Here is a 576,716-nt window from a genome sequence, read left to right on the forward strand (position 1 = left end):
GTCTGGACATATTCCCAAAAGTGGGATTGCTGAATCATATGGTAGCTCTATTTTAGTTTTTTGAGGAACCTCCATACTGTTCTCCATAGTGGCTGCATCAACTTACATTCCCACCAACAGTGTAGGAAGGTTCCCTTTTCTCCACACCCTCTCCAGAGTTTATTGTTTGTAGATTTTTTGATGATTCCATTCTGACTGGTGTGAGGTGGTACCTCATTGTAGTTTTGATTTACATCTCTCTAATAATTAGTGATGTTGAGCATCTTTTCATGTGCCTACTGGCCATCTATATATCTTCTTTGGAGAAATGTTTATTAAGGTCTTCTGCCCAGTTTTTGATTGGGTTGGTTTTTTGTTGTTGAGTTGCATGAGCTGTTTGTATATTATGCAGATTAAGCCCTTGTTGGTTGTATCCTTTGCAAATATTTTCTCCCATTCTGTAGGTTGTCTTTTCAATTTTTTTTTATGGTTGCCTTTGCTGTGCAAAAGCTTGTTTGATTTGGTCCCATTTGTTTATTTTTGTTTTTATTTCTATTGCCTTGGGAGACTGACCTAAGAAAACATTGATACGATTTATATCAGAGAATATTCAAAACCTCCATTTTTGGTGCATTCCCTAACTCTAGTGATTTTGTTGCCATTTTGTCTTTGTTTGTTTTTATCCTACTATTCTTTGTTTTTGAGCCACAGGAAGCTACCATGAGAATTATAATAACAGTTAAAATCATGCAAAAATGCATATTAGGTGCATAGAATTGGTGCATTTTAGTGGGCCTATAAGCACCTAATGATGTTGTCTCAAGATAGGTTAAAAAAAATGGCATAATTGCACAAACAAATTGATAAATCCACAATCCTACTGTGTGATTATTTTAGATACCTCTCATAAAATAAAATAATAGCTGAAACAAATAAAATACTAGTAAAGATATAGAATATTTGAGTTATATAATTAATAAATTTTATATGAGCTATATATAGGTAGATATCATATCTAGATCTTTCATCTATCATCTGTCTAATCTATCATCTGTCAATCTGTTTATCATCTATCATCTATCTATTCATCATCTGTCAATCTAATCTATCATCTGTTATCTATTGATCATCTATCTACCTATGTATGATCTGTGTGTCATCTATCTATATATCATCTATCTATTGATCATCTATCTATCTAATCGACCTAATCTCTCTCTGCAACGGGACCTAATAGCTCTTATTCTCTGTTTTTTGCTCAGCTCACTCCACTCTGAACACGCTATCATACTATTCTGGTCCCCAGTGATTAAGCTGCTCCCTAAAAGGCTGTGTCTAAAATGGATTCGTGTGAACCCTGTTTTAGACAAACCCATTGATTTCAAACCAAAGGTGGTCCCTGATTCTCACTTTGGCATCGGGGCTAAGGGTGTGAGGGCCCCTGTTTCCTGGCTGAGCAGGGGGCTTGCAAATCTCTCTTGTGAGGGTCAGTGTGATTCAGCCCATTGCTTCCTGTTCCCTCCTTCTGGGTCATCTCATAAACGGAGCTGACTCCGTCAACAAAGACTCATTTTTAAAGAGCATTACTCTAGGGTGGACAAAAGAAACAAAATCTAATGAGAAAAGCCAAGGGAAACGAGATGGACATTACAGACACAGAGATTATGAATGTCTGAATATGTTTACAAGCAAATACGCTCTTGAGAGTTGGAGAACTTGTGTCATAAGTTGGAAGTCAAAGAGAGGTAAACATCTATGTCTGTGATAGGTTCCTGGCTACCTAGGACGATAGGTAAGATGTCCTCTGCTAGGACGATAAACTACTTTACTCCTAGGAAAGGGGTTGTTCACCATTCCACAGGTACCCTGTGAAGGTAAAGGTAGCAATGATTAATCAACAAAGGGACCATGGACAAAATGGCAGAATCCATTCAACGGGGCTTCAAGTATTGGCTTCCAAAGCATGGACTTATATGAAAATGAGGTTATCTGCGTATTTATGTGGTTTTTGAAGTGCCAGTGGTCCAAGAAGATCATTCTATGGTGAGCATCCTGAAATAGGTCTTGACAATTCTTAGAAGAGGAGGTGGATCTTCATGCAGTGGCAACTGTGAAGAGATGGATGGCGTGTGTGTTAAGCGGAAGGTGGGAATATATATGCAGGGTTATCAGAACTGTGTCTGAAGAGGTTTCTTACTGAGTGGTAGATGCTGGCAGCGCAGGGGAGATGGATTCAGCACACAAGGTCTTAATTTTAAGATTATCATAAAGATTTGGTTGTATCTTCACATAAAACTTCAATGTTTCTCCGTTCCCTTAAGTTACACTCACACCCATTCTCAACTTTCCGTTCCATGTTCACTCCTGGCTCCCCCTCCTACTTTCAACGCCCCAAGGCACTCATCCTTCACGGGAGGGGGAGGGGCAGGGCTGCAGCTCATGTCTTGTAGCCCACCCTGGTCCTTTGTGTGTCATGGCAGCTTCCCTTGAGGGGTCTTCCTGGATGCGAAGTGAGTCTCTCTCCCAGATGCTCTTGTGCATGTAGACAGGAGTCAATTACAGTGCTTTTTATAAAGTATGGTGAGTCTTGCTTTCATGCAGAAGACCTTGTGTTCATGGAGAACAGAAAATGCCTGGATTTGACAAATGCACACACAAGTTGGAGGCCTCTCCTTTTCCCCGGGTACTGCCTACGTTTGTATCAGAGAGTCAGAAGCAACGGTAGGAGATGGAAATATCTAGTCCCTTTTGTTACCATCTATTTGTTGTTGGCATAAACTGAGCCGTCTTCATTGCCATCTGGTTCCAAGGATTGGTCCATACTGATCCAACTGAGTTGACCTTCATCCCCAGCTACAATGCTACTTTATGTCTGTCTTTCTTGTAGTGGATTTTGTGCCATCTGTAGGAACATGGGGATCATTTGGCTGTTCTTGAGCCGAGGTCTTCCATGGACACCCTTCTGGAGACTGCTCAGATATATACACAATGGTTTTGACCTCATTGGCTCTACCTGACTTTTTTCTGATGCCACAAATCCACCTGTGGATTCAATCATGCCCATACCCTTGGCTGAGATTGAATTATACAAGGCACAGGTAGATATCCTTGACTTTTTTTTAGGGTCCATAGTATCAGATCTCCCCTCTCTTCTAGGAGGTGGTGGTAATGTATGAGTTAAACTATACACCCTTTCCTTGAAGGAATAGAGATGGAATGTCTAGTTGATTAACTGTGCAAGAACATGGGGAGTAGAATCATATGAGATTCTAAATGATAAAGGTTAATATTTAGTAAATAGAGTCTGACCACATGGGTATCCAAAGAGCTAAGCTCACTCTGCTTCTAGGGTTAGAACTAATACAGCAAACATAATATCAAGACATGTTTAACTAGGAAGAATTTTCTCATGACTCTTTAATCAGAGCTGTGACTTAGCCATTGAGTAACCAAAGGACAAAGAATTGCTTTTCACTCATCCTAAAATGTCTAAACACAAGAGGTAATATATTGCAAGTAGAAATAAGGTTTTAAAAGAGATGCTAGGTTTAAATTTAGGGGTATAATTGAGATAGAATCTGAGTCCTCAGACCAGGAAAGCACCTTTTTTCTTCGGGGTAGTGGGAGTGCATTTTTTAGCATTCAGCTGGACAAATGCCTCATAATTTATTTCAGTAACAACTTTATTGAGTTGCAATTACCATATCATAAGGGATCTGTAAATCCCTTGGAAGCCCATGGCACCTGATATCGGTGTGGGATTCTCTGATCTAATGGTGATCACTTTTTTTTTCTAAACTTAATTAAACTTTTATTATTACAGAAGCAATGTATATGCAGTATGGAACATTTTAAAAAACAGAAAGTAAAAATATAGAAATACATCAAATCCCTACCACGCAGTTATTACCACTAGTGACACTTTAATATTTATCCTTCCAGATCTTTTCATTGCATATAAATATCTTTTTACATAAAGGGAATCACAGTGACCATACTGCTTTATGATCTCCTTTTTCTTTTTCATTCAGTAATATCCACCTTTTCATTTCAGTAAATTCTATTCCCGCATTCTATTATCTGGAACATATTCAAATCCCCCTAAGTGGCCTCCCAAATGATTACAGTTGGTTTTTCAGAATCCAAAACAGGACCCCAAATCCATCTGATCATTGTGTGCATAAAATTGCATTATATGATGTTTCCCCCTTAACTCCCCCCCCCCACACACCTTTTTCTTTGCCATTGTCCCATTGAAACATCTAGATCAGTTTTCCTACAGAAATCCTGCCTCCAGGTGTGTCTGGTAATTTCCTTGTGCTGTGGTTTAGTTCAGCTGCCCACTTTTTTTTTTTAATTTTAATTATTTATTTATTTACTTGGCTGTGTTGGGTCTTCGTTGCTGCACGCAGGCTTTCTCTAGTTGCAGCCAGCGGGGGCTACTCTTCGTTGCGGTGCGCTGGCTTCTCACTGCGGTGGCTTCTCTTGTTTCGGAGCACGGGCTCTAGGTACGTGGGCTCAGTAGTTGTTGCGTGTGGGCTCAGTAGCTGTGGCTCGCGGGCTCTAGAGCACAGGCTCAATAGTTGTGGCGCACGGGCTTAGTTGCTCCATGGCATGTGGGATCTTCCTGGACCAGGGATCGAACCCGTGTCCCCTGCATTTGCAGGTGGATTTTTAACCACTGTGCCGTCAGGGAAGTCCCCGGCTGCCCACTTGTAAATTTCTATTACCTCCTTTAGATAAGGTCACAGTTAATTTTTTTTTTTAAAACAATGTACTGTCTCATTTCAAAGAGAACAGACATTCATGCATTTTGCAGAACGCGTGAAGAAATGGGCCAGGCAGAGACTCACCTTTTGAAAAACACGTCTGAGGATTTTTCTTGATGGCACCATCTGACTATTCAAGGTCTCTACATTGCCCTCTGATTATATGAAGACTTATTAGCTGTAAGTATAATGAAGACCAGTGCCACCTGTCTATTGACCCTTTAATTTTTCCCTTCATTTAATTTCTGAAATTTATTTATCAATCAGTTTGCCTTGATTGGCTTCTGTAATTATAAGGAGCCTTGAAGGGTAAATGGGGTGGTGTCCAAATCACATTAGCTGTCTGCTAAGGGACGTACAAAGTTTTCTTCACAATCCATACCAGCTTGACTAATTCATCATTCCACTCAGGCTTATCTTACACTGAGGTCTGTGTGTGACAGAACAATGAGGAAAACCTGAACAGCAATCTTGGAGGTGATGCTTCAGGTGTGGAAACAGCATGTGTAGTTTTACATTGTTTCACTAGGCAACGAATGGTTTAAGCTGTGTGGATCGGTGATCATATTTGCAGCCATTTTAAGCACAGTTAATCTGTTTTCTTTCCAAACAGTGTGCCGCCTCATAATCAATTTTAATAACAACTTTATAGAGCTGAAATTCACATATCAGAACTTGCACTTTTAAAGTGTCCATGTCGATGGCTCTTGGTATACTCACAGCTGTGTATCCGTCACCACTTCCTCATTTCAGAATGTTTTTATTACCCCTCCAAGAAACCCTATATCCATCTGCAGCCACTTTCCATCCCCTCTTCTCTCAGCTCATGGAGACCATGAATCTACTTTCTCTACGTGTTTGCTTCTCCTGGACATTTACCATAAATTGGATTATACACTAGGTGGTCTTTTCTGTCTGGATTCTTTCACTTAGCGTAATGTTTTCAAAGTTAAGCCCCCATGTAGCATGTATCAGTACTTCATGCATTTTTATGGTTGAATAACGTTCCGTTGTGTGGATATACCTCCTTTTCTTTATCCATCCATCCATTGATGGACATTGGAATAATGCTGCTATGCATGTTCATGTAGAAGTTTGAGTGTGGACTCTCGTTTTTCTTTGGTTGGCATCGAGGAGTGAAATTGTTGGCTCATGTGGTAACTCTAGGTTTAACTGTTGAGGAACTCCCAGACTGTCTTCCAAAGTGGCTGAAGCATCTTACTTTCCACCAGCAATGGGTGAGGGTTCCAGTTTGTCCACATCCTGCCCGGTGCTTGTTATGGGCTATATTTTTAGCCACCTGTCAAAAATGTGAAAATTCTAAATTTAAAAACTGTATTGGCGGATGGACCTAGAAGTTATCATACTGAGTGAAGTTAAGTTGGACAGAGAAAGACAAATATCATATGATATCACTTATATGTGGAATGTAAAAAAAAACAATGATACAAATGAAATTATTTATAAAACCGAAACAGACTCACAGACATAGAAAACAAATTTAGGGTTACCAAAGGGGAAGGGGGGAGCTTGGGATAAACTAGCAGCTTGGGATTCACAAATACACTTTACTATATGTAAATAGATAAACAACAAGGACCTACTATATAGTACAGGGAACTGTACTCAATATCTTGTAATAACCTATAACGGAAAAGAATCTGAAAAAGGAATATATATATTTGTTTCTGCATTTTCTCACTTCTCTGATTAAATTTATTCTTTGCAACTTGGGAAAGGTCTAGGAGGCTAAAGCTTTTCTACAAACAAAAGGCGGGGAACCTGGGGGTTGGAGGGAGTGGTCTTGTCCCTGGGAAGCCCCTGCAGGGTCCTGCTTGGTTTCAGTATGATGGAAGCTTTCAGAAGTTTAGTGTCTGATCATTGCAGAATGAGCAAGAGCTTTCCCCATGGAAACAAATAGCTGTGCCTCTGCTCTGTGGAAGAATTCTCTCCTTGTTCAGCATCGTTACACAGGCTGCTATCTGAAGCCTGCTCTGGGTCAGGCATCTGACTGCCTGCTGGGGGATGAGTAAGAATAAAACACTTTCAGCTCCAAGGGTTATGGTCTGTAAAGAGGTAGACTTGTAATCTGACTGTTTCAGTGAAGGCGAGATGCACCTTCCTACAATACAAACTCGAATGAAATCAGATCCAGAGAGAAACTCCAAACCAAGACTGGGGCCAGGAGGTCCTCCTGGGAGACAGGACAGCTGAGGGTACCTATGAGTTACGTGGGGGGAGGAACATCATAGAAGGAGAGCTGTGTGAAAGGACAGTAAAGCCCCGGGGGCAGAAAGCAGTAGGAAGCACTCAACTGAGTTGGTTTGAACCCAATGGACACGCAGCTTTTATACTTACCCTCCGCTAACCCCTTCTCTGCCCAGAGACAGAGTATATCGTTCATGCCCCTCTTTGATGAACACCCTTTCATTCTGCGCTTCTGAGACCCATGAAAAGCCAGTTTCCAATCCTTGGGGTTGATGCCTGCCACGGGGCTGTTGTTGGTACAGTCACAGTAGAAGGAGGAAAAGGCTGCAGGCAGGTACCTCTCAGTTTCTCGCATGTGACCCTCCTGGATATTAGAAACATCCGTTTACGTCCCATTAATGACTGTATTGGGAGGATAATTTCCCTTTCGTGATGGGCCTGTTGGGCCATATGTTGTTGCAAAGCTCTACAGTGTGGGCATTTTCCAAGTCAGGCTGTATTCTGAACGCTGCATCCCCGCCGTGCACTTCTCCTTCCTCGCCACTTCATCAGTACGTACCAGCTGAAAGTGGCACCTGCTACATTACGGACAGCTAAGTGGCAGAGAGCCCCTTAGGCTCAGCGTGGGAAATGGTACATTTTGAAGCCGTCTTCCTTCCCTGCATCTATGGAGAACTGCCTTCTGGTAGACAGCCTGGGAACTGGGAGCCCTGTTCCTGTCATGGCAAAGTCAATCAATCTCTACCGTGAGGATTTTGTTCCACGGCTCCCAGGTCCTGACATCACGTCCGTCAGTGTTTGCCAAGCTCTCTGTTTGGTTAAAAAAAATCACCGTTCTGGCTGTGAGGGAGGAGAACCAATGGAAGAGGAAATATAGTACCTGCTTTTTAGAAATGTAGTTTTATTAAATTTATTGTCTCCTGTTATAGTCAGTGGCTGGAATAGAAGAGTGAAGACTTGCTGAAAATAGCCTAGAGGAAAGCACGTAACTGCCATGGGTCTCAATTTTCTCATCTGTAAAATGGGGGCTAGACGAGATTGTGTAGGCAAAAGACCTCTTTGCAGTTTTAAAGCGATATGAAATTTTAATGGGCAGTGACTGCCCTATTTAGTTGTCTTCATGCGATCCACTGTCTAGTAGGAGAATAAGTATGTTCTGGCTTCAAAACGCAGACGTGTTTGCTACATAAGGTACCCTAAGAATCCGTGTGTGTGTGTGTGTGTGTGTCTGTGTCTGTGTCTGTTCTCTACTGCTAATCTCTCCAAATGTTCACAAGTTAGCCAAGAGGAGGGCACAAAGAGTTAGGAGAAATGAAGTATAACATGCCTCAAACTTCAGTGTGGAGAAAAATCCAAGTCATAGCATCCTACCTGGGATATTATGGAAGATTAATGGATGAACTAACTACCTTAATTTCCATTCAGCCCACACTAAAATTTGTAGGACTTAATAAATTTCAGTGAGGCTTAGAGTTTTATGAGCATTGTGCATAATACAACGTACCGCAGTTTTAAAAAAACAGAACCCACGAGATTTTATTTCCTTCAGACTTCACGGAATTTATCCCACAGTAAGATTTATAGTGCTTGCCTCTGAAATATTATCTGGCCAGTGACACCTGATGCCATTTATAAAAATGCATGTATAGATTTGTTCTATAAGGGGAGTATATTCTGATTCTTAGAAACTGACTCAAGACCTGCCACCTTCAAATTTCTATTTGGCTTTCCTTTTTCAGGAAAGATTTACTGTCAACATAAGGATCTTTGGAGAATTTCCCAGGCTCCTTCCATATGTGATTATCTTAACAGATGACTCCAAACAACTTCCTTTGACCTCAGCATGTTTTTTTGAAAGAGAGAATGTTGGCCAATCAATTACATTTAAATTTAAAGATTTGAGATTCTTGCCACCTAGAATTGAAACAAATCATTTTCAGCAACATGTACTTTAGCAATTTAGTAGGTTGGAAATATTAGATTTAAATGTTTAAAGTTTAGAGATTTTTAAAATTAATTCTTGTTGGAGTATAGTTGATTTACAATGTTGTGTTAGTTTCTACTGTACAGCAAAGTGAGTCCATTATACATATACATATATCCACTCTTTTTTAGATTCTATTCCCATATAAGTCATTACAGAGTATTGAATAGAGTTCCTCGTGCTATACAGAAGGTTCTTATTAGTTATCTGTTTTATACACAGTAGTGTGTATATGTCAGTCCCAATCTCCCAATTTATCCCTCCCCACCTTTTCCCTCTTGGTAACCATACGTTTGTTTTCTACATCTGTGACTCTGTTTCTGTTTGTAAGTAGGTTCATTTGTACCATTTTTTAGATTCCACGTATAAGTGATATCACAGGATATTTGTTAACTTATTTCATTGAGCATAATGCCCTCTAGGTCCATCCATGTTGCTGCAAATGGCATTATTTCCTCCTTTTTATGGCTGAGTAGTATTCCACTGTATATATAGACCACATCTTCTTTATCCATTCCTCTGTCCTTGGACACTTAGGTTGCGTCCATGTCTTGGATATTGTAAATAGTGCTGCTATGAACGTAGGAGTGCATGCATCCTTTAGAATTATGGTTTTCTCTGGATATATGCCCAGGAGTGGGATTGCTGGATCATATGGTAGCTCTATTTTTAGTTTTTTAAGGAACCTTCATACTGTTCTCCATAGTGGTAGAGTTTTTTAAAGTATAGTTCAATACCATAAAAGTTCCACTTGTAAAAAAACACAGTGCGGTGGCTTTTGGTGTACCCCCAGATTGGTGCAGTCATCACCACTGTCTAATGTCAGAACGTCGTCACCATCCCGTAAAAACCCAGTATTCACGGAGCAGTCCCTCCCCGTTCCTCCAGCTCTGGGCCGCTGCTAATCTGTTTTCTATCTCTGTGGTCTCTCAGCTGCTGTCGTGCCCCGTTGGTGATCAAAACAAAATCAAAGATGAGCATCTTGCTCAGTGCGGTGTCTTGATTATTCAGAGATGTTTTTATTGCAATCAGGTCCACTGGGTCATCGATTTCTGCCCGCCCACTTCCCTCCACTCACCCGACACAAAGGACCCCATTCTCCAATCTTAATGAGGGCTTAAAGTTTCTCCACAGAATTTCTCCTTTTTCCTCTTAGAGTAAGCTCAAGAATTAGGGAGATTTATCATCAGAAATCCTACAAACAATAAGTGCTGAAGAGGGTGTGGAGAAAAGGGAACCCTCCTACACTGTTGGTGGGAATATAAATTGGTGCAGCTACTATGGAGAACAGTATGGAGGTTCCTTAAGAAACTAAAAATAGAACTACCATACGACCCAGCAATCCCACTACTGGGCTTATATCCAGAAAAGATGAAAACTCTAATTTGAAAAGACACATTCACCCCAATGTTCATACCAGCATTATTCACAATAGCCAAGACATGGAAGCAACCTAAGTGTCCATCGACAGATGAGTGGATAAAGAAGATGTGCTACGTATATACAATGGAATATTACTCAGACATAAAAAAGAATGAAATTCTGTGATTTCCAGCAATGTAGATGGTCCTAGAGATTGTCATACTAAGTGAAGTAAGTCAAACAGAGAAAGACAAATATTATGTGATATCACTTATATGTGGAATCTAAAAGATGATATAGATGAACTTATTTACAATACAGAAATAGACTCACAGACATAGAAAACAAACTTATTGTTACCAAAGGGGAAAGGCAGGGTGGGATAAATTAGGAGTTTGGGATTCACAGATACACACTACTATATATGAAATAGATAACCAACAAGGACCTACTGTATAGCACAGGGAACTATATTCAATATCCTGTAAAAAGCCATAGTGGAAAAGAATCTGAAAAAGAATGTGTGTGTCTGTGTGTGTGTGTATGTATACCTATATATATATAAAACTGAATCACTTTGCTGTACACCAGAAAGTAACACAACATTGTAAATCAACTATACTTCAATTAAAAAATAAAAAAAGAGAGAGACTATTTTAAGCAAAGGACCAAGTAGCTGATTAAAGAAGCATCCTGTATAGAGAATTCAATCGATTTTCCGCCTTTACTGTATCAAGTACAAGTAAAGACTTTGCTGCCAATGACCCTGGAGTGGTTCTTGGGAAGCTTCAAGTAAAAAAACCAAAACCCAAAAAACTAAGTACTAATAACAGTAAATTATTCATATTAATGGAGCAATGCATTCTTATTAACTTTAAGAATAAATTTCTTATAAATAAATTTAATAAGTCATTTATTGTTAATTATCAATAAATTAATAAAATATTAACAGGTTAATCATTTGGTATTTATTATCGAGGTTCTAGCCACCCGGCGAAAATAAAAGTGAAATTCCAGGCTGTGTTTATCCCTCTCAGTAGAATAAAAGCATCCCCTTGACTTAACCCAAATGTACCTCTGTACTCACAAAATATCTCCTCTCATATCTTGTCAGATGCAATCCAAAATGACTAAGATACTTGTTTTATCACCAAAATAATTCGTTTATTCATCTGGCAATTTTTCTCCTTTAGGCATTATATTATTTGTCTCATCAAAGCATGAACTACCGAGCTCATGTTCAGAAACAAAGCATGTTGCTGGTTTTTTCCTTCCTAGATGGCTTGGTCCGTTGTACGTCAGTAGAAACATGTATGCATAGTAGAAACTTTCCCAAGGTATCTTCTGGAACAAACCAAATTGACGGAAGCATATGTTGATATTTTGGTTATGTTATGTTATTTTAGACTTCTGATCCACCATTGGAATTAGAATGGTGTGTTTGTAAATAAAATGTATTGCAGATCTTTGAAGACCTGTGTCTTCCGCCAACACCAAAGAGTTACTTCATACTAACACGTGTTCCATTTTGGGGCTCTTTTGATGAGAGTTCCACCCAGGGTGCAGGAAGGCTTTCAAATACTATTGAAACAGCGTTGGAACTCCTGTTCATGGCTTGTACTGTGTCCCAGAGATCTCCAGGGAATCTGTGCATGTTCTGTAAAAATGAGCGGTTGTGTTTATTTGAATATAATACCTTTAAAAAAATTTTTTTTTTACTTATTTATTTATTTTTGGCCGCAATGGGCAGCATGTGAGATCTTAGTTCCCCGACCAGGGATGGACCCTACGCCCCCTGCAGTGGAAGCACAGCGTCTTAACCACTGTACCGACAGGGGAAGTCTTATAATACCTTGTTCTTTATGAATGTTTGCCTCCTGGTGTTTTGTCTCAGTAATAGACTCTTTTAGTAGATTTGCTTATCCTCTAGACATGAAATATGCAAAAGTAAGAGAAAAACAACTGTAAATTTGAAACGTAATGTTAGTGTTCTCCTAGAATTTGAGTAAGATTAACTCTCAAAAAAATCTGTAAACCTCTGTCTAAATTTTCTTTGGAAATTCTAAAATCAGATCTATCCAAACGTGATTGGGAAACTATGTTGTTAATAATAAACTCAATTTTAATGGAAGTACCGGAAGACTTAAAAACACACAAACAGCATGGAAAAGGAATCTCTCTTGCACAAATCACTGGGCTGTAATAGCTCTGAGTTTTAACTTCTGTACATAGAAAGGACTGATTATAAAACTTGTTGAAAATGAGTTGAATAAAATAATCCAGGAATAATATCTGATCCATTTTAGTATGAATAATAGATCACCCAGCAAATAAGTGCACGTCTATTGTAAGCCTTCATTTCCTCACAATATAAAATTTTACTACTTTGCACGCAGTATGTCGTCTTGAGATGAGACAAGGCAGGACAAAGTATGATTAAGTACTGATGATAAACATGTGCTCAGAATTATGCAAATCCTGTCTTGCTTTTTTTTTCCCTCCTTCTCATTTTTATTGAGTTCTTTTACGCAGGCAGCACTAATATTTCTGGAATCTGCAAAAAGGGAAATAAAAATGAATAAAGCCTCATTCAAAGTCACAAGTGAATAAACACGCTCATTAAAGAAGACAGTACTCAGGGACTTCCCTGGTGGTGCAGTGGTTAAGAATCCGCCTGCCAGTGCAGGGGACATGGGTTCGATCCCTGGTCCGGGAAGATCCCACATGCCATGGAGCAACTAAGCCTGTGTGCCACAACTACTGAGCCTGTGCTCTAGAGCCCATGAGCCACAACTGCTGAGCCTGTGCGCCACAACTACTGAAGCCCGTGCGCCTAGAGCCCGTGCTCTGCAACAAGAGAAGTCACTGCGATGAGAAGCCCATGCACCGTGACGAAGCACAGCAATGAAGACCCAACACACCCAAAAATAAATAAATAAAATTAATTAATTAAAAATAAAAAAGAAGACAATACTCAGATTAAAAATAGAGGGAAATCTCCGAAAAGAGAAAAGACACTCGAGAGAGAAGATGTTTTAAGACTTTGTTCCTTTCACTTCCTTAACCTTATGGATGTTCCAATCCAAAAAGCTATGACTTTGGTGAAGTTTGAAGACATTTCACTTACAAGAAATAGAAACTTTTTATTTTGGCTTAAATTTTCCGCCATTTTCATCTTGTATTTTTTCCTGACTTAATGCACAGAGCTTTTTTTTTTCCTTTGAAGAATTTGAGGATGGGGCACTTGCAAATGTAAGCAAATGTCATAACTTCTGGGTTAGGGATTCATATTCTTTCTTTCTTCATTTTTTGGCTGCACTGGGTCTTAGTTGTGGCACGTGGGATCTTCGTTGCGGCATGTGGACTCAGTTGTGGCATGTGGACTCAGTTTTGGCAAGTGGATGCTTAGTTGTGGCATGTGGACTTCTTAGCTGCATCACGTGGACTTCTTATTTGCACCATGCGGACTCTTAGTTGTTGCATGTGTACTCTTCGTCGCGGCATGCGGACTCTTAGTTGCGGCATGCATGTGGGATCTAGTTCTCTGACCAGGGATCGAGCCTGGGCCCCTGCATTGGGAGCGCGGAGTCTTACCCACTGGACCATCAGGGAAGTCCCCATATTCTTTAATAGATTGATTGATAGGTGTTGTCCGTGCCATTTTTTGTCTTTGTCTTTTTCTGTTTGCCTTCTTCTGGTGGTTGCTGCAATCCTTCGTGTCCCTGGGCTTGCAGTTGAATGACTCCAACCTCTGCCTCTCGGTCACACAGCCTTCCTCACGCAATCTCTGTATCCCAATGTTTCCCCTCTTATAAGGACACCAGTTGTTGGATTTGGGGACCACCCTAATGCAGTATGACCTCATTTTCACTTGATTCCATCTGCAAAGACCCTATTTCCAATTAAGGTCAGATGAGATTTCTAACAAAGGTACACAGTCATTTTGCCTTCACAGAAGGAGCATTTTTAGGTCATGAAACCTCTTCTTTTTATACTCAGTTGCTAGCTTAGGGCACACTTTCTAGGAAGCTACATCACCTAAATCCATAGATGCTGGGTTCCCTTACCATAAAGCAATCCTAAACAATGAGATGCATCATGCTACAACATTCTGTAGACAAGCATCGTCTTGCTAGCACTTGGCTTGCTCAGCATGAGGTCTGCCAGTAGGTGATCACAGTGAGATGAGACTCAATCTCCTGTCTTCTTTCTCTCCCTAAAGATCTCTGACACCCTCACAAATGAAGGGAATTTATGGAAGGTCTGCTGCTTTAACCACTGACTTTCCGTTTAAAAGTCTAAGGAAGATTTTCATTTCTATTAAGATACACACTGTATTATATTCTTGCCTCCTTTGTCATAGACTAGGTGACCATAGGTACGTGGGTTTATCTCTGGACTGTCTATCCTGTTCCATTGATCTGTATTTCTGTTTTTGTGCCACTACCATACTGTCTTGCTTACTGTAGCTTTGTAGTATAGTCTGAAGTCAGGGAGCCTGATTCCTCCACCTCCATTTTTCTTTCTCAAGATTGCTTTGACTACTCGGGGTCTTTCGTGTTTCCATACGAATTGTAAAATTTTTTCTTCTAATTCTGTGAAAAATGCCCTTGGTAATTTGTTAGGGATTCCACTGAATCTGTAGATTGCTTTGGGTAGTATAGTCATTTTCACAATATTGATTCTTCCAATCCAAGAACATGGTATATCTCTCCATCTGCTTGTGTCATCTTTGATTTCTTTCTTCAGTACCTTACAGTTTTCTGAGTAAAAGTCTTTTGCCTCCGTAGGTAGGTTTATTCCTAGGTATTTTATTCTTTTTGTTGTGATGGTAAATAGAATTGTTTCCTTAATTTCTCTTTCTGATCTTTCGTTGTTAGTGTATAGGAATGCCAGAGATTTCTGTGTATTAATTGCATCCCGCAACTTTAGCAGATTCATCTGTGAGCTCCGGTAGTTTTCTGGTAGCATCTTTAGGACTTTCTATGCACAGCACCATGTCATCTGCAAACAGTGACAGTCCCACTTCCTCCTTTCCAACCTGGATTCCCTTCACTTCTCCTTCTCCTCTGATTGCCGTGGCCAGGACCTCCAAAACCACGCTGAATAATAAAGGCAAGAGTGGACATCCTTGCTTTGCTCCTGATTCCAGAGGAATTGCTTTCAGCTTTTCACCATTGAGAATGATGTTTGCTGCACTACCCCACCATGCACACTCATTCTCAACTCAATCAGCTTTACGTATTCTAGGTTGTAAAAGTATTCTTTAACAGATGAGCCCCCCAAAATATACTTAGTCTGTCTTAATGTAACCAGAATACTTGAGTTTCATATCTAAGAGGTAATCGTGCTATGTGAATTGTTCAAACAGCTAGAAAAGAGCTAATGATCCTTTCTAAAAGATGAGGGCATTGAGGCAAAATTGACTTCTTTGTATGAGGAAAGGTTTAGCAGCCTATTCTAATAAACAATCAATAATAACACACCACCCCCAGCAATTTTCATTCTTGACTGTAAATGAAACTGACATGTGATTTGTCAGTGAAAAAAAAAAATTAAGGTGAGCTATACACTGTTTTATTTTTCAAGCAGTCATGAAAGTTGTGCTTTTGCATGTGCTTTTTCTATGCTTTCCTTACTTCTGCTACTGAATTGTTTGATGTTTTATGGATTGTTTGATATCTTTAATTGGTAGATGTTCAAAGGGAAAAGTAGAAGGTGCTTCTTCTCAGTGTTTGCATTAACACCTTTGTATCCCTTAAAAGCTGATCTGTGAACATAAGCAAAACATGGAATTGTATGCACCAGTGGATTACTCGAGGCTCTTCAGAGAAACAGAACCAGTAGGATGTGTATATATAGAGAGAATGAGGTTTATTATAATAAACCTCAACAGAGGAAAGGAGAAAGAAGATGTGGTACATATATACAATGCAATATTACTCAGCCATAAAAAAAAAGAATGAAATAATACTATTTGCAGCAACATGGATGGACCTAGAAATTATATTTAGTGAAGTAAGTCAGACAGAGAAAGACAAATATCATATGATATTACTTACATGTGGAATCTAAAAAATGGTACAAGTGAACTTATTTACAAAACAGAAATAGAGTCACAGATGTAGAAAACAAATTTACGGTTACTGGGGGTAAAGGGGGGGGAGGGATAAATTGGGAGATTGGGATTGACATATACACACTACTATATATAAAATGAATAACTAATAAGGACGTACTATATAACACAGGGAACTCTACTTAATACTCTGTAATGACCTATGTGGGAAAAGAATCTAAAAAAGAGTGGATATATGTATATGTATAATACACATATGTACATATGTGAATCATATGTATGATTCACTTTGCTGTACAGCAGAAACTAACACAACATTGTTAATCAACTATACCCCAATAAAAATTGAAAAAGGAAAATAAGGGAAGAGATTTCCCTCCCTTCATTTAAAAAAAAAAGTACTAGTTTATAACCTCTAAATGCTCAAAGTAAAATTTTTATTTCAAATCGTAAAGGACAAATTAATTTATAATGAAAAAATGATTACCTCTCAAACATCTAGACATTTTTCACTGTGTATATTGAAATTAGTTTGACAGCTTAAAATACGAAACAGCTAGAGGTTCTCCTATAATGTAAAACGTGTTGTATGATGCCAGATACACCATAAATCTTCATGCATTTGGGACGGGGGATGGTCTGAGAATGTTAGTTCATAAATGCTGTCTGGTGTTTTTCCTCTTTATTTTTTACACCTACATTTAAAATAAATTTTTAACAGAGTAATGGCAAAAAAAAAAAGAATTAAGAAAACCTGTGATTGTAGGTTTTTTTCTTCCTCCTTTGAAATGTGTATAAATCCTTTTTGAGAACTAGATAGGCCTTTTGCCCGCTTTGTAGCACAGGCGTGTCTTTCTCTAGGACCTGGGAGCCATCTCTTTGAAATATAAATGTCAAGGGGATATACCACCCCACCCTCCTCTTGCTGGTGGGAGGGTGGGAGCCTAACTTCAGTGGTCACTGAGCTCCAAGGTGTAGACCATGAGAATTTGTCTTTCCTCTGGATAAAGCCAGTTAGCTAACATAGATGGTCACCTCAATTACCAGGAAAATTTAGGGTGAACTATGTGACACATGGCGTTACCAAGTCCTCTAACCTGAGAATTAGTTGTTGTTTATCTTGAATATGTGTATGGAATGGGTTGTACCTGCTTGGCTTTATAAAAGGGGGAGATTTCTTTTGTCTTTGCAATCTCTTAGTAGATTGCCTGTGATGTGTATCACATTCTGGTTTAAAGCCCATTCAGTAATAGAACTGTATTCTTTCTCTACTTAAAAAAAAAAAAAAAATCATGTCCTACAGTATTGCCCCATCTGTGTGGTTGGTTGAATCCGTCGTGGATGTGGAACCGTGAATATGGAGGTCCGACGTTTTCGTAAATTCATAGGAACATTGTTGACTGGGTAGTTGCTGGGCGCCCCTAACTCCCCTGTGTTGTTCAAGGGTCCGCTGTATATCTGTTATGAGACTAAAATTAAGTGATGCAGGCAAAAATGCGGCAATTCCTGGTACAAAGAAATCCCGGAAAAAAAACACTGGCCCCCATGACTGCTTCTCCTGCCTGATGCACCATTCTGAGCAGAGGTGAGGTGAAACCAGCTCTCCTGGCTAATGAATAATTCAGTGTTAGAGTGCCCATCCAGCCATTTCAAAAGTGTAGAAGTAAAAGTCTGTCCTTTTAGGGAGTGTGCTGAAAACAGGAAAAGGCAGTGTTTTATCTGGTGATGTATTAATCTCCTACCTGCATAGGGGTAAGACATTTATCAAGTGGGACCCACCATCTATTTTTTCTTTTAGCAGTTTTTTTGGTTTTGTTTTAATTTTTATTGCAGTACAGTTGATTTACAATGTGATGTTAGTTTCACGTGTACAGCAAAGTTAATCAGCCGTACATATACATATATCCGCTCTTTTTTAGATTCTATTCCCATATAGGCACGACAGAGTATTGAGTAGAGTTCCCTGTGCTATACAGTAGGTCCTTATTAGTTATCTATTTTATACATAGTAGTGTGTTTATCTCAATCCCAATCTCCCAATTTATCCGGCCCCCCCCTTACCCCCTGGTAACCATAAGTTTGTTTTCTACATCTGGGACTCTACTTCTGTTTTGTAAGTAAGTTCATTTGTACCCTTATTTTTTTAGGTTCCACATATAAGCGATATCATAGGATACTTGTCTTTCTGTGTCTGACTTACTTCACTTAGTATGACAATCTCCAGGTCCATACATGTTTCTGCAAATGGCATTATTTTGTTCTTTGTTTTTATGGCTGAGTAATATTCCATTGTATATATGTACCACATCTTCTTTATCCATTCATCTGTTGATGGGCGTTTAGGTTGCTTCCACGTCTTGGCTATTGTAAATAGTGCTGCAGTGAACATTGGGGCGCATGTATCTTTTCGAATTATGGTTTTCTCCCCACCATCTATTAAGCACAGTTGATACTTAAGCAAAATGATGGATATTGGTTCCTTAATAGAACTTTACATATGATGGTATGGGATTTACTGTGAATGTATTTACTTCCTCACAAGGGAGGAAAATGGCAAGACGTCCAGGTTATGCCAAAGAGGGGCTCACTCAAATGCCAACATCACTGCTTCCTGATCTCTTTCTTCAGTTCCTTGTTGGAAAGTCAGAGCTGAATTTTAGAGCACCATGTTGTAATAAGGGGTCTCCAAGATCCTTCATCTGAAAGGTGAGGATAAAATATTTGTCCCACAAGTCTCTTTGGGTGACCATGGCTATAAAGTGGTTGGCTGCATGTGAGATAGCTATAGAAACTATGAAGTGCTATGAAATATAAGGGTCCTGCATTTACCCCCAAAGGTCTTCCCCTGCCTCCTAATATGGTTTGGATTCCCTGATCCATGATCCTTGCTTTTTACCCCCCATGCTGGCTTCTTCCTCCGCTTTCTAGCTTAACAATTAGCAAGCCCCAATCCTGCTTGGACTAGCTTTTCCTAACCCCGACCTGAGGGTGCTGGAGAAAAACACTCAACATATCAAATGATCTAACTTTAAATTATGATAGCTACTCTCACAGTAAACAGCAGTCATTCCCCAAAGTTCTCCTCTCTTCTCTTAGTTAATTCATTCTGCCAAGACTGAATTTTCATTTCTCCTTTCTGATCAAATCTCCAGCACCTTCTCACAGTGAGCCTATGAACTTGCCTTTTTTTTTTTTTTTTTCTTTTTTTTTGGCCTTGCTGCTGCATGGCATGCAGGACCTTAGTTCCCCGACCAGGGATTAAACTCGCGCCCCCTGCAGTGAAAGCGTGGGGTCCTAACCACTGGACCACCAGGGAAGTCCCTGAACTTGCTTTTCATTTTCCTGAAAAATGGAAAGGTTTTCAAGTGAACGTGTCCATGTTATCATATCCATATAGATCCAGCTTGAGGAAAGTGTTAATATACTGGCTCAGTCGTAGGTTTTACTCAGTTCTTACTTATCTCTGTAGCCATGACGATGAGGCTCGATCAGACTTGGAGAATAAGAGCAATAGAATGTTCACAGAGTGACCGGGTCATAACGTCCTTCTGTACACCCAAGGCTGTGGGTTAGAGGAACCAGACAGGCAACATGACTTGATGTAAGCATGAAGATGGGCGGTGTGTATCTGGAGCCACGTTTGGGCTCAGCTTCATGGCGGTTCATCCATCAGTATGCACCTGTGTGACTAGCCTCTTTTTAGGACTCTAGACCCTCAGGACCCAAGGCTGGATGCTCTTAGTGGACATCTTGCTACATGTCTCAGTAGTTCAGAGCAGGAGAGAAAAGTATGTCCTGTGTGACCATAGTAGAGAAAAGGAGGGGGGACTTTGCAGACTGTCTGTGATTTGTCTAGTCTCTGTCTGTGGATGTCTTTTCTCCACTCTTCTTCCCAAAACTCACCCCCTCCACTGGGATACTAGGTTGTTTTTCTTTTTTTTTTTAATTTTTATTGGAGTGTAGTTGCTTTACAATGTTGTGTTAGTTTCAGGTGTACAGCAAAGTGAATCAGTTATACATATATCCATTCTTTTTTAGACTCTTTTCCCATATAGGCCATTGCAGAATATTGAGTAGAGTTCCCTGTGCTATACAGTAGGTCCTTATAAGTTATCTATTTTAAATATAATAGTGTGTATGTGTCAATCCCAGTCTTCCAATTTACCCATCCTCCCCTTACAACCAAAGCAATCTCGAGAAAGAAAAACAGAGCTGGAGGAATCAGGCTCCCTGACTTCAGACTATACTACAAAGCTATAGTAATCAAGACAGTATTGTACTGGCACAAAAACAGAATATAGATCAATGGAACAGGATAGAAAGCCCAGAAATAAATACAAGCACCTATGGTCAACTAATCTATGACAAAGGAGGCAAGGACATACAATGGAGAAAAGACAGTTTCCTCAATAAGTGGTGCTGGGAAAATGGGACAGCTACATGTAAAAGAATGAAATTAGAACACTCCCTAACACCATACACAAAAATAAACTCAAATTGGATTAAAGACCTAAATGTAAAGCCGGACACTATAAAACTCTTAGAGGGAATCATAAGCAGAACACTCTCTGGCATAAATCACAGCAAGATCTTTTTCGATCCACCTCCTAGGGCACTAGGTTTTATCTTCTCTCACCTACACAAGAACAATGCTCCATGGATACGCTCTCCTCTGCTTCTCAACTGATGATCTGTTTCCTCAAGAGGATCATTCCATCAACATAGAATGTGCTGCAATATATACCACTTTAAAAAAATTGAGATCCTGGAAAGCTTACTGCCATCCCTCAGTATTGCCAAAGAGCTCTGCTCAACTGTACCCGCCATATCAAGTTCATCTCCTGAACTTCTCTGTGAATCTACTCCAATAAGATTTCCCTTCTTTTTTTTTTCATTTTATCTATTTATTTATTTTTTAAACATCTTTATTGGAGTATAATTGCTTTACAATGGTGTGTTAGTTTCTGCTTTATAACAAAGTGAATCAGTTATACATATAAAAATATGGAACGCTTCACGAATTTGCGTGTCATCCTAGCCCAGGGGCCATGCTAATCTTCTCTGTATTGTTCCAATTTTAGTATATGTGCTGCCGAAGCAAGCACAGATTTCTTCTTTTTTTTTTTAAATGTATTTGTTATTTATTTATTATTTATTCTTGGCAGTGTTGGGTCTTTGTTTCTGTGCAAGGGCTTTCTCTAGTTGCGGCAAGCGGGGACCACTCTTCATCGCGATGCGTGGGCCTCTCACTATCGCGGCCTCTCTTGTTGCGGAGCACAGGCTCCAGACGCGCAGGATCAGTAGTTGTGGCTCACGGGCCCAGTTGCTCTGCGGCATGTGGGATCTTCCCAGACCAGGGCTCGAACCCGTGTCCCCTGCATTGGCAGGCAGATTCTCAACCACTGCGCCACCAGGGAAGCCCCAGACTTCCCTTCTTAAAGGAAGGACCACTCCACCAAGAACACCCTTATCCAGGTTACTACTGTCTCTGCTGACAAATACAATGGTTATTTTTTGCCCTCATTATGCTTGGTTTATCAGCTCTATTTGAAGTAGTTGACCATTTTCTCTACTTGGCCCCCAAGATGTTGCTATTATTTTGGACCTCCTCTGGACTCCTTTTCCAGCACTTCTGGCAATCCTTCTGCTTTCTCCAAACTCTAAAATTTGGAGGGTTCCTGGGCTCATTCATAGGATGAACTCATCTTTTCATATATTCACTTCATATTTAATATCATGCTGTTCTACAGCTTTAAATACCTTTTAATCCCTGGTAACTCCCAAGTTTCTATCCAGCCTCAGTTCATTCCTTGCTTGCCCTAGAACTTTAGAAAAGTCTAAACTTACATATCCTATTGCCAATTTGGCAAACCTTACACTCCCTACAGACATCTCCAGTTTTGCATGTTAAAAAAATGAATTCTTAAGGCCTTCCTTTATCCTCAATTCTGGTCCATCCATGGTATTTCTCATATACACATGAAAATTATCCTGCTGGGCTAACAGTTGCTGAGACCAAAAATCTTAGAGTATTTCTTCTGCTCTTTTAATATATAATGTACATTCAATTGATCAACATATTCTATTTGTTCTCCTTTCAAAATATGTCTGGAATCTTAAACATTTCCTACTACCACACTTTTATCCTTTTATTCCATACCCCAATTATATTTCACATTACCAACTGTAATATTCTCATATCTGATGTCTTTTCTTTCATCCTTGTCACTCTTTAAAATTTTTTTTTTCATTTTACGTTGGAGAAAGGTGATTAACAATGTTGTCTAGTTTCAGGTGTACAGCAAAGTGATTCAGCTATACATATACATGTATCTATTCTTTTTCAGATTCTTTTCCCATGTAGGTTATCACAGAATACTGAGCAGAGTTCCCTGTGCTATACAGTAGGTCCTTGTTGGTTATATGTCTTAAACATGGTAGTGTGTATATGTTGATCCCAAACTCCCAGTCTATCCCTCCACACCGCCCGCTTTCCCCTTTGGTAACCATAAGCTTGTTTTCTAAGTCTGTGAGTCTGTTTTGTAAGTAAGTTCATTTTTATCATTTTTTAAAAGATTCCACATATAAGTGATATCATATGATATTTGTCTTTCTCTTTCTGACTGACTGCATTTAGTATGATCATCTGTAGTTGCGTCCATATTGCTGCAAATGGCATTATTTCATTCTTTTTGATGGCTGAGTAGTATTCCATTGTATATATGTACCACATCTTCTTTATCCATTTCTCTGTTGATGGACATTTAGTCTGTGGATGGAGTGATCATTTTACACCAAGTCAGGGCAAGCCTGTCTTGTTCTCGAAACCCTCCAATGACTCGTGTCCCATTCAGGGTGAAATCAAGTCCTCAGAAGTCCTACAAGAACTTTCTCCACCTCTGAGCTCATTGCTCCCCATGTCTTGCCAGCCGTACTTTCTGGGCTCCCCCCACATTCTCACGTGCTTCGCTGTAGCTCATAGAACATCACTATCAAACGCAAACCTCAGAAATTTTGTCTTTGATGTTTCTGTTCCTTTTCCCTTCCACAAGCATGACTTGCTTCCTCACTTCCTTTGCAGTGTAACATTTTCAGAAACGCCTTCCCTGACCACTCTGCACCAAAGACTTCCCTCTGTAACTCTCTCCTCCCAATACTTTTTTTTTTTTTTGGCTGCACCACGTGGCATGCGGGATCTTAGTTCCCCGGCCAGGGATCCAACCCTTGCCCCCTGCGGTGGAAGCACGGAGTCTTAACCCCTGGACCTCCAGGGAAGTCCCTCCACTCCCAGTATTTTTGTGTTACTAGAAAGAGCATAAAGAAATTCAGATGAAGCAACTACAAGATACATTCTCTAGAACATACTTCCATGTAAATGTATCCTCAGTTTGGGGAATAAGATGCCATTTTCAAAATGCTCTGTGTTTTTGGTGGCTTTGGCAGTTTTAATTTCAGCACATCGTAGTGCATTTGTGTGCGACTTTCCTTAAGCTAAGACCTGAAGTCGCGACCCCTGATAAGAAGCGCTCCATACTCCTAGCTGGCATTTTTACCTTTCTGGGCCAAGCAGTGTTTTCGATTGAAGGCTAGCATTTAACATGAAAATTTAAGCACAGTGTATGAGCTGAGTTGGAATACTGAGTCCCTGAGTCTTAAAGGAATTGGAAAAAATGCTAATAATACGGCCACATCATAAAGTCTTACAAGCCCAAGTGTTAGCATTTACAGTATATTCAAAATGCATTCCCGCAATGTAAAATGATAATTTGCCCTTTGTGACTATGGAAACCCTTTCCCTGTTTATTATTTAGTCCTCTTCACGCCAGACCTTCTGGAAAGTACCCACACTCAGCATCTTCAGAAAAAATGTGGATTTTTTAAATAAAGATTTTGTATTGTAATATGTCTTGGAGATAAAAATCACCAAGATGGCAGTAATGCTATTTTTGTCCCTTTGAGGTTGAGGGTATTACATCTTCTCTGCTCCTCATGGCTGGTCTTTGGTCTCTTACGTTAATGGGAAAAAAATTTTTTTTCTAAGTTTGATGTATTGGAAGAAAAAACAACCACCATGGAATCTAATATAAATTCTTCATATCCTAAGGTTAGTAATTGTTTAGGTGTTTCTGTATTAAGCTTTCTGAAAAGCTGTGCTGTGTGTTATGTGGGTTGTGAGTGATTGGATTTGCCCTGTTAAAATTGTAAAGAATAAAGCAAGATTAGGAAAAAACTAAGTTGACATAAATTAGGATATGTGGTTGGGAACAAGAGAGGAACACACAGAAAGGAAGATGCAAATCAGAAACACATAAAAATGCAGTTGTGAAAACAAATGAATGAATATAACAAAACAGAGATACAGAGAACAAACTAGTGGTTCCCAGTGGGGAGAGGGAAGGGGGAGGGGCAGGATAAAGGGATGGGGGCTTAAGAGGTACAAACTATTAGGTATAAAATAAATAAGCTCCGAGACTATATTATACAGCACAGGGTATATAACCAATATTTTATAACTTTAAATGGAATATTACCTTTAAAAATTGTGAATCACTATATTGTGTACCTGAAACTTACATAATATTGTACATCAGCTATACATCAATAGAAAAAAATAGAAAAAAATAATAAAAATATCCATTACATAAAAAGATCAAGATATTACATACCTCTTAGAATTTGGTAAAAAGAAAAAGTTTATCACATTCTAAGAATGGATATTATCAGCTCCTACACAAAATAAAATTGACAGTCAAACTAATTGCCTGACAAACATGTGCTCACTTTACATTCTTATTGCCTGTAGATAATTGTAGTTTGGGGATTGTCATGTGATAACTATTCCCTTTATCTTATGCAATATCCCTTTGTCAAAGTGCGTTAAACACACATGCTTATGGAATATATTCTACAATATGTTATATAGTATACCATTATATTAGCCCCCCCCCCAAAAAAAAAGATGGAGGAATCAACAAAAAAAGTTACCATGTTTTGCTTCCCATGGATTTGCCATTGTTTTGTTTTTTGAGGTGATTCTGTTTGAGGATTCTCTTTCAACACCTCCACCTATCAAACTAAATCTTAATGTTCTTAAGTGAGATAATAAGTGTGGATAAAGTTCTGTTTCATCTGGGGAGGGCAGAATAAAGTTAGTTTTTATTATATAAGCTGAGTTGGGAGGGGAGTGGTGATCTGATGGCACAGTGTGACTTTCGCAGGGAATTCAATTCTTCAGGTTCCATACTGAGTTTCTGGGTTCAGGAAGCCGGCCTCAGAGGGGTCCTGCAGACCTTCCCATGAGGAGGGTCCTGTCTGGGTTCAAAAATGAAAGAAGTGTGGGCTTGGCCAGCGAGGGCTACGCTGATCGTCTGTTTGGTATAAGCCATCAGTGCTGTAACCGGGACAAGATTTCCAGGAATATCCCCATCCCACGGGAATGTACACAGTACCCAATCTTTTAAAGCAAAAAGATGTAAAAGATCACCTGTTTTTAACCCTGCCACTTCACCAAATGTTTTCCCTTCTCCATCCCATCCTGATCCTGCTAGGAGGGGGCCATCGTCCTGGCCCTTGGTCATCCCAAGAGAGAGATCGTCAAAGGCAAGGAGACTATTCCCATGAATCAGACTGGTCTTCACGAGGGCACCCCCATGCCACCATCTTCCCTCCTTTCCCTCTGTCCATTCGAGGGTCTGTTTCTTGGGTTTATTCTCACTGCCAACATTACTCTATCTTGTTCCCAGTTACTGTGGCTAAACAAATTTTTAACAGTCTGCATAGATTATTGAAATTGTCACAAGGACTGCATTGATGGCTTTAGCCATAAAACCGATCTTGTCACTGACATATTACTACTGTAAAATTTATTTTGTACACGGCCCCAGAAACGTTCAAGGAGAACTAGCAAAATGCAGTGTGAATGTCTTCCTTTCCTATCTTGAAGGTCATTGTCAGTATCACCTCCATTCTCGAAAGGCACTTATCAGACCCTGCAGGATGTGGCTTAAAGCAACTCAGCGTTGCTTCATCAAAACAAACAAACAAAACCCAGGCGGCTTATTCACGTGTATGTTGGAATAAGCTGACCAAACACAGCATTTGTCTATGATACAAACCATTGCCTTCTTCCTTTCTTTGGATTATAGGTTTTTAAATTATTTTAAGAGCAAAACATGCCCACTTGCACCTTGCTACAAAACCAGTTTGCTTTACGCTGTTTGCTAAATAGTCTGAAGCAAGCACAACTTGCTAAGTTAGCTCATTTCCCGAGATTTGAGTGTTCTTGCAGCATTTCCCGTGTTTCTACGCCCATTTATACCTGACAGGTGATATGAATGCCCCGGAATTCCTAAGTGGGTTGTCATGAACAGTGTGATAAAAGTAGCAGTAGCCTAAAATCATTGCTAATTCAAAATCCGTCTCAACTTAAGCCGTAAATTTGGAATTAACAAGTGTCTAGATGCAAGCAGTGAAATAGACGAGCGTTCCTTTAGATGCTCACAGCGTATGATGAATCACTTTCCCTTCACCTTAACGATGTGAAGACAATCAGAAGAAAAGGAAAAGAATTTGAATGGTGTCATCACATTCAAAGACAAACCAGTAGAGTATATATGCAGGGAGTTGTAAAATGATCACGCCTAGAATCCCTTTCAGGGACCGATATCCTTCATATAGTTATAACTTCTGCATATTTGATGGACCTGCATTTATCGAGGTCAATGTATCATAATTTCTTTTTGCAGCATTTATTCCCAGGGCCGTAAGTTTTTGTTTCTCCAGTTTCTTCTGGGATATCTTTCTCTCCTGTGCAAGCTCCCCTTCTGGTTTAGGGACAATTCCTTCTTTTTCAGTAAGGATCATCTCAGCGTGTCAGGGAGAGCTCTCGTATGGGTTGATCCGACCATGAGCTCTGTAAGTCCTGAGCTGCATCTTGGAGGCTTTGTTCACCTGGATGTGCTCGATGACCAGAGAATCTACATCTAATCCCTTAAGTTCAGCATGACTCTCTGCATTTGTGAGCATGTGCAGTTAAGATTCAGCACTCTTTCTGGGCCACCGACCCTGCATCCAGCCCCACTGGACACACCTCCCAACTCCACCATTGTGACGACGGCATGGCACCCATTGCTTCTGTAAAGTGACATCCTTTAGATACTTGGTGACTTTTTGGATATGCCTACCCTTAATGGCCTGGGCAGTTTCCTGTGTGTTTTTAAAGTGAACACGAAGATTTGAACCTCTTGATTTGCATGATCTTGTAGGGTTGTCTGGGTCAAGTGAATAGCAACCCATTTTTAGAGGTCACTTCAGGCTGCTTACCGGAAAAAGAGAGATCATAATTTCGTAAACTCTTCTTGAATTTCTGTGCACGGGAGAGTGGACAACGTGAAAGCCAGGACGAGAGAAGGTGGATACATTGGTGACTATTATGGGCTGCTCGTTTTAAAGGTTCTGAGAAGCAAAGCATTTGGGAGAATGTCACAGATCAGCAACCAGAGTTCAGAAAGAGATGACAGGGGCTTATCAACAGGCTACCCAAGAGGTGCTTGCAAGGGGAAAAGCCAACATCCATTTTCAGAAAGTACTAGCACAGGTTGGGAGACAGAAGAGCAGTGTGTTTGAATCAGGGGGTTCCATAAATACTGCTAAATTTGGCCATCTTAATTAGTATCCCTGTGTAGTCAACAGATCTTGTCCCTCAGATGCCACTGAGTCTTGGAAAACATCGACTCAAGTTCACCATATCTATCCCATTCCTATTTTCATTGACATGGTCTTACTTTGGGGAGTTTTCGTGTGTGCTTGTTTTGGGGGAAGAGGGAGAAATATATGGTGGCACTTCTTAGCGTCCATAATTGCATGTGCCAGTTCCTGGTAATGAATTGCTTTATAGCTATCTCTATATCCATATCTGCATCTAAATCTATACCTATATCTATCCATAGCCGCCATCTGTATCTGTATATCTATGTTAATATATGTTCTATTGGTGGATTTGTTGCTCTGGAGAAGCCTGAAAATACAGTCTTGTGCCTCATAGATTGTCTTTGAAGGTGTTTGGGGGTGGGCTAAAAACGAATGGTTTCCCTGACCAGTTACCAGTTAAAAGGAGGATCAGATATTTAAAGACAGCAAGAGGCAAACAGCTAAGAAAAGGAAATAGTTGAGACAGATATTGTATGTTTTAATAGTTGAGACAGATATTGTATGTTTTAAAAAGGGAAAAAAAAATGGGAAGGAAATCCAAAAAAGAGGGGATATATGTATATGTAGAGCTGATTCACTTTGCTGTACAGTAGAAACTAACACACCATTGTAAAGCAACTCTACTCCAATAAAAATTAATTTAAAGAAACAAAAAAATTAAAAGGGGGAAGAAAAAGGCAACAGCCTCAGGATACGTCGGTCTTTTCGCTTGCAGTCACTCTCTTCTGATATGTTTCAGCTCTTTTTTTGTTTTCATACCTAGGGTGGTGTGAGATTTGAAAGATGAGTTTCTCTTTTTTTGTTTTCCCCAAATGCCAACTTGAAGATGTCTGAGATTTCCTTGTGACCTCATTAGTCTCTCATTCCTTATTGGGGCAAGTCTTGCCTGTTTGCAGACCATCAAACTGGAAACACGCAGATCTGTGTGTGTGTGTGCACGCCTGTGTGTGTGTACTGTCCTGTAGAAAGATTCAGGGTCCTGATGGTACCCTGGCCACATCAATGTCCGGGCAGTGGACACCTGTCATAAACTAGAGTCTTGCCTGTGGCCAGGCCTGAGGCACAAACATCTTTATAAGCAATAAACCCTCCACAGAGAAGTCACCCTTTTTATCCCATGACAAAACATGACATGCCTACGGCTTGGTAAATGCATTTTTCTACAAATGATGTCTGTCATTTTTAGAACGACTTGTAACATTTCTTTTTTCATCAGCCTGCTTGTAGAGTTTAAATCAAGGGCTGGGTGTAATTATCTACGTGTCTGAGGTTAAAAATGGATGGGATTTCATCACTTAAAAAAGATGTCCATCGGCCCAACCTTGGGGTTCTCCTAATAACGTCCTGGTTCCCAGTCTGTCTGTATTTTACTGTGAACTATTACGTGCCTTCCCCTTGCCACCCGTGACCCATACCTCACGCTGGGAGCGGAAGCAGCTTCTCTGCTGGCAAATGCAACCTGTCCAAACTACCACCTGCAGGTACTAATCCCACCACCAGCCGTCTACACGGGTCTGGGCCGTTATTGAATCTTCTGTACCTCAGTGCTCTCACCTGTAAAATGCGCATGTATGCGGTAGATGAGGTTCTGGGGAACAATACATGAAAATTATTTAGCACATGGGACTCCACAGACATTAACTGATACAACCCCTGGCTGAGAAAAACACCAAATATGGAGAAGAGTGAAGACAGGCACACATGATTTTCAAAGCATGGAAACTCTGACTTACTTGGGTAGAGCCACGATGCAGCAATAAATCTTTGATTGATTTCTGAGGCCACCAGAGTTTCTTTCTTGTCTTTTTTTTTTAATTTTAAAACTTCTGTTCCAGTTTTATTAAGATATAATTGACATATACCATTGCATTAGTTTAAGGGGTACAACAGAATGAATTTGATTTATGTATACATTGAGAAATCATCACGATATGCTTAGTTTAACATCCAGTGTTTCAAGATAATGTAAAATGAAGATATTATATTATGAGAAATATGTTATTTACAATATGATTATGATTTCTCTAATACTACATTTATATGCATTGTATTGCGTTATACATGCAAGATATATTATATATATTATATAATATATTTATATAACATATCTGTTGTCTATATTATACATACTATTATATTAAATATTATAAATAATTATATTAAATATAATATATGCATAATATGCACAATATTAAGTTTTTAATATACCTAATTATGTGTAATATCTCTGTATGGTGACAGACCTTAACTAGGCATCGTGGTAATCATTTTGAAATGTATGTAAGTATCCAATCACTGTTTTGTGTATCAGGAACTAACTTAGAGTCATAGGTCAATTACATTTCAAAAACAAACAAACTCATAGAAAAAGAGATCAGATTTGTAGTTACCAGAGGCGGGAGCTGAAGGGACGGGGAATTGGATAATGGTGGTCAAAAGGTACAAACATCCAGTTATAAGATGAATAAGGGGACTTCCCTGGTGGTCCAGTGGGTAAGTCTCCACGCTCCCAATGCAGGGGTCCGGGTTTGATCCCTGGTTGGGGAACTAAGATCTCACATGCTGCAACTAAGAAGTCCGCATGCTGCAACTAAGACCCGGCACGGCCAAAAAAAAAAAAAAAAAAAAGAGATGAATAAGGACTAAGGGTGTAATGTACAACACGGTGAATATAATTAACGCTGCTGCGTGTTATATAGGAAAGTTGTAAAGAGAGTATATCCTAAGAATTCTCACCACAAGAAAAAAAGTTTTCTTATTGCTTTCATTTTGCATCTATACGAGTTGATGGATGTTCACGAAACTTATTGTGGTCGTCATTTCAGGATGTATGACCCTCAAAGTTACAGTTTCTTGTTTGCTTTTACTGTTTTTGTGGTTCCTACAACTGAGAGATTTTGGACGTTTGCCCTTCCAAATAGTTGGTAACAGTCTACTCTGTTATCTGTGCATTTAGAGTGGTCTATAGGTTATATAAACAATTTATGGTGGTTTCTGTGCATTGATGTATAATTAGTCTTATTTATATATCACTGTGCTACATAATAAACACCTAAGTCCAATTTTGTTTCAAATCACTAGCCAAAGGCACCGATGCAATTTAATCCATAATTCTTGAAGGGATTATTTCTCTCTAAGGATATTTCTGTGAGAGAAAGAGAAGCAGGGCTTATATCACTTGGGCATGAAGGAAATAGCTAAAAGGGACATTTCTCCTGTGCCAGAGTCCCCTGACTTAAGACTAAAGATGCCTGGCATCTACCTCCTGCCTGATTCAATCAAAAGATAGTGTACCGTAAGCTACGTTGTTTTTATTCGCATGCTGGTTCTTTGGCGTTCCTTGCAAAGTATGCTTCCCAGTTTGAGAGACTGTGATGTCTTCTTGCAGTAACGGTTTCTTGTCTCCCCTGTCGTGCATAATTGGGCAGAGAGAACTGCTGGTGTCAGGTGAGGGGAAGAATGTCCTAGGAGAAATTGTCCTAGGAACAAGATGCACAGAGAGACAGGTTTCCGGAAAGTTGAAGGCTGCTGGGGATGCAGCAGAGAGCCAGAAACTGAAAAAGCCTCTGATAAGACCTCCTGTGACCCTAGGATACTGGGAACATAAAAGAAATCCAGTTGCAAATTTTTTTTTTTTTAAATAGGTGTTTTCAGACTCTGCGATATTAAAAGATGATCATCCCTTCTCTCTTTGCAAATGTGTCAAGATTGTGTGTCCAACCCACTGAGAATGTGAATTCACTAGATGCAGAGAATTAGGCTTGATTACCATTATCTGTCATTGCCTGGAGGGCACCCCATCTCTGCCTAAGTATAGTCAATAGTCAAGAGACAATAGGACACATCTGTAAAATGCAGAGTGGGCGAGATAATGTTTATTAGCTTTTTATAAAAGCGTTGTGGTCAGAAAATTAAAGTACTGTATCTGTTACTTCTTAAATGTCTAATTCTTCTCTTTTCCTGTGGTCTGTAAGGTTAGGCAAGTCTCCCTTCTTGGTTAAACATTATTTTTGGTTAAAACTTCACTGAATATTATTTGCTCAGATTAAAATAAAAGAATAGTACACAGGTGTGTATGAATACTTATATATATGTTACATATAATATTTAGATATGTATATAAATATGTATATATCCATACCCAGAGCAACGTTAACAGACTGAAGGATGGAAAACTGTGTCCTTACATAGATGTAAGTCAAAACATGGTTAAAATACACCATAGCCAAACTTTGCATTTTAAAAAATAATTTACTATTTGCTTTCCGCATTTTCATTCGTATTCATGTCCTCTCATTAGATGAATGCTTCATAGAGAGGGGGCCAGTTGCAAAAGTTCTGAGAAACACAAAAATGAACACGCTAAAGCCTTACTTTCCATGAGCTAACATTTTTGTGCCTGAGATTTTTAAAATATTTGTTCTTCAACTACCTGACACATTAATACATTTTAAGCTCTAAAGGGTTGAAACTGCAGAATTTATTTTGAAAAATCAGTCAAATATCTGCTTACGGTTTATTCTTAGGAGACAAATAACATGCATTTCCTGGATGCATTTTTTCCAAAGAAGAAAGAAAAGGAAGCTTGTGTTGGGTTTTAAGAGTAGCGTCCCTTTTAGAGATGCATTTCCTAAAAAATATTTTCAACAAATTAAGGAAAACGGGAAGAGTTTTTGTTTCTTTAGTTTTTCTTTAACACATGCTACAATCAGTTTACTTTCTAAAATCACTTGCTTTGTAAATAGTAAAATGTAAATGCATTTGCCGGTTGTGGACTTTAGCATTTACTATTTTATGATGAACTTAACGAGTGAACCAGTTAAATGTTTCTAGAGAGAGATTTTAACTCACATGGGTTCGCAAGGTCCATAGATCATGCAATGCTGTCGCTCTAAATTTTCTTCAAATCTGTAGTTCGCTTATCAAGTCAAGAAAGATTCACACCTCAGGGAACTCACCAGGACAAGACCCGCACAAAGAACGAGACAGGGAAGCAGGATCCCTGTGGTGAACTTCATTTCTGAGTCATTCTAACCAGCTTCTGCTTTCCGTCAGTGACCAACTGATGTTTAAATAAGTGGTGAAGGCATTGCCTTGTGTTCCTAGGCTGGCGACACGATGGCTCGTTGGTTCCAGGATAATCTGTTTCTGTCCTGCGGCTTCAAACCCTTATTTACTATTCACTTATTTACATCCTGTGCAGTTTTCTCTATTCTATTCAGTAATATACTTCATAAGCTGATTTTAAGTTGTCTAAATGTGGACAGTCTTTGGACGCCTTGAAAATAAATGCTGTTCGAAAGAAAAGAGAGAGAGAGAGAGAGAGAGTTGGCCCTTAATTTAACCTTTGAAGGACCCTATGTAAATGTAATTACAGAATTAAGGAATCTGACCCCATCAGGCACAGATTCCGTCCTCTCTCATCAGCTCTCAGGCAAGTTCTAGGTCTGTTCTTGCTGAAAAACTGAGGAGGACAGCACTTTTCTATCACTCGCTGTTCTAGATTTCATCGTTGTTCGTGCTCTTAAATCTTAAAGCAACCTTGTGAGGTGGGCGGGTTGGGTGTCCCATGAGAAAACTGCATCTTTCAAGATCGCTCCATTTGTTCAAGGTCATGCATCTGGTTACAGGTGGAGCCAAATTACAATTCCAGACCCGTCTTTTAAGATACTGCATCTGGGGAGAGGTGGTGGGTGGGGAAAGAAAACCTTGGTCTTGAGGTCTTTAAAAATGGGATGGAGGGAATTCCCTGGCCGTAAAGGCCTGGGTTCAACCCCTGGTTGGGGAACTAAGATCCCACAAGCCACGCGATGCAGCGGAAAAAAAAAAAAAAAAAAAAAGGAGTGGAGATGGGTTCTCTATTGAAAACGTTACAGAGCCTGAGTAACGTAAATCCGACTGGCCTTTTTTCACAAATCCAGCTGAATCCTGTTTCAAAGAGAATTGATAATTTATTGGGCATTCTTCCAACTTTTAAAGATGTAAAATATGTCTTTGATAATGTCTCAATGCTTTTGCAGGGGTTGGGTGTGTCAGGCGGTGGGGTTCAAGCAGGTGAAAGTCAGACGCTTATGGGTATCAGAGGGATGAAGGCATGAGGTTGTGATGCTAAATTCGGTGAAGTCAGTAGGGGCCTCAGGGCACAGAATCCTCTAAGAAGCCACTGCATTTTCCTGCTTCCAAAGCTGCTTCCACGGTTGGCAAAGTTTTTGTGTAAAGAGCCCATTGATAAAGGTTTTAGGCTTGGACGGCGATGCAGGCTGTGTCACAACTGCTCAGCTCTGCTCTTGTGTGAAAACAGCCGTAGGCGATATATCAACCAGTGTGCACGGCCGTGTGCCAATAAAACTTTATTTATATAAGAGAGGCAGTGATGGGCTGGATGTCGGCCTCAGGCTGTGCCCTGTGGACCCCTGATCCAATATGAACAGGTAGGTCGACGAGAATTCAATGAACTATCAAGTTAAGAAGAAAAAAGGGGATTTTATTACAGCCAAACTGAACATTATAAACCAGGAAGCAGATTCTCAGAAAGCTCTGAGAACTGTCCTGCCTGTTAGAAGTTGAAGGCACAGTCATGTACGTTTTTGACACAAAGGATCGTATATGAAAATGACATACTGATGGGCTTCCCTGGTGGCGCAGTGGTTGAGAGTCAGCTTGCTAATTCAGGGGACGCGGGTTCGAGCCCTGGTCTGGGAAGATCCCACATGCCGCGGAGCAACTAGGCCCGTGAGCCACAACTACTGAGCCTGTGAGTCTGGAGCCTGTGCTCTGCAACAAGAGAGGCCGCGATAGTGAGAGGCCTGCGCACCGTGATGAAGAGTGGCCCCCGCTCGCTGCAACTAGAGAAAGCCCTCGCACAGAAACGAAGACCCAACATAGCAATCAATCAATCAATCAATTAATCAATAAAATAAATCTTAAAAAAAAAGAAAATGACATACTGATATTTTACATTAAAGTTCACCTGGGATGCATGGTCCAGGTAGGCACGTACAGAGTGAGCCGTAAGTCACAGTGACCCCTTACAGAGCTGGGAAAGGATTTAATCTTATAAGTAGTTACATTGCTAGGGCCTCCCTGGTGGCACAGAGGTTAAGAATCCGCCTGCCAATGCAGGGGACACGGGTTCGAGCCCTGGTCCGGGAAGATCCCACATGCCGCGTAGCAACCAAGCCTGTGCGCCACAGCTACTGAGCCTGTGCTCTAGAGCCCGCGAACCACAACTACTGAGCCCATGAGCCACGACTACTGAAGCCCCTGTGCCTACAGCCCGTGCTCCACAACAAGAGAAGCCACCACAATGAGAAGCCCGCGCACCACAACAAAGAGTAGCCCCTGCTCGCCGCAACTAAAGAAAGCCCGCGCGCAGCAACAAAGACCCAACGCAGCCAAAAAGAAAGAAAAAAAAAAAAGAAGTTACATTGCTAGTGTCAGAAGAAAGGTGAAAAAATGATCTTTACAATCAAGCAGGCATCCCATCTTTGAGGAGGTCTGGTTAATGTGTAATGCAGATACACATTGCACATTAGCGATGGAGGGAAGAGACCCAAATAGAGAGAATTTTATGTTTACATTCTCTTGTCCTGCCTTCAAATATAAATTTTTATTTCACCAGGTATGTCAAACAGGTGTAAGTGGAAACAAATACATATATGATAGTGTACTGTGAAATGCACAGAATTAACTTTATCTCAGAGGTCCAAGAAAAAAATTATTGAACTAGAATGTTGCGCACATACCCCCTTTCACTGGAGTGTTACCCACATTTCTAGACCCATGTTCTCATGTTCTTCTTCATAAACTCTTTCCATTCTTCCCCACTGAGAGTGTATTTCTGTATTAGGTAGCATAAAGTGACATTTTTTTTATTGAGATATAATTGGCATATGACATTATATTAGCTTCAGGTGTACAACATAATGATACATATATAGTCTGAGATCATCGTCACAATAAGTCTAGTTAACATGCATCACCACACATAGTTATAAACTTTTTTCTGGTGGTGAGAACTTTAAAGACCTACTGTCTTAGCAGCGTTCAAATATACAACACAGTATTGCTAACGACTGTCACCACGCTGTATGTTATATCCCCAGGACTTATTTATTTTATAACTGGAATTTTGTACTCTGTTCTCTGTATCTATGAGTTCATTGTTTTGTCGTAGTTTTTTAGATTCCACATATAAGTGAGATCGTACAGTATATTTGTCTTTCTCTGACTTAGTTCACTTAGCACAATGCCCTCAAGGTCCATTCATGTTGTGAATGACAGGACTTCCTTCTCTTTTGTTAGTACAATAAACTATATATATGTGTAAATCACAACTTATTTACCCATTCATCCGTCAATGGATACTAAGGTTGCTTCTATGTGACATCATGGTTTGTAATTAGAAATATTTATTCAGATGAACATGCATTCACGTACTTCGCATGGTGCTAATAAAAAGTGTAGGTCTTCAGTACATGTCTGTTAAGTATTATCAATATAATTCTATTTATCAGAGAATTCTTAAAAGATGGAAGTGCTCAACTTTGTTGGTCATCCAAGTGAGTGAAAAAATACTGAGTTTTACTGACAGACGTAAAGAAGAGCTTAATAATCAGAGGAAAATTTCATGGTCCTTATTTGCAAGGAATTCCATGGAAAACTGATTTCCTTAAAATATATACCTACCCCACCTCCCATCCATCAGAATGGCCATCATTAGAAAATCTACAAACAATAAATGCTGGAGAGGGTGTGGAGAAAAGGGAACCCTCTTGCACCATTGGTGGGAATGTAAATTGATTCAGTCACTATGGAAAACAGTATGGAGGTTCCTTAAAAAACGAAAAATAGAACTACCATATGACCCAGCAATCCCACTACTGGGCATATACCCTGAGAAAACCATAATTCGAAAAGAGACATGTACCACAATGTTCACTGCAGCACTACTTACAGTAGCCAAGACGTGGAAGCAACCTAAATGTCCATCGACAGAGGAATGGAAAAAGAAGATGTGATACATATATACAATGGAATATTGCTCAGCCATAAAGAGGAGTGAACTTGGGTGATATGTAGAGACGTGGATGGACATAGAGACTGTCATACAGAGTGAAGTAAGTCAGACAGAGAAAAACAAATGTTGTATATTAATGCATATATGTGGAATCTAGAAAAATGGTATAGATGATCTTATTTGCAAAACAGAAATAGAGACAGATGAAGAGAACAAACATATGGACACCAAGCGGGGGAGAGGGGGTTGGTGTGGGATGAACTGGGAGATTGGGATTGACATACATACACTATTGATACTATGTATAAAATAGATAACTTATGAGAACCTACTGTATAGCACAGGGAACTCTACTCACTACTCTTTGGTGACCTAAATGGGAAGGAAATCCAAAAAAGCGGGGATATATGTATACATATAGCTGAATCACTTTGCTATACGGTAGAAACTAACACAACATTGTAAAGCAACTATACTCCAATAAAAATTAATAAAAAAGATATATATACCTACCCCAAATCAATATCTTCATGTTTTAATAATTCCAATGATAAAACCAATGTGATATGTGAGTGTGTGTGTTCAAGGGTGCAGGTTATAGAAAGTTATTTAAAAGGCATCATTTGAAAACATCCATTAAGACAAAGACCCATTAATTTTCTTGAAACTTCAGACTGTGTTTATGTGTGTGTGTTTGTGTGTGTGTGTGTGTGTGTGTACAGCCTCACTTGTCATATCACACTTCAGATGTTATTCTCACTTCACCCACATTTACAAATATGTTTCTTATAGGAAATGAAATTGTCAGAGTTAGAGGATGGTTGGGGGAAGGAACTACATTTGTACAATAGTAACGCTGCTGATGAGGGCCACGTGAGTTTGTCTGCTTTGGATGAAATGTTTTAGAAGATGTGCCTGGTGTCAACAATTTGGAAAATTGTTAACGTTTAAAAAAAAAAAAAAGTTGCCCTATTGAGTTTCTATTTTAAAAGAAGTAGGGACTTCCCTGGTGGCGCAGCGGTTAAGAATCCGCCTGCCAATGCAGGGGACACGGGTTCGAGCCCTGGTTCAGGAAGATCCCACATGCTGTGGAGTGACTAAGCCCGTGAGCCACAACTACTGAAGCCTGCGCGCCTAGAGCCCATGCTCCGCAACAAGAGAAACTGCAATGAGAAGGTCGCGCACCGCAACGAAGAGTAGCCCCCGCTCGCCGCAACTAGAGAAAGCGTGCATGCAGCAACGAAGATGCAACGTGGCCAAAAATAAAATAAAATTAATCAATTAATTAAAAAAAAGAAATAGAATTTTTTGTCATTACTTTTCTCCAAAAATTATGTCTATGTGTGTAATTTTATAATATATTGATAGCATGTTACCTTTCTTTGTAGACCAGACCATCTTACATAAGTACAAATTTTCTTTGGATATTCACAGAAATATTGGAAGTGTGATATACTGCCTTTCTCCTCCTCCAGACAAGAGATCCTTGCAGCACTTTTAGTTGAAACACCTCTGGTATTGCCTATAGAATCATATATCCTGTGTTTCCTAGGGTTTCTCCTCTTTCGTTGTGTTAGATCAATTGAGATGAATCACCAGGACCCCTGCAAAGCCCTTTATGCATCATTCATAAAGGTTGGACAGTAAAGTGTTCTAGTCCTAATGTGGGGCTCTCTAGAGATACACTATAAATCTCCTGTTCAAGAAACCAACCGTTTATCTCAATAAAAATGTAAATCAGTTCTCCCCTTAAGAGGTGTGTGTTTGTGTGTAATGCAATGGAAACTCTATGGTTTTTGCCTTCCCATACTGTGTTTCATTTTTTCTTCATTTTTCTTCTTTTTGTACATGTATATATCTATATCTGTCTACATACATACATCTGGATACATCTAGAGAGACAAGGAGAGATACAGAATATATAGAGGCAGATATACAGAAATAGATACATCTATAGAAATATAGATAGATAGACAGAAAGACAGGTAGATGGATGGATGGGTGGATGGGTGGATGGATGGGTGGATGGATGGATGGATGGGTGGATGGATGGATGGATGGATGGATGGATAGGTAGATAGACAGGCAGGCAGGCAGACAGAAAGGCAAGGTAGATAGATAGATGGGTAGATAGATCAAGAGAGACAGAGATTTGTATATATCAGTAGTTATGGAAACTTAGAGATGGATAACACTTTCCTCTACATATATTTGAACCACTTTGAAAAATTAATCCGTCCTTTCCTATATAGTATTTCATCACCCATTTGCAAATTCAACAGCTAAAAGGGCAGTCGACACTTACAGCTTTGCCAAGGGAGTCTGTCCCTAGACCAAGAAAAGTGGACCTATTTTACCATTAAGTTAAACCATTTAGACACTTAATCAGAAGAAATGAAACGGCAAAAAAAAAAAAAAATCTTTCTTACCAGAATTGTGCTTTCTATTTTGTTTTAATCAGATAGTCATTTGCACAGGTGCCTGCTGTGTTGGTTCATTTTCAGGTCTGTCTTACAGTGAATTTAGTACTAGTGTGAAGCTCTAATTCAGAAACCACAAAGGTCCTCTTGTATTAACATTTATTATGACATGGTGGAAGCAGTTTTGAAATTCATTATTTATGCTGTAGAACAATCCTTTAATGGAATACCTCATGCTATTTTTAAAGACTTGGAAAGGCCTTTTATAAACTGCTTCTAGAAAGGAGGCACTAAAATAATTTCAAAGGGGTGGGCAAGCTAGTTCTCTTGAAGGCTATTTGGGGGGAAGCTGGGGCAGAAAGATATTGAAACATTAGGAGTCTAGGGTGGTCATTTCCTAGAGGGACATACCCTAGGTCATATATATTATGGTCTTCAGAATACGCCAAAAAAGGACCCAGATTTTTGTGTTTGATGTCCATTCTTAGGAACTGAGAAATTTGGGAGAAATACCGGGCATTCCATTATCATATATATAGAGCACATTTTTATAACTTTTTACCTGCAAGACATTTAAATCTATTTGATTACTATGTTGAACCTAATGAAAAAATGATCTTATCATTTTCACTTAGACCATTTCATGTTTTTACACACACACACACACACACACACACACACCCCATTGGTTTTTCTTTTTTCTGTAAACAATGAGTTTGAAGTAGGCACATGTTATTTTCATCCACTAAAAACGACTTTATTAAATGTTTGTTTACAGTATTTTTGGTTCCCAGGTATTCATAGCTCATGGCTGATGAATGTGAAGTGAGCTTACAGACACCTGAAGATGCCCCAATTTTTGTAGAACACATTGCTACTGACCTGAATAATTATTACACATCTGCTCTGTCCAGTGTGGTAGCCAAGAGTCATGTGTGACTCCTTACCATGAAATAAAATGAAATCAAATGCAAAACCCACTTCCTCAGTCACTTTAGCCATGTTTCCCATGTTTAATGGACACACATGACCAATGGCTACGCTTTTAAAAGCCCAGATTATAGAACATTTCTATCACTGCAGAAAGTTTTACTGGCCAGCGTTGTTCAAGGCATGGACTGTTTCGGGCAGAATTCAGCAGCCAAATAGCTTTTAAAAAGTTTAAAAAATCTCTACTAGGTGTCCCAAAGGTCCGGTTTTCTGCACAACAGTGTATGACTTGATGTGTGATCTTTGAGCTAGCTTTCTGAATGTTCTGTGTCCATATGCAACGTAGTTGTAGATTTTTTGTCTGTGGAACAGATTTGCTGGAAATCAAAGCAGGGAACCAGGCAAAATGTCTGTTCTGTCTAAAGACAACAGGTGGATGGCATGCATCTTGCAACACTGTAAAATCTTTTAAAATCAGCTTGTTTTCCAATTCTCTGCCTCTGTTAACCCCACCTGCGTGAGTTTCATGAGCCTTCTGTAACTAATTATCTCAACCTGTGGGTCTTTTTTTTTAAATTGAAGTATAGCTGCTTTACAATGTTGTGCTAATTTCTGCTGTACAGCAAAGTGATTCAGTTATACATATGTGTACATTCTTTTTCATATTCTTTTCCATTATTGTTTATCACAAGATATTGAATATAGTTTGCTGTGCTGTACAGTAAGACCTTGTTGTGTATCCATCCTATACATAATAGTTTGCATCTGCTAATCCCAAACTCCCAATCCATTCCTCCACCACCCCCCTCCCCCTTGGCAACCAGCAGTCTGTTCTCTCTGTCTGTGATTCTGTTTCTGTTTCATAGATAGGTTCATTTGTGTCATATTTTAGATTCCACATATAAGTGATATCATAAGGTATTTGTCTTTCTCTGTCTGACTTACTTCACTTAGTATGATCATCTCTAGTTGCATCCATATTGCTGCAAATGCATTATTTCATTCATTTTCATGGCTGAGTAATATTCCGCTGTATATATGTACCTCATCTTCTTTATCCATTCATCTGTCAGTGGGCATTTAGGTGGTTTCCATGTCTTGGCCATTGTGAATAGTGCTGCTATGAATGTAGGGGTGCATGTATCTTTTTGAATTATGGCTTTTTCCCCGTGTATGCCCAGGAGAGGGATTGATGGATCATATCTCAACCTGTGGGTCTTAAAGACACCCTGAAGTTTATCAGCTCACAGTTTTGGAGGCCAGAAAGCAGCAGGTTGGTTCCTTCTGGAGGTTCTGAGAGAGGATCCATTCCATGCCCTCTCCCCCAGCTGTTCCTGAATTTCTTCCCTTCTTTGCAGCCAAATTTCCCTCTTAGGATAGGGAAACCCGTCCTTTGATTAGGGTCCCCCTCATCCAGCACTACGTCATCTTGATTACATCTGCAAAGACCTATTTCCAGGTAACGTCTTATTCAGAGGCACTTGGGTTTAGGGCTTCACTGTATCCTTTCTGGGGACACAATTCAATCCATAACAATATTCCTCAGCTTTTCTTTCCACTGTCACTCCTGGAAAATACTTTTGATCTTTTGCCCCCTGATTTCACCCCAGGAAATGAGTGCAAAACTCATTGCTTAGAACACAGGAAGGGTTTATTTTCAATTAGAGAGCGAGCATATAATGTGTAACGGTTGTGGAATCTAAAGAATGAGAACAATGCAGAAACGGAAGGCTGGAAGCATTTGATGCCTACGCTCAGGTCCCTGAAGAAATACCCATCTGTGTCCTCCCGAGATGCAAGTGTTACTAGTCTCCCCATTCTGAAAGGTAATCGTGGGCATTCAGTGGCTTTTGCCCCCCAAGCCTATGCCTGATTACAATTTGAGAGAGGCTGGCTTCAGTCAAAACTGTCATAAAATTCAAGTAGCTGTTCTGAAGTACCATTTGATAGCCTTCATGGGGAAGGGATGCTTTAATCCAGAACGTCACACTGAATCGTGAGGCAGAGACACTGAGAATAACTTTTACAACTCGCCGTGGGCTCCGGAGTCTGACTGAGATGCTGAAGAGAAATGACTTTGAGAATTGGCAGTTTGACAGACATCCACAGAACGCTATGGGATACAGCGTTTTTGATCGGAATCCCTGATTTATTTGTGGGGTCCCAAGTGTGGTAAGGACCTGGTTCCTCAGAGGACATCTGAGTTGGATTTGGGGAAGCAAATCCAGACTCGATCATGAAGAGAAGTGAGATCTCTTAAATGTAGGATTCAGGACGTCTGATTTTTAGGATTCTAAAGTTCAAGTTCACACTCAGCTGGGTCTGTTGACTTAATTTCCTTTTTGTGGTCACCCTCTGTTTTAGTTTTCTAGGGCTGCTGTAACAAAGGACTGACCACTGGGTGGCTTACAGCAAAAATGTATCATCTCACGGTTCTGGAGCCGACAGGTCTGGAATCTTTTTATCCAGGATTTCCACAAGGAAATATATTTACTTTTTCTTTAGAATTTGGCTCAGAACAGTAACCTAAAAATGTTTACATTAAAATAAATTGAGATGTGATCATTTAACGATATATAGTAATTATGTTGGAATATATTTGCCTTTCCGTGAATTTAATAAAAACTAAGATTTGGTTTTATTTTTATTTTTTTAATTAATTTTTATTGGAGTATAGTTGATTTACAGTATTCTGTTAGCTTCTGCTGTGCAGCAAAGTGAATCAGTTATACATATATCCACTCTTCTTTAGATTCTTTTCCTATATAGGTCATTACAGAGTACTGAGTAGAGTTCCCTGTGCTATACAGTAGGTCCTTCTTAGTTATCTATTTTATATATAGTAGTGTGTATGTGTCAATCCCAATCTCCCAGTTTATCCCTCCCCCCCTCCCCCCCTGGTAACCATAAGTTTGTTTTCTACATCTGTGACTCTATTTCTGTTTTGTAAATAAGTTCATTTGTACCGTTTTTTGTTTTTTCTTTTAGATTCCACATGTAAGCAATGTCATATGATATTTGTCTTCGTCTGAGTTACTTCACTCAGCATGACAATCTCTAGGTCCATCAAGATTTGGTTTTAGATTCAGTACCATCCTTCTGAATATTTCGTATGAAACTTGATAGGAAAAATTGATGTCACTGGGGCTGAAACTCAGGGTAGAATCCTTCCTTGCCTCTGTCTGGCTTTTGCTGATGTCCGGTAATCCTTGGCACCCCTTGGGTCGTAAATGCATCACCCCCATCTCTGCCCCTGTCTTCACAGGGCTGTGTGTCTCTCTCTTCGTACGGCCCTCCTCTTATTAGGACACCAGCCATATTGGATTATGGACCCATCGTAACTGAACTCATCACATCTGCAAAGACCCCATTTCCAAATAAGGTCATGTTCTGAGATGCTGGGGGTGAAGACGTAAACATATCTTTTTTTTGTGGGGTGGGGGGGACACCATTCAAATGATGACATATAAAACACCCGATAAAATCCAATCAACTTTTGCAGCTTTGGCGAACAGTATCCCTATACTGCCTTCCCCGAATACTCAAGCCCATATTCACAACTCTGTTTTTCAGAAATACCCGTACAGCTTAACATCCAATTAATGTCTAATCGTTTCCTGATTGTTTGTTTTACTCTTTGACAGAGAATGCTAACTTCTTCAAAAGAAGGAAATATATTCTAATGGGAGTTTTCTACTTCCCTAAGTCCTAAACGAACAAATAAACCAACAAGCAAAAAAACCCCATATTTTTTAAAGAAATGTGGGGTGAACAACAGCTAGTATAAGATAGTCTGCTGGATGCTACAGAAGATACAATGCAACATCCTTTGATTTTTTTCACTAATGGTCCCCCTTGTGAGATGACGAGGTCGATTGTCTCGTAACTCATGTACAGTTTTACCTGTTAAACAACCTGCTCTTCTTCTTAAATCCAGTGTGCACGCTCCATGGGACAATTCTCAGATCAGGACGGTGCTGATATTGCGTCTTGCTGCTGTTCTGCTCTGCAAGGTCTCCACGCTCAAACTGGCTTCTTCGGCAATGGTGTTGACGAGACATCTGCTTGCCTCTAGTTCACACTTAAAGAGTCTAGTCATCGTTCCATGGGAAAACAAGATTTCTGGCCGCCCTTGGCGCACCCAGAGGGAACGCTGATCCCTTGCCTCTCTGCTGAGTTTCCCAAGTCAACGGTTTTCCTTATTTCTAGTTTGACAATTATTTATTGTGTGAAATATCTACCACTGGGGTAACCACAGTGAAGAACACAGACACGATGCTATGATCCGACTTATTAAGGAGTTGGCATCTTGCGAGGGAAGGATGGGGGAACACATGGCATATTATAAGTCAGAAGACTCAGGGAATACCCTGGCGGTCCAGTGGTTAGGACTCCAGGCTTTCACTACCAACGGTGCAGGTTTGATCCCTGGTTGGGGAACTAAGATCCCACGAGCCATGCAGCGAGGCCACTCGGTTCAGATCCAGATGCTGGTATTAATCATCGAACCGTCCATACTTCTGTATGTGGATCATAATTCTGATGCCTGCCGAGTGAAATGTTTTAAGAGTTGACAAAGGAACCCATGAATGGTGAGGCCAGTACGAACCAACTGGTCTTCCGTTGACTATAGGGAAGGGTACACACATCTGCAGCAGAGAATAGGGATTCCGGTATCTACCACATGGTCCACCTTTGCTGATTGGGGGGTGGCCACAGGCTTTCTGGTGTCACAACCTGCATTTTCAGAAAAGAATATCTGCTTGGATATGATGTATTAGAAAGAACAGCTCAAGACTGGCCGTTCATCTGGCTATGGTTTTATATGTTGGTTTGGAAATTTCAGCCCAGTTTCCGATGGGAGTTTTCCACTGATCTGGCGTGAGCCAGGGGTGAGAATAGAATTGCCTGGTAGCTCAGTGACCAATGCCTTCTGTTTACTTCTGGATGTTGTCTGGCCTGTGTCAACAAGATAAGGCCTTGTTTCCAAAAGGGCTGTTTATCAGAAGACAAACCGCAGAGGTGACCTTGGTCTCCTCCATCCTCTATTTCAGAGTAAAGACTGCTGGCCTGTGAGTTTGTTATTTAGTTCATGGGTTCTGGTGAACTGAAACGAGATGGGGACAGCAGTGGTGGTTCAACAAGGGACCGATACAGCCAGCCCCTGTGCAGCGAGCCTTTCTCTTTTGCCTCACACTTGCATGCTCCTTCTGGCTTTGTGACTTATGAAATATAATTATCTACCATTCCAGGAACATATCTCTGAGTAAGCTCCATCATATGTGACCTATAGAAAAGCAGTGGGAGTTTCAGTGAGGTAGTATAACCGAGCAGGACCCTATGGGGCCTCCTGGGAACAGACCCCCTGACCAAGTTATCTGCCTGCCTCTTGTTTGTAGGAAACCTTTAGCCTCCTAGGCCTTCCCTGAATTCCAAGGAATAAACTTATTCAGAGAAATGAGAAAATCCAAAAACAAAGGAAAACAGTCAAGCAAGACTAAATAATAATAGTTTAGCCATTAAACAGAGTCAAGGACCTTTAGTTCCTCCTCAAGGGCTGTAGATCATATTCTGAGCCACGTCCTGTGAGCTGTCTCGTAGATACTGAAACCTTCACCGGGTGGAAGACGTGAACTACATGATGACCAGACTGTAGTCATGACATAGGCTGCCACAATTCTGAGAATTGGCATGAAGGAAATGGGAACAAACCGACCTTGGAACTGAAGGTTGTTAACTGTACTTAAAACAATCAAGATGATGGTGGTCAGACCACCGCCTGACCAATTTCAAGATGAAGGTCAGAGCTGACTGTGCTGTTTCTGCCTGGGGCCCCGTCCCCACCTGTGCACCCCTGAACCTCCCCTTTAAAAGCTCGTCCCACTGACCAGCAGGGGGGAGTTGGTTCTTTGGGACATGAGCCCACCTTCTCCCCAGGACTGCCGGCTTCCTCCATAAACTTTTCTTTCCTTTTACCTGACACTTGTCTCTCAACATTGGATTCTTGAGTGACAAGCAACAAACCTCAGTTCAGTAACAGTAGTAAGAAGAGAAGCAGAATTATATTGGAAACTAAAGGCAAGAAAATGTTTTTTTTAATTGAAATGTTAAGATGTTAACAGATATTACACACATGAGTGAGATGCGTCTTTTGACCGTAGAGACAATGGACATGGCCAAGAGTGATCTAGGCATTATGTGCTGATTCATGTATTCAGGTGTCAATTCATTGGTAGAAACGCATCAGAGGGCTGTTTATCAGGCCGTGATTAAGAGAAGAAAACAAATGCCATAGTGAACCAAGGGCCAGTGGTGTGGTGTGGGAGGAATGGTTCTGAACCTAAACATTCCAAACCCAGGCAATGTCTCCATCATCACTACGGTATCTGGCAACTCAGGTCTCTGTGCTTTTGCTTATGGCCGGAAGCATGGTTGTCACTTATCTGTCTGAGAAGGCAGGTCTGCCCGTGCTGTCCTGATTAGGTATGAACCCAAAGTTGAGGAAGGGTGAACAGAACTGAAGACCATGTATGATGCATGGGCTGAGACTGCAAAGCTTACAGTATAAGGTCACTGCGGTAATTTGGTTGTGTATGTGAACCTTCCTGAGCTTGTAGACTTGTCATGGTGGGAGCCAGTGGTCATTTCAGGGGTGAGAGGAGAGCATTTTATGGAGAGTGAGAATGACTTGTAAACTATGAGCGCATTGACCTGCTGAACCTGGACACATGTCAGGGATACTGTAGTCTGATTAACGGGGCTGATGCCTCTGCTTGGAATTTTGGATCTTACTTCGATATTATGCCCCGGGCACTTCAGAAGGTGATAGAGAAGTTACACAAGAATCAGCATCACTGCTTAAGATACCACTTAAGGGCCCTCCCTGGTGGCGCAGTGGTTAAGAATCCACCTGCCAATGCAGGGGACACGGGTTCGAGCCCTGGTCTGGGAAGATCCCACATGCCGCGGAGCAACTAAGCCCACGAGCCACAACTACTGAGCCTGCGCTGTAGAGCCCGCGAGCCACAACTACTGAAGCCCACGCACCTAGAGCCCGTGCTCCGCAATAAGAGAAGCCACCTCAATGAGAAGCCCACACACCGCAATGGAGAGTAGCCCCCGCTCGCCGCAATAGAGAAAGCCCGCACGCAGCAACGAAGACCCAACACAGTCAAATAAATAAATTAAATAAATAAATAAATTTATTTTTAAAAAAAGACCCAATGCAGCCAAAAAATAAAAACAAATAAATTAAAAAAAAATACTTCTTAAGAAACTCTTTTACTTTCTGGTGCATGGCCAGCAACTTAATTAATTAATCTTTGAATGGAAAACATTATAATAAAATGAAGCAATAAACTTGCTGGACACAACTTGGCAAGTTAAAAAACAAAGAGGTTTGAGAAAACCTTTATGGAAAAGAAAATGGGTGAAAGTGTGAGGTGATATAAGAATGTGTATCTGTGCTTTAAATGTAGAAGATAAGAACAGAGTGATGACAAATGGGTAGGTTTGAATAAAACATACCGTCGTGTAGTATATATATAGATATATAGTACAATCTATAATACAACATAACGTAATAACATAATGTAACATAGTATAACATATTAAAATTCAACTGTATTGTTAAATGCCTACTTTTGCTAGGCAGTTATCGAGGTACTGGAGATAAAATAATAAACTGAAAAGAAAAAAAAGTCCCAACACTCAACATTAACTTCTTAGTGAGATAAGACCCAAGAAGCAATAGATAAATGATTTACTTATAGAGTATGCTAGAAGTTGATGGGTGTTGCGTGAAAAAGAAAAGCAGCATGGGATGAAGAGATTTGGAAGCGCTGGGAAGCACAGGGTATTGTAATGTGAGATAGGATTATCTATGATTTTTTGTGTTCCTAGGAAGTACTTGGGATCATTTCCTTGAAATGTGTTTGTCTAGGAGCAGTTCTTGTTGAATTTGGTAGATGCTAGATTCTGTGCTGAGTGCAGTGGTTGCAGAGATGAATGGACATCCGTATGTTTGGCTTTTATGGACTCGGCGTGTACTTTTAGGGACTCACCATGAACTTTTACGAACTCACCATGTACTTGGGCATTTCTATAAGCACGCATCCTGCTCTGTTTTCAGCTAACAGTGATACACAAGAGGGTGATCTGGATAAGACGGTGTAGGAAACTCAAACATTTACTTATTCCCTGTCACCTCACAAGGCACAAAACATATAAAACACATTAACAAGATTTAGCCAGCCTCAAAATTTTTTTAAAAAAGAAAAAGGGTGAAGCATCTCTGTGGTACAGAAATACACATCAGAGAGCGGACCGGGTGTTCTGGGCTTGTCTTGGTTCTCATTTAGAAGACAGATAGAGGGGACCGCTGGTTTGACTTTGTTGTGGTAACAACGTCTAAATGTCCTTCATGACCAATGGGGAAAAAAGTCAGGGTTCTTGGGTAAAACCAGTGGCTGGGGTGAGGAGAGTTCCCCCAACCCTGGGAAAGCTGACTCAGTCAACCAAAAAGAAATGCAAGGAACTTCAAAAACATGATGCTCAATGAGAGAAACCAGGCATAAGAGGGCACATGTTGTTGGATTCCATTTATAGGAAATGTCCAGAATAGGTAAATCCATGGACAGAAAACCTAACATTGTCTTTTCTACAAATCAGGTTAGAGCAATATCACTATTATCATTAGGAGGAGATTTAAAATCAGTATCTTCAGGCAAAAAATCAGTCAGCTATGTTTCATAGCTAATTCTATTTCTTTAGAATTTTAATGACAATATAGTCCTTAAATGTGTATTAATTTTTTGCTGTTGTTGCTTGTGCTTTTGGTGTCATATCCAAAAAATTGTCGCCAGCACCAATGTCAAGGAGATTTTCCCCTGTGTTTCCTTCTAGAATTTTTATGGTTTCAGGTCTTTTGATTAAGTCTGACTGACAGACAGTGGATCAATGGATAAAGAAGATGTGGTCTGTATACAATGGGATGTTACTCAGCCATAAAAAAAGAATGACATTTTGTCATTTGCAGCAGCATGGATGGACCTTGAGGTTCAGAAAATTTCTAATTCCTGTTCACAGAGGGAATGAAGGAAGACAATGTCTTTGGTCAGAGAAACCTCAAAAAAATCTTGCCCCTGATTGACCGCGGAAGAGACATCTTATTTCTGGACCAGTCTTGATGGAAATGGACATCCATGATGTTTGCCCAGAGTAGCTACCTGAAGAAATATATAAAGAGAAAGCCATAACTTTCATATGGTTTTTCTTATGGTTCCATGTCTTATTCCCATTTTCCTCCAACTAGGTTAGCAATTTTCATCTGTCACAATTTATATTTGAACTGCAGTATGCTCTTAGAATCTCTCCTTGAAATCATTCAGTCCTCCCTTATATAATCCAGGCAATACCAGTGTTGTCTTTAGTTATTTATTTTTAATTTTTATTAGAGTATAGTTGATTTACAGTGTTGTGTTAGTTTCAGGTGTACAGCAAAGTGAGTCAGTTATACATATATGCACTCTTTTTTTTTTAAGATTCTTTCCCCATATAGGTCATTACAGAGTATTGAGTAGAGTTCCCTGTGCTCTACAGTAGGTTCTTATTAGTTATCTATTTTATATATAGTAGTGTGTATATCTCAATCCCAATCTCCCAACTTATCCCTCTCCGCCCTTATCCCTGCTAACGATAAGTTTGTTTTCTACATCCGTGACTCTACTTCTGTTTTGTAAATAAGTTCATTTGAGTGTTATCTTTACTTAGATCTCTAATTGTGATGGGACATTTAAAGTTCTGGATGAAGCAGGAATACACCCTTTAAATTCTCCACTGAGTTCACTAGGGGGCGTAAGAGTGAGAAAAATGGATTGAGGTCTGGAGGTGAAGGGAGGTAGTTATGTGGTGGTCAAGAGCTGTGGAAGGGTAGGAGACAGAAGATAGGTTAAGAAGGAGGTACCCAGGGCTTTGGAGGCTGGGAAGTGACTTTATCAAGACACGGCTTCAGAATCAAGCAAGACAATGTTGTGTCTGTTTCTTTCCTCAGTCCCAAGAAAACCCTGGGACCATATTCACCACAGAAGGAAATACAGCATTATTACAATTGCCTCTGATTTATAAACCCCAAATCGTAGCATTCTTATTTCAGAGTAAAGTATTTCCATGTTGAAGCAAGTAAATCATGCAATTTTATGGAAGGAAATTCTATCTGGAAATGTGCTGTTTCTTTCCTTCCTTCCTTCCTTCCTTCCTTCTTTCTTCCCTCCCTCCCTCTCTTCCTTTCCTTCCTTCCTCCGTCCACTTAGTCTCCTTTTTTTTTTTTTTTTTTTTTGGCAGAAGATAAGGTTGAAAGGGAATTCAAGTAAATCTAGAAAGTGCACAGTGAAAAGTGGAAAGGTTGAAAGTCCCTTGGTGCCAAATTCCATTACCAACACAGCTGCTTCAAAGTGAAAGAAATGAGATCTAAACTCAGGGATTCCCGGAAGATACAGTTTACGCGCATTAATATTTCGGGGTATGTCTTTAGTGGTGTGAAATGGAGGCATCAGGACACACATCGCCTGCCGTGTCTTGTTAATACGTGATGCAATGCTTACCCTGCACCTTTGACAGACGCAGCCCCGAATGTGTCTCACTCCCTGCACCTGCGTGGAATTTAAAAATCTTGACGTGGAAAGTGAGGTATTGATAAACTCGTTTCTGTTAAAAAATAATAAGAACTTTTCTCAGCGTATAATGAAAGTTCTCAGTACAGGAAAAAAAAGACCTCATGTACAGCATGGTGACTAATATTAATAATACTGTGTTGTATACGATCCGAAATTTGCTAGGAGAGGAGATTTTAAGTGTTCTCATGCCCCCAAAATGGTAACTATGTGAGGAGATGGATGTATTAGTTACTTTGACTGCGGTAATCATTTCACAATGTATACATATATCAAAACATCATTTTGTAGCCCTTAAATGTGTATCATTTTTGTTTGTCTCAATAAAGCTGGGGGGGGGGAGGAATATGTTAAAGGTGCCACCACCAAAAAAAAAAATAAGAAGAATAAGAATTTACACATACACATAGTACTTTAGAAATATCTTCACATATATATGTATACCTATATAGATACAATTTTATTTTATCATGATAGTTTTCTGAGATGAACAGTGAAATACTGTGAGAATTTGAGATCAGACAATGGAGGCTTTTTTTTTATTGAAGTAGAGTTGATTTACAATGTTGTGTTAGTTTCTGGTGTACAGCAAAGTGATTGAGTTTTATATATATATATATGTGTGTGTGTGTGTATATATATATATATATTCTTTTTCAGATTCTTTTCCACTCTACAATAGGTTATTACAAGATACTGAGTAGAGTTCCCTGTGCTCTACAGTAGGTCCTTGTTGGTTATCTCTTTTATATATAGTCGTGTGTATCTGTTCATCCCAAACTCCTAATTTATCCTTCCCCCCAACCTTTCCCCTTCGGTAACGGTAAGTTTGTTTTCTGTGTCTGTGAGTCTTTTTCTGTTTTGTAAATAAGTTCAAGAAAACGGAGGCATTTAAAATTTATTTGACCCGCCTAAATTTTAGGAAGTACTGAATGGCGATGTAGAGATCCATAACCAGGGTGTATTTTCACCACATCACAGAGGGTATTAGTAACTGATTCGAGTAAAGGAATTCCTTGTGATTTTGTTGTTGGTGTTGGTTTTATTTTGGATTATAGGCAGTGTCTCTTCTCAGGCTGAAGGATTCGCCTTAGAAAAGTTGTCTGTTCTTTGTTTTCTCTCCTCTATCTGTAAAGCTCTAATTAAAAAGAGCTTAGTTAATCAAAGACCTTCTTTCTGCTATTGTGTACAAATCGCAAATTAATTAGGCAGAAGGAGATTTCGAATATCAAGTGAGATCAAAATACAATAGTTTTTCATCCGTGGGGCTGCATTTAGAAGGGCTGGTAGCACCCTCGGCTGTCGGGACCACCATCCCCCCGGGGAATCCTCATCTTACCGCCACGCACCAAAGCAAAACCGAGATGGCGGAGTCATTGTCACCTCCAAGCTGGGAGTCTCCACTTAACTTTGTAGAGTTTGTAGAGAATCATATGAGTGTGCTGTTTAAGAAAATAAGGCACCATCTGGTCCAGAGAGTCTTAAACTTTCATGTGCACGAAAATCACATGGTAATTTTGTTCAAATACGGGTTTCCATCGAGCACGTGTAGGAGCTAGAGATGGTGATTTTTTTTTGATTTTTTTTTTTAGCAAGCTCTTTGAGAGGTTGATGCTGCCCGACCAAAGGCCGCTCTTGGAATAATGAGAATCTTTACTGGACCCCCTTCATTCTCATCCCCAGACCAGATGGTCCACAGAAGCTTTCTTTCAGTCCTTGCTTAACTGTAGCACTTCCCAATCTGACTCTCACATATTGATTATGTGGTGATAATATGTATATTATATATATATATACACACACACGATAATGATATACACACATACATTCATACATGTATCACAATATATTAGGAGGAATATATATGTTTTATATGTATTATACATTCACACATATATGTATATATCATAATTTATGAGAAATGGAAATGTATCTATTATATGCATTCTATATACTATCTACTTATCTATCATCTGTCTATCAACTATCAACTACCTATCATATAGCTATCATGATCTATATTATATTATGTGATCTATCTATCTATCTTCTGTCTATCACCTATCTATTATGATCTCTATCTAATCTATCTGTTATCTATCAGGATCTATCCCTAAGCTATCTACCTATCATCTATCCATCTTCTGTCATCTATCTGTGAATCGTCTGTTCAACAAGGGACAGATTGTAGCTACAATCTGACATTTTTTAACATTACTACATCTTCTCCCTTTCTTTTCTGCTTGGCATGAGGTTCTTCCTTGGAAACAATTTCTCCTTCTCCCATTACATCTCTTCCCATTATATAGAAAAAGAAAAACACGGTTGTTTTTTCTTAACCCCTTTTTTCTCTTATTTAATGGATATTGATACTTCTTTCTTTAGCGATATTCTGGGCAGTTGTTTTCTATCAACTTCAACATAGTCTATGAGAAAGAGATTAGTGTTTCTCAACCATTTCATTTTTCATGTAATAATATGGATCATGGATATATAAGAATCCCATTTTGGAGGAAGGTTTTTTTCCCCAGGCAAGACCAGTCTCTAATATGTATCTCTAGCTTCTTGGCTGAAATGAGAATTGTTACCATTTTTTTTGAACCTTTTTAAACAAATTGAGATATGGTTGCTGTACAATATTATATGTTACAGGTGTACAATACAGCGATTCACAATTTTCAAAGGTTATGCTCCATTTATAGTTATTATAAAACATGGGCTCTATTCCCCCTGTTGTACAGTATATCCTTGTAGCTTATTTTATACATAATAGTTTGTACCAAGAATTGATACCTTTTTTATATATATATCTTGGAACATACTTGGAATCTAGGTGCTGATTCAACCAACGTGAGTCAAGAAAACACAGTTTAACTGTCATTTTATTGGAAATTGTGCTGTTCCTGCTAATATTTTTGCTGTTCTCGTATCTCAGCTTCTTGTTTTGAGAAGTCACAGGGACCTTTTTGTTTTTTTAAGCACTAAATGCTAGAAATCTAGGAACTTCTTTGAAACGAACTTTAAAGGTGCTAATTTTCTCCCACCAAGTGGGCTGTGTTGTGGCCATGTTGACTGAGCCAGTAAATTTGTCCTTAGGAGATGGTCTGCTTTATTATTTTTTTTTCTCTTTCTGATCCATTACCCACTAGAGCAATTCTGTGTGGTTGAACTTTCCGTGACGGTGTGAATATTCTACATCTGGGCTGTCTGATGTGGTACCTTTAACTACCTGTGGCTCGTGAGCATTGGACATGTGGCCAGTGCAACTGGGGAATTAAACTTTTATTTTTTATTATTGTGGTAACATATAGCATCAAATTTACCATTTTTGCCATTTTAGAGCATACAAGTCAGTGGCATTAAGTGCATTCACGTTGTTCTATAACCGTTCCCACCATCCATCACCAGAACTGTTTCATCTTCCCAAATTGAAACTCTGCCCCCTTTAAACCCTAATACCCCATCCCCTTCCCCAGCCCCTGACACCCACCATCCTACTTTCCGTCTCTATGAATCTGACAACTCTAGGTGGCTTATGAAAGTGCAGCTCTACAGTATGTGTCCTTTCATGTCTGCCTTTCTTCACTTTGCAAAGTGTCCTCAAGTTCCATCCAAGTTGTAGCCTGTGTCAGAATGTCCTTCCTTTTTAAGGCTGAGTAATATTCCTTTTTAAGGCTCATATGCTTGGCTATTGTGAAGAATGCTGCTATGAATATAAATGAACAAATATATGTCCAAGTCCCTGCTTTCAATTCCTTTGAGCATATACCCAAAGGTAGAATTACTGTATCATATAGTAATCCTATGTTTAATCTTTGGAGAAACCACCAAACTGTTTTCTGCAGCAGCTGCACCATTTTACAGTCCCACAAGGAGCTGAATGCTCCCTTGTAATTTAACTTTTAACAGCCACCTGTGGCTGACGGCCATGGTGCCGGACAGCGGACATTTAGCTTACTAAACTGAAACCGGAAATGAATGTTCCACCGATTTGATACAGGTGAGAGACGACAGGAGTTTGGAACCTGCAGTGATTACAGTAATAATGATGGCATCCGTTAAAAAATATTTGGACTGATGCTCAGGCATCTGTTTTGCATTTAAAAAGTATACAAGCCTATCTTGAAGTTTTAGGAGTCCAGGTAGAAAGACATTGTAATTTGGATACATTAATGCCAACCGTTATTCTAAACACTGGTCGGGTATCATCTCGAGTTCGGGACAGAGATGGGTATCTTGGCCATACCTGTTTTTGAGAACACCCCAGGTGAAGAGTTTGTGCAGGTGTGTGGGGGAAATTCAAAGGGTACTCATGGCACGGAGGACTCCGTGTTCCACAGCAAGTGGGGGAGGTTAGGAGGGCCCTTTTTGAGAGACGTGAGACCCCAGCTGGAAACGCGCTGTGCTTCTTCCCCCTCCTGCCTTCTACTATGTAAATTCCACGCTGCTTTCCCTCCATTGTTTTTATATTGGAGTCGAGTTGATTTACAATGCTGTGTTAGTCTCAGGGGTACAGCAAAGTGATTCGATTATACATAGACAAGTATCTATTCCTTTTCAGACTCTTTTCCCATATAGGTTACTACCGAATATTAAGTAGAGTTCCCTGTGCTATACAGTAGGTCCTTGTTAATTATCTATTTCAAATATAGTAGTGTGTATATGTTAATCCCAAACTCCCTAACTATCCCTTCCCCCTTACCTTTTCCCCCTGGTAACCATAAGTTCGTTCTCGAAGTCTGTGAGCGTTTCTGTTTTGTAAATAAGTTCATTTGTATTATTTTTTTAAGATTCCACATATAAGCAATATCATATGATATTTGTCTTTCTCTGTCTGACTTACTTCACTTAGTATGATCATCTCCAGGTCCGCCCATGTTGCCCCAAATGGCATTATTTCATTCTTTTTCATGGCTGAGTAGTATTCCATTGTATACATGTACCACATCTTCTTCATGCATTCCTCTGTTGATGGACCTTTAAGTTGCTTCCATGTCTTGGCTATTGCAAATAGTGCTGCTATAAACATTGGGGTGCATGTATCTTTTCAAATTATAGTTTTCTCTGGATACATGCCCAGGAGTGTGATTGCTGGATCATATGGTAGTTCTATTTTTAGTTTTTTAAGGAACCTCCAGACTGTTCTCCATAGTGGCTGCACCAGTTTACATTCTCACCAACAGTGTAGGAGGGTTCCCTTTTCTCCACACCCTCTCCAGCATTTATTGTTTGTAGACTTTTTAATGATGGCCATTCTGACCGGTGTGAGGTGGTCCATCATTGTAGTTTTGATTTGCATTTCTCTTATAGTTAGCGATGTTGAGCATCTTTTCATGTGCTCCTTGGCCATCTGTATGTCTTCTTTGGAGAAATGTCTACTTAGGTCTTCTGCCCATTTTTTGATTGGGTTGTTTGATATTGAGCCACACGAGCTGCTTGTAAATTTTGGAGATTAATCCCTTGTCAGTTGCCTTGTTTGCAAATATTTTCTCCCATTCGGCAGGTTGTCTTTTTGTTTTGGTTCCCCTCTATTTTAATGAACTTGACATACGCAGTTGTCTCTCTCCATATTTGGGGGAAGGAGACACCACGTAGGATTGAAGGGTCTTCCAAAGAAATGTCCCCCTTGGAGCACATCACGTTTGGGTTTGCCAAATCCAAGTACGTATGACCAACATGAGATAAAGTGCACACAATTTAAGGGGCATAGCGTACGCCCGTGTAACCAGCATTCATGTGAAGATATGGGCATTTAAAGTACCTGAGAAGGTTCCCTCATAGCCACCCCTTCCTGGTCAACCAGCAGCTCCCAGCCTGGTCCGAGTAACCTCTGTTCTGACGCTTGTCCTTGGAGATTAGATCAACGTCATCTTGCTGGAGTTAGTATTGCTATGTAACAAATATCCTGCTACCTCAGTGGTTTAAAAGAACCATGTGGTTGTGTCCACAGATTCTGTGAGGCCAAAATCTGGACTGGGTGTGGGGAGGATGGTGTGTCTCTGCTTCAGGATATCTGGAGCTCTTGGTCCTCAACTGGGAAAACTGAAAGCCTGGGGTCAACTTCACAAATGGCATTTGGGGGTGAGATTGCAGGCAGTCTCATCTACTCCCATTTCTGACCCTTGGGGTGTGATAACTTGGGATTAGGAAAATGGATGATGGAGCCCACATAAAGACTCTCCTGGTGGGACAATTGCTTCATTGTAGTGTGGACTCAGGATGGTAGAAGGTTCTACATGGTGGCTCACGGTTTCAGATGAAAATACCAGGAAATCGTAGGGTTGCTGTAACAAAGTCATGCAGAGTGGGTGCCTGACAACCACAGAAATTCATCCTCTCTCAGGATAATGAATGACCACAAACCATGTAGGTTAAAACAACAGAAATTCATCCTGTCTTACTTCTGGGGACCAGATGTCTGAGACAGAGGTGTCCCAGGGCCGCGCTCCCTCCAGAGGCTTCAGGGGAGGGTCCCTCCTGCCTCTTCCAGCTTCTGGGGGCTCCAGGCGTCCCTGGGCTTGTGGCCGCGTCCCTCCCATCTCTGCCTCTGTCTTCCCTGGGCTTCTCCTCTGTGTCTGGGTCTCTCCTCTTCTGTCTCTTAGAAGGACCCTGTCATTGGGTTTAGGTCCGCTCTCATCCAGGAGGACCTCATCTCAGACCCTTCATCACATCTGCAAAGACCCTGTTTCCAAATATCACTTTCACAGATTCTGAGGGTTAAGACATGGACGTATCCTTTTTGAGGGGCACAGTTCTGCTCAAGGTGGGCACTTCTGCACCTTTCCCTTAGCTGAAGCCACTACGCACCTGTCTGGATTCCAGGGGAAAGGACTTAAACTCCACCTTGTGATGAGGTGAAGTAAAATCGCACTGTAGAAGACGGGTCGGTTCCGGAGGTGAAGTACTGGCCTGTTACTACACCCTGTGACCCCCTCAACGTGTGACCTCTGTCCACGTCACGTCCACTGGTCTGCCCTGCTAATGTGTGACATGTCGCTGCCTCTGCTTTTTCCTAAGGTTGACATTTTCTGACTATGTTCAAAGCAGAAACGGTGACTCTGTGTATTCCTTGGTCACTCCTGTACTTGGAGATATAAATATCCTAATGCTCGTTCAGCAGGCTCTGATTTTGAACTGAAGTATTTCATCACAGCTGTTAATAGATGCTTCTGGCTCTTAGTTATAATGTTTCTCCTTTTACACTGGTCGATTTAGCATCTCAAGATGTGAGACATAATCACACACACATTTATCCATCCATCCGTCCCTGTACACACACAGATATGTTTACAGGGACGGGGGGAGAGAGAGAGAATTGACGGTGCTTTCCACGCTAAAAAATTAGTGTTGAGAGGCTTCTTTCTGTATTTCTGAAGTGTTCATTTCAGTGCTGGCGTGGAGAATTTGACATAGCATAATTGACTTGAAGGTCATTGCTGCATTTTAATAATATGTTGAAGAGAAGTCATACAGCTGATCAAATAGCAGTAACACCCATTTAAGAGGGAAAATAATCCTCTCTGAAAACAAATCCATACCGAAAGAGCTCTCTTTTGCGAGTCGTCTGCATTCAAATTGCTTGTGTGTGAGCAGAGATAAACATAGCTGGCCTTTCACGGAAACAGAGGTGCTCCGCAAATCACGACCCATGTCTTTAGAGGACCTAACAAATATTAGAGAGAAGCAGGATGGTCGTCTATCAGAATGCAAACTTCTCCAGGGGGTGCTGACTGCAAAAGCCGTTTATTTTCATATTTGCTTCTATTCTGTTAGAGCGCGTGAATCTGGGAATTTTCTTTTCAATACCACCCCGCTCAAGTTAAGAAGTTGTGCTTTGCTTTTGCTATTGTCCCTTTCAGAATGAAGAGGAAATTAAATCTACGGGGCAAGCAGGGCTGCAGAGGTGTTTCTGGGAGGTCCCCTAAGGTGTACATGGACCCAAGGAGATAAAGAGACACCATCTGAGGCTGTTCAAATTAATCCCTGATGGAGGCAATTCAGGGGTGACCGTAACTTTGTGTGACAGTCTGCTAGGGATGCTATAACAAACTATGACAAACTGGGTGCCATAGACAACAGAAATGTATAGTCTCACAGTGCTGGAGACCAGAAGTCTGAGATCCAGGTGTGGGCAGGGCCGTGCTCTCTCTGGACGCTCCAGGGGAGGGTCCTTCCTGCCTCTCCCAGCTTCTGGGGGCTCCAGGCATCCCTGGGCTTGTGGCCGCCTCCCTCCCGTCTCTGCCTCCATCTTCACGGGGCTTCTCCTCTGTGTCTGTGTCTCTCCTCTTCTGTGTCTTAGAAGGACCCTGTCATTGGATGTAGGGCCCCCCTCCTCCAGGAGGACCTCATCTCAGACCCTCTGAGGGGGATTCCAGCCCATGCCTCTCTCCCAGATTCCGGTGGTTTGCTGTCAGTCCTTGGTCCTCCTTGGCTTATAGAAGCATCACCGCAATCTCCGACTTCATCTTCACGTGCTGTTCTGCCAGTGTGTCTGCGTCCAAATTTTCTATCTTATAAGGACACCAGTCCTATTGCATTAGGGGCCACCCTGCTCTGGTATGACCTTATCTTAACCTAACAACTTAACATCTGCAAAGGCTCTACTTCCAAATAAGGCCACATTCACAGGTCCTGTGGGTTTGGTCTTTGAGGTGTATTTTGGGGGGACTATTAGATCCTTAGCAGCATCAGGGTTCTCACAGCTGGAACGATCGATGCCCGATGACGGTGTCCTTGTGATGGAGTCTGTCTGTGAGTTGGTGGCTGTCCTTTGCTCGTGCTTTGGAGCCAGGATGATGAGCTGGATGGGCCCTTCCAAATCTCCTTGCCTATCAGAGACTGGGAATCAACTGGTCCCTCACTTCCATGGCCAGGATGAGAGAGATGATGTAAAAGGGGCAAGACACAAGCTTCTCTGCTCTTCCTTTTCTCAGAAACGTACCTACTGTCCACCCAGGCTCTGAAATATCCACAAGGGAAAAAAAAAAAGAGCTATCACACTAGGTAGAGCAGCTAAGGGAGGTCGGCAGCTCAATGTTAAACAGAAGTACGTCCAGGATCTCGAGGAATGCACAAAGACCAGGGTGTATTTGAACTTCTGCAGGGTTTATAAATGTATTTTCAAATGCATGGTTTGGAAAAATGTCCATACGGATATATATATATATATATATATTTTTTGGTCATGCCACGCAGCATGCAGGATCTTAGTTCCCCGACCAGGGATCGAACCCACGGCCCCTGCAGTGGAAGTGCGGAGTCTTAACTACTGGACCACCGGGGAAGTTCCCAGCTATGTATTTTTCCTTGAATGAGGAAACCACCAGTTTCTTCATTTTTGGTGCCTCTGCTTCTGAGTTCCTTCCACTGCCTCGACTAAATAGTAGACCAGCTTCCTGTCTGCCCGACTATGGCGATTTTATTCATTTTATTGCATACATCACCTTCCTTTTCACTCATTGCTCAGTAGAGCACACAGCTCCTTGGTGAGGGTGTGTGAGATGGTAAACCCTAACCCTAATTGGATGTATGGAACATTCTGGAAGTTCCCTGCACACTGAAGTCCTGCAAAGTTCAGATTTTGCTTAGGTTTAAGCAAAAAGTGATGGAGCTGGAATAACGGGTGGGCACAGACGCAAGATGCCTGTCTTGTTGCTCAGTTTTGCTTTCCTTGTCTGTTTACCTGGGGCCCTCATCTCCTTGGGCAAATTCTTTCTCTTTCTTCATCAAAGTCAGCAGTTAATTATTCTGTTAACATGAAGACCTGCAGCCTAGACTGCCTGGCTTTTGACAGCTGGAATCACTCCTGAGGGTGTAAGTCTGCTCCATTTCTCCTGTTGAAAATGTACACCCTTGAGTTTCTACCTTTTTTTTTTTTTTTTTTTGCTGCATTGGGTCTTTGTTTCTGTGCGTGGGCTTTCTCTAGTTGTGGCGAGCGGGGGCTACTCTTTGTTGCGGTGCATTGGCTTCTCATTGCAGTGGCTTCTCTTGTTGCGGAGCATGGGCTCTAGGTGCGCGGGTTCAGTAATTGTGGCATGTGGGCTCAGTAGTTGTGGCGCCTGGGCTCAGTGGTTGTGGCTCACGGGCTCTAGAGCGCAGACTCAGTAGTTGTGGTGCACGGGCTTAGCTGCTCCGTGGCATGTGCAATCTTCCTGGACCAGGGATCAAACCCGTGTCCCCTGCATTGGCAGGCGGATTCTTCACCACTGCGCCACCAGGGAAGTCCCTTGAGTTTCTACTTTTATGAGCCTTCTTTTATACTTCTTTGGATTGGCCATTCTTTTCATATTCAAAAAAAAGAGTGCATCTTCAAACAAATACATTTTAGAAATTGTCAGCAAAATTGGCATCCTGGTCAAACACGTTATTTTTTAAAAAGAATAGGGTGTTTCAAGTATATTTGATGGGGTGTGCTGTCATCCAGAGGATTTACTTATTCAAATCTATCCTTGCTGAACTTGGGGTACAGAAGAGAGAAAGCAGTGGCAGGAAAAGAGGAGCGACTCCACCGCCAAAAGCCTTCTGGTGCCGGCACAGGACTGTTAACTGCTTGTTTATGGGAACTTATACGGATGTTAATTCCAAAATTTAAATGAATAACACTGCTGATTGTTTTGTAAAGCTAACTTCCTCTTTCATACAACTTGTCCACATGCCTTTCCCAGAACCCTCATTTCTAAAACTTGTGTGTGTGATGGGTGGAATTGTGTCCCTCCCCCCTCCCCAAGAAAGATATGTTCAAGTCCTAATCCCTGGTACCTGTGAATGTGAACTGTTTGGAAATAAGAGTCTTAAGAGATGGAATCAAGTTAAGATGAAGTCACTAGAGTAGACCTTAATGCAATATGATTGGTGTCCTTATGAGAAGAGAAAAATATGGAAAAAGGTAGGCACGGAAAGAAAACAGCCACAGGAGACAGAGGCAGAGACGGGAGGGATGCGGCCACAAGCCCAGGGATGCCTGGAGCCCCCAGAAGCTGGAAGAGGCGGGAAGGACCCTCCCCTGGAGCCTCCGGAGGGAGCAGGGCCCTGGGACACCTTGACCTCAGGCGTCTGGTCTCCAGGATGGGGGAGGGTGGATGCCCGTGGTTTTAGGCTCTCAGTCTGTGGTTGTTCGAGCCGCCCTGGACTCTACTGTAAAAAATAACACTCTTTTCTCCTGACACTCACCATGCACCCCTACCCCTCCCTCTGGCCTCCTGAAACCCGCCCGGGTCCCCGGCCCCATGCCAGGGAGCAAACTCACCCTTCCCACTGGGTCCCTGTCCCACTGGCGCACAGGTCCGCTCTGGAACCTGCCGGTGGCCAACCCCGGCTTGGGCTGACTTGCCAGGTTCTGATTTTTATTGTAAATCCACCCGTGTAAATAAGAGTCTGCCGGGGCCAAGCCCATCCGTAGCGGGAGCTGATGCTCCCACGAGAAGCCTGTCTTTCCAGGTCCAGGTTGTTGCAGAAGAAATTTTGTAGTTGCTCTCTCTCTGTATATATATCACAACACACTTATGTATTTTTATATAGATATATAAATGCACCACATGTATATATTTATATACATATGTATGTCTAACATACCACACACACAAATATCTATATATATTTATATATAATCCTGGGCTGACACACATAATTTTCTTTTTAAAAACAATGTCCTACAATTTAAAAGTAACTCAGTAATTTAACTTTAGTAAACTTTACGTCTCTAATTAATCTTTTTATTTTGAGATGGTTGTAGAATCGCATGCAATTATAAGAAATAATGTCAAGGGACTTCCCTGGCGGTCCAGTGGTTAAGACTCCACGCTTCCCCTGCAGGGGGCACGGGTTTGATCCGTGGTCGGGGAAGTAAGATCCCACAAGCCGCACGGTGCGGCAGAATGAAACAAACAAGCAAAGAAATAATGCTGAGAGATTCCTGTGTGCCCTTGACCCAGTTTCTAACACCTCAGGCATCTTGTTGGCCTTGATTGTCTTTTTTTGTTCAGTTTGAGATCTTCCTGCTTCTCAGTTTGATGAGTGATTTTTTTTTTTTTTTTTATTGCATGCTGGACATTTTGGACATTGTGATAAGAGAGTCTGGAACTTAGTAAACCCTGCTGTTTTAGGTGGCTTCCTGTGACAGCATTATGACCTGGGAGGTGCGGGGCGATGTCTAGTTACAGCCAGGTGGGTGTAGAAGTCCGGGTCCCCTACTCAGTCCCCACTGACACACAAGGTAGAGATGCTACTTGGTACTGGTCCTTGGAAGTGGAGTTTCCACGTCCCCAGTAAGCCTCCCCAGTGTCTCCCTGGGTGGCAGGGGTAGGAGTACATCCTCGCTGCTTCCCGAATGGCCTCTGCTCACACCGGTGGTGGTGGGGGACCTCATTAATTCTGGCTGGTGGTGAAGTTCCTGATCCCCACTGAACCTCTTTTGACACCACCCCAGTGTGAACGGAACAGAACACCCCATTAACTGCCAGGTGCCCGTGGGACTCCAAGCTCCCCAAGTGATCCCCCAATGGAATCACCGCTGGGGAGCTACAGTTTGGCAAGCACAGACGTCTAGACACCCCAGTTGTCTGGGGCCACGGCTTTTTGTGTAGTGTTTGCTCTTTCCTTTAGCACACACACACAGAGTTTGGCCCAAAGGAAGCCCCATTAAGATGGCTCACAAAGGTACTCTCTGCCTGAGTCATTGGTTATAATCATTCAACTTCTGGATTCCCTGGAGCTAAGCCATTGTTTGCAGAAACTGCCTAGGCAGCCTGGTACAGCAGAATTCTATGATTCCGCACACATGCCCATACAAACCTCAGCGCTTAGTAATGCGGGGTTTATTGTGAATGTCAAGTTCTCAGGTGCCAGTCGAGAGCTGGTCGCATAAGCAGGTCCTTCCGAAGATGGTAACCTCAGGTGTATTACTTTAACGCTTTCCCGAGCAAGCATGTATTCCAGACACTATACTGCAATCTCACCATCTTGCATTCACTCTTCTTGGCCCGCCATGTTGGACAAGGAGTAAAATTTTGAACTGTTGACCATGAGAAAGTCTTGGGTCTCTTTCAGCTGCAATGCTCAGAAACCCCAAATCCATTGTCATCAACAATTTAAAACCTGAATGATCCCACATAACCAGAAGTAGCTCAGGCTGAATGATATCTTTGATGTTGACAGTACCTTCCATGCTTCCCCCCTGCCGTCCTAGGTGTTGGTTTCCACATCTGGCTCTTGCCAAGATGGCGGGCACAGCTGGACATGGTACAAACTTTCTCCGTCACAATCCAGAGGAGCATAAATTAGGGTGTCTGTTCTTAGGGTCGTCTTAGGATTGTGGAAATCTGTCATAGAATCATTCCAGCAGCCTTTCTGTCCTGTCTTTTTGGTTAGAATTTGGGTCTCGTTACTCTCCATTCAGTTCTGAAACCAAACTGTGGGTGTAGCAACCTGATTGGCTTAGAAGGAACTGAATCTACCCTCTCCCCCTTTTCTTCCCCCTTGGGGATGGGGATGGGTTCCAGTTCCATGAAGCACGTGTGCTTTATCCATGTATGAAATTGGGGTTGTGTTTTCAAGGAGAAAGGGAGGAGGATGGTGTGTAGGTTATCAGCAAGGTCTAGGACACCGAGATACTCGGGGACCACATCTCTCTGCACCACCCATGAGGAAAGCCCTGGTGTAGATTCATTGAACATACACTCAACAAAGGTCTTAAATCAGAAACGGATTCAAGGTTATTTGTATTTTCAGACCGTCCCTCCACTGCACTCCATAAGGAATGCCTCACACCTCTTGCATCTAACAAGAGTCTCAATGAACTTCTTGGGAAAACAAGGCCTTTTAAGGCCCTGGAGTTCTGAGCTCGTGTCTTTTACATGCACCCCACTCCTCTTAGGAGAAGTACACTTGAGTAAGGAAGCCACCTCCGTGAGTTCTCAGAACTTTTCTTGGATCGATAGGCTCAAAGTAGCAAGCATTCCATGAACAGCTGTTTCTTATTCTTTTTTTCCTTTTTAAAAAAGTTTCTATTTCTTTATTTCTGGCTGCCCCACGCAGCTTGTGGGATCTTAGCTCCCAGACCAGGGATTGAACCCATGCCCCCTGCGTTGGAAGTGCAGAGCCTTAACCACTGGACCTCCGGGGGGGGGGGGGAATCCCTGTTTCTTATTCTTGAGTCTCACATTACATTGATGTATAAAGGCTCTCAACTTGTATTATTCTACCCTCCAAGTTGTAAAGACTGTCAGGGCCAATGTCTCTTGCTAAGAATGTCATGGAGGCAGATACATCATTTTGGCATGTTTCCTTCGTTCCACGGGCTTTCAGAAAATATAATTTCTCCCTTACTTCCTAAGTGGGAAAACAAGAGAGCCAAGATCATTCATGTCCAAGAGATTCTGGGTACCTAATGAGGGCTAGATAAAGATGCATTTAGGAATGCATACGTCTTTTTTTTCCATCTGAAATATTGACATTTATATACTTGTCAATTTTTAATGAATAACCTTCCTATTTCAAAAGAAATCAACTTCTTGAGGAAACATGTGCAGAGAAAACCAACCTTCTATAAAAAACACAATTTATTTATAATCACATCAACCTAGAATCACCAGGATGAACCTCATGGTATGTACAGTTTCATTGTCTTTCTCTCTCTCCTTTGTCCATTTTCACCCAGGACACAGAAGGAACTCTTGGGAAAGGTAAACGTTTACTTAAAATAACTGAAATGTAATAATTGATCTGTTAGGATAGAATTCTTGTATACTTAAGTATATGTATTATATATTTTATGTATATGTTTAGATATATGTACAAGGTCGGATCTGTTGGGATAGAATTCTCGTACACTTATGTATGTTTCATGTATATGTATATACACACACACACTTAAATATATATATTTTATTATATATGTTTATATTTAAGTGCACAAAAATTCGTTCCCAACAGATCAATTGTTATAGGTAGTTATTTGTATTCATATACCAGAAACGACATTCTTTCAGTCCAGTGGGCCGGGGGTCCTGTAGCATAATGCAGAGGATGGTGAAGTTCCATGTAGATCTTTCTTTCTTTTTTAAATATAAAAAGCCAAGAAATGTAACCATGCATTATTAGCATGATTAGCATTGAGGAGGACATCTGGATTTGAATGGATTATCATATGATACCGCCTGCCTTATCAGCGTGCATTTGCCCGTTCTCCCTCACCCACAGAAGTGAAATTCTGTTCCAGGGACATTGTACTGAGCCACAGACATACAGACAGACACCAAACCCTCAATTTCTCAGCTTCCCTTTCAATGAGGAGAAGCCATGGGGCATATTCTGGCCAATGAAATAAAAACGGACAAGTGGTTCATGCAGCTGTCCACTTTTTTATTTTAGTATTTTTTTTTAGTTGACGTATAGTTGATTTACAATGTTGTGTTAATTTCTGCCGAACAGCAAAGTGATTCAGTTGTACACATATATACATTCTTTTTCTTTTTTTGATATTCTTTTCCATTATGGTGTGTCCACTTTTAAATCATTTAAAAGCATTATTATTTTTTAAATTAATTAATTTATTTATGGCTGTGTTGTGTCTTCGTTTCTGTGCGAGGGCTTTCTCTGGTTGTGGCAAGCGGGGGCCACTCTTCATCGCGGTGCGCGGGCCTCTCATTATCACGGCCTCTCTTGTTGCGGAGCACAGGCTCCAGACACCCAGGCTCAGTAATTGTGGCTCACGGGCCTAGTTGCTCCGCGGCATGTGGGATCTTCCCAGACCAGGGCTCCAACCCGTGTCCCCTGCATTAGCAGGCAGATTCTCAACCACTGTGCCACCAGGGAAGCCCCTAAAAGCATTATTTTAAAGCAAGTATCTGGCTTGTGAAAAAGGGCCACCTCAGTTTGCACACACTCTTTGCCACTGGCCTCTTCCTTCTTCTTGCTGCCTGGAATGTAGATGCTTTGTCTGGAACTACAGCAGCTTCCTTGAGACTATGGAGACAAAATGTATTTACTAAGAATGGTGGAGGGGAAAAAGGGATATGTCGTGGATTATTGAACCACTGCATATTCCTGGACCTGCTCTAAGAAATGACCACAGGGACTTCCCTAGCGGTCCAGTGGTTAAGGCACCACGCTTCCACTGCAGGGGTCGCAGGTTCAATCCCTGGTCGGGGAACTGAGATCCCGCATGGCGTGCAGCAGCAACAAGAACAACAGAGAAGACAGACCACAAACTGGGTGGCTTAGAACAAGGGAAATGCAACCTGGGTGGACGGTGGACATCACGGTAACACTCCTTTGGATCTGCAGACATGAGTAACGTCTAGGAATAGAAACACAGCAAGGTCAGAGTAGCCCAGATCCTTCCCACCTTGGCACCATCATCTGGACTGCTTATACTAGGACAAATCCCTGGGGTGAAGGAGACGTTCTCTTATTTACACCCGTGTGATGTTTAATCTGTTATTGGAGCCAAAGCTAACCCCTACCTACCTCTCTCAGCACCTTTAAAAGTGGTGGGCTTAATAGTAGAATCATGTATGGAGTTCTGGAGTCTCCTAAATTCCACTTTCATGACCAATTTCCTCTTAATGACTTTTGTTTTCCCCAGACGTCCTTCCTGCTGACTTCTCCTAAAAGCATACCTTAGTCCTGTATTGATTTCCAATGCTCTTAAAAAACTGTTATTGAAGTAGAGTTGATTTCTAATGTTGTGTTAGTTTCAGGTGTGCAGCAAAGTGATTCAGCTATACATATACATGTATCTATTCTTTTTCAGATTCTCTTCTCATATAGGTTATCACAGAATATTAAGCAGAGCTCTCTGTGCTCTACAGTAGGTCCTTATTAGTTATGTATTTTGTATATAGTAGCGTGTCTATGTTAATCCCAAACCCCTAATGTATCCCTCCCTCTCCCTTTCCCCTTTGATAACCATAGTTTGTTTTCTATGTCTCTGAGTCTGTTTTTGTTTTGTAAATAAGTTCATTTGTATCTTTTTTAAAAATTAGATTCCACATATGAGTGATATCATATGATACTGGTCTTTCTCTGTCTGACTTACTTCACTTAGTATGATCATCTCTAGGTCCACCCAGGTTGCTGCAAATGGCATTATTTCATCCTTTTTATGGCTGAGTAATATTCCACTGTATACATGTGCCACATCTTCTTTATCCATTCATCTGTTGATGGACACTTAGGGTACTTCCATGTCTTGGCTCTTGGAAATAATGCTGCTGTGAACACTGGGGTGCATGGATCTTTTTGAATCAGAGTTTTCTCGCAATATATGCCCAGTAGTGGGATTGCTGGATCTTATGGCAGCTCTACTTTTAGTTTTTAAGGACCCTCCATACTGTTCTCCATAGTGGCTGTAGCAATTTACATTCCCACCAGTACTTTTTGAGATATTATTTTGTTCCCTTGGGCAAAGAAATTGCAGTTGTTCTCTCCTCTTCTGTGTCAGAGACTGGGAATCTGAAATTACTTATTTGTGTTGGGTCGATAATGTTTGGTGAGGAGCAGGAGGGTAGAAACCGTACCTGGGTTATTATTCGATAGGTGCAGAGTGACATCCTCTGTCTTCTCATCTGAGCCAGGAGCTTTTGAAGACCCCACATGGGCAACCTCTACCCCAAGAAGAGGTCATTCCCTGTTAGAAGGCATCCCACACTCCCTTCTGTGGTTTTCCTAGAGATTTATCTACAATTCTAGTGTGGCTCTTACTTCAGCTTTGCTTACAATATCAGTGGATGCCTGCCTACCTGTCGACTGCACCCATTCAGACCCTCTTAATGACAGAATTCAGGTTTTACTCGTCCTCTATAGATGGGTGTTTATTTGTGAGCTAGATGACTTTCCAGGGGCTCAAATGAACTTTCAAAGATTAAGAGCAAAACTTCACGTTTCTTGCCTTGGTCCTGGAAGAACTGTGGTTTTTATTAGGTTGATAAAGTTGCTTGAGATTTTTTTTTTTTTTTAAATTAAGAGATGGACCTTTCCCCATAGCAGGCATTCTGTAAGTATTTGCTGAATGTAAGTGAATTAAGGAAGAGGAAGTGAGAGTGCCAGTGCAAACATAGATGCTTTATGGGGTCTCTTCCTATACTTTTTCCTACTTCTTCCTCTACAGCTTGTTTGGTGGTGGCTCATCCGTGTAGGCCGTCACCAGCTTCCTGCACGAATGTCCTTGCAGTACTTGACCTTATATTTCTTGCTTCCTTGTACGGTTTCTTTTTTTCGAAAGAGAGATGCCTCCCAGAGACCAGGCATGATGAAGGAGAGGTAGAGTCCAATGAATAAATGGACACATGATTCCCCCATTTGCCCAGAGAGTAGAGAATTCTGGCCCACTTTTCATAAGGCTCGTCAAAAGGTCTTGGGGAATCCAGCACCAGTTGCCCATTGAGTGGTGAACGGGTTTTTTTTTTGGTACTGAATTTTCTTGTTTTTTCAGCTTTATTGAGGTATCATTGACATGCACAAAATTGGTACACATTTAATTTGTATACATCTAGATGAGTTTGGTCATATGTATACAGCCATGAAACCATCACCACAAAGTACTAAACCTGTACATCACTTCAAAAAATCTCCTTGTTTTCTTTTTCTTGTGTGTGTTGAGAACATTTAGCACGAGACTTTTCCTAACATATTTTAAAGTGTACGATGGCATATTGTTAAGTATAGGTACCACGTTATACAGAACTTAACCATCTTGCATAATGAAAACTTTGTAGGATAAGGTGTTACTATCCAAAATGTATAAGAAACTTATACAATTCAATAGCATAAAAACAAATAACCTGATTTAAAAGTGGGCAGATGACCTGAATAGACATTTCTCCAAAGAAGATATACAAATAGCCAATAGGTACATGAAAAGATGATCAAAATCGCTAATCGTCAGGGAAACGCCAATCAAACCCGCAATGAGATATCACCTCACAATTGTCAGAATGGCCATCCTCAAAGAGAACAGATATAACAAATGCTGGCAAGGCTGTGGAGAAAAGGGAACCCTCCTACATTGTTGGTGGGAATGTAAATTGGTGCAACCATTATGGAAAACAGTATGGAGGCTCCTTAAAAAACTAAAAATAGAACTGCCATACGGTCCAGCAATCCCATTTTGGGTTATGTGACCTCAAACATGGAAATTAGGATCTTGTTCTGCATCCCCAGATTCATTGCAAGATTATTCACGATAGGCAAGGCATGGAAACAACCCAAGTATCCATTGATGGATGAATGGATAAATAAATGTGATATATATATACACACACACACACACATATATATATACATACGTGCGTACACACATCATACACACACACAATGGAATACACTGGAATATTATTCTGCCTTAAAAAAAGAAGGAAATCCATAAGGCATCTATTAATCAACCTTCTTTCCTTCCCTCTTTCATTTCTTCCTATCTCATTGTTCACTGGAATCACATTAAACAAAGCATCTCCAGGAATGCCAGAATCCTTGCGATGCCTTGATATATGCCTGGGATCTGCCCCTCATAGTATGGACCACTGCAGCTCACGTGGAGGTTATGCATGGAGAACTCCATTTCTCTCTATAGCACTGTCTCTGCGTTATGGACTCGTGCCTGATTAAAAAAAAAAAGAGTCAGCAAATGCGGATGGAAGGAAATCACAAACTCAAGTGAAGTTGTTTAAAGAGCCTCTGGGGACTAAAAACCCATTTCCCTGAAGCAGTGACCCCAACCTGCCCTCTACAGACCAATCAACTTGATTCTGAGATCTCAGAAGAAAAAACCCCGAAAACGACAGGATTGTACTCAGGTCCTTGAGCCATATTCTATGCGTCCTCCACTATCCACTTTTATTTCCAGAAATATCCGGGGAAAGATTTCCAGTGTAAACCTGATTTTGTTTGACTGGCCAGAAAAGGAAAGAGAGCACAGAGTATCCCTGGATGTTAAGTCTCCACATTCCAGATGATGCACAAAGAGATGCCAGGAACAGTCATGTGACCCTTAATGCTGCAGTTAATATTTGGATGCAATCTGTCTACACACAAGGTCCAGCTTTTATTTTTTTGTTTTTTTAAAAATTTATTTTATTTGTTTATTTTTGGCTGTGTTTGGTCTTCGTTGCTGCATGTGAGCTTTCTCTAGTTGCGGCGAGCGTGGGCTTCTCATTGCGGTGGCTTCTCCTGTTGCCGAGCATGGGCTCTAGGTGCACGGGCTTCAGTAGTTGTGGCACACGGGCTCAGTAGTTGTGGCTTGCGGGCTCTAGAGCGCAGGCTCAGTAGTTGTGGTGCATGGGCTTAGTTGCTCCGCGGCATGTGGGATCTTCCCGGACCAGGGCTTGAACCTGTGTCCCCTGCATTGCCAGGTGGATTCTTAACCACTGCACCACCAGGGAAGTCCCGGTCCAGCTTTTAGATAAGTAACAAGGGTCCTATGTTCTCATCTCCTAAGGAAATGAACAGGGAGGGTTTGCTGTTTAAATATTTGGAGACCTAAGAAACTAAATACAGTATGACTTGTGGAATAAGGTGTTCCCATGCAAATCACAGGCACTTTTTCTAAGAAAAAGGAAAGGGATGTAGCCACAGGATTTCAGCTTTTATTACTGCACATGTGAATGAAGGACCATTTCCACATTTTACTCTAGAAAACTGAAGATTGAATAGAAACATGTTCCTGGAAATCCAAGAGAAACAGAGATTGGTTTTTACATTCTTATTTTTAAAATATCACCTGGGGGAATAGAAACTGGTACAGCCACTACAGAAAACAGTATGGAGGTTTATCATAAAACTAAAAATAGAAGTACCATATAATCCAGCAATCCCACCCCACATTTTTTGTATAAAAAATGCAAATTCTAATTCAAGAAGATACACACACCCCTATGTTCATAGCAGCATTATTTACAATAGCCAAGACATGGAAGCAACCTAAGTGTCCATCGACAGGTGAATGGGTAAAGAAGATGTGGTACATATATACAATGGAATATTACTCAGCCATTAAAAAGAATGACATAATGCCATCTGCAGCAACATGGATAGATCTAGAGATTATCATACTGAGTGAATTAAGTCAGAGAAACACAAACATTATATGATGTCACTTATATGTGGAATCTGAAAAATAATACAAATGAACGTGTATACAAAACCGAAACAGACTCACAGACGTAGAAAACCAACTTCTGGTTACCAAAGGGGAAAGGGAGGGGAGGGATAAATTAGGAGTATGGGATTAACATACACACACTACGATACATAAAACAGATAATCAACAAGGACCTATTGTATAGCACAGGGAACTATATTCAATATCTTGTAATAACCTATAAGGGAAAATAATCTGAAGAAAGTAATATATATGTAACTGAGTCACTTTGCCGTACACTTGAAACTAATACAATAGTATAAATCAACTCTCCTTCAATTAAAAAAACAAACAAACAAACGAAAAAAAATCACCTGGACCAAGATAAACAGAAATTTCTTTTTCTATCCTTATTTTTTAAAATATCAACTGGATTTACATATGTAAATAGAAGTGTGTCTCCATTTCACCCTCCCCCTGGACAGATCATCATTTGTCCTCTTTGAACTGAGATCCAGGAAGAGAAGTAGCAGCTGTACAGTATGAAACGCATTATGAAAATGAGGGTTTGTGGCTCTGGCCAACTTATTCCAGTTGACCTTGACCATCCTTGCCGCTGCATTTAGCCTCACCGGGAAAACCGGTTGGTGAGTGTAGAACCTGTAGCAGAAAATGTGGTAGCTAACTCCCATGTGTAAAACTTCCTTATAAAATGCAGTGTCGTGGAACACCAGGTACGAGCTCTAAATTAGCTATTCTGTCAGATACACCTAAAAAGGACACTCGACTCCCGCGTATTAAAACCCCTGAACAGTAATAAAAACAGGCAGCACTGTGTGCAGTGTCTCATTGGGTGCAAGGGTAGAACACATTAGCTACTTTGAGAGATGCACGTCATGCTAGAAGCATGAATAATGGCAGCATCTATGAAATACATTATGTATGTAAAATGTTATACGCATAAAATGCAAGGAACATGAATAGCTTGATGGTGTTTATAAAACACACGCTAAGAGGTTATTTAAAAAATACACAGCCTGAAATTTGCGTTTTCTTCCTTTATTTTTGCGCGAAATGATACATGTTGACAGGGCTCCCGAATTTAGGATTGAAAGTTTGTGTTAACACAGGGAGTTTGCCTTTTGCAGCAGCAAATCCATCGTTTCTTTCTGGAACTTCCCTATGAAGTAAAGCACAACGTTGCCGCTCAGTCATGGCTGAGTTACCTTGTTTTAAACTTAGATCACCCGAGGCAGTAAACAGGCACTAGCACATGGGGAGGATGCCTTTTGTTAATTGCGATCATTCCTAATTCCTTCTCAAAGTCATGCGTTCAATCTGACCAAAACTGCAGCAACTAATCATTCAGTAACTTCCAGATCAGAGACCAATGTCCCTCAAGTCACAGTGAGAGTCTCTAAGCGTTAGCTACTCAGAAAATATCAACTTCATGTTTGAATGACTATATTCACTGCCTATAGACTTCTATGTTCCTTTTTTTTCTCTTTTTCCTGCCAGCTCTTGCAGGTCACTCCTCAGCTATGAAGGACTTCTCCCTCTGTACATCATTTATTAAAAACTTCATTGTGTCCATTTCCCTTCCACAGCCCCATAAATCTGTGGGACCTCCCCTTATTCTGGGTGTTTCTTGGTATTATCATGGGAGGAATACAAACAAAACCAGAAGTGGGCATCTAGGATGTATATTTTTGGTATGCATCTCCTCTCAATAGGCACAATGTGTGTTGTAGTTTTGTAGCAGCCAACCCTTTAGGTTTCAGTGAGAAGTGAGAATTCATATGCGGGTGTGTTCAGGAAAAAGGTTCATCCCAGTAGAAACAAGTAAGAGCCAAGGGAAACTAATACTGAGAAGTAGAAACAGCCGAAAAAGATGGATTAACTCTCTTCGGGATACTCCTTGGTGACCTGTATTTGTATGCCACCTAGGCTATATTTTACATCAGCTTGTCAAGACAATCCCTTTCAGATGTGGTGACAGTTGACCCAGGTCTTTCTGTACCTCTGTTTGCATCTCTGCACAGAAAGGACCTGTTATCTGGGTCCTTGGTGTGTGTTCAAGGTGTGTGTTCAAGTGTGTTCAAAGTTTTTTCATCTTCTCCAACCCAACAGTGGTTGAATGGATTTCTGGGCATGCTGGGGCCCCATTGTGTGAGGTTAAAAAGGCATCGGTGTGTCCAAGTCAGTACTGGGTTCCTTGGGTCTGTTATCACTGGTGGTGTTGGACATTCCTTTATGCAAAAAGAGTAGTGAGAGCTAAACGTAGGTTCTGTGGGTTTTTTGAGCAGTGACACCAAAGGAGAAGGCTCCTGGCTTGCTGCGGGTTGACATTCGTTGACTCTGTCTGGCATTGAAAAGTGAAGTCTCCTATGTGGTGCTTCTCGTCTTTGTTAGGACTGGAATCAAACCCGCAGGTGATAAGGTTACTGACCGTGGGGCCCGGCTGCTCACTCCTCAAAAGCCAATAAAGAGGCCAGGTTGGTGGAAAGGAAAGTTTGCTTTATTTCAGAGGCCGGCAACCGGCGGGGGTGGGAGTGGGGTATGGACACCTGTCCAAGGGCCGACTCCCCCCGCCCTGACAATCAGGGGGCAAGAGCTTTTACAGACAGTGGGAGGCGGCTCCATGCAGAACCGTCAGCTCTGACGGTCATCTTGAAATTGGTCCTGCGGTGGTCTGACCAGCGTCATCTTTTTTTTTTTTTAACATCTTTATTGGAGTGTAATTGCTTTACAATGGTGTGTTAGTTTCTGCTGTATAACAAAGTGAATCAGCTATACGTATACATATGTCCCCATATCTCTTCCCTCTGGCGTCTCCCTCCCTCCCACCCTCCCTATCCCACCCCTCTAGGTGGTCACAAAGCCCCGAGCTGTGACCAGCGTCATCTTGATCGTTTTAAGTACAGTTAGTCTTCAGTTCCAGGGTCGGTTTGTTCGCATTTTCTTGAGGCCAGTTCTCGGAATTGTGGCAGCTTATGTCGTGGCTACAGTCTGGTCGTCATGTAGTTCACGTCTTCCTCCTGGCGGGTGTTTCAGTATCTATAAGACAGCTCACAGGATGTGGCTCAGAAGATGATCTATAGCCCTTGAGGAGGAACTAAAGGTCCTTGACTTTGCTTAATGACTAAACTGTTATTATTTATTCTTGTGGGACTGTTTTCCTTTGTTTCTGCATTTTCTCACTTCTCTGATTAAACTTATTCTTTGGCTAAAGTTTTTCCACAGAAAAAAGGCAGGCTGAGGACATGGGGGGCAAGGACCCTAGGGTCCTGCCCCGTTTCAGTAATCGCTTTGATTCCCTTTGTTCCGCAGGTCATCAGGCGGTGTTAGCGCTTTCCTTGGGGATCTCGCGCAGAGGGGGAATTGGTGAAGGGCTGAATTCCGATTGTGTGACTTGATCAAGATATCATTTCGAAATCTTTTCCATCCCACCATGATTCTCCCAAATAACAAAAGGGCTGTCCTAAAAGTCCTAGTGTTGTTGATGAAAAACTAATCTGTTGATCTAAGAAAGAAGTGGAAAATTTTATTCGAGCCAAATTTGAGGATTATAACCCAGGAAGAGCATCTCAGAAAGCTCCGAGAACTGTTCCGTCCATTAGAAGTCAAGGCCCAGTTGTATAAGTTTTTTGAGGCACAGGGCTGTACCACAAATGACGTGTTAGTGACAGATCTAAGCGTCATCGTGGCCCCTCACAAGATCGGTAAGGAATGCCGTCTTTTTAGGAGTCGTCTTGTGGATGCTGGGAGAACGCTGCTGTTTATGGTTGAGCAGATATTCCTGCTGATGGGGGACGTCTGGTTCCTGCCTAATGCGGATACACGACACACAGTGCAGGGAGAGAGGAGGCCCACGGGCACAGAAAATTTATGTTTAAATTTTTCTTGTCTTGCCATAAAATATAAATTTTATTTCTCAGTGTCTAACTAGCTTTGTGGCTTTAAGTTCAACACTGAAAGCCTTTAGGACACAACTCTTCAAACTCCAGCAAAGATGGGGTACACTGAAGCTTTTTTTTCCTTTGTTCTAATAAATTTATTTATTTATTTATTTTTGGCTGTGTTGGGTCTTCGTTGCTGCGTGCGGGCTTTCTCTAGTTGCGGCGAGCGGGGGCTACTCTTCGTTGCAGTGCGCGGGCTTCTCATTGCGGTGGCTTCTCTTGTTGCGGGGCACAGGCTCTAGGTGCATGGGCTTCAGTAGTTGTGGCACACAGGCTCAGTAGGTGTGGCACACAGGCTCAGTAGTTGTGGCACACGGGCTCAGTAGTTGTGGCTCGCGGGCTGTAGAGCGCAGGCTCAGTAGTTGTGGCTCACGGGCTTAGTTGTTCCGTGGCTTGTGGGATCTTCCCGGACCAGAGCTCGAACCCGTGTCCCCTGCCTTGGCAGGCGGATTCTTAACCACTGCGCCACCAGGGAAGCCCCACTGAAGCTTTCCCTGCATCCATTTCTGTCTTGGACATGTGAATCCTAGCTCTGTAACCACAAAAGTGATCTGTGCTTTAGTCCTGAAGACACCACTTAGTTGCTGCCTGGGAACTTGAATATCTGAACACGGATTCTAAAATGGAATTGGTATCCACCCCACTACCCTACCTGTCAAAGTGGATATCAACATCAAATTATGTAAATATGAAAGTGCTTTGATGATGGTTAGTGACGGCGCACGTGTCATTGATTATCAGCACCATCGTATGGGCACTCAGTTAGAATTCTTGCATCCCCACCATTTTGAGGCATGATATAAAAGCGCTGCCATGCTATTGAGTGTAAATGAATACAGTAATCTTACTTGCAGAAAGGCCCTGGATGAGGACAGAGCGTTTGCCCTAACTGACATTCCTCAGGCACCGAGGCCGCCTAGAATTGAATTGTCTATTTTCACACTCCTACCACCCGGAGCTTTCTCAGTGCCCCACTTTGTGCCTGTTTCGGAGATTTTCTCTTGATGTGTAAAGGTGTTTCACACTTGCCCCTGTAAAAGCTGCAGCTCCATCCGGCAGGTGTTCTGAGAGAGCCCCGGTAGGGTTTACATTACATAACAAGACACTTCACAGCAGCCCTATTAACTTTCTGAACCTTCCCCGGAACTGCCCTGAGCTGGCTCATTAGCTGGGCTCTTTCTGTGACTTCACCTGGCATGCTGTCTCTTTTTCCTGGGTCAGCAGCTGGTTCCCTGTGGACGTTGGCTCAGCGCCCGGCCCCGCCCACTCTGTTCTTATGATGTATTATCTCTTTGCACTTGCATTGGGCTCATCACACCCACTGCCGTGGCTCCCTGCAGAGGACAGGGCGCCTTTGAAGCGATGTCAGCTCTTTAATCATGGCGAGGCTCTCGGGAGGAGAAATCGAAGCACCAGATGTTAGCAAGGGAGGGACTTGGGAGGGTAAAAGGTGTAAGAATTTTCAAGGAGCCGCAGATGTGGAAAATGCCAATGTATTTAAGATGTTCATTTATATAAATACATGAAAGTTGGGCAAACATTGACATTTTCAGAACGATGGTTCCTTAAAAATTTGTATTCCCTTTGGCTCCTTTGGCTTTGGTTCCGCCGTTGATGAATTTTTGATAACTTTCCGTCAAGGTTTAAGGCTGATCATTGATTATATATGTATATCAATATCTATATCTCAACCTCCATATCATCTATCTATGGATAGATAGATACAATTATTGATTTTAGATATATGTCGATTATAGACACACATATATATTCACATATATAATATTATATGTGTATGTAATTAGATTCGATACCTGTATATGTAATTTATGTGTGTACCTATGTGTGTATATATAGGCACGTACATACATGTAAAAATGTGTATATATGTATATTTTACATATATACATGTAAAAACACATATACGTAAAAATACATATATACATGTAAAATAGGTGTGTATATACATGTATATGTATATCTGTGCCTATACACATATACATATATGTATATACACATATATAAACATATATATGTATATACACATGCACATATATACATATTTTTCAGTGATTAGCGTTTAATTCCTGATGGGAATCCATTATATTACTGTTACAAGTTTAAATCCTTTGCTTATGTTTTGGGGAGCACCAAGCACCTTTCTTCACACCAGTAGTTTTTGGTTTTTTCTTAGTAGAATGTCTGATAAACTGTGGTCGGTCATGCTATCTCTTGCCTTTGATTATGCTTTGTTACTCTCCCTTTACCCAATAAGCTCTTGTTTTCATCTATGTCTGTTACTGCTTTGCCTTTGAAAAATAATTAGTAAGGCATTATCCCTTCCCCAGTGTCGCCTCGGTTTATAAGATGAAACGGAACGTGTGTTTTTACGCCATGTCGTATAAGTTAAATAAACTCAGGAATAGCACCCCTGGATCTCTAGAAGATCACAGGAGGTACACACTCTATTTATTTAATTAAACAAATGAAGAGGAAGAATTAAATTCTGATAGGCCTAGAAAAGAGCCAGGAAGACTGAAGACTTGAGGGCAAGAGCTTTGGTGTCAGGTGTCTTCCCTGGGGACAGAGGGAGGACGGATTCAGCCAGTGAATTCTGATTTTCACTTCTGGAGGCTGGTAAATAAAATCTGCTAGCCTGGGAATGTAAGGAGACTGAAGTGATGTACCAGTTGGGGAGTTGCACACACACAATGTATTCAGTAAGAAATAGGATCTTTATACACTTTTATGAATTCAGGTTTTGAGAGTACAGAGTTCGCAGGTAAACAAAAAAATCGAGATTGAATCTGTCATGCTGCATTAATTCAGATGACGACCCAAGAGAAACCAACAAAACTTAATCGAGTAAAATACTTTCAATATTAGTAGCTGTGATTAGTACATCCCTAAAATGTACTGAGGTGTTACATGTGCATTTTTAATAGTGGGTAACAAACAGCTCCTGGGTTTGAAAGTCATAGGTGCCCAACAGGTCCAAACATCAAACATATTTCAAAGAAATACCACAAGTCATACTTGTTATATGATGAAAATGCCACTTATTTATACTTCCCAGCTCTTTTCCTTTCTATACCAGTTAAGTCTCAAGCATCTTACACATTTTCCCACTTTTGATGTTTAAAAAAGGGGATTTATTTGATGAAAATCACTAAAGCACACACCTTTCAAGTGTGTTTATTTAATGTCAATGTCAACTTCTTATGATCTTTTATATCTCATTTACATATTTGCCTTTTACATGAGATTAAATACATCATATCAGGCAATATTAATCAAGCCTTCATAGGAGCCCATTGGTAAAAATGGAAGATAAAAATTCAGACTGGAAAAAAAAAAAGAATAACAAGAACAACTAACATATTTTTTTAAACTTCAGATTGGGATGTCTCTAAAACGTATGAATTTTGAGATGATGCTTTTTACGTGACGTCATATTTGTACATCTTTTGTGTCTTTACCACTCAGTACCAGGTTTACCACTGACCCGCTAATACAATCTGATGTCTTATTATCCATTCTGTTCTAGTTTTGAACCATGCATTGTGTCTATTTATATAGACTAGGAATTACACACTTCTCCACACTTCTTAATTTACTTGGTCTCATTATCCCTGTAATATATAAATTAAAAATGACAAGATCGATGAACGAGAAGATTCCCATACAGAATGCAAATTATAACTAATTGTTCACTGTGCCTCTCCTTTATCTTCAATGGCATGGAGCTTGATTTTTGAAAATCAGCATATAAACGTTTCAGACTCAGGAGCATTCTTTCCCTGGAGAAAGGATGAAAATAGCCCTAGATCATTGGTGACAGTTATACTGATTACGGTAAAGAGAATGGGGCTGAAAGTCAAGGACCTCCAGTGTCTAAGGTGTTCTGTATATGAAAGGATCATTCACTGAGCATCTACTATGTGCAGTGCCCTGTGCTGAGATGCAGGATCCCTCCATCCAGTTTCAGCTCTGTGCCCAGAGATTCTGCAGAGGTCTTTACCCACCCGTTTGGGTTGCTGGCTTCTGGAAAATAATTCCACAAGTAGGAATTTTAAAATAGTGTTCGTTCTTAGCGGGTCCATCTGTTAGATCACTCTCAAGTGTTTAAATTTCAGTTTCAGTGTTCAAATTTCAAACAGTTGGAATATCCAAATCTAAAACACTGTTTCAATAATCCATCACTTATGAAAATAAGGGTCGGTGCACCTCTGCTCCGTGCTTCTAGGGGGGCCTCAACGGTCTTTTTGGGTTATCAGACGGAAGCCTCCCTGGTTCCAGGACCAGAGACAGCAGGTGGGTGTTTTGATCTCCACGTTCCCACAATTACTGTGTCCTACTTTTAAAAGCAGCTGCTTCCTTTGTGAGATGCCTTATAAAACTGTATTGGAACTAAATATACATTTGACACGACAAAGGAAAGTTTGATATGGCTTCCCTGTCTATACTAAGCAGTAATACCAGAAACAGGTGACCAAGAAAATAATAATAATAGTAATAATAATAGTGACTGTTGTCTCCTCAGTATTTGGGATCACGTTTATCATACAGGAGCTGTGTCCTCTTCATTTTATAGCCTCCAAATGTAGCATGATGCCTGGTAATTCATGCATTTTTAAAACGGTTTTTTACTGGTGTGTAGTTGATTTACAATGTTGTATTAGTTTCCGGTGTACAGCAAAGTGATTCAGTTATGTATTATACATGTATCCACTCTTTTTTAGATTCTTTTTTTTTTTTTTTTACTTTAAATTTTAATATACAGTGATGTGGAGGAAACAGCAACATGGGCATATTCATAATATACTGTGGTGGGAATATAAACTGACAGAATAATTCTTGAAGGAAACAGCATTTTGCAACAAAAACATTTGGAAAATGTACCGGTAAATTAGAAACAGGTCTGCTATCAAATGGTAACAGTAGCTAATATTTCTGTTGTACTTTACTACTCCTGGGGAAAGGAGAATTAAGACGAGTTTAGTTTTTAGTAGATTCCAGTCTATTCTGTCTTCATCAAAATCAGCCAGGTTGTCAGGCAAGGCAGGGGATTAAAATGGACGCAAAATGGCATGTTCCCTCTCTAATGTCCAAATGTACAAACTTTTAAATAATACTTTTCCCATTATATATCTAATGTGTTTTCATTTCAGACAAAGTAGCAATATAGAAAAGCATAAATATGAAAGTTGCTTGCCTTTTCTGATAGTAGAGCAATCCTGAAATCTATCAAATATCAAGTTCCTTCTTACATTTGTGATACTGATTCATACTTATGAATGAAAATGACTCATTTATTGGCAAAAAAATCTTTAACTAAAAAAATAAAAATTGTTTTTATTTAATATATATAACATTATATATTATAACAATATATATATATTTAATATATAAACATATCAGTATATATATTTCTACACACTTGCATGAGAACCTCTGTTAGATAAAGTCAAAACAGTGGAATTGCTGGGTCAAAGGATATTCACACATTAACGTTTGATTTCTCTGATTATATTAACATTCGAATATAGGCGAATTATCTATTTTCCCACCCTCATCAACACTGGGTGTTAACACAGGAACTCAGTATTCCATCCCCCAAATACCTCTTGTTGGCTGGAAACTTTTCCATTTCTCCCCTTCTCATGGTTGCTGTACATGGCTTATAAATTCATTTTGTTTGGTGACAAATAATATGTATACAAAACAGATTTCCTGTCCTCTGCTTAGCCCTCCGTGTAAAAGCTTGATCTTGACTCTGAGTAAGTCACTCTCCCTCAAGAGTCCTAAGCAACCTGTGAGTCCATATATCAATTTGTAATTTTCATGAAAAGAGAAAGGCACACAATCTAAAACTTCATTTAAGGTCAGTAGTAATTGAGAGGAGATTATTCTACTATCTGTTGATCACTTTTATTTCCTTAACAAACAAAAATAAAATTAAATGGAAACTAGGCAAGCTTCAAAGTCTAACTGGCTGTTCAGTACTGTGTTCCACAGCAGGCAGGACAAGGGAGAAAAAGGACATACTAAGGAGCTTCTAGAATCTCACACTCTAAGACGATGCCTGACTTGAAGAACCTAAAAATTATACTTACGAAGAACCTATGAAATTATGCACAAAACCCAAGATTTTTAACAGCTGCTATAGATACTTTTTCAACTGAATTAAGAAAGCTCCTCATTTTGGAGGGCAGGAGACAATGTAGAAGCAACCTGGCATCACTTAAACCAAGAAAGGTTCACGACAAACTGTAGTTGCAGCCCATCTTCTACGGAGCAGGAATGGTGATCATGGTGTTGATGATGATGGTATTCTGGAATCCTGACTTGATACGTGTCGCAGGCAGAGACTCGTGTTGGCGTGACAAAAAGAGCTCCCTATGTTTCAACTGATGTTTCTGTTTTTATCGGTCAAGCCAGCCTCAACTGTCGTTTCAGATTCTTCGTCAATTTGTTTAGCGTGCTTGTCTGCAAGCATTATAAGCGTGTTGGAAATACCTCGTCGTCTGTAAAAGCACACTACTTTTGCTTCCACGCTGCCAGTTGCAGTCTTGTTGAGTTCTTCTATCCTTCTGATGAGGTACGGATAGCTAGAGGAATTCTCAAAGCAGACGTAATCTCCCACCCGGTACCTGCTGGCTGCTTTGTCCACCCGCCTGCCCGCAGAGCCCAAGCTGAGCCCCGGCCGCCGCTGCCTAGATTCTTTTAATTCATGCATTTTTTTTTTTTAAGAAAAGAGAAAGGGATGATTGCATACTGAAGCACAGAATAATAGGTCAACATCGCTGGTGGAACAAAAATTTGAAACAAAAATTAATGCCTGGATTTTTACATCATTGTATAAGGTATTATAAAAACCTTATCAAAATATGAAATGCTTTTAATTACAGATAAACCCCTCTGCTCTCCAAAGATTTCTGGTTTTACATTACTTTGTCTTTTGTTTTTGTTTTGTTTTTTGTATAGATTTCTTTTTGTAAAAATATTTATTATTTATTTGGTTGCGCTGGGTCTCAGTCGTGGCAGGTTGACTCCTTAGTTGCGGCTCGAGGGCTCCTTAGTTGTGGCATGCGAACTCTTAGTTGCGGCATGCATGGGGGATCTATTTCCCTGGTCAGGGACGGAACCCTGGGGCCCCCTGCATTGGGAGCATGGAATCTTAACCACTGCGCCACCAGGGAAGTCCCGCATTACTTTGAATGTAGGTATAGTTGTAGGAACTTCCTTTGCAATCATCTTTTCAGATGAGAAGGGGTATTGGTTTCTCCACATAATTCCAAACATTTGATTACATTCCTCTGCAATTTAAGGAGAATTAAATTGAGGCAGCTTGGACTAAACGGTCTTTATTGGGGCTGGTTACTAAGGAATATTTTCAGCACCCAACTTTTCACTTTATGTGTATCTTCTAGTTCTTGCATTAAAGAAATAAATGCCGGTGTGTCCAGGGCTCACACTCTGTTCATTGGTCTGTGTAGCTGCTGATGAATATTTTTTCCATTTTATCCAACCTTCATAACTGCTACTGACATCCTGATTTCTCATTCTTCCTTCACTGATTGGGGAATAAAGGATTGTGTGACTTGGAAGGGTTCGAAAGTTGACATTTGCATGAGGCTAAACATATGTTGCCATGGCCTTTGTTAGATGAGCTGGAGAATTCCTTGGGAGACAGCTGCAGCACACAATCGAAGGATTCAAGATCTGACATTGATAATGATGCCCTGCTACCAGCCTTAAATAAATCCAGGTCCATCTTGAAACATCACTGGGTATATACTAAGCTGGCCTGCTGAGTAAATACCATATATACTTCGTCCAGACACCATTCCCACTTATTTCCACGTAATGGAAGCCTGTTAGCCATGTGCATCGGTTGCTCCATGAATATATCCCGTTTTTTTGTTAAAAAATGGGCGGCCATGACCTTCCATGTCCAAGGTGAGTCGTCCATGACCCAGCCAGCCGATGGGCAGCCATGGTCTTCTACGCCCAGGAAAAGCAGTGGGACACAGACATGTTGTGTTGAGATCCCATCAGTCCAGGGGAACAAGTGACAAATGACAGAGACGGCCGGTGGGAGACTATGACCTCAGGTAATGACTGAGGCAGCTGCTGGGAGCCGGGATCTTCTCCGTCCAGGGAAACCAGTCAATGACCGAGATTGCCATCCATGATTGCTTTAGTACAGGGGAAACAATTGACCGAGATGGGGTCTGGAGTGATCGCCTTAAGCTAGGGAAACTAGCTGATGACTGAGGTGGGTGACCATGATCACGTAAATCCAGGGAAAGCAATCCGTGCCCGAGATGGAGGGTCCTGATTGCCTCAATCCAGGGAAAAGTGTGGATGGGGACCTATAATGTTGGTTATGCAAAGAAAGTTCATTCCCAGTTAAGAGAAGGGCGCAGAGTCGTTTTAGTTATTAGTATGCGGATGGGTTTATGCCTGCCTACAAATTAATTCCACCTTTAAGAAAACATGTAGCACATGTTGTATGTAAATGTGCTCACTGTTAAGTCTCCATAATTCGTATTTTCTGCATTTGTTCACTGATAATTACTTCAGGTCAAATCTCACACCTGAAGGTTGGTTTTGTCATGGCTCTGACTCTGGCCCTATTTCCCTTGGTATTTAGGAGAATTTGCACCCTGGGCTTCATTGAGGGCCCTGGCACAAGATGTTCCATCCCCAGGGCATCTTCCTGTCTAGAAAACTGCTGAATGACCATAGACGCTTGCTATGTCTTAAGTCAGTGACTTTGTGTTTAGCCGGAGGCAGGTCAAACATTTTCACTTGTAGAGGAGGGTCATTAAAACTCTGTTTTGCAAATTCTGCAATTCACTTTAAATTGACTGGAAATATAGATGGGATATTTAAGGAATTCTCTCCTTGCTTCTCTGAACACATCAGCCAAACCCACATGTCTTCTGATAATTGCAGTGTCCTAGGATCAGTTCTGGGAACAGTCACACAGATTTGCCTCTGGCTCACAACCACAGGGACGTTATTTTTTCATGGAAGATCTAATTTAGAAACGCTAGGCTTTGAGCAGTAATGGAAAAATGTCTGGGTGTCGGGAAGAGCAACAGGAGATCAGCTCGCCATTGGAAGACATACTTCACATTGGGGAAGTCAAAGCAAAGAAAAAAGAGAGGGAGGAGAAAACGGAAAAAGTATGGTTTCTGGAAAACATGTTGAACAAATGTGAAGCATTTCTTGAAGGGGAGTGGTAGAAATTAAACTCCAAGATGTCTAATTATTATTCAGCTTAGATACGAATCACGCGCTAAGGACAGCCCCAAATGAAAATAACAAAAAAGCAATGGCAGCTATACCAATAATAACCTCCACTGGGCTGTGAGCGATCCCGGTAGCGGGTCTCTTGCATAAATAGAAGGAGATGATGCGTGTAACCCCCGTCATTGAAACATGACATTTCTTGGATGTTTCCAAAAGGAAGAGAATTTGGGTAACATAATCTGGGCTGTGATTAGAAATTCCCAAATGATCCATGAAAATGTCTTTGGGGATTATGTGTGATCATGGCTTTACCTGCAGGAACAGTTTTGCTTGCATGTCAGAACATAAATTGTATCTCACTTTATATTGATTTACAAACCCATTTCTGTCCAGCAAAAACATGTCATGGGGTTTTCCTACAAACTAGAGCCACCTTTGAGGAAAGAAGCCCTTTCTTGTTATCAGCAACCCCCAGTTTCCCTCGGGCATCTTGTTTCCCTGCTGAGTAACCCCAGAAGATGTGTCTCCAGCCCACGTTTGCCAGTGAATACATATTTTTTTGGATAAATGAGATGCGTTCCTCAGTGAGACAACAAATTCGGAAGATAAAATATACTTTTCCTATCTCGAAAAAATTCTTCTATTCCGTCATCGGCAAAGTGCCCTGTTTCCCGTATTCTTTTTTGCATAGGATTTCAAGGCATGTTTTGTTCCTAAATAGGTTTTCCTGCAGAGCAATGGTCCTCAAAGTGTAATCTGTATATAGAGCCCTGGGGGGTCGCTGAGACCCATTTGGGGGGAAATGCGAGGTCAGAATTATTTCGTAACATTATTCAGAAGTTGTTATTATTTTTCACTGGGTTGACATTTACAGAGATGCTGCGAAAGATAGTGACTTAGCACAAATCAAGATGGTGTCAGTGGATGCGAGGTGATGGGTGCTGGATGTGTTGATTCACTTGATGGTGGTGATCACTGCACAGTGTATACATGTATCAAATCATGTTGTACACTTTAAATATATACGATTGTATTTGTCAATTATACCTCAGTAGGGCTCAGAGGGAAAGGTAGTGTCACTGCATCGCATGGTAGTTCTGGTTTTAATTTTTTGGGAATATCCATCCTGTTCTCCATAGTGGCTGCACCATTTTACATTCCCACTAAGAGTTCACACAGGTTCCAATGTCTCTACATCCTCACGAACAAGTTTCCTTCCTTCCTTCCTTCCTCCCCTCCTTCCCTCCTTTTTTCCTTCCTTCTTCCCCCCTTCCTCCTCCCTCTCTTTTTTCCTTCTCCCCTCCCTCCCTCCCTCTCTTGCATAAAAGCCATTCTAACATGCGTGCGGTGACATTTTATGCATTTAAAAATTTGTTAAGAGGGTAGATCTCATATTAAATGTTCTCACGATAATAAAAAGAAAAGGAAAGGGAAAATGTAGCGACTAAGTCATCATTATATTATTTGCTGTCATATAATAGCAAGTTTAGGTAACCTGCCCACTGCCACTTAGCCAAGAAGAGATTTATCTACTCCACTCAGCATTCTGAGATGCTGTACTAGTATCCATTCCCAGCAGGAGACACTCTATTTTCCAATTAATTACAGGTGTTTTTAGGTTATGAGGATTACCCACGTAAATGCATATTTCCTCTATACCCCATGTTGTTTCCAACCGGGATAGGAATATTATTCCAGCTTCCATGGAAATTCATTAAAATTCTCTTATTAAAAACAAAAATCAAAAAATACCCCCTTCTCCAATGGCAAACTTAATTAAACAGTTCGAATTTTTGTTTAGTAATTAACATTTCACTCTTCACAAATAATCTTAAGTAGTGTAGATGCATCAGAATCTTGATTCTGATGATTTTTTTGCCCTAAGATGTGAGGAAATTAGTACACCTCTTCATCTTCCTTCCAATTTTTGTTTTTCTAAGGACACTGTTACCTTTTCAAGTTTCCGTAATGTAATTAAGTCTTTGGGGCTTCATGGTTGGTTGAATTCCAAAAAAGTTCTAACTCAATAAAAATGTATTTGAAGAGTATGTAAATATTATTCATTTAAACATTTTAATTGGATTCATAGAGATGGAAATGTATTCCTACCTCATTGAAACTTTGCTGCTAAAGAAACACATTTCCAAGTGTCAAAGTCTGTTGGATTCTCTGTAAATTTTTTTTTTTTTTAGGTCTTAACTCTTCTGATTTCGTGCCATTTCTTTTTTTTTTTTCTTTTTTCTTTTTTTTACTTTTTAAAAATACGGCAGGTGTGTATATGTCAATCCCAATCTCCCAGTGCATGTGTCTTTTTGAATTATGGTTTTCTCAGGGTATATGCCCAGTAGTGGGATTGCTGGGTCATATGGTAATTCTAATTTTAGTGTGTTAAGGAACCTCCATACTGTTCTCCATAGTGGCTGTATCAATTTACATACCCACCAACAGTGCAAGAGGGTTCCCTTTGCTCCACACCCTCTCCAGCATTTGTTGTTTGTAGATTTTCTGATGATGCCCATTCTAACTGGTGTGAGGTGATACCTCATTGTAGTTTTGATTTGCATTTCTCTAATAATTAGTGATGTTGAGTAGCTTTTCATGTGCTTCTTGGCCATCTGTATGTCTTCTTTGGAGAAATGTCTATTTAGGTCTTCTGCCCATATTTTGATTGGGTTGTTTGTTTTTTTAATATTGAGCTGCATGAGCTGTTTATATATTTTGAGGATTAATCCTTTCTCCTTTGACTTGTTCGCAGATATTTTCTCCCATTCTGAGGGTTGTCTTTTCATCTTGTTTACAGTTTCCTTTGCTGTGCAAAAGCTTTTAAGTTTCATTAGGTCCCATTTGTTTATTTTTGTTTTTATTTCCATTACCATAGGAGGTGGGTCAAAAAAGAGCTTGCTGTGATTTATGTCAGAGTGTTCTGCCTATGTTTTCCTCTAAGAGTTTTATAGTGTCTGGCCTTACATTTAGGTATTTAATCCATTTTGAGTTTATTTTTGTGTATGGTGTTAGGGGGTGTTCTAATTATATTCTTTTACGTGTAGCTGGCCAGTTTTCCCAGCACCACTTATTGAAGAGGCTGTCTTTTCTCCATTGTATATTCTTGCCTCCTTTATCAAAGATAAGGTGACCATGTGTGCATGGGTGTATCTCTGGGCTTTCTCTCCTGTTCCATTGATCTATATTTCTGTTTTTGTGCCAGTACCGTACTGTCTTCATTACTGTAGTTTTGTAGTATAGTCTGAAGTCTGGAGCCGTTTCTTTCCCTCAACTTTGCTTTGGCTATTCGGGGTCTTTTATGTCTCCATACAAATTTTAAGACTTTTTGTTCTAGTTCTGTAAAAAATGCCATTGGTTATTTGATAGGGATTGCATTGAATCTGTAGATTGCCTTGGGTAGTATAGTCATTTTCACAATGTTGATTCTTCCAATCCAAGGACATGGTATATCTCTCCATCTGTTAGTATCGTCTTTAATTTCTTTCATCAGTGTCTTATAGTTTTCTGCATACAGGTCTTTTGTCTCCTTAGATAGGTTTATTCCTAGGTATTTTATTCTTTTTGTTGCAATGGTGAATGGGATTGTCTCATTAATTTCTCCTTCTGATCTTTCGTTGTTAGTGTATAGGAATGCAAGAGATTTCTGTGCATTAATTTTGTATCCTACAACTTTACCAAATTCATTGATTAGCTCTAGCAGTTTTCTGGTGGCATCTTTAGGATTCTCTATGTATAGTATCATGTCATCTGCAAACACTGACAGTTTTACTTCTTCTTTTTTAATTTCTATTCCTTTTTCTTCTCTGATTGCTGTGGCTAGGACTTCCAAAACTATGTTGAATAATAATGGCAAGAGTGGACATCTTGTCTTGTTCCTGATTTTAGAGGAAATGCTTTCAGTTTTTCACCATTGAGAATGATGTTTGCTGTGGGTTTGTTGTATATGGCCTTTATTATGCTGAGGTATGTTCCCTCTATGCCCACTTTCTGGAGAGTTTTTATCATAAATGGGTGTTGAATTTTGTCAAATCTTTTCCTGCATCTGTTGACGTCATCATATGGGTTTTATTCTTCAATTTGTTAATATGGTGTATCACACTGATTGATTTGCGTATATTGGAGAATCCTTGCATCCCTGGGATAAATCCCACTTGATCGTGCTGTATGATCCTTTTAATGTGTTATTGGATTCTGTTTGCTAGTATTTTGTTGAGAATTTTTGCATCTATATTCATCAGTGATACTGGTCTGTAATTGTCTTTTTTTGTAGTATCTTTGTCTCGTTTTGGTATCAGGGTGATGGTGGCCTCATAGAGTGAGTTTGGGAGTGATCCTTCCTCTGCAATATTTTGGAAGAGTTTGAGAAGGATGGGTGTTAGCTCTTCTCTAAATGCTTGATAGAAATCACCTGTGAAGCCGTCTGGTCCTGGGCTTTTGTTTGTTGGAAGATTTTTAAAAACAGTTTCAATTTCACTACTTGTGATTGGTCTGTTCATATTTTCTGTTTCTTCCCAGTTCAATCTTGGAAGGTTATACCTTTCGAAAAATTTGTCCATTTCTTGCAGGTTGTCCATTTTATTGGCATAGAGTTGCTTGTAGTAGTCTCTTAGGATGCTTTGTATTTCTGTGGTGTCTGTTGTAACTTCTTCTTTCTCATTTCTCATTTTATTGATTTGAGTCCTCTCTCTCTTTTTCTTGATGAGTCTGGCTAAAGGTTTATCAGTTTTGTTTATCTTCTCAAAGAACAAGCTTTTAGTTTTATTGATCTTTGCTATTGTTTTCTTTGTTTCTATTTAATTTATTTCTGCTCTGATCTTTATGATTTCTTTCCTTCCACTAACTTTGGGTTTTGGTTGTTCTTCTTTCTCTAGTTCCCTTAGGTGTAAGGTTAGATTCTTTGAGATTTTTGTTGTTTCTTGATGTAGGATTGTATTGCTATAAACTTCCCTCTTAGAACTGCTTTTCCTGCATCCCATAGGTTTTGGATCATCGTGTTTTCATTGTCATTTGTCTCTAGGTATTTTTTGATTTCCTTTTAGATTTCTTCAGTGATCTCTTGGTTATTTAGTAACGTATTGTTTAGCCTCCATGTGTTTGTGTTTTTTATGCTTTTTTCCCTATAATTTATTTCTAATCTCATAGTATTGTGGTCGGAAACGATGCTTGATATGATTTCAATTTTCTTTAATTTACCGAGGCTTGATTTGTGACCCAAGATATGATCTATCCTGGAGAATGTTCCATGTACACTTGAGAAGAAAGTGTAAAGTGCTGTTTTCGGATGGAATGTCCTATAAATATCAATTAAATCTATCTGGTCTATTGTGTCATTTAAAGCTTGTGTTTCCTTATTAATTTTCTGTCTGGATGATATGTCCATTGGTGTAAGTGAGGTGTAAAGTCCCCCACTATTATTGTGTTACTGTTGATTTCCTCTTTTATAGCTGTTAGCATTTGCCTTATGTATTGAGGTGCTCCTATGTTGGGTGCATAAATATTTACAATTGTTACATCTTGTTCTTGGATTGACCCCTTGATCATTATGTAGTGTCCTTCCTTGTCTCTTGTAACATTCTTTATTTTAAAGTCTATTTTATCTGACTTGAGTATTGCTACTTCAGCTTTCTTTTGATTTCCAATTGCATGGAATATCTTTTTCCATCCCCTCACTTTCAGTGTGTATGTGAACCTAGGTCTGAAGTGGGTGTCTTGTAGACAGCATATATACGGGTCCTGTTTTTTTATCCATTCAGCCAGTCTTTGTCTTTTGGTTGGAGCATTTAATCCATTCACATTTAAGGTAATTATCGATATGTATGCTCCTGTTACCATTTTCTTAATTGTTTCGGTTTTGTTTTTTTAGGTCTTTTTCTTCTCTTGTGTTTCCCACTTAGAGAAGTTCCATTAGCATTTGTTGTAGAGCTGGTTTGGTGATGCTGAATTCTCTTAGCTTTTGCTTGTCTGTAAAGCTTCTGATTTCCCCATTGAATCTAAATGAGATCCTTGCCGGGTAGAGTAATCTTGGTTGTAGGTTCTTCCCTTTCATCACTTTAAGTATATCGTGCCACTCCCTTCTGGCTTGTAGAGTTTCTGCTGAGAAATCAGCTGTTAACCTTATGGGAGTTCCCTTGTATGTTGTCGTTTTTTCCTTGTTGCTTTTAATAATTTTTCTTTGTCTTTAATTTTTGTCAATTTGATTACTATGTGTCTCGGTGTGTTTCTCTTTGGGTTTATCTTGTATGGGACTCTCTGCACTTCCTGGACTTGGGTGGCTATTTCCTTTCCCATGTTATGGAAGTTTTCGACTCTAATCTCTTCAGATATTTTGTCGGGTCCTTTCTCTCTCTCTTCTCCTTCTGGGACCCCTATAATGCAAATGTTGATGGGTTTAATGTTGTTCCAGAGGTCTCTTAGGCTGTCTTCATTTATTATCATCCTTTTTTTCTTTATTTTGTTCCGTGGCAGTGAATTCCACCCTTCTGTCTTCCAGATCACTTATCCGTTCTTCTGCCTCAGTTATTCTGCTATTGATTCCTTCTAGTGTATTTTTCATTTCAGTTATTGTATTGTTCATCTCTGTTTGTTCTTTAATTCTTCTAGGTCTTTGTTAATCATTTCTTGCATCTTCTCGATCTTTGCCTCCATTCTTTTTCCAAGGTCCTGGATCATCTTCACTATCATTATTGTGAATTCTTTTTCTGGAAGGTTGCCTATCTCCACTTCATTTAGTTGTTTTTCTGGGGTTTTATCTTGTCCCTTCATCTGGTACATGGTTCTCTGACTTTTCATTTTGTCTGTGTTCCTGTGAATGTGGTTTTTGTTCCATAGGCTGCAGGATTGTAGTTCTTCTTGCTTCTGCTGTCTGCCCTCTGGTGGATGAGGCTATCTAAGAGGCTTGTGCAAGTTTCCTGATGGGAGGGACTGGTGGTGGGTAGAGCTGGGTGTTGCTCTGGTGGGCAGAGCTCAGTAAAACTTTAATCCGCTTGTCTGCTGATGGGTGGGGCTGAGTTCCCTCCCTCTTGGTTGTTTGTCCTGAGGTGACCCAACACTGGAGCCTGCCCCACTCTTTGGTGGGGCTAATGGCGGACTCTGGGAGGGCTCATGCCAAGGAGTACTTCCCAGAACCTCCGCTGCCAGTGTCCTTGTCCTCACAGTGAGACACAGCCACCCCCTGCCTCTGCAGGAGACCCTCCAACACTAGCAGGTAGGTCTGGTTCAGTCTCCCCCAGGGTCACTGCTCCTTCCCCCGGGTCCCGATGCGCACACTCCTTTGTGTGTGCCCTCCAAGAGTGGAGTCTCTGTTTCCCCCAGTCCTGTCGAAGTCCTGCACTCAAATCCCACTAGCCTTCAAAGTCTGATTCTCTGGGAATTCCGTCTCCCGTTGCCGGACCCCCAGGTTGGGAAGCCTGACGTGGGGCTCAGAACCTTTACTCCAGTGGGTGGACTTCTGTGGTATAAGTGTTCTCCAGTTTGTGAGTCACTCACCCAGCAGGTATGGGATTTGATTTGATTGAGATTGCGCCCCTCCTACCGTCTCATTGTGGCTTCTCCTTTGTCTTTGGATGTGGGGTGTCTTTTTTGGTGAGTTCCAGTGTCTTCCTGTTGATGACTGTTCAGCAGTTAGCTGTGATTCTGGTGCTGTCGCAAGAGGGATTGAGCGCATGTACTTCTACTCTGACATCTTGAACCAATCTCTTGAGCTTCACCAACTTCTAACTGTCTGATTTTTCTGGGATAGGTCATGGATGTTCCTACTGAGACCCAGATTTCACAGAATTCTGCACGCCAGAAGTCCTAGATCAAGATGTTGGCAGGGTTGGTTTCTTCTGAGGCATCTATTTTGGTTTGCCTGGTGCCATTTCTTGATGACCTGTCCTACTATTTCTTCCATTTCTTCCATTTCTTTTCATGCTAATGGAAGCTTTCCTGAATAATCACTTTTACAATTCAAAAACCATGTATGGGAGGAGGTAAGGTAAAAATTCTGGATTCTTATACTTTAAAAAAATTATTTATTTTGCTTTCATCCTTGAACGTTTGGCTTCTTACAAAATTTCTGGGTTAAAAATATTTTTTTTCCCTCTTCACCTGATTGAAGACTTTGATTCATAGCTTCATAGCTTCTAGCTAGTCTTCTAGGTACCAGTGTTGCTGAGGAGAAGTATGATGTCAAACTGATTTTCATAAATTCTTAGATCTTTTCTTTCTAGAAGTTTTTACAATTTTTAATCCAGGGAGTGGGACTTTTGTTTTCATGTGACTCAACATTTCTTGGAGCATTTATTTTTATATTTCAAACATTTTTATAATTCTGGGGGAAATTATTTTATCTATATATACATAATAAATATGCTTTTATAGACATGTTTATATGTTTATATAAATATATATTAGACTTTTTGTATATGTCCTAGGCTACAAACACATATACACACACATACCTCACCCTCCTACTGTTTATAAGAACATTTTCTTGTTTTCTATCTGGACAGTTCTCTCTCTCTCTCTGAGGAGAGGGGGCAGGGAGAGGGAGTTATGTCTTCTTAATATTATGCCTGTTCCTATAAGTGCATGTGTGAGTCTAATTTTATTTTACAAGTGTCAGACAGTAAGTTGCAAACATAATCTTCATTTATTCCTAAATACTTCTGTATGTATTTTTAAAAATATGGACATTCTCTTATATAACATCAGTACAATGATCAAAACCAGGACATTAACAGTGCTTCAAGACTATTATGTAACCTACAGACCTTATACAAATTTTGCCAACTGCCCCACTAATAATTCCCCTTTGGGAAAAACAAAAACAAAAGATCATGTATTTTCTCCTGCAGGATTACAATCCAGGGTCCCACTTCATTTTTAGTTGTCATGAGTCTTTTATCTCCTTTGATCTGGCATGATTGCTGGGTTTTGTCTCTTGTGATGCTAGTTGATGTATTTATTTTTAGAATGCCCCTTGATTTGGATTTGCCAGATGGTTTTTAGTTTTTTCTTCTCAATGTAAAGAAACATCTTTATATATTGGCGTATTTAGCCCTGAATCTATGATGTGTGTTGTAAATATTTTCTCTACTTTTCTCAATTGCCTTTGACTTAAAGTGTTTTTTTGCCATTGAAAAAAATGTTTTTAATGTAGTCAGCATTTTTAAAAATATGTGTAATGCATCTGGACTTTGAGTCAGAATTGTGAAAAGGAACTCACTCAAGCTATTTTTTAGTACTAGTATTTTTATTTAACATGCAATTTTCCCATTTGGAGTTTATTCTTCCCTTGGATGTGAAGTACATATCTGATGTGATTTGTTTGTTTGTTTGTTTTTTGCAAGTGTCTAGCAGTTACCCCAACACTATTTAGTAAGAAGTAAACCTGTACCCAGTAATTTGAGATGACATCTTTTTTTTTTCACAGACACACACTGTATTTTATTTTTACAAGCGATAAATAAACTGACACCAAGCATTGTAAGTGGATGACCACAACAAAAGCAACGATTGCAATTACCAAGCACGAAACACACTCATACTATGTCATATTATTGACATTCAGTCCAGTAATCCTCCACTGTAACAGCTCCTTTACTTTGCAGTGAAAATTGATTTGTATATTTTTTGCCTCTGAGTCCTTGTGGGATTTTTTTGTTGTTGTTCAAACAGAAAGTCACAAAAATTATACTCATCCTCATCAGTTCACTCAGTCCCATGTAATTAATTTTTTTTCATCTTGATCTTTTGTTAGCACTTTTATGAATTCATCAGTTTTCCATTAGAGTTCTGAAAATGCTTATTCATTCAGTTCAGCAGTACAGTCAGTTACCAGAAACCTGTACTTGTCAGAGTCTTTTCCATGAATTCCTTGAAGATGAAACCCTTTTATAGGAACATATTTGCAAAAGCATCAGAGTACACCCAGAACTGTCTGTAAATGACAAAAGACTTAAAAATGACCACAGTTAAAGATTTGATGAAAGTTCATAATAATGCAATGGACAAGGAAATTTAGTTATTTCTGAGATATACATTTTAAAGTAATAACCAGAATTATGACTTATAACATTATACCAGAACATATAAGATCTTTAGAAATTTCATGTAATGTCTGAAACATTTATATTAACATATTTCCATACAAATAACCCAAAGAAAGTTTAGTATTAGTTTTTTGTTTGTTTCTTTTATACTGCAGGTTCTTATTAGTCATCAGTTTTATATACATCAGTGTATACATGTCAATCCCAGTCGCCCAATTCAGCACACCATCATCCCCACGCCACCGCAGTTTTCCCCCTTTGGTGTCCATACGTTTGTTCTCTACATCTGTGTCTCAACTTCTGCCCTGCAAACCGGTTCATCTGTACCATTTTTCTAGGTTTCACATACATGCGTTAATATACGATATTTGTTTTTCTCTTTCTGACTTACTTCACTCTGTATGATAGTCTCTAGATCCATCCACGTCTCTACAAATGACTCAATTTTGTTCCTTTTTATGGCTGAGTAATATTCCATTGTATATATGTACCACAACTTCTTTATCCATTCGTCTGTCGATGGGCATTTAGGTTGCTTCCATGACCTGGCTATTGTAAATAGTGCTGCAATGAACATTGGGGTGCATGTGTCTTTTTGAATTACGGTTTTCTCTGGGTATATGCCCAGTAGTGGGATTGCTGGATCATATGGTAATTCTATTTTTAGTTTCTTACGGAACCTCCATATTGTTCTCCATAGTGGCTATATCAATTTACATTCCCACCAACAGTGCAAGAGGGTTCCCTTTTCTCCACACCCTCTCCAGCATTTGTTGTTTGTAGATTTTCTGATGATGCCCATTCTAACTGGTGTGAGGTGATACCTCATTGTAGTTTTGATTTGCATTTCTCTAATAATTAGTGATGTTGAGCATCTTTTCATGTGCTTCTTGGCCATCTGTATGTCTTCTTTGGAGAAATGTCTATTTAGGTCTTCTGCCCATATTTTGATTGGGTTGTTTGTTTCTTTAAAATTGAGCTGAATGAGCTGTTTATATATTTTGGAGATTACTCCTTTGTCCATTGATTCATTTGCAAATATTTTCTCCCATTCTGAGGGTTGTCTTTTCGTCTTGTTTATGGTTTCCTTTGCTGTGCAAAAGCTTTTAAGTTTCATTAGGTCCCATTTGTTTATTTTTGTTTTTATTTCCATTACTCTAGGAGGTGGATCAAAAAAGATCTTGCTGTGATTTATGTCAAAGAGTGTTCTTCCTATGTTTTCCTCTAAGAGTTTTATAGTGTCCGGTCTTATATTTTGGTCTCAAATCCATTTTGAGTTTATTTTTGTGTATGGTGTTAGGAAGTGTTCTAATTTCATTCTTTTACATGTAGCTGTCCAGTTTTCCCAGCACCACTTATTGAAGAGAATGTCTTTTCTCCATTGTATATCTTTGCCTCCTTTGTCATAGATTAGTTGACCATAGGTGCGTGGGTTAATCTCTGGGCTTTCTATCTTGTTCCACTGATCTATGTTTCTGTTTTTGTGCCAGTACCATATTGTCTTGATTACTGTAGCTTTGTAGTATAGTCTGAAGTCAGGGAGTCTGATTCCTCCACCTCCGTTTTTTCCCTTCAAGACTGCTTTGGCTATTCGGGGTCTTTTGTGTCTCCATACAAATTTTAAGATGATTTGTTCTAGTTCTGTAAAAAACGCCATTGGTAATTTGATAGGGATTGCATTGAATCTGTAGATTGCTTTGGGTAGTATAGTCATTGTCACAATATTGATTCTTCCAATCCACAAACATGGTATATCTCTCCATCTGTTGGTATCATCTTTAATTTCTTTCATCAGTGTCTTATAGTTTTCTGCATACAGGTCTTTTGTCTCCCTAGGTAGGTTTATTCCTAGGTATTTTATTCTTTTTGTTGCAATGGTAAATGGGAGTGTTTCCATAATTTCTCTTTCAGATTTTTCATCATTAGTGTATAGGAATGCAAGAGATTTCTGTGCATTAATTTTGTGTCCTGCAGCTTTAGCAAATTCATTTATTAGCTCTAGTAGTTTTCTGGTGGCATTTTTAAGATTCTCTATGTATAGTATCAGAGATGACATCTTTTTAATGTACATCCCCATATGGATTTGGGTCTAGTTGTGAAGTTTCTCTTGTACTCTACTTATTTACCTATTATAAACAAAGCCACATCACTTTAATGTATTTATTTGTTTTTTGGCCACACCGTGCAGCTTGCGGGATCTTGTTTGCCCAACCAGGGATCAAACCCATGCCCCCTGCAGTGGAAGCTTGGAGTCCTAACCATTGGACCGTCAGGGAAGTCCCAAAACATACTTACCTTTTTTTTTTTTAACCACTTTTAACAGTAGAGACACTGCATTCTTTTTTAAATGTCTGGTACAGTTATTCCTCTCTCAAAGCTGATTTTTTTTCAGTGTATTTCTAGTTATTTTTACCCATTTTTCCATATACATGTTAATAGCATCTTCCCAAGGTCCATAAATGTAGTTTGTAGATAGCTAGATAGGTAGATAGATAGATAGATAGGTAGACAGATAGATAGATACATATTTTTTTAGGTTGTGCCATGCGACATGTAGGATCTTTGTTCTGCAACCAGCGATTGAACCCGTGCACCCTGCATTGGGAGCACAGAGTCTTAACCACGGGACCGCCAGGGAAGCCTCTGTAGTTTGTATATATTTTTTTAGGTTTGCGTTGCATGTATTTATGACTGTAGGCAGAATCGACATCTGGAGATGGTTCCTGTTCCTCTTGCATCCAATATCTCACTTTTAAAGAACTGGCCCCTTGGCCTTTGGTGAGCATTCTATACAGATGTGTTAGGTGCTGGTTTCTTTCTGTATCCCACAGTGAATCATGGTTAGAAAGCACCAGTAATGTTGCAGAAAGAGTAATTCCTCCATGATTGTAAGAACAGTCATGATTACCAGCTTACACAACCTGAACATCACTGTCTAAAATACTCTTTATACAAATATCATATGATATCACTTATACATGGAATCTAAAATATGATGCAAGTGAAATTATCCACGAAACAGAAACAGACTCACGACATAGAGAACAGACTTGTGGTTGCCAAGGGGGAGGGGGGGAAATGGGGGAGGGAAGGATTGGGAGTTTGTGATTAGCAGATGTAAGCTATTGTATATAGAATGGATAAACAACAAGGTCCTACGGCAGAGCACAGGGAACTCCATTCAGCATCCTGTGATAAACCATCATGGAAAAGAATATGAAGAAGAATGTATATATATGGATAACTGAATCACTTGGCTGTGCACCAGAAACTAACACAACATTGTAAATCAAGTATATTTCAATAACATAAATCTTTAAAAGTAATATTTTAAAAAATAGTCTTTATACTGGTCAACTCAGAGAAATGTAAGAGATGTCAAGTTTATTCTTTTATGCACATATCATATTCCAGACATTTTCCCTCTGCTATTATCCTTTTTTTCTTCTTTTGCCAGAAAAAGTTAATAGTTTTAGAATTCACTCCAGAGATGCCTTTACTGAATCATCCACATTAGCTGGACTAATTAGACCTGTTCCTACTAGAAGCTCCCCAACCCCTTAGCAGAATTACCTTCAAGAGTTATTTGTGATGTGGCATTAGCATTCCACAGCTGTTGTGTAATTCTGCTAAACTCTTGAGACTTTGTAGCTATAATGCCTTTTATCTGACTTCCACTTTCTTTCAATAAAGAAACGGAAGTAGTATTTTCTTTGAGATGTCTAAACCTATCCAAATTGATAACATCTGAATGACACAGTTGTGAGATTAATAAAAACCCAGGGCTGTGTTATCCAAAGGCTGCCAAACATATTTATCTTCAGAGACTGTTATTTTACATAAAAATCCAGCGGTGACTTTCATAACTTTTAAGCATATGGGCTGGGTTCATTAATATGCTAAATTCTTAACATCATTCATAGATACTCTTCTGATCAGAAGGTAAGAGGCATTATTATTAAATAGCACAGAAAGAGCCTTTCTTTTCCAAGGAGTCATTAAGCCAGCAGGTCTTTCTCTAATTTTTCTTTAGCATCCATTCTGTATATTAATGAAAACCATTATTTTAAAATATTTTAACAAGTCACGAAGAGAATGATCGAAGAATTGAGATAATTTAGCCTGAAGAAAGAAAGCCTGAGGACTGATTGAACTTTTAAAAGATCATGCAGATAACAGCCACTTCCAAATTCTTTAAAGATGCTGAGATTGGAAACCAGGTAAGATTTAGGGTGAAAGTTGTACATTTTAGAAATATTTTAGTAGAGTGTGCTGTGTTTCTTTTCTAATGTGTGCTTGCGTGGTGGTCATTGTATCTTCCCATTAGATGGCTCCAATTCCTTCAGCTGTTCAGTATATTGTTCATTCACGCAGTCAGTCAAAACACATTTTAAGCAGTGCCTTTTGTCACACTGCCAGTTTTAGCAAATAACAGTGCTATAAGGATCCCAGTTAAATTTGATTTTCAGATGCACAGTGCATTTTTCTTTTAACAGTAAGTATCAAGTTTTTATTTAATAAAAATACACAGATTCAAGTTATTTGCAATTTGGGTTTCCCACAAACTGTGACATGTTTTGATGTAAATTTTTTTGTTGTTTTTGTACTGTGTGAGAAAAATCATAGAAAAAAGAGCAAAAGTGTATTTCTTCCCCAAATTAGAACATTTAAAAGCTTCTCATGTCAAGTATAGAAGGGTATAATTTTTTTTTTCAGTAAATACAGTGGATAAACATTTTAACTTCACATCATAAAGTATGAAGAAAGAAAACCAGAGGGATGAGGTTGGGATAGAAAAAGAATTGGGGAGGTGGATTAAAGTTTAAGGAGCGTTGCTTATATTGACAGAGCATATTTTTAATATAAGAGCGTCCACACAGACATAGAGAACAGACATGTGGTTGCCAAGGGGGAGGGGCTTGGGGGAGGGAGGGATTGAGAGTTTGGGGTTAGCAGATGCAAACTGTTAATATTATATATAGAATGGATACACAACAAGGTCCTACTGTAGAGCACAGGGAACTGTATCCAATCTCCTGGGATAAACCATCATGGAAAAGAATATTAAAAAAAGAAAGTCTTTATGTATAAAACTGAGTCATTTTGCTGTACAGCAGAGATTGGCACAATATTGTAAATCAACTATACTTCAATAAAAAAATAATAATAATAAAATAAAGAATGTCCATGCAATATGTGGGAATTATTTTTTTCCCTAAAAAAACGTATTATCTAAGATTCAAATTTAACTGGGCATCCTGTATTTTATCTGGCAGCTCTTGATTTATGTCTGCAGAATGCCATATCGCTGAACAGACCCATGAGCCATAATCCTCTGTTCAGTAATGTTCTGGTCTGCAAGAGTGGGTGCAGACACATTCTCATCAATGCAACCATGTTTTCAAGCAAATGATAGGCGAAACCTGAGTATATTGAATAGACCGGCACCCACCACTGGTCTGCCCTATTGGAGAGAGAAGTGTTTATCATGGTGCTGGACTCTCCACCGTTGAAGCTGCCTTCTCTCTCCTCCCAACGTGGAAGAGTCTGAAGCCCCTCCTTACCGACCCTTGGGAACTTGTGTTTCTGTGTCTAGTGGTAGCAGGCATTGCCATTTTGAAAGACACGCATTGGGGATGGTTGGATGGTTGAGCTAACTCAAAATACATTAAGAAAAGTTAACTCTAAATGCAAAACCCCCAGGCGCTATTCTTCTGTAGGATATGATTGTGAAGGTTGCCAGAAATATGGAGATATAAAAGAAAGGATATATATTTCCTGTGTGCATTAAATACCTTCTTGGATAAGGGAGCGTGAGATCTGCAGAGGAAAGAAATTCGATGCAACATTTATGAAGGGCCTACAGCTGAATTATGCGAGAGGCTGTCACAGATAAAATGATGAATAAAAATAGTCGCTGTTCCCTAGAATTCATTATCAGGTAGGGAGAATGACATGAACGTAAACAACTCTATTATAAGGCATATTGAGATAAATGGTGTTCATTTTGCAAGCTTCAAAGACAACAGGTAGAATGCATCTTGCATAACTCCCACTTGCAATTAAAAAAAGAAGAACCCAAATCATCTTCATTAGACATGAATAATCCTCTCAAAATGGGTGATAAGGGAGCACTTCCCAATTCTTTCTATGTATAGAGTCCTTCAGACAGAGTAGGATACTGAAGGAAACAGAAGGAAAGCGTGACTTCTATCCTGGGAAGGAGGAAAAGAAACCATACGGTTCATGAAATAACAGCATTTCAGCTTTCCTTTGAGGCGCCTAGAATGTTGATGACTGAAGATGGGGAAAGATATCCCAAGAAGGTGGAACATCATCGGCAATTATTTGCTGTTCGTTGAGTTTGAAAATTAGGTGCAAATGTGGTTTCTACGCCTTTACCACGTGAAATACAGATTATGTCAGGAGTAAACCGCCACAAAGGAGAGTGAAATTGACCAGTACAAGATGAAGCCAGTGGCTGAGAGACGATGATGATGATTATTAATATTATTATCATATCTTGGGGGCAAAGATCAAGGACCTCAACTCTTATCACAGTAACGGCAGAATGCTCTGCCTCATTTTTAATATATCTGATTTATGGTGCATATTTAATATGAGATCCCAGGGATATGATGACAGGTGCCTACAGTATCTAAACAATATCCTTTTTTGTATTTTATTGGAATGTAGTTGCTTTACAGTGTTGCGTTAGTTTCTGCTGCACAAAGAAGTGAATGAGCTATACGTATACATATATCCCCTCTAATCTTTGAAACTAGGTGTCTCACAGGCTATGTTCACCTGGTTTGGAGAGCTGAACATCTTTATTGTTATCAAGCCTCAGAAACATTCATACCCCTCTTTCATTTGAACATGCCCGCCTGGAAAAAAAAAAAGTGGTTTTTAACTGATTTTTGAAATTATTTGTCATATTTAATGAAAGACGGCTGTTAACCCTTCCACTCGTGTTTAGACATGTAGAATGTGAGCGTTGGAATGTTGCCAACCAAAGGCCATACAGTTATTGGTATATATTGGAATATTAATATATACTTTTTGATTTCAGACACACGCACATACACATTATAGACAGGGACAGATAATGTATATCTATGTGTGTGTATGTCTGTATATATAGATAGAGAAACATGCATGCATACTGTATGTCTTTGAGAAGTAAGCATATATATATATATATACTCATAGATGTATATTTGTGTCTATATATACTTGCTATATATTTGAATAAATGGAAGAATTATATAAAATACATATTTTTTGTGGAAGTAAAAATAATACAGGGAATTTATCTACTTTCCCCGTAAAAAAAAAAAAGGAAATAACTAGCTGCAAAAAGGCATCTCTAGCAGCAAGGAACTCTGCTCAGTATTCTGTAATAACCTAAATGGGAAAAGAATTTGAAAAAGAATAGATACATGTCTACGTATAACTGAATCACTGTGCTGTGCCCCTGAAACTAAAGCAACACTGTTAACTCTACTCCAGTATAAAATTAAAAAAAAAAAAAATTGTTTAAAAAAGCATCTCATACACTTGTAAAGATATGCAAGTAAATGCTTTAATTTTTTAAAAAATATTTTTGCCTAAGACAGTGTTCAACATTAGCCAAATAAAAGAAAGACAAAGCTACATAGCCTGCAAAGATTGGGGAGGATAATTGAGACGAATTCATGTATTTTTAGTGAAACTACACCATGCCCCGTTCCCCTAAATGCTAGTCATAATGCATGTCACATTTTACAAGCTCGAAAACCTCACTTAACGTTTTGGAGACACAATTACTTTTGGAGCAAGAGCGTTAGTGAATACAGAATGTCCTTTTCTTTCTGCTGAGCAGAGTATAAAGTGATCGCACGCTCTCTAGCCCTCCTGCATCGGATGTGGTCCATTAACAAAGGACCCCTTTGCAGTGCATCAAACCCTCCTGATGCTTAAGCCTTCCTGCCAGAAAGATTTGGGCTGAGATAGCCACGCTCTAGTGTGCACCTGACAACTTCACATTTCACATGGGTTTTCATGGAATTTGAGGGAATTAATCCATCCTTAAAAACTCAGCTGAAAGCATTCCATCAGAAAAATTGCTAATATTACCCCCCCTTCCAGTTCACACATCTCACTTTAAAACACTTTTAAATAATATTGGTTGAACATAAGGAAGAAACATAATGTGAAATGTCATGAGATAGCCCTAGAAAGTACCTCCAGACCAAGATGCACATTATTAATGACAGGGTAGTAAACAGAAACTACCATGGATGAAAACAGCAAAAATGTTAGAATCAGTCATCACTGCTAATATTCACCGAATGTGGAATATATGAAAGAGAGACTGACGAACAGCTTAAGGTGACTTTTACGTGGATTTCCTGATTAGTAGTCAAAACAGTATTTATCAAAGTATAATTTTGAAAATAGATTAAATGGAGTGTGTCCCCAAAAATTAGGTAGTGAATTTCTGCTGGGACTGTACTTTATTGCTTTCATGAGTATGTGCCATAAATGGGGAATTCCTACAGACTCAAGGTCTTGAAATCATGCCAGGGAGCATTAAAGAACCATAGAGTTAAAAATCTTCAGGCCAAAGATTTAGTCATACATTCTGAATATTGATTTTCTTGGTCACTTTCAATGGCACTTTTTTTAACTTGATAAATATATGTATTATATGTGTGTATTAAATATATTATAAATACATAGATATGTGCATACACACATACATCCATACTGAGTTATATGAACTCAGTAGTCTTAATTTAATTCAACAGTTATACACACACATGCACACACAGGGTCAGATATATATCAATATATATAAAATATATATCTAATCAGGTGCCCTCTACCTTTCTGCAGAGCTAAATAATTAAATCTTGACTATAGCGTACTCAAATCCGAAACATTCTCATGCATTTTCCAGTATCTTTTCAAGTTCTGTCCTTGGTGTTCTTGCTAAAACTTTGCCGGACAGGTAACCAAAGTATTAGTTATCATAGAAACCCCTGAAGCTGTGTGGGTCTCAGGCCAGGTTCTAGGGTTTTGTGTTTGTTTTTGTTTCTGTTTTTGTTTGTTTTGCTTTGAGGCATTCTCAATCCTCCTCTGAGGCGTGTGTGAGGTAGACCAGATACTTGCCTGAGCTCTAGGCATCAATCCTACTGTGTTGTTCTGAGGCTCTACAGCTGGCAGAGGAATGGTCCCACTGGCCAGTACAATATTTTTATGAAGGGATGACTTGACATTGGGCTCCTCTGTTTGAGAAAAACAGTGAAGCTAGAAAATTGTTCATCATTTAAATCTTTCTACGTAAAGTACGTTCAGTGTATTCCATGGTCAATGAAGAACCTTCACCAAGAGGTTCTTGAAATGGTTGCAAATAATAGGCTATGAAGGTAAGGGAATTTGGGGTGGTTTATTTATTTATTTTTTTAATTTAATTATTTTTGTTGAGGTATAGTTGATTTCTTTTTTTTTTAAATTAATTTATTTATTTTTGGCTGTGTTGGGTCTTCGTTTCTGTGCGAGGGCTTTCTCTTGTTGCGGCAAGCGGGGGCCACTCTTCATCGCGGTGCGCGGGCTTCTCACTATCGCGGCCTCTCTTGTTGCGGAGCACAGGCTCCAGACGCGCAGGCTCAGTAGTTGTGGCTCACGGGCCTAGTTGCTCCGCGGCACGTGGGATCTTCCCAGACCAGGGCTCGAACCCGTGTCCCCTGCATTAGCAGGCAGACTCTCAACCACTGTGCCACCAGGGAAGCCCGGTATAGTTGATTTCCAATGCTGTGTCAATCTCTGCTGTGCAGCAAAGTGACTCAGTTACACGCATATAGACATTCTTTTTTTATATATTCTTTTCCACGATGGTCTATTACAGGATACCAAATATAGTTCCCTGTGCTCTGCAGTAGGACCTTGCTGTTTATCCATCCTATATATAATAGTTTGCATCTGCTAACCCCAAACTCCCAATCCTTCCCTCCCCTCCTCCCCCTTGGCATCCACAATTTTGTTCTCTCTGTCTGTGAGTCTGTTTCTGTTTTGCAGATAAGTTCATTTGTGTCATATTTTAGATTCCACGTATAAGTGGGGTCATATGGTATTTGTCTCTCTTGGGGGCTTTACTTTTATTTGAACTGATACTTGGATGCTGTGTTAATAGTCACTTAAATTATTCATTGCACTACAGTATTTAGAGGAGACAGTGATTGGCAATCCGTATGACAGCTACAAGAAACCATTTTAATAGGCTCAAGGAGTACCGGGGTTGAGCAATGTGGTGATTGTTTCTTACTGTGCCATTGACTCTGCAAGAAAGAAAGAAATTCATTTGGGGTCTACTGACTGAGAAAGAGAGCTGGCTACAGGGATGGAGTAAAATGATGGATCTACTCATTTTCCTTAATATCCTTCTCTCCGTTTCTCCAAGTTCGCATAGGGGGTGGTAAACTAACCTCCTCATTTACTTCCCTGGGGATGTGAATGTGAGGTTGTGACTTAACCAGAGAAGGAACAGAAAAAATCCAGAGATGCTTCCAGTGACTAATGAGATTTTTTTTTTTAAATATTGTAATGGAAAACTGTTTCAGCCCATTCTTTGTGGCCATTCCTTTTTTTTTTTTAAATATTTATTTATTTATTTGTATTTTTAAAATTTTTGGCTGCATCTTAATTGCGGCACACGGGATCTTTGTTGTGGTGCGCGGGCTTTTCTCTAGTTGTGGCGTGTGGGTTTTCTCTCTCTAGTTGTGGCGCTTGGGGTCCAGAGCGTGTGGGCTCTGTAGTTTGTGGCACGCGGGCTTCTCTCTAGTTGACGTGCGTGGGCTCATTTGCCCTGCGGCATGTGGGATCTTAGTTCCCCGACCAGGGATCAAACCCCGCGTCCCCTGCATTGGAAGGTGGATTCTTTACCGCTGGACCACCAGGGAAGTCCTGACTCATGAGATTTTGATCATTCTCAAGTGGCAGGGAGACTATTCTGTTAGATGCCTGTGGGTTTGGTTGTTGCTGTTTGGGGTTCATCTGTGGAAAGAAAGTACGTAAGGAAGTGAGAAGCCCAAGGAAGGTTCCAAGGAAGATTCTGCCAACTGGTTTATTCATCAATGAGCCCAATCCCTTCCTAGATGACTTTCTTCTTCTATAGAGTCAGGACATCCTGACCCCCCTGAGGATAAGTTTCTCCATGTGTCCCTTATGCCAACCAGCAGAAGCACATACATGGGATTTGGAAGGTGGACTTGAGCAAGAAGAGGTGCAAGAGGGTTAAGGGACCTTTAGACCTTGGGTTGAGGTGTTTGTTCCTTCTTGAGACCTGAGGCAACAGTCCTTCCTTGTGTTCAAAAATACCTTAATGAGAGTTACCCTAAGAGATGGTTATGCACTTCCTCTGGCTTAACCCTTTTGATGTAAACTTACTACTTGGTTCCTCTACCTTCTTAGATATTCAGAAAGATACTTATTACCATGGGAGAATCATTTTTTTAAGAACTTAATCATGGGATAAAGCAGAACATGGATCTATCCATTTCCAGCAGCTTCTCCAATACGTTGTATTGGAATGTAACTCTGATGTTATTGGATCTGTAAAGATGTATCAACAGATCTGTTGCAGGAATGGGGATCCCTTCCAGGGCCCGAGAGCAGGCTCTTGTCTAACACTGGGAAATGAATCGTCCGAGGAGACACACGTGCTGACAAAGCAAGAGACTTTATTGGGAAGGGGCGCCCGGGTGGAGAGCAGGAGGGTAAGGGGACCCAGGAGAACTACTCTGCCCCGTGGCTCGCGGTCTCGGGTTTTATGGTGATGGGGTGAGTTTCCGGGTTGTCTCTGGCCAATCGTTCTGACTCAGGGTCCTTCCTGATGGTGCGCGCATCACTCAGCCAAGGTGGATTCCCCGAGAAGGGTTCCGGGAGGTTGGTAGGACCTGTGGACGGGCATCTCCTCTCTCCTTTTGCCCTTTCCCGAATTCTTCCGGTTGGTGGTAGCTTGTCAATTCCGCGTTCCTTACCAGGACCTCCTGTTCTAAGAGAACTCATGCCAGTGGTTGCTATGGTGCCTGGCCAGGGCGGGCGGTTTCGGTCAGTGCTGGAAACAGAGGGACCATGGTGAATAAAACTACAAGGAAAGTGCACAGGGAGAAAACTGCTTGAAGCCGAAGTGTTTCCGCTGAGACTCACTGCTTACTATGAAAGCCTGCATTGAAAAGAAAAGCATCAAAAGTGTGCAAATACACTGCAGTCCAAGGCAGTATTGAAAGATAAAAGGTTAGACTCAAGAGACCCAGCCTGTGTGCAATCGAAAAGATAAACAAAACAAGCTTCCACACAAAAAGCAAAGTGCCCTGAGGCTTTTTGTAAGGAAGAGAGATAAGCCCTTCTTCCCTCCTAATAGATAGCAAATGCCTGGAGTTTATTTATAAGGACAGGAACAGGCAAGTCAAGTAAACAATCCCTTGAACTTATTTACAAAACAGAAAGAGACAGACTTAGAGAACCAACTTATGGTTGTTGGGGGGGGGGCGGTGGGAAGGAGGGGGGAGGGATAGATTGGGAGTTTGGGATTGACATCTACACACTGCTATATTTAAAATGGATAACCAACAAGGACCTACTGTAGAGCACAGGGAACTCTGCTCAATATTCTGTAACAGCCTAAATGGGAAAGCATTTGAAAAAGAATAGATACACGTCTCTGTGTAACCAAATCCCTTTGCTGTACACCTGAAACTAACACAACAGGGTTCATCAGCTATACTCCAATTTAAAATAAAAAGTTAAAAAAAATCCCTTTTATAAAAATGTGCAGAATGGAAATGGGAGGAGCAGAGACAGTGGGAGAAGGAAAAAGAGAGCTACAGCCCCTGATGGACTCACCCCTTCACAGAGGAGATAAGGGAAAAGGCTCAAAGCAAAAAAAAAAAGAAAGAAGAGCCTTTTCTAAAGGAGCTAGTCAACTAGAATGTACTTAGAGAGATGTGAACAGGTTGTAAGTGTCCGGCTCAGTGACTCGTGCTGAAAATCCAAGGCTAATCGCTACAGGAAGAGCCGCCCGCCGGGCATGCTTGGGGGCTTGTGCTGAACAGGAGGATGGCTGGAGGATGTGCCCCCCCGCCCCCCAGGAGAGGACCCAGCGATAAGACGGGATTTCCTCAGTCTATAGCCAGGCACTAAGCTTGCTGCGGTTCCCCGGGGCCCAAGCCCCAGTGTGTGCGGTAGAATCTCAGCGCCGAGGTGAGCCTGCCATCCAGGAAGTTGGTGCCAGTTAGAATACCTACAGCCCAGGCAGTCTGTCTGTGACATAAAATTCGTATTTTATGGCCAGACGAGAAAAATTTAAACATTAAAAAATTTTTTCTGCCCTTTGGTCTCCTCCCTTCTCTACTCCACATTGTATGTCTGCATTAGGCATGGACCAGATCTGCCCCGTCAGCAGGAATATCTGCTCAACCATAGACAGCAGTATTCTCCCAGCATCCACGAGACGACTCCCAAAAAGATAACGCTCCTTCTTGACCTCGTAAGGGGCCATGATGATTGTCAGATGTGGATTGTGAAAGCTGCCAGTAATACGTCATTTAATGTACATCCCTGTTTCTCAAAAACCTTCTGTAACTCTGGACGTCTAATGGGCAGAACAGTTCTCCGAGCTTTCTGAGATTCTCTTCCCGCACTATCATCCTCAAATTTGGCTCAAATATTTCCACTTCTCTCCTAGATTGACTATTGATTAATTTTTGTTGACATGTCCAAACCTAGTCCTGGCACCAACTTCAAGCCCACACTCGTAGTCATTGACGAGCATGCACATTAGACGTGGCTCTTCCCTTCTTGGCTGTTTGCAGGATGTTCCTGGCACTGGTGATTGACACTCAAGGGAGTCAGGGAGAGAATAACCAACGGTGGATGCTGTGAGATAAACCGTTTACATGATAACCCTCAGAGATAACCAGGGATGGCAGGGCAAACATTAGTATCGCCCTTAAACGGAGGCTAGAAGGGGGTCTGTCCGGAGCCCAGGTTTCGAGGACACAGTTCTGACCCTTCTCCAGCCACGTGCCTCCGTGCAAGGAGTCCAAGAGATAAAGAACCTGCACCCACTCTAGACCCCACACTGGGTGTCTAGGACCCTCGAAATCTCTGCCCAAGTAGCTTTGCCTGCATCCACGTGCAGGGTCTTTGTGTCTTGTTCCCTGAGCTATAGCCTCAAGGACAGTGCTACTCCTGTGGGTGGTCACGTGATCCGTCACTGGGTGGAATATGGATGGATGTCTGGTTTTTTTTTTTAATTAATTAATTTTATTTTTGGCTGTGTTGTGTCTTCGTTGCTGCACACAGGCTTTTCTCTAGTTGCGGCGAGTGGGGGCTACTCTTCGTTGTGGCACTCGGGCTCAGTAGTTGTGGCTCATGGGCTCTAGGGTGCACGGGCTTCAGTAGTTGTGGCTCATGGGTTCTAGAACACAGGCTCAGTAGTTTTGGCGCACAGGCTTAGTTGAGACTGTGATGAAAAATCTTCAAACAAACAAAAGCCCAGGACCAGATGGCTTCACAGGCGAATTCTATCAAACATTTAGAGAAGAGCTAACGCCTATCCCTCCCAAACTCTTCCAAAATATAGCAGCGGGAGGAACACTCCCAAACCCATTCTGTGAGGCCACCATCACCCTGATACCAAAACCAGACAAAGATGTCACAAAAAAACTATAGTCCCAAATCACTGATGAACATAGATGCAAAAATCCTCAACAAAATACTAGCAAACAGAATCCAACAGCACATGAAATGGATCATACACCATGATCAAGTGGGGTTTATCCCAGGGATGCAAGGATTCTTCAATATACGCAAATCAATCAATGTGATACACCATATTAACAAATTGAAGGATAAAAACCATATGATCATCTCAATAGATGCAGAAAAAGCTTTCAACAAAATTCAACACCCATTTATGATAAAAAAACTTTGCAGAAAGTAGGCACAGAGGAAACCAACCTCAGCATAATAACGACCATATATGACAAACCCACAGCCAACATTGTTCTCAATGGTGAAAAACTGAAACCATTTCCTCTACAATCAGGAATAAGACAAGGATGCCCACTCTCACTGCTGTTATTCAACATGGTTTTGGAAGTTTTACCCACAGCAATCAGAGAAGAAAAAGAAATAAAAGGAATCCAAATCGGAAAAGAAGAAGTAAAACTGTCACTGTTTGCAGATGACATGATACTATACATAGAGAATCCTAAAGATGCCACCAGAAAACTACTAGAGCTAATCAATGAATTTGGTAAAGTAGCAGGATACCAAATTAATGCACAGAAATCTCTTGCATTCCTATACAGTAATGATGAAAAATCTGAAAGAGAAATTAAGGAAACACTCCCATTTACCACTGCCACAAAAAGAATAAAATACCTAGGAATAAACCTACCTAAGGAGACAAAAGACCTGTATGCAGAAAACTATAAGAGACTGATGAAAGAAATTAAAGGTGATACAAACAGATGGAGAGATATACCATGTTCTTGGATTGGAAGAATCAACATTGTGAAAATGACTGTACTACCCAAGGCAATCTACAGATTCAGTGCAATCCCTATCAAACTACCAATGGCATTTTACACAGAACTAGAACAAAAAACTTCACAATTTGTATGGAAACACAAAAAACCCCGAATAACCAAAGCAATCTTGAGAAAGAAAAACGGAGTTGGACAAATCAGGCTCCCTGACTTCAGACTATACTACAAAGCTAGAGTAATCAAGACAGTATGGTACTGGCACAAAAACAGAAATATAGATCAAAGGAACAGGATAGAAAGCCCAGAGATAAACCCACACACGTATGGTCACCTTATCTTTGATAAAGGAGGCAAGAATAAACAATGGAGAAAAGACAGTCTCTTCAATAAGTGGTGCTGGGAAAACTGGACAGCTACATGTAAAAGAATGAAGTTAGAACACTCCCTAACACCATACACAAAAATAAACTCAAAATGGATTAAAGACCTAAATGTAAGGCCAGACACTGTAAAACTCTTAGAGGAAAACAGAGGAAGAACACTCTTTGACATAAATCACAGCAAGATCCTTTTTGACCCACCTCCTAGAGAAATGGAAGTAAAAACAAAAATAAACAAATGGGGCCCAATGCAACTTAAAAGCTTTGGCACAGCAAAGGAAACCATAAGACGAAAAGACAACCCTCAGAATGGGAGAAAATATTTACAAACGAAGCAACTGGCAGAGGATTAATCTCCAAAATATACAAGCAGGTCATGCAGCTCAATATCAAAAAACAAACAACCCAATCCAAAAATGGTCAGAAGACCTAAATAGACATTTCTCCAGAGAAGATAGACAGATTGCCAACAAGCACATGAAAGGATGCTCAACATCACTAATCATTAGAGAAATGCAAATCAAAACTACAATGAGGTACCACCTCACACCGGTCAGGATGGCCATCATCAAAAAATCTAGAAACAATAAATGCTGGAGAGGGTGTGGAGAAAAGGGAACCCTCCTGCACTGTTGGTGGGAATGTAAATTGATACAGTCACTATGGAGAACAGTATGGAGGTTCCTTAAAAAACTAAAAATAGAACTGCCATATGACCCAGCAATCCTACTACTGGGCATATACCCTGGGAAAACCATAATTCAAAAAGAGTCATGTACCACAATGTTCATTGCAGCATTATTTACAATAGCCAGGTCATGGAAGCAACCTAAGTGTCCATGAACAGATGAATGGATAAAGAAGATGTGGCACATATATACAATGGAATATTACTCAGCCATAAAAAGAAATGAAATTGAGTTATTTGTAGTTATTTGAGGTGGATGGACCTAGAGTCTGTCATACAGAGTGAAGTAAGTCAGAAAGAGAAAAACAAATACCGTATGCTAACACAAATATATGTAATCTTAAAAACAACAACAAAAAAAGGTTCTGAAGAACCTAGGGGCAGGACAGGAATAAAGATGCAGACATAGAGAATGGACTTGAGGACACGGGGAGGGGGAAGGGTAAGCTGGGACGAAGTGAGAGAGTGGCATGGACATATATACACTACCAAATGTAAAATAGGTAGCTAGTGGGAAGCAGCCGCATAGCACAGGGAGATCAGCTCGGTGCTTTGTGACCACGTAGAGGGGTGGGATAGGGAGGGTGGGAGGGAGACGCAAGAGGGAGGAGGTATGGGGATGTATGTATATGTGTAGCTGATTCACTTTGTTATACAGCAGACACTAACACACCATTGTAAAGCAATTATACTCCAATAAAGATGTTAACAGAAAAAAAAAAAAGAAACCAGACTCGCAAGGTTACCTACTCTCTAAACCTATGGATGTGACGTCCTGAGAAGGTCAAAGTAGAGGTAGGATGCTCAGATCAGTGGTTTCGAGGATTGCAGGTGAGGGGCGGGTCTGACTACGAAGGATAAAGGTGGAAATTTCTGGGGGTGGGGTGGGTATGAAAATATTCTGTATGTTGGTTGTGGAGGTGATTCCTTGAGTCTATGCATTTGTCAATTGTCACAGAACCGTGCACTCAAACGGATATATTTTACAGTACGGGCAGTGTATTTGTTAAAAAAATCTGAAAAAAATTTTATATGTAAAGGTTTCCTTTTGATGAATGAAACAGAAGATTAGTGAAGAAGTGACCGGTAAGGGAAATCTAATTTTGAATATGTCACACCTGGAAGTTTCTAGATTTTTGTAGAAGTGTTCCACCAGGATGGCGTGCCCAGAGCTGCTGATGGGAAACCTTAAAGGGCCTCAGCAATGCTTTTTGGTGTGTGTTGGGGGGTGGAGGTGGAGGGAATAGCTCAGAGAAAATTTAGCCTGACTTCACGGAGGTGAATCAGGAGAGCCTTTTAATATTTCCAGGAAAAACGTGGAATCCAAGTCTAAAGTAATGGAAGAGACATTTTCTCTGAGTTTCTGTCAACACACTATTAAATGCTAACGTTTTATATTGTAGAAGCCACAGAATTAAACGGGGTGTCTTATGCAGAAAATTATGGGCGAAATGTTCTATTTGCAAGGAGATAGACTTGAAGTGTTCTTGCTGAGGTGGAAATTTCCGAATTGAAATGTCAGTATACCTGGGTGTTTCTATCAAAAATCTTCCTGGTTTTTAACCTCTGATAAACATGTATAAATTAAAAATGGGATGGAAAGGCAGACTTCTGGTGTAAACTGATAATCGACACAGCAAAAGGGGAAGAGGGCAATTCACGGTTCAGAAGTACTGGGGAATCCGTGTGTATGATTAAGCTATGGATGCATAGGGAGTTATCCCCAAAGCAAGAAAGAATGAAGGCTTATTATTATCATCTTGCCATCAAGTGGTTAAACCTGATAATGGAAAATACTGGATTTTCCTCTTTACCTTTTCCGTCTTGAAGGAAAAGTAGAGAGAGACAGGCATTCAACAAGCTCTCATAATTTGTTCTTTGTCTGCATCTTAGCCATGCATCATGCCAAAAAAAAAGACCTTAACATATTCATAATCACCTGCCAAAAAAAAATTAACTGTCACCAATTATCATGCAACACAATTAAATATTTTCAACACAGGGGAAAAAAATAGAAACCCAAACCTTCTCTGCTTGGGAAATGGATAACACTCTTCTAAATCGTTTTTCAGTTAACAATTAAAACTGTAACTATAATTTCAGTCGATGAGATATAAGCCATAAAGACAAGCGCATATCAAAACCTCTATGATGTGGTAAATGTAGGGTTCCAGGAAATAGCCACAGCTTAAACCATTCATTAGGAATCAAGAAAGAATGAAATCCAAGGGATTATGCCTTGCACTTGGGAAACTAGGAACAAGTAAGACAGACTAAGTCAAATAAAATAGTGGGAGGGATTTGTACAAATAAGAGAAGAAAGTGAACACAAGCCTCTTCATATCTTTGGCCAAAGGATTTAATTTCTCCCCCTAACCGAGACTAATTCCTCAAAAATTGAGACGCTGATAGAACTGTACTTTCATTCTGCCACAGTCACTATATACTCATGAGTGAGAGTGACAATTTTCCTGTTGACATAGATGGAAATCAGGAGCAAGTTGAATCCGGGCCAAAGGCTTCAGGTCTGGAGTAGGTTTTCTGTGTTTGCATCTCAGCTGCTTCTCTAATCATCCATGGGGACACTCTTTGATCTTTTATTTTCCTCATAAAAAATGAGCATTCTAATTGTACCAACACATAAACTTATAATTAATTGAGGCATATCTAGAATACATAGAGTAGCTGATGCATAGCAAGAGGTCGACCAAGGTGAAATTTTATTAAATCGTGATTTTAAATATTCTTTAATGCCGGTACTCTTTTACCATTTGGAAAGACGTCCTCGGGGTATTAGGTGTCCAGAGGAAGATGATTTCCATTCAAGGCTGAAAATCCTCACAGCTGAATGGCACAGGATGAGTCAAATATAGTGGAGGGGAGAAATGGAAAATATACAGCCTGGAGAAGAGAGCTGAGCGTGATTTAAAGGGAAGTAAAGAGGCATTGGTGAATGCGGTCCTATATTTTTACTGCGGGAATGAATAGAAGGAAACAGATTTAACATCTCACCTGCCAAGGGCTATATAACCTCCGATTCAGGTGTCAAGAAGAAGTGCATTTTCCTTCCCCCGGTGTGTCTATCAATGCTGCAATACACACCTCCAGCCTGAAGTTTGCTTTAAGGTATAAATTAAATGACCTCTTTTTGAATTTTGTTTCCAATGGAATCACATGGACATAGTATCTCAGGAAATAAGTTCCATAAATAAGCCATGTAAAGTTTCATACTCAACAAAACTTTGCAGTCAATATTTGACCATTGTGCCCATCTACTTCCAAAAAGGATTTGCAGTCACTTACCAAAAAAAAAGAAAAAAGAAAAAGAAAAGTGGATCAAGATCATTACATGTACATAGCAAAATGAAATAATATCTAATAGTGAAATAACTGTAAGTAATATGTATTTTAGTCATTTTGGCTCATTTCTGTTTTTTACAAAAAAGATGTTGAGGGATACATTGGGAGATTGGGATTGACATATACACACTACTATATATAAAACAGATAACTAATAAGCACCTACTGTATAGCACAGGGAACTCTACTCAATACTCTGTAATGACCTATATGGGAATAGAATCTAAAAAAGAGTGGATATATGTATATGTATGACTGATTCACTTTGCTGTACACCTGAAACTAACACAACATTGTAAGCCAACTATACTCCAATAAAAATGATTACTCCAATTAAAAAAGAGTTGCATTTTGTTGAACATAAATTGTACAAAATCAGCCTATGCTGCAAAATAAATTGTTGATTATGGCAATTGGAAAATCCTCCCCAGGCTTTTCATGGGGTCCTATGAAAGGGCATGATGTCTCAAGACAGGTGACAGAAATGTGAGCCATGGCCCTTGGGAAATAGTCTTGGAAGAGCTGTGCTCATGTTTGCACATCTGGTAAGACCTCTCGGATCTGTTTCACTGCCCTGCTTTCGGGCCTTGAGAGGGTCTCCTGGGATGTGCGTCCTGGAGCAGTGGGCTGGCTGCTCTCCTGTGCAGACCGAGCCCCCCCGTCTTAGGCTCTCTGAACCTCAGATTTCTTCTCCAGCTCCTGAGTCCCAGGGTCCCTGCCCTGGAGCTCCCAGCTGTCTGCAAGTTCCAACACTTACTCAATTTTCTAGGGAACCAGAAGCAGCAACATTTTTTGATTTTCTTATAGAAGCAAAAGCAGCAATAATTTTTTGTTGTTTATAAACTTTAATTTCTAATAAAGTGAAGTATGGAAGGACATGGAAGGGAAATGCACCATACAGAGCAGTATAAGTCCTATACACAAACCTAGTGTCAAATAAAGCAAATTAAGATAGAAGAATCCTGGGCTTCCCTGGTGGCGCAGTGGTTGGGAATCCGCCTGCCCATGCAGGGGGCACGGGTTCGAGCCCTGGTCCGGGAAGATCCCGCGTGCCACGGAGCAACTTAGCCTGTGCACCACAACTACTGAACCTGCGCTCTAGAGCCCGCGAGCCACGACTACTGAGCCCACGTGCACACCTAGTGAGCCCACGCGCCTAGAGCCTGTGCTTCACAACAAGAGAAGCCACAGTGATGAGAAGCCCATGCACCCCAATGAAGAGTACCCCCTGCTCGCCACAACTAGAGAAAGCCCGCGCGCAGCAACGAAGACCCAACACAGCCAAAAATAAATAAATAAATAAATTTATAAAAAAAAAAAAAAGATAGAAGAATCCTTATTTCCACCCTCCTACACTGCTGGTGTAATGTAAGTTGGTGAAGCCACTATGGAGAACAGTATGGAGGCTCCTTAAAAAAACTAAAAATACAGTTACCGTATTACCCAGCAATCCCACTCCTGGGCATATATCTGGAAAAAAGGAAAACTCTAATTCGAGAAGATAGATGCACCCTAATGTTCAAAGCAGCACTTTTTACAGTAGCCAGGACATGGAAACAACCTAAATGTCCATCAACAGATGAATGGATAAAGAAGATGTGATACACACACACACACACACACACACACACATACATATACACAAAATGGAATATTACTGAGCCATAAAAAAGAATGAAATTTTGTCATTTGCAACATCATGGATGGACTTGGAGGGCATTATGCTAAGTGAAATAAGTCAGAGAAAGAGAAGTACCATATGATATCACTTACATGTGTAATCTAAAAGACAGTACAAATGAACTTATTTACAAAACAGAAACAGATACACAGACATAGAAATCAAACTTATGGTTACGAAAGGGGAAAGAGGGGAGGGGATAAATTAGGAGTTTGGGATTAACATACACACACTACTATATATAAAAATAGATAAACAACAAGGTCCTACTGTATAGCACAGGAAACTATATTCAATATCCTGTAATAACCTCTAATGGAAAAGAATCTGAAAAAAATATATACATATATAACTGAATCACTTTGCTGTACACCTGAAACTAACACAATAATGTAAATCAACTATAGTTCAATTTAAAAAAAAAAGAATCCTTGTTTCCTGATTGACCAGAAGATACAGTCGATTTAAATCACCTTTGATACTACAAGTTTGGGTTCTTCAAAAAGCAGCGTTTAAGCTTTGTCTTTTCTTTGTATGTAGATGAACTAGTTAACCAGCATAGGGGAAGTTGAGAGTTTAACCATAAAGTGTTTTTCTTATGGGCGCATTTACTTTTTACTTGTAAAGGAAACAGTGAAAACATCATAAACATAGGAGGAGAAAAAAAAAAAAAAAGACAACTGTTCATAGTTTTTGAACTCTACTGTCTGTTGACTCAGCTAACTGCCAGGCTTTGTGAAGGATAATCTTTATGTCTGAATCACTCTACCATTTGCTTCTTGTCGCACCCTCTTAGATTATACAAGTACCTGTGTTTCTTATTCTAAATTTTTTTCGGTAATCTTCTGGAAAAGAATGGCCTTTCCTAAATCTAGATACAGCATATCGTTTGAGGCTATTTGTTTATTGCAATTAAAAAAATAAATCCAAGAAAAATGTAAAGATGGTAAATTTGGTATAGTAACATAAAACAGATTTTACATCGAATATGTTACAAATCGTTAAATGGAAAAATATTTCAATTAAAATATAACCACACCCACTAGGATGGCTATAATCAGTAAGCTGGAAAGTCACAAATGTTTCCAGGTGTGGAGAAATTGGAACTCTTGGACATCGTTGGTGGAGATGTAAAAGGATTCAGCGTCTGTGAAGAACAGTTTATTCCTCAAAATTTACACGTAACATGTGAACATATAACCCAGCAATTCCACTCCTATATCTATGCCAAAGAAAACTGAATACAGGTGCTCCAACAAAACAGGTGCTCCACTGTATAACGTGCACAAAAGCATTATTCACAACAGCCAAAAGGCAGAAACCACCCAAATATCCATCCATGGATGAATCAATTAACAAAATGTTGTCCATGCATAGAATGGAATATTCCTTAGTCACAAGAAGGAATGAAGCACTGATACAGGCTACAACATGGATGGACCTTGAAATTATTACGCTAAGTGAAAGAAGCCAGACACAAAAGGGAAACATGATATGATTCCATCTATATGAAATGTCCAGAATGGCAAATCAATATAGACAGAAAGTTAATTAGTGGTTGCCAGCGGTTAGGGGGACAGGAGAATGGGGCGTGATGTTAAATGAGTAAGGGGTTTCCTTTTGGGGTGAAGATATTCTAAAACTAGAGAGACGGTGGTTGCACAACATTGTGAATGTACTAAACATGTTTTGGAGTAATTATTTTCTTTTTTAAATTGAGGTATGGTTGTACAATATTATATAATTTTCGGGTGTACAACATAATGATTCACCTTCTTTAAAGATTCTACTCCATTTATAGTTATTACAAAATAGTGGCTCTGTTTCCCTGTGCTGTACAGTATATCCTTGTAGCTTATTTATTTGATACCTACTAGTTTGTACCTCTTACTCCCCTCCCCCTATCTTGCCTCTCCCCCCTTCCGTCTCCCCACTGGGAACCACTAGTTTGTTTTCTGTATCTGTGAGTCTGATTCTTTTTTGTTATATTCACTTGTTTGTTGTACTTTTTAGATTCCATGTAAAAGTGATGTCATATATTTGTCTTTTACTATCTGGCCTACTTCACTTACTATGATAATCACTAGGTCCATCCATGTTGCTGCAAATGGCATGATTTCATTCTTTTTTATGGCTGAGTAGTATTCCAGTGTATATATGTGCCACATCTTCTTTATCCATTCCTTTGTTGATGGACACTTAGGTTGCTTCTGTGTCTTGGCTATTGTAAATAGTGCTGCAATGAACACTGGGGTCCCTATGACTTTTCAAATTAATGTTTTCATTTTCTTTGGATATAAAACATGTTCGACATTTTGTAACATTAAAAAAACATTTTAAAAACATGTAATAAAAAACGCCATTGAGTATTTTAGTCCTCTCTCATTGAGCAGACAGTGTTAAGTTGAAGTTGAGTGAACTGAGGTAATATTGAAATGTCTGCAAATAGCAGAAAAAAAATAACAAAAGGGGAAACACAGCAGAGAACTCTCGTGAACAGTAAAGTCGCTACTTTTAAGTGAATGGAACCACTGCAGTAGAAGTCAGAAAAAATAATATTTGGTGGATAAATTCAGTCTAAGCTCAGAAGGAAGAGTTTGGTCCTGGTCCCAAGAAGATTTCGGCTTTCCGGTCAGCTTTGAATCAGAATCCTGAAACCGTGGATGAATAGCCCATGATGGCAGGATAAATGACAAGCAAATAACCTGTGGACACAGGTGCGTCCAGAGAGACCTGGCACCGCCATTAGAATTCAACTCATGATTCTCACCTTCCTGCTTTCTGAGAGTCAACGGGGAGGGCTCGTATAGAAAACCACTGATTTTGCCACGCCAGCCTGACACCCACTGTGGTGTGTTATGGATGGATGACCGCCACCATGGCTCTGATGTGAATTCCAATAAAATTCGTGATGGAAGATAATTAAACCAATAGCAGCACAGCCCTGCCTGTCAATGCAATGAAGCGCTGACAGATGACACCTGTGCCGTTGCTTGCTTGCTTGCTCCCAAACTTCTTGTATAAATAGCAGATGGAAATGCTTAGTGCATTCACACGGGATATATTTGGCCTCGGTGCAGCTGACTGCGTCTGAAATCTTTACACAGAGGGACGTGGCCCTGAAAATCGGTGACCCAGTCCTAAACCAGAAAAGAAAATGAAGATGCAGGAGCCCTAAAGGTTACAACCACAGTTCAAAGAGATGGATCTCCTCTTAGGAAACGATTGATTTCGGTACCTTGCATTAATGTTCAATTCAACCCAATTCATCAGAACAACAACAAACAAAAACTTGCTAAATGTATTTTCTGACCATTTCAACATTCATTCCCTCTATCACGAATGAAATATCATGGTGGATTAGTTTTACTATTTATATATGAAAGCTGTTACTGAGAATTTAAAGTGCTGTTACCTTGAAATGTATTTAAAGTATCTATTTTGTGCTGCCAGAGATGTTACACTCATTTTTTTTTCACCTGGGAATCAGAGTAATTTGCACTTTCATTCTGCCATCATATTCTCTATTTTCTGAAGTGCAACATACATTAAAAGTTGCTGCTGTTTTGTTTTGTCTGGTCATCATCTCTACAGAGAGATTTCACGATCGATCTACAGTTACCCTCCCAGAGGTCAAGATTACCTGGGAAAAAGGTAAACCCAAGAGGCAGAGAGTAAAATCACCCTGTGATTCTGACTGTGTAAAGAACTTAACAGAAAAAACAAACAAAAAAAACCCATTCTTACAAGTGAAGTTGGTTTTTCTGGTTCAGAGTTTTCCACCCCCCCGAAGGTTTGGTGTGAAGTGCTGTTCATGAATTGAGCAGGATTTGGAAGAAAACTTTGCTATAAATATGCTGTCAGTGGACAGTTTCATGAGTCACAAACTGGATTCGAATATTGAAGTCATTTAAAAAGCCAGTTTTCCTTATAAAGACTGAATTTTCCATATAAGTTGATCTAAGTTAAATTTCACTAAATTAGTAAATAAATATAAAAGTTAAGGTAGACATTTAGAAAACAATGCTTTGTGGGGATGCAGAAGGTATCATAGGGCACTGAATCCCAGACTTTGGTTCCATGGGAATAGCCCAAAGTTTTCGCAGAGAATTTCTCCTAAATTTAGTCAGTGTAATGGGTCTGTAACATATATCCTTGCCATTAGAAAAGCAAAATCTTGCACTCAGATTCTTATAAATAATTTTCCTATGTCTTTGCCCTGCCATGCATGATTCTCTAGGGAAAATACATTGTCAAAATGATTTCAGATGTTCAATGTTCAAATTCTAGAAATCTGCATTGATTTTCTTCCCTATATGTATGTTGCATAATTTGTCATTTACCATGGAAATCTACTTTCTTTTATTATTATGGGTTTATCGTTTAAAACAACTAGATTTTAGATATTAATTGTAAAAATGCTAAGATTAATTAGTTCTTTTTTGCACTTTAAAACCTTTTTAATTTTTTAAATAAATTTATTTATTTTATTTATTTATTTTTGGCTGCACTGGGTCTTTGTTGCTGCGCGTGGGCTTTCTCTAGTTGCGGCAAGTGGGGGCTACTCTTCGTTGCAGTGCGCAGGCTTCTCATTGCGGTGGCTTCTCTTGTTGCGGAGCACGGGCTCTAGGCGCGTGGGCTTCAGTAGTTGTGGCACGTGGGCTCAGTAGTTGTGGCTTGCAGGCTCTAGAGCGCAGGCTCAGTAGTTGTGGCGCACGGGCTTAGTTGCTCCGCGGCATGTGGGCTCTTCCCGGACCAGGGCTCAAACCCATGTCCCCTGCATTGGCAGGCAGATTCTTAACCACTGTGCCACCAGGGAAGCCCTGAAACCTTTTATTTGCTTAATCATAAGGATAAATCCGTTCATTTTCTAAAAAATAACTGTGTCTTTACATCATTTTCCAAGAGCTTCATACGGCCAAGCAGTTTGGATTATTCAGCAATTTCTTGATAATTAATGACTACAAATCGAATCTGGTTAGTGCCCTGTTTGGTAATGTTTTGGTATGCATGTTCTTAATGAACTAATTTCATAGGCAATTGCATTTGGAAGCAGAAATAGAAACAAAATAACCAGCTCAATATTTTAGTAACTAAAATATGTTTCTCGGAGATAATACACAATTATTGTAGAGATTAAAGTATATTAAATAGAGTCTTGAAAGAGATAAGGAATTTATGAATTTTAAAATGTGGTTAATTTTCTGTTTGTACCCAAGCAAAATATGTGTAACTTGCCTTTGTCTATGGGTACTTGAGATCTTCAACTGCTGCTTTATACCGAGATCTGTGTATTGCCCAAAGATTCCTCTTCTAGAAGGAGCGTGTGTGTGTGTGTGTGTGTGTTTGTGTGTGTGTGTGATTTAGATTCCATGGACCATATTTTCTCCCAGGCGTCTTGCATTTTGATTAGCTAAACTTCCCCACCACTTATTTTCATAATAAGATGTGATTGGAAAATGGGAGGAAGGGCTGGATTTATCAGTTTGTATCATTATGTATAGGAAGACCGATGGCTTTATTGTTTTAAAGGAGCAAATGAACATCAAGGGCAAATGGAAATGTTCTTTGGCTTAATCATGCATTGTTTCTCTACATAAATACATCTCTGTCCTTTCATGTAGGGAATAGGATGAGAGGCCATTTCTTTCTTTCGGTTATAAGTAAAATGATATAGAACCGTAACCTCTGCTTTTTCATTACGCCATATGGACTGTCTGACATTCCCTCTGTCCCCTAGAACCTGTGGTCGGCTTTGTTCCCTGGTCAGAGGAATTCTGAAAAATTGGAACCTTACACTGTGTGCATGTCACTGTTGTTGCCCCCTCTAATTTATGCATCCAGTGCATTCACTGTGTTTTTCATCTTTTATTGGAGTTGGATAAGCTTTTAATATCCCATGCCAATATACACTGTCAAGTCACGTAATAACATCAATACAGTATTGACAAAAGGACAGACAGAGCGATCGATAAAAGTGAAACAAAGAAAGGCAATAAGAAATAGATTCTAAAACATTTCAGAATGGAACTCAGGATACTGTTTGCAGTTCAGTAAGGTGACATAAAACTGGATTATTTAATACATGGGGTTTGTACAACAGACTCTACTGCAAGAAGCTGAAATTGGATCTCCATTTCAGGCATACACAGAATTAATTTGCAGGTGACATGAGAGACTTCAATTTAAAACATGAAGGCTATTGAAGAAAAAAGTGTTAGTCAGACACAGGGAAATTGAGAGTTGAAACACTGTTATTATTATTTAAGTAGTTCTAAAAGAGGAGATGGGTGAGCTTAGTATAACAACTGTGTAGCACAAGGTCACATAAGAATCATCAGTAGATTTGCGGGGGAAATAATTTGCTGAGAACTATGGATATCGCAGATGTACACAGAGGTTTTCCTCAGTAAACAAACTGGGATGAGAAACCCTAAAAGATAAGGAGCCCAAGTAGGAAATTCATAGGAATTCAAATCCAAATGGCGAGAAAATCGGTGAAAAGGAAATCAAACAGGAATGTTGGTTGTGGTGTGGTGTGGAAGTGTAACATAGTTTATGAAGTAATGGTTGAATGAATGACGGTCTAGCTCCCTATTGGGATATGATGCCACATCAATCAGAGTAGTAGCATTATGCCAGGTGACACCAAAGGATTCCATCTGTTTTGGGGTAGAATGTAAGGAACAGGCAGGAAAAACACCCCAAACACTGCACTGATCCTGATTTTATAAAGCAATAACAATCCCTGTATATGCATATTGTTATAATGTTATATATGGAGAATGCACATGTATGTAAATATATGTGTGTATATCAGTATGTGTTTGAGTACATATTTGAGTGTCTCTAGGTATATACAGAACAGTCGAAATTGTATTAAGTAATACTTGGATATTGCATTCATTAGCCTTTTAGTTGCTGAGGTTTCTTTCTTTTGCTCCACATGTGTGGACAGTGGTGGCCAGTCCTGAAGTTGGACTCTCCTGGCTCCTAATTAAGGAGAAGGGACAAAGACCAACTTCTGTCAGTCACCAGTGACCACGGGTCATCAATGGCCAAGGACAATGAACAGGGTCTGAGTAGGAGTGAGGTCACCTGACTCCCAAATTATACTTGAGATGATTGAAAGGGAGGAAGTTTGAACTTTCCTTTTTGGGGGCACCAGGAGCTGGGGTTTGATTTACCCTCCAATAGAAAGAGTTAGGAAGGTCAAATCTGCATAATTTCTTAGGATCAAGAGAAAGATGGCAGGATATTGGAGAACATTCCATGCTTCCCTTGCGTCCCCAAGTTGTAACTTTTTTTTTTTTTTTAATGTGGACCATTTTTAAAGTCTTTATTGAATTTTTACAGCATTGCTTCTTCTGTTTTATGTTTTGGTCCCTTGGCCGCGAGGCATGTGGGATCTTGGCTGTCCGATCAGAGATCAAACCCGCACCCCCTGCATTGGAAGGTGAATTTTCAACCACTGGACCGCCAGGGAAGTCCCCCCAGGTTGTAACTTATTAATATTATCTTTGGGGAACAAAAGAGCGTTTCGAGACATTCCTTCACAGATAAACAAAAGATCACCCACGGTGAGGGGCCAGAAACCTGATTGGTAGGTGAGGATTCCAAAGTGTCTCTTGACAAATCTGGTAAGTTTTGTTCAAGCAAAATGCAGGGGGTGTGGCAAACAATGCAAAAGTTCATTTTGAAAATGACATTCCACTAAGAAAACCAGCGTTTTCCAGGAAAAGAGCTTTCTTTAGTGCTCGGGCTTTCATTAAGAGAGAACTGTAAATGTATTTCTTGTTCTTATATTGGAGACTGCTTTATGTGTCTCATCTTGCTTCAGTTTACATGAAGAAGTAATGAAAATGTTTAAATTTTGAACATAGTGAATTAAGAGACATCTCAACTGTATGGCTGCTGACTTTTGGCCTTTAAATGCTGATTCCCAGCAATTCCACATTCATTATTTGACCCTGTTCTAATGCATTAAAAAATTAAATGTAATTGTATAAAAAGTTTATAACATTAAAATACATAGAAAATATCAGATTATTAAGAAATGTTTCGTATTTTCAAAAAGCTGGTTTTCTCCTAAAATGTACAAATTTATTAAAGTAGAAGATATAATACAAATTCTAGTTAACAAATTTTAAAAATGAGCTTTACAACTTGACATTTACATTGTGGCTAAAATAAGGAATGATAATCAAAATTCCAATGTAATGTATAGAACTACATATATATGTATATATGGTATATTAAATATATGCATTATCTATATATACTATACATGTAACATATGTTATATGTTATATACTATATATACTATAATTAACGTGTACCATATATTAAATATATACTATACATAGTATACAATAAAAATAGTATAGTATATATATAGTATACACTATATATAAAAATATAGTTTTACACATTATATATAAGACATACATTTAGGGCTAAATATTTATGATTTTAAAAAATATTCAAGTCATATATATCTAGTTTTATACATACTATGTATAAGCTCTATATGTACATGTGTAAGGTATCTATATATGTAACTACATATATATGTATATACAGTATATCATATGCATTATATATTTATATTATACATACATAACATATAATATACATTTTATATTGTGCCCATATACAATATATACATTAAATATATACTGTATAAGGTATATTAAAATAGTTTAAAAAAATCAAATATATATAGTTTCATATATACTATATATAAGATATAAGTACGTGAGATATATATATATAATTATAGAACTGTATATATAAAATATGACTTTAAAATATTGTTTAATGTTGTCACATGCTTCTCGGGCTGTGTGTGGCTTTGGTAGGTACCGTGCTAATTTGTGAGGATTTCTGGAACCACAGGTTGGGAAATGAAGGGAGTGAGTTCGTGCTGGGCGGTGCTGGGAAATGATACTTTTTATTCAATCATCTTCTGCATTAGGGGTTGGCAACCTTTTTCTGTAAACAGCCTGACAGTAAATATTTTAGGCTTCCCAGGGTAGGAGGTAAAACTTGGATGGATATTCTGTAGGTGCTTATATAACCATTTATAGTGTTGCCATGGACACACGTAAAAGCCATTTCTATTAAGAGCTCAGGGACCCTTGTTCTGCATTCCATCCAAGAGTAAGCGATTGAGAAATTAGTGTGTTGTTTTCCATTCGTCTAAGCACTTCTGCAGCTCAAATCCTCCCACACCTCAGAGCAGTGTCCTTCCTACAGACAGCAAGGCTATAACCCACAGATCGCTGGGGTATTTGATTACCGGAACATACGTCAGTACTTTCGGGGGACACGAAAGGTATTGGTGGGGGGGCACAGATTTCAGGGTTGCAGTTACACGCACTCCGCCAGAGGCGAGCCCTGGACCCCCCAGGACATGCGTGCCCTGGCTTGTGCTTTGCTGGCTTGTGCTTGTGATACAGGAAACCCTAGAAGGCATGGACCCCACGTTAGGGACCTCTGTGTCCAGCTGTGTGGACTGAATTGTGTACAAGGACTTAGAAGCATAAACCAGATTTTAAAATATTCTTGTGTCTCTGTCCATGGCTCTGGGATTGTGTCTAATTTTTTCACTCATGTTTCAAAACATAATATGTAAAATGAGATAGGATTCTCTCCCAGGAGCTCTGAGCAGTAAATGAACTCATAGGAGGGAGCAGATTTTTCTCAGTCCCTGAGGAAAGAAAGGAGACTTCACAGAGGAGATGTGACTTAATGTACATTTTGGACGTTGAGAGTGTCGAGGGGTTTTGGGCAAATGAAGCAGCACAAATGCAGTAATGGATTTGCAGGGAAAGTAGGGCTTTTTTATTCTCAAGTGAGATTCACGGAGGTATCCCTCTGGAGATGGGAGAGAAATGAATCTCAGGGTTGGGGGCAGGGTCTCGTGTGGCATTCCTGGCAGCTAGCAAGTGCTCAGTAAATGCTTCCCAAATCAACCAACCAATCAGTCAATCAATCACCAGTCAGTCCATCAAAGCAAGAATCGATAAGACACTAGAACCTAATCCCACAAGGAAACATAGAATGGCATGAGCAATTCAAGCAGGGAAGGACATACTTATGTGTATTTCAGGAGCGTCATTTTGGTGGCACGAATAGGCATCTGAGAGATTGCGTGGCAGCCGTTGGGGAGAAGTACATAGCTCTGAGTTCTGGCACCACTTGGGAGGCAGGAGGGAGCTGATTGAAAAGGGCTTTAGGAGTGTGTTAACTTCCTACGGCTGCCATAACAAAGTACCACCAACCGGATGTCTTAACACAACAGGAATCTATTATCTCATAGTTCTGGAGGCCAGAAGCCCAGAATCAGGGTGTCTGTCAGCAGGATCACGCTTGCTTTGAAGCCAGGAGGGAAGGATTCTTCCTTCCCTTTCCCCAGGTGTCTCTTGATGGCGGCAGCACCATGCCAGTCTCTGCCTGCATCTTCACACGGCAGTTTCTTCCCTCTGTGTCTGTGTCCTGATCCCCTCTTCTTATAAGGACACCAGTCCTATTGGATCAGGAGCCCACCCTGCTCCAGTAAGACCTCATCTTAATTATATTCGCAGTGACCCTATTTCCAAATAAGGTCATAGTCTGAACTACTGGGGGTTGGAATTTCAACATATATATATATATATATATATACACATATATATATACATATATATATATTTTTTGGTAGGGAGTCAAAGTTCCATGCCTAACACAGTAGAGGTACAGTCCACACATCTTGGTAACTAATGCAGCATGAAAAGTGAGCAGATTTCAGAACATCATGCGTGGTGCCAAAGTCTCCATGTTGGGTCTAGATGACCTTGACCTGACTTGATGTGGAGGAGGACATCACCAGCATCTTTATAGTGCCTGAGAATTATTTAGGAATGACTTGGCACCAGAGGGGTGGACTTAAGAGAACTCAAGAGCCCGTGGAGATCCAGGCCATATCATGGTCGTATCTCTTCCATCAAGTGGTTCCTGCATCATGCAGCTGTAGGAAGACAATGTAACGCTGCTTTGTGTGCTGATGTGGAAACCTCTCCAGGATATACACGTGTGTGACAAAAGCAATGTGCAGGATGCTGTGTCAAGTCTACTAACATACGTGTAAAACAAATACACACGAAATTACAATGTCAACCCTCTTGTCTATTTCCACAATGTCCAGGGATAGAAGTACAAGAGCCTGGGAACTCTGAGTGGAGTTTGGGAGGAGTACTGAGTACCATTTTGAACCTTGGGATTTGAGACCATATTAGGGTATTAATTATTTTTAAATTAACCGTTGGTTTGAATACGGGTATTGACACACACTGTGTCTTTGTTGATACCCCATTGAACCCTCTGAGTCTTTGTGGGTATCATTTCTCAGTATTTTGTAGAAAGAAGCTGAGACAGAATCGTTCAGACACAGGGTTGGCGGAGAGCAGTTTCCTTATCCTGACATAAACGACTTCCATTCATGAGGCTCAGTGTCTAACCCTACAGCACCGTGAGGTCCCTTATGGAAGCACAGGAGACTGTGTTCTCAGAACCAGCATCCAGCCATGCAGGAATGCTGATCAAGGGGAGAGTAAGGTCACAAGAAAGCGTGAACGGTGAAGAAAGTACATGGGGAAATAATACTGCTTGTTCGAGGGACAGCTTTCAAGCTGCAAGTGGTTCTCTTCTGCCTTTGCTTTTGAACGATCCAAGTTGCTCTCTATTTGCAAGAGAGAAAGAGACAATTACCATACCCAGTTGGGAAGCTGGATCTCTAGACGTCCAATTTCACAGCACATTGGTTTTCAGCCTGGACGGTCTGTGTAATACTGGGCTTTAAAGGAGTCATTTAGGGACTTCCTTTGTGGTCCAGTGGTTGAGACTCCACGCTCCCAATGCAGGGGGCACAGGTTCAATCCCTGGTCGGGGAACTAAGATCCCACATGCTGCATGACACGGGGAGGTGCATTACAACAGTTGCTCATGTTGGAGTGGTCGTGTAGGTTGAATTGTCTCCCACACCTAAAAATGACATGCTGACATCCTAACCCCTAGTACTTGCGAATGCAACTTTATTTGGCAATAGGGTCTTTGCAGATGTAATCAGGTTAAGCTGAAGTTGTTAAAGTTGACATTAATTCAATATGATTTATTAAAAAAAGGAAATTTTAGACATAATGACACATTTTGGACAAAAATGTCATTGGAGCTTAGGTAAATTTTAAGAGTAAATTTTTATGTACTCTTTAACTGGTAGAGCTTTTAGAATGTGCCAAAAGCAAGCGAAATCTTTAAAAAAAAAAATGGGGAAAGATGCTGATGAATTGATAATTAAGACTCAGAGTCACATTCCTAAGCAGTTCTCTGTCTCTGTCAGTTTTCATTACAGTTAGGTTTTAATACACATACAAGCCCCCCTTTAATCAGAACGGAGAGAGGAGTGCCCCCTTGATCGGTCACGCGAAGAACGAAGTTGGCATCACCTTCCGGAAAGGTGGCAAAAGGTGTGAAATCTAAGAGACTGTCTACAATGCAGTTATTTTCACATTCCCTGCCACTGCATAATTCAAACCCTCTCCATGCTCAATTGGATATTTTAATCTTTAAAGCGAAGAGGAAAAATATAACCTTTTAAAAGCAAATCTTCAGGTGGGGATGTTGGCGTGTTTGCCTGAAAACGCATTCATTTTTGCTCCAGAAGACAATTTGCAGCAGGAAATCATTTCCATCTCAGCCAGGAGATTGGAAAATAAAACTAGAATTGAAAGTTTTTCACCCGGCGTCCTGGAGGTGGGATGTGGCCATGGTGGGGAATGTGATATATTTTAGCAGCTTTTGTAATCGTGCCCTCATTTGCATGGGATGTGTTTGGGTTTTCTGCCAGGTTGCTCTCTGGCTCAAATCTGAATCAAGGTGGATCTTTGTGCAAATTTAAATTTTGGTTTGTGAATCGAGGGCAAACATTTTCCCTAATGGTTTCCAAATTGCTCAAAAGGCTTCAAATATAAATGGTAATCGCTTGATTTCAATCTGAAAGGAGTTTGTGTTCCCCCGAGAGCATTCGGACTTTAACTGACAGGTTATCTGAATCCAACCATTAGGTCTGTTTGTATGGACAGTAAGAAAGGAACTTCAATTCCGTGGTTCCTTTCTAAAAGGTATCCATTAGCATACGTGTAAATGGCATATACCTACTCGCCTCCGAGTGGGGAAGGATAATTTGCTGTGAAAAAGATTCAGCTAACTTCCTATAGAAATCCCTTCCCTCTGTTTTCTTACAATATCCACCTTACTAATGAATGGCTTGAAGTATGTTGAGAAACGTACACCGTAGTCAAGATTTATGTAAGAATAAAGGAACACTCTGGTATCTAAAGGAGATAGCTTTGGGAGTTTTAACTAGCAGTGTTCTTTGAACTCACGCACATTTACCTAGGGAAAATAAAATTTCCTTCCATTGCTCAGCTTGCAATGAAGGTGCAGTTTAGGGAAGTAGAAAGGACCTTATTCTGAACCTCTAGGCTCTTTGCTCTTGGCAAACTGTGTCACGTCTGTAAGGTTCAGCTTGCTTGGTTGTAAAAAGCAGATAAAGTATAGGTATGTGCTTTAGACACTTTCACAGCTGCAATAATGTTACTGGTTTTGATTGCTCTTCCAAAATCATTGAGGAATTAGACGGTCCGGATTAGTAAATGTGTCTTGTGAGAAACGTTCTGTAAACTCACAGCCCAGGAAGATTGCAGTTCAAGTTCAAGTTCAGCTGTGGCTGGGTGGTAAGGCAGGAGAAACCTCCCTCTTAAGTCCTAATTCCAGGAATACATCATCTTGACGTCAGGCACACAAGAGAAGCAGTCTCTTTTTTTAAATTGAGACACAGTAGACATATAAACTGTGTAAGTTTGAGGTGTACCACCTGTTGGTTTGGTACATTTGTATGTTGCAATATGATTGCCACTGTAGCGTTGGCTAATACCTCTGTCATGTCACAGAATCACTTCTTTTTTGTGTGGAGGACCATTAAGATCTAATTTAAAGTTTATAATACAGTATTGTTGATTATAACCACTATGTTATGCATTCGATTTCCAGAACATTGTTTGCTACTAACTGTTCTTTTGACACTGATGAATTTGCCATGCGTTTTGGTGCTACTAAATGTAGCTCGCAATGTTGGTAGTACACAGGATTATGGATTCTGTAGACTGAACATGGCTTAGGAAAACTGGGATGGCTAGATAGTGATCACAGGTCACCTGATAAGTTTGGAAAGGTTTGTGCCAAAGGCTGGAAGCCAGCTAGCCACGGGCTAATGTGCACCTGCTTCATGTCTTTTCATGGCTTGAAAGCTCATTTCTTTTTAGCACTGAATAATATCCTATTGTCTGGAAGCACCCTAGTTCATTGATCTATCCACCTACTGAAGGACATCTTGGCTGCTTCCAGATCTTGGCAGTGATGCATAAATCTGCTATCAGCATCCCTGTGCAGAACATATACTGTGTTTTTGACATATTATATCCAGCTTAAACATTGTGTTGATGTCATTTCTTATCCTGTCTTGCACTAAATCCCTACAGGGAATTTTTCTCCTCATATTTCTAATTCAAAAGCAAAAAGAAGGAAATTCCCTGGTGGTCCAGTGGTTAAGACTCCACACATCTGTGCAGGGGGCATGGGTGCAACCCCTGGTCAGGAAACTAAGATCCCACATGCTGCATGGTGTGGCAAAAAAAAAAAAAAAAAAAAAGGATAAAAAAAATGGAGGCAATCTAAGACAGGACCAGGAAAAGCTTTGAGGGCAGGCATTTAAAAATGTTTTCATATCCACAGTGCCTAGCACAACGTATGGCGTATTTTTTTAAATATTTATTTATTTATTACTTATTTATTTTGCCTCCACCAGATCTTAGTTGCAGCATGCATGATCTTTAGTTGTGGCATGCAGGCTTCTTAGTTGTGGCATGCAAACTCTTTAGTTGCGGCATGCGGGATCTTTTAGTTGCGACATGCAAACTCTTAGTTGTGGCATGCGAACGCTTAGTTGCAGCATGCACGCGGGATCTAGTCCCCCGACCAGGAATCGAACTCGGGCCCCCTGTGTTGGGAGCAAGGGGTCTTACCCTCTGGACCACCAGGGAAGTCCCTGTATGGTGTATTTAGATGTTTAATATATAGATGTTAAAATATTATATGGCTACATGATATGTGAACCCTAAAATATTAAAAATATCCCACACATTTATAAAGAAGTGGGTAATATCAGAGAGAATCTATCCAACTTTTGCTTTAAATAGAAAGCTTGCTCATTATGAGCTGAAAAATGAAATATTCAGGAACAGGTCATTCAAATACATTAGGATATACCCTTCTGCCATTGACTGCCCATCTTGGGTTTCTAATTCACTGGGTTCTTTGCTCCTGGTCATTACAGATACTATAATTTTTCATTAGCCCTTTCCTAGAGGTTCATGCCTAAATACAGAGTTTAGTTTAACTCACGAGAACCCGACAATGAATGACTCTATGTTTTTGGCTTCACAGCTATTCTTGTGTCTTTAGAAACCACGTAACAACCCTGACTGTTGCCTTAGTGCCAAAGACCCATCTGGGTTTTCAATCGAAGTCATGACAAAATTAACAAGGGCTTCTGATTGTCTAGCACATTTTGCCTAGACCCAACTCATAAAACATTCAACGTGATACAAAAAATCCATCCAGTCGTTTTAAACAGATGGCTTTGAAGATTTCCTATTTTGTATTCAAAACAATATATTTGCTGCAATCATGCCCAGGCACGTTGACCAAAGCGGGAAGAGACCGTATCTGAATTGACAGGCCAGCAAGGTTTCCCATCACCGCCTTGAGATTGCTTTTGGAAATTGGCTCTTAGTCACGTCGATCATCTCTCTAGAGAGAGGCCTGATGGAACAGAGGGACCTCACACTGAACCCTAAAATGGCAGAGACCTGTGAGTCTAGGGCTTTCCCCCATCAACAACATTATGCAAAAGACGCCTGGGGTGGTAGCAGCGCATCCAAAATGAAACGTCTGAATGCCAGTGAAAACTGGCTCTCGCACCTCGACCAACCTCAGCGCATGTAAAAGAGGGAGCCGCTGATCGCTCAGCGCTTCGAAAGCAAAGGGATCCGTCAAGCCAAGCCACTCTTGGAATGGCATTTGGGGAGGAAGCCACAGCTGTGCACGCACACACTTCGTAACGAGTCCCACCCGGCCCATCTGCATCTCTCTTCTTCAGGAACGGCCAGGGTGTGCTGTGGGTAGAGGGTCTGGAAGGCTGAGCTCTGCAAAGTGGAGGAACCCCCAAGCACAACAGCCAACGTGGAACAGCAAACCTTTCTTTCTGTTCATGCAGGTGGCACGCACACACACAACTCAAAAGTCTCTGCCCAGCGAGAGGATAAAAATGGACGCAGAGACAGGTGCATCAGACCACTGCCCCATCTGCCCTGTACATTCCTGCATGTGGAGTTTGTCGGAAATTCCCACTGTCTACCACTTCTCTCCCCTACGAGCTCATACCCATCCTTCAAGACTCGGTACATTTGTAACCTTCCCAGGGAAGTCTTTTGTAATATTCTCTCCCCCAGAAATGGTTCAATGGCTATCCCAGATCGTGATCCCACCACTTGCTGTGTCACTTGCATTGGGGACTTTCTGACTGCATTGCTCTGTGACATAGCTCTCCACGTGATGCTGAGGTTGACACATCCCGGGGTCCCCCGTCAGCTCTGACTTCCTCCGTCTTCCGACGGACTGGAGAAGCATCTCTTTTCTCTTGCGTCAATCATGGATCAATCCGAACTTCAGATCTGTCCTGGAATGGACTCTGTAAGCGGAGAGCTTCCATAGATGCAGGTCATGAGCATTATTATCCTAGAGTCAGGAGCTTTGAGTCTGCCCCTCACAGAACTGGCTGCCTCAGAACCTCTGACATGAGGGCACAATTTTTAAAAATTGTAGTAAAATTCACGTGACATAACATTAACCGTTTGAAGTGCAATTCCGTGGCAGGTGGTCCATTCACACGACGGTGTGTAACCATCGTCACTATGTACTTCCATAGTATTTTCATCAGCTCAAACGGAAACCGTTTACCCATTAGGCAACTACCCATCTGCTCTCTCTCTCGATGGATTTGCCCATTCTGGGCATTTCCTCTAAAGGGAACAGTGCATCCGTTTTAACGTGATAATTCTGCAAAGGGTCTGCCTCCCAGTACAGTCCAGGTGAAAAAGATGCATGACAGCTTCCGACCACCGTCGACAGAATTAGAGAAACAACGTAGTGGGATGATTGGTCCTACATCCTAACTCAGCTCTCCGTTTGTATTTCCATCATTTCTGAAGAGTCTGACGATGATTAGATATCCGAATCCCGGGTTGAAGAAATGACACAACCAAATCCTGCTCTAACTTTTCAATTCTCACCTCAGGAGATGCTTGTGTCTTTTTTTTCTTTTTCTTTTTCTTTCTTTTCTTTCTTTTTCTGTACAACTATCACTGTCACGGATTGATGTCTGCTTCCTTGGGTTTATTTTAAATCATAAGGACCGAGAAAAGACGGACTCTCTACAGAAGGTCACGGATTTGAAGGAAGGTTGGATTGCCTGTTGTCGCACCAGGTGACTCTGTCGTGCTGTCGTCTCTTGGGTTCTGCTTGGACTTGTCAGGTTTGCGCCGAGGGAATGAACCAGTCGGTGGTGTTTCGTATACAAGCACAGAGGACAGAGAAGATTCTTTCACTTGACGACAGCAAGGATGGCATGATTTCGCCGATATAATCCTTTGTTTAGGAAGGGATCCTCATCTGAAATGTTGAAGTTTCGATGCAGAGAAGAACAGTAATGTCGAGAGTCACGAGAGTGTTTCCCTTTTATTTTCATTGAACCAAAAGCACCAAGTGTTTGGAGAGGCAGGAAGAAAAGTAATTTAAACAAATAAAAAAAATCAAATTGAGCTTTTAATAAACACTTATGCAGCCCAAAAAACAAACAAACAAAACCAAACTCAGTTCTTTATTTTCATTACATGAAGTTGTTCTATCCCAAGAAATGGTCCCATTAATACTCAGTGTAACCTTTTTGTGGTTTTCTTGCTTTTAGGCATGCAAGGGAAAGTAAAGCACAGGGAAGAAAGAAAAGGGTTTTAAATTTTAACATAAAACAATTAGCAGGTAGAGTTTGACATTGGCGTGGATGGGACAAGATGCAGGTCATGCTTTGGAGGAAACCACAGTTATGTTTACACCAGGACCAATTATTTCTTAGCGATGTAAAGATGGTTTCAAACAACGGTCCTCCTATGTCTTTCATAAATGGCTTCCATTGCTTTCCTCTATGTCAGTGAGAGGCTAGATGTCTTTCACTTGTTTTAAAACCATGAATAACCTGAGTTTGCATGTGACAGTGGTTTACCAAAAGTCGAGGTGTGAATCTGGGTCTGACGGCTGTGTTTGCCAGGAGAGGCTACCTGTTGTAGGAACGATGTCTGAATCACAGTGGCTTCGTCCAGCAAGAGCTCATGGCTTGCTAACATCACAGTCAAAGATGGGGCTGGAAAAGGCTTTGCCTGATCAAAGCAGGTGGAGGTCACCTGGGCCACTGTGTGTTTCCATACAGTGGAAAAGGCAGAGGGTGGAGAAGGCTGGTGCACACAGCGTGCGGGGGTGTGCATCACTCTTGCCCAGACCCCACGGATGAGAGCTATAGCCTCCTGGAAGCTGGCGTAGGAATCCCAGTGGGGGAGAAGGAGGAGGCATGCAGCCAACCTCTGTCACAAGCATACCGTGCGACTGCTCCACATCACACAACACAGGGATCTGCCGTAGTTTAGGGACATCACCCTAACACAATGAAGTACGAAAGGAGGTGACTTCATCATATTCCTTGTACTACACCTTGCTCTATGTCCAGAACTCATTCTCAGCGACCCCAACTCGAGCCCTGTTCTCCGCATTCTATTAAATATATCTGCTGAATTTCTCTCTCCCCATATGTAGCACGGCACCCATGGAAGCCTAAATATTAGTGTTTCTTTCTTTTTTTAAAAAATAAATTTATTTATTTATTTATTCATGGCTGTGTTGGGTCTTCGTTTCTGCGTGAGGGCTTTCTCTAGTTGCGGCAAGCGGGGGCCACTCTTCATCGCGGTGTGCGGGCCTCTCTTGTTGCGGAGCACAGGCTCCAGACGCGCAGGCTCAGTAGTTGTGGCTCACGGGCCCAGTTGCTCCGCGGCATGTGGGATCCTCCCAGACCAGGGCTCGAACCCATGTCCCCTGCACTGGCAGGCAGACTCCCAACCACTGCACCACCAGGGAAGCCCTAAATATTAGTATTTCTTGAAGACATAAATGCACATCAGTCAACTCTTACAGTTGGATCCTTCTATTATTAAATTCCACCTAGTTAACATGTGTACTTAAGATGATATAAACAGAGAGGTAGAATAGAGATGAAAAGTTTGAATCATTTTCAATAATTGGAGTTTTGCTTTTGAGAGGTTTTACAGTGGAACTAGGACCCACTGTTTTGAGGGAACTCTTGCTATTATATCTGGTCCTTAATACAATGTAAATTTGGACAGATTTATTCTAGTTAAGCCATAAGTGTCAACATGTACATTTGTTTTGATTCAAGAATTTTTCTATCAAACTCTACTAGTAACTCACTTCTTTGCCGTTTACAAAAGTGTGATGGAATTCTGGATATGCTTCCACAAGAGTATAACTTGGTCCTAGAAACTGTATTGTTTTGGGACACACAGTTACTAAAATATAAGCTCAAAATGAAAAATATAAAAGAAACATTTTTGGGGTTTAAAAACATATTAAATTATTAATTATTAAATTAAGTTATTAAATTATTAATTTACTTAATATTAAATTTAAAAAAGAATATGTTAATGTATAATGATATGTTAAATTGTAGATAGAAACTTTTCTAAGTTCTTTTGCTATTGATTAAAAGATTTTTATAAAAAAATAAGAAAACAACAAAGAATTTTTATGGTAGTTGTAAATATTTTTATTCCGATTAGATTTGCCTCCCACTTTACAATTTTATATCTCTTATATTTCTTGTGTCAAATGGCTTTGGTTACAATCTCCATAACAATCTTGTAGTGTGGGAAACATCTTTCAATGTCATGATTTTATAAGAATATAAACAAATGGGGCCTGATGAAACATAAAAGCTTTTGCACAGCAAAGGAAACCATTGACAAGATGAAAAGACAACCTACTGAATTGGAGAAGATATTTGCAAATGATGTGACCGATAAGAGATTAATGTCCAACATATATAAAGAGGTCATACAACTCAACCTCAAAAAACAAACAACCCAATTAAAAAATTGGCAGAAGAACTGAATAGACATTTCTCCAAAGAGGACATGCAGATGGCCAACAGGCACGCGAAAAGATGCTGAACATCACTAATCATCAGGCAAATACAAATCAAAACCACAATGAGGTATCACCTCACACCTGTCAGAATGGCCATCATCAAAAAGAACAAGATAAATACTGGAGAGGGTGTGGAGAAAAGAATCCCCTCGTACACTGTTGGTGGGAATGTAAATTGCTGCAGCCACTATGAATAGCAAGTATGGAGGTTCCTCAGAAAACTAAAAACAGAGTTACCATATGATCCAGCAATCCCACTCCTGGGCATATATCCATACAAAACTCTAGTTCAAAAAGATACATGCACCCCAATGTTCACAGCAGCACTATTCACAACAGCCAAGACATGGAAGGAAGCTAAATGTCCATCCACAGAGGAATGGATAAAGGAGATGTGGTACATATATACACAATGGAATACTACTCAGCCATAAAAAAGAATGAAATAATGCCATTTGTAGCAACTTGGATGGATTTTCAGGGCATTATGCTTAGTGAAATAAGTCAGAGAAAGACAAATACTGTATGATCTCACTTATATGTGGAATCTAAAAAATACAGCAAACTAGTGAATATAACAAAAAAGCAGCAGACTCTCAGATATAGAGAACAAACTAGTGGTTACCAGTGAGGAGAGGGAATGGGGGAGGGGCAAGATAGGGGTAGGGGAAAAAAGGTTTATTGTGGGATTATATGAAATCATGGGTGTGAAACTTTTGAAAATTGCAAAGCACTGTAGAATTTAAAGAATCTTTCATTCAATTAAAATTTAAAAAAAAAAAAAAAATTTATACATGTCTTTTTAGAACTTATGATATTAATAATTTTTCTTCTATGAATTATTAATCTAGAAAATGGAATTTATACATTTCTGTTTCATATATTCTTTATTTCTACTGAGAACCCCACATAATTGGGTGTGTTTTTTTAATGTCTTGCTGTATTATACTTTCTTACTGTTTTACTTAGATTTAGTCCTATTTGGAAAGTGAACTTTTCTACTGCTTTCTTTATAGAACTTTCTCAACTCTGTATGTCTGGAATTGTATAAAAATTAATACAACTTTCTCCATTCTCTGTATCCTAGAATAAGTTAAATAGCATTGAAATTATCAGTCTTTTTAAGGGTCAGTAGAATTCAACCCTACACCCACAGGGTTTTTGGGGGGTGGTGTTGGGGAATTACTCTCTGACAGTTTGATTTCTTCATGACAATAACTTTGCACAGTTTTATTTATTTATTTTTGGCTGTGTTGGGTATTCGTTGCTGCGCGCGGGCTTTCTCTAGTTGCGGTGAGTGGGGACTACTCTTTGTTGCGGTGCACGGGCTTCTCACTGCAGTGGCTTCTCTTGTCATGAAGCACGGGCTCTAGGCATGTGGGCTTCAGTAGCTGTGGCTCACAGGCTCAGTAGTTGTGGCTCGCGGGCTCTAGATTGCAGGCTCAGTAGTTGTGGTGCGCAGGCTTAGTTGCTCCGTGGCATGTGGGATCTTCCCAGACCAGGGCTCGAACCCATGTCCCCTGCATTGGCAGGCGGATTCTTTACCACTGCGCCACCAGCGAAGTCCCTGCACAGTTATTTTTAAAGTACTTTAAAATCAGTTTAGAAATTCGTATTGTCCTGCAGCCACACTTTGTAGAGCAGAGCTCTGGAATGCAGCCTTCCCGTTTGTGTAACTTCCACTGCACTTTTTCCAGCCACCGTGAATTACACGTAAGGAGTTGCTTACTAGGTCTGCAGAAGATGGGTTTTCTTGTTCTGTGTGTCATTCACCTTCCTGTTTTTGTTTTCAGGGGGGAGATGGGTGAGAAATGACTGAGTTTATTCACCATCAATGCCCCCTCATTCATCTTTCCTGAAACTTTACTTTCTTTGCCCCTTAAACATTAATATTTCCTGCTTTTCCAACCACAGTGACCCTTAGACACATACAGGCAACATGAGGGAAGTGTTCCATTATGGTGCTAAACACTTGTCCACTGGCACTTTCCAAATGCTGGCACTTTCCAAATGCCAGCACTTCCCAACGTTTTGGATTTACTGCATTGCTCCGAATTTACTGCAGATTCTTCTCTGCAACTATCTTATCAAAGTACCTGGGATGGGCCTAAGCCAGCAATTCTATGACCCCCCATATCCATACACCTACCCTACACACCTCGAATACGAGAAAGCCTGAAAGCACTCTCCCATCCCCTCATAATATGTCTTCCTAAAATCCCTCCAAATGGCACCAGTGTTTCTCTGTCTCCTTTAACCCCTAGCTCCCCCTTTCACAGAATCACCTGATAATCTGATGCTCATGCAGCTGTGGGAGGGCCTTTACAAAAAAAGAGAAAGCATTTTTCACAAGCTGATTTTGTTTCTTTATAAGATTACAAGGGAGGAAAATCAAAGGGATTCCATGACCACAGTATGTCTGCCTAACAAAGCTTTGAAAATCCTGTGATGTCTCAGTGGAAGGCACAGAAGCTGAGATCAGTGTGATAGGAAAGTTAGAAAGCTTCACTGCTTATGAGAGAAACTCTAAGGAAGTGTGGCTTGACAAATAAATAGTATCCTCCAGAAAGTTTCCAAGTTGATTAGGATGCAGGAGAAGGCTCTGTATTTCAGTTTATCATTCTCAAGAATAAAGTTTCAAGGAAAGTGCAGTTTAAGAGTTTGAATGAGGATATACATATATATATATATATATATATATATATATATAAAACAAAAATTTATTTACTTATACATATAAAATGTGTGTATAGTATATACTAATATGTAATATACATATTACATGCACATAATATATACAATATGTATGCAATATATAGTATGTAACATGTATCACATATGTAATTTATCAGTATAACACAATATATGGTATAATATTATTATAATAATGTTTATATAGTACATATAACATGACATTTTATATGTAATGTATTACATATAAATAATATACTGATTAATATAACAATTATGTTATATATTTGACATATCAGTATGTATGAAAATATGTATACATGTTATAGAATTTATATATATAAACATTTACAATAATATATAATAATTTATATAATATATACATATTATGATAAATTAAGTGGTCTAATGCTTTAAAATCCTTCCCCTGAGAGCATCTAATAGGAAGATGAGTTACAGCATCATGATTTGATGGTAGAGAAAGAGCCAGCACAGCTAGAAAATCATTTATGTCCCCATAATTCTATGATCAGTTCTTTTTGGTTGGACCATAATAAAAGATATGTTCAACTTCTATATTTGAACAATCATTTTTTAAAATGATATGTTTATATTTTCAAAGGAAATTTATTGGAAAGGAATATATATTATTTGTACATGATAGCTACATGTTTTCTATTTCTTTTCCACTCTTCATATGTCACTCACTTCTGGATTTCATGGTATCAACAGTACACTTTTGTCATATTTACCCACGCAGGCAAAATCCTATCATTCCACCCGTGTTTAACAACTATTGGGAATGTTAGTTTTTCAGAATCATAAAAATGTTCAGATAAGCAAATAATATAGATGCCTGTTAGTGGCAGACAAGATATTCTAGGTCAGATTTCTAGCAATCAAACAGTTTGATTCTATCATTTTCTATAAGATAAAGATGGAAATAGTCAACTTGGTGTGACACACTGAATTATGGAAGCAACTCCTTATGTCTCTGAGATGGTCCAGGAGCAAATATTCTTCAGAATATAAAGGTTTACATATATTTGTAATGCTACATCACTCTGTTTTAAGTTTCTGACATGTTTCAGGAAAATTGGCAGGGATCATTTTTACCTTTGAGAATCTAATATAACAGAGGATATCAATTAACTTCCATGATTCATAAAACTGCAGTGCAGTTGTATTTGCGTAATCAGTTATAATATGAAGCCACTGTATAGCATGGTTTCCAGCATTTAAAATGAACTATTAAAAAAAACCCCACACCCAATCAAAAAATGGGCAGAAGACCTAAGCAGACATTTCTCCAAAGAAGACATACAGATGACCAACAGGTACATGAAAAGATGCTCAACATAGCTAATTATTAGAGGAATGCAAATCAAAACTACAAAGAGGTGTCACCTCACACCGGTCAGAATGGCCATCATCAGAAAGTATACAAATAATAAATACTGCAGAGGGTGTGGAGAAAAGGGAATTCCCACTGTTGGTGGGAATGTAAACTGGTACAGCCACTATGGAGAACAGTATGGAGGTTCCTTAAAAACCTAAAAATAGAGCTATCATACGATCCAGCAGTTCCACTCCTGGGCATATATCCAGAAAAGATAAAAACTCTAATTCAAAATGATACATGCACCCCAATGTTCACAGCAGCACTATTCACAATAGCCAAGCCATGGAAGCAACCTAAATGTCCATCGACAGATGAACGGATAAAGAAGATGTGGTACATATATACAATGGAATATTACTCAGCCATAAAAACAAAGAACAAAATAATGCCATTTGCAGCAAACGTGGATGGACCTAGAGATGATCATACTAAGTGAAGTCAGACAGAGAAAGACAAATATTGTATGAGATCACTTCTTCCTCTAGGGACTTGAGCGATGACTTATGAACTTTACATGTGTAGCTAATATGAAAAGTCCTAGACGTTTGATATGTGTCTTCCAAAAATAAATGTACTTTTCTCAGATTTAACAGTGTCAAAATATAGTTTCCCTCTGACATACTTTGGAATTATACCTCTGAAGAATTCCCAGTTATCATGGGATCCCTTTAGAAGATCCAGATTTAAATTTAATAAAATTTTAACAATAAGGAGCTAGTTTGATCTTTACTATGACAGTAGCATTTGTTGAATGGCACCACCATACTCATAGAATATTCCTGACTTTTCTGCCCTCAAATATTATGACTGTCCTTTCAAATCATTATCTTGAACTATCCTTTCAATAACTCTCAGATTATATAATACAGGGGAGGGAGTTCTGTACATAATGTAGCCAATCTGCTCTAGAATTTACACACGAGTTAAAAGGTGGTCCAAGTTAGTACTTAACATAGATGGGACTATTTGAGGTGAAATGTAAGAACAAACCTCTGATGACGAGAAAAGATAGTACATTTGGCGTGTGTTATAATAGTATGGGGCGGTTACTCTTTAATCAGTGACATAAACTATTTGACAGGTTGTAGTAGCATTTATAGCTGTAGAGGTGATGAGGCATGTCCTGAAAGCCAAAAGGAAAAGATGTTCAAAACAAAACAGTGATACAAGCCAACGTTCTAAGTGCAAGATTCCAAGGCAGTGGTGTACACACGTGCTAAGTCAGCCACTTTAATTTCCACAAATTGCTGGAGCAGGAGATTGAAATCATTTAATGGTATTTCTGGCAAGTTGAAAATTCCCACTCCGCTTGTGGAGTTTGATATAGACTGGCAGAGAATGAAGCCTCTGTCATTTATAGAGCTCAGAGACAACTGGTTTTACCAAAGAGGGCCGCGTGAACAGGAGACCTCTAGCAATGCCGGCGCATCTCCAAGTGCAGGATGGAAGGTGGAAACAGCCACTGCTATCATCACAATCCGGGGGAAATCTATCAGCAGTGCAAACCGGAGACGTTCCCAAAGGTCTCGAAGTCAGAGGTGGTAGACGTGAAGAAGAAAGCACACGTCCCCATCAGCAGAAACCTGGAAAGTAATTCCTGCCATTTGGACACTCCAAATCCTTAGGCCAAACAGAATCTCCTAGTGAACGGCATTAAGGCTCATAAGGGAGCTATGCGCTGAATCAATTCTTGCACAAAGAAGAATGTGGAAAGAGCAGAGAAGCCCACCAACATCTTAGGAGTTCAAAGAAAAAAAGTTTCCTCTTCTCTGCCTGCCGTTGATTCAGTATGGCAAAAGGCTTTGCTTTGTTGCATTCTATTTCTTAAGGGGGCAGCAAGATTTGTGGGTTGACCAGAAGGAGAGCATATGGGCAAACATTCCTTGAGGCACAAAGAGTAAAGCAAGAAATAAACCAAGAACAAGGAATAAACCAAGAAAGGACCAGAACAAGGCTTGAGGAATCGTCCTTGTGTAACTGACAAAAACAGTGCACAAAATACCCTGGGTGAAAGAATTTTTAGACAGTGAAAACTTCTGAGAAGAAACCCACCAACATCTTAGGAGCCCAAAGAAAAAAGTTCTGAGATTAAATGCTTCTCCCATCTGTGTCTTGTTTTCCCATACGAGCCGCACTAAAGGGGGGATTTCATAGAATTTACTAGACTGTTTATCAAATGCCTTGTCTTTCCACTGTGGTTTCTGACTTAACATATTTGAAAATGAGTCAGTTGAATGAAGCCAGGTTTTGGTCTTGTAGAGTTTTCTTCAGAGGTTCTACTTGGGAGGGGATTTGAAACAGTTGAGCATATTCTGTTTTATGATTTCCTTCTTCCAAAAATTGTCTGAGTTTCTTGAGCTATAATGTTCTCTTTTTACCACCAAACGCTCCTTATTGATATTGATAATAATCAATGCCTTATCATGTGGAAAACCTTTGTGAGCATAGCATACATTTCCTAGTATGATGACTATGGTCATTTCATAATTCCTAATGCAAACTTAAGTCTTTAGTCAACCTAGAATCTGAATACTAGATTTCTGTGTTTTCTCAGCTACAAAATAAATCTCAGTTCTTTTCCGTGGCTTTTATTTTTGTGAAAATGATAAAAGAATAAAATTTTATTGGTTTAAGCTAAAGTGGACATAATTATCTTCTACATTAGTATTTGCACAATGTCAATAAAACTGCTTCATCCAACACCCAATTTTACATTTTTAAAATCACTGTACAATAGGGATTACCCATTCCAGAAAAATTTGAAAACTTACTTCATGGAAATGAAGACCATATTCTGTGTTCTTTTTAACTTTAAGGTATTCCTGAGTATTAAGATAATGATTAGAACATTCGAGATTTTCACATATTATATGATATTCATTATAAACAAACAACCACATATTCTTTTTGTTGGAGTATAGTTGATTTACAATGTCGTGTTACTTTCCGGTGTACAGCATAGTGATTCAATTATACATATATGTACACATATTCTTTTTTCGTATTCTTTTCCATTATGGTTTATTACAAGATGTTGAATAGAGTTCCCTGTGCTATACAGTAGGACCTAGTTGTTTATCTATTTTATATATAGAAGTGGGTATCTGTTAATCCCAAACTCTTAATTTATCCCTCCCCCCTTCCCCTTTGGTAACCATAAGTTTCTTTTCTATGTCTGTGAGTCTATTTCTGTATTGTAAATAAGTTCATTTGTATCATTTTTTTTAGATTCCACATTTAAGTGATATCATATATGTCTTTGTCTGACTTAAATCACTCAGTATGCCAATCTCTAGGTCCATCCATGTAGCTGCAAATGGCATTATTTCATTCTTTTTATGGCTGAGTAATACTCCACTGTATATACGTACCACATCTTCTTTATCCATTCCTCTGTCGATGGACATTTAGGTTGCTTCCATGTCTTGGCTTGAATTCTGACCTTTCTGCAAGTTTCAGCTGAATAGGTTTAGCCTTATTTTCACTCTATAACTGGAGTCTCACTTTTACTCCATAAAGGACCAACAATGATTATTTTATCCAATTGCCTGCTCCTGCTGTCAAATACATGAAATCAAAAATAAAGTCCAAAGCATCTCATCCCCCCTTACCTCCATCATTTCTGCAAAGCCAAAGCCAACGTGGAGATACACTCTCATTGTTCCCAAATACAGACCGTACCTACCATTGTTCCTTTTGGGTCCTGTTGACTATGTTTCTTCCTGGTACCATGCCTTACAGACACCCTCACCTAGAATAAATGTGTTACCTTGAACCTCATTTAATAAGGCTTGATTATATTCTAGAGATCTAACTGGTCTTCTCTTTTCAAACGTGAATGGATTCATGAAAACGCCTACTATAAATCTCTTCCTCAATTTTTCCCCCCAAGTTCTTATTTTTCGTTGTTTCTACTTCTGATGTATTACATTCAGGTTCTTCTTTGATGTACTAATCACCTGAATATTTCTCTTTTATTTCAGAAAGCTTTATTGAGAAATAATTTATGTCATAGAATGCAGATTTTCACTGTAAAAATCAGTATTACCATGTGTGTACAGTGTAACACACAACCCATCAAGATATGAGGGACCAGAAAGGTCCGTCATTCTCCTCACCAAAAGAAGTCATTGATCAGATTTCTGTAGTTTTGCCTATTCTACATCTTCATAAAACGGGAATCCACAGTATCTACTCCTTTGTCTCATTTGTCTTAATTTTAGAATTTTTCATATTGCTGTTTATCAGTGGTTCTTTATCATTGAGTCTGACTGTGTTTTTTGTTGTTGCTGTTTGTTTTGTTTACTCACCTGTACATAGTTACCTGGCATATTTCTACTTTGCACCTATCATGAATAAATCTGCTATCAATATTCTCGTGTAACACCTTTTGTGAAGACATGCATTTTTATCTTTCTTGGTTACATACATATCCAGGGGAATTGCTGGTTTATAGAAGTTGTATTTATGTAACTTTTTAAGACACAGGCTGACAGTTTTCCGAAGTGTTTGTACCATTTTAAACACATCCTCACCAACATTTGGTGTGGTTATCTCCTTTAAATCTTAGCTATTCTAATGTGCACTAATGACATCTAATTTTGGTTTTATATTGTAGTAGTTCCCTAATCCTAATGACATTGAGGGCATTTTAATATGCTTATCATTCACTTGTTTAGCTCTTTCTGAGAAGAATATTTAATTTTGCAAAAACATAATTTAATCATCTTCCTTATGGTTAGTTCTTACATTTTAAATCATTTTGAGTTGATTTCTATGCATCGTCGGGGGGGGGGGGTTGAAGTTCATTTTTATCCGTATGGATATCGACACATTTCAGCAACACTCGTTGAAAATATTTTCCTTTCCCACTGCATTTCTTCATCACTTTTGTTTACGAAAAGTCTACATATATGCAAGTCAAGTTCTAGACTGTTTTATCCCTTCAATCTGTCTCTTCTTTGGTTACTATCACATTTTCCCTTATTTTTCCTCCCCCCCCCCAATTTTTTAATTGTGGTACAATACACATAACATAGAATGTACCGTATATTCATAATATTGTACAACCATCACCAAGCATCCATCTCCTGAACCCTTTTCCTGCTGTAAAACTGCCCATCTCTTCCTCCAAACCCTGACAACCAATATTTTACTTTCTGAGTCAATGATTTTGACACTTTAAATTCCTCATGAGTGGAATCACAGTTTGATATCAGTAAATGCAGAGAAATTCTTGGTCGAGTGCAAATTCTCCACTTTTTCTCCTTTTATTCCAGGCATTATAATACAGAAATTATATCCTTATATATAATATACCTAATAGTAGTAGATAAATAATATTATGTATTCATGATATAATTAATACTAATATTACTTTAATAGTTATAATTGGTATCAATGATTATGTCTGATGCATATAAATTATTTAATTTCTGTAATATAACGCCTGGAATAGACAAAAGAAAAAAATATGTATTTTTAAGGTACAGGTATCACATCTTTGTCACCCTTATCCTGAATTAATTCGTCTTTTGATACTGTTGTGAATGATATTTTACTTCAGTCCACTGATGAGATCTGTAGTCTGTTTCTCCAGCCCAGGGAAACTCATGAAATCTCTGCTCAGCCGTTTAGCTTTCCTGGGACCGTTCTGTATTAGCATCCTTTGAGGCTCACACTGAATTGATGCAATGAGCAGTCAGGCCAGGATTTTTAAGGGAATTTGTACTGACTTTTGAGCTCAGCCTTCTGTGACCCCCTTCGTTGCAGATGGGCACCCCTGGTTTATAGGGTCATGGGCTGTCTTGAAGGTCAGCCTCTGACCTCCCAAACCTGGAGAACGGGTGATCTTTCCCCCGGCTACTTGTGCTGTCACACAGGCAGTGCCCTCAGGTGACCAGTCGGATGTATGCCCGTCTCATCTATTTTTCTCTCTCTTTACGTGAGGATGTTGACACCTCGCGTTCTTCTGTTTGGTTGCCCACCTTCAGAAATACATATTTTTTAAATTTTGATTCATTGTTATTGGCAGAAAGATGAGTCCAATATAAGCCATTTTCCTACCACCACAAACAGAATTCCTCGCCAGTATACTTAGTTTTAGAAATTTTACACTTAAGGTCATTATACTGAATTTGGAGGAGAGACAAGAACTAGATCTGAAAATGCATAAAATTAATCATCCTCATTGAAAAGTTACCTTTAATTTGGAAAACAGCAAATATTATCTAATTCGACTCTGGCTATAGCCCCCATATTGGGTATCTAAGTTCTCGGCATTTGAAATACTTAATATTTTATAAATTCATTTTGACTTCCTCTTCTTAAGTCTTAATAGTAGGTTAAATAAAAATCTGACACAAATACGCTTTGATGTAAACAGCACAGAGGGAAGTTACAGAATGTTTGAATTTCTCCAGATATTTCCGTTTCCCTTTTCAGTCACTACTCCCACCTACGCAGCAGCAGGCAAACAGACCCTGATCTAATTTTTAAAAATATATTTAAAATTTATTTATTTACTTATTTGGCTGCTCTGGGTCTCAGGATCTTCACTGCTGTGTGCAGGATCTTTAGTTGTGGCATGTGAACTCTTAGTTGCGGCATGCATGTGGGATCTAGTTCCCTGACCAGGGATAGAACCCAGGCCCCCTGCATTGGGAGCGTGCAGTCTTAACTGCTGGACCACCAGGGAAGTCCCCCGATCTAATTTTATCACTCTAGATCAGATTTATGTTTTCCTCGAATTTCATATAAATGGATCACATATCATGTACTCTTTTGTTTCTGGCTTACTTTGTGCAGCATAATGATTTAGAGAGTCTTGATTGAACTTTTGTGGTTCAAGAGTTGTCCTATTATTCTTTAAAGCAAATGACTATTTTTTTTTTTTTTAGAGGAATTTTAGGTTTACAGAAAAGTTCAGCAGAAAGTATATAGTCCCTGTACACACGGTCTTCTCCGGACATTTTATCAGCATCTTGCATTAGTGGTGTGCGTTTGATACAGTTGATGAACCCACATTGATACACTCCTGAAAATACCCAGTTTACGTTAGGATTCACACTTCATATTGTACAGTGTTTGGGGTGTTGAAAAATGCTTAATGTCAGGCATCCAACATTAAAACATCAAACAGAATAGCTTTACTGCCCGTAAAAATCCCCTGTGCCCCCCACCTATTCCTTCCTCCCTAACCGTGTACCTCTGGCAACCAATGATTTTTTTTGTTTTTTTACTCTTTGCTTTTTCCAGAATGTCACAGAGTTGAAATCATATGGTGTAGCCTCTTCAAATGGGCTGCTTTCACTTACTAACATGCATTTAAGTTTCCTCCCTGTCTTTTCATGGCTTGATAGCTTATTTCTCTCTCTCTCTCTCTCTTTTTTAATACGTCTTTATTGGAGTATAATTGCTTTACAATGGTGTATTACTGTCTGCTGTATAACAAAATGAATCAGCTATATATATACATATATCCCCATATCCCCTCCCTCCCTCCCTATCCCACCCCTCTAGGTGGTCACAATGCACCGAGCTGATCTCCCTGTGCTATGCAGCTGCTTCCCACTAGCTATCTATTTTACATTTGGTAGTGTATATATGTCCATGCCACTCTCTCACTTTGTCCCAACTTACCCTTCCCTCTCCCCATGTCCTCAAGTCCATTCTGTCTACGTCTTTATTCTTGCCCTGTCACTAGGTTCATCAGTACCATTTTTTTTTAGATTCCCTATATACGCATTAGCGTACGGTATTTGTTTTTCTCTTTCTGTTTTTCTCTTACTTCACTCTGTGTGACAGACTCTAGGTCCATCCACCTCACTACAAATAACTCAATTTTATTACTTTTTATGGCTGAGTAATAGTCCACTGTATATATATGCCAAGAGGTACAGGAAAAGATGCTCAGCATCACTAATTATTAGAGAAATGCAAATCAAAACTACAATGAGGTATCACCTCACACCGGTCAGAATGGCCATCATCAAACAATCTAGAAACAATAAATGCTGGAGAGGGTGTGGAGAAAAGGGAACCCTCTTGCACTGTCGGTGGGAATGTAAATTGATACAGCCACTATGGAGAACAGTATGGAGGTTCCTTAAAAAACTAAAAATAGAACTACCATGTGACCCAGCAATCCCACTACTGGGCATATACCCTGAGAAAACCATAATTCAAAAAGAGTCATGTACCAAAATGTTCACTGCAGCTCTATTTACAATAGCCAGGTCATGGAAGCAACCTAAATGTCCATCGACAGACGAATGGATAAAGAAGATGTAGCTTATTTCTTTGTATCACTCAATGTTCCATTGGCCGGATGGACCACAGTGTACCTGTCTATCACCTGTTGAAGGGCACCCTGGTTGCCAATTCCATTTTAAGGCAGGTAAAGCTTTTAATCCATCTCCTCCCTGCTGCTCTGTCTACTTTATCACTTCTTCCTTCTTTCCTTGGCTGCCTAGAAACATTTCAAGCCCCTAATTTTTCTTTCCTTGCCTTTCCTAACATATTCATATGTTATAAACATATGAATCTAAGTTGTAGGATAGGATTAAAATAATAAACGATCTTCCCAATAATAGCTAAAAATCACCTTCCCCAACTGCCCATCCTTCTCCAGGTGGTTGAAAGAGGAGAAATCTTCACTGTTAGAAATTAATACAAATATGAGATACTTCTCTCCACCTCAGGTCTAGCTAAAGGTTTTAAAAGGGGTTGTTTTTGGAATAGTACTCAGCCATAAAAAAGAATGAAATCATGCCATTTGCAGCAACATGGAAGGACCTAGAGGTTATCATACTAAGTGAAATAAGTCAGAAAGAGAAAGACAGATGCCATATGATATCACTTATATGTGGAATGTAAAATAATGATATAAATGAACTTACAAAATGGAAATAATCATATAAATGAACTTATTTACAAGACAAAAATATACTCACAGATATAGAAAACAAATTTATGGTTACCAAAGGGGAAAGGTAAATTAGGCATTTGGGATTAGCTGATACACACCACTATATATAAAATAGACAAACAACAAGGACCTACTGTAGAACACACAGAACCTTATTAAATATCTTGTAATAACCTATAATGGAAATAATTTGAAAAAGTGTGTGTTTGTATGTATATATATAACTGAATCACTTTGCTGTATACCAGAAACTAACACAACATTGTAAATCAAATATACTTCAATTTTGTTTAAAAAAGGTTGCTTTTAGTTATCCTAAAAATGAGTGTTTTATTATTGTGAATCCACTGAGATTCTGGTTCTGAGTACTTTCTCAGTTCATATCAAGGGCCTGCTGCTGGAGCATACTGGAATCTCTAAGAGTGAGAATTATCCTTATCTTTTAAAAAGAAGATATGTTTGGTGTTAGTATCATTTAACGTTTTAGGGATCATAATCGAGGCCCTGATTGTTGTGCGTGTGCGTCTTCAGTACACTGGTAAAGAGGGAAAAAAAAAAATGATCAGAAGCCATTGAAGTCATGGTGATTAATTCTGCATTTGTATGGCAATTTTAGAAATGCCTGCTGGGGAAGCAGAGGAAAGCACTTAGCTCCTGTACTGTGGAAGTGGCTTTCTGAATTGCCAGTCTTTGGGGATGGGGAAGTCTGCAGGCTGGCAATGGAAAAGTTTCTGTATTCTCATAAAGTAATGAATGAGCTGTCATCATTAATAGAGCCAGGAAAGGGTTGGCTTATCAAGCAGAATCAGTAAGAAAAGAGCATGATAGCCTGTCCGGGACTAATGAAGCTGACAGATTAAAGATACTCCATCATAGTATTTTACTAGTACACCTGGATTCTCTTTATTAAAAAGGCATTTATCTAATGATCCATTGCAAGCTATTACCAGAAACGGAGAATGGTGTTACTGATGGAAAGAGGATTGAAAGGCATTGAAGAAGGAATATTTCCTCACTGTAATAAACCTTGATCAAGTATTGACCTTTAAAGGAAAACTGTTGGTTTTGCATTTTGCACCGGGCTGTCAAGATTCGTTATGGAGAGAATTATTTAGCCAAATTCCCAGCACTCTGCGTTAATGAAGTCAAGACTTTTCTTTCTTTTATCAAGTAATTTTTATACAAAACAGTAGTTCCACGATCGGGATAATGCTGAAAGAAAATTCCTTGTTATCAAACAAGGCAATAGGATTACTGTGAGAAAATCCATCACCCATTTGATACCTTATTCTAGAATGTGTCAGTGTTTCTGATTAAAATGACCGGTTGCAGTTGTGAAGATTATCTCATTCTTTTCAACCACCACTGGGAGGACGGGGCAGACTCTATCCACCAAACTAATTCATAATATTCCTAGTTGTTGTTGGATGATTAAACCATTCTGGGGAAAATAAGCACCAAATGCCCTTGTGGTAAGTGTACACTTAGAAAAATGTAGAGAGAAGTTAGAAAATAGGACAAAGGGACAGAATTAGACATCTAAAATTAGGTTACAAACTTTAAAATGTGTTTGTCTGAGTATCTGTTGCTTCACTCCTAGATACAGGCTACAACATAATATTCTTCCAAGGTGTTTAAAACCACACAGGCTTGCTACAATGTACATGAACATCTAGCAACTGTTAGGTTTGAGTGAGTGTCTTCACTATATCAGGTCAACATAAGGAGTATCTATTTGCATTATGTATACATTGTCTGGAAATTGTACATATGTTTTAGTTTAGCAGTGATAATTTTTCTAGCGCCTCTCCTGTGATTGTTCATAACACGTATTTAAAGCATTGTGCTCAGTGAAAGAAGCCCGTCATAAAAGACACAACATGTGTGATTCTGTTTATGTGCAATGCCTTGTAAACATATGAAAATCTATAGAGACAGAAAGCAGACTGGTGGTTATACTCTGGGATGGAGGGTGGGGAGGGATTGCTAACGGGTAAAAGATGTGCTTCTAGGGTGATGAAAATGTTCTGGGATAGAAGGTGGGGATGTTTGCACAGCTCTGAATATACTAAAAAACCACTGCACTGTACACTTTAAAGAGTGTCTTTTTAACAAATTTTATTTTATTGAGGTAGAGTTGATTTACAATGTTGTGTTAATTTCTGTACAGCAAATGGATTGTTATACATAAATATATGCATTTTTGGTATCCTTTTCCATTATGGTTTATCACAGGATATTGAATAGAGTTCCTAGTGCTCTACAGTAAGACCTTGTTGTTTATCCATTCTCTTTATAATAGTTTGCATCTGCGAATCCCAAATTCCCACTCTATCCCTCCCCCAACCCCTTCCCCCTTGGAAACCACAAGTCTGTTTTCTTTATCTGTGAGTCTGTTTGTTTTATAGATGAGTGCATTTTTGTCATATTTTAGATTCCACATAGAAGTGATAACACGGCATTTGTCTTTCTGTCTGACTTACTTCGCTTAGTATGATCACCTCTAGGTCCACCCATGTTGCTGCAAATGGCATGATTTCATTCTTTTTCACGGCTGAGTAATATTCCATTGTATGTATGTACCACATCTTCTTTATCCATTTCTCGGTTCTTGGACATTTAGGTTGCTTCCGTGACTTAGCTATTGTGAATAGTAAGAGTGCATTTCAGGATATGTGAATTACATCTCAAAAAAGCTGTTAAAAACATGACAGGATTTGTAGCTAGTACCCACCCTGGGTACAGTGCCTGCATGTTTACATGGCTCCATCTCGTCAGGCGGAAACCAACACTAGGGCCTGGATGGTACCGCAAAGCCAGCAAAACCCAACGTTCTTGATTTTGGCTCCTCAAAGTGTGGTCTTTAAAATAAGCAGCATCAGCATTTTGTGTATCGGGGGGGTGGGGGTCACTGCAAAATCTCAGGTCCTGAATCAGAATCTGCAGTTTAGCAAAATTTCAGAGAGATGGTCTGCCTGTTCACGTGGATGTTGAGGGAAAGCACTGAGAGGTATCCTGTGTCATCCAGGAATTGTTTGGTTGGATTATCTGCTTCTGATCAGAACACGTCTTTTAGGTTAATGTTTGAGCTAAATGAATGTCCTTGATGGAAACAGAACTGCTTTTGTCTTGGGACCCCAGGCCAAGAATTGTTCTGTCAATCGTATGTCGGAGCTGGACTCACGTTGGAGGCAGGGTAGGTGGGTGACAAAATGACCGGATGAGTGACAAAATAAGTCTTAGGAAGCCAACAGTGGTGCCCCTTTGCTATAAAAATGCCATGTGATCCATATAATGGCATATGTAACCACACGGTCACTGTTAGAAATATGCATCTTAAAAGATACAATTTCAAGCAAAATATTAAAAAGAGCTACTCCCAATGAATTCCAGTATATGCCTGAAGACACATTATCCAGTTTAGAGACTGTAAAAGTACAACCATGAACTAAGAGTAAAATAAGCTTAGGACACGTTAATGGTTTCTATGTTCAGTGTGTGTGAATTTGACAAATTTCAGTATTTATGAGTCTCCATCTTCACCCCCCTTCATTCGAAAAGAGTTTTGATCAAAGAAATGGAGTGTGTAAAAATGTTCCATAAATCCGATCTTGAGCTGAAGATAACTCATGTTTGGTTAACAAGACTACTTCATACTGAATTGATGGTTTCTCCGTGGAAAACACTTCAGTGATATTGTGATCAATTTGAAAATGTTCCTGCTTCTCCTCCTAAATCCAAGCTCAGGCACAGTCTTGTTTCTGTGTGTGTGATAATTTGGATTATGAAGTATTGTCTTAAAATTTATTTTTTCTAAGGTTGATTGCCTCATCTTTCATGGTGCTTACGTGCTGTCTGGCACTTGAGTTTCTTAGCTATCTGGTGGTTTGGCTTTGCCAAAGAGAAAAACCAGTTAAATGAAATTGTAAAATCTCAAAGTTGCTTTATTTATTCAATATTTATTAAATCTTAGTGTTGCAAAGATTTGAGAAAGGGTGTCACCACCCCTTCTTAAAGTTGGAACAATTTTCTCAGTGACCTTTGTCATACCATGCGCTCCAATTCCTTCATTCTGACTCTTTCTTCTGCCACTATGTAATGCATTTTACTCTTACTATCTGTTTGCAGTTGCCAACTGGCTTTATGGGAGAGTTCTTGCATGTATTACCTCTATAAACGCTTTAATTTCTCTGTAATTATAATTTATCTTTAATTGAAGTATAGTTGGTGTACAATATTATATAAGTTTCAGGTAAACAGTACAGTGGTTCAATTTTTAAAGGTTATACTCCATTCGTAGTTAGTGTAAAATATTGGCTGTATTCCCCGTGCTGTGCATTATATCTGTGTAAGTTATTTTATACATAGTCATTTGTATCTCTTAGTCCCCTACTCTTTTTTTTTTTAACAGCACCATTTTACCTATTCCTGAATATAATAAGCCCATATTCATGATGCATCAAAATATTGAGAAAGCACAAATGCTCTGAACGATAAATGTGGTTTTATATAATATGAAGTAATATGTGCGATGGTTTCATTCATTCACTCTGTCAGAAATAGTTATTGAGAACACAGCAGGCACTGGAGTTTATGTTCCATGCTGAGAATTGACAGGGAAATATAAAGGACAAAATCTCTTCCGTTTTAAACATGAATCCAGATAGAAACATCGAGGGATCTTCTTGGGAAAATATATAAGATTAACCTATTTGTTTAAAAAAATCTAAATATACAGATATATGCCCCAGAGTGGAATGACTGTGGGTCATATGATAGTTGTATTTTTAGTTTTTTGAGAAACCGCCATACTGTTCTCCATAGTGGTTATAGCAATTTACATTTCCCACCAACAGGGTACAAGGGTTCCCTTTTCTCTACATCCTCGCCAACATGTTGTGTTTTTTCATGCTAGCCTTTCTGACAGGTGTGAGGTGATGTCTCATTGTGGTTCTGATTTGCATTTCCTTGATGATTAGCGATGGTGAGCATCTCTTCACGTGCCTGTTGGCCGTCTGCATTTCCTCTTTGGAAAAATGTATATTCAGTTGTTCTACCCATTTTTTAATTGGGTTGTCGGTTTTTATTTTTTAGTTTTTGATGTATAGTTGTAGCAATATGAGCATTTATATGTGTTGGATATTAATCCCTTATCAGTTCCATCATTTGCAAATATTTTCTCCCATTCTGTAGGTTGTCTTTTCATTTTGTTGATGGTTTCCTTTGCTGTGTAAAAGCTTTTTTTTTTAAATTAATTAATTAATTAATTAATTATTTTTGGCTGTGTTGGGTCTTCGTGTCTGTGCGAGGGCTTTCTCCAGTTGCGGCAAGCGGGGGACACTCTTCATCGTGGTGCGTGGGCCTCTCACTATCGCGGCCTCTCTTGTTGCGGAGCACAGGCTCCAGACGCGCAGGCTCAGTAGTTGTGGCTCACAGGCCCAGTTGCTCCGCGGCATGTGGGATCTTCCCAGACCAGGGCTCGAACCCGTGTCCCCTGCATTGGCAGGCAGACTCTCAACCGCTGCGCCACCAGGGAAGCCCTGTGCAAAAGCTTTTAAAACACCAATTTGAAAAGATACATGTACCTCAGTGTTCCTAGCAGCTTTATTTACAAAAGCAGCATTAATTACAAGACATGGAAGCAACCTAAGTGTCCATCAACAGATGACTGATACAGAAGATGTGCTATATATAAATATACAGTGAAATAATAGTCATAAAGAGAAACAAAATTTTGCCATTTGCAGCAATTTGGATGGACTTGGAGGGTACTATGTAAAATGAAATAAGTCAGACAAAGAAATACTATATGATTATCAGTTTTATGTGTAATCTAAGAAATACAACAAACTAGTGAATATAACAAAGAAGGAAACTCACAGATGTAGAGAACAAACTAGTGGTTCCCAGTGGGGAGGGGTGAAGGAGCAAGATAGGGGTGCAGCAGTGGGAGGTATATACTATTGGGTGTAAGACAGGGTTAGGATGTATTTTACAATACGGGGAAATAAAGGCAATATTTGGTAATAACTGCAAATGGACAGAAACGTTTAAGAAACTATTAAAATTTTAAATGAAAAAACTAAAACATTTAAAAAATTAATATGCAGAAGATACAGAAAATGTGAACATCTTCCAATGCTCCCCCTACACATGTACAACTTTTTTTTTTTTAATTAATTAATTTTGGCTGTGTTGGGTCTTCATTGCTGGGTGCGGGCTTTCTCTAGTTGTGGCGAGCGTGGGCTTCTCATTGCAGTGGCTCCTCTTGTTGCGGAGCATGGGCTCTAGGCGCATGGGCTCAGTAGTTGTGGCTCACGAGCTCTAGAGCGCAGCCTCAGTAGTTGTGGCGCATGGGCTTAGCTGCTCCGTGCCATGTGGGATCTTCCCAGACCAGGGCTTGAACCTGTGTCTCCTGCCTTGGCAGGTGGATTCTTAACCACTGCGCCACCAGGGGGAAGCCCCACATGTACAACTTCTTGCAACAAAACACCATTCTACTCTCTGTCTCTATGAATATGACTGCCCTAGGTTCTCTATAAGTGCAATCATATAGTATTTGTCTTTCTGTTTTTCTGTGATTGCCAGGTTTCACGGAGCATCAAGTCCCCAGGGGTGATCCATGTTGTAGCATGGCGGGATGTCCTGCCTTTTTAAGGCTGAATCGCAGGTATGTACCACATTCCCTCGTGTGGATGGACCACATTTTGTTTATCCATTCATCCAATGATGGATGCATGGGTGTACAAGTGTTTGTTAGAGCCCTGCCTTCAGTTCTTTGGGGGTATTAACCAAGGACTGAAATTTCTGGGACTTGGGAAATTCTGTTTAACTTTTTTAGGGCACTGCAATACTGTTTGAAATTTAAGGTTTTAAGAAAGTTTAAGGCGGGAATGGTATCCACTGGAAAAAAGAAAAAAAGCACAACGTAAAAGTTGAGGATTCTGTTTTACTTGGTGGACATTCTGAGGACTTCAAGCCCAGGACACAGCATCTCAGATAACGCTAAGAAAGTGTTCTGAAGAGGTGAGGGAGGATCCCAGGATATATAGGAGGTTTTGCAACAAAGATCAGGTAGTCAAAATCAAAAACATTACTGTGAATGAGAGAAAACCAGTTATCTTAAGTTAAGCAATTTACTGCTTCTCTATGTATGGGGAGATGCAAAGTCTGGGCTCACTGAAATCGTTCCTTTGATCTGCACCTCAGCTGTCTGGGGCCAGCATCCTGTGTTTTCTGCATCCTGAGTCTCCTCAGGGTGCACTTGTTGGAACTGGCTGCAGTGGTGGGCATTTCCAACCTGAGTTCCCTCAGGGCTGATCGTCACGGTGGCTGTGATATAGTGGCTTGATGGCTAAACATCCTTTGTTTACTGATACTGGAACTAAAAGTGGGGTCCGGCTACTCGCCGCTCCAGAGCCAGTAAAGAAGCAAGGTTGGTGGAAAGGAAAGTTTGCTTTATTTTGGATGCTGGCAACCGGGGGGAACTCTGCCCCCCGCCCGACAATCAGGGGGCAAGAGCTCTTATAGACGGAGGGAGGGGGCTCCGTGCTGAAACAGCACCGTCAGCTCAGACCGTCATCTTGAAATTCGTCCTTGGTGGTCTGACCAGCGTCATCTTGATTGTTTTAGGTACAGTTAGTCTTCAGTTCCAGGGTTGGTTGGTCCCATTTCCTTGAGGCCAATTCTCAGAATTGTGGCAGCCTATGTCATGGCTACAGCCTGGGCATCATGTAGTTCACATCTTCCACCTGGTGGAGGTTTCAGTATCTACAAGACAGCTCACAGGACATGGCTCAGAATATGATCTATAGCCCTTGAAGAGGAACTAAAGGTACTTGACTTTGCTTAATGACTAAACTATTATTATTTAGTCTTGTTGGACTGTTTTCCTTTGTTTCTGTATTTTCTCACTTCTCTGATCAAACTTATGCTTTGGCCAAAGTTTTCCTACAGACAAAAGGCAGGTGGAAGACATGGGGGGCATGGACCACGGGGTCCTGTTCCATTGCAATATGGCAGGCAGTATTGCTGCTCCGATAATAATTAAAAAAATTTTTTTTATTGGAGTATAGTTGATTTACAATGTTGTGTTAGTTTCAGATGTACAGCAAAGTGACTCAGTTATACATATATCCACTCTTTTTAATTTTCCTATATAGGTCATTACAGAGTATTGAGTAGAGCTCCCTGTACTATACAGTAGGTCTTTATTAGTTATCTATTTTATATAAATAGTAGTGTGTATGTGTCAATCCCAATCTCCCAATTTAGCCCTCCCCCTGCCTTTCTCCCCCGGTAACCATAAGTTTGTTTTCTACATCTGTGACTTTCCTTTTGTTTTGTAAATAAGTTCATTTGTACCCTTTTTCCTTACTTTCCACATATAATAAGTGATAGCATATGATATTTGTCTTTCTCTGACTTACTTCACTCAGTATGATCATCTCTAGGTCCATCCATGTTGCTGCAAATGGCATTATTTCATTCTTTTTTATGGCTGAGTAATGTTCCCTTGTGTATCTGTGTACCACATCTTCTTTATCCATGCATCAATGGACATTTAGGTTGTTTACGTGTCTATTGTAAATAGTGCTGCAATGAACACTGGGGGTACATGTATCTTTTTGAATTACGGTTTTCTCTGGGTACATGCCCGGGAGTGGGATTGCTGGGTCATATGGTAGCTCTATTGTTAGTTTTCTTGAGGAACCTTCATACTGTTCTCCATAGTGGCTGCACCAGTTTACATTCAGTTGTGCTTCTTTACAAGAATGAATCTTCCCAAGATTCTGCTGTCACTCATGACTGTTCCCTTGCTATGTGGTCTTACTAGCTGGATGATTTATTTCATAAGAGGAATAACTGCCTGTCTGTGGCACTGCTTCCTCTCACAAGGCTTTATACCCTGTTGTGGCTGTTTAGTGGGCGGTGCGAGACCAAGGTGCCGAACATCTTCTAGAAGCAGGATTCCTGAGATTTGACATCTAATTCTTGATGCATCCTATGTGCAGCCAGACACGAGTCTCCTGACACTCAGCAGATGTCTTACAAATCAAGCCACGGGGTTCTTCTTTGTTTCTTAATTCGTCCTCCTTTGATGTAACATTTAGGAATTCTATTTGAGATCTTGGTCTTGCTGATCACCATACACGGACGCATTTCGAATGAGTGAAGCACGCCCAACAGGGCCATGCATGGAATAATTCTCAATGTCAGCTCTAATTCTGAAATACATTTAATATTCCTACTCTGCTTTTGGTCACTTTGTGTTAAATATTACCAACTATATTGTGGTCACAGCTTTTACTTAAAAACATGGGTATACTGTTGAGGAAGTTTTCTCTTTTCCGTGTTTCCATGGCTGCTGGGGAGTAGCAATCAATCATGGAACCCCATCGTAATTCTATGAAGTTTTAGCCTTTTGCTATAGACTGTGGACCTCTCAAGGCCAAAGATCCCTGAACGCTTATTTCCCTAATTCTGTTTTCAGCAGAAAGCCTTAGAAGTGGAAGGTACTTAATCCACATTGAGTACATGAAGGAAAGAAGGAAGAGACAGAAGGGGGAGAGAGGGAAGGGAAAAGAGAGGAGGTGTTTATTGAGGAGTGTCAGGCAAGTTACAAAGCATTCAGGAAGCTGAAGTGTTTCACTTTTCCTAAGTTATGTAATTAACCTTGTTGGAAACAATCCCGCCATGATTCAGCCTACCGAGCCTCAGGACATCTTCATACTGTGTATCCCCTGAAAAGAGTGGCCAGATCTCACCTGATCAATCTCTTCTTCCCCATGTCCCTAAACGGAGTCAGTGACTTTTACGAAGGGTGGATTTGACTGTCCAGCTGATGGGAGATTTCCAATCAGGAGCAGCTCTAGCCTTTCGGCTTATGGACTCAAGAGTTCATCTCAAAGTCGTGGGCTTGGTGATCTGAGTGACTGATGTGAGCTCAGGTTAACGACTGACCCAGGAGACATAGATGACCCCCCCCTTACTACCCTACCCCTGGCCTCTTCTTGGATTTTTCTGCTTCCATTTCATGGGGAGACTGAAGTATGCCAGGGAACTCTTTGCTACACCTGGTGTGTCCACAGATAAATGATGACCTGTGAGATCCCAAATCCCACCTCTCAGCAAGGACCCCTTCACCTGTCAACCCCTGCTGGGCCCACCAAGTCAGCCAGATAAACCTCTGTACCTTCCTCTCAACTTTTCTATGAAACAAAAACTACTCTTAGACTCTCTTCAGAAGAGAAGTACAACAAAATCAAACGCTTTACCAAAAAAATACAAAGGGTATAATTTTAGACATTGGAATGAATTTATATGCCCAAAGCTTGTCATTGTGACATTTTTTCCCCCTAAAATTACCTTTTATTCATAGTTAAGTGAGTAGTTTATATATTAGCATGTTTATTATAAATAGTCTCTGGTCCCAGCCTGGAAAATTCCATTGATAGAACTGTCCTATGGCAATAATATCATAAAGCAGTTCTGAAATTGTAATAAAATTTTGGAAACTTAAGTTTTGACTAGAATTAATGGTCATGTTAAAATTTACAATGAAATCATTGTTATGATTTAGCATTTAAAAAATCAAAATAAAATCCTGTGTTTCATGGCAGGTTTTTGGTTTCATGATCAAAGCCTGAAACACCAAATTAAAGGTCATTCTACAATATTTGTGACACTGTCTCAAGCCAGAAGTATAAATTGAAGGCTTCTCAACAAGGAGCAGCATCTGATTAAACTAGGAAAAAAAAATGCTGTTAAAAGTTCAAGACAATCTCAAATGAAATTCCTAGAAGATTTTCTAGAAGTCAGTTAAATTTTATTGTCTATATTATCATCTTCATAGGAGTTGGAAAACCTCTAGAGAAGTGAATTAAAGTTGATTCTTTTGCTTGTAATAAAATAAAGAACATCCTATTTTACCTAAGGGGATGTCTTCAAAATGACTTTTAAAGTAAAAATCATAAAAGTAAGAAAAATAAACCCAGGGAGATTGTCTACATCATTTTTTTTCCTTTATCTTTTTTTCCCAAGGAATTAATTATATAACTAATGCTGCTTAATAAACTTGGGATCTGTCACTTGCTAACCTGAGCCCTTTCCTGGAGAGATCAGTGGATTTGTTCTCTGATGAAAATATGCCAATCGCAATCCACAGCGAGCGAGTCATAAGTCTGCTTTGTCATATGGCAAGAACACCATTTGCCAACGTTCTTCCCTGCACACGGTGGTCCAAACCCCATAACCTTTTCCCTGAGTGGAGCTCACGTCACCCACGGTCATTATCCAAACAGCCCAAATCCCAGTGATTTATGGGTTCCGCTGTAGCAGGGCTAAAATGGAAATGTGGGTAATAACTGTCATTTTCAGGTTGAGAGCTGGGACTGTGGGTCTAAACTGATTCTTCGCTGTTTGTTGCCTTGCCAACAGGTAACGCTAACATTTTGTCTCTTCCTGCAGCCACAGAAACAGATGAGCATATTTGTCTCTTGACTGCGTTAGATCTCCCTTGATATCTTTTCCCAGAATATGACTGTTTTTTTGTCTGCAAGTCATGGTGAAAAAAATTCTTTTAACAGTTGGGCTATATGTAGTGGTAACCCTGGATTCACTGATACCCAAACTGTGAGGGAATAAATATTAATTTATTTGGGGGTTTATGTGAAAACTCACAGAATCGCTTATGTGACTATTTCTTGCATAGTGATTTGAGAACTGTGCACTCTTGGCTTCTTGCATTCGAGGTTGGAAAGAGATGCCAATTGACCTTGAACATGCTTGGTGTCTACACCCGTATTTATAGTGAGGTGAGGGGGGGTTCACGAAGGACCCCGACATGGAAAACTTTCTCCCTCTCCGCATCCTGTTTATTAACCGCATGGTGTTGACACTGAGCTCAAATATTCTCATACCTGTGTTTCTTCTTGTTTATTCTCAGTCTCTGACCCAGTATATAAAAACCATGAGTCCAGAGATTTGTGTATCTGCCTGTTCAAGTATGTAACCCCTGGTAAGTAGTGGGTACACAATAAATATGTGTCGGTTGGATAAAAGAAAAACATATATATTGTTATCCATATATACTATATTTTTAAAAACATCTTTATTGGAGTATAATTTTACAATGTTGTGTTAGTTTCTGCTGTATAACAAAGTGAATCAGCTATACGTATACTCATATCCCCATATCCCCTCCCTCTTGCGTCTCCCTCCTACACTCCCTCGTATATATTATATACTAATAAAATGATAGTTTTAGTAGTATATAATATGAATTATATTATGATATAATATATATTATATACTACTAAAACTATCATTTTATTAGTAAATAATATACTAATATTATATATTAGTATATTATATACTAATATACTATTATATAATAGTATACTATTATATAATAGTATACTATTATGTATACTATTTTATATATAATAGTTATATATAAAACTATTGATATATTTTAAATGTAAATAGTAATGTATAATGCATAATAAATTTATTGTTTATAATTTAAGTTAATAACACATTATCATACATATATGACACAAAAAAATAAGACAATGTTAAAAGGGCATGGCGTTCAATGAATCAGAAACACACACAAGAGTAGTTTCAAAACAAATTAAGAATATTCTTAACCTAATAATATATGATAATATCTAGCTATCTATCTAGTTATCTGTCTATATATAGAGAGATTGGATGTTTTCATTCCCCCTGCCACCCAGTGTGATGGTATTAGGAGGTGGGGTCTTTGGAAGGTGATGAGGTCATGGTGATGGAGCCCCCATGAGTGGGATTAGTGTCCTCATAGAAGATGCCACAGAGCTTCCTTGCACCTTCCTCCATGTGAGGACACGGCAAGAAGATGCCGCCTACGGATCCTCACGAGACACTGAATCTGCCGGCTCCTGGATGTTGGACGTCCAGCCTCCAGAACTGTGAGAAAGTAGCATCTGTGTTTTATAACACCTGCATCCACCCCCCTGCCAGTCTGTGGTGTTCTGTTACAGCAGCCTGAATGGACAAAGACATACATAAAGTAGGTGGGGGATTTCCCTGGTCGTGCAGTGGTTAAGAATCTGCCTACCAGTGCAGGGGACACAGGTTCAAGCCCTGGTCCGGGAAGATCCCACATGCCGCGGAGCAACTAAGCCCGTGCACCACAACTACTGAGCCTGCGCTCTAGAGCCTGCGAGCCACAACTACGGAGCCCACGAGCCACAACTACTGAAGCCCGTGTGCCTAGAGCCCACGCTCTGCAACAAGAGAAGCTCCTGCAATGAGAAGCCCATGCCCTGCAACGAAGAGTAGCCCCCCCTCGCCGCAACTACAGAAAGCCTGCACTCAGCAATGAAGACCGAACACAGCCAAAAATAAAGTAAATCCATTAAAAAAATAAAGTAGGTGGTAGTGGCTGGCAATATATTGACAACTTTAATGATTTCACAGAGAAGAGAATAAAGTAGAACTACCTCAAAAAAACCAACTGTGGCCATACAGACAGACATTACAAGGGAATATTAGTAACATCAAAGGATAGATCATAGTAAATGGACATATTAGAAAGCCTTCTTTTCATCTGCTAGACCTTACGTTCAAGAGAGAACATTTTAAACAGCTTGACACAAGGCATTTTTCTATTTCCCTATGAACCAATTCAGCAAACTTTTAGTTTCCATTTTATTCTCATTAGTGGTTTTTATTGACGTATAGCTGATTTACAAGGTTGTGTTAGTTTCTGGTGTACAGCAAAGTGACTCAGTTATACATATATATATTCTTTTTCATATTGTTGTTTATCCATCCTGTGTGGAATAGTTTGCATCTGCTAATCCCAAACTCCCGATCAATGCCCCAGCCTGCCTTGGCAACCACAGGTCTAGTCTGTTTCTGTTTCATAGATAACTTCATTTGTGTTGTATTTTAGATTCCACAAATAGATGATATATTTGTCTTTCTCTGACTGACTTTACTTAGTGTGATAATCGCTAGGTCCATCCATGTTGCTACAGATGGCATTATTTCATTCTGTTTTATGTCTGAGTAATATTCCATTGTATATATGTACCACATATTCTTTGTCCATTCATCTGTGGATGGACACATAGGTTGCTTGCATGTCCTGCTATTGTAAATAGTGCTGCTATGAACATAGGGGTGCATGTATCTTTTGAATTATGGTTTTCTCTGTGTATATGCCCAGGAGTGGGATTGCTGGATCATACGGTAGTTCTTAGTTTTTTCAGGAACCTCCATATTGTTCTCCATAGTGGCTGTATCAATTTACATTCCCACCAACAGTGCAAGAGTGTTCCCTTTTCTCCACACCCTCTCCAGCATTTATTATTTGTAGATTTTTTGATGGCCATTCTAACCAGCTTCAGGTGGTACCTAATTATAGTTTTGATTTTCATTTCTCTAATAAGGATTGATGTTGAGCATTGTTTCATGTGCCTGTTGGCCATCTGTAAGTATTCTTTGGAGAAATGTCTGTTAAGGTCTTCTGCCCATTTTTTGATTGGGTTTGTTTGTTTTTTTGCTATTGAGTTGTATGAGCTGTTTATTTTGGAAATTAAGCCCTTGCCAGTCGCATCATTTTCAAATATGTTTCACGTAGTCCATAGGTTATCTTTTCATTTTGTTTATGGTTTCCTTCACTGTGCAAATGCTTATACATTTGATTAGATCCTATTTGTCTATTTTTGTTTTTATTTCTATTGCCTTGGGAGACTGAAATAAGAAAACATTGGTATGATTTGTGTCAGAGGATGTTTTGCCTGTGTTCTCTTCTGCGAGTTTTATGGTGTCATGTCTTATATTTAAGTTTTTAAGCCATTTTGAGTTTATTTTTGTGTATGCTGTGAGGGAGTGTTCTAACTTCACTGATTTACGTGCAGGTTTCCAACTTCCTGAACACCACTTGCTGATGAGACAGACTGTCCTTTTTCCCATTGTATATTCTTGCCTCCCTTGTTGAAGATTAATTTACCGTAGGTGTGTGGGTTTATCTCTGGGCTCTCTATTCTGTTCCATTGATCCATGTCTGTTACTGTGCCAATACCATGCTGTTTTGATTCCTGTAGCTTTGTAGTCTGAAGTGTGGGAGGGTTCTGCCTCCTGCTTTGTTCTTTTTCTTCAGAATTGCTTTGCCCATTCTGGGTCTTTTATGGTTCCATATAAATTTTAGGATTATTTGTTCTAGTTCTGTGAAAAATGCCATGCATAATTTGTTAGGGATCTCATTAAATCTGTAGATTGCTTTGGATAGTATTAACAACATTAATTCTGCCAATGAAGAGCATAGGATATTTTTCCATTTCTTTAAAACGTCTTCAATTCCCTTTATGATTCTCAGTGTATAAGTCTTTCACCTCCTTGGTCAGGTTTATTCCTAGGTATTTTATTTCATTTTTGGTGCTATTTTAATAGATACAGTTTTTTTTTACATTCCCTCTCTGATGTTTCATTGTTAGTGTAAAGAAATGCAACCAATTTTTGAATGTTAATCTTGGATCCTGCTACTTTGGTGAATTCATTTATTAGATCTTGTAGATATGTGTGGAGTCTCTAGGGTTTTCTGTATATAGTATCATGTTATCTGCATATGGTGACAGTTTTACCTCTTCCCTTCCAAGTTGGATACATTTTATTTCTTTTTATTGCCTCAATGCTGTGGCTAGGACTTCCAATACTATGTTGAACCTAAGTGGTGAGAATGGGCATCCTTGTCTTGTTCCAGATTTTAGTTGGAAGGCTTTCAGCTTTTCACTGTTGAGTATTATATTGGCTATGGGTTTGTCATAAACAGCTTTTATTATGTTGAGTATGTTCCCTCTGTAAACACCTTGCTAAGAGTTTTTATCATGAATGGATGGTGAGTTTTATCAAATGCTTCTTCTGCAACTATTGAGATGATCATATGGTTTTTGTCTTTTATTTGTGTGGTGCATTACATTGATTTGCCTATGTTGAACCATCCTTGTGACCCTGGGGTGAATCCCACTTGATCATGATGTATGATCCTTTCATGTGTTGTTGGATTTGGTTTGCTACTATTTTGTTGAGAATTTTTGCATCTATATTCATCATAGATATTGGCCTGTAATTTTCTTTTTGTTGTAGTGTCTTTGTCTGATTTTGGTATTAGGGTGATGGTGGCTTCACTTTCAGTCTGTGTGTGTCCTTTGACCTACACTGGGTGTCTTGTAGGCAGCATATTGTAGACTCTTGTGTTTTCATTGGAGCATTTAGTCCGTTGACATTTAAGGGAATTATTGACAGATATGTATTTATTGCCATTTTAAACATTTTCCAGTTGATTTTGTATTTCCTCTTTTTCCTATCGTGGCTTGATGGTTTCCTTTTGTATTATGCTTATGTTCTTTTCTATTTGGTTTTTGTGAATCTTGTGTATATTTTTGATTTGTGATTACTTGTTTTATACAGTCATATAGGCTCAAGCACATTCTTTTTTAAAAAATCTACTTTCTCTCCCCACCCCACCCCCCATTTTAGGATTTTGCTGTCCTTGTTTACATCTCCATGTTTATCCTTTTGCTCTTCATTGTGATTACCATCACTGTCATACATCTTTTTAAAATACCTGTATACTAGCTTATTTAAGTGATTTACTTTGCAATTGTGATTTCTCTTTCCTATAGATTCTTGCTGCTTCTTTATTTGGAGAAGACCTTTCAATATTTCTTTTCGGATAGGTTTGGTTTTGCCGTATTCTTTTAGTTTTTGCTTGTCTGAGAAATTCTTTCTCTCTTCTATTCTAAGTGATAATCTTGCTAGGTAGAGTATACTAGGCTGCAGATTTTTCCCTTTCAGGAATTTGAATATATCCTGCCACTCCCTTCCGGCCTGCAACGTTTCTGTAGAGAAATCAGCGGATAGCCGCATGGGGGTTCCCTCGTAATTAACTCTTTGCTGGTCTCTGGCTGCCTTTAAAATCCTCTAACATTTGCCATTTTAATTATAATATGTCTTGTTATAGGTCTGTTTGGGCTCATCTTGTTTAGACCCTCTAATTCTTCCTGTACTTGGATATCTGTTTCCTTCTTTAGGTTTGGGAAGGTTTCAGCCAGAATTTCTTCAAATACCTTTTTGATCCCCTTTTCTCTTTCTTTTCTTTCTGGAATCCCTATTACACATAGATTGGCATGCTTTATATTATACTATAGGTCTCTTATATTGCTTTCATTTTTAAAATTTGTCTTCCTCCTGTACTGATTGGTCGATTTCCATTATTCTATCTTCCAGATCACTTATATTCATTCTTGTGTATTATTAAGTACACTAATCATTGCCTTTAGCTCAGCTTCCGTGTCAGCAAATGAATTTTCTAATTTCCCTTGACTCGTGTTTATATTTTGTAGTTCCTTTTTACAGTAATCTGCATCCCTATTGATAGCCTTTATTTTTTAATTTAATTTTTATTTTATATTATAGTGGATTTACACTGCTGTTGTTTCGAGTGTACAGAAAGGTGATTCAGTTATAGATATACATATATCCATTTTTTTCAGATTCTTTTACATGACAGATTATTGAGTAGAGTTCCAGTAGGTTCTTGTTGATAATCTATTTTATATATAGTAGTGTGTATATGTTAATCCCAAACTCATCCTTCCCCCCACCTTTCCCCTTTGGGAATCATAACTTTGTTTTCAAAGTCTCAGTCTGTTTCTCTTTTGTAGATCAGTTCATTTGTATCATTTTTTTAGATTGTACATATAAGTAATATGATATTTGTCTTTCTCTGACTTCACTTAGTATAATAATCTGTAGGTCCATCCGTGTTGCTGCAAATGGCATTATTTTGTTCTTTTTTTATGGCTGAGTAGTATTCCATTGTATATATGTACCACATCTTCTTTTTCCATTCTTCTGTTGATGGACACTTAAGTTGCTCACATGTCTTGGATAAACAGTGCTGCAGTGAACATCAGGGTGCATGTATAATACTTTTGAACCATATTTTACTCCAGATATAGTCCCAGGAGTGGGATTGCTGGATTATACGGTAGTTTTATTTTTAGTTTTTTAAGGAACCTCCACACTCTTCTCCCCAGTGGCTGCCCCAATTTACATTCCCATCAACAGTGTAGGAGGGTTCCCTTTTTCTGTGCACCCTCTTCAGCATTTGTTATTTGTGGATTTTTTGATGATGGCCATTCTGACTGGTGTGAGGGGATACCTCATTTGTAGTTTTTGGTTTGCATTTCTCTAATAGTGATGTTGAGCATCTTTTCGGCCATCTGTGTGTGTCTCCTTAGGAGAAACGTCTACTTAGATCTTCTGCCCATTTTTGATCGGGTTGTTTGTTTTTTAAATATTGAGCTGCATGTGCAATTTGTATATTTTGGAGAATAATCCCTTTTCAGTTACTTTGTTTGGAAATATTGTCTCCCATTCTGTGGGTTGTCTTTTCATTTTGTTTATCATTTCCTTTGCTGTGCAAAAGCTTTCAAGTTTAACTAGGTCCCATTTATTTTTATTTTTTGTTTCATTACTCTAGGAGGTGGATCCAAAAAGATCTTGCTGTGATTTATGTCAGAGAGTGTTCTGCCTATGTTTTCCTCTAAGAGTTTTATAGTGTCTGGTCTTACATTTAGGTCTTTAATTCATTTTGAGTTTATTTTTGTGTATGGTGTTTGTTAGGGAGTGTTCTAATTTCATTCTTTTACATGTAGCTGTCCAGTTTTCCCAGCACCACTTATCAAAGAGACTGTCTTTTCTCCACTGTATATTCTTGCCTTCTTTGTCATAGATTAATTGACCATAGCTGTGTGGGTTTATTTCTGGGTTTTCCATCCTGTTCCATTGATCTATGTGTCGGTTTTTGTGCCAGTACCATACTGTCTTGACTACTGTAGCTTTGTAGTGTAGCCTGAAGTCCAGGAGCCTGATTCCTCCAGCTGTGTTTTTCTTTCTCAGGATTGCTTTGCTATTCAAGGTCTTTTGTGTTTCCATAGAAATTTAAAATTTTTTTGTTCTAGTTCTGTGAAAAATGCCATTTGTAGTTTAGTAGGGATAGCACTGAGTCTGTAAATTGCCTTGGCTATTATATTCATTTTGACAGTATTGATTCTTCCAATCCCAAACAGGATGTATTTCTCCATCTGTTTGTGTCATGTTCGATTTCTTTCATTAGCATCTTATAGTTTTCAGAGTACAGGTCTTTCATGTCCTTAGGTAGGTTTATTCCTAGGTATTTTATTCTTTTTGATGTGATGGTAGATGGGATTGTTTCCTTAATTTCTTTCTGATCTTTTGTTGTTGGAATGCCAGAGATTTCTCTGTATTAATTTTGTATCCCTTTTTACAGTACTCTGCATTTCTGTTGATAGCCTTTCTTAATTCCTTCAGTATATTCATTACCTCCTTTTTTTGAACTTGGTATCTATTAGACAGAAGAGGTCTATTTTCTTGGTCTTTTCATTGGGAGTGGATCCTGTGCTTCTTCATTTTACTTAATTTCTCTGATTCTGTGAGCTTAGGGGAAACAGTTATCTAGTGTGGTATTATTGGAGGGCTGTCTTTATGTGGGAATATCCCTGTGTGGCCTGCATCAGTCTATTATTTTGGTCCTGGGGCTGTTTTTAGTATGGTTGCCTGCAGCATATTTTCTGCATATTTTCTTACTGTGTGCTGGCCTTTATCCCCTTGATAAGGTGTGTGACAGGTGTTGTGATGACCGGAGCCTGCCCTGGCTATCCAGGGGGCCCTCCTTGTTATTCTGTTAGTGTCACCACTCTGCTAGGATGCAGGGCCTACTTCTGAATTACTGCAGTAGAAGCCCCCAGATCTGTTTCTGAGCTGCAGTGTGAGGTAGGTGGGACTGGAGCATTTCCACTGGGAGAGGAGCCACTGAGTATTCCCCCACCAGAGCCTGTGCTGTGTGGTATTGCCTGTCTGTAACCTGTTGTACAGGTTCACAAAGTACACTGTTGTTGGCACTGCCCTCAGCCCTGCCTCAACCATGAGGATGCCACCAGCCATGGTGCCCCTCAGGCGCGGTGTTCACAAAGCCACCAGCACAGATCCACTGAAGGCAGGTCCCAGGACCACAGTAGTTGCGCACCTGGACCCACTACGTGAGCTATGGAAGCATCCCAGACCCTGGCCCTACCTCTGCATCTGTGAACCCACAAAGTCCACAGCTGCTAAGGCTGAACCTTTCCCAGGCATGGGATCACTTGTCCATGCTCAGACGTCCCACAGGTGCTGAGTTTCCAAAGCTGGTAGTGATAGCATAAATATGTGGATTGCACAGCAGCAGGGAGATGGCTCAGATTTCAGCCCTGCTTCCTAAGTGTCATGGCCCCTGGGGCTCAACTCTCATTTCAGCTCCCTCCCATGGGCTCATGTCCTGTCCCCATTCCTTTTTTTTTTTCTTTTTGCATTTCGTCCTACCTGATTACGTGGAGATCTTTCTTGCAATTTTCGGTATCTGATATCTTCTGCCAGCATTCAGTAGGTATTCTGTGAGAATCGTTCCACATGTAGATGTGTTTCTGATGTACTTGTGGGAGGAGATGAGCACCACATCCTTCTATTCTGCCATCTTGATTCATCTCCTACATTAGACTTTTGTATGTTGGGAGGGACAGACTTTATCTTAGATGGCTCCTAGAATAAAAAAAAAAACTACATTCTCATATGCCAGAATATTTTTTAAAAACAGGAAAACTGCTACCAGTTTGCAAAATACTTAATCCAATCTCCTCATCTATATTTTAATATTTGCAGAGGTCTAGCATACCTAGAAGCTCCACAGCGAATCTTGCTGTAAACAGTAAATTCTGTCTCTTGTCATCACAGCATATACAGAAGCAAACACAGTGCCAGATGGAGAGAAGCCACTTCATTATACAGTTGTGTGTGTGTTAGCTTATGGGATGTGGATGGAAACAATTGGGTGCAAATTTAAGTCACTCGTCTCTTCCAGTTGACTTTTCCTCTTGTGTGTGCTAGAACATGGATGTGATGGTGGCAAAATATCTAGACAAGGGCACCTTTTATGGAGATGGTGGAGAAACAAGAGTTATCCAGGATAATTTTGGATGAATCCAAACTCAGAGTTTCCATTCTCCTCAAATACGCATGAGATAAAAGTTCCATGTTGGTTAATAGATGCATACGTACCTAGTTTAGGTTAACAGATAGGTTATTTATCAGAAATGGAAACTGATTTCAGAAAATGGTGTATCCTTGATACTTTTGTATTCTGATGGTATAAGTTAAGTATAGAGCTCTTACAATAGAGTATAGCTTTTTCATTCTTGACATATCCTTGTTGCCATCATCTTGGGAGATGGGTGCAGGAAAACTCTGCATCTGGGAAAAGAACCATTAACCAAGAATGGGAACACTAGAAAGGTCTCTGTTATCCATGGAAACTTTCGGCAAAAAAAGCAGTTTTTTTAAACAAGTTAAGAGCTTTTCATTTCATGTCATTGTGGAGATTCTCACATATATTGAAATGATCGTTTTGAAAGAATTTTTCCTATAACTATTTAATTAGGGGTTTTTAAAATCAATGTAGAATAGGAAGAGGGGCCTTATGTGTCAATAACCTCCAAGACTCAAAATATCCTGAACACGAAATTATTTTCCTGGCTGCATCTCTCCTAAGGCTCACCACACTTTTTACTACATTTCCCATGAATTTGAGAGACAGTTTCAATTTCTGTTATTGTGCCATCAAGTTACATTACTTGACTCCTTGGGATACTTCTCCCAAGAAGTTGGGTCATTCCATTGAAAACTTTTGCCATCTGTTAGAAATGAGGGAGTTGGTTTACTCTAAGAATCTTACTGTAATGATAACTATAAATTTTGAGATTCTGGGTTTCCAAAATCATACCCACCACTTAAATGCCTAACTGGAAAAATTCATGCCCTTTTGAAGAATGCCTAATTCCCTCTAGTATGATATAACTGTTGAGTTTCTCTTAATAAGCCCTCATAGTGGGTGGTGAGATGAATTTGAAAAGTTAAATTTATGTGTGTATTTTGCTGACTAAATATCTTAAGATAAATAAATAGCAGTCCTCACTGTTTTCTTTCCAACCTACAGAACGAAAACACAGGTAAGAAATGCAGTCTGGAACACCATGTGTTAATTTTTCAGTCTCCGTTAAACTCTCCAAATGTTTCTTTACATCTGAATGCCTCCCTTTCAGAAACACACATTAAGCGATGGCAGTTTTGTTTAACATGAGGAAAAAGGGCACATTTCCTTGGAATCACGTTTGTTTGTGAAAATCAGCAACTACATAACTAAAAGTAAAAGATCAGAACATATATCCCAGTTGTGGGTTAATCCTTCTCCCTTGCCTTTGGGGGAGTTTTTATGAAAGGAAAATATATTCAAGGATTCTGATGATTGGAAGGCCTAGGGAGTACACATTTAGAGGATGTCTGATACATTGAAAGCGTATTTGAATGTAGCTGTTAATTAGTCTGTGAACATTCTAAGTCTCTCCTACATGCAAAAATAAATAGAAATAATGATCATATTTCAGTAACTCGCTTACCATTCCATGAGTTGATCTTGTGGCCAAGGTTATCTGATGTTTCTAAGCAAATAAAAGGCAGAACTTCCCTCCATAGAAAAAGAATAGGATTAATCTCAAGTCACACATGCATTAGAATGTAACATTTTAACTAAATTCAGTAAATCAACTACCTTATCTAATCCATAGAGAAGCTGTTTATGCATTGCTCCTCCAAGGAGAATCAAATAAAAAGTGTTTATGGTTTAGTTTGTTTTCATGCCCAGTGGCAGATGGTATAACAATTTTTGGCAAAGTTGAATACTTTCTACTTTAGAAAACATTTTAGAATGCATACTGAGTCTGTTAATCAAGATAGAACATACATTAAAATTTGTTGTACTTTAGAATAAAAGTATAAATTGCAATAAAATAGACATTTTGCCTGTGAGCTATTTTTTCTTGCATTCCTCGCTGGTCATAGTGAAATGTGATTGGCAGTTATCCCCAAGCTTGGGTGATTAAATAGACATGAAAATTACAAAGAGACACAAGAACAAGCACTGGTCAGAAAACTCAGTGTTCTACATTGTAAATTATTGCTATAAACTTTGATACAAGAGGAGAAAAAAACCCCACAGCTACCTTATAGAAGAAATGAAGGGCTATGAATATATTTGTTACCTATGGAAATAATAGAAATCATCACCACCATCATCATCATCAACTTATTATATTCTCATGAGGGAAAATATATGTATTTATTTAAGGACCATCTTCATTAAAATTTGACCAACGATTTTATAATCCACTGAAAATTGAGAAGGAAACAATGAGTTGGATTATATCTTCCAAAAGCTTCCTCAGTCAAGACTTACAGAAATTAAACAAATAATAAAAATGTAGGGGAAGCACCATAGGAAGCTTTATAGAGAAGAGGTTTTAAAATGTCTGGATTATTCCCCATCAAGATGATATATGACCATAAGCAGAACGAAAAGACAACCCACATAATGGGAGAAAATATTTGCAAACAAAGCAACTGACAAGGGATTAATCTCCAAAATATATAAATAGCTCATGCAGCTCAATATCAAAAAAAACAAACAACCCAATCAAAAAAATGGGCAGAAGATCTAAATAGACATTTCTCCAAAGAAGACATACAGATGGCCAAGAGGCACATGAAAAGATGCTCAATATCACTAATTATCGGAGAAATGCAAATCAAAGCTACCTAATACAATGAGGTATCACCTCACACCAGTCAGAATGGCCATCATCAAAAGGTCTACAGTTAAACGCTGGAGAGGGTGTGGAGAAAAGGGAACCCTCCTACACTGTTGGTGGGACTGTAAACTGGTGCAGCCACTATGGAGAACAGTATGGAGGTTCCTTAAAAAACTAAAAATAGAACTACCATACGACCCAGCAACCCCACTACTGGGCATATACCCTGAGAAAACCATAATTCAAAAAGAGTCATGTACCACAATGTTCATTGCAGCTCTATTTACAATAGCCAGGACATGGAAGCAACCTAAGTGTCCATCGAGAGTTGAATGGATAAAGAAGTTGTGGTACGTATATACAATGGAATATTACTCAGCCATAAAAAGAAACGAAATGTAGTTATTTGTAGTGAGGTGGATGGAGTTAGAGTCTGTCATACAGAATGAAGTAAGTCAGAAAGAGAAAAACAAATACAGTATGCTAACACATATATATGGAATCTAAGGAGAAAAAAAAGGTCATGAAGAACCTAGTGGCAAGACAGGAATAAAGACACAGACCTACTAGAGAATGGACTTGAGGATACGGGGAGGGGGAAGGGTAAGATGTGAAAAAGAGAGAGAGTGGCATGGACATATATACACTACCAAACGTAAAATAGATAGCTAGTGGGAAGCAGCCACATAGCACAGGGAGATCAGCTCTGTGCTTTGTGACCACCTAGAAGTGTGGGATAGGGAGGGCAGGAAGGAGGGAGATGCAAGAGGGAAGAGATATGGGAGCATATGTATATGTATAACTGATTTACTTTGTTATACAGCAGAAACTAACACACCATTGTAAAGCAATTATACCCCAATAAAGATGTTAAAAAATAAAATATGGGCTATATTCTTCGTGTTGTACAATATGTCCTTGTAGCTTACTCTAAACGTAATAGTTTGTACCTCTTACTCCCCTCCCCCATCTCGCCCCTTCCCCCTGGTAACCACTAGTTTGTTCTCTAGATCTGTGAGTCAGCTTCTTTTTGTTATATTCATTAGTTTGTTGTATTTTTTTGATTCCACGTATAAGTGATCTCATACAAGGGAAGTCTTGTTCAAAAGTACATTGTTGAGAATACTTCCCAATCTGAGCTTGGTGTGGATGAAGAGAAATAAATGAATGAATGAACGAATGAATGAGAAAAAAACAGAATCTTCCCCACATACTTCCAACAAAATCCTTTACCTGTGTGTCTTTGCCACCATAATTCATTCCATTTGTTTGCCTGAAAATCCTAAATTGAAGCCATAGCTTAAAATAGTTATAAACTAGATGTACCTCCAAAGGCTTGGTAGAAACACACTGACATTTTGTTTAGAGGGATGCACTTCAAATGGAATCCTCAAAGATTTCCTATAAATACAGTGCCAGGAACACCAACTCATCTAAACACCCCCACAAAAACAAACAAACAAAAAACAAAAAATCATCCAAGGAAAAGAGGCACCAGGAGAGAAGCAGAAACAAAAGAAACAACAACCCACAGAAAGAGGTCTGCAAATGCAAAAGCAGTCGGGCCCCTAAGAGTCCAAATGAAAAAGAAGTACGTGTAAAATATTAGAAGAAATAAAATATGCATGGGAAATATGATGAAGAAACAAGGTTATATCCACAATTTTGCCAGCCAACTTGCAAAATGATTGACTTAAACAGCAAATGAAGAGAAAATTAGTAAGCCAGAGGGTAGACTGGGGCACATTAGAAAGAATGTTGCAAAAAAGACCCCCCCCCCAAAAAAAGAAAGTAGCAAATAGGCATAAAAAGACATAGAACAAAGGGGGTGAGAAATTACTGCCTACATGTAATTAGAGTCTTACAAAGACATGATAGAGAGATTGGGAAGAAGGCAGTATCAAACGCATAATGATTAAGAAATTTCAAGAACAGAAGCAAGACACCGTTGCCTGGATGGAGGCACAACCTATCTGAGTGTGTAAATTTAAAAAATATCCAAGCCAAGGTATGTTGTCGTCAAAGAAGCAAAGAACACAGAACACAAACGTTAAAGGAGCTGTAGAGGGAAGAGCCACATTTCTACCTTTAGTAGAAAAAACTAGACTGTCTTCTGACTTCTCATGGAAACGAGAAGCCACTGGAATTGTACGTACCTTCAAAACTCTGAATGAAAGTAATTGTCAACCTAGGATTGTATGTCCAGGGAAGCTCCTTTTAAGGCAAACAGGAAGTAAAGGTATTTTTAGACAACAAAAAGGAGAGGTCTGCCTATAACACTGCTTTCTTAAGTGAAGTCCAAAAGATGCATTAAATAATTACAACATATTCAATAAAGGATGCATTAAAGAAAGAACAGGGGCTTCCCTGGCGGCGCAGTGGTTGAGAATCTGCCTGCCAGTGCAGGGGACACGGGTTCGAGCCCTGGTCTGGGAAGATCCCACATGCCGCGGAGCAACTGGGCCCGTGAGCCACAACTACTGAGCCTGCGCGTCTGGAGCCTGTGCTCCGCAACAAGAGAGGCCGCGATAGTGAGAGGCCCGCGCACCGCGATGAAGAGTGGCCCCCGCTCGCCGCAACTAGAGAAAGCCCTCACACAGAAACGAAGACCCAACACAGCCAAAAATAAATAAATAAATAAATAAAATTTAAAGAAAGAACATATTCAAAGAGAAATGCAGAAAATGCTGAGGGAGGGGGGAAGAAGCAAATGTGGGGAAAAATCTAAACAAAGTTTAGATTGTAGAAAATGATACACATGAAGGGTTGCAACGGCCTAAAAGTTGGGGATTTGATTCGAGTTGATACACATGTAGATTACTTCAGGACTTCAATATGTGCATTAAAGTATCTAGAGAAATCATTAAAATAATGCACAGAGGGTATATAACTTCTGGAAATGTAATAGGAAAATCTGGAGGGCTAGTTCCAAAGAATCAAAGAGAGGAGGATGGGTATGGAAGGGGGGCCGTGTAAGATGAAAGAAAGTAAAAAGGACAGATACATCAAGATCCTACCAAATGCTGATCAGATCAATTTTCCTATTCAGAGATAAGAACTGGAGGATTGCGTTTTCAAAACATACATCTGTATGCTGTTGCAGAGAACACAGATGTAAGAAGCAACTAGATGGAAAGAGAAACGTCACATACCTGCTACTCAAGAGTAGATGGATGTAACTCTTGATATTGGAGAAAATGAAGTAGAAGTCACAAAGGATTATTCCATTTAAAGAGGGTCCGGAGACATAGAAAACAAACTTATGGTTACGAAAGGGCAAGGGGAAGGGATAAATGAGGTGTTTGGGATTAACAGATACAAACTACTATACATAAAGTAGATAAACAAGGATTTACTGTGTAGCACAGGGAACTATACTCAGTCTCCTGTAATAACCTATAATGGAAAATAATCTGAAAAATATATATATATAACTGAATCACTTTGCTATACTCCAGAAACTAACACAATATTATAAATCAAATTCAATTTAAAAAAAAATACAGGGTAACTACATATTGCTAAGAAGTTCACTGCTCCAGGAAGACACACCAAGTCTAAACTTGTGTATATTTATTAGCAGTGCGTCAATATTTGAAGCACATTTGGCATAACAATGAGAAATCGACCAATCCATAACCATAGTGAGTTAACTTTCTGCTCTTGGCAATTAGTACATTAAGCAGACTACATCAAGAGAAAATACAGAGTATCTGTATAGTACAGCTAACACACAATGAATACATTTCCTAAGGTGCATATGTAGAAGACGACTGCCCCAAAACTGGAGACTCAACATGCATCTTTGAGACCCACGGAACTTTAACAACAAATGAACACATAGCAAATTATAAAGCCAGTCTAATGATATGTGAGGACGAGTTACACAAAAGTTCGAAAAGTAATCACCTCTCTCCTCAGTAACCAGTGGGACCATGACAGCACGATCATTTAAATTGGAAAATATTGGAAGTGAATGAAGGTGGAAATGGTACATCTTGAAACTAATTCAACTACATTCAAACTAAGACATAAGGAAATGGAAAAGAAGCCACACACTTATAGAAGTTGTTTGCAATCATTTTAATTGACAAAACATTAGAATGCAGGATATGTATATCTATGTATGAACCAATTGGGAAAAGTTGAATAGAAACATCGACTAGTAAGTTATGGAAGAGAGTGGAGCGTCTGATGAACATTTGTTTGTTTCATGCTAATTTGACTGAAACAAACTAAACTTTTGAGAGAGGATTTTCCATCATTCTTGCATTTATGAATAGTTCCCTTGCTTCTCAAAGGTTCACGGCAATAAATAGCTTTACTCTGAATGGTACATGTGTTTAAATGGGATACAGTTTTATTTACTGTGTTTTCTGTAACTTCTGTTTTGCATCACATTAATGTAATTCTCTCTGCTTCCTTTTGATCTGCATTGCTCCAGGCCACAACTGGTCTTGGTTTTCCTTTAACCTTCCTGAATCATTTATTTTATCTATGCATTCTTAAGGGCTGAATTTAATCAGTATTTTTAAAGTGAAATCACTATCTTTCTGTCTTTATAGGTGATTGCAACTGATTCATTTACATTACCATGAGTGATACATATAGGAACACTTTCAAAATTTTGGTTTATGCATTAAACATGATTTTACTGACGTTAGAATATGTAGCTTCACAGTAAAACATCATATGTATACACACATATATAACACACATAGATACCTGCAAAAACATACGTATACACGTATATATTTACATATGTACATATACATATTCTGTTTTTGCAGGTATCTGTATATGTATATAAAGACACACATATGCGTACACACACACACACACATATGATTTAACTCTTTCTGAAGTGATATCCATTTACTTTTTAAAAATATTCAGGTCTTCTGTCCACTTTTTAATTGAACTGTTTGTTTTTTATATTGTGTGAGCTGTTTATATACTTTGGATATTAACCCCTTATCGATTGTATCATTTGCACATATTTTCTCCCAATCAGTAGGTTGTCTTTGCGTTTTCCCGATGGTTTCCTTTGCTGTGCAAAAGCTTTTAAGTTTAATTAGGTCCCATTTGTTTATTTCTGCTTTTGTTTTCTGAGCCTTAGGAGGCAGAGCCAAAAAAATATTGCTACATTTTATGTCAGAGTGTCCTGCCTGTGTTTTCCTCCAGGAGTTTTATAGGATGCAGGAACCAAAGAGCCCTTGGAAATGAAGGGATAGTTCCTGAAAGACAATTGCAAACCATTCCCTGTTGATGTCCCCTCAGTGTGTTCCCAACTACAATACAAGTAGGAAACAATCTGAAACTCTTTTACATGAAGGAGGACAACCCTCAATTGGTTCCTGTTGTTTTGCTTTGTTTTCACCAAAGATCCGTGTTTCTGTGGGCGTTCGATACCATTTGTTCCCGAGAGTCGATTAACTATAGGTTCTATGAGGCATATCCACTGTCCCCCACAGCCTTCTTGAGACATGAACCCACATCTAACAGACCTTTGCTTTTTCCACAGCGCTTACTCCAGTGCCATGGGTGATATGGTCCACCACTAAGGGATCAGCCCTGGCTAGATCAGCGAACGGGTACCAGGGAGCAGATAAAGGTATGGTTTGAGCGTCAGGCAAGCACCATCCACTTTTTCACAGCGTTTAGACTTGAATGGATGTGGGAAACTATGGCGTTAGTCAATAAATTGTGGAAAAAGCAAACCTGTGAAAGCTTGTAGAAGAGAAGTGGAAAAATGTTTACTGATCACTGACAATGTGAAAAGCAATGTACTAAACTTGCTATCGAGTTTTGCTTAAAAGTTAGTTTAGCATGAAAGAATAGATTTTTTTTTTTTTTCCTCAGAGTAATGTTTTTGGTGTTTCCAGTCTCCTGGAGTGTGTTTAATGGTGAGCAGGGGGAGGGGAAAATGATGTGGGCAGAGACATTTCCTTGGGAGCTGGTATCTCCCCTGATCCCACAAATTTTTTCTTCCTCCTTCTTCCCTTCATTCAAAATTGACTTTTTCTTTGTCTACCAGAAGCGCAGAACTCCTCTGTGTCTTGGGGCACATAGTGAGGAAAAGTGGAAAAACACAGCTTTCCCTCAAGGAGTCAGGGTTTTGCGGGTAATACTGACCAGCTGGTTTGGGTGTGTGTTAGCGAGGTGTGTCCCTCAAGAAATAGTTACATGATACAGGATCACATTTTCTGAATATTCAATGATATTAAAACTGATTTTTTAATGCTATTAAAAATTGGTGCTTTAAATTACATGTCTAAAAAGTGATCATTATAAATGAGTTGGGTTGTATATATACCTTTCATACAAAAGTCTTTGAATGCCAAATGCCTCTGTTAATAGCAGCTATTAAACTGGTGAACGAATGACTTATACATATTAAATATAATCATTAGATATATACACACAGAAACATGCACACACACCTCGATACCTTACTCCTTATAAGAATTTTCTGGAAGGAGAATTAGCTAGACCTTTATAGCAACGGAAACCTTTGCAGACATTGAAACCATTATTACATAGAATATAACCATACAACCCATTTGGTTCACCTTAGCTGCACTTTCACAAGCCCTTAAAAAGTTGTCTTATGGCAGGCAGAACTACAGAGGAACGTAGGCATGTGCTTAAATTGCTGGAGGATTTCTTCCCCCTCTGCATTTCTTTTTTTCATTCATAAATGACATTTGGTATATCATAGATGTGGCACTCATGCGAGTGGGGAAAGGCTGGTTGACACAATTTGATATCCGTATGAGGAAAATGAAATTTGACTTCCAACCTCATACTCCGTCATTACCTGCATGCTATACATGCACATTAGAAAATTTCTTGCATTTGTACATTTGGATGCATGACATACGAATGTTCATAGAAATACTGTGTGTAAGAGTAAAATTTTTTAAAATCAAAACAACACAAGTCCATAAAGAGTAGAATGAAGTGTGGAATGTTTAGCCAGTGAAATACTATAGTGCCATGACCCCCTCTGCATTTTTAAAGAATAATTTTTATTGGAGTAGATTTTTAATGTTGTGTTAGTTTCTGCTGTACAGCAAAGTGAATCTGTTATTCATATACATATATCCACTGTATTAGATTCCTTCCCCATGTAGGTCATTACAGAGTATTGAGTAGAGTTCCCTGTGCTATACAGTAGGTCTAAACCAGATAGTTGCCTCTTTTCTTTTCTTTCTTTCTTTTTTTTTCATTGTCACTTTTCTTAACTCATTAAAATCACTTCGAAGCCAGTCCCCATTTTCCTTTGTCATAAACGAACCTATTTTGTTCAAGGATGAAAGTGTCGTTTTGTAGAGCAAAAATGGTCGAATGTTGGGGATGTCATACGTATACATGTGTATTGGGGCTAGCTAGTTGCCTTTAAAAAAAAAAGAGGGCATACAGCTTAATTCAAGCCTACATTGATCTAATTCTGAGGAGACTTGGTTATTCTTTTATTAATTTCATAAAAATGTTTTTATGTGTCAGCACTTTTATGAGGAGCTGGAAGCAGAGGAAATATTTTCCTAAAAAGGCTCTAAATACATGTGGGAATACGATGGGAATATTCTGGATAAGGTTGGACCTGAGACAGCATATGCAGTGGCTAATGCCCATCTTTTCCTGTATCTTCAGCAACCCTTTCACACCAGCTGTTCCTCCTGATCTCAGAAGCCCCTGTCCCAGGGAGGCTGTTGCCTTTTCCCCTGCTTGGTCTGTCCATGAACTTGCTTGTGGAGAGGGTACCGCAGCTGGCTGCGAGCCTGACTTTTCTTTCCTTCACCCTGTCAAGCCGTGTCCCTCTTGGGGCCTCTGCCTTCTAGCCAAATCCTAGATCAACTGCACAAAACTCAGCCAGCTGCCCTCTTCTGCATCTGCACAGCACAATGCCTTATCAGAAGGATATTTGTGCCACGGTTCATGAAGCCCTAGACCCCAGTGACCCCACAGTTACAGTCTGCAAGATAGCAGGTGTGTAAGATCAAGTTACTTTGCCTGGGGGGCGACTCCTTCCCCCATCCTCAGCTCAGTTCCTACCCGGCTCGCGAACAATCCAAAATCATCCCCTTAAGACACGACAGATCAAGGGGAAGGATCAGAGAACAAGGCAAGGAGGTAAGTGTGCTTCTGCCTGGAGGTAGGAACAAAGCATGATCCTAATCACGGTGTAGATTTGTGGATGTAAAAGTTTACACAGAGACTTGGCTGTATTTCAGGTGGTATTTCTTCAATACGGTTTAACTTTTCCTGTTCTGAATGGCTTATGTTCCTATTAACTAAAGAATCTGACAGAAAGGAAATAAAAGACTACATGTGCATTATATATACTTACATATTTATAATTAACATATATATCTTGATTTATGATATAATCATAGCCTCAAAAATTTGCAATTGTAATATGGTTATAGAAAGGTGATACACAGCACAAAAACAGAATTATACATCAGTGGTACAGGATAGAAAGCCCAGAGGTAAACCCATGCACCTATTGTCACCTAATCTATGACAAAGGAGACAAGAATATGCAATGGAGAAAAGACAGTCTCTTCAATAAGTGCTGCTGGGAAAACTGGACAGCTACATGTAAAAGAATGAAATCAGAACACACCCTAACTTCATACACAAAAATAAGCTCAAAATGGATTAAAGACCTAAATGTAAGACAGGACACTATAAAACTCAGAGGAAAACATAGGAAGAACACTCTTTGACACAGATCACAGCAAGATCTTTTTTGACCCACCTACTAATGAAAATAAAAACAAAAATAAACAAATGGACCTAATGAAACTTAAAAGCTTTTGCACAGTAAAGGAGACCATAAACAAGATGAAAAGACAACCCTCAGAATGGGAGAAAATATTTGCAAACAAAGCAAGGGACCCAGAATATACAAACAGCTCAGGCAGCTCAATATCAAAACAAACAATCCAATCAGAAATTGGGCAGAAGACCTAAATAGACATTTCTCCAGAGACGAAATACAGATGGCCAAGAGGCACATGAAAAGATGCTCAACATCACTAATTATTAGAGAAATGCAAATCAGAACTACAATGAGGTATCAGCTCACTCTGGTCAGAATGTCCATTATCAAAAAATCTAGAAACAATAAATGCTGGAGAAGGTGTGGGGAGAAAAGAGAATCCTCTTATACTGTTGGTGGGAATGTAAACTGGTGCAGCCACTATGGAGAACAGTATGGAGGTCCCTTAAAAAACTTTAAAAATAGAACTACCATCTGACCCAGCAATCCCACTACTGAGCATATACCCTGAGAAAACCATAATTCAAAAAGACACAAGTACCCCAATGTTCATTGCAGCACTATTTACAATAGCCAGGTCATGGAAGCAACCTAAGTGTCCATCAACAGATGAATGGATAAAGAAGATGTGGTACACATATACAATGGAATCTTACTCAGCCATAAAAAGGAACGAAATTGGGTCATTTGTAGAGATGTGGATGGACCTAGAGACTGTCATATCATACAGAGTGAAGTAAGTCAGAAAGAGAAAAACAAATATCATATATTAATACATATATGTGGAATCTAGAAAAATAGTACAGATGAACCTATTTCCAGGGCAGGAATAGAGACACAGACATAGAGAACAGACGTGTGGACATGGCAGAGGGATGGGGGGCAGGGGAGGGTGGGATGAATTGGGAGAATAAGTTTGACATAAATACACTACCATGTGTAAAATAGATAACTAGTGGGAAGATGCTGTATATAGCACAGGGAGCTCAGCTCGGTGCTCTGTGGTGACCTAGATGGGTGGGATGGGGGCTGGGATGGGGGGGAATGGGAGGGAGGTCCAAGAGGGAGGGGATGTGTGTATACATAGAGCTGAATCACTTCATTGTACAGCAGAAACTAACACAACATTGTAAAGCAATTATACTCCAATAAAAAAAAATGTGATACACATATGTGTATATACATAAATGCATACATATATATACGTATATGCAAACATATTTGTTCTTGTTACATGCAAAGGTATAATTGTGTATAGATACTTATATTATAACTGCAGTTATACTTCTGCATGTAACAAGAACATATATTTAAATTAGCAAACCTAGAGATTATCATACTGAGTGAAGCAAACCAGACAAATATACGATATCACTTACATGTGGAATCTAAAAAAAATTATACAAATGAAATTATACAAAACAGAAATAGACACACAGACATAGAAAACAAACTTATGGTTATCAAAGGGGAAAGGGCAGAGGGATAAATTAGGAGTATGAGATTAATAGAGACTCACTACTATACATAAAATACATAAACTACTGTAGAGCACAGGGAACTATACTCAGTATTCTGTAATAACCTATAATGGAAAAAAGTCTGAAAAAGAATGAAGATATGTGTATATGTGTAACTGAATTGCTTTGCTGTACTCCTGAAACTAATGCAACATTGTAAATCAACTACTTCTATTAAAGAAAAACCTCACTATTGAAAAAATAAATAAGTTAACCTAAATTATGATATAATTTAAATGTGATACAAATACGTATTGATTAAATTCTTTGCAAGTAACAATAATGATGTATTTAAATCAACTTAAATAATTGTGATACAAATACACACATGTATTCATATATACGCAATTATGCCTTTGCATGTAACAAGAACAGAGGTATTTACGTATCTTCCATTATGTGCCAGGCACTGAACAAGGCTCCAGAAACATAACTGTGAAAGCATATTCATTAATTCATATTTGCCTCAATGATGGTAATGTACTTTTGTTTTGTTTTCATGGTAAAGGATTATTTTGAAGTACACTTAAACTATTTTATAGGAGGGTTTGATCTCCCATATTGTGTAAATCTAGTATTTTCATTTTGCATCACAACAATTTAACTAACGTTGTAACTTCACTTCATGTTGGGTGCATGCTTTGTAACCTGGTGGGGAGTCAGGTCTGGTATTCAGTCTTGGCTTCATTTCTAAATTGCTATGAAACTTTAGGAAAGTCATTTTATCCTCTGATTCTGTTCTAGTTTTTCATGTGAAAAATGCAAATAAAAACACAGATATCATGGAGTTGCAGAGGAATTAAAAATAATTGACGTGAGATTTTTACCTAGATAGGAAAGGCCTGAAGTAGCAGGTTAAAATATTTTGACTTTCATTCTGTAGGCAACAGGCAAAAAAGTACAGGATTTGGGGAAGGTAGACAACACAGTTACAATACATCTTACTTAGGGAGTGTTGCGTTCCCTAAGCAGAAATGGGGGAGTGAAAAAGAAAGTGCCAACTCACAGCATCAGAATATCAAAAGACCACATTTAGACAGAGTGAATTGGGGACATCTGTTGACATCCTCTAAACCGAAAAGCAATGATTAAATTTTTCATTTGCAACCTGAAATGGAATTTTCAAACTCATTAGAGAAACTTAAATAACATGAGAAACGATAAAAAAAAAAAATAGATGACTGTTCCACGGAATCTGAATTATGCAGCTACTGTTACTATCTTGAAGATAAAAACTAACCATGAAAATGACAAACCATCCTATTGTGAATTTTATTACGCTCGACAGAGAAGTTCAACTTTATGCAGTTAAGAAATGATAGAATTCATTCTCTCTTTTATTTACTTAACAGATATTTTAGTAAGAGTCTTCAATACGCTGGAGACCATGAGAGACAGCAAGGTTCATGAGCTTTGGTCCCCCAAGAGAATAAAAATTCAGTGGATAAGACAAAACATTCAAGAAAGAACAAGCCAGATATAGAGCATTCATCATACACAACTTCTATATATGTTCATTGGAAGGAAAAAGGACATTTGTTATGGTGAGCGGAAGCAATGCAAAGAGGAAATAATTTTTCTAAATAAAGATAAAAAGAGCAAATGGAGTGGATGAGGAGCTGCTGGTGAGACTTCAGGAAAATAGGATCCATTGCAGCTGACAAAGAGATTAAGACAGGGCAATGACCAATGGGTTTGGCCACAAGGAGATCATTGGGAGAGATTGTAAAAAATGGCTCTGTGGGGACTTCCCTGGCGGTCCAGTGGTTGGGACTTCACCTTCCAATGCAGGGGGTGTGGGTTCGATCCCTGGTCGGGGAGCTGGGATCCCACGTGCCTTGCAGCCAGAAAACCAAAACATAAAACAGAAGCAATATTGTAACAAATGCAATAAAGACTTAAAAAAAAAAAAATGGCCCTGTGGAGTCATGGGGACTGTAGTCTGATTGACAGGAATGGACTCGAGAGAATAAAGGTGCAGAAACAAGGTAATGAACACGCTCACATTATCGAGGAATTTTTCTGAGAAGGGTTGCAAAGAAAGATGGGGTATGTGCTAGAGTTTTGTTTCAAAAGTATTGTAAAATGAGAGAGGTTATAGTTGGTGTAACTTCTGGTGGGAGTAATCAGGGACAGAGCTGAATGTTTGGGGCATGCAGGTGAGGGCTGAACATCTTGCCTGGCCACTTGCCAAGGGTGTGAGCTTCAGCGAGTTAAGTTATTTCTAGAGTCCATCATATCCCTGTTTACAAAGAATAATGAGGTCCATCTTGAAGGGTCATTGAGGAGATCCGAGAAAACAAGAAAATGCACCAAAGACAAAACACAGATGTGCCTTGGAGATGCGGGCAGTGATGAGGAAGAGGAAGAGGAAGAGATGGTTACGGTAAAGAAGGAAGCAGCACCAGAGGGGGATGACGAGGGGGCAAAAGAGATGAGGAGGAGATGAAGAAACACCACAAGGGGCAGGAAGAAGGGACAGAAGGAAGCAGTAGAAGGGCGGGGAAGAAAGAGAACTAGAGGAAGAGGAAGAGGTGATGGAGAAGGAGACGGAGGGCCAGAAGGAGGAGGAGGGTAGAAAAAGGAGAAGGAGGAAGGAGGAGGTCAGAGAAGTGAGGAATCAACAGGAGAGGAGAAAAACCAGAAAGAAGAGTAGAGAGAAGACGACGGCCCCAAGAATGCAATTCCGTTTATTCTTTGGAAATTTCAATTTACACTGAACTGAGGAGGGAAAGGTAAAGACATTAGTTACAGGGCTGTAAGTGCAGCGAACACTAGGATAAAAGGATGTGGTGATTCTAACGTGCAGTGGGTGGCCAAAAAAAAAAAGAAGGGATTTCACATTTCCTTTGAGAATATCACTGAGAACATAGTCAATGCCAGGGAAATGCTAGAATCCAAGGGAAGAGCGGAATGCAGCTCTTGTAAAGAAACATGTGCTCCAGCTAGAGATGCAGTGAGGACAGTGCGGAAGACAGATGGGCCAAAATGTGCGTGAAGGATTCAACCCCAAGTGTACAAACGATGAAGCCTTCAAAAGAAGAGGGGCTCTGACAGGAGGAGTTGGAATTGGGGGCCGGATGATTCGTCTTTGGAGACGTGGTGCTTGGAGTTGAGGTGCTGGCAAGGCAGCTGGTAGGAACCATGCAAGAGACGTGTGGAAATGTGAGTGAATCTGGGGCACACTGCAAATATCCGATTAGGGAATAAGCTGCCCGGAGGTGATAATTAAAGCTGAGGAGGCTGTGTTAGTTCAAAGTGAGAAGAAGATAAACAAATAAATAAGCTTTAACAGAAGAGGCCGGGACTTCCCTGGTGGCACAGTGGTGAAGAATCCGCCTGCCAATGCAGGGGACGTGGGTTTGAGCCCTGGTCCGGGAAGATCCCACATGCCGCGGAGCCACTAAGCCCGTGCGCCGCAACTACTGAGCCTGAGCTCTAGAGCCCGCGAGCCACAACTACTGAGCCCGCGAGCCACAACTACTGAAGCCCGCGCGCCTAGAGCCCGTGCTCCGCAACAAGAGAAGCCACTTCAATGAGAAGCCCGCACGCTGCACCTAGAGAAAGCCCGCGTGCAGCAACGAAGACTCAACACAGCCAATAAATAAATAAATAAATAATTTAAAACAAAACAAAACAAAACAAACGAACAAAAACACCCCAAAAGAAGCCACTTATCACCTGAGCCAGCTGGGGGTCCACTGGGAGAAGGCAGCCTCCGACAGGGATAACCCCACGGACCAGCGCCTAACCCTGACGTGTTTCCTCTTGTCTCGTGGCAACATGTATGCCCTCCCCCTCCTCCTCTTCTGCTGCTGCTGCTTCTTCTGCTTCTCCTCCTTCTTCTGCTTCTGCTTCCGCTTCCGCTTCTCCTACTCATCTCCCCCTCCTTCTCTCCCGGGGAGAAAAACAATCTAAGCTTTTCTCTTGAGCTTGATACATTTGAGATCTTCTGAGATGATCAAATGGGGAGACCACAAAGTCAAACCGATTGTATAAAATGAGAGTCTAGAAAAGAGGCGCTTGGGCATAACAAAGGAGAAATCAACTGATGTAGAGATGGGATTTAAAACATGAGAACAGAAACAATAGCCAAGACATGGAAACAAAGTAAGTGTCCATCACAGATGAATGGATAAAGAAGATGGGGTACAAGTACACAATGGAATATTACTCAGCCATAAAAAAGAACGAAATAATGCCATTTGCAGCTACATGGATGGACCTGGAGATCATCATACTAAGTGAAGTCGCATAGAGAAAGACAAATACCATATGATGTCACTTATATGTGGAATCTAAAATATGACACGCATGAACATATATATGAAACAGAAACAGACTCACAGAGAGAACAGACGTGTGGTTACCAAGGGGGAAACAGGGGAGAGATAAATTAGGAGTTTGGAATGAACATATATAAAATATATAAATTACTATATATAAAATAAACAACAAGGTCCTACTGTATAGCACAGGGAACTATACTCAGTATTTTGTAATAACCTATAATGGAAAAGAACCTGAAAAGAATGTATATGTGTATAATGCCCTCAAAAAAATCTAGCCACGGATAAGAATTGGGGTAGGTGGTTGGAAAAGGATGGGGAGTGGGGTCCAGAGAGGCTTAACTATTGTGCCAATGTGTCTGCAGTACGTCTAGCGTATATATCTCTCGTAATACGTAAAAGACAACTGAAAGAAAAAAAAATTGGGCGACAAGCTTCAGGAATCCCACTCAGTTTTTTCTCTCTGCTACATCAAAGTACAACAAATTTAGAAGCTTTAACTACCAGTCATTTATTATCTCACAGTTGCCATGGGTCAGAAGTCAGGGCCCAGGGCAGAAGATCTAAACAGACATTTCTCCAGAGAAGACATACAGATGGCCAAAAAGCACATTAAAAGATGCTCATCATCACTAATTATCAGATAAATGTGAATCAAAACTACAAGGAGGTATCACCTCACACTGGTCGGAATGGCCATCACCAAAAAGTCTACAAACAATAAATGCTGGAGAGGGTGTGGAGAAAAGGGAACTCTCCTGCACTGTTGGTGGGAATGTAAACTGGTGCAGCCACTATGGAGAAAAGTATGGAAGTTCCTCAGAAAACTAAAAATAGAGCTACCATATGATCCAGCAATCCCACTCCTGGGCATATATCCAGAGAAAACCATAATTAGAAAAAGTACATGCACCCCAATGTTCACTGCAGCACTATTTACAATAGTCAGGACACGGAAGCAACCTCAATGCCCACTGACAGATGAATGGATAAAGAAGATGTGGTACATACTGTACAATGGAATATTACTCAGCCATAAAAAGAACGAAATAATGCCATGTGCAGCAACGTGGATGGACCTAGAGATGATCATACTAAGTGAAGTCAGACAGAGAAAGACAAATATCATATGATATTGCTTATATGCAGAATCTAAAAAAAAAAAAAAGATACAAATGAACTTATTTAGAAAATAGAAACAGACTCACAGGCTTGGGGAACGAACTTATGTTTACCAAAGGGGAACGCGTAGGGAGAGGGGAGGGATGAACACATGCACACTACTATTTATGACAGATAACCCACAAGGACCTGCTGTATAGCACAGGGAACTCTACCCAATATTCTGTGATAACCTATATGAGAAAAGAATCTAAAAAAGGATGAATATATGTATTTGTAGAACTGAATCACTGTGCTGTACACCTGAAAGTAACAGAGCATTGTCAATCAACTCTACTCCAGTAAAGTTAAAATAAAAAAAAATAGAAGTCTGGGCCCCGCGTGGACGGGATGTGTCCTCTGTTGAGAGTCTCACAGGGTCAAAATCAAGGTGTCAGCGGGGCTGGTGTCCCTCACACAGGCTCTGGGGAAGTCTGGCTTCCGAGTTCATTCATTACTGTCTGAATTCACTGCCACACGGCTGTACAGCAGAACTCGCGGCTGTCAGCTCCGTGCTCGCCCTTGCTGCTTGAGGCCGCCCTCATTCCTTCCTTGCTCTCAGGAAACGGCAGGTTGAGCCCTTCTGATGCTGTGAATCGTTCACACTTATTTTTTTTCCTGCCACAGTATCTCTACCCTATAAACCAAGATAGTTCTCGCTTTTAAGACCTCATGGGATTAGACTGGATCTACCTTAATAGTCTAGGACTCTCTCCCTATGTAAGATTCTGAAATTTAATTACATCTGCAGTTTCCCTTTTACCGTGGAATGTAACGTATTCACAGATTCCTGGGCTTACTAATTTTTTTTAATCATTTCCTTATGCCAGTTGAAAAAGAAATGCACGCTCTAGAAGTGGAGAATTATGTTTCGTTCGGCAGACATCCTGAGGCCTTAAGCCCAGGAGACAGTCTCTCAGGTGGCTCTGGGGGAGAGCTCCAAAGAGGTAGGGGAGGGGCCTGGATATATATGAGGTTTTGCCACAAAAACCAGGTAGTAGGAACATCAAAAGATTACTGTGAATTAAAGAAAAAAACAAACATCTCAAGTTAAAGATGTCTGGGAAGATGCAGGAGTCTGGCCTCATTAAAGCCATTCCTTTGATATGCACCTTAGCTACGTAGGGCCAGAATCCTCCTTTTCTCCATCCTGAATCCCCTCAGGGTGCACATACTTATATCCTAAGTTGTTTATTTCTTTAAAAATAAAATATATATATATATTCCAAATTCCTCTCTAGTTTGTCTTCTGTAGAGGTTCAGAAGCTTCAGAGAACACCGGACAGCCATGCCTACCTACAGTTAAATTGCTAAAAGCAACCCAGCCAATTTTTCTAAGGTACAAGGTGACAGACATCTTAACTGCTTTTTCTTGGTCCAAGATGACCCACTTCTGCTGTGGCCACAGTCAGCCTTCTTTCTATAACAGAACTTCACTGCCTCAAATCCCACATTTTCTTAAGGCAGCCGGTTCCCTTGACACGTCTTTTTAAGGGATGATTATTAATCAGAGCCCACGTAATTCTGTCACTGTTTTCAAAGAAGGAATTTAATCTAATAACTTATTAAATTTCTGGTTCTCGCCGCAGCAGGTTTGAAGGATATTCAAGGTAAACCATCTCACATCAGAATTCGGCGGCTGGATACCCTTATCCTTCCTAATGAAAATTTATTTCAGGCTAATAACACGTTCTGCTCTCCGTTATATTGTTAAGGAGCTCTTCACGTGGGCTTTTTTGATACGCTAAGTTTATAACCAATAGTTTATGCTTGCCTGTTTTCCATTTAGAAATGAGTGACAAATAGATGGAGCCCTAAAGAAGAAAATAGGATTTTTAAATCACTCAGTTGTCTTATTAAAAAAAAAAAAAAAAAAAAACTAACTAACCAGGTGATGATTTACACTCGGAGTTAAACCAGATATGCATTAACTCTGCTAAAGATGGAAATCACAATGCCACTCTTTAACTGGCCATGTCTTTGCTGTCTTGCTTTGTCTCTATGAAGTAAACTTAGATTTACAAAATTACCAAGTGTCAGACCACTCGATCCACTGCAGTGCTTGGCAATTAAAATTCCTTTAGGGTCAATGCTGATAATAAGGGATATGACGGGGAGTGTAGGATACTGATGAGGTATGTTGGGCTGAAAGTACCTGCAGGTTCAATATTTTAAAAAATCCAATTTGCAGGCCAAATGAAAAATACTCGTCAACTCGACAATCGATTTGTCACCTGCTTTGGCCCCAAGTCCAACCTCTACCTATATCATAGCCCTTCTGTCTCAATCATAGTTTCCTCGGATGCCAATGGTAGATGCCAATGGTAGATGCCAGCTGGGGGACCAGCATCCCTTTAGTGAGGGGTTGTCCCCTGTTCTTATTAACTGTGACAAAGGTGAAAGATGGCGGTCAACCATGGAATCAGGCAGGAGCGAGGCAGCGTACAAAATGGCACATAGATAACATGTGTCACCCACTGCCTTGCTACCCTCCAGTCTCCCTCGGGACTTCCTGGAGCAATGTTCTGGAATTCCATCCCCCATGCATCCGGGGTTTTCTCTGCATCTTTGCTGAATGTCTTCACTCAGTGGGAATGGTCTCTGGTCCAAAGCATCACCTCTTACCAATGTTCCCAACATCTTTTACATAAAAACACCACCACCAACAGCAGGAACAAATCTCCATTCTTGGAGACAGGACCTTTTTTATACACACTGTCTCGAATTGGAAGTCTGCAGAGATTTCTTTTCTGATTGGTTGTGGATTCCTCATATTATCGACAGATGAATGGTTAAAGAAGACGTGGTACATATACACAACGGAATATTACTCAGCCATAAAAAAGAATGAAATAATGCCATTTACAGCAACATGGATGGACCTAGAGATTGTCATACTAAGTGAAGTAAGTCAGACACAGACAACTATCATATGTTATCACTCATATGTGGAATTTAAAAAATGATACAAATGAACCTACTTACACAACAGAAAGAGACTTACAAACATAGAAAACAAATTTAGGGTTACCAAAGGGGAAAGAGGGGGAGGGATAAATCAGAAGGCTGGGATTAACATACACACGCTACTATATATAAAATAGATAAACAACAAGGAACTACTGTAGAGCATAGGGAAGTATACTCAATATTTTCTAATAACCTATATGAGGAAAGTATCTGAAAAAGAATGAATATATCTATATATAGAGCTCAGTCACTTTACTGTACACCTGAAACTAACACAACATTGTAAATCAACTAGACTCCAATAAAATTAAAAAGAAAAGCTGATTTCCCCATGGGTGGCAGGCACAATGGGACACAGCTACTTTTGGAAATACATGCATTACGGACCATACTGAAGCCAGCAACGCCAGGGTCAGGGGAGGGGTGACCCTAAGCATCTATTGATGTAATTTCTGAAGGCAAGTCTTAGTGCCAACTGATTACAAGTTTATTCATACTTGGTTCCCTTGCTATAACAAGGGGTGTGTTTTCGGTCATTGTTTTTGTTGCAGGTGTGTTTCTGCTAATGTTTTATGTTTTCCTTCTGCCGTCCTGAATCTCTGATGGGCACTTCTTTCTAACCATTCTTGTCTGTGCCATACCGCATTGACATTCCTAATATCCTATGGCTTTGGATATATGTATTTTTTGCCCCCAATGCTAAATAAAGACTAAATGATTTTAAAAGTAGGCGAACACTCATTGTAAAAGAAAAGGCAGTGCATAAATGTGCCGTATTGTTATTTGTGGAAAATGGTTATGCTGACGGATACATTGCAGGTTGTTGACTCCTCGAACAAAATGGCATTGTAACGATATGTCAGTATTTGGCACCATTTTGGGGAGGGGTGGTAAAGACACTTTCCTATGGCTTAGGTAGTAGTTTCGATTATTTGTAAATAATACTTCCCTGTGATACAATACACCAAGGCTTCTGACACATTCTTCAAGCAGAATGTTGAATATGTGGGCACTGACAAATGGAATTCTGTCGCAGTGCTGATCTGCTTTGGGTCAAAATGATTTATTTCCCCGTGGAGACGTTAAAAGGCTGTACCAAGACAGGATCCCGAGGAAACGGAAAGGAGAAGTTTGGCTTTAAGAAGTTTTATAAAATTCATACATGCATACAATAACACAGCGAAAACTGACCTTAAAGTCAACATATGCTCACTCCATCATTTTAGACATAAGAAAAGAATAGGCTACAAGGAATCGCTGGCAGTTATTAATATTTTGGGGTCACAGAGCCTCTGCGCATCTGATTAAAATTATGAGCCTTTGCCTAAACCAATGCATATGTGCATCAAACATTGTACATTCTCTTTGGGTCTCCAGGGACTTGCTATAGAATTTTATCACTGGACTTCCAAGAACCCTGAGGTTGGATGATTTATCTAAGGCCACTCAGGTGGGTCTCATGAGATATCCCTGAAAAAAGAGTCTTCGGTTGGAATAGAAACCACATATTTCAGGAATAGAGAACCACAGGTACTGCCTTCATAACTAATCTTCCCTATAAAATGGATGGAACCTTCAAACTCTGCCCCAAATACTGACACACTTACCTCAAACATGCTCATTTTCAAGTGACAATTTAAAATTTATAATTGGTGTTAAATTGGGATTTTTTAAAGTCCTAACTGCTTTGTTTAGGTGTTCTGCTTTCTTATTTACTTTAGGCAGCTACATTCCTAGTGTGTGTAAGGTACTCATCATTGAGAATAAAAAGATAAATAAACCCTATTTTATCCATGAGAGGGTCACCATCTCCTGAGGACAGCAGGATATAGTATCTAAAATAAAACCCTTGTTCCAAAGACCCTGAGTTACATTCTACTCCTCAGATCTGAATGCCCTTTAATATTCTCAATATTCTTGCTGATATCTTCATGTTCTTCCAAGAGGGTGAAAATAAAAATTTTGTTAATTGATAGCATGTGTGTCATACCAACACACACATATATATATCTTTCTTAGAATGAGACATTACACATTATTTCAAACAAAGGTACCCATAATTGTCCCAATTCAAAAGGTATGCCAGCCAAGAAATCCCCCTCAAATCCTCAGGGTTGATCTTTTTTTTTTTTGGCATCATTTCTGCCCAAGGTCCTAACCTCCATCCTTTTGAAACAAATGCACAATTTGGGGGCAAAAGTCACTGTCTGACTCTGACCTCACCTCCCACACTTGACAGGTTTTAAAGTCTCTTGTGCTTACATATTATTTATATTTTATGTAAATATAACATATTTATAAATATTTATAAGAAAAAAATATTTATATTTTTAAAAATTTAAGGTTAGACCAGCAAAATGAATTACTCCACTTCTGGCAAGAACTTAATGCATATTTACAGTTTGTAAAAAATAAACTCAAAATAGTTTACAGACTTAAATATAAGACACGACACCATAAAACGCCTAGAAGAGAACATAGGCAAAACATTCTGTGACATGCATTGGACCAATGTTTTCTTAGGTCATTCTCCCAAGGCAATAGAAATAAAAGCAAAAATAAACAAATGGGACCTAATGAAACTCACAAGCTTTTGCACAGCAAAGGAAACCATAAACAAAATAAAGACAACCTACGGACTGGGAGGAAATATTTGCAAACATTGCAACCGACCAGGACTTAATTCCCAAATATACAGACAGCTCATACAACTCAATGATGAAAAAACAAACAACTCAATCAAAAAATGGGCAAAAGACCTAAATAGACATTTCTCCAAAGAGGACAAAGAGATGGCCAAGAGGCATATGAAAAGATGCTCATCATCACTAATTAGCAGAGAAATGCAAAAACTACAATGAGGTTATCACCTCACACTGGTCAGAATGGCCATTATCAAAAAGTCTACAAATAAAAAGTGCTGGAGAGGGTGTGGAGAAAAGGGAACCCTCTTGCACTGTTGGTGGGAATGTAAATTGGTGCAGCCACTATGGAGAACAGGATGGAGGTTCCTCAAAAAACTAAAAATAGAGTTACCATATGATCCAGTGATCTGACTCCTGGGCATATATTCAGAGAAAACTCTAATTCAGAAAGATACATGCACCCCTATGTTCACAGCAGCACTATTTACAATAGCCAGGTCATGGAAGCAACCTAAGTGTCCATCGACAGATGAATGGATAAAGAAGATGTGGTACATATATACAACAGCATATCACTCAGCCATAAAAAAGGAAATGATGCCATTTGCAGCAACATGGATGGACCTAGAGATGATCATACTAAGTAAGCCAGAGAAAGACAAATATCATATATTACTTGTATGTGGAATCTTAAAAAAATGACACAAATGAATGTATTTACAATACAGAAATAGACTCACAGACATAGAAAACAAATGTATGGTTACCAAAGGGGAAAGGGGGTGGGGGAGGGATAAGTTAGGAGTTTGGAATTAACAGATACACACTACTATATATAATATAGATAAACAACAAGGTCTTACTGTAGAGCATAGGGAACTATATACAATATCTTGCAATAAACCATAATGGAAAAGAATATGAAAAAGAATATGTGTATGTATGTATAACTGAATCACTGTGCTGTACACCTGAAACTAACATGACATTATAAATCAACTCTACTTCAATAAAAAGAGTATGTGGTGGTTTATAATGAATATCATATAATATGTGAAAAACTCAAATGTTCTAAGCATTATCTTAATACTCAGAAACACCTTAATGTTAAAAAGAACATGGAATATGGTCTTCATTTCCATGAACTCTGTTTTCAAATTTTTCTGGAGTGGGTAATTCCTATTGTACATATATTTTAAAAATGTAAAACTGCGTGTCGGATAAAGCAGTTTCATTGACATTGTGCAAATATCACTGTAGAGAATAATTATGTCCACTCAAGCTTAAAGCATTAAAACTTTATCATTTTCACAAAAATAAAAGCCATGGAAAAGAACTGAGGAGATTTATTTTGTAGCTGAGAAAACACAAAAATCTAGTATTCAGATTACAGGCTGACTAAAGACTTAAATTTGCATTAGGAATTATGAAATGACCACAGTCGTCATAGTAGGAAATATGTGCTATGCTCACAAAGGTTTTCCACGTGATAAGGCATTTATTATTATCAGTATCAATAAGGAGCATTTGGTGGTTAAAAAAAAAAAAGAAAAGAAAAAAGAACATTATGGCTCAAGAAAGTCAGTTAGACAATTTTTGGAAGGAAATTATAAAACAAAATATGCACTATTGTTTCAAATAACAGCCCAATTAAAACCTCTGAAGAAAATTCTACAAGACCAAAACCTGGCTTCATTCACAAATATGTTAAGTCAGAAACCACAGTGGAAAGACAAGGCATTTGATAAGTAGTCTAGTAAATTCTATGAAATCCCCCTTTTAGAGGTGGCTCGTATGGGAAAACAAGACACGGATGGGAGATGAATTTAATCTCAGAGGTTTTCACTTCCAATGTGCAAGAAATAAATGGAAATGATAGTTTCTTTTTTTCTTTTTTCTTTTTTCTAAATTTATTTACTTATGGCTGTGTTGGGTCGTCATTGCAGTGGCAGGCTTCTCATTGCGGTGGCTTCTCTTGTTGCACAGCACGGGCTCTAGGCGCGTGGGCTTCAGTAGTTGTGGCGCACGGGCTTAGTTGCTCTGCAGCATGTGGGATCTTCTGGGACCAGGGCTCGAACCCGTGTCCCCTGCATTGGCAGGTGGATTCTTAACCACTGGGCCACCAGGGAAGCCCTGATACAGTTTCTTTTTAACTGCAAATTCTGTATTTTTAGTTTAATAAGATCATTGCTCATTGGATGGAATTGGTTTTAAGTTACTTTGGCATATCCGAAAATTGTTTGGATTATCTATGAAAATATTCTGGTCACTGTGAAAATTGAGATTCCTCTTAGAAATACTTCACTCAGGTAAACAGATGAGCAAACCAGGAAAAATAGACCCCGCACTTAAGGTTTGCATTTTTTAAATTGAGCTTGGAATCTCAAATGGTGCGAACATGTGGGTTTTGTAGGGACGGGCTCTTCTTAGTGACCTTGAATGAACTCAGCCCACTGATGTGTTAACAACACTCTCCAAGGCGCAGTCAGGCTCTGTCTCAGAATTCTTTCACCCAGGGTACTTTCTGCACCATTTTTGTCAAGTTACACAAGGGTGATTCCTCAAGCCTCGTCTGGTCCTTTCTTGGTTTATCCCACTGACAGCTACTCTTTGTGCCTCAAGGAATGTTTGCCCATATTCTCGCCTTCGGGTCAACCCACAATTCTGGCCGCCCCCTTAAGAAATCGAATGCAACAAAGCCTTCAAAGGTCGCAGGGTATGTCTGCAGAATGCCCACAAAGTGCTACATCCGACTCTTCCTCATCCTCAAAATCAAATGGATTCCTTTTATGTGCTAACACTTAAAAGAATTTTAAAAATGTTATTTTTTAAAACTAAATGCTCAGGAACTTCCCTGGTGGCGCAGTGGTTGAGGGTCCGCCTGCCAATGCAGGGGACACGGGTTCGAGCCCTGGTCCGGGAAGATCCCACATGCCGCGGAGCAACTGGGCCCGTGAGCCACAACTACTGAGCCTGCGCGTCTGGAGCCCGCGAGCCACAACTACTGAGCCCACGTGCCAGAACTACTGAAGCCCGTGCGCCTAGAGCCCATGCTCCGCAACAAGAGAAGCCACTGCAATGAGAAGCCCACACACCTCAACGAAAAGTAGACCTGCTCGCCACAACTAGAGAAAGCCCGTGCGCAGCAGCGAAGACCCAACACAGCCCAAAATAAATAATTTTAAAAAAAGAAAAAAAAAAAAAACAAACCCTAAATGCTCAATCTATTTTGTTTAGGTATGACTATCAGGACGGTATATTCTCTTGTAAATTCAAGGGGCTCAGGATTTAATATTTCCTGGGGAAGGCTAGATAAGTTTTTGGTGCCCTTGTTTGGGAAACTTATTACTAATATTGTTTTGCAGAAACAAATACTTTTATTTTCTCCCAAACAAATGACTCACTGTGGAACCTTGCAGGCACCACACATAAACATTTATAAACTCTGAACCCTGTAAGGCTCGTTGAGTGATGGACCAGCCAAACAGGGCCAGACCATGGGCTTCTTTATAGTGTGTGCATGCCACCCTTACAGCTGTAGGTGTATCTCGGAATTCTCCTGTCTCAGATAATATTTCTCCGTTAAACTGTGCATTACCTTCAAGCTTAAATTCAAACAACTAAGAAAATGTTTTAAAATCTATTTTATAAAACCTGGCCACACTCATTTTCTTTTCAATACTGATGAACATTCTGCTGGAGATTGCTTTTAACAGGCTTAAAATATTATGACAGATTTTGATGACAACCTGGGCTGCCGTTTTTAAAAAAGATTTTGTTTTATTTTACGAATTGGTCCTTCGGTTGTTCAGAAATCCCATGAAGCCATTTGGGTATATGCAGGATTAGAGAATTTTTATGGCTCTCCCGCAAATAATTGCGTGCTGAAAGACACTGACTACATTAAAGATGGTTACTTATCCATAAATTAATGAAGTTTTAAATGAAGTATTCTATTTTAAAAAGCTGCTGTTATCTCCTTCTAATTAATTTTCCACACCATTACAAACAGCTCAAGTTTCTCCTAGCCACAATTATTTGGGAGTTTCTCCCTGTGCATTTCTATAATATCCTAGGTCCTTAAAAAACTCATCAACATACATAAGCAGCTCATGGGTTTAAGATACCCATGATTCCTTGCAGCCTATTTTCATAGAGCATGTGTACTGGTAGCTTTTTTGTTTTTATCTCCACAATGTAAAATTTAAAAATGCTGTTCACTGCTGGCCGAGGACTGAAACAGGAGGAAGGGAAAACTGTTGAACACACATAGATGTTTGGAAGAATTTCTCTCCACGGGCACGATGGCATTTGGCTAGGCACAGATGCTTACAGCTGTCTAGCTAACGGACATCTCTTTCTCCTTTTAAAATTTTTCCAACACAGATACTGTTTGAACAACACAGCGTAAGGTTCATTCATGTTGGTCAAACAACAGACTTTCATCTTCCCTTTGGTTGTGAACTTCTGACCAGAGACATAGAAGAAAGTTGGAAGGCAGCAGCACTTTGGAAGAGTTTGGCTCTTTGCATTGACAAAGGTAATGTCCTTGGTGTGGTCACCCCTCAGAGCTGGGGGGTGGAGCTTCACCCCCAAATTTGGTTTGGTTTTTGAGACTGATGCCTGCACACACACACACACACACACACACAAAGGGTATGAAAAGTTTATGGCTCACATAGTGAGACTTTTTGGGGAGGGCCAAGCAGGACACTTTTTAGCTCATCCGAAAATGTCTAGACAGAACAGAGAAAGAACACTAGGGTGGGGTTTTTATTGGGTTCAGTCTTGGTGCTGGGGTGAACTTCCTGCTGGCACACAAGGAAGGAGCACCAAGCTTTTTTAAAAATTAGTTTTCCCTGATGATGAAGAGAAGGAGACAAGGAAGGCATGAAGCTTCAAAGCTGTCAGGAGTGCCCACTGAATAAAACGGAATCCAACTTTTCATTACAGACCGGGAGGCAGATTTGCAAGGCTGTGCGCATGGGATATTTGACAGCTGTTCTGTGAACAGAACATCATAGACCTAAGACCAGGTGGGATAAAGGAACTAACATAGTGTTATAGGTCAATTATACTTGAAAAACAAATGAACATGTGGTAACCTAAATGGGAGGGAAGTCCAAAAGGGACGGGATATCCGTATGTGTACGGCTGATTCATTTTGTTGTGTATTGGAGGCTAACACAACATTGTAAACAATCATACGCCAATAAAAATTTTTAAAAATGAACACACTCATAGAAAAAGAGATCAAATTTGTGGCTACCAGAGCAGGGAGCTGGGGAGGGGGAATTGCATGAAGGTGGTCAAAAGGTACAAACTTCCAGTTAGAAGATAAATAATTACTAAGCATGTAATGTACAATATGATAAAGGTAATTAACACTATCGTACCTTATAAATCAAAGTTGAGAGTAACATCCTAAGATTTACAGAGGGAAAAAGGTTTTTTTCAGTTTCTTTTATATTGTATCTATATGAGATGATGGATGGTCACTAAACGTATTGTGGCCATCATTTCATGACGGATGTAAATCAGATCGTTATGCTGTGCACCTTATAGTTGCACAGTGCTGTATGTCAATTATATCTCAATAAAACAGAAAAAATTTTTAAATAAATATAATTATATTCTCCTCCCCCCCGCAAAAAAAAATCCCTGAAGATATCTCAGAGCAACTACAGCAAATCAGGAACAATGAACCTCTGAGTGTCTTGTTAAATGAAATTAATAGGTACCCCTGTCATTTGTGTTTGTAGGAAATGGGTCAGCTCTACTTTTGCAGCAACTCATGTTCTAGATTTGTCACCTTGGATTCTTCCATGCCACCTTGATTTCAGCATAAGAGTGGTCACAAGCATTGCAAGGTACACGCAGAATAGGATGGTGTAGACCATCTCTCCCTGCATCTCTGCTGCCTGAAGGACAGTCCTGATTCCTCCCAGGAAAGAAGTGTGATTAAATCAAAAAACAAACAACTCAATCCAGAAATGGGCAGAAGACCTATATAGATATTTCTCCAAAGAAGACATACACAAGGCCAAAAAGCACATGAAACGTTGCTCAGCATCGTTAGTTATCAGAGAAATGCAAATCAATACTACAGTGAGGTACCACCTCACACTGGTCAGAATGGCCATCATCAAAAAATCCACAAACAATAAATGCTAGAGAGGGTGTGGAGAAAAGGGAACCTTCCTACACTCTTGGTCGGAATGTAAATTGGTGCAGCCACTACGGAGAACAGGACGGAGGTTCCTTAAAAAACTAAAAATACAACTACCATGTGACCCAGCAATCCCACTCCTAGGCATATATCCGGAGAGAATCATAATCCGAAAGGATACACGCACCCTCATGTTCACTGCAAAACCATTTACAATAGCCAAGACATGGAAGCAACTTAAATGTCCATCAACAGAGGAATGGATACACAAGGTGTGGTACATATAAACAATGGAATATTACTCAGCCATAAAAAATAATGAAATAATGTCATTTGCAGCAACATGGATGGACCTAGAGATTGTCATACTATCTGAAGCAAGCCAAAGACAAATATCATATGATATCACTTATATGTGGAATTTAAAATATGATACAAATGAACTTATTTACAAAACAGAAACAGACTCACAGACTTAGGGAAGGAACTTATGTTTACCAAAGGGGAAGGGTGGAGGGAGGGATAAATTAGGAGTTTGGGATTAACATACACACACTACTATATGTAAGATACACAATCAACAAGGACCAACTGTATAGCACAGGGAACTCTACTCAATATTGTGTGATAAGCTATATGAGAAAAAAATCTAAAAAAGAACGAATATATGTATATGTACCACTGAAAGACTCTGCTGTACACTTGAGACTTGTAAATCAACTATACTCCAATAAAATTAAAATATTGGGGAAAAAAAGAAAGGTGATTAAAATGTTATACCTGTGAAAACCACCCATCCCACTTTCTTTTTGCTCTGTCACACTTACCACATCCTGGCTGTCAACCTTTAAGCACTATTTTACTCCCTAAAGCTTACTCAGCAACAGAGGTTCCAAAAGGAAGATAAATTCCAAAAGAACATTACAAAGTAAGAAAAAGTATAACAAAGTATCTGGAAATGATGTATCTTTGCCGCTGCTGGTTGTGTACACCAGAATAAGTCACAGTAAATGAATAAACACTACTGGGACACCTCCCCCCGGCCCCCATGAAATATGATCACACAAGTCAGACGTACAGCTTTATCGCAACATTCCAAGTGTGTATCTGTGACTTTAAAAATTAGAAATTAGTAATTACGTAACATTTTCCAAGATATTAAGAGTATGATTTTGCAAGACGCATTACACCTGCCCATCACGAAGGACCTGATAGTTAACGAGTGATGGCCATGAATAATAACAAATAAAAATCACAGTATGTTCGCATCGATAGATGTGCCCCTGATGGTGTAAATGTAGCAGCTAGGCAGGTGTGGTAGAAATGTTCCCAACAAGGAGAAACGTAATCCCTTACGTGTTTGTGGTGCTGTGTTCAACTCTGCACTGTAGCATGTGGGTTGGGGCATGCGTGCCCTCTGAAAACATGCCAGCCCCTGACGGTGATGCCCAGTGCAAGTGTATCCTATATCCTGCCCTCTCTGTGTCCTTTACGTCTAGCACCTGTATGAGTGGAGCGTGAGGCTGTATGGGAAACGGAGCATTTACTGACGGGGTGTGGGGAGACTCCACCGACACACAGCGGGACCGCTTGGTTTTCTAAAGTGGTTTCTCCAACCTTGGCACTTGACAGCGCAGAGGCTGACCTGTCGGCTCCTTTCATCTTTAGCTGACCACGAATACCGAGGGATCTTCAAAGCTCTGGAGAGGGCACGGGGAACGGTAAACACTACAGAAAAGCAAGTCACAGCTTAACGTGAGACGTTTTCGGTAGAGAGTGGGAGGAGGAAGGGGAGGCAGGGGATGGTGGTGTTGGCTTGTGTTCTCAGAAGCACAAAGTGGTGCGTTGCATCTCCCTGTGGAGAACTCTGGAGGCTGTGAGACCCCGACGCAGTGTCCTGGAAGAACTGAACTCTGACTCGAGAACACAGTACAGTTTTTTGGAGGTGATACATATGTTTAGTGGTTGGATTATAACGATGGAATCAGGGGTATGCATTAAATGTATTCAACTTTTTGTGTCTCAGCTTAAACTAAAATAGATATCACTACAGATAGATGAAAAGATACAGAATGATGGATGAATGGATCGATAAATAGATGATACAAAGGTAGATGATAGACAAGTAGATAGATGCATAGATGATAAATAGAAAGATAGCTAGGTAGATAGATGATAGATCGACAGATAGATATAGATGATAGATAGAATGATGGAATGATGGATGAATGGATAAGATAGACATGTATATACATAGATGATAGGTAGATGATAAGTGGGTGGGTGGATGGATGGATGAATGGATGGAAAAATAGATAGATAAAGTGTCCCAGGAGAACGGAACTCTGGAAGTTGAAATTACTGAGTGCATAATCCACATTTCCATTTTTCTTTTGACTGTGAAAAGAAGAAAAAAAAATCTGTGTAATTTTGGGAGTTTTCCCTCTGGCTCCTTAATGTGATTCAGATATGATTTTTGCCTTAAACGTTTTTCTCAATAAAATAAATCCATGTGGCTGAAAGGTCATATCATGTTAAGAGGAGACATAATATTTCTTGGGTGCCCTGTGATGATTCAAGGTGAATTTCTCTGTCATGAGCTTCCTGAAGGTTTCCTCTGTCTGCGGGCATCTCACACAAAGCGCCGGAGGGCATCTGCTCTCATTGAAAAACAAAGGTGGAAAGATGTACAGATGCCACCTCATCTGCATCTCACTACGGGCTGCTTTCTTGACTTACAAAGGCTGCTCTTGTTTCCTCCTGGATATTTACACTGAACACCCGTGATCTGGAGCTTTAAGATATGGAGAAAACTGCCCACCAATTTCTACTGGACCATTTTCTCCATTTCTTCCATGTCTTGATTACACAGCCCTTGTATTAGTACTGGCCCCGTTTGGGCCAACAGGAAATGAGCATAGAGAAAAATACACGAGTAAGTGAATGAATTAGCCCACCTAGACTAGAATATTTTGGGTCTTTCTATCTATCTATCATCTATCTATTCCTCTATCTTATTTTAAGCTTTATTGGTTTATAATTGATAAAAAAAATTGCACACACTTAATGCAGACATCTTGATGAGCTTGGAGCAATACATACACTTCTGATACCACCACTATAATCAGAACATTAAACACATCTATCACCTCTAAATATTTTACTGTGTTCTTTTTTTTTTGGGTAAGAACACTTAACACGAGATCTATCCTCCTACTGCAATTTAAAGTGCAGGAAACTGTACATCTTGATTTGCGCATGTATCTGTGATACTGGGCTTGTTCATTCAACTTTCTGTGCCTCAGTTCTCACCTCTCATTATGCCGCGAGCTGTTAGATCACATGATATCTTAGTCCCTTCAGGGAGCTATAACAGAGTACCCCAGACTGGGTGGCTTACAGGGAACGAACATTTAGTTCTCAGTTTTGGGGGGTGGAATTCCAAATCAGGGTGCCAGTATGGTCCTCTGAGTTTCAGACATTTTGCTGTGCCTTCACAGCAAGGAAGCTCCCTGGGGTCTCTTTTATAAGTACTCTAATCCCATTCACGGGGGCTCCACCCTCATAAACTCATCACCTACCAAAGGCACCATCTCCTAACACCATCACATGGGCGTTCAGATTTCAACATATGAATCCTGGGAGTGGGGGGTGGAGACACACAAACATTCAGATCACAGCAAGTGATAACCCCCACGCATGGTGCATTTATTATTATACAACAATAAATCTAAGAACCAAGAGAACAGAGAGTAGTGCTGGACTTCAGGGCTTACTCTCATAATGGAAACCAAAGTCATGGTCAAGATAATTCGGAAAGCATGGAACAAGAGCAAGTCAAGAAAGTATATCCTTATACCGTGGTCACCAGTGGTGACCCATCTATCTTTCACCATGTCCATGAAGAGAAATAGATGCCTTCTCCTTGAGAATCTACTCTTCCAAGTTCAACATTTCATTCAGGAAACTTATATGGAGCCAACATTCAGTGTGGAGTCCTGTATCATGGGCATAACATATGAAACCTGGCATCTAATACCCGTTCTGGCAAACATCTGGTGCACGGTAAGTGTTTGATGAATGAAGGGAATGAGATGGGCAGGGTAATTCAGCTCAGCTAGAGGGTGGGCAGGCAGGGGGCAGATTTACGGAGGGTCTTTCAGGTCATGCTAATGAGCCTGCACCTTATCCTAAACAATGCTGGTGAAGGAAAGGATTTTTTTTTTTAATAAATTTATTTACTTTATTTATTTAGTTTTGGCTGTGTTAGGTCCTCGTTGCTGCGTGTGGGCTTTCTCTAGCTGCAGTGAGTGGGGGCTACTCTTCACTGCAGTGCGTGGGCTTCTCATTGCGGTGGCTTCTCTTGTTGCGGAGCATGGGCTCTAGGCGCGAGGGCTTCAGTAGTTCTGGCACGAGGGCTCAGTAGTTGTGGCTCAGAATAATCACTTCCTAGGGCCCCCGTCCCTGCCATATTCCATAATGGCAATGAAACCCAACAGGCTTTTTAAGAGCCCACACCTGCCTCAGAAAGAGACCGACTATGATCCAGTCATCCGAATTCATCTTGTTCAGCAGATGCAGTGCCCCGTCCCCATACCCAGCAGGCAGGTCTCTGCAGGAGCCCAGCTTGGTCACCTTCCCTCAACATGAAAGAGACACGAGGGCTTAGAATAGTGTTCACCCATTAGCAGGCAGGACCAGCTTCTTGGCCCCACACGTTGTTTCCTCTATTTATAAATGTTGCGTTTGAGGGCTCTTATGCAAAGATAAAGCCTGTTTACTCTGTCCACAAAGCTCTGCACAGGCAGACACCAGGCTGCTCATCTGCAGAAGCGGCCACCAGCAAGTAAGATCCAGGAGTTGGTGGGAATGTAAACTGGTGCAGCCACTATGGAGAACAGTACGGAGGTTCCTTACAAAACTAGAAATAGAGCTATCATGGGATCCAGCAATCCCACTCCTGGGCATATAGCCAGAGAAAACCGTAATTCGAAAAGATACATGCACCCCATGTTCATAGCAGCACTAGTTACAATACTCAGGACATGGAAACAACCTAACTGTCCATCGACAGAGGAATGGATAAAGATGTGGTACATATATACAATGGAATACTACTCAGCCATACAGAGAATGAAATAATGCCATTTGCAGCAACATGGATGCAACTAGAGATTATACTAAGTGAAGTAAGTCAGACAGAGAAAGACAAATATATGATATCGCTTATATGTGGAATCAAAAATATGATACAAATGAACTTATCTATGAAACAGAAATAGACTCACAGATGTAGAAAACAAACTTATGGTTTTCAGGGGGAAAAAGGGGGGATGGGATGAACTGGGAGATTGGGATCAACCTATACACACTACTATGTATAAAATAGATAACTAAGAAAGACCTACTGTATATATAGCACAGGGAACTCTATACTCTGTAATGACCTATATGGGAAAAGAATCTAAAAAAAAGTGGATATATGTATATGAATAACTGAATCACTTTGCTGTACAGCAGAAACACAGCATCATAAATCAACTATACTCCAATAAAAATTAAAAAGAAAAAAGACTCGGGAGCAGAGAGGAATGTCAGAGCCAAGCTGGAGCCTCTCACCCTTTCTGCTTCTCTCTTTGAAATGTTCCCCAGTAGAGTGGCTCTAAATTATTTGTAATTTTGATAAGACATTCTTCTTCCTCAACCTTCTCTCTGACATACCTCATGTATTAAATATCAAAACAGCAGGCCCTGGAGATCATGATTTTGGAGGATACCATTTGGAAAAAAACATACATTTTGTAATATCAAGAGGTTTTTTGTTTTTTTAAATAAAAGCTTTTAAATCACACATACGCCCTCTTTAATAATGCTTTGAGATGCTTCCCAAAGGTTAATGTTTTCCTTTGTAAAACCAAAGCAGACTTTTGTAAAAGACTTCTGCATCTTTCCTCTTTATCCTGGTGGGCTCATTTGCAAATTAATTCATACAGTAGCGGGTTATACATAAGTCAGGCTGTGCTGAGTTGGCTAAATGGAAAGTAGAGCTCACTTCCGGAAGTCTGATCTTAACTCTGGTTACTTAGTTCTGAATACTTCTCAGTATGAGGAGGAGAAAGTTTCCATTGGGGGGATAAATAAGAAGACAAGCTGTTCTCTGAATTCTGAAAATTTCTCTTTCCAGGATGGGTGAATAATCATTTTGGAAGGGTGATGACTTTGATGTCACAGGAGATTGGTCAGCCAAAATCCCACCCTCACAGCCCACTGTGATTCTGAATACACGCCTTTCCTGACCAGGAAAAGATATATTATCAAAGTGAAGAGCTACATTTTATATCAGTACATTTTCACTGCGACTTTACAGTCTGCTAGATTGTTGCATTATCTCATCTTATCGTTTTTATAACTTTATTAACATTTTATTTCTTTTTTGTATGTTGACAAATTAAGGCCTAGAGACACTCGGTAAATTGCCCAAGGACGCACAAAACTATAGCATGCGAGGATCTCAATTTATGTCACGTGGGCTAACACAAAGCCATTGACATTCTGGACCAGACCATTCCTCGGGGTGGGGCTGTGCTGTGCAGTATAGGAAGTTTTGCAGCATCTCTGGTCTCCACCTACTAGATGCCAGAAGCACCCGACCTTTCCCCCAAAGACGTGACAACTGGGATGTCTCCAGACATTGCCAAGCGTCTAATGGGGGCTAAAATATTCCACGATGACAGTCGCTGCACTGGATTATTCAAGTAGACTAAAACAGTAATTCTCAAGGTGTCCTCCCAAGACCAGAAACATCATCACACTCTGAGAATTCTTGGAGTTTTGAATTCTCAGGTCCCACCTCAGACCTACATAATCAGAATCTCGGGTATGGGGGCAGCAGTCTATGTTTCAACTTCCCTCCAGGTGGCTCTGACGATCCCTCAAGTGTGAGAGCCACTGGATTAGAACCATCCTTCACAGCTCTCCACACTCGTGCTTTAAAGGGAGAGAAGGTTGACAGAGAGAAGGAAAATCCACTCAGTCCTCACAGAATATCAGGGCTGCCTGTTACCCTTTAGTAACACGTATCAATATTAGATGGAAACTGGCTGAAGTGAGGTCTCCAACTTATAACTTCATCTATAAAGTATAGAATCACGAGACTTTCAAGATTCTAAGCATCCTGACTTGCATTTGAGTTGTCTTTGACTGTTGGATATGCCGATTTGAGAAAATGAGGAATATTTCTCATCTGGTCCTTCAGGGAGGGATGGCAGACCCTGGTGTGTCCCCCTAAGATGGACGACTGTCCGACTGAGTAATATAAAAAATAATTTCCAAACCCCTCCACCATAAACCGGGCTGGCCATGGTGTGAGGGTGTATGAGATTCTTGCTGCTGCTACAAACCGCCACAACCTTGGTGGCTTAAAAGAACACACATTTATCCTTTTACAGTTCTGGAGGGCAGAAGTCCAAAATGAGTCTTAAAGGGGTAACTTCAAGGTGTCTAGCAGTGATGGTTCCTTCTGGAGATTCTAAGGGGAGGACCTGTTGCTTGCCCTTTCTAGCTTCTAGAAGCCACATTTATAGTGGTTACTTCCTCCATCTTCAAAACACATCACTCCCACCTCTGCTTCCACCACATCTCCTTCCCACTGCCTTGACATTCTTCTGACCCTCTTACAAGAAGCCTTGTGGTAACAGTGGTCCGTTGAGACAACCCAGGATCGTCTAGTCATCTCAAGACCCTTAACTTAATCACGTCTTCCAAGCTGCTTTGCCACATAGGCTGACGTGCTCACGGGTATCAGAGATTAGGGTATGGATGTCTTCGAGGGACAGTTACAGAGGAGCAGATGTGAGCGTAAGTCCACTGTCCAGACACTGGTAGCTTCCTATGGAGGCCACCATCAATCCAAGCAACATGGTGATGCCTACCGTTCGCAAGTCACACTGCCTCTCCCAGCAAATTCTGATGTACAGTCCTTTGGAGGAAACGCATCATGCTCTCTTTACACCCACCCCTGAGTCATAAACAAAAGAGGGACAGGGGCTAGGAAGGATTTGCATGCCCATAAAGGCACTGAGTCACACCTCCCAAGGATTCGGCTCTGATTGTGATCAAAGGCAAAGCTGTGGGACCCTCCATCCCAATCAAGGCTCCATTATATACCATCCTAAACGAACTGCCATAATCTCTCTGGACGTTCTTTCTCTGATAAGGAAAATGGGCATAAGGAGAGTCTGTTCACTATGTCATCGTCATGATTTCATGAACCAATGAATGGAAAATCCTTAGCACGGTGTCGACAATACTGTGGGCACTCAATGATTGATGCTAACATTTTTAAGGGATTTAAATGCCACCAACTCCAGCCATTGTGCCTTTTCTCTTTATTACTTGCTATTTACTGTTAGTAAATAACTTTCAAGTGACTTGTAGATGGTAAGTCTCCAGAAGAGAAAGAGAAGCAAGTTTTGGTCACTGACCTCAACGGCTAAAATTCTAATCTAAAAAATTGGAGTAGATTTAATTAGCAAATATTCATCATCTAGTCGTGTCCAATGGACTTATAATTGAATTAAGAGTAAAGGAAATCATGTCAACTGTCCTATTCTAGGTACTGCCTGTCAACAGTCCTACCTATTGCACGTCAACTGTAATAGTCTACGTATTGCATGGCCCCAAAAGTTGAGTCCCTGGAGAGCTGACTTTTTTTAGAATTACTTTTGCAATAGGGAGATTCTGGGCTCATATTGTGCACATATATGCAACCAGCTTCCCTTTAATCCTACAGGCCACATGCACCGCAGGGGCTATTATTTTATTCATCCTGGGTACACAGCCAGTGATTTTTTTCAATACTGCTCATGTTTGTCCATCAATAAAATGATGCATGTTCATATGGGAAATCTGGAAAATGACCTCTATGAGGAGGCAAGTGCTACATTCTTCCATCTTCACTCACTAGAGCCACACTGTGCGTTCATCGACCGCGTCGACTCCGTTCATCTTTTACATAGCTGATCTCATTTTCTGCACCAAAGAGGAGACACATGCCCTCCAGGAAGGAAGCCACGAAGAGGGAATTAATGCTATTAAAATTTTTGACGAATGATTGTCTTCTCAGTTAAGTTTATCCAGTGATGGAAGGCAGAATAATGTTATTATAAGCGCACCTTGGAGATACTGCGGGTTCGGTTCCAGACCACACGATAAAGAGAGTATCGTTGATACATCAAGTCCCGCAAACTTTCTGGTTTCCCAGTGCGTATCAAAGCTATGTTTCCACTGGACTGTGGTCTATTTAGTGTGCAACAGCATTGTCTTCAAAAACAACGTACATATCTTCATTCATACTTTATTCTAAAAAATGCTCACCACCCTCTGGGCCTTTAGCCAGTTGTAGTAGTAGCGTCAGAGCTCACTGATCACAGATACCATAACAAAAATAATCATAATGCAAAAGTCTGAAATATCGTGAGAATGACCAAAGTGTGACCCAGAGTCACCAAGTGAACAACTGCTGTTGGAAAAATGGAGCAGATAGACTTGCTCAGTGCAGGGTTGCCACAAAGGTTCCATTTGTGAAAAGCACAATATCTGAAGCACAGTGGAAAGAAGCGTGCTTGTATTCCATGTAAAAGATGACTCCACTTCCTAAGGGATAGTAAGGCATTTCTCGTGTTAAAAAATATATATATATAAAGCCCTCACAAGTGCCTAGACCTGTTCTAGGTGCCAGGGGCAGGCATGCACAGTGCATTGGTTAGATGTAAAGGATAACGACTTGTGATGCATCTGGTATCTTTCTTGGCTTCTGGTAGGTAATCAGGAATTGCTGATGAGTTTTGATTCTAATGAAAGTGCCTTTTGAGACCCCTTACTATTAATGCTGCAGCAGAAACTACAATAAATTGGTGACGGGATCACATTTATATTTTACTCTTATTAGTCTTATTTTTCTATTTTTCTTTACATTCAACGAGAGGGAACGGCTCTTGTGCCCTCCATATACCACCGATTCTATATTTCAAAAGCTGGGTTGAATCTGTTAACTTTATTTTTTATCTGTTTTTGTCATTATTGCCTTGCTTATCTCCAGTGTAAGCCAGGTGACCTTCTGAGGAAAAAAAAGATCTTTATCCCCTTATATGTGTTGCTGATAGAACGCTTTGGTCCAGACTACACAAAGACTTCATTTGCTTTTCAACTTATGGGACACTAATTCTCCCCTAAGGCCGTATTAGTATATTCCTACAATGACACATACGGTGGTCAAAAGGAATTAACAGGAGCTAAATACATATTATAAGTGAAATGTGTAGTAATTTAAATTTTAGCACAACAAAATATTATATAGCGATCGAAAGAAATCAGTCAGGACAAAGCCTCATAATATATATGAAACGTTGCAATATCTGAGATGAAACAGTGAGTTCTAACCTGTTACAGAGTACAATACACTTTTATTTAAAACTTAAGATATCGTCTTAAAGAATACATACATACAACCCATATGAGGCAATAAAATAAAAGGTACAGACTGAAGGTAAAGGGAGGGAGGGAGGGAGGGGAAAAAAGAGGGAGCAATTCGCGGGCCAATAATGAGAGTATGGGCTTCCCTGGTGGCGCAGTGGTTGAGAGTCTGCCTGCCAATGCAGGGGACACGGGTTCGAGCCCTGGTCTGGGAAGATCCCACATGCCGCGGAGCAACTGGGCCCGTGAGCCACAACTACTGAGCCTGCACGTCTGGAGCCTGTGCTCCGCAACAAGAGAGGCCGCGATAGTGAGAGGCCCGCGCATTGCGATGAAGAGTGGCCCCCGCTCGCCGCAACTGGAGAAAGCCCTCGCACAGAAACGAAGACCCAACACAGCAATCAATCAATCAATCAATCAATAATAGAGTATGTCATAAATCGAGTTATTTTTAACTTGTGTCCATGCAATGAATTCAAATTGAAAGGGAGGTTCTACAAGGATGAAAACCATCAAAGTGATGGAAATTCTGATGTGAAGAAGGTCCTCATATTGTGTAATTCTCTAGTAGACTGAATTTTGAAAAGTGTGGCACTATAATTTCTGACAGTTTATGGATTGGAAGTGTTAAAGAAAAAAAAATTGTCTAAATAAAGAGCAATTATGGGTAAAGTTTTAACCTCCAGCTTGTGCGTGCGTGCGTGCGTGTGTGTGTGTGTGTGTGTGTAGATTCATCTCTTAGGTCCTTTTTTCGTCCTTCTGTGTATTATCACACTGACATCATATATATACACACTTGTAGAATCAAAGGATGGTATACTTACTATTTTAGTCTGACTTGCAAAATTAGTTAAAATTCTCCAAATTCAACTCATTGCAACTATGCATATGTTTCATACTTTTTAACTTTCTCACCTTACACTTTGCTTATGCATATAGAAATGATTTCATCTGTGTCATAACTTATCTGTGTATAAGCTTTCCAATTAAACACAGAACTGCTTTAAATTTTTGCCATTAGGTGCCTCTATTGCATATTTTGACTGAACGTAATTTAAACAGAAAGCGGGTGTTTAATTTTAATTTGTATGATAACTTCAATTTGAAAAGATGCGCGCACCCCAATGTTCATAGCGGCATTATTTACAATTGCCAAGATATGGAAGCAAACCCTAACAATATATTTTTTATGTTAATGCCATCATGGAATTCTTGAGGAAACATTAAAATGGATTTCTATTTGGATGTGTGTTGTCAACGGTGGCAATCACAATTAATGCCGGTATAAATATTTTAACCCGCCCCTCGCGAGGCTGCAGGTTCTATTTTAAGAAGTCTGATGAACAGGCTGGTCATTGCATCGGACACGGGCTTTCAATCAACTCTGCAAGCCGTGCGTCATTGATTCGCAGAGACCGTGATCATTAATCATCGACTTTTCTGTAAGATAAAATTCCGACAGCCCCAGGAGACACCTAAGTACACAGCCAACTCTTCCCGGGAAGGGTTCGTTACTCAGAGAGCAAAAACCTGTCATTGTATCTCGCCGACTGTTACAAGGGGTCTCTGTCAAAGGCTCCCCCCACGGTAACTTTTCTCTCCCCCTTGGAGGAGAGTCAGATTAACTACTGCTGGGCCCCATCCCAAGCACGTGGGAGAATCTGTCAGTGGCATCCTAGCCACACGTTTTCTTTAAGCCAGACTCCATTTGCCCAGAATCATTTTTAGCATTTACCTTTATTACAAACTCTTCAGCACAAATTAAAGATGTGAGTTAAGGCTACTCTTAACATGGCAACGATGGTAGAGAAAAATACAGAAAAATATAGAAACGATAACCGCCCAGATTCTATACTGTCAAGGCCCAGGGTGTTCTGGGGATGGAATAGTTTGATCAGCGAAATCCAGAAGATGAATGAAAAGCAGGATAAGGAAGGATATTGAAATTAACAGTACTTCCCAGTAAAAAAAAAAAAAAAAATACTGTCAATTGAGGCAGAGGGAAAGCAGGATGCAAATTTCACCAGGAAACAAACACTCCTGAAGAAATCCATAAGATGGAGGAGGGTATGTGCAAATGGGTCCCAAGAACGGGCTATGGATTGAATCAGTTCCTATTTGGTGACAATTCATCTGCAGGTTTACGTATCTTGCATCTCCTTAATGGGAGGGCTTTTGATTTTGTGGGGGGACTTCCCTCTGCCTGCAACTTTGATGCCGTCTGTGTCTATCAGGGTCATTGAAGGCTGAGGCTCCCTGTTAAAGTATTTACTGTTTGTCAGGGTTTGTGGTGAGCACTTTGTGTTTGCCGACCACTGGGAAAATAAGTTTGACGTTAGTTAGGGCATCTTGAAAGTTTGGCTCCTACATAAAGCAAGGAGGTGGGGATAGTATATACTGCCCTCACTCTACAGATGACAGAGACGGTGTGTTAACTCCTTACAATGTGGTAGAGGAAGGGAAGGGGGGAGGGAGGGAAGGAGGAAAAGGGAGGGAAGGAGGGAAGGAAGGAGGGAGGGAAAGAGGGAAGGAAGGAAGGAGGGAGGGAGGGAAGGAGGGAGGGAAGGAGGGAGGGAAAGAGGGAGGAAAGAGAAGGAAGGAAGGAGAGAGGGAAGGAAGGAAGGAGGGAGGGAAGGAAGGAAGGAGGGAGGGAGGGAAAGAGGGAAAGAGAGAGGGAAGGAAGGAGAGAAAGAGGGCCAGTTTTATGAGTAACCAAAGGAATCACGGTGGTTGTGAACTTGATCCAAGCTGGAAGTCTTGCTTTCTTATCTACCATCTTCATGGTGCCCCAAAGAAGGGAAGAAATATACCCTACAGACATACAGGACATGGGATGTTAACAAGGGATTCTGCAAAAAAAAAGCCTGAGTTCTTTCCTGGGGGGAGAACATCAAATTGTCTGAGCTCAAGGTACCAAAAAGGTAGCAAAAGAGAGCGGTTGGTGAACCTTAAAACCTGTGACTGTTACGATGGTTTAGGGAGAAGCCAGGAGAAAACCGCTGTAATATTCTGAAAGGACATGAGGTACCATCTAAGAATCAGTTGATTTTCTCAGACAGCCGTGTGTGGAAATGTAGGAAATGCCCTGGCTGCTTCTAACAGGCGAATTAGTTGGCTGTGAGCAAACTTTGGGAGCAGTCACGGAAAAACTAGAATAAAACAAAGACAAGTGGAGACTTTAGCTTCGACCCTGTGTGACCCCCAAGCTAGGTGTCCTTGCAGACATCAGCTGCTCTGCACTGCCTTGAAAACTTCTCGAGTTTCTAAGGCTCCTGAGCTGCAGTCGAAGTACTTTTTTCTTAGTCCACTTAGAATGATTAGAAAAAGGATTTTGAGGAGGTCCACATTATTTGAGAATAATAAACCCCCCCAAAATCCCACAAAGTGAAATTTGGTGGAGTTAAAACAAGAGCTGAAATTTCAGAGTTAAAGAGTAATAAAGAAAGGGCCTCGCTGGGACCTTAACTTGAAAAATAAAACTGAATTTCTACAATGTTTCTTGAGCTGTTGACACGGCCAGGTCCACATTTGTCAGGGATTCGATTTGGTCCTAAATATTCATATTTGGGGGCTTTCTGAAATGCCACATCTGTGATAAGACCTGCAATTTCCTTTTGCAAGGATCTGCACCGAATTTACACTTAAGTGTCAAATGTCTGGGAGATAAGCCATCAGTTAGGTGCTGACAGACACGAGGGTATGGAGCTGAGAGGGACGTCTGACTAAGAATTTGTGAATATTTTGTATTAGAGTAATTCCGCCTGTTCTATCCATCCCAACAGCAGAGACCTCGGTCATGGGAAACCCCACCCCACACCCACACCTGGTTAAAGAAATAATAACAATAAAGAAGGCAGTGAGAGAAACAGAAAGGGGGTTAAAAAATAAAAGTGAATATCTCCAGCCCCTTGTTTAACTGGCAACCCACAGTTTACCTGAACCATTGATAATTTTACTTGTTCAGCTGGGTTTATCACCATAAACCTACAAAATATGCTTATACAGGCATGACCTGGAGATACTGCTGCTTTGGTTCCAGACCACCCTAATAAAGCAACCATTGTCCCACATATATTTTTTTTGGTTTCCTGGTGCAGAGCAAAGTGATATTTACACTAGACTGTCATCTGTTAAGTGTGCAATAGCATTATCTAAAAAACAACAATTACCTTAATTAAAACGTACTTTATCACTAACCAATGCTAGTCACCGTCTTAACCTTCAGTGAGTCGTGAGTCGTAATCTTTTTGCTGGTTTGAAATATTTCGAGAATGACCAAAATGTGACACAGAGACACCAAGTGAGCAAGCGCTGTTGGGAAAATGGCCCCAGTGGACTTGCTGGATGCAGGGTTGCCGCAAACATTCAATGTTTTAAAAATGCGATACCTGTGAAGCACAATGCAATGAGGTCTGCCTGTACGTACAGACCTCAGAAAGGAATTTCTTGCGTTTATACCGATTCCCAACGACCCTGGTCCCCACCCGTGCAGACCCAGAGCACCAGGAATGGTTTAGATGACATGATTCACGAAATAACGATGGGATTTTTTCCGGAAATATTTTCTCCTCTGTGTTCTTATGATCCTCATCACAGAAGCGCATTGCACGGAGCAAACAAACATTTACAACAGAGGTGTGAATTGAGTGTGTGTTCTCTCTCATTCTTGCAGCACAGATTTCCTCCAAAGATCCCATGTATGACAGAAACAGAGGACAATTATCTGGGAAATATTTTCATTCTATCACTGAAAAAAAATGTAAACTGGGAGGGTGGATGGCTTTTTAGAGCAGCTTGATTTGTGGAACTGCAGAGGATTGTGTTTTAGAGCAAAATGTAACATGTAAAAGCCATTGTGGAATACATGCACGAGTAAGACATGCAGAGACTCGAGCTGCTTGGTGACCCTTGGCTGCTGCGTCTTTGGGGAGAAGCCCAGTAGATGGGGGTGCGGGATATAATCACTGTCTTTACGTAGATCATCAAATATGCCTTGAAAGCAAAGGAAACCGGCTACAGTTTTTGTTTACTTTTTATTTTTGGCTTATATTTGCGGAAGAGTTTTACGCATGGTCCACCAGATCATTAAAGGATCTTGGCTTAAAGATCTCTCTGTTTTCCCTAAATCAACACAGCCTAAGGGTGAAAATCTAGTCTTTCCTTAAATCCTGCTGATAAGGGTTGAACTGCACCACTTCAATATATAAATATTTATTTTTATAAATAAATATTTATATACTGAAGTCCTACCTCCCGGTACCTGTGGATGTGACCTTTGGAGTTAGGGACTTTACAGAGGTCACTGAGTTTAAATGAACAACCTATTTTCATGAGGGTGTTCCTACTCCAAGGTGTCCTTATAAAAAGGGGAGATCAGGACACAGGGAGGAGAGGGCCGTCTACGCACCAATGAGACAGGCCTCAGGAGGAACCAGCTCTGCTGACACCTTAACTTCGAATTTCCAGCCTCCAGGACTGGGCGAAATAAGGCTCTATTGTTTAAGACCCCCAGTCTGCGGTCCTTCATAATGGCAGCCCTAGGAAACTAATACACCTGCTGATTCCCTCTACAGGGTGATGCCCCATGTAACAGCAGATCATGTCTGTAGGGGAAAGATGACACACACTCCCACGCACATAAAACCTCATACACAAGAACCCACCACACACACAGTTTTGGACCGTGGTGTTTTGCTCCTTAATTAGCCTCACCCCACTTTAGGGAAAGACTGCCTTTTTGCCAGCAAAGCAAAAGAGAAATATGCTGCCCCCTGACCTTCTTTTTTTTAAAAAAATGAACTACATTTCTGGGGTTAAATTTTATAATCCCAAAAGACAGAGACACTTTGTTTAAGAAGGCAGTATCAATAAAAAACCGTAAATAGGAAAAAATCCCCGTATCCGTTTCAGCCCGTGCTTCCAAATCCTTTGACAAAACTGCGGCATCCTTTTAGGACCCAAGAACATGGACGTAATTCACAAACCAGTGCAGTAAACCCCTCTTTCTAATTCTCTAGACACAACGGCTCTTAACGCGGTGAGTGAATACAAATTAGCACATGGAAGAGATACCACGAAGACCGTTAAATTAAATTTAGCAGAACCTTCCTGCAGGGGATACTTCTGCCCCCCAAAATTATCCGGAAACTTCAAGAATGAGGTGAAATAGGACTGCATTGCTGCCTTCCCGATGCAGGTGAAAACAATTAGAAGCCTAACTGACAATGTGATCTCAGTTTCTATGGCAGCTATCTATTCAAGGCTTTGAACTAAAATGTGTATTAAAGGAAACTCTTTGGCGTTTCTGATTTTATTCATGAAGCACCCCCCCCTTTTTTTTAGGAAAGCATAAATTAAATGCTATCACATTGATAACAATAATGGTGGTTTAATGTTAAAAACATGCCCACAGGTGCCCTCTGGCTGGTATCCTTACCTGCACTGACAAACGTCACAAGCCACTAATAACAAACCAACTAGGTAAAAATAGGATTATTCATTGAGAAGTGGACATCAAAGAAGGAGACATAAAAATGCAGAATGAAGAGGAAGGTTCTGAAAGGCCATGCACATTTCCGGAATGAGAAAGAAAACAGGAGCATGCGGTGCATTTATAAACTCTTTAAGTCTAAAAGGAATTCTTCTCTGCTTAGATAAATATTCTGTCCACACACTTGATAGGGATTATTTTACATAATTGAAGTCACCTTCTGCGTGTTTATTTTGTTCTCATTTTCACTTCAATTATCTAGAATTTATTTCCTTGGTTAGGAAAATTTTTTTAAATGCAGATGTTACAGATCAAGCTGTTTATTGCTATTCAGTACTGGGATTTTGGTTTTATTGTTACATATATATTGCTATACATGCACATAGAGATATTATGCACATATAGATCGTATATATTTAGGTGTTTATACGATTATATATGTATATAATTTACATATATTGCACTATACATGCAATAAATACACGCATATAGAGGTATACATGTTTGTATTTATACACAGACTCATACCGACATGCAGTCAGTGAAAAATATGCAATTCTACATAGTTTTAGCCACAGTAGAAATGATTAGATGCACTTTTGTTCATACCCAAAATGCCAGATGCCTTTATTAGTAATAGACTAGGACCTAAGGATTATTTATATTTGTATAATTTTTCGCATTGAGTGAAGGTTGATTCTGGGAAAATACTGTGGGGTTTTAACCAATAAAGAAACTGTGAATATGACGATATACATGTTGCATGAGGTCATGTGCAGACACACAGATTTGACCCTGGATGAAATTTGCAGTGAATCAAAATATGGGGCAAGATGCTGGGAATCTGATATAAGGTGGGAATAACCCCCAAAGAGGTGATCATTGAGTTCATTTGTTCACTGAGACAGTCTGGAGAAGAAATGAGATATATACTTGTTGGAACAGTAGCAGAAAGGAAGTTGAATAACAAGCCAATGAAAAAGCCATCTGAAATGATGGGTCAGAAAGAGGACAATACAACAGCCTGATGTGGAGGAAGGGGAGTGACATTCTACTGTAAAAAGGCATGGGGGGGGTGGAGAAAAAAAGAAAACGTTGAGTTTGGCAATCTTACTTGATATTTGGAAACTCAAGGACATGAAAAGTTCTGTTATTATTGTTTGAAATAGTATTTCTCTCGTTATTAGGGAAGGTAATCACCCTTTTTAAAAATTCTTTATTCCAATTTTTCTATTTGTACCTTGGCTACGCTATTTCCTTTTAATGCCCTTACATTATTTCCTTTTTTCCTGCCAACTTTGGGTTTAACTTGTTCTTTTTAACAATTTCTTAAAATGGAAGCTGGGGTCACGGATTTAAGACCTTCATTCTTTTCCAGTATAGTCATTTAAAGCCATAGATTTCTGCTAAATACGGCTTTTGTGTTATCCTACACATAACAAATTGTACTTCTTTCATTTTGCTCAAGGTACTTTCCGATTTCCCTTTTTATTTTGATCCACTGATGACATAGAAGTGTGTTTTTTAGTTTCCAGTATTTGTGGATTTTCTGGACAGGTTTCAATTATTGATTATAATTTAATGCCGCTGTGGTCAGAAAACATACATTGTGTTGAATGGATTCTTAAAAACGTGACTGAGACTTATTTTTAGGCCCAGAATATGATCTAACTTGGTAAACATTCTTTGTCCATTTGATCATTTATACAGGGATACCCTGTTTTATTGTGCTTTGCTGCATTTTACAGATTATATTTTTCACAAATTGAAAGTTTCTAGCAACCTTGCATTGTCAGAGGATGGTTAGCATTTGTTAACAATAAAGTGTTTTTTAATTTAGGTATGTATGTTGTATTTTTAGACATAATGCTATTGCACACTTAATAGATGACAGTATAGTATCTATATCTGAGAGACCAAAAAATTTGTGCGACTTGCTTTATTGCAGTAGTCTGGAATTGGATCTGAAATATCTTTAAGATATGCCTGTATGCATCTTAGAAGTAAGCTCAGTAGTACTTCCAGGATAAAGATTCAATACCCAACAAGGTAAATTTTACAATGTCTGCCATACAAACAAAAATTGCCAAGCATGGGAAGCAGTTGGAAAGTATAACTCACATAGCAAAGAATAAAATAAAGCAATCAACATGGACACACAAATGACCCAGAGGGTACAATATACAGAGAGTAACTTTAAAGAGTTACTATAACTGTATTTTATAGGTCCACAAAGTTAGAAATATGTAAGGCATAAAAAGATCAAAGGCAAACATCTAGATATGAGAGCTACAGTGGGTGAAATGACAAATCCATTAAGTGCAATAACAGTAAATTAGACTTTGGAGGACAAATGAGTCATGAACGTGCAGACATGACAATAAAAACTCTACAAATTAAAACACAGAAAAGAGACTTTAAAAAATGCATAGAACTTCTGTGAGAAAATGTTAAACACCTTAATATCCATGTAATTGAATTTCCTGACAAAGGGAATCACAAAAAATATTTGAAGAAATAATGAGAAATCACTTTCCATATTTGATGTAAAATTTATAATACCAAGCTCCAAGAAACTCAGACAATGAGAGCACAAAAATTATGAATTAAACTATGATTTATCAAAATCGTAAGATGATGCTAAAGCAGTATTTGGGTAAACTACATAGCACTCCATAAAAAAATTGCTGTAAAGTAGTGATTAAGAGAAAATCTGACAGCATCCAGAAATAAAAGTTAGCTTACATACCATGAAGGAAAGAGAAAGATGAATGCAGATTTCTTCTGAAAAACTATTCAAGCAAGAAGGCAATGGCATAACATCTTTAAGGAACTGAGGGGGAAGAAAGTCAGTCAAGATTAGAAAACATACATGCAACCCCTATGTTCATAGCAGCACTATTTACAATAGCCAAGACATGGAAGCAAGCTAAATATCCATCGACAGAGGAATGGATAAAGAAGATGTGCTGCATATATACAACAGAATATGACTCAGCCTTAAAAAAGAACGAAATAATGTCATTTGCAGTAACATGGATGGACCTAGAGATTATCATACTAAGTGAAGTCAGAGAAAGACAAATATCATGCAGTATCACCTATATGTAGAATCTAAAAAAAAATGATAACAAATGAACTTATTTCCAAAACAGAAATAGACTCACACACTTTGAAAACAATCTTATGGTTACCAAAGCGGAAATGGGGGGAGGGATAAATTAGGAGTTAGGGTTACATATACACACTACTATATATAAAATAGGTAAACAACAAGGACCTACTGCATGGCACAGGAAACTATATTCAGTATCTTGTAATAAACTACAATGGAAAAAAAATGTATTTATATGAATATATATATATGAATGAATCATTGTGCTGTACACCTGAAACTAACACAACATTGGAAATCAACTATACTTCAATTTAAAAAGAAAAATAAAGTAAAAAATAAAAGCTCAAAAAAAAAATCATACAACCAGCAAAAATATATTTGAAAATTAAAGATGATGTAGACATTTTCAGACATACAAAAGCAGAAAGAATTCATTAACAGAGACTACACTACAAGAAATGTTATGGGCACCCTTCAAGAGAAAGGTGTGGTTTTGGAATGTATTTATACAATGGAATAAGGGAAATTGGAAATTGTAACTCATTGAAAATGTATAAAGATTTTTATTATTATTTAAATCTCTTTAAAGATAATTGATTACTTAAACAAATATGATAACAATGTGGAAATTATAATTACATGGGTAAATATTTTTCTTATTATTTAAATCTCTCTAAACTAATTGATTCTTTAAGCAAATATGACCTGCTGAGGGGTATTATAACATATGTAAATGTAAAATGAAGGGCAACATTAGCCCAAAGTTCAGAAGGAAACACAAGTACAGTCTGGAAATATTCTTAAGCTCTGTGTGAAATACACTGTCACTTGAATGTAGATTGTGATAAGTGAATAATACATACTATGAATCCTAAAGCAACCAGCAAAATAACAAAACGAAGAGTTATAGCTAACGAATTTACACAGGAAATAAAATGGAATCATAAACAAAATTCAGTTAATACAAAACAAGTGAGAAACAGGAAAAAGAGAACAAAAAACAAATGAGACCAAAATACAGAACACGAATAGCAGATATTTCAAACCTTGCCATATCAACAATAACATTAAATGCAAATGGTCTTAAAACCCCACTTAAGAACAGAGCTTGCCAAGTTGGACAAAAGGCAAGACCCAAACTATATGATATGCTGACAACTATTAATGTTTCTTTAAAACTCCCTTTAAATATAACCATGTAAGGAGGTTAAAAGGAACTTGATAGAGAAAAGTTATACCATGCTACCTCAATCAAATGCAGTTTGGTGTGGCTGTATTCCCATCACAGAAAGGAGTTACTACTTTTTTTTTTTTAATTTATTTATTTTTATTTTTAGCTGCATTGGGTCTTTGTTGCTGTGCGCGGGCTTTTTCTACTTGCGGCGAGCGGGGGTTACTCTTGGTTGCGGTGCACGGGCTCTAGGTGTGTGGGCTCAGTAGTTGTGGCACCTGGGCTCAGTAGTTGTGGCTTGTGGCCTCAGTAGTTTTAGCACAGAAGCTCAGTAGTTGCAGCACGCGGGCTCTAGGGCACGCGGGCTCAGTAGCTGTGGCACGCGGGCTCAGCTGCTCTGAGGCATGTGAGTTCTTCCCGGACCAGCGCTTGAACCCGTATCCCCTGCACTGGCAGGCGGATTCTTAACCGCTGCGCTACCAGGGAAGTCCCAAGAGTTACTTCTTGACAATAAAAATGTCAATTTACTACGACAAAGATGTCTATTTACCAAGACGCTTATACACCTAATAACAGGTTCCTCAAAAAGGCAATAGACCAAAACTGGTAGATATGCATGGACAGCCAGAGAAACTCACAATTTAAGTTTAATTAATTTAATCAAGTTAAGATCTAAGTACTCCTTCTTAATAACTGATAGAAAAAGGAGACAGAATTAGTAAGGATATGAGAGATTTGTTCAACACGTCCAACAACGTGTCCTAATCGCTATAGAACTGTCCACCCAAGAACAGCCAAATAACATTGTAAATCAGCTATACTACAATAAAAAATTCAATATTCTAAAAAAAAAAAAACCCACACACACAAAAAAGAATTTACAAGCTGTTGCTCTGCAATTTTACCCACTGCATTTAATCCTAAAATGTTAACTTAAAAATATATTACAATTCAAAAGAAAAAAACCAGAATAGCCAAGAAGGCATTATTTTCAAGAGAACACATTTAGTATGTATGTGAGACCATATTCTGAACCACAATACTTTTTCTTAATAAATTTAAAATGACTCTGGTCATATCTAGAACATTTTTTTAATTTTTATTTTTTAGTTCACATTTTAAAAAACAGAAGTATAGCTGACTTATCATTTTATTTTTAATAAGAGATTTCTGGAACATATTGGAAGGGTAAAGGGAAATATTAGTTACCTTTTAGATTAGTATAAAGGGTGCTTGACTCTCTTTGTTTTCTATACTTAATTTTATACTTATAATACTTATCATCTGAAAAAATTAAAGTTATATATTAAATAATTCTGGAATATTATTTCCTTTTATGTAGTAAGTATAAATTAGTACCTCAGGACAACAATCTAGTGAAACGCACGGGTGTTCACAACTGTCAGATTTTTGCACACTAGTATTCCATTTCTTAAGAAATCCAAGGACTCTCTATTTTTCTTCTTCAAATACAACATTCTGAGGAGTTTCATGTGAAATTTCAAGCATGGCAAAAAGCTATCAGAGGGTTGATAACTAAGACTTCAAAAGAGCCTGAAAAGAAGCTTTGCTCCAGTATTAAAAGAACCGGGTTTGACCTTGGGGTGCAGAGAATTGTATATTCAGAGAGCAGAGAAATTCCGTACAAATTCTGACATGAAGAACACAGTGAGCGAGACAATGAAGCAAAGTATAGAGCAGCTGCTTAAAGGATGAATATATATATATATCACGAGTAACTCCTCCTAGATGTGGACCTTCTTGAGACTTTATAAAGAGCCCTTAATGAGGAACGCGCAAAACTGACTCTCAAGGAGGTTACTGGTCTATGGTTCCTGCATTAGTCTCATCCTGTGGGGTTCAGTAGCCAATATGACCTGCACATTTTAGAGCCTGAACTTCTTGGGAATGTGAGAAGGAAAGATATGAGTAGGAATTAATTGTAGCATCTGGGCTTAGAGAAGAGGAGAAGGAATACATCTTCACTGCTGATGACTGGGTTAAAGATGTAAATAGAATGGAGGATGAAACTACTACACCATTTGCAGCAACATGGATGGATCTAGAGATGATCATTCCAAGTGAAGAAAGTCAGAGAAAGACAAATACCATATGATACCACTTACATGTGGAATCTAAAATATGAACTTATTTATAAAACAGAAACTGATGCACAGGCATAGAGAACAGACTTGTGGTTGCCAAGGGGTGGGGAAAGGGATAGAGTGGGAGTTTGGGGTTAGCAGATGCAAACTATAACATATAGGATGGATAAACAACAAGGACGTACTGTATAGCTCAGGGAACTATATATAGTATCCTATGATAAACCATAACGGAAAAGCACATATATGTATAATATATATGTGCATATATGTATATATATGTATAACTGAATCACTTTGCTGTTCAGAAACACAACACTGTAAATCAACTGTACGTCAATAAATTTTTTTTAAAAAGATGTAAATAAAATTAAAATCAGAACACATGAATTTTTTTTTTCTGTCAGCCTAGATAACTTTAACTAGATCAGTCCCAAGGTATGCTACACAGCAAAACCACCACTTTTCTACCTGAGACCAATTTAATGTGTCCCTAAAATGTAATCTTATTTTCTTTCCATGCTGTAAATTGCTTTTGTCAGCTCAATATGGACGAGAGTGTAGGAGTGAGCATTCTGTTAACATGTGTGGACTCAGGTGGACCAATTGGGGGTATTAAACAAGCGTACACAAGCCTGAGGAAGAACTCTTGTCCCTAAAATGATTCAGTTTTAGATATGTTTTTCTTTTCAGAACAGGTGTTGTGCATGAAAGTTAGACAAGGTGATAAAAATTTCAAAAAGTGTTTATCTATTTGCAAAGATCTCCCAACCGCTGGGTATTTGAAAGGACTTACCGGGCTCTATGGAGCTTAGTAGATAGAGGTTTGGTTTAAAGGCAAAGAAAAAAGAAGGGAGGGAGAGGGGGAGAGAGAGGACAGAGATGGAAAGAAGAGAGATACACGGAGAGGGTAAGAGACAGAGACTAAGAGACACAGAGATGGAGCAGGCAAACCCCAGGGTCCAAAAGACATCCCGGGCACCAGCTCCCTGGGGTTTTATTCTTCCATGTCCTGTGCTCCGTCTCAGAACTGGACCTCCCACGCCTGTAGGGGAACCTTCATCCTTTCTTGGTAAGAGTCACAGCAGAACTTCCCGGCAGGCTTTGAATCCCCTTTTGCAACCAAGCCACACCATGTAACCAGTAAGGCCAGCTACACACCATCGGCAAAGAAACTGACTCTTGGCATCACCACGGGAATTTCAGACTTTAATCACACATCACAAAATCCCATTGCCCTTGTGCAAAAATCAGAGAAAGAGAGACAGCTTTTCCAGTCTGCCTGTGAATCAACTCTGTCCTTCATCACTGCTACATTTGTCTGGGGAGCGATGCATTCAGGAATGAATTGAGGGAAGAAAATGTATTTATGGGCTGATCCTTGTCTCCAGAGGGTCACATTTGACACTTGGGTGTAATGCACAAAGCACCTCGAGGTTTATAAAACAAACATCACAAATTCCTAGTATAATATACACTCCTGGTAACTACAGTCACCAGTCTGTGTATCAGGTGCTCACACCGTATTCATCTTATAACTGAAAGTCAATTATACCTCAATAAAGCTGGAAAACTAAAACAAACACCACAGTTAGGACTTGAAACTCATGGACGTGAGCTCTATCATCTACCAATCAGGAGTGAATAGAGTTACCTGCTAGCTAAAAGCCACTAAATCAGGGGCTACTTAGGGAATTATCATAACCCAAAACCAAATAACCACCACCACAAATTAAAAGCAAACAAAACCCAAATACAAGGAGATTAACTCCTGTGACTGTCATGAGATCTACCCCAGTTAAACACCAGGTACCTCCCACAATGAGAACTGTGATCTTTGGGGCAGTGGTATTACATGCTTTATGAAGGCACATGCACACTTTTGGTTTATTCTTTTTTAATTTTCTTTTTCTTTTTTAACTTTTTATTTTATATTGGAGTATAGTTGAGTAACAATGTTGTGTTAGTTTCAGCTGTACAGCAAAGTGATTCAGTTGTACACAGACATGTATCTATTCTTTTTCAAGTTCTTTTCCCATTTAGGTTGTTACATAATATTGAGCAGAGTTCCCTGTGCTGTACAGTAGGTCCCTATTAGTTATCTATTTTACATATAGTGGTGTGTACATGTCAATCCCAAACTCCCAATCTATCCCTTCCTCCACCCTTCCCCCCCAACCATAGAGACTTCATTCTCTGAGTCTGTTTCTCTTTTGTGAATAAGTTCTTTTGTATCATTTCTTTATAGATTCCACATATAAGCAGTATCATACGATATCTCTCTTTCTCTGTCTGACTTATTTCACTCAGTATGACAGTCTCTAGGTCCACGCTTGTCCTAACCACTGGGGTCTGCCGGTCAGGGGTTGAAGTGGTTGCATAAGGAGATTTTCTCCAAGTGGTATTGCACTGTGGTCTTAACCATGAGAAATACTGGTTTAAACAAACTCAATTTGTTCCCATTTCCCCTCTACCCGGGGCTTCAGGGTATTAACTGACCAACCTCCAAGAAGGTGAGTTAAAAGAAAATAGCTTCTCAAGCATATTTAACCTCAAAACTTGCCCAACCACCTTCATGGAAAATCTCATTTTGGGAAATATGGACCTAAGACAAGAGTTCCTGAGCTCAGGGGACTGATCAGATACGTCTAAGGAGCTTTTAGAAACATATCCAGTCCTGTTTTTCAGTCTAGACCTCCTCCTGAACCAGGGTCTCCAAGGTACCCCACGTATTCCCAAACTATTTCTTCTGGTGTTTCGGGGAGAGAGTAGACACGCAGGCATTTCTGTCTCCCCAAGAATATGCACTTTCTCCAACATCTTTAAGGTAACTGCTGCAAATACTGATGAAAATCGTAGGACTTTAGATCATGTATGTCAAAGGAAAGGAAACAGCAAGTCAACATAACTTTGTCGTCAGGCTATGGCTCAACAATCCCTTTTAATTTTTTCTTTTTATAATTGCACATTGACGCGGCTTCCATTAAGCTTTGCCAGGGCTCCCATTACTTTCCCTGTCAAGGTGTCAGGCATCTGTTGCAACTGATTTAGGTGATAGCGGCCAGATGACCTGCAGAAGTCAGGCAATTAATCAGATAACAGGAAACATGCTACTAAAATAGGCAAGTAATTGAAACATCCCTGAGAAGCTGTAATCAATCTACTCGTTCCTTAGAAAATATGTGGATATTGAATAAGTATGTCACATCCCTCCCCCACCCTACCCCCGGCAAGTTTAAAATATTTGCGTGATGCTTGGCTGCATATTTTAGTGTTATCAGCCTTTTAGTCCCACCCCTCAAAAATCCTTCCTCTTCCTCTCTCCAAAGGGAAGGTGGGAAACAGGAAAGAAGTATCAAAATAGGAAGAGCCGTCTTTTCTTTTTAAAGCAAACTAAGCTAGCGTCTGTTTTTGAGGATCTGTAGTTTCCAATGCAATTTTCCCTGAAGGACAGACAGAAATCCGAGTTTGCACTTAAAATAAAGCAAAAGAAGACCTAAAAGACATTTCTCCAATGAAGACATACAGGTGGCCAACAGGCACATGAAAAGACGCTCAACATCATTAATTATTAGAGAAATGCAAATCAAAACCACAATGAGGTATCGCCATGTACCAGTCAGAATGGCCATCATCAAAAAGTGTACAAACAATAAATGCTGGAGAGGGTGTGGAGAAAAGAAAACCCTCTTGCACTGTTGGTGGGAATGTAAGTTGGTGCAGCCACTATGGAGAACAGTATGGAGGTTCCTTCAAAACTAAAAATAGAACTACCATAGGATCCAGCAATCCCACTCCTGGGCATACATTCAGACAAAACTATAATTCTAAAAGATACATGCACCCCAATGCTCACCGCAGCACTATTTACTATAGTCAAGACATGGAAGCCACCTAAATGTCCATCAACAGATGGATGGATAAAGAAGACGTGGTCTATATATACAATGGAACATTACTCAGCCATAAAAAAGAACAAAATAATGCCATTTGCAGCAACATGGATGGACCTAGAGATGATCATACTAAGTGAAGAAAGTCAGACAGAGAAAGGCAAATACCTACGATATCACTTATATATGAAATCTAAGAAAAGGATACAAATGAACTTACAAAACAGAAACAGACTCACAGACAAAGAAAACAAACTTACGGTTACCAAAGGGGAAAGGTGGGGGGAGGGGTAAGTTAGGAGTTTGGATTAACAGAGACACGCTACTATATTTAAGACAGATAATCAACGAGGACCTACTGTATAGCACAGGGAACTCTGGTCAATATTCTATAATAACCTAAATGGGAAAAGAATTTGAAAAAGAATAGATACATGTATACCTGAATCACCTTGCTGTACACCTGAAACTAACACAACATTGTAAATCAACTATACTCAAATATAAAATAAGAAACTGAAAAAACATTATTTATATGCAGGAAAAATGAAAATGAATAAATTACTTCTCCAGTAAAAGTGGCAACAGAGACCTTACATCTGGAGAGTTCAACTCTGAAATCATCGGGCCAATTTCAGAAGTGGACAGTGCAGGATAGAGTCCAACAAGAAGCAAGACAAATTTGGAATTTAAAAAAAAACTGATTCCCATATACAACCTTGTCTCTGAGTAATTTCTATACTTCAGCTTGTTCCATTGCTGCTCAAATAGTAATGACCTCCTACAGGAAAATATCACAGTAATTTACACATATGTTCGTACTATAGACTCGCAAGTAATTATCTGGAATGGATTTTACAGTCACTAATCTTTGGCTTCTTTCTTAATTACAAAAATATTAAAATAAATTTACTCGTAATTTTTTTTTCTGAGGCCATCGGATTACGTGCTTCTACACTGTTCGGATTCCATTAGGCTTCCGTAAAGGAGGTGACTTTCTCTGGCTTTAGGTTTTTAAAAGAAAAAGCATGTTTAAAAGTCAGAGAAAGGGCAAAAAAGAAAAGGTTAAAACAATATAAGTTCCTCATAACTTTGCCCACTGATTACACACATGGCCCCTGGAAAATGAAAAGGGCACATCATCAAGGGCAGAGTTTGTTTTCTCAAGCCTGGAAAGTAATCACTTTAATTTTCAGGGCGACAGACTGTCTATTCGTGACAAACTAAATTCTGACCATACAATCAATGCTTGTGGATCAGTGTGGGCATTTTCCCCCCAAATCACTGCCATGGAACGGGCAGTGGGGAGCATTTGGGCATCTTCTTGTTTTCTTCTGTTGAGTTTTGTTTTGTTTTCCCTTTTAGAGATGCTTCTCACTGTCATTTCAACATAGATCACAAAGCCTCTGAATACATATTCTGATGGCAGGGATTAAATGCCATTATATTCTAGAACAGAAGATGGTGTATGAAAATACATACTATGTGGTACATGAAGGAAAAGAATCATCCCAGAGGCTGCAGAGAGGAGGGACCAGTTAGGTCCCTGGGGAAGAGGGCTTTCTGGGAGAGCTGCTAAGGGGTCTTTGGCAGGTGGACACACCAGGAAGATAAATTGCACACAAGGTGCACGAAGCCGCAGAAGAGAATCACATATTCAGAGAGCAGTGGGTGTTTGAACAAGACGTGGTCTCCGTAAGTGGCTGGCTGCCTTTCCCAAGATCAAGCCCTGAAGAATGCAAAGGACAAGAAGGAAAAGAGAGAGACAGCAAGCCCACGTTTGCCTGGGGCCGTCACAACTGGTGTGTTGATGGGGTGTGTGGAGAAGTTGATGGCGGGGTTAGCCTGGGGTAGCCCTGAAAGTCTGCGGAGGCTAAACTAAGAGGAGGAGAGACTGCCTTTTGCTTTTGTTTCTCTGCCACCCTGGCCTCCTCCTTCACCTGTCTTCTTGAGGCTCCTAGTCTCCTGAGTCAAACAAAGGCAGCGTGAATGAAAAACGTGTCGCCTGCCATATCAGTAAACAAAGGATGTCGCAGCCATCAAGCCCTCAGTCACTGCAGCCGCCCCCAGCGGTGCCCCCTGAGGGGATTCAGGATGGAGAAAAACAGGACCCTGGCCCTAGAGAGTTAAGATGCCTATCAGAGGAATGATTTCAATGAGCCCAGACTCCTGCATCTTCCCATGCATAGAAAGTGCTAAATCCATTAACTTGAGATGTGTGGTTTTCTTTAGTTAACAGTCATCTTTTGACATTCGGGTCTTTGTTGCCAAACCCTCTATACATCCAGGCTCCCCACAGGCCTCTTAGGAGCAATCCCCCAGAGCTACCTGAGAGGCTGCCTCCCGGACTCAGGTCCTCAGTTTTGTCCTCCAAATAAAACATAATTCTCAACTTTTAGGTTGTGCAGTTTTTTCAGTCGACCAGCAGCATGGCGAAGTTTGAGTTTGTGAGAAGCTGAGAAAGACAGGTGGTGGGCGGATGCCCTCTGCATTGAATGTGTCTCATGACTGCACATTTGGGGATGAGAAGAGGAAGGGGAGGGCATTGGTGTTGGCCCCCATCCTGCATTTGCCAAACGTGACCCCCTATACGCCTTGACGCCCTCCTGTTTGCCCTGAGAGGTCGAAGAAGTCTGCAGTTTTGAAAAGGTACTGTTTATTTTTTTTCCTCTTTTCATCCAGTTTTTTGAGACATAATTGACGCCCAGCACTGTATCAGTCTAAGGTGTACAGCATAAAGATCTGACCTACATACCTCATGAAACGAAGATCACACACGTTTAGTGAACATCCATCACATGGTATAGACACAAAAGTAAAGAAATAGAAAAAAAGTTCTTTCCTTGTGATGAGAACGCTTAGGATTTACTCTCAACAACTTTCACATAAAATGAACAGCAGTGCTAATTATATTCATCACGTTGTACATTACATCCCTAGTACTTATTTATCTTGTAACTGGAAGTTTCTGCCTTTAGACTACACCTTTATCCAGTTCCCCTCCCCCCAAGCCCTGTCCCTGGTAATCATAAATCTCAACTCTTTTTCTGTGAGTTTGTCTTTCAAGTATCACTGACCCACAACGCCATTAGTTCCTGTTTAAAATACCCACATACTACTATTCAATTCCTACATGGACTTGACCACCAAAGCAATAAGCATAACAGGTGGTACTAAATGATTCTGAAGGGTCTAAAAAAGTGTGTAGGTGTCACAGAGACCATTTTAAAGCTGTATTTTTTCCTAAGCACTTACAGACTATTACAATAATTGATTATGTATTAAGTCATAAAAAAATCTCAACCAAGATCAAAGATAAAGTATCCTAGAGACCATACTTTCGGTCCCTTACTTCATATTATGTGAACATTGATTGACATTAATTTATAAATTAATAAGAAGGTAGATAATGAATTCTTGCATATCTAATAAAATATAGAAACATGCATAGGTAAATAATCATGAGTTACAGAAGACATCATCACCAGAATTCTAAAGATTAGCACTAAAGAATAATGGAAATACTACCTATCAAAATACTATGTTTATATAAAATTGGGTCATGGAGGGAATTACATTCTTAAAATTTTTAATTAAAAAATAAACTATCTCAAAAGTGATGATGGGGCTTCCCTGGTGGTGCAGTGGTTAAGAATCCGCCTCCCAATGCAGTGGACACGGGTTCGAGCCCCGGTCTGGGAAGATCCCACATGCCGCGGAGCAACTGGGCCCGTGAGCCACAACTACTGAGCCTGCGCGTCTGGAGTCTGTGCTCCGCAACAAGAGAGGCCGTAACAGTGAGAGGCCTGCGCACCGCGATGAAGAGTGGCCCCCACTCTCCGCAACTAGAGAAAGCCCTCGCACAGAAACGAAGACCCAACACAGCCAAATATAAATAAATAAATTAATTAAAATGTCCCTGTTAAAAAAAAAAAAAATGAGGCTATGGGGAGCGGGAAGGGTAAGATGTGACAAAGAGAGAGAGTGGCATGGACATATATACACTACCAAACGCAAAATAGATAGCTAGTGGGAAGCAGCCGCATAGCACAGGGAGATCAGCTCGGTGCTTTGTGACCACCTAGAGGGGTGGGATAGGGAGGGTGGGAGGGAGGGAGACGCAAGAGGTAAGAGATATGGGAACATATGTGTATGTATAACTGATTCACTTTGTTATAAAGCAGAAACTAACACACCACTGTAAAGCAATTATACTCCAATAAAGATGTTAAAAAAAAAAAAAGAGAATAACAAACAGCAGAAACCCCAAGAATTTAAAGGAAAGCAATACCATAAATAAGAGAAGAAATAAACAATACAGAGTAGGAAAATACAACTGAGAAATTCCACACAACCAGGAGTTGTTCTTTGGGGGAAAAAAACCCCAAAACTGGAAAAAGATGCACACCTCTGACAACACTAAGAGATGAGGAGACGAAATACAAAATAACAACATTATAAATGGAGACAGAGTCATAACTACAGATAAAGCAGAGATTATAAAAAGAATACCATCACGCCTTCAAAGACTTTGCCATATGAGACAAATGTCAAGGCAAAGTTTAAGAATCATTTTAGGGCTGGTTTACTAAGAAGTAAAAAGATGGAAAATCCTGTGTGTTAAAGACCCTGCAGTAGAAGCTAAAAGTCTTCCCACAGAGTTTAAAACTTCAGGCCCAGAAGACTCCCGTGGGCTGTTCAAGAATAGATCATACTACTAGTTTTATGGGAAAAAAAACACCGAAAAACCAATCAACAGTGGAAATGGAATGGCCCCCAACTCACTCTTTAAGGCTGAGTGAGCTCGACACTCAACCTTAACAAAGAGACTGTGAGAAACAAAACAAATCAAAATTCCGTTGCACTTACAGATTTAGTTTCAAATATCTAAAGAAACGATTCACAAGTCTTCTTCCACCATGGATAAAATAAGAGTGTACCACGACCTCCTTGGGCATGTCCCTATGTATCAAAGGTTTTTTCTATTAGAAAGCCTAGAAATGCAATTTCTCACAGTGTTGGATTTTGAGAGGAAGAGTAGCATTATCGGAATGGAAGGAGAAAAGGCAGGGGTTATACTGGATTCTCCTGTCATCAGGAATCCACTGGAAATTACTGGAGAGATGATAACAATATACAAAAATGATACAGCGAACACCACCTTAGATGGGGAAGCGCCATCTCTGCATCAGACATGAGAAGGGGACACGTGCCTGGAGGTGATATTTGACCCTCCTGAGTTGGGCAAATACAAATGAATCTGCTCAGATGAAGCGAAGGTTCGGATGTGAAACCCCAGCGTCCCTCATGCATCCTGGGCGGGAAGAAGGAAGTGGGTCAACCCACTTAGAAAAGCGTGACCTCCCGAAGCTGATCACAGACAGAGCCTACAGCAAACCGACGGTCACCCTCTTGGGTGCACCTACAGCCCTGTGAAAGCACCAACAAGACTGCAGATGGCATGCAACCCTTTCTCTGTAAAAGGCAATGAAAATTAAAAACATATATCCATTTAAGGACGCGTATCCATGTAACAGACTTCGTTTAAATAAAGAAAGAAAACCCTAGATGGAGGCTTCCCAGTGACACTTAACTCGGGTTGGGGAGAGGGGTCACTGAATACATTCATTTTTTGGTCCCCGTCCTGGCTTTTGTCTGGTGTGGTGAGGCCACTGATGGTTACTGCATGGATTACAATACCTAATTCAACAACGAAGTAGATAAAACTACACAGAATTCACCATGCAAGAGCCAAGGGGGGGGGGGTGCCTGACCCAGCTCTGATGATGGACCAAATTCTGCACCCCAGGGTGCAGATATAAACCCAATATAACAGCTTGCCAGGGGGAATTTGTGGAGAAGGTCATTCCAGGAGGAAAAGCATCACAGAGGAAGTGGTCGGGTACCCAGAGCAGGATATATGCAGGGGTCTGTAGGCGTGCGTGTGTGTGTGTGCGTGTGCGTGTGTGTGTTCAGGAGCTTAATGCTGTCACCTGCAAATACTTAGAAATGTTAGATAACCAGCAAAAAATGAGGGATTCCGCTCCTGAAAACGATTCTCTGGGAACCACAGTGAATCTTTTTTTTTTTTTTTTTTTTAAATAGTGCAAATTCTTGCACTATGTAGCATTTTGTTCCTCGTGTTAGAGCAGAAATGATGAATGATTGGACTTCAGGAATTGAGAAATTTCCCTTGTCCACAAAAGAAATGGAAGTGAGAGTTGCCTGCCAGACCTTAGCCCTACCCTGTGCCCGTAGCATGGACGTGACACGCATTTACGTGGGGTGAATAGTAAACTCTCTCACTCTCTTGTATTTTATTATTTTTCTTCCTCTGTATATCCGTGGGAAAACCAGTTTCAAAAAATAAGAAAAAGTTGCCTAGTCAATACTGTATGTATTTACATGGCTATAAAAAACCACCCCAAACTAGATCTTTGGAAATTAAAAAAAAAAAAAAGGTTATTTCTTCCAAAGGCTTTTCCAGCATATCATTCTGAAACCACACTTTGTTAACACAATATTTAACTTAGGTGTTGGTGAATATTTTCTGAAGTTGGTATGCATCTCAGGCTTGTAAATCGAAAACTAGCAAAGAATACGAACTCTATGGTTTCTGCATGTTTGTTTGTACATGAAAGTTCATTAAAAACAAGGATGATTTAATTTAATTAACAATCTATCTAGAAATTAGAAACCAATACAGACCAATACAGACTTTGGAAAGTCAGTGGGACTGTCTCCACAAAGTTTTTTGCAAACGAAATAAAACCAGTGCTATCTTTCAACAAACTCCTGAGTATGTAACACAAATCTTTTAAAATGTAGCAGTTTGAAGAAAAGGAAAATGTGAAGGAGGTGTATGTCAAATCAAAGAAGGTAACAGAGAATAATTTTTTAAAATCCACATAAATATCTTTGTTATCAAGTCTTAAACTCTGTCAAGGAACATACTTCATGCCTCAGCTGGGAGTGAAAGATATACAAGTGGTCTATTCAGAGGGGTTACAAGAGAAACAACTGTTTTAAGTAGAAAACTGCAGCTAGAAGCCCTCTGCGTTATCACGACTATATCACAGACTCCTAAGATGCAAGAGCAACGCCAGGCAGGCTCATTTTAAGTGCATCTCCTTCTGCTACTTCCACCAGCAGCCTGGGGCGCACACACTAGCTACTTAAAGATAGGAAATGTAGCGCTTGCTTCTGACAACATTTTTTCAAAATAGAGTAACCACCACCCATTTGGGGAGCTAGTTAAAAATACTGATATGGGGGACTTCCCTGGTGGCGCAGTGGTTAAGAATCCACCTGCCAATGCAGGGGACACGGGTTCGAGCCCTGGTCCGGGAAGATCCCACGTGCCGCGGAGCAACTAAGCCCATGCGCCACAACTACTGAGCCCGCGTGCCACAACTCCTGAAGCCCGCGAGCCTACAGCCCGTGCTCCGCAACAAGAGAAGCCACCGCAATGAGAAGCCCGTGCACCACAATGAAGAGTAGCCCCTGCTTGGCAACTAGAGAAAGCCCGCGCGCAGCAACAAAGACCCAACGCAGCCAAAATATATATATATATATATATAAATAAATACTGATACTTGCATTCTATTCCAAGAGAATACATCGTTCTGTGGTGGGGGGGGGTAGGGAGGGCTGTTCCAGAAATATATAACTTCCTACAAGCACTCCCAGGTGAACCGGATTCTGATGAGACAGGCACAGTTCACGCTGAGTGCCTCAGATCCACGCAAAGACTCACACACCTGGGATAGTCCACAATTGGCTCTCGATATTCAAGGAGATTGGCTCAGCCCCCAGCCGGGTGGGAAGGCGGATGGAGGTCTTGAGGAGAATGATGGGGAGTGTTGGCCCAATGAAAGCGGATGGTAAAAAAAAAAAAAAAAAAAAATTTTAAAAAGGGACTTCCCTGGTGGTCCAGTGGTGTGGCCACAAATAAATAAATAAATAAAAATTTAAATTAAAAACATTTTTTAAAAATTAAAAATTTTTATTTTGAAAACAATTTTTAACAAAGGAAAGAAAGGGGACTGTAATTGGGAGAAGTTCTGGATCCGTATAAAAAGCTTACCCGATTTCCCGCCATGAATAGGACTAATACTGAAGTCTCGATGGACAGGATCTCTTCCATTATTCATCAGGTCACGAGTCCCACTCAGGAAATGGATTTCAGCAAGTGGGTGGCATGCCAAGAGTACACACCGTGGTTTGAAAGATGTGCATTGTCCAAGATTGAGATGCTTTCTCAGAAATGAGAAGGTCCTCTCTCACGGGCACAAGTCCCCATCCGGGGAGGGTTCCACAGAGGTGCCAGTTCTGGAAAGCTTGATCAAGTTCCATTGGGTGACTACCATTATTCAAATAGATGCACGTATTTGTACTGAGGCTTTGGAGGCAGGTAATGGCCAGGTAGTACGCATTTCCTTTCCATGAGGGGGCATTTTGCTCTGTCTGAGGTTATTGCTTTGTCATTAGCAAATGCATGAGCCCATTTTAATGCCCGTTTTGTGTGCCGTTCTGTTTGTCAGATGCAGAGAGACTAGTGAATGATGTTTTAGGGCAGATGAATGAACCTGATACAGAATTCTCTCGGTTTTGAGGTGCCAAGTTTTATTGTTTTTAAATTCAATTGTTGTATGAAAAAGGAACTGTACCTATGCCTCTATGAGATAATATAGCTCTAAGGACACACACGCAATCCACCATCATTTAGGGAAACAAAAATTGGGGAAGAATATGAAAAACAGCATCTAACTGAGAAAAATGAATAGGAGATTGTGAGGCAACTTTAATTAGAAGATGTAAAGATGTCCCCTGATCTGCCTCACACACCCAACTCCAGACAGGACAGCAATTATATAACAGACCCAATAAATTCAGTGTCACAGAGACACCCCTCTTCCTCCCAGACTACTTGATATTTTGGTTTTGAATCTTCAGAATCTAACACATCCTCATTACTGGACGAATGAATGAGTTTATTTAGGTTGTTATCACTTTCCTAATATTTTTGCGTGTACAGTATCTCACATATAACTGTGGTTTTGTTTTAAATCTCAAATGAGCTTTAAAAGGTAGGCATGGGATTTTCCTTAAACGGGAAAAAAATGAAGGTCCAATGAGGTTGAACTTGCCTAACGATGAGTTGGATGTTACGGGAGACGTACACTGAGTTGCGAGGGCTGGTGATACATGGGGGTAACACCTCTGAAGGGTGAGAGGCTGGGGGAGAATTGGGCAGGAAGATTCTGCAGAATATGACACAGATCTGATACCTATGAAGGCAAAGGGCCAAAGGGAGAAGCAAGACAGCACAGAGGACGCTCCCGACAGACGTGCTGATCTAACCGGGGCACAGCCGGCCCAGGGCAGGTCCTGAAGCAAGACTGCCCCCTTGGAGGGGTCTCCCGCGGGGAAGACTCGCTGAGAACCCCGTTTTGCTCAGTCCTGAACAGGGGGGGCAAGATCCGGAAGGCCCTAAAGCTGGAAGCGCTCCACCAGAGGCACACCTCGCAACTGCGTGGCGAGTCCCTGAACGCAGCTCTGAGCCACTCTCTGCGGGGCCATCACGCTCACGGCACGAAGCCAGAACGGGGCACAGCAGAAGCAGAATCCAGCCCCCGAAACCCCCAAACCGAGGCTCCTTCCAGGCTGTTGCAAAGACAGACGACACTGATGAGATCTGCCTCCCAAGACGAAATTGGGAAACGCTGTTTTGCAACGTCTTACGTGTCTACTCAGGGCTCTTTGTCCTTATGAGTGTCAGAGGCCAAAGGACCCAGAAGCAGAAGTTGCTTCGAGGAAGGAGCCGATGACGGATCGGAACCTGTAAGAACAGATCTGCCGGCTCCGGGAGCCGTGTGTCCTCAACGTCCCCGCTGCGAAGGGTCACCAGGCGCCCACGCTGAGAACTCCGCTTCCCACCACCCTGAGGAATCCCCGCCAGGCAAGGGTGACAGCTACAGAGCTGCAAGACTCTGGCCTCTGCTGGTTCTGCTTCTAGAATGTTTCTGTTTCTAGCCGTTCTAGAACAGCTTCCCTCTCCTCCCCCACGGTGATTTCCTTGACCTGCTGAATCCCTAACTCCTTGCAGCTCACAGAACACAATTTTCATATTCTATGTACAAGAGCCTCCTGTGTCCACACCTCAACCTCCTCTAACTGCGCTCTCTCCTCTTTATTCTTCCAAGAAAAGGTGAATAAATAACATTTCTTTGTTGTCATTGTTCAGCGCTATCTTACAATACCTGGGATATTCACCCAGGAGAACCTTTTGTTTCAAATAGTAGCTAGAAATTTGTAGTTTACTTTAATGCAGTGCCAATGTGCTTATGTCCAGAATTATGAGAACATAATTTGCTACGGCAGGAAAAAAACGCTCTACTTTCAAGACACAAGATTGCATTTTCCCCCGATGTCTCAATTAATGCTCAATATTATCAGTAGCCTTCTGTTTTCACAGTTAAATGATAATTTAGGGTGAAATAATTCATATCAAGTAAAGGTCCTGAGAATGGTAGAGACTATTGAATGCAATCCACTATCCTTCCAAACGTTAATCATTCCCATCAACGATTTCTAGATAATGTATTTGAGGTGCTGGACTGTTTGGGACATTTTTAGAGGGTAGGGAAAGGGTTTAGATGTCTTCTGCTTTAAAATTGTCAAGATAAGCAACATGAAATTCTGCAAAATGCAGACTTTTCATGTAAAATCCCAGAGCCCTTTAAAGGCAGCTCCTGATAGAAGATTTGTGGATAGTAAGGAAGGGGGATTGGTTACACAACATTAAAAAAAAAAAACCCACAAAAACTGTTAAATGTCTAAAATTGAAAATAACATGTCTGTAGGGATATCTTATTATACACTCATTTCTATTTGTGATCAAACAGCCATTAGGATTGGAGCAAAATAAATGAGTCATTCTGAGCAGAAAACGAGGTTTGATTTATAACATGAACACCAGGTCTTGGTACAGCCTGCAACTCTTAACGTTCCTTTAAATTGAAATTGATCCTCCTTTCTCCAAGAGTGTAATTTGAAACACCTTGCAAACGATTATCCTGAAATGAAATTACTGAAAATGTCCATCGGACAAGGTGCATTTTTAAATACGTACCTGGTGCATTTGTTAATGAAGACCACAACAATTTTGGAAAGTGTTTATAGAATTACTAATATATATTCCACAGAAACCTATTGAATTGAGGGTAAAAACAAGCGCTATGGTGTGTCTTTCAATTTGTTCTTTTCCCCCAAGTTATCAAGGAGGATTACAGCGTTGCAGATAATGTTGGCAGATACAGCAAGATGTGATTAGATACAAAGAAGTTGTCCTGAAAATTTATTAGAGGCTGAAAAAAGATTTACTCCATCCTCTTCTTCTCAAAGCATTAAGTGTTTCTAGCCATTACCTAATATTTCTGGGTCTTGGGTTTTAATCCATTTCAGAATAAACGGTTGATTCTCTCTCCACTGAACAGTCACTATCTGTAGCAACTCTACTGTCATTTTTTTTTAATTTATTTTATTCAAGTAGAGTTGATTTGCAATGTTGTGTTCATTTCTGCTGTACAGCAAAGTGACTCAGGTATACATATACATGTATTCTTTTTCATATGCTTTTCCAAGATGGTTTATCACAGGATATTGAATATAGTTCCCTGTGCTCTACAGTAGGACCCTGTTGTTTATCTGTTACATATATATATAAAAAAATTTTTTTAATGTCATCTTAATTTGAGTGTGAAAACAGAAGCTACCATTTCAGGCCTACTCCCTACTTTGCGTCATGAAGAGAGAAAGCATTGGTCTTACGTGGGAAAACAGGTGGAAACCATCAAGGTGGGACACAACTTCAGAAGACTTCCCTTCTGCTTGGTTCTACTCCATCGAGGTTTCCTCACCCCAAATCCAGCAGAACTTCATTTCAAGAAATTAGTGAGGAATACAACTCTATTGTCTACTCTGGAAATCATTTCAAAAATATTCCTTACACAGAAAACCGTCCTTACTTTTCTTTAGTTCTCAACACCCTGATTCCGTTGAAAACTTCCCTCTGTCTGAAGCAGTGTGTATATATATGTCTGTTTTCTACTTCGTCCTCCCCAAGTAAAAAGAAAATTTTCATTGGGAGAACAAATTCATTACAGAAATTCGAGGCAGTCAGTTCTAAGCGTGTAAGTCTCAAATCACCCATGGAAGACAAGAAAAAACGTATCTGAAGAGATTGCTGGGACAAAGCTTGTTCCATTCTTGATGACATTAATATTTCCAGCAAAATGTGCTTTTGATTTAAAATGGTCTTTTGATCATACAATTTAAGTCTGTGGGCTTAGTCTGTTGTATCCGGGATACACCATTGAGAGACTAGATTTTCTGGGTAATTTTGCCGTCTGTCAAGACGCCTCAGAACTGAGCTGCTCCATTCACTTACGAAGTACTTCTTTGAAAAAGAGGTCTCGGGCTTCCCTGGTGGCGCAGTGGTTGAGAATCTGCCTGCCAACGCAGGGGACACGGGTTCGGGCCCTGGTCTGGGAATATCCCACATGCCACGGAGCAACTGGGCCCATGAGCCACAACTACTGAGCCTGCACGTCTGGAGCCTGTGCTCCGCAACGGGAGAGGCCACGATAGTGAGAGGCCCACGCACCGCGATGAGGAGTGGCCCCCGCTTGCCACAACTAGAGAAAGCCCTTGCACAGAAACGAAGACCCAACACAGCCATAAATAAATAAATAAAAATTAAAAAAAAAAAAAAGGTCTCTAAAAAAATTTTTTTAAATAAAATAAAAAGAGGTCCCTGACTTTGAATAACACTTTAATATTCATGCAGAATCTAAGGAGGCAACCTCTCAGATTTCCTCACTACAGAACGGAGAAGTAGCCATAAAAGGCACATGTCCTCCTAAAGGTCTCCAGCTCAAACCTTCTGAAGACACATCCACGGCTGTGGGTACCACCTCTTGGGTCTCCATCAAGCGTGAATCCATAGAGACCCCCAAGTGATTTTGTTACAAAGGAGAATATGAATTAAAAGACGTTAATATTTGTAAAAGAGAGTATTTATAGAACAACCTATAAGAAGGCGAAGAAACAAGAACAAGAGTGGTAACGAGAAACATATACAACAAAACAGGAGGAGGAGAAATACATCCTACGTGAGTGGAATGATATAAACAAGGACACTCTGCTTCAGTCTTGGAGAAAACATTTGGAAAAAAAGATTTCACTGTAGTCCTTGTAGACAGAAACTCTTGGTTTAAAACTGTGAAGATATCTGCCTGGAATAGACTGTTTTCCCCCTCATAAAATCTGCCAATGTTTTGTGTTTACGCTGGTGACCTGTGCTCTCGTTTCAGTAAAGATGTACGCCTTCACACCAAATCAACAGCAGTTGTTGTGGTCCAATAAATAAATGCACACGGATGAGTCAGGCAGAAAAGTCCAAATGCCCCATCAATTTGGATGCGCTGAGAAGTGCATAAAGCTCTTAAGATGTAACCTTCACGGGGTACCTAGAGATTTCGGGGGAGAAAAGGAACTGCCATTTGGTAGTGTTTCAGTTAGGGGGAGAAAAGGAACTGCCATTTGGTAGTGTTTCAGTTAACAGGGGTGGAAAGATTTCTTTAAGCTATTTTGTTGCAGCGGTCACCATTATTGAGCCATCCATGTAAAACAATCCCAAAGGATTTTCCACCTAGAGGATATGACTAAGATTAGAGGCAAACCTGATAACTATATTTAAATGCTGTTGATTCTGTCCAAGCAGGAATGCATTTGTTCTTAATTTCAGGAGGAAGATCAGGAATGAAGAACTGTTCCACCCAGATGTCCTAATGGGAAACTCAGCATGTGGTACATTTTATATCTACTTGCAGTAAACATGTAGAAATTATTTAAAACAAATATATACATGCATGTGTGTATATGGTAATACCTGCAGTCAGTATGGGGATTTCTCAGGAGACCAGACACAAGGGTAAACACTAACACCAGACAGGAAGCAACTGAAGGCAGACATCAGAAGAGGCACCCAGTCCAGGGACTTCTGAAGGTGGAGGGTAAAGGACCAGCCATTGGGAATAGAGCACAAGGCAATTCTTTTTTTTTTTTTTTTGGCTGCGTTGGGTCTTCGTTGCTGCACGCGGGCTTTCTCTAGTTGCAGCGAGCGGGGGCTCCTCTTCGTTGCGGTGCACGGGCTTCTCATTGCAGTGGCTTCTCTTGTTGCAAAGCACGGGTTCTAGGCACGTGGGCTTCAGTAGTTGTGGCACGCAGGCTCAGTAGTTGTGGCTCACGGGCCCAGTTGCTCCGCGGCATGTGGGATCTTCCCAGACCAGGGCTCGAACCCGTGTCCCCTGCGTTGGCAGGCGGATTCTTCACCACTGCACCACCCGGGAAGTCCCAGAGCACAAAGCAATTCTAAAGGAGAAAATAAGATGCTGGGTGTGGGTGGCTCGGACTATTAGGAGGAGAATCTGGGGCCGTAGATCCCCAATCAAAGTCATTCCCATGGATGAGTGAGATGGGTCAGCAATGTTGGAAGTGGTTGTCTCCAGGTGAGAACAGCAAGCATGGAAAATTGACTTGAAGACTTCGCATCTACTAAGAGAAATGAAGAATCTGGAGGGTAACATCCATCCCCACTGACGTGGAAAACAGTATTTAACCTATCAAGAGCTAAATGCACACTCCTAGCCAGGCAGACTAAACAAAGGCTTTATCAGACGAATGGATACTCAAGCATCAACTAATCTGATTAAGTAGGCATTCAAGAGGTGGAAATCAAACTGATGAATGTGGATGTAAGGATCAATAAGCGTTTGAGAATAAAACGCATAAAAGAAACAATCCATTTGATAAAGCCAAGAACCCCATCCAAGTGAAGAGTTAATCAAGGGAACAAAATTATATTAAGTTTGTTTACAGAGGCAAAGTGATAAACAAGAATAGGTGATCGTGAAACAAGAACAGTTACCAAAAAAAAAAAAAAAATTACAGATTAGATTTAATGCAGTGGTAAAACTAAAGAACAAAGAAAAACCTCAGTGAACAGGGATCGGCGAGGCTTACTAAACATAAAATGCAAGGTTGTTAAGAGTTGAAATGCCCCTAAGAGAGGTGTGATTCAGAGCCTATGCCGTGAACCAGCACAAGATGGCAGAACATATCAAAGGATTGCCACATGAAACAGAAATGGAATGCCCAAAGGAGAGAGGAGAAGACAACTGGTGTGTAGCAAGCAGCCCTTGTTTTAGCCTCAAGCAATCACACATTAGCTGCTGTAGAAACACCTCTCCAATTTAGGTCTCCAGAAATTCCAAAAATTAAGATGCACCAAGTAAGAGTTTTCAACCAAAAATCATTTGTCACAATAAGTCAAGAAAAACTAAACAGCCACACTATGGATACTAGAATAACTCCATTAAGAATATCAACTATGTATGCAATACAGAGACAGAAGATGTAGAATCACAAAATTTCTATTATTAGAACGGCCGTTCAATACTCTAAAATGCAGTGGTCTTGTAAACGCACAGAGACAGAGACAAAATGAGATAGAATGGAAATAGAATTCTTCCTCCAAGATGTGAGAGAAAGACAGGTGGATGTGTGTGTGTGCATGCAAGAGAGTACATGCACATATACCCACGCTGATCTGTCGGCTAACACAATTTCCTCTTTGCAACATTCCATTTCCATTCTGTGCCCTCGCAAAATAAAATAGAACGTGTAAAGGATGTGGAAGGTACTCTAAGGAAGCTCATCCCTTGCTTTAACAAAGAAATTAATCTTCTAATCCAGGGGTCGTTAAAACGTTTCTGTGATCAATAGATAACAGGTATTTTGACTTCACAGACCACACGGTCTCTGTTGCAAATACTGAACCCTGCTACTGTAGCGAGAAAGCACCCATGGACCAAATGTAAATGAATGGCGTGACCGTGTGTCAATAAAACTTTATTTACAAAGACATCGGGTGGAGCAGAGTTGGTCTGTGGGCTGTATTCGCTGGGCCACGCTTCCCTTGCCACACAGCTTCGGCAGCCTTGGGAGATGATAAGGACCACAGTCCCACCAAGACATGTGGAAGCAGAAGCTGTATTGTAACAACAAGAGGTCCCAATGAACATCTTAAATGCATTGCTAACCATTCTGTTACGCTCTGTCATCTTATAAGATGCAGGAGCAGTAAGGTTAGGTATTCTTTGTGGTCCCAGTGTATGATGAACAAGTGCACGCGCACATGCATCACGCACAGACATGCATTCACACACACCAATGTTTGAAGAGCACTGCTCCCAACACACGTTATTAACAATGTCAATTATTAATGAATGGTCCTAGATAATTCCTTGTTAGAGGAAATATCTGCATTGTTGAGACTACCTGAAGAATTGTTATGAAAGACTCAAAGTGGGGAAAAAACAAAAATAAACTCCATAAGGAAAGAATATTAGAAGTTTTTCAAAAGGAAGATTCTCTTTTTTATCTCCCATGTGTTTTCAGTGAGTTCTGACGGAAAGGCAAGCTCTTCCTTTCAGGCCTTTCCTGAATCTAGTGTCTTTCCAGGTACAGGAACCCGGTGCCATTGGGTGTTCTGTCTGCTCAGGGTCCCATAGCCCTTTGATCAGGAGGAATGTGGGTGATTTGAGAAGAGAAGTGGCAGCAGGCACACACAAGAAGCCCTAAAAGTAGGCCAGCAGGTAGAAGTGGGTCTCAGAGGATTCAGGGGGAACCTCAGCAGCTCAGTGGGGAAAAGAGCCTGTCTGCGTGTCCCACAACTGCAGGAGCAACAGAGAACACAGACAACCTTGTTCAGGGAAGCCTGCACCTGTGGCGCCAACAGCATCTCACTATAGAGCCTTAGCACATCCAGTGTTCATCCATGGATGGTAAATGGCACAGATATAGATATAGATGAAGATGACAGAGACAGGGATATATGGATGCAAGTACAGATGTAGACGATGACATAGATGAACAGGTAGATGTAGATGATATAGATGCGGATATAGGGATGCAGATGCTGATGAGATAGAGAGAGAGAGAGAGGGAGAGAGATAGATAGAGGTGACGGGTGGATGGATAGACAGATGATAGATACATAGATAGATGATAGATATAGATAGATAATATAGATAGGTGACAGATGAAAAGATAGATGGTAGGGACGATAGATGATAGATACATAGATAGATGATAGATACACAGATATAAACAGATACATAGATGAATAGATAGATGCAGATTTAGATGATGATATAGATGTAGAAGTAAATGTAGCTAATATAGATATAGATACAGATAAAATACATAAATACAGATGTAGATGATATAGATAGATCTATATAGATACAGATAACTGCAAGTAGATGCAGATGCTATAGATAGACATAAGACAGATACAGATACACGGATGTAGATGCAGGTGTAGATGATCATACATAAGTAGATGCAAATGACACAGATAAGTTATACGGATGCAGATGTAGGTGTAGATGTGGATGGTATATATAGATACAGATCCCTGGATGTAGATGATGATACAGATGTAGATGAGGTACATATAGACACAGATGTAGACACACATCAATATGGACACTTAGACTTGTATACATACTTCCATATATCCAAGTCTCTCTATTTCTATCTCTACATCTCCATCTCAGACTGGAGCCACCTTCAAAGAATGTCACTCTTGCAGAGCTTCACACACTTTGACCTTCTTCAGATGCCACAGAATGTTCCACCCACATGATCAACCACAACACACCGAATCTCCAGCTCTGAAGCTCTGCATGACACAGATAAGGATCACTTGTAGGACTCCCAGGAAAAGAAGGAAAACCTCATCACTTATGGTCAGTTTTCATCACTCCTGTTCATATAATTTGCGGACCAGAAGTTAACTTTCCCTTCCCCAGACTTTGAGCTTCAGACATAAGAGGAAGAAATATAGTAAATAAAAAATTAACTGCTGTCACAGACATAATTACTGAGTAAACTATATTCCATGGACCTATTTAGACAAATGTATCCTTTTCCTTATATTTCAAAGATTTTCGTCCTATTCATTTGAATTTTTTTTCTCTACTTATGCTTGGGAATAAATTTTATTTGGATGGCTACCTCTTATAAATGAATACAAAAGGAATCTTTAAGAAACACTGAAAATAAAGGCTTGACCCTTCCGTTACGAAACGTAGCCTTGTAAATTTCAACAGGAGTAGTTCCAAGCACTCACTGTGGCTCCAACAAATGCCTTATGTACACACACACACACACACCACACACACACAGACAACATCACAATAATATACATTCCACATACCTTAGGCAACTACGGTACCACTGCCATGCAATTAGCAATGGCTTCATCCAACTGATGAGTGAAATTTCCAATATAGGAAGAAAAAAGCCCCACCTGTCTCTTGTTGACTAATTCTAACAAAACTAATGAACCTACCACAGTCAACACAGAAAATAACAAAATGAAAACAAAGTTGATGTTGTTTCTGCACCAATCTTCGCTTACCATTATACACCAAAAATACTTAAAAAGTGATACTTAATATAAAAAAAAAAACTGCCCGTCTCTGCTAATAACCTCAATCCTGTTGTGTTCAAATCAAGAATACAGTGAAGAAGGGAAAAGGAAGAAGATACGGAATCGAATAGACTGTAATTCCCATTAAACTGGTGACTTGGACATGAAATCTATTCAAGTTTCCTCAGTTCTCCCAAACCCCACCTCTGTACACACACCAGGAGCCCTAAAAAATTCCTCTCATTTCTGTTTCTCGAAAGACAGGTCAATTTTTGTTCATTTCCTTACATACCCTTGGTTCTCCAGACTTCTATCTGAGCAGCTACTGAAAATGCCTTCAATGTTTTCAACCATTAGTCTTTTGAAAAATCCTTTGGAAAACTGACAGCACCTACCTTATGGGAGTTTACAGCTATATCACTGTATCCCTGAATTCCTCAAGTGACCAAGATAAACAGTCTCTTTGCCAGCTGTCAACCCATAATGGAGGGTGGACAAATGAGATACATCTGGGTTGATTTAGGCTTTGGTGATGGGGGGTTGTTGGTTACGGTAGAGCATCCCCCTTGCCTACCTGACAAATACATCACTTTCCCCAAGGATGTGCAGTAATACCTTGCAACGTCTCCAAGAAATGCCTCAAACACATACTTAGGTGAAGAGTCGTAACCAGTCTTATGTTTTGAGGATGCTTCTGCTTCTTTTGGGTTCCATCAAGCATTTCTACTCTGCCCAGCATTCACTCTTGGAGAACCTGCCAGCTGAACCCTGAATTAAGCTACTGACAATAAATTAAATAGTGATATTATAGGACTTCCCTGGTGGCTCAGTGGTTAAGAATCCACCTGCCAATGCAGGGGACACGGGTTCGAGCCCTGGTCTGGGAAGATCCCACATGCCGCGGAGCAACTAAGCCCGTGCGCCGCAACTACTGAGCCCACGTGCCACAACTACTGAGCCTGTGCACCCAGAGCCTGTGCTCTGCAACGAGAAGCCACCGCAAAGAGAAGCCCACACACCGCAACAAAAGTAGCCCCTGGTCGCCGCAACTAGAGAAAAGCCCGCACGCAGCAACGAAGACTCAATGCAGCCATAAATTTATTTTAAAAAATAGTGATGTTATGAATTAATGAATAGCAACATTAATTTAAAAAATCTGCCCATTGAATTATTTGCCTATTAACATGACATAATCCCTTCCTACTAAATACCAATAGTTAAATTTCAGGTTAAAATGAAAGATCGGTGCTTGAAAGATTTTGAGGAATGCCCTCAAGGTCTGTTAGAATGTACAAAAAGCCTTTGCCTTAATTAAGAGAATCAGTTCAAGTTTTGATCAATATTTGATTAAATCTGCCTGCCTGTTTAAACCCTATTTGTGGGAAGAAGTAGATCAATGTGGAATAATTAAACAGTGTTTACTTTTATTGAAATGTATCTAATATATCCCTATACAAATCATATCTCAGGTTTATGTCCTACCTGTACAGTTTAATTCAGAACCCCTAGACAGAATTTGGGTGGTGATAAAAATTTAGAGAAAATGGATTTTATCCCTGATTTTCTGTTGAAATGCAGTTTCACACCAGCAAGCTTCAGAAGCAATCAGTAAAACCTTTGCATTACAAAATAAAAATAAAAACAAAAACAACCCCACACACCTAGACAGTTATGGTAAGACCAGCGGACCTTGACTGTGGAGTAAAATTTTAGTCTAAGATAGCATCCATTTTTAATAGCATTTTTTTTTCATACTCTAGATGGAAACACAATGCATTTTTGAAGAGGAGATGCTGCAAATAAATATCAACCACAGCCTCTGACAGAATAAAATGTTTGCTAGCAGTAGGCAGATATAGGCGTGAAACGGACACCTTGAATGCACTTTGCCACATCTGTGGGTTATGTCACGCGTGCAATTTTACATCTCAGCTTATCGTGTTGGGGAAGGCACAGTGGTTTGATTCAACGGGGTCCTGACTATCGCTTGCTAAGTGATGGTAGGCATGTACCTCAGGTTCCTCAAGCATCTTTCTTCATGTATAAAAGAGAAATAAGGTACATTGGATAAATATGTGCATTGCAGAGCTCAGCGGCAGGGCTCGTATCTGGTCAAGAATCACGAGGTGAAGGAGGTACGTCCTCTCTGGAAAACAGGTCGTCATGAATATTCCAAGCGTGTATGTCAGGAGCCTCAATCCTTCCTTGAAGTCTATTATATGAAGAGATGTTTCAGAGAACACGCAAGCAACTAACTGGACAAGCCAAGGAGGTGACTTAGTGTATTTGTTCTGGGAAGTTTTAAATAGATAAAGGTCGGAGTCGAGACTGCCCAGGCTCTTGCCTGAAAACTGCCTGAATCTCTTTGGTATGAAGATAAAGCAGAATCCTTTTATGTATCATGACATTCAACTGAACAGTGATAGATAGACAGGTAAGATAGCAGATAGACAGACATAGATATGTAGATACAGAGAGATAGATGACAGATAGCTAGCTAGCTAGATAATACTGATACAGAGATAGATGACAGACAGATAAATGATAGATGATAGACAGATAGATAAACGATATATGATTAGATAGGTAGAGAGAGAGAGAGAATACACAAAGTTAACCATGAAAGTTTAGTGTAAAAAGTAATGTATTTTCCAGCGCTATTGAGGTACAATTTACATACAGTAACACCCATCTTTTTGAAGTGTGAGAGTTTTGTCGATTGTATTATTTCGTGTAATCACTGCCACAATCAAGATATAAAACCCTGTGAACATCCTTACAAGTTTCTCCATCCCCTTTGCAGCCCGACTTTCTTACTCCCAGCCCCAGGCAAGCATGGATTCATTCACTGTGCCCCTGGCTTTGTCTTTTCTAGAATTTCATATAAATGGCTCTTGGTGTCTGGATTCCTTCACTTAGAGTTTTTTGAAATTCATCTATGTTGTTGCATGTATTAATGCTTTGTTCCTTTTGACAGATGAATACTATTCACTGTACAAATGGGTAAACAGAAGTTGATCCATTCAGTATTTGATGAATATATGGTGTTTCCAGTTTTTCTTTTCTATTTTAAAGAAAGATATTATGAATTCATGTTCAAGTCTTTGTGTGGACACGTTTTCATGTCTCTGATAGATACCTGTGAGTGGAATTACAGGATCATGTGATTAGTATACGTTTCAATTTGATACAGTCCAGCTGTTTTCCAAATGGGCAAAATACATCATGAATGATTGATTTCTTGAACTTTGAAGGTTTAACACTTGATTACAATTGTTAGCAAACAGTAATAAGTTAAGATTATGGCTTTGTGGGTCTAAGCCTTTTAATTTTTTAAAATTAGAATATAGATACCTGATGTGTTCTATGTTATTTATAATAAGTGCACATGGTCAAATACTTAATCTAAGAATAACTGTACACCAATGTTTAATTTCTCCCAGCACTGTAGAATTCCTTGGAATATTCAACTCATATTTCACAGGCTACTATTGCAAACACACATCTTCAATTAATGGCATATCTAACTGACCACCTTATCATCTGTAAAAATTCAAAGTATATTGAATATATGTTTTCAAGACAGAGGTTTCTCAAAATTATCTTAAGATCACAGCATGTGTGTCAAAAGCCCACAAACTCAGTAATAATCGCCTTTGGAGTTCCTTTCTGTTTCATCCCGTTGCGATGTATAATAAATAATTTTGCAGAATGGATGACTAGTTTTCCATGCACTGATTTCTTTTTCTCCATTTTTTCTACATGATGCTCTGATTCTTTTCACTCATCACGATAGTGAATAACACTCTCACTGACTGTTGTAAATCAGTGAGTAGGTACATAATTTGTTCGTAAGGTTATTTTTTTTTTAAGGTGTCAGCTTGCTCTATAAGATAATTTAAAATGAAGAATAAAACTTTTTTTTATTTAGAGTTATGTTTTTGCAGAAGGCAGAGTTCACTCTTCTTCAAAATGATTCACTGATTAGAAACTTTCCGTGTGTTCTAGCCTCACATCTTCATGGAATGCTAATCTATTGTCAGAGTGTTGAATGATACATGGTTGTCTAATTAGATACACTGAAAAAATGTTAAGTCCAAGTTTACACCACCATACATTTTTGTTGATTCTACTGAAGACTGCCCATGCTGTTACCTGCTTTCAGAGGTGGCCAAAAATATCCAAGTGAATAATTACATTCTCAAGTACAACAATTATGGCATACTTGCATGTTGATCTTTGCCCTCGGATAGAATGCAATGTGAGGTTTTACAACACTACCAAAAGGAACCATAATGGCGCTTCCCCTTTTGTAAGGCAAATTATATTCTGTTTATCATGCTTATTGAACAAATGAAATCTGAGTCTTCTATAGTTAAGGAGAGATTATTTTGTGCATTCTACGGAAGCATATTTTTCTTGGAAAAGCGAGGTCAATATAAACAATTAAAAGAATTAGTGGTTGTTCTGTTTGAATATGTGATTTCAACTATAGTTCACAGAATTCTCAATTTAAGGAGTTCTCAGTAGTTAAGAGTTGAAGAATATTCATGAAACACCAGGTTTCAAGGACAGAACTTATTTCTTCATTAAAATAGGGCAGGAGAGAAATAAAGCTTTAGAAAATAATTATCCCAAAAAATACCTTTAAATGCATAATTCCTTTTTGTAATCTTCTGGGCATTTGAATATGTGTGAACTTTCCATTTTAAATTAGTTTTTGTTATTCATCCCATCAGTGGATGTTTAGTTAAGTAATATATTCACTTGATCCATTTCCTTAGCCAAGAATTGGCTTTTAAGTCAGAAGTCAGTATATCATCAGAAGATTATATAGCGCTAAAGAAAATAAACTTGTTAAATGAATTTGCTGACATGTATATTGGAGATTCTAAAACTGGGCTTATATATTTCATTATTTTTTTATCTTTAATCCATTGTTCAAGACTTAGGAAAGAATCCCCAGATGTACTTTCCAAACCTTGTTTTCCTCTACCACAATTGAGATGTTAACTTATTTAGGGTGGTGAAATCAACTATGGCAATGGCAAATATTGCAAACACAGTTGATGTTTTAAGAATAATATTGATTTATGGATGCCAAGACGCCATATGGCTACTACAAAATAATTCAGAGAAAAACAATGATCCTTTGTTTTAGAAAGGATTTATAACATTCAATCTGATTGTACCTTAACTTCTGAGAATTTACTTAAAATTAGTGAAATAAATATAAAAGGACCCAGAACATTACTAGATTAGTACATTTTTCGAACACATAGAAAAGCACTGTATTGGCTGGAATAAACAGCAGCTGCACGTGGATATATACCCCGAATTCTAACTGGCTTTATACAATAAAGATATATTTTTCCTATCATGGTCATGCCCACCACACGGACAGAACTCAGGCATCTGGTTCCCTCTGTACTCTACGTAAGTTATATATATAAAGAGATACATATATTTATACACACATATATATGTATATACCTTATATATCCATTATGGATATCTATGTAGCTATACATATATATATATATGTAGGATGTCTACATAGGTAGGCTATCTGTCTAAGTTTGAAAGCTTTCATTTCCATGAGCCTTGTAAAATGTCAAGAAAAAAAAAAAAGAGTTCAAATTTATTTTCTTGATGGTAATTCCAGTGTTCAAACACACAGCCCATAAATGACCAATGCCTGATACCTGTTATTCATAAATATATAAATTCTATTTTTGTGATATTTCCAGAACTACGGATGCCAATAAATGTCAGTGCCATCCTGTTCCTACTATAACAACGTCCCTTCTGCCATCCAGGCTCCATCCAGAGGAGAAAGGACCAGTTTCCTACAAACGCCTGCTGTACGTCTATGGATGCTTTGGTGCAGCTTAGAAAGACATGTATTTATTTTTCTTCTCATCCCTCATTCTATCCAGCCACGAGGAGGGGAATGTGTCCTCTTTGTTCCTGTGAGATGCTACCTGACTATTCTTCATTTCTCCACCTGAAAACACCCCATTTTGAACGTTAAGCACAACAACCTGAATTGTTCACCATCATCCTTGTAGAATCATCTACCTGCAGACCAGGTCTCAGAATCACCCTTAATAAATCATCTACCTGCAGACCAGGCTCACCATCATCCTTGCACAATCATCTACCAACACCCAGGTCTCTGTCTCAAATTCCTGGACTATGTGAACTTCTGGCTTCCTGTCATCACATCCAACATGGCCTTTGCCTTTATTTTTGCTGATACCCACGAGGTTTTCCCCTTAGCCTCGAGGACCTTGCTTTCATTGACCCTCTGCCATGGTCATACCCTGGATTGCCATTAGAAAAGTTGTATCACCTCCATGCCTTCCATTCCTGGCATCCCAATGTCTGGCCATCACCTTGTATCATTCGGCTTTTCACCAGTATTGCAAGTCCAACAAAACTTCAACACACTGGGATATAAAAGTCCACTCAGCTGACCTTTGTGTTCACAGCCCCCCATCCCTTACATTTGTAAGGACTCTGCCTAAAAATCAAACAAAATCTGCATCATTCAGTTCACGAATCACTTTTCTATTGACTCACCAACTCTGGGCGATATTTGTGATTAAATGTGGTATTTATTAAACACTGTCTGAGTTTTATGTAGTGTAATAGAAGATCAGGTCACATCATCTGACTGACTGGCTGATTGATGAAGGTTATATTTCTCTGTAACAACCCTATTAATAAAGCAAAATAAACTCTGATAGCCTTTAAAATTCCCTCAACCGCTGCAGCTAATTTTCTCACTTTGTTATTATTTCCTTAAGAATGCATGAGATTTATATTTATATATCCTTTCTTATTGCCATTTTATGGCAACTAGCAGGTGATTAATATTTGTTACAATGAATGAGTGTTTTTATTTTAATTAGTAATATGTTTATTCTAAATCTACTTTATGGTAGTAACATTTCTTATCCTGTATTCCTACATCTCTTGTCCTATATTCCAATTCTTATTGGTACAAAACAAAAATTGTTTCTCCCTAAAATTGCTAATTCTTGCTAGTCAAACCTCCTTGATGGATTCACAAGCCCATTAATTTTAAAATACACTCTCTTTTGTACTTTTGATACATCCTTGATCTTTTCAAATTGCTGAAGGTTTCTTCATTGATTTTTCCCCTGAATGGAATGTAGCGTCTTATTTTAAGTTAAAGAGAAGTAGAATCTTGATGGGCAAATCCCACTGGAAAATACTATGGCTTGTCTCCTCACGTCCATGTTAAAAGAAATCTACAAGCCCGTAATCTCAGTCAGTTTAATTTGACAGTGCACCTGTAAGAATCATTACACATCTTCACGAACATTTTTGATGCCCATTAGCTGGATTACATATATTTCCCATATACCATAGTTGAAATAAATATGATTATTAATATCTAAAGACTCTTAGTGAACATTAGCTTTGCTATATTTTCCCCTTCTATTGATGTAAGGTTGAATTTGCCTATCTATGGGAATAGTTTCCTGAAATACTATCTTTCAATACCACTCCAGTCCTGAGTCCTATGTACTAGGATGTGAACGCGAGTTGGGTCCTGAGGGGGGCTAAATGATGCCAGACATGGGGACTAAGGTCTGAAAATGAAATGAAAAAGCTGAAAGCTGAACTTCAGCCATCTGGTATCCTCAGGGGTGAAGGTGACATATATATTATGATAGATGATATACAATTTTATATGTGTTAATTGTTGTGAACAGGGGTATCCATGGCTAGCTTGTGTTTTTTATGGGGACAGTCTTGTCTCCTGGACGGTTGTATCCCGTCTGGGTCACTTCGAGTTTTGAAATGTCCACATCCATTTCCAAAGCTCCCACCAATGCCACAAATTAATGGCCACACGTGAATAAGTCAATGTCTGTTTAAAGTCACTGGAAGACTTCCACTGTGAAGAATGCTGACTCCTGGAAATGTGAACTTGATCGTCCTGGCTTTAATTAGTGGTTCGGTGAATGGTTTTGCCAGTGAGCTCAGGGATTCCAACATTCCCAAGGATTCCCACAACATCTCAAAGACGTGGTCATTCTTTTCCAAACTTCCCCTTCCTTCACAGCCCTAATTTCATCCTTACATGTATTGTCTATTTATTTATTTATTCAGATTTGTCATAAATCAGCACTTTGAATAGAAGAGACATGTTGCTAAATAAAAATCTGCAATGTGGGAATTAGTCCAAAGCAAGGCACATTCATCACAAGGATATCCGTATCTTTTTTTTTTTAATTTATTTTTAAAGTTTATTTATTTTTGGCTGCGTTGGGTCTTCATTTCTGTGCACAGGCTTTCTCCAGCTGTGGCGAGCGGGGGCTACTCTTTGTTGCGGTGCGTGGGCTTCTCATTGCAGCGGCTTCTCTTATTGCGGAGCACGGGCTCTAGGTGAGCGGGCTTCAGTAGTTGTGGCTCACGGGCTCAGTAGTTGTGGCTTACGGGCTCTAGAGTGCAGGCTCAGTAGTTGTGGCGCATGGGCTCAGTAGTTGCGGTATGCGGGCCCTAAAGTGTGCAGGCTTCAGTAGTTGCTGTGCATCGGCTCAGTAGTTGTGGCGCGCAGGCTCTAGAGCACAGGCTCAGTAGTTGTGGCGCACGGGCTCAACTGCTCCACGGCATGTGGGATCTTCCCGGACCAGGGCTCGAACCTGTGTCCCCTGCATTGGCAGGCGGATTCTTAACCACTGCGCCACCAGGGAAGTCCCCCTACATGTTATTTTAAGAGCACTCACATGGAATATCTAAGAGCAGATTCATGTTCAATTCTTTTACATATTTTAAGGAAGTTTTTATTTCAAAATTTTCTTCTTTGCTCCATGTTAAGACTCGCCAGTTCTTACTAAAATTTCCCCAACACGATACTTCCAGGTACCTTTGAATTCTGGCATCTTCCTCTGGAAATAACTGTGATTGTCTATGTTTGCATGTGGTCCAAGCTCTAAACAAAACCCTGTATGTTTATCAAGACCTGTGACATATATGACCCTCCAATGAAACTGAAAACAATGCAGTCTTTTGGGGGAGGTTTTTGAATTTTTTAAATGAAAATAATTTTTTTTATTGAACTATAGTTGATTTATAATGTTGTGTTAGTTTCAGGTGTACAGCAAAGTCATTCTGTTATACATATATATATATATTTTTCATATCCTTTTCCATTATAGGTTATTATAAGATATTGAATATAGTGTCCTGTACTATACAGTAGGTCCTTGTTGTTCATCTATTTTACATATAGTAGTTTGTATCTGTTAATCCCAAACTCCTAATTTATTCCCCCCACCTCCCCCTTTGGTAACCATAAGTTTGTTTTCTATGTCTGTGAGTCTTTCTGTTTGTACATAAGTTCATTTGTATTATTTTTAGATTACACATGTAAGTGATATCATATGATATTTGTCTTTGTCTGACTGACTTCACTCGGTATGATCATATCTCCAGGTCCATCCATGTTGCTGCAAATGGCTTTATTTGATTCTTTTTTATGGCTGAGTAATATTCCATTGTGTGCATATACCACTTTTTAAGACAATCGTCTGTTGACGGGCACTTAGGTTGCTTCCTTGTCTTGGCTATTATAAATAGTGCTGCTATGAACACTGGGGTACATGTATCTTTTCAAATTAGATCTTTATCTTTTCTGGAATTATGCCCAGGAGTGGGATTGCTGGGTCATATGGTAGCTCTATTTTTAGTTTTTTGAGGAACCTCCATAGTGTTCTCCATAGAGGCAATGCAGTCTTTTTGGATTTGCTTTTCCAGTCACAGATAATAGCCACAGGGAGCTAAGATCCAAATCACAGGTCTAGTATTCTCAACTTGAATATCTATCAAGATGAGAGGATTTTGAAGAGGAAAGAAAACATCTATGCACCTACCATGTGGAGGTCAGGACTTTCACTACTTGGAGGCATTGCTTTCTATTCCTTCCTCCCTTCTATGTATGGAAAGAAATCATTTAACTATTTGGGATCATATATATGCTCTTTTATTTGTGTTCTGCTCACTTAACACTGTTTCTTATGATTTGTTCAAATGATTGTGTCACGAGTATGTGTGAAGAGCTTTAAAAATACCTGCAGCAAGCACGTGACGACACTGAAGAAATTACATTTGCATCAGGAAAAAGACTTGGATGGCAGCAGAAATTTCTACTAAAACTGGAAGAGGAAGGGGGGCTTAGCCAGGTCCATGAAAAACATAAGCATCACATCTGGTAATGGCCGTGGAAGGGGGGAGATCTTCTCTATTAGAAGATGCTGCTATGTAACCTGCTTTCTAGGTATCTCTACGGCAGGGATCTGATCTACAAAAGTCTACTGTTTTGTGTTTTCTCTTGGAAATTTCTAGATGAGCGTAGTTGGAATTCTTTAGCTGTGCCATTTACTGGGGATTTCTGACAACAAGCAACACGATTTTTTTTCTGCAGGATTCAGTAGGTGCATTAGACCCGCCTTCTTTCTGGTTCTCTAAAAACCTACCCAGGAGCAAAGGTTCCTAGGAAAGAGAGTTGTTAGGAAGGGTTCCCAGGAAAAACAAGTGAAAAAGTAAGGAGATTGCTGGGCTCATATGGTAATGCTGTGTTTATCTTACAGAGGAGCCATCGAACTGCTTTCCACAACAGCTGTACTATTTTCCACTCCCATTGGCAGTGTCCGAGGGTTTCCATTTCTCCACAGTCTTGCCAGCACTTGTTCTGTTCTTTTTTCTTTTTCTTTTTTTTTTTGTTTAAATTGAGGTATAGTTAATTTACCATGTTGTATTAGTTTCAAGTGTACAGCAGAGTGATTCAGTTATACATATATTCTTTTCATATTCTCTTCCATTATAGGTTATTGCAATACGGTTGTATATATTGAATACTGTTCTCTGTGCTCTACAGTAGGTCCTTGCGGTTTATCTATTTTATAGATAGTAGTGTGTATCTGTTCATCGAAACCTCCTAATTTACCTCTCCCCCTCTTTTCTTTTCTCTTCTCCTCTCCTTTCCTTCTTTTCTTCTCTCTCTCACTCTTTCTTTCTTTCTTTCTTCTTTGAGGCTACGGGTGTGAAGTGGTATGGATAGACCTTAAAATCACTAAGGCAAGACAAAGAAGCCATAAAAAGGTCACATATTGTTTGCTGCCATTCATATGAAGTGTCCAGAATAAGTAAATCCATAGAGATGGAAAGTAGACTGGTGATTACAAGGAGGTGAGGGAGGGGAATGGGAAGTGACTGCTGCCGGTACAGGATCTCCTTTGGGGTTGAAAATATCTGGAAGCAGATAGAGGTAGTAGCTGCAGAGCATAGCAAATAATACTAAATGGCACTGAATCGTCTATTTTAAAACGGGTACAATGGTAAAATTTATGTTATATGTATTTTATCACAATGAGAGAGACACTAAAAAAATAAAATAAAATATATCAGCTCTTCCAGTCTACCTCACATGTAGCCAGAACAGACTTCCATGGTGTATTAAAGCTTCCTGAGGCTACTTTTTAAAAAGTTACAATGTTGTTGACCTAATACAATAGGAATATATCTTCTTACAGTTCTGGAATCAAGATGTGGGCAGGGCTGAGCGCCCTGCAGAGGCTCCAGGGGAGGGTCCTTCCCGCCTCTTCCAGCTTCTGGGGTCTCCAGGCATCCCTGGGCTTGTGGCCACATCCCCCCAGTCTCTGCCTCTGTCTTCCCGGGGCTTCTCCTCTGGGTCTGTGTCTCTCCTCTTCTGTCTCTCAGAAGGACCCTGTCATTGGATGTATGGCCACCCTCTTCCAGGAGGACCTCATCTCAGACTCTTCAATTCATCACATCTGCAAAGACCCTGTTTCCAAATAAGGTCCTGTTCTGAGGTCAAGGTGTCCCAGGGCTGCGCTCCCTCCAGAGGCTCCAGGGGAGGGTCCTTCCCGCCTCTTCCAGCTTCTGGGGGCTCCAGGCGTCCCTGGGCTTGTGGCCACATCCCTCCCATCTTCAAATCTGCAGAACCTTCAAATGTCTCTCTGTCCTGTCATCATTTCTCCTTTTCCCCTGTGTGTGTGCAAATCTCTTTTTGCCTCCGTCTCATAAGGACCCCTGCAATGACATTGGGGCCCCCTGGATATTAGAGAATCACTTTCCCATCTCAAGAACCTTGGTCACATTGGCAGAGTCCTTTCTGCAGAATAAGGGACTCTGAAGAAATTCTGGGGATTAGGACCTGCTATCTTTGGGAGGGCCTTTTTAAAGTCTATGACACCCATGCTGAGTTGTCTCTTTCTGTACCAAGTATGAAACCCAAATTTTTCAAATGCATGTGTGTCACTGGTGGTTTTCAGCTACATGATATGACCAATATGGGGTTAATATTCAAAATACATAAACATCTCATACAACTCAACATCAAAAACAGAAAACACACACAAAAAAACAAACAACCAAACGACCTGATTAAAAAACGGGCAGAGGACCTGAACAGACATTTTTCCAAAGAAGACATACAGATGGCCAACAGACACAGGAAAAGACGCTCAGCATCTGCAAATCATCACTGGGAATGCAAATCAAAAGCACGATGAGATATCACCTCACACCTGTCAGAATGGGCCACCATCCAAAAGAACACAGATCACAAATTTCGGTGAGGATGTGGAGAAAAGGGAACCTTCCTACACAGTTGGTGGGAATGTAAATTGATGCAGCCACTGTGGAAAACAGTATGCAGGTTCCTTAAAAAACTAAAAATAGATTTACCATACGACCCAGCAATCCCACTACTGGACATATATACAGAAAAGATGAAACTTCTAATTAGAAAAGATACATGCACCCCAATGTTTATAGCAGCACTATATACAATAGCCAAGATGTGGAAACAACACAAGTATCCATGGACAGAGGAATGGATAAAGAAGATGTGGTACATATGTACAATGGAGTATTACTCAGCCATCAAAAAGAATGAATTCATGCCATTTGCAGCAACATGGATGGGCCTAGAGATTATCATACTAAAACAGACAGAGAAAGACAAATATCATATGATATCACTTATATGGGGAATCTAAAAAAATACAACAAACTAGCGAATATAACAAAAAAGCAGCAGACTCACAGACACAGAGAACAAACTAGTGGCTTCTTGTAAGTTGGGGGTGGCGGGAGGGGCAGGATAGGGGGAGGGGATTAAGAGGTATAAACTAACATGTAGAAAATAAGCCACAGGATATATTGTACAGAACAGGGAATAGAGACAGTATTTTATAATAACTATAAATGGAGTATAACTTTTAAAAATTGTGAATCACTATATTGTACACCTGCAACTTATATAATGTTGTACATCAACTCTACTTCAGTTAAAAATAGACCAAAACCAGACAATGACCACCTAGCCAGTAAAACTCTTCCAAAGCCAGTTCATCAGCAAGAAGAAACCTTTTGTTTTGCAGTCTCCCTGCACCTTTCAAGACTGTAAAAGAAGCTGGTTCATAAGCTCAGATGTGAAATTAGATTCCTGACTTGTCTGCTCACAATACCCCCATGTAGCTTACGGTTTGTAGTTCCTGGGTTTTCTGTGAACAGGAGACTGGATCGCACTGCCTTTATAATGACGTGCGTTGAGACTCATTATCTTGTGCCAGAGACTAACAAAACTAATGTCAGTGATTTCAATCGACCCCAATGTAGTTGACTGGGCTGAGTTTCATCATTTAATTGTGAATAGCGGGAAGTGCAGAATTTTAGCTTTATATTTTTCCAAAGTCCCTTCGAGGGAGAATCATACACTTCAGGTTGTTCCAGAAAAAAAGAAACGATGCCCGGAAGGGATACTTTGTCATACCTCTGCCTGTGAGAGAAATTCCATTGGAATTATTTTCCCTCACCCGTTGAAAAGAGCTATAACTTTTACTGCAAACCCTTTAAGAAGAAGCATGATCTTTATATCCAAGGTTAAGTAGGACAAGAAGAGTTTTAAAAAAAATTTTGAATTCCTCTCGCTAAGGATTGATCAAATTGCATTTCTCCTCCATCAGGATAGCTCTGAAATCAGTTGGGGTTAAGTCAATGAATAATTGTTATACATCTGGGTAAGAAAGCAAAGGGGGTTTCCACAAATTCATTCCATTTTAGTTCTCAGATACTTTCCTCTTCCTTTATTCTCTCCTCCCTCCAGGTATTTATCAAACATGTACTGAACACCTATTAAGTGAAAGGCCATGGAGCAATCAAGATATCAGAGCCATGCTAAGGAGCTTAGAGCAAAGAGGCAGACTTCTAAAAAAAAAAAAGTACCAAGAAAGGAGACATTCTAATAATAACTGAATGACAGGTGTGCCAATGTCCATCGCAGTCAATATTGGGAACAACAGACGTCTGAAAATGACCCAAGCCCAGTCAATTTGAAATGAGGATGGTGAGTTTTGGGGGACCTTGGGGAAAACTGACAAACGTTGAGTTGTTGTTATTACTTGTACAACTTGGACCCGACTTGAAGGCGAATGATAAAGAGCATTGCTTTCTTCTGCCAGGCTCGCAGATATCTTCCTCCGGTATCTGGTGATTAAGTAGAGGCATTTAAGATACATTATGCTGTTGAAATTGAAGGTGAGCTCTTCACTTTGGAAACCTGCTTTGCCATGATTTACACAGCGAGAGCACAGTTTACAAAAATACGGTGAGACATTTGCAAACGCCTGAGCACAGTAAAATGCTGACTCACTCAGTAGCGCATTTGAAGCAGGAAAGACCCCTTTTGGGGACCTCTAAGAAAATTCCAGGATTTTACAGAGGAGTGTTTCCCTATGGCGGGGATGGGGGAGATTGCTAACCTTATCACGGGTATTATAAGGTCTTGCAGAGAGGCACAAATCAAATTTCAACTTTTCATAGTTAAGTTTTAATTGAACAATGCTTTCCTGTCTGTCCAGTACCCACTGATGGGACAGGATGTCGGATGGATACCCGTCTTTCCTGTAACGGATGTATGGGTTTAATCTACATAATACGCTTTGTAAGGGACTAAACCCACTTCTTGTTCATATTTGACAAACCCTGTTTGCTGGATGCATAAGGTGCTTGATAAGTATTTACTTGAGACTGTGTAAATCCCAACCTCCGGTATGCTTGATGTAGTGATTTCACGTGTCAGTAGTACTTTATAGCACGTTACAGACTTAAAGACACTTTCACCATTTATTATTTCATTTAATCTGCCCTTAAACTCCTTTGCACTGGTGTGGCTTTATGTTGGAAAGATCTGGGTATCGGGCAGGATGAGACAATTGTCCGTGATCTTGCAGCTCACAAGAAATAGGATCAGGTTAAAAACGCTCTCATTTAACATCCTCTGTTTTATACCCACGCAAGACAGTCTGAGCATTGACTTTTATAAATTCCTGCACTGGTACATAGCTGTTGGACATTTCATTTAATTTTTTTCTCCTTCCTTTGTTATCTTCTCTGTACATTTTAAGAACTGGGTCAGGTAATTTTATGCTCATTTTAGAATTCACAGCTCAAACGAACATAAAATTACCTGACCCGGTGAACTCTGTGCTATTCTATCAGAAGTGTTTTTAATTAGCAAGAAAGTTCTGGTAGCTTTTGATGTTCAATGAACTACTGGTATTTTTTTTTTTTAATGAAGTTAAGTTGGTCCAATGAGCATGATTTACTTAGCAAATTCTCTGCAATAAATCATTAATATTTAACTCTACATGTCATAACGTATGATTATTGCCAATGAAGCAGGAGCTTTGAACTACACCTACTAAGGTCCAAGGCACAGCCCAACTTGCCTTTCTGCTCTGATTTAATCTGCCATAATTATTCTGCAGCAGACAGAGATTAGCAGAATTTTAAGTCACGAAATCCCTTAGAGGACACACAGCCCATAGCCCCTTAAACAAAGGGGGAATTGACCCAGCTAAGGGTGGTTTGCCCCACAGCAAGCAGCTGTCATTCACAGAAGCAAAACTAGGAATGTTGTTGCCTAGATCCTAATGCAATGAGGTTTCCGAAGCTGCTTTCAATAGCAACAGTGCTATGGCAACTATGTAATCCACAGTTCCAAATGGACATCCTTCTTAGCTGAGCCATGCAGAGCCCAGATGTACCCCATGAGCTTAGCCGCCCATTGGAATCACCGGAAAACTTTTAAAACTACGGAATGCTAAGTACCACCCTCAGCGACTTATTGAATTGCTCTGAAATGCACCCTTGGCAATGGAATATTTGAAAAGTGCCAGGGCATTCTCACACACAGAAATGTCCAAGAATGTGTCTGCATCCCCACCCAGGAAGGTCAGATTCATTGTCACCCAGGATGTCTTTTGCAGGGACTATGTTTACTGCATGCATGGCGCACGAGACTTCATCTGAGAGCAGCGCTGCGTGTTCATAGGCGCTGCGACAGAAATAGCTTTGCTGACGCTCAAGGAACCTCTGCAAAATATCCCCGGGACAGCTCGATGGCGCGTGCAGTTCCAGAGGGCGGCCAGCAGGTGGCAGTGTTGATTTGAGCGCTGAAAACTGACCTAAGTTGGTTGCAAGCAGGCACTTAGGTTCTTCCTTAAAATCTGGCCTCTCCCTGGGACCCCCGCCTCCCAACCGACACCCCTTAAAGGCTGTGCTCTGTTTTAACTACACCCAGATGCCTGGAGAGGCTCCATTAGGGCATCATAAGCGTTCTACCTGCGGTGCTGAAACTACATGCTGTTATTAACTGTTTCTCTCCAAACCACGTGAATGTGTCTATCATAGGTACTTTGTTCTCTGTGTCGTGTGCCCCACACAGATGTTTGACGGTGGACCTGGATAACAGAAACGGTGCATGCTGCAGGAGGAGCCTGAACGAGAGAGAGCAGACAAAGGGCTGGTGGAGAAATGCTCCCCCGGGGGCAACACACAGCAGGGTAGAAAACAGAACACAACGAAAACAAAACCCACTTCAGGCTGGAAGCTGAACCCAGACCAAAAGAGGTGCATTCAGCCGAATTAAAATCAAAAGAGCCTTCAGTGAGGTGAACAGAAGTTTTAGTTCCTATACAGTAAAACACGGAACACCACACCAAGAAAGGATGGGGGAATAGAAGCAGAGTTTCACCCAGCAGAGGTCAATTCATAAGGTGAATAAAATCAGGTCAGACGCAGGTAAAAAACACTATCACCAAGAATATTTATGGGGCATCAGTTTAGTTTTCAGGTATAGTGATTACAGACAGCACCGTACATCATGTTAGCTATATTTTTCTCTCGTACACGATATTATAGGCATTAGACCATTCACTCATTCATTCATTTACTCATTCAAGGTATACTGAGTCCCGACTACACGCTACATAGAGACAAAAGTAGATAACCTTCCGTTTCTTCTAAGAGTGCTTCTTCTACCTTCAATGCTGGATCTATGACAAATTACATCTAAGGTGGCTTCTACCTGCTTCCCCATGTGGATAAAAATTACTGATACCTGGGCAGTACTCAAGATTGTCAAGGTCTTAAAGGGTAAGCAAAGGTTGAGAAATGGCCATAGACGAGAAGAAACGGTGGAGACGTGACATTAAATGCCATGTGACACCCTATATGGGATTCTTGAACGGTGAGGCGGGAGGGGAGGACATTAATTTAAAAACCCGGTGGAAACTGATAAACATCTGGTGTTTAACTGTGATGTACCAACGTCATTTCTTAGTGTTGACAAATACGCCCTAGCAGTGGAGGACATTAACATTCAGCACAGAGAGAACTGGATGAGGCGATACTGGGGAACTCTAGGTATATGACAATCTTTCTGTAAATCAAAAATCATTAACAGATACACACTACTGTATGTAAAATAGATAACCAACAAGGACCTAATGTATAGCGCTGGGAACTCTACCCAACATTTTGTAATAACCTATAAGGGAAAAGAATCTGAAAAAAATTATATAACTGAATCACTATGCTGTATACCTGAAACTAACCCATGATAAATTAACTATACTTCAATTAAAAAAAAATATTTGGAGATTAAAGAGTCTATTTTGAAAACTCCACAGTAAGAAAGCGAACAACCCAATATACCCAATAAACAATCTGATAAGAATGGGCATGTGATTTGAACAGATACCTCACCAAAGGTGATACATGATCATCACCTTTGGTCATTAGGGAAATGCAAATTAAAACCATAAACATAGGGAGATGCTACTATACACACATGGAAATTCTGAAATATAATCAATATACAAAAAAAGAACCTTATGTTCAAAAACCTGTAATGAGTATTGATCATGGCTTTCTTTATAATCATGGAAAAAAGTAAACAACCCAGATGTTCTCCAGCAAATGATGGGTAAGCAAACTATAGGAAATGTATAAAGGGAACAGAACCCAGCAATAAAATAGGAATCAAGTACTGACACCTGTAACAACCAGGGCGAAATTAAAATGGGTTCATCTAAGTGACAGAAGCTAGTCTCAACAGGGTGCACTCTTTCATCCACTTATAGAACATTCTGGAAAAGACACTATAGGGGCAGCGAACATACCAGCAGGTCCCAGGGGCTGAGGGATGGGTTAGGGGTGGCCCATGAAGGAGAAATTGGTGAGGAACTGCCTTTTTTTTTTTTTTTTCAGCTGCACCACACGGCATGCAGGATCTCAGTTCCCCAACCAGGGATCGAACCCGTGACCCCTGCATTGGGAGCACGGAGTCTTAACCAGAGGACTGCCACGGAAGTCCCAGGAAGTGCTTTATGTACTGATTATGTTGTCAGTTTGACGGCTATGTTTTTAGCGAAACTTGTAGAATGGTCCAATAAAAAGAGTAAGTTTCACATTACATACATTAGACCAACCAGGATTTAAAAATCATCATCATAAGAAATAATGAGAATCTGCACCAATTATGGAACATATACGCCAGGCTTTGGACAAACCCATTAGAAACTTAATTCTCATGATTCCTTTGAAGGTTAGAAACCATGCTTATTTCCAGCACATCCAAGAGAAAAGTAAATCTTGGCATGAGAAGACCGTGCGTCCTCAAGTCACACACCGAAAGAGGGTTCTAAGAGTTCTAACCCAGGTCACACTACCCACAAAGACCAAGGCTTTAGGACTCTCTCTCCACAATTCCCACTCTCCACCACGATGATAAAGCTTTGCTGGAAGGACAGAAAGGTCAGGAGGTGGGAAGGGCGGGAGATATGGGGGAAACAAAGCAAAGCAGCACTGATTTTCCAAATTCCTTTAAGTAGACACATACTAGCTCTGTTTCTAAATTGACTCATTTCTGACAGCTACTCCCACCCCAGATAATACACATAAAAACCACATTTTTTAAAAGAAGGACAACTTATCCCTTTGACAATCCATGGGAATGTCAGACATCAGTGCACTTAGTTAAAAAAAAAAATATTCGCAGACTTGCTGAGAAAGAAAATAGTTTTAAATCGATGTTCTCTGCCATTCAGGAAACTGACCCCAAAAGTAATAATTCGAGGAGATACCATCAATCTTAAAATGTTACCTGATTCTAACGTTGAACTTCTCCAAATTTCTTGGACTCTACCTAATTTCTGTACTTCTCCAGAGATACTAATTTTTAGGCACCTGTTTTAATGTGCTGATGGTGCATCGAAAAGAATAGTTTGTTTTAAATGTGTTCCATGGTTCTTTAATTTGAGCCTCAGAATTCTTTTGCCTTCGTCTGTCTTTCTACCTCCTATTAAGACTATAGAAAAGCAACGGCTGAGGTTGAATGAAGGATTTGAAATTCCAATGAAAGACCCGCAAGTCCTGTCCCCTTTAGGTCCTGGCCATGGTAGCTGGTAACTTGAGGTGAACAGAGTGAAGATGTGTACTTTGTAAACTGCCATGATTGAGATGAATGAATATCATCCCCTACAGGGACCAGGTAGCTCCCAGGCTTTATGTAGAGTCTTACTTACTTAAATCAACTCTCCCTGCTTTTTCGCTTGTGCCAAACACTAGCTAGTCTTCCAGTATCAAAATGAAAACTCCTCATACACTGAAATAGGTTTAGAATATGCTTATATTTTTTTCAACGGTGGAAATAAAATTACAAGAGGGAAATCTTCACCGACAGTCTCATTCCAGAGCTCTTTTCCCCCTGGTTTTTCATTTACATCACATTCTAATTTTAAACGTACTTTAAGTGTGTGGTTCAACGAAATTCAGAAGCAAATGCAAGGCTCTCAGTAATAAGCATTATGGGATTTGGTTTCCCATAAAGAAGCTAGTACTTATGTAAAGGTGGCTTAAGGAGAGTTGAATGCTTTTTTTAAATGTCACTGAAAAAGAAGCTGTTAAGGCCCCACTAGAATTCAATTCAGGATTAAATAATAGCTGAAACACATTCATACATCCGTATTATTCTGGAAGTCGGTTCACTCAAATATGAAATGAAAAGTCTCTAATTTTCAGATATACTGTCCCAAATTATCTGTCCATCTGTGCAATTAGTAAATATGATTCATCATGTTATCCACTTCATATTTTTGCACTTCACTGAATATTAGTCATACTTCAATAAAAAACAAAAAAATGAAGATGAGATCCTAAAAATATATAATTTCTTCCTAATGAAACTGTTTTTAATACCACTTGGCCTTCTAGTGTATTAACGTCATTTAAAAATGGTCATACAGATTATTGATTTCACTTAGTCCCTTATGTTCTTTTGAATTATACTTATGTTCAGTCTATGACATTACATCCTCCAACATTTATTAGGCTTTTATACCTAATCCTCTTTCATATAATGAACTGGTTTTTTTTTTTTTTTTTAAATCATTTCCCTCTGTTTTCTTAGCCTCTCAACACCACAATAAGCTCCACTCTCTTTAGCTCTCCTTTGACAGAAAATTGCCAGCGTAATGAGTTAGAAACTCAGCTTTGCAAATGGGACCAAATCAAACTTAAAAGCTTTTGCACAGCAAAGGAAACCATAAACAAAACGAAAAGACAACCTATGGACTGGGAAAAAATATTTGCAAATGATGTGACCAACAAGGGCTTAATTTCCAAAATATACAAACAGCTCATACAACTCAATAACAACAACAACAAACAACCCAATGAAAAAAAGAGCTGAAGACCTAAATATAGGCATTTCTCCAATGAAGACATACAGATGGCCAACAGGCACATGAAAAGATGCTCAACATCGCTAATTATTAGAAAAGTACAAATCAAAACTACAATGGGGTATTCACCTCACACTGGTCAGAATGGCAATTGTTAAAAAGTCTACAAAAACAATAAATGCTGGAGAGGGTGTGGAGAAAAGGGAACCCTCTTGCACTGTTGGTGGGAATGTAAGTTGGTGCAGCCACTATGGAGAACAGTATGGAGGTTCCTTAAAAAACTAAAAATAAGAGTTACATACGATCCAGCAATCCCACTCCTGGGCATATATCTGGACGAAACTCCAATTCGAAAAGATACATGCACCCCAGTGTTCACAGCAGCACTATTTACAATAGCCAAAATATGGACCAGCCTAAATGCCCATCAACAGACGAATGCGTAAAGATGTGGTACATATAAAATGCAATATTACCCAGACATAAAAAAGAATGAAATAATGCCATTTGCAGCAACATGGATACAACTAGAGATTATCATACTCAGTGAAGTAAATCAGAAAGAGAAAGACATACGATATCACTTATATGTGGAATCTAAAATATGACACAAATGAACTTATATACGAAACAGAAACAGACACACAGACATAGAGAACAAAATTGTGGTTGCCAAGGGGGTGGCGGAGGGATGGATTGGGAAGTTGGGATTAGCAGATGCAAACTATTAATATATAGGATGGATCAACAACAAGGTCCTACTGTACAGCACAGGGAACCATATTCAATATCCAGTGATAAACCATAATGGAAAAGAATATGAAAAAGTATATATATGTATAACTGAATCACTTTGCTGGACACCTGAAACTAACACAACACTGTAAATCAACTATATTTCGATAAAAAAAAAAAAAAGAAACTTAATTTTGCCTACCCAGAGCCAACTTTATGGGTGTGTTACGGATTCTCAAAGCAGAGAGAGAAGCGTTTTGCTCAGGGCAGGGGAAGACCCAGGGAAGAATGCCAACACACAGGTGATGACATAATAAAGGAAATGACATCATAAACCTAGTCTCACATCTACACCACACCCACCTCACCATAAGGGTTTATGGGCACTCAGTGTCACCATGAGTTCTCGTGGTTTCCAAGGAAGGAAGATGGCAGAGGACACATCCGACTCCATTCAGCTGACCCTTTCCTCAACAGTCAGGAAATTTACTGATTTACTCTAGTATTTTTTCTTTTTTTTTTTTTAAAGGGAAAACTTTGCTTTATTTTATTATTATTATTTTTTAAGTGAAGTTTAGTCAATTTGCCAATCATGTTAGTTTCAGGTGTACGGCAAAGTGATTCAGTCACACACACACACACATACATATTTGTATTTTCAGATTCTTTTCCCTTGTACGTTATTACAGGATACTGAATATAGTTCCCTGTGCTGTACAGTAAGTCCTTGTTAATTATCTATTTTATATGTAGTAGTTTGTATCTGCTAATCCCAAACTCCTAATTTATCCCTCCACCCCCTTCCCCTTTGGTAACCATAAGTTTGTTTTCTATGTCTGTGAGTCTGTTTCTGTTTTGTAAATAACTTCATTTGTATCATTTTTTTAGATTCCACATAAAAGTGATATCATATGATATTTGTCTTTCTCTGACTTACTTCACTTAGTGTGATAATCGCTAGGTCCATCCATGTTGCTACAGATGGCATTATTTCATTCTTTTCTATGGCTGAGTAATATTCCATTGTATATATGGACCACATCTTCTTTATCCATTCATCTGTTGATGACCATTTAGGTTGCTTCCATGACCTGGCTATTGTAAATAGTGCTGCACTAAAGCACTAGATTGGGGTTCACATATCTTTTCAAATTATGGTTTTCTTCAGATATATGCCCATACTCTAGTACACTCTGGAACCCTGGGTTTCCAGAAATAACAAATGCATCAAGAGTTAAAAGTACGTTTCTATCTCTCTTTATATAGCAAAACCCAGGAAGTTTTCCCAACTTCCCCAGGCCAACTTGGGAGAGAGAGAGGATTTGGCTCCCATTGTGCTTTTCCTCCAAAATACTTCTGTGGTGCCGGCTGTGACCTTGTTTGGAATATTTATTGCAAGTACACCTTATTATTTGAATTCCTGAGGCTTCAAAACATCACATACTTGTGGATGTCAATTATAATCCATTGTGATAGGTTCTTATGCTTATAGAAGATGAATTTTTCATATTTAAAAATATTTAAAATGCCAGGAAAGAAGAAGGATCACGGAATTCCAGCAGCCACAATCCAGCAGGGGTAGATTTAAACATTCAATTTTCCATTCGAATGTTTATTTTTTAAAAAAATGTAACATCATCTTCACAGCAAGCCTGTCTCCTGCTCTCTGGCTAGAAAACCCTTTTCACGAATCTGTTGTCTTTGATCGTTCAAGTGAATACAGGATTACTACTCATACACACACACCCATGAATACTATACAGTATTTTTTTTCTTTTTACATTCAAATACATTTATTATTCTGCATTGACTCATTTTCTCACAACAATGACTCGTACATACTGAGTTTGTTCATTTTAATTGCTGAGAATAATCCCTTTATCCCATTTTTTTACCACTTATATATGTATTGTTAATTTTGTCATTTTATGTTTGTATATTAACATGATGTTCTTATTTCCCTTTCATGCTTCCTTTATTCCTCTCCTTTTATTGCCCCCTTTTGGATTGATGAAATTTTGATTAGCATGTTTCCCCTCTATCAGTTTGTAATTTGACTTTTGTTTTCTATTCTTTAGTGGTTAATCCTGAAATTTTAATATGTGTGTACAAAATATATATGATTAATCGATAGTTTAACATCTTTCTGAAAGATTCAAGAGTCTTAAAATAACATAAATGTTATCTTCACCTTCCAACTTCCATGCCATTATTTTCTAGGGTTTTAAATCCAATGTTTTTGCATATCCCACAAAATTAAACAATTATTTTGACTATGGTCGTTATCAGATTTTGGCTCAGAATGGCTTTGTATACTACTACTTATGTTGCTTCTTGGTCTAACTGTCATGTTCTTGAAGTCTACAGGCATACTTCTGTATAGTGTATTGTAAAGTATTATGACACTTTTCCTGTGCTTGGCAGATAATTATAGGTTTTTTTTTTTCCACAAATTGAAATTTTGTGACAACCCTGCATTGTCAGATGGTATTTAGCATTTTTTAGCAATGAAACATTCTTAAGTACATTTTTTTTTTTTAGATATAATGCTATTGCATACTTAACAGACTACACTATAGTGTAAACGTAACTTTTATATGCACTAGGAAATTTTTAAATGTGTGTGACTCGCTTTTCTGTTGTATTTGCTTTATTGTTGTGGTCGGGAACTGAACCCACAATATCTGGGCATGCCTATATTCTCTGGAAGTTTTATTTACCAGAGTCGCAAGTAGGTTATGCTTGAGTGTGTGCACGCCTGAAAGTATATTATTGGCTCCTCGATCTGGAATGACACTTTAATTTGCTATAGAATTACTTCTTGGTGTTTCTTTCCATGCAACTCATTTACGATAACTACGGTGCCCTGTAATCTAGCACTGACTGAAATGATGTATATTTTTATTCCTTTATATGTAATATGTTTTTTCACAAAAGCATTTCAGCTCTCCTCGCCAACACACACACACCATTTAGTCTGTGTTATTGTATTTTTACTTCCATGCTGGCATTTGGAATTTCTCTTTGTTTTTGAGGCCAGTAATGGTTTAGAATGTTCTAAATCCAGTATCTCTATGTGTTTGCAGCTCTATAGGGGATCTCCTGCATCCTTTCATAAAGGATGTTCAGCTTTTACCGAACAGAGGCAATGATTTGCATTTTTAGTTTTGAGCTTATGAACATTAATCCATGGATGGCTACAAACTTAGAGAATTTGAATTATGGTCAGTCCGCCAAAATAAGAGAGTTTCAAACTTCCGCTCCAATTAAAAGGATCTGTCTCTCGCTACGCTTGTGTGTGCAAACACACATTTACAGAGTTGCCCCCAAAGCGAGGAATATAATTTCTTATAGATGGAAAATAAAAATGCACTCTCATATCTTCATGTTCATTCTATTTCCAGGTGGGAACCAGGTGGTAAATACCTCTGTAAGACTCATCTTTTCATTGGACACAGCAGATACAAATTCTCATTTCTCAGTAATTGTTCTATGGTAGCCGCTCAATTAATATTTCATGTCAAGTGTTAAAACCAAGATGATGTGATTCTTTCATTAAAAGTGGAATGGGTTTCTGGGTTTCTGGCATTCTGGCCCTGGTAGTAACTGCATCGTTTCTGGCAATTTCCAAATCCCTCCACATGAAGAGACAGAAGCAGCAGATAGCAACCCCTGAAACTAGACAAGATGGCCCCCCAGAACTGCTGCCAGCATATAAAACGGGTGCTAGTGGGATTCTTCCATGACGTGTTTTAAAACTGTGGTATTTGTTGGTGGATTCCAAACCAAGTCCCACTATTATGATGCGTCCTGAATGAGTTCTTTTCACATCTGTTTATTTGATTCTTTGCATACCAGAGCCAGCTCTGCAAACACCCAGATTTTAGTATCTGAGCTAACTTACAGATACGTAAGTTAATGTAAATATTTAACCTGTCTGTGATCCCAAATCAGTCATTCTATCTATATATCTATCTACATATCATGTCTACCTTTCTACCTATCATATCATTCTATCATATCTATCTAGTTATTAGATAGATATAGATTACATATTGATATATATTCTATATGTAAAATATATCTATATAGGCTATAGATACAGGATACATAGATACAGGATGCATATATAATATATATGATATAGCTATATAGAATACATAGTCTATATTCAGATTCTATTGCACAATAGAACATGTGTAAGACAACTCCCATTTGGCTAATTTTTAACTTAAAAATTGTTAAATACTCAGGTAGACCACGTTTTTATTGAAAGAACTCTCATGAAGCCATTCCACAGTAGACTGATCTAACATCCTACATGGAAAACTGCTAGGCAGTGCTAGGGAGTTAATATGGAATGAGCGGACTTTATTTTTGCCAGGCGTTCCTTCTTTAGAGTAACTTCTCTTGCTAAAACAAAAATACTCCGTGGCATGATGAAATGCTCACTTCCTGGGAGACACATGGACGGCTGAGTACTTAGGTACCCCTCACACAAGATCTACTAGAAACCTCTCACCACCCTCCACTTGCTCTGCAATTATCATGTCTTCTTCCTGAATCCGATTAACTGATGGGACAGAACGATTTCTGAACCTGACCAAGAATGATAAAAAAACAATGATAAAAAAAATCAATAAAAACACAACTCATTGCCTCTGTTCAGTAAAAGCTGTCTCACATCCTTTCTGAAGGATGCAGGAAATCGCCTATATAGAGCTGCACACACACAGAGATACTGGATTTAGAACATTCTAAACCGTTAGTGGCCTCAAAAACAGGAGCCATGCCAGCATGGAAGTAAAACCAGAATCACACGGACTAATTGTGTGTGGCGGGGTGGGTGGCGGGAGCTCCCTTTACTGAAGTGATGGTCCCAATTTAGTATTTTGTTCTTGTCGGAGAATCCAATGAGAAGCCGTGTACTACTATTCACTCAAGTTAAGGAAAGCAATAAAGTTTCAATTGGCTTTTCCATTACTGAGGAAATGTGAGACCGTAACTTGATGCTGTAAATGACCCAGGACTGCGGACAGACATTGGAAAGTGGATAACAGAAGTTATAGGGGAGCTGCTAGGATGCGACAGAAAAGATGCCAGAGGCAGGTGCACGAGTCCTGAAGGGGGGATAGTCCTGGAGTCGGTGGTGTGTTCACCACTATTCACTGAACATTCTGCATTCTAATGCACGTTCTAACTGGTTGCATGGTGGCCACAGAGGTATGCCCATGTTCTAATACCCAGAACCACTGAATGTGACCTTACTTGGAGAAAGGGTGACCCCTAAATCCCCTTCTATCCTGTTTCCTTTAAGGGCTCTTGTCACTGGATTTGGAGCCCACAGCGTTAACCCAAGATGACCTTTTTTCCCCCCAAGTGTCTTTATAAGAGACAGAAGAAGAGGAGAGAGACAGACACAGAGGAGAAGCCCCGTGAAGATGAAGGCAGAGACGGGAGGGATGCGGCCACAAGCCCAGGGACGCCTGGAGCCCCCAGAAGCTGGAAGAGGCGGGAAGGACCCTCCCCTGGAGCCTCTGGAGGGAGCGCGGCCCTGGGACACCTTGACCTCAGATGTCTGGTCTCCAGGACTTAAACAGGATGCATTTCTGTTCTTTTCATTATATGTCAAGGACAGGAAACTTATACATACATATACATTAAAATTATGTTCTTTTCAATACATATTACATAGAAGTGTTAACCCATCAACAGATGAATGGATAAAGAAGGTGTGGTAAATATATACAATGGAAAACTACTCAGCCAAAAAACGAAGGAAGTTTTCCCATTTACAGTAGCATGGATGGAGTTGGAGGGCATTACAGTAAGTGAAATAAGTCAGAGAGAGAAAGAGAAACAGTGTACCGTATCACTTATATGTAGAATCTAAAAAATGCAACAAGCTAGTGAGTATATCAGAAAAGAGGCAGGCTCACAGATACAGAGAATAAACTAGTGGTTCCCAGCGGGGAGCGGCAAGGGGTCAGGGCAAGATAGGCGGAGGGGATTAAGAGGCACAAACAATTAGGTATAAAATAAGCTACAAGGATAAATTGTACAGCACGGGGGGGATAGAGCCAATGTTTTCTACTAACTATAAATGGAGGATAGCCTTTAAAAATTGTGAATCACTATACTGTATACCTGTAACATAAAATATTGTACAGCAACTATACTGCAATTAAAAAATTAAAAGTAAAAAAATAAAGGTTGCATTTTTCAGAACGAAGGTTTTCATAGCTGCCAACAGACGAATGAAGGATTTGGGCAGCTCGCTTCTTAGCAACGACACCAGGAACTGAACGGACCTGCATGAATTCATGCAGAACGTAAAAGACAACGAAGCCCGCAGGAAATAACACAGCAAAACGCCGAAACCACAGCTCTGGCACCGGGACAATCACCCCAAACCGCTTCTCATTTTCAGCACTGATAGGTAGATACTTGCAGCAGCACACTTTGTGGTTTTCCACGTATGCTACAGAGTTACACGATCTCTTGTAACCGGTCAGAGTTACCCAGTGGGTTACTGTAGTGTCCCCACCGCCCCACAAAAAATTGCACAGTCACAAACCACTTCTAGGACTACTAACCCCTTTCCTTAATAGTTCTAGCTGTGGATTGTTAACAGAGATTTTTTTGGGTGGAGGGTTAAAGAATAAAAAATTCTGCAAATGTCGCTGTGAACCCTTCCCACACCGAACCTGGAAACCGGCCCCTTGATTAGGAATCTTTGCTTCTTAGCACGGCTCTACCACGAGTGATACTTAGTGTAATGGTCCAAATCTTATAACCCAGCTTTCCCCACATTCTCTGTGCTCCTGCAGCCCAAGGTCTTTTCCACGAGAAGTAATGCTATGGGCTAAGGGAACGCAAATCAGACGGAACTCTCAGCAACCACTGCATATTTTCCTTGCCGTGTTCCATCTGGATTTTGCAAAATGCACTTTTCAGAAAGTCTACCTCTCACTTGTATCCTCCCCTGGGTCTCACTAATTCGATCGAAGAGATAAAATCTGCTTATTATTTAAGTAAAAAGCGTGGATTCTGCCACGGCACAGAATTACAATCGTGTTGTCATCTGGCATATCCCTCATCGGCAGTTCTGCATCTTGGACACTGTGGCATATTTTCTTGGCACCTGCAAGGACCCTGGCCACTCAACCAGCCTTTTCGGAAAGTGAAGTTCGGAGACTAGGCGCCTGGCTGGCCTCATTCTATTTTCTTTAGCCTGTGATGTCCCTCAAGCTTTTCAATATAATACAACCATTTGCATTTTTAACTCCAAAAAAACTTTAAAAAATAAGGGAAGGGCACAGTGCAACCGCTGGAAGTGAAGAACCACAGGAGATGCAGAAGACGTGGAAAGAAATCAGGCAACTGGTGGTAATTCTTCACACGTTACTAATTTTCTGAATCTCAGTGTTCCTTGATGTGCTTTTAAAATGCACACAAACTGATTATACTGTGGGGAACCAAACACCAACGTATATATTAGAACCCAACTTTATGCCAGGTCAGCCATTCGACTAATGCAGGGGCAAAACCCACGTGACCAACGAGAGACTCAAGTCCAGGGGTGTTCTGGAAAAAGATGTCCAAAGGCATCTGTTAGGATGTTGCCCTTCACCCACCCTTTCTTGGGACTTCAAAGTGGGGGAAAAACAATGAAATAAATGCTACGTTCAAGTTTCAATGTACTGCCCATAAAAACCTCCCCTTCAGCTTTCTCCCATGTTAATAATTATTGATATTTAGTGAGTATCCACTGTGTGTCCAGTTCTAATCGAAAATACATGGAAAACAGGGATGAACAAAATGTTAATAGACATTTTTAAAGTTTCTGCCATTATATTAACTATCCATTTTGATGATGAAGGCAGAAAATGAATGAAACACGTAAGTACCATGTTTGACAGGTTAAAAAGTTAGAAGGGAAAAATGATATATAAAGGAAGGGGTGTAAGAAAAGCGATGTGCCAGCTGACAGAGAGAGAGAGAGAGAGAGAGAGAGAGAGAGAGAGAGAGAGAAAGAGAAAGCGACGCAGTTTTAGGTGAGACAGGCACAGAAGTGTTGTTTAGATAAAGACCTGAAGGAATCAAGAGGCCATTCTGCTGCGACCAAGACTGTGAGTGAACTTGGAGATACTAGACAGATGCAGGTGAGCAGTTAGAACACAGGTGCGCATTTTTAGCCTTTGGAAAGTCCTAGAAGCAGAAGCTTCCGTGATAAAGGAAGCCAGGAAAGGAAAGGTCAAGCTATAGCTAAGATCACTGTGATTTAAGGCAACCAAATATGAAACCTGGCCTCTGACAACCCTCTGGGTTAGAATTCCTGACTCTCAAGTCCCAAGATCGACTGTAGGCTTCCTTCCAACTGGGATATAAGCTGGATGATGGCAGAAAGCTCCTACCTGGCTTTCTAGCTCTGTTTTCACCTCTCATGAATCTGAGCCCTGCACAGATGTTCAAACGATCTGGAGTAAACTCAACTCGAAAAGATACATGCACCCCAATGTTCACAGCAGTGCTGTTTACAATAGTCAAGACATGGAAGCAACCTAAGTGCCCATCAACAGAAGAATGGATAAAGAAGATGTGGTGCATATATACAATGGAATATTACTCAGACATAAAAAATTAAATAATGCTATCTGCAGCAACATGGATAGACCCAGAGATAATTATACTCAGTGAAGTAAGTCAGACAGAGAAAGACAAATATCACTTATATGTGGAATCTAAAAAAAACAAAAAATGGTACAAATGAACTTATTTACAAAACAGCTATAGAATCACAGACATAGAAAACAAACTTATGGTTATCAGGGGGGAAAGGCACAGGGAAGTGATAAATTGGGAGATTGGGATTGACATATACACACTACTATATATAAAATAGATAACTAATAAGGGCCTACTGTAGAGCACAGGGAACTCTACTCAATACTCTGTAATGACCTATATGGGAAAAGAATCTAACAAAGTGGGTATATGTATAACAGATTCACTTTGCTGTACACCTGAAACTAACAACATATACTCCAATAAAAATTTAAAAATTAAAAATAAATAATACAAATGAACAGATCTATGAAACAGAAGTAGACTCACAGACACAGAAAACAAACTTATGGTTACCAAAGGGGAAGGAGTTGGGAGCAATAAATTAGGAGTTTGGGATTAACAGATACACACTACTACATATAAAATAGATAAACCACAAGGATTTACTTATAGCACAGAGAACTATATTCAATATCCTGTAATAAACCATAATGGAAAAGGAGGACATATATATATATATATATATATATATATAACTCATATATATATAAATATATATATAACTAACACAACATTGTAAATCAACTATACTTCAATAAAAAATATGAAAAAAAAATGATTCACCATCTTGGTGACCTCACCCTGTTGTTCAGTGGTTCTCAAAGTGTGGTCCTTGCACCTAAAATGATTCTTTAACATTTTCTAAGCAGTACAATCATGTTTAGCCTCTAGAAAAGTCATTTGCATGATTCCCGTTCCTACAAAATAGAACATGAGCCCCATACATCCTGGCCACTAGCTTCTGCTTCTGCCATGTTGTCTATTTCTAGATCCTTCCTTATTTGGTGTTCCCAAATAATCCAACTGTTTACACTGCCCCAAGCACACACGGTCCTGCAGTCTAGATGTTCCCACCCTTTCTTAAAATGTACCTGGTGGGAAGCTAATTTTTCTTTCAATCCTAGGTCACACGCCACCTCTTCCAGGCAGCCTTCTGTGAGCTCTCAGGTAGACTGAATCACTCTCTCCTTAATCCTGTCTCTGTAGTCAAGTCTCCTCTGGGACTGTAAGGTGACTGGGTTGTTTTATGTGTGTTTCTCTCCGAATGAAGGGAATTCTATTTCTCAATTGAGTTTTGTATAGGAAGGGAGGAAAGAAGGAAGGGAGGGAGGGAGGGAGGGAGGGGGAAAAAAGGGCACAAAAGGGATATTTTCTTTCAATGAAGTATAAAATAGATTGCATAATGAAAATTAAAATAAAATGGTTATGTCATCACCCAAGCTAGCAGAAATGATCCAACACATAGGTAGAGTCTAATACTAATAGATTTATGAGGGCATTCAGCGTCACTTATTTTATTTTTAAATATTTATTTACTTATTTGGTTGTGCTGGGTCTTAGTTGCAGCAGGCAGGCTCCTTAGTTGCGGCAGGCATGCGGAACCTAGTTCCCTGCCCAGGGGTCGAACCCGTGTCCCCTGCATTGGGAGTGCGAGGTCCTCACCACTGCACCACAAGGGAAGTCCCAGGCTCACTTGTTTAAAGTTGAAGTAAGTGATCATGGTCATGTAATATTGAGGACGGCTGTGGACACTTATTTCCCAGCATCTTCCTCATGATAGGTCCCAAAGTGACGACAGTTACTTCTAAATTTTTTTTGTGCTAATTCCTCAGCTTCTCACAAATCTCCGACACCATCCTTTCTTACAACCCAGGTTCTAAGACTTCTGACCTCTTCCCACCTCCTAAGATTTGTAACTCTCCACTCAGCCTTGCAAGTGGCATCCCGTGATTTCCAAAACCCTTTGGTATGAAACTTTACTCCTCAATTTGCTTACATTGGTAAGACAAGCTAATGAATTTCTGGTGAAATGAATACTTCTATTAGAAGGAATTTTTATTAGAAGGTTTTAATAACAAGATCTACAAATCACTGTTATGATGGGTCATTTGCTGGGGTGCAGAAATAGCTCCATAATAAAGAAATGGATCTTATAATGATATCTATTCAAATGATGCTGAGTGTAATATTTTATTTCTACATAATATCTCTCATTGGAATGAATTTTACTTGCTTTATGAATATAAAATGAGGAAGTCTGACTGCCAAAGTGCACGAACTTTTAAAGTCCGATGAACAAGTTCAATCCTGACTCTCTTCAGAGGATGATAAACTGTTCAAGACCAATACTCTGAGCTTTAAATACTCCATCTCTGTGAAAGGTGAGAAAGCTAGTTATCTCAGAGGAATTAAGTGAGCATAAAGTCCCCCAGGTTCATCCGTGTTGTCTTTTTTTTTTTTTAATTGAGGTATAGTTGCTTTACAATGTTGTGTTACTTTCTGCTGTACAGTGATATATGCCCCTTTTCTTGGATTTCCTTCCCATTTAGGTCACCACAGAGCACTGAGTAGAGTTCCCTGTCCTATACAGTAGGTTCTCATTAGTTATCTATTATATTCATAGTAGTGTATATATGTCAATCTTGTGTTGCAGGATTTCCTTCTTTTATAGGTTGGAAAATATTCCATTGTATGTATAGACCACACTTCTTTTATCCGTTCATCTGCTGATGACATTCATGTTCTTAGGACACCTTGCTATTCTATCATTTCTAATGTGTTGCATTTATTTTTTTCCTAGTATCATGGGTTGTGGGTGAGTCCACTTAGAAAATCTTTCTTGGGTCTAAAGAATCCATTTTGATATGTATCTCACACACTTTCATTTGCGGTACTTTTGATGTCCTCTCTTTCCACTTTAAATTATTGAGTAATAACCAGTATAGGTTTAGAATCCGAATAGAAGGTGGTCAGGTAGATTGGGTTTCTTGTTTGTTATTTTATTACGTTAGGTTTAGTAAACCTGATGTACGTGGTGTGAGTATATTGCAGGCACAGGGGCTAGAACCTGGTCAGCTGGCGTAATACATGTTTATTTACAATAAAAAATGATCCTTACATCATGTTTATTTATTATGCTTGTCAATTTCTCTACACCCTTAGTCTCTCACCTTTTGGTATTTCAGTATTATTGTGGGTTTTTAATTTCTCCTTGTAATTATTTGACCTTTAAAACTTTAATTCTTTTAGTTATTCCCAAGGTTTTCATAAATCAGCATAAAATATTCCTCTTCATCGGCTATCAATTCTTTTCGTGTTGGATTCCATTTATCTTATTTTAATGCTAAACCAATTTTCTTTTTGATAGCGTCATCTAGGAGATATATATTGATAGCTATATCTTTATATCTTGTATCTATCGATCAACTGATAGATATACATGTCTATCTATATCTATACATGCAGTCATACCTCAGAGTTACTGCAGGTCCAGACCTATGCAATAAAGCAGATACTGCAATAAGCAAGTAACACAATTTTTTTGGTTTCCAAGTGCATATAAAAGTGATGTTTGCACTATACTGTCATCTACTAAATGTGCCATAGCACTATGTCTAAAAACAACCTACAGACATTAATTAAAAACAAAACTTTATGCTAAAAATGCTCACAATCCTCTGGGCCTTCAGCGAGTCATAGTAGGAACATCAAAGATCACTGATCACCATAACAAATAGAATCAGGATGAAAAAGTTTGCAAAGCTGTGAGAATTATCAAATGTGACACAGAGACACAAAGTGAGCAAACGATGTTGGAAAAATGGTGCTGACAGACTTGCTCAAAGTGGGGTTGACACAAACCTTCAATTTGTAAAAAAACACAGTATCTGTGAAGCGTAATTGTACCTCTATATAAATTTCCTGTATAATTTTGCTTAAGGCGTGGCTCTTCCAAGTGGCACACATTTGAATACAATTTGTTACTCTAAATATGGATATACTAAACATAAGAAAAATATTGATGACAGAAGACTACATTACAATTTAAAACATGTGTTCACCAAAAGACAATGTTAAGTAAAAAGCCAAGTTATTTATCAGTGCAAGTAGATATTGAAAGCACACAAGACTGCCAAAATTTCTTCCCGAAGTATGTAAAGAAAGTAAAAAATTTTCATTAAGTACCTTTTTGATGTAGGTCCCCACTCTAAAAACTCACAATTATACGTTCAGGTTAGATTTTTCTGTTTACACAAAAGGTACAAAATCTATGTAATATTCCTAAAGTTAATGTTTATGAGAATATTTAGCTGTAATTGAGTAAGTAGTCACTTTTTTAGCAAAATATTTTTATATAAATTTTAATTTTTATAAGAACAGATAACTTATCTGTTACTGAGTCAACAGTCACTACTTGCTCTGACTACCTGGTTTACAGACTCCTAAGACATCCATAGCAGGGAAGGATTTTATCATATTCATCCTGACCATTTGCCTAAATTAAATGCCTTTCAATTAAATTCTTTCATTATTTCAATAACATTTAAAGAACAACATCTATATTCGACATTTTTCTACATATTAGGGATACAGCAGAGGAGAAAAGACATTGACAAGGACCCCTGTATTTATGGAGATTACTTTTGAGTTAGTAAACACAGATAGTATAATAAATGAATTCTCATATTGTAAAAGGAGATGAGAGTTGTAGAAAAATCTAGACAGACCATGGTATGAATAATTAGAAATGTAAAGATGGGGAGGCGGCAGATTTTAAATAGGATGATCAGGACACAACTCTCTGAAAACGTGATATATGATTGGAGACTTAACAGGTGAGAAAGCTGAGGAAGATTCTATCTAGAGAGGTGATGTTCCAGGGAAAAGAACTAGTTGGGGTAAAGCCCGGAGGTGTAAACCTCACAGGCATGAGAGTCATAGCTGGGAGGTCCGTGTGGTTCAAATCCAGTGGGTACTAACGTAGGTTCACAGACAAGAGGGACCAGATGACATCAGCCCAGTGGTCATTCAGAGGACTGTGGCTGTGACTCCACATAAAAAGTGAGCCATGGCAACGTTCTGACAAAGGAGGGACACAGACGGCTTCTGTTTTCCCAAGAGTAACCCTAGCCACCTTGTTGAGGAGAAAAATAGGAAAGAGTGAAGAGAGAGAGGCCAGTTAGGTTGTTCAACAACAATGTAGCACGTTGGAACTGATGAATGGTCCCACCAAAGAAAAGCAAGAGAGGGTCTGTCCTGGCTATGCCTTGGGGGTGTGGATAACAGGATGCAGGGGGCAAAAGAGAAAGAGAGATGACCCCCAAGGATGTTTTGGCTTAGCCACTGCAATAATGAAATAAGAAAGCACAGAGGATTTTTGTATCTATGTTCATCAGTAATATTGACCTGTAATTTTCTTTCTTTATGGTATTTTTGTCTGGTTTTGGTATCAGGGTGATGGTGGCCTTATCGAATGAGTATGGGAGTTTTCCTTCCAAGACATGGAAGCTACCTAAATGTCCAACAACAGAGGAATGGATAAAGAAGATGTGGTACATATATACAATGGAATATTACTCAGCCATAAAAAAGAATGAATTAATGCCATTTGCAGCAACATGCATGGACCTGGAGGTGATCATACTAAGTGAAGTAAGTCAGACAGAGAAAGACAAATATCATATGATATCACTTATATGTGGAATCTAAAATATGATACAAATGAACTTATTTACAAAACAGAAACAGACTCACAGACATAGAAAACAAACTTGTGGTTACCAAAGGGGAAAGGGGGGAGGGATAAATTAGGAGTTTGGGATTAACATATACATGCTAATATATACAAGATAGATAACCAAAAAGGACCTACTGTAGAGCACAGGGAACTCTACTCAATATTCTGTAACAACCTAAATGGGAAAAGAATCTGAAAAAGAATAGATACATGTATATGTATGACTGAATCACTTTGCTGTACACCTGAAACTAACACAACACTGTTAATCAACTGTACTCCAATATAAAAAAAAAAGGAAGGAAGGAAGGAAGGAGGGAGGGAGGAAGGAAGGAAGGGAGGGAGGAAAGAAGGGAGGGAGGAAAGAAGGGAGGGAGGGAGGGAGGGAGGAAGGAAGGAAGGAAGGAAGGAAGGGAGGAAAGAGAAAGAGAGGGGGAGAGAGAGAGAGAGGGAGGGAGGGACGAAGGAAGGAAGGAAGAAAAAAGAGAGAGAGAGAAAGAGAGAGAGAAAGAAAAGAAACAGAGCAGGTGCGAAGGTGAGATAAATTCTGACTTTTTGACGTGTTGAATGTAGGATGTCCACCCACCAAGCAAACGGAGATACGGAGGAAACAGTTGGACTGACAGCTTGGATTTGAGAAGAGACTTCTAAACGGAGGACAAATGAGTATGTCCACACTACTGAAAGACGTGATACTTGGTGACATCCTGTCAGGGAAGAAAAATAGAAAAAGAAGGGGAGAAAAACCAACAAGAGAACACAATACAGAGAACGTAACCTCCTGGACGTTGCCTGTAACTTGTTTTGTTGGTGGATAATTTAAGCATGTAGAAGGATGTGTTGACACAGGCTGGCAGCCCATAAATCCTCGTTGAATCCAGGTGAAAAAGACAAATTCTGCGCTGGTAATTAATACGGGCATAACGATGTAGACAGTTTTCCTCTGTGAGATTTAGTCACATGGAACAAGAAATCATTCCACGTGCTAGGTTGGTACTTGTGAAATCAGAGTCAGCAAGCATGAGTGAAGGTCAGAAGGCATCTGTACGTCTAGCGGATGGATCTAAATTTCATCTTATTCTCATGCCTCTGACAAATGCAAAAATGAGCTCCTGTATCTTGTAGGTAAAAGGAAGGAGGGGCTTTTGCTTTCACACGTGCTAGGATGCATCATGAGACTGGACCATTCTTGAAGGTCAGGGACCTTGTAGTTGAGCCCAAGGGAAGACGTCATGGCAACCAAGGCCCGCTTGCAGCTCTCTCTGCTTGATAAAGAATGTTTCCGAGAAACTCTGTCTGCAGATGTAAAGAGTCTGAGACAGAAGTAAGAGCAATGAGATCGTTTCCCACCGGGTATCCGGTAAATGTTCTATTCACGTAACCCCTGATGAATCCCAGTCTCGTGTTCCAGGCTTTGTGGACACTCGAAACAAGACGGGAGACCATACATGATCCCAATGCCTGCACATGGGTAAATACGCCTAATATTTGGGAATTCAAGCACCCAAAGGTCGAGAGTACGAAATGTCCCAGCAAGATAGAAAGTGTTGGGATTAAAATCTAGGCCTCCTCATCGCTTTAGCAGGCAGCTTATCACAACTTTACGTTCATAGGTAAAGTTTGTTGCAGAGGAAATGAATGGATGGTAACATGTATATTACAGGAGGACCCAACGAGAAAAAGTTACCCTGTTGCGCTCCAGGAAGGAAGAAGCAAGGAAGGAAGGGAACACCCCCTCCCCACACGCAGAATTTCTGAATGATTACTGAAGTATGCAAAATATTCGTATGAGAGAAAATATAGATGGGTTCCAAATTTGTTGTAAATTTAAACATTAGCAACGTTTCGCAACAAAGCCATTTTAGGGTCTCCGTAAAATTACGCAATAGCAAAAGTCGGCATACAATTGATTCAAGAAAAGCATAACATTGCATAAACCATTGGCCTCTGAGTAAATTAAACCTGTGACCAAAGGATGGCCCTGACCAAAAGAATCAAGCCAGATGTGATTGGACCAAGACTCCGAAAATCTTGATGAATACCTCTGATGAAATAAAATTCTTCTAGAACAAAGGAAAGCAAAAATTTTACTCAGAAAGTATAGCCAGCTTTAGCCTGGTTACCAGGCTCTGATATATCACACAAATAAAATCTGTGTGATAATATTATTTGTCAATAATGGTGTGAAAATATAGAAAAAAAAGGATCTCCATGTGGCATAAATTGTACATGAGCAGTTATTAGTCATGTGATCAAAAAGGTACTATCCCAGGACTATTAGACTTTAATACAAAGGAATAGAGTATTCAACTATATTACATACATATGCCAACATCTGAATGCACCTGAGGTGTGTGCAGGAATTAAATACAATTAAAATGCCATTTGCAATGATCCTTGCCTATTAATTATGCCTTTTTTTTTTTTTTTTTTTTTAAGATTCTCTCCTGTACGTCATTACTTTTGTAAAATTCTCTCAAACATAATATTTGGAGCATTACAGTACTTTCAAAGCAAATGAAGTTTGATATATAAAGGCAAATTAATTGAGTTGCTTTTGTTATAGGCATGGTTTGATGGATACGTAACAAAAAATAGAGAATCCAGGCATATATACCTAAAGTATAAAACAAGTTAGTATGTGATAAAGGATTCCCTAAAATTTGAAAGTTTTTAATGGCAAATAAATAATCTCTTGGGAAGAAAAAGTGATTCCTACTAAATCACTCTCTATATCTATCCAGCAATCAATCAATGGGTAGATAGATTCTGTGGATCAAATATTTCAAAGGAAAAAGGAAAATTAATACAGTACCAGAAAAAAAAGTTGGAAACTTTCTCATTGAGTAATCTGAGTGATAAATGTTTTCATAGCACCAAACTAAATGATTTTTAAAAGACTGATACAAGGACTTCCCCGGTGGTCCAGTGGTTAAGACTTCACCTTCAAATGCAGGGGCCACGGGTTCAATCCCTGGTCAGGGAGCTAAGATCCCACATGCCTTGGGGTCAAAAAACCAAAACATAAAACAGAAGCAATATTGTAACAAATCCAATAAAGACTTTAAAAATGGTCCACATCAAAAAAATCTTAAAAAAAAAAAGATTGATATATTTGGCTACATTTTATGCATTGCATGGGAAAAGACCATAAACAAAATCAAAAGGTACAAGGAAAAGTCATTAAAGACTGAGTTTTTAAATATATAAAGTGCATTTTAATATATACATGTACAAATGAACAAGCCCAATAGAAAAAATTGGATCATATAAAAAATAGATCACTGACAAAAATGCTATTTAATTTATGAAAATATATTAGTCTTATCCACATTAAGAGAAATGTCAGTTAAAATGAAAACATCCACTCATTCGACTGGTGAAGATGACAAAGTTGGACAACACTCATCAAATTAATGAGTAGATGCTGAAACCATCTCATATATAATTGGTGAGAATGGAAATCCCTGCATCAATGCTAAGTGATGTTGTAACACCGATCACAATTAAAATTCACATGCATTTCACTCCAGTAATTCCGTATGTCCCAAATTTTGAAGTAGAAACAAAATTTCCTCCCACTTCAAGTTTATCCAGGCAAGGCGATTAGCACTCAACTCAGATCTTCTCGGAAAGGAAAACCATTTTAATTGGTGCCTAATAAACATTAAAAGCCCTCCAACGTGGAAACACCTGAAGTCAAGCCATACTTGTTCATCAGCACCTGGTGTGAAGGTTGACTCTGCATCATTTCCCTTTTTCTCGTCCCCAGTTTCCAAAGATTTTCTTGTTTTTGGCATGTCTGACTGTCCCCTCCAATCAACAAGGACATACCATGTGGAAACCGAGAGGAAAATCAGGTTTCACCTTTGTAGATACAGTAGAAATATTTACGTAGTCTTTACGATTTTTATGTATGGGAACTGGTCCTCAGTGGCCCAACGACTCTACCTTTTTTGAACACTCTAAACCATTACTTAAACCTGGACATGGGTAAGATCTTGCACTCACAGAGAATGCAAACAGGCAGAGATTATATTTCTATTTTATTCTCATTTTCCATCTCCAGCTAGGAAAGTTCAAAGTGCTATTAAGACCTAGAAACAGAAACAGAAATAGGATGCTATCCTGTGGGTAGGGGACCACTGTCATCACAAAATTAGAGGTCAACTAGGGGTGCTAGAAAGAAGAACGTCAGAATCAGGTTGAAATGACGACTCCACCAATTTTTAGTCATATAATCCTGAGTGCGTTCACCTCTCTGAGACCTACTTCCCTGGTCTTTGAAGTGAGAAGAATTTAGCTCTGAGAAGTCATATTTATAAGGATTAAGCAAGAAATTGTTTGCAAAGCATCTGTACTCATGTCTGACAGATGACAGAGTCAACCAGCAATTTTCTTCTTTTCCCTAAAACACAGTTGCTAAAATAAGACGGGTAGAGAATTCCATGGGATGAAGCAAGATGGTGTTGATAATTCTGTAGGTGCTGGGGGCCATGTTAACTGAGCTTATCTGAATCCCAAGTTTCCTAGGAAGAGGGTTATTGATAATGGATGGAGTGGGCACAGGGGCAGAGGAACGGGGCAAGGTGATTTGGCAAATCAGGAGGAGCTGGGGTAGTTGTAGAACTGGTGATTAGCGGGGAGACTCACCAAGCAGACCGTGACTCTATTTTAAAGAACTTTACGAGTCAAAGGTAAGCAGTGATATGTCGTGGGTGCTGATTAAAGAAAACTTGAAGTGTAAGGTGTTTAGTTTTTGGTTTGTTTTGTTAAGAAAGATACACTCTTGGAGATGTGTTGAATAATCAGGTAAAAGTTGGAGAAAACATAGGGAATGATAGCAGCTTACCCATTTGTTACAGGTTGAATTGTGTCCTCAAAAATAGACAGATTGAAGTTCTAACCTTCTAGTCTCTGTGAATATGACCTTATTTAGAAATCGGGTCTTTGAAGACGCCATTAAGATATAAGTTAGGGTGAAGTCCTATAGGAGTAGGGAGATCTCTAATCCAGCATGACTGGTGTCCTTGTAAGAAGAGAAGAAGAAACAGGGACAGACACACCCAGCGGAGGAGGCCAGGTGATGACGGAAGCAGAGGGTGAAGATGGGAGCCTCAAGCCGAGGACTGACAGCAGCCCCCAGAAGCTGGAAGAGGTACGGAATGATACTCCCCTGGAACCTCCAGAGGGATCGCAGCCCTGCCCACACCTTGAATTCCAACATCTGTCCTCCAGACCTGTGAGAGGATACATTTCTGTTGCCTTATGGCACTTTGGCGCCGCAGCTCTAGGATTGTAATGACATTTAAAGCTAAAAAATAGAATGGAGAAAGTAAGCACAGTCATCGTAAGAACAGAGAACAAGGCATAGACTCAGTGAATAATCAGAAGTTAGAATGTGAATCTGAGAGGACAGAAAAGGAAAAGGCTGAGCCAGGAAGTCTCTCCTCCCAGGACTGGTTGAATAACGGTGTCTTGAATCAGTTTAATGAAGTCTGGGGAAAACAATGGGCACCCCGCAGATCATACGTTTCAACTCTCGGCAGGGGAACAGGAAGACAAATCCCGCGGGAAATCAAGAAAACAGAAAGGAGACATCCAAGAACTGTGAGATGAAATAAACTAAAAAAAAAAAAACGGAGCAAAGGAGAACGCTACCTAAGAAACCAAGAGAGAAGGGATGCCCATGGGTATGGGGTGATCAAAGGTCCCCAATGCATGGGGCAACTGTGTTGGGAGACCTACATCTGATCTCCAGACCATGCAAGTCACATCCTGAGTCTCCATTCTGAGCAGCAGCAGAATCAGGAAAGGAGTTGACATTTCCTAACTCCCAGTCCAAGTGTTCAGGTCAGCTCAGACCTAAACGGATGGCCAGTGCAGAATTCTGCAAGGTTGTAAAATTTCTATCAGACAGGAGCTTTAGGAGACACGGTTTCTCCCTTAGTCAGCTGCATCTGTTGACGGGGACTGGCTCTCATGATAAAAACTCTAGACCCTCCTCGTTCACGTCAACTTCCCCTGGAAACTACTTTCTGAGGACGTTTTCATTTACATCGACCCATTATTTAATAGACAGAAAGAAGAGGGATGGCCCCTTATAACCGACTACTTACTAGGCATTGGGTAAAGTGTCCTATGAAAACAGCACTGCACGGTATGACTGTTTCTCCTGTTTTTCCACACGGGGAAGCAGTGATATGATTTTTCAAGATAAGGCAGATAGCAGTTGGCTCACGTGGTCTTTGAAACCAAGCCCATGTCCCAGGAAACCACGAGCCCTCTCGACTTTTCATTCTGATGTATTCCTACGTGACATCTAGCGCCTTCCTGAATTGTCTAAATTACCGTCAAGGTAACGTTGTCAAAGGAGTATATCCGTGCATCCTTTGACATCATTATAAGACATTTTGTCCTCCTTTTGGATATTTTTAAGAAGGAGAAGAACATGCTGCCTCTTCCGGGTCCACGTATCATCTTAGCATACTGAATCTACCTCCTGCTTTCTTGACAACTGTCCAACTCTCAATGTCTGCTTTTGGCTCAGTGTTTCAGGTGATTCTATCAAAAATCCTTTGAGTTCGAAGAGTCTTGTGCTGCTCTGCAAAGGAGCATGGCCCCTTGTCTCCTTGTGAATGCCGAAGATAATATAACCCAGAGCCTATACATAATGCATGAGCTCTGACTTCACGCTGGGGTTATTTCTGGCATTGAGTGTCTGCCTACAAATAGTATATAGTATATGTATAGTATCGATATATAAAAAAGCAAGCACTTTTTTTTTGATGATGATGATTGAATGACCAAAATAGTGAACTGGCATTCAGCCTTGCCGATTCCAGACTGAAATGTTACATGCATACATCTAATACTTTTAAAAACATAGGCTTGAGATGATTCAGTGGTTTGGCAGATAGATCCCTGGTTCTCTCCTGTATGTGGGTTCTCTTTATTTAAGTAAGATGAGTGGATTTTTTTTTTTTTTTTTTTTTTTTGGAAATAGTCTGGCTGTGTGGCGGGTTTCTGAATGATGAGAAGGAATTCCCTAAAAGAGCATCACGGCATTCTGCAAATCAATTACTGTAGGATAATCACCACTATCCCAGAAACAGCCACCGCTAATGAGCTATCCTTCACGAGAGCTCGGTTCATCCCAGAGGAAGAGGTATTTTTCCCCATTGAAGTTTGAGTGTTTAGCAGTCAAACAGGCAAGAACATCTCTGGATTGCATACAAAGTCTGTGGATAGATATTCTGATGGCTTTTGTGCCCAAACACACGTTCGAAATCACAAGGAGAAGAAAAGGTTTGGGCATGGGCAAGATGAACCCTGCACAGAGCTGAATATCTCGCAGAGTTACATAAAGCAGCCTTCACCCAATGTTGGAATATCCCCTCCCTATTTCAGAGAAGGTGTCTGCCAACACTTTGCATCAAACTCTAATCATGAGGCGCTTCCTACATTGCCGAGTCATCCTATGCAACGTGAGAGCTTTCATTTTGAGGTCTTCTATTGCTTTGACTTTTGATGAAATACGCCTTGTCTTTTCCCAGCCCCTGGTGCCTCTGGACACCCCTTGGCTTGTGGCTGCATCCCTCGCATCTCTGCCTCTGTCTTCACCTGGCTTCTCCTCTGTGTCTGTGTGTCTTTTCATATAAGAACACCAGTCATTGGATGCAGGGCTCATGATAAATCGAGAATTATTTCATCTCAAGAGCTTTAATTAATTCACAGTGTAAGACCCTAATACAAATAAGGTCCCATTCTGATGTTCTGGGTGGATGTGGACTCAAAGGGACATTATTTAACCCAGCAAAGCCGCCAAGAGTCAATGCTGAAGCAGGCAAAACTGACAGTCCAGAGGCAAAGAGAGAGTGACTGCAGGATTGGGCCACAAAAGATGCCTGCAGCACGTATACGACTGACCGGAAGACCAGCAGGAGAAACCCTCAAAAAAGATGGAAGTGCCTGTCACGCGGTCAGAGGAAACCAGGAGAGGGTTGTTTCAGCAGCCGACAAAGGGGATGGATTGAAACAGATGAGGAGGGACCCCCAGAGGAGGGAAGGGGGACGGTTAGTGTTTAATGGGGAAAGAGTTTCGTTTCTGTGAGATGAAAAGGGTTCTGAAGACGGATGGTGGTGATGGGCGCACAACATGAATGTATTCGATGCCACTGAGCTGTACACCTCAAGATGGTTAAGATGGTAAATGTGATGCATATTTCCCCCCAACAAAAAAATACAATAAAGTAAGGAGAAAGTTTTCCAAGCTTCCAAATGCCCTGGGTCTTCACTTTCTCCCGCCACTCAAGTTTCGTCAGCTCCAGGACGTGTGGTTACGCACCTGCCTCAAAGTGGAGTTATTTCTTCCATCTAACCTAAACCAAGAAGACTGTAACCTTACGTTTCGGCTGTTGTGTATCTTTCGAAGAGCACCGAGTTGTGGTAGCTTTTAAGTAGCCTATCAACATGATTTAAACTAGTAGGGCAGAGAATGAACCCATAGTTTAGAGAGAGAAAGAGTAGGAGGAAAGAAAATAAAATTGTCAAAGCCATTTTGAAATTAAACTTCTTTCTCCAACCTTTGGTAAGGGAAAAATAAAGAATGGAAAGCAGTGAAACACATGTGAACATAGCAAGAGGAATTTCAGGTTATGAGCACTTCTCCTCCGCCATTTAAGTTAAGACAGGATTTTATTCTTAATCATTTATCTAAAACCTACAGTCGTTCTTACAATAATGTGCCAGAAACCATTTGGAGGATGTCTGCTTTAACCTTCTTTTCAGGATAAAAGTTTAGAAAAGCAAGCATGGTGCTGAACTCAGAGTTAAAGTGGCGATTCTATGGAAAGCACTATCAAAATGAAAATGAAGAATTATTGAACACTTTCCACATTTAATTATTACCATATGCTTGCTTTTGATTTCCCATTGATATTCAATAAATCATGACCAGATATTGAGACAGATCATCTGTATCATATCCTTATTGATCTCCTGGGGACCTTGCTTATCTACTCAGCTTAATGCAGCTCATTCAGTGAGACTTGATTTATAATCAGGGTGTACATTTCTAATGAGAGAGTGCAGACTATTTTTTCCACAACCTGAAAGGCACACCACATTAGAGACATATGAAGAAAGCATGGTAATGGTTAATCTAATGTGGATATAAATTAGCTACAATAATCATTTTTTATTAAATATATTCAAGTTGAAAGGACCAACGTCAATTTAGGTATAGCTGGCATGATTTCTAATGAAAGAGATTACTATATTTATTAAACCACCTTAGTTTCATGGTAACTGCATGATGACACAGGAAGTTACTTGATATCAGACACAGAGAGAAAAGATGTATGCTACAATGAAAAGATAAAATAGAAACTTGTTACTTTTTTTTTTTTTTTAACATGTGGAGATTTGGAAATGAACAACCAAGAAGAAGTGAGCACATAACGTGCATGCACTTAGGATGGGACCAGGTTCTCTCTGAGTCCACCATGGGTGTTGTTAATTGCGGTACCCAATTAATTACATTTAATTATGTCTATAATTGTGGGCATTCAAAGGCGTCACTTGTGGATCTATAAGAGTTATGATTATAATTACTGATCTGCCCTTTTTTCATAAAACCAATTATGCATTACCTCATCAAAATACTCAGTCAAAAAAAATCTAGAGAGATGCTGATATGATTACATTCACACATAAATATATGTAGAAATTGTTGTGTGTATATGTGATGGACCTTCACAGAATTTCGTGAATGAGAAAGGACAACACACACCTTAGCATATGTATCACGTACTACATGCTCCTTTCAGGACTGTACCTGTATTTCTGGGAATTGATTGGCTATGTATTGGCTATTGATGAGGCTAATGGTTTAGTTCATTAATTCAAGAAATCTGGCCTAAAATGTATGAAAATAAAAATTATGTCATATTCACCTCTGACTGACATATTTCCTTAAGATTTAGACACCAGGCACTTTGAAAACTAAAAATTGAATATTCCCAGAAAATATAAAATGATCTGTAAAAAAAAAAAATCCATTTTAATTGAATATGAATTATAATGAATGAATATGAATATATGATGAATATGTAACATAATGAATAAATATCATAGTATTTAGTAATGTACAGTATATATTACATATTTCTCTATATAGCAACATATATGAACCATTATAGTCATGATTATAATAATCTAATCATAAAATGAAAAGCACAATGCCATTCGTGATAATACAAAATATACCATACATAGGAATACATTGATCAGGAAAATATATGAATTTAGATGGAAAAGGAAAACGCAGAACTATTCATTTATAGAAAGAGACTTGAAAAGGCTAGCTCAGTGAGTAGCATGACCTAGTTCTACTGTTATAATAAATGCGTTTAGGTTGGAGACTGGCGTTTTGGTCACAATAGTCATTCCCGATACCTTTGCCACACCCACTGCTCATTTCGAGCCTACAAAAGCTCAGAACTAGTGTTCCACGTAGAATTACCATACGACTGAGCAATGCCACGCCAAGAAAAATGGAAGTATCCACTCAAATGCTTAAGTGCACATGTTCATAGCACCTTTATTCCTACCTGCCCAAAAGTGGAAACAACCCAAAGGTCCATCCACAGAAGAATGCAAAGAGATTAGGTGGTCTCTCTGTACACTGCAATCTTATTCAGCTACAAACAAGAATGAAGTACTGATACACTTGGATGAACCTTGAAAACATACGGGAAATGAAGGAAGAAAGTCACAAAGACCACACCTTGTATGGTTCTGCTTACAAGAAATGTCTAGAAGAAGTAACCCACGGGGATAGAAAGTAGGTTTGTGCTTGCCAGGGGCTCTGGGGTGACTGCTAACAGACAAAGTAGTGATTTTTATGGCATATGACTCAACTCTCAATTTTAAAAACTATATAATAAGAGAACAGATAGGGGTGAATTAAGTGGAAGTGACTTTGCAAGCTCAGGAAAGGGAGTAAAATTACTCATTCATATTGGATTCAAAAAGGAAAGAAAGCATATTTTAATCTCAATAATATCCAATTAAGGAATGGTACAAAGCCTCTGTAACAAGCTAATAGATGGCTAGAAAATATGAATATGAATTTTACGAAAGGAAAATTATTGACAGAAGGTTATGGTACAGAAGAAAAAGGAACAGAGTATAGGCACCAACAAAACGCCACAATTTACAATACAGTATGGTTAGTTTAAATACATCAGTGATTAGACTGGATATTTATGATCTAAATATTCTGATTTCTATTAAAAGAAAATATTTCTAGACTAGATTAAAACAAAATCCAATTACATGCTGCCTACTGTGTCAATATCTGATGTATATACTAGTAACAACAGTGTAAATAGAAAAACAGCAAGTATGGCATGCAAACATTAACCAAAGTAGTCATTATTCTCATGTCACACAAGTTAGGCTTGAGGACAGAATTGTGGGGTAAATGAGATTCTATAAAGAAAAGTGAGCAATCCAGTAAAGATAATAACTATCTTATTTCACATACATGTCAATGACAAAAGTTCCAAAAAAATACAAATTGTCAAAAAACAAAAAAAATTAAAGATAGACATATCCAAAATGAGAGTGGGTGATTTCAACACAATGATCACAGAAACTGATAGAAATTTATGGGGGGGGGGAAGGATAAAGAGAGTTTCAACAGTTATCTTAACAAAATCAGTCCAACTGATTGAACCAAAAATGCAGAGTATGCATTCTTTTAAAGTATATTTGGGGACTTCCCTGGTGGCGCAGTGGTTAAGAATCCGCCTGCCAATGCAGGGGACACGGGTTCGAGCCCTGGTCCGGGAAAATCCCACATGCCGCAGAGCAACCAAGCCCGTGTGCCACAACTACTGGGCCTGCGCTCTAGAGCCCGCGAGCCACAACTACTGAGCCCGCGTGCCACAACTACTGAGCCTGCGCGCCTAGAGCCCGTGCTCCATGACAGGAGAAGCCACCGCAAGGAGAAGCCCACGCACTGCAACAAAGAGTAGCCCCCGCTCGCTGCAACTAGAGAAAACCTGCGCACAGCAACAAAGACCCAACGCAACCAAAAATAAATAAATTAATTTAAAAAAATAAAGTATAGCTGGAACAATCATGTGATGTGACAAATATACTAGAACATAATTCACATTGATACACTGACAGTTTTATAGTGTATGTTCCATAGTCTCAGTAAAATAAGGTTAAACATCAACAAGAAAATTACAATAAATTTCCAATGTTTTGAAAATGAAGCAACGCATTTCCAAATAACGCAGATAAAAGAAGAAATCACAATGTAAATTAGAAAAATATTGAACTATATCATAAAAAACACACAATGTATGAAAGCAAATGTTATGGACCTCCAACTGAATTTCTTCAAAATATATTGACACTAGTACATATGTCAGAAAAGGAGAGACTGAAAAACAATTTGAGTTACCTTTCTCACCCATGTGACAAAACAATCAAAAACACCCCAAAACAAAACAGCAAGTATAAGCCAAAGATTGCATATATAATTCCAAGGAGGCACTAATAAAATAAAAATAAAACAGTAAATAGAGGGAATCTGCTTTTTTTTTTTTTTTTGCAAAGAATCACGTAATTTATAAACCTCTCATGAGACCACACCAAAATAAAAGATGACACCACTACTAAAATAAAAAATACCAAAGGCAACCTCTATATACATACCAATAGTATGAAAGATATATTAAAAGAATACCATGTGCAAATTTATGCTAATTTAATTGAAATTTTAGATGACATGGACCAATGCCTTTTACAAATTAAAAAAATTGACAGTTGAAGAATAGAAACTCAATAACCTCCATTAACTTTTCAATTATTCACTATTTTGAAAACCTCCACAAAAGAACATCCCAACCCAATGAATACAATGGTGAATTATTCTAGTATTTTATGAAGAACTGACTGGCTCAAGATTAACAAATTTGCAGATAATACAAAAAAAAGAAAAAACTTTTCCACTTATTTTATGAGGACTATATGATCCTAACACCAAATCTGAAAATTGCATTAAATAAAATTTCCCTCATGCAGAGAGGCAAATATTATAGATAAAATATTAGCAAACTAAATCCAGGGGCATATACAAGGAGCAATGCATCTTGTTTAAGAAGGATTTGTTTGAGGAATGCATAGCTGATTTAACACTTTAAAATCCTCAGTATAATTCTCCACATAATAGAAGACAAAAATATATAATCTTCTTAAGAGATGGTGATAAAGCTCAATAATATCATCATTGATTTCTAATAAAACTCTTAACTGTGAATATAAGAAACCTTTTTCATCAAACAAAGGATATTTCCAATATCTATACAGCTCAAATTATTCTCAATTCCTTATTATAGTTTTTCCATAAATATCTGAAATGGAACAAGGATATCTGCTAGCATAATTTTATTATTTCTATTTATCACTGTACTGGAGTTTTGGGGTTTTTTTTAATTTATTTTATTTTTGGCTGCGTTGGGTCTTCGTTGCTGCACGGGCTTTCTCTAGTTGCAGTGAGTGGGGGCTGCTCTTCGTTGCGGTGCGCGGGCTTCTCATTGCGGCGGCTTCTCTTGTTGCACAGCACGGGGTCTAGGCAAGTGGGCCAGTAGTTGTGTCACGCGGGCTCAGTAGTTGTGGCGCACGGGCTTAGTTGCTCCGCGGCATGTGGGATCTTCCCGGACCAGGGCTCGAGCCCATGTTCCCTGCATTGGCAGGCAGATTCTTAACCACTGCACCACCCGGTAAGTCCTGTACTGGAGGTTTTTTTTTTAAGTTGAAGGTTGTAAAGCAAATTTTGACTGCATATATATATGCATAACTCAGAATGAATTATATATATACATTATTTTAAATGAAATATATTATTCATAGAAGCCATGATCAGCTACAGAGAAAATTTGACAGAATCTATAGATATACCATTAGAAATAATAAGCTAATCTAGCAAGGTGTCTGGACACAAAGCAATATAAAAACATCAATTTCTGTATGACAGTAAACCAAATTTAATGATGAAACAATTTGTCAAAACATCAAAATATGAAATATTTGAAAATAAATGAGATATACTAGCCATTTACATTCTAAACTGCAAAACACCATTGTGAGAAAAGAATCTAAATTAATGGAGAAATTTATCCTGTTCATGAATTGGGATATCTCTCCCCAAATTTATAAAGGAGTTAGCCTAAACTATTAAAAAAAAATCCCAAGTTTATTAAATACATACTGGTAAACTGACTGCAAAACTCATATGGAAATATAAAGGAAGACGCATACCTCAGATATCTTGCAACTTCAGGACAGTACTAAGAGATACACACTACCAGCTATCTCTAAGTTACTACAATTAAATGGTGTTTTATTGCCACAAATATAAACTAATTGATGAAATAGAACAGATCCAATCTATGACACCAGATCTATGACTACTTTCACAGCAAACTGCAAAAAGGAATACGGTCTTTAAAATAAATGGTGCTAGTTCAGCAGGACACCCTGTGGGGGGAATATGCATCTTTACTACTATTTAACAGCTTTTATATAAATTCATTTTAGTTGTATTGTATATCCAAATGCACAATATAAAATAATGATGGTTTTAGGAGAAAACAGAAAATATCTTCATGACACTGGACAAAATTCCTTAAATAGGGCATAATAATGATAACCATGGTGGGAGGCTCTGATAAATTGTACTAAAACAAAATTAAGCTCTTCCATTTATCAAAGACACCGTTACAAGAGTGAAAGTGCAACCCACTAAGTGGGAAAATATAAGTTTAACAGATATGTCCAACAAAGGATTTTTCTTTCTTTCTATCTATCTGTCATTCTGTTATCTACCTATCCATCTATCATCTATTTATCTATTTATCTACCTATATAACATCACTCAGCTTTCATCTATCTATCCATCTATCCCTGCTATTAAAACTCCAGGAAAAGATAAATATTCCAACGTAAATGTGGAAACTCAAATGCCAACAAAAACGGATGAACAGGTTCTCCACATGACTTGTCATCAAGGTAACGGAATTTAAAACAAAACGATACTACTGTATTTTTACTGAAAGACTAGGGATAAAATGGCAGGAAGTACCAAATGTCAGTGAGGTTGCAGATAAACTGAAAGTTTCTTACACAACTAGAGAAGAGTAATATGCTGCAGCCACGTTGTAAAATCTTTTCTTACACATTGTGATCTAGCAATCCCACCCTTTAGTACCTCACCTCTAGAAACACATCCATTTACCAGGACGCATCCCTAAGAACGTGCTTATTAGCAGGATGCGTTCAAAACACCCACGTCCCGGAAAAAAGTCAGACACTGAGGAAAACAGATAATCCCATCAATATTAGAGTGAAAAAAATAGTAGTAAATTCATAGAGTGGAATTCTGTATTTTATATCCAACGGTGTAAAACAACATGGATGAATCTTACAAACATACTGAAAGAATTCACTTACCAAAAATGCATAGCTGGTAAGTTTCCAATTTTATACAATATAAAAACTGGGAAAACAACACTTTTGTGTGAAAACTCCAGTTAGTGTCTACCTGAGGAGGTCAGGACTGATGCAGTCTAGAAGAATCCTACACGCCGATGTCTTTGTAGGATTGTGTCCACCCACTTGAAAGAAAATGGGGTGGGGCGGGGGCGGGGGGAAGAAGCGCAGTGCTGTTTAACAGGAGTTAAACTGACTTTTAACTCCGTGCCTGGCATACGAAAAGCAAACGTGCTGATAAAAGCCATTACTGGTGAGAGGGAAGGGAACAATTTCAAAGCCAAAAAACGACTAGGGAGGGGAGGGGGCTATCTTTGTGAGCGTCCGTGTCGGGGGAGGGCCACATAAGGATATTACTCTGTTTATCATCTCTGAAATACATCTTTTAGGTAGTCGGAACGCCTGATGTCTTCCCAATGCCAATGGGACATCATCTCATTGTTCATGAGGATTTCACGACGCTACCAGGTTTGGTGGGCGCACGCATACTTGTATTCTAACATCCCCTCCTGCCCAGGAGAACACAGCGTGTGGATGGCCAGAGTGGTTAGATGGGCAGTGATGCTGTGACCCAGGGGAGAGAGAAGTGTCCTCTGTCTGTCTGTCTGTAGCAAACTCATCTCCCTGCTGGACCCCCAGCTCCCCGTCTGCCTCTGTGTGGGACGTGACCCAGCCCACAATAAGCGGGAGGTTCGTGTACCCTCACCTCCATTGGGCTGTAATAGCGGCTCACTCCAAGTGCTCCCCAGCGGTGCCTGTGGAGAAGGTTATTTTGGAAGCTGCGTTAAACTGGTTGAGGCCACCAGGTGACCGTTTAGGGATGCCATTGCCGTCATTTGCCATAAAATTCCTTAATGGCCTGAAAAAGTTAATGCATCTCTCACATTGCCTCCATTCTAAGAAGAGAATCATAGACTGAAAGAACTGGGTTCAGGGCATGCCTGCCCTGCTTCTCCCACACAAGCCATAGAAATATCATGGTCACCAGCTCCTTAGGAAGTGCCGATGTGCAGTGCCCAAAGCTAACGCAACGGGCTCAGATGGAGCTCTGGGACCAGTAAGCGGGAACTGGAAAACCAAGCCTGGAAAGAAACTCGGCAACACAGAAAATGAAAACAGAGGTCTGGCTTGTTTCCTCAACCCCCTAAATGGAAATTAGGCTTCCATTCCATCACTACTCTGAAGACAAAACGAAATAGTGTATTTAAACAAGTGCTGACAGACAACTATATTCAATGGCTTATGATAAACCATAATGGAAAAGAATATTGAAAAAAGAATGCATATATATGTATAACTGAATCACTTTGCTGTACAGCAGAAGCTAACACAACATTGTAAATCAACTATACTTCAATGAAATAAACATTGATTTTAAAAAGTGCTTAGAAAAGTGTATAGCACATAGTAGGAGTTTCATGAATATCCACAACTCTTATGAATTCAGTAAGTAGTTTTGAGTACTTATTAACGGCCACAATCCCTGCTGTCCATTTTGGAAGATATAGCTGACGGAGCATCTATCATAGTGCTTCTGAATCAAACATTATTTTTTATACAATTTTATTTATTTCTACAATTTTATTTCTTTATATTTTTATTTTTAACTAAAGTATAGTTGATTTACAATGTTGTGCTAGTTTCAGGTGTACAAAAAAGTCATTCAGTTATACATACATATATATATTTTTTCAGATTCTCTTCCCTTATAGGTTATTCAAAAATATTGAGTATACTTCCCTGTGCTATACAGTAGGTAGGTCCTTGTTGTTTATCTATTTTATATACAGTAGTGTGTATATGTTAATACCAAACTCCTAATTTATCCCTCCTCCCCTTTCCACTTTGGTAGCCGTAGTTTGTTCTCTATGTATGTGAGTCTGTACCTGTTTTGTAAATAAGTTCATTTGTATCATTTTTTTTTTTTTAGATTTCACATATAAGTGATATCCTATGATATTTGTCTTTCTCTCACTTCACAGAGTACGATAATCTCTAGGTCCATCCACATTGCTGCAAATGGCATTATTTCATTCATTTTTTATGGCTGAGTAGTACTCCATTATAGATACGAACCACATCTTCTTTATCCATTCATGTCGATGTACACTTAGGGATCTGACCACTTCTTGTGGTCACAGCTCAGGGGTAGGGTGGTACTGCCATGTGGTGAGAAGAAGCAGGGATGCTGCAATAAACACCCTGCAGTGCAGGGGACGTACCCTGCAAACAAATGACTCTTCTGTCCACAATATCAATAGGGCCACTGTGGGGAACCCTAATCTTGCAGACGCTATTACACTCAGCGGTTTTGGAAGCTGCTGAAACAGAGGGAACACAGAGAGGAAAAGGAAAGAGTTATCACGTAGTTGAAAAACGTCCTTCTTGGGGCTTACCTGGTGGTGCAGTGGTTGCAAATCCACCTGCCAATGCAGGGGACACGGGTTTGAGCCCCGGTCCAGGAAGATCCCCCATGCCGCGGAGCAGCTAAGCCTGAGCGCCACAGCTACTGAGCCCGCGAGCCTAGAGCCCGTGCTCCACAACAAGACAAGCCACCACGATGAGAAGCCTGTGCACGGCAATGAAGAGTAGCCCCTGCTCGCGGCAACTAAAGAAAGCCTGGGCTCAGCAACGAACACCCAACGCAGCCAAAAATAAATTAATTAATTAATTAATTTAAAAAGAAAAATGTCCTTCTCAAACTGATGCTCCTGAAATGATATTTTGATAAGAAATGCTAAGACCAAGTTGATCTTGGGAAGACGCTTCAGTTTTTTGAAATCTCAAGAGTTTGTTCAAAGGATATGCCAAGTAAGTCAGAATTCCAACGCTTCCGTGGTGGTCAAGCTCACGCTTGTTGGAAGGCTCAAGAGGAGAAAAGCCCACTTATGGGCTTTAGTGCCAAGCGTTTGGTTAAATCATTGGGTGACTGTTTTAGCAACAGTGCATTTTACCGAAATAGCTGCTCATCGAGGTCACTGATGAGCAAGGTCATCCTATGTCAAGATATGAATTTAAGATTCTATAATAATCTGGCAGATGGTGAAAGTCAGCTTCTTAACGTTACGGGTTGAAGTGTGTCTTCCATAAAGATATGTTGAGCTCCTAACCCCCCAGCTCTGTGAATGTGACCTTATTTGGAAATAAGGTCTTTGCAGAGGTGATCATGTCAAGATGAGCCCTTTTGGGTAGACTTTAAAAAGTAGTATGTGTGGTGTCTTTATAAAAAGGGGAAACTGGACACAGATCTTCAGACAGAGACAATATTATGTGATTGGAGTAATGCAGCTGTAAGCCAAGGGATGCCAAGGGTTTCCTACAGTCTCCAGGAGACAGAAGAGGCGAGAAAAGATTCTACCGAAAGTCTCAGAGGCTTAGGGTGAGGGTTAGCTCTGACCGCATTTTGATTTCAGACTTCTGGTTTCCAGAACTGTGAGGGAATTTTGTTTCACGCAACCCAATTTGTCATATTTTGCCACAGCAGCCCCAAGGAAACTAATGCACTTGAGAAAAATACATTTCTTCTTTAAAAAGCCAGTGCTATTTCAGAATTTTAATTTTATCAACACATATATGTACCCAACTGACTTCACTAAGCAAATTCAAATTTATATAGAAATTGTGGCAAATACTTAGTTTTTAAATTCTACTTTACACTTCACTTCCAGCCAGAGCAATCTTTTATTTAATAAAGCAAATGCTCTGGTTTTAAAATAAGATAGGTGTATTGTGAAATGGTAATAACTTAAATCTATAACTTCAAGTGGAAGGATAAATACAGAGGCCAAACACGAAGAGATGCATTAACGGGTCACGTAGTTGCACATATCTGCAAGTAAACAGAATCATGATAGAATGGCGAATTTAGGATTACAAAAAGGTTGGCATCAATGCTCCAACCCAAAACACGAAATTAAAAGTAAATAATATCAGGGAATCTAATGCAGAATAGAAACGCAGACACTTCTCAAACTTGGAGATTTATTTCTATGCAAGTGCAAATAAGGATAATTCTTGAGCAATAAATGTTTGCATTCTGGCCTGTTGAGCAAGATTTAAAGAAGTGAGCATGACAGCACAAAATGATAGAGACTTTGATTTCCGGAATCCTCCTGGAAGGTGTAAGCCCAGGTACACTGCTTGAAAGACTAAACTCAGTTTTGGAAGCAAAAGTGTCAGCCAAGCTGAAAAAATTATGTTTATAAAAGAATACCACTAAAAACTACACTGCGCCATGCTCAGAGGTATGAGCTATTCACTGTTCAAAGTGTGTTACATCGACTTATTTGTCTTACAATTACTTTACAGCAGAAGCTTAAATGATATGATTTATTTGTATTTATTTATTTTCTCTATGTTTATAATGATGATGTGTGTGTGGAAAAAAATGCAACAAATCAATATTAATATAACTGGGAAGGCGGATGCCACACTAGACAATATTTTAAGGAATGTTTGCTTTGAATTTCTGATACACATGTAATAAAAACTGAAGTGGTGTACACTCCATTGTAACTTTGCTTCCTCTATATATATCTTATGCTTTGAACCTTATCTAAGTGTGATGTTTTTAATATTAGATGAAATAATGTTTATAAAGTGGCCTAAGTAATGGGTCCAGATTAAATAGTGACCAAACAAGTGTATTTCCATCTACAAGCTTCCATATTCTGGTGGCTCTAGTATCTGATTTTCTCCTACTCAATAATTAAAAGACCTCTGACCAGAGTAGGAAGTATTAGAGGTCAGCAGAACAATGATAAATAATAATAAAGTCTCCACCTTATTAAAAGTTAGACAAGTTACATCTCCATTCACAGAATTTGTTGAAACTACCTCTGATTATTCATAAATTAATTTCAGCAAACATATGATAAACTGCTTGTGACAGTTAACTGTATGTCTTCACAAAGTACTCAGATATTTGGCCAAACACTAGTTTAGAAGTTACTGTGAATGTATTCTTTTAAAGATGAGATTGAGATTTAAATCAGAAGACCTTGAGTGAAACAGATTGCCCTCAATAATGTGGGTGGGCCGCCTCTAATCAGATAAAGGTTGTAAGAGAAAAAAGACTGAGGTCCCCTGCAGAAAAGGGAAGTCTGCCTCCAGACAGACCTCAGACTTGAGCTGAAACATTAACTGTTGGGTCTCTGGCCTGCTGGTCTATCCAGATTTCAGATGTGTCAATGTCCACAATCAGGTTAGCAAACTCCTTAAAATAAAATAAATCTGTGTTTATATATATGTATAAATGTAGACAGAGAGGCAGATAGATAGATAGATATTCTATTTCTCTGGAGAATTCTGACCAATATGGTTGTTAAAAGTCAAATTGTTGGTACGTGGCTTGCTATATTTACGAGATTCTAGCAAAAATTCCTATACGGACAATGCTATTCTCCAAAACTGACACTGAAATCAACAGACACATCCACTGGGCCAAACCTATTTCCCTGAGGAAAATGGGCTACAGTGAAGTCACAGATGATTTGGCACTGTTTCATGACATTTTATTCTCCACATACAGCTCTGACGACAGTTGTTTAGAACCATAACTAAGCAAATAATGCTCTTTAAATAACCCAAGTGCTGCTTGGAAGTGATGGGAATGTCAAGTTACTGTTTTAATTTTTCCCATATGGTGAGGCTGGCCTAAGGCATTGTATAATGTGCAGTCAACAAACTCTTTTATCAATCAGAGGTTATTCAAATCCCAAAGTCTCTAGAAACTTTGCAAAAAAGGGGAAAAGTGGGAGACAGGTGAGGGGGGTTGAAGGGAATCCAAACTAAGCATGTAAACTCTTGAGATGTCCTCAATATTCTGAGTTGGAGGGCTTCCCTGGTGGTGCAGCGGTCAAGGGTCTGCCTGCCAATGCAGGGGACGTGGGTTCGAGCCCTGGTCCAGGAAGATCCCACATGCCACGGAGCAACTACGCCCGTGCAGCACAACTACTGAGTCTGAGCTCTAGAGCCCGTGCGCCACAACTACTGAGCCCGTGAGCAACAACTACTGAGCCTGCGTGCCTAGAGCCCATACTCTGCAACAAGAGAAGCCACCGCAATGAGAAGCCCGCGAAGCACAACCAAGAGTAGCCCCCGCTCGTCATAACTAGAGAAAGCCCGCGTGCCACAACGAAGACCCAACACAGCCAAAAAATGAAATAAATAAATTTTGAAAAGTATTCTGAGTTGGAAAATGTAAATCTTGAATTCAAAGATGCCACACGTTGAGGAAGCTTACTGAACAGTTTACATGAAAACTGGTGCCAAAGAATCATGAGTAATATTGGGAAAATTTATTTTGAAGCATCCCATTCAAAAGCCCAATACTACATAAAGATAATTAGTTGTTAATTGGTCTACACTGGCATTCCGATGCTAACAATGAAAATGATTTTCCTGAAAATGAAACTTACCGAGATTTTAGTGCACACAAAGTTCAATCTCTTTTAAAAGTACAATGTGGGAGCTTTCAGTAAATTGATTCAGAACCACAATGTAGATAAAGAACATTGCCTTTACCCCCAAACATTGCTTTGTGGGCTTTTGCAGACAACCCTCCCCAAGCCCTAGCCTCTGACAACTACTGATCTGTTTTCTTCACTGTGGTTTTTTGTACAATGTAGTACAAATGGAATCACTGACTAATAGACTTGATCATAATGTAAAATATCACGTTGCCTTTGTGTCTAGCTTATTTCACTCAGCACAATGCTTTCGGGATTCATCCACTCTGTGTGCGCGTCATTAGTTTGCTTTGTGTTATCACGGAGTATTCCATCTTGTGGCTAGACCACGATCCATATTCTCTCCTCTCCAGTTGATGGGGAATGCGTTTTTTTCCCTCTTTGGGGGCTATTTTGCATGAACTCTGCTATGAAAAGTCACCTACATGTCTTTGTGTGAATGTACGTTCACTGATGTGGAGTAAATGTGAAAGACTGAAATTGCAAGATTGTAAGACAAGTGTATTTCACTTTATAAGAAATAGTTTTCCAGTGTGTTCCTACCATAATACACTCATGGTATGAGAGCTCTAGTTGCTCCAAATTTTTGAGGATCTTTGTCTTTTTAACTTTAAACATGAGCTGTGAGGTGGGGTTGATAGCACCCCCATGGTCCTTTAAATTAGCTAGTGATGCTGAGAATATTTGTATGCACGTAACGATTACTCATACCTTATTTGTATGTGTGTGTTTAATTGGGTTCTGCTACGATGAAGCACTCAGATAAATTAAATGAGTCACACAGGATATCCATCTACCTACCTCTCTCTCTCTCTCTACCTGCCTTTAATAAAGTTATAACCTAGAACAGGAGAAAACAATTCTAAGCAAACATAGAAAAGTAACAAATACAGAAAACTTTCAGGCTCAGTCTATACTCCACCCAGGTCAGCTGTATATAATAAGTCATCTTCCTCTGTTTGACGGTTTTTGTTGTTGTTGTTGTTTTTTAATTTTATCTTTGGACCTTAACAGTTTAATGCTTCCTTTTCCTCAATCCTAGTAGGGATTCATTACATTTCTTGAACTATTAATACACGTCTTTCACAAAATGACGAACTCTACTGCCATTTCTGCTCCATCCTATGAATCTTTCAAAAGAATTTGATATTTTCGTATGGATTCCTGAGGCCCTGTTTATTCATTTTCAATCTTTGTTTTCTTTCTGTTGTTGAGATGGAGTATTTCTATAAATCTGACCTCAGGTTTACAAAACCTCTTTCTTCTGCCATCTCCAAATTGCAATGTTTTCTATAATCCAATTTTAGGAGTGACACTCATCACCTCTGCCTTACTGTATTGATCACACACAAACCAAGTCCAATAAATGTACAGAGGGCACTGCACTGGGACATGGAAAAAAAAAACAAGGGGGGGGGGCCAGGAGGCACGGGTCATTGGCCCCTAACCTGGCGGCTTGCTATTACACACATACAGTTTCACTTTTTACATGTGTTAAGAGTTCAAGGGCTACACTGAGTAAAGTAGGGTCCTTTACCTCCAATTATGCCAATTGGAACAGCAGTCACATGACAGTAATTGCACACCAAAGATCAGGTGGTTTATTTCAAACTCTACAGAAGAGATTAGGATACTTTGTAACCTCAGTTCCTGAAATGATGAGGACACGGATGATGATTTTTACTATGATCAAGTAGCATTTTCATGAAAAGAGTTAAATATGTCAACTGAAGAACTTAAAAATAAGGCCAACTGTATAAAGTGCTGATATGGCAAAATGGGTCCTAAAATGTCTTTTTATTGTGCTTTGCCAGAATTTGGAATGAATTCAGAAAGTAATACTTTTAGATGTTGGTTGGAATTTGTGTGTAGCAATAGAGACTTACAGCAGAAATGGCCAAGAATCTGTCTCTTATTATGAGTTCATATATTATTCATTTTATTATAGCAGTAAAGAAATAACTGCAAACAAAAAGTAGTGGTAATTTTGACAATATACTGGGATTTTAAAAACTGTGAGTGGTGCTAAGTAGTTCCATTTTATTTTGCGCTCACAAATACATCTCAGAATGGTGGTTAAAATTATACAAGTGTACCTAAACTCACAAATATAAATTTTTATGCTATTTCTACTTCTGTGTTCAGTGTTTGGATGGAAAAAGACTTCACTGTACTTATTTGCCTGCTTATTCCTCTTAATATTCTGTCTTCTTTTATTTATTTACTTATTTATTTTTTGCCACACCTCTTGGCTTGTGGGATCTAGTTCCCTGACCAGGGATTGAACTCAGGCCCCCGGCATTGGAAGCTTGGAGTCTTAACCACTGGACCACCAGGAACTCCCATTATCCTGTGCTCTTTTATATTTCCCTATGGTTTCATACGTAACACCCTTAGATTACTTTGTTTCTGTTTCTGCCAAGTGGTTGAGAGATTGTACCTATCATTACAAGAGTCTGTCTTTACCCTGTGAAATTTAAACAAAATACAATGAATCTAAGCAAATAATTTGATAAAAACATGGCATAATGTGTGTAGCAGGATGTTTCAAAAACTATTAATCATCCCTTTAAATATAGTTCCAAGACCCATTTCTATATTTATATGTAATTCAACACATTTTAATTAACTTATTCATTAAAAGTTAGTAAAATTTTCTCCTTACAGTTGTCTAAGAATTCAGGCAAAATATATTTTAAAAAACCTTCAATTATTCTCACCTTCAACAAAGAGTATTTAAGTGAACTGAATAAATTCCTCCATAGTTATTTAAATGTGCCTGCCTTAAAAACTACACTGAATGTATCTAAAAGTTCTTTTCATATTAAGTCTGTGAGTATGGTAACATGTATTCATTTATTTCTTTTATTTCTCATCAAAAATTAACAATGTTCATTTATCTTTTTTAACCTGTCCCTGCTTTCTAATATGACTTCAACTGTGCCTAGAACTTTTATACAAGTAGGCAAGTGAGAACCACTTCACTTTCAACTAACACATTCAAAGCTCTCATTTTTGTAGGACAGGTATGGAAACATTCTGTAATGGTACCCTTTACCTCCTCTTAAAAATGGTAATGTTTCCAGTATCAAGCATACTGGCATAGATATACTGTATCAACCTAAACATGGACCGCCGGGATTTTAATTTTTGCTAGACATTTAAAATTGGTGAATGGGAGGCGGAGCCAAGATGGCGGTGTGGGAAGATGCAGTTAGAGTCTCCCCAAAACTAGGGTGCCTGCCGGCTGCTGGAGGGGGGGACTCTGACCCCCAAGGAGATAGGAGGAACTCCCAAGTGAACCGGCAGCTTGAGGGATCTTGGTTCATGAGCCCAGTGTTGGGCCAAAGCTCCTGTGGTGTGAGCTCCGAGTCCAAACCACTGGACTAACAGAGAACCTCAGACCCCAAGGACCGTTCATCAGAGTGAGGTCTCCTGGAGGTCCTCATCTCGGCACCGAGACCCAGCTGTACCCAAAAGCCAACAAACTCCAGTGTTGGAAGCCTCAGGCCAAACGACCAGGAAGACAAGAACACAATCTCACTCATAAAAATAAGATGGCAAAAAAATACGTCACAGGTGAAGGAGCAAGGTAAAAACTTACAAAACTAAATAAATGAAGAGGAAATAGTCAGTCTACCTGAAAAAGAATTCAGAATAATGAGAGTAAAGATGATCCAGAATCTCAGAAATAGAATGCAGGCACGGATTGAGAAATTACAAGAACTGTTTAACAAAGATCTAGAAGAACTAAAGAACAAGCAAACAGAAATGAACAACACAATAACTGAAATGAAAAATACACTAGAAAGAATCAATAACAGAATATCTGAGGCAGAAGAACGAATAAGTGAGCTGGAAGGCAAAATGGTGGAAATAACTGCTGAGGAGCAGAATAAAGAAAAAAGAATGAAAAGAACTGAGGACAGTCTCAGAGACCTCTGGGACAACACTAAACACACCAAGATTCAAATTATAGGGGTCCCAGAGGAAGAAGAGAAAAAGAAATGGTCTGAGAAAATATTTGAAGAGATTATAGTGGAAAAATTCCCTAACATGGGAAAGGAAATAGCCACCCAAGTCCAGGAAGCACAGAGAGTTCCATACAGGATAAACCCTAGGAAAAACATACCAAGACACATATTAGTCAAACTATCAAAAATTAAATTCAAAGTAAAAATATTAAAAGCACAAAGGAAAAATAAAAAATAACAGGCAAATGAATCCCCATAAGGTTATCAGCTGATTTTTCAGTGCAAACTCTGCAGGCCAGAAGGGAGTGGCAGGATATACTTAAAGTGATGAAAGAGAAAAACCTACATCGAAGATTACTCTACCCAGCGAGGATGTCATTCAGATTCGATGGAGAAGTCAAAAGCTTTCCAGAAAAGCAAAAGCTAAGAGAATTCAGCACCACCAAGCCAGCTTTACAACAAATGCTAAAGGAACTTCTCTAGGCAGGAAACACAAGAGAAGGAAAAGACCTACAATAACAAACCCAAAACAATTAAGAAAACGGTAATAGGAACGTACATATTGATAATAACTTTGAATATAAATGGATTAAATGCCCCAACCAAAAGACACACATTGGCTGAATGGACACAAACACAAGACCCATATAAATGCTGTCTACAGGAGACCCACTTCAGACCTAGCAACACGTACAGACTGAAAGTGAACGGATGGAAAAAGATATTCCATGCAAATGGAAATCAAAAGAAAGCTGCAGTAGGTATACTTGTATCAGATAAAATACACTTTAAAATAAAGACTGATACAAGAGATAAGCAGGGACACTACATAATGATCAAGGGATCAATCCAAGAAGAAGATATAACAATTATAAATATATATGCCCCCAACATAGGAGCACCTCAATACATAAGGCAACTGCTAACGGCTATAAAAGAGGAAATCGACAGTAACACAATAATAGTGGGGGACTTTAACACCTCACTTACAGCAATGGACAGATCATCCAAACAGAAATAAGGAAACACAAGCTTTAAATGACACAATAGATCAGATGGATCTAATTGTTATTTATAGAACACTGCACTCAAAAGTGGCAGAATACACTTTCTTCTCAAGTGCACATGGAACATTCTCCAGGATAGATCACATCTTGGGTCACAGATCAAGCCTTGGAAAATTTAAGAAAACTGAAATCGTATCAAGCATCTTTTCTGACCACAACACTATGAGACTGGAAATCAATTACAGGAAAAAAACTGTAAAAGACACAAATATATTGAGGCTAAACAGTGTGCTACTAAATAACTAAGAGATCACTGAAGAAATTTAAGAAGAGATTAAAAAAAACATAGAAACAAATGACAATGAAAACACAACGACCCAAAACCTATGGGACACAGCAAAAGCAGTTCTAAGAGGGAAGTTTATAGCAATTCAATCTCACCTCAAGAAACAAGAACAGTCTCAAACAATCTCACCCTACACTTAAAACAACTAGAGAAAGAAGAACAAAGAGAACCCAAAGTCAGTAGAAGGAAAGAAATCATAAAGATCAGAGGAGAAATAAATGAAATAGAAATGAAGAAAACAATAGCAAAGATGAATAAAACTAAAAGCTGTTTCTTTGAGAAGATAAACGAAAGTTATAAACCCTTAGCCAGACTCACCAAGAAAAAAAGGGAGAGGACACAAATCAATAAAATTAGAAATCAAAAAGGAGAAATCACAACTGACACTGCATAAATACAAAGGATTATAAGAGGCTACTACAAACAACTGTATGCCAATAAAAAGGACAACCATGAAGGAATTTACAAATTCTTCAAAAGGTACAATTTTCCAAGACTGAACCAGGAAGAATTAGAAAATATAAACAGACCTATCACAAGTAATGAAATTGAAACAGTAATGAAAAATCTTCCAACAAACAAAAATCCAGGACCAGATGGCTTCACAGGTGAATTCTATCAAACATTTAGAGAAGAGCTAACACCCATCCTTCTCAAACTCTTCCAAAAAACTGCAGAGGAAGGAACACTCCCAAACTCATTCTACAAAGCCACCATCACCCAGATACCAAAACCAGAAAAAGATATCACAAAAAAAGAAAATTATAAACTGATATCACTGATGAACATAGATGCAAAAATCCTGAACAAAATACTAGCAAACAGAACCCAACAACACATTAAAAGGATCATACACCGTGATCAAGTGGGATTTATCTCAGGGATGCAAGGATTCTTCAAATATATGGAAATCAATGCGATACACTACATTAACAAATTAAGGAATAAAAACCATATGATCTCAATAGATGTAGAAAAAGCTTTTGGCAAAATTCAACACCCATTTATGATAAAAGCCCTGCAGAAAGTGGGCAAAGAGGGAACCTACTTCAACATAATAAAGGCCATATATGACAAACCCACAGCCAACACTGTTCTCAATGGTGAAAAACTGAAACCATTTCCAGTAAGATCAGGAACAAGACAAGGTTGCCCACTCTCACCACTATTATTCAACATAGTTTTGGAAGTTATAGCCACAGCAATCAGAGAAGATAAAGAAATAAATGGAACCCAAATTGGAAAACAAGAAGTAAACCTGTCACTGTTTGCTGATGACATGATACTATACATAGAAAATCCTAAAGATGCCACCAGAAAACTACAAGTACTAATTAGTGAATTTGTTAAGGTTGCAGGATACAAAATTAAAGCACAGAAATCTCTGGCATTCCTATCCACCAACAACGAAAAATCAGAAAGAGAAATTAAGGAAACACTCCCATTTACCACTGCAACAAAAAGAATAAAATACCAAGGAATAAACCTGCCTAAGGAGGCGAAAAGACTTGTACTCAGAAAACTATCAAACACTGATGAAAGAAATCAAAGATGACATAAACAGATGGAGAGGTATACCATGTTCTTGGATTGGAAGAATCAACATTGTGAAAATGACTATACTACCCAAAGCAATCTACAGATTCAGTGCAATCCCTATCAAACTACCAATGGCATTTTTCACAGAACTAGAAAAAATTTCACAATTTGTATGGAACACAAAAGACCCCCCCCAAATAGCCAAAGCAATCTTGAGAAAGAAAAACAGAGCTGGAGGAACCAGGCTCCCTAACTTCAGACTATACTACAAAGCTACAGTAAGCAAGACAGTATGATACTGGCACAAAAACAGAAATACAGATCAATGGATCAAGATAGAAAGCCCAGAGGTAAACCCACGCACCTATGGTCAACTAATCTATGACAAAGGAGGCAAAGATATACAATGGAGAAAAGACAGCCTCTTCAATAAGTGGTGCTGGGAAAACTGGACAGCTACATGTAAAAGAATGAAGTTAGAACACTCCCTTACACCATACACAAAAATAAACTCAAAATGGATTAAAGACCTAAATGTAAGACCAGACACTATAAAACTCTTAGAGGAAAACATAGGAAAAACATTCTTTCAAATAAACGACAGCAAGATCTTTTTTGACCCACCTCCTAGAGTAACGGAAATAAAAACAAAAATAAACAAATGGGACTAAATTAAACTTAAAAGCTTTTGCACAGCAAAGGAAACCATAAACAAGACAAAAATACAACCCTCAGAATGGAAGAAAATATTTGCAAATGAAACAACAAAGAATTAATCTCCAAAATATAAAAACAGCTCATAGAGCTCAATATCAAAAAAAACCAAACAATTCAGTTAAAAAATGGGCAGAAGATCTAAATAGACATTTCACCAAGGAAGACATACAGATGGCCAAGAGGCACATGAAAAGATGCTCAACATCACTAATTATTAGAGAAATTCAAATCAGAACTACAATGAGGTATCACCTCACGCTGGTCAGAATGGCCATCATCAAAAAAAGCTAGAAATAATAAATGATGGAAAGGGTGAGGTGAAAAGGGAACACTCCTGCACTGTTGGTAGGAATGTAAATTGATACAACCAGTATGGAAAACAGTATGGAGGTTTCTTAAAAAGCTAAAAATAGTACTACCACATGACCCAGCAATCCCACTGCTAGGTACATACCCTGAGAGAACCATAATTCAAAAAGAGTCATGTACCACAGTGTTCATTGCAGCACTATTTACAATAGCCAGGACATGGAAGCAACCTAAGTGTCCACTGACAGATGAATGGATAAAGAAGATGTGGCACATATATACAACGGAATATTACTCAGCCATAAAAGGAAATGAAATTGTTATTTATAGTGAGGTGGATGGACCTAGAGTCTGTCATACAGAGTGAAGTAATCAGAAAGAGAAAAACAAATACTGTATGCTAACACATATATATAGAATCTAAAAGAAAAAAAGGTTCTGAAGAACCTCAGGGCAGGACAGGAATTAAGATGCAGACATAGAGAATGGACTTGAGGACACAGGGAGGGGGAAGGGTAAGCTGGGATGAAGTGAGAGAGTGGCATGGACATATATACACTACCAAATGTAAAATAGATAGCTCGTGGGAAGCAGCCGCATAGCACAGGGAGATCAGCTCGGTGCTTTGTGACCACCTAGAGGGGGGGATAGGGAGGGTGGGAGGGAGACGCAAGAGGGAGGAGATATGGGGATATATGTATACGTATAGCTGATTCACTTTGTTATACAGCAGAAACTAACACACCATTGTAAAGCAATTATACTCCAGTAAAGATCTATTAAAAAAAATTGGTGAGCAGAATTTTTTCACAGAAGCATATGAAGTTAGAAGTAATCTTGTCATAGGAGGAATTTAATTACAAAGTGGAACATTATAATTCTGTTTTATTGAGTGCTTAGCTTATATACACATTCTTTCAGGCTATGCTAGGAAAACGTAGAGAAAAGTACACACTACCTTCCTTTCCCATAAGCATTTGCTATCCACTAGGGCATGGGTTGGGAAACTTTTTCTTTAAGGCACCAGGAAAAACAAAGAAGGAACACCCTTTCTGTTTTAGGAAGCTTTACATGCAAATCGCCCCAGGGCATTTCAGGTTATCCCCCGAGAACGGAGTCACAGGACCTCAGCTCACAGCAAGAAAGATGGGATGTAAGGTTTCCATTCTGAGATGACATGTGCCCCGCAAAGAATTCTGTTCCTATGGAAACACACAGACAAAACCCTGACTCAGAAATCATGAGTTGGAGGTTTTATACACTGTTCTCACTTCCAAATTTACATTTGTTTGATAATACATTTCTTCTAATGGAGGACCAACTTTCTCATAAATCTTACCACTTCATCTGCACAGGGGAGACTGCATTCGATAGCTGGGATTTGAGGATGGATGCTGATTTAATATTCTTCCTGGGGTTTTTTTGGGCGGGGGCAGGGCTCAGAATCCCTTTTCTCTTCGATGGAAGGCGTGTATAAAAGAGCCTTTTACTCCCACAGCCAACGTGTGTTGGAGTTATCTCATTCTGCTTCTTGGCTAGCCTTATCTTTTCTTTGCAAACTTAAACAAGCAAAATGCAATATATTCTCCTTTTGCAATCTTCCTGTTCACTGCTATCTACCTTAAGCGATCATTTAAGCTTTCTTTCTTTGAATGATAGTTGAGCTTTCGGGGGAAAAAAAAGAGCCTATCTTACTTCTTTGTTGTGGTCTAACTGGGGCACACAGACATCTCTTAGCACCCATGACCCTTCAGACCAGCTCACCAACACTTATTTTACAGTGAACAATCTGTTAAAGAAATGGGTAAGATCTGAAGGACTCTTTTATCCATAAAAATTAATGTATTGATGCCACACGCTTCAACCAAGTTTTACATAATGACCATAGAGCACATTACATGAGTTCACTTAAGGTCAATCTTATTTTTTTTAAGTCCGAAACAAATGAGAAGATAGATGACATAGCTCAGCTTTAATTCCCAAAAGGCCCTGATGTCTATTATCACTATGACATTATTATTATTATTTACCAAATTCACTGATTTGATGTGCGTTGTTCAGTAATCAAAATGAAACTGAAGCCTAGAATTGGAATTTGATTGCAGTGCGTTCATTCCGAGTTTTAAAACCATGCTTCAATGCTTAATTTCTTTATCCCACTTACACATTTGAAAAGAATTGAAAAAACCGTGACCCCTAATGATTTTAGGTTTCTATTTCTCATCGTGTTGATCAAATCCCAGAGGAAGCAATTTCCCTGAAGCTGCCAATCATCTTTACACCTTGTGAAGTAATCTAATTCTTTTTTAAAAATATTATTGGCTAATCAGGCTTAATTTTTAAGAGCCATTTAGTTCAATGTAAAGAGAACGCTTGTATATACACGGCACACAAGCTAACACTTTTCCCCCCCTCACCTCTTCTTCCTTCTCAAGTTTAGGGAGAAATGGTTCAGTCAAGATTCCTGACTATAGTAAAAAAATCCATTATAGCTTAAGACAAACGGGGAGATGGAAACTCTAAGGTCAAAGTTGCCATAAAGATAGGAGACACTTTTTTCCCAGTTAGAAAATGGAGTTGGTTTGGGGGAATAAATATATAAATTTGGGGCTGGGTTTGATAGAGATGCAGCTTTCCACTCGATTTTGTTCTTCATCCTCTCAGCCGGCAATCCCCCGTGGCGGCCTCACAGCTAGAATCCAGGAAGCTTTCGGGATACCACCCTTCCCACACAGAAGCAAGTGGGATTTCCCTCCAAGGAGGGTCTTCAAAGTAAGACTGTTCATAGACACCCCCTCCCTGATCTGTGCTGTCTTCTTCTGAAATTTTTTTAAACCATCTTCATTAATCAATGACTGATGTACAATAAAATCCCTACTAAAACTTCACAGTGAGAAACCACAGAACTTGAGAGATTCTGAGAAATATACGTAAACGTGTGAAAGTCATCACAACCAAGACGGGGGCCCCTTCAATCCCCTCCACATTCCCAGGTGTCCCACTGCAGTGAACCTCCCACCCCATCCTTCCCCGAGATGGCTCCTGGGTTTCTCCAAGTCACTCATTTTTCTTGAGAGATTCATCGAAATGGAGTCTCCCTTTTCTGCCTGGCTTCTTCCACTGAGGTGAATGTTTCTGAGAGTTATTCCTATTGTGAATCTTTGTAGTTTGTTATTTTTTTCTTTTATTGGAGAGAAGTGACCCATCTCGCGGAAACAGGACCATCCACTGACCGGTGGACAGACACTTGGGTTGTTTCCCGTTTTTGTTTGCTATGAGTTAAAAAGGCATAGACAATGCTGTGCTGGCCATGAGTAAAAGGGTCTTTAATTCTCTTGGATAAATACCTGGAGAGGCATTGCAGGATGATTTTATGTCAAGCGTATATTTAATTTTATTTAAAAAAAGTGAAATCGCTGTCCAAAGTGGCTTTCTAATATTACATTTCCACCCACATGGAGAATTCTTCCAGGCGATCCACATCATTACCAACACTTGGTATCATCTGCCTTTTTAATTTTAGCCCCCCTAATCTACGTGCAGCAGTAAATTGTAGTTTTAATTTGCTTTCCTAATGACTAGTGATATTGATTATACTTCAGGCGTTTCTTGGTTACTTGCATTTTTCTTCTTTTTTTTTTTTTTTTTTGACAAGAAAGTAGGATTTCTTGGTGGGCATGAGTAAGGAGGGCACAGTGCCAAGGCTCTCGTGAGTGCAGGGCCTGCCATTTGGCCAGAGGGACACAACTGGGGATGTATTTGACCTCACAGCTATCTGGGATGGGCCGCTATCCTGCCACCATGTTTTCAAATTCATCCGCATTAAACTTAGTAAATCCCCATTTCTTGGAGATGTGGATCTTCTGGCGGCCAGGGAACTTGAACTTGGCCTCAATCACACGTTCCTTGTTCTGTAGCTTGGTGCCGATGGACATTCTGACTTGGCCCACGTGGACCCTGGCCACTGGGCCCTGGGGCTTTCCAAGGGCACCGCACATACCTGTCTGGAGCCTCAAGTGGGGACAGCTGGCCAGTCATGAATGTGCACGGGAAAGGGCTGAATCCAAGGTCCCTTAGGGCAACCCAAACAGGCAACAGGCTGCATACACTACCAAGCAGACTGCTGTTTGGAGCCACTGGACATCAGGCCCCCGTGGGGAAAAGAGCACAGTCGGCTTAATTGGGTTATTTGCAAATTTATTGGAGAAAATGTCTGTTTAAACTGTTCGGCCATTTAAATCATTTTGTGCTGATGTCCTTCTTGCTCATTTTTGAGTGTTCTTTCTATAGTCCGCCGAAAAAAATTTAAAAAAAGAAACCCTTTATTTTGTAAATTCTTTCTCCCAATTTGTGGATTAATATCACACTCTGAAGTCTTTAAACATGGAAATTTTAAATATTAATGAAACACAACTTACAGTTTTCCTTTAAGGTCTACGTATTTTGTGTCCTACCTACAAGATCTTCTTCTAACGGAAGGTCACCAATTGTCTTATAATTTCTTACAGAAAAATTATATGTTTAGCTTTTATATTTCAGTTTTGTCGACTGCTTTTTCTATTTCAGTTATTCTTAGCAAATTGTTCTTATTCTTATCACTTGGAATCTCATTTTTATTCTATTAATATGTTGACTTATCCTGATGGGTTACTGAGTTGGAAACCAACCATATATTCCTATGTTTAAACCCAACTTGGCCAAGATGTATGATCATTTTTATACATCAGTAGATTCTACTATTCTGTTATTTTGTTAAGGATTTTTACACCTAGATTTACTAGGGATTTACTAGATTTATTCATCTGTAGTTTCCTTTTATTGTAATGTCTTTTTTATGTTCTGATTCTACTAGCCTCCTAAAATGACTTAGAAAGCATTTTCTCATATTCTATTTTCTAGACGATTTTGCCTGTATTCAGTATTTTTATTCCATAAATCTTCTTTTTAGGATTTGCCTAGTAAGCCATTTTTGTTTAAAGTTTTCTTTGGAAACTATTTTACTGCAAATTATATTTGTTAAATATACACAGGACTATATAAGTTATTTTTTTTTCTTGTGTGAGTTTTAGTAATTTGCATCTTTTATATAATTTGTTCACTGATTAAGTTGCCAGATGTATCGGTATTAACTTGTTCATAATAGTCACTAATTATTACATCAATATTTATGAAGCCCTTAGCAGTGCCCCTATTTTATCTATTTGTGTCTTACCTCTTTTCTTCCTCCTGACTGTATGGCTAGAAATTAATCAATTTTACTGAACTTTCCAAAGGACCAGCTTTGGATTTAATTGGTTTCATCCATTGTTTAACAGTTTTGTCTCTCATTGATTTTTGTTCTGCGCTTTATTACTTCTTTCCTTCCACTTATTTTAGATTTAATTTGCTCTCATTTTTCTGGCTTTTAAAGCAGAAGCTTAGATATTTTCTCTGAGACTTTTTTTTAACTAATGCAAGCATCCCAAGACCAATTTTTCTGTTTCTTTTCCTGCATATCCCACACCGTAATGTGTTTTGTTTTCATTTTCATTTAGTTTGAAATACATCTTGCATTACAAATCCCACCCAAATGCACTCATTTTTATGAGAAAAATAAAGAAAGTGAAACTTCCTCGTAAAATAATGGAAGAAAAAAAAAATCTACAAAGGGGGGAAAAAATGCAACACGCTGGTTATTTTCTACAAACCATTAGCTCCAAATCTTGTGGAAGAAAATGGGGATTGATGAGAAGTCTGCAGTCTCCAAACCGGCAGACAGGTGTGAGTGATGCGTTTAAACAGAGCAGACATGAGCCAGCCTCCACCAAGTGTTTAGAAACCCCTTCCAATGTCCTATTTTATCTGGTATCTTAATTGCTGATAGTCAGAGAACAGTGAGATAAATTATACGTTGGCGTTTCAAGGTTTAAACTAGGTTTGAGCTTTGCTACACAAAAGAAATATTTCTCCACTGGGGTCTTTTCTGCTTCATTGACTCCCTGCAGGTGAGTGCAGATTAATTTGCTCCAAGAAAGATGGTGGTAATTAAACCGTCCTGCTGCTTCACTGTGCTATGCAAACAAATGCAGACAACAGAAACACACAGAACATGGACAGTCTGGGGCTCCTTCAACTGTCCTGTTCCCTAATTTAGGATCTCCTGCATGGAAGATGGATCTGCGAGTCTGAAGGGGAGGGCTTTCTGCAGGGGCTTAGAGACAATGCTCTCCATCTTCATTTATCCCTGAGGAGTTGCTTTTCTAAAAAAAAATTGGAACCTGGGATTTTCATTGATACACAGGCTGTGACTTTCAACTATAGTTCAGTGAACATTTTTTCTAGATCTTTGTACTGAGTTAATGTTTTTTAATAGGGCAACAAAAAAGATACCTTAAGTTAAACTTGTAGACATTTAAATAAATATGTTAACCCACAAAGAGTTCAATCTTGCCATACTTTCAGCATTACAGAAAGGACACATCACATGCAGACGTCTGAAGACTTGTAATACTTGTTAGAAAGACAATAAAGTGATAATTGCCATGAATAGCATGTGTGTGGCATAGACTTCAGTTTCAACTTGGTTTAAAATTCCTGGGTCATTTTTAATGTGCTGTCCCTCATATATTTAAGGGAATTTTTAACTTGGCCTGGCTATAACAGCAATTTGTGATTGGAATAGATTGATAATGCCAAATAAACCTCCACATCAAAATACACTTTGCTCATGTTTTCACATACCCTCTCTCTATCTATTGTGTGCAGGATAAAATGATTGTTTTAAAGGAGCAGTCATTTGATAATGAGAAAGAATGTCATTCAAAGTGCGAGGTCATGTGAGCTTGCGGAAATCATATTTATGTCTGTTGAAATAAAAAATATAATGTGCAAAACTCGGTAGAAAATGACCTAGCAATTCCAGGCCTAGGTATACAGACCCCAGAAAATTGCAAACAAGTATGTAAGCAAATACATCTATGTGGATGATCAGAGAATTAGTATTCATAATAGTGAAAGGTGGAAGCAGTGCAAATGTACATCAGCAGATGAATAGATAAACAAAATGTGGTCCATCCATTCAATGGAATGTTCAAACACAAAAAGGGATGAAGATCTGATACTCACTACAATACGGGTAAACTTAATTTATAAGCTTTTGCATAGCAAAGGAAACCATAAACAAAATGAAAAAAAAAAAAAACCGTCAGAAAGGGAGAAAACATTCGCAAATGAAGCAACCAACAAGGGATTAATCTCCAAAATACACAAACAGCTCATAAAACTCAATAACGAACAACCAACCAACCCAATCAAAAAATGGGCAGAAGATCTAAATGCACATTTCTCCAAAGAAGACATACAGATGGCCAAAAGGCACAGGAAAAGATGCTCAACATCACTAATTATTAGAGAAATGCAAATCAAAACTACAATGAGGTACCACCTCACACCATTCAGAATGGCCATCATCAAAAAGTCTACAAATAATAAATGCTGGAGAGGGTGTGGAGAAAAGGGAACCCTCCTGCACTGTTGGTGGGAATGTAAATTGGTGCAGCCACTATGGAGAACAGTACGGAGGTTCCTTAAAAAACTAAAAATAGAGTTACCATATGACCCAGCCATCCCAGTCCTGGGCATATACCCAGAGAAAACCGAAATTCGAAAAGACACACGCACCCCAGTGTTCATAGCAGCACTATTTACAATAGCAAGGACATGGGAGCAACCTAAATGCCCATCGACAGATGAATGGATAAAGAAGATGTGGTACATATACATGATGAAATATTGCTTAGCGATAAAAAAGAACGAAATAATGCCATTTGCAGCAAAATGGATGGACCCAGAGATGGTCATACTGAGTGAAGTCAGTCAGAGAATGACAAATATCATATATCGCTTATATGTGGAATCTTAAAAAATGGTAAAAATATAGTCACAGAAGTAGAAAACAAACGTATGGTTACCGGGGGGAAAGCAGGGGAAGCATAAATTGGGAGATTGGGATTGACATATTTACACTACTATATATAAAATAGATAACTAATAAGGACCTACTGTATAGCACAGGGAACTCTACTCAGTACTCTGTAATGACCTATATGTGAAAAGAATCTAAAAAGACTGGATATATGTATAACTGATTCACTTTGCTGTACAGCAAAAAGTAACACAATATTATAAGTCAACTATACTCCAGTAAAATTTTCTTAAAAAAAGATGTGGGAAGTATACATAGCAGAATATTATTCACCATAAAAAGAAGGAAACCTTGCCTTTGGAGACAACATGGATGGACCTTGAGGGCATTATGCTAAGTGAGACAAGCCAGACACAGAAGGACAAATATAAATACTGTATGATCTCACTTATGCGTTGAATCTAAAAAAGCTGAACTCGTAGAATCAGAGAGTAGAATGGTGGTTCCCAGAGACTGGGTAGGTAGGGAGTAGGTGGAAATGCTGTTTAGTGATACAAACTTACAAACAGAAGAAGCATAAATTCTGGAGAGCTAATGCACAGCAGAGAGATTACAGTCAACAATAGTGTATTATATACTTCAAAATTCCTAAGAGACTAGACCTTAAACCTTCTGACTATTAAAAAAAATAATAATAATTATGTAATAGGACAGAGGCATTAGCTAAAGCCATGGTGGTGATCGTAAAGCAATATACAAATGTGTCAAATTAACCCACTGGACACCTTAAATGTACACAATGTTATATATGTAAATTATATCTCAATAAAAATCAATCAAAAGGTAAAAAATTGTATACTTTAAACTCGTTAAAATTTGCAATTATAGGTTATGTTTTTTTGCCACAATAAAAACTTGGAAAGATACAAAAAAATACACATCACAGAGAATAGAGTGCTGAGGCATGAGAAATGTAATTTATGTGAATTCATGCAATAAATCATCAACAAACCTGAATTTGAACATATTTTGTCCTGACATTGATACATGTGATATTTTACTACACAGACAGGCAAATAATGACATAAGCATATCTTTCTTAAACTATCTTTTAACAGGTACTGGCATAGAGAGCAATAAATATCCCTCTGGGAGAAAAAAAGTACAATTAGAAAAAAGTTAGCATGAAAAATATTCCTCTTGGAGAACAAGAAAATTAGCATGGTAGATTGGAAAGGTCATACAGTTTTAAAGCAGGAAATCTGAATTCTAATGGTATCTTTGGTAATTCATTTGTCTCTCCTGACCCTCATTGCCTTTATTTATCAAAGAGGGATTATTTAATGCCTAAGACAGAAGGATCCACACATATTGCCCATTTATTTAGTGTTGGATACTTTCATAATATATATAGTAAAGATTTTTTTTCTAAAGCTGTGGGAACCTGCTTTAACTTCGTGACCATAATTGGATTAAATATATGTGAAAACTGTTATGAAATTTAAAACTGCAATCAAATATTACTTCTATCATTTAATTTGGGAGAAGGTAAGAAATGATGGGCTTTTCTTAATCTTAAATGAATGTGGATACAACATTTTTCTATGCTAACAGTTTTAACCCTTTTAGTCACGTTTCAGTAAAAAGTTATACTTTCAAGTTTGTTTTTCTCAAGGCATTGAATCCCCTCACCCTGGAGATGTACAGGCATAGGCTGATGAATAATTTGGTGGAACGCTGGAAAAATGGTTGAACTAGGAGGAAGATGCTTAGATTAGACTAACTGTTCTTCCAAACCCAGAAGTAATCTGATTTTCTAAGTATCCACGTTCTTATTGAAATAGATTTCAAATATGGTTCAACAGTTCGCGGACATTGTCTTTCCAAAGTATATAAGTAAATCTCTTGAGAGCCAAAAAGAAAATAATAATAATGTGAATAAAATTGGGAGAAAGATTGAGAGATTTGTACACAGAGGGATATTAATCCTTTTATTAAAAACTTTCAAGTTAAGGAAGACATTCCTCGTGGTTCCCAATATTATAGTCAATTTTATTTTTAAAAGAGACTACGCTTGCTTTTTCTTAACTGGGTTTTGTTTTTTTGTTTTGTTATTTATTTTTGGCTGCGTTGGGTCTTTGTTGCTGCACACGGGCTTTCTCTACTTGCGGCGAGCGGGTTTCTCGTTGCGGTGGCTTCTCTTGTTGCGGAGCACGGGTTCTAGGCACGCGGGCTTCAGTAGTTGTGGCACGCAGGCTCAGTAGTTGTGGCTCGCAGGCTCAGCAGTTGTGGCTCGCAGGCTTAGCAGTTCCGCGGCACGTGGGATCTTCCAGGACCAGGGATCGAACCCATGTCCCCTCCGTTGGCAGGCAGATTCTTAACCACTGTGCCACCAGGGAAGTCCTGTTTGGTTTTCTTTTCCCCCAATTTTTTACAAGTTATTTTTTATGAGTTATTTTCGATATACTAGTGTCTTGGTTTTCATTTGCTTCCCATCACCTGTGCTCCCTGGAAAGCACGTGGTGTTCAAATCCTGACAATTCTCCATCAGCAACTGACACTTGGTCTTAAGCCTGTGTCACCTCTATTTCATCACCACACTCAAAGGACAGTGCCTAGTCGAATCTTTTTGAACTCATCCAAAAACATGTACTTGTAAAGAATGGAAAAAAAGTCCCAGCAACGCAGCTCGAAGCAGCTGATGTGGAAAATATATTTATTAAAGAAAACAACTGGAAAATCCCTGAAGCTGTATCGCTCTTACTACCCCGTCTAACACAGCCCGGTCTTTCACATCGTTTGGGGAAGGGACAGACCCCCCACTGCCTAAAAATATTTTGCCACTCTAGCCTGTTAAAAATAGTTCAATAAAGAGGGTCCAGTAAATTTTAAAACTTTGCATTTAACGGCCTCTAGGAAGATCCTGGGTATTTGGAACTCTATCCAAGCAGATGTGATTTTACTTTTCAATGCTAAGCTGAAGTATCGGGACACTGCATTAATTTTCTTGGACGTGCATTCTCATGTATTGAAAGCTACCCACCTTGATGGCCTACCGGACCTGGCATTCCACCTAGACAGCACTGACATCCTGGGGATTACAGTGAAGTCAAGGCAACGCCGGGATGCTCTTAAAACAAGGCAGTTAGGTTTCTGTTCGCATCTCCTTGGGTTCAACTGTCCTATAGCCATTACATGCTAAGAGGTCAAAGTCTACACATCGTCATTGACTAAGTGAACCAGAATGGGGAAGATCTCATGGATTTTTGACTCCAAGCCTGCAAAGTGAGGAACTGAGGAACGTTCTAGATAAAATATAACTCTGCTCCAAGAAAGGTAGACCCTGGAATGTGGAGAGCTTATCTCTATATTCTAACTTGTGCTAAGACCATAACCATGTCCTGATAACCAGATCCACATCTGAGCACAGAATTGAGATCTTTTTCATTTCCAGTTGCGTGATAACACATGTAGACATGTAATCATGAAGCCAGCTGCAGTTCCATCCAATTTAAAGGACTGAGTGTTATAAATAATGGTGTGATGTTCTCCTCTGAATAGGATTTTTATCAAAAATATGTTGTAGATTCTCAGACATTTCAGGATCAAACTTTGTACAAAAGGCTATTGACTTAATGCAAATAAAAGTCCTTGTGAAATGAAATCCAATGGAATTATGCGTAAATCATGAATAAGTTCATCAGAGAGAAATTCTCAAGTGTTTTTCTGTTATATGTTTTAATGAGAATTCCTCTTTTATCTCGCGGCTTATTCTCATAAACAGGAAAAATAATCTTACACTTAAAGCTATGCAGTAAGTAGTACACTTTGAAATATTCTTAAATTCCACTTTAATTAAAAGGGGACTCCTGAGATTGAGTTTTTATTTACTGTGAAACCACTGGAACACTTTCTCTTGATGACCCTCTCAATATACATGTCTCTTCATTCAGCACATTTGCACTGATTTTCAAATTTTATTTTTAACATGTTCATTTTATGGAGGCTCTAAGCATTTTGTACTGTGAAAGCATACTTAACGGTTCTTAAGGCTGCTCCCAATGCCATGTAAAAATGGGAAAAAACATAGACACTGACAGTTCCCTAGGAGATCATAAAGCCTAGATTTAATATTAGAAGATGAAATTCCCTTTTAATAGTTGCCCTAATCTATATTTCTAATTTATGAGAAATAATTTCTCCCAGTTAATTGGCACCATGATCTCTAAATAAACTATAAAACAAATTTGCTAGGCTCAGATGGCTGAAGAAAGACCACACATACAAACTATTATGTATAAGATAAATAAGATACAAAGATACAATGTAGAACACAGGGAATATAGCCAATAATTTACAATAACTTTAAATGGATTATAATCTATAAAATATGCTATACACCCGAAACTGTTATAATATAATATATAGAGTTATAATAATCAACTCTAATTTTTAAAAAGCCCATAAAATCACAACTGACTTTTCCAGTTTGAGATGCTATCAGATATCCAAAGAGACACGACAATGTTTAACCTTTTGGAAAGCAATGTGGATTTTCAGGAAGCTCTGAATTGAAGACAGAAGTCTGGGAGTGGCTTTTAGAAAAGGGAGTTGAATGCATGGCATTAGAAAAGAATATTGGGGGGGGCAGGCAAGAGAAGACAAACGTCATGATTCAGAAGGAGCTGGAGCTACCCCAAAGCTTGAGAAGGAGAAAGAAGGGAGCACGGAAGCAAGAGGGTTCAATTACAAAGAAATCGGGTAAATACACAATGAAAATAGGCTTGCACATGTGTTCATTACAGTCTCTTAAGAGGACGAAGTCCAGGAGAAAAGGGAAACAACAGAAAAAGTGAGGACAGACGTCGCTCCCAGATATCAGAAGCCTCACAAAGAATTATTCCTAACAAGGAGGTGTGCAAAATACAGGACTGAAACGAGGAAGAATGGCAGATGGTGGAGAAGGAGGTGAGGGCAGAGTGAATGTCACCTGAAATTTCTGTAGATTTGGGAAGTTTGGTGTTGTCATTGTTTGCCGTTGCTATGACTGTTGATCTTGTGAGGAAAATGGAAGATACTACGTGGAGATATTGATAAACGGAGAAGGACAGAAGCAAACCAAGGAGCATAGACTAAAAGAGAAAGAACTCAGGGAATAGAAAGTCACACCAAGGAGAGAGCCCTCCTGCACTGTTGGTGGGAACGTACGTCAGTGCAGCCACTATGGAGAACAGTATGGAGGTTCCTCAGAAAACTAAAAATAGAGCTACCATATGACCCAGCAATCCCACTCCTGGGCGTATACCCAGACAAAACTATCATTCAAAAAGATACATGCACCCCAATGTTCACTGCAGCACTATTCACAATAGCCAAGGCATGGAAACAACCTAGGTGTCCATCAGTAGATGAATGGATACAGAAGATGTGGTACATATATACAATGGAGTATTACTCAGCCATGAAAAAGAATGAGATAATGTCATTTGCAGCAACATGGATGGACCTAGAGATGATCATAGTGAGTGAAGTAAGTCAGAGAAATACAAATACCGTATGATATCATTTATATGTGGAATCTAAAAATGATATAAATGAACTTATTTACAAAACAGCAGCAGACTTATAGGCAAAGAGAACAGACTCGTGGTTGTAAAGGGGAAGGGGGTGGGGGAGGGAAGGATTATGAGTTTGGGGTTAGCAGATGCAAACTAGTATATATAGGATGGATCAACAAGGTCCTACTGTCTACCAGAGGGAACTATATTCAATACCCTGTGATAAACCATAATGGAAAAGAATATGAAAAAGAATGTACAAATATGTATAACTGAATCACTTTGCTGTACAGCAGAAATTAACACAACATTGTAAATCAACTATAGTTGAATAAAATAAATTAAAAAACATCACATGAAGGAAAAAGCAAAGCTCATTTGATCCAATGGCTTTTATCAAATCATTTGTAGTAGAGTGTATTTTTTCTTTTTACCCTGAGGTCAAATGAAAAATTTTAAATGTAGTGAAAGCCACATGGCGTTCTCACTCTAAGTGTCTGCCAAATGAGCCCTTTTGTCGAGCAGAGAGGTTCAACCTAAGTACTTGATTCTGATACGATTAACTGAGGAGGCCTTCATTAATTTATGAGTCTTTAATACTTCAGTCTTTAAGTCAATGCAGAAATACAAATTACATCCTAGGAAATTATCTGGCAATTACATTGAATCGTATAACATATTATGACCAGAGAGTTTGCAGTAGGAGACAGCTATATGCATATGGACCCAATCTCTCTTGTTAATCCAGGAATCTCCTGCAGTTTATTTTTCACTGGGGCAAGGAAAACAACAGTTGTGGCTGGATTGAAAGAATCTGTCAGTTTAATGTATACGAGACATTGTAACTGAAGGCAAAATTTTAGGGAGAATATTTAAGCTTAAACTCTAATATTACAGTTTAGTAACAAAGCTTCTTTTATGAAGAAATAATTCAACCAGTAGTGTCTTATTTTGTAAACTACGTAAGGTTGATCCATTATTTTAAGTTATGCATTAAAATAGATTTTGTTGATAAAATCCAGATTTAAAGTAAATGAAATGATAAAATGTAAATGAAAATAAAACCATAGATGATTTCATTGACATCTTTATATATCAATGGTTATTTTTTTTTAATTTATTTATTTTTATTTAGTTTGGGCCACATTGGGTCTTCGTTGCTGCACGTGGGCTTTCTCTAGTTGCGGCGAGCGGGCTTCTCATTGCAGTGGCTTCTCTTGTTGTGGAGCACGGGCTCTAGGTAGGCGGGCTTCAGCAGTTGCAGCACGTGGGCTCAGTAGTTGTGGCGCACGGGCTTAGTTGCTGTACAGCATGCGGGATCTTCCCCGACCAGGGCTCAAACCCGTGTCCCCTGCATTGGCAGGCGGATTCTTAAACACTGCGCCACCAGGGAAGTCCCACAAGTGGTTATTCTACATACTCATGCTTGTATAAGGTCAGTATGACCTGCACAAGTAACTTCTATCCTTTTATATTGGAAGCGTTCATCACCACCTGGATTATTCCTGGTTTAGTTTATACATGAAAACAAAAATAAGAGGATAATTATAAGAGAACCCTGTAAATTAACCTCGAATAGTTCTCTTTTTATTTAAGATACGTTTTCTCATTTCTTTGTGTCACTCTAGAAATCCTTGATTCAAACTTCTCTTCATCAAAGTTATGGCAATGCTTCCTTAAATTGTTTGGGTGACGTGGAGTTGGCAGAGACTCAAGGCTTCTTCAGTCTTTGGAATCTCAGGGAGAAGGTGGACCAGTATTTTGTTCCCTGATGCTTTTAAGCTTAGAATCATGGGTTTTGAGGATTGTTTAACCTACGCTTAAAATCTTAGTGTAGTGATTACCGGCTTTGGGACTTCCTCAACGTTTCCAGGTTACAACAAGTTCAGACAATGTTAGAGAACGTTAAATGCAGTATATTTGTAAGGCAGCTGACAGAGAAGCCTCAATCTGCATTAAGTATGCACCTTCCTTGTTCACACAGAGCCCTGGATAGAGATTAACTTGCTGTACTTGGTCTGGGGTGTTTTCAGCATTAGAGCAAAAGCATTCTCCCTAAAACCAATCTCATCTCCCCCATAGTCAAGTCTTCACAGGTATCAAAATCAAACTTATGCTTACCAAAGGGGAAACGTGGGGGAAGTGATAAATTGGGAGACTGGGACTGACACATACACAGTACTGTATATAAAATAGATAACCAACAAGGACCTACTGTAGAGCACAGGGAACTCTACTCAGTACTCTGACAACCTAGATGGGAAAAGAATCTAAAAAAGAGTGGATACATGTGTATGTATAACTGATTCGCTTTGCTGTACACCTGAAACTAACACAACATTGCAAATCAAAAATACTGCAATAAAAATTTTTTAAACAAAGACAGAATCTTCAGAAAAATGATACTGTAATACATAAGAACAAATCTGACTCCATTTTGGATCTGTTTTTAACTTTAACCTTTGTTTTCTATTGCAGGGGTTCCCAACCCCCAGGTCGCCGACGGTTACTGGTCCGCAGCCCGTTGGGAACCAGCCTCTTAGGGGCAGGGCCACACAGCAGGAGGCGAGTGGCGGGCAAGCGAGCGAAGCTTCAAGCTTCATCTGCCACTCGCCATCGCTCGCATGACTGCTTGAACCGTCACCCCAACTCCGGTCTGTGGAAAAACTGTCTTCCATGAAACCAGTCCCTGGTGCCAAAAAAGGTTGGGGACCGCTGGTCTATTGCTTTAGCTTCAAGTTAAAAATGTTGCCTAGAGCCTGAAATATACAGGAGAGCCCATTCTCAAGGCTCTGACCTTTAAGGGTATAACACTTTTCAACTCCTATAGAGAGAAAAAGTTGCAGAACAGAGAATAACATTTGTCTTGTTGGAGGTTTACAGGACCATCAAGACCTGACCTACCTGGACAGATGCAAGAACAAAGGATTCCAACACAAAGACGTCTGCAAGACCCAACCACACCCCTGCCCCTTTTTAGTATAAAAGCAGCCTGAATTCTGACTTGGGCAAGATGGGTCTCTGGGACATTAGCCTGCCATCTTCTCAGTCTGCTGGCTTTCCAAATAAAGTTGCTATTCCTTGCCCCAGGACCTCATCTCCCCATTTATTGGCCAGTCCTGTGGCAAGCAGTACAAGCTTAGACTTGATAACAATGCCTCCTTCCTTTCATGGTTAGGAATGTTCAGTCCTCTAGTTGTCTAATTTGTACATTTGACATAGAGATTTTTCTGGTAAAAGATGATAATTCTATACTCTGAGTCTATATAGTATATGTAATTCTGATTCCTCAGAGTAAGTGGTCAACATGCGCTTTCTAGGTGGGGTGGCCTGCCTCTCCGAGGTCAGTGAATTTGAGGTCAGACCTCTGCTCTACAGAGTAAAAATAAACTTTCCACATCTCAGTTTCCTGCAGGTTACCTTCCTTACTCCCTCTGAACATAGTTTATCACAAACATACGCTGTCAGAGGTGGTCGGATGTCCAAAGATAGAAAACCTTCAGGAAGAAACATATTCGGATCCCTTATTACTGTTCCAAGCTCTGTGTATTTTTCATGCCTGATGCATTTTGAATGTCATGGAATGGAGGCGTGGAAGATGGTAGACAAATGTGTCTCATACTTGAAAGATACAGACATCACGTTTGGTGGTTCCCAGTGGAAAACTGGCCCTAATTTTAGGAAGCTGATTATGCTGGTTTGCAAACATCTTTATACCTATTTCTATTATTATTCTTTGTGTTGGCACTAATCCATCTGCCCAGACTTGCCCAGTAAACTTTGTACCCAGAGAGCAGCTGGGAATTCATCTTACACTTAATGAAGCGGGATTTTTTATATTTGCTATGCTTTGAATTCTAGAGAACCAAATCTGTAGATTTCTGCTAACATAGACACAGATGGCTTTGAGGTGGTTCTTACCATGTTTGTTGGATTTAAAAGTAGTAGCATTTTACTGAGAAATAGAAATAATTACCATGAAGCACTATGTACGTTTATCCAACAAAAAAGCCATCTCCTTTATAAGGCTATTGGAAAACGAGAAACACACAGGCATGCATGAAACGCCCTCCTTTTGCATTACTGCTGCATATACATCAAAATGCCGGGTCAATATACAGCATTGGGTATTTCCCATCTCCCGTGACCACCTTTCCCTACCTCAGCAGACTAGTACTTCCATAGGGGCATGGTTTGGTGTTCTAAAAAATAATTGCGAAAAAAGTTTTGAAACCAGCATGATTATATACTGTGACATTTTTAGATACAGCATAAAATTTTATAAAATATTTATGTAAAATGTTTATGAACTGTCTATATTTAGAAAAAAAATTTTATAGGATGAGCTTCAATATCAAATTCATTAAAAGTCCACAGCAAAGCAAGTACTGAATGAAGAAAAACACAACATAATTGTAAATGGAGGAGCCGATATTATATCATGAAAGCAAGAAACCTGATGCTCCCAGTAGAAGATAGAGAGAGTAATTACTTGATTAAACTCTTACAGAGAAAATAGGAGGAATGTCTTCAAATGTTCAGAACGAATAAATTGCCTATGGTCACAAATTTAAATCAGTTAGTGTCCATAGCGCATTTATTTTTAGGATGTGATGAATACTACATTGTATTTTGATGTAGAATACGATTTATTTTAAATGCTCAATAAATTGAAATTATCAAACCATTTATGTAAAATATATACATCATTGATCAACAACTATTCATACAGATTTCATATCTGCAATGTATTGGATTTGACATGTATGAAAATTGAAATAGGCAAGTATGATGATTCAAACTGTCCCACATTTGTGATCAGAAACATTTACTCAAAATGCAGATCAAAAGTAGCCATTTTCAAGTTTGTGCATGTTGGGAATAAAATGTTTCTCTCAAAGGAAGGTCACATGATAAGAAATAAAAGAAAACCAGTAGATAGAAATCCATACGTATTTTACTTAGTGACAAATTCAGCATAAATACCTCTATATTCTTCATACTGAAAAATGTGTTATTTCCTAGTTTCTGGTAAAAAGTAAAGCCATAATAATTTGGTTTAAAATAATTTTCCAACACAGTTTTCTATTTCTTCCTCACTGCACTTAAAAACTTAACAGTTGAGAGCTCTGGAGTGGGCGTGGAGAAAAGGGAACCCTCCTACACTGTTGGTGGGAATGTAAACTGATACAGCCACTATGGAGAACAGTATGGAAGTTCCTCAGAAAACTAAAAATAGTACTACCATTTGACCCAGCAATCCCACTCCTGGGCATATATCCAGACAAAACCATAATTCAAAAAGATACACACACCCCAATGTTCACAGCAGCACTATTTACAATAGCCAGGACATGGAAGCAACCTAAATGTCCATCAGTAGATGAATGGATAAAGAAGATGTGGTACATATATACAGTGGAATATTACTCAGTCATAAAAGAGTGAAATAATGCCTTTTGCAGCAACGTGGATAGACCTAGAGATCATCATATTAAGTGAAGTCAGACAGAAATATGAATACCATATATCACTTATATATAGACTCTAAAATATGACACAGATGAACTTACCTACAAAACAGAAACAGAGTCACAGACAGAGAACTGACTTGTGGTTGCCAAGGGGGAGGGGGTGGGGGAAGGATGGATTGGGAGTTTGGGGTTAGCAGATGCAAACTAGTATATATAGAAGGGATAAACAACAAGGTCCTACTGTATAGCACAGGGAACTATATTCAATATCCTGTGATAAACCATAATGGAAAAAGAATGTGGGTGTGTGTGTACACACACACACACACACAGACACAGTACATATGTGTGTATGTATAATGGAATCACTCCGCTGCACAGCATAAATTGACACAACACTGTAAATCAGCTATACTTCAATTAAATAATTTTTTAAAAAATCTTAAATTCCACCCCATCAAAATAGAACAAAGCTGTTCAAAGCTACCTTTTGGGGGGAAAAGAAAACTCTTACTAACCAAAAAAAAAAAAAAAAAACCCAAACAAACAAAAACAATAGTTATGGTGGGAATAAAATATCACTTAATTGACTTTACTTTCTGTGGAGATAAAAACAAAAACTTCTTTGTTATGTTGGAGGAGCTCAAGACCCCAAGCTGATAAGGAGCAAGTTCACTATTTTGCGCACTTGTTCCAGAATTTTTAATATTTTGACATCATTTTATTCCATATATAAAAACTACAAATGGAAGACATTAATTAGCCCCAAGTCTTCAGAGCTAGGAATCAAAAGGGTTCTCTGATTTCAGTTTGGTTATCTTTCAAGTATTTCATTGTTACTCCGTAATGAAGCATGAACTTCTTGAACTTCTAATTTAAAAGCAAAAATAAATTAAAGGGCTATCCTTGCACACATACATAAGCAAGCATGAGAAAACATGAATGCTGTTTTATGTGCTTCCAGCAAGCCTTCAGGGGGACAGCTTCAGCTTTAAAAAATGATCATAAGAAAAATTTTAGGAAAGTAATAAAGTTACATATCTTCCCATCCAAAAATATACTAGAAGTAAAAATGCCTTCAAAATTGCATTGTTGAATATCAGAGCAAAATGACTAGACTTTCCATGAAGAAGGACATGGTAACATAAATCACTCAGGATGTAGTATTCAGCCAAAAAGTTACAACGCTGTAATATGAAAATCTCAAAAGGCGAAAGCTCTAACAGAAAAGCTTGTCTCTCATTTTCCAGGTCATGCAGGGACCCAGGCTACTAGTAACTTTGTTATTTTCAACTACAGAGTTATGATTGGGGTCCAGCAGCCCCTCCCAGCTGGCCGCCTAATACAGGCGTACACCTTGGAGACACAGTAAAGCCAAACTTACAACAAAGAGAGTTACAGGAATGTTTTGCTTTCCTAGCCCATGTTAACAGTTATGTATACACTAGACTGTCGTCTGTCAAGTGTGCAATAACATTAAGCCTAAAGACAATGCATATACCTTAACTAAAAAATACTTTCTTAATGAAAAATTCAAACCATCCTCAGAGCCTTCACAGCGAGTCGTGACCTGAGCCATAACCTTTCTGCAAGATAATATCACAGATCACTGATCACAGATCACCATCACAGATACACAAATAATGAAAAGGTCTGAGATGTGAGAATTACCAACCTATGACCCAAAGTGAGACCCAAAGTGAGCAAATGCCTTTGGAAAAATGGTGCCAGTACACTTGCTCAATTAGAGTTGCCCCAAACCTTGAATTTGAGGGAAAAAAAGAAAAAAAGAAGAAAAAAAAAGCAGTATCTGCGAAGCACAATAAAGAGAAGGACAAGGAAGTTAGGTGTGCTAGGGAAGAAGAAATGGTTTTGGTAGGACGTGGGCCGTTCTTTGCCACAGAAGGGACAACCTGGATAGAAGTACTGAATGCAGAAACGTTCTTTGGGGTACCTTCCATTTTCTTTTTGGTATTCAAGTGTAATAAGATTATCATAGCACTTCGGCAAATTATGTTTTTTTTTAAAAACTAGAATCACACTATAAAAGACCTGTAAGGACGTACTGGTTTGTCCCTGGTTTGTGCTGTTTGCATATCTGCCTAGCACAACCTACCTCACCATTGGAACAGTGGCTTTGGAAGCTCTTTTTACATTTACAAATACCTACATGGAACATCATGGTAATATTTTCCCTTTAAAATAGTATTCAGATTAGAAGGAGTCTGATTTTTATTTTTTTTTGCCAAGCTGCGTGGCTTGTGGGACCTTAATTCCCCGACCAGGGATTGAACCTGGGCCCTCGGCAATGTGAGCACAGAGGCCTAACTGCTAGACCGCCAGGGAATTCCAAGAATGAATCTGATATTAACCCATTCTGTAGGATTTGATTACACAAAAGTTTGGCTTCATTTTACAAATAATTTACAAAATAATTACAAAATGATTTCCAATACTGAGATTTTACTATTGTGGATTATTTTGTTTGACTGTACAGAGTCCAATTAAACCACTGCACTGGGTTTCCTTTGTCATACCAATAATAGTACTAAAAGCTCTTTACCAAGTTGCTTAATAGTGCAGTCTCTTTCTGTTCAAGTATATTTAAATGTCATTACTCTGACGTATTACTGCCAAGTACTACGAAGTCTTATAAACCAACCACAATACGTTTCATAAAAATAAATAATTCAAGTCATTTCTGGTTTCTGTTTTTTCAAAGCGTTCTTTCAAAACAATATATGATCTTTAAAGGGTAAGTAAAAGTAAATTGAGGTCCCCTGAAGATTGGGACATGCTTTCTTTTTAAGTGGGATTATGTTTCCCTCTTGGTGGTTTATAACAAAATTTACTTCTTTGAAGCCCCATCTATTTATGTCAAAACGACTGTTCTTGCACAAGACAGACTGTGAACATCTGAATAAAAGCCAAGAGTTCAAATCAGTCTCCTTTAAAGGTATGATGGGCTTTCTTTCCCCGGTTGTACAGGAACATCTCACAATGACACAATCTTTGAGGATTCTTCTCTTTTATAATTAAATTGCCCTGAAGAAAGTTCCTAGTCCTCCTCTTCATCTTTTCCTAATTTCTTAGCAATTCTAGCACAAGCACACATCTGATAATAAAGAATACTTCAAACAGCACAGCAAACATTAAAACTGCTTGAAGAATTAAAAGTTCAACACTCATAGTATTAACTATGTTTTCACATACCACGCTTTCTCCGTGACAGCATTTTTGTCTTGGGCGGCACCATCTAAATGCTTTAAAGGAGATCAACCCTTTCCCAGGGCTATTCCCAGGTGAGCTTGCTCCTGTGACCCGGATTCTTAGTTTCTCATAAAACCTTTCAAAGATGCTTTATCCAGGACTTCCCTGGTGGCACAGTGGTTAAGAATCTGCCTGCCAATGCAGGGGACACAGGTTCAAGTCCTGGTCCGGGAAGATCCCACATGCCACGGAGCAACTAAGCCCGTGCACCACAACTACTGAGCCTGCGCTCTAGAGCCCGCGAGCCACAACTACTGAGCCCACGTGCCACAACTACTGAAGCCCGCGCGCGCCTAGAGCCGGCGCTCCGCAACAAGAGAAGCCACCGCAGTGAGAAGCCCGCACACCGCAACAAAGACCCAACGCAGCCAAAAATAAATAAATGTAATTAATTTAAAAAAAAAAAGATGCTCTATCCACAATGAGTGTTTATGGAGACAGATAGATGGGTAGAGAGATCCACTCAGTCCTAGGAGGGAATCACCAGACATCATTTCATGACTTTCTCTCCTGGACTTTTCTCTGTGTATCTGTCTGAGTGGGGACCTTCCCCCCAATGGAATGATTACCCTGGTCCAAACACAGAGGCCAACACATCTTGTTTTTTGCTCCTACCCTCTTAGTTGAAGTAGGCTTATTTTGAAGTCGGGCTATTTTTATGAGGATACAGAGGCAAACACGGATGAAGGAAGTTGCCCAGGATCACAGGGTTGGTACATAGCCTGAGGGAGACTTGAACACTGCAGTGAGAAGTTTGAGTCTGTCCCCACCGTACTATACGACCATCGTGTGAATATATAACACTCTGCTATGTTATCACAGTAACTTTTATACGTCTTTCCAGTCCTGAGAGACCTCCCTTAGTCTCCCCTAAAAGGATTCACAATGTCCCAAAGGATATAAGTAGATCATAATTTAATTAGTTAATTATCCTTACTTAGCAGACTTTTAATTATGCTTTTGGAAAACACATCTCCAAATCTTTATTCTACCATTTCACTCTGTTCATAATGCCCTTTTTTCCCCATGATAAAGGTTTAATTTTTATGTATTCCAACCTGATATTCAAATGGATTTTGCTAGTTGATACTCTGCAAAATCGAATTTGTTTTTAAAAAACTTAAAATTTATTGTGATTTTTTTAATATATTAAATAGATGACAGAGAGATGGACAAAGATAATGATAGACACAGACAGATGATAAACAGATGATAGATAATAGATATAAAGATACATAATAGACATAGATAGATGAAAGATAATATCGATAATGGATAGAAATAGATGATCGATAACTAGATACAGACATTTATGTAATCTAGTATTTACTTTTATAGATAGATGATACATGATGGGTAGATACACAGATACAGATAGATAATAGACAGATGATAAGTAGATACAGATAGATGATGGATAACAGATGTCAATAGATAACAGATAGATGATGGATAACAGACAGATGATAAGTAGATACAGATAGATGATGGATAACAGATGTCAATAGATAACAGATGTCAATAGATAACAGATAGATAGAAAGATAATGGATATAGATGTTTAAGTCATCTAGTATTTACTTTTGTGTACGCAGTGGAGTTAAGATCCAAGCACCTATTTCCTCAGAATATACCGGTCTGTTCCTTCGAACCCTCTAATTTCACAATTATTTGAAACCCTACATTTATTCCACCTCCAGCTGCCCTGCAGCCTCTTGTTAAGACTCTCTCTCATACTTCTTAAGCCCCCCTTTTCTTTCACACACACAGATCACTCATTATCCCCACTGGTGCAATAGCAGATGCAGGTGGATGGACAGACGCTTGGCAGGATGTGTTTCTCCACGTCCTCTCCTCCAAAAGGGGCGGAGACACTAAATCCAAGTATGCTCTCTAGCTCAGGGGTCAAAGAGGAAAACAGGCGTGTGGCCAGAGCAAGAGAGAGAAAGCATGCCCTTCCCAGGGCACAGAAGCTCTGGACCACGCAGAGGCTGAAAGCAGCCTTTCTGGGAGAAGAACAACTAGTAAGAAAGAACATCCATTGCATAAGGAAGAGCTGGTACATATATACAATGGAATACTACTCAGCCCTAAAAAAGGATGAAATAATGCCATTTGCAGCTACATGGATGGACCTAGAGATGATCATACTAAGTGAAGTAAGTCAGACAGAGAAGCACAAACACCATATGATATCACTTATAAGTGGAATCTAAACTATGACACAAATGAACTTATTTATAAAACAGAAACAGACTCACAGACATAGAGAACAGACCGGTGGTGGGACAGAGGGAGTGGGGGAGGGAAGGGCTGGGAGGTTGGGGTTAGCAGAGGGAAACTATAATACCTAGAATGGATAAACAACAAGGTCCTACTGTAGAGCACAGGGAACTATATTCAATATCCTGTGATAAACCATCATGGAAAAGAATATTAAACAATATTGTATATGTATGTATAACTAAATCCCTTTGCTGTACAGCAGAAGTTAACACAGCATTGTAAATCAACTCTACCTCAATTAAGAAAATAAAAAAATAAAAAAATACAAAGAACATCCATCAAGGCTAGCCTATGACTGTGCAATCTCCATCTCTAGACTCTCCAGCCCTAGAAACTGTGTACCCATCGGTTTTCAAGAATTTAAAAAGCAGCGATCTTCCAATAATTAGACGGTCCCACTCTTGCTTCGGAGCTTCCAAAGAAGCAGAGGGGAGACCAGAACTCTTGGCAGAGTCCAGGATTTATCACTTTTAGAATAAAGATCTACTGGCTGACAACACACAATCTTGAAGAACAGACAACCCAACCTGTGGACTCTCCCGGCCATGGCCCCATCCAGCCTCCTGCAATTTATCACCCTCCTGGACAGAGGCGAACCCAACCCATGAGCACTAGAGGAAAGAAACATGGAAACAAGAGAGAGGATTTTCATGTCTAGTTTATACGAGAATGTAGGTATTTTTTCAGTCTTCTTTTAAATTCATTTATCTTTCATAATCAATCTCACTTTCTATCCCTTCAATTTTCTTCAATCTCACTGGTGCTACATATTTGTACATATTTACATAATTGGGACATAAAATGCTTTGTACCAGATTTTTTCACTTAAAAAATTATATCATGCTTCAATTAAAAAACAGAAAGAAAAAGAAAAAAAAAATCACATCATGCAACATTCTTTTGATTTATTTATAATTGGGCATTTAGATTATCTTTAGCAGCTCAAAAATTCAAAATGCTGTGAACCCTCTCCTGTAATAACTTGCCTCTTGGACACATTTCTAAGGATAAAGTCCTAGGACCGGAGTTAGAGTCTATGGAAACAACCATTTTGAGTCCCTTGTTATTTATTGTGAATTTCTCTCAAAAACAGGGTGGCAAATACGGTAACTGACATTATTATTTAACTTAAAATGTATTTTAAGACTAGCGAGCATGTGACGGTATAAGAAAGCTGATGAAGTTATTCAAAATGTAAAGTTTGACCTGAACTCCTTAGTTTGAGGGTAATTAACAAAAATCTGGGGACCTAGCCCACCTTCTCACCTTAGGTGTGAATGTCTTTGCAAAAGTTGTTCAAATTCTGTCTGCAACTTAATTTCTTGATAAATGATCAAATTTCTTTGTTGTTTGTTTTATATATTTTGGGTTATATAAAAATTATATGTTTTACTTACAGTGAGGACACAATACAATTTACAATTTTTCTTCCTGTAGCAGTGATCTATCTGTCTCCTGTGAAATATCCTCTGCCTCACACTCATTTTGTTACACATTTTTTATCTCCTCTCAATCCAATTCAATCCCAGAGACAAATCCCTTCATCAGTTAAAAAGCTGGCTACATATGATTCTACTCATTTCCTTTATGTACGTACACAGATCTACAGACAACACGTTCATTTTTGTTTTAATATACACAGAATTTTGACAGTCGATTTTATGTGTGACCTTGGCTAGGCTATGGTGCCCAGGCATTTGGTCAAACAGTCGTCCAGATGTTGCTCTAAAGGTATTTTGTAGACGTAGCTCACATCTATATTCAGCTGACTTTAAGGAAGATGACCCTTGATCATGTGCAAGGGCACCATCCGACCTCTGAAGGCCTTAAGAGCAAAAAAAACTGAGAAAGCCTGGAGAAAGAGGAATTCTGCCTCTAGCCGGTAACACAGAAATTCTGCCCGAGTTTCCAGCCTGCTGGTCGCCCTTCAAGTTTCACATTTGCCTGTCCAGACGATCAAGCGAGCAATTCCTTAAAATAAATCTCTTGGTTGGTTCTGGAAAACCTTAATCCAGAAATGATTCCATGCTTATTATTCATGCTATTTTTGCACCTAATATATGTTGTGCCATGATTACACATCACCACAGAATGATTTATGCCTTTCCTTTTAAGGGACACATACAATTTCTCTGCGTTAGGTATACCAGATGCCTACTTATTCATTTATCTCAATGGATATTTTGACTGTGCTTCAAATTCCCTTTATGACACAAGACACCGAAGGGACTTATTCACGAGCCACGTGCTCTTCTCAACAATTTTATAGGGACTTCCCTGGCGGTCCAGTGGTTGGGACTTCGCCTTCCAATGCAGGGGATGCGGGTTCGATCCCTAGTCGGGGAGCTAAGATTTCACATGCCTCGGGGCCAAAAAACCAAAACAGAAGCAATATTGTAACAAATTCAATAAAGACTTAAAAAAATGGACCACATCAAAAAACAAACAAAAAAAACCTTGAACAATTTTATAGGCAGCAGTAACGAAAAGGAAGCTCTTGGAGAAAGACCAGCATAACCTACCTTCACTTCAAAATACAATTTAAAAAAATACAACACACACACACAGACACTTGTAACCACAACATCTATGAAAAGCTCCAGATGTTGACACTGTCTCAATTTCTGTATCAACAGGCATGTCCAACTGGACGTGTTCCAAAACAGAACTTTTGGTTCTCACCCTACAAAACTGCCTGCCTCCCGTTCCCCCATTTTTACCATTTCTGCAAATGATCCCACTGTGTTGTCTAAGCCACAGTGAAAGGGTCACGATGGAGTCCTCTTTTCCCGGACCCTGTGCATCTCATCCATCAAGCCAGTACCTTCGACCCTACTTCCAAAATGAAACGCACACCCCGCCCCCGCCCTATGTTGCACCTCCGTCCCGTGACCAGCCTTCCTGCTGTTCTCTCTGCTTCCACTGGCGTGTAACTCACCCCCTCGGCAGCAGCCAAGGAGACACTCCTGAAGCATACATCTGACGGAGCCACTCCCTTATTCCAACTGGGTCCATCACTGTTCATGGAACTCAGAATCGAACCCAAGCATTTGCCAAAGACAACGAAACCTCATTTGCTTGGGTCCCTCTATTTGTACAGCTTTTTCACTTGCTCATAATACTGCAGCCATGTGGCTCAGCCTTCAGACGCAGCCAGCCCTGTGTTTGCTGCCGGGTATAGGCCTTGACTGTTCCTGAAGCTTCGTGGGCCGTTATCCCAATCTGCCCATCATCAGCTTCTCCGTTTCCCCATCTGCACGTAAACAGAACCTTGCCTGACCGTGTGATTCTACAGGCGCGATGTGAAGCAGACACTGACACCTGTCCTAAGGCAAACTGAACCCGTGAAAAGCTTGAGACGATTTCTCTTTTCAGATAACGCCACGCAAAGATTTTTTTAAGAGCAGCCTGGAACATGAGTTTATGAGGACAATTTCCTGCTCGTCCTGATTTACGTAGGCAAGTGCCAAGCAGAAACCGTCAAGTGCTGATAAGATGCTTATAGGCCCACGCTTATCAGAAGAGACAAACACCATTGGCTGTTTATACAAAGAAAAAAGGGGAAAATGGACTACTTTCAACCTCTTTGGTGATAATTGGTCTCTTCCGCTTCCAAATCTTGAGTTAGGGAATGAAAATTGCATGCCATGTCTCCCTCTGAGAGGTTGAGGCTGTACATCTTTGCATATTATGGTAAGATTTACGTGGACTCCAAATTTCATGCCCGTGGTTGAATCTATGAAATCTATGACCTTGTCTCTGGAAACCATCACCTTTTGAAATAAGAGAGCGATGATATATAAAACTTTCCTCTTTCAAGGAATGTTTAATCTCTGGATTCAGGCAATTTAATGTATAAAGATTGAGCACCTAATGGTAAGGCAGGTTAGGCTCTAGCCCTGGGTATATTCATATCTAAATAAGATGAAGTTCTTAACACCAGGACACTTGTGATCTACTGAAGAGGTGAGGGGTTGTACCATTAACTGTCTACAGCAGAGGTTGTACCAGGGGCAGTTTTGCTCCCCCAGGCCAGGAGCATTTGGCAATGTCTGTCACAACTGAGGGTGCTACTGGTTTCGGGGGAAGAGACCAGGGGCGCTGCGAAACATCTGGAGTGTACCCATTCCCCACCACAGCAAAGAATCATCCAGCCTCGCTTTCCCGGTAAGGAGCCTGAGTGAGACAACCTGTAAAAACTGGTTCACTATTCACTTCACCCGGAAAACCCTACAAAATCATGCGAAGCAAGAGGTTCAAATCTCTGTGTTCACTTTAAGAACACACGTGAAACTGCCCAGGCCAATAAGGGTAGGAATATCCGAAAGCCACCGAGTATCTAAAGGATGTCACTTTACAGAAGCAATGGGAGCCATTTCATCGTTACAATGATGGAGTTGGGAGGTGTGTCTGGTGGGGCTGGATGCAGGGTCGGTGGCGCAAAAAGAGTGCTGAGTCTTTACTGCACATGCTCACAAATACAGAGTGTAATGCTGAACTTAAGGTCTTAGATGTAGATTCTCTGGTCAATGAACACATCCAGGTGAACAAATCCCCCGCGATATGGCTCAGGACTTACAGAGCTCATGGTCAGATCAACCCATGCGTGAGCTCTCCCTGACACACTGAGATGACCCTTACTGAAAAAGAAGAGATTGTCTCTAAACCAGAAGAGGAAAGGGAAGAAAAAGATATCCCAGAAGAAACTGAAGAAACAAAAACTTATGGCCCTGGGAATAAATGCTGCAAAATAAATAAATAAATACAAATAAAAGAAAAAGCAGGAAAAAAAAAAAGATTATCCAGCCTCAAATGCCAATAGTGTTGTAGCTCAGAAACCCTGCTTTACACCTGAAGGAAAATAATACATGTGCAAAATAGACATATAAACACCTTAGGGCTATGAGCATCTACAGAGAGGAACAAAGATTTTGGGAAATTCCGGAAGACAGGGACGGTGGATGCATAGACAGGAAATCCAATTGTAGTTGTATCTTACCTTCGTGTCCTTGAAAGAGTAGTTTGCATTTTATGAAAAGACCAGTATTGAATGCAAAGAAAACTGGAGTCAGATACCTGATGCCATTCACGGATGGGCTTACCTTGGTGGGAGCAACTGGCCAAAGGTACACGTTGAGGCATCATGGCGGATGGACACCAACCTACTCCCGGTGTTGACAGGTGGGCAGAGCTTTGCGGCCAATGGGAAGCTACGGAAGTAAGGAGAACATTGCGTGAGCATCTTGCAACCAACACCCACCAGCAAGCAACCAACAAAGCTCGGTCGTATTCCAGCTTTTCCCTAGGCAAAAAATTCTACTTTTAAGGACAGGTGTCGAGTTAGGACATTGTTAATATGACAACCATCTAATAGTGCTTTAAACTGAATTAAACCTGAACTAGGGGTAGTGAAATCTTTCAAGCTTTGTGCCTTGTCAAAGCTGGAGTGCAGTCCAGTGGTTAAACCTCGAATAACCAGGTCTTTATGTTTCACTTTTCCCTAACATGGGTCGAATATCCCTTTTGAACAAACATGGTTGAGTCTATGTAGATTTCCTTCCTTCAACTGGTGTATAAATTTAGAATTGCTGATATATATGACTCAAAAGCCAAGGCTCTTCAAAGTAAGCAGGTACATTTGAGAGACAAATGTCATGTGATATCACTTATATGTGGAAACTTTAAAAATGATACAAATAAACTTATTTACAAAACAAATAGATTCACAGACGGAGAAAATAAACTTATGGTTACCACAAGGGGAAGGCAGGGGAGGGATAAATTAGGAGCTTGGGATGAACACACCCACACACTACTATATATAAGATAGATCACCAACAAGGACCCACTGTGTAGCACAGGGAACTATACTCAATATCTTGTAATAACCTATAATGGAAAAGAATCTTCAGTGTGTGTGTGTATATATATCTACCTATCTATATAGATACATCTACATCTATATATGTACATATATAGATATCTGAATCACTTTGCTGTATATCTGAAAGTAACACAACATTGTAAATCAACTATATTTCAATAAAAATTTTTTTAACAAAGAAATTAACCAAAGCAAAAAGATCATAAAGTTACCCAAGATCATAAGAAAAGGAAATCATACGACAAAGATCAAGGGATATTCCTCATTCCCAGGCTTGGGCCCTTGCATCAGAAGGGTCTGGAATGGATGGGAGCAGACATGGCTATCACCATCTATGAAATCATCATTCTTTGCCCCAAATCCGATTGCAACAACGCTTTCCTTTCAAAAGCAATGCTATATAGAAAACGAATGCTTTAAGGCTTTGTCATGGGCATAGCCTATACTCAGCAGACAGTAGATTCTCAGTGGCTTAGAACAGGTGGGGTCCGAACAAATTAAACAAAAGCCAATCTGTCCCCTCGTCAAATCTTAGGTTGTGTGTACAACACACTGTGCTTAGCTTCTTCTGTACATTTATATATAAAACATAGAATCTATTTTGTTTAATTAGCTACTATGCGTAAGTGATCCTGTGCCTAATGTTTTGAAGACTGCGGTGAAGAGCTTCATAAAACTGTAAGTTAATCATTGTCTCCTAGACGTGCCTGCTTTTAAGACTTGTTCCCTAGCCTCCGACGAGTGTAGAAGTGACTGTATGAGAAAGTAGAGCTTCTCACTTAGTGATTAAAAGTAGGAGCTGCTTCTCCTTGCTACTTTCAGCTCTAAATCCCCAATGCTAAGTGGTGAGACATACACTATATATGTCTTTATGTCTTTATATTAGACATATGTCTAATGTCTTTCTGTTGCTGTATTTGCAAAAAAGAATTCTAGATTTTCATAATTTCATAGGATGCTGCTTGATGATTACAACTCAATGTACATAATGAAATCATATTGCTGTGTGTCTTACACACCCAAGAGTAGGGGTGGAGAAGCAGTCATGCCTGCTTTAAATAGGTGCTTGTCACGTGGCCTCCCACTTGGAGAATCAGATTCTCTTGGGATTCACAAGCACAGTAGATCTGCTTTTTATTACGCCTGAGAAATCTTTCCATTAGACATGAGGAATCTTCCTACTTACCTGCGACTTCTACATTATGAGTAAACAAACATACTGTGTATGCTCAAACCCACTGTACTGAATATAAACCATGGACTCGTTTATTAAAAAGAAATTGTAATGTGTGGGTATCTCACCCGTTCCACAGGCCCCTGAGCATACAACTGAAAGGCTCACACAATGGAAGACAGCTGCAGACAGATCAAGGGATGAGGTCAATCTATTTCTTTCCCAATTACTGAAGAATTATTGAAATACATCAGCCCCTGTGACTGACGGGGATATTACTGCTCTGTTTGGGATGCTTTGCTTCTGTTTTCCTACTGACTATCTTTGGTACTGGCTTATCCTTCCTATAGGGTCTACGTACCTGTGGCTTTGATGAAACCAACCCCATGGGATAACAGTAGTGAGCTTTATTCTGTCGCTCAGAAAAACAATTTTAGTCTTTGCTGTAGAGAGGGAAATCCAGGGGGAAGGCTAATGCAAACTCATTACTACATCAAGAGGAAAAAGACATTTCAGATCTTCTAAGTATGGCCCAACAGCACCATTTCTTGACTCAAAAGAACTGCCTTTACTGTATCATTGTTGATTTGTTATATATTTCTGATTTATTTTGAAATCTAAAAGCAATCTTAAAACTGCAGATTGTAAGCCCTTTGATGCTTAGTCATCATCCTTGTTTGAAGCAAACAAGTGAGCAATGTTGATAGAGAACAAGAACTATGGGGGTAGCTTTCTGGACGAGAGGTATTTGTGTAGGAATAGCTTTAAAAAATTCTACCTAGGGTTTGATGAATATGAGGTATTTGTTGGAGAACAGCTGGATCCACGTCTGAAAGCACAGACACATACTGGTGCTATAGATTATGTTATACAAGACACTCAAAGTTTACAGTTCCTTTTCTTGAGACGGCAGTCATTATCCTTTAGCATAGAAGCTAAGGAAGAGTTTTATTCCAGGTGAGACCCTTATAAGATGTTCATATTCCATACAATATTAAAAGATGGCATCATATCCTTCTTGCCAAGTCTTTATTTAAATCCTAATCCTTTAAGTGCTAAATATTTTTTATAGAATTGAAGAATAATTGTCAATGTAGGTGTGTGAATTTTTCTCCTGGTGCTTTATACAGCAGTGTTTTAATTTTTCAACTCCAAGAGCCAGGACTCCATAGATGGGCAAGCCCGTTTTCTCTGGAGATGGGTGTTTAAACTCTTTTATCCCAAGGGATATCGCACCCGGTGAGGAATCTGTAAGAAAGTATTTCCATGTTGTACAGAATCATGGTCTCTAATACAGTTCGTGTGTGTGTGTGTGTGTGTGTGTGTGTGTGTGTGTGTGTGTGTGTGTGTGTGTGTGTTCGTATACCCTTGGAGAAAGGGTATTTAATGGTGCTGTTCGGGATTTGTTCTTGAAACCACTGCTGACCTATTACCCTTAGATTAACTGTCATTTAATTACATCCTAGACTTATTGGTACAAAGAACAAAGGCTCTGTAAGACCCCACAGAGGACCCATTTCTCACGACAATAGTTGAACAAGCGTCCAATGTTGGTGTAGAAAAGGAACTGGATATTTAAGGAGGGTTGACACAGTGTAAAAAGAAGGCATTTGAAAATATTTAAGAAGAACTTGAGACAAGTGAGACAATCCATAAAGACAGGAATTATGCTGCAGCCCACGAATTTCATAGGAAACGTGGGTGTCTAAAACAAAAGAGACACAATGAGACCAAACTATGAGATATCTCAATTGTCCACGAGTCTGTGCAGTGGAGAAATCAAGACGGTTCTGTATGTATGTGAAGAAATGATCATCGGCCAATGCGATCATCCATCAGCATTCTGGATGGATTGTGTGTAGGGGGGTGGGCGGACACTAAAGTATTTGGTGCCATAGAATTTAGGAGCCCATGGGTGCAGGCAGACTGGCCAAGGGTCATTCTCAATTCCTTTACAAAGAACTCACGTGTGAAACAAAGGAGCTTCTGGATCCCTTGGGGTTGGTGTTAAGGGAGCCAGGGCTTCTTAAGAGGAAACCACCTTTGAGACATAAAAACTTTAGAAGAGAAGATATTCCTCATTTCTGGACCATCCCAGCCCCGGGTGCCCTTGTGTTGATAGAAACACCGCCAGGGGAGGGAGGACTGAGATTAAATGCTGACCACCTTCACCTGGGGACAATGCCGTGTCTGTTATTCAAATCCAATAAGATGCTGCTCCTATTATTCCTGATTTATATGTTTTCCTATCTTTTGGGATTGTCTTGCTGTTTGTTTCTGTTCTATATACATCTATCTAATATCTATCCTCACTCTAGATATATACCATCTATCCTATCTATTATCCAACTGTCAGCCATTTTTCTATCATCTCTCATTTTTATTCTCTTTTACTGAATTACCAAGAATGTGTCTTCCTTTCTTCCATCCATCCATCCTACCTTCCATCCATCCTTCCACTTTCTTGCAGTCTTCTCCCCTACACTCACCCCATCTTCCGTAAGATAAGAATGTTTATCAATACCTACAATTGGCCACATTTCTCAGATTCAATGATCAGGGCATATTCTCCATTGAGAGAGAAAGAAATAAAACGAGCAAAGATGACAAAAGAATAAGAGAAGGAAGACAAAGAAATGAGAGGGAGGTGGGAAAGAGAAAGGAGGGGGAAAATGCAGTCCATGAACCACAGAGGGACAAGGCTTCATTTCTTGCTATTTTCTTTGTTATTTCTTTTATCTTAACTATCAGTCCCTATGATGATCTTTAACTTATGTTACGCTCCAGGACTATAAAAGGTGATTGCTGGTATTTTTCCCTGAGCCTTGTGAAATAGGAAATACAAAAGATGGTTTACCTGCAGGTCCTATGACACCCATTTTCCATGCAAATTGGAGATGTTTGTAAACTAGAAAATGTGTGTCAGGATGAGGAAGCAAATTAACCCAGGTGTAGTCTGTGCTCCCACATCCATAACCCCAACGTCCATGACTACCTTCTTCTTCTCCAAATTCCTCGCATCCTATTTGCCACAGTGTCTTAAACCAATACACAGGGACTTCCCTGGAGGTCCAGTGGTAAAGAATCCACTTTCCAATGTAGGGGACGGGGGTTCGATCCCTAGTCGGGGAGCTAAGATCCCTCATGCTGCGGGGCAACTAAGCCCACACGCCGTAACTACTGAGCTCGCACGCCTCAATGAGAGCCAGAGTGCTGCAAACTACAGAGCCCACACGCCACAACTAGTAAAGAGAAATCCCGCACACCACAACTAGAGAGAAGCCAGCGCACCGCAATGAAAGATCCCGCACGTGGCAACTAAGACCTGACGCAGCCAAAGATAAATCAATCAATAATAAATCTTAAACAAAAAATACACATTCACTGGCCTATAATTCCGTAGGTCAGAAGTCCAGTGCAGGGTGTTTGGGTTCTCTACCCACAACCTCACACTCCAGGTGTCGGCTGAGCTGGGCTCCTATCTGGAGGCATTGGGATAAATCCCCCTCCGGTTCATTTGGGGTTTTTCAGAATTCAGTTGCGTGTGGTTGTAGAACTGATTTCTTTCCCGGGCTGTTTGTCAGCCCAGGGAGGCTCTCAGCTACTAGAAGCCAATCACATCCCTTAGTGCAGCCCCTTCAAAGCTACAAGTGGCACACTGGGTCCATCTCATGCTACGAATTTCCTTGCATGACTCTGTGCCACCAGCCAGAGAAAACCCTCTGCTTTTAGCAAGCACACGTGGTTAGATCATGCCCACCTGGAAATCTCCCCATTTCCTCAAATGTGCAAGTAAATATTTAATACATCTGAAATGTGTTTTAGCATATAATATACATAGGGCTGTGGACAGGTTTATTTCTTTGTGAACGGTCTGCCACTATTTTTTGCAAAGGGCTAGATGGTATATATTTTGGGCTTTGCAGTCCATATACTCTGCCATTGAGCTAAGAAAACCACAGACAAGACACAAATGGGCGTGTTCCAATAAACTACTGAGCCTGAGCTCTAGAGCCCGTGAGCCACAACTACTGAGCCCATGTGCTGCAACTACTGAAACCTGCGTGCCTAGAGCCCGTGCTCTGCAACAAGAGAAGCCACTGCAATGAGAAGCCCATGCACCGCGACGAAGAGTAGCCCTGGCTCACTGAAATTACAGAAAGCCCTCACACAGCAACAAAGACCCAACGCCGCCAAAAATAGATAATTAAAAAAAAAAGATGATGAGAATGTAAGTGATAATCATAATAGTGTCCTCATAAGCTGACCACATATTGTGTAAAGTGCTGCAGTAAATATGCTCATTTTTATTAGACTTGAAGAAAGCACTGGTACATAATCTATCTTCCAGAGCAACTGCTTAAAATAGAATGAAAAAGTAAACAATTGTAAAAACAACAAAAAAGGCTGAAATGCATAATAATAAAAATACCCAATTTACCCACAAAATGTAAATAAATACATCCTAAAAAAAACACTAGTAGTCTAAATAGTACAATTAAAAATAACTCTCATAGTGAATGGAAATAAAATTCAAATATATGTTGCTTCCATGAGACAAAATCTGAGAAGAAAAATAGGTAAAGATTAACATTATAATTAAGGAAAGATGTGTATCAAGCAAGCACTAACCAAAATAATGTGTGTAGCAATACTTGTTTCAGACCAAAAAAAGGGCAGAATTATTAAAGATATAAAAGAGTATTTCACTATTTAACCAGAAGATATAAAATTATATAAATCTGTTGGTGACTAGTAAGAAAGTTTCGAAGTATTTAGACAGACACCTCACATACCATAAAGGAGAAATCCACACATTCCCAAAGATAGACTATTTTAACATATTTATCACAGTGCCTGACAGAACAAGTCAGATAATAAGGAAGGATGAACATCATTTCGAAGCACATGGCACCTAATTGACAAATAGAAGGCGATTCACCCAGAACTATCTATAGCAAATTCTATTCAAATCCACAAGGGACAGTTGACCATATGCTAGGTCATAAAACAAGTGTTAACACATTTCCTAAAATGGGGTACGTGTACTCTCATCGCCATGGAATTAGCAGAAATTAAAGAGCAAAAAGACACTTATTCCCAAATGTTTGTAAATTAAAGAAAACACAACTAACCCACCCATGGGGCAAAAAAGATAGATACGGGCAATTAAAAAATACTTTGCATATAATGATATTAAAATGTGACTTGTCAAAGCTTGTGAGATGTACCCACATTTAGACTTAGAGGGAAATATGCAGCCTGAAATATATATCCATTGAATTAATGCTAAAAATTGATGCCACAAGTCTCTATGTGAGCAAGTTAGAAAAAGAATGCAACCAGTGGAACTCGCATATTAGGGAAACGTAAATCAAAGAAAGGGCAGATATTAATAAAATGAAAACTGGAATTGCCTCTGAAATTTTGGAGCAGAAATTAAAGAGCAAAAAGGCTCTAGAAAATTCCCAAATGTTGGTAAATTGAAGAAAACACAATTAACTAATCCATAGGGCAAAAAAGATATGTATTATTAAAATACTTTGAATTTAGTGATAATTAAAGTAACTTGTCAAAGTCTGTGAGAAGCAACCAAATTTAGACTTAGAGGGAAATGTATATTTGTTTACTTAATGCTAGAAATTGATGCTATAAAGTAGCTATTTGAGCAAGTTAAAAAAAGAATGCAACGAATTGGACTCCAATGTTAGAAGAATGTAAATCAAGGTAAGGGCAGATATTAATAAAATGAAAACTGGAGTTGCTTTTGAAATTTTGGAGCAAGACCTTTTAAGAGTCTGTTCTTCCATAACAGCATTGACGACACACCTGCCTAAGCTGTCAAAATTAAAATATTAAGAACTCTGGGAATGAACCAAAAGTTTGCAACCATCAGTGGAGGGTTTATTCAAGGAAAATGATGGACTTTCAGAAGAGCAGGAAGCCTGTGGTGTTTTAACTTGATCCATTCCCTTTTCTCTAAGGCAGTTTCTTGGTCCATGGAGTTCAACAGATTTGCAAGGACCATAGTTCCTCAAGAAACCCCACGCAAAGAGAATCTACTCTGTTTGACCCATCTGGAAGCTCCCTGAAAAAGTTCCATTCTCAGGATTTTTTAAAACTTGATGCTTGACCCGAGAAAAAAGCTCTTTCCCCACATTAGTTACCAGGATACATGTGGTTCTCATGTGCACATGGAACTCATCCTTAGTTAAACCTGTATTAGGTTCTACAAGACCCAAGCAATTTAAAGGGATTGAAATCTTGCAAAGTCTTTCTGTGACCACAAGGGAAGTAAACCAGTAATCCCGAATGGAACAGAATTGGGGAAATTTACAAACGTAGAAATGAAACATTCGACATTCATTAATGATGGAAGGGTCAAAGAAGTCAGAAAGGAAATGAAAAAAGAATTTGGGATCAATGAAACTAAGCACACAACGTACCAAAAACGTGCAGGATGCAGCAAGACTAGAGCTTAGAGGGCCGTTTATTGCTACAAAAGTCTGTATTGAAAAATAAGTCTCAAAAACGCAAATGTACCCATTCACCATGAGCATCTAAATTAAGAGCAAATTAAACCCAATGCAAGCACAAGGAAGGAAATTATAAGTATTAATGTGTGAATAGGTGAAATAGAGAATAGAAAAATCAGTACAGAAAAACAATGAAATCAAAGATTGGTTCGTTGGAAAGATAAAAAAATTAACAAATCTTTAGTTAAGTTGACCAACCGCCACCCCCAGAAAGTTGACTCGAATAATCGAAATCAGGACTGCAAGAGGGACATTATAACTGGCCTTACAGAAATAAATATGACTAAGGATTATGAGGCATAATTGTATGCCGACATATTAGAGAACCTAGATAGAATGGAAAGCCCTAGAAAGCCAGAAATTACTGAGACTGACTCAACACAGCAGAAAACCTAAACAGACCTTTAAGAGGTTGAGTTAGTCACTACACACACACACACACACACACACAAACACACACACAAAGAAAGGTCCAGCCCAGATGACTTCTCTGGTGAAGTCTACCACATATTTTAGAATAACTTCACGAAGCCTTCCAAAAATGAGAAAAGAAACTCTTCCCGATTTACTCCATGAGGACAGCGTTGCCCTGATACCAGAACCAGAAGATACAAGAAAACTACAGCCAAGATCCCTGATGAACATATACGCAAAAATCCTCAATAAAACCTTATACAGCAAAAAACACGTGGCAGCATATAAAAAGGATTATACACCGTGACCAAATGACGCACGTTTTACCGCGGTCAAATTTAGAGATAAAGAGGCCATTTTAGCATTTTCCAAAAGGGAAGAGCATTCGCTTGATACCGAGGGAATCTCCTTAGAATAGGACTTTTTATCTCCATCACCACAGGCTTGAGTGCTATGGGATCCTCTGCAAACGGTCAAGGGAAGATTTCTCCACCCCAGAGCCCAGTGTCAGGCTTCGCAGGATGCAGTGTCCTCAAGACACTCATTTTCCTCACGTGAGAATTATTAACTTGAGTTCAGCAATGCAGAACACCCGATGGCCAGATGTGCACTGTACAGGCTCTGAGGTCTTAGCACAGAATGAGGTAAGGAAATATGATGAAATACATAGATTCACAATCTACATTTTATATGGCTTTTAATTATAATCATCCCCACACGTAAGAGACAGGCAAATATCAACAACAGGCAGGCGTTTTTTCAACTACTGACAAAGATTCAAAAGTTTTATAAGGGGCTGGTAAAATGCTTGGGAAAATTTAAAAGAATAATAAACTCTTCATACATTTTGGATACGTGTAAAATGATTCAACCCCTTTTGGGGACGTTCCTTCAATATTTGCAAAGATAAACATGCCATATCTGTCCCTGTGATTCCAACTGTCAGAATGCCCCTAATAAAACAGGCTGAAATGTGCCCCAAATGCTCACGTAAAGATAAACAATGCAGTATTATTTGAAGTACCAATAGGCCTGTGATAAGTTAAATTTCTGCACGATCAGTTTAAATAAATTGTACCACATAAACGTTGTACAGTAGTATGCAGACCTTTAAAAAGATGAGGGTGATTTATATTTACTAATACACGCAGGTCTGGTTCAGTATCAGACCACAATAAAGTGAATATTGCAATAAAGCTGGTTTTCCAGTGCATATAAAATCTTCTGGTTTTCCAGTGCATATAAAAGTGATGTTTACAGTCTACTATAGCCTGTTAAGTGTGCAATAGCACCGTGTCTTAAAAAACAATGTACAGACTTTAATTGAAAAACCACTTTGTTAAAAAATGCTGACCATCCTAAGCCTTCAGCGAGCTGTAGTAGGAACATAAAAGGCTCCCAGATCACAGAGACCATCACAAGTATAATAGTAATGAAAAAGCATGAAATATGCAAGATTTACCAAACTGTGACACAGAGACACCAAGGGAGCAAAGGTTGTTGGGAAAATGGTGACAGACCTCCTTGATGCAGGGTTGCCACAAACCTTTAAATTTGTAAAAAAAAAAAACAAAAAACAAAAAACAAACAACACAGATTCTGCAAAGCACAGTAAAATGAGGTCTGCCTGTACAGTGGTCCCTCAGTAACTGAGGGGATTGGTTCCATGACCCCTGAGGAAACCAAACTCTGAGGATGCTCAAGTCCCTTATCTAAATGGTGTGATATTTGTGTATAACTTAGGCATATCCTCCACTATACTTTAAAACCTCTCTAGATTACTTATAATACCCAATATAATGTAAATGTTATACTATGTAGATAGTTTTAAAGACAATGTGAATGATAGAGTTGCCAGTATCTGGGCAAATTCAAGTTTCACTTTTTGGAACTTTCTGGAATTTTTTTCAAATATTTTCAATCCATGGTCAAGGGCTCATGTAATTTAAACATAATGGTACACCATACTGCTTTATATGAATACTTTGATCCTCTGTAGTACACACCTGCTTACTTCTACCGTTTACGTATTTTTAAATGTTTACAATAATTTAACACCCTCATTCACAATTTATTCTTGGAAAAATAAAATGCCAGCTTCGAAATAACTAACTCATTAACCGTATTGTTTATTATCACCTGCAATGCCTAAAGCAGACTTTCTGGATTTCCTGCTTTTGGAGTTTCCCTCTGTCCCTCTCTTGTCTCTGCATCTCTCTGTTTCTCTCTGTCTCTCTCTCACCAACCAGCTTCTGATTTTCTCTTTTGTTTCCTCTGCTCTGGCACTACTTTCCTTTTGCTCTTCCTATACAAACTGTTTTCCATTCATTTTTTTCTTCATTCCTTTTATTTTTGTTCTGCCCTAAATGGTAAAGACAGAGCATATAACTGTGTTTACTCCAACTCTTGTCTTTCCTGATTTAACAACTCAGCATGACTCAGCAGTCTAGAAATTAAAATAGGGGCGAATCTTTAAAAACACAATCGACATTGGTTTATATAGGTTCATGGCACCAACATGTAATACAAAGAAACAGATTTCCTCACAGTGGAAACATTTTGAGATTGCAGCTTTGTATCATCTAAAAGTGGCATAAACATTGTAGGAAACAGTGCCTGACTGAGTTTCTACTTAATGTTCTTAGAAGAAACTGCTAGATACAGTTCTCTAAAATGTCCTCATTAGTGGATGATGTGCAAAAAAACCCTTCAAACCAAAAATAGAAATACTTACAACGCTATTGCTGACTAACCATCTTAAGCAATTATGCAGGATGATAAAATTTAATTTAGGCCACTAATAACTCTAGGTGGAATATTTAACTGGGAGACAAACTAAATCCTAGATTATTGTTGCTGCCTACAGTATGTGAGATCAAAAACGGTCCTTTTGTTAAAGTTTAAATGCAGTATGGCTTCTGTTTTTTTAGGAGCAGAAAAATAAAGAAGCATAGGTTTTTACATGTAGAGAACAAAACACTCACACATTGGCAAATGTTCCTTCTCTAAATTAAATTGTATTCCTAGAAAGTAAAGACTTATTCTAGTATTTACTTACAAATGCATGATGATAAGCATTTTTTAATGAAATATAATACAGAAAAATAAATTATATTGCTATGTTGAATTTGTAGCTTTCTTACCTTTCTTATAAAAATATGTTTTCCAAGTGATCACGTGACATTATACTTCAGTGCATTTTTGGCACAGTTTCCGTGTCAAATTAGTGAAGGCTTTCAGAAGGATATGTGTGTGGAACCAAAAGATATCTATGTATTTGTTACATTTATCTGTTAGAAGTAGCATTGTTTCTCCAACACAGTGGAAGAGTTTATCAGTTTGCTCTCTTCTTAAATCTGGACTTAATGGGCAATAGATGTCAGGCCATCAGACTATAATACTCTTAAAGGTAAGGCATTCCCTCCCTAATCCACCTGTCTCTCATAAGACACCTGTCCAATGGTTGCTTAGACCTACAGGGTTAGGCGTAGCTTGGACATGGCATCTTGAAAGGTGCTTTAGTCCCACTGGACTTGCATGCTTTAGGGAGAAATTTGGGGACCCCTGGCATCCAGGGTATCCCAGAAACAGGCGAGCTCGCAAAGACAGTTTCTTCTCAGCTCTGAATTCATGTGCTAATGGCCCCTGATACCTAAGAAGCCAAGAGGAAGATGGACATGTGGGTGGATTCTTCCTTGTGCTAAGCCTGGAAAAGCGTGAAGACACTTGGGAACAGAAAATGTTGTCCAGGCACACCTGGAGAATATCGATGCCTTTAAAATCCATTACCACATCCAAAAATGATACCCTTTCTGGAGAAAACCCATAATCTGAAAGGATACATGCACCCCAATGTTCACTGCAGCACTATTTACAATAGCCAAGACATGGAAGCAACCTAAACGTCCATCGACAGATGAATGGATAAAGATGTGGTAAGTGTATACAATGGAATATTCCTCACTCATAAAAAAGAATGACATAATGCCATTTGCAGCAACATGGATGGACCTAGAGATGATCATACTAAGTCAGACAGAGAAAAATACCGTATGATATCATTTATATGTGGAATCTAAAAAAAAAAAAAAAAAGATACAAATGAACTTATTTACAAAACAGAAACAGACTTGCAGATATCAAAAACCAACTTATGGCTACCAAAGGTGAAGGGGGGGGATAAATTAGGAGTCAGGATTGACAATATACACACTACTATGTATAAAATGGATAACCAACAAGGACCCACTGTATAGCACAGGGAACTCTGCTCAATATTCTGTGATAACTGATATGAGAAATGAATCTTAAAAAGAATGAATATATGTATAACTGAATCACTTTGCTGTACACCTGGAACTAACATTGTAAATCAAATATACTCACAAAGTAAAATAAAAAATTAAACTAAAAACTAAAACAAACCCAAAAATGATACCCTTTGCCTACGCAGCGTTACTGTGATGAAAGGTAAGGCCTTTCTGTGTTTGAAAATCTATCAGTATAATCTTTTAATTCAACCAGTGGAAGAAGAAAGCCACGTGATTGTATCAAGAGACATGGAAAATGCATTGGAAAATACTTAGGTAGCTCAATCCAAAAAGGTAACAGGAAGAAGTTAAAAAAAAGAAAAACTCACATAAGAAAAGCACCTTCTAAAATCAATACCAGAATCAGACTAAAAAAGCAGACAGGCCTGCCTTCTGTTTCCATTATACCCAAAGTTTTTTTTTTTTTTTTTTTTTTAAGATTCTTGAAAATGCAATGAGACGAGTAAATGAAAATGTGTTATAACTATTGGAAAAGAACAAACAAAATGGGAACTCTTTAGTTCATAACATGAATGTGTACCTGAGAGGATGCATTAAAAACCTAATAGGGCAATTTGGTAAAACCGAAGAATATGAAGTAAATTTTAAAAATCTTAGTTTTCCTATACTAGCAGTAAAAACCTAGAAAGAAATATGGACAGATTTTATGCAAAATCCAATAACGATATAAAAATAACGATATAAAATATTTGCAGTGCATTTAACTAAAAAAGGCTTTGGGAAGAAACAGATCAAATCTCATTAAAGGAAACAAAACAAGATTTGAGCAAATGAAAGAACATGTTTTCTCTTCAAATGCTTAAATTTCATCTCATGTAAACACCAGTACTACCCAAATTAATATAGGAATCAACTGCAATTCACATCGGATTCCTAACAAGGTGTTTCCTGTTTTTCACTGGGCAGAGTGATCTTAGAGCTTGTAAGGAAGATGCCTTTACAAGTACAGTTAGGAAATAAATATTAAGCATCATCAATAATCCAGGCTACGTTCTCCTATATATCAGGACACCCTGTAAAGACACTCTAATCAAATGAATATGTTATACTTACTGGAATACACAAGAGAAAGTGACCCAGGCTGCCACACTGGAGAAACCCACCTCTTTTTTTCACACTGTAGGTGAGGGAGCTCTCTCCCATCGTAATTCGGGATTACGGCTCCCTGACACCCCCAATGTGCATTCACTTGGAAGCAAGTTCTCTACCAGTATTTTTTGTCCCTCGGATAGACCCTGACTCTGATTCTTTACCTCTAATCCTCCTACAACCAATATTAGATAAAAGCTAGTTTTAATGAAATAAATTATGCCTACTAGTTAGTAGGTAAAACACTATCAAACATGTGGAATTTGAGCTTTGTCGCCATGTGTTTAGCACTCGCTTCTGTGGTTTGGGTAGGGAGTGAGTGCTGGGGCTTGGGGGTGGAGGGCAGAGCAGAGAGATACAGGAGAGAGAGGAGGCAGAAAGAGAGACAGAGACACAGCAGAGAGGGGGGAAGAAGGGAAGCAAGCAGAGTGAGATAATGCTAAGGCAACATGACTGATTTTCCTCAAATTTATTGTCCCCGCAATTACGATTCCACGGTGTAACAGCAAAATGAACAGGGCGCCTCATTACCATCCAACTCTTAACTACTTCCCTCACTAGGTAAGGGGAAACGCAGAGGATACTAGAGAGGGAAGAAGGACCACGGACAGGAAATCCAGACGCCAGCATGCAAGTCACCGTGAATGAGCTGGGAGCGCTGAAAATAGCTGGGTGGGTGCCCGTGTGCACTTTGATGTTCAACCCCTTTGAACCTGAGGCAAACGCAGCAGCTGGAGAGGATGTGAAATAGAGGAAATGCCTTCCCCGATACCTCGGTGAGCCCCGGCTGCTGTCTGGGGAAGGCTCTCTTCCTGGGTTACAGGTGGGTGGCTTCCAGCTCTGTCCTCACACTAAGGGGGAGGACAGAGAGGGATGGAGAGAGAGAATGAGAGAGATTCCTTATGTTTCTTATTATAAGGACATGAACCCTATAGGATCAGGCCTCCAGCCCCATGACCTCATTTCTTCCAAGATGAACACCCTGGGAGTTACAGCTTCAACCTAGGAATCTGGGTGGGGCACACACATTCACTCCATGACACCAGGTCATGTCCAAGATGAGATGACTGATTTTCCTTACATAGAGACACAATTTCGCTTTTTCCACTGTTGTTATGCATACAGGAGTACCCACCAGTGAGCGCACAGTTGTTCAAGATCAACAAGGAACAGCCAAGGGACGGCCCTGGTGGCGCAGTGGTTAAGAATCCACCTGCCAATGCAGGGGACATGGGTTCGAGCCCTCGTCCGGGAAGATCCCACATGCCACAGAGCAACTAAGCCCGTGCGCCACAACTACTGAGCCTGCGCTCTAGAGCCCGCAAGCCACAACTACTGAAGCCCGTGTGCCTAGAGCCCGTGCTCTGCAACAAGAGAAGCCGCCACAGTGGGAAGCCCGCGCACTGCAACGAAGAGTAGCCCCCGCTCGCTGCAACTAGAGAAAAGCCCGTGCATAGCAACGAAGACCCAATGCAGCCAAAAATAAATAAATAAATTTATAAAACAAGCAAACAAACAAGGAACAGCGAGATGGAGAAGGACCCTGGAGATTGTAAACACCTCGGGAGAGGCACGTTTGCTTCCTTCCAACGAGAAGGAGAAAGCACACAGGTGGCCAGTGAACTTACGGGGAGGTGTTTGCAGTTGTCATAGGATGGATTCAATGTGCATATGCTACAAACATGCACACAAATCTTCAAATACGGGAGGATGGCTGAATGAGTGGGAAGAAAGCATATTCATGGCCCATCCCTCCAAAGCGTGTGACTGAAATGAAGTTGGTTTCATGGGCACACGTGAGTGAGGACAGCCTCTACTTATGAAAGTGACTTTAGCAAGCCTCTAGGTGTCAGGAATAATTACATACAGTCTAGAATTCACCGTGGACCCACACTGCCCATGCATTTTAAATGATTTTTAAAAATTAATTTATTATTTATTTTTGGTTGCATTGGGTCTTCCTTGCTGCGCACGGGCTTTCTCTAGTTGAGGCGAGCGGGGGCTACCCTTTGTTGTAAGTGTGCAGGCCTCTCATTGCAGTGGCTTCTCTTGTTGCAGAGCATGGGCTCTAGGCACGTGGGCTCAGTAGTTGTGGCACACTGGCTCAGTAGTTGTGGCGCACAGGCTCAGGAGTTGTGGCGCACGGGCCTACTTGCTCCGCGGCATGTGGGATCTTCCCAGACCGGGGCTCGAACCCGTGTCCCCTGTATTGGCAGGCGGATTCTTAACCACTGCGCCACCAGGGAAGCCCTGCCCATGCATTTTAAGTATCTCTATACTGACTTATTTTTATATGCATCTTAGTTTGTTCCAAAGCTGTAAATTAAGGGCTCTGATGAGAAACACTGAGTAAAATACAGCAGAGGAATCCATCCTCCCAACGGTCTTGTGACCTAATCAGTGTTCTAAGAAGAAGCCTATGTCACTGGACACAGATTCATCTGTATGTGATTCCAAATTGTGCTGAGTAGCTAGATTCACCACCAATCCTCTTATTTTTTTTTAATATAATTTTAAAAATTTTTTTAATTTATTTTTTGACTGTGCCGCGCAGCTTGTGGTATCTTAGTTCCCTGACCAGGGACTGAACCCCGGGGCCCACAGCAGTGAAAGCACGGAGTCCTAAGCAGTGGACCGCCAGGGAATTCCCTGTCCTATATTTTAATTCTCTTTTGCATGTAATTCTTCCAACTTTTAGCCAACTCTGCTCCTGGGCTTTTCCTTCCAAACAAGGCCTTTTAATAGGAAACACAGTAACAGAATCCAAGTAATAACACACTTTATGGCAAGTTTCAAATGGTTTAACCACCATTGGGAATTACATAAAAAACCTGTGACTGAGAGAAAATCATCCTCCTTCACAGTCTGTTCAGAATCAGCAGCCTCCTGTTTCAAATGAAAACTATGCAAATACTTCCAGGGGGTTATTGCTTCACCAGCGACGGGTCGTTACGTGAACCCCAGGATGTACCCGTTTCAGTGCCAAGTGCACGGGGTCAAAGAAGCATGATAGTTCCTACGTATCTTTAAAAGACTTACAGAAAGGCAAGGGGAAGTATAAGATTCGATAACGTTGCACACAGCATTTGTAAACACACAACTTGGGGAAAATAAGGAAAAAATCTTTACTAGAGGTTTGCTTACAGAAGTTACAGGGTAGAATCCTACATAGGATCCCACACATGGTCTCTGAAACAGGATGGGCTGCTTTTTATTCTGCTACTGTGGGTTTTGTGTGCACGAGTCTGTATGTCTGTGTGAAGTGTGTGCATGTGTGTGTGATGTGTGTGTGAATGCATGTATGTTTGCACACGTGCATGCATGTGGCATGTAGAGACCAGTTCCATTTGCTCTTGAGAGGAAAAAATGATGCTCTTTCTGGAGAGAAGAATTTCTACCCTCTGTTTCCTGGAGAGAGTACAGTCATTCTGAAATTGCCCCAGTATTAGCACAGCCAAGGCTCTGCAGCTGCAGGTTTACAAGCCTCATCAAGCTGCTTCTCCCTCCATGTGGACAAACTATGGCTCAAAGAATCAATGGACTAAAGCAAAATGATCATTTTGCTGTTATTGCTGTATTTTAACTTCCTCCCCACATCTCTTCTGGACTTAAACTCTTTCAGTCAGGTGGCAAAAATTCACTGAACGTTTGTCTGTACAAAAGTGATATCCTTAATGCTGCTATATTGAAAACCATAATTTGAAAAGATACATGCACCCCAATGTTCACTGCAGCACTATTTACAATAGCCAGGACATGGAAGCAACCTAAGTGTCCATCACAGAAGAATGGATAAAGAAGATGTGGTACATATATACAATGGAATCTTACTCAGCCATAAAAAAGAAATGAAATCATGCCATTTGCAGCAACATGATGGACCTTGAGCAGTGGTCCCCAACCTTTTTGGCACCAGGTACTGTTTTCGTGGAGGACAATTTTTCCACGGTGGGGTGGGAGGCAGATGGTTCGGGCGGTAATGCGCGCGACGGGAAGCAGCAAATGAAGCTTCACTCGCTCACCCAGCGCTCACCTCCTGCTGTGCGGCCCAGCTCCCAACAGGCCGCGGACGGGTCCTGATCCGCAGCCAGGGGATCGGGGACCCGACTTAGACACTGTTGTACTAGGTAAAGTAAATCAGACAGAAACACAAATACCGTGTGATATCGCTTATATGTGGAATGTAAAAAAAAAAAAAAAAAAAAAAAAAGATTCAAATGAACTTATATACAAAACAGAAATAGATCCACAGACATAAAAAACAAACTTATAGTTACCAAAGGGGACAGGGGGATAAATTAGGAGTTTGGCATTAACATATACACACTACTATATACAAAATAAGATAAACAAGAACCTCTACTGTAGAGCACAGGGAACTATACTCAATATTCTGTAATAAACTATAAGGGGAAAGAATCTGAAAAAGAATATACACACACACACACATATATATATAAATAAAAGAAACTACATACATAGAAAAGAAATGCATCCTCACTTGGAATAATCTAGTCTAATGCAGTCTGCATACATTTCAGAAGGTTCAATAATGGTGAGGTGACCCCCATTAAGGTTCCTTCATTATGCATCATGAGGTCAGATGCAGGCAGTATGTGGATATGCAGAGCAGTCAACTCTAAAATTCTTATCGTGAATTGGTTCTTCCTTCCTAAAAGGAAGACATGAATATTTCCATCAGCTGACTGCGCTTTGTTTAGGAGGTGATCTTACGTAATACTTCATGACACTGAGAAAGTCCCTGGCCACCAGCTACCTTAGAGTTACGAGTTAGCCGGGGTTCTTCACCACTGCTCTCAGCAGTAGACTGGCTGATTAAGCAGAAAGACACTTACTGAGATCGACTGCACAGACCTCGACATTGTTTAGAAGGGCCAGTGAACCAGGTTACGGGGAAATCTTCCGGGAATAGTCTCCAACAGAAAGCTCATGAATTGGTCTGGTGTAGGACGTTGCCAGCTGATACCTGGTGGCAGGGGTTATTGCCAACTACACTGTCACCCCATGATGTCACGCCTTAAGTCAGGGTTGTGACCTGCCACCATGGGAAGGTGGAAACCCCTCCCACAATCGACACCTAGAAAAACACCACTGAGTGAAGGAGCCTGGGTCACCGACTTGGGTCCTAGCTGCAAGGGAAGTAGGAAACTTGAATTTTATGTGTCTACCTTGGGTAGAAGAGACTCAAAAAGGAAGAAAAATACATGAACAATAGGAGCCAGTGCAAAAACAAGTCAAGGAACCAAAAGTATGAATCCTCCTCCAAGGAAATTTGTGGACACTGGGCAATGTGATAATTGATGAATGCCTTTCCTCCTGCTACAGGAATCTAGTTGAGTTCCGGCTGGCTCGGAGAGGAACGGGTCAGTCTATTCAGGGCTGAAAGAACAATCTCCGTTGTTGGTTTGACGATGGTTAAGTAACATACAAGGACCTACCTGTCCAACCAGCTTAACTAAAAAGCTATCCCCTCATTACCAGGTGTTGTATTTTAGAGTTCCTTGTAACGTAAGCAATGGATAACTGCCCAGTGTGTGAAAGAAAACAGTTGATGAAAAATGTAATTAGTGGGACTGAAAATACAAGACTCATTAAGCACTTCTACGCTGAGCTCTTTGCAGCTGAATGAACATTTCAAGATGAAAAAAGAATCCACTTCTTCGTAAAAGAAAGCAAAACCTTTCATGTTGAGCTGTGATGAAGTGGCCCGTTCAAGAGAAAAAGAAAAGAAAAGAATTGCAGATTAAGAGAAAAGGCGACAAATCCAGTTTCTCTAGAGACAGTAGCCTGGGAAGGAAGGCAGCCATTGCCATTCGGGGATAAAAGCTTTTCTTACTTCCTCACACTTCTATTCTGTGACAACATCAGACTGTTTATGTCCCAGACCTAAGTGTTCACCAGCGAAATTTCTTTGAACACACCAAGACGAGCAATAAATCCCTATCTATTTAATGAATCTTCATCAAGACTTTTTTCTGCCCTAAATTCTAACTGCCGGAGGGCAGAAACCGAATCCCAGCACACGTTTCTCGCACAGGATTTATCTGTGGTGTGTGGTTAACTAGAACCGCAGCCGATCAGTTACGGAAATGTAACTAATTCGGGGTTTCTGATTGAACCTGCAGAGTTAGAGGGGGGAAAAAAACCCCAACAAAAACAAGCTTATCCCACAGTTTTATTGATTGCAAGTAGCCTTATTCCCTGATACGCCCTCCTTTGAGGTACAGCTTTCAACATACAATGACAGCAATCCTGGGCTTCCCTGGTGGCGCAGTGGTTGAGAATCCGCCTGCCAATGCAGTGGACACGGGTTCGAGCCCTGGTCCGCGAAGATCCCACATGAAGCGGAGCAGCTAAGCCCGCGACCCACAGCTACCGAGCCCACATGCCACAACTACTGAAGCCCGCGCGCCTAGAGCCCGTGCTCCGCAACAAGAGAAGCCACCGCAATGAGAAGCCCGCGCACCGCAACCAAGAGTAGCCCCCGCTCGCCGCAACTAGAGAAAGCCCGCGTGCAGCAACAAAGACCCAACGCAGCCAAAAATAAATAAATAAATTAAAAACAAAACAAAACAAAACAAAAAACAAGACAGCAATCCTGTCTTTCCCAGGTTCCCACTCTCTGCACGTCTCCGCCTGGTCAGCACAGAGCTTTTGGACTCCCGCATGTAAAACATGCCAGCATTCTGAGAACACACCCATGCCTCACTCTCCCCAACCCTGACAGCTTTCTGGGGTGCAGTCCACTCCTAAATCTCTCTGGTACCTCTTCATCGTGGAGATGACCATCACCGGGGTCCTGGTCATCGTCTCTGGCCTAAGGCAGGCTCTCTTCCTTCTAATAGCCCCTGACTGAGGCTGACCATGCTAAGAGATGAAGCCCATCGCTGGCCTTTCTGCCCTTTAAAGGCAGAGGTCTTCAACCATTTTAAAGCAGGGGAGGGGGGGTGTTCTTTCTTCAGAGACCAGTAATCCAAACAGATAGAATTAGACTCTGAGCGAGGTCTGCTGGGGGGCTCTGATTTCTCCTCACTCTTAATCCTAATTCTCATCATGCAGGCATTTGCCCATTGCCCACCATAATACTTTATAGGACACTGTGTGAAAAGTTTTGTCCTAGATCAACGCTGTCAATTAGAAATAGAACAGGAGACCCTTACAGTCATTACATTTTCCAGCGGCCACGTTAAAAACAAGTGAAAAGGAACAGGTGAAACAAATTTTAAAGTATGTTATTTAGCTGAACATACAGTATTCAAAATACCATTTTAACATGTAGTTCACATAGAAGTGTTAATGAAATAGTTTGCTTTCTTTTTCATAGTATTTAAAAATAGGACTCTCTTAAATAATACCAGAAAAGAACTACTGTAAAAGAATAGTTCTCCTTCACTGGCAAAAAACACTTATCATTACAGAGTTTTAATTTAACTTTACGTTATAAAACGAATTCTCAAGCACCTTTGATTCCTAGGTGATCAATAACATATTTGGGGGAGATTGAAAACCCAGGGGAAGGAAGTAACATTTTTTAGCACACTGATGGGTCATTCATCAAAACTAGAATTTACACATTTTTCATTTAACAATTAAGTTGTGAAGTAGTTTTCCCACAAGAATCTGAAAAAATAGGGTATACAAGATATTTAAAATCTTAACTTCTGAATAACAAAGGAAGGTTTGTTGTGGAGCTTTTTATAAATGCAGATAAATATAAATAATGAAATTCAAAGAATCAATACATCACTGAAAAGTAACTGCTATTAAGTCATATGTGTATCTTTCTAGACTTCTACAGATATACAAGAATTTTTTAATGGAATACTACTCAGCCATAAAAAAGAACAATATAATGCCATTTGCAGCAACATGGACGCAACTACAGATGATCATACTAAGTGAAGTAAGTCAGAGAAAGACAAATACCGTATGATATCACCTATAGGTGGGAATCTAAAAAAATGATACAAATGAACTTATTTACAAAACAAAAACAGACTCACTGACATAAAGAACAGACTGGTGGTTGCCAAGGGGGAGGGGGGAGGAGGAGGGATGGAGTGGGAGTTTGGGATTAACAGATGCAAACTGGTATATATAGGATGAGTAAATCACAAGGTCCTACTGTAGAGCCCAGGGAACTATACTCAATATCCTGGGATAAACCATCATAGAAAAGAAAATAAACCAAGAATGTATGTATATGTATAACTGAATCACTTTGCTGTGCAGCAGAAACTAACACAACATTGTCAATCAACTATCCTTCACTAAAAAATCTTGATTGACTTTTTAAAATATTTTTTAAAAACAAATATAGCTTCACGATCTAAACAAATGTTTAGACACTGAAAATAAACATATATGCAAATGCATGATGCATGTTTAGAGAAAATGATTATATTTTAATGTACATTAAGAGGAAAACAGGCTCATAAGCTAGGCATTTACTCTAGTTGTGGATGCCTTCTATTCCCTGACTACTACTTTTTCAATATACGGGGGGATGTATAAACATACTTGTTAGTGAGTCATCTTTTGAGGATCTGGCTCTACTAAATTCCATAAACAGAACCGCAATAGTTTAACTGTAGATTGGCACTCACACCGTCAGACAGACCAATAAATTAGATAGTGCTTAAAATAATCCCTAAAAGAGAACAACGAAGTGAACACCTAGAATGGAGATTCCCTGCCATGTCAGATCCTTAAATGATATGGTTGACCATTGCATGTAGGAGAACAGAAAAGAGATTCCAAAATGACCAACTGTAAGCATGTTTTAGGACACTTGTCCGGAAGATCTGGTCTAGGCTTGGGAAGGTGCATGGGGTCAAACAGACCATCCTATGGAGGTATTTCTATTCTGTTCACCCATCAAGTGGCAGTGAATCCTTGAAAATAAGGCTCTGTTTATGGAAACGATGCACAGCATCTCTGTCTTTTTCTAACATCATCTACATCTCTCACACTGCGGGATGCACGGAGTTCAAACGTTTTACACTCAGTCTTGCAAAGTTTTGCCCTGGTTGGATGGTGTAAGCAACATATATTTCCAGCCAGTCTTCCTCTCCCAAAAGCACTGGTATAATCCATAACGTAGCCTGATTGCATGCTTTTTCAAGCTTCAATCATTTCACGCTTCCCTGCTTTTGTCTGAGAGGTTGCATCAGAGCCTGTGAAAATTCTGAGTTTCAGGGGCTTGTAGTGGATCAAACAATAGCTCTCCACCCCCCAATGATATGTACACCCTAATTCCCAGAACCTGTGAATTGGTTAGGTGACACGGCAAAAGAGAATTAAGCTTGTAGATGGAATTAAGATTGCCAACCAATTTAGAGATTGGGAGATAACCCTGGATTATCTGGGTGGGCTCCCTGTAACCATCAAGGTCCTTAAAAGTGGAAGCAGGAGGCAAAACGGTCACAGTGATGACCAGTGATTATTATTTTTGAAGACAGAAGTAGGGGCCATGGCCCAAGAAAGCTGGGTGTTCTCTAGACACTGGAAAAGGCAAGGACAGATTTCTACAAAAACCAGAAGAAACACAGCCCTGTCAATGCCTTGAGTTAGTCCAGTGAGAAGTACATCAAATTTTGATCTTGAGAGCTGTACGCTTGGTTTTTTGTGTTTTGGTTTTTTTTGGCCTACACGCTTGGCTTGTGGGATCTTAGTTCCCTGACCAGGGATTCGAAGTGAAAGCATGGAGTCCTAACCACTGGACTGCTGGAGAATTCTCTATTCTTGTTTTTTTTTTCCTTTTCTTAAAGGCACTACACCTTTGTGGTAATTTGTTACAGCAGCAATAGGTAACCAACACACACCAAAACTTTCTCTGACTACTGCAGAAGCAATTCCTCTCTCCTCCACGATTGCAACAAGTCTTACCACATTTGACAGGTGTGTTTTAACTGCCCTTCCTGTGTCTTCTTTAAAAACAAAATAGACCTCAAGATTTATCACTGTTGGGACTCCTCAATGCTAATACACATGGCGACTCAAGGTAAATTTTCTCATTAGCTATGTGGTAAATGAAACAATAAGGTATATTGACAACATTTTTTGAATTGGTAGCCTACTTGATATTCAGGAGAGAAAAACCAAAAACATCTTTTATGACACAGAGCAATGCTATTTAAGACAAAATGTAGCATTTAGCCTCAACTTGTATCATTTAGAATAGAAAGAGAGATAAAGAATTTCTCAGACAAGCAAAAACTAAAAGAACACAGCAATACTAAACCTATCCTAAAAGAAATATTGAAAGGTCTACCTTAAATAGAAAAGAAGCACAGAACGGGAGAAAATATTTGCCAATGATGCAACTGACAAGGGATTCATCTCCAAAATTTAAAAACAGCTCATGCAGCTAAATATCAAAAAAGAAAAAAAAAAAAAAAAAAAAACACAAACAACTCAAAAAAATGGGAAAAGACCTAAATAGACATTTCTCCAAAGACGACATACAGAAGGGGCACATGAAAAGATGCTCAAGATAACTAATTATCAGCAAAATGCAAATCAACATGAGATACCACCTCACACCAGACAGAATGGCTATCATCATCATAGGGAGATTGGGCTTGACATATATACACTAATATGTATAAAATGGATAACTAATAAGAACTTGCTGTATAAAAAAATAAAATTAAATTAAAAAAGGAGTTCACCTCGAAACTTTTTATTAAAAAAAAAAAGTCTACAAATAACCAATCCTGGAGAGGGTGTGGAGAAAAGGGAACCCTCTTACACTGTTGGTGGGAATGTAAATTGATACAGCCACTATGGAGAACAGTATAGAGTTTCCTTAAAAAACTAAAAATTGAACTACCATATGACCCAGCAATCCCAATACTGGGCATATACCATGAGAAAACCATAATTCAAAAAGACACATGCACCCCAATGTTCATTGCAGCATTATTTACAATAGCCAGGACATGGAAGCAAGCTAAATCTCCATCTACAGGAGAATGGATAAAGAAGATGTGGTACATATATAAAATGGAATATTACTCAGCCATGAAAAGAATAAAATACCATTTGCAGCAACATGGATGAACTTGGAGATTGTCTGACGTACTTCACTTAGTATGGTAAAGACAAATATCGTATGGTATTGCTTATATGTGGAATCTTAAAAAAATGATACAAACTTATCTACAAAACATAAAAAGAGTTACAGATGTAGAAAACAAACATGGTTACCGGGGGTAAGAGACGGGAGGGGTAAATTGGGAGATTGGGACTGACATATACACACTACTATATATAAAACAGATAACTGATAAGGACCAAGTATATAGCACAGGAAATTCTACTCTGTACTCTGTAATGACCTATATGGGAAAAGAATCTGAAAAAGTTATACATATATGTATAACTGATTCACTTTGCTGTACAGCAGAAACATTGTAAGTCAACTATAAGTCAATATAAAATAAAAACTTTTTTAATTTAAAAAAGAAATAAAAATTTAAAAATAGAAAAGCAGCAGGAATCTATAGGAAAGGGAAGATCACAATTGGAAAGTAAATCACATAAATAAGCCAGTATTCAGATTTTTAAAAAAAATCAAAAAAATTTGTGAGAGCAATGAAAACTAGGATGAACAGCAAAAGGAAAAACATGAAGATGTAAAAGATGTCAAAATTATAAAACGTGGTGGAGGAGAGTAAGAAAACAGATTTTTTTTTTTTAGAATGGTTTGACCCTATATGACAGTCTAAAGCAAGTACGTAGATACAGGAAGGGGTTAACGTACTTGAAAAACAGGGAAACCACAAATCAAAAACATACAGATTCACAAAAACCAAAAAGAAGAGAACACAAACATAGTACAAAAGCACTGAGCCCCAACTTTTGGCGACACAGTTTCTATTTTGCCCTTGTGTTCACCGGTTCAGTGCTAAAAAACAAAAAATAAATCAACCTAAGTCCAATACAACAAAGTATTTAATGCATTTAAAATTCTGACATGAAATGTTCCCGCAATACTTATTCAGACAATCAATGCCTGGCTTAGTAAGTGCAGAAATGGTCAATCAAGCAATTTATTTGCTAATTAATCAATTTTAGCAAATTAAAAGTCTCTTTGCACTTCAAGTCTGAGCGTGCTGTGGATGTCATTAACATTTTAACAATTTTTGTGGGTGTAATATTAAGTGTAGTAAAAAAACAAACAAAAAAACTCTAATACATAATTACACCGCAAGCAATCTCTTGGAAGTTTTATCAAATATGCCGCATTGAACCCTGAGTGTCACACTCTTAATGGCGGAGTGTCTATTATAGATCAGAGGACCACCTAGAAGTCTCTCTTTAGAGAGAAAGGTAACTCTTAGCATAAAGGAATCCAGTTTTCAGATGGTAACAATCACCCAGTATAGTTCTGAGAACCGTCAGATGTTGGCGGAGAGAAAATGACCTCCCCTTTCTAACTCTTGATGTCAGGCTTCTCATCTTGTAACTCGTTTCTGACTTTACCTCTTTTATGACCGTGTGGTTTGAAAGGACAGAAGACAAAAGCTTCCTGCAAACCGTGAGTTGACATTTGAAGCTAATGGTATCAAGCTGAAAGCCACCAAATTTTGAGTTGCAGGGTGTTGTCTGTTACGATTCTAATGTGGCTTTGAAACTGTAGGTATTATTTTATGTTGTTTCATTCACATTAAAATACGATCCTGTGGAATGCAGAGAATGACATCACAGGAGAAATTCTGCTAAGTGTGATACGGAAAAAATTAACATTCTTTGCACACTGCATGCACATGCTGCTTGGAGAAGGATGTGTGTATACACATTTTCCAAGAGCTATTTTGGAAACACCGCCCAAGTAGGCTGCGAGCTCTTATTGATAAGAGAAGAATCGCTTTTCAAAAAAGGATCTGGGTGTCTCTGCAGTGGACAGATCTGGGTGACTTTACCTGAGGCCAGACCTCAATCTAGGATAAGGAATTCCGAGATGAACAAGTGCAGCGTTCCCCTAACTGAAGGCGATCTGATGCCCTCGGCATCACTCTGAAGAGTTGTCTGGGGTTATTAACCTTCAATCAAATTGTGACTTCAGATCTAATCACTAACTCAACAGGAAACAGAATAAAGAGGCATCTCCCAACTCCAGGAGATACAATCAGATATCATCTATATCCAGGATGCAAGCAGGTTGTTCTACTAAAGCCCTGGTCTGACCTCAAAAAAGGTACTTGACATCAGATACCAGTGCAACGTGAGAGACTGGCCCAGATTAAGAGACACTTAACAGACATAACTGGTCTGTGAAAAGTAACAAATATGACTGGATGCCACTGAGGAAATCTGTACATAAATAATGGGATTTTATGACATCAGAAAAATGAGATTTTCAGGAGGTGTGATAAAAAAATAATTGCCAGGCAGGAAAATGGTCTTTTATTTTTTGGAGATACGTTACTAAAGTATTTTGGGGATGAAATGCTATGATGTCTGTATTTATTCGAATTGGATAAGATAATGTTTCTATAATATACTACATCTACATGTTTATAAATTAATATTCTGTTTCTAGCGTGGGAATGAGTCTCCCTCGAGTGGGCATTTCTTATTGCCTAAAGACGTTCTTTTGCAGGGCAGGGGACCCATCCTATAGACTTCCAGTGGGCGGGGGCCAGCAAGGACGCTGCACGCTCTACAATGTGCAAGACGGCCCCACGTAACAGATTGATTCATCAGCCCCAAATGTTCAGTCCTTTTATCTATCTTAATCATCAATCAATCTATATACATACACGTGTATGTGTATGTCTACATAGCAACTATGGTGGAATGTCAACTTTCTCTTAAAACTAAATGATGCTTATTCAATGTATTATTCTTTCGAGGTTTATCTACTTTTCAACATTTAATAAAACAAATAAGGTAATACCTGGTTCCAGAAAAAGAAACACTTTTAAAACAACCTAAATATCCATCAACAGATGAATAGTTAAAGATGTGGTGCATATATACAATGGAATACTACTCAGCCATAAAAAGGAGTGAAGTAATACCATTTGCAGTTACATGGATGGACCTAGAGATGATCATACTAAGTAAGTCAGACAGAGAAGCACAAATATCATATGATGTCACTTATATGTGGAATCTAAAATATGATACAAATGAACTTATCTATGAAACAGAAACAGACTCACAGAGAACAGACTTGTGGTTGCCAAGGGGGAGGGGGGGAGGGGAGAGAAGAATTGAGAGTTTGGGATTAGCAAATGCAAACCAGTATATATACGATGGATAAACAACAAGGTCCTACTGTAGAGCACAGGGAACTACATTCAATATCCTGTGATAAACCATCATGGAAAAGAATATGAAAAAAGAACATATATATGTATAACCGAGTCACTTTGCTGTACAGCAGAAATTAACACAACATTGTAAATCAACTATACTTGAATAAAATTTTAAAAAGAAACACTTATAAAAATGTATACCATGATGAAAAAAGTGTAAATGTAGATGGCAGCAGAAATCAGTGTTAGTTATCTCAGGAAAATCAGATTATTTTGGATAGCTGCCATGTTAATCACACAGTAAGCAACCCAGAAGCCCTGGATCTAAATGAACCACCGTTTAATAACGAAGAAATAAAATAACTGCCACCTTTGTTTTTACAAGTCAGAACACAGAAAGAAGGTCCTATGAGAACTTAGATAATTTCAATCAGATTGTACCAGAAATACGACGATATGAAAGCTATCAGGCTTCACCGTGAAGAGAACTTCAGTAACATTTTGCAGGATAAGAAGTGAACAATATTGATTGGGCTTGGGAAAAACAATCCCTGCTTTTTGTTTTTGTTGTTTTTTGACACCTGGGCCCAATGGAAGATACCTCAATAGTTGTGGGGAGAGAAGAATATGGAAGACTCTAAAAAATATTTTTCTTGCAAAAAAAAAAAATCTAAATGTATTCAAAACCTTAACTCAAAGCACAGATGAAAAGGCTGTTTCTACTACTAGAGAAAGAGGAAATTGTAATTTGGAACCATTTTGTATGTTACATTGGTAAGGAGAAAACTAGATGCCCTTAAAAGGTGAGCCCTAAAAGAATTGAGAAGCCTCTAAATTTCTCAAGAGTAAAAAGGGAGACACTCCCAACACACATCACTCTAAACTAGTGATTAAACTTCCATTTTTTCTGGTTTTTTCGAGAAGTCTAGGTGAACTAGGATTGGGTGACAACGTTTCCTGGCTTATTAAGCTAACATGTACATTCACGTACTTATGCTGTTTGGGTCTATAAATAGAACTGGGTAAGTTTTTATTGAAATAAGCGTACATGAGTGAAGGTCACAGATTTGAATATACAGTCCAATGAATATTCTCGAATATGTGCGAATAGGTATACATCTTCCATACCAAGAGAAGTATACTCTCACCGCTCAAAAAAAGTCACTTTCTACTCAGTGTCTTTATTCCCAGAATAAATACTACAGCTATTCAACACCCTGGGTTAGTTTTGCCCTGTGTTGAAATGTGTTATGAACAGAATTATGTAGTAGACATTGTTTTTTTTCTCTTACCACTTCACTTCACATAATGTTTTGGGATTCACCCACTTTGTTGTATCTATAAGCCATTTTTTTTTCCCACTGAACAGCATTCCGTTATGTGAAAAATATTACAGTTTGGTTGTTCATTTTCCTGTCGAAGGACATTTGGGTGCTTTTAGTTTGGTGCCATTAAGAAAAAAGTTTACTGACTTCATAAAGAATCAACGTCTTAGAACTTTATTTTGGGACTTCCCTGGTGGTCCAGTGGGTAAGACTCCGTGCACTCTTAATGCAGGGGCCTGGGTTCCATCTCTGGTCAGGGAACTAGATCCTGCATGCATGCCGCAACTAAGGAGCCCACATGCCACAACTAAGACCCAGCGCAGCCAAAATAAATAATATTTTTTTTTAAAGTTTCTTATTTTGAAATAGACACACACATAATCTATAAAACTGATAGAGTCACTTGTCTTACCCAGCTTATCCAAAGATAACATCTCATAACTATAGTAAAGTATCAATATCAGGACTTGAAATTGATGCAATACTCTGTTAACCAAGCTACAGATCTTATTCAGATTTCACCCCTTTTTACATTGTAATGCAGTTTGTGTATGTAGGAGAATCAACTTAAGATTTTGTTCATAAATGACTCAGCTTTCTATTTCAATGATTTAATATTTATTTTATCATTTTTTCTCATTTTCCACTAAACTTGCTCTGTTTTGCTAAGTAGGTGAAAACTTAGATGATTTCACATATTTTTATATTTCCATGTAAGAATTTAAAGACATAAGTTTTCCTACATGCTCTGCTTTGCTTGCAAGCAACAGATTTTGAGACATGTTGATTTCAATTTCTTTCAGTTCAAAATATTATTTTAAATTTCCCTACGGACATTTCTCTTTTGATCAATGTTAATTCAGAAGCGTGTTGTTTAATTCCTAAATATTTGGAGATTTTCTACATATGCGATGTTCACCACTGTGATCTGTAATTAGGATCAAATACAAGAAAATATTTGATTCAAACAAACAAACAAAAAACCCCAGCAGAAACAAAAAATGCTATTTAAAACTTGAGATTAGGAGAGACATACGCAAAACATACATTCTAATTTCTGAAAAATGCCTGGCAACGTTTCTGGTGATAGTCTTATTGAGACCATAAAAAAAAATTTTTTTTTTTTTTATAGCAACAGCCATCTTTTATTTTTGGCTGCGTTGGGTCTTCATTGCTGCGCATGGGCTTTCTCTAGCTGTGGCGAGCGGGGGCTACTCTTCATTGCAGTGTGCAGGCTTCTCATTGCGGTGGCTTCTCTTGTTGCAGAGCACGGGCTCTAGGTGCGCGGGCTTCAGTAGTTGTGGCACGTGGGCTCAGTAGTTGTGGCTCGCGGGCTCTAGAGCGCAGGTTCAGTAGTTGTGGCGCACTGGCTTAGTTGCTCCGCATCATGTGGGATCTTCCTGGGCCAGGGCTCGAACCCGTGTCCCCTGCATTGGCAGGTGGACTCTCAACCACTGCACCACCAGGGAAGCCCTATGAAAAATTGTGAGCTTGATAATAGTGTAAGCAAATTGTCTTGCAGCTGGTTAGGGGATGGACTTCAGGATGTGATGAGGAGTGTTTTTTTATAGCTTGTTATCAAGCTGCTGGAAGTTTATTAGGGCTGCACAGAAAAGGCCTTTCCCCTGGTCTTCCCCCCTTTCACATGATTGTCCACCGCTCACTCTCCAAAGCGTTAGCTTGCTTGGAGCAACATTTCACACTGTCGAGAAAGCTAAAATGACCAGCCAAATTACGATGAAAATCAACTGAGAAAGGGTAAGCCCTTGCATTTCGTTTCTCAAAGGCAGGATGGCGAACTGCTAGTTTCACTGTTCATTAAATCTAGTTAATGGATGCAGGATGTGAAGAGAAAGCAGTTTACCAGCTCCCGGTGTGATTAAAGCATACCCGGGGCGTTGCATATCTTTCCAATCACACATTTTAAGATACACCTGGAGAAACCGTAGCCAATCCAGATGAAAGCCACTGAGGGGGTTAAATGGACTCGCCGTTGTGTTTACGGGGAGATTGACAAAGGCTCCCTCTAAGGACTGGCTGTATGGTCGTGAAAAGTGTTCTTGAGGAGAGAGGAGGTTTGGGGAGGCCGTCTGCCTCCTGCAGACAGTTTCAAAGGGAGGCTATTCGCCAACTGGGAGAGGACGTGCAAACAAAGACCTTAAGATGGAATGAGCAGGTGAGAAGGGTGTCCATTCTTGTAACCATCTTGGGACCGATGGATCTCGTGTTCAGTGGACAAGGCATGGAGAAGACACATGAGACCAAGGAACCCAAGATCCAGGCTTGAGATGAGGTTGCTATTCCTGATATTACAGTCACCACCAGCTACAGCTACACAACGGTGGACAAGGCCCCCGGGGTTCCGGCATCGGCCTCACGTATCAACACTCCCAGTGGCCAGGGGTGGAAATGCAACTGTTTAGATATGGGAGGGGATACTTCCTTCTTTGTCCCTGCGTCTACGTACTATGTCTGCTTTACTTGTTTTTTCCTTTTTCTCATGACTGGAGATCAGAGACTTCTATATCATCAATTCACCTCCGTATACTAGGAAAGATAGACCTGTACCATCTGCAGTTCTTCTAGCCAACTTACAAGCTATCAGGTTACCATGGCAACCGCAGGTCCCCAGAGGATGAACACTGATGGGGGGCTGTTTTGAACCCGAGTCCATCTTTCAAGTCCAGGCTGTGCGCTCTTGCAGAAGGTGTGTATTTGGGCTCGTTTGTTGAGATCACATGTATCTGCTGAAGCTTGTCCTAATGCACGTATGCTACACATCTTCAGCTAGAAACTCCTTCAAAAGATTATCACATAAACAGGGAACTAGAGCGAACCAAGGAGAAGAGGCCGCATGGCATCCCTCCTGTGAGGGCAAACACCAGGATGTGCATGTCGGGGGGCCAGGTCGTGGGGTGTTACTTTCCTTCCAGGAAACTGTTTGGGGCAAAGAGTGTCAATTTTTACCTTGTTTTCTTGCCACAGAGTGGGTTGCTCTATAAACTGGGTCTTTGCATAAAATGACGAAGGTGATAAGCCCACAATGATAAATGCGGGTGGTGTGAATAAATAAAATGCATGCATAGGGAAAGAAGGGTGGGGCAATCCCCATGTCTTTTCATTAATAGTAGATGTAAATCCACCGTCTTTGTATCTTCTGTCCTTCTCTTCTTTCCCTTCTTGTTCAAAGCAAAAACTCTACCATGAGGAAAGCCGTGTAGCAATGCTTCCTCACAATTTTTAGAGCATGGGACTCGGCAGCATTTCATTAAGTGTCTCCCCTCTTTAACACTCTGTGGCTTTCTAGGATGTGCCCTTGTGCTATTTCAACTGCGTCAACTGTAAGCTGGGTGAAGAAGGATTCCAAGTGCCTAGAGCTGGTGGGAGCATTTTATAAAATTACTTCCACAAATCCCTCCACAGAGGACCTCACACGTGGTCAGTGATCAAACAGGCAGCCTTTTTAAAAATGATTGTTCACCCCTAGTCTTGCTAGAAAAACCCACTCTCTTGCAGAAAAAGCATGTCTTTGGGAAATACTGATGGAGAGTGTGACTCGGCAATGACAGCTCGGAGATTTGCGTCCTCAGGACAGCACAAATGAAGGCAGCTCAAGACAAAACTCAATTAAAGCAATCAGATCACCCCTAGTTCCTTCTGCTACTTTTTTTTTCCCCCTCTCTCTTCCCCTACGAATTCCAAGAGGGAATTAACGGAATTCAATCATGGATCAAGAAGATGTGGTATGTGTGTGTGTGTGTGTGTGTGTGTGTGTGTGTGTGTGTGTGTGTATATACACACACACACACACACACACACACACAATGGAATACTACTCACCCATAAAAAAGAATGAAATAATGACATTTGCAGCAGCATGGATGCAACTAGAGATTATCATACTGAGTAAGTCAGAGAAAAACAAATACCATATATCACTTGTATGTGGAATCTAAAATATGATAAAAATGACCGTATCTACAAAACAAACAGATTCACAGGTGTAAAGACCAGACTTGTGGTTGCCAACATGCGGTGGAGAGGCGAGTGGTGGATTGGGAGTTTGAGATTAGCAGATGCAAACTATTATATACAGAACGGGTGAACAACAAGGTCCTACTGTATAGCACAGGGAACTATATTCAATCTCCCACGACAAACCATACTGGAAAAGAATGAAAAAGAATATATGTATATAACTGAATCACTGCTATACAGCAGAAACTAACATCGTAAATCAACTATACTTCAATAAAATAAATAAAAGGGGGATTCAATCACAGACATGGCTCAGAAGGCAGCTATTGTCACTCAAGCGCTAACAGATTTTTCTCTAAAATAAGAGGTCCACAGATGACAGCCCATAAGGCAAATCTAGCCCGCCGCTTGTTTTTCGTACGGACTACTGCCTCATATTCCTTTTACATTTTTAAATGGTTAGGAACAAATAACTCAAAAGAAGAATATTTCATGACATGAAAACTTATATGAAATTCAAATTGTGTCCATACAATTATTGGAACACAGCCATACCCATTCACTGACATTATCTGTGGGTCGTTTTGTGCTACCAGGTACAGTTGAGTAGCTGTGACAAGGCACACAAAACCTAAAACATTTAATACTGTCCTGTTCCATAAAGTTGTCCAGAGCGTGTGTGCTAATCCTTGCTCTAAACAAACGTTTTCAGGGGATACCATATCACGTGAGATTACCTCACTCAGCAGGGCGATAGGTGAATTCAATGGGCTTCCACTCCATTTTTAATAACTTATGGTATGAGAATAATATAAATACAAAGGGAAACCAACTGAGATTAATAATATTGTTGTATAAACATTCAAGACGCTTTGAGCAAATGCCTCAGAACTTTATTTATGCACAGGGAAGTTTTTTTTTTTTTTCTTCCCCCATCCAAAAGTTCTTGAGAAGACTGAAGGGATCCAGGAAGCCTGGGCACAATCATTTTCAGTTAGGTACAGACGGTGTTCAGGAAAAAAAAAAGGTGCATCTCCAAATTCCACAAGAAGGCATTTTATGACAGAGAATTCCCTTCCCAAAAAACTGCCTGAATCTGTCTTCTAAAAATAAACAGGACTGTTCCTTTTTTCCCCCCTAGAAGATAACTGTCCATTCTGTGCTGTGATTCAGCATCAAGCCGCCAGTAAGGAAACAATGGCGCTACCTTGGGTTTGCGAGCGTCAACCGTGAAGGGAAGTGCAGTAAATGACCAGGGGTCCCCTGTCATTGCTGAGCAGACAGCTAATGATTTGACCACAGACTTCAGAAGGACCTGCCTATAAAGCAAAACAAAGGGATGCTATTTTCTAAGAAGCTATCATTAAGTCACCGCTTACAACTGATCTGTTTTTTCACCCGGATGACATTTCTGCCATCTGTTCTCTGAAGCAAGAGATGCTTTGCACTGAAGCCACCTTGGGTTTTTATTTTTCTTTAAACTATAGGTTATAGGTCAAGCTGGTTACTAATCATGGCATGATGTGTGAAAACGAAGTAGTAAGGAGAATGTTAATGGGATATGAATTTCTATATTCCATGGAGCCTGAACTTGACATTCTAAATTTTTCTTGAGGGAAGCAAAGAGGGAAAAAGAGTTAAGAAAAAAAAAAAAAAAAGATAGGAAGAACTAAACTACACGGACTGATGTAAATTTCTTATCAGGTACTTCCCTGTTCTACAAATAAGTAACACAGCTTTCCTCAACAGTTAACAATTTTGCGGATTAGGTTCAGCAAAGTCAGCTAAAGGGATCAACACTGGAACTTTATGACCAAGGTAAAGAAATTACCAAATACAAAAAGAAAAAAAAAAAAAAAACAGAATTGTGCTAACGTATGGACCCCAGAGATGTTTTCTCAACACAGGAAAGGGTATAGTGATGGTTACGTCTCCAGGGAGGGGTAAACCAGCAAGATCCTAGTTGGAAACAGATCTACTCCAAAGTGATGCAGAAGAGAGTTTAGTGAGAGGACTGTTTACAAAGGTGTGCTGAAGACTGCACTTGGCCATCTGCACTGTGGATTTGCGCGAGCAGAGTTACTAAGCTTTAACCAGCTCTGGATGGGAAGGGCAAGAGGAAGAAAATGCTCGTCAGAACCTGTAGACCTTGGGAGGCTGCAGGTAGGCAGAACCATGGAAAAGCCCACAAGTGGTCACATCGGAGGGCACAAGCCCTACACCACATTAAAGCAGAACAACGATCTTCGGTAAGTAAATTAGTACCGTTCTATTACACGTGTAGACAGACAAGGTCAACAGAAGACAAACTCTAGAAATACACCCAACCACATACGAAAATTTAGTCCATAAAATGAAGAGATCAATCAACAGGGACTGCTTTATATACATATATATTTGGAAAACTAGAGGAGATTCCCTACCTCACTCCATGAATAAAAATAGACTCCAAATGGATTAGCAATCTACATGGAAAAAAAGGAAAATGTAAAATTTTCCACATAAAGATGAGTGATTTGTCTAAAACCTAGATATATAGCAATGCTTTGAAACTGACTCAATGTTCAAACTCAATTAGATAGACGATAGGTAGGTAGGTAGATAGATAATAGACTATAGATAGGTAAATAGATGCCAGATGGTAGATGGATAAACAGATACCACAGGAGTTAGTTTATGTAATAAGTCAAAAAAGCAAACATAAACATTAGATATGCTTGAATAAATCAAACATTACATTTAAGAAGAATTAAAGGAAAAAGAATCCCGTTTTAACTTCCAATATCATGAATAAAGAAAATTCTATCATCTAAGCAATCGGAAATATAGAAAGAAAAAAAGAATAACACTGTAGTGCACTTAAAATTTTAAGAGGGTAGATTTCATGTTAAGTATTCTTACTACAACAAAATAAATATTAAAAACATGATAATTACAAAGTAAGTTGAAAGGAAAAAAACAAATTGGCTGTCACATATTTTCTGTTAAAGTGAAACTTGTGACTTAAAATTTTAAATTATTCAAATTATTTAGATTATTATTCAGCAGAAACATACTTCAAACAGATATAAAGTGAGATTGAATACTGAGTGATGAACAAATGTTGAATACAAAAAAAGAACATAATAAAAGTAATTTTAATATCATATGTGGAATTTTAGGTTAAGCATAGTAATCAGAATCAAGAGAACTTTTAATGATTGAAGATGGAATTTCTGATGCTATGTGATAAATTTGTCACTTATCAACATGACGGTTGAAGATACAAATGAGAAATAATCTGAAAATGATAAAAATAAAATTTTAAACATTACAATGAACCTCATTCAGGTTGGGCAGATTTACTACAAACTTAGGAATAAAGAGAAAGTGAGTAACAATCACCAGCTTGCTTTCGGGTCCACATTCCTATCTATGGGGAGGGGTCTTTCAGCCCTCAATAAGAGAGCTGCTCTTTAATATATCAGTGGAATTTCCATAAAAATCAGTACTTCGATCTTTCCCAGGGCAAAGTCTACCTCCATAAGCCAACAAAAATTAAACAGCATACAAAGAAAAATTAAATTAGAAAGATTAGTCATTAAGAAACATACTTCCAAATACAGCTGTCAAAGAAGCAACCAAAACTAAAAGCTCAGTATCTACCAAAGAGATGGTTTGAAGTAACAGTGGCTGTCAGTACAGTCTCTGATATTTCCTGCAAAAATACAGAACCAGGACAGATTTAATGACACGACAACACCAGCCTTGACAAAACTCTGACTGAGCATGCCTACTCCTCAAAATAACTAAGTATTAAATGGGGGGGGGGGAAATCGTCCAAGTTGCAAAGATTCACGTCTCAGGGGCCGCACTGCTGTATGGCAAGATGTGCAGCCCAGGAGGATGGGATTTGGGGGGGGGGGAACCTGTCATGTTGCATGGTCAACATGGAGAATACTTGATTTTATTTTATTATAGTTGATTTGCAATGTGTTAATTTCTGCTGTACAAAGTGCTTCAGTTATACGTATATATACATTCTTTTTCATTTTGTATTCTTTTCTATTATGGTTTATCACAGGGTACTGAATAGAGTTCCCTGGGCTCTACTGTAGGACCTTGTTGTTTTCCATCCTGTATATAATAGTTTGCATCAGCTAATCCCAAACTTCCAATCCATCCCTCCCCCACCCCCCTCCCCCTTGGCAACCACAAGTCTGTTTTCTATGTCTTTAAGTCTGTTTCTGTTTTGTAGATAAGTTCATTTGTGTCATATTTTAGATTCCACATATAAGTGATAGCCTATGATATTTGTCTTTCTGAGAATACTTTTTAACTTAGTATTTAAAACACTAACTATAATTAAAATAGAGGTAGTATGTAGTATAGTCAAAAGACTGCATTAGTATAAAAAAAAATGGAACTCAAGCTCTTTCACTGTGTATTGGGCACACAGCTTATTTTTCTGGCACTCAGATTTCTAACTTCTTAAATTAGTAGCTGAGCTTAGTTGTTTGGATGTAGTTCCATGGGGACTTCAAGGGGATCATTCAATATATACGTGATTGCCTGATTTTTTCTGGAGAGAGGACCACAGCTTTCTTTAGCATATCAATATCATATGAGGCTCAAAAAAGACAGAAGTGCTGGAATGTTGACCCACTTAGCACTTCTCAGTGCTAACATTATCTGACTTCAGCAGAAAATATGGGGTTCTTGTAGAATCTGAAAATCTTCTAGAATCAAAGACACTGAGATTGGGATTATTCTCTATGTACAGTATTTCAGTTTGGACATAGCTAATTCAATGCATTAAATTATTTTCATTCCTAAAGTTTTCTAGCTTAACTTTTTCTTTCTTAGTCTTATACTGGAAAGACATTACATCATTCTATAAAAAGGGAAGCCTGCCTTCGGAGTATTGCCTTCAACTGAGATAAATTCTCTTCTCTGGTTCCTCCGTGATTTGCTCTTATGTCTTCATTCCTGATCAAAATGGCATGTGCTGGTCTTAAGCTTACACATTTCAATCCCTGATAAACCTAGACCTTGGCTTTGAACAACCTAAAAAGAAGGACAATATTTCTGTGTGTTCATTGTCTATCCTTTCCTGTAATACTGAAGTTCTCATAGTATGGTTGCCGCTTTACTGTATCTTAATGTTTTCACGCCAAAGGCAAAAGAGACCTCAACTATGATGGCCATGGGAAAGCTATCCAGCTGCATAATGAAATAGTACCTCTACGTCATAACCAACAAATGGGATTCCCAAAAGCTATTTGGCCAGCAGAATATAACCCAATGACCGTGCTACATGCTTTGAGTTTGGGGAATGCTTTTTGCATCCTTGCACCATGCCTGCTCTGTTCTGAAGGCAGTTAAAATTAAACCCACAGTTGTAGGTAATAAGGGCCTAGAGACATTGTGTGTTCTACAACACTCTCTGAAAGGCAGCAATATTATCCATTCTGGGTCCAAAACGTTCAATGATAGGAACACCTTAGAGTGCTTCAGACACTCAAGTAAATGAAGATGTGCTGAGGAGTCAAGGGTGATGTCACCTTAAGTGAACCATTTGATTTCTTCCTGTACTTAATAATGTGTTTATTACTAAATCTGACGTTCAAGGTGAAATTGGACAGCTGAATACGTCATTCACTTTGACTGCGGACACACTGCTTTACTATACGGATATTCAAAACATTAGGACGTTTTGCCAATGATGTAAGAATTGGGGGCTTATTACTTATAATCAACTGCAAAGATGTTGTTCTTAAGATGTTAAAACAACATGAAATCTGTGTTGGGAGTCGTGACATACATAATATTACAGCATGAACTACTATGATACAATGTATCATAAAGACGTGTATTACTACCATACAATGTACAGCTAAACAGATTCAAGTCATCTTCCTTATCTATATTTTCATCTATCGGGAATACTAGTGTAATCAATGGCAAAAATTGTTTCATTTTCTTCCCTATACTGATAAATAAATCTAACACTTAAAACTACTCATCCCACTTTTCTTACAAGTACCCATCCGTTATCATGCTACTAATCGTATTCCAATTTTTAGATGAAGAAACTGAATCTCACTACTTTAAATCTTCATCTAGCTACTAAATGATATCTCAACCCCAGGAGTGTCACCAAGAATTCTGTGTTTTGATCAGTAACACCGAATTATATAGTACATATTTAATTACATATTTAATGATGCATTCTTCAAATTCATTGCACAAATATCATTTGGACCCATACCAATTTACATAAGGGAGGCAAAGACGTAACACATATAAGACAGAATGGAAATGTAATTATAAACAGAGTATCCAGAGAGGTCAAATTGCAAAGGGAAGCAATGTTTGGGGTGACAAAAGTGACAAATATAAACAAGGGGCAGGTGACAGTTCTTAGTCAATCTTCAAGGATAAGGTCTACCTAAAGGGATGTAAGCAGTGAAATCCATTGTTGATAAGACAAAAAAATGAGTAAGGAAATAAAAGAGAGTTTGATGAGACTTGGGCTGTCCAATATGGTAGCAATTAGCAATATATGGATAAACTTAGGTTAATTAAAATGCAAAACAGTTCACCGTCCAGTACCTGAGTTAAAGTTGCCACATTTCAACTGCTCTGTACCCACACTTGGCTAGTGGCTACTACACTGAACAGGACAAGTATAGAACATTTCCATCACAGCAAAAAGTTCTACTGGACAGTGCCAGTGGTCTCAGAAAAAAACAGAGCTGAGTAGGATAAAAACGTTTCTATCAGCACTCACCTTTTAGATTAACGGCTTAACACAAAGACCAAGAAAGGTGTGAACTGATCATCTTAAAGCTAAAACTCATCAAATGCAAAAATTGACTTTAATGTGAATGAATTGCTTTAAAATTACATCTTAAAACATACAGATGGCTAGCAGAAAAGATGCTCAACATCACTAATCATTAGAGAAATGCAACTCAAAACTACAATGAGGTATCACCTCACACCGTTCAGAATGGCCATCATCAAAAAGTCTACAAATAATAAATGCTGGAGAGGGTGTGGAGAAAAGGGAACCCTCCTACACTGTTGGTGGGAATGTAAATTGGTGCAGCCACTATAGAGAACAGTACGGAGGTTCCTTAAAAAACTAAAAATAGAGTTACCATATGACCCAGCAATCCCACTCCTGGACATATGTCCAGAGAAAACCCCAATTCAAAAAGATACATGCACCCCCATGTTCATAGCAGCACTATTCACAATAGCCAGGACATGGAAACAACCTAGGGGTCCATCGACAGATGAATGAATAAAGAAGATGTGGTACATATATACAATGGAATACTACTCAGCCATAAAAGAATGATACAATGCCATTTGCAGCAACATGGATGGACCTAGAGATTATCATACTAAGTCAGTCAGACACAGAAAGACAAATACCATGATATCACTTATATGTGGAATCTAAAATGACACAAATGAACTTACAAAACAGAAACAGACTCACAGACATAGAAAACAAACTTATGGTTACCAAAGGGGAAAAGGGGGAGGGATAAATTAGGAGTTTGGGATTAACAGGTACACACTACTATGTATAAAATAAACAAGGTCCTACCGTATAGTAGAGGGAACTATATTCATAATCTTGTAGTACCTAAAATGTAAAAGAATCTGAAAAAGTATATATACTTAAGTATAACTAAATCACCCTGCTGTATACCTGAAACTAATACAACATTGTAAGTCCACTATACTGCAATAAAAACAAGAAAACAAATTTTAAATTATGTCAAATTGAGGAACACACTTCTTTATTCAGATATCAAACAAATATTCCTAAATTATTCAAGGATATTAATTTAGAATAGGAAAAATGCTTTGCAAAAACAGATTAAATGGCATTAAATTTTGAATTAGTGGTTCCTAGTTGAGGCGTTCCCTCTCTAAATATTTTAAAGGGATCCAACCTGTGTGCCAACCCAGAGCCAGCTGAATCCACCCACTTTCTTTCCCACATCATTTTCCTCTTTCATAACCTGTCATCTCTGGAGCTGGAAGGCCCAGGCCTTTGTCCTACCCTTCTCCTTCCAAATGACCCTTGAGTTTTGTAAGTCCACACGCTTCTGAGATTAAAAACCAACCATTCTTTCCCAAATCATACCAAAAATACTGTGCCTTAAAAAAAAAAAAAAAAAACCTTTCATCTAATAAAATTTTCTTCTCACAGTTATCATTGGGGATAAGTAATTTTTTTAAATGTTGATGGTGTACACTAAAAATAAAATTAAAGCAAAAACATCATTCCCTTCTTATCGCTGAAATGATTTTCTAGGCCCAAGAGGGAGCAGCTCCTGTACAGGGTGCCAGGGCAGCGAACTTGGATCACTTTCACGTCTCTGTAAACATGTCCAGACACGAAGGATATGGGGCCGGCCAGGCCCTGCCCACCGTGGGTGACTCTACGGCCCCAGCCAATCCAAGACCTTCCATGTGTCTCTCTCCGGTTCTTTATTCTTTTCTTTTAATCAAAGATTCCTGCCTGCCAGTCTATCAAAGGAGTCTGTCCACTTTACAAAGTATTAGATAAAGTTTGTTTTTATCTCCTAAACTGTCTTCTTTAATCAGTTTCTTAACAGTTTTGGGGGATGAGGAATGGGATCCGTACGTGATGGTTAAACCTCCTAGGACGTTTGGCTTGGGCAGCCGCACAGGACAGGGGTCCACTGAGACCTCGGGGTCCTCTGCGCCTCTGTCCTTCCTGAAGCCGTGGGCAAGTCCCTCTTGGACTGGAGACCTACTGCCTACATGCATCTCCCCAAGCCAAACAAATTTTATTTAAGTACGTTGTATATGTATATGCATATATATGTACACACATATATATACATATACTTTATATATACACGTATATACATATATATATATATATTTTTTTATAAATTAGTTTATTTTTGGCTGTGTTGGGTCTTGGTTTCTGCGCAAGGGCTTTCTCTAGTTGCAGCGAGCAGGGGCCACTCTTCATCGCGGTGCGCGGGCCTCTCACTATCGCGGCCTCTCTTGTTGTGGAGCACAGGCTCCAGACGCGCAGGCTCAGTAGTTGTGGCTCACGGGCCCAGTTGCTCCGCGGCATGTGGGATCTTCCCAGACCAGGGCTCGAACCCATGTCCCCTGCATTGGCAGGCAGATTCTCAACCACTGCGCCACCAGGGAAGCCCCATTTTTTATATATCTATATATATACACACATATATATATATATATATGAGGTCCCAAAAATGTTCTGAGGTTTATTAAAATTCCCACAAAGGTTCCTGGGTCGTTATATTGGGTGTTCAGGATGAACGGCAGCCCTTAGGACATTCCCAAAGTCTCGGGATAAGTCCACAGCACAAACCACTGGGGGACTGGAGAAATTCATGGAGAAGTCCAGACTCTTCTGGCCATCAGAACCAAAGTCTAAGCAGGCACAAGTGAGACTATTAAAAGCTACCAAAGATAAAGAAGTCTTCCAGTGAAAAAGCAGTAACAGATCTACTGTTAACGGGAATCTTGAGAGTCAACACTGCAGAAGTGCCTCGTGGGCATGGGTCCAGCCCCTGAAGGCTGCTGGAGTACTCACCACCTAAATCTAAGACTCTGGTGTCAGGATAAGGTGATCATGAAACGGGTTAGATTGACACTGGGTCACCCGCCAACCTCACGAGAATGTCCATGCAGTGAGGTGCACTGAAAAATAGCATGCAATCCCCCATCCAGTGGCATGTCCTTCTTAGATATTAACTTGTCTCTTGAGACCTATAGTTTAGCAAAAGAAAGGGGATCCTCAAGCTTCAAAGAATTGAACAGCCACCTTCTGGCACACCTGCTTATTTTATGGTTAAGAACACAAAGCCAAAGCTGTAGATATCTACAAAAATGGCAACACTTTCACTCAGACAAGTGAATTATGACGGTCATTATGGGGAACATTTAGGGTCATTCATTTAGAAGGTGCACTTGACAATAAGGAATCCCAGATAAACAAACAGAATGGGATACCTCTTTTGATTGGCATGTAGAAGCTGCCCCAAATCTTCAAGATTCCAAAATAGCTTCCTTGAAAGATTGATTGCAAGAGGCTAATGACAAATTAAAGACACAAGTGGGACCTAAGACAAAAGACTGTACAAGCAATTCCTACTACTCTCTCTTCCTTGACCTTGAGAATCAGTCTACCAATCCTCTATGTGAATTGCCTTTCTACTCTGAAGAGGCCACAGGACCATAAACAAAAGTCTGCCAAGTTGGCGTTCTTGTAAGTGCAACAGCTCCAAGGCCAGAAAACCTAACACACGTGGGCCTCCCCCTTTGCACTCTCATAGTGTCCATCCTCAAAACACAGGCCCAGAATTCAGGGTCTCATTTGTAGTCAACCAGGACACCAGAAAAAAGATTGTCCTCGAAGGTTTTCTCAAATCCTTCCACACCAAACCGAATGGCGCTATATCTACCCTCAAAGGAGGGTCCCCCTATCAGCCCCTCGCAGAGTTGATGGGACTCTTTAAGGGATTCTCCTGTGACTGCTACCAGGTACTCCCTTAAACAGGCAAGGGGAAAACTCAAATTAAAATTAATGGAAAGGGCTTCCCTGGTGGCGCAGTGGTTGAGAGTCTGCCTGCCAATGCGGAGGACACGGATTCGAGCCCTGGTCTGGGAAGATCCCACATGCCGCGGAGCAGCTGGGCCCGTGAGCCACAACTACTGAGCCTGCACGTCTGGAGCCTGTGCTCCGCAACAAGAGAGGCCGCGATAGTGAGAGGCCCGCGCACCGCGATGAAGAGTGGCCCCCACTCGCCGCCACTAGAGGAAGCCCTCGCACAGAAACGAAGACCCAATGCAGCCATAAATAAATAAAATGAAATTTAAAAATTAATGGAAAATCTGGCCAAATCCTGGTAGGTACCAGGGCTATGCTCTCTAAACCCCACATTCTAGGCAGCCTGCAGATGGGATCCAGGGAAAACTGGCAGAAGCCAGGGAAGGAGAGAATTACCACCAGAGTCAGCTCTTCCGGGATCTCAGTGGCTGGTGGGGAAAGGGAGAAAATCTCATGTTGTCCCTTCCTCTCCAAATGCACACTCTTGTGAATACGCTTTTGGGGGACCCACTGGCTGTCCATCCTTCCTTTCCCAGGGATAACTACTGCCTTCTTGTCTCGTTTTGCGTCCTGAGAACGTGGCTGGGCTTTCTGCCTGCCCAGGGTCACACAGGTTGTTCGTTCTTGCATATGGGGGTGCCCAGATATGGCCAGAAATGTAGGTTGCACCCCATTTGTGGCCAGTGTCCTACAGACAGTGGCCAGCTCTCAGGGGGACTGTCCAAGTCTTCCTTTCTTCTGATTACCTTTGGAAGTGGCTCTGGATCTTTGGACATAGTATACCTGCACCCTCTTTGGGCAATGCCTCTTGCATCCACGGGGGTCATTCAATACCGCCAGGAATATTTGCTGGGTCTTCTCAACCCACACGAGGTTGGCTACGTGGCACCAGCCAATCAGATATTTTCTATTTGTCTCTTCCGTGTTCTTTATTCTTTATCCTATAAGAGCTTCTTGCCTTCTGTCCAATTTTGCAGTTCTGGGAATGGAGACTGTCCACTTCATAAAGTGCTAAATAAGGTTTGTTTGTATCTGTACTGTTTTCTTTAACCAATTTTTAAACATTATTTTCTCTGCTCTGATCAACTTCAAACTGTTCTAATTTTTTGAAATGTATGTTCAACAATAGTGTTCCTTTAAAAGAATTCCTTATAAAAAAGTGCAGGGATAGACTGGGAGTTTGGGATTGACATATACACACTACTATATTTAAAACAGATAACCAACAAGAACCTACTGTATAGCACAGGGGATTATACTCAATATTTCTGTAATAACCGAAATGGGAAAAGAATATGAAAAGTAGATACAATTATCTGTATAACTGAATCACTTTGCCGTACCCCTGAAACGAACACATTGTAAATCAACTATACTCCAATATAAAATAAAAATAAAATTAAAAAGCACAGGGACACTGAGTTTGTAGACAAAAAATGAAAATGAATAAAATAAAATGATAAAATTTTTAATGAATACAGTAAATTGTGCTAATGGTAACTGCAGACTATTTGAAGATTTACAAGTAAGAATCTTCACCGTGGATTATCACTTCCTTGTGAGGAACATTCTAGAAATAAATAACTTCTACAAGACAGAGCCATGGAGTTGATGAAACATGTCACTTTTCACTGACATTACTGTGACGTCCACCAGATCTTTAGTAAAATATTTAGTGATTCTCCACATACCTTTCTCTGTGAGCGCACACACATGGCCAGTGGATGTAATGTATTGATTCTACTTGACAGAAATTTAACATATTCTTTAGAGAAAATGAAATTCCCAATCCACTTCAAGGGAGACATTGTGTATCCTGCAACAGCTTTTACAAATGAAATCTAAATGCATCTTTCCTTCAGAGGAGTAAGATTGAATTGAAATTTTGAAATCAACAGTAAACCAGCTATGTGTATTTTGGGGTTGGAAACAATTCCCCCAAATAGATGATGCTTCACCCTGGGCCGTTAAACTCTAGAACCACCACTAGCAATGACATGTAGTGCCAGAATCCATCACAGTCTGAAATGGAACAAATCTCTACGGGAAAGCAATTGTAGTCTTGAAAGTGCAAATCTGATGGACTCTCTCTGCATTTTGGCTCTGTAATACCTGGAACAAATGTGGGGACTCTTCTTGCTGTAGAGGGTGTGTGTGAGGGTGTGTGTGAGGGTGTGTGTGAGGGTGTGTGTGAGGGTGTGTGTGAGGGTGTCTGTGAGGGTGTGTGTGTGTGTGTCATGTTCCTCAAACTTTGTGTTATAAACCCCAGAGCTGCTTTAACTTAGTTGAAGTAGTAGAGGCTTCTGAGATTTATTAAACACACGTATAATGACTAGAACTGGATTAACGGCAGTGATAAATTCCCCGTCCCTGGTTCAAGACAGTTTTCACTCATTTAACTAAATAATAGGGATAAGAACACAAAGTTATCATGCGTTGTCGGTTCCAGTTTGAGGAGGAAAATGGATTATGTCCTTTAGAAGAGGATAACAAGTTATAGGTTTAGCACCTGAAACTCTTCACCTTTAACAAATATGCATGTGCTACTGAATTGCCAAGAATGGATCTTGCTACTGAAGTGACAGCCATTGGAACTTGACTCCAAATAAATCTGTACTTTTAGACAACGTGATTTCACAAGCTAATCCAATCTACTGCAACAATAAGAAAGATGCAATCCTCTCTCTACTGTATATGGAAAGGAATGCCACTGCCTTCACGCATTGGTACGCAAATACCACCTAAAAACTTTCAGTAGCAGAAGAAACTCGAATCAAGTCCATGCCTGTTTGCATTCCCGTCGACACAGCTGTACGTGAGCAGTGGGAAAGGCTGAGCTTGCAACCGAGCCATTTTCAGCCCCAAAACCATTACTGGCCAACCTCTCCAAGTCCAATTTTCCAAAGAAGTTCAGAAACAGCCATTTTCCCCTTTGTATTCACTTTATTTTCACTGGCACTCTACTACCTATGAAGCACTCTGACAGACAGTAGGTGGGCAATACAACCCTTCCTTTCAAAGAGCTTAAAATGAACCACTTGGAAAAGCAAATTCGACAGACTGGAATATCACATGGTCATGATCTGCACTAGTACCTAAGATCTATACCCAAACGCTGCGAAAGGCAATGCAGGTTTTAAGGAAGGTGTCGTACCGAAGGATGCAAAAGGAAAATCATACTTCAAACGGCAAGGTGAGGCTTCCAAAAAACATCACCTGAGTCATACTTCCAGGTAACATTGCTTCTGACAGCTGCGTTTTTCTTCTCTTTCACTTTCTTTCTCTGCCTGGTTCCTCTCGCGTCTTGCATACTCTCTCCCGGGTTCTTTCCTAACAGCAATCGGCTACATTCTCTGCGATTCTCGTCCTCGTTCCTTACAGAGTCCGCTCGGCATATCTACCCATCAATCACAAAACGGGGTGCTGGGCAATCAAGTTCTTTCCTCCACAGACAAAACCCAGAGCACTCACGTTCCACGAGGCATGGGACCAACACAATCCCCCCCGAGACAACGCGAACATTGCCCTCCTTCATGCTGAAACGCAGCAGCAGCTTTGGGGTGTTCTTAGTAACCGACTAGCGACGCCATAAATACTACTTCACGATTTAGACTCTCCTGTGTATTGGGCTTCTACGGGACCACCGTGCAAGTTCCTTTAAAATGCACATCTGTTCCCTTTCCCTTTTTATTTGATGAACCAAAGCCCACGCACTCTTCATATGTCCTTCATGTTTACCTCATGTCTCCTTGGGATCCCCTCCACAGATACCACAACACATTTAGTTGTCTTCTCTCCTGAGGTTCCTCTTAGCTGTAACAGGTTCTCAGACCTTCCTTGTTTTTGAGAACCTTGAGATTTCAGGAGGACCTGAAATTTTGTAGAATGTCTGTCTCTACTGGGATGTGTTTGTTTTCCTCATGCCTAGACTGGGGTTATAGTTTTTTGGGAAGGAAGACCTCAAAGGCATCACACCACATCAAGGGCACACACTTATCAACATGTGTTATCACTGCTGATGTTGTTGACCCAGACCACCTGGCTGAGGTGGTATTTGCCAGGTTTCCCGACAAGTAAGTTACTTTCCCCCTCACTTTTCATATTGTGCTCTTTGGAAGGAAGTCACTCCCCACAGCCTGTCCATAAAGAGTGAGGAGTTCTGTACCACATCCTCGAGAGTGGAGTCCTTACACAAATTGTATAGAATTCTTCTGCACTGTTCCCTTCTGTGTTTAAGCTTCAGGAAGCATATATTTACCTGTCCTCAACTTGGATAACACCTACTTCCAAATGTTATTCAGAAAAAAATACTTAGTAGGTGCCTGCATTGCTTATCCATTCACATTGTCTGATCTCTGTGGAACAGATAAGACAGTTGAAACCAGAGTCCTGATTTCAGTTCTTTAACTCTGAGATATTCGCCACACATGTGTCTCCTGCTCGATTTCAGTCATATGGTCCATTTTCCTTTGGTGTACAACACTTAAATAAGAGGAGAATTTCCACACCAGACTGTGTCTGCAGAGTCTACCATAACACACACTAGTGATACTTCTTCTATTACTTTTTAGTTTCCTCTTTTAGGCTTGATCTACTTGATTTTAACAATAATTATACTTGGCTATAAAATTCTGTTAGCATCATTTACACCTTGTTTTTGCATTCAGAGGAGAGTTATACATATCCATGTAAATCATCCATCACGGGCACACTACACGCCATCATTAATATTTTCAGAGTATTACATACGTGATTTACACACATACAATGTACAGAGAGTTATGATAACCCACACTTCTCACAACGGTCTCTTGGATGAATTCTAGTGATGGAGCTACAGAGCGCCAGAGATTTCTGATCACCTCCTGATGGACATGCAAAACAGATCTATGAAAAAGCAACCTATTTCTCTTCTCTGATACTGGAAGCACACTTTCTCTTTCAGAATGCCAGCTCTTTTGTGTAAAGAAATAAATTGCAATTTGGGTGATGTGAAGAAAAGACTCAAGGGCCAAGGCTGGGATATGAGGATGAGTTTGAGAGAGGGGAAGAGTGATGACATTGAAAAAGTAACTTTCTTGGGAGAGGTGTTTACATGTAATATTTAAGTAATATTTGGCTTTCGTCTATGGACAGGAGGGTTGAGGGTCTTGGTAGCCATGGAAGAGAGGTATAGAAAGACAGGTTACGGAGGAAAAGGGCACAGAAACAGGACAACACCTGGAGGAGATGCATCTCTGGTGGCCTTCCAGACTCAGATCTGTTGTTTGGATCTTGATGGGCATAAATACCCATGGTATCTCACAGGACATGCTCTGTGTTGGGTTTTCCCTATTTATATTCTTAAGGCTTTTGTTCTTAAACTCTGAATACTCTTTTGTGCTTATGTTTTGGTAAATTAAGGGTAGTTTTGGTGTCTACTTCTGCAGCCAAAAAATCTCATAGGAACTAGACCATAGCCAAGCACTGGTAAATAGACCAAATGGGATCGAGTACTTAGCTCAAGGAGAGCTCTCCAGTCAAGGAATGACCACAGAGATTTGGAACACGCAATACACTCTAGAAATTCTAGAAGATGCTACAAGGGCACCGAACATCCTGAAACCATGCAAGACTGGGGGGAGGGGTGTGATAAGTAAGTACACTTGGGATCCAGAGTTATTAGTCTGATCACCCCACCACTGTCCCAAGCTATCTACTGTTTCACAAAGTCGCAATTATCCTTCCACCCTTCTGACGGTATCGCTTTCTGTGGGCACCATGTTTAGAATCACCAGATCACACCAAAAAATCATAATATAAGTCAATAAACGGGATATCCCTGGTGGTCCAGTGGTTAAGACTCTGTGCTTCCACTGCAGGAGGCACAGGTTTGATCCCTGGTCGGGGAACTAAGATCCGGCATGCAGCATGGTGCAGCAAAAAAAAAAAATTAAAACTTAGAAATTGTACACAATGGGGGTCTAATCTATAGTCAGAAATGTTATCCGTCAACAATCAGAGAATCCTACTAAGAACCCAGTAAGTCTAGAGTGTGTGACAACCTTACACCTATTTTTAGCTGATCATAATGTACGTATTTTTTATCGAATAAATAACATTGCTATACAGAAGAAGAAAAGTGCTTTTCTAATCGACAAATGAGGAATCTGCTTTATCCTATAAAATGCTGCTTTAAAGAAAAATGCTATTAGACATTTTTGAAATAGTTTAATGGCGGTAATTTGTATATAAATGTGATTTTCCTATTATTGAAAAACCAGCATAATCTATTAAGCAGTTCATTAACCTAAATGCCAAGTAGTTTAGCAAATATTTAGTATGTACACTGTATCTGCCAAGCATCGGGTTAACACTGAAGAAAAACAAAAACAAAAAACCCCAGCAATATTTTATCCTGTTTTATTGTAAGACTGCCTCAAATGTCATCTGAATTTTTGTCATCTATGAGAATTAATGCTCAAATTTTGCCTAACCGTCCTCATTAAGCCAATCTTCAAGTGTAGTTTAAAACACCATTTGGACGGAGCTGAAACTCATGGGAAGTTTAATTGCCTTTTTCTAAAGAATAAATTGCTCTTGGGAAGAGTATCTGTCTCACTTAGGTGGGAAGGAAGACAGAGCAGACTGTAATCACGGAAAACATATACCTGTCCTAACAGCATGCCAGGTTAGAAGACAGAGCAGAATCACTTCTGTGGGCCGATGGACCCACGGGCGTCGGCAGGACACCTTGCTATAGTCCTACGCCCACTAGCTGTCCTGGAATTTCACTATTACAGGAACAAAGGTCTTTGACACATGGGCTTCCTTTCTGCCTTAGGTATGTGTGAATGTCTGTGTGAGTTGGAAACAGAGACAGAGAGAGAGAAGGGAGAGGTTAAAATTTTAGCCACCTTTTGTCATGAGGAAAGGACTTCTGGACATCAACATTAAAAAATTAACTTTAGGGCTTCCCTGGTGGCGCAGTGGTTGAGAATCTGCCTGCCAATGCAGGTGACACGGGTTCGAGTCCTGGTCGGGGAAGATCCCACATGCCGCGGAGCAACTAGGCCCGTGAGCCACAACTACTGAGCCTGCGCGTCTGGAGCCTGTGCTCCGCAACAAGAGAGGCCGCGACAGTGAGAGGCCCGCGCACCGCGATGAAGAGTGGCTCCTGCTCGCCACAACTAGAGAAAGCCCTCGCACAGAAACGAAGACCCAACGCAGCCAAAAATAAATAAATAAATAAATAAAATTAAAAAAAAAAAAATTAAAGACCAGTGGTGTGTTCCTTAAGGTTCTGCCCATTAGGCAAAAAGAAAAAAGCACAGTACAATTTTTTTTTTTTTTGCCTAACTTTCATTAGTCAATAATTATACTTCCAGAAATTAATACAGGGAAACATAAAATATACAAGAGTAAAACTGATGAGTTTTCAAATGAAGGTAAAACATGACATATGAAGATGAGTTAAGAAAAACACTGCCCCCAAAAAACCTTCTAAAATATTCTAAAGAAAGGAATATATATATTTAGAAGATGACTGAAATGGTGGGAAGGATAATTCGAAAATTTCACATAAATGCAAAATAGGTCAAGAAACAAGAAAATGATATGTAGTAAATAAAAGCAATGAAAAGTTAGCCAACTAAAGATAAGGCATGTAAACTCAGTCAATTAAAAGAAAAATAAATAAGCATGAAAATGTACCTCCCACACTGATGGTGGGAGTGTAAATTGGGTGCAGCCACTATGGAAAACAGTATGGAGGTTCCTTAAATTGAAAATACAACTACCATATGATCCAGCAATCCCACTCCTGGGCATGTATCCAGAGAAAACTCTAATTCAAAAAGAATACACCGTACCTTGGAAATATGCTACACAGAAGATCAACTATTTCCCCCTCATGTCTGCATACTGCCCTCCTCTGCACTCTAAAATGAGATTTCCTAAACTTCCTGGACTAAGGAACAGAGTGTGTGTGTGTGTGTGTGTGTGTGTGTGTGTGTGTTGTTATTTAAGGGGAAAGTAGAGGCACCTTATGAAAATAATATACTTGCAGTGAGAATAAGGTGATGCATGAACAGAAGTATTCAGATGGTCCTATGTTTACCACATCCCTTGTGCTCACGAAATTACCCAAGCTTGAGATATTTTGTACAAGATACAGCATCACTGGGTGTGCTTGGGACACCATTTAAAAATATGCTCAAACTGTTCATCATTGAGTCTCAATCAGCTTGTTCTTTATCTGCTTCCATTGGAAGGCTCACTTGTTATTTCTAAACAATATTTCAAGATGTGTTCTCTACATATAGGATCATTAAAATTGGTTTCCTCCAGGTTTTATAGTCTCACCACCTCCTTGGTGTTCCCTCTCATGGCCACCAGACTTCCTACACCTTTTCTGCATTCATGAAAGTCTAACCTTTCCTGGAAATAAGTGATTAGTGTAAAGAGGCAGGATACTTTTACAAAAGTCAGTCACTTTCCTACATGCCAGCTACAAACAAGTGAAATTGGAATTAAAAAGGCAATGCCGTTTACATTACCACCAAACTATGAAATACTTAAGGGTGGAATCTAACAAAATACGTGCTACAAGACGTACATGAGGAAAACTACAAAATTAGAGACAAATGAAACCAAAGAGCTAAATGGACAGGTATACCACATACATGGATAGGATATCTTGATATTGCCAAGATGTCAGCTCTTTCCAACGTAATGCAATCCCAGTCAAAAATCCCAGCAAGTTATTTTATGGATATCAATAAACTGATTCTAAAGTTTATACAACCGAGAAATAAAATTTATATACCTCCCCCCAGACTCTCTTCCAAATATTTCCAAATCCAGTAGTCAGTTATGACTTTATTCTTTCCTTCCTTCCTTCCCCTCTCCTCTCTCCCCCCTTTTATGTCTAAGCAAACCACATCTTGTATCTTTTTCTGGGCACGAAAACCTCTTTCCCTAAATATATCCATGAATTTCTCTGATACTTAACTGCAAACTCTGCCTCTGAGAAGTCACATCCTTAGAGACCTCCTGTCCCTCCTGTAATCACATTTAAGCATCTATAAATCTCTACACCAGGGGTTGGCAAACCATTTCAATAAAGGGTCAGAGAGTAGATCTTTTAAGCTTTACAGGTAAGGCTGTCTCTGCCACACATACTGTTTAAAAAAGTTTTTAGTACTTTGAAGTATAACTTACATACCATAAAATTCCCCCGTTGTCAGGTAAAGTTCAGTGACTTTTAGTACATCTATACAACTGTGCAATCTTCACTACAAACCCATTTTAGAACATTTACATCCCTTCAAAAAGTCTTCTCATGGCCATTTGCAGTCAATGCCACCTCCAACTCAGGCAACTACTTATCTAATTTCTAGGGAATAAAAAAAGCCTTTGCTAAAATTTCAAATGCATGGAATCATACGGTATGTAGGCTTCTTAGCATATTGATTTTGAGGTTCATTCAGCTGGAACATGTACCCATGGTTTGCTCCTTTTTCTGTGGAACAGGATTCCATTAGATGGATATGTCACAGTGTATATATCTATTCATCCAGTGATGGACATGTAGATTGTTTCCAGGTTTTAGCTGTCATGAATGATACTTTGAACACGGGTTCAACACTTGTCTTGTTGGAGGTTTACAGCAACATTGCGACCAGACCTAAGTGGACAGTTGCAAGAACAAAGGATTCCGGGACCAAAGTTTGTAACAAGCAGCCACATCCCCTCCCCTTTTAGTATAAAAGAAGCCTGAATTCTAACTCGAATAAGCTGGTTCTTTGGGACACTACTCCACCATCTTCTCGGTCTGCTGGTTTTCTGAAAAAAGTCTCTCTTCTTTGTCCCAACACCTCATCTCACAGTAACACCCTCAGTATTTCAGTTAAACAGAGAATGAAAATCTCCCTTAGATCTCCAACTGAAGCCACTTGCTTCAGCTTTTCACCAGAGTTGTGCATTGCAAGGCTGCATCTTGCAATTACTAAGCATTGTCACCCTTTGATTTCCACTACATTTTTAGCGCTTATGTATACACACTTCCCTAGGGGGATAGGAGAAGGGAATGTCACCTCCACTGGGGGGTGGAGGGAAGACCTCGCTCTAACTCTGCTCCTTAGCCCCACAATCTTATCCATGCACTTAGCAACTGGACTATGGTAGAAACGCAATAAATATTTGGTGAAAGAACGAATGGAAGCCAAATTTAGATGAAAGCTCCCGCACATAATGACATCTGTCCTCATGGGATACAGTTTTACCCAGCTGCTGCTCTGCATGGCTTCAGTTAAGGAGGCTGCAGGCTAGAAACTTTTGTAACAACTTCGTAGGAAGACCAAAGAGTTACCAAGACAACAGACGATGTGAATTATTTGTAATATATCCTGGACCCCCAAGTATGTGTGCAGCCCACGTGAAAATGAGGGTAAAATTATCACTGTCTATATCTATAGCTGGAGAGGGTAGAGTTGTCTGTCTCAAGTGTGATACAATAGATAAATATGAGTTTTTTCTCCTGCAGGACACAAAGTTCCTAATACATACCCACTGTCACAATGTACTTTAGGGAGAAATATATATATACTTCTATGTATATACACGTATTGACAAATATGACTGAGATGAAAAGCATGCAAGGGGTATTAACACATCACAAGCACAGCTGTTTCACCCTTGTGAACAGACATCATATGTTCTTCCATGGTGATGTGCAAACACCTTAGTTGTTTTTCCTGCCCCTGCACTTTCCAAAGTATCTTCAGTTGATTATGGGATAATTCTAGTGTAAATGATATACATGTATAATATGTATTATATACAATACATATTAGATATAAATGATATACAGGTATATTGTATGATTATATAATACATGTTAGATAAAATACATATCTGACATAATACAATATGTCATTATATATTATATCTAATACACATTATGTACATATATAACCCCTTGCAAACCAGCATCATAAACACAAGAACAGTATTAGTGATAATGGTTACAGAAAGTTCTTTTTCAATTCTGTAATACATAAAATGTTGATATTAGAAATTCCCTACCTACTTTATGACCCTTCTCAACCTCATTAAGGCTTACCCCTGCCCAAAGGACAACCAAAAACAGGCATGTTTTGGGTATTCTTCTCCATTCCTATGTTAGGTTCCTACCATAAACTTTTACAACCACAAATGATCTACAGTTTCTACACTTTACAAAAATTATACAGTACGCTGTCGTAGAGGCAACTTTTTGATTAATGCATCTTACATCTGTCAGTGTTCATGTATAAGAAATATAGTGCAGTATTTAACTGTTAATTGTATTCCCCTGCATTACATATTCTACTCTTGAACATTTTGTTTGCTTTTACTCTTTGTTAGATGAGTACAGTTGTTAGGAATGAATGCCATTTTATTTTTTCATCTGTTTGCTGCAAATGTAAGACTGTCTTAAGGTAATATACCTAGAGCTATAACTGCAGAGTACTATGGTATAAAGTACCCATTTTCAATTTTAGCAGAGATGTGCATGTTTTAAGTCACACTTCCATTAGCAGGTTATAGTATGTCTTCCCATTGATGTTAAGAATTTCTCATAATACTATCCAAGGGTTGCCGTTTCCTTCTTCTCAGTACATCTTTGTCATTGTTAACCTTGATGACCAGATTAAGTTGCTGTGTGTGGGGTTTCACCTTGGTAAAGTTACTCTTTGCAATTAATATGGATCTGTGGCAGACACTTGGAGACCACCTTGAACTTCTGCCCAATAATTCTACCAGCCATTGGCGGATAATGGCTACAACTATTTCCGTGGTACTTGCCTAATAGCGATTGTACACTTTCCTCATCCTTCCCATAGGAATTAATCGAAATTCTTCTGTAAGGTAGAGCTATCCCTTATTTATTAAATTAGTGACTTACAGCTGTGCGAACTCAACTGATTTTTACATGACTATGGGGTATCAGCCAGTACTCTTGTTATTTTGTTGCCCAACTCTTTCCAACTTTCAGGATTGGGAGCTCCTTGAGTTTGACTTCTGCATACTTCCAAACTACAAAACATCCGACAGACCCAGATCGACAGATATTCCACAGAATACTTGACCATTACTCTTCCTAAGCATCCAGGTCACAAAAGAACAGGAAAGAGGTACGACCTGCTCCAGTTAGGAGAAGACTAAGGAAAGACGAATAACTATATAATGTGAGATTCTAGACTGAATCCCAGAATGGAAAAAAAACACTGATTTTAAAATAGTAGAATCTGAATTATGCCTACAGTTTAGTTAACATCATTGGACCCAAATTAATTCCTTAGATTTTACCAATGCACCAAAATTAGGTAAATGTTAAAATTCAAGGAAGCTGGGTGAAGGCAAATTCTCATTACTCCACATCCCCGTCAAAAATCAAAACAATCAAAAATAAAACAATTTAAAAAGCCTCCTTAAAAAAAAAAAAAATTGACATCTGCTAGGTGCAATTTCTGAGATTCGTTTATCTCTGCCATGATCCATGTTTTCTGTCTGTGCACCAATACAGGACTGATAGTTTAAATTAAATCATGGCTCTTACTATAGAGCTCTGGGAACTAAAATCTACTTAAACATTTTATCTGCTGCACAAATATGCTAACACTGCCTAAGTATTTTTCTCGCCAGCTTAAACAGCAAACATTTTACTAACAGTGACGTAACCAAAAACCAAAACAAAAAAACCCCAAAACACAACTACAAAATATTTTAAATTCGGGGAAAAAAAAAAAAATCAAGAAACTAAGTTCTCAATGCATCAATGAAACCCTCATGATTTTACTGTGCAAAGTGTATCTAAACAGGCAATGTGAACCCTGTGTTTTCACTAAGGATAATGAAGCTCTTTAAATTCAGATTTATAGTGTCATGTGTTAAATGCCTCCTTGCTTTCATTTCATCTTATAGCAAATCACCATTCTTCACGGCAAAAATTGTTGTGATTTGTCTCAATTCCTGCAGAGATGACAGGAACGTATTCAGTCTCTAGGTACTTCACAAACACGAAGGGCCACTTCCTGCTTCTCATGTTGTATGACTTCATTAGTGTGGCCACAAGACAAGAAAAGGAAAAAGATGAAGAAATTGCACTGGACACACTTGACCTTGGGAAGCTCAGGATTCTCTCCATTTCGTGCTTTTACCCATTATTGCAAACACCTGTATGTTTAATGTCTGCTTTCCATGTTTTCACTCAAAAATAAATGAAAAAGCAGCATTTTTCCCCTTTCACGTAGACGCATTATCACGCCTTGCTTTTGTATTTCCTGTGCTTTTAGTATATCACTCCTCTACATTACTGTTATTTTTATTTCTCAGGAGAAAAACAATTAGTTGATTACACACTCAGCTTTTTTTCTGCACCTGGGACGCAGGCAAGGATTAAGCATATTTATGTAACCCGTAATGTGATCAATGTCAAAAACCCTAGAAGGTCTGTCCGCTAGAATTTCTGCCCCTGACAAATACTAGAGAGGAAACAATCTGGCGTGTTAAGAACTTTATTCTGACCAGGATAAAAAGAACATGAGAGGGTGAATACCAGTTAGAATTTAATGGACACTCACAAAAATTATCAACCCTAATAAAATTGAACATCATTAATAGAATTTATCAAGCCTCCAAAATTTTACAGATATGTTTGAAAGGAATGTTAAAGTCCTAATACATCCCCTAATATGGGATGCATTAGGACTTAATGAATTTAAGGCTCTAAAATATTGAGGATACTAGCTCTCATAAATAGATGAGAATCTGAAAGGTGGTGAATACCTCTTTCTTCTACTTGCTTATCTATCTAGATTCTGACTTTCCTATTTTCTACTCCTATTTATTAGAGGAGGCTGTGGGTATTCTAAAGTTGCTTTCATCACCCGGGAATTAGCCCAGATGTGGAATATTTTAAGGCCAAGGGAGAAAGGGGGGGTGGTGGTGGGATGAATTGGGAGATTGGGATTGACATATATACACTATTGATACTATGTATAAAATAGATAACTAATGAGAACCTACTGTATAGCTCAGAGAACTCTACTCAGTGCTCTGTGGTGACCTAAATGGGAAGGAAATCCAAAAAAGAAGGGATATATGTATACGTATAGCTGTTTCACTTTGCTGTACAGTAGAAACTAAAACACTGTAAAGCAACTATACTCCAAAATTTTTTTTAAAAATCAGGAAAAAATGTTACTCAAGTGTTAAAATAAAAAGGCCATATAAAATTAAATCTGTGGCATTTCATGGAGGCAATTAAGGCTTGAAAAGCTGGAAAGGCTCGTCAATCATGTACTGACCATCCCTCATAGTTCCATGTTTCTCTAATACTCAAGGCACATGGAAATCGGGAGAGAAGAGAGAATTGTAGACCCCAGAAATAATTGAGTTCCGCGGCCTCAGAGTCACACTGTATGTAATTGACGCTCAGAGTTTATTCAATACGCAAACATCTTTTTTCCCTACTTGTTCATGTGACAAGCACGGCTCCTTGGAGACACAGCCTGCTCTGAAATATCTGCCTTCTGCTTCTCAGACCTACTGGAAAGGATGTTGCCTCAGTTTCGTTCCTTTCATGGGGAGCTCCTTCCCTCTGAAGCAGATGTAATTACTCCCTGCTCCTCTGTTAATCAATGCTGACTTTCATTCCACGGCAGAGTTAGGACCTTATTTGTTCCCTACGGGGTCTAAATATAGCAGGAGACTGACCATTTTAAGAGCAGGAATCTTGAGTTATTTTTCTTCATTCTGTACAATTCAAGGAACTGTCCCAATAGAATTCCATAGGTGTTCAGATTACCGTTATTAGTAATGATTTTCACCTACTGCGTCAAATTAGGGACACTTTAATTGTAATAACCACCTGGTTAGTCATTAATCAATGACAGAAGTGCACTTTTTCCGATGTAGCCAAATTCCTGGGCATTTCCAATTCTACCCTCTTTGTCAGATGGTTTAGTCGAAACCCTCTTTCTTTTTGTCCTTGTAGATAAGGTTATGCCAGTAGCAGTATTATTCACTGTTAATACCCTGGCCACAAAAATTTACTGTGGAATTAAAGGGAACATAATTTCTATGTAGGATAACATTGTGATGTGCAATTTAGAAGAAAAAGCTCTCTTCTGCTACACGCAAGGCATATTTTCATCAAATGGCTTTCTTCTTTCAACAAAGTTTTATTTTTCTTTGAGCAAGGTTTCGTAAGACAAGGTCCTACATTTTAAAGAAAAATTGATGTTCGATTGTGAAAAATCTCAACCTCTATGGAAGCTATATTTTTTAAACAGACGCTTTTTTTTTTTCTTTGCCGTGCCACATAGCATGCGGGATCTTAGTTCCCCGACCAGGGATGGAACCCGCGCCCCCTGCAGTAGAAGCGCAGTCTTAACCACTGGACCACCGGGGAAGTCCGTAACAAATACGTCTAAGATGCTTTCTTTACCCTGGGACACATGACTAACACAGACCACATTCAGTTTCCCCACAAAATTCCAGAGAAGAAATCTTCACCTTCTTATAAAATCTTAACACTTTTTGCTGGAGGAAGAGGCAAGAATTCAACTAGGATCAAATATAACAAGAGGGATATTTATAAGAAAGACGTGATGCATCATCTAGTGACGGCAACCATAGATTCCTGGAACTGAACCACCATCCCCGTATCTCATTTCTCCCTTTTCTAATTGATAGGCAGTTTCATTACACCTGAAAACACTGTGCTTTGACGGTGAGGAGCGATGCGTTGTAAATTAAAGGGGCTGATGGAAAGCTCAACCAGCAAATGAGCATGCAACCTGCAGATAGCTCAAAATCGCCGCTTTTTCTTTTATAAAGTTGTGTGCAAACAAAATTTAATTTCCCTGGATCAATGCGGGATGGATTGTGCATTTTCAGGGGCACAGGAATGATGACAGCTACTGCTGTCTTTTGAGCCACAGCTCCAGCCATCCATTTCTCCATCACTACCTTTCTCAGAAGCCAGATTTCAGAGAAAAAAACAAACCTAATGTCCCCTGAATTCAAAATGAGACTCTGAAAAGCATCCTTCAGAATTCGGGTTGGCGGGGGGAATAACGTGAATCATCTAAACTGTCAGTCACCAGACAAGGTTCCATCTGTAAATGTGTTGGGTCAGAGTATTATTAACAGAAATCAAATGCAAAACACTCCAGCAGGAGAGAGAGATGAAAATCCACCATCTCCTTTCAAAACTGGATTTCTTTCATCAGTGGAAGGCATTTATTCCCAACTGTCAGTTTCTCTATCCTGTTTTGCTATCTTTAACATGAACATTTCAGACCTTCCGAAGGACCCTTCAAAGGATGTCTGCCTGCTCCGAACCCTCCAGATTACTAAAGCTGCTTTGAAACCTTCTTTTTAGACATTTGCTTGAATGTTTTTCTTCTTTTTGGTGATTCAGGTTCCCCAGCAGCACCCTCAAAACAAACTCTCACCTTCTTACTCAACTGGTAATTTTTCTTCCCACCGCTCCCTCCCTGGGGTGTGTACAAGCAAAGACATTAATGGGGGAAAAAGGCAAACTATGGCAAAGAAGCAGCCATCGTTTCCAGGGGTCCCACCAACTACGGCATCTAAAGTTATCAGAAGTCCAGAGGCCGTTCAGATAAAGGGGTGTTGGGAGTATCTGGGGACGGTGATACAGACAGCGGCCAGGACTCCCCACACATGCAGTGAGAGAGGTTCTGAGCACAGCTTTTAAAATCTGTTCTGGGGGGGCTTCCCTGGTGGTGCAGTGGTTAAGAATCCACCTGCCAATGCAGGGGACGCAGGTTCGAGCCCTGGTCCGGGAAGAGCCCACATGCCACAGAGCAACAAAGCCCATGCACCGCAACTACTGAGCCTGCGCTCTAGAGCCCACGAGCCACAACTACCGAGCCCTCATGCCACAACTACTGAAGCCCATGAGCCTAGAGCCCGTGCTCCGCAACAAGAGGCCACTGCAATGAGAAGCCTGTGCAGTGCAATGAAGAGTAGCCCCCACTCACTCCAACTAGAGAAAGCCTGCACGCAGCAATGAAGACCCAATGCAACCAAAAATAAAATAAATAAATGTATTAGGGAAAAAAAATCTTTTCTGGGGACTCCCCTGGTGGCGCAGTGGTTAAGAATCCACCTTCCAATGCAGGGGAAACGGGTTCGATCTCTGGTCGCGGAAGTTAAGATCCCACATACCACAGGGCAATGAAGCCCACGCACAACTACTGAGCTCACGCACCACACTAGAGAAAAAACCCACGTGCCACAACTAGAGAAGCCCGCGCGCTGCAACGAAAGATCCTGCATGCCTCAAAGAAATCCTGTGTGTCACACATAATACCTGACGCAGCCAAAAACTAAAGAAAAAAAAGTAAGATTTGTTCTGGATGTTAACTCAGGAAAATCACCACTGTCCTACGTGGAGCAACATCTCGATAGCACCAAAACTTCTAGAACAAGATACGGAAGAAACTAAACTACTTCTTGTTTGCCCAGCTGTCCTTCTCAACCTGCTGTCCAATCAAACTTCCAGCTCTGGTGAGTGACAACCTCGGGAGACAGCCTCTTGCAAGTACTGAGGTTTCCCGGCTTGTCGGGTGGGATCTAAGTGGAGGACCTGGCTGGTGGATTGACATCCAGTGAGAAGGGCCAACGGGTCTACGTGAAGCTCATCTGCAATCCTTGCATTCACCTGGTGGATTGATTAGAGTAGGGCTTGCCCTTCAAGTGTCTTCCCATGTTATAGGAGAGTAGGCACTAACGGGAACCTGAAAGTTGGGAGGAGAAACCAAAGGGTGTCTTTCTCGCTCTTGGCTGCCCAAGCGTGGGCGTTGGTTCTGGCAGGTCGACTTCCCAGGACAAGCCCATCGTGGACACTGAGATGCACCAGCAGGGCCAGCAACACCATCTCCTCGGAGTCCTGCCTGAGCCCCGACTTCACAGACCGTCCCGGTCCTAGTGATGGCAGCCTCTTCCTGTGGATGTCATCCCACCTCACTGATCCCGTCTGGTGCTTTCAGCTATGCAGCATCTCTCTAATCAGTCCTCTTCGGAAACCCAGAGTGAGGTTTTTGTTATCCTCACTGGACCTGGACCTTTACTGATACATCTAAAGTTAAGGTGCCAGTAGGAGTGGACCAAGTGCCTCTACAAGTATTATACACGGGACTTCCCTGGTGGCACAGTGGTTAAGAATCCGCCTGACAATGCAGGGGACACGGGTTCGACCCCTGGTCTGGGAAGATCCCACATGCCACAGAGCAACTAAGCCCGTGAGCCACAACTACTGAGCCTGCGCTCTAGAGCCCAAGAGCCACAACTAATGAGCCCATGTGCCCCAACTACTGAAGCTGCATGCCTACAGCCTATGCTCAACAAGAGAAGCCACTACAAGAGAAGCCACCGCAATGAGAAGCCCACGCACCGCAACAAAGAGTAGCCTCCACTCTAAGCAACTAGAGAAACCACGTGCGCAGCAACGAAAACCCAACGCAGCCAAAAATAAATTTATTAAAAAAAAGATTATACATGTATGTCAGGGTATTTTATACACACACATATAAATAGCATAAATTGCATATATAAAAATTTATCTACATATATGTAAATTGCAACTCAATTTCTCTTTTTAAATATTATTCATAGACATTTTTTCCAAAGAAGATATGCAGATGGCCAACATGTACATGAAAAGATGCTCAACATCACTAACCAGGGAAATACAAATCAGAACCACAATGAGATATCATCTCACACCTGTGAGAATGACAATCCTCAAAAAGACCCCAAATAACAAATGCTGGCAAGTATGTGGAGAAAAGGGAACCCTTGTACACTATGGAGAACAGTATGGAGGTTCCTCAAAAAAACTAAAAATACAACTACCAATATGATCCAGTAATTCCACTCCTGGGCATATATCCAGAGAAAACCATAATCTGAAAAGATATATGCACCCCAATGTTCACTGCAGCACTATTTACAATAGCCAAGACATGCAAGCAACCTAAATGTCCATCGACAGATGATGGATTAAAAAGATGTGGTACATATATACAGTGAAATATTACTCAGCCATAAAAAAGAATGAAATAATGCCATTTGCAACAACATAGATGGACCTAGAGATGATCATACTAAGTGAAGTAAGTCAGAAAGACAAACAGCATATGATATCGCTTATATGTAAAATCTAAAGTATGTTACAAAACAGAGACTCACAGACTTAGAAAATAAATTTATGGCTACCAAAGGGGAAAGGAACAGGGGAAGGGATAAATTGGAAGTTTGGAATCAACATATACACACTACTATATATAAAATAGATAACCAATAAGGACCTACTGTATAGCACAGGGAACTCTACTCAATTTTCTGTAATAACCTAGCTGGGAAAAGAATCTGAAAAAGGATAGATATAACTGCAGCACTTTGCTGTACACCTGAAACTAACATTGTAAATCAACTATACTTCATTTTTTTTTTAAATAGCTACATGTACCCCAATGATCACAGCAGCACTATTTACAATAGCCAAGATATGGAAACAAACTAAATGTCCTTCAACAGATGAATGGCTAAAGAAGATGTGGTACATATATACAATGAACTACTACTCTGCCATAAAAAAGAATAAAATATTGACATTTGAAAAAACATGGATAGACTTGGAGTGCTATGCTTAGTGAAACAAGTCAGAAAGAGAAAGACAATACTGTATGATATCACTTCAATGTGGAATCTAAAAACATACAACAAACTAGTGAATATAACAAAAAAGCAGACTCACAAATAGAGAACTAGTGGTCACCAGTGGGGTGAGGGAAGGGGGGAGGGGCAAGATAGGGGGAGGGGGTAAGAAGTACAAACTATTAGATATAAAATAAGTTACAAGGATACAATGTACAGCACAAGGTATATAGCCAATATTTTATATTAACTATAAATAATGGAGTATAACCTTTAAAAATTGTGAATCACTATGTTGTACACGTGAAACAAATTATAAATCACCTCTACCTCTATTTTAAAAAAGTAAAATAAATTAAAATAAGGGTCAGATTACAAAGCTGAGAATCATATTATGAATATTTTTGAAGTTGGATAGACTTGCATCCAAATGAGTATGAAAATAATTTCATTTAGATAGGTCAGATTAAATAAAATATTTGAAAAAAATTTTAACAAGCACAATGCAATAGATACCTAAGAATCAACAGTAGTAAATCTGTCTAGAGTAATATGAAAAGCAAATAAATTTGAGCTGAATCAAAATAAAGACTATTCATGCTTACCCCAGTTTTGGGGATAACAAAACTTAAAAAAACAAAGTTGAAGGTCTTTACATAATTTTAAGATTTAGAGTAGTCAGTACAGTAAGGTGTTTGCATAGAGCGCTCAGAGATGGACCCACCCACAAATGGTTCATTTATTTTTCACAGAGGCATTGAGCCACGTTCACGGAGAAACATCTTTTATGAAATATATATATAAATATATGAATATATTTTATAAATATATAAAAGCACTTGATGTGTTATATATTTGTATCTTCACCAAGAAGTACTCACCAACAGCAATCAATGAATTGTTACCACCCAACTGAATTACTTGCGTGCACTTGAAAATTACATATTTTCTGTTTAAACAATGTTGAATATAATGCATATATGAAAAAGGACAGAATTTTCTACCTTAAGCACAGTTCAGCTACACAATCTGCTAAATTGCCACCTTTGCTCAGGTAGAGAACGTAACTCTTGAATACTGCATTTGAGTGATACTTTTTGGCAAGCAATATAGGATTTTTGGCTGCATGAACAAACGCATCAATACCTCGTTACACGTTCCCTTGTTTGTTTCATATAGTGAACCAAAGACATTCCAAAGGGTAAAAATACATAAACAAGTGATATGACCTAAGAGTGCATGTTGGATATTTCCTAAGAACTGACTGTATTATCTTACAGGAGCTGGTCCTCAACCATGAAGATGCAGACACCTGCACGGTGACTGCAGGCATCATAGAGACAGGAAATTCAACATGACCAAGATGGATAAACAAGACTAGAATGCTAGCATATTAACCACATAGGCCTCTCACTGCAACTAGAATATTAAAGGAAACCTAAAAGCATTACATTCTCCATCAGTTAAGTGGGCAAACTCACAAAGCAAAGAAAATGATCATTTGATTTTTTTTCCCATGAACGTAAAGTTAGGTGAACCATACTCTTACAGGACCAGATTTCGAACACCTAATCTAGTCTCAACAAAAACAATGGTTCAGTAAAGGAAACTCACGTATGAAATGGTTACTGTTGGCTCATTAGGTTTTCTCTCCCTGTTTTTAGCTGACCAGGACAGGGGTTCCTTCTGATGGACACAGAGTATCTTTACAGCTACAGATTGAAATGCGATCAGCCACTACTTCTTAGAGACTTCCTATTTTCATATTCTTTGATTTTCAAGTCTCATTTCTAGCGGACTTTTGTTGTTGTTCATCTCAGTTTCCTCAGTGCTTGTGGGAAAATCTCTCTCCTGAACCCATGGATCAGTCCCACACTGTGTAATGACCTCTTGCCCAGCCCGGTCATTTTCCCAGGCAACTGTTTTTGTTCAGTTCCTGTTCTAAATTGAGTCTGTTAAACCGCTGACACATTTCAGTCCTATGCGAAATGATTCTCATATTCTGTAGTTACAGAGTTGTTCAGCCCTTTATGATACCTTCCGGATATACGATAAAATGAAAGTGGAGGTCGTTATCATTATGCAGAACATGGTCCTTTCCAGAATGGCTCGGGGCATTCTGAATTTGTAACCAATCCCAATGACCTTCTCGCCAACCACAAACTGAACTGCCCATCCTAGAATCCAAGTTGATCTACCATTAGGAGCAAAGTCCTATGGTATTTCACTTGATGGACAGAATGGAAACCTCACCGGCGTCACCGCATATACAGGATTACATGAATTTAATGAGGTGCAAAAATTCAATGAGACCACGTTGGGGAAAGGTTCAACTTTGTTGACAACAGGACAAAATAACAGGGGTAACATTTCATTTATACTTTAACGACTTCTGAGTAATGCTCATGCAAGGGGAGTAAACGTCCGTTTGTGAAAGGGACACAAGGAAATAAGTGAGTCTTTTGTGATACTTTTGTGATACACTCAAGGTTGCTGTAAGCTGAGTGGACCATTAGAACAAATGAAATACCTTTTTGTACACGCAAGTATCCTTTTGGGGGAAAGGGGATAGAAAAATCTTGGAGAACGCTGTCTCTGATCAACACCTGTTAGAGAAAAGAACCAGGGCGACCCTCCCAGGAGTCTCTGCTTGGGGCCCAGGTACAAGACCGGGGCCCTCGCAGTTGGGGGAGAGCTCTGTTGAGATTTTTTGGGGGGGTTGATGCAGAGGATTTGTAAACGGGTCTTGGTATCTAGGCATGCTGAATTGGTGTTGGTGCATCTTGAAATAACCACCAAACCCAGGACCTTCTAGTCAATGCAGAATCGTGTTCAGTATGCTTCCTGTGGCACGGAAATAACTGCTCAGAGTGTGGATCAAAATCCACCTTCCTCTCCATTTGTCATTTGAAACAAGAGGGACCCACCTTTTCCATTTTTTTTTTTTTTTAATAGACTTGTTTTGGAGCAGTTTTAGATTCACAGCAAAATTGAGACGAAGGTAGAGAGACTTCCCATATCTCACACACACACACACACACACAGCCTCCCCCATTATCAACATCCCCCCCAGATGGTATAACTGCTACAAGTGATGAACCTACATTGACTGAAACATTATCACCACCCAGAGTCCATCGTTTACATCGGGGTTTGCTCTTGCTGTTGTGAATTTTACGGGTTTAGACAAATAATAACATGTATTCACCACTGTAGTATCATGCAGACCTTCTCTTCAGAAGCCATTGAGAATTGTTATAGAGAAGATTTAAGAGGAAAACATAAAACATCCTGCTAACAGGTCTTAAAGTGAACTACCATTTGTGTGAGAGAGACAGAATGAAAATGAGAGTTCTGTTTTTTCAAAGATGGTGAAACAAGGCATGCATATTAAACTGGTCATTACAAAAAACCCACCATTTTGTAGTTGCTCCATCAATTTTTTGAAAATTTAAAATAATTTACCCAATTAAATTTACCCAAATTAGTATCTCTCTAATTTCATGATTTCTGTTCATAATGGTACCACCCCATGCTGGTCAAACCTTTCAGAATTATGTAATAGTCTATCTTTTCTATTTCTGCATTTTTCTAACATCAGTTTAGTCAATTGCTTGCTATACAGTATCTCTTACCCAAATGTAACCCATACTTTCTATCATCTGTTGTTTATATTCTTCTAATCTAGCCTAGTTTTTGTAGTCAGTTTGTGCTTAGATTCTTGTCTTATAATCACTGCTGCTCTTTGAGATTAAAATAAAGGATTAAATTGCTGTTGCAGGCATCTGCCCAAAATACCAAGAGAATTTCATCAATTTAGGAATTTTTGCACCCAGAGCTGTAAGGTTCAAAACTTCATCTAATCTGTGACCCTTGCATAGCTCAGCTCCAAAATGCTAACTCTAAGCAATTCTTCCTCTCCAGTATCTTTTAAGTATCCAACCAAAGGGCAAAATTATTAGGAAAGATAAAAATACCAGAGATGTTCTGAAAGCTATGAATTAATCACCATATCCATGCACTATAAGAACCTAGATGGCTGAATAAGTATGAAAACAGATCAAGGGGAATACAAAAATCATTAAGAAGAGTGTAGAAGCTTCCCTGGTGGCGCAGTGGTTAAGAATCCGCCTGCCAATGCAGGGGACACGGAGTTTGAGCCCTGGTCCAGGAAGATCCCACATGCCGCAGAGCAACTAAGCCCGTGCGCCACAACTGCTGAGCCCGCGTGCCTAGAGCCTGTGCTCCGCAACAAAAGAAGCCACAGCAATGAGAAGCCCAGGCACCACAACCAAGACCCAACTCAGCCAAAAATAAATAAATAAACTTTATTTAAAAAAAAAAAAGAGCGTGTAGGACACACCAAGCTATCCACAATAAAATGTACCAAGCTGGCATAAAGGTCAGCTCAGATAGTCCTAAATGGAAAATTTTCATATGGTTTTTTGGTAAAAAGGCCCAAATCGGGTTCTCTGTCTTTCATTTTTTTGTATGTTTCCTTCCAGAGTAAACATGACTCTTTATATATGGTACCTTCAGAGATCATGATCTAGCTCAATGTTCTGCTTGCTTTGAAGTCGATCAATTTCCAATCCATTGAAATGACTTTACAATTTATTTCAGCTTGTGTTGATTGCATAGCCTGCCTCAAATGGGACAATTTGTAACTTTATAGTGGGCAACTCCTACAATTTCAAAACGTAGATAACGAATATTTCCAAAAGACTACTGGGATTGGGTTATTCCTCAGTGCAAAAGCTGCCATTACGGAAGATTTAGTCTTAAAGAATCTATCACCCAACCGAACGGCTTTCAACAAGCCTGGAGTCTTAGCACAGTAATTCAGAGTTTCCTAAATCTTTAAAGAACTTGCTTCTCAATCTGTGAATGATCTACGTATGTATACATTCTTCCCCTTGTTAAGTTTACTTACAATTTACTTGCAATCTTTCATACAATAGAAAGAATAAGATGATGGTTCAAAATTTCATTTTATATGTACATATACATCAACATTAACATAAATGTTAACATACTTAACATTTTAGGTTTATATATAACAATGTTTATATATCAATTTTATATACATATGTTACATATGGATATATTTATAGATATACAAACATGTATATATATAAATGTTTACACAGTATATAAATTATATAGATGTATTTAGATATACAAGCATAGGATATTAATAGGTTAAGTAGGTTAACATATATATGTATTTAAATACAAAACCAATCACAGATTGTCATTAAGATAAAACGAAAAACAGGTCTTTCATTTTTCATTCCACATCTTAGTGCATCTGAACATTTTCTTTTCCATAATGAGTACTGAGTCTCAGATAAATTGTTTAAAGGCTCAGCGAATGAGTCAGCTCGGAGGCGCCCCTCCTGCATTAGCATTTATTCATTTTCCATTTCAATCTAGCCCTTGTTTAGCTTTTATTAACTCTGAAACGGCTGCAGCAAATGAAATGTAATTTTGCCACAGCTATCAAACAAGCTGCTCCTTTCAGCACTGAGAACCAGCTGCTGATCCGACTAGCTGATTAATGCAATTCGGATCGCAGCCCTCTCATGAGCATGAAAAACAAGATTTTATTTTAAATCCAATTCCCCACCGTCTTAGAAGCAAACTTTGGAGAAACCAACTCGGTTGTAAAAACCAACAAAAATAACACTTGAATGGTCTAAGCTACCGGGGCAAAAAAGGGATAGGAAAAAAAGGAAAGAGCACACAGCAACCTCAAGGAGATAGGAAAAGGAATGCTAATTATTTAAAGAAAAAAAATTGACAAAGCGTACTTGCTTCAAATATGTGAAGGTACCTGCTAAAAAACCCTTCGTTTTTTATTGAGATGCAACGATTTCCTCCCTTACATGAAAGTTTTCTCATTTATGGTTGGGGGTAAAGATTGAAAGTCACTTGAAGGGCACAAACTAGAAAAAAAACCTCACCGTTGACTTTTGACTATGCAGATGCCTTGTACTGTAAACCTCAGGGCGAGGTAGGTATGGGGGAAAAGGAGATTAGGAAAGAAGGCGAAGAGCACACAGCAGCCTCAAGGAGGTAGGAACAGGGGGCTGGTCACCCACGCCAGTGTGTGCGCAGAGGTGGGGCGTGGGGTCCTCAGCACCACCCAGTTCGACCCAGTTCTCACACTTTCTGCCTGAGGAAGCATCAGACCCCACAGGCTGAGGGCGCAGTCCCCCCAGACTCCCCGCTCCACCACAACTCAGACGCCCATCCCAAGTTCAAGTTGTTACCTGTGCTTCTGAGAAGCCGGGTAAAGGTGGCTGATGCCAACGACCCTCCCACCCCAGCCCCAGAGCAGCTCACAGACTCACAGGACCATTTTACTTACTGGAAACGCCAACTGATGACAAAAGGACCTAACTCACCGCTTTCTGAGAAAAGATGCGTAGGCAAGGCTACGGCAAGGGCCGCGAGCTTCTGTGCCCTCTCCCAGCGGCCAAGACTTCACCAACCCAGAAGCCCTCCAAGCCCTGACCTCTCGGGCTTTATGGAGGCTTCCTTACTCAGGTGGGATTGATTAAATCATCGGCCATTGGGGATTGATTCAACCTGCAGCCTCTCCCCTCCCCGGACGTCCAGGGGTGGAGTTAAAGTTCCAACCCTCTCCTCCCCTGGCTGGTTCCCCTGGAAACCGGCCCCCATCCACAGGTGAAGTAGGGGCAAGAAAAAAAAGCCACCTCATTAACATCACAAAACACACCTGAAAAGCTCCAGCACAGGAAATTCTAAGGGTGTTGGGTAGGAAGGAGCTCTGCACCAGCAACAGGGATGAAGACCAAATACGTAGTTCTTACTATAAACCACAGTATCTCGGATATTTACTCTGGACCGCCCCCTTCCACACCCCAGAAGGCCAAACTCAGGCGAATGCTATTTATTTAAAGAAGAAACAACTGACAAAACGAGCTTGCTTCAAATATCTGAAGGTCCCTGTTAAAAAACCCTTCGTTTTTTATTGAGATGCAACGATTTCCTCCCTTACATGAAAGTTCTCTCATTTATGGTTGGGGGTAAAGATTGAAAGTCACTTGAAGGGCACACACTAGAAAAAAATCTCACCGTTGACTTTTGACTATGCAGTTGCCTTGTACTGTAAACCTCAGGGCAATGTAGGTATGGGGGAAAAGGAGATTAGGAAAGAAGGCGAAGAGCACACAGCAGCCTCAAGGAGGTAGGAACAGGGGGCTGGTCACCCACGCCAGTGCGTGTGCAGAGGTGGGGCGTGGGGTCCTCAGCACCACCCAGTTCGACCCAGTTCTGACACCTTCTGCCTGAGGAAGCATCAGACCCCACAGGCTGAGGGCGCAGTCCCCCCAGACTCCCCCCTCCGCCCCCACAACTCAGACGCCCATCCCAAGTTCAAGTTGTTACCTGTGCTTCTGAGAAGCCGGGTAAAGGTGGCTGATGCCAACGACCCTCCCACCCCAGCCCCAGAGCAGCTCACAGACTCACAGGACCATTTTACTTACTGGAACGCCAACTGATGACAAAAGGACCTAACTCACCGCTTTCTGAGAAAAGATGCGTAGGCAAGGCTACGGGAAGGACCGCGAGCTTCTGTGCCCTCTCCCAGCGGCCAAGACTTCACCAACCCAGAAGCCCTCCAAGCCCTGACCTCTCGGGCTTTATGGAGGCTTCCTTACTCAGGTGGGATTGATTAAATCATCGGCCATTGGGGATTGATTCAACCTGCAGCCTCTCCCCTCCCCGGACGTCCAGGGGTGGAGTTAAAGTTCCAACCCTCTCCTCCCCTGGCTGGTTCCCCTGGAAACCGGCCCCCATCCACAGGTGAAGTAGGGGCAAGAAAAAAAAAGCCACCTCATTAACATCACAAAACACACCTGAAAAGCTCCAGCACAGGAAATTCTAAGGGTGTTGGGTAGGAAGGAGCTCTGCACCAGCAACAGGGATGAAGACCAAATACGTAGTTCTTACTATAAACCACAGTATCTCGGATATTTACTCTGGACCGCCCCCTTCCACACCCCAGAAGGCCAAACTCAGGCGAATGCTATTTATTTAAAGAAAAATAAATTGATAAAGCGTGCTTGCTTCAAATATCTGAAGATACCTGTTAAAAAACCCTTCGTTTTTTATCGAGATGCAACGATTTCCTCCCTTACTTGAAAGTTTTCTCATTTATGGTTGGGGGTAAAGATTGAAAGTCACTTGAAGGGCACAAACTAGAAAAAAAACCTCACCGTTGACTTTTGACTACGCAGTTGCCTTGTACTGTAAACCTCAGGGCGAGGTACGTAGGGGGGAAAAGGAGATTAGGAAAGAAGGCGAAGAGCACACAGCAGCCTCAAGGAGGTAGGAACAGGGGGCTGGTCACCCACGCCAGTGCGTGTGCAGAGGTGGGGCGTGGGGTCCTCAGCACCACCCAGTTCGACCCAGTTCTGACACCTTCTGCCTGAGGAAGCATCAGACCCCACAGGCTGAGGGCGCAGTCCCCCCAGACTCCCCCCTCCGCCAGCACAACTCAGACGCCCATCCCAAGTTCAAGTTGTTACCTGTGCTTCTGAGAAGCCGGGTAAAGGTGGCTGATACCAACGACCCTCCCACCCCACGCCCAGAGCAGCTCACAGACTCACAGGACCATTTTACTTACTGGAACGCCAACTGATGACAAAAGGACCTAACTCACCGCTTTCTGAGAAAAGATGCGTAGGCAAGGCTACGGCAAGGGCCGCGAGCTTCTGTGCCCTCTCCCAGCGGCCAAGACTTCACCAACCCAGAAGCCCTCCAAGCCCTGACCTCTCGGGCTTTATGGAAGCTTCCTTACTCAGGTGGGATTGATTAAATCATCGGCCATTGGGGATTGATTCAACCTGCAGCCTCTCCCCTCCCCGGACGTCCAGGGGTGGAGTTAAAGTTCCAACCCTCTCCTCCCCTGGCTGGTTCCCCTGGAAACTGGCCCCCATCCACAGGTGAAGTAGGGGCAAGAAAAAAAAGCCACCTCATTAACATCACAAAACACACCTGAAAAGCTCAGGAAATTCTAAGGGTGTTGGGTAGGAAGGAGCTCTGCACCAGCAACAGGGATGAAGACCAAATACGTAGTTCTTACTATAAACCACAGTATCTCGGATATTTACTCTGGACCGCCCCCTTCCACACCCCAGAAGGCCAAACTCAGGCGAATGCTATTTATTTAAAGAAAAAACAACTGACAAAACGAGCTTGCTTCAAATATCTGAAGGTCCCTGTTAAAAAACCCTTCGTTTTTTATTGAGATGCAACGATTTCCTCCCTTACTTGAAAGTTTTCTCATTTATGGTTGGGGGTAAAGATTGAAAGTCACTTGAAGGGCACAAAGTAGAAAAAAAACCTCACCGTTGACTTTTGACTACGCAGTTGCCTTGTACTGTAAACCTCAGGGCGAGGTACGTAGGGGGGAAAAAGGAGATTAGGAAAGAAGGCGAAGAGCACACAGCAGCCTCAAGGAGGTAGGAACAGGGGGCTGGTCACCCACGCCAGTGCGTGTGCAGAGGTGGGGCGTGGGGTCCTCAGCACCACCCAGTTCGACCCAGTTCTGACACTTTCTGCCTGAGGAAGCATCAGACCCCACAGGCTGAGGGCGCAGTCCCCCCAGACTCCCCCCTCCACCACCACAACTCAGACGCCCATCCCAAGTTCAAGTTGTTACCTGTGCTTCTGAGAAGCCGGGTAAAGGTGGCTGATGCCAACGACCCTCCCACCCCAGCCCCAGAGCAGCTCACAGACTCACAGGACCATTTTACTTACTGGAACGCCAACTGATGACAAAAGGACCTAACTCACCGCTTTCTGAGAAAAGATGCGTAGGCAAGGCTACGGGAAGGACCGCGAGCTTCTGTGCCCTCTCCCAGCGGCCAAGACTTCACCAACCCAGAAGCCCTCCAAGCCCTGATCTCTCGGGCTTTATGGAGGCTTCCTTACTCAGGTGGGATTGATTAAATCATCGGCCATTGGGGATTGATTCAACCTGCAGCCTCTCCCCTCCCCGGACGTCCAGGGGTGGAGTTAAAGTTCCAACCCTCTCCTCCCCTGGCTGGTTCCCCTGGAAACCGGCCCCCATCCACAGGTGAAGTAGGGGCAAGAAAAAAAAGCCACCTCATTAACATCACAAAACACACCTGAAAAGCTCAGGAAATTCTAAGGGTGTTGGGTAGGAAGGAGCTCTGCACCAGCAACAGGGATGAAGACCAAATACGTAGTTCTTACTATAAACCACAGTATCTCGGATATTTACTCTGGACCGCCCCCTTCCACACCCCATAAGGCCAAATTCAGGCGAATGCTATTTATTTAAAGAAAAAAAAATTGACACAACGAGCTTGCTTCAAATATTTGAAGATACCTGTTAAAAAAATCCCGTCATTGTTTATTGAGACACAATGATTTCCTCCTTTACGTGAACGTTTTCTCGTTTATGATTGGGGTAAAGATTGAAAGTCACCTGAAGGGCACAAACTAGAAAGAAATCTCACCACTGATTTCTTCTATGAAGTTGCCTTGTATTGTAAACCTCAGGGTGATACAGAAACACGTTTTTATATATTAATAAGACAATATCTTATGAGTAAGAATTTTGTGCATTTAGTGTGAGGAAATAAAATTATTTTTAAGGCAGAACCAAAATAATTTTTTTTGCCTCTTTCCTTTTTTTTGAAGTATAGTTGATTTACAATGTTGTGTTCATTTCTGCTGTACGGCAAAGTGACACAGTTACACACATCTATATTCTTTTTCATATTCTTTTCCATTATGGTTTATCACAGGATACTGAATGTACTTCCCTGTGCTCTACAGTAGGACCTTGTCGTTTATCCATCCTATATATACCAGTTTGCATCTGCTAATCCCAAACTCCCACTCCATCCCTCTGCCACCCCCTCTTGCCAACCACAAGTCTGTTCTCTATGCCTGTGAGTCTGTTCCTGCTTCATAGATAGGTTCATTCAGGAAAAAATTTTAAACATAAAATTCCTTCTCTGTCCCTTGGGCCACTACCCATCCCTTTAGTGTATTGTGCATATGCGTTGTTCTTTAGCAAGATTCCCTTAGAGGAAATAGTAATGCCTGCTCACCAAAAACAAACCAAACAAAACAAAACAAAACAAAAATAGCATTTCCTCTTGGCACCAGCAAAGTAGCTCCTTAGGGGATAACACTCCTTTCTCAGTCCTGGAAGGGGTCACAATAACCCGCTACTCACCTTGTTGGACTCTGAAAACTGTCATGTTACTTTGGTGTATGACCCTTGGTCTCAGAAACTTGTATAGCTGTGCTTGACGTCTAACAGGTGCAACAGCCCTCAGAGTTTTCTCAAAGATGGTCTCCTGAGCTAAAATCCTCAGGTTGGCTTAAATAAGATTTTCCATTTCTTTCTTAGATTAACTGTTGATTAATTTTTTCATCCACATGTGAATGACAATTTGAGTCAAATTTTGTCACAATAAGTGAGTCCTCAGCTTCCCTATATACAGTCTCTACGATCAATGTGTGAATATCATTTAACATGTTTGTATGGGGTCCCGAATCTCTTCTTACTGATTTTATTATAGTTTTCCATCACACATTGTATATAAAAACTGTTGCCTGCCATATCAGTAAACAAAGGATGTTGCAGCCATCAAGCCTCAGCCACTGCAGACGCCCCCAACTGTGTCCCCTGAGGGGATTCAACAGAAAAAAGCAAGACACTGCCCTTAGACTGCTAAGGTGCATATCAAAGGAATGCTTTCATTGAGTCCAGACTCTTGCATCTTCCCATACACAGAAAGGTGCTAAATTCATTAACTTGAGATGTCTGGGTCTTGTGTGTGTGTGTGTGTGTGTGTGTGTGTGTGTGTGTGATTAGTTGTAATCTTTCCATGTTCGACTACATGTTTTTGGTTTTTTGGTTTTCGTTTTGTTTTGTTTTTTAGCAAGAACTCTTATATATCCAGGCTCCTCCCTTACCTCTTTGGAACAGACCCTCAGAGCTCTCTGAGATGCTGGCTGCCTTTCCGAGTTCCATAGTCCTCTGTTAAGGTCCCTGAATCAAATGTAATTCTCAGCTTCTAGGTCATGCATTTTCTTCAGTCGACAGTATAATATATATATATATATACACATATATATATATATATATATGTGTGTATATATATATATATATACATACACACATACATATATACATACAGGCAGACCTAAGTTTATCGTGCTTTGCTTTACTGCACTTCATAGATATTCCATATTTTTTGTTTTTTGGTTTTTTTTCGTTGCGTTGGGTCTTCCTTGCTGTGCGCAGGCTTTCTGTAGTTGCAGCGAGCGGGGGCTTCTCTTGTTGCGGAGCACGGGCTCTAGGCGCGTGGGCTTCAATAGTTGTGGCTCACGGGCCTAGTTGCTCCGCGGCATGTGGGATCTTCCCTGACCAGGGCTCGAACCCGTGTCCCCTGCACTGGCAGGAGAATTCTTAACCACTGCGCCACCAGGGAAGTCCCGGGATGTTTCTTAATTAAGTAAATATTTTAAATTTTAAATACTAAAGCCTGAAACTTCTTATTGACTCTGTAAAAGTTGAATTGTTGACTGTCATTAAATTTTTATGGTTATTTTTCAGAAAATATAGCATATGGCACTTTATACCAGGTGGTAGATTTTTTTCCTATTTATGTTTTTTTTCTGTAATGTTTGTAACAAAATATTATGTGCTCTGTGGTTTGCTTTTTACTCTCAAAAGAGCTATACTATATATTTTTCTTTTTCTCTCTCTTCATTCCCCTGATCAGGGAAGGTTAGTCTCCGTTCAGTCTGGCATTTAATTTTCGTCCTTAAACTTCATTACCCCAGAGCTGATTAGGTAAGTTCATACAGAAGTTTAAAGTGTGAGCTTGTAAATAAGTTTAGAGTCCATGAAAGTAAGCTGATGTCAAAGTGTTCTAGTTCCCACACTGGAATATCACAGTGGAAAATATTTTGCATTTCTGTAATGTGTTTATTTTCCCTAATTTAATCTTTATCTTATTTTTTGTATTACAGAAGCAATATATGTTCCATGCAGAAAAATAAAATATTTATTTTTCTTCTCATACGTTTTATGTGCACAATCTATGTGAATTACAAATACTATAATGTATAGTGAACATATACACCAACTTTTACACACTTTGTACTCCTACAGTATATATTTCTGTCAGTAAATATTCACACTGTTTTTCATTAGTATAATCTGACATGAACATTCCACAACTGATTAAATTGACACTTCATTTTAAGATATCTTATGTCGTTCCCTGTTTTGACTATTATACTTACACTGAAATGATATACTTGCTACCCAAAGTGGGGGACACCCTGAGTGCTTTCCTTGAAAGAGTTCTTGAAAAGTATACTAAAAGAACAAGTCAAAAAGGAAAACATGGACACATTTAATTATACTCAAATTAAGAACATTCTTAAACAAAACATATCATGAAAGAAAGGAAAATACAGCCATACACTGGGAGATGATATTTTAAAATAGAATTTTTAAATGATGGAATAAATATTTGACTTCTATAATACAAAAATATGATAAAGATTAAATTAGGGAGAGTAAACACATTATAGAAATAAAAAATGTTTTCCAGCATGTTATTACAGCAGGGATACTAGGACACTTTGACATCAACTTACTTTAATGGACTCTAAACTCATTTAAAATCTCGACTGCTACATGTACAAAGGTTTAGAAAATTACAATATTTAAGAAAGGCGTGATAGTATGTATAGTATTATTTTTAATTTTTCTCATGCTGACTTTTATAACTTTAAGTAGTATACTTAAAATATTAATGGTTGATTCAATTATTTTGTACCTCACCCGTTTACCCTTCAAAATGTAAACAATAAACACTAAGGACATTCGGGTTTGTTCACCTCTGGTGGGAATAACTACATAATTTTAGAGTTTTTTTAAGAGTCTCTCATTTCATTGTATTCTATAAATACACGGCTGTCTCTTTTACATTGTATATATATGAATTCTAAAAATAAACATCCAGAGTACCCGCCCACTCTAAACCCACTGTGTTTAGAGAGATGAAACTTCAACCTTGATGGGGCAATGGTTAGATTCCTGAGGTACAAAATATAATTTTGATGAAGGTACATGCTTGAGTGAAAGTCTATCATAAACAGAGGTGGGCAGTAAATGTTCTTAAATCACTACATCTGTATTGATTTTAAACTGTCCTTCATGGACAGTATATAAGATTCTAAGCTAAAGATATGTCTTCTGAAATTGTGAAGGGATCACGTGTCTGTCTTCTCCTTTCAATATCTCAGTAATTCTCCTTATACAGAATGCTTTTCCCACTCTTGTCTGTAGATATTTAGATGTTCCTCAACTTTTGAAGTTTTCAATATCTTTAGTATTTAATAAAGGTCTTCCTCCCCACCTCCCTCTTCTTTCTCCATCTCTGTCTCGCTATTTTCTTCCTCCCTCCCCTTCTCCCTCTAAAAATTCAATCTTAATATTTAACATTTTTTTTTTCTGGACATAGAACGTTTTTCTCCTCCTCATCTTTCATTAATATTTTCTGCACTTGTTTTCTCTATTAAGACAGATATTTGACTTCCTGAATCTGCCTTCTTTCTCTTATCATCTTCCCAACTTTTTATTTATTTTTTTTAAAAAACTATTTATTTATTTATTTATTGGCTGTGTTGGGTCTTCATTGCTGCACGCGGACTTTCTCTAGTTGCAGAGAGCGGGGTTTACTCTTCGTTGCAGTGCGCGGGCTCTAGGTGCACGGGCTTCAGTAGTTGTGGCACGCGAGCTCAGTAGTTGTGGCTCGCGGGCTCTAGACTGCAGGCTCAGTAGTTGTGGCGCACAGGCTTAGTTGCTCTGTGGCATGTGGGATCTTCCTGGACCAGGGCTCGAACCCGTGTCCCCTGCATTGGCAGGCGGACTCCTAACCACTGCACCACCACGGAAGTCCTCCCCACCTTTTTAAAATCACTTTTCTCAGGGAACCCTCCTGCACTGTTGGTGGGAATGTTAATTGGTGCAGCCATTACGGGATACATTATGCAAGCTCCTCAAACAACTAAAAATAGAGTTACTATGTGATCCAGCAATCCCATTCCTGGGCATATATCCAGACAAAACTATAATTCACATAGTCATATATCTGGAAAAGACAAAAACTCTAATTTGAAAAGATACATGCACCCCTATGTTCATAGTAGCACTACTTACAATTGCCAAGACATGGAAGCAACCTAAATGTCCATCAACAGATGAATGGATAAAGAAGATGTGGTACATATACACAATGTAATATTACTCAGCCATAAAAAGGAATGAAATAATGTCATTTGCAGCAACATGGATGGACCTAGAGATGATCATACTAAGTGAAGTAAGGCAGACAAAGACAAAGATCTTATGTTATTGCTTATATGTGGAATCTAAAAAAGAAAAAAAAAATACAAATGAACTTATTTACAAAACAGAAATAGATTCATAGACATAGGAAACTGACTTGTGGTTGCCAAGGTGGAAATGTATTGGCAGTTTGGTATTAACAGATACAAACTATTATATATAGAATGGAAAAACAACAAAATCCTACTGTACAGCACAGGGAACTCTATTCAATATCATGGGATAAAGCATAATGGAAAAGAATATGAAAAAGAATGTATATATATGTAAAACTGAATCACTTCGCTGTACAGCAGAAATAAACACAACACTGTAAATCAACTATACTTCAATAAAAGTTAAAAATGAATAAATAAATAATAAAATAAATAAATAATAAAATAAAATCACTTTTTTTGATCTACATATCCACAAATGTACTTTATTTTATAAAGAGGTCCAGGGACTTCCCTGGTGGTGCAGTGGTTAAGAATCCGCCTGCCAATGCAGAGGACACGGGTTCAAGCCCTGGTCCGGGAAGATCCCACATGCTGCAGAGCAACTAAGTCCATGCGCCACAACTACTGAGCCGCGTGCCACAACTACTGAGCTCACGTGCCACAACTACTGAAGCCTGTGTGCCTAGAGCCTGTGCTCCGCAACAAGAGAAGCCACCGCAATGAGAAGCCCACACACCGCAACGAAGACTAGTGCCCGCTCACCACAACTAAAGAAAGCCTGCGCACAGCAACAAACACCCAACGCAGCCAAAAATAAAAATAAATAAATTTAAAAAGAGGTCCAGTTTATTCTACTGTTAAATTCCTATTTATATTAAATAAATAATTTTTAATCATATTTTCAAATTTCTATAATTATTTCTCATTTTTGAGAAACACATTTTTTTTTTTTGGCCTCCGCACAGCTTGCAGAATCTTAGTTACCCAACCAGGGACTGAACCCAGGCCCTTGGCAGTGAAAGCGTGGAGTCCTAACCACTGGGCCGCCAGGGAATTCCTTGTTTATTGCTTTTTGATTCTTTGGATTTTATAGAAAGGTGTTGTTGATTTAAGATTGAATCATTGCTTGAAATTCTCTTAACATAAAATAAATTTTAAATTTCTTGCTTATTAGTGGAAATACCTCTGTTATCTTTTTAAACAGTTATTCTTTTTTTCTTCCATTTTAGCCTCCTCTGTCCTGTTCTTTCTTTGTAAACGACTGGCGATCCCTGGCTTTTCCCTTTCATTTGTGCGTTAAATATGAAATGAGTGTGATAACTTTCAAGGAAAGGGGTGATGAGAAAATATGGCAAGTATCACATGACTTCCAGGGGTAAACGTGGGCAAAAACATACGCGGTATGTGAAGAAATAATGCAAACAACAGAAACATTTTCAAGATACAATTACTTAAAGTCTGTAATCACTGTTTTTTTTTTTGCAAGATTCTTGAGACATATGCACTAGTCCTCAAAGGCTCAGCTAGACTGTATGTGTTCAGTGGCAACATGGTCCTAAGACAATTCACAAAGAGAAAACTATAAATCGACAGGTCATCAGAGTTTGATAGGGAATTAAATGCACTTAGGGATGGACCCATCCATTTAGTACAGGATGATGACCACCCTTGCGGTTGGTCCCAGCAGCTCACCTTTCCCCATGTACATTTGCTCCCACTGATACCCCCGCCTGGAATATCCCTCTTGTACTGCAGGAAGACCCCCTCCTGGACGTGTTTCGCCTGCCTGGTGAAGCCCTGCCCAACTCTGAACTCTCAGCTCAGACATCACTAAGAAGTGAATCCTTTTCCACTTCCTTTGAGCTCCACCCCACAGTATCCTATTCTCGGGATAGAAATGCCGGCTCTGGGGTCAAGGTGCAGTCACAGAGAGTTTTCCCTAGATTCTGAGTCCCATGATGTATCCATCCCTTTATCTTCAGAGGTAGTGCCCCTTGAGAATAACAATTGTTATACCTTGAATATAACAATTGCTTCTTAAATACTTTTTTTTTTAAACATCTTTATTGGAGTATAATATACTGAATCACTGCTGTACACCTGGAACTAACACAACATTGAAAATCAACTATACTTCAATTTAAAAAATTAATTAATTTAAAAAATTATAATATGTAACCAGAACTTTATTCTGCTAACTGCCAAACGTGGCATATTTAGAAATATTGCAGGGAGGGTTATGTCTGCCGATTCCCAGATACTACGTTTCTATTTCCATGCCTGGATGTTAGCATACCCATTTGCCCATCATATGTGCTCAAAACACAGCTTGAAATGAATAAATCCAATAATCACTGAAGTCAGTAAAACATTTGAAAAGATACGTTTTCATTCATTTCTGGGCATGAGAAAACCAAAAACGAAGTAACCAGTGCAACATGAATTCACTTGGAAAACATCAAAACTGATTAAACTCTTAGACTGCTCTCTTGCACAATTTTCCATTTTCTGGAGGTTGGAAATTGATTCACAACTTTCTTAGAAGGTTATAGATGGCTCAGGTGGTCTGTTTGATATCATCACTTTACTGTGGACGCAGAATCACTAATGTTGTTAATTGCCTTATACGCAACAGATGTTTACCAATGAATGTGCACGTTTTTGTTAAGTATTCTTATCGTTTTATTCAGACCTCATCAGCTTCCCATTTCACTCACAATCTTCTTGAACGCTTCTTAAGTTTTTGCAACGGCTGTGTATTTCAACTGAATACACGGGAAACTTGACAATGTATGTTATAAATTGCCATCGTCCATAAATGTGTTCACTGTCAACAACCTTCCAGAAATGCTCTTTGCCTTGAATAAAGAAATGCTTTTATACATTTGTTTTAGCGTTCAGATCCTTCTCTCTCCTTTCTGATTTTCTTATTTTGTTCCTCTTTTTTGGTGCTCACACACTGTTTACGGAATCCAACATTTACATTACTGGCCACATCTATAGCAGTCTTCTGCGATGTGGATAATTATGGCCACAATGTAATATACTATATGATACAAGCGGATCACATGATAGTTCTCTCATTGGTTAAGGATATTCTTTTGCCAGGCACATAGCCTTCCCAGAGAGAGACCCATACAGAAAGGAAAAGTGGTATCAGGACCCGAAACAGAATTCAGGTGGTAAATCCCCATCATCTATTGGTCTCTACTTGTGTTTGAGGATTAAGGACCAATGAATACAAAAGAGAGTTATTCCTGTCTATAACAACGTTTCAGCGTTTTAAATTCAATGTATATTTTTGTGTATTCCTTTCACTATGTAATCTCCCTGAACAAACCACTGTAGGAAAACAGTAAGGGCTATAAAATAAGGAGCAGATTATCACAGCCATCCATGCTTTATAAGATTTTAAGGCAAATGTATCACTGTGACAGTCTATGTTTAAATCCCTTGAGTTTCAGAGCTCTGAATACATATGAACAATAGACAATGTATAGTACAGAATTTAATTATCAATTTTCATGTCCCTGGAAACTCTTTAGAACGCTGCACTTTTGTTCAGATTCTCTCTAACCGTATAAATGCATAATATAACTATTTCCACTGCCTAAAATATTCTTATTAATAGAGAAACAAATCGGATTTGGGGGTCCTGCAGATAGATTTTTTTATTCTTCTTATAATTTTTAATAAAAAAAGTATTATACACCCAAGACATGGCCCCCAAGTTGGCTGCTCCAAAAAAATAGATTTCAATAAGTGAAAAAACACCCCTTTCACTTTATTTGAAGTCATCCTTTATTTTTACACATTTTCCTACACAAATACTAGTTTAAACCATATTGTTTTGCAAATCCTTGCTCATTTCCCCATATGAAGTGAGGTTTCAATATACAATGGGTATCCCATGGAGAAGCGGCCCAGATAAAAGAAATAAAGTGATAAAGTTAATAGGATTCCAAAAATGACTCTCCCCAAAAATCAGAGACAAGGAAATTCAATTGGTTAATTCAGTTAAGATCACATGTAAACCCCAGGGCCATGGATGTCCAGTTCTCAGCAATTAATCAAATCCAGCTTTATCTGGTGAAATAAGATGTCTAAGCAGAATTATTTATTGAATATATATTAAAAGACTACAAGTAAACAGTATAGAATCATCATCACTTTAAACCCTTCATTAAACTCTTTAGTTCATCACTAAGAGAAGGTTATTCTATAATCACCTTTTTATAAAATATATTGGTCTTTGAGATCAAAGAGTAGGCAGTGGTACCCACTAAAATTTCATTGGTTTAAACACACTTGGAATTATTTTGAAGATATGGCGGTATTTTATTATATGATTATTATTTTAAATATATTCTAACATTGATACCGTATTTTCCTATTTGAATTATATTTCAACTTTAAAATTGTTCAATACATATTACATCCATGCACTGTAATAATACTCTTACATGTGAAATTAGAGAATATACTGTTTCCAACATTTTGGATCCAAGATATAAGAAGGTGAGAAATAACACCATAATAAATATCTATGGGAAAAAATTAGGTCATCTAAAGTGTTTCATACATATCATTCATTTAAAGGTGTATTTGATTTCCACTTACTCAATTCAATAAAAGAGAGTGTGAAATATCATGAATATTAATTATTTTCTAGCTCTGTTTAGGACTCCATGTAAAACAGCATTGAAATGTGTTTCATCTGAACTTATAAGGCTCTAGACAATTACACTAAGAAAAATGAGAGATAAACCATTAGACAAGTCCAAATAGGACGGTAAATTATACTGACAAAATAACCTAGAACAGATCCCAATCGGTCCACTTCTAGTTTCACTTTATTTTTATTTGATTTCTCGTAACAATTTTTGTCAAACTCCAGTTATACTGTAAATAAATACACATTTTCTGGTGAGCTCAGAAAATGGATTTCTAATTGGATTCCTCAAGGACCATCAACTACTCTATATGCCATATATATATATATATATATCTCCAAGAATATAATATATATATATTCTCCCAAGTTCATTGTTTTCTTCAACTCAACGATGCTCAGTGGTGTCTATCCTTGATAGTTTACATATTCCCTGATACTACATGTTAATGGTAACTTGAGAAATCCCTTTACTATATGAATCCCCAAGACTAATCTTAGGAGGTAGGGAAGGTTTTTCTAACTCCATTCGACTATGGCAAGAAGCAAATGTGTATCTTTTTGGAAAGGGCATATTCTTTGTAGGCTTCGAATGGTCAACATTTCTGGAATCTATGCCCTAACGATTTCTGATAGGCATTACTTATATATGTGGATATATCTATGTACCAGAAAAGACTTCCCATGCACAGAATAATCAGAGTTAAAATGTCCCACTTCTTTTTAAAAATAGACCTATAGGAACGTTATGTGAAAGTTTGTCAATGCAAAGTGAGTTTCTCGTTTCCAGAGAAATTTCAGAAAGAGACTCCATGAAGGCTTTATGTATCACAGGAAGAATGAGTGAGACAGGTAGTTTGCAAAGAAGCAAATCCATGTTTACATTCCAGGAAAACGAAACAAAAAAAACCTTAAGAAAGGAGCAATGGGCAGGTTTCAATGTCTAAAAGACTAAGAAGCTTGCAAAGCAGCTTCACCTGCAGTGCAGTGGCAGTTACCACCTGTGGTGATTTTTGCCCCCAAGGGGACATTGGTGATGTTGCAGATGACCTCAGCTGTCATCTGGTGGGTGGACACTGGGATACCGCTTAGCCCCCTGCAATGCACAGGGCAGCTCTCCACAAAAATAGAATTATCCAGCCCCAAATGTCAATAGTGTTGAGGTGTACAGGATCCTCAACTGGTCATGGAGAGACATGTACCGAAGACAAGTAGCAGAAAATCCGTGGTTGCCATACTGTAAAGGAAATTTGAAATTGTAAATCACAGCCGCCATCACCTTGATCAATCACGTGGCTGGCTTATAGGTCACCGGCTTGGACTTTGCCACCAGACTAGTATCATGGCAGCACTCTTCCCTAAATATGTATGAACTGTGGCAAATTAGTCATGCTGGGTTTCAGGGCAACATTCTGTAAAATGAGAAAGCTATTACTACTAATAGTGTACTAGGGTGTAATGGTGATTTAAGTTATAGTAAATACTAACAGACAAAGTGAAGTGAGGCAAAAATACTTTCCTCATAGTTCAGTGTCTTTCATAGAAAATGCATCCAATAATTTTGTGCCAAGATTTTTTAAAAGTTAGTTATACACACACATACATACATGCATAACATAAGCAAATACAACTTGTTTAAATGTTGATATAGAGAGATAGAGAGATAAATAGATACATAGATACATAGATAGATAGCTGATAGATAATAGATATATAGATAATAGATGGGTAAATAGATGGATAGACGGATGGATAGATGCATAGATGATACATAATAGACAGAATGATAGGTTGATTGACAGACAGATGAACGGATGATAGATGATAGATTGATAGAAAGATAGATAGAAGGATGGATGGATTAATAGATATGGACAGATGAAAGATTTATAGATTTGATAGATGGTACATGGATATAATAGATTAATGATAGGTGGATGGATAGATAGACAAATAGATGGATAGATAAGAAGAGATGATAGATATAGATACAATTTTGGCTCAGAATGCCCTACTCCGTAACTTTTATATATCAATATTCAATTATTGAAGAAAAGAAAGTAATTTAATATTTCTTCCTCCAGACTCTTATTTTTATATACTATTTTCTTTACATTTCAGTTGTTTTTATTTATATATTCATCTATTTAAATTGAAGAGGAGTTGATTTACAATACGATATTAGTTTCAGGTGTACAACATAGTGATTCACTAGTTTTATAGATTATACTCCATTTAAACTTTTATAAAATATTGGCTATATTCCCTGTGCTGTTATTTTTATACACTTTGACAGACTATTGATGGAAGCTTCCTGTAAGTTCCCAACAATTAAAGTCAATTGCTCTCTGCAACCTAAAATGTGTTCTAGTGAATTCTGAGTGTCTCAGTCTCCGAGAAGTCATTTCTGAATGTCACTTCATGTGACACAAGGGAAAATAAGTACATTTTAAAAATCATGTGTCAGAGAGGGAGAGAAACAATTAAGAAGGAATCTTGGTGATGTGCTTTTGGGCACTCTGACCTGATTTCTAATTGTAAACTTAGAAATCTTACAGCGCTTCTCCCCGGAGGTTTTTAAGAAAGTTGCAGAGCTGTGTGATTTTATCTGATTCTGGCTTCCCCCCGTCAAGTACTTCCAGCATCCACTGCTTTACGCGGTTTGTTTGAAAAACAACCCCCTTGATAATATGCAGAGAGAGACTGAATGAGATGCTTGTATTCTGAATGTTTTCGAGGAAAACATATTAGTACATTCATCTTTTCGTAATGGGTGGAGATGTGGGTGTATATAATCCTCAAAGAAATTTTACTTGTGAAAGGCAGGTTTGTCTTGAATAAACGCCCTCCACTCTGAAATTTCTCAAGAGTGCAGGAAAGAGCAACCGTGAATAACCTGTGAGCTGTCACGGCAACCCACCCGATCAGAATCTGCCTTTAACAAGATCCCCATGGGGTCTCTAGACATGACCATTCAGAAGCACGGCTCTGAAAACATTCTGCACCCATTTCCTGTGTTAGATTTCGGCTTCGTGGTCAGAACAAATACTCAGGTGTACTAGTGGTTAAAATACTGATGCATACCTGGGTTGGATGACGACTAGCCTCACTCCGGGCGCCGTCCCTAGATTTCCAGCTGTCTCTCACTGCTGTGGGCTGAATATCACAATCCTCCCCTCAGAGATGAACTGTCTATGCAGTAATTAAAAGAACTAATCAGGTGCCCAAGTCGGGCTCTCCAGAAACTGCCAAAATACTAGGTCGAGATTATCTAGATAAGGTCCACAAACATTCAAAACAGGGAGAGAAAAAGTGCCGAGGTTGAGAATTTGCTCAGGCTAAGGAAACTGCATCCCTGGACTGGGTAAAGACAGTAGGCACATTTGGAACTTAGATGCACTGTATTATGGCTCATAGATTTTGGAACGTTGTGTTTCCATTTTTATTTGTCTCGAGGTATTTTCTGATTTCCTCTGATTTCTTCACTAACACATTTTTTTTAGTAGCGTATTGTTTAGTTTCCACGTGTTTGTCCTTTTCCCATTTTTCCTTCTGTAATTGATTATAAGCCATAAATGCAAAATCTGGAAACTAGAGCAGCAACAGGATAAGTGAACGGCAGACAGTGAACCATTCACAGCCCTGGAATGACGGGGAAGGTGTGCTGGACATGCAAGGCTTCCTTCTTCCACCAATAAGGGGACCATGGCTGTGATCTCCCTTGGAGACCTTCTAAAGGAGACCCTCCGTCTTGGTCACCTCCCCACGTGCCAGCAAACCTGGGGACCTGTGAGGACGTCTCCCTGGCTATTGGGATTTCAACTCCTCGTACGCAGGTGATGCATATGGTTATATGAAGAAATGAATCCTCCTATTAACGCGACTCCAGTGATGTCTACCTGAGCTATTCATTTTGCTTGTTCACCTGTGTTTGTTTTTTGGTTTATCCAAAGCCAATAAACCAAAGATGAGAGTGGATAAAAGTCTGTCCAGGTTGTGCAAGATGGTATGTTATACATTTGAGGAGACAGTGTGCAGGGGAATTTTATTTCCTCTGTCTCACGTGGTAAAAATGAAATTCCAGGTCTAAAGGATACAGATACACAGAGATATATATAAATATACATAAAATTATGTTATATATATGCTTATTTTTATACATAATATATGTAATATATAGTACATTATAACTATTATTAATATATATTATATATTTTATAAGGTACAATGTTATATAATATTTAGTAATATATGTTATACATAATAAATTTAATATAATTATAGATATGATAATCTGGACAGATTTTTTAATCCAGACATTATATATATAAATCTAGGCAGATTTTTATATATAATATGTACTACATATATTATATATAATAATAAATAACATAATATATAATGTTATATATAATAAATATATAATAATATAATATATACGTAATTATAGTACTATATAATAGTATTGTTTAATTATATATATAAAATATATAATAGTACTATATAATTATAATTCTATCAAGCATTTTTTTTCCAACCACTACAGTATGAAACTAGAAATCAATTACAGAAGGAAAAATGGGAAAAGGACAAACACATGGAAACTAAACAACACGCTACTAAAAAAAATGTGTTAGTGAAGAAAGCAGAGGAAATCAGAAAATACCTCGAGACAAATAAAAATGGAAACACAACTTTCCAAAATCTACGAGATGCAGCAAGAGCACTTCTAAGAGGGAAGTTTATATGACACAGGTCTTCCTCAAGAAACAAGAAAATACTCAAATACCTAACCTAACACCTAAAGAATTAGAAAAAGAACAACAAACAAAGTCCAAAGTCAGCAGAAGGAAGGAAATGATAAAGATTAGAAAGGAAATAGAGACAAAAAAAAAAAAAAATTGAAAAGATCAATGAAACCAAGACCTGGGTTTTTTGAAAAGATAAACAAAACTGATCAACTTTTAGCCAGGCTCACTAAGAAGAAAAGAGAGGGGACCCAAATAAACAAACTAAGAAATAAAAGCAGAGAAATAACAATCAATACCACAGAGATGCAACAATTCATAAGAAAATACTGTGAACAGTTATATGCCAACAAATTGGACAACTTAGAAGAAATGAAGAAATTTCTAGAAAAATACAATGCAATCTTCCAAGACCACATCAGGAAAAAATAGACAATCTGAACAGGCTGATCACCAGTAGTGAAATCGAATTTGTCAAAAACAAAAATAAAATAAAACAAAACAAAACACGAAGAAAAAACTCCCAGCAAACAAAAGTCCACGAGTGGGTGCCTTCACAGGGGAATTCTGCCAAACATGCAAAGAAGAGCCAATACCCATCCTTCTCAAACTCTTCCAAAGAAATGGAAGAGGACGGAACACTCCCAAATTCATTCTACAAGGCCAACATTACCCTGATACCAAAACCAGACAGAGACACTACAGAAGAAAGAAAATTACAGGTCAATATTTTTGATGAATATAGATGCAAAAAAATCCTCAACAAAATATTAGCAAACCAAATCCAGTGATATATAAAAAGGATCATAAAATTACAAACTTCCACACTCCCATCTCTTCCCAACTTTTTCCCTACTCTGCTCTCTAGCACTTGAATGTACATAACGTATATTTTATTTATTTGAAGTATGGCCATGGCTTCCACAGGGACTCCTACTGTGGCAGAAATATAATCTGTTTTGTTCACTGGTCACCAGGGGCTGGCCCGTAGATGGAGCTCAGTAAAATACACATAAAATGTATCATTACTTACATTTCTTTAGTATATTGACAATGCTACGAAACTACTACCTGTGTCTAGTTCAAGAATATTTTCATCCCCTCCAAAGAAGATGTTGTACCCTTTAATAGTAGCTATCCACTCCGTCCTCCCTCCAGCCCCTGGCAACCACAAATCTGCCTTCTGGTGGATTTTCTGACTGTGGACATTTTAATAATTATTCATAAATTAGTTCAAATGAATTTTCGATAGACATGAAGCAAACTTATAAATTATTAAACTTATTATAAAGATAACATGATTATATGCTTCTAAATTTAATTTTTATTTCCATTTATCTTTAAATCTTTTTAAAGTCTTCTAAAATTGTTGCATGCATTTTATTTTTACTTAACCTGATACCTTCATTAGAGGTACATCTATTATTTGGATAATTGTAGGTAAACAATTATTTGGTACTTTAAACTTCAAAATACGTTTTGATTTTATATATATATATATATATATATATATATATTTCCTGTATAGATATATATGCCATATATATATATCCACTTTATATATGTATATGCCTTTTCTGTGTATATTATATATAATATATAGTTATTTATATATTATATTAATGTTATATTTAATATAATATTGAATTATATTAATAGTATTTATCATATAAAATAATTATAACATTTAATGATAGTGTAATACTTAATATTTAATAAATATAATGTTTAATATTTGATAAACACAATATTTAATATTTAATATAATAATATATAATGTAAGTCCTAAAAATAGATCTCCATTCTTTTTTTTTTAAATTAATTTATTTATTTTTGGATGTGTTGGGTCTTCGTTTCTGTGCAAGGGCTTTCTCCAGTTGCAGCGAGCGGGGGCCACTCTTCATCGCGGTGCGCGGGCCTCTCACTGTCGCGGCCTCTCTTGTTGCGGAGCACAGGCTCCAGATGCGCAGGCTCTGTAGTTGTGGCTCACGGGCCTAGCCGATCCGCGGCATGTGGGTCTTCCCGGACCAGGGCACAAACCCGTGTCCCCTGCAATGGCAGGTGGATTCCTAACCACTGCGCCACCAGGGAAGCCCCCAGATCTGCATTCTTGATGATGGTGAGGAACATTTATTTTTATCAATAGTAAGCTTGCTCAAATACATCAAATATGATATCTTAGGGGAGGTGATAAGAAGAGGTGAAGCTCACATCAAACACAAGTCCCAACAAAGCCATGCTAGCTTACGGTTTAGCCAGGAAGACGGCTGAAGAGACCTGCATTGCCAAATCAGAACCCTTTGATGGTGTGCTTTGCCGGGGTCTGGATTCAGTCCCTACCCCAGGCGATGACTCGCTGAGAACAAGACTTGCACACATTTGGAGAGATGGCTTCATGAGATGGAGATCGATCCTGCAGACATGTTTGAGGACAACTTTGGGAAGCTAAAGGGCAGCTTGGGTGGCTGGTGGGGATAGCGGTAATTCTCCCGTCAGGGGGCGTGAGTGTAGGAGTGGGCGGGACAGAATGAGTCGGCCTTGGTTCTGCTTCTGGAAGACGTTCCTGCCAACACCAGCGAGGCAAGCTCACCTGCCTTGCCCTACCCTCACGACCTCATCTAAGCCTAATCCCCCTCCAAATACTATCCCACTAGGGGTTGGAGCTTCAACACATGAAATTTGGGGAGAGCCATACCCATTTAGTCCATAACAGGGCTGTATTACAAGCCATCTCAAAATAGAGTGGCTTTTCAAAGAAGTTACTTACTCCCACTCATTTTCTGTGCATCTGCTGCCCTAGACTTCGGCTTGATTCCAAGATGCAGGTCGTTTCCAAGATGGCTCCATGCACCGCCAATGCTGTGTGAAACAGTGTCGTACCCATGGCACATTCTTTCCTAACAACGGCAGAATGGAAAGAGAGAGAGTCCCATGGCACAAACACATTTCAAGGAAATGTCCTGCTGTCCCATTTACTAACATTCCACTGGCCGAAGCAAGTTGCATGGCCAAATTCAGTATCAGAAAATGTGTCTCAACATCAGAAAAAAAGTAAATATTTGCTGGATAACATTTCTAAACTCTCATAATTCCTTAGAATCCAGCAAAAGTGAAGCTCTTAGATGTATCTGGGTTTTTCTTTCACAGAAGAAGGAGATGTTATATTATATATTAAATAGTATGCTATGTATTAAATGGTAAGTTATTTTATATGACAAATACTGTTCATATACATTGAACATTATATTAAATATAATATTAATACACTTTGTAAATAACTATATTATATATAATATACACACAAAAGGCACATATATAAAGTATATATGTATATGTAAAAGGCATATATATCTGTACAGAAAAAATATATACAAACATGCACACACATATATATGTATATATATACATACATATACTTATGTATAATACACACTTTATATGCATGTTGCAAAATAAATATCGCAATATGTATTTCATAAATTCTTTCTTAAAATATGACTTTAGATAAGTCTTTATCATCAAAAGCATTTTTTAAACACCATTTCTGGTGATTAAAAAATAAGCACATGGGGGCTTCCCTGGTGGCGCAGTGGTTGAGAATCTGCCTGCCAATGCAGGGCACACGGGTTCGAGCCCTGGTCTGGGAAGATCCCACATGCCGCGGAACAACTGGGCCCGTGGGCCACAACTACTGAGCCTGCGCGTCTGGAGCCTGTGCTCCGCAACAAGAGAGGCCACGATAGTGAGAGGCCCGTGCACCGCGATGAAGAGTGGCCCCCGCTTGCCACAACTAGAGAAAGCCCTCGCACAGAAACGAAGACCCAATACAGCCAAAAATAAAAATTAATTAATTCATTCATTTTTAAAAAAAACCAAAACTTAAAAAAAAAAAAGCACATGGGGTTTCCCTGGTGGTGCGGTAGTTAAGAATCCACTTGCCAATGCAGGGGACACAGATTCGAGCCTTGGTCCGGGAAGATCCCACATGCCGCGGAGCAATTAAGCCCATGCACCACAACTACTGAGCCTGTGCTCTAGAGCCTGTGAGCCACAACTACTGAACCCACATGCCACAACTACTGAAGCCCGCGTGCCTAGAGCCCGTGCTCCGCAACAAGAGAAGCCACCGCAATAAGCCTGCGCACCACAACAAAGAGTAGCCCCCACTCGCCGCAACTAGAGAAAGCCTGCACGCAGCAACGAAGATCCAACGCAGCCAAAAATAAAGTTATTAAAAAAAAAAAAAGAGCACACGCCTGTAGAAGCAGCTTCTTCAGCAATTAAGGCTAACTTTGACACTTGTGATTCTGGCGCATTTTGTAGGATTTCCTCTTATGTACCTCATGTAAAGACAGCACAGGGGGAAAAGGAAAGCCTTGTGAAGCCAAGATTTGCATGCACTGTGAATTTTTCAATATTATGTAGACAAATGATGAGGGGAAACGGTGTCTAGACTCAGATTGCTCCATTGCATACTTTGCCAGACTGGAAATTTGAAATCAGGAACAGAGAAGTCAGCTTTAAAAGGAGTCCTGTGCAAACAAATTGAGCTAAATCACAAATGGAATAGGGATAACTGCCTTTTTTTGAGAAACAAGGGTTAACGACGGTTAATACCTTTTAAGAGTGAATCCTCCAGAACATTTCCTAAATAAAATGTTGGTTTCAAATGACATCAAGGAGCATTAAATCATAGCCCTGTTTTAAAAGCTAAGCCTGTGGTTGTTTTAGAGTATCAGCGTGTTTATTCCTATAAAACAGGCAACGACAAAAGCAAAACCCTTTCTAAAGGTTATAAAATCGTTTCATTTGGAAGTGCAGTAGGAGATGCAGGGCGTTCAGATACCTCCTTAAATAGAAACAGCGCTTAACAGGCTTGCCTTTGGCTCTCTGCGGGGAATACCCAGAAGACATTAACCCAGCTAGCAATCCAAAACTGTATTCCTATTTGCCTTACACAAATATTGCCAAAAAGCCAGTATACGCAATCATGCAAATTACTGACACTGGATGGAAGGAGTTCTTGAATGTTTGAACTTTTCCACCAGTTCAGTAACTCTCTCCAAAAGCCCATGGAAAAAAATGTAATATGTTTTTTTAATTCTGCACGCAGGATGTGAGTCTTAAATATGTTCGGTTATCATAACCATTTAAAAATCCCTAACAACAGAGGTTGTTTGCAGGGCGTACATGTGAATTGAGAGACAGGGAGATGAAATGGTCACAGTACCATTCAGAATATCATACTCAGTGGGGTCCTTTCTGAATTGCAAAGGACATGCATCTGTGGACGCTTAAGACTCCTCAGAAATCATTATACATTACATCCCTTAACGATCAATGTTTGAATGAAAAAGTCCCTGTGGTTCAAAAATGTTCAGGATTCAAATAGGGTAGAGAAAAAATTGTAACAGTAAAATGTTAGAAATTTAGCAAAATGTTTAGAAGTTTTGCCAACTCATCACTATGAGAAAATGAATATTTGATAAGTCTATTTTGCAGGACTGTTAAACATGGGTGCGTTTCATTATTCAGTTGTAAGAAAAGCACATAGGAAATATTCTGTTACTAGATAACTATTATCTATAGCATAGGTTAGTTGTAGTGGTATCAGTTTTCAGCTATTACGAAGGTAAAAAAATCAGACATCCCAACAAGGCATATTAGAAGTCGATTGATTACAACTGAAGGATTTCTGAGAACACCAAATGTCTGAAAGAGCTAATGGAAGCATTTCTGTAATCGCAAAGCAACACTGAAATAGATGTGCTTTATAGGTTACCAAACTGGACTAGTCTTAAAAAAATAATTGGAGGAAACCAATGTAATGATGATCACCTTAATCTGTATCTCTGAACTCGGCCTCCAAAAAAATGTAGAGTCTAAAAACAATAGCCCAAATAAAAACCCCAAATAAAATTCACCAAAACCCACGCCTGCCACTTAACCAAGTGAGAGAAGGGTATAAACTTCAAACAATCTGTAAGAAGAAAAATGCAACAAACAAACCAACCCAGAAAACAATATCCCAAAGATCTATTTCTTAAGCTCCCATAATATCTCCAAAAATATGTTTTGCGGAGAACTAGGGGTTCTAGACACAATGCAAGGAAACGAGGATAGAAGTAACAAGCAAAGATTGACCTAATGTCCTCCTAAAAATAAGAAATCCACACCAACTGTGAAAACATTCATAAAGGGTCTAAAATATCCGACTTCTGGTTACAGGGATGGAGGTGGAAGATTTACACGGTTTAAGATGGCAGTCTTGAAAAAGCATCAATTCTTGGGAAGAAGTCAGCTGAAAAAAGGAGTGAAGTGCTATCTTCTGACCACAGGGGTAAAGGGAAATGGAAGAAAGAAAGGGACTTTTAGAACCTTGCAAAAAAAAAAAATACAGAAGAACACACAATCCTACCCTCAATTATTTCTCCCCCCCCAATTAAAAAACAATTTGAAGGAACTCAGCTTCCCTAGACTCACAGAGAAGGGTCCAATTGAACTAGCAATCTTAGAAACCAATCTGTATCATTCAGGAAATTCCCAGCAAAAAGCAGCCTTTTCTATACGTCTGTTAGCTAGTCAAAATCACCTCCCCCCAAAAATACTGGGATCAGAATAAAAATTCTACGTAACACTCCAAATTACCTTCAATAGCCACAATTCTGCTACCAAACAGGATGGACTTCCTAGGACTGGGTTTACTCTCCTGTACCCAAGCAGGACCCTTTGGGACCTTCCTGGGAAAGACCCCCCCTCCCCATGCCCTCCACCTGCCTCTTGTCTGTAGAAAACTGTAGCCATCTCCGCCTTCCCCAAGTTTCAAAGAATGCATTTAATAGAAGAAGTGAGAAAACGCAGAGAGAAAGGAAAACAAGCAAGACAAAATAGTAGTAGTTTAACCATTAAACAAAGCCAAGGACCGTTAGTTCCTCCTCAAGGGCAGATAATATTCTGAACCACATCCTCTGAGCTGTTTTGCAGAGACTGAAACCCCACCAGGTGAAAGAAGTTAACTAACTACATGCTGACCACGAGCACGTAGACCCCAGACCAGCTGGAACCAGAAGGTTGATGATGTTGAGAGGAGAGATGTGAATGATAAGAAAAAAGAGACAAATAATCAGACTCAGAAAGGAAACACGTAATATCTGAAATGAAAGATGAAAAAAAAAAAAAAAACTGGATGGGATTAACAGCCAATTAAACGCTGCAGAAGGAAAGACTTGTGAATTTGTAATACACATTAGTGAAAATTTTTAAAAATAAAAAATAGTATCAGTGGGTTATGGAACAATTTCCAGTGCCTAAATTTACCCATGTTTGGAGTCTGAAAAGAAGGGGACAGTGAAAAGGAGAAAGAAAACATCTACATTTGAAGAAATAAAGTCTATTTTTAAAAACTTGGCTAAAAATGATAAACTAGAGATACAAGAAACTCAACGATTCTGAAGCAGAAGAAACATGAAAAGCACACCAAGGAACATTGTAATCCATTCACTCAAGACCTGTGATAAAAATAAAATCTTAGTAGGAGCCACAGAAATGTATAATACACAAGGAACAAAGATAGGAATAACGATAGTTTTCTATCATTGGAAAGCTAGAACTCACTGGAGTAACAGCTTTTGAAGTGCTGAGGGAAACAAGTGTTTTGGCTACTAATAATGTAGGCTTTTGTTAGCACGTAGGTATGGATTTGCTTCTACATGTGTGCGTGCACACACACACACACACACACACACACACACACACGTGCACTGCAACGTATCAGCGGAAGAAAGTCTTTACCTTTGTTTTGTATCTGTGAGAGTATCCTGAGAAACCCATATATCCCACACTGGGAAACTGGTTTGTTATGATGTTTTTTGTTTTTTGTTTCTTTTTTAATGAGCAGATCTGAGCCCAGATCTTTTCACATCTTGTTATTTCTTTTTTCTTTTTTTAAATTAAAAAAAAATTTTTTTTAATAAAATTTTTAAATTTATTTATTTATTTTTGGCTGTGTTGGGTCTTCATTTCTGTGCGAGAGCTTTCTCCAGTTGCGGCGAGCGGGGGCCACTCTTCATCGCAGTGCACGGGCCTCTCACTATCGCAGCCTCTCTTGTTGAGGAGCACAGGCTCCAGACGCGCAGGCTCAGTAGTTGTGGCTCACGGGCCCAGTTGCTCCACGGCATGTGGGATCTTCCCAGACCAGGGCTCGAACCCGTGTGCCCTGCGTTGGCAGGCAGATTCTCAACCACTGTGCCACCAGGGAAGCCCATGATGTTTTATACACAGAGAAATTTAAGTAACATTTTGGTGGGTATAAAGGAACATTTCAGTGGATATGTAGGGTATACAGTTGTGCACAAGGTATGCCACGCAGTATTAGCGGAACGGGATGTGTTAGCAGTTGCTCCAAAACAAATTCCCCCAAATTTAGTGACTTCATCCAACAACCACGGCCGTTTGCATGTGTTCTGCTTATCCTGGCCACGCTGAGCGGATCTCGGTCAGATTCCCTCCTGCGTGTGAGGCTGGCCGGTAGGCTGTCCGGCGGCTGGCGGGTCCAGCGTGGCCTCAGCCGGGAGAGCTGAGCTCTGACCCAGGACGCGAGGCCGGGCGGCAGTGGCATCCAGGGGACGTGCGAAAGCACAGAAGGGCCTGTCCAAGTCAGCGTTAACGTCACGTGTCTGCAGATATCCCACTGCCCGATGCCAATCACGGACTCAGCTCCCCTTCAAAAGATGGAGAAACACTTTGAGGAGAAGAAATGGAAAACCGTCAGCAACTCACTCTCAGGGCTATTTATGCAATCGCGCTACCCTATCAGTCAGGGAGGAGACACAGAGAGCCTGGAATGAAGTCCTTCCTGTAAGATGTTAGCAGTAGTTGTCTCTGGTGGTCTGCTTCTCAGCGAATTTCTCTCCTTTCTTCTCAGCTGAATTTCTCTCCTTTCTTCTCAGCTGAATTTGGATAACATATGTCCTTTAGCAATTAGGAATATGTTCTGAGCGCACTGCCGGGGAATCCACGGATGTTTTTCCTTCTGAGTTAGGGGTGCCCTACATAATACCCTACACCAACCATACACTCAAAGGCTTGAGGGTTGAATCTGGATCAAACGGTCCAGATACTTTAGAAAAGGGACGCAGATAAATTTAGAAGAAATCAAATCAGGATGTCAGACACTTAAAAAAAAAAGGAAGTAGATACATTTAGAGGAGATCAAAGCAGTGTGTCCTTGCCCATGTTAAAGGCTGTTTGAAGACCCAGTCTGTGCTGTTGAGCAGAAAATAGGAATCTGTTTCTCAAGGGGAATTTTCAGGATATTTCCAATGAGATGGGGCCTCTAATGACTACTGTTTAGGGTAGAAGCCACAATTAGCTTCACGGCAGGAAGTACAGTGGCTGCCAAAGACATTCGACCACTTCTAGATGCCAGGAAACAGAAGTAGCAAAGGAATTAGATTAATACAATGTCATCCATGGCAAAAATCTAATTTTCAAATAAATCTCTAAATGTATGGCGTTCTCTTGTATTAAAAACATAGCACCTGGGACATCCCTGTTGGCACAGTGGTTAAGAATCCGCCTGCCAATGCAGGGGACACAGGTTCGAGCCCTGGTCCAGGAAGATCCCACATGCCGCGGAGCAACTAAGTCCGTGCGCCACAACTTCTGAGCCTGCGCTCTAGAGCCTGCAAGCCACAACTACTGAGCCCGCAAGCCACAACTACTGAAGCCCGTGCTCTGCAACAAGAGAAGCCACTGCTATGAGAAGGCTGCGCACTGCAACGAAGAGTAGCCCCCGCTCGCTGCAACTAGAGAAAGCCCGCGTGCAACGAAGACCCAATGCAGCCAAAAATAAATAATAAATTAATTAATTAAAAAAAAAACAAAAAACATAGCACCTGCTTTGAGAATAGCTAACTTTGTATTGATTTCAAGTTGCATTATTTTAATCTATGTTCGATAAGAAAAATTTATTATTATAATGTTGCAATTCACTGATGAAACAGTGTACAGTATTTAATTACACGGTGCAAGTTCTGTCCTTAAAAATTTGGGATTTTTCTGGAAAAATTATATGGATTATATGAAACCTATAATATGGATAATAATGTGCCCTTTAAAAGCATGAGCTTTGTAACTATATTTAAAATTATATAGGATTTTCTTTATGAGTTTTGGAGAAGCAGAGAACAGTGACTCCCAGTGTACAGAAATATGCATTTATTTAGGGATTGTGGGGTGGAAGATACCCCAGCAAATAAGGGGAAGTGTGACTTTGTTAAAATCTCACATTTTGCTTTCCTTTTAAAAAGATGCACATGCACTTTTGAGTACTTTCAGAGAGGTGCATACACCTTACATTTTATGTTCTATTTTCGTCTATACAGGATCTTAGAGAATTCCATGAATAGAATTGGTGAATTGATATCAGTTTAAAATCTATCTTTATTTCCAGTGTGCTGGCCTTGAGAAACAGTTGACATGAAATTTCCATTCTCATCCATTTCCTGCATACCACTCAACACCCACATGTCTTTAGGAAAAACTTGACATGCCATAAAAAAAAAAAAGAGGGGCTATCATTTATGGCAGTGGGATACAACTTATGTCATATCCAAAGTTAACAGAATTTAGAGGCAAATTCTTAACTTGTAATAACAAAATGTAGGGAGATTTGGAAATGGTGAACCAGGACCATTTTAATAAGGTGCTGAAAACATGCTATTCTGCAAACCGTTCATACCCCAGACGTTACTAGGAGTTGGGGAGAAGGGGGGAGACCAAGGGCATTTCAAAGAGTGAATATTAGGGTCATGAACTTCTTAGCTGTCTTCCGGGTTTTGGTAAGCAAGGTAACTTCTGTAGGCCAGGGGTCAGCTACCTCTCTTCCGTAGAGGTAAACATTTTCAGCTTTTCAGGCCACTTTCAGCTCTTCTGTCATGCCTGTCAGCTCCGCCAGTGTAGCATGGAAGCAGCCTTAGAGAATCTGTGAACAGATGTCTGTGTTTTGATAAAACTTTATTTACAAATATAAGTGGTGGACCAAATGGAGCCGTAGGATGCCAACTTCTGCTACTCTAAGCCTCATTATTAAACATGTAAATCTTTCCTCAAAGGAATTCAGTTAAGGATAGACCATGAATGCTTTTCAATTAAAATGCACTCAGAAAAGTTATTCATCATGAATCCAGCTCAGAGGATGGCAAGAATCCCAAAGAAGCCTCGGTTCTTCCGATTTGGAACAACCAGTAAACTGAACGTGTCTTCAGAAGACGAGGGCTGGAATACAGGCCCCTTTTTCTGACTTTTTCCCCCTAAAGGCAGAAGACTAGCTGTCTCCCTGGAGCTATGGGAAGCTATGAAAACTACAAAACTTCATTTGGAACAAATACTTATTCTCCGTGCCGACATCCAGTCCTGAAGAGAGGCTGCTCAGAATAACGTGTTGGTCAAGCCCAGAAGAGGGAGACGCCCAATCAGAGAGTTTGGGGAATATTTTTAAACGGGGCGGTCAATAGAAAATATCAATAGCATTTGGAGGTCTGAATTCTGGAGCTTTAAGTTGGGCCTTTGGATGTGGGTGTCTGAATGTGGGCAAAGGTTGTGTACAATAGTTTGGGGCTGGTTCGCATTGGAGGGCTTTGGAATGAGTCTTTTTTAAATTTTTTTTTTTAATATTCTTTCATTTTGATTTTTAATTTTTTTTTGGAATGAGTTCTCGATGAGTAAAGAGTTGATGTGATAAGCAAGACAGTTCACCCCTTCTGAACAGTCAATTAAACTTAAAAGAAGCCTGTTTACCCAGAAGAGTCATCTGATTTTTGAGTAAACAGATTATTCCAAGGTGCCTGAATGTAACTGTGAAGTTATTTACTGGTCTACAACCTTCCATGCGCAAGCATTGCCTGGAAGAATCAAGGTCAGGCTGATGATGTAGTCTGGGTACTGAATCTCTGGGGAGGTGGCATCCCAATTTCAACCACAGGCTGTAATAATGGCCACAACTATCTAGATCAGGGGCCAGACAACTACGGCCCACCTGTTGCCAACTGCTTTTATAAATAAAGTTTTATTGAGACACAGCCATACCCATTCGTTTGTGCATTTTCTGTGGTTGGTTTCATGCTACAAAAGCAGAGGTGAGTGGTTGAGACAGATACCATATGGCTCACAAAACTGGTAATGTTGACTCTCTGCCCCATTATGGAAAAAGTTTGGAAATCCTAAAATGAGCCAATATTTCCCACAGATACGTGGGTGGGTCCACCATCAGCTACAACATTTTTCATTAAAAAAAAAAAAATATCCGCTAGCTATCTTAATATGTGTTGACTATTACTTATTTTCTTATACTGTTTCTACAAACACAGGACTGCGGTTTCTCCCCCCACCAAACAGCCTCAGATTCTATAGGCAGCAAATAAGATCCCCTTCCCTCACAAGTCACCTTCTGTGCTGACTATTAAACAAACTAGGTCCCTTTTAGGTGAAATCAGACTGTATATTTGTACTTAAAAATGATTCGTGCTTCTCGTCCTACCACAGAAAGAAATATTACTCAAAACTGGAACATCTGCATATAATAGGACATGTCATGGTTGAGGTTTATTTTAAATTAAAACAAGGAATAAAAGTAACTTGCATGTGCATATATATTCATGGTTCTAAAATTTCCTTTAAATATATATGTATATTTATAGTATGCCCATTTTTACACATGTGCCTATGTATTATATATAATATATATCTGAGTATATTCCTTTTCTGATGAAAATAAGCAGAACAGATTATATCGTCTTCATTTACTAGTTAAAGAAATTACAATTTCTGGGCTTGTTTTGGTAACAGTCAAATTTTGAAAATGGCTGGAACACAGCATTTTTTTTTCTTTTCCATGATGGTTTATCACAGGATACTGAATACAGTTCCCTGTGCTCTACAGTGGGACTTTGTTGTTGATCCATTCTATACATAATAATTTGCATCTGCTAATCCCAAACTCGTAATCCATCCCTCCCTCCCCACCCCCCCTCCCCTGTGGCAACCACAAATCTGTTCTCTCTGTCTGGGAACACAGCATTTTTAAAGAAAAGTAACTTGAAAATAAAGGCACATGATGTAAGATAGAACCAAAGTGAGAATGAACACGAGGGCAAAATAATTTCAAAATGTGAGTTAATTCATGGTCACACTTTGACATTTCTTAGCCAACTGTTGGTTTATACATTTTCTTGAACACTGTCTATTTTTTAGCTGGAAATTACGTACATTTCAAACAAGATGGTTAGTCATTCTAAGAATTTATAAAGAAATCCTTTCCTCCTACAGACGTTCTTTCCCCTTTAACAGAAACATCTTCCTCTCATTCCTCTCCAAAATATACTCAAGGAACTGGTATTATAATTCTGAAAATGTTAGACATCAAGGGGAGAAGTGCCGAGAACCTTTCAGAAATACTTTCGTTATCACGTGCTCCAAATCAAGTAAATGAACTACAGCATGAATATAAAAACTATCTTTCTGATCTAAATTCAGAGTAGAGTGGATTTTATGCATGCTTTCCATGAGTTTCCATCCAATTTAAAGTTGAAGAAAGTGAAAAAAATTATCCTGCGGATCAAGAGGGAGAACCCCTGCGTCTTTTAAGTGCTATGATTTCTGAGCACCATCTCCATGAATATCAAATGAAAGGCAATGTGAAGAGTGTTATGCAAACTTTTTTTTTTAAGCTTGCTACGTGCTTGTGTATTGTGAGTGGGAGCTGTTCTGAGAAACACACACGATCACCACGTACCACTGAGGCCCTTTCAAGTGCCACGTAAAGATACACATTATTCACTTGTGTGGCACCCTAGTTATTCTTTCCTAATGCGTCACAGGAAAAAAATATACATGTAGTGTTGTGTTTGGGCAAAACATTCTTTTGTGCCAAGTACATTTTTGGTGGCGGGGAGGGTGCGGGTCAGAGACCAAGTCACTTGTTTATGGATTAAAATATACATTTTACGAAATTAAGACATTTTAAAAGAACACGCAAAATCAATCTCAGAAAACGGGACCTGATTTTTAAATAACGCATTGTAAAAGAACACTACATGATTCTATATAACAATACTCATTTCCGAAGGTTAAATTATTTTGTTTTATATATTACTCATTCACGGTTAGTTATGAATAAAATATCCAGCGCATGGGTTAGAGGGACAAATAGAGATGGAAAGTGATGAAAAAGCTAGTTATCTGCTTAAAATGACACTGGAGTTGAATTAAATATTTTGGAGGATTTTTACTTTAATCTCTCTATTTGTCCTTCACACCACCTGCTTCCTTTCCCTTCTCTGTTTTTTCTCACTCCCCGCTCCTTCTCTTTCTAATTTCCTTTCTTTTTGGCCGCACCGTGCAGCATGTGGGATCTTAGTTCCCCAACTGGGGATTGAACCTGTGCCCCCTGCCCTGGAAACGCCGAGTCCTTAACAACTGGATTGCCAGGGAAGTCCCTAATTTCCTTCTTTTCTTAAAATAAGAGTAGGAGGTCTAGTTAATCAAATGTGTCTGTTCAAGACTCCTGAGTGCACATGAAAGTTCAAGGAGTCCGCTTATCCCATCCTTCTTGCTGCCTCTAGAAGGTCATTTCCAAAACTTTTATGAAACTGCCTATTATAATACTTGGTACTTTTTTCCTCACCATCTTCTAGCTTGTGAGTTCTCTGAGTGCAAAGAATGGGCTCCTTATCCTCAATACCACCTACATGGTGTGGAAAACAAGAGGTGCTCAGCCATGCTTGATAAGTCAACAAAGGAACTGAGACATGAACGAATAAATTCTGTTTTAGCAGAGCATGCAGACAGTGGTCATGGATCATGTAAAGATGTGGTGTCCTTTGCATTTGGGATGGGGTGTAAGTTAATTTCTCTGGGCTGCAGATTCTGGGTTGCCGGTGCTTATTACGAGTGGTCTTTGGGGTCAACACCTGTGGGAAGGAATCGAAAGATATAGGGAAACATATAAAAGAGACGGATGTGGATGGATGAATGGATACATCGGGGGATGGATAGGTCACAGACACATGGATATGTGGACATACATATCTGTACTATTTTGTATCACATGAATTATAAATTTGCTGACATAGGCAATATCTAACCATTTTTTAAGTTACAAATATGGTCATTTCATATAAGTAATATATAGACATGTATCTATATATACTATATATACACATATATAATACATAATATAATTATACACATATATGCATGTATATACACATTAATATTTTTACATTTTATTTATATGTAGACAGAGATATGCAGAGAGGCAGAAGTCATGTCCAGAATGAAGGGAAACACTCAAATACATAAAGAAAAATTATGTTTTAGCAACAAAAAGGTAACGCATTAAACCACATATTAAATATCTAGAGCTCTGCCTATAAACTGATTTTCTGTATCAGAATACATTATTACTTCTTTTCTATCTTATATGTAATTTACAGTGTTTCATAAAATAGAGGGTGGACAGTTACATTTGAATTTCCAATAAACACCAAACTCCCTCTTCATATACGTGCATTCCAACTAGTGCATGAGACATAGGTATACAAAAATATATTTGGTGATAACTGGAGATTCAGACTTAACAGGACGTGATGTAGTTTTATTTGCATAATCCAGCATCTTCTGCAGAAGAGAGGCGGGGTCCTGCAGAAGTTTAGAAAGTAGGTCCACGTCAAAAAACTAAGACATCTTCCAATGGCTCTACGAGTGGAGAGGCACTTATGATGATATCCAAAGAAATTTAGGATGGAGCAGTAAGTTTCCGAAGTTTTCATACCCTGGACGTGGGTCACCTTATCTGTTTGTGTGATGGCAGGGGTTCTAAGAAACATGTTTAAGAAATGCTAGATGATGCCCCTATTTTTGTCTGCCAGCTGGGTTCACTTCTGTTCTGAGCGCAGGCGACAATAGGCTGCATGCAAGAAACACTGTGATAGCAAACATGCGTCTTCTTTCAAATATTCAGAAATGGAACACAGGCAAACTGCAGGGTCCACCTTAACCTTCCTTTCTCTTCCCACGCGCTCATTTATCTGCAGCAAGGTGGATGATGCGAATGGAACGTAGCCTCTGATATTAATTATGATGGGATTTTCTCATATGCTCAGTAAATAGGGCAATGATTATTCCAGGTGTAAGCATGATTAATTATAGCAGCAGAGAAAAACGCTTCAGTTTATCACAAGGTTCTGGGAAAACCTACTGCCGTGTGACACCAATACTCCAGAGGCAAAAGGAAACACAGAGAAGAGAAATTGGAGGTGCTGAAGGAAAAAGAATGTTACTTACAGAAACACTGCATGAAAGGCTGGCCTCTTGGGGAGAGTTTTCCTAACTGGTTTGTATGTTGTCTCCATACTTTTATAAATAATACAAAAAGTATGAACCTCTTCTACAGTGCGTTTAGCTTTGTTACAATTGTGGGAAACGCATGAAGCACAATAAAAACCCGAAGGGAACTCTTTGTATATATTTATGTCATTATCTGATGTTAGCTTACCTTGAATATTTTCAAATAAATAAATGTCTATTTCTCTATCTACCTCTATCCACCCACCCATCTACCCATCTGTCTGTCTATCATCTGTACACTCACATTAAACACTACTCCCAAAACACCCTCTTGTAGAACAAAACACTACATTTAACAAATGTTTGACTTTAAATAGAATGTGTTCATTTTCTAGAGACAGAAAGCAAAATAAAAGTTTTATTTTTGTGTACAACTTTTACTATTTTGACATAATTTACTAGTATTAGAAATCAAATGTCAATACATTTGAACCTCTAATAAGCATTCATTTGTTTTTATTTCTTTCTAACTAGAATTACATTCGAATGTGTAAAATGAGTATTTAAGGTATAAATTGAATGAGTGTTTTGACCACACAATACTGATTTCATTGTAGACTCCAATTTTGAAATTATATTGTGATGTGACAAAGAAACTTTCAATAATTTTAAAATAATTTTAATCATATGAAACATTATTTTTATATCCCAACATAGGAAATTGTTGGATTATACATATCCATTGTGTTTGAAATCTGTGTGTGTAAAGAGAGTTTTTAGCATTATTCCATCTATATGTACACTTAATAAAAACCAAGTGGGCTTCCCTGGTGGTGCAGTGGTTAAGAATCCGCCTGCCAATGCAGGGGACACGGGTTCGAGCCCTGGTCCAGGAAGATCCCACATGCCACGGAGCAACTAAGCCCATGCGCCACAACTACTGAGCCTGTGCTCTAAAGCCCGCGAGCCACAACTACTGAGCCCACCTGCCAGAACTACTGAAGGCCGCGCACCTAGAGCCCGTACTCCGCAAAAGAGAAGCCACCGCAATGAGAAGCCCACGCACCGCAACGATGAGTAGCCCCCGCTCACTGCAACTAGAGAAAGCCCGCGCGCAGCAACAAAGACCCAATGCAGCCAAAAAAAAAAAAAAAAGTTGGGGAAAATGATTAAGAGAAAGAAGGCAGATTCAGGAAGTCAAATATCTGTCTTAATAGAGAAAACAAGTGCAGAAAATATTAATGAAAGATGAGGAGGAGAAAAACTTTCTATGTCCAGAAAAAAAAAAGTTAAATTTTAAGATTGAATTTTTAGAGGGAGAAGGGGAGGGAGGAAAAAAATAGCAAGACAGAGGTGGAGAAAGAAGAGGGAGGTGGGGAGGAAGACCTTTATTAAATACTAAAGATATTGAAGACTTTAAAAGTTGAGGAACGTCTAAATATCTACAGACAAGAGTGGGAAAAGCATTCTGTATAAGGAGAGTTACTGAGGTATTGAAAGCAGAAGACAGACACGTGATCCCTTCACAATTTCAGAAGACATATCTTTAGCTTAGAATTTTATATACTGTCCATGAAAGATAGTTTAAAACCAATACAGATGCAGTGACTTAAGAGCATTTACTGCCCACCTCTGTTTATGACAGACTTTCACTCAAACATGTACCTTCATCAAAATTATATTTTGTACCTCAGGAATCTAACCATTGCCCCATCAAGGTTGAAGTTTCATCTCTCTAAACACAATGTGTGTACACTGGACTTTATTTTTAGAAGTCCCAGAAATGGAACTTCTCAAACACCTCTCCTTCCGAGAGAAAATGGGTCGGGGTCTCCATCTGTAATGTTTGCAAACTTCAAACGGAACAGGAATTGATAGGAGATGAGGAGAGAGAAAGTTTAGGTGCTTTTCTGTTTCAATCATGAGGACTTCAGTGTTGTTACCTAACAAATGATTACAGGCTGTGCTGCTGTTGGAAAAATAGATTTGGTTATTTCTCGTGACTAAGAAATCGAAAAATGGAATAATTTTCTACTGCTTCTGAACAAGGTATAAAAGTTCTCAGTTTTCCATCTTAGTTTCCGTAGTGGTTTCTCTTCTTATTTTTCCAAATTGTACTCACTTTCTTCTACAAATGATAGAGTTGATGCTAGTTAGGTTGCTTAAATCCATCGTGGATAAACAGCCAACAAGCCACACAAATAATAGTTTTTACTCTGAAATATATCTCTGTAATTATTTCTGTAGGTACCTTTACTTATGAATGAAAAGAAACAGTAATTACTTGATCTATGGAGATTTCCTTGTGTATAACACCTTGTAAATGTGGATTCCCAGGGAGAGGAGAGAAGGCAAGAAGACTGGCTGATAAGCATGTATGTACCATCTTAAATCTCCAAATTAGGATGAAATATGGCAATTCTTGTCTTGTCTTGAGGGATACATTGTTTGGCTAAGGTAGTTAAGCTAGCCTTTCAGTGCATCTATTGTCAAGGAAGAAATGACAGATAACTCGTTTGAATCATCCAAGTATCTGAATAAATACTGAGAAACAAATTCTCTTTTCCTGAGTGTCCGACTTCTGCAGAGATCATTATTACGGTTTTATATACTATAGCGGAAGCTAATTTCTGAACAAAATGGTTCAAGCGTGGGTCATCTGTTAACAAAAAGCATTGATCAGTTATGCCTTTAATAAGATTCCTTTACATGCTAACTCTTTTATTCTTTTTTAAAATTTTTATTTATTTTATTTATTTTTGGTTGCATTGGGTCTTCGTTGCTGCGCGCGGGCTTTCTCTAGTTGTGGCGAGCAGGGGCTACTCTTCGTTGCAGTGTGTGGACTTCTCATTGCGGTGGCTTCTCTTGTTGCAGAGCACGGGCTCTAGGTGCGCAGGCTCAGTAGTTGTGGCTCGAGGGCTCTAGAGCGCAGGCTCAGTAGTTGTGGTGCACGGGCTTAGTTGCTCCGCGGCGTGTGGGATCTTCCCGGACCAGGGCTCGAACCTGTGTCCCCTGCATTGGCAGGTGGATTCTTAACCACTGCGCCACCAGGGAAGCCCTCTTTTATAATGTAAGTAATTTTGTATATTTCTGATTAGTTGTCATAGTATGTTTTCAGTAACTGACATTACATTGTACCTTGAAATTCAAACCTATGTATGACACGTGAGGAATCTGCTTCACAGATGGAAAGGATAATAATGACAAAATAACATATCAGTAGAACACATGCTACTTGCCTTATGTGAAAAATAAAAATTTCCAGGACTTCCCTGGCGGTCCAGTGGTTAAAACTTCGCCTTCCAATGCAGGGGTGCGGGTTCGATCACTGGTCGGGGAGCTAAGAGCCCACGTGCCTCTCGGCCAAAAAAGTAAAACATAAAACAGAAGCAATATTGTAACAAATTCAATAAAGACTTTAAAAAATGGTCCACATCCAAAAAAAAAAAAAGATAAAAATTGCCTCTCAAATTGTGCAGAGGACGTAAAAATGTGAACCTGATTATTGTTCTCTCTGCAGAAAATCCAGCAATGCCTTCTGATTTCTGTGATGATGAAGTTCCTTTTGGCCCTACACGAGTTGGTTCTTCTTTTATGTCATCTTCTTCCGTTCTCTCTGCATCTCCCAGCCAAGCCACACTCATTGTATTTGTGTTTCTAGAACCAGCCTTGTTCAGCGACTCCGCGGAGCCCTTGCACAGGTTCCGTGCTCTTTCCAACGCTTCTCTCACCTTCAAAAGGTTGCTTCTCTTCCTGACTCAAGCCTCAACATAAATTACTTCCCAAAGCCTTCGCTTGTCTATCCTATTTAAATTAGACCTCACGCACCCCTCTCTCAGCACTCCCTCTCTGTGCTTGGCAAAATTTATGACTTTGTCAAGTTACATGTTTAAGCTTTTCTTTATTCTCTTGTGCATTTTATGGTTAAAATCCACAAGAATGCCACCCATAAGGGCACAAACCTCGCTTATCTTTTTTTTTTAAATATATTTTATTGAAGTATAGTTGATTTACAATGTTGTGTTAATTTCTGGTACACAGCAAAGTGATTCAGTTAAATATATGTTTATGTATATATATTCTTTTCCATATTCTTTTCCATGATGATTTATCACAGGATATTGAATGTAGTTCCCTGTGCTCTACAGTAGGGCCTTGTTATTTATCTATTTTATATATAGTAGTTTGTATCTGTTAATCCCAAATTCCTAATTTGTCCCTCCCCTCCTCCCCCTTGGCAACCACAAGTCTGTTCTCTGTCTGTGAGTCTGTTTCTCTTTTGCAAATAAGTTCACTTGTGTCATATTTCAGATTCCACATGTAAGTGATATCACATGATATTTGGCTTTCTCTTTCTGACTTACTTCACTTAGTATGATCATCTCTAGGTCCATTCATGTTGCTGCAAATGGCATTATTTCATCATTCTTTTTCATGGCTGAGTAGTATTCCATTGTATATATGTGCCACATCTTCTTTATCCCTTTATCTGCCGAAGGACATTTAGGTTGCTTCCATGTCCTGGCTATTGTAAATAGCGCTCCTGTGAACATTAGCGTACCTGTATCTTTTCGAATTATGGTTTTCTTCCGATATATGCCCAGGAGTGGGATAAGCCTTGCCTATCTTGACCCTGTTGCAAATGCAGCTCCAGAAAAGATGTTGAATGATGGATGTTGCACACACACACACATATATGTTTTTTACATAATTGTACATATACACATTATATATGGATATATGCACACACATAAATATGACTTGTCTATATATATATACACACACACAGTCATACATACAAACATTGCTATTTTTTCAAGTGTTCGTAATCTATTACTATACTTGTTTTATTTGGTGCTCAAATTTTCCCAGAATGGGAGCTCCTTTATTACAGCTTCTATGTCCTTCTGAGAAGTTCTTCTACTATTTTTGAGCACTTTCTTACTTTTTGGCCGTTGGAGATATTCCAGGTTCATCTTAACATCTCCCAGCCATGCAATCAGCCGTATCTGTAAGACCCGGTTCCTTGAGTGAGGACTGATAGTATTAGAAAGTAACGTCTGGGCACAAGGTTGGCTCATTGTGCTGGGGGTCTTGCTCCTTGGCTCTTTGAGTGAATGGACATAGGCAGTGTATGTATGTATGCATTCATCGCCACATGCCCGCGGTTACACACACCCACGCAAGCACATACGCACATTTACTTGCATACGCGTACTCCAGAAATCGTTATTTTACAATGATATCTTCAATTTCAAGCCATTCCCATATGGACCTTATGTTCCTACCCTTGGATTTCTCCTTCCACTATGAGAACCCTAGCTCCCAACACTTAACTTTTCCCCCTGCATTATCTTGATAATGAACAGTGGACCATCCATCACCACTCTATGTGAGCGTGTATACCCACACCTATTACAGTTTTGATAAGAGGCCATTTGTATAATTGACATGTACATTTCCCTCGGAATTTTCTGCTGAAAAAAATGGGTGTGGATAATGGGCATATACCCTGAGAAAACCATAACTCAAAAAGAGTCAGGTACCACAATGTTCACTGCAGCACTGCTTACAATAGCCAGGAGATGGAAGCAGCCTAAGTGTCCACTGACAGATGAATGGATAAAGAAGATGTGGCACATATATACAGTGGAATATTACTCAGCCATAAAAAGGAATGAAATTGAGTCATTTGTAGTGAGGTGGATGGACCTAGAGCCTGTCATACAGAGTGAAGTAAGTCAGAAAGAGAAAAACAAATACCGTACGCTAACGTATATATATGGAATCTAAAAAAACGGTACTGATGAACCTAGGGGCAGGGCAAGAATAAAGATGCAGATGTAGAGAATGGACTTGAGGACACAGTGGGCGAAGGCAAGGCTGGGACAAAGTGAGAGAGTAGCATTGACGTATATATACTACCAAATGTAAAATAGATAGCTAGTGGGAAGCAGCCGCATAGCACAGGGAGATCAGCTTGGTGTTTTGTGACCACCTAGAGGGGTGGGATAGGGAGGGTGGGAGGGAGACGCAAGAGGGAGGGGATACGGGTACATATGTATACGTACAGCTGATTCACTTTGTTATACAGCAGAAACTAACACACCATTGTAAAGCAATTATACTCCAATAAAGGTGTGAAAAAAATAAAATAACATAAAATGGGTGTGGATTTTTCTACTATTTTATGTAAACAGGGACGGATGTCACTTATCCCTAGGATAAGATGGATTTCAGAGAAAATCAGCAGTGAGAGCATATTGAACGACTATTAAGAACAAGGTGTACAAATGCTTTTTGAAAACACTCTGGTCAGCTGCCTGTACGATGCCAGAACGCACAGCCCATTCACCTACTCAGTATGTGGTAGGACTAACCACATAGGCACGTGCATTATAGAAAGCAGAAGACGTGTTCTACAGTGTCTAATAACCTTTGCCAAATGATAATAAATGGTTCCCCTTTTAAGTTATATCATATTTCATTAAAATACAGCATAGCACGTTAACTCCAATGTATTTCTTTTTCTCACTGAAAGTTTTATTCCTGTTTTCTTAGGAATACATTTGTAACTTTTAACCACCCTTCTTCCCCCTGAAGTCATGCAGAATATAAAACTGAGACACAGTGTGAAACAAGAGCGATTGAAAGGGTTCTCCAAGCCCTTTGCCACCCTTGAGAATAGTAAAAAGGCAGACAGGGCGTGATTTGTAGCATAGACTTATTTCCCAGGAGGCTCGCCACCGAGCTCGACAATCTGATCACAAGACGGATAGACAGGCCAGGCTGAGGACCCGGCCTTGTGTTTGTCAAGCACATAAAATAAGGTGTCACCACTCTCCATATTTCCTACCGACGTTCTTTATGTTCTGTTCCCATACCATGTTCCCCGAGGAACAATTCCTTCTGAGGAAACAGCTGGTCATGGAAGAGGTGAAGTTGTTAAAACGAATGTTGTAATCACTCCCACTGTGCCAATCTGCAATCTATCTCAATTCAGAGTACCCTATGTTGGCTGGAAATACCTGGTTTGTTTTCCACCCATAAAAGAAACGGGAAGGATCCAACGTCCTACATATGGTCTATGGTGCCTTCATTAAAACGGGCTCCATCAACACTCGTGCCTTGAATCACTTCTCTGTGTTGATGAATCACCTGGAGTATTATTTTTTACACAAATTTTTTTTTAAATTTATTTATTTATTTTTGGCTGCGTTGGGTCTTCGTTTCTGTGCGAGGGCTTTCTCTAGTTGCGGCGAGCGGGGGCCACTCTTCATCGCGGTGCGCGGGCCTCTCACTATCGCGGCCTCTCTTGCTGCGGAGCACAGGCTCCAGACGCGCAGGCTCAGTAGTTGTGGCTCACGGGCCCAGTTGCTCCGCGGCATGTGGGATCTTCCCAGACCAGGGCTCGAACCCGTGTCCCCTGCATCGGCAGGCAGATTCTCAACCACTGCGCCACCAGGGAAGCCCCTGGAGTATTATTTTACATCCCAGAACACCGCATCAGGCACAAGAGATGCCTTTCTCTGAGAGACGGTCGGGGGAGTGAGAGATGAAGAAGCAGAAGACCCCATCATCAGCCACAGCAAGGTCTCAGGAAGAACAGGGTTTTGTTTTTGTTTTTTTGTTTTTTTAACAATTTATATTTTTATTTTATTCTACTTTAAATCTCACTCAACTTCTAAGATTTTTCCATCTGCCGTGGTCACCAAGATTCTTTGAAATCGTTCTTTTAAAACATTATTTTAAAAAATATTTATTGAAGTATAGTTGATTTACAATGTGTTGGAGAGGAAAACAAGGATGTTACAAAAATGAAATGAACATTGACAACAACAGAGCAGAAAAACTTAAAGGAGTTAGACCTGGAGGTTAGACTTCTGTATTCTAAGCTACATGAAATAAAGGACTCAAATTCAAAATATATTAGATGAAAAAATGATAGCAGCGTCAGGACAGAAAACAAGCTGAGTTTATGCATAACTCAATCATGTGATAAGGGATTAGGGATGCAAGACTTTTTATCAGTGATAGAGTGACCTACAAGGTAACAATGCTTCAAAGACCCTGGGGCAAGTCACAGAGGTGGAAACATTTTGTATCCTGAGCTATCATCATTCAACAGTAAATGTCAGAGAAAGATATTTCCAAACATAGGAGACCGTGGAAAACATAAAGGAGCCCTTCTTAAAAGAAAAAGGGAATCCAAATCCAGCCAGTCAAGTGGATGAATGTTAAATCCCAATTCAACATATTGTGAATGGTATAAAGCACTGAGGCAGGTGTTTGTCATACATAATTTGTTATACAAGTGCAAAGTAGGGCAGTCATTCCATTAATCCAGAGTAGAAGTGGATGGAGAGAGTGTCAGGTAGAAGTGGAAATACATCTCGTTATCCCTCTTCACAGAGGAAGTAAGTGGACATTGCAAAGATGACGTATGGTGATAGAGATTTATGGACATTATTCAAGGGTTTGTCCGAGTCATTAGAAAAACTAGAAATAATAAGATAGTGAAAATGAGGAAGAAATGAATAAGGCAGGACAATAATTATTTTTGTAACATCCAGATCTATGTCAATAGGAATCAATGCCAGGTTTATGTGGATAAAACAAGAAGTGATTTTGAATACATTTAAAGGTAATAGTAATCAACTATTTTTTTGGGCCGCACGGCGCAGCTTGCGGGATCTTAGTTCTCCCACCCCGGCCCTCGGCAGTGAAAGTGGAGTCCTAACCACTGGACCACCAGGGAATTCCCAGTATTAATCAACTTTAAAGTTTAACCATAGATGATGTAAATTCCATGTTAGGGAAGTAAAATAAACCACACACACACACACACACACACACACACACACACACACTAAAGGGAGAAGATCCTCTACTTGTCATATAAACACAAAATCAAAGATTAAAAGTGAAAACCAGTCTTCTTTTGCTGGGTGACTGTCCATTTTGCATAACGAGGTTCCTCCCCTCTGCAAGTTTCCGTTAAGATTAACTGCACTTTTAAAAGTTGAATTTCAGTACAAATAAGAGTGGAGGTAAAGGTTTCCCGGCAGATAAAGGATTTCAGTGCTACTTGGAAGAAAGAAACAGTGCTGACTGATATAGGAGAGAGGAAAAAGGCACAAGTTACGCTTGAAGTGCCCTTCTTGGGAGGTCCGGTGTAAACAGCAAAAGTGGAACCCCAGAACATGGTAAAGACACAGAATGATCATTTTTAAAAGACAATCATTATAAAGGTTTGTGTTCATAGTCTTCTCTGTAGAGTGAATTTTGTGACTTCTCAAAAATTCATATGCTGAAGCTCTAGCCCTCAGTGGGATGGTATTTGGAGATGGGGCCTTGGCGGGGGAGCATGGGGTGGGGTGGTGATTAAGGTTAGGTGCGGTCATGAGGGTGGGATTAGTGTCCTTATAAGAAGAGGCCCCAGGGAGCAAGCGTTCTCTGTCCATCACGTGAGGACACAGTGAGAAGGTGGCCGTCTGTCAACCAGAAGACAGTCCTCACCAGAACCCAGCCCTGCCAGCACCCTGATGTGGGACGTCCAGCCGCCGGAACTGTGAGAAATAAATGTTTGTTGTTTAAGGCACCCAGCCTATTGTATTTTTTTATGGCAGCCCAAGCCGACTAAGACAATCTCCATTCAAAACAACTGACCTATTGTCAAAGAGGAAGTCAGTATTTTTCGGTTTGTTTTTTTTAAATTTATTTTATTGAAGTATAGTTGATTTACAATGTTGTGTTAATTTCTGCTGTACAGCAAAGCGATTCCGTTTTACACATATGTACATTCTTTTTCATATTCTTTTCCATTACGGTTTATCATAGGACATTCAATATAGTTCCCTGTGCTCTACAGTGGGACCTTGTTGTTTATCCATTCTATATGTAATAGTTTGCATCTACTAACCCCAAACTCCCACTCCATCCCTCCCCCACCTGCCTCCCCCTTGGCAACCACAAGTCTGTTCTCTGTGTCTGTGAGTCTGTTTCTGTTTCTTAGATAAGTCAGTATTTTAAAGACAGAGTCAGCTCTATTACCTGTAACAGGATTTGTAAATAGCTGGAAAATACTAAGTATTTTCTACAGAAGACTGGTGTTTTTGTCTTAGGAAAAGCGGTCAGAGAAGGAAAAAACCCCACTATTTTAGAAATGCACATCTATGTGTATTCTCAAATGCAGCAGAAGGTATGAAGAGGGACAGCATCTAAACTTTGTTGCTGCCAAAGATGTAGAAACACTGTTGACTGTAGGGACAAAAAACTCAGTTGTGGTAACATAATTGATTTTGCTGTTTAAACAGAAATAATGATACAGATGTACAAATATTCTCACTGATTTTACTTTTGGAATCACCCAAATCACTGAAAACAGGATAATTGATGCAGATCTAATGTAAGGTCTGTGGCTTGAGAATATAAAAGTATGAATACCGTTGATGGAAATTAAAATGCAGAAATGATAACAAAAAAACAGGAAAGGTGTTAGAAAAGAGACTACAGAGGACAGGAGAAAGGAACTAAATTTTATAATATGTAAGTTAATTGATGCATGCTATATAAGAAATGTGAAACCTAGATGAAATCATTTTCAGGTAAAACAAAAATCACGCAAATAATAACAGATGATATATAAAGTATTATCATCTAATTATCGAGGATGGTGTCAATGAGATTCTTAAAAAGTCCCAAGTGTAAATGTTTTGTCCTGTAAACTTTATATAATGTATCAGACTCTTCCAGTGCTACGCCAGCTGCTTCAGACTGTGTATCAAGAAAGAAAGCGTTTCATAAATAGAGTCACAGATGTAGAAAACAAACTTATGGTTACCTGGGGGTAAGGCAGGGGGGAGGGATAAATTGGGAGATTGAGATTGACATATACACACTACTATATATTAAATAGATAACTAATAAGGACCTACTGTATAGCACAGGGAACTCTACTCAATACTCTGTAATGGCCTATATGGGAAAAGAATCTAAAAAAGAGTGGCTATAGGTATATGTATAACTGATTCACTGTGCTGTACAGCAAAAACTAACACTACATTGTAAATCAACTATATGCCCATAAAATTTTTTTTAAAATAAAATAATAATAATAAAAGAAAGAAAACTTTTAAAGCTTTATTTTATGGTTTTGGCATCATTGAATACCAACACCTATAGATTAAAATCATTTGTGATTAATGAGGCAAGATTTCTACAATAGCAAATAGATCCCAGGAGGAATGCACATAATATATTGCATGACCTAATGGGGCTAATTCCAATAATTCCAAGATGCTTTCACATTAGAAGCTGGTGTGTGTGTGTGTGTGTGTGTGTGCATTAGTGAGTAGGAGTATAAATTGTAATTTTTTTCCCTAAGAAGGAAAATTACACGGCAGTGGAATAAAATGGGTTTTGAATATATAGGCAAAATGGTGACGTGGGTGGTAGAGCAAGTTGCTTAAGAGATGAGTGAATGCAGTCAGGACCTAGCGGAAGAGGAGAAATTTAGAGTTTCCAGAGGCTGGTGGTATGGTGAGGCCAGGAGTGGGAGTGATCGTGGATGGGGGATTCGGGATCGGGTAGCTTCAGGTAGGTCTCACGGGCCTGGGCTGCTGATGCTTCTGGAGAAGATGGGGGTCACTGAGCAGAGTCGAGGAGGCTGGACCACCTGTCCACAGGCTGCCGCTTCTACTGCCAGCCTTCGGGCTACATCTCACGTCTCCCTGGGGAGGTACCCGCAGAAAGGCTGTGCTTTCTCAATAAACATGCTCCGTGAATCACAGCAGCTGTGTTTCCTTACATCTCAGGCTATCAGGACCCTCACTGATTTTAGTCTGGGTATTCTGAGAGAGCGTAAAGCTGCTCATTATTTGTCTCCTTTTCTTTTTTTTTCTCTTTCCCCATGAATCAACTATTTGTCTCTGCTATCACTTGTCTCGCACAGGCAGCAGCGAGAAACAAAAGAGAGAAAAACCTGTAACGTTTTCTCCGTGGAGCAGACTAAAACCCTGAAATGCATTTCACGAAAATACAACAGTGAATAAACTCATCAATATAAATAACTTGGAATAATGTTTTCAAAAAAGAACTTAAGTCCCATTGAGGGCTTTTGGTAGATGAAAGTGTACAAGGCAGAGATCCAGGGGGACGACAGCGTTGTCCACAGATCACGCTGGACTGAAGGAGATAGAAGAGGAAATTGATTTTCTCAAATCAAAACAAAATAATGTTACACCCTGCCGTTTTCAGAAAGTTATTGCTATGGAGATCCTGGGCTTTTCACACTGCATAACTGCAAGCAGTGGGAGAGAAAATAGAATACATGGGGGGAAAAGACTATCTATAAGGATCTTTCTTTAAAAATCAAATATTAGGCATGTATCTTTCAAAAAATCAGCATTAAATTCCCATATCATATGATGTACTCATGAAAAACATGCAATTTCGCGTTTTTTAGTTTATTCACAGAATTGCGCAACTACCACCATCCATTTTAGAACATTTTCATTTTCCATAAAGAAATCTTGTACCCATTAACTCACACCTCATTCCTCTTCGCCTCCCAGCCCCTGGAAACCCTGCATCTATCTTCTCTCTACAGGTTTGCCTATTCTGCAGATTTTTTATGAATGCACTCACACACCACGTGGTCTTTTGTGACCGGCTTCTTTCACTTGGCATGTTTTCAAGATTCCTCCAGACTGTAGCCTGTGTCACTATTTTACTCCTTTTTATGATCATACAATATGTTATCATTATACGGACAGACCAGATTTTGTTTATTCATCCATCCATGGACATTTGGATGGTTTCCATTTTTGTAGCTATTGAAAAAGGCACGGCTCTGAATGTCCACGGACAAGTTCTAACACGGAGATACGTTCTCATATATAACTTGGAGTGGCATTGCGACATTAAACATGCATCATCAAAGATCGGCATTCAACTTTATTTCAAAGAAAATGCAAGACTGTACCTTATGGGTTTGTGCACGAGGCTCTCTACAACAGAACCTAGTTTACATCAGGTCCACACAGGACACGATGCCCTACGTCACGTGACTTTATCACCCCCCCCCGACATGCTACTTATTCAGGACCCCTGGACTCTTGTCTTTCCATTTCTAGATATGACTTGTGTTTCTAAACCTCCATTCTTTCTTGGTGTGTTTCTATGGACTGAACGCCTGTTGTGAAAAGCCTAGGCAGGACTTTACCTCAGCTCCTGGCCAAAGCGATTTCTTTATTCTCAACACTCTCTTCTCTCACTTTTAATTTTCTTTTAACTACTCACGGAAATCTCAGAATGCACAAGGGAGAAAAAAATCAGACTCCTAGAGACGAGGGCCTCAAATTGCCCCCCTTTCAAGGATCTAAAGTTTCCTTATTCCCTTCCTTTATCACATCAGAAATTACCATTTTTTCTTTCAATTAACTTTAGAACTCACAGACTGAAAAGCATGCGAGCCTTTAAATTCTCTTTGTCCACCCCCTCTTGCAGTTAATGAAAATCTTACAATGGGAATAATTTAAAAGGGAATTAACTTTTATAGTCTTCCATTACTCACTGGAATTTATAGTTGGTGGTGGGAGAAAAACAAGATTGGAATGTAGCCATGGCAGGTGAAAGATCTGATCTATTTAAATCGTCCTAGGATTTATCTCCTTTCTTTTGGAGCCTGTATCCTACCATGACCTCCAAAATCCTTGCCTGTGAGTACGATGCCAGTCAGGGTATGGGGTCTGTGGGTGGTTTGGTGGGATATCTAGGCAGTTCTTATCCCTTAAGACTATCTTATGACAGAGAGTGAGAAATAAATGTCTAGTGTTTAAGGCATCCAGTCTGTGGTTACTTTGTTATGGCAGCCCTAGCAAACAGCCTAAAGAATCCGGTAGCATTAATAAACACAAATTGATTATGGGACGTAACCACAGGTTATTTCCAAGACCAGACGTCTACGTGGTACATTTCAGCATCTGCCAATGATACAGTGCTCAGGATGTTGGATGGCTAATACCAAGATGGGGAACTACAATGCCATTGATATTTAGGTAAAGATCATGGCTTCTGGGAAAGAACTAGGCAGCTAATACAGAAGGACCCCATTGGATTGGTCAAGCACCAATACAAACTGTGTGTTTATGCCTGCCATGAGGCTCATATTGGCACCTGGCAGTCCTAATAAATTAAGACTTTGGCTCTGAGAAGAGTGAGCTTAAAGGAACCTTTACATTTCCATTGCACTAGAATTGACACTACCCACACTGCCTAATTACCCGTGCTCACACTAGTGTCTGAAGATGTGTGCCTCTTACAAACCCACCCCATCACCAAATACTCATTTAGTGTATACATTCTGATGGCATCTGTGCCACCAATACCGCCACAGGAATTCGTTGTCCTCACAAAACGTACAGAAAGGGAAAGAGAATGTTTATCAGCAGCACACACAAAGTGTAATACAACTTTGATGAACGCCAGTAGGCATGATTTCTCCTACCATTTCGTCCTGGCTAAACTGTACAGGAAATGCAGTGTTTGTTTTTGCAGGTCGAGTGACCTCGTAACGCTGAGGGCCCATTTCAACAAGCCAGAGAGAAAATTAAACTCCATCCGGTCCACACTTTCCATGGATATGCCACGTGTCTGGAGGTTGTTTCTTTGTGGTTCATTGTCTCATCCATACGGTTCTTCGGTTCTTACCAGATAATGTACATTCATGTTGAGTACAGAGGGAACATTTGCCAAGGGAGAATCATTTAGCTCTCTCAGCTTGAGGAATGGCAACCCAGGTACCTGCCTCCCTCATACAACCTGCAGACCATGCCTCTGATTTCTCCGCCAGGCTCTGCAAAACCCTTGTACACGTGAATAACCTGCCTCCCTCTCAGGGGAAGGGTCCCTCAGAATTATCACACTCACCATGACACACACCGTAATTTCCCAGAGTCAAATGCTTATTGTAGAAACAAACAAATTAGAAAGAATTAATTTGTTGATAATTGTTTTTCTTCCTGGTCTGCTACAAAAACTTCCTGAGCCTGGAAAACTTTAGTACCTAAAACCTCTTTAAACGAGAGAATGAAAACCTAAATATTTAATGTCTTACTGCCCCTACAGAAAGAAGTGGATTATTAGAGAAGGATAAAGGGCTGAGGGGTGTGCAGGGAGAGTTGAAATGGAAAGTCCACTGAGGTGAGGGATCACTTGAGATCTGAAGAATGATGGATGGATGTTACTCAAAGCAGATGTTACTCAAAGGCAGATGTTACTCAAAGGCGGTGGAGAAAGGATTTCTAGCAGGGGGTAAGCAGTACACTTTCAAAGAGAAATTTTAAAATGTACAGGTGAAATTCAATAGAGTGGATGTAATTGGGAGGGTGGACAGAGAAGAAAGACAAGGGGTTATGGAAATAGAAGGCAAGAAGCAATAGAACAAAATAAAACAGGAGAGGTGGGGCTTCCATTGGTTAAAGATGGTGATAGCAAGCCATGAACTTGAGAAGTATAATTAGTTCAACTAAAGGCTAAAAGTTTCTAAGCAAAAGAATATTTTATTTGTAGTATTCGTATTTTATCTATCTATCTTTCCATCCACTCAACCAGCCCCCCATCCATCCATCATATCTATTCTATTATCTATCTATCTATCTACCTAATCTATCTATTCTATCTACCTTTCTTTCTTTCTTCCTACCTACCTGTCAATCATCTGTCTACATCTATCTATGTTTCTATAACTTATCTATCTATCTAGATCATTAGCTCAATGAATGAATGCACGGATAGATGGATGGGTGGATGGATAGATGGAAAGACAGATAGATCATAGAGATAATCATACAAATTTAACATTAATTATGTGCACAAAATAAGGGAGTTGACAAGCAAAGGAGGTGCCATGCAATTTCAACCCTAAGCCATTGATCAAATTGTCAACTGTACCCAACCCACCCTTCTTCAACAAGCGGGGAGTGATGGAGCTTTCCAAATGGGAAAATAACAATCTACACCCCTGGTGGTCATGGTGATGGTGAAGGATTATCAACTCACACTTAACACCCATTTCAACGCACTTCGATGTGTCCCTTTGTGTTGCTGAACCCAGAAATAAAACGTACGTTCTCTATTTCCCTTGCAGATAAAGATTATATATGCAATTCAGATCCTTTCTTTTCTTCCTTTGTTAACTTTTTCGATGACTTGGCATGCATTCATAAAAACGGCTTAAAAATAAATGAACAGCTTTCCGAAGGAGGCGAAACACAGCACTTTCTCCATTTGCCCTGGAGGTAACCTCTATCCTGAATTTCGTGACAATCACTTTCTTGTTCTTTTCTAAACTTTTATGCCTAAGAGTGCAAATTTTGGATTTCCTATAAATGGGCATGTGGCATATGTATTGTTTTGTTTCTGGCTTATTTCACCCAGTATTACAGAGATCCATTCAGAGATTCCAAGTGTAATAGGGGAGAACAAATCTGACTCCATATTAGAGCTGTTTCTTTTACTTTAACCTTTGTATTCTATTGCTTTTGTTAACAAGTTAAGAATGTTGCCTATAGCCTGAAATATACAGGATAACCTATTCTCAAGGTTTAAAGGTATAACGCTTTCCCATTCATATAGAGATAAAAAGTTGCACAACAGAGAATACCATGTGTCTTGTTGGAGGTTGGTAGGACCATCGTGACCTGACCTATGTGGGCAGCTGCAAGAACAAAGGATTCCAGCACCAACAATTATGCAGCAACCAACCACACCCCCGCCCCTGTTAGTATAAAAGAAGCCTGCATTCTGACTTGGGGAAGGGGTCTTTGGGACACGAGTCCACCATCTTCTCCGTCTGCTGCCTTTCCGAACAAAGTCGCTATTCCTTGACCCAACAACTGGTCTCTCGATTTTTTGGCCTGTCGTGCAGTGAGCAGTACAAGCTTGGACTTGGTAACACCAGTACCTTATAGCTCACTCCCTCCTCCGCTGTCTGATATTTTATTTTATGAACACACCACGATGGGTAGATCCACGCTACTGTTGGCAGACGGGGTGGGTCAATTCTACTTAAAGCTCTTTTAAACAATGCAGCTGTGAACATTGTTCCTTATAGTATCTGGTTCACAGAGAATACAATTATGGATAGGATTTCTGGGACTTGATGTGATTTAGGCTCGGCTGGTTGAACGCAGTATTCAGAAGGCAGATGTTACACTGCTTCTGCAGTTTCTCACTGGAAGACTCAAACACAGACTGTTTGTTTTAGGTTTTCTGCGCCTCAGCATTCCAGAGTATGGTTCTTAGCTCTGAGGGCTGTGGGCAGTGAGGTCAAATATTTGTTTTGGTTGGTTCAGATCTAGCTGGACAGAGAAGCCAGGACATAAGATTTGCAGTCATGGGCTGAGGGACTCAAAGGCTTGGATGAGGAGATTTCATTGCACTCAGATGACCCTAAATTCCCTACTCCCAAACCCAATGGAATTGCAGTTGATTCTCCACACTGCCTGTTCTTTCCATGTGATGAGCTGATCCTTCTTACTGGTAAACACTGCAGGACCACACTGAAGGCAGTTGCTTTGCCAGACAAATCCCACTGTCATCACACTGTACCCCTGAAAGACCGACGGCCCCGAGACACATGACTAAACTCAGGTCACAGCTTGCTCCAGGAGGACACGGACATACACCCATCCAGGAAGAAACAACACACAGGCCAAAGAAATAGGATGAACTTGTAACTATACAAACCATGGTCTTCAGTTTCAGGAATAACAAACCACACATCTCAATACTCTGAATATGTAAATCCACTGCAGACAGAACCGATAGTGCTGACAAGGTAAACAACGAAGTGCTCTTTGTAAAGACGATATGGAAGTTGTCAAGTCCTTCCCTATTTAAGAGGGTGTGGAGAAAAGGGAGCCCTCCTACACTGTTGGTGGGAATGGAAACTGATGCAGCCACTACGGAGAACAGGATGGAGGGTCCCCAAAAAACTAACAATAGAGTTACTATGTGACCCAGCAATCCCACTCCTCGACATATATTGGGAAAAAAACAAAAACACTGATTTGAAAAGACACATGTACCCCAATGTTCACAGCAGCACTATTTACAATAGCTAAGACATGGAAGCAACCTAAGTGTCCATCAACAGATGAATGGATAACAAAGATGAGGTACATATATACAATGGAATCTTACTCAGCCATGAAAAGAATGAAGTAATGCCATTTGCAGCAACGTGGATGGACCTAGAGATGATCATACTAAGTGAACAAAGTCAGACAGAAAAAGACAAATATCGTATGATATCACTTATATGTGGAACTAAAATGTGACACAAATGAACTTAATTACAAAACAGAAATAGACTCACAGGCATGAAAAACTAACTTACAGTTACCAAAGGGGAAAGTGGGGAGAGGGATCAAGTAGGATTAGGGGATTAACAGACACATACTGCTATATATAAAAGAGATAAACAACAAGGACACACTGTATAGCACAGGGAATTATAACCATTATCTTGTAATAACTTATAATGGAGTACAATCTGCAAAAAAAAAAAAAAATGGAATCACTATGCTTTACTCCTGAAACTAACACAGTATTTAAAAATCAGTTATACTTCAGTAAAGCAAAAACAAACCAACCAACAAAAAACCCTTCCCCTATTTAACCCAAGTTAGATCTCATCTACGATGTAGGATGCTTGGGGCATGTTTAAAATGCTTTTTAATTTTAATTAATTTAAAGGCAAAATTAGAAACATATACACACATATACATGCATTCAGACTTATGCAATTCCACAAATATATAACACAAGGAAATTCATATGAAAAATGTCAAGCGAAATAGTGGCATGAGTGTTCTGTTCCAATATCACTGTAATGTGGCCCCAATGATGGGTTTTAAACGTTTGGAGGCAGTGGGCAATCTCAAACCAAGATGTTGTTCGTCTAGCCTGAAGGAGAATTTTGGCTGTAAAGTGCTGAGCTCCGGAACACAAAGATAATGATTTCTAGACACACAAGCCATGCAGCCATCTCTTATAAAAATGGTCACAATGAGGCGGGGGGACCGACGGGGGGTGAGTCTGCAAGTTCTGTTGTGATGCATCCCTGTCTGGAGCTAGGATGCGGGTGAGAAAACCACTGCGACCCTGGCCTTCGTGACGAGGCACATAGATGTTTGGGGAAAGTGAGCACTTTAGAATTTGTCACACCAATGTGTCAAATGATGCCTGCACCCCAAGGCAATGGGGGTTCAGCAGGTGTAATTACAAACTCTGCGATATCGCACTTTAGGTAAAAGCCATCTGCCAGCCCTTCCAGCGTGGGCCATGCTGTGGCTTAGAACTCAAATGGATGGCAATTAAAACGGAATCACATGCGGTATGAAGAAAGAGAGTTTTGCTGACCGCACATCTTTCCCCAGCGATTTAGGGTTCACCCCCCTGCCTTTTTTTACACCTGACTATGAGTTGGAGATACGATAAGACCTATTTAAAAACTTAGCGCTGAGAAATATTTGACAGGCTGCAATGTTTTTTTGTTTTTGTTTTTAAATTGTTGTAATTTTGCTGATGAGTGGATTTCCAGAACTTATTCATCTTGCAAAACTGAAGTGTTCCCCAATCCCCTCCCCTCACCTCCAGGCAACCGCCATTCTACTCTCTGCTTCTTTGAGACTGGTTATTTTAGATTCCACATATAAGTGATGTAACACAGTATTTGTCTTTCTGTGTCTGGCTTATATCACTTAGCCTAATATCCTTTATGTCCAACCATGTTGTTGAAAATTGCGAAATTTCCTTTGTTAAAGGCTGAATAAAATCCCAGTGTGTGTGTGTATTATATCTCATCTTCTTCTTTACCCAACTGTCTGTTGATGGGCACTTGGGTTCTTTCTATATCTTGGCTACTGAATAATGGTGCAATGAACATAGGTGTGCAGATACGTCTCTGAGATATTGATTTCAGTTCCTTGGAATCAATACCCAGTAGTGGGATTGTTCTCTACGTCTGTGAGTCTATTTCTGTTTTGTAAATAAGTTCATTTGTGTCATTTTTTTTAGATTCCACATATAAGTGATATCATATGATGTTTGTCTTTCTCTGTCTGACGTATTCACTTAGTATGATCATCTCTAGGTCCATCCATGTTACTGCAAATGGCATTATTTCATCCTTTTTTATGGCTAAGTAATATTCCATTGTGTACATGTACCACATCTTTACCCATTCATCTGCTGATGGGCACTTAGGTTGCTTCCATGTCTTGGCCATTGTAAATAGTGCTGCTATTGAACATAGGGGTGCATGTATCTTTTTGAATTAGAGTTTTCTCCAGATATATGCCCAGAAGTGGGATGGCAGGATCATATGGTAGCTCTATTTTTAGTTTTTTAAGGAATCTTCATAATGTTTTCCATACTGGCTACACCGATTTCCATTCCCACCAACAGTGTAGGAGGGTTCCCTTTTCTCCACATCCTCTCCAGCATTTGTTACTTCTTGTGTTTTTAATAATAGCCATCCTAATCAGTGTGAGGTCATATCTCATTGAGATTTTGATTTGCATTTCCTTGAGGATTAGTGATGTTGAGCATCTTTCCATGTACCAGTTTGCTATCTAGATGTCTTCTTTGGAGAAACGTCCTTTACGCATTTTAAAATCAGTTTTTTTTTTCAGGTTTGTTTTTGCTATTGATTTATATGAGTTTGCTATAGATTTAAGATATTAACCCCTTATGAGATATATGGCTTTTGAATATTTTCTCCAATTCCATAGGTTGCCTTTTCATTCTGTTGACTGCTTCCTTTCCCTGCTGAAGCTTTTTAGTTTATCATAATCCCACTTGTTTATTTTTGCTTCTGTTACATCGCAGAGTTCCTCTGAGGTATCCGATCATGTCTTAGACTTCTCTGGTGACACAGTCCAGTTTGGCCAGTTCCAAATGCAACCCCCGTGAGGGTCCAGCAGTTTCTCAGGGCACATGAGAAAGTCCTCAGGAGGATACCATTTGCCCTATCACTAAATTTCTTATTTTTTTTTAAATTGTGGAATCACATAGTAGCGTCAACTTACAATGTATTGCTTTTCACGTGAAAACAAGCCACTAGTGACCAACCAGCAGGGTTTGCAAGTAGATGCGCGAGCTTGTTTTCTAAAAGTTGCAATGGCATGTGAGGATGTGCTTGAAGGTTGACCTCTCTGTGACCAACTCCATGCTTTGGATGGCATTAGGCATGGCAGCCTGTTTTCTTGATGCAGAAAGATGGGGCAACAAAGTAGCATTTAATGAGAAACTGCTATATTCCAGACACTTTGTCTTCTGAATGTACTTTTAGTCTTTCCAACAATCCCATCAAATATGTTTGTGATATCCCCGCTACACAAATGTGCAGGAAAAGAGCTAAAATAGCTGAACACTTCATGTGGATGCAGCTCGTGTTCACATGAAAAAACTCTACACTCCATACTTTGAAATCAAAAGTGAATTCTATGCAGGCATCAAATCCTAAACCTGGCCTTTGGTCAAGATTAAGGAAAAAATCTAATTATAAATTCAAGCACACCCACATTGAAAGGGGTCTTCTTGATTCTCCACCTTGATTTCCATTTAAAAACATATAGGTTAGGACTTCCCTGGTGGTGCAGTAGTTAAGAATCCACCTGCCAATGCAGCGGACACGGGTTCGAGCCCTGGTCCGGGAAGATCCCACGGGCCGTGGAGCAACTAAGCGCGTGTGTCACAACTACTGAGCCCGTGCACCACAACTACTGAAGCCTGAGTGCCTAAAGCCTGTGCTCTGCAACGAGAAGCCACTGCAATGAGAAGCCCGCGCACCGCAACGAAGAGTAGCCCCCGCTCGCTGCAACTAGAGAAAGCCCACACACAGCAACGAAGACCCAACCAGAAATAAATTAAATAAACAAACAAATAAATAAATAAAATATATAGGTTACACATAAACCACGTCAAACAATGCATTCCTATGATAACTGTTCATTTGTACTCTAGAAATATCTTTACATGCAGTTCATTCCTTAATTTATATTCTACCCCACCATGATGAATTAATCCAAAGGATGTATCTAAGAGCATAGATATTCCAAGTTAGAAGACTGATTTTTTTTTTTTTACATGCAATATTGTTCAGATACTTGTTGGTTATGAGTGTCTCGAGAACTGATTTTCAAATAACATTTCTTCATAATCAAAATCTGAAATATAATCACAGGGATCAATTATTCCCAACTCACTAGAAACAGTGCCCCCCACAAGCTCCCTTCTTCTATAACTTAACGCTGCTACAGGTGCATGTTTGCCCCTTCCTTGGTTTCTGGATAATTGTTTATAAATTTATAATTTTGATATTTTATATAAATTATAAATTTTTCTGATTTTGGATAACTTATAATTTTACATAACTTTATACTTTATATATTTTATAATTTTAAAATTCAGCTTTTATTATATTGCATTACTTTTGTTTTTCATGCATGGAAATGCTAACAGTGGCCTGGAATCATAAACCCTGTTTACATTAATGTCCCTGATAGTTTTGTAAAATGACAGGATTTTATAATGGTGGCATGTAGGTTTCTAATAATCTGGCTTAATTTTTAAGAAAGGCAGTAAACCATCTCTTTTCTGATGTCGCTTTCATTGTTTTTTTTAGGAGACAGGCATAACAGAATCTGGAAATACCCTATAATCCTGATAAAAATTTTATAACACAAATCACAAGTTCCCAGCTACTGAAAGGGGGACTTTACTCGTCCCAGAATCCTCAGAATATATTTGAGCATTCATTATCTAGTTTAAGCACATGGAATTGTCATTTGTGACCTATAGGAATGACAATTTTATGATTTAACCCATTATAGTCTTAGTAAATATGAATAATCCAATTGATAAAAGAAAATGTATTTCTAATCTTAGTTTTATTAAACCAAACCATAGCTCCTAATTGCAACAAACATCTGTTTCAAAATATTTTTCCAGAATGAGCTTTACAGAAGCTCCTGGCTTATCCAATCCAACAGCTAACACATTAGGAGTATACCCACAGTGCATTTCTTTTCCCTCCCCTTTCTGAAGGACACAGCATGAAGAGCAGTGCTTTAAATGCTGCCTTTGTAAGCATTTGTATAAGCACCTTGGCAAGCATTTTATTCCACCTATAAGTATAACATTCAGTTGCTAACTTGCAAGTGAAATATTTAAACCCTGAGCAGGTATAGCAAACACAGCTACATTTGCTCTTTGTAACTTGCTATTATGAATAAAAATAACATTTTAGTTTTTTGGGAACTAATAGTCTTGAGCCATCCTGTGAAATGGCAAACCAATTATCTCGACAAAACGTGGAGTATTTAATTTACGTCATGCTCTCTGATTATTGAAGTTTACCCATGGATTTAAATGGTTATGCAAAGTACACTTGTGTACGTTTGTTTCACCAGTAGGGAAACGAGGTATCTTTACTAGGGATCCTGAAAAATATTTTAATACCTTAAGTTTGGGATGTTTAATCAGACTCTGTCACTAAGAGACTCAACAACAAGCATGATGGAAACATATTTTGACCCAAAGGCAATTTAATTATATGCTACATGGAAAGAGATGATGTCTGCATCCACAGAAACCAAAAATTGCCTTGTTACTACGTTGTCTTGCAATGTTGGACAGATAGGTAGAAACTGGACATTCATGGTTCACCTTTCAACTTGGGTCTCTCGTCATTCTAGTCGGGTGAGTCTAAACCACAAGCAGCAGTAAAGCAGGGTAAGATTTATGGCTCTGGGAATGGAATTTGGGGATGGTAATAATCGCATTTCAGAATGCTAAGATGTGGTTCCCTACGACGTCCTTTCCAAGGCAAAATACTTGATTCTTTGACAGGATTGGGCAGGTTTCTCTTCAGAGAAGCCTTCAAAAGAGGAAGAAAAATAGGTTTGTCCTTTCGGTTTCAAGAGATAAATGAAGCAGTGGCCCACAAGTCAGATGAACAAGCTTGAGAGTTTTGTTTCCATCAAATAACTTCGGAGTTTTGCTCTTGTTTTATTAAATTACGTCCCCAAAGATAGACAGCCTTGTCCATATTTAATCAGGACATTTGTTTGCTTTATCCCTACTCTTCGGGGGCATGTAGCGTAATTGTCCTGGACGAACCCTGGGGATTTTAGTTCTTCGATCTGAGCCTCAAAGTACTGAGAGAGGGTCATTTCTTATAGGGCCCTTGGAATGAAATGTTGCTATACTTTTCTTCTTCCTTAGGAGCAAACCATGTGCCTAATATAAAACCAGAACCTTCTACGTGTGTTCACATTGGGTACTTGTCATTTTTGCTACAGAAGCTGGATGTTGGGTTGGGTTATTTTTTTATGTTTTGGCTCATTTACCAAATGAAATTCTTTTTTTTTTTTTTTCTGACACTGGCTTCTGATTTCAGTTCTACTTAGATGATACCCAATAGTGTAAGATCATGTTAATCTGTAAAAATGATTTATTTACAGCCATGTGTCAAAAAGGGCATAAAGGATATTACTGCTCTGATACACTCTTTTCTAGAAATTGTAGTTTCTCATTTGGATTGAAGTCCTGGACTTCTAATATTTATATACATATATATATATATATAAAATATAAAATATACGAACCCTAAAAATGTATATATTAAATATATATACTAAGTCATATATATGATATATGTACATACTAGAATATATATATAAGAACATAAATATATATAGTAGAATATATATATACTAGAACATATATATGGTATATATAGAAATTGTAGATTCTTATTTGAAGTCCTGGACTTCTAATATATATATAAAATATATATATATAATACATACAAATACTACAAATATATATACTAGACTATATATATGAACATATATCAATATGTATGCATATATATTTATTATATATAAAAGTATATACACAAATATTAACATATGTTCACATATGTGTACATATTTATATATACTTGTATGTGTGTGTATATAATTATATGCATAAATTATATAGAAACAAAATAATACTTGTATGTATATGTGTGTGTGTGTGTGTGTATCTGTCCATAAATAGAACCATGTGTAGCGATGACAAGGCGATCCTTTTAGATACCATTGGGGCACAAGTAATAACTATTAATCTTTGGGAAAATGAATCTTTAAAGAGCCATAATCTAGACTGAGCTCATCTGCTACCACGAGTGTGGTTAAAGACTGTGCTTTTTATCTCCAAATCTCTGATAACCATAAACTAAAACATTTCTTCACCGGGGACACATAGATGCAAAGCAATTTAGATTAATGCACGATCCCCAGGGGCAGTTTCAAAATCAATGTGCACTTAAAGGTACACGTCACAACTTCTTTATTTGTTGTAATGTTATAAACCAGTAGGGAGAGTGTAAAATCAGAGAGCAAGAGAAAAGGATTTCCAGATGGGCAACATAATGCCATCTCCATGCAGTTTTACTACGTCTGCCAGGAGAGCAGGCTTTATCAAACTACAATGACTTTATCAAAAATATTTTCCTTCACTTGCCTACTTCTAATACGTGGAATCCTATTATGTTTATAGAAGCTCAACAGAGGTAGTCCAAAAATTCATCCTTAAAACCAACATTGTATGCATTTCTTACACCTTACTCCAGGTTTTACAGAGTTCTGTTTATTCAATGGAATATTTCGGTGATGGCACAGCTTCTTTTTCACTCTGATGGTTAAACAGGTCATGAGATATTTTCCCTAAATGCATGTCTCATATATCCACTGACTCTAGGTATCTAGCCTAAGCAATCTTGGCCAGACAGGTCTATCCTTACTACATCATTCTATGCTAAAGAAACATTCCACTAACAGATGGCATTAACGCATTTAGCACAAAGTCTATCTGTAGCCTGCTTACAAGGAAAGACTTTTTTCAACTCTTTGCTAGTCACCTGCTTAAGACATTCATCATCTTGTCCTTCCCCTCAAGCCCACTGATATGATTAAGTCTTTGAAGTAGGAATTTGTTAGACAAATATATTCCAGATTTGACCACAAAAGCATGATCCATAAAAGAAAAAGAAATGCCACTGAGAAAATAAAAAATAATAAGCCATGGTTTGAAAGAAGGTATTTGCGAAACATGTATCTGAAAAAGGCCTCCGATCTTTAATGCATAAGAACCCTCAACCTTCAATAAAAAGACAACAAATCACCCAATTAATAGTACTAACTGGATAAAAGATTTCAACATATCACCAAAGAAGATATATGTACAGGAGGCAAGTAAGCACATGAAAAGATGCTCAAAATCATTAGTAACTGAGGAATGCAAAATACAATCAGTTGGGTTACCACTACACACAGAATGTTTCAAAAGAACAACAACAAAAACTACAGAAACAGCAACCTGACATTGCCAAGAACTGGTGTGGATGCAGAAAAACTGTAACTCTCATTCATGGCTGATGGGGTACAAAATGGTCCAGACATTTTGGAATCTAGCTTGTCAGTTTCTGACAAAGTTTAGCCTGTCCTTATTCAAATCATCAACCCCACTCCTGGGTGTTCACCCTAAAGAAATAAAAACTTATGGGAGAAAGTGTGAGTACAAAGGGGCACAGAGAAAAATTTTGAGGTGACAAAACTGTTCCATATCATGATTGTGGGAACGATTACCATAAAAGAGTTAAATGAATAGTAAAAAGAATGACTATAACTGCATAGAAAATAGGTAGACCTATAAAAAATATATAATACATACATTGATAAACATAACTTAAATAACAAGGACAACAAAAAATACATACTTCTACTTATGAACTAATTCTAATTTATCCCCAAATGCCTTTTTGCTGAAATGTAATTATTTAAGTAGTGATGTTCCTTACTTCCAAATAATCCCTTATGATTATGTTTCAGCAAAACATTTTTTGTAATAAATGAGGCTCTCTTTAAAACCTAGATTAAGATTATATTTATAACAACAAATATAAATGTGCTTTTTATTTTAACCAAAGAAACTCCCAAAAAACTGGCTTAATGAAGAGTTTCTAAGAACCTGGAAGGAACTAGGGTGAAATATAGGGCTGGGTGAAATTTTTCTAAGGATAAGTCTTTATTAAGTTTTGAACTTTCACACCATGTGAACATTTCACTGTATATGTAAATAAAATTAAATCAAAGAGTTAAAAAAAATTACTACTACCAACAATTAAATAAGGGATTTAACTTTCTATCAAATAACTAAAACAATGACAACAAACTATGTTGATAACAACACAAATTTCAACTTAAAAAGATGAAGAGATATTATTAGGAGCTAAGCCTTTCAGTGTAAGAAAAAAGAGGTTCAAATAAAAAATAAGAGAAAACTCTAATTCTAAAGGATACATGCACCCCAATGTTCATCAAAGCACTATTTACAATAGCAAAGATATGGAAACAACCTAAATATCCATCGATAGATGAATGGAAAAAGAAGATGTGGTACAGGGGCTTCCCTGGTGGCGCAGTGTTTAAGAATCCGCCTGCTGATGCAGGGGACACGGGTTTGCGCCCTGGTCCGGGAAGATCCCACATGCCACAGAGCAGCTAAGCCCGTGTGCCACAACTACTGAGCCTGCGCTCTAGAGCCCATGAGCCACAACTAGTGAGCCCATGTGCCACAACTACTGAAGCCAGCAACGCCTACAGCCCATGCTCTGCAACAAAAGAAGCCACCGCAATGAGAAGCCCACACACCACAATGAAGAGTAGCCCCTGCTCACTGCAACTAGAGAAAGCCCACATGCAGCAACGAAAACCCAATGCAGCCAAAAATAAATAAATAAAATAAATTTATTTTTTTAAAAAGTGGTATATACATACAATGGAATTACTACTCAGCCATAAAAAGAATGAAATAATGCCATTTGGAACAATGTGGGTGGACCTAAAGATTATCATGTTAAGTGAAGTAAGTCAGAGAGAGAAAGACAAATATATGATATCACTTGTATGTAGAATCTAAAATATGGTACAAATGAACTTATTTGCAAAACAAAAACATACCCACAGACTTAGAAAACAAATTTATGGTTACCAAAGGGGAGTGCGGGAGAGGGGTAAATTAGGAGTTTGGGATTAACATAAACAGACTACTATACATAAAATAGATAAGCAACAAGGATTTACTGTAGAGCACAGGGAAACATATTTAATACCTTGTAATACCCTATAATGAAAAATAATCTAAAAAAAATAGATATAACTGAATCTCTTTGATGTACACTTGAAACTAACACAATATTGTAAATGAACTCTACTTCAATTAAAAAAAACCATACAAAGTAATAAAATCTGTTAAGAAAAGTACTGTAATGCTAAATTTCAAGTAAAAATGTTAATACAAACTCATCATTTCTAAAAAAGTCTAGACCTTAACTCAGTTCAATAGAAAGACTTAGAAGTAATGACACCACAGAAGAAATCAAACAATTAACACTGAAATCTTGCTTTCTGGTTACTGGTGTTATTAAAAGGAATTTAGGGCTCCTAGGGAAGATAGCTGATTTATGGTGTGGAGAAAGGACAGGTGAGCCCAATATTCTGTTTCGTGCCTGGAGGCAAACAAGAAAGGGCTGAGTGAGTAATTCAGAACATGTGGGAAGCACCAGGATAATAAATCCAGTTTTCTCCCTTCTCTTTGATTCAAGTGTCAACTGCTACAGTCATAGTTCCACAGGCAGATATTAATAAGGTTATGGTGAATCTGTTACCAAACTCAGACCTGGCTGCTTACAGCTCAAAAATCAATACCCGAGAGGCAAGTGTTGGCAGAAAGGAAAACCCACACTTTAATGTTGCTTTTAATCAGAAAGGCAGCAATCTGGAGAGAAGGCGGACACAGTGTTCCCAAAATCCAGCTCCAAAGATTCTACTCGGCCATGAAATTTTTTAAAGGGAAAAAGGGAAGTAATTTCAGTTAATCACTGAGATGGGGGGGGTCAGAGCTGTCACCATCCCGCAATGTGTGCAGGCTTGCTGACTTGTGATTTTTCTTTAGATGCTACATTGTTCACACAGTCCGTTCACGAGATTACTGAAGGGAAAGCTAGGGAAGAGATCTGGTCGTCTGTTAATTACTTATTTTTCATTTCTACTTCTTTGATCTACGGAAAGAACCAAGAGTTTAGGCAAGGTATTGTGTGATTAAAAGATGTGAGAGGTGTGCTAGGGCCAGAGATGAGGAGAGCACGCAGGTGCCTGATTTAAAAGTTAGGGGAGGACTTCCCTGCTGGCACAGTGGTTAAGAATCCGCCTGCCAATGCAGGGGACACGGGTTTGAGCCCTGGTCCGGGAAGATCCCACATGCCACGGAGCAACTAAGCCCGTGCACCACAACTACTGAGCCTGCGCTCTAGAGCCCGCAAGCCACAACTACTGAGTCCACGAGCCACAACTACTGAGTCTGCATGCCACAACTACTGAAGCCCACGTGCCTAGAGCCCGTGCTCCGCAACAAGAGAAGCCATCACAATGAGAAGCCCGCGAACCGCAACTAGAGAAAGCCTGCGTGCAGCAACGAAGACCCAGCACAGCCATAAATAAATAAATAAATAAGTTTTTAAAAAGTGAATTAGGGGACTTCCTGGCGGTCTGGGTCCAGTGGTTAAGACTCTGAGCTTCCAGCGCTGCCACTGCAGGGGGTGCAGTTTGATGGCTGGTTGGGGAACTAAGATCCCACATGCCATGTGGTAGTTACAATGTAGCTTTGCTAAAGTAACAAGAAAAGGGGCCTCCAGCAGAGAACTTTATCCCCTGCAAAGAGCTGTTTCCTGACAAAAGCTGCTGACAAAACATGTTATTTTCAGATCTGTGTATACATAGTAAGTACAGGGCGGGCATCTCCACATGTGTAACTGTAACTGGTAACCAACTCCACGCTCTTAGATACCCTGTATCAGTGCTATTATACCATAGAGACACGTCTAGTGTAAATTATTACAATTAACATTATACTGAAGGAGGGAAGTATAAAACAAGAAAGACACACTTGTCTAGGTGGTTTGAATCTTGGGTGGATTTAAATGATTTTTGTATATAATAAGCAGTCTCTCCTTTGCCTTGCTGAATGGATTCTCAAACCAAGTAACCAATTTTCAAGGTTCAGTCTGCATAGAGCAAACAAAAGCAATTAAAGCAAAAATAAATGTGATGAAAAGAAACAATTACTCAGTCTGTGGGTTTCACGGAGAGCACACAGTCAAGTGTGAGAGAGGCGATAGTCAGACTATGGTTTCTTTTGTTTTAGTCAGTTCATTTGCATTTTGACAGTGAATTTACTGGTTGAAAAGTAGCGCAGAAACGAAACAATTAGCTCTCACCCAAAACTGTAGTAATGTTTTTAAAGTATAGTACAAAAAGTTACACTGTTCTGGTGGGCAACTCTATTTCTTTTTGTATTCATGATAATTGTATAATTTAGATATAACTATAAGTGGTCATTTATTTTCTAATACTTTCTTCTTCAAATTAAATGCATTCACTTATGTAAGTCAAGCTCAGTGATGTGTGAACACTTTGAAAAACATGATAAAGAAAATGAAATTGTACCTTGACCCCAAATTCAAATATCCTTTCCTGATTACTACATGAAATAAAAGAATGTAGCAATATGATATTATCTGTGTTCTATAACATTCTTAATTCTTTGGTAGATAATTTTACAAAAATATCTCCATTTTCCAATCGTTTCTTTTCCATGTGGGAAACTGAGGACTCTAATTTTATTTTTTTAAAACCATGTATCATATAATTTTCTAAACTGTATCTTTATCTCCAGCCAAAAACTTTGTCTCTGGTTAAGAATGAGAGAGCATCTCACCCATTTCAGCTGCTGTGTGGAGCCTTTTGAGGCTAGTAAATCTGTCATCTCTAAATGCCATTTTACAATTTTGGGAAATAACATTACAAATTATCTTCAAAAATAGGAAAGGACACCCAGATATGTTTAAGGAATTCTTACTTTCTTTTCTCCAAAAATCACACTGTAAAACTCTTATATAATTTAGCTAATATTTAATCTTTTTCTTTTGGGAATCTATCAAAATTATAAATGTAATGGCATTATTTGCTTTTACACAAGGTAATCTATGTTTCTTTTTTGTTATTTTCTAGTACAAAGTACGGAATATGAAATTCAAAAACATAAAATACGGAGAAAGGACAAAAAAGGGAATCACATATATTTTGTCTTATTTCTTTTAGCATTTATTTGTATTTGTGTATTTTTTTAAACTGATGGCAAGATATGCAAGTGTGCACATTTGCATAGTTTCTTTCGTTCAAAATAATATTGGGATTTTGTTTCTCATGTCATATTTGTCTTTGAAGGATTATTTTGTACCTGCAGAGATTCCATAATGAGAGTAAATTTAATGGTCCACCTCATACCTGAAAACCATGATATTTAGCTTTCCGTATTTAAACTTCCCTTATGAGGGACTTCCCGGGTGGTGCAGTGGTTAAGAATCTGTCTGACAATGCAGCAGACACGGGTTCGAGCCCTGGTCCACGAAGATCCCACATGCCACGGAGAAACTAAGCCCTTACACCACAACTACTGAGCCTGCGCTCTAGAGCCCGCAAGCCACAACTACTGAGCCCACGAGCCACAACTACTGAGCCCACGTGCCACAACTACTGAAGCCCGCACGCCTAGAGCCTGTGCTCTGCAACAAGAGAAGCCACCACAATGAGAAGCCCGTGCACCACAACTGAGAGTAGCCCCCGCTCGTCGCAACTAGAGAAAGCCCACACGCAGCAACGAAGACCCAACGCAGCCAAAAATAAATAAATAAATAAATAAATAAATAAATATATATATAAACTTTCCTTATGAGACTCTTTGCAGTCACAACTTTATCATTTTGGTATTTTACTGCAATACAGTCCATTAAATGGAATTATTGTGACAAAGTATAAAGTTTTAGGATCATTCGTTCATAATGCCAATGCTTTTTTTTTCAGAAAAATAATCACAGTAATGATATTGCCAACATCATCGCATACAAATGTCTTGTTGGCCTGCCGTTTAATCATGTATTGTCTTTTTAAATAAAAACAATAATTTTATCATAAAAGCTTGGGTCTCATCACTGAAAGGACACATCTTCCTCGTGTGAGGAATAAACAACATGTTTTTTCATTAACGGCCCTGTGGAGAACTGCTCCGAGCTGTTCCTTGGTGAGGTTCTCTGTTTCTATTTTAGCTTATGTTGTTCAGCATGCTATGTTGAGAACATCAGCCGTTTTACAGCTGATTCAAATGCATGTGGCATCCTACATGCCCGTAGTGTGTATTTTTCCCCTGAGGATTTTCACTGACCTTACGTGCCCTGCCGCTGCTTCCCCATTCTGTCTGCTGGACACCAGCTCAGCTCTGTCCAGTCCAAAGGCCATCTGTACAGCAGAGAGAAAAAAAGCTAACTGGTCTCCATCCCTCACAGAGCCCTTGCCCGGGTCTGCCTGAGGACCACGCGAGGTCTTTTTAATTCTTGCCATGATGCCCATTTTTGAGTCAAGGATTCCTGCCCCATGATGAAAAAGTGCTGAAGATTTGGTTTCTCCATCACACAGGCAGCAAAGATGTGCCGGGTGGCAGGGATAAATCCAGCCAGGTCATCCATCAGTTCCCCTCTCTGCTGAGTCACCCGATAAATAGAATGTAGCCTACGTGATCAGTTACTTCAAACCTTTGGGGGTCAACTCCTGATTTGAACTATTTTCCCGCCATCTTAAAATTACGTGCTTCCCTTACAATAACCAGGGCAAGCTTTATTTTCTATTTTTAAGATTTAGGTTTGGAAATTCAGGTTTTGTTTCAAAACCTGGGTTTTGCTGACATACCAGCATCTTTAGTCTCTGTTCATACTTCAAGGATCATCATGTATGCTTAAAATAGATCTGTGTAGAAAGACTGTGTATACTCTCTCCTCAGGAAATATGGAACATAAATTTTTAGATGCCTGGAATAATCAACCACAGAGGCTGTGTTACCAACTTGGTATTGGACAAAAAATTGAAAACTGAAAATCTTACTCGGAGATTTACTTTTAGCTTTGCTTTAGACTCTGGTTAGGACTCTTGTGTTCTCACTGCCAGGGCCTGGGTTCGATCCCTGGTCAGGGAACAAAGATCCTGCAAGCTGAGCAGCGCGGCCCAAAAAAGAAAAGTACTTTTAGCTTTGCTTCAATGTATACAGTATTTCACATTTTATTTATTTTTCGTTTTTAAGTGGTGCTGTCCTTGAAGGAAAAGAAAGGAAAGGGAAAGAACGGAAAGACCAGGAAACAGAACAAAAAATACTTCTTGGTGAAAATGGAGCAGGTCCCCAAATCACAAACACATCTTTGCAGGGTGAGGCACCTGGGAGCCATTCTCAGCTCTCACGGCTCACAGATTTTATGAAGGAAAAGCAACTTTCTTCAATGGGTCCTTAACAAAAAAACAAGACCTCTTCACACCCGGGGCTCAGTGAGAGTGGACGCTGCTCGAAGCATCTCCCAGTATGATCTCCCGCGAAGACAGTGAGGCGGGTTAGGTTTCTCTCCCTTTTACTTTTACAGGACCAGGCGCTGAGGAGGGATGGCCCGGCCCATGGGCACAGCCTTAGGAAGCCGAGAACCTGAACTGCGGTAGCTGGATCAACTCGTTCAAGGTCATGTGGCAAAAACATACACACAGACACGCACAAACGTGTTCTCAGATCCAGAGAGTCACGGGTGGGTCTTGAAGCTCTATTTATGTGCAGGAGTTATTTTAGGAAAAAATATTCCTGTTTCATTTTAAACATAGTTATTGGATTTTCAGTGGGAAATCGAAGCGTATCGAAATGCACGTGTGTATATAAATATATAAACGTATGATGTGTATATAAAAAAGCATAGGCATATGTGTATAGATATTTATATATGCATACATATTTATATAAACATAAATGTGTATATATAAAACATAGGCACATGTGTACAGATATTTACATGTAAATATGTGTAAGTATATAAATATCTAGACAGGGACGTCCCTGTAAGTCCAGTGGTTAGGACTCCGTGCTCTCACTTCCGAGGGCCCAGATTCGATCCCTGGTCAGGGAACTAAGATCCCACGAGCTGCATGGTACAGCCCAAAAAAGAAAAAAAATACATCTATACACATATGCCTCTTTTATATGTACACATTACTTATATTTTGATGCTTCTATTTTCCATGGAAAATACAATAATTATGTTTAAAATAATACAGAACACAACACTGTAAAGCAACTGTACTCCAATAAAAAATTTTAAAAAGAACTGTGAGATAAAATAAATTCCTGCTGTTACAAACCCCCCCAAAAAATATAGAAATATTTTCCCTAAAGTAGCCTATATGTATATATAGCCACACATAATAGGTACATATATAAATAAGCATATGCAACAGTGTATATACTTATATATGTACATATGCATATATATTTATAGAAGTCTATATACACGAGCATCTGTTTACATATGCACATTTTGATATGCGTGTATATATGTACAGAGTTTTCTGATACTTCAGCTCGATAGCTGCCGGAATCCTCCACGAACAATTTAATTAGCAGATGCACACACTGGCCCCGGCTTCCCAACAAGCCCTCTGGGTGGGTGACGGGTGGATAGACAGCCCTCTCTGGATGAAGGATGTGATCACCATCCTCAGCCGTTTGCAGCAAAGCACAAGCCCAAAGGCAGAGAGAGCCACGCTGCATTTCAGGGAGTTGTGAAACAGGGGCCAGGAGAAGGCGTGCACAGCTGCATCCAAGGGACCCAGGGATGCTTTCCAGGGGCAGTGACATGGAAGCAGAGGCGAAAGGACAGAGAGAACATGGCTGGGGCCACTGCCAGGGGTGACACAGAGCACGGCAGCACGACAGCTCTGTGGCCAAGAGGGAGACCACCAGACACTACGTTTTTCGCGTCTCTGAAACTTCCTTGGGGACCTTTCCCAGGGACTTTACTTATGTCTTCATCACATACATGTTCTCCTTTTCTTTCCTGACATCCTTATCAGCTGTGTCATCGTTTTAACGTCCTTGTCTATTAATTCCGTGTCTCCGGCATTTCTTGGTTGGTTCGCTTGTGAAGTGCTCCGCCCCAGGAGTCCCACCTGCTGACCCCTCCCTAGACACCCCCTCTGTCTCCACGTGTCACGAGGAGACCGGGCAGGCTTCGGGACTGCCCCCCGGGCAGTTCACCGGGGCCCTTGTAGGGACCATCTCCTCTGTCCCCCGTCTCCCAGGGACCCAATATCTGAGAACAGCTGTCCCTTATCTTCCATCTGTTTGTTCTACTTTTATGGCAAGAGACACTTTCCCTTGTAGTTGCCACCAGACGAGAAGTCTGCAAATAAAGTTCTCCAGAGGTGAGAAAGGATCTCCTTAAACTCTGGCCGAGTCGTGATTTGTGCGTGACCGGGTAAAATTAACCACCAGAGAGCAGAAGGATGGAAGAGTCCAGAAGTTCACACGTGGCTGGAAAGAGTTTGCATTCCTATCCACCCAGGAAATCAATACTGTATAATAAACACACACAGCTGTATACCAGGACGACTTATAAGAGCTGATAAATGAATTCTCACGGCCAGTGGCATAAGTTAATGCACTGCTTTCATCACTAAGAAAAACCCAGCTATGAAAAGAAAAAGTGTAGTGCTTTTACATCTCTGGGGAGGGGGGGCAGGGTTCCTTATCTTACGAGAACAGAAGGGTCATTTTGCAGAGTGGCTCCGTCTGGGGACCACAATTTGAGTGCCACTGCTAAACGTCATCCAGAGATACACGCATAAGGAAGACTTGTGTAAGGAAATGGGTGGTAATGCTGCCTTTAGGATAGTGACGAGCCAGGAATGGTGAGTATTTCTCTGCTAGAGCTGCCATGACAAAGGACCATGCAGTGGGAAGCTTAAACCACAGACATGTATCTCTCCCCGTCCTGGAATGTGAGATCCAGGTGTGGGCAGGGCTGGTCCCTCCTGAGGCCTCTCTCCTTGCTGTGTAGACGGCCCTCTCCTCCCTGTGTCCTCACGGGGTCGTCCCTCTGGGTGTGTCTGTGTCCTGATCTCCTCTTCTTATAAGGACACCAGTCCTGTGGGATCAGGACCCACCCTAGAGACCTCATTTTATCCTCATCCCCTCCTTAAAGACCCCATCTCCAAATATAGACACACTGGGAGTTAGGGCTTCCACATATGAATTTTGGAGGAACATAATTTAGTCCATAACAGAGAAAAATAGATGGATGGGGATATTTAGATTTTTTCAAAAAGCACATTTCTCTGCAAAGCCCCAGTCATTATGATGCACACAGAATGTCAAGTAACCAAAATATCCCATCCAAAGAACACTGTGTAATAGGTACAGATTATAAATCCATCAACGCTCCCAGCAGCTGATGGTATGAACGATGGACCCATCTGCTTGCTGAAATAAAGTTGCAAGTTATTCTGACGGAACTAAGCAAAAACGCTGCTTCATAGTTTCTGAAACATCTACTTCTATCTTGCCGTAATTCACTGAGTAAAAAAAGTATTTATGGGTACATGTTTGAGAAGCAGACTATCAAAGCTGTATCCGCTGTATTTGCTGATACACGATTAAATGTATCAACCGATACACAATCATGCACAGCACTTCGAGTTGGATTCTGACGTGTCTCTTGCTGTTACGTCTTCCAGCCTTCCTGTTACACAAGATCACCAAGGCAAAAGTTCACGGTAAGGATCATTTCGAATGGTCACTGGGTGCTTTCCTGGTCAGCTTTTCTGCTGCATTGTCAATGGGTCTGGAGCTGGCTCTGTGCTGTTTGCAGAGCTGGTTTTGTCTCTCTGGTCCCTGGGCATGTCCACAGATGACGCTGTAACCTGGAGATGCCCTTCTCTCTGCACTCCTCACGCCTCTTTAACACATCGGTTGGTCTTTGTATTTTTCAAGCATGCGTCCCTCGATGAAAGCTTACGATCAGCCCTTTGACGTAACCTAGGGTGTATGAGGTGAGGCTGTTAGAGGGTCGGACAGCGGGTCCTGCGTGCTGACTACAGCAGGTACACTGGGATGCTTTCCATGAGTTCAAGAGAAGAGCACTTAGTGGCCTCACATGGAAGAAAACTGCAGGCTCCTCTCTGGGTAAGTTCAGAGAGATGTCTGCAGGTGATAAAGCCACTGCATTTCTCCAGTTGGAGAGGGAGCAGGTAGATGGTGCCTAAGCAGCTACTCTAAGGGCTCTTGACCAGGACACAAGCTAAGCAATAAGGATGCTGCAGAAGGAGCCCCCTCAGCCCTCCCTTCATCTCAGAACGCACCCAGCGATGGGCAGACAGCTGGGTTCCTGGCACGCCTTACAATTCTACCAAGACCCCAGGCAACATAGGACTCATTCACAGGATGCCTCCTACGTATTTATTCCAACGTTTTCCAGTTTAAAGAGGTAGTATTTTTTAATGCATAAATCAAAAAGGTGGCCCTGAAACTTTGTCAAGGTGATGTGTATATTTGAGTGCATTTAGTAACAAAATAAGACATTCAACCTTCATGCTGTTGCTGCTGCTGGAGGTGTGGATTTCTGGAGCTGTGAGATGCTCCCTGTGATTGACTCCGTGTAATATAGCCTATCGCACTGAGGGCAAAAAGACGATAGATACATGGGTAAATAGATGGGTAGACAGACACACGGATAGGTAGGTAGATGAATGAGTGGAGAGGTGGATGGATGGATGGAGAGAAAGATGATAGATAATTGACAGATGACAGACAGATATGATACGCACATAGAGATAGATATGATAAGTAGATAGATGGATAGATAGGTAGATAGATATGATAGGTAGATAGATGATTGATAGCTAGATAGATAGATAGAATAGGTAGATAGATAGATAATAGATAGATGATAGATATGATAGGTAGATAGATGATAGATAGGTAGACAGATGATAGAAACATGGATAGGTAGATAGATGAATAAGTGCATAGGTGGACGGATGGATGGAGAGAAAGGTGATCGATAACACACAGATGATAGACAGATATGATATGCACATAGATAGATAGAGATAGATATGATAAGTAGATAGATAGGTAGATAGATATGATAGATAGATGATTGATACCTAGCTAGATAGACAGATAGAATAGGTAGATAGATAGATGATAGATAGATAGATAGATGATAGATAGATATGATAGGTAGATAGATATGATAGGTAGATAGATGATAGGTAGATAGATGATAGATAGAAACATGGATAGGTAGATAGATGAATGAGTGCATAGGTGGATGGAGAGAGAGAAAGGTGATTGATAATAGATGATAGACAGATATGATATGCACATAGATAAAGATAGATATGATAAGTACATAGAAAGGTAGATAGACAGATGATAGATACATAGATATGATAGGTAGATAGATGATTGATAGCTAGATAGATAGACAGAATAGGTAGATAGATAGATGATAGATAGATAGATATGATAGGTAGATAGATACGATAGGTAGATAGATGATAGATACGATAGGTAGATGGATGACTGACAGCTACCTAGCTAGCTAGACAGATGGAATACGTAGATAGATAGATGATAGCTAGATAGATAGATGCTACATAGCTAGGTGATAGACACATACATACATGCATACATACACACACATACATACATATTTGGCTGCATAAGAAACCACTGATTTTGATCTTATTTCCCAAAGCAAAGTTAGAAATAAGCATTTTATGGAACTATTAGAGGCACATATTAGTTGCTCCCTCTGGGAGGACGATGGGTGACCCTACAGAGTGGCAATGGGAACATCTCAATGCACGGAGTGCCTGCAAACGAAAGATCTCTTTACTGGATGATCGGGACCCTTTTCTATGAGTCAGAACCTGCATTAATTATCTGACACGTTTGTGTGTCAGCGCTCTGTGGCTTTCATCCCATCCTCTCTAAAATGGGGGGCTGGCGTTCAGCGTGTCCTGAAGTCCATTCCTGCCTTGAAATGTGTATACCCTGGCCCCTTTGTGCATTTACGTGTGGGCTCATCTACCGGGGGACAGAGGCATGAAAAGTTCAAGCTTGGTCTTCAGTGCTTCTGGACATACACATTCTCAAATGTAAGGGAGTTGGCCCAGTGTTACAACGCAAACAGTAATCTCCTCCTTATCTTCAAGGAGATGTGAAGTGTAACTCTTATAAACACAATATCCTAGTTGTAGTAACAGTAACAATGGACATCCATCTTCATGAGTAAGGGTTTGGGTTACTTAAATCCGTGATTTTCAAAAGGGAATTGTGAAGCCCAAACTCTGTATCCTAGAATGTTCCCCTTTTTGAGACAGCGTGATGCAATTTCTTCTATGTTGGTGATATTACTTTGTCTTTGCCTGTATGCTTATTTGCACTAACCATTGCCATAAAGTGATAAACTACAATGTATACAAAAATACATCTCAGACTATGAAGATATAATGGATTTTTATGAGAACAACGTTAAGTGTTTATAATTCCATCAGTGAAAACGAGAAGGCACACGGTTGAATTCTCACTGACAAGTCTTACAAGATTTTATAACAGCATGACATCTTGTGATGGTCAGTTTTATGTCAATGTGGTTAGACTACGGTGCCCAATTGTTTGGTCAACCACCCATCGACATGTTCCTGTGAAGACACTTTTTTAAATGGGGTTGGTAGACTTGAGTAGAGCAGATTATCCTTCATAATGTGGATGGGTTTCATGCCCTCAGTTGAAGGCCTGAAGAGCAAAGACTGAGGTTTTCCAAAGAAAAAGCAACTCTACCTCAGCTAGACTGCTATCCTGCAGGCTTACCTGCAGTCTTGCTCACAGGTTTTGTAGTTGAGCGCTCCCACAATCCCAGAAACCGATTCCTTAAAGTAAATATATACTTCCTATTGGCTCTGCTGCTCTGGAGACTCTTGAATAATACAAATATCTTGACTAATACACATTTATACGATACAAGTACTCATGAATAACCATGAATGACAGTAGACTGAATCTTGGCTAACATGACCTGGTATCTCAGATAACATGGTCTTCTTTATTTGCAAATTTATTTCCTAATCCATTTCTGATTCTCTGAAACTCAACAACCAGGAGTTTTATGCTTACAACGTGCATATTGTATGACATGCGTCTCTAAAAAACATGCATATCGCCACTGGCCAACTCCTCCACTATCTTAACCTGCAACACGTAAAAAACACAACACATTTGGTAAGATTTCTACTGGGAAAGGATGAGCCTCGGGGTGCCAAAGCAAGATATTTGGAGAAGTATTGTTTTCAGGGAAGCCTCTTTGGCTGATTAAAAAAGTGACCACAAACAAGGCCACAGACGTGTTAGTCAGAATTCTCCATAAAAGCAGGACCAGTAGGACATGTGGATATAAATATAGATGATATAACAGATGTAGGTGTCGATGTAGGTGTAGGTGTAGGAATAGGTATGACATAAAATATAGATTTATTACAAGAAATTGGCTCAGGTGATCATGGAGACTGCAAATCCTCACGGATAACAGAGGCTGCAGTGGGCAAACTGGAGACCCAGGAGGGCTAACGGTATAAGTTCCAGTCTGAAGGCTCAAGAGCCAAGAAGAGTGGATGTTTCAGTTGGATGGTGAAAGCAGGAAAAGGCTGATGTCCCGGCTCAACCAGTCAGGCAAGAGGAGTTCCCTATTACTCAACATTTTCGGTCATTCAGGTCTTCAACTGATTGATTAGATGAGGCCCACCCACACTGGGGGAGGGCACTCTGCTTCACTCATTCTACCAATCCAAATGCTACTCTCATTCAGACACTCCCTTACAGACACACCCAGACTCCTCTTTGGTCAAATATCCAGGCACTCTGTCACCCAGTCAAGTTGACACATAAAATTAAACAGCACCATGGGCCCTAGAAATGTTTGTGTTCATGAGACTTTTTCTCCATGAAGAAAACAAAACAATGCCAAGGGGGAGGAGATTGGGGAAGGGATGCAGTGGGAGTCTGGGGTTAGCAGATGCAAACTATTATACAGAGAATGGATAAACAACAAGGTCCTACTGTATAGCAAAGGGAGCTATATTCAATATCCTATGCAAAACCATAAAGGAAAAGAATATTAAAAGAAAAAGAAATGAAGAAGCCCACTCAAGGATTATTTTTTTAAAGTCTTTAGCAGAATGTTTCTCTCTTTGATGTGGTTATTTGGTATCTGATTACATCCCAGATACTGTGAAGCTGCATGTTAATTTGTAGATTTCTGTCCTATAGAAAACAAACCTTAAAGTTTATAGGTTTTGTATCTAAACTAGTAATTTTTTTCTAACCTTCTTTTTTTTTGCTGCACGACACGGCTTCGGCAGTGAAAGTGCAGAGTCCTAACCACTGGACTGCCAAGGAATTCCCTCTAACCTTTTTTAAAATGCTTTTCCTGATGGACCATACAAACACGTGTCCCTTAAATGCTCTTGGAACTGGCTTTGCCATTTAAAATATTCTTCCATTATTTTAGGAATCCAGGAAACATATTCACATGTGTTCTTTATTTGCATGCATCAGGGTTTTAGCATTGTAAAAATTAGATTTTGCCACAGGAAATGCCAAGAAGTGAAAAAATAATTCAAAGTTTCCAAGACCCAAAGATATCAAGGGGAGGGCACGAAAATGGACTTGACGCACAAGTGATCAGATACTGACTTTTCAGGGAAGAATGTGGAGGGGCCATTAGAGATTTAATAACATGGAAGGGTCAGAATGTAATGCTTCAGGAAAGGTAGCTGTGGTGCAAGGCATGGGGCTGAGTTAAATACTGGAAGATGAAGCAGGGAACAGGTAGAAAGCGAGTGTGGTGACCTGGGTGTAATTAGGCGAGTGAGGAGGGGAGACATGGAGGGACTCCATGAAGGAAGATGTTAAGACAAATTGAGAGCTTTTTGATATGGTTGGTGTATTCGTCTCGCAGGGCTGCGGTAATAAAGTACCCCAAACTGGGCAGCTTACAACAACTGAAATGTATTCTGTCACAGTTCTGGAGACCAGAAGTCTGAAGTCAAGGTGAGGGCAGGGCTGATTCCTCTGTGTGTGTCTGTGTCCAATGTCCCCTTCTTGTAAGGACACCAGCCATTGGATTAGGGCTCCTGTCAGGCAGGATGACCTCCTCTTAACACGGGTACCTCTGCAATGATCCTGTTTCCTAACAAAGCCACACTCATAGGTTGTGTGTGGAAATGAATTTGGGGGGATGCTCTCCAATCAGGTTCAGTTGGCAAATTGTCAGTAAACAAGAGGAGACGAGGCGTTTGATGCCCTGACCTTTGCAAACTACTCATTCTGTGCGTTTGTCTGTATCCTGGTTCTTGCCTAAGCTGTTTCCCCTCATACTCTCCTGTGATGTTGAAACGGTGCAGGACCCTGTGGTCCTTCCCACCATGTCCCCAGCCTGCCTTTTTTCTGTGGAGAAAGTTTAGCCGAAGAATAAGTTTAATCTGAGAAGTGAGAAAATGCAGAAGCGAAGGAAAACACTCAAAGGAGACCAAATAATAACAGTTTAGTCATTAAGCAAAGTCAAGGACCTTTAGTTCCTCCTCAAGGGCTATAGATCATCTTCTGAGCCACATCCTGTGAGCTGACTTATAGATACTGAAACCCCGCCAAGAAGTGAACTACATGACAACCATAATCGGCCTCAAAGAAATGGGAACAAACCAACCTTGGAACTGAAGACGAACTGTACTTAAAACAATCAAGATGACGCGGATCAGACCACCGCAGGACCAATTTCAAGATGACCGTCAGAGCTGACAGCGCTGTTTCTGCCTGGAACCCACTCTGTCCGTCTATAAAAGCTCTTGCCCCCTGACTGTCAGTGGACGGGGGGAGTTGGCCTTTGGACAGGAGTTCCCCCAACCCGGTTGCCAGCATCCAAACTAAAGCAAACTTTCCTGTCCGCCAACCTGGCCTCTTTATTTTTATTTTATTTTTTTAAATAAATTTATTTTATTATTTATTTTTATTTTTGGCTGCGTTGGGTCTTCGTTGCTGTGCACGGGCTTTCTCTGGTTACGGCGAGCAGGGGCTACTCTTCGTTGCGGTGCGCTGGCTTCTCGTTGCGGTGGCTTCTCTTGTTGGGAGCACGGGCTCTAGGCGCGTGGGCTTCAGTAGTTATGGCTCGCGGGCTCAGCAGTTGTGGCTCGTGGGCTCTAGAGCACAGGCTCAGTAGTTGTGGCGCACGGGCTTAGTTACTCCGCAGCATGTGGTATCTTCCTGGGCCAGGGCTCGAACCCGTGTCCCCTGCATTGGCAGGCGGATTCTTAACCACTGCGTCACCAGGGAAGCCCCTGGCCTCTTTATTGGCTTTTGAGCAGCGAGCAGCCGGACCCCACTTTCAGTTACATTGTAAGGGTTCACGAGAAGAGTGAGTGACCAAAGGCAGGGTTCTGACGGTGGGTGTACTCATGGTGATGGATTTGCATCTGTCACACCCCGCTTGCAGCTGTGAGCGTCTTTCCTGCCAGCTCCTCTGTGCTGGGGTTATTAAAGACTTACAGTAAATTCTTGCCCACAGTTCCCTCCTCTCTTGGTGTGAAGTTTTCAACATTCTCAGGAAATGCCAGCTCAGTTCAGTGGGGACTCTACAGATGTCCCTGCCCTGCAAGGCAGACTTTTAAAATGAGATGCCTCTAAAGAGTCTTCAATTCCAGAAATTTGGAAGAGCTGGGCCTCCCCACTCGAGCTTACCAACTGGCAAAGGTTGATCCTTGCAGCCTACAGTGGACAGGGAGAGACCATCGGCTGTTTAAAGCTGCAAGATACAGGTCTGTCAGACAAAACACACACAGTGAGAAGTCGAGAATGCCTCAAAATAGGAATCCAGTCTGTCTACTTGTTACCGCAGTTTACAGTACAGAAAAAAAATAGATGTAAATATTGAAAGTTAGCTAGGTAACATTTTGCTCAATCATCAGATTAAAAGAAAACAGTAGATAGTTAGGTTACAGTATACAGAGTGTATTTGGACCTTGCGATCATCAGTGGATATTTCTTTGTGGAATTAATAAGTAAAATTAATTCTTAAAAAAACTGGAATATAAGGCAATATTGCTTGTGGATTATTTCACGTCCTAGAATTTTTAGTTGCTTAACAAACAGGAGTATTGCAGGCAAGACTGAAAAGAAAAATCTCTACCTCACAGTAATAATGGTAATACAGTAATAGCCTGAATTAAATAACTTTTCTTTTAAAGATAAATGCTGTTTATAACATTATTTAAATTATCAGACACATCCTCAGTCATTTGAAATGATTTGTGGCAAAAGGGTTGGGTCTTTTCATTTTCCAAGTCCTCAATTCTCTTGAAAGTAAGCAAACAAACCTCCAAGCATGTGTATAAGAAAAATGGAAGATTAAAGAACAGAGCACACAAAATACTATTTTTTGGACTTCCCTGGAGGTCCGGTGGTTAACAGCCCGCGCTTCCACTGCAGGGGGCGCGGGTTCCATCCCTGGTCGGGGAACTAAGATCCTGCATGCCGCACGGCTCGGCCAGAAAATTAAAAAAATAAAATAAAATAAAATATTAAAAAAACACAAACTACTCTTTGTTTCGTCATGAGAGAGAACTATAAAATGATGCCTGTGTGTGGACTGCATTGTAAATGCCGTTTTGTGGACCGAAAGAGATCGTTTTCCCACTCAAACCCAAAGCATTATTAAGTTAATCTCCTTTAATATCTTACGTCATTTTTCTTAAAGGTTTGGACTCTTTCAACCTTCCGATACGTTAAAATCGCTGCTCGCCGGCTGTACTGGGGGGTTCTTCTAATCCAGCTGTTGCCTGAGCCCAGAGACTCAGTCTTCATCTCAGACCCCAGTTCTGGAAGCGGGACCACTTCCCCTTCCCTGCCCACGGGTTCTGGCCTTGCTGTCTGGGTTCGTGTGTCACCCCTTTAAGACTTTGGTTGTGCGTTCGTCTTGAACCCTACCATCTCTGGTGGGCCCAGCTGGGCTGCACGATACCTGTGAATGGGATGGGACCCTGTGGAGGACAGGGTGTCTGCAGTGGGCGGACCATGGCCTGGAATAACGTGGCAGCGTGTAAATGATGCTACCTGAGCTCGCCATGCGGTCACAGGCTGGGCCCTTGGGGGCTGCCACATCCCCACTGCCACCTCCTTGCCCATGAACCAGCTGTCACATCTCTCTCAGCTTCCCCGGCCTCCTGGTTCCTCACTGCCGGGGAGATGCACAGACCATGGGACTGAGGTGCACAGAGCAACTAGGAAGGTCTCAGGCCGGTGTGCCCAAGCTCTTGGATCCAACGTGGACCTACTTGTGTGTCTTCTTTCGTGGTTATCACGCTGGAGTCAAAGCCATCTTAAACCCAGGCTGAGGGGTTCTCTTCACCAAGGTGGAATCCAGTTGCTATTGGTTTGCTAGAATGTCTCACAAAGTACCACAAGCCGAGGGGGTCAGACGCCCGGAATCTATCCTCTCCCGGTCCTGGGGGCTGGAAGGGAGACCAAGGTGGCCACAGGGCTGGTTCATCCCGTCCTAGGAATTCTCCCCTCCTTCAGTCTCTTCCGTATAAAACAGCTGACCAACGTACGTTTGTCCGCAGAGTTCTGTTTTCCAGAGTTAAACTTCAAGGACTGAAATGGAGTTTCAATGTTTAGCTCTCCACGCGTATATTCTTAACAGTGGCGTATTTTTTTTTTTTTGGTAGAAGGTGCTTGAATATATATTTTTAATTTTATTCCATTAAGTGTAAAGTTTCAAGACTTCTACAAAATAATCCCTCTGTGTGGAGGGAAGCATTTTGTTTCCAGTTGCATGTACTTGAGTTACATCTTTCAGATATAACTTATATTATATATATTATTTATATATAAATATGTATAAATTTTACATATAATTATATCTGTATATATATATGACAATCTGATACAAACTAGTATATATAGAATGGATAAACAACAAGGTCCTACTTTATAGCACAGGGAACTATATTCAATATCTTGTAATAAACCATAATGGAAATGCACATATAAAATTAGATACATTATACATATTATATATAATTTTAATATAAAATTTAAATATGTCATATAAATAAATATATAAATATAAAATGTACACATCTTTATATATGTAGAAAATAATCAAAAAATGGAAAGGTTTATGGAGTGAATTCTTATCTACCAACCACCCAACTTTAATAATTTTCAACTCATGGCTAAACTAAATTCATCATCGTACTCCTCATTTCTTCTTTCTCCCTTCAGATTATTTTAAAGCAAATACCAGGTGTGATAAAAAAAAATAACATCCATTACTCATATGTAGGTATTGTGGAATTGTATCTAATATATAGGAGCCATTTAAAAAATAAATCCACAACTTCTCTGGCGCACGTAAAATGTTGCCCATCATACTTAAGACCACAAACACCTAATCAGCGTTTAATTCCCTACATTGTCTCATACATTTTTATTATTGTCACGATTATTAATAGTTTGTTATTTTGAAACAGGATCCAGCTCTGCTCCACACGTGGTACTAGGCTGGCAGCTCCCTTTTCTCTCATAATTACATTCTCCCACTCCATCTCTCTCTTTCCCTCTTACAATGTGTTTGTTGAGGAAAGAGGGTCTTTTTCCCTCATATAATTTCCCACAGTCTGACTGTGTATTTATGACGCCCTTAGAATTTCCCATGGTCTTTTGTTTTCTCGCGAACCAGTCGTTGGTTTAGAGGTTTGATCCGATGAGCGTTTGATCGTTTCAGCAAGATGATCTCCATCAGGAGGTGCAAATTGTGTGCATTTTTTTTCTTCTTTGATAGGAAGCATCCTTGGTAGTCATCATTTAGAGGTTAGAAAATAGGGAGTTTCGGGACTTCCCTGGCGGCACAGTGGTTAAGACTCCACGTTCCCAACGCAGGGGGCCCAGGTTCGATCCCTGGCCAGGGAACTAGATCCCACACGCATGTCGCAACTAAGAGTTCTCATGCCACAACTAAGGAGCCTGCGGGCCGCAACTAAGGAACCTGCCTGTCACAACTAAGACCCGGTGCAACCAAACAGATAAATAAATATTTAAAAAAAAAAAAGAAAATAGGGAATTTCTATTTGCCTCATTCCCTTGCATTGATTAGCTGGCTATTTCTGTAAAGAGACGATTCATTGCATCAACTATTGGGCTAAACTGCGGTAAATTCTATTTAAGAAAGGGGAAACGGTATATTATTTCACTTTGTCTACCAGGTTGCAAATTGCATTTCCCCATTTGTTTGTTTAAATGAAATCGCAGAGACTTCTTTAACTTTGAATATCCAATGCTCACATTTTTTCATGGGATGCCCATGTGGGAATATCTATTACTCTAAACTAGACAGGATACTTTTTACATATCTGCAAAGCTCCCTCGACAGTGGAGTATAATTAACTGAAAAATGACATTTATCTGCATTGCATCGGGCATTGCCAAATGAAGCAGACAGGCTCTTTCCCCTCATTTTCTGTACCACATCTTTTCAAATTTCTTCCCCTTACTCAGGGTGGAGAGAGGTGGGTGGAGGGGTGGTACAGACCCTCTTTGTCCCCCTTGAATAGTTTAGGAATCTCATGGACCACTTTACATCTCAACATTACAGTACGTCTGGCAAAGGCTTAGCTGGACATGGACTTCCCCCACTCTCCACGTATTCAGGTCACAAGTGGAACAGCCATAGCCCTTGTAGAACAAGAGGATAAAATCTCAGCTGTCACCGTAGCCAGTTTTTCTATTTTCATTACACTCCCTCAATGCCTGTCACCACAGGCTTCAATCAGGGATATCTTCACCTACTTTGATCAGGGAATAATCTCTACTCTTCTTTTCCAAAGCCCCCTTCCTACCCTGGAGATTTTCTCTATTTATACCCAACCCTCATCTGCCCTTGGAGCTGTTATAAGTTATCTCTCTATTTTGGAAACTGGGCTAAGGAATTTGGACTTAATCCGGAGGGTCCGGGGATACCATTAGAGAGTTTTAGTCAGAAAGCCAGTTGAATGGATAAAGAAGATGTGGTACATATATACAATGGAATACTACTCAGCCATAAAAAAGAATGAAATAATGCCATCTGCAGCTACATGGATGGACCAGGAGATGATCATACTAAGTGAAGTAAGTCAGACAGAGAAAGACAAATATTATATGATATCACATATGTGGAATCTTAAAAAATGATACAAATGAACTTATTCATAAAACAGAAGTAGACTCACAGACATAGAAGACAAACCTATGGTTACCAAAGGGGAAAAGGGATGGAGGGATAAATTAAGAGCTTGGAATTAACATATACATACTACTAAATATAAAAGAGATAAGCAACAAGGATTTACTGTATAGCACAGGGACCTATACTCAATATCTTGTAGTAACCTATAATGGAAAAGAATCTTGAGTATATATGTATATGTGTGTGTGTGTGTGTGTGTGTGTGTGTGTGTGTGTGTATATATATATCTGAATCACTTTGCTGTACATCTGAAACTAGCACAACATCGTAAATCAAGTATACTCCAGTGTAAAATAATAATTTTTAAAAATTAAAAAAATAAAGAAAAAGAGTTTTAATCAGCAAATGGTATGTAGAGACTTGACTTTGGGCACGTTTATTCTGCCTGCAGGATGGAGAAATATTTGAAGAGGAGCAGAGAGGCAGAGATATCAGTTAGAAGCTTATTAAAGAAAAGTCAAAGAACAAAAAGGTCATGAAAATGATGAGGGAAAATCATATGGATAGACTGGGAAGTGATTACAGGGATATCACTAACAGGCGCTGGGGAGAGATTAGGGGCCTGGGGAGCCAAATTCTCTGGTTACAGCCAACTGTTGGCTTGAGGGTAGGTTGGTGACTTGGTATTCACTAGGGAACCCTGGCAGGATTGGACTTGGAGATGATGAAACAAGCTTTATTTTTTTTTTTACATCTTTATTGGAGTAGAATTGCTTTACAAGGGTGTGTTAGTTTCTGCTGTATAACACAGTGCATCAGCTATACATATACATATATCCCCGTATACCCTCCCTCTTGCGTCTCCCTCCCACCCTCCCTATCCCACCCCTCTAGGTGGTCACAAAGCACCGAGCTGATCTCCCTGTGCTATGCGGCTGCTTCCCACTAGCTAACTATTTTACATTTGGTAGTGTGTATATGTCCATGACACTCTCTCACTTTGTCCCAGCTTACCCTTCCCCCTCCCCGTGTCCTCAAGTCCATTCTCTACGTCTGCGTCTTTGTTCCTGTTCTGTCCCTAGGTTCTTCAGAACCATTTATTTTTTATTTTATAACATCTTTATTGGAGTATAATTGCTTTACAATGGTGTGTTAGTTTCTGCTGTATAACAAAGTGAATCAGCTATACATATACATATATCCCCATATCTCCTCCCTCTTGCATCTCCCTCCCACCCTCCCTATCCCACCCCTCTAGGTGGTCACAAAGCGCCGAGCTGATCTCCCTGTGCTATGCGGCTGCTTCCCACTAGCTATCTATTTTACATTTGGTAGTGTATATATGTCCATGCCACTCTCTCACCCTGTCACATCTCACCCCTCCCCCTCCCCATATCCTCAGGTCCATTCTCTAGTAGGTCTGTGTCTTTATTCCCGTCTTGCCACTAGGGTCTTCATGGCCTTTTTTTTTTCTTCCTTAGATTCCATATATATGTGTTAGCATACTGTATTTGTTTTTCTCTTTCTGACTTACTTCACTCTGTATGACAGTCTCTAGGTCCATCCACCTCACTACAAATAACTCAATTTCGTTTCTTTTTATGGCTGAGTAATATCCCATTGTATATATGTGTCACATCTTCTTTATCCATTCACCTGTCGATGGCCACTTAGGTTGCTTCAATGCCCTGGCTATTGTAAATACTTCAGCTCATATTTTTAAAGTTGGCATTATACTTCATATGCATTTTGGTTTTCATTATTCTTTTTTTAAAATATATTTATTTTATTTTATTTATTTTTAGCTGCTTTTATTATGGAAAACATAGTATGTGGATACTGGAAAAAGAGAACTTGGTTAGTTAGTGCATGGAATATGAAAAAGTGAACAAAAACCATGTTTAATTCCACCACAGTTAATATTTTAGCCCATTTCCTCCCCATCTTTTTTCAGCTCATTTTGTTTTAACATCTTTATTGAAGTATAATTGCTTTACAGTGGTGTGTTACTTTCTGCTTTATAACAAAGTGAATCAGCTATATGCATACATATATCCCCATATCGCCTCCCTCTTGCATCTCCCTCCCACCCTCCCTATCCCACCCCTCTAGGTGGTCACAAAGCACCGAGCTGATCTCCCTGTGCTATGCGGCTGCTTCCCACTAGCTAACTATTTTACATTTGGTAGTGTGTATATGTCCATGACACTCTCTCACTTTGTCCCAGCTTACCCTTCCCCCTCCCCGTGTCCTCAAGTCCATTCTCTACGTCTGCGTCTTTGTTCCTGTTCTGTCCCTAGGTTCTTCAGAACCATTTATTTTTTATTTTATAACATCTTTATTGGAGTATAATTGCTTTACAATGGTGTGTTAGTTTCTGCTGTATAACAAAGTGAATCAGCTATACATATACATATATCCCCATATCTCCTCCCTCTTGCATCTCCCTCCCACCCTCCCTATCCCACCCCTCTAGGTGGTCACAAAGCGCCGAGCTGATCTCCCTGTGCTATGCGGCTGCTTCCCACTAGCTATCTAGTTTACGTTTGGTGGTGTATATACGTCATCGTGAAGCCAGCTTTAGACAGAGGGTGTTTCAGGTGACACAGCTAAGTGATGGTTCAGGTGGGTTGCTGAATTTGTCATCATGGGCTCAGGGGAGAGAGTTCTTGGGGATGTCACCTCAGGAATCATCACCAACGCGGAGATGGTAAATGGCATCATGGTAGCAGATGAAGCTCTCATCACAGAAGAGACCAAAAAGATCATACCCACCCCTGACTTCCAGACAGAAATATGAATGTGAACCCCTCACGCCAGCATGCTCTCCCATATCACGTAAGCAGCACCTACACTATCTCCATTTAAATGTGTGTGTGTGTGTCAGCGTGTGTGTGTGTGCACCCTACGTGGGCACTCTATTTTATCACAGGGAAGAAGATGTAGCTTTGTACAAAGAATAGAACCTTTAGAGCCTAACACAGTTGAATGCAAATCACCAATGAACACCCAAGACCACACACGTTCCCAAGCAAGTGCTAAGAGTTGTAACTTATAGTCTCCTTTGCCTGAAAGGTTGAGTGAGTTCGGGGGAGAGAGGGAGAGGGTGGAGGTGGGGAGTTGTGTGTTCATATCCCAGCTGTGCAATGGCTTGGGTGACCTTGGACAGTTCAGTCCTTTATGGAACAGATTTACATTCTCCATCTGTAAAATGGAAAGAATTAGGTCTTTCCAGCAGGGCTGATGAGGAATAAATAACCTACATGAGCAGAAAGGAGAGGACAAATGCTATCACATACGTCAACTGAGCCCAGAGGCTCTGCTCCTCCAGGACAGGAGAGCTTCTTGTAAGGAAGAAGGAGAGTCTTTGTGGATATTTTTAGGGGGTACCTTGCCTTGGTCGGGAAAGCAGCAGAAAAGGGGTTTAGCTGAAGTGCAGAATGTAACTTCATGCTCACAGACGTTGAATAGTCAATGCCTCACAACAGGGGTATTAACATTGACTATTCAGCAGCCTTGCGTCTACTATATTTATGGAAAGGAAAGACACGTGAACTGTTGAAAAAGGCACAATTTGAGCAAGACATGAGATAAAGACTAGACACTAAGAATCCCATGCAGTCAGTAAATCAGAGCCAGACGCAAAAAAGAAAACTGTCACACACATGACCACAGAATCCCTGAGATGTCACAAGGAATAGTTATTTGAGATCAATTGAATTCACTTATTTAAAATCTCAGAGAGCAAAGGCATCGCGGGCTGCATGAAATGGGGGTCTCTGGTAGCTGAGGCATCTAGTGGAGACCCTCAGGAAACAACATTGCTGGGTGGGATGAATTGGGAGATTGCGATTGACATATATACACTATTAATACCATGTATAAAACAGATAACTAATATATATATATATATATGTGTATATATATATATATATATAACTAATATATATATATATATATCCCTGTATATCACAGGGAATGCCATTCAATGCTCTGTGGTGACGTAAATGGGAAGGAAATCCAAAAAAGAGGGGACATATGTATATGTACAGCCGACTCACTTTGCTGTATAGCAGAAACTAACACAACGGTGTAAAGCAACTATACTCCAATAAAAATTAATTATAAAAAAATAACATTGCTATTGTAATGGTAGTAAAAGTAGTCCCTGATGTTTTCATAAGTACTATTATTGATAATTATAGAGAGATACTATTCATCTATAATCTGTACAGTAAACAGGAAACCCTTTCGTCATTGCAAGTGTGCTATATTGACAACATATACGTCTTGTACCATCCTTTGCTGACTTTTCCAGCACTTTCAGCTGAATTCTCATGCAATATCCATGCATAGTTAGGATACTTGCACGTGTGTTGAATTGCCTCTGGCCTAAAATGCCCAACCAGAAACATACGCTAATGCACAAAGTAGCTGGCACCATGGAAGCGTCCTTCTTTTCCATTTTTTAGTGTTGGTGTCTCCTGTCATTTAACCGTTTTGTTTTGAGATGCTAGTATGATAGAATTCAGCACGTATGGCAGTACGATGTGATGGAATTGAGGTTCCCTTTAAACACCAGAGGGTCTGAGTTTGATGTCAGGGCCACCCATCCTGTCTTGTGTAACCTTTGAGAAGTGCCAAAATGTCTTAGAGCTTTGATTTCTTCGGATGTAGAGTGGAAAGAAAAACTTGGCCAATGCCACAAATTCATGGTGAACGTTAAAGTGGTACCACATGCAAAGCACTATATTTCTATCAGGAAGATGGGAACCCAAGACACCATTTTTCTCACAGAGGCCAGACAGTCCAACGCCCTAAGAGGTAGATTTTACTTAGAGTGTGATTTACAGGAACACTTTCCAAATCTTTCTTCTTCCTACTGAGTGTGGTGAAGTGAGGAATGGGTGACTACTTTTTGCTGATTTGGCAAAGTCCTCAATCTTTCCCACTTATTCATATTATTTTTAAATAAGAAAGAGGGGTTTCAAATACTCACATGTATTTGAGAAAGCCCCAACCCAGAATATTAACTCAAAAAATCTCTAAGAGTGCACCTGAGACTTCAGTATTTTGTGAAATCCCCTCAGGTAATTCTCATATGCGGGCAGAGGTTCACGAAGAAGAGGTTTGGATAGATGAAAATGACAACTTCATCAAACTATAGTTCTCCAAAATCAACCTGACTTATAGAAGAAGTGTTTGAATCCTTACCATGTAAGTACAAATCCAAGTGTCTGACTCAAAGCAAACCCTAGAGGGATGATGAAGAAGGAAAGAAGGAGACAGAGGAAGGAAGGAAGGAAGGAAGGAAGGAAAGAAGGAAGGAAGAAAGGGAAAGAGAGAGAGGAAGGAAGGAAAGAGAGAGAGAAGAAAATATGTGCCACATTAGAAAGTAAAATTCGTTTGTCATGTGTTGTGTGCAATTGTAAAGTTTGTAACTTTAGATTTATTTAACTGTCAAGAGACACACAAGGTAAGAAATACGGCATATGTTCAGCCCTATAAGGGGAAAATTCGTGACATTTTGGAGGTTTGGGACATTAAAGAGATTTTTGTGAGGGAAGGTTTCTGGAGCAGAGTCCAGATGGCTCTGTGGTTGGTGGCGTTTATTAATGTGACAGAGATATTTTTATAACATCGTGACATCCCATAGTTGTCAATGTTCATTAAGAGGAAAAAGTGCCCTGAGGTTCCTTTAACACTATTAATGATTAAGTTTTTAGCAGCCATAATTAAATTCCATCATAAATCTTATTGTTAATCTAAAGAAACAGAAGATTTCTGGCAAAAAAAAAATCAGCTAGAAATAATTTAAGATGACAAAGTGAATTTCCATGTAATATTAAAGGGCTTTAGATGCGTGCATATAAAAGTCAAATTTCCATTAAATTAGCAGGTGTTGAGCACCTACTATTGGTGCAAAAAATAACCCTTCATATTTGGTCATTTAAAGTCGACCAAAGTCTGCTGAAATTAATGTTATTATTTTGAGTTCACAAAGAAAACTGAGAATTAAAGATATTAGCTTTTTGATCGAGGTTATGCTATTAGGTACACCCCCAAATGCATCACGTATGATTAAAATTGTGAAAATTGCCCCAAAATGTCCTATCTTATCACCCATGAAATCTATATGACATATGTCTTGGGGACTACACCCTGTATAACAGAAATCTGCTCACAGATGTTTAAGCACCTTGAAGAAAAAAATATTAAGTATTTGCAAAGGCTTGGTCAGTGAAAATATTCCTGTTAACTCACTCATTCACAGCAGACACGTGAACACTGCTGCCTGAGGTTATGTGAGCATCTCACGGTGGCCGAGGGGAGGGAGGGTGACGTCTGGATCCGGCGTAAAGCTCCTGCACTCACCATCACCACTGAGCTGAGCGGGACGCACAAAAGGACAGTAGTAAGTACGGTGCTGATTGGTGCTTTGAGATCAAACCCGAGTATTTGGGGACGTTTGGATATCGATAGTCTTAAACACTGTGTTCACTTTTTTAAAAATATATATCTATTTATTTTTGGCTGCGTTGGGTCTTTGTTACGGTGCACGGGCTTCTTAATGTGGTGTCTTCTCTTGTTGCGGAGCATGGGTTCTAGGTGCGCAGGCTTCAGTAGTTGTGGCACGTGGGCTCAGTAGTTGTGGTGCGTGGGCTTAGCTGCTCCACGGCATGTGGGATCTTCCCGGACCAGGGCTCGAACCCGTGTCCCCTGCATTGGCAGGCGGGTTCTTAACCATTGCGCCACCAGGAAAGCCACACTTTTTAAAATACAATTAACTCGGAATTTATTCAGTGTACCTGGTTGCAAGACCCGTCACAAAAGCCCACTTGTGTTTGGCCAACATGGACATGAGCATGGGTGTCACTTGATGCCGGTATTCTCGGGGGGGAAGATAGCAGTGTAGCCCATCCCTGGAGAAGGCAGGGGCACGGTCCCAGCAGAGGTGGTCCGGGATAAATTTAAACGGCACCTCATTTCACTGCCACGGCATCCGGTGCAATAACATGTGTGCTAAAGGAACTGGAATATTTTAATTTCAACACTGCTACCACATTCAACAAGACCACCCAGTCTTAAACAAGCTTAACCACAGATGGAGAAAAGATGCAGAAGACAGAATCCAGGAGTTTTGTTGCTTTTTAAATCAACATTGCAATTAACTGCAAATCAGAATTCTCTTTTTAAAAGGAGAAACTCCAAAATTGTTTTTTAATCAATATTGCAATTAATTGCAAATCGGAATTTTTTTTTTTTTTTTTTAATTTTTGGCCAAGCCGTGAGGCATGCGGGATCTTAGGTCCCCAACCAGGGATCGAACCCGCGTCCCCTGCAGTGGAAACGCAGAGTCTTAACCACTGGACCTCCAGGGAAGTCCCCCGAGAATTTTCTTCTTAAAAGGTGAAACTGCAAAATATATTTGATTGTATTCAATCCCAATTAACTTATCTCTCACCTGCCTTGCTTGCCGATCTTGAAAACCTCGCCAGCATTTACGGAGCTGTGAAGTCCAAGTATTTACAAAGCAAAGTGATTCCGATGCCACAGAAATAGGTGGTTAACTTCCTTAAAGCGTTCAAGGTTTCGCCCAAGAAAAGGCACCATAACTATGTAGCAAGATTTATTGATTCCTCGGAACTAGAGGCTGCAGAGGAATCCGAAACTTACGCAAAGATAAATACTTGGGTTGGGTAACCGAGCGAATCCACTTGGCTCTGGGGGGAGGCCCTGCCCTCTCCTGCTGTCTGGCCTCAATGCAGTTACCCTCCGGTGTTCGCTCGCTCACCGCCAGTGTGTGTATGGACCAAACTGAAAGATGGATGACGTATTAAGGAAGCAGAGGCAGCTGAACCACTGGCGGCATCGTGGAGTCCGGGGACTACCCAGGGCTTTGAGTGAGAAGCGCACAGCTTGGCCGTGTCTCTACCCATCGCTCACGACCCACGTCGGGATGCAGAGATGCTGGCAGGGCAGACGATGCCCTCGGCAGACACCTCTGGAGAGAGGGGAGGAATTATTTACAGCGCAGGGCTCCTTTGTCAGGCGCGGACCGAGCAGGTTTGTGAGGGAAACACTGAAATTAGGAAGACAGGCTCTTCCATCTGAACAAGCCCTAAAAATAACTCCAGGTGGGAGACAAAAGAGAGCAACCTCTGAGACCTATTTTCCGTTTCAGCAGAGCCCTGGCTGGGGAATGGAGGGCTGGTTTTGCAACAAAAGACATCCTACTAAATTACACGAGGGCTGCTGTGTGGCCGCCTGCAGGTGTGCACCTGGCGGGGCTGCCGGTCGCTACTAGACCTGCAGGTCGTTAGGAAAAGTCCACCCGTATCTGAGGACAAGGGGCACAGATGTCTCACCTCCTGGTGGTCGGTGAGGTTCTGTCTTCCTTGGGTCTTTTGAATAAGAGCTATAAAGACTTCTTTGCAAAAGCCTTTTTTACTTTTTTTAAAAAGAAATCAGTGGCGTGCATGAAAAGTGAAAAAGGCAGATCAAGATGTTTAAATATAAATGCCTACTGGGGATGTTCAAAGGCAAGCTTCTGAGAGGCAGGGGCTGCTGTTCTCTTCAAGGGGCAGGTGTGCATTGGAGGGAGCCCTTCACCTTTGCTTTATCAAAGCCTGCCTGGCAGGGAGGGAGGGATCGCACCCCTTCACTCCAGGCTGCCCTTCCCCCGTGATAAATCGGACCACCCAACCCTGTTCTCCTTCTTGATGCGTATAAAGGGAGTGATGCACACATGTTCATTGCCACGATTTCTCCTTATGATTTAAAGATATTACAGGACTTCCCTGGTGGCGCAGTCGTTGAGAATCCGCCTGCCAATGCAGGGGACACAGGTTCGAGCCCTGGTCCGGGAAGATCCCACATGCCGCGGAGCAACTAAGCCCGTGTGCCACAACTGCTGAGCCTGTGCTCTAGAGCCCGCAAGCCACAACTACTGAGCCCGCACACCACAGCTACTGAAGCCCGCGCGCCTAGAGCCCGTGCTCCGCAGCAAGAGAAGCCACCGCAATGAGAAGCCCACGCACCGCAACCAAGAGTAGCCCCCGCTCGCCGCAACTAGAGAAAGCCCGCGCGCAGCAACGAAGACCCAACGCAGCCAAAAATTAATTAATTAATTTTTAAAAATTAAGATATTACAAAGCAAGAGGTATCTTTGGACCAGGTTTGAATAGTGCGATCTTTATCACTTGATCCACCTCACGCCACTTCATATTTAACAGCACCTTAAGCCAAAATGGTTGAATTGAAGGCAGAACATAGAACCCGAGGAAGAGATTTTTTTGTGACCTTAAAAACAGAAAATGATTGGCCTTTGGCTTTGGCAGGACATTGCTTATTCATGAGGAAGGACAGTACTCCCAGCTTTAGATGACAAACAAGAGGAGGACGAGCTGCTTTGGAAAATTTTCATCTTCAGTTCAGTCTTAGGTCCTCACGATCTGAGGACTTCCTAAACGTTAAATTCCAGATGAACCCAGGGGTGTGAACCCATTTTCAGTTTCAGGAGATAAACAGTTGATGGGTGCATCCCTTTCAAGCCCTCGGGATCAGTTAAGAAAAAAGTGCATGGAGAACAGGATAAATGGGCAAAAGGGAAGGTTGATTAGGATGGAGTAGACACACTCTACCCCAACGATGGTTCCTGTTACAACTAAGCCTTGGACAGAATATGGAAAGCAATGGCATGAGGACTTTAAAGGTACGTAATAAGGAAGGGACAAGAGACGGAGAAGGAAACGAAACCTCAAAGAAAGGCCAGGCAACAACGGGCTCAGGGTGCTTCTCCTGCTGTCTCTCCCGGCTCGTGGCCAGCCGGACCCCCAGGGCTGTGCAGCCCACGTGGACAGAAAAAGCACCAAGGAAACCCCCTTATTGCGTCAGAGTCCCAGAGAGAGGGACCCTGCGGGGCACAGGTCAGGGCTCTGTGCTGGCCCCCCTCCAGCGAGCTCTAGGGACAAAGCTTTGTCACAAACAGTGGTGACAGTGGCGGCAGTCGCATTCCCAGGCTGGCTTCCCATGCCCATCTGTCCGGGGAACACCTAGCCATGGAAATGAAGCAACACCCTGTAGGAGGTAACACCCTGGCTTTCCAGCCAGAGCGCCAGGAAAAGGGTCCCCGTGAGCGGAAGATTGTTGGCACAATCAAGGAGAGGAAGAGCTTAGACTAGGGGCTTCTTTGACACTGTGTGTGATGCCCTCGGCTGGCCCGGAGCCCTGCTTATGTGGAGGCACTGACATCAATACAGCAGAAGCTACAGTAATTGTAGCAGATAAAGCCTACCACCCAGAAACCAGACTGGCCCTTTAGAGGTACCCATGTGGGGCAGACTAAAAAATAACACAGCGCAGTCTTGGAAAACTAAAGTTGAAACCACAGCCCCTAAAGGCAAGTTAGAATTTGAGATTCGAAAGTAACAAAAGCACATACAATGGAATATTACTCAGCCAGGAAAAAGAACAAAATAAGGCCATTTGCAGCAACATGGATGGACCTAGAGATTGTCATACTGAGTGAAGTAAGTCAGACACAGAAAGACAAATATCATATGATGTCGCTTATATGTGGAATCTAAAAAAAAGCATACAGATGAACTTATTTACAAAACAGAAATAGAGTCACAGATGTAGAAAACAAACTTATGGTTACCAGGGGTAAGGGGGGGGAGGGATAAATTGGGAGACTAGGATTGACATATACACACTACTATATATAAAATAGATAACTAATAATGACCTACTGTATAGCACAGGGAACTCTACTCAATACTTTGTAATGACCTATATGGGAAAAGGATCTAAAAAATAGTGGATATACGTATATGTATAACCGATTCACTTAGCTGTACAGTAGAAACTAACACAACATTGTAAACCAACTATACTCCAATAAAAATTTTTTAAAAATAAATAAAGGGTATAGTATTTAAGTTATACTAGATGAATAAGTTCTAGGGACCCACTGTAAAACATGTTCACAGTTACCAATACTGTACTGTACACTTAAAAATTTGCGAAGAGGTTAAGATCTCCTGTGAACTGTTCTTAGCACACACAAAAAAGTCTTAAAAAACCCAGAAAACGTTAGAAAATCTTCTTTAAAGTTCTGAAGGAAAATAACTGTCAAACTGGAGCCTCCATCTAGCAAAAAAACGCCCTTTAGGAATGAAGCTGAAATAGACATTTCAATTCAAGAAAAGCTACAATACATTGTCTCCAAGATCTGCTTTTTAAAAGAAATGCTAAAAGAAATTCTTCAGAGGGAAGAGAAATAATAACAGAGGGAAATGTGGAATTGTCAGAAATGAAGAAAGAAAAAGAGAAAGAGTAAACACTTGGGTTCATGTAATAGATCATTTTCCTCCTCTTAAGTTCCTGGCAGTAAAGAAGCCTGTTGAAAGTAAAAATCACAACGTTGTCTGAACATTTTTTAAAATACTCGTCCCTCAACCTCCACAGGATGTTGGTTCCAGGACCCCCTCAGATACCAAAATCTGTGGATGTTCAAGTCCCTTATATAAAATGGCATAGTATTTGCATATAACCAACACACATCCTCCCACGTACATTTTAAATAAATCATCTCTCGATGACTTATAACACTTGATACAATGTAAATGCTATGTAAATAGTTGTAAACACAATGTAAACGATATATAAATCATTGCTGGACTGCAGCAAATTCAAGTTTTTTTGGAAATTTTGCAAAAGAGTTTTTTTCTGAACATTTTTGATCCACGTTTGTTTAAATTCACGGTTGTGGAACCCGCTGATACGGAGGGCTGACTATAAACCTTATTTTTCAGACCGGTTTTACGTTCACAGCAAGATTGAGGGGAAGGTACAGAAATTCCCCCATACACCCACTTCCCCTACACTTGGAGAGCCTCCCCCATTATCCACATCCCCCCACCAGATGGTGCATTTGTTATAATCAATGACCTTACATGGACACGTCATCACCCAGAGTCTGTAGTTTACATTAGGGTTCACCCTTGGCGTTGTATATTCTATAGGCTTTGACAAGGTATATCTCTCCATCTATTTGTATCATCTTTAATTTCTTTTATCAGGGTCTTATAGTTTCCTGCATACAGGTCTCTTGTCTCCTTAGGTAGGCTTATTCCTAGGTATTTTATTCTTTTTGTTGCAATGGTAAATGGGAGTGTTTTCTTAATTTCACTTTCAGATTTTTTCATCATTAGTGCATACGAATGCAAGAGATTTCTATGCATTAATTTTGTATCCTGCTACTTTACCAAATTCATTGATTAGCTCTAGTCGTTTTCTGGTAGCATCTTTAGGATTCTCTATGTGTAGTATCACGTCATCTGCAAACAGTGACAGCTTTACTTCTTTTCCAATTTGCATTCCTTTTATTTCTTTTTCTTCTCTGATTGCTGTGGCTAACACTTCCCAAACATGTTGAATAATAGTGGTGAGAGTGGGCAACCTTGTCTTGTTCCTGACCTTAGTGGAAATGGTTTCAGACAAAGGTACAATGACAGGTACACATCATTATAGTATCGGACAGCATATTTTCTGGGCCCTCAAAATCTTCCGGGCTCTGGCGATTCATCCCTCCCTCCCCTCTACCTCCTGGCCGTCAATGACCTTTTGCTGTCTCCATAGTTTTGCCTTTTCCACGATGTCACAGAGTTGGAATCATACAGTAACCAGTCTTTTCAGATGGGCTTCTTTCACTAAGTCCTACGCATTTAAGGTTCCTCTGTGTCTTCTTCTGGCTTGATAGCTCATTTCTTTATAGCCAAATAATATTCCGTTGTCTGGATGGACCACAGTTAATTTATCCATCATCTACTGAAGGACATTTTGGCTGCTTCCAAGTTCTGACAGTTAGGAATAAAGCTGCTATAAACATCTGTGTGCACTTTTGTTTTTATTCTAATATGTACTTCCTTGCATTTTAGTAAAAATATTTGAATTATGAAATTCTACTGAAGCAGACTGTACCAGTATTTCTGATTACTGAAAACCATTGCTCCCATTCTTTCTTACTTTTCATTAAAACTTTTTTTTACTGTTTTGCACAAATGAAAATTTGAATAAATTTCACATTAGACTGATTACAACTGGAATTCAGTAGATTCAAGTTCTCTTTGTCTCTATTAATGAAAAGAATTCATTTGTATTTTGTTTGCAGAATTCCTTTGCAGTGACTGCAAATCCTTACTCTTGCTTGGAAGTCTATCTTTCTGTAACAACATTCGCCAAGCCAGGGGTGTGTGTGTGTGTGTGTGTGTGTGTGTGTGTGTGTGTGTGTGTTTCTGCTTATGCTGAGTGTTAATGGCAGTAGGATGTTAATATGTGACTGTAATTAATCTCTATCATCTAGATCAATGCTGCCTTTTTAACTTTCTATGATGAAATGTTCTATAAAACAGAAATGTTTTATATCTGCTCTATCCAATACAGTGGTCACCAGGCACAAGTGAGTACTTGACGTTTGGCTGTTTGAAGTGAAGAATTGAAGATTCCATTTAATTTAACTTAAATTGATTTATATTTAAAGTTAAGTAGCCATATACAGATAACAGCTATCATATTAGACAACATAGCCCTACAGAATATTCCTGTTGACTCACTGCCACATTTCCTATACTAATTGTTACTAGTTGTTTGCATGCCAATCACAAAGTTAAATATCACATAGGATTTTCTTTCCTTTTTTTTTTTTTTTCAGTAGTCGTGGCTCGCGGACTCAGTAGTCGTGGCTCACGGGCTCTATATGCAGGCTCAGTAGCTGTGGCACACAGGCTTAGTTGCTCCACGGCATGTGGGATCTTCCCCGACCAGGGCTGAAACCCATGTCCCCTTCATTGGCAGGTGGATCCTTCACTGCGCCACCAGAGAACTACCACATAGGATTTTCTAGCATAAAACTTTAGATAAATTTGTTTAAAATAGAAATATTTTCTGGAAAACATTCTAGATATTACACATGGCATCAGATACAAAGATTTTCTCTCTGCCAATGGCCACAGGGGTGCCATAATTATGAACTATATATCTAGTGGCTTTGTACAAAATCATGTAATTAACATTTTATATACCTTACACATCAATGACAATTTTTTGTTACAGTATAGATGATTTACAATGTTGTGATTATTTCTGCTGTGCAGCAAAGTGATTCAGTTCTACATATATATACATTCTTTTTCATATTCTTGTCCATTATGGTTTATCACAGGATACTGAATATACTTCCCTGTGCTATACAGTAGGACCTTGTTGTTTATCCATTCTATATATAAAAGCTTACATCTGCTAAACCCAATCTCCCACTCCATCCCTCCCCCAACCCCTCTCCTTGGCAACCACAACTTTTCTCTATGTCTGTGTGAAACTGTTTCTGTTTCATAGATAAGTTCATTCATGTCATAGTTCAGATTCCACCTATAAGTGATATATGCTATTTGTCTTTCTCTGTCTGACTTACTTCACTTAGTATGATCATCTCTAGTTCCATCCATGAAGAACTTAAATTTGAATGAAAATAATATTTTAAAAAACTTTGAATTCAAAATTATTTTTCTTTTTGGTGTCTGTCTTGAAATAAACTTGTCACTGATATGGTTTCCCTGTAATGTTAATATTATTATAATAGTACTCTATTAATATTAGTATATCATAATTTATATCTTATACCTATTATAATTTATACAATATACTATGTTGATTTTATATGATTATAAGATTAATATCATGTTCAAAACCCAGAAAAATATATTTAATAGTGTATAACATCTCCAGGAATCAGGAGCAGAAGGTGAAGAGAGGATATGAAATGTCCTTTTCTTCGAGCCGGCAATAAGTAGGGTTTCATATACAGCCTAGAAGTGATGTTCTTTTCTTCCTCTTCAAGGCCATGAAACGTATCAGTAGCATGAACAACAACAGCAGCATTTTATCATCAGCAGCAGCAGCACCCGAGATCCAAGTGCATCCATGAGGCGATACCAACTGAAGAAGTTCACAGGTCCCTCCATCAAATAATTTTACTGCATCCCGCTGATTAGTTTGCGTTTGGGTTTGTTTACACCCTTCCTGTTTAGGGAATTGGCTTCTGTGCATTAACGGCTGGCATTCACACACAGGTATAGACTCTAGATCCTACTAAGTACTTGGGATCCTGATTCCGACGGGATAAACTGGGTAATTTTATGCACGGGGCGGTTTCTGCAAAGTTCTGTGCCCCAGCAATGCCTTTGCCTCAGAGCACCGACCTCTGCTCAGTGGCTAGTCATCATGACTGGCCTTGTCATCAGGCTGCAACATTTAATAAGGACTAAATGAAATTTGCGGTATTAAAAAAAGGAAACGGCAGCTTCCAAAGGTAGCTGAAGATTCGGTGGCTTCCAGAGCTCAGATATCCTGGCCTATATCTCCTGCTGTTTCCTACAGAACTCCCACTGCATCTGGACGGTTCTCAGATTGAGATTAAAACTGAGCAGGACCCTTTGGGATCCTCTTGGGTAGAGGAGTACCCCCCCATCCCATGTCCCCTGTCTCTTGAAGTGAAAGGCTTTGCTTCAGGCCTCTCCAGAGTCTCAAAAGGCTGGCTTGAGAGTTAATAATTAGGAAAATGTGAACATGATTGTAAGAATAGCTTTTGGGCTGGGAAACTGGTAACCATGTGTACAACAGATCAGCCACATAGCAGAGCCACAGAATCTTTAGTTCCTCCCTGAAGGACATAGATAACAACGTCTGATGCACATTTATAAGTTGTTTTTACGGAAACCAGGCTCTCACCAGAAGGAAACTGCTGACCACCAGCACATAGACCCCAGACCACTTGGGAGCAGAAGATTGATGATTGAGATTCCTGAAACATCATTCTGTTATCTCAGTACTGACCAATCAGAAGAATGTCTGTGAGCTCATCACACACTCTGTGACCCTCACCCCTAATGTTGCCTTTAAAAACCCTTCCCTGAAAGAGCTTGGGGAGTTCAGGTCTTTTGTGCTTGGTGCCCTGCAATAAACGCTGTACTTTCCTTCACCACAACCCGGTGCCAGTAGACTGGCTTTGCTGTGTGTCAGGTGAGCGAACCCAAGTTCGGTTCAGTAACAAGACATTGCAAAGCACCGTAATGAGTTGAACTGTATCCCTCAAAAATTCATATGTTGAAGTCCTAAACCCAAATACCTCAGAATGTGACCTTATTTGGAAATTGGGTAGTTTCAGATGTACTTAATTACGATGAGGCCATTAGGGTGGGCTCTAATCGCATATGCCTGGTGTGTTTATATAAATGGGACATCAGGGCACAGACATGCACACAGGGAGAAGAAGGCCATATGAAGAGGAAGGTAGAGACCGGGATGATGCATCTACAAGCCAGGGAACATCAAAGATTTCCTGAAACCACCAGAAACTAGGATAGAGATATGGATGCGAGTCTCCCTCGTAGGGAGATCTGGGTCTCCCGCCTCCCTCTGAAGGACTCAACCCTGCTGACCCCTTGATCTTGGACTCCTGGCCTCCATCATTACGAAACAATACATTTCTCTTGTTTCAATAAGCCACCCAATTTCTGGCACCTTGTTACGGTACCCCTCAGAAATGGATACAGCCTCCCCCAAGTGGGAAAGCTCTGACACATGGTGAAACCCACTAGCATCCCAGTCTGAGAAGATGAAGTCCAGAAAAAAGAAGGGGAATTAGGATCCTTCTAAATTCACATGTCCTGCCCTGGATCATCTTCTTCATAAGATGAGGGATGGTGCGGATTTCCATTCCCCGTATGGAAATCTTGGGGATTAGACCTTCTCCCGTTAGAAGAACCACGTTAGAATCCAGTTCTCTGCACGCACTAGTTTTATCAGTTTAGGGGTCAGCTACTCTTATGCACCTCGGCCGCTGAGCTCTTGGGAGAGAACACCTGAGAAAGATGGTCCTGGTATCCAAAAGAAGAAGCAACATTTTCTAGGCTTAGCATGATTCAAACCCATGTTTGTAGAGACCTATTCAATCCTCTAAGGAACAATCTGCAAAGCTTCAGCTCTTCCCCAGACTAATTTTATAATTTACACTCAACTTATCTCTACTGCCACAAACTCTTAAAGTTCTGCATTTTGATAATGGTTTTTGCTCATGTCTTGCCAACGTTCACTGTTCCACTCAACAGTTACCTTAAAATAAACGTGTAGCCATCCTCCTAGATCAGCTATAAATGTTGAGGGGCTATGAAATGATATTTATGCCAGATTCCACGCAACCACTTCTGTCTCTCAAAGATCTTTGCATAGATCTCACTCAGGATAGTCTATTATAGAATCCATTTTTGAATCAAGAGCTTTGTATGAATACTGCAGCCAAGAGTTTGCACCTGCACTTCTCTGACGGTCTTGTATAGGCTTGCTACAGAAAATGTGGTCCATGTACCAGCAGTATCAGCACCATATGGGAGCTTATTAGAGCCTTGCAGGACATGTGGTCCTGTCCAAAACATCCAAAAGACATTAGTTCCACTCCAAAAGATCCACGATATTTGCAGGACCATTTCGTCCTGTCCAAAACATCCATAAAACATTTGGACCACGCCCAAAGGTCCTTGATATTTGCTCCTGTCCAAAACCATTTGGCATGAACCAAATATGCTGATGGACATTTTGGACAAGACCAAATTTCAAGGACCTTTTGGTGTGGACCAAATGTTTGTGGGCCAAGCATCTTATGCACCAAATATCGTAGGGACCAAACATCTTACGGACATTTTGGACAGGACCAAATGTCTGCTAACCTGTGAGAGATGCAAAGAACTGAGCCCTTCATCAGAGCTACTGAGTCAGACTTCGTGTTTAGGAAGTGGTAGATTAATAATAAGAAGAAAAGTTGGTTATGCTTAGTGTAAAATGTTAATGGTCTTAGAAGCTCTGCAAATTCACATATCAGGGATGTGTCATTGTATGTCTGGACATCATGAAATTCAATGAGACCAAGTTAACAGAGCCAGGAAACAACTAGGATTCATAAAAGGGTGCAGTGGTAAGATTCTAGGCAATTCTCCATGTCCTATCATTTATTCTTTCAAGTTAAAATTCAGGCATAGACAATTCCACTAGAACAATCTATTTCTCCTTACATATAAATCAGGCATGATTATTCTTAAATAGGAACAGTCAGAATGTGCGGATAATCATTTAAATTGAGACTGAATAATGGTTCTTGATTAACAATACATTGAACGAAATGGGGGGGGGAGGGGAAATCAGAGTGCTTCTCTGTTCATTTTGTGTCTCGAATACTTGAAATTCAGTTAAATGGCGCATTTGCTCAAATGAGCCCCGTAAATACCCCATTTGATTCAGGATCCTTTTTACTGAAGAAATCTTTCACATCGAACAAATCGGTATGAGGGTATCAGCTGAGGTCGAGAGAGAAAGAAGATGGAATATTGAATTTTTAATTTATCACACCATCCTCCTAGTATTTTCTAATATTTTATGGCCGAGCCATTTTCAAGGGCTTATTAGGATCTGAACTTACCTACCCATCTTTTGTTTAAATTGATCGTCAATGTAATCCCATAAATACTTAGAAACAGCAAATGGTGTGCTAAGGTGTTAATGCCTTGTGTTTGTTCCTTTTGAAAGAACATCAGTGCACGTGGTGTAATCAAAGCGCTAATTGTTCAAGTATTCGTAGGATCTGGAGATGTTTCCTTCATATAAATCTTAAATACATTAGAATTCTATTTGGGGATGAATCTAATTTGGGGGGATTTTAAAGTATATTTATTCGAATACTTAATATTTACTTGCAATGTCACCCACGATACTGAAGGTTGTTTATTCTGTATCTGTCCCTCCAGCACACCCTATGGGATGTCTCCCCGCACCTCGTCAAGAGACGCACAGATGTCACCCACGGTCTTTGCTGGTGAAGGGCGTTGTTTCTATGGAGGAAAAGACAACTATGAAGAAAAGGTAAGAAAATGTTCTCCGACCCCATGTCAAATGCAGGTAAACGATGCTGACATTGGTTCTCCCAGGGAGAGCATGTCATCTGATGGGGGATAGAGCGGGGACAGATTCGCCTGGCTGGAGAAGAAAGGAAGAGTGATTTGGGGGCTGAATAAAGGAAACTGGATTCTGCAGTGGAGCAAAATCAGCTATGGAGGTCCTTGAAGGCCAGGTTGATGACTGTATAGGCATGGAAAGAAGTGGTGAGAGAGCTTATTTTCATTCAGTAAGGATAACTTGAAATAAGTATTGATTGTACATATGAATTAATTTATTGTGCTCCTACTAGGTGCTGTAAAGAATATTATTTTTAAGGGGAAAAAAAAGAGAGAAAAAAAGAAGAGCCATCAACATGAACTTATCTACAAAACAGAAATAGAGTCACAGGCACAGAGAACAGACTTGTGGTTACGAGGGGATAAGGGTGGGGAGGGATAAACTGGGAGATTGGGATTTACATATACACACTACTATATATAAAATAGATAACCAACAAGGACCTACTCTATAGCCCAGGGAACTCTACTCAGTACCCTGTAATGACCTATATGGGAAAAAAATCTAAAAAAGAGTGGATATCCATATACGTATAACTGATTCACTTTGCTGTAAACCTGAAACTAACACAACATTGTAAATCAACTATACTCCAATAAAAAATTTTTTAAAACAGTTAAAAAAAAGGAAGCACCGTCATTCCCTGGGAGCATATATACTTACTGCTACAAGAATATATTAAAATTCACTGTTCCAATTTTCCCTTGAGTTTCATGCTTAGAATACTTAGGAAGATAACAAAAACTCTGTAAAAAAGTCTGGACAGTCTTGCATTACATACAGATTAAATGTTCCTATTAGCTTTACAAGCCTGTGAAAATTTATACATGCCTGTGTGTGTGTGTCACCCGTTGTGTCCATGGATTTTACCCTGGGCTTTCCTTTTTATTTTACTTTTTTACACTTTTTTTTGGCTGCACCGCGAAGCTTGTGGGATCTCAGTGCCCTGACTAGGGATTGAACCCGGGCCCCCCGCAGTGAAAGCGCCGAGTCCTAATCACTGGACCGCCAGGGAAGTCCCTTCCTTTTTAAAGATAGTTCCTTTAACTCCCGTTCCAAGGAACACATTTTGAGAAATATATACCGATCTTTCAGCGGAATGCTCATTACAATATTTCAAAATATTGAAATGTTGTGAAGGTAATATCTCAACATGTCCATATTTCAACATTGTATACATTTCAGTGGTTTTTGAAGGTTATGGTAACTCAAATAAACACAGGCATCTGTGATGTATCCGTAAAATGTGATGTCTGATCTTAATTCTTCACTTGCTTTCAGCACATCTTTATTAAGTGTCTTTTTTCCAGTTGACTTTGAATACGAAAGCAGAGGTGTTTCTGAACCTTGCCAAGGGCAGGATGAAATGGGGCTATTTTGGCAAATTCAGACACAATGCTAGCGCCATTACCATAGTGTGTGGTCTAAGAATTTAATTTCTTTTTCTAGCTGTGCCGGGCAGAACAGATGTAGCTCCAGGTTGAAGGCCCTCAGTGTAAGGTTCTGCCTGGGGTTGAGACTTGCCTGTCTGTCATAAATTCTCTCTTGCTCTTCTTGGAAGATCACTGCAACTCGAGCCAGTGACCGTGCCTGAAACACTATAATCGTCACAGAAGTGGGTAAAGCACAGCAAACAGGGTGGTTAAACTACAGACTCGCTCACAGTTGCGGAGGCTCGGAGTCTGAGATCAAGGGGTTGGCAGGTGCCTGCTGGAAGTTCAGAGCGAGATTGAGTATCACTCCCATCTCTGCCTCTGTTGCCCACAGGGCCTTCTTCTCTGTTTCCCACCGTCTTTGCCGTGTGTTCAGTTCTGCCTCTTCCTGTGAGGGTCCTGGTCATTGGGGTGGATTGGAGACCACCCCCTTCTTCACTGGATTCTGTCCACAAAGACTCTATTTCCAAGTAAGGTCACATGGAGGGTCCATGTTGACACGGACAGTTGGTGGGGGGATGCTATTCCATGTGGTATACCATCGTCCTTCCTTCCGTTGACTTTATTTTTAAAAAAATTGTTTTTTGATTGGAGTATAGTTGGTTTACAATGTTGTGTTAGTTTCAGGTGTACAGCAAAGTGAATCAGTTATACACATACATATATCTACTCTTTTCTTAGATTCTTTTCCCATATAGGCCATTATAGAGTATTGAGTAGAGTTCCCTCTGCTACACAGTACATCCTTATTAGTTATCTATTTTATATATAGTAGTGTGTATATGTCAATCCCAATCTCCCAATTCATCCCTCCCCCCACGCTTTATCCCCTCATAACCATAAGTTTGTTTTCTACATCTGTAACTCATCTTATCTGTTACATAGATAAGTTCACTTGTACCCTTTTTTTAGATTCCACATGTAAGTGACATCACATGATATTTGTCTTTCTCCATCTGACCTACTTCACTTAGTATGATCATCTCTAGGTCCATCCATGTAGCTGCCAATGGCATTTCATTCTTTTTTATGGCTGAGTAATGTTCCATTGTATGTACCACATCTTCTTTATCCATTCATCTGTCAACGGACATTTTGGTTGCTTCCACGTCCTGGCTATTGTAAATATTGCTGCAGTCAGTTGACTTTAGAAGGACACATCATGACAGAGCCTTACAACAGGTTCTCCTTGGAAACAGAAGCTGGGATTCAGGTTCATCAGGGAGCATTCACAAGACAGACACTTAAAAAATGGGCAAGGGGCATTTGCGGCAACTTGGATGGACCTTAAGGGTATTTCACTAAGGGAAATATAAGTCAGATGGAGAAAGACAAATACCATAAGATTTCACTCATATGTGGAACGTAATAAAGAAACAAATGAAACAAACACAAACACACAGAGACAGATAACAGAGTAGTGGTTACTAAAGGGGAAGCAGGGTCGGGGGAGAGTGAAACAGGGAAAGGGGGTCAACCCTACGGTGATGGATGAAAACTAAACTTTTGGTGGTGACCACACTGTAGTGTATACAGATGTTGAAATATGATATGGTACACATGGAAATTATATAATCTTATAAACCAACATTACTTGAATTAAAAAAAAAACACACAATGAAAAAGAATACGACAAAGAATATATATGTATAACTGAGTCACTTTGCTGTACAACAGAAATTAAACACAACATTGTATGTCAATTATACTTCAATAAAATTTTTTCACAAAGGAAAAAAAAGGGCAAGGGGCAGGTTTGGGTAGAGAGAGCCATGGAAATGTCATCATTTAGCAGCAGAGGATTTAGCTGGTGCCTAAAGCAACTGGGAAGAAAGCTCAGCACTTCAGCGTATTCCATACTGAGGCCAGGGGTCTCACCTTTTAACACCCGCCCCCCCGCCCAAGTCCTCATTAGCTGAAACCTGTAAGTGAAACAGTAAAGACAAACCATGGTTCTCTGAGGTTGGAAGCACCTGTGTTCCAATTGCTGGCAAAACCCAAACATTAAGAATGATGTTTCCAAACCAGACGTATGGATACCAAGGGAGAAACATGGGGGGAAGTGACAAATTGGGAGACTGGGACTGACATACACACACTACTATATATAAACTAGATAATCAACAAGGACCTACTGTAGAGCACAGGGAACTCTACTCAATATTCTGTAATAACCTATATGGGAAAAGTATCTTTAAAAACAGTGGATATATGTATATGTATAACTGATTCACTTTGCTGCTCACCTGAAACTAACACAACATTGTAAATCAACTATACTCCAATAAAAATTTTTAAAAAAGAATATATATATGTGTGTGTATAACTGAATCACTTTGCTGTACACCTGAAACTAACACAACATTGTGAGTCAACTATAAGCCAATAAAAATTTAAAAAACAAAAAGAAGAAAAAATTTTAAAGATGAACTTATTTGCAAAGCAAAAATAGAGTCACAGATGTAGAGAACAAACTTACGGTTACCAAGGGGGAAGGGGGGCGTGGGATGAATTGGGAGATTGGGATTGACATATACACACTATTATGTATAAAACAGATAACTAATGAGAACCTACTGTATAGCACAGGGAACTCTACTCAGTGCTCTGCGGTGACCTAAATGGGAAGGAAATCGAAAAAAGAGGGGATATGTGTGTCCGTATGACTGATTCATTTGCTGTACAGCAGAAACTAACACAATATTGTAAAGCAACTATAGTCCAATAAAAATTAATTAAAAAAAAAGTTAGACAAGGAAAAAAATCCATAATTCTAACTTTTCTAATTATATCTGTTATTTTTCTTTTTGCTATTATGACTTTTGTAAATCACTTTAAATCCTTTCTGGAAAGACCTTTGGTTTAATTGAATGAAAGTGTTTACAACATGACTAAAACTGATGAGTGCTGGGACAAAACCAAAAAACGAAACAAAACAAAACAAAAAACCCAGAAAACAAAGTCAATGACATTAGAACTGGGACAAGAGTGGAGGCCAGAGAAGGGCCTTCCTCTTAGATGACGCGAAGTGTGCTGGATGTGTCTAGAATGCCGTTACAGATAACATATTGGCAAATAAAGTAAATGTTTTCTTAGTTAACAACAACAACAACAAAAGAATGATGTTTGCCAATAAAATGAGAGCTTTCAAATAAACCCACGTCGTACAAGTCTGCAAAATATCATGATCACTGGGACCCACCAGGAGGAAATGAAGATGGAGCCAGAAATAGACTATGGAATGTTACACCACTTAGGGAGCGTGTTGATTTTTTTTTTTTCCACAAAAATAGCTTAAAATAGCACATAGAGCTGGAGAGCATTTGAAAAGCCAAGAGATAGGAGTAGTACTGACTGGAAAGTACCGTCCTGTTTAGAACTCCGCGGTCCTAAAGGAGGGAGACATTGTTTTCCTAATCACCCTGAAATACCGTTCTTTGCTACCTGAATATACAGAAAGTCTCCATGCAGGAGAAGGGTCCTCTTTACATAATTTTTCAGAGGCTAATCTTCCTGAATCTGCATTTTGTAGCCAAGCAGAGAAATGTCATTTGTCTTCTGCACGTAAACCCTTCATTTTGTCACTTCTCCCCAGAAGTTTTCTTCTCTATTTTAACATTCCGATATGACTTCCGTTCTCTTTAAAATATCCTAATTCTTCCTTTTTGAAAATTAATTAATTAATTAATTAAATTCTTGACTGCGTTGGGGCTTCGTTGCGGTGCGCGGGCTTCTCATTGCGGTGGCTTCTCTTGTTGCGGAGCACGGGCTCTAGGTGCACGGGCTTCAGTAGTTGTGGCACGTGGGCTCAGTAGTTGTGGCTCACGGGCTCTAGAGTGCAGGCTCAGTAGTTGTGGCGCACGGGCTTAGTTGCTCCACGGCATGTGGGATCTTCCTGGACCAGGGCTCGAACCCATGTCCTCTGCATTGGCAGGCGGATTCTTAACCACTGCGCCACCAGGGAAGCCCAAAAATATCCTAATTCTTTCACTCATTCCTGTGGAGAGAATCAGCCATCTCCTACTTCTGAGGAAAGGACAAGCTTTGTAAATGTCTCAATTACAATGTAGTGCTCAGAAGAAAATTGGAAACAAAGATAAACATTTTACCTTAAAAAAAGCAAATTTTTTAAAAGGCAAAATTTGTGTTGTGTACTTTTACCACCAAGAAACATCTATTTAAAATTATATATATATATGTATACAGATGTGTGTATATATGTATGTGTGTGTGTGTCTGTACATGTACATACAACTTAATAGAGATAAAAACATCAATTACGATATAAGTTATAAGGGAATGAAAATTTCATTTAAATATTGAAGTAGAACTGCTTTTCAATAAAGCGCCAGGGACTATACTAAATTCACTTGATACTATGTATAAAATAGATAACTAATGAGAATCTGCTGTACAGCACAGGGAACTCTACTCAGTGCTCTGTGGTGACCTAAATGGGAAGGAAATCCAAAAAAGAGGTGACATATGTATACGTAGAGCTGATTCACTTTGCTGTACAGTAGAAACTAATACAACACAGTAAAGCAACTCTACTCCAATAAAAATTAATTAAAAAAAAAAAAATAAAGCACCAGGGATGAAATATCACGGAGTGAAAAGCACATGGCATCACCTAAGCTTCAGAGGAAGGAACAGAATCCCCTTCCAGGTGTCCCCAGCAGCTTGTAACTGAATGTAGGGAACCCGAAGCCTAGTGGTTGGAGGCACTGCAGGGCACCACTAAAACTTCTGGGCTCAGGGTACCTGGACAGGACCACCGGTGGTGACGTTTCTACAGCCAGCAAGCTGGGACTGGCCCTGGCACTCTCGTTCTGGAGGACAGGACTGTCCTGAACTTGCATGCCTGCAGAAGCAGACGGGATGCCTGCGGAGGCCTCCACCAGGCTTCTCGCTCCACGTTCAAGTAACTGGGAGCACCTACTTTTCACCCAGAACCACAGCTAGAAAGAATGCAGGCAGATGGAACATTGAGCTTTCCTGGTTCTGCGGCACAGAAGGACAGCCTGCATGGAGGGAGGGGCAGATTGTCCATGCAGCATAAGCGTGGACACAAAAGGTCCTCACCTGTCCTTACACGGGGTGCCCCATCATCCTCTAGGCTCTGCACCCAGCCGTGCTTGGGTTCCCCTGCTCTCTCCTTAACCCCACTTTAATGGATGGTAATGAGGTGACAGTTGGCTACAACCTATTTAACATAAATAGATAGGGCAACACATACATGCACACACACACACACACATGCACAAACACACACACACACACTCTTCCACACATAAACCACTAGGCGAGAAAGAACATACGGGTACCAAGTCTACTTCTCACGGTTGCCATGATTTCCCTCCACCATTCATGCCCCCACCCCCGTGCCCTCAGCCTATTCTGAGTCTCCAACTGCTGGGGTGACCGTATGTGGCATTCCTGAGGGATCAGAACCCCTGCTGCCTCCGACCGGGTTAGGCTGTTCTAATGGTCCACCTGCTTTTCTACTAGGTGTGGCAGCATTAGAACTTACTGCAGGAGACAGCATGGGTTCCCAATGGCCACAGCAGCCTTGTATCAACTGGGGTAAATGGGGTTGATAATTCCCACCTTTATCAGTTCTCCAGAGAAACAGAGCCAGTAAGATATATCTATGAACTGAACATATCTATCTATCTATCTACCTATCTACCTTTCTATCTTTCTATCTATCTATCCATCTATGTGTATCCATATATCTGTCATCTATTATTTATCCATATCGATCTATCCATCTGTAACTACATAGATCTCTATTTATAGCTCTAACCATTTATCATCTATTTATAATCTATATCAATTGATCTATCTATATGTATCAATCTACCTATCATCTATCTATCTCTCAAATTTCAAGGGATTGGCTTAAGCAATCTGTAGAGGATGGCAAGTCTGAAATCTGTAGGACAAGACTCCAGGCTGGAGTAGTAGAGGCTATAGTCCTGAGGCAGAATTTCTTCTTTCTAAAAGAAACATCAGTTTTTACTTTTAAGCCTTTTCAACTGATTGGATGAATCCTGCTCAACATTAGAATAAGTGGATTGACTTAGTTAATTGATTGCAGATGTTAAGCACCTGTGCAAGATAACGGTACAGTAATATCCAGATTAGTCATTGACGGTATAACTGGGTACCATAGCCTGGCCAGCAGGACAGTTAAGGCTGGTACTCACACCACCACCTGCAGTAACCTTCCCTTCCTACTCTGTTTGCACATGGACACGGGAAACCTAACATCACCAGGACTTACAGTTCAATATGATCTTTTCAGTGCCCAGGGTGGAAAGATTTCTTATTTTTGCTTCTGCATTCTTCTTTATGCTTTCAACTATGGCTTCTCTTTATTCTATTTTACAAAACCAACATTATTGATACATTTTTTTCAAATGGAATTTATCTTGTTAAAGCAAGGTACAGTTACATGATTATTTACTCTGTTCATACAAGAATTACTTAGTAAAGGGAAATTGCTAATAAAAAGCTATTTTGCCAACTTTCACTATGTAAATTCTAAATAAATAACATATGCAAAGGCTTTGCTCAAAAAGAAAAAAAAAATAACTTTAGCAGATTGTCCAGTAAGTAATTAACGTTGATTGCAGAATCGCAAATACCAATACTTCTAAAAATATATTCATTTTATTGTTTCATTGCTTAGTGAGAAGAAATGATGATATTCTACAAAATACTTGAAAGTAAAGAAATTCCACAACACTAAAATATATATTGTGTATTTTTTATTTGTTCCAGAAGACAGTCAGTAATTTTCAGTTTGGTTCATTTTGGAGTACAAGTCAACATTTCTTTCAATCAAACCAATTCATTTTTTTCATAAGACTACCTCGTGAAATTGTAAGAAAAAGATCCCTTTTACTAGATTTGAAGGAATCTGTTGCACTCAAAAAATAATTTATACTGTGCTGAGGAAGAACAGTGGGACAAAAATGATGTCCATTCAATTTTTGTAGTATTACAAGTCCAAATAAATGGAAAAAAAAAAAGGCTCCAGTTGTATTTCATGAAATATGTGCAAATACATATATCTAAACTGGAATACCATTCCAGTGCTGGAAGGAGTAAATCAAAACATCATCCAACAGAAACTGGCAAAGCAAAAAATGAATTATGAGAAAGTGCAAAGTTTATATCAAATTATGAAGTAGAGAATGAGCAATCAACGACTATTACCTCATCATAAGCCACACAAACTAAAGAAGATATTGGTCACATTATTCCAATAGTTTCAACCTCAGTAAGTAAAAGAAATTGCTTCTGTTCAACAGGCTATTCATCTAGATATTATTGTGATCCAGCTCATCAAAAAAGATATAAAGTATGTCTTTAACAATCAGATTAAAAAAGTAGGCAACAGGTCATCACAATTCCAAAAATATTTTAATTTAATTTTTTAAAGAATGTAATAAAAATGTAAACCTATTGCTTGGAATTGTAAAAAAAAAAAAGGATTTGGTTCACTGATTTCCAGCCTGTCCTATTTTCAGGTAGTAATATATATTTCTATGGATACTATATTGGTTTCAATTTTACCTAAATCATATTTTAGGATCAATATCTCCTATCTATAAATGTTTGCTAAATGATATCTGTAATTTGCGTTGTTCTCAATGTAAGGTTAGCATTTTCCCCATTTGTTAAGCATACGTTATACATGATACAGCAACAGAACACATGAATGCAAGTGCTCAATGATGTTTAAAGGGGATAAAGGGAAATGTAGAACAAATACTGAAAAGGCTCATTTTTTCTCTCCTCCCAGGTTCCTCCACCCCCATGAGTCAAGGTTGTCCTTGAACTTGTTCTAACCGCCCCCCCTGCAGCCAGATCAACAACAATAATAACTTTAAATTGGACGAAAAGTTAAACTTAATTATTTAGCAAGCCTCCCACCAGCCATTTCATTTTTGAAGATAACACCTGAACAGTGTCTAATGCAGTCATGGGCAATAATATAAGCCATGTGATATTTTACAATGTCATGACTTAATAAATGATGAAATTGGCTATAATTTTTATGATGTATGGACACTAATAAAATGCTAAATGTGAAATTCCAAATACGTAATTTTGTAAGAGTGACTAAGTCACTTGGGCAATGAATGATTTGAACACCACGTGACCCATGAGGAAGATGAAGTCGTGCTGGGTTTTGGGGGTTCAATTACTCCCTCAGCTACCAAGTTAGGACACTGTCTAAGTGGCATGTAGGGAAGCAAGAACTCAAAGGGGTTCTTGCATCTCTGAGTTAGGTACCTCAGAGTCTGGGTGTAAGTAATCAAAACTAACGGACCCATTTGTGGGATAAGTCATCCCAAGAACGCTGACAACAAAGGCATGATATTGAAGGAAAGGCCAGGTGAATTTGTCCTGCTTCTATCCATACTCATCTCTTGTTTGTGACTAGAATACTTGATACATAACCTGCCTGTATAGTATACAACACTATAGGACCTTGACTAAATAATTCTTATATGAAGAAATACAACTGTTTTCTTTACGAGAATTGGAGCAACAGGAATTCTCATTCGTTGCTGGTGGGAATGCAAAATGGTGCCGTCACTCTGCAAGGCACTTTGGCTGCTTTTTACAAAACTAAGCATACTCTAAGATCCAGCAGCCAAATTCCTTGGTATTTACCCAAAATTATGTTCACACAAAAACCTGTACATGAGTGTTTATAGCAGCTCTATTCCTAATTGCCAAAACTGAGATGCCCTTCAGTAGGTGAATGGATAAATAAACTGTGGTCCATCCAGACAATGGAACGTTATTCAGCACTAAAAAGAAATGGACTCTCAACCCATGAAAAGGCAGGGAGGAACCTTAAAAGGATATCACCAAGCAAAGGAAACCAATGGGAAAAGGCTACATACTGTATTGTTCCAACTCCATGACGTTCTGGAAAAGGCAAAACTATGGAGACAGTAAAAAGATCAATGGTTGCCAGGGTTGGAGATGAGGAAGCCATGAATAGGGGGGGCACAGAGGATTTTTAGGGCAGTGGAGCTACTCTCTATGATGCTATAATAGTGGATCACAGTCTTTACACATCTGTCCAAACCCATAAAATGTGCAACACCAAGAGCAAGCCCTATTATAAACTACGGACTCTGGGTGGTGATGACGACGTGTCAGTGTACGTTCGTCAATTATGACAAATGTACCACCTGGTGGGGACACTGATAGCAGGGGAGGCTGTGCCTGAGCTGGGGCAGGGGGTAAGTGGGAAATTTCTGGACTTTCTGCTCCATTTTGCTGTGAACCTAAAACTGCTCTAAAACAATAAGGTCTTTAAAAATAGTCATAAATCCACCATACACAAAAATAAACTCAAAATGGATTAAAGACCTAAGTGTAAGGCCAGACACTATCAAACTCTTAGAGGAAAACATAGGCAGAACACTCTATGACATACATCACAGCAAGATCCTTTTTGACCCACCTCCTAGAGAAAGGGAAATAAAAACACAAATAAACAAATGGGACCTAACGAAACTTAAAAGCTTTTGCACATCAAAGGAAACCATAAACAAGACCAAAAGACAACCCTCAGAATGGGAGAAAATATTTGCAAATGAAACAACTGACAAAGGATTAATCTCCAAGATTTACAAGCAGCTCATGCAGCTCAATAACAAAAAAACAAACAACCCAATCCAAAAATGGGCAGAAGCCCTAAATAGACATTTCTCCAAAGAAGATATACAGATTGCCAACAGACACATGAAAGAATGCTCAACATCATTAATCATTAGAGAAATGCAAATCAAAACTACAATGAGATATCATCTCACACTGGTCAGAATGGCCATCATCAAAAAATCTAGAAACAATAAATGCTGGAGAGGGTGTGGAGAAAAGGGAACACTCTTGCACTGTTGGTGGGAATGTAGATTGATACAGTCACTATGTAGAACAGTATGGCGGTTCCTTAAAAAACTAAAAATAGAACTACCATACGACCCAGCAATCCCACTACTGGGCATATACCCTGAGAAAACCATAATTCAAAAAGAGTCATGTACCAAAATGTTCATTGCAGCTCTATTTACAATAGCCAGGACATGGAAGCAACCTAAGTGTCCATCATCGGATGAATGGATAAAGAAGATGTGGCACATATATACAATGGAATATTACTCAGCCATAAAAAGAAACGAAATGGAGGTATTTGTAGTGAGGTGGATGGAGTTAGAGTCTGTCATACAGAGTGAAGTAAGTCAGAAAGAGAAAAACAAATACAGTATGCTAACACATATATATGGAATCTAAGGGAAAATAAAGGTCATGAAGAACCTAGTGGCAAGACGGGAATAAAGACACAGACCTACTAGACAATGGACTTGAGGATATGGGGAGGGGGAGGGGTAAGATGTGACAGGGTGAGAGAGTGGCATGGACATATACACACTACCAAATGTAAAATAGATAGCTAGTGGGAAGCAGCCGCATAGCACAGGGAGACCAGCTCGGTGCTTTGTGACCACCTAGAGGGGTGGGATAGGGAGGGTGGGAGGGAGGGAGACGCAAGAGGGAAGAGATATGGGAACATATGTATATGTATAACTGATCCACTTTGTTATAAAGCAGAAACTAACACACCATTGTAAAGCAATTATACTTCAATAAAGATGTTTAAAAAAAAATAGTCATAAATCATTTCTTGGAAGACGAGAATTATGAACTCATTGCCGTGGTAGGATTTCTGGGTGTTTCCTGAGTCTAATGGGAGAGATGCTCTCTGGCCTTGTCTTTTAGTAACTCATCCTTTGTGTGTCGTGCTGATAAGAGCTGTGTTAGGACAAGTGGCAGGCAGAGAGGTAAATACAGCTGAGACATTGTAGAGGCTAAGTAATAATTCATTCTTACATAAAGCAACACATGTTTTCTTAACATATAAAGAAAAGTGTGGAAGAGCATAAAAATGCATGTTCACTGTAATCACAATGTTAAAATTTGTATTTTCTTATACACATAGATAGGTGGAGAGATAGAGACAGACAGATGGGTAGATAGATAACAGATTGATAGACGATGACAGATAGAAGAATAGATGGATGTGTAGGTGGGTAGGCAGATTGATGAATAGATACATGGATGATAGATAGATAGGTAGATAGATAGGTGATAGAATTGATGGATAAATAAATAAAGATGGATGGATAAATAGATAGATGATAGATAGATGATAGAGATAGACAGGATACATTAGACAGATTACAGAATAGATGGATAGATAGATGAGAGAAAGAAAGAAGGAAGGATAGATGATAGATATGGATAGATGAAAGATTGATAGATTTGGTAGATGTTAAATAGATGATAGAAAGAATGGATAGATGACTGAGAGATAAATAGATGATAGATAAATATAGAGAGAGAGATAGATTATAGAGGAATAGATAGATTTATGTATAGGCTGCATACACGTGTACATCTGTTTAAAGTAATAGTGTATAAATTATATTTTACCTGGTTTTTGCAGTACCATGTCATAAATCCTGTCTAAACTTCAATGTGTATGTAGTTGGTCCTTCTAGGACGTGGGCCTCTCATATCCTTGAATTTTTCTCCTGCACGGATATATCCCTTTCCCCACCCCAGGCTCTTGTTCCTGGTTCAACACTGCACCATCATTCCAAGTGACTGCAACGCTCACTCCCTCTGATTTCAGGTAACTCCTTCTGCAACCGCCACCTCCTGTGTTTCAGGTTCACCTCCTCTGCAACCCTGATCTGAAGAACCTTTGTGTTCCAGGCCATTAACAACTTCGTGGGTCTCTCTGCCCTGCCCCCCGCTGGATTTCCTATCCTCCTTACACAGCATCCACTCCAAGGTGACTCACGGATTTACAGCCTCAACTTAGCTCCCCTTCCCTTTGTCCAACTGAACCAAGAAAACTAAGGAAAAAGGAATTGGGACAAAACAGAACAAAACACAGCCCTGGGTAAATCTACCTTTCTGTTGACTTGGCTGCTGAACGCATACAGCTGAACAGGACTGGAGACCACACCATCTTCATGAGTGGCCTCATCAGAAGCACGTAACCTGAGTCTGTCCTGACGTCTACTGTTTTCCTGCTGGTGACTATCTGTGACCTCCCTGTGTTCCTCCCCAAATGCAGCCCGTACATTTGTGATTCTGGGACCTCTTCTGTCCTTGTTAACTGTTCAAGGACATCCCTCCCAAGAGTCCTTCTTAACTGTTCAAGGACATCCCTCCAAAGAGTCTGTCCCTTTCTCTCTCTCTCTTTGGCTTACTTCTCTTTCTCTCTTTCTTTTCTGTCTCTCATGATCCCTTGCCTTCTTTCATTTTTTCCTCAAATATATTTGTGAGCGTCCCCACCCTGCCAAATCCTTTCTGCCCCACGACTCTGAAGGGAAATGCCTCTCCTGTTCCAAGTTGCCGCAGGATTAATGGTGAAGGAATGGAGAAGCGACCGTCTTCCTAAAATATCACAGGACACTAATTTTCTTTCATTTGTCACACTTCATTTGATACATAAACAGTGGTGAAACTTTATATTTTAAGAGCTGTGGCTAAATAACATATTATAAATTAGAGGGTGTTAAAATCACAGGGGAGGTCTGGAGTCAATGGAACCAACGGAAAACAGTAATTCTCAACCGGTGAAGGACTGCCCCCCGACCAGGGGACATTTGGCCATGTCTTCAAGCAGTTTTGCTTGTCACAACTGGGGCCGGGGATGCTCCTGGCACCTGGTGGGTGGAGACCCCACAGGGCACAGGACGCCTCCCTCCACCACCACAGATAATTACCCAGGTCGATATATCAGTAGTGCTGAGGCTGAGAAACCTTTGTCCCAGTAATGGGGTAGAACTAATTTTAGCCTGAATCACTTGACATGGACATTTCTCCTTGGCTTTATTATATGCTTCCAGTACCCATCAGTTATTGGTTTTTAAGCACACTTGTACTCTCGAATTGGACCTTCACACTCTAGGGGTCTCTCCATGGACAAGCACACTGGAAATGTGTCACAGGAGAGCACTGGGGTGTGGAAGGGGACATGTGCAGATTGTCTAAATACGGCAGCTGGATGAACTTTCAACTTCTCATCGCTCTGTGCCTTGTAGCTTTTCCCTTTTTGTGGGACTATACGGAAGGGAGCGGTTTGGATACGACGTCTAGGAGATGGGCTTCTCTCTTCAGTTCATCTACATAAAGTGTGTAGAATGCGTTCAACTTTGCTCTGGTCCCCAGGGGAAACTGACTGGAATTTTCCTCAGTTCTCCTGCATTGGAAATGATCGATTTTGTTGGAGACCGTAAGACCACAAAACAATCAAAATTACATCTAGGGCTGATGGTTTAGGGCTTCCTCTAAGTGCCCACAGGTTTCTCATCATTCTCTGCTTCAGCTCACTCATGTGAGAGGCTGTCTGGGGTTGGGGGGTGGTGAAGTTTTACTTGGAAATCAACAGTTTTTTGTTTGTTTGTTTTTATTTTTTTTTAATTGGAGTAGAGTTGATCTATAATGTTGTGTTAGTTTCAGGTGTACAGCAAAGTGAATCAGTTATACATACACATATATCCACTCTTTTTTAGATTCTTTTCCCATATAGGTCATTACAGAGTACTGAGTAGAGTTCCCTGTGCTGCACAGTAGGTCCTTATTAGTTATCTATTTTATATATACTAGTGTATATGTGTTCATCTGTAACTCTATTTCTATTTTGTAGATAAGCTGGAAATCAACAGTTTTAATTGTTTATTCATATTCCTCTCCGCAATTAAGTGGAAATGGATTCCATGCAACGTGTCCACAGGTAAGAGATGGGGGATTTTAGCCAGTTTCTATATGTCAAAAAAAGGATATCTGTTATATTTTATTTAATTATATTAATTATAATTTAATACACACTTAAATTATATTAAGTGTTATTTGTGCATCTCTTTGTAATATATGTTACATGTGAAGCCATACCAACAACTTAAAGCTGATTCTTGCTCTCTCACTATATATTATTGTAATTAGAGCCAGAATATTTTCCACATTATCATACTTCCCGATTTGAGTTCAATTAAAATGTCCTAGTAAGAAAAAACTAATTTTCTTAGAAATAATCTCCAATCAATTATTATTAAATGACAGGTTGTGCCTGCTTTATTTAATGAGAGAAACAGAATTTAAACAAATGAGCTCTGGGTACACTTGCTTCTTTCAAAAATCGAGTCTGCTAATCACATTTATTATGTAACTGAAGGTATTGAAGAGAGTATGCAATTATCAAATTTAACTTGAGAAACTCACCACTCTGATACTAACACTTAGAAGATGAATTTTAAGAAAAAAATAACTTAGTCTTATGCTATATACTTTTGAATGCCTCTTCCCATTTCCGTGTGAGATATGATTTTTTTTTAAGTTTCTTATTTTTAACCTCATAATTGATGGTGATTAACAGAGCGCTGTGTTTCTTATCAAGCTAAAATATATTTAAGGATTATCGGTTTTACGTAAAAATCTTTCCAAATGCATGAACTAACTTCAGTCTATTACCCCTCCTCTCTCTCTCTCTCTTTCTGTCTCTCTCACTCTGCTATACCTAATTCTAAAAGCAAGACTGAGAACCTGGATTTTATTTAAAATTTTAATACGCATTTAACACAGCATTTTTTTTTTTTTGCTGTTCCCATCAGATTTAATGTAGCACTCATAATTCCACTGCAAAATTAGAGACCAGGAATTCTAATAATCCAAAATATGCATTTTCTACAATTTACAGTCATCTTCTCAAATTCTACATAGAGGGTTCTTTCTTCAGTCCCTATTTTATGTCCTCAGAACAGCCATTGCAGGCCAAATCTGCACACAATTTACTATCGAATTAAAGTATGGTTTGGGGGCTTCCCTGGTGGCGCAGTGGTTAAGAATCCCCCTGCCAGTGCAGGGGACATGGGTTCGAGCCCTGGTCCGGGAAGATCCCACATGCTGCGGAGCCACTAAGCCCGTGCGCCACAACTACTGAGTCTGCGCTCTAGAGCCCGCGAGCCACAACTACTGAAGCCCACGCGCCTAGAGCCCGTGCTCCGCAACGAGAGAAGCCATCGCAATGAGAAGCCTGTGCGCCGTAACCAAGAGTAGCCCCCGCTCGCCACAACTAGAGAAAGCCCGTGCGCAGCAAAGAAGACCAAACGCAGACAAAAATAAATAAATAAAATAAATTTTAATAAATAAATAAATAAATAAAGTATGGTTTGTTCTTCAAGGCAATTAGTGAGACTTTGCACAACAGAATCAGAAGTGCAGTAAACAAGAGCATAGGTATCGTTATCAGAAGTTATATGCTTCTTCCCTATTTTAGATGTTATGACACAAATAATCAGGTTCAATCCCCCTTATGGCAGGCAGAATAATGGCTCTCCGAAGATACCCACATTTATGGGACCTGTGACTATGTCACCTTACATGGAAAAGGGGACTTTCCAGAGGTAGTTAAGGGTGTAACTCTTGAGGCACAGAGAATATGCTGAGTACCCCAGGTGGATTCCACTGAGTCCTTAACAGCAGACACTATTTTCCAGCTGTAGTCAGAGGGAGCTATAACTACGGAAGAAGCATCAGAGAGATGTAACATAGCTGGCTTTGAAGATGCAGGAAGGGGCCATGAGCCAAGGAAAGTGGGCACCTCTAGAAGCTGGAAGAGGCAGGGAAATGGATTCTCCTACAGAGTTCCCTGAAGGAATCAGCCCTGCAGCCCTTTTAATGTTAGATGGCCATGCTGGTTTTCTACAGAACTGTGAGGGGAAAAATTAAACATTTGTGTTGTTTTAAGCCATCAAGTTTGGGGAAATTTGTTACTGTTGATGGAACAGTCTTCTGACGTGATCTCGGTCCATTGTTCCATTCTTGAAATAATTCAATCATTCTAGACTACCCTATGTCCCACCAAGCCCCAGGGATGCCATCTCCTCCCTGGTATCCCACATGCCCCACCAAGCTTCAGGGAGGCCGTCTTCTTCCTGGTACCCAACATGTCCCACCAAGCCCTCCCTAGTGATGCCGTCTTCTCCCTGGTGCCCAACATGTCCCACCAAGCCCTCGGGATGCTGTCTTTTCCCAGGCACCCAACATGTCCCACCAGGCCCTAGGGGTGCCATCTTCTCCCTGGTACCTCACATGTCCCACCAAGCTTTAGGGATGCCATCTCCTCCCTGGTACCCAACATGTCCCACCAAGCCCTAGTGATGCTGTCTTCTCCCTCGTGCCCAACATGTCCCACCACGCCTTAGGGATGCTGTCTTCTTACTGGTACCCAACATGTCCCACCAAGCCCTAGGGATGCTCTCTTCTCCCTGGTACCCACATACCTGGGCCCCTCTGGGCAGAGATCATGCTGACTTGCTCTGAAGGACCCCTTCAGTGATTCTTTACCCCCACTGATTCTTGTGCCCACCTATGCCGCCTTCACACATTATTTTCTTGTACTCAACTCAGATGTGGCTTCTCCTAATTATTTAAGTGTTTCTCGACCTTTCTCATCACACATGAAACCAGCTGTTTGTGATATTGTGCTATAAAAAATATACGTATTGGGTCTATGTCGCTGGTTCCTGGCACTGAACTCCTAAAGCCTTTGTAATTTCCTGAGCGATAGGGGAGACAGGAGTAATTAAGCATCTTTTATGATTCATATGAAGTTCCTTTCAATCTCACCTGAGTTTATGCTAATGGGGTGACCCGTCATGGGCCCCTAGATAGCTTCAGGATGGGGGAGGGTCACCAGAGTAGCCGACTATGTGACTACAGGATTGGAACACTCAGCCCCACTCCCTGACGTCTGGGAAGAGAAGAGGGCCTGGAGACTGAGTTAATCACCGATGGCCAATAACTTAATGAATCACACCTACGGAATGGAAGCCCCATCTATGCCCTACAGGAAGGGGTTCATAGAGCTTGCACGATTGTGAACACATCCACACGGGATGCCCCAAACTCCACAGGGAGAGAAGCTCTTGCGCTCGGGACGTGCCCAGACCCCGCCCATCTCAGGGTTCATTTGCATGCTTCCGAATATCATTTGTAATAAACCGGTAGTAAGTGGTTCCCTGAGTTCTCTCTGATCAGTTGTAGCGAGTTATTGAACATGAGGAAGGGGTCATGGGAGACCCCGATTTGTAGCCAAATTGGACAGAAGTGTGGGTAATCTGGGGACCCACTGCCTGTGATTAGTGCCTGTCATGGCGGCAGGCTTGTGGGACTGAGCCCTTCACCAGTGAGGTCTGCACCAGCTCCAGGGAGAGAGTGTCAGAACTGACTTAACTTGTAAGACAGTTGGTATCTACAGAGAACCGGGGACTTGCTTGGTGTAGAAAACCCACCTGCTGTCCCATTGTCTGTGGCATCTATAAATGATGCATGCATCCTACACACCAAGAGGCTTTACTCACAGATTTTGTTTACACATTTCTCTCCATCATGATTCCTCACATTAAATATAAAGGCTAATCAATAAAGCAAATAATTTCTTGTGAAAGGCACTGTGAAAGAGGAAATATATCAGCAAATCCTTTGTTAAGCAATGTCTCTGGGCCTGATGGGCAATGCCAGAAGGGAGAAATGCAAATGGTAAGCATAATAAACACAGTCTCTTGCCCTCATGAAGCTCATGGCCCAAGAGTGTGGAAAACTCTGGTCAAAAAATAAATAGGTGTAAAATTACAATGATGATAAATGATCTGAAGGAACAGTAAGTTGTTTCAAGTGAGAATAATGGGGTAGAAGGATCAATCCTGCATAGATGGTCAGTAGAGGTTCTACTGAATAAATATCATCTGCAGACGCTCATGAGAGGTTCATGCTTCATCTGGGGTCTGAAGGATGAAAGAGTTAGTTTGGTGAAGAGACATGAAGGAAACCTCTCGGGTTAGGCTGACATCCTCCATGCCCCTTAGCGGTGACACCAGGTGCTTTCCAAGAACTAAAGAATGGCCAGTGAAGACCCAAGAGAAAAGAAACTCCGGCAAAAGTAGTGGTGCTAGGATCCTGCATTATGGAAAATACCATCTGATGGGCAGGAACAGGATGGAACTTCAGAATAGATGGGGAAGAGGAGGGTCAAGAGACCAGAGCCACATCCGGAGACAGTTGTGTCTCTGAAGACAAGAGAAGAGGGTGTTTCTAGTCACTGGGACTGGACAACCGTGAGGAATGTTGACCAAGAGGCCAAGAAGGATTGGAAATTTTCTGCTGGATTTCCTAACGCAGAGGTCAAGGAGACTTGTGCAAAATCTACTGAAGTAGAATGAATGAACAGGAGAAAGTGGAATAAAGCACATGAAGGAAATAGGTGTTTAAGAGCAGGCTGTGTACCCTTATTTACACAATGCCAGAAAGACAGTAAGCATGCAAAATTATTCATTAGCTGAACATATAAGCTGCGAGCTGGTTTCTCTTCTTAATGGCTGGTACTTAAGGTATCAGAGGGCAGGGTCCACACCTCCACGTAAGTCTCTCCTTCTCCATGAGAACAATAGGAACAGCCACACACAGGATGCTCCAGCCTTCCTAAGAGTCAGCCAGAGATGGTCTCTCCACCTGGAATTCACTTATCTCTAGCTTTTCCTCCAGATTCTAATGCTCATGCCTTATGACATACGCATAAGAGAGAGAGAAATCCATCCTCTCAAGCAAAGCAAAAATGCCTGGACACTTTTAGATGCGCCCTAAGAATTTCAGGTGAGGTTTCAAGATGGCGGGGAAGATATACTTTCTCTTGGCGACTCTATGATGCTTTAAGCCTTGTCCTAACTTTGACCATGACCAAGAAAAGTTAAAAACATGCCAGAAAGAATCTCACACTTCAAAGCGATGGCTCTGAGAGCCTATTTTTTTAATACATGGCATATGAACTCACCATCTAACAGGTACACCCCAGAGTAACGATTTGCGATGGTGAAGAAACTGACCATTAGAAAAATGATTAAATACAAGGTTCGTCCAAATGACACATATGTCCACATGCATCTCAAATCAACTCCTAATTGCAAAGAACATGTGGGCTTTCTGTTTTTTCCCCCCCAAACCCTCCCTTCATTCAGTAATCTAAGACTAGCAAGTCATATCTTAATCCAACTATTTTTTTTAATCACATGAGCTATGTAAAACATATAGAAGCAGAGAGATAATAGGAAAATATTTAAAAATGGAAAAGTATGACTTTAATGGAAATAATCCTTAGAGTGGGCCGAGATTAAATGATTCTGAAGCTAATTCACATTTTTGTCTGAAAATTAAAACATTAAAGCTCTATACAGTTAAATACTGTCAGAAGGAAACTGTTTTTCTAAGGCCAATTATATTCCTCGAGCAATAGAAATGGTTGAATCTTTCAAGATTATGGCAGAAACTACATGATAAAGATGAGATTAAAGAAGAAAGTCAAATCCCCATAACTGTACCATTCCAAAGAGATGAGCTTCTGAAATAATAAGAAATTAATACCAACACAAAGTGTATTCTAGGTTACATTTCATAAATACATAAATGTATGTGGTATATTAATTTAAAATATACAGCCTTCATTTCTGGGCCCATTAAGCATATCTTTTGGCACATATATGTTTATACATGTGTATGTATATGTACATACAAATGGAAATATCTATATTCAAATACAGGTATATGTGTGAGACAGAGAATTAAACACAGGATAATATCATCTACACTACTTCTTGAAACTCTTTTACTGAAGTAAAATCTATGCAGTAAAACAGAGAAGCAAAAACTGTGCAGCACCCAAAATACCACAAAGTGAATACCCCCTGTACCACCAATCAAGAAATCGGGTATTTCAGGCATGCTACAAGTAGTGTCCACTCTCAACAATCGTTGCCCCTACCTCAGCAAAATGTCTACATTCTACCGTCAAATACCTGTTTTGCTCTATTTGATATTTATATACATAACTCAGAAAGACACATTGCTTTGTATCTGTCATATTAACGCTCATTAGCATGCTTATGGGATGCGACCAGATTGTGCCCTGTGGATGGGGTCCACTGACTGCCATGCTCATGTATAGGAAAATATATATCTGTACTTTAAAACCCAAAAGTCAGTGTTATTTTTTAATTATTTAAGTATTCATAAATATATATATTCATGTATATATGTGTGTATAAATATACATAAATACATGTGTATAGATATATTCATGGACTTATACATATGTGTGCATATATATATACACATACATATATATATATGCAGTGTGTGTGTATATATACACACACACTCTTTACCCATCGGGATGGTTGATTTTACATGTCAACTAGTCTGGGTTGACCGGGTGCCCAGATATTTGGTAAAACGTGATTCTGGGTGTGCCCACGAGGGCATTTCTGGATAACATGAGCACTTCAATCAGTGGGCTGTATCCAGCAGATGACTCTCCCCATTGTGGGTGGGCCTCATCTAAACAGTTGAAAGTCTGATGAGAATAAAAGGTCAAGTAAGAAATAGTGTTCTCTCTCTGACTGTCTTACAGCTGGCACACCTATCTTCTCTGGGCTTTGGACTCGGAATGGTACTGGAAATTATTCCACTGGTTCTCAGCCTTTGGACTCTGCCCAGAGCTAATCCATCAGCTTTCCTGGGTCTCCAGCTGGCTGACTAGAGACCTCAGGACCTCTCAGCTCCCCTAACACACGGATCCATTCCTTACAGTAAGCAAATATATGGAGTTTTATCTACAACTAAATCTGTATCTAAATCTATGCATCTAACACCTCCTATTGGTCCTCTTTCTCTAGATGTCTTTGACCAATGCAATTGGGTTGTGCATCTTTGAAACAGTGTGAAGGGGCTAGTCTATATCCTCTAGCAATATAGATACAAAGATATAGATATAAATGATACAGATACAGATATATCTTATTGGTCCTGGCTCTCTGGGGAACCCAGACTAATACACTGAGTGTTTATTCCTATCATAATACACATGATGGGTGGCATTTTGTTCATATTTATGAATATTAAGACAAACGATGCAGTGCTTTCAAAACTGAATACAATCACCCACAGGTTATGTGCCTGACAAGTAACTAAAATCCCATAAAACCCCCAAGCATAATCTAGATTATTTATTCTATTTTATTCCTACCAATTTGAAATGTAAAATTATCCATTTTATAATATAATTTAAAAAATACACTATGCCAGTGGTAGCGTCGTAAGATGATTTTCAAATTTCCAAAAATCAGCTTGTGTTTTAAAATGTTAGCTTTCTTAGTTCGCTAAGGGTTTGTTTACAGAACATGTACAAACTGTGGGTAGAATAGTGTGACGTTAAATTCACATGAGGGTCTACTAGTTGTACTGTATCTATTACAAATTAATATAGAACAATTGAGAAGCACAGAATCATAACTATAAAGGAGTTTGATTTACTCACAGATTTTCTGTTGCTTAAAGAAAAGTATAATTTTCTTGAAAAGCTGATACATATTTCTTCCCCAACCTCTCCTACCCTCAACCCAGGTAAACAAAGAGAAGTCCAGCATGTTGCAAAAACATTTCACGTATCAACAGAATTGTCCACTAAATGTGTTAACCATTTTCTTTTCCAGCTCCGTGAAAGTAATGACTTTTCTACAGCGTTTTTCTTCGAACATCAAGTGTTTTTTTTCCCCCGTTTTATTGAAGATGAAATGGGAATTCTTGAATACTATTGTGAACAGCACTCTTGCAATATGTACCAAAAGCCTGCTCAATTACTCATATGTTTAACCAAGTAAACCCCAATTTCTCAGTCCACCATAATGAGCTAGTGTGAATTTTGGGGGAAAAAAATATTAAAAGGCAGACTTATTCCTAATGCTTTCAGTGGATGGAGCTGGTGATAGAAAAAAAAAAAAAAAAGGTAAAACTTTAAAAGCTTCATGGTAAGGAGTTTTGTATGTAAATGTTGCCATGACTACTTTCTGGAACAGCATTGAGCCATTCAACTGATGCATAATTCCAGAGAAAATTGTTTTGTTTTTAATATAAAGTAGTTAACATCGGGATAGGTACTGATATGGATACAATGTATACAGGTATATAAAACAACCTGACTCATATATAAATAGCTCTGTTAAAAAGATACCAGCTGAATTCACAAATGTGTTAGTAATCGTTTTTTTGGTTGATGCCAAATGGGCGATTCTGAGAACGTATCTTAATTTTCCCCACTTCTCACAAAACCCACTGTCTGGTTTAAGCCTCTGTTCACATTCATCCTAACTTGTGTCTCTCCTGCTGGTTTCCTCATTTCTAGTTTCATCTTCCTTACTAATACATATAACATTGTTTTACTTTCAGGTGTACATACAGTATAACGCTTCGATATTTGTGTACATTGCAAAATCATTTGTATATATTGCTAAAGGATCACCACATAAGTCTAGATAACTAGATATCCTTTGCCACACACAGTTACCAATTTTTTTTCTTGTGATGAGAACTTTTAAGGTCTCCTCTCTTAGAAATTTTCAAATATGCAATACAGTATTCAAAATAAGTTTACTAATAAATGCTTAGCAATGGAGTAGAACATGTAACTTGTTAAATTATACTTTCTTTGGGAGGGCTAAATTGGGAGACTGGGATTGACACATACACACTACTATATATAAAATAGATAACTAATAAGAACCTTCTGTATAGCACAGGGAACTCTACTCAATACTCTGCAATGACCTATATGGGAATGAATCTATAAAAGGGTGGATATATGTATAACTGATTCACTTTGCTGTAAACCTGAAACTAACACAGTGTTGTAAATCAACTATACTGCAATAAAATTTTTTTTTTTTAAATTACACTTCCCCCCGCCCCGAAATTAATTAGAACAGATATATCACAAAGAAATACGGCATTCTCGATGTGGTATAATACCATGGGTGGGGAAAGAAAAGGTTTCTTTGTATCTGTTAAGCTTCAGTGCTTAGATCAAGGCTCAGCATTTTTTTCTCTCTAAAGGTCCAGATAGTAAATTGTTTTGGATTTGTGGGCTCTATGGTGTCTCTTGAAACTGCAGTATTCAACACCACTGTTGTATCACAAAGCAGGGATAGACAATAGTAAATGAATGGGCATGACTATTCCCTATAATTTCATTTACAAAAACAGGTAGCAAGATGGATTTGGCCCACGGGATGCATGCTTAGAATATTTCCCTTACCTTCGGGTTTTGAGGATGACTTTAATATCTGAGAAAACGTAAAATGTCTAGCTATGAACACTGTCTTCAAAATAAAGTACAATAAGGACAAGATATTAACTTCCACAAATTCAACAGATGTAATATGAAATATTTAAGATTCCCTTAGATAGTCAGTACGTGACAGCATTAAATCTACTGCATTTTCATCTTTGTCATTTTAATCCCAATTAGCTCTACACTAAGGCTCTCAGAATACTTTTAAAACGTTCGACCATGGTTTCCTGTCTTTAGATTTTAAATCTGACATGCCTCCATCTCAGCCTCCTGGCAGAAAAGACAAACACATCTGCCTTTTCATGACGCCATGGAAACATTCTCTAGAACAGAGTGCCAGCATCCCAAATAAGCTGTAACACAGGATGGAGTGGAGGACAGAGCTAGTCCCTGAAAGCAGATGCGCTGTGGAGTGGGCACTTCGCGACGTCGTCACTGAATATGTAACACCCTAGTTTACCATGTTCGGTGAGCATCAGATACACGGGAAGAGCTTTTTAAAGATGGACATTGCAATTCAGTACGTCTGTAGGGGGCTCTGGGATTTATGTGGTTGAACTACTCTAGCCAAAAAAAAAGAAAGAAACCCCTTACTCTGCCTTATTTCAAAGCTCTTATTATGACCATATATTTCATAGCCCTTATCATGACCAGATACTGTACATCTACTTGCTAAGAGATATTTCTTTCTCTTTCAAATTTCTAGTGCAACTTTCCCCACCTCTCTATGACCTTGGTGCTTCTCCTCCAATCTTCTCTTTCCTTCATCTCCTTACCTGCTATTCACTGGAGGAAGAAGTTACTTTGCCCTCACAAGATCCCATCAGAGAAATGAGAAGTGAAAACTCCTGAGCTGACGGAACTTCTTTCTGAGACACTCGGTTGGGGAGAATCTACAAAAGTTTTCCAGCTTTCAGAGGCTGCCCTAAAAGAGTACAATTTCTTGTTTATTTGAATGTTTTAAGATTGGATATCGGCTGCCAATCAGAAGTTAGCCTATCCAAAATTATGCAATAGCTCCACCTCTGTGACCAAAGAAGCAGTAATTCAGTCACGTGGACGTTTTGGTTTTTTAGGACGAACCCCTTTGTGTTTATAAATCCACATGCTTCCCTTGGGTCAGTTCTATTACTGAGTGCTTTGCCGTTATTTGTTTCCTACTTGGAATCGTAGTTTGTGTTTATATGTCAGCGAATGTAAAGCAGGCAAGCATCACTCAGATACGCTGTTAATGCACGGTGTCTGGGGGTCACTGTCTAAGTGATTGGGGTCCTTATGGGATGGGGCAGAGTATTTAAGAATGTTCGTGGTCAGGCAACTAAGCAAACATAGGCTGTTCATTTTCGGGTTTTGTTGGTTAACAAAGGTCAAGGTTGTGCTCATTCATCACACAATGCTCTGTCTCTGTGAAATTCATTTCCAAAATAACTGATTCTTGGGGGATTATTTCTGTTATTGAATTTCCTGCTGATTCAATGCATAAAGCGACAGAGAACCCGGTATTCTATCCAACACAAGCACTTGGTGTGTGTTGACATGTGCTGTAGATGTTCACAGTTGTGGTTAATAATGTCTTGTGTTCACATATTGTGCGACCATTCATATGGGATGACCTAGCAGGGAACTTCACATCCATTCAGATATATATATATATACACATACACATATTTTGTGAAATATATATATTTATTGAAGTATAGTTGATTTACAATGTGGTATTTGTTTCAGGTGTAGAGAAAGGTTACTCAGATATATATATATTCTTTTTCAGATTCTTTTTCATTATAGGTTATTTCAAGGAATTGAATATAGTTCCTTGTGCTATACAGTTGGTCCTTGTCGTTTACCTATTTTATATATAGTAGTGTGTATCTATTAACCCCCAACTCCTAATTTACTCCAGATATTTCTTTATGGAAGGCTGCATTACGCTCACAATCCAATTTGGTTTTAGGACACGGCTTATGGTTTGCCATCAATGGTTTCTCAAACTGGGGCGTCAAAAGATGGGCATGAGCTTTTAGTAGAAAAAGATTCCCCCAAAGCTATTCAGGGGCCAGAAGCTCAGCAACATTATTGCCTATGAGGTCAACTATGCCATACTCATAAGTTAACACATTTGATATTTATGAAAATATACCTGCCTTTTGATATTGAGCCGCATGAGCTGCTTGTAAATTTTGGAGATAGTCCTTTGTCAGTTGCTCCATTTGCAAATATTTTCTCCCATTCTGAGGGTTGTCTTTTCGTCTTGTTTATGGTTTTCTTTGCTGTGCAAAACCTTTTAAGTTTCATTAGGTCCCATTCGTTTATTTTTGTTTTTATTTCCATTTCTTTAGGAGCTGGGTCAAAAAGGAAAAACCCAATCCAAAAATGGGCAGAAGACCTAAATAGACATTTCTCCAAAGAAGATATACAGTAGCCAACAAACACATGAAAGAATGCTCAACATCATTAATCATTAGAGAAATGCAAATCAAAACTATAATGCGATATTATCTCACACCAGTCATAATGGCCATCATGAAAAAATCTACAAACAATAAGTGCTGGAGAGGGTGTGGAGAAAAGGGAACCCTCTTGCACTGTTGGTGGGAATGTAAATTGATACAGCCACTATGGAGAACAGTATGGAGGTTCCTTAAAAAACTAAAAATAGAACTACCATACGACCCAGCAATCCCACTACTAGGCATTTATCCTGAGAAAACCATAATTTAAAAAGAGTCATGTACCAAAATGTTCATTGCAGCTCTATTTACAATAGCCAGGACATGGAAGCAACCTAAATGTCCATCATCAGATGAATGGATAAAGAAGATGTGGCACATATATACAATGGAATATTACTCAGCCATAAAAAGGGACAAAATTGAGTTATTTGTAGTGAGGTGGATGGACCTAGAGTCTGTCATACAGAGTGAAGTAAGTCAGAAAGAGAAAAACAAATACCATATGCTAACACATATATATGGAATCTAAAAAAAAAAAAAAAAGGTCATGAAGAACCTAGGAGCAAGACGGGAATAAAGACGCAAAGTTACTAGAGAATGGACTTGAGGACACGGGGAGGGGGGAAGGGTAAGCTGGGACGAAGTGAGAGAGTGGCATGGACATATATACACTACCAAACGTAAAATAGATAGCTAGTGGGAAGCAGCTGCATAGCACAGGGAGATCAGCTTGGTGCTTTGTGACCACCTAGAGGGGTGGGATAGGGAGGGTGGGAGGGAGGGAGACGCAAGAGGGAAGAGATATGGGGATATATGTGTATGTATAACTGATTCACCTTGTTATAAAGCAGAAACTAACACACCATTGTAAAGCAATTATACTTCAATAAAAGTGTTAAAAAAAAAAAGAAAACCCTGTTTTTCTAAAGAGTATTATACAGCATCTTCTAGAGATAAATTACATTTTAAAAATTACATATTCAATGTAGATAATTTTAAAAACAAAAATGAATGTAAAAAGAAGAAAATAATAAAATTGCCCAGAAAAGTCTAAAAAAAAAAAAAAAAAAAAAAAAAATATATATATATATATATATATATATATATATATATATATATATCCCTGCCTTTAAAACATGTGATAGACCCTATTTTTCTTAGTTTATAGTCATTCCGAAACTACCATGCCTGCTCCTCAAAAATATAGCCCCACTTAAAGTTTGTTTACAGGTAGACAAATGATGCCTGATAACGATTTATTATAATTATATGCTTATAATCATATAATACTTATATGCACAATATATAATATTGCATATTATATGCTATTTATCTATCATAATGCAATGGTTTTATAAATAGAGTATGTGTGTTTGCTTTATACAGATAATTGTTGAAACTTGGTGTTCAAGGTTGAACCCTGGTATTGAATCTTGGAAAAACCTCTGAAACTCAAAATACAGTAGCCATACAAGTAATAATAAATTTGATTAAGACTGATTTGTAATAGTCTTTATAGCAAAATATAAATAAGCAAAGCAAGAAAAATCTGGGAAAATGTTTGCGTATCATATCACGAAGGGCTAATATTCCAAATATATAAATAGCTCCTAAAAATATGTATGTGCATGTAAAAACCCACAGATGTAATATAAAACAATGATAATGCAAATTAACATGGAATTCACAAAAAGTGAAAAGTCCATTATTATTAGTCATATAAAATATGTAAAATTCATTAATGAAAAGAGACATTATGAATTAAAAGTACACTAAGCTTACTTTGACTTAATCTTCTATTAGCAAATCTGAAATGTCCTCATACTTTCCCAGTGGGTCTACAACTAGCTACAACTGAATTCTTACAAAGGAGGATTTTAAAACATCTACGGATATCACACTTGCATCTCCAGTTGGCCCAGAAACCCTCTTGCTAGGAATTTATCCCATATCCACACGTTTATGGAAAATATGCACAAGGTAAAGTTACTGCTGCATTTTTTATATGGAATTGGATGCTTATACCAATCATTCCCCATACATACGCAGGAAATCTCCATCGCCAGAAAACACCATATTTAGGAATTGCTCTCTGCAGCATTATGACAAGATGGTCAGGATACACTGTGAAGTTAAACCAATTTTAAAAATTTATAAAGTCAGTGGAGGAAGGTATGGGACAGTCAGACATCTTTTGGGCAAAGAAGTGTGGGGTACGCCCACCTGTGTGTAGTCGCTTACATTTGCAGAGGGAAAGTTTTGATGGAGTCGTAAGACACTAATATCAGTGGGGCTCTGTGTCTCTGAGTCAGGGTTTCAGGGGAACCGAGGGTGTCCTCATGCGGGGGGTAAACTGAGGAGCCCTGAAGGGACATGGTACAAAGATGCTTGGAGGAATGTGTCCAGAAAACCAGGAAGAGAAGAAAGATGAGTCACAGCAGGAAGGCCTGGAAACCGGAAGGGGCAAGAGAAGAGAGAGAGAGAGAGAGAGACTGAAGGAGACGGCTGCAGAGAGACAGAGGGCCATGCAACAGCGGCAAGGAAGAGTGTCTCAATTTCCTGCTCTCCCCAACCCTCTGGTACCCATCGGGCCAAGCCAATCAGAAAGCAGAGGGCAGGGAAGCCCTCTGAGCTGGTCCAGAGAGGCGGGCTCCAACAGCACAGAACAGGTGCGGAAGGATGGAGTTTGCATCCCGTGGGGCCAGCAGAAATGGTAGCATGCTTTGCTTTGGGGGACCGGATGCGGAACTGGGGGTTCCGTGGTGCAGGAGCCAGAGTTTTCACTGCAGGACACATCCCTTCCCTTCTTGAAGCACGTATGCATTCCCTACTCAAGAATCATTCACAATGGCCCACAGAATCATCCTTTGTTAAACTGATTATATGTTCACTGTTCTTTTATCCAGTGTTTAGCATAAGCATGCTACAGGCTTAATCACGTTTTCAAGGAAAGTATTTTCCCCTGGAACAAAATTAGCAACTGCACCGGGTGGGCAGTCCTGCAGAGGGCTTTACATCCTCTAAACCAGAGCTGTCACAGCCGATGCTTTCCTTCGAAGAGGTTTGCTGTTGCACAGAAACTGCCCCCAGGTAATCCCATTGGAAATCACTTACTTTTCTTTAATTGGGTTCATTCTTTTCCAGAGATTTTTATTCAGTATCAAAGTCATTATTCTGTTTTGCCCGTAGAAAACACGGGCTAAAACTATATTTATATATTATTATTATTTATGGCGGATACAATGGCTATGGTTTTTTACGATTTTCTATTAAGCTCATAACGGCCCGCAATATTAATGATTCACTTGATCGTGAATAAATCTCTTGAAGAATGCTCGGATTTGAGGAGAGCTGTATTTTGCCATGTCCACCCTAATGGTGAAACTAAAGCAGAAAATAAACGCCAGAGGAAATTTTCTGGAAGGTGAAAAACACTACCTGTGAAGGCATTTTTGCCCTTTAATCTGAGTCACACTGTTAAAATGTGTATTTGGTATGCTTTGGCATTCAAAATACAGGGAATTAATAAATGATCAGTTTCCAAGAGTATTCTTGCTCAATACATATTTAACTCTGTCTTGTAGAAGAATATTTGACCAGTTCAGAACCTGGAATAATTATGAAAATTTTAACCTCTATTCCCTAAGCAAGAGCAGTAGAGAACACAGTTTTGAGTGGTATTAGTTCAATGGTGATTTACTGGTAATGGTGACAATGAACAAACTAAAGTGAAAAAGATAAACGTCCACAGTCTACTGCAAATATTTCAGTGCAATAATCATAAAAATGTGTGAAAGTATGATCAAAAATACTTTTTTCTTCCACACTTTGAGTGGATGCTACTATAAATACTTAATTCTACAAAATGGACCCATTCTTGATATAGAGTCCAAAGCCAATCTTTTCTAAAGCATTTTATTTCCCTTTGTAGGAATCTCTCAAATTATTCAATTTTAGGACTCGGCAAGGTCTAAGTGTTCCCACATAATATAGAATTGCATCAACAAACTGCCTTTCACTCTTTTATGGGCATGCCCAGAAAATTAGGAATACTGCATTTCACCTGAGATATTTATCCAGAGTCGCTGAAAAGGAAAAAATAAAAACAGTTCTCAACAAAGATGATGGTATGTTTCCTTAACCAGATTTATTTGAACAAAATGGGCTACATCTCTACACTTATGATTCACTACTTGCCATATTTTAAGAAATCAAATAAACATAATTCAATCAGATATGGGTTTTTAAACACTTCCAGAAGGCGGAAGAGAGAAGCATATAAATTAATTCACTAAAGTCAGTCTTTGAAAAGCATATTTTATGATACATCGTGTCATGAATTCATCAATTTTTCAGCATGAATGAAAATTCTCTAAGGTCTTTAACCATGAGAGACTAGGAAAAGTCTAGTTGTTTAACTCCAGAGTTTGCATATTTTCCCAACTAATCACCGTGCTTTTGCCGTACAAAACAGGTGTTTATTTTTGTAGTCCTATTGACCAGTCTACACTTTTATAGAAGGATTTTCTCCCATGCTATCATAAAGAAGTTATGTGCTTTCTTCTAAAAGTTTGAAGCACCTGCTTTTCATATTGAGGTTTTACATTCACCTGGAATCTAATTAATTAATGCATCACAAAGATCTCTTTTCCATGTTTCTCCCCGTATTGTCAGTGGTGGCAATACTGTTATTTGACATCACGAGAGCCAATCTCTTCTTTCCCCATAGATCTTGGATTTGTTCTGCACGACTGATGTTCATAGTTGGGTACGCCCTCCTCTTCAAATACTTTTTTTTGCAGCCAGTGATAGGTATGGGATGCATTTCTGGAACATGCAAGATAGGTTCAACTCAGCTGGGTGGGTTTCTGAATAAAACTGCTTTCTTCCTAAAAGCAAGGATCCTTCAGATACGTGAGTTTTTCCCCTTTTCTTTCACCTTGTAGTGAGAACATTACTTATTTATGGAAAGTGGTCTTTGGGGAACAGTTCACCTGACACCCTGCCTTTCAGGATGATGGAGAAGAAAACAGCAAGACTTTTCTGAGCGCATCCTCCTGCATACTTTGAATGTATTATCATAGGAGAAAAATAAAATGCTGTTTGAATAAGCCATTGATATTGACATCTGTCCAGTACAAGTAACAAGTCAATATTACAAAAACCAGTTTTGCTACCATTATTTATTTTGTAGGTGGCACATCCTTTTCTGGCTGTTTGTCACAGAAACTTCGTAATAAGAAAATCGCTGTATTTCTGTATTTAAGTTCCGTATTTCAGAGTTTTATTTTATCCACCCTGCCCAAACTCCACAGAGATCACTGTGTAAGTCTCGCTACCCAGGGGGAGGAATCATAATAATTATCGTCCATTCTTGTGGGACAATCTCAGGATATTTTATTTTCATATACTTTTGGGGATCAATTTGTGAAGTCAAGAAAAAATAGAGTAAGTTAGAATTTCAAATCAATTTGGAGGAAGACTGACATCTTTACACTATTGAATCTGCCATATAACCAACGCTGATAGATCTTATATAGATGATTTTTAATGTTGATCCTATACTTTTTTTCTGTTTTACATAAAGTTCTTAGGTTTTTTAAAATTATATTTATTTCTAAGAACATGTAGGTTTCTTCCTGTTCGGATAAGGAGTTTTGAACAAGTAACACTCCCATTTGGTATTTGGTAATGCTGGTGTAAACTAATTCTACTAATATATGTCACCTATCTTTTATTGGCTACGCCTTTAAAAATTATTTTATTCATGAATACATCTATCCAAAATAATTATGTCAGTGGTATCATCTGCCAGTAACAGCTGTTCCCCTCAGCTCCTTTTCCATTTCTGCACTGATAGGACATCCAATTCAGTGCGGAACAGAATTGTCACAGTGGACATATTTATCTTGTTATTGATTTACAAGGAATAAGTCTAATATTTCACCATTAAGGCCAATTTTTTTTCTGTAATATTGTGTTAGTTTCCGCTTATCAAGAAAATCCCCTTCCCTTCCTAGTTTTGTAAGTTCATTTTATCATGCTGTTTTGAAGTTTACCAACTAATTTTTGAATCACATTAAAGGTGCATTCCAGACGTCCAGATAAGCAGAGTGACCAGGTCTGGCAGGGAAAGAGTTCTCATTTAGGCAAGGCTTTTGGCAGGATGTACCAACAGGCTCTTTTTGGTTGATTTTGGTAAATCAACACAGAATCTATAGATTTTTATGGAGCACTGTTCCCTGAAAAATTACCCAAGCAAAATAATTATGAGAGTTTAAAATAAAAATGTTGGGACTTCCCTGGTAGTGCAGTGGTTAAGAATCTGCCTGCCGATGCAGGGGACACGGGTTCGATCCCTGGTCCGGGAAGATCCCACATGCCGCGGAGCAACTAAGCCCATGCGTCACAAGTACTAAGCCTGCGCTCTAGAGCCCGCGAGCCACAACTACTGAAGCCCACGTGCCTAGAGCCCGTGCTCCGCAACAAGAGAAGCCACCGCAATGAGAAGCCCGCGCACCGCAACAAAGAGTAGCCCCCGCTCGCCGCAACTAGAGAAAACCCGCGTGCAGCAACGAAGACCCAATGCAGCCAAAAATAAATAAAATTTTAAAAATTAAATTAAATTAAATTATTTCAGGAACAAAGTAGCAAAGTTTTAAATAACATATATTCCCCATGCACTGCCTAGAAAAACCTTCTACATTACACTTTGGGCAGCGTGAACCCTGAAGCAGCTAAGGAAGCATCTAAGGGAGATGTTGATTGCCGAGGTCTATTTGATGCCTTGTTCTTCTTTTTAACTGAAGTACAGTTGATTTACAATGTGTGCCAATCTCTGCTGTACAGCAAAGTGACTCAGTTATACCCATATAGACATTCTTTTTTTTATATTCTTTTCCATTATGGTTTATCACAAGACACCGAACTTGATGCCTTGTTTTTTTGTGTGTGCAATTACCCGTGTCCTGGAAATTACTGTCACATTTTGATATTTAGTCAAGACCTCTGATTTTTAAAAATATATAATTTCTACTGCAAGTTGTTTGACAAATGAGCTACTTAGAATATCAGCACTATTTTTTAAAATTTATTTATTTATTTATTTATTTTTGGCTGCATTGGGTCTTCATTGCTGCGTGCGGGCTTTCTCTAGTTGCGGCAAGCGAGGGCTACTCTTTGTTGCAGTGCGCGGGCTTCTCATTGCGGTGGCTTCTCTTGTTGCAGTGCACGGGCTCTAGGTGCGTGGGCTTCAGTAGTTGTGGCACACGGGCTCAGTAGTTGTGGCCATGGGCTTAGTTGCTCCGCGGCACGTGGGATCTTCCCAGACCAGGGCTCGAACCCGTGTCCGCTGCATTGGCAGGCGGATTCTTAACCATTGCACAACCAGGGAAGTCCCGAATATCAGCACTATTTAAATAGAAGTGGTTTGTGAGCATTTAAAAAACGTATTTCCAGTTTCATTCATTCATCTTTAGAGGAAATGGTGTGTTTAATCATTGTCCTTCATTTTGTTGTTTTTTTTGTTTAGATTTCCTTCAGGATTGGAGTTAAGAGGTTAGGAAATAAAAATACCGAATGCCTAACTAAATTTGAATCTCAGCTTCACAACAAATAATTTCTTAGCGTGTCTAATGAAACATTCAGGGCATAGGTCTACTGAAATTTTGTTTGTCGTTTGCTTGAAATTTAAATATATGTGGGTGGCCTGTATTTCATTTGACAAATTTATTCAGGACTAATGACAGGGTGAATTTTGATAAATATTTTATGGGTGCTTAAAAATAGTAAGTAATGTCTTTATATTTACTTTCAGCTTTTTCAGTAGTTCTATAAGATCAGAACAGTTCATAGATCTCAACAGTTGATATAATATATATCTTCTTGAATTTACTATTTTGGCTCAGCTACATATGTTTCTGAAAGATGCAGAATAAAATCTCTCACATCATTTTGTTCAATTCCCATTGCTCAATTCAATATTTTTGTTTTATTTATCTTGACATTGTAAGTTAGGACAGGCAAGTTCAGAACTGCTCTCTCTTCCTACTGAATGATTCTGTTAAATTATTTTAAATCATTTTAATTCTAGTAAGTCTTTTCTGTCAAAACCGTTATTTTATTTTCCACTGACATTCTTCTCATCCGCATCTGTATGGACAGATGCATAGATATTGATCCTTCAGTTAAATTAGGTCCAACCAGGGATTGATTTTTTCCCTTCCCTGGTCATCCCAATAGCAGCATTTGGTAAACTTAAGGTTCTTTTTGTTTTAATACCGCAATAAATTTTTTTCATCAAAATATATATTCACTTTCTTGTTTCTACTATTTTAGGACTCCTGAAATTATAAGAAGGGTAAACGTATATTAAATGCTCTCTGAAGCCTTAAAGAACCGAAAACTTGTGTCAGTGTTTCTTCCCTGTACTTTATAATTCCTATGAGTCCCCTTGGACGTTTTTATTACTAGTGTTCTACTCCAACACATAATCCGGTTTGGGAAAACCATTCTCACATCTCCCCATGTGCCATCTTCTGTTTCTGTCTTGATGCATATAAATTGACCACTTCGATTCACATTTTTAGGAACGCAGATCTCCAGAGAGGTGCTGTATGCATCCAGGCCTAAGAGGAAAATATTCAGTAGAACATATGCCAAGTATTTCAAACTAGGATTTTATTATAGGGATTTGGCTTTGGAAATGGTATTAGAACTGTTGGTGGGAATGTAAATTGGTGCAGCCACTATGGAAAACAGTACGGAGGTTCCTCAAAAAACTGAAAATAGGATTGCCACTCCTGGGCATATATCCAGAGAAAACTATCATTCAAAAAGATATATGCACCCCTATGTTCATAGCAGCGCTATTCACAATAGCCAAGACATGGAAGCAGGGACTTCCCTGGTGGCGCAGTGGTTAAGACTCCACACTCCCAGTGCAGGGGGCCCGGGTTCGATCCCTGGTCAGGGAACTAGATCCCACATGCATGTCACAACTAAGGAGCCCTCCTGATGCAACTAAGACCCGTTGCAACCAAATTAATTAATTAATTAATTTTTAAAAAAGACATGGAATCAACCTAAATGTGCATCAACAGAGGAATGGATAAGGAAGACATGGTACATATATGCAATGGAATACTACTCAGCCATAAAAAAGAATGAAATAATGCCATTTACAGCAACATGGATGGACCTAGAGGTTATCATACTGAGTAAGGTAAGTCAGACAGAGAAAGACAAATATTGTATGATATCACTTATACGTGGAATCTAACAGAATGATACAAGTGAACTTATTTACAAAACAGAAACAGACTCACAGACATAAAGAACAGACTTGTGGCTGCCAAGGGGGAGGGATGGATTGGGAGTTTGGGGTTAGTAGATGCAAACTAGTATATATAGGATGGAGAAACAACAAGGTCCTACTGTACAGCACAGGCAACTCTATTGAATATCCTGTGATAAACCATAATGGAAAAGAATAGGAAAAAGAATATATATATGTATAACTGCGTCACTTTGCTGTATAGCAGTAATTAACACAACATTGTAAATCAACTACACTTCGATAAAATAAAATTAAGAAGAAGAAAATGGTAATACAAATGCTAGTAGAGCAGCAGGAAAAATGAAAGGGCACGGCAGTAGCACAGTGAAGAAGGGATTGGTACCCACAGATCGGGAAGATGCTATCTATCTACCCCTGGATGGATCCCCAAACCCTCGCTTGCTCTATCAGTGATGATGATTTTAGACCTGGTGGTTCAGGAACTGGTAAAGAGAGTTTGCAGTGTCTGGTGAGAACTGTTGAAAGGCTGCCGGTCCAAACTCAGTCGCCAGCTCCTACACAAGACTGCCAACAGCTCTGTTTCCTTATACACAGGTCTCTGACCCCTTTGGGACAGACTTGACAAGGAAGACGGCTCCCCAGGGAACCTGAGAAATGTAGTTTGCTGGCTTCCAGCCCCAGGGACTATCAAATGGCTGGCTGAGAGCAGGGAGGTGACCAGATAACCAGAACTGGTTTAAATCTGTGTGAGGCACAACATGATACCTCCTATACGCTTTTAAAGAAGAAAACACACGTGATGACAAAACACGAGGATCCCATCATTGGATGATCCTCTGCCCTTATGCAGAAAATAACCACCACTCTTTCCTGAGCTAAACTGTCTCGGGGAATTCCTCATTTTCTTATTCTTGCTTGTGCAGGAGACTCCTGGACTTTCACACTAAAATTTCCCATAACCTTTGTCAATCTTTCAGGTATAATCAAGTAGCAATAGTTCTGCACCGAAAAGTTAGCAGTTAGCAAGAAACATATTGGTCCGAAGTTCAGCAAAATTCTTTGCAACAAATAACACACACTTTTTTGTGGTCAGTCTTCATATTTGTTTTAGTTTTCAGGTTTCTGGATGGAGAGGGGCAGGAAATATAGTATAGCAAGGCAAGGCAAGTCTTTGCTATCCCCTGAGTACTGATGCAACATAATTACTGTAAGCTCACGTGAAGGGACATTTTATCACTTTATGGGTCATAACCATAGTTACTTTTGACTTGTAATTTATTCATGTGACTTTAATGAGTAACCATCTTTGAATTTCAGAGGTATTTCTGTAAAATATATCTGACCATTATTCAAAACTTTTAAGTAGCACAACCTGAATTTGGTTACAGCTTCATATTAATACTTTTACAATTCATATTCTAATTAAAAAATAATAGAACAGAAGAACAAATTTATATTCCTAATTGGCAAGGTCATTGCATATTTTAGCACAGATGGAACTGTAATTATTATTGAAATTATCATAACAACTAATTTTCTCTTCAAAAATCTAATTAATTTTTTTATCCAAAATAGCTTATTGGACTCACTGTCATATGATTTACATATTTCCTTGCTAGCAATAATTTAGTCTTGGTCCTAATGATCTTGGAAGGCGGGGGTGTTTCTGATATGCAACTAAATTATGTTTATTCAAATACATTTACTTTCCAACTTAGCCAACTGCCTTATCATGTTTTGTTCTTAATCCCTACCACAGCACTTACTTTTTAGTATCAGAAGATAAATATATAGATAGGTAGAAATGTATATATTTCTTTTTCTTTGGGCTACAATTAAAATCTGGTGTCTGTTATTTCAAGTTGTTTGGAAGCGGAAGTCCTTGCACAGCAATTGTTAAAAACGCATATTGTTTAGAGATATTTATTATAATACGAACTCTACGATGAGCAATGAAGTAAAATGTATTCCTTTGGAACGGACCATGTGAAAGTATTCTTTATTCTTATAATGCCTTTCTTTTGTAGAGAGAAATCTCATTCTCCACATCAGTGAGAGATTCCAATTTCACCTCTCATGTACCTTTTCTCCTAAGTCCCTAGGATCCATTTCTTTTAGAAGTTTGTCCATATTTCTGTTAGTGCAAATGCAACTCTATTAAAGAATCCTCGCCAAGTCGAATAGGTGTGGTGTTATGATGGGCAAGGGTGCTTGTTCTCCCCGTGTCTTATCTAAGTTCTACATACCGGCTAGAATAAACACTCTACATGTATAGTGTGAGCAAAGGACCAAGAAGGAATTTCTCTTGTACCCAGTGCCATTAGGAAATAACCAAAGGGCGCTAAGAGAAAAGAATGTGACTTGGAATTCCTTGCATTGCTTTCATGAGTTTGGAAGTAAGGCTGAAGAGAGTCAAGAGATTCTAGTTTGTGAAGCTGAGCTGTGGAGATGAGAGTGAAGGATTTCCCTTGGGTTGTCCCTAAGATCTTCCTAAGTACGTGTTTCTTTTTGGAATGCATGACTAAGGTACATTATGACACCTGCCTTTAAGTATCAAATGCAAAGATCAGATTACATATCAAAACAGTTTTTGTTTACAAATAGTATATGGGGAACTGAGCTGAATCAATTCTTTAAACATACATGAAATATGTCACATCTCTGAAATAAATCAATTGTTTTAAACATTTATGAAATATAGCCTAAGCCATGCTTAATTAAAATATAATAACTTTTATTCCAAACTGTGTATTGGATTTTCCTCTCATTTCTCTGTGTCTCTTGCATGTTCATGAATCCCAGTGTTGTTTTATGCAGCTGTGACATTGCACAAGTATGATCTGTAAGATATAAGTGGAAAATAATTCTATTCTTTTCCTGCACTGGGTGCTTCTCTGCCCCTTAACCAAAAGTTTGTCTCAGATAATAAATCGCTCTCCAGTTATTGAAATCCCAAGAATAATCTCATGTCAGGAAAGAAATATCCAGGCTCATGTAATAGTCAGTCAGGAACTCAGTTCATCTTTATATCAAGGTGGTTATAAAATATAATTTTAATACTTCTTTTTTATGCAGGAAGGGGCACACAGAGGCAAAAGTGCCTTAGCCCACAGAAACTGTGATGTGTCTCTGGTATCTTCACACCCGCCTACCCCTCATCCTCTAAGCTTCTACCATTCTTTAACTGTCTGCCACCATGGCAATGATCTTCTCCTTGGGTTTAGCTCATCTATTTATTATAATTTTCTGATTATAGTAAATTGGGAGGAAAGTGTTCTGTTCTTCTTTTTACACTTTCCATTGCAGAGAACAGCATTGTACAGTATGTGTTCAAAATGTATTTGACTGAATTCCATTGAACTGTTGCCAGCTTATTCACTAATCAAGATTCAGTACCTGTGTGCACACGCACACGGACACACACACGAGAATACTTAGGTACTATGGGAACTTTAAATGATATAAGCTCATATAAATTATGCAATTCTATTTTAGTGTCTAAAATTATCACCATACTTGAGAAACTGTCTGAAGTTAATAGAGCTGAATTTTGTGAGAATAAGGAGCATTTTCCCAACTATTTTATCTGTTTATTTATTATTTTTAAAAGTGCATTTTTACAAAAAATTTATTTAGTTTTGGCTGTGTTGGGTCTTCGTTGCTGCGTGTGGGCTTTCTCTAGTTGCAGCGAGCGGGGGCTACTCTTCCTTGCGGTGCGTGGGCTTCTCATTGTGGTGGCTTCTCTTGTTGTGAAGCACGGGCTCTAGGCGCGCGGGCTTCAGTAGTTGTGGCACGCGGGCTCAGTAGTTGTGGCTCATGGGCCCTAGAGTGCAGGCTCAGTAGTTGTGGTGCACGGGCTTAGTTGCTCCGTGGCCTGTGGGGTCTTCCCGGACCAGGGCTCGAACCCGTGTCCCCTGCATTGGCAGGTGTATTCTTAACCACTGCACCACCAGAGAAGTCCTTCCCAACTATTTCAGTTGGAAATGCTATCATAACATGGCATCAATGGCTAAGAAAAATATGTGTGAATTCCATTTTACACGTCTTAACTTTAACTACTATAAAGAAAAAAGTTGACCACAAATCTGGTGAGTCCATTATAATTCATCCTGTCTAGACTGGATGTTTGCCAGCAACCAAGGATTGATTCTAGATATAATTGATGGTTTGATCAATATACAAAAGGATCTCACAGATATAATAAACTGCACTTATGATCAAAAAGCAGTCTCAGTGTTAGTTAATTAGGGAGAAGCAATTGACATACTGATTTATAGGAAAAAATCAGAAGGATAATCTGCTTGGAAAATTGTATTTGCAGCCAATATACATTTTATTCCAATTTTATTTGTCTTTTCAAAATAATAGAAATAATACTTGTAAAATATGAGACAACATGATTCTAGCTGCTAACTAATCCCTAAATAGTGCTTATATTGGTTAAGTCTAGACCAGATGTTTAATAATTTTTTTAAATTTCATTTATTTGTATTGAAGTATAGTTAATTTACAATGTTCTGTTAGTTTACAGTGTACAGCAAAGTGATTCAGTTATATTTATATATATGTTTTTTCAGATTTTTTTCCATTATTGGGTATTACAAGATATTGAGTTCAGTTCCCTGTGCTATACAGTAGGTCCTTGTTGTTTACCTATTTTACATATATATTTTATATATAGTGTGTATATGTTAATCCCCAACTTCTAATTTATCTCCCCCCCAATAATTTCTAATTTCCAGCAATAAATAATATCCCCTGTTGTGATATTTTTTAATGTGATGTGGAGAATTTAGAACTGAAATACCCATTGTGTCCAGTAAGAACGGACACATGGTTGATATAAACGCATCATCTGCCAATGCTACATCACGCTAGCAATGAATGGAACATCTTAACATCACTTCACTAGGAGGTGCCTTTAAAACAAGCAGAACAGCAAATCAGGGGTGCTGCTGTGAGCTGACATCACCTCGCGTGGAATTCGTAACGAGGACCAGGTTAATGTGACAGGTAACTGAGATAGGAACGAGCAGACCTGTAAAACACTAGGTCCTCAAGAGAGAGTACACGTCAGAAACCGCAAATTATGTTCACTTCAGCTTTTCGTAAAAAAAACAAACAAACAAAAAAAATTGCTGTTAACTCATGGCAGGGGGTATTTTCTTTTGCAATTATCTCCAAGTAGGTGCCAGATTTCTCCTGGCAATGTCCAATTTTCAGGGAATTTACAGCTCTTCCTTTGACATTTTCTGCAGTTCATTAAACAATCACTTGATATGTGGTTTATTTCATTCTGATGGCTCTGCTATTCAGATTCTACTAGGAATAAATATAACACTATAACACGGTGTTTTAAAAAAAACCTTAGTCATCAGTATCTGAATTGCAGTTTGAAATATTTCGCCCTTTGCCTCAAGAGTGAATAGTATAACCCTTGGTGATCCTATGTCAGCTCTCATACGCCCCTCACTTCTTACAATTCCCATTTAAAACCACAGATTCGGGCTTCTGTAAATATTTAGATATGTCTATAAACTGAAAACACGGATCAAGAAAGTACCCACTTTTTGAAACAGATGCGTAAGTGATAAGATGAAATACAATTCTGGTAAATGTATTATGGCGTAGATTAAAAAAATCTCATAGTGTGGGAGCATGAATTGAGATTCTTAAAATACTCATGCAACTGTAACCAAAGAAAATCTCTTTTTAAAGAAAAAAGGGTTTATTTTGTATATAAGCATAAGGATTATGTTTGGTTCTTTTATTGGCTTTGAACAGAAGCCAATTTTGAAATAAATTAATGGTTACTCTTTAGCCCTGGTATGACCAGCTATATGTACTAAACAGATAAAACAGGTGAGGGGAATTAAAAGAACGAACTGTCTAAAACCCAGAGTTGTAAAGAAAGTTTGGGAAGGAAGTTACATTATGTACCAGGGAGAGAATGAAAGGCAAAAGCATACAGAGAGAGTGCCTTATTGACAAGAATAATTACGTTTTTTTTTTCTTTTGGTTATGAGTATAGAAAAAGAGGCAATGCCATCTAAGACAATAGAAAAGCATAATACCAACTACAAGCTGTTAAATTAGGGGAAAAAAGATTAATACCAATTAGACCAGGTCAGAAATTATAAAGGCTCTAGAAAAATAAAATTATCACAAATATAAAAAAATTAATAACCTAAATGGATTCATAAAATGGTATTTCTAAGAAACATCCCTAAACGAAAGTGATAAAAGCAAAAAATATAATAATAAAGGACATGCAGGAAACAGAGTAAATGTAAAGATAAATATAGAATTTATAAATGTACATGTATGAAAAGAACCCTCAGGTACACATTTTGAGCAAAATTAAATATTTTAATAAGCTAAACTTGTGGAATTAAATTTTAGTGTTTGGATTTTAAATCCGAAAAAACAAGAGCAAAATCTGAGCAGGGTTATGGGTAATAAAACCAACATGCATATGTATATAGAAAGAGGAAAAAGTTCCATAAATCCTTATTTTATATCCCTAGAATATCTGTGAAAAAGCTTAAGTATGTGATCATCAAAATTTCAAAAAATGAAAATGTGATGTTTGCTGATATTAAATATTATTAAATAATCTTAAATTATGAAATTAGAAAATAATAATAAAGGACTGCCAAAATCTTAATTTCTCACAAATTAAATAACATTTCCCTAAATACTCTTTGATCAGATTTATCACCTTAAATTCAGCCCAAAGTTGGAAAACACAGATGTCTATCTTATACTAAATGCTGAAATATATGGCCAAATATGTACTAAGTACAGATTATATAGCTGTGAATTTTATTAAAGAAAAATATTGAATATTAGGAAGAATATATTTACTTTAAGAAATTATAAAATGGACCATGTAATAAACAAATTGTAGGCAAGTAGAACTGATTAAGATAAAAATTGGAAATCATTAGATCGAAAACAATAAATAATAGCAATAATGTATAAGTACAAAAGCTGGTTTCTTGGGAAAAAACCCCAGAGAAATAGGTTATCATAATACAGATGTAGTAATAAGGAAAAAATGGGCAAGGTATACAGTGGCTAGGAAAGCACTGCAATAGATAAAGGAGAGTTTTGATCCACATGTAGGTAGAGAATTATAACTTCCAATTATCTGAAAGAGATTTGAAATGTGATTATTGATTTCCATTGTAAAGGGTTTCAGGACCAGAGAGTATCAAAGGTAAATGCTGTATGATCCTTTAAATATACAAAAAGGAGCAAACAGAAACAGATGATTTTAATTCTACTTAAAGCAAGTGCTCCCTCGTTCATTTCATTAAATTATTATAAATTATTACCACACCTGATTACCACACCTAATAATGATAAAGTAACTACAGATTAATCATTAATCCATATTTCTGAACATATTTTAAAGTCACACTCAACCGTACGCTGATAAAACAATACAATTCCTTGTCTAAGGAAAGGATATTACTGGAAATTACTGGTGGTTCGTTGAAATAAACTACTATACCAACAAGACTAGGAAGGAAAAAACCCACAGGATTATAACATTAGAAACGGATAAAGCCACTGGTAAAATTTCAGATGAAATGTTAAAACCCTTTTTAAAATTAAAATGAGAAACGATAAGTACTGTCAGCTCTATATCAAAATATCTATTAAAAATGCAGATAAACAGTAGAGCTGTCCCTCGCCATCATCATGGTTCACGGTTGTTTTAGCGGCTCTGTAGGCTACTCTAAGATACGAAAAATGTGGATAAACATGGGAAAATTAAAGGGCAACGTTCTTTTCATTTATAAATGAACATATAAATGTATCTGTGTATGCCTGTGTTTCAATTAATCTATTAACAACTGAGATATATAAAATGGCAAAGTCACAAGAAGCTGAATGGGAAAAGACAACATTTACTTACACTGTGGGTGGAATTATAGATTCTTTTTTCTTTTCTTTTTGGAAACATCTGTGATTATACCTTAGTGTTGTCTATAAATCAATACATTAAATGCTTACCCATCTTAAACAAGAGAGCAGGAAAGGCATTAAGGCATTCATGATTTTGAGTCTTCTGGAATACACTGGTGAAAGAGTCCCAGAGGGAAAGTGACTTAAACTTGAAGTGCTGCAGTAACAGGATGTTGCCCAGAACTGGTACAGAACTTTCACCAAGCTACACCGTGGAGATGTCTCCAGAAGGACCCCAACGTGTGTCCCACAAGAAAACCAGCTTCTGGATGCTGGTCACAGAATGTGCGTTCATGGTACAAAGAAATTCGTGACAGCGACTGTAGGGTGAAACTGCCACTGTGCCTTCTTCATACTGGAAGATGGAGAAGGCGGGGGGCAGAGGGGAGGGACTGCCCCACAGCATGTCCCCCCCACAGGTGAGGAGTTGACCCACACTGGTGTCGAAAGATGGTTAAGCCCAATAGGATGTTGTGCTGAATCCCAGGGCTGCTGTCACTAAGGACCACGATGTGGGGGTCTGAAAGCAGTAGAAAGTTATTCTCTGAGGCCAGAAGACAGAGCAAGGTGTGAGCAGGGTTGGTTTCTCCCGAGGCCGTGATGGAGAAAGTGTTTCATGCCTCTTTCTTAGGTCCTGGTGGTTTGCTGGCAATTCTTGGGGTTTCTTGGCTTGGAGCTGCATCACTCCAGTCTCTGCCTCTGGCTTCCCTCTGTGTTTCCACGCCCAAATCTCCCTCTTTTTATAAGGACCCCAGGCACTGGACTAGGACCCACCCTGACCCAGTATGGGCTCATCTTAATTTGACGGCATCTGCCTGACTTTCTTTCAATGTAAGGCCAGATTCATGGGTTCCAGGGGTTAGGACTTGAACATATCTTTGAAGGGGACACAATTCAACTCACAGCACGTATTTGAAAAGCTGGGTTTAGACTGATCTCATTGTATTTAGATTGGCCAGAAAGCAATGGGATTGATCAGGCCGGCCTTGATGGGATGGTATGAATTATCCCATGGGATCCAGTGGAGGCACCACTGCAGAAAAACTAACTCAACTTTGCACGTACAACGTTTAAATTTTTCAGAAAACTAGTCAGTTTATTTATGTTTAGATAGTATGCTCATTTTTATTTCTTTTCTTTTCTTTTTCGTTTTTTTGTTTTGGTTGCACCGCACGGTATGGGGGATCTTAGTTCCCTGAAAAGGGATGGAACCCGGGCCCCCTGCAGGGGAAGGATGGGGCCCTAACCACTGGACCACCAGGGAATTCCCAGTATGTTCATTTTTAAATGTTTTCTAGATTCAAATAGAAACAGTTACTGAAGCCCAGTAATTTTGACTAGTGACGATTATCAAATATTATATATAGAGAGAGCAAGGGACGCCCCCGTTCTGCCATGGTAGACATCAGTACAGTCTGCCTTATCTTCCTTCGAGTCCAGGCTTCGGGGTGGGAGGGAGCCTGTCGACCATAAAAGGGTGACAAGCCATTAGCTGAGGCTGGTATCAAGCCACTTATCTCCTAAACTCCACTCCCCTCTTATTTTTCAAAACACGAGCTGTGGCTGCTGCAGACTTTGGGGTTCTTTCATGATATTTCAATTCGACTAACACAAATATTGACCTCTTCTGTCCATGTCTATGCATGCGAACTTATCTAAAATGTACTGTTATGAAATCGAGAGGGATACACTCATGACTCAGTCACGGCTGTTGCATAATTTTGAAATCTTGACGTACTACATGTTACCAGAGATCCAGGTTTGCTTTTTTATTTTTTCTTTTTAATTTTTGGCTGCACTGTGAGGCATGCAGGATCTTAGTTCCCCGAACAGGGATGGAACCTGCGCCCTTCGCAGTGGAAGCTCAGAGTCCTAACCACTGGACTGCCAGGGAAGTCCCCAGGTTTGCTTTTTAGAGTTGCCATCCATGCAGTAGTTTAAACAAACATGCCCATTCTCTTGTCTTCAACTCACGTGTTCAGGGTACGGTGTGGAATAATGTAATCGCCTTTTAAACACAAGTGTGGGCGGATAAGTACGCTTTCATCGTCAGTTACCTCTGGGTCATTTCTTAGAAAGCACGTATATTTGAACAAGATGGGATGCAGTAGTTTGTAAGCAAAAATACAACCTCCATCCTTCAAACAGTGAGTGTCAATTTCCAAAGGGGACAAAAACAGGAGAAGTTGTTTTGCTCGCGGTGGAACGTAGCATAAGTCATTCCAAAGTATGCCCCTTTGGAGCAAGGATTATTTTGAGCTGAAGACAACTAAGAAGCAGACACAAGAAAAACTTCCCGCCCTCCCCCTATTACCTAAAAGTAGGACGTCAACTTTAGACCCTATTGGCTGGAGGTGGCACCAAAGGAATCTACATAACAGACTTTACTAATTACACTTTATCTACTGTTAGTTTACCTTGACCTTGGAAGCCTAAAACCACTTGCCATTGTCCTGCCTTTTCTCCAAAAGTTTTTGTTCTTTGCAGAAGATGCTTCATAAACTGGAATTCTAAGCCACCTTGGGGAGTTACTCATTTTTCCCTGGGTAGACATGTGAATAAACTTGTTTATTTTTCTCTTGTTCATCTGTCTTTCACTACAGGGGCGTCAGCCAGGAACATCTATTCAAGCCACTTCCTGAAAAGGTCTTTTACATTTTCACCCTGGCAACCAGAAAACACGTCTGAGATCTGAGAAATAGAAATGTAAAGTGGGAGCCTTTTCCTAAGCCCTGCACATGATAACCTTTTACACATCCATGAAAGGCAGAGGTTCTCAAATTTTAGCCAGCCATTCATGAGAACCCATGAGAGCTTGCAAAAACAGAGATTACCAGGTCCCACGGACGGCCTCCATGAAGCAACAAAGGTCTCTTGATGAAGCCAACTTATGAACCCAAAAGCCCAGGGATGAAACCACTGTGCTACATGCATCAGAGCTGCCATGTACATCCGGGCCCCATACGTCATAGGAGAATGAACAGATCTTAGAAGGATTTTTTTTTTACCTTTTGGGAAACAATCTTTATAAAACCCTACAATGTGAAGACACGTATGCCGTTGACTACAGCACCCTTGAAAATTTTTCTATCCAACCATAAAACACTGCAAAGGTAGTATTCCATGACCTATTCCTTCTCTCATTAATACAAATAAGAACTAACTGAACAGATTACAGTGCTTGCAGAAAACCATAAAGCAGTCATTTTACTCCTACCTGATGGAGGGATTTATTACTGAAATACACGCGAGTATAAGAACCTTACCTTCATCTTTAACACTTAAGTATGAGGTACTTTAATATAAGGGGGAGACACTTGTGGTTCCAGACATAATGAATCAGGTACCACTTTTGGTATATTACGTAAATAAGTCCCACTTCTGGGCGGATGGCCTTGTTGGCCTGGGGGAAGTACTGACCAGTGGCTGAGAAATCCAGCATGTGTTGGGCAGATAATGTGTTTCATTTCCCTCTACCACATACAGCTGTAAAGTCTGTCTAGTTCCTTTAATGCTAAAAACCCCGATTTTCTCATATGCACAGTGAAGCTAGTGACAGGGTATATGTGAAGGACTTCATTCAGTGTTTCACAAATAGCTTAAAAAATTATAGCTCTGATGATGTTTTGAAAATTGTCAAAAAAAAAAAAGAAAAAGAAAATTGTCCACCTAAACTTCACAATGCCAGTGAGTAGAAAGGTTGTGTTGAAAACATTTGGTAAGATCTGCCTTCAGAAAAAAAAAAAAAAAAGCATAAGAAATTGTACACATAAACACTATTATTATCAATATCATTTAACTATGATGCAATATATATACAGTAAGAGTGTGGTTAAAAGTGCTATGCACTTGCTTTTAGAGAACACAACACAAAAGGGTAGACTTATAGTTCTTTCTTTAGAAAGATGTACTTCAGGGACTTCCCTGGTGGTCCAGTGGTAAAGAATCTGCCTTCCAATGAAGGGGACCTGTGTTCTGTCTCTGGTCGAGGAACTAAGATCCCACATGCCACGGGGCAACTAAGCCTGCGCGCCACAACAAGAGAGAAGTCCATGCACCATAATGAAGAGCCCGCGTGTCGCAACTAAGACCCGACACACCCGAAAAGAAAGAAAGAAATGAAGGAAGAAAGGGAGGGAGGGGGAGAGGGGGAGAGAAAGAAAGGAAGGAAGGAAGAAAGAAAGAAAGAAAGAAAGACAGACAGACAGACAGACAGACAGACAGAAAGAAAGAAAGAAAGAAAGAAAGAAAGAAAGAAAGAAAGAAAAAAAAGAAAAGAAAGAAAGAAAGATGTAGTTCATTTCTTTGTTTTGAAACTGAAGACAAGCATCTGTGACTAATGAATGTATAAAGAGTATTAAGGAAAATTTCATGGAACTGTTTGATTGCGGTTGAGCATATCTGTGGATGGAGGGATGGAAAAAGCCTCTGCTCACTGTAATTATTCATCTTCCCCGGAGACAAAACCCCCTCCTGAAGAGTGACAGAATAATGTTAGCCATTCCATCCTGGTTTACAGCAGCCAATTAAAGAAACCAATTACTGTTGCAAACTGTGTCAACCCAGATTGACCTAATTTGATCCCTGTTTGTCAGTTACACAAACAAACCCCATTTCCAGGACTCAGCTTAAATTGGAGGAAGGAACCTGAAATGGGCCCCTCAAGAAATGGGCTGCTGAACCAACAAAATGCCAACCGACCCACAAAAGCCAGCAGTAGGTATTGCTTAAAATTGTGTTGATGTTGTACACAAGGCGGACTCAATTCCTTAATCTGTACACTGTTTCTACTCTGCTCCCATTACCATTTTTCCACAGGTAGATAGATGCCTCTTGAAAAGTTCTTACGTAAACTCTTAACTAACGTGTGTCCAAAGGGCTGAGTGCCCTCACCTTGAGAGAGCCCAGTTCTTATATTTTAGGTAAAGCAGCTATGTGGGAGAAAAGGAAGGGACGATGTAAATAAAAACAGCTGCGAGCAACAAGGCACAGTCACCCCTCACACATCCACAGCGAGTATTTTCAGCGGCAAAAGCATGAAAACCGATTTTAATGAAGAGAATAAAGCAGAAGATGATGCCTACTGCCACCATTATCATTTAACATGGCCTTAGAAATTTTAGCAAAGAGTAAAACAAGAACAGATTGGTGGTGTGGACATTGTAAATGAGGAGATGCAGTTATTTTTTTCTTTCCTGGTGATATAACCACATACGTGGAAAATGCTGACGCACTCCATAAAAAAAGAAATACTAGAGTTCATATTAGATTTAGGAAAACTAGCTGGATACAAATAATTGTCTTTAAAAAAATAACATTTTTCTAGTCCTGCGATTAAAGTGAATATAGAAAAATAGTAATGACTGATAGCGAGAAAACAATATTTTTATTACCAATTGTGAATAGTATATTATGCGGTAAAAGGTAACTTCTGATGGACAAACCAAAACTGAAAATTATTAGTTGTATGTGACTCCATCCAACTCTAATCCATTGGGATTTTTATCTAAATTGGGTTAAATAATCATAAAATGCATTAGGACAACAAATCTATATAAGTAGCTGAAATGTGGTAAGAGAGAATGATTGACAAAGAGATGCCAGATGCCATATATGAAAACATACATCGTGGTCACCATCACAAGATCCGTATCAATACAGGATGCAGAGAAAATGTCAGGGTGGGAACTCTTTATCCTTTGACCCCCAGTGTAAATAGCATTATCTCTGCCTGTATACCCTCAGCACACCCTACCCACAGAGACCCCCATTGGCCCAGAAACAGCACAGCACTCATTAGCAAACAGACCACATTGCTCTGGGCAGACACAGCCCACGCCCCAGGGCAGGGCTTGCAGGGCAGAAGCTGATTTCATTCTTCCTTTACCCCTGGGCTAAGTGCTTTGCTGCAAGTAAAAACCCTACACAACTCTACCTGGTGGTCTTTAGTTGTATTTAATCCTTCAAGACACCAATCATAACCAACAATTAATTATGTTTTAAAAATCTGGCTTTCACAAGACATGGAAGCAACCTAAATGTCTATTGACAGATGAAGGGATAAAGAAGATGTGGTACATATACACAATGGAATATTACTCAACCATAAAAAAAAATGAAATCCTGCCATTGGCAGCAACATGGATGGACTTGGAGGGCATTGTGCTAAGTGAAATAAGCCAGACAAAGAAAAACACTGTTTCATATCACTTATATGTGGAATCTAAAATATACCACAAACTTGTGAACATCACAAAACAGAAACAGACTCAGATATAGAGAACATACTAGCAGTTACCCGTGGCAGGGAGGGAAGTGTGAAGGGGTAACATAGGGGTAGGGGATTAAGAGGTACAAACTATCATGTGTAAGATAAATAAGCTACAAGGATATATTCCACAACACAGGGCACATAGCCAATATTTTATTAATACCTATTAATAGAATATAATAGAATAGAATATTTAAAAATTGTGAATTACTATATTGTATACCTGTAACTTGCATAATATTGTACATCAACTCTACTTCAAAAATGGTTTATAATATTGTAAAAAATGTGGCTTTCAAATGATTCCCCGTTATTGGAAGACAAGCTCCATAAGAAACAGGAATAAATCTGTCCTGTTCATTTTGGATTCCTGATGGCTAGAACAAAGATGGCACCACAGCACTTGTTTTCTGAGTTAAGATAAAAAGATGAACTGATCTCAAAATGTCCATAATGGTTGAAATTTCAACCACTTCTATAAACCTCTGTCCTCTTTGACTTCCCAACCTAAACCTTCCACTCAGGTTTTGAATTTCTCCAAGTTTGTGATGATTCCCAAGATGCTATCCAGCCAATACGCCAGACTCCCCTGGACATCAAGTGTAGACCAGGTGACCTAGTTTACAATGAGTGGTTTCAGAGGTAAGTGGCTTGGTGGCAGGGAAACTGGACTCCGCCCCTTCCTGGGAAGGTGTCCAGTTGTCCTGGAGCAGGATAGGTGGCAGTTCTTTCCAATGGTCAGGGTGGCAGGCAGCCCACTGTTCACTTTGTAGAATCTCCCACACGTGGTTGGGTTTTGTTCCAGGCTGCATAAGCCATCAAGATCGGACTCTCCGACGATTCTTTGAACTTTCTATTATTTAGTAAGAAAATCCTTTCCTGCCTAAGGCGTTCAATGTGAATTCTATTCATTGCACCAAAAAGACCTGGATTTACTTTGTAGGGCTGCCACAGCAAAGCATCACACACCAAGTGGCGTACACCACGGAAATGTGTTCTCTTCCAGTTCTGGACCCAGAGACCTGAGATGAAGCTCTGCCAGCAGGGCTGCCCCCCTTCTGAAGGCCACCCAGGGGAGGGTGTGTGGTAGGTCTCTCTCCTAGGTTCTGGTGGTTGTTCCTGAGTCTATGGCAGTATTAGTCCAATCATCACATTGGTTCCTCCTGTGTCCATGTCCCCAGGTCCAAACGTCCCCTTTTAATAAGGACAGCAGTCACACTGGATTAAGGTTCCACCCTACTCCACAATAACCTCACCTCCAGTTCGCTAGCTGTACCTTCAATGATCCTGTTTCCAAATAAGGTCACATTCTGAGCAACTAGGGGTTACAATCATGGGGGGGGGGAACAATTCAACCTATGACAAAGGATGATGGACACAGGTATCAAGAAGGCTTGTGAGATGCACCCCAAGGTTCGTAGCAGCACTATTTACAATAGCCAGGACACGGAAACAACCTAAATGTCCATCAACAGAGGAATGGATAAAGAAGACGTGGTACATATATACAATGGAATATTACTCAGCCATAAAAAGGAATGAAATAATGCCATTTGCAGCAACATGGACGGACCTAAAGATGATCATACTAAATGAAGTCAGATAGAGAAAGACAAATACCATATAGTATCACTAATATGTGGAATCTAAAAAAATGATACTGGATTTTCTTGGTGGTGCAGTGGTTAAGAATCCGCCTGCCAATGCAGGGGACGAGGGTTCGAGCCCTGGTCTGGGAAGATCCCACACGCCACGGAGCAACTAGGCCCGTGCACCACAACTACTGAGCCCATGTGCCGCAACTACTGAAGACCATATGCTCTAGGGCTCGCGTGCCGCAACTACTGAGCCCGCGTGCCGCAACTACTGAAGCCCACGAGCCTAGAGCCCGTGCTCCACAACAAGAGAAGCCACCGCAATGAGAAGCCCGCGCACCACAATGAAGAGTAGCCCCCACGTGCTGCAACTAGAGAAAGCCGGTGCGCAGCAACGAAGACCCAACAGAGACAAAAAAATAAATAAATAAAATTAAAAATTTAAAAATGACACAAATGAACTTATTTACAAAACAGAAATAGACTCACAGACATAGAGAACAGACTTATGGTTACCAAAGGGGAAGGTGGGGACGGATAAATTGGAAGCAGGGGATTAACAGATGTACACGACCATATAGAAAATAAACAAGGACCTACTACATAGCATAGGAAACTATATTCAACATCTTGTAATAACCTATAATGGAAAATAATCGAAATAAATGAATCACTTTGCTGTGCACCTGAAACTAACACAATATTGTAAATCAACTATCCTTCAACTTAAAAAACTTAAAAACTTTAAAAAAGTTTTTAATTAATTAATTTTTTAAAATGGCTTGTAAAGACTGTTGTGGAGATGCTGAGGGCAGGTCCAGGTACACTCATGTCTTTGAGGAAGATTTCTCCCGTCTTTACACAGGTTGATCCATTCGTTTTCAATCCTGTGATGGTCTAGCTGTCCACTCCTGCCATGAGTAATTCAGGCTCTCCTTGGTGGTTTTACAGACATACACCTGACATCACAATACCTACAAAGCGTTCTTCTGGCCTAAGAGCCTGGCAATCAGAGGGTCATTGTGAAGATCTCCAGATGCATGGAAAATATTAGGAACAAGAAAATGACGTGTGCACCGAATCTTACAAATGTCCGTAAACCAACGAACACATGGAGTTGATTTTCAAGAGGATTCTCCAAAGATGATTTTCCTGGAATAAATTGTCACATTCAGTGTCTACTGTTCCTGCCTCTTAGTGGCTTGCAGAGTGAACCATGCAAATTTGGATATTCACAGAGTGGCTGAATATTTGCATTTTGTGATGTCCCAGATTCCCGCTGTATGCACTCCTTCAGATGAATCTCCAGCTTTCTAAGCCTGAGCACACACTGTACATTCCAAAAATAATGCATTATTAAATAAGCTGCCTAGTTGCCCAGCTAATGACCAAGCAGAGCAGCAAAACGAGGTCCATTTCAAATATATCACCTAGGGCTCCAATGACCATTTGGAGTGCTTCGGTTTTTCAAACTGCCATGTGCATTCGAAAGAGTAACAGAAATTAGCTCCGTGCTGCAGTTTTGTTTTTTTTTTGTTTTTTTTTTTTATTTATTTATGACTGTGTTGGGTCTTTGTTGCTGTGCGTGAGGTTTGTTCAGTTGCGGTGAGCAGGGGCTACTCTTCATTGCGGTGCGTGGGCTTCTCGTTGCGGTGGCTTCTCTTGTTGCCGAGCACAGGCTCTGGGCGCAGGGGCTTCAGTAGTTGTGGCTTGCGGGCTTTAGAGCGCAGCCTCAGTAGTTGTGGTGCAAGGGCTTAGTTGCTCCACAGCATGTGGGATCTTCCCGGACCAGGGCTCGAACCCGTGTCCCCTGCATTGGCAGGCAGATTCTTTACCACTGCGCCACCAGGGAAGCCCCGTGTTGCAGTTTTGGATGACACCTGGCTGTGTCTCCAATGACAGCAATGTTTTCAGAGTAACTCATACGCTTCATTCGTTTCTGTACAATGAGGGGGCATAAAGTCAAAACATGAGGTCCGTTGGAAGCCTCTAAATGAAGCTAAACAAGAGACAGAAAGAGGAGAGAGGGAAATGAAGTGATTATGTGGGGAATCTTTTAATTTCTATTGCCAAGAGCTAAAGGTGGCAACGAACGTGTTAAGAAGAAAAGGCACACGTGAGTGTTACAGGATTTCCTGCGCCTGGGCTCATAAGAAGACAGCAGGCCTACAACAACATTGTGCTTCACTTACTTGGCTCTGTTTGCCATTTTTACGAAGTTGCCCTCTTCCTGCTCCCTTTAAAATGCTTAATTGTTATGTGCACAGAAATGCCACAGGCAGGGGCATCGGAAGAGAGTGCCATGAAAACGGGTCTGCACAATGATTTGGCGTTTCAGTGCTGGCTGATGTAGCAAAAAGGGGGGCAATGGCTTTCGAAACCAAGCTGGTTTCACCGTCTAGGGCTTTATCACCGAGCAAAGGCTGGGAAGGATTATGGCGACATGACGCCATTCTTGTCCGATACGGGAAGGCTGTTTTTGTTTTCCATAGAATGATTTAACTCTGTTTCCAAAGAAGCTGTTTTATCTTCATGAACATCATATGGCCTTTTGGAGTCATTTCCCTAATTATATGATAGAGTTTTGTCCCTACTCATGAATTCTTCGGTCACATTATAAATACTGTGGCCATAAACCCTTTGAGTTAAAATTATGGTCAATGATGATTTTTAATATTTTCTGGCAATTCTTTTAGAGTATTGACTTTTCTCCAACCTAGAAACAGTATGTCTCTAAACAATTTCATTGAGAGAGAATGTACTAGCACCATATTATGCTCTTCTCACAATTAGGACATACAGGTGGCTATCCACAGTAATTATTTGTGTGTAGAATTTCGACAACATCTGGAAAGATGGGATTTTTAATGCCTTCCCATTTATAAAAATAACACATTGCATAAATAATGTATAAAATAAAGATCAATATATTTTCACCATTGGGTCAAAATAATCTATAAAATAACTACAAAACATATTTCATATTCAAAATAAACATTTTAAAAAATCACTTGGGATGGCTTTCCAGTCTATACAGTTGTTTTTAAAATTTAAAAATGTGATAGGTCACTGGGAACTAACTATTTGTGATGGAGAAACTGTAGGGTGGTCCATAGGACCCCACCTCCTGGTGGTCACACTGTCCCCTTGTATGTGAGTGAGAACGATGACTTGGTCTAGCCAATGGAATATAACCGACATGGTGAGATCACCTCCCTTGATTAGGTCACCTTCTATGGCAACTGTGATGGGATATGCCTTTTGTGATGATGTTTCTTTATATAAGACTTCACTCTGGACCCTCCTCTCTTTGAAGAAGCAAGGTCCTATATTGTGAATTCTGATAACAACCTAAGTGAGCTTGGACGCCAATCCCTCCCATCTTGGAAGCCAATCCCTCCCAATCCCTCCCATCCCTCCCATCCCTCCCATCTTACAACTACAAGGACATGAATTCTGACAGCAGGCTATGTGAGCTTGGATGTGGGCCCATCCCCAGCCAAGCTTTCAGATGAGAATGCCCGAGTCTTACAACGACAAGGACATGAATTCTGACAACAGCCTATGTGAGTTTGGACGTGGGCCCATCCCCAGCCAAGCTTTCAGATGAGAACGCCCCAGTGTTACAACTACAAGGATATGAATTCTGACAACAGCCTAGGTGAGCTTGGGCATGGGTCCATCCCCAGCAAAGCTTTCAGATGAGAATGCAGTCCTAGCAGCAACGTTCACTGCAGCCTTGCAGAGAACTCAGCTGTGCTGTGTCTGGACTCCTGACCCACAGAAGCTGTGAGCTGACAAACGGTTGTTACTTTTTATCGCTGGACGTGTGGTAATTTCTTATGCAAATTAAAAACCCATACTTTTGGTCTAAGATCTTCTCAGTGACAATGGACATACTGTGACAGTAGGAATCACATGGACATAGCTGACCTTTTGTTCTACGAATTTAATTTCATCACATCATTTAATCTTTTTAGTAAGTAAATTAATGTGTTTACTTACTTCTTGACAACACCATACTATTAGAACTGCTAAAAGAATATATCTATCTATCTATCTATCTATCTATCTATCTTTATGGAAGTTTCAGTTTCATCTACTCATTCCTCAGTTTCAAATTTTCCTTCGGTATGACTGCACCTCACTTGTCCTCACAAATTTTAGAACAGCTTGTCAATTTCTACCAAAAAGATGGGTACTTTCTTTGGGATCATATTGAATTTAGCTTAATGAACATCTTGCACTTTTAACAGTATGGAGTTTTCTCATCTACATGTATTCATACTTCATTTATTTTTGTTCTACAAATTTTAAACAATATTTTGATCTTTCTCCCCAGAGATCTTGCACATACTGGATATAATCTTAGCTGATTAAGAAAATATTTCGAACATTAAATGTTCACACAAATAAAAACTGTGTAATTTTATGCTTTGTGTCAATTTTTAAAATAAATCCCCCAAATTTCCCACTCCCTGTCCCCACCACATATTACCAATTTCCTAATGTTGATGTACATTCTTTCCATGTGTATTTTTAAACATTTTACATTTAGGTATCTTATAGGAAATTTATTTGATTTCAAACTGGACACAAAATACATCATCCTCTCCATATATTTACATGTATTTTTGCTACTTATGTCTTAAAACTTTATTTTACTGAAGTCTAGTTGATTTACAATGTTGTGTTGATTTCTGCTGTAGAGCAAAGTGACTCAGTTATACATATATAGACACATTCTTTTTCATCTTCTTTTGCATTGTGGTTTATCACAGGATACTGAATAGAGCTCTCTGCTCTACAGTAGAACCTTGTTGTTAATTATTTATTATTTTCTTTCTTTTTTCTTTTTCTTCTTGACTCGAACCTATGCCTCTGAGATGTATTCTATTTGGCAAAGGTAAACCTAGTTTGCTGTTAATGGTGTATATTATTCCATTTTGTGAATAAACTGCAGTTTATTTACCCATTCCTCTCTACATTTAGGTGCATGCATTAGCTTGCTTCCAATTTTTCACTGTTTCAAAACCAGAATGAAATGATCAACTTTGCTGTGAGAGAGGACTTAAAAGATGAACGCTGTGCTTCTGGGTGGATAATGCAGTGTGATGGTCAAAAGCGTGATCCTGCTGCTTCCTGGGAGAGCTGTAGGTCCAGGCAGAGCACCATGGGTCCATCCACACATGTGGACACATATGCACCCACGCCTAGAACCTTCCTCCTGGATAACTGTTATTTTGGTACCACTTCACTGCATTGTCCTCCTGATTTCTAGACTAAATGAATTAGGAGAAATGGTCAAATATTTTCATTTTAGAGATAGTGTCCACCCTTTTGATTTCATGGACATTCACTGCATGGCAAATATTTTCATTACTCAAACTTCTAAGTTTCTTCAGGCTATACAGTCAACCTCTTTTTTAAAAAAATTAATTAATTAGTTTATTTATTTATTTATTTTTTGGCTGCATTGGGTCTTCATTGCTGCGCATGGGTTCCCTCTAGTTGCGGTGAGCAGGGGCTACTCTTCGTTGAGGTGCACGGGCTTCTCGTTGCGGTGGCTTCTCTTGTCGTGAAGCAAGGGCTCTAGGTGCACGGGCTTCAGTAGTTGTGGTACGTGGGCTCAGTAGTTGTGGCTCGTGGGCTTAGTTGTTCCATGGCATGTGGGATCTTCCTGGACCAGGGCTCGAACCTGCGTCCTCTGCATTGGCAGGAGGATTCCCAACCACTGCGCCACCAGGGAAGTCCTATTCAACCTCATTTTGATGGCAATGAATTTGATGGTAATTTTCACATGAAATTCCCCCACCACCATAGTGTGTATTAAGTTATTTTTCTGATGCAAATCATCTTTTGCACAAACACTAATGTCTACCATTTTATGAGTTATAACGTTTTTCTTCATTATGCCTTTCTTTCTATAATAGTAAGAGAGGATTAATAACTACATTTGCTATTGTTATCATGCTGTGCACACAGTTTTTGCCATTTTATGTGTTTTAAAATTTTTTCTGCATTTATGCCTTTCTGTTTTATAATTCACTGTTAATAAAAGAGAAAATTAAATATTTCTGCAATGGAAATGGGAAATTAGGAAGGTTTTGTTTTTAGTATGATTTCTATTCTTCCCAGCACATCACCTGGACATTCAACAAAATGAATCGTTTTGGTATTTCAGAGAACATTTTCAAAGAAACCAACTGGGAACCTGCCAAATGGATTAGCTGCCATTCTTTTCAGGCTTGGGCTTTTGCAAAAAAAAAAAAAAAAAAAAAAATTTTTAATAAATAAATAGCACAACAGCCTTTTAAATCATTAATCTCCGTGTCAGCTTTCAAGACACACAAGCTGTATGAACAGTTGCCATGGTGTCATAGGATTTATGCTGTGCACATTGCTCTTGTGTATGTAGCCTCTCATCTTGGTTGACACCACACACCTCAGCATTGCTCATTGTCAAAATCTGCCCACAGCAGCCTCCATACGTGCACTGGCTGCAGGTCACAGGGGAAAACCCTTGTTCCTACTGTAGCATCTCTAAGATGAAGCCAGTCCCCAGGGTCTTGAGCACGAAGAGTGGTTGGATGGAGATGTCTGAGGATTTTGTTTGCTCTGTGTTCCTTTGCTCTCCTGCTTCCTAAGAGTAACTCCTGAGTCCCTGATTTCACACAAGGAGCACAGCTCCCGTTCCTTTGCACAGGTGGTATGTTTTGGTCTCCATTACTCGACAGCACTGGAACTTGTGGCCAACTTTGCTTTCTTTTAGAAATAGACTCCCCAGAATCCCTCTTACTGCAGCTGAGTGAGATACGTTCTGTACATTATCCATGGGACATTTATTTGGGGGCTGAACTCATACACCTTAATTTTTTTTACATGACTTTTCTACCAGAGCTCCAAAATTTAGAGCATGCAATTTATTTATCATTTAATGAAGTACCAGAGAAAATGAATTTCTTCTGAGAAAATGATATGTTTTCTTCGTTGGACAATAAAAATTACACATTCCCACACAGTTCCGTTTTTGCATTAGCTGCAACAGAACTAAAAACATCTATATTCCATAACAAATTATTGCAGTAAAAGATTATTCTATATTCTGTAGTTGCTTTTATGCTGATATCGTTTTAGTTATCCAATTTTAAAACTATGGCTAATTGTATAAACCAAATCCCTTTGGATCTCTCTCTATATATAGAAATATATACTCGCTCTCTCTATCTCCCTCTGTCTCTCTCTCACACTCTCTAAATATATATATATAATACGTATATATATCATCCTCTATCTCTCTGAGTATATATATTATATACGCACATATATATATTTTATATATAATATAAAAATTTCTCTGTGAGAGAGACAGGCAGACAGATTTCTAATATATATACACATACATATATTTATAATATAAATCAACACACACGTATAAATATAAATCAATGCACACAGGCATATATAAATAAATATACACACGTGTATATTTTCAATGTGTGTGTAGGTAAAAATAGATGTGTGCATGTTACTTGCTAGAGTTTTTGTTAAATTCAGTTTTAAAGGACAGTTTATCTCTTTTCCAATTAAGGTTTTGGATGAGTCAAATAACTTATCAATAATCATTTCACCTTGTTAATACCAACCCACTTACCAGGTGATTATTTTTTCACTTCTGTTTTACCCGATTCCTTCATAGTCATCCTCAACCAAACCCTCTGCCATGGTTGTGAATTCCTGGGACATTCCCCTATTTTTAAATAACTACAAGTATTGTCCAATATATGATTTCTCCATAAAATACACATTACAGGGTGATGATTCTACCTCCTTAAATATTTTTACTTGAAACAAACAAAACAAAAAGCTTAGCCAGAGTTGATGTGATTTACCATTGAAGCTCATAGATGAGAGTCTGACAACGTGAGTTGGACCTATTAATATGTTTCTCTTTTTTCCCAATTGAATTCATTAATGATTAAATGGATTAATGAATTGAATGTATTTTCTCATTGGCTGTTATTTCAGAGACCATTTTTCCATATTTTAGTATAAAGACTTACAAGGTACTAGATTTTTTTTCTGCAAATGAAAAGGAAATTGGGTCTCTTTAAAAACTATAAAGAGAAAAATCTATTTTTAATAAAATTACAGTTGATTGCATTGCTCAACTGTAATACTATCACAGCACAATTTACAACAGAACAAGTCAATA

The 576,716-nt window shown here is 39.6% G+C and overlaps 2 long non-coding RNA genes across 3 annotated transcripts; one reads left to right on the forward strand and one right to left on the reverse strand.

The window, feature by feature from the left end:
- Nucleotides 1-107,182: 107,182 nt before the first annotated feature.
- Nucleotides 107,183-414,572, reverse strand: LOC309652483. 2 transcript variants are annotated; one of them, XR_014258747.1, is made up of 4 exons: nt 414,063-414,572; nt 343,390-343,497; nt 170,996-171,211; nt 107,183-107,562 (listed from the first exon to the last, which is right to left on the reverse strand). It is a non-coding gene; the product is annotated as an uncharacterized lncRNA (long non-coding RNA). The 2 variants fall into 2 exon arrangements; XR_014258748.1 differs by lacking the exon at nt 414,063-414,572 and having other exon boundaries at nt 343,390-343,603.
- A 65,487-nt stretch (nt 414,573-480,059) lies between these two features.
- LOC309652481 lies at nt 480,060-506,256 on the forward strand. The gene is made up of 2 exons (XR_014258745.1): nt 480,060-480,506; nt 506,104-506,256. It is a non-coding gene; the product is annotated as an uncharacterized lncRNA (long non-coding RNA).
- Nucleotides 506,257-576,716: the final 70,460 nt, after the last annotated feature.

This window comes from Balaenoptera physalus (assembly GCF_965194825.1).
Source record: "Balaenoptera physalus genome assembly, chromosome: X".
Classification (NCBI taxonomy): Eukaryota; Metazoa; Chordata; class Mammalia; order Artiodactyla; family Balaenopteridae; genus Balaenoptera; species Balaenoptera physalus.